The following is a 485,750-nucleotide window of genomic DNA, read 5'->3' as shown; positions in this document are numbered from 1 at the left end:
TCCTATTTTTATATGCATATAAGCATATGTAAGCATATTCATATGCTTCATTCCCATGTCTCACTCAGGGCACATCTTCCCCCACTATAGCGGTGAAAGGGTATGATACAGAGCTGCCTAATTAGCTACACCATCTGCAGCACCATTTCAGCTTGTGCTGTGACTTTAGCAGGGATCCACTGGAAATAAATTGTCTGCTTGCATTAATAATAGTCATTATTAAAGATCTGAATTAGGCAGAATTTCCAAATGTTCCTTCTACATGTTCTTTTTGCTATGTGTTACTTCTTGATTCCTTGTCTTATATCATCAGTTGCATAATGTTCAATGTGTCAGAGAATGGTTGAGTCGTTTTGGCTGGTGAAATAATTGCATATATCCAGAATATGTCCTAGTAGGTAAAGTTTCTGAAGCGCTTCAACATTCAGAAATATAGGAGCCATGTGTAAGATATGTATAAGATATTATCCTATTTTAATAACTTAATGGGAGATACGGTGATTCCGGTATAGCTTATGTGAAACACCTAATGTTATTCAGGACCAAAGCTACACAAATGAAACTTTTCTATTATATTGGAAATTTCTTTTGTGTTGTGTTTTATCTTTACGGATATTAAGACATCTAGAACTTAACCCAGATCTCGCATACAACAATACAGACCGGTGATTAATTCCTCAGTCTTAGCAATGAAATCTGGTTGGAGGAGGATTCAAGCAGAGGTCTAGTGTATCACACAGATGGATGGTAGATATCATGTGTTCCCTTCTCCTCGAGTACACTGTATCTGATTTCCTCTAGAGAAAAATTTAAAGTGAATCTAAAGCAGAATGTGTGATGGCAGGGTGTGGTGCTTACTCAGACTTGATTAAAAATAAGTTTAGGGCATCTTTCTGCTCCGCAGACTCCAGGTTTCCATGCGGTTGTGGCTGTAAAACTGCAAAGACAGGGTAATTTTCTTGTAAATGAGATGAATATAATTTAAAGTTATTCTTTTCCAGGTGCTGCAATAAGGGATGTTCTCATTGAAAACAACCACATATTTAGCATTGCTGTGTGATAAAGAAAAAAAGAAAGAGATGTAATTTAGAATTTAGATGTAAATTCTGCAGAAATGCTACTGTGTATTAAATATTGTGTGGTATGATCAGTATGTCTGTCAGAGGCTTTTACAATGTGTTATCAGTATGGCTGCACATATTCACTGGACAGATGGCACAAAAAGTACTCAGTATCCAAGCAAGGATATTGGTGCCTCAGCACCGCATGTGGCACTGCAGCCCAGTGTAGCACGAAGTTCACTGTTCTGATTTTATCCCTGAAGTTGATGTGTTTCCATTTCAGAGCTCCTGTGACAAGGATGTTTTGCTGAACATTCTCAGCGTCCTCACTGACCTGCTCTCTCTGGGTAAGGAATTGAGCTTTGGGGCAATGCCTGCAGGCTAAGGGCAGGCAGGTGTTTGAGCAGGGCAGGGAATTCAGATCTGTGTACACTCAGCCAGGTGTTTGCAGTGTGAAAAAATATGAATTGCACCTATAGCTACTCAGTCCTTACTTCCATGTCCAGAAAATTGAATTTTGCTCTAAGTTATAAAAAAAAAAAAAGGCAAAAAATCTCTATTGATTTTAGTTCAAAATAAGCCCGTGAGTTTCAAGGTTTTCATAATCCCTGGCAGTCAACCACCAGAAATATTCACCTGTACCATTGGAGGTTGGGTTGTGAAACAGAGAGAGGAACCTGACTTCCTGAATTACAGGGACTCTGATGGAGAGAGTTCATCACCTTCCCATCGGCATCTTCACTTCAGGGCTGCAGGGATGATATGTTGCTGCATGTGCCCAAGCAACGTGAAAAAAATAAGTGAATTGGCACAAGAACTGAAAGAATATTTATTTTTCCTGCTGTTCCACCTCAAAAATGTCTTTTGCTAAGCAATTTTCAATCCAACCGAGCTGCTAGGCTGCATTGGCAAGAATCGAAGCCTCCTGCATTACCCACTCCTCACAGCCCCATCACAGACAACACCAGTCCAGTTGAATCTCTCTTTTGAAGCCCTGCAGAATCATTCCTCAGTTAGATGGAAGGATTGCCTGCTTGAGGGCAGAAGGTACTATCTCCCCTCCAGGTGGTCTGAGGGCTGAACATGCAGCTTCCACCAACCACGGAGAGCTAACAAAGCTGCCAGAGATGCACACAGATCACTGCTGATGCAGTGGGGCTCACAGGATTAGTGTGTGGTTTCTTTGGAGACCTTGTTTGAAAGCTGTCTCCAAAGCTTCCCTAGGATTCCTCTTCATTTGGCAGACATCCAGAGCTTTATTCCTTTGCTAGTTTAATTTCTAATATCTAAGAAAAGATCACTGAGCCTTCTGCTCCTTTGAAATCTGCTGGTGTCTCTGCTTATTCCTCTCTGCTGCATTTCAATGCACAATGAAAAACCAGCAGGACGTAGGTTTGTAAAAGTAATGACCGCTGGAGCAAGAAGAAGCATATGCAATGGTTTCACCACACAACCATGAGCCACATCTCCAATCTGGGGGCACCCAAGAGGTCAAATCTGCAAACACCCTGGAGTTTATAACAATAAAACAACACAGGAAGGCCTTTGTATGCATTGTGCAGGTTGAAAGCTATCAATAACTGTGGCTCTGGGGCAAAGATGCTCTGATCAAAGCCTTTTACTCTTGCCCTCATTTCTCTAGGGACTGGACGGAGAATTCAGTATGTGATCAGCAAAGGGGGCAGTGAGGCCCTGCTGCAGGCCCTCATCTCTGCTGCCCGCACCGAGCCCCCCGACCACAGCATCCTCCTGCCCCTGCTTCGCCTCCTGGCCAGGGTTGGCCAACGAGGTACTACTGCATGGTGGGAATGCTTAGGTGGGTGGGGGAACCCCAAAATTCATGGACAGACTGATTGATAGAGCGCTGTGAGTTTATTTGGAGGATGTACTACTTTGGAAATCCAGGTCAGCTATGGTTTGGCCAGTTGGAAAACTTTTAACAAGACAGGGAAGGTGTATGTGCACATGCTGCTGCTTCTTGCACAGGTTTTATCCATGTTTTGCCTTGCATTGGCCTGCTAGCTGAACGTCCACCTCACCTCTCTCGCAGAAATTTATTTTTGTTTCACTTAACCTATGTGAAACCTTAAAATATGATTTCTCTTTGTATATGGTAACTGTAAGTAAATACAATATTTTCGTGTTCTCAGTGCAATCTTCAAATGACACTGATTCATTTGAATAATTTTGTTATGAGATTGCAGCTTAGGCATGGTTCAATTATGCTTAACAGCACTACTGCAGAGGCTTGGGCTTCATAATAATTTTGATTCTGCTTTGCTTTTCACAGATAGGAAGTTTGGGCTGAAAGTACAGAAGGCAGAAGCAACTGATGTAATCCTGAGTTTGACAAGACAAAATCTGGGCCACCACCTGAACCTCACCCACTGTCTCTGGGTCCTGCGCGTTTGTGCTTCCAATGGTGAGTATCTGGGTTTTCCTCCTTTCCTCATCATGGAAAGGACAATAGCTCTTTCTTCATCATTTCAGAGCAATTAAACATAATTCCCGTTTAAGGCAAGTGCCTGCATGCACTGTTAATATACAGAATTGGACTGAAAAGTCAGAACAGTCCTAGAAAGAGGTATTCCCCACAAGTTCTGTACAGTGTATTTCACTTGCAGGCTATAAAAACGTAAGTGCTATAGTGAAAAACTATTCACAATAATGATCTCCTATTCCATAATATACACAGTCAATTCCTTTGCTGAGACATAGGTACCTTAAGCCTCTATGCAGTTTCTCAGAGCAGCTCCACAAGCAAGGGAAATGCAGGTGGAGAAAGGCAGAGGGAAATCATTGACTTATTCTAGGTCCCTCAGGAAGCACATATTAGAGCTGGGAACTTAATACCTGGTCTTCTGTCTTAGTATTCCCCTCATGCACTCTTCCAGCTTTTCTTGCTTAACTATGCCCTCATATTAAACAACTCAAGTAATGAGATTTCGAGTATTCTCTCCAGGGATCATTACAAATTCATACAGGCTTTCCCTACTATAGAGCACTGAGTTTGTCAGCACAAGTTTCCCCTTGCTCACTCCAACCATTTCCTCTCCCTCCCTGCTTCCTTCACCTGCAGATAACTCTTGACATCCATCCTGCCTGCAGTCTGCATCATAAGATTTAACATTCCTGGCTCCTAGCCCTGCTGGTCCCTCCTAGCTGTACAGGAGCTAGTTTCATGCAACGGGCTTTCTCAGGCAAGCAGCCAAGCCTCAACATTCAATCCTTCTCCCTGCAACAGACAGCATTTAAAAGGCTGAGTCTGGCTGAAAGTGCAGCCAAGGCCAGAAGCTGAAATGTGCCTTTATTTGGGTTTCACAGCTGTGGTAGTGACCGTGTGCTGCCTCCCACCCAAAATGATGATCTACACCAATCGCTGCTCCCTGCTTCAGTGCACCTGCATCCATTTTAGCTGCAGATGTTGCAGAGGTTCCAGGATGTGCACTGCAGCCTGGCCTCCTTTCTGTTCATATCAAGCCCCTTACTCTACCCCAGAACCCATCCTCTGTTCCTTCACAGAGCTCTGTTGCTCTCCAGGTACCTCCACCTCACCAGCTGTGCTTCCACCTTGTCCAACCAGTTTTGACTCTGTGGTCTCTGCGGCCCAGATGGAAAGCTGAAAGGGAGGTTAGGTGAAGGTTTGTGAGGATGTGGTACCAAACTAGGAGATCACACACTCCTTACATTAAAAATTATTTTTATGGAGTGGAACTAGTGAGGATGCACAAATATATAAAACTCTGAGAGTGCTTAGGCATGAAAGCAGAAAAGATAAATCCTTGTCAAGCTTCTTTGACCTGCATTTCTCCCTTCACAGTCTCTGCCACCAGTTGTATGTGGCAGCCCACCTCCCACTCTGGGGCAGGATGAGTTCAAGAAGCCTTGTCCACTGCCCTGTCTCTAATGAATCACCAGCTACAGTGAAAGTAGTTGGCAAGCCACACAGGGCTTTCCATCACCGGACAACTTGGCGGAGGCACAGCAGGACAGCAGGAGGTGATGGGCCCTCTGGCAGCTCTCTAATGACCACCAGGAAATATTTACAAAATAGGCAAAACCTACTAGTGGGCAGACAGCCAGTTCTCCCTCTGGCTGTTTTTGATTACTGATCCCTTCACCCTGTTCACTTGCATTTAACATTTTAGAGCTTTATTTACCCCTTCTTTACACAGAGAACCTAGCTCATAGTGCTGAGGCCTGGCTAAACAGCTTATGGGAATTTTTAGAATCAATTGCAAACCTTATCTATACAAGCTCCTGGTGTGCTAGCAAGTGAAAGACTAAAGGTAGCTGAAATTAGGCTGCACTTGAAGCACCCCTTCCAAAAATATACTTCCAAACTGCTGAGTAATAGCACAGAAAGAAACCTTGACCCTCCATATCCATGTGAAATAAGCCATCTGCATGGAGCTGCCTCTGGGAAATGCAGGAAGAATTTGAGCCCTTCCATATTCCTGAACCTATTTAACTATGATTTGTTCCCTCGAGAGTACAATATCCACTGGGAAAGAGGTTTTGGGAAGCTCAGAAGAAGTGCAGAATCTGAGAACTCGTTTTGTGTCTGACCTTGTCTCAGGGTGTGTCCACAGACAGCTCTCTGTTGCACTTCTGTGCCTGTAAAATGATCTTTGCAGTCCAGTTAGAAGGCCATAGAAATCTGCACATAGCCCCAAGGGCAGCTACTCCCTTCCCTGCATCACTTCTAAACACAGTATCGAAGACCACTTGCTTCAGAGCTGACTGCTTTTCTCTTTTATTGCTTCAGTTACTGCAGGAACCACGCTTGGCATCAATGGAGCTATGGAGCTGCTTTTCAAAGTCATCACCCCCTACAGCAAGCGACACATCAGGACAGTCAGGTAGGCAGTAGCCACAAGGGAACTCATCTTTCCTGGCCAGCAAGAAATAAAATTTTGGTTCCACTTGAAAAGGCAAAGAAATCAGAAATGGATGCAGAATTTCCACTTGCTTTAAATCTGCAGAGTTTTTTAAGAGGCAGAAATAGCTCCCCGAAGGACTTGCTTGTGCTGTGATTCATCATATGATTCATGCTGGTGGCCATTTATTTGTAGTGTACCCTATATTGTGATGGCAGTTTGATTGCAAGGTATCGTCCTTCATTTTCCAGTCAGGACTGGATTTTGAGAAGCACATCCCAGCAGTAGGCAAACTGCTCCTGCCTGTCCCTTAGCAAGAACCTCCTGTCACCAGTGGCCTAGGAGCAGGTACAATGAAATTGTGGCAGTTCTTTCTTTTCCTCCTTTTGGAGAGAGTTGTGACCAGGTCATCATGATATTTTTGGAGGATGACAGTACTTGCTAGTATTAACCTGGGTCTGTTTTTAAGCCCATTCCAAATATTTCAAATAATTGTGTGTGTTTTGTTTGTTTGTTTTGCTTTGTTTTTCTTTTTTTTTTTCCTTTTTTTTTATTTTTTTTTTTCCTTTTTTGTTCTTATTTATTTATTTATTTATTTGTTTGTTTTTCTGGACAGAAGTCCATTTTGTATCTCCATCTCAATGGTGAACATTATTCCTCAGGTTCAAGATTCTGGCCACATCCCCAGATACCTTTCAAGACAAACTTTTAAATACAGAAAACAAACATCCTCAGAAGGACATAACATATTTCTGTGGCTTGCTCATCACAAACAAAAGGTAGAACTTACCACTATGACCTCTGCTCACACAATCATGTTTACTAAAGCAACACAGTACCTGCTGGTTCTCTCCTTTAGACATGCTCTGCCATGTGGAGCACATAACACTGACTGTTCATGGATGTCTGAGGAACAACATGGCAACAATCTGTCAGGTTTTCCTTTTGTATGGACTTAGGTCCAGTTCATGGCTGGTGATTACTGAGGAAGTAGCTTTAGGATGGGCATGATGTGAAGGTGAGAGGTAGGTGGACAGACATGGCACAACAGTTTGACCTTTTAATGCACAGCTGTAGCTGGGAAGTGGACCTGTCACCCTGGATGAGGAGTCTAATAAATCTTGTCCCTCCTGGCATAATTGTCAAAGATTAATACCAGTTCTCCCAACAAGGCCAGTTACACAACACACTGTAAAGGAAGGGATTCCTACTAACAACAATTTATGAACTTGCACATCAACACATGGTACTATTGTTTGCTAAATGCAGCAGTCTTCCAGTTCTCCTGCCTGTGCATCTGGGGCTATAAAAAAAAATTGAACAGTTTGCCTTGCTAAATAAGATAGTGAGTGGGCCCAGCAGATACATGACTTCCTGCAGCTGCCTTGTTAATGGAGGCCAACTCACTTTTGTCTGCAGTTTTGGCTTTCTAGTGTTGTGCTAAGTACCTGGAAATGCTTCACAGCTTCAGTTCTCTCTTAGCCAGCATACCTGTGATTCCGCTACATGGTCTCTCCAAAAGTAAGATATCAGGATGTTCCTGCACAGGAACAGTTGGGATATCACACAGCTCAAAGAATGTTATTGTTACGGTATTAGTCCTAGGATATCTGAGCACTCTCCAAGATTCCCCTCAGGCCTTGTGTTACAACTTTAATCTTTAAGACTCAGGGAGCCTGGAAATGGCAGTAGAGCCTAGGATAAGTTACTTCCAGAGTTGAACTTCGGAAGCAAGCAAAAATGACTGATGAGTCCATTAACTTAACTAAGTAAGCAAATTCCACTCAATTCCCTGGTTTTCTTGTGTTTTCCCAAAGTGTTGGCTATGATTGGACTAGAGTTAGTTCTACCTGTGTGACTGCCTCGTAAGTCAGGATGTGGGTGTAAGGGAACTTGGGTCTGTATCAGTTCTTTGTTAAGCATTGGGACTGGGTGCCTGAGAGCTCTTTAAATCAATTTGTGCAAAGTTTCTTCTTCCATTTGCATCTTCCTCTTAGGGAAGGGGACATCTTAGTATGTCATACATTTCTAGATCAGATTTTTGCTGGGATTTATTTAGAGGTACAGAATGCCAACTTGCAATATTTGGTGTTTGTTTCTTCTCATCTCATCTACAGAAATTGTTTTGAACAACTCTTAAACTATTTCTTTGAGGGGGTCTCTGGAGAGAGAAGAAGAAAATACAGTCTCAAAAATTTCCTTTATTAAAGCTTAGAAAAAAGTGATTTAGCTTCCATAAACACATGGTTTAACCTGTGACAACCATAAATCAGCTGAAGCCTGATAGCCACTCAGTTAGTTTGCCTGGAGGTCAAAGCTGGTTGTTTCATTTAATAACTAGAAGCAGCTGAGAAGATCAATGGTGCAATGGAGACAGGCTGTGTTACATCAGAAGAAGCACACTACACTGTTTTGTTTTAAAAAGCACTTGCCACCTATTTAAAGGTACTAGTTTCCTTTTGTTCACTGGGGATTGTGTTTGTTTGCAGTCTGTTTTGGGAACAGCGTGCTCACTGGGGAAAGGGGTCTTAAGCGATATTGCTGGAAAGAATGTAGGTCTTGAGACTAGAATTCCTGTCTACAGAATGGGTTCCAATCTTCTTTCTTGGTAGTTATAAATAGCTGTGTTTTGAAAATCCTGGGTATCTTTACAGCTCATCAAGAAATAGAGGTATGTGTAAAGAATGTGCTTCTACTGTTTGAGCAGCTCTAGTTTAAAACTTATAGGGTTCCTGTGGAGGGGGGTTTATGGGTGGGCTTTCTGAGATGGGGGAGAAAGTGTAAGTGGGGTGCACATGCTTTGTCTAGTTCAGTATGTCTTGCTGGTCATCTTACTTGAAGGAACTGCATAGCCTTTCCCAAAGGTCTATGAAATCTGGAGAAAACTGTTCTGGTGTAGTGAGCTGTTCAAAAAAACATATCCTTCTTTTTTGGCTTTTAGTATAGAGCTGGAAGAGAACATTAGTCTGTAACCTGCCTACAGGGGAAATCTTTTTAATGTCTTCCCTGCAAGCCTCTGATCCTCCCTTTGTATTTGTCCTTGATACCTTCTCTCCATAACTACGTGCCACCATGATTTGCCTTGCTGCTGGGAAGGAACAGCCGGCAACTGTGGGGGCTGAGATTACCCTTGTTCTTTGATCAGTTGCCAGGAATGCAGCACTGAAAACGCACCACTTCTCTGGTGGATACACCCGCATTCTCCTGTCCTAGGCAGCAGTATGACCAAGGTCACTTTAAGAATCTGCCCTGGAGAGCGCACTATCAGAGCTATTTATTTAGCCAGCTAAGATGTGGAAACTAGATACATAGTTCTATTTATTTTTCTCAGTAGTGATGCTCTGGGTTATTTAGAAATGGTCTCCTGTGCTCCAATTGACCTTCTATGGGTGCATGCCAAGTAGCTCTGATTCCCCTGAGACTGTGACTCATGGACTTTATTGGTCTTACTTAGGTATCTGAGGTCTTCAGGTTGCTGGTGCCATAACTGTGTGGTTCTCGCTATGGCTAACAATATCTGAAGCAAAAGCCGTGGGGAAAAATGTGGCACTTACTGGGGCTTAAAGAACTCCTTATTTAAGTACCATGAAATCCAAGTGAGATAGAGAGTCTATAGGTTTTCTTATATGGTGTTGTGCTGCAGTGAAAGCTTTCTGGTACATTTCTGTAAGAGCAGTTTAAAATAAAACCAGATGATGTTCCATTTCTCTCAGTTCTGTTTATGTCAATACCCTGGATATCTGATACAAATGTGTGGGTGGGATGCTCAGATCTTCACTGTCAACACCTCTGATGTAACATCCCTGATGCCCCACACAGTGCAATGACCCCTGCTCTTTTCGCCTTCCACCTTACTTATTCCCTGGATGCTCTGATCTTCTATGCTTTTTGACTTTCCAATGTTCCTTTCACCAATCTTGCTCATTTTACCAATTGACTTGTTCTGAGAGATATTTGGATGTGCTGTAGACAGATGGATGTGGGATGTGACACTGGCAGATGTGCACTCTCTGTAGCTGGATCTCTCTGCATGGGTCCACCTCCAGGTGGCCAAGCATCAGATATCCTCCCCATGCTGTTGGCATGCCAAACATAGTTTTGAGGGCTGCATGTGGTCTTTGGCTACATGTTGTACCATCTCTCCTAGGCCATCTCAAGTTGCAGATAGATTATCAAAATTAGTGAAGACAAAAATCCAGAATTTGACTCTTATATGGGGAAAATCACTTCAGAAAATCACAAGTGAATGTGAAGTGTCTTTGAGTGGTTCCCTCCACTATATTATCCTTTTCCTTTGTTCTTCAGAAGTTGGTGGGCTCTCTTGCTCCTGCAGTTTTATTAGAAGTGACTTAGAGTCTTTTGAGATGTCTTTTTCTCAAAGCTCTTGAGTACAACTATTTGCCACACTGAGAAATAAGTACTTCCATTTGCCACAAATTGTAAGAAGAATGAATGCTCATCAGAATTTTAATAAAAAAGACACAAAAAGAAGCCTTGCTTTCTGTGAATGTTCACACAGCTTGGCTTTCTGCAATGGGTTGTTCTAGTGAAGTTTGACTACTTAATTAAAAGTGGAAAGTGAATAACAACGTCTGGGAATAGTGCCAAATTAATTTGGTACAAAATGTGACATGCAGAAATTATCTGTCTTTGCTCATGTCCAGTGTCCTTACTTATGACACTCAGTCATGAATCTTCTGATGTTTGGTGTTTATTTGGATGTTCCTAGCTCCTCAAACACTTGCAGTGAATCTCAAATTCCATTAAAGGGAGGAATTTCTCTTGCATAACTTTATTCCATCTGAGGTAGCTGTATCAAGTCTTTACACATTAAAAGGAGGGGGGGGAAAAAAGAGCAAGGTTATCTTCATCTGGATCAAAGCCTCTGGAAGCTTGGGGTGAAAATATTTCTGTCCACTGACTGGAGTGTGAGTCCAGGGTGGATAACTTGGAAACAATGTGGTAAATATTTAGAGTTGGGTCAGGTGGATGGATGCTGAGAGAGATTTGGAAAATGCAATATTCTGTATCTAGTGTCAGGGCTCAAAAGCCAAGAGGAAATAAGACCACCACCCATGTATTTCTTTTGGTGATGTGTACTCAGGTATGATTTGGGATGGTGAGTGTCTCACGAATAAGAAACATGCAGGAATAAGGATGATATTGCTATAGTCAGGAAGTGACTTCTATTTTGCATACTTCTGTCACAATGTGAATTGAGAGGAAGACTTTTTTTCTGAACTGGAGTACAGAAAGCAAGCAAAGATGGAAATGTTAATGTCATTGGAGCACATCTAAACTAAAATTCCCTATTTAATCAGACACTATCAGACTGACCAAGAATACAAAGGCCATGAAAATACTGTAGATGAAAGCAGCATACATCCCATTAACTTAAAGTGTGCTCTGAAAAAAAATATATATATATATTATAAAAAAATATATATATTTTTTTCTATTCAAACTGGTTTGCATGCGACAGATTTTTCTCCTCTTAGGACTGGTGTTGAAAAGTGACAACAGTTGCTATTATCAACAAATGATTGGAAAAATGATCTTCTGTGGCCTTAACAACAGGAGAAGGAATCTGAATGACAGTTAACTATGTCTCACTTAGAAAGAGAAAATGTAGCAGAAATGACCTGAATACTAGAACTCTTTCCTCTTCTAGGAGTGATGGAGAAATACATGAAAGATGTCCTTGTGAATGCATCCCAGACTCCATGCAGGCAACTAGTTTCCTCAACCCTAATCCAGGATAATCCATTGCTGGTTGATCACCATATATGTTTACTGCAGTTCCGTTTTACGGATTGTCCTGAGGTTTCAGTTGCACTCTTCTTGATCAGAAGAACATGTTACATGACTGTTGCCAGACAATATTTTGAGAATGAGAGAAATTCAGTACACTGACATGGTGATTACTTCTGCAACCTGATACAGGAGCTGCTGTGATTGGTTCTTCTTGAGGAATCGTCCACACACAACTCTGCCTCTGTTTATTTGGCAACAGTTCCTGATAGGAGATCAAAAGCAAATCATCCTTAATTCCTCTTGTTAGTCACTGTTTTGCCATTAATCATGTAGAGTGGTTTGGATATTTAGTTGGAAAGTAACAATTCTACTGGAATGTGGTCAGAATTAATCAATGCTTAGTGCCTGCTTACTCTCAAATTGCTGTTTGGTTCATTTGATCCCTGTAGAAAATGCACAGAAGGGGATGAGATTTCTTTTGAGCTGTGTCACAACCAAATGACATTTTTCCCATCTGGGCTTGATCTACATGTAATTCCACCTAGGAATTCCTGCTAAATAAAACAAGTAAATATTATTCTGAATGAAATGATGCCAGTGACAAGGGGAAAAAGAGTTGCCTTTAAAGCTCTTGTTTACATCAAGTGGTTATTCAGCCTTATCTTAGCATGGAGCAGCGATATGTACATCAGTGATAAGTAAATAAACCTTAGTGTTTGAATTCAATGCAATGAGCCATTGTAATAGAAGAAATGAGCTCTGAGCCAAAGGTGTCCCAGTTTTATGCAGTTCATTCTGTTCTTTTTATGGTCCGTGTGATTTCTTTCCAAGAATGACCTGTTCTAATATTATTAATAAGTTATAAAATCTCATTTCAGACTGATGGTATCTCAGCGCTACTTTGCAGAGTAAATAGAGTTGCACTGCAGAATTATAACTTACTGGCATTGTACTGTTAATAGCGGCAGAAGAGAGAAATTGAAAAATTAAGAGGTAGAGGCAAGGGAGGAAAAATACTTTCATATGAGATTTGAAAATAGATGAAGACTTGATGAGGTGGAGAGAAATACCATATACCAAGGTTGTTCCAGATAGTCAAACATGTAACATGTAGAAATCCTGGTGCCATCTCTTGGTAGCCTGTAGTATGGCAAGATTAAGCACAGATAACCTATTTCTGTGGCATTAAAAGTTGGTGAATAAACACTATATAAAGGAATCCACTTCTAAGTTTAACTTAATACCTCATTGACAGGGAGGAACTGGCTTATAAATCAGTGTACTTTGTGAGAATTAATTCAAAAAATGTGATTACTTTTCTTTTAGGTCTATCTTGTTTCACTTCTATTTCAGGTAGAAGTAACAGAGTTTGAAAAGAAGCAATGTTTTCACCTAAGGGTTGTTCTTTGCTTTCCCGTTATTTTTGCCCCTCTGAGCTGGTGGATTATCTTTGGAAAGATGGTATGAGGGCATGTTGCTGTCCTCAAGTGCTTTGGGCATGTCTGCACTGGAGGACCTCTGTGCTTGTTGGGTGGGAAGGTTTCTTTGCCCTAGCTTTGATGTACTTAGTTCTGATAACTGTTCAGGTTTGCAGCAGGGTCTCAAGTGTGGGTTATCCAAGATTCTTAGGACAATCTGGGGGCATTATTCACATGGCCATATTGTCTCACTGTTGGTGTTAGATTAAAGCTAACACTTGAGTGCCTTACTGCAGTGCAGTGTCTCTTAGAAGCTCTGAGACATATCTTCCGCCTAACTGGGGAACCACTGTCAGTCCCATCGAAATGGGAGGTAGCACTTGATTTTTATTTATCAGTTGCATCCTAGAGTGCTGCCCAGATTTATGTGAATTCTTACTGTCACTAAGAATCCCTTGTGGCTGAATATGATAGTCCTATAGAGGGAAGGGTAAAGACTGGTGCGTACTAACTGTACGAGGCATTTTGTAAATGGTAAAAAAAGAAACTTTGGACTAAACCACAATAAAAATGAGAGCAGAGGCAGAAAGATTAGACATTTTGTAATAGAGGAAGAAGTGGCAGGTTTGAGATAACCTGCAGTTTCCAAAAGTCATCTGAGATGAGGAACCAGTGGTTGTAAGACTGTAAGAGAAAAGACAAAAAGTCTGGTAGAAGACAAAAGATGTCTGAAGGGCTTATTTAAGACCTGGTGTGGTGTTGTGGTCAAGTCATCTAAAGTCAGGCTTCTCATATACTTGATGCCTTAACACCAGACCGCACCTCTTAATGCCTTTCAATAAGGTCAGTTGTGTCTGGGGCATTGGGTGAGGACAGATGGAAAAGTGAGAAAAAGAGAAGCAGTAGCAAGCAAGCGAGAAGTTTTTTTCTTGGGCAGGATGGGGCTGAAGCAGACTGAGGAGCTGGCAGGGTGAGGAGAGGGCTGAACAATGTGACCTTGTAAGCATGTTTGAGATGGACGCTAAGTGCCAAAGCTTGCAGAAGGCATCAGTCAGACAGCTGTGGGATACTGGGATTGGAGGGAAGGGGATTTCTGAGCAAAGCCTGGTTGAATCTCATCACTAAAGTGATGAGCCTGTGCCTACCCTCCCTGTTTTTCAGTGTTAGTTTTCTTGTGTCCAGGAGACAAAGAGCCCCTTTTGGGAAGCACTGAGTTGAATAATGATGTGAATCTCTGATGGCAGCCAGAAAGGGAACACACAAAGCTGAGGACACTCACTCGTGTGTCAGCCCATCTGAGAGCCCAGAAATCCCCCTCCCCTTGCCTTTCACCTGATTTATTGTTCTTTTGGCGTTCTCCTCCCACCCAGAAGCCTATTACACCTATGAAAGGGAGAAAGAAGCTATAAGACCCTCCCAACAAAAACTTTATGTCCAAAGATAGACATGGGAAATACGACAAACAACAATGAAAGAAAGCATCAGTGCAGAGCTCCAGTAGCAATGATTTAGAGTGATGCTGGCCCTGAGTAGTTGCTGTCCACACAAGAAAAACAGCCCTAAGAATTTCCTGGGGCTGCTATGGCTTTTTTCCAGCTCTGCCAGTGCTGGCGGGTGAAGTGTGAGCCAGTCTCTAAAACTATCAGTGGTTTTAAAGCACCACAGTGATTAGACCTGCCCCGAGCAGAGTTAGACGGCACAGTGTCAGATCCCCTTAGCAACAGCCTTTCTACACTAGGATTCCCTATCCTGATAGCATTGTTGGAGCTGCACCAGCATTAGCAGCAGCAGCAGGGTGGCTGGCTTTAGCAATACAGGCACTACAACTGACTCATTTCCAGTGGGCAGGAGGCAGAGAGCTCCAACAGTCACTTTCAGGCTCTTTTGGATAGTTAGTACATGCTGATTGTAGGGAAAAAAATAGCCAAGAAACCTACAGTATTAACCAAGTGCAGGTGAGATGATCTTCATTAGGAAAGGAAGGCTTTTTAAATAGTGGTGCTACATATGCAGCACAGGTCTCTGGGTAGCTGACACTGTCAGGGCTCTTCTTGGTCTCTTTATCTGCAGGGTAACACTTGGAATGGCAGCAATGCCAGTAAAATCTGTAAATAAACACAGAGCTGAGCAGCTCTGGGATGTGTTCAGAGACAGGACTTGAAACATGGAGGGGAGAACCTGAAAACTTGAAGTGACTGCTGAGGAAGAACAGGGCTGCTGACTCCGCATACAGCTGCGGTGCTGGGGTTGGGAATGGAAACTCCCCCTGAAGTGTAAATCTTTTAGAGGTCATGGCTCTGAGCTTCTACTGTCAGCCTGCGGCAACACTATAGTGGAAGATAAAGAAAATCATCCAATATATTTGGGTAACTTACTCTATATTCTTTCTTCTCTAGTGTTAAATGGAGATAGTTTGATCTTTGTGTATACCATAGGATATACGTTGCAATGCCACAACAGTTCACTGTCTACTCATCTCATTTCTTTTTTGATTTTTTTTTTGTTTTAAATTGCACTTCAATATTTGTGGTTATTCCAGTTTTAACTGCCTTCCAGGTTTTTCTGTGCAAAAGAAAACACAATGGCACATGGAAAAAACATCCTGATAATGCTTCTATTATTATTATTATTTTTTTTTTACTGTGCTTTTTAATTATTTCCATCAATTCGTTCTTATATTTACAGCTGAAGTTCCACCAGCCTTGGCTTTGGTATGGTCTGTTTTCAAATCTCAGACAGTTTGGCTTGTTTATATCAGATGGAAGCTTTCCAATGAAAAGAATAAAGAAAAAATACTGACTTCAATTACCTAGGCTTCTGCAAATTACTGCTTCAAAAAGCCCCTGCAGTTATACTAGTGACATTGCTTACTTCAGATGGCCGATGTTGGGAGAATTTGACCCAGTATTTATTGTATTTTGGCTTGTTACTGATGTCTTCCCTTCTAATTGCTGTGAAGAACAGTCATCAGAACTAAGATGTGACTAATTTTCTGATTAATAAGGAGTTGCATGCATGTACCAAAAGAAATTCCATGAGCTGATGGAGAATAGTATTTCTCTGGCTGAAAGCTTCTGAACTCAATGTACTTCTCTTCCATTCTTGGAACCATTACCTATGCTGTTTCCATTTCATTCTTATATAGCTGATAGTCTTTGAAATGCTAAATATCTTGAGATACTGTGGCAGCAGAGAGTCTTATCTCTGACCTGCAGTCTGTAGGGTGCTCTTGCTGGGGTAAGAAGTCTTACTTCTGTCCTGCTTGAGCTGTGAAGTTGAGGAGAGGACAAGGACAGATTCACAGCAGTGGTGGTGTCTGCTGCTGTGTTTAAGTGTCTTGTGACACTGTCTTGGCCTGCTTGCCCAGATAGATCCTGCAGAAGATGCATCCTCATTTGCAATGGCTATCCTATTTAATTTGAAGTTGATCACATGTCCTCAGATGACTCTGCTTTTCCTGTTACAGCTTGGAGATCTTATGTCCAGAAAACTGCTGCAGGGCAGTGAAAGCTGTTCAGTTTCCATACTTTGGCTCCTGTTTCGGCAAAGATGTATCTGGGTATGCTACACAATACAGCAGCATCCACATTCTCTCTTGCCTTTCAAGCGAGACAGAAACCACAGAATGGCAGAGGGAGGCAAATAGCACAATGTTTTTTTCTGTTAAACCTTTATTGAAATTTCCAGGCCAGTTAATAAGCTTTCCTCCCTGCTCTGCAATTGCAACATCTATTTTCCCAAAGACTTCATCCTTACTTTACTTGCCTGCAGCAAAACTACTCAGTGCTGTGTGTCTCTAGCACTGTTCTACATGTGTTTTGCAGTCCTCTGTTTTCAAAACACACAGCAGGTAAAATTGATGTTTCTTTTACATATAACAGAATTGAAACATTTCTTATCAACTGGTTATTGGTCTTGAATGAAGAGACTTTGGTCAGTGAAGACTGAGTCTTCTGAATAAAGGTTCAGACTCTCAGAGATACTTGGTGGCATAAAGATGAAGCTGACAATCTGACGTTCTCATTGGAAAGTCTCTTGGCAGGCTAAAGGACTAACTCCATTGAGTTAAAAGGTAGTTCTGATCTTAATATACAAAGGGGCTTTGAAAAATCCTGCTGAGTGTTAGCTGCATGTTTACACATAGAAATGCCTTTTCAGTGGAGGTCGAGATGCCTAATGTAGCTCTGAAAGAACATTACATTGTGTTTCTCAAGCGTGTTTATGCATTGATCTCAATTTGAGATTGATTTAGTACCAATTAAGCTCAAAGTTGCATGTGCACACACACGGGGGGTTTATAAAACAGACACCTCAGTATTTCCAAGCAGCATTAGTTAAGACCCTGAAACTGAACTGCCCAATTCACAGTAAATTCAGTGCTGAAGGGGGTAAGTTTAAAAAAAAAAAAAAAAAAAAAAAAAGTTTATATATGGTGAGGGAACTTCACTGAAAGAAATGAAAAGTCAGGTAGTTGAAAAAAGGGAGAAAATTGATGACAGTTCCTCCATATCTTCCATATATTTGGTTGAAATTCTACTTGCTTGTGAGCTGTCAGGTAGCTCTAGCTCTGACCACTGTCCTTTGGGATTCAGATATGAGCAATATATAAAAACTGCTTAACTTGTGCTCATAACAGAGGAAATGATGTTTCCCTACTTGGGAAGCGTGTGGAGGTTGATAAATGGAAAGTCTTGCATTCAAGAAGATTAATTAGCATCAATATTTTTTTCAATTTGCTCCCTACTGCAAATGTGAATGTAACGCTGTGCTGTCAGTGCTGCAGCTGATGTGTAAATAGTTACTTGCACATTCAAACCGTGGACTTGTGCTATAGGTAGGCTGTATAACTGGACACTTAGGAACAGGCAGAACTGAGTAGGACTACAGGGCTATGTTATAAGACATTGCCAGTTTACAATCACCCAGTTTGCACCTTGTCATGCAGAGTAAGGAGAAATGATTCCAGCAGCTGTACTTGCATGAAAATGTTGTTTCCTCTGGCATATTCAAAGAAGCTCTGCAAACCAGCTATTTTTCCTTTGAGTGTTAAGATTTAAGTTTCCTTTGGCGGGTCTTTGTGGACATGCTTCATCTGAACAGGACCAGAGGGGAAACCTGAAGTGCCATATAAACTCATGGATTTATTTCTAGACCTTTGTAATATGGAAACAGTGTCATTAGATTAAAAAGAGCAAACACAGTTTTTCATCTTGTGTTCAATATCAGTAATTCCTTCTTTTATTTGGAGGCATCCGACTTACGCTTAAAGAAAGGGCTGCCACATAAGTAAACCTTGTTTTCTGGTGTAGAGCTTGAGGGAGATAGACCTGGAGGGGGAAAAAAAAAAAAAAAAGAAGCTGAAGGACTGAGAAAGTACTGTTATTGTATTAACTTAAGTTAGTTTTAGGCTGACTCTGGGCACAAGCAATGGCATGTTAGATACATGCCATTTACTGCCTGGACTGCTGGCACCACAAGCTGCATTTGGATAGCCTGCTGCCAGCAAATGGTTGCATACATAAAATAAAATCTTTCAGGCAGTATTGTGTGAGAGCAGGCTTGTTATTTGGCACCATGAGGCCCTGGGTATCCCCATCTTCATAGTCTCTTATAACTTGCCTTCAGAGGCTCCCCAGTGGCAAAGCACCTGCAATTCAACTACTCTTCATGATGACAGAAGATCAAGTTGCCCTACTGAGATTTGAGCCTGGGGCATCTGGGTACATCACCAAGCATTGCCCCTTGACTTCATCATGCAGCAAGTAGGGTTTCTTCGATGCGGATTGTGTCCCTCTTCCTGCCCTTGCTCTGGCTATATGTAGCATTCAGAAGAGCCTCGAGGAAGGGGGGGTAGGGAGGGTCCAGAAGAGAGCAGAAGGGGTTGGGTCTTATCCCCATATGCACCTTGCCATGCACACAAAGTACATGTCAATTATTGGGGTCTCCAGCAAGTAGACTGCCAGTCATTGTGAACTGATAGCTATTAGTTAAGTGGCAATTAAGGATTAAGCTGACAGACCACCAGGCTCTTTCTCGCTGGTGACTGAAATGAGTTGGAAGACAGTTCTCTGGGGAAACAAGGGGTTTAACCCTGCTCACTGACGTGCTTTCAGTGTGTATGAGATGTTTTGTAGGGCTGTGCTGGGTCTTGTTATCAGACGTGGCCTCTGAATATCCTCACCCCTCCCCTTCCTGAGTTAATCAGGGATAGGATCAAGCCCTTCTCTGTCCCCCTGCATGTGTCCCTTGGGTGTGAGAGCTGGGTTCTCACACTGTCAGCCTGAAACTGCCTGGGTGATTGATCTGTTAAGAAACCTGTCTGACTGATCCTTCCAGCCTCTTTATCTTGATGTGAATGACAAGCTGTCACAGCCTGTCTCAGCCATATTGGTGACATCTGACCTCAGAGAGGGAGTTGACAGGAATAGGAAATCTTCTGAGCTTTGGTTTCTGCCTTTGGAAGCAGTGCCAGCTCTGCCCATACTGTAAGAAATGCCTGGGCATTTGTTTGGCAAGGATTCAAGTTTTTTTTTTTTTTTCTTTGTACCTTGTTCTTTATTGCTACTTTTAAGTTAATTTAAGTTAGAGGTATAAAGAATAGGATGGATTTTTAGGATACAGCTGTCTCTCCTTCTGTACTCCTACACTAGAAAGAGTAGGATAGTTGTAAGGATGCCTGGAGGGTAACCCTGGAGTGACTCTTCTTCCTGGGAGGCAGAGATGAAAGAGGCTGAAATGTTATACCTTTTCACTGATGTAACCTAACAGGCTCCAGGGCAGGCAGAGGTGTTTGGAAGGTGCTTCAGTGAAGGCTTTGAGCTGAGCCTGGGAACTGAGATATGTTCATCGTATTGGCCATGAGAGCAGACAGGAGGATTTCACACTGGGGCTTCTGCATCACAACTATAACTTTTCAATAAGCACAGCATGTCATCTGGAGAACACGCTGATTTCTGCTCACCAAAGTGTAAGATAGGAGAAAATTCCATCCTGGACTTGTTTTAGGCTTAAAAAGTAGGGAACCATCACTCCCTTTGCTGTTAGTCTTTTTGCGTTGACTTTTGTACCTGTGCTCGCTCATCTTTTTTTTTTTTTTTTTTTTTAACAACCCTACTCTGACAGTTAATAGCCATAGAAATCCTTAAAGGTGGGGATGAAATACTGTTCAGTATGTGTTTAATTTCTGCACTTTTTTTTTTGGTACAGGATCCTATTCAGTAAAATGAATAACATCATAGAGAATAGGTTCTGTAGGAGATGTAGATTTTGATTAAAAGCAGCATGTGCTTTTCCAGGAGGGGGGAAAGAAGGCACTAGAACTGAAGTTCCTATTAGAAAAGGAGTGTGACTTATTCTCTTTCCTTTGGCATTATACCAAAAGCACATCTGTGAAAAACAGCTGGATCTCCAAACTCCACCTGTTGGCAATGTGTAGGACATTGCAGACTGCAAACAAGCTTTGCCTTTAGCATAAATTTTAATACCTACCTAATAAGCTGGAATTAAAGTGGGTTTGATGGGTGTTTTTTGTCAGTCCTAGACCAGCAGTGCTATGAAACTGCTAGCAGCATATGCACATTTGCCCACCTGCATTTCTAAGGCTTGTGAAACTGCTGGTTTTAAAAACTTTAAAACAAAACAAATCGCATCATCAAAGTGTTTGCATATTGAAGATCTATATTTCTGAGCCACAAGGGAAATGACTATTCAAGACATCTGTATCGGATGAGATATACCTTCTGGGAGGATTTATAAAGTACCTATTGCTGTGGTGCCTACACATTTCTAAATGTCTCTCAGTTGTCAAATGTAAAATTGTCTTTTGAGTGAGCTGCTCTGTGACTGTATTAACTCCAGTAGCTAGTAAAAGTCCCAGGAGTTGGAGGAAAAATGCAGCCAGGCAATATATACTCCTGAGTGCACTTAATTCCTTACAGAGACCGGGGCAATTGAAGCTTATAGGCCCTAAGCCTGTAAGCTGTAATACCTTGAGCCCTCAGTTGAGATTCCCGGTGATACTGTACAAGTATATAGCATGGTCCATGCCCCACGCTGTGTGAGATATAAATAAACATGACAGCAACAAGTGAGTTTACTGAGAAACTGCAGGGTGAAGAGCAAAAGGAGGCAGCATGGGCTGAGGCAATGGGGGCTGCCAGGCAGGGGCAGAATCTTTTTCTTAAGTCTCTATAAAAATAGTACTTACATCTTCATTATCCGGGTGTGATTGCCTTTAGGAATTGCAATGGGTCTGAAGAAGTACTTAATGAAGCACCAAACCATTAGCTTTCATTCAATAATTTGAAGAGGATGTTTCATGTTTAAGCATGTATAAGATAAAATCTCACAGGTGAAGGAAGATGCTGGTTAAATTACTTGGGAGCTGATTTACAGAACCCTTCTGGATCATTTCTTTGTTCGTTCTTTAATTTCTCTGCTGTTCCCTCTTCGTAATCACAAGGTAGCACTGAACAGATGGGCGCCAAACTCAATGTGCCCTGCGAGTCTTAAAATCCTTTCATATAGTCCACCAGGCATGCCTTCTGCAACAATGTTTTTCATTTTCAGGAGTCTTTCTAACATAGAGTGAAATGGAAATAAATGATCTAGTCAAAAGACAGAGAAACAGAGGCACAGAGTTGTCCATCATAATGCAGAGAGCTACAGCCTGTGAGACAAGATCAGAGCAAGGAAGAAAACTTGAGACACTGACTCCCAGTCTCCTCTGTCTGCAGTGATTTCCAGTGGACGCTGTCCCCTAGGCCAGATCTAAAGGGGTGACCTAGGCGTAAAAGACTTTGGTCTATGCTTCTGAGCAGCTCAACTTTACTGGCTAATCCAATTGTTCTTTGGCTTGGGAAGTGGATTTTTTCCTTTGTTGTTGCTCCTGGTTCCTAAGCACAGAGTCTGGAAGTTGTTTGTCTATCTGTCTAGTAGTTGTACTCCTGCCCTGATACCCAAGCTGCTGATTTGGAAACACTTCAAAAGACTTCCATGCTTCAAAGTAGCTGTCTTGACTGCTATTACAGGCAGTTTTAAATGTTTTCTGATTATGGATCAGCATTTATTATGCCTCTTAAGACAGGGGTGCTTTATTTATATATCCTTTTATTGAAATATATAAATGAGTGTTCTTTGAGATAGCTGCTTTGTCAATCCCAGTGTAAGATTTTTACTAACATATTACCACAAAGAACAGAAAATCAGAGGAAGGCATCTGGATAGGTTTGCCAGTTTTTTTTTTTTTTTTTTTTAATGAAATCTTTCCCTCCATTCCTTCTTGAGACAAATGCAGAGTTCTGCACTGGGCATGCTATCAAATTCTCCGGTCTAGCATATGGCTCATAGTCATCTTTCTTGTGCTCTTAAAATTTCCCTACTGTTCTCATCTTTTATTTTTCTCTCCTGCTATCATGTACAATTTATCTGCTTTCTCTCCATCTTCCTCTCCTAGGCTTACTCATCTCATTCTCTTTTCTGATGCCAGAAAAGATGCTGTTGGTTTACCATATGCTGTTAAGAGGTGCCGATATCACAAACACCAGTTGCCCTGGCTTGCTGTAAGCTTATTGATACATCCTGCTACTCTCGTTGAAAGTTTACTCTTCCTTCTCTTCTGTGACTTGATATGATTCCCACAGGGTATTTTGTATGCTTGATTTTTTTCAGCACCAAAGGCAGATAATATTCTGGGAATACTTGTTGACAGCTGACTTAAGGTGTAAATTACAATGATGATATAAACTCCTAGTTTAAAAAAAAAAATGTGCAAGGGGATAGTTCACAGCTATGCTGTGTGAGGCACTTCTTTCCTAGGATGTTGTGGATGACTTTGCATAGATTCAGAAATACATTGTAGGAAAACAAACTAAGCTAAAAAATTCCCATGGGCACTGGTGTTATGTTATGTTTATGACATCTCTGGACTTCAAACTGTTGAAGTATGAGTTTCTTCTGGAAGTTCCAGCATTGTGTTTTTGCTCTGGTCTTGTATTCTTTCCCTGAGCACTGTTGGACATGGGATACCAGACTATCTGGGCTTTCAGTTTAAGCTGGTGCAGTTGCTCTTTTCTGGCCTGGTTAACTGACTTTGTGTTTAGAATACCTGTTTATCATTCACTTCTATTTTATATATGATTAAAATCTAGGGGTATAGGACTGTAGTGATTTAAGGGTCAATTTTTTTCAGACCCCTTCCTCATTGGCAGCTGAGCCTCTTGATCCCATTATAAGCAATTCAGGCTCCCTTTTCAAAGTCATTACATTGTTCATCCCATTGCTGCCAAGAGGATGTTTCAGAGCTTCATTTTCCAGTGCTTAAAACCTATCTTTTAATTTCCAGTTGAAATTTATTCATGGCCATTTTATATCCATTTGTCCTCATGCCAACTTTGTTCTTTAGCTTAAGTAGCTCTCTGACTTCCTCAGTGTTTACATCCCCCTGTCCCAGTGCGTCTATGGAGAACAATCAACTCCCCTTATAACCATTATTTTGCAAAGGTGACCAAACCGTGATCTTTAAGACTCCTCATGAGACTTCTGTTTCCATATTCACTTCCTTAGCCCTTTTCTGTACCGTTCCTTTTGAGTACTGCACACAGCTGCTCAGGTGAAGTCTTGGTGAAAACATTCATGCCGTCCCTTCACCATTGGCAGTGGCTTTTCTGAACCCTGATCTGTCCTTTACGCAGTTGTATCACCCTGCTGGGTCACACTTGTCCTAATCCTCTAATAGGCTCATATATCCAGGGTGTCCTTCTACTAGTTTCCAAATTATGAGCCCCTGCTCATAACAGAAATTCTTATTTAAACCCTAAATGCATACCCTTGCACTCTGACTATTACATTTCATCCCATTTCTATTGCTTCAGAACTCAAGAACATCCTGCTATTCCTGAAAGATAATCTGAACTCCCCGCTGTTGGCAATGGCTCCAACACTTCACACTGTCAGCAGATTTTGTTAGTGTACTCTGACTTTTTGTGCCAAGGTCATTAAGGAAAGTATAAAATAAAATCAGTCTCAAAACGTATCCTTTAACTTCTACACATAACCTCCCCCCAGCCTAATAATTCCTCTTTCAGCATAACTCCTGTCACTGCGTCTTTAACCAGTTCCTTACCCACCTTGCAATTCTTGTGCTAATCCCCATCTTCATTATCTTAGCTAATAACTTCCAGTATGGTGCTTTTCTGAAGTACAGATAAATTAGACCTACTGTGTTTCTCTTGTCTAGAAAAATCAGTTATTTTATCAAAGACATCAAGTTAGCCTGGCTTGATCTGCTTCTGGTTTAAATTCATTTTATTCGTTAAACCTGTTTTATCCACTTGGCACCTTACACTCAAGTATTTAATTATTCTTTCTCTCAAAACTTGTTCTAAAGCGATGCATATCATTGAGGTTGGTCCACTGGGTCTGCACCTACTTATGAGTAATTGTAGAGTACCTGCTGTAGGACATACAGAACACTACATATCACCTATGACAAAATCTTTGTGATGAATCTCAGTTGTTAAGGGATGAAATGTACTAGTTTGTTTCCACTTTATTTTATTGTGGTAATACGTACAGGCATGGACTGAGATGGAGATGGCTCTAGGCTGTTAGTCTGGCATGTGGGAAAACCAGCCAGCTACAGTTGCAGGACTGTAATATTGCTTCAGAAGTAGATGGTGACTGAAAATTCTTAAAATAAACCAGAAGCTGCCTTAAACTCCCTAAATTTCTTCTGCTTGCATCCAGAAACACTCCGGTCCTTCTTTCACTCCTTTACTGTTCCGGTGTGATCACATCAGGCCTGCAGAGACCACTGTAAACTCAAGCAAGTAATGTTTGCTTTAACAGAGAAAACATGCTGTAAGGTGACCTCACTGAGGTGCTCTGGATGGACCTTTTAATTTGCTTAGAGATATTTACTTTGTCCCAAACATGAAGGCTTAGGGACAGAGTGAGCGATCAGTGGAGGTAGCATATCCCTGTCCTGAGCATGCAGAATGGCTGGTGGCTGACGGTATTCCTCCCACCAGCTCAGTGATTGTTGTTTAGGTGGAGTTAAAGCAATGAGAGCATGACTGTGCTTCTGCTGGTGAGATTTTTAGCTGCTGATTTCTTGTTCTGTCTGTATTGCAAGTAGTTTTTATGCTTTTTTTTTTTTTTTTTTTTTTTTTTAATACTGGTGTTGAATTCTAACAGTTTCATTACGGAAGAATGGCAGTATGCAAGGACATCAACCCAATATCAGCAAGAACCAGATCTCAAGTCTTTCTTAGTCTCAGCCACTGTCAGGACACAATGAACAGCAGCTTGATGACAAAAAATATTTCTTGCTACAGGATGATAATTGGCTCAGTATGGGGAAGTTAATGTGATTTTATTTGGGGATTGGTTTCTAAAGAGATTACATTTTAAGGAATCCATGGGTATGAAGGGTATTGTAGCTGTATTTATTCAATAAGCTGTGGGCACTTGAAATTTCACAGCAGTAAGCCAGGTTAGAACAAGGATCATCTTGTTCCAGCAGCATGACTGGAAAAGAAAATCTTGCCTGGCTGGTAGGATGGGCATATACTATGTGGGGGCGGGGAAGGACAAGGATGTCTCAGTATAGATTTTTCAAGCTGCAAATTCTGTTGGCCAGATCCCGTACAAACTGGTGCTATGCTGAGTCAGGCAGGATGAGCAACTTACCTGTGCATTGAAAATGCAGAGGGTCCACAAAAGTATCTGCATCTACTTACTATGGGGCAAGTAGCCTTGCCACACAGCTTCACCACCTTTCTTACAAGCCCTGATCTGCATGAGGACCTTGACATGCTACTGTGATGCAAAGCATTGTCATAATTAAAATAAAACTTACTTTCAGTTAAAGTTGATGGAAGGGAGGATGGGGTGGAAGCTTGTTTTGGGAAAATGGAGAATGGAGTGGAATTTGGCTGGAAATGCTGACATGGATGTCCCAGATTGATGCAGAAGTTATCATCTGCTGATGTAGATAGAAACACTGGTGTCTGGAATGGGCATGTGCTGAGTCTCTGATACAAAGAAATAGCTCTGGGGCAGCAGTTTAAGGACTTGCTTCATTACTTTGGATATGTGGGTGTTGCTTTAAATTTAATGGTCGCTACAAATCAGTGTAACATTAAAGCTAGAGGGCTAATGGTCTTTTAGAATAACTGAGTCAGCTGCAGAGACTATGTTCTCTGCTTGTGTAAAACACTGCAACTCTGAAGTCAATGATAAGCTGTCAGTATAGACCAGCTGAGAAGCCTGGCCCCAAAGACTGAAGATGAAGGTTAAAAAATTATGAAAGAAATTGACATTTCTTCATCTTTCTTCTTTCCCCAGGGCAGCCATTGAGGCTCTGGCAGCTTTGCTGAAATCAAGTAAGCTTTTCTTCATATTATGACTTTTCTGTGCTGTGCTGCTGGACAGAATGATCCTGTTGAATGTCTTTTCCCTTAGTATGTTCTTCAACCTAAATCCCAAAATGCACTGCTTAGAAAAGAAGGTTAGCTGACTGTCTTGCAGTGCTTTTCAGCACCTCACAGCTCTGTGATCGTGATGCTGTAGGTCCTAGGAAGTAAGTTGCTGAGGGAGCAAGACTAGGCAGTGTTGTCCTGGGGCTTGATGTAGTAAAAGAAACGGGGAAATGTGTCTAGCCAGCAAAAAATGCTCATTTATCTGTTCCAGCGTTATTTCAAAGTGGGGCCAGAACCTCCCTGTCCTGTGGTTCTGTTGGACTGTGCACTCACCTGGAAAACACGGTGGTGTTGGGAAACACTCAGAAAACTTCTGCAGTCCAAAAGACATGACCTAGTTTTCCCTTGCAAGCACGTGAGGTTTGATGGCACACAGATCTAAAAAAAAAAAAAAAAAACATGGCTGAGACCTATTGATTGCTGGGGTACAGCCATGCTATGGCAGGTTGTGCTTGACATTTGCACCAGCTGGCTGGGGGAGTTGGAGACCATAACATGGATTCTCAGTCACACACTGCTGGTGTGCCTGTTCCAGCAACGAGCGTGCTACCCTTTTTTGCCTTTTTTCCCCATCCAAAAACACTTAGCTTTTATTACCAGAATTTAATAAAGCTTTGATTAAGAAAGAGCACTCTACTATTGCAGACAATCTACTCTACAATAAATCACAAGGGCGTATTGTCCTTCTCTCTCTCTCTCTTCCCCCCCGCTCCTTTTCTCCCCTCCCCCTTCTCCTTTTTATAGTATTAGGAATAATGCATTTGTGAAAAATTGTAGTCCTGGAAGCAGTGCTTAAATGAGAACACTGCAATGGGATCATGTCTGAGTTGTACCAGCTCAAGTGATGAATTTTGAAATAATGCCCCAATATTAACCTTGCTGCCTATATTTAAAGGTCACGTTATTGCAACCAGGGAAGACCTTCTGTTTTGGGCACTAAATCTTAATAAGGGGGCTGTGGGGCTATGCCACAGCCACTTGCAATACGAAAGCAAAATTAGCATTTAGAATAGAAAAGAATTCACAGAGAAGCCTAGAAAAGCAGCGCGAGATCTGAAAGCTCATCAGACAGTTCGAGCTTTTCTCCATGCTCCTGGTACCTGCCATAAAACAGGAGTTCAGAAGTGAAATTCTGCTGTCCCAGGATATTTATAGAACTGGTTTTCTGTGTCAAGACTTGTTCTGGGTCTAGAGATGAGGATGGTACAGGGAAGTGGTGAACTAATCACTGAGGGAAGCTGCAAAATCTCTTGAGGAGTTCTAAACCCATGTAAAAGTCAACGCGTGTGAGGGGACCTTTAGTCACCTGAGGATTATCTAGGGAATCTGAAAAGGGTGGGATTTTGCTCCAGATTCTCCCAACAATTTTTTTTTTTTTCTGGAGTGAAGTAACTTCTAAAGCAACTTTATTCATTTGTTCTTAGAATAAATATATCTTTCTGAATGGCTCTTCCAAGCCAGTTTAGGCTGTAAAAATATCTTGGTTCTTCCTCTTACTCTTTCTGTGCTTTGGGAAGTGCATGGAACATTTCCAGTACAACATACTGTTCATCGTAGTAGTTTGTTTTGCGTGTTTTCACAGAGGGCACAAAATAAGAACTCTAATGAGAATTTGGTCTATTGAGCAAAGCCATATGTTGTCACTTTGGAGGATCACTGTGATATATACATTAGGGTTCTCATGTTCATCAATAATGCTGACCATCAAAACAAAAAAAAGGCATTGCTTGAGAGAGACTTCTTCATTTGGAAACACCCTTCCAGGTTTGGCATTGTCCTCTCTCCCTTATCATTTGCACTGAACAACACTGTTGTGGTAACCCCAGCTACTGCTTCCACTAGGAAGTGATTTCAGGAAAACACATGGCCTATTTTCAGCTGATGTTTAGTTAAAGCACTGGAACTGGGATTTGGGAAGTGGTGCCAATACCGTGTAACCAAATAGAGCACTGCAGCTCACAAACCTGCTACTTCTGGTTTCTGATGGTTTCTACAAGCTGATGATCAGTGGTTGGAATATCTTTTAGCTTTCCTTGTCCTGTAGCTCAGGACATTAGAAGCTCCAGGCTTCTGGAGGAGACTGTGCTCTGGTAGCTGCATACAAATTAGCAGGCTGTGCCTTTTGGGATGTATGGGTTAGGAGATGTGAAAAACATCTCTGGTTCTTCCAGAGATAATTTGGTTCTTTTCCTGCCATGGTGAATTTGTTTTTCACAGTTGTCTCAGGACAGCTTTGCTCGTCACAGTTAACTTACCTATGCGTATGACCTTAGTGTCTTTGAATGACATGGAGGTTCTTAGAAAGCTAAAATATTAAATATTTTGATTAAATACTGTGAACATTACAACACTTGAAAATTTCTTGCAAAAACACAGGGTAAAACTGCATGGTAAAGCATTCAGAAGGCCTTTAGCATGTTTTAGATGAGATGCAAACTGAATGGGAGGTGGGAATCCCATAATGTGCTATGGTACTGAATTACTGGACTGATTATTGTGATGTTTGTTGAAGTCTTGCAATAACCCGCTCGTTGGGAAAGGCTCTGTTTTGCTGGGGTTGAGGGCTATAAAGCAGACAGAACAAGAACATGCAGCTTCTTGAGGGTCTCCCTGCAGGGTTTTTGTATCGTTAAAAACTTCAGCTCAACATGAACACGAGGGTTATAACTATACATGGAGGGTGCTGGAGGGAAACTGTCCCTCTCACTTCTGGCAATGAGCTGTGATGGGAAAACAGTTTTAAAGGGAACAGGCAGATGGCAGTATGTCTCCCTGATGGATTCAGAAACATCCATCTTCATCTCCTCAGGCTTCTCTAAGTTCTTAGTCCACCTGCAGAGCCAAGGGCTAGATGGAAACTTTCTGGCCTCTGCCTCTTACCTAACAGAAACTGATGCAAAATGTCCACTTAACAGGTGCATATCACTGCAAAGAGTAAGATTTGCCCTGACAGCCTCACTGGAGAGGGGAGGGAGGTGGGAAAGCACTCTGCACACTCATGGTTCATCCACAACAGGGAGGAAATGCTTGCACACCCAGCACAAGAGCAGAGGGACCTTGGTTCTCCTGTTTACCTGTACCTGAGCAGAAGTTGTTGATGGCCATGGAGGTGGTGAATAATGTTTAGGCTGCTCCTAAGAAAGTGCTGTATCTTTCTATCAGTGGAAGATACAGAGAAGATGTTTCACACCTAACTATCAGCCAGTTTCTCACTCCTGACTGTCTCTTTCTACGCAATCCAGAGTCATTTCCCCATCCTTGTATGCTGCTCTCCCACTTGCATGCCATCTGTGATACAGATAGCTATAGAGCAGTTTAGGCAGGGTGAGGCACAGCATCCATCCCACCGTCTCTTCTCTGTCCCAGGGTACACCTGTTACTTTTTCTAGCCTTGTTTTTCCTACTTCTCTCTACATCAGTCTTCATATCTTGCTTCAGTTCTGTCTTAAGCTAGAAGAGACCTGAGTAGCTCTCTTTTTCCCTGTAAGAATCGTGGGTGTGGATGGGACATACCCCAGCTAGAGCCTTTTTGAGAAGGGATAGAGGGTGAGGGAGCTATTTCTTTTGGTTACATCCTCTCATCCCCATTAAAGCAGGCATACTGCATTTTTGGGGAGCTGGAAGAACACTGGGCACCTGATACAGAAGTGTGGACAAACATGTCCCAGGGCTTGCATGCTGAAGGCAGTGTGATCACCGCTCAGCACCTGAAGCCACACGGTGGCGATGTTATTATAGGGAACCCTGCTCCCACCGGTGCTTAATCCAATATTTATTTTGGGTGAGTAATTTGTTTATCAGCAGGTTATTTTAATCTAATTTTGGTTGTATTTGTTATTCCTGACTATCTGTACTTCCCAGAATTAGTGGCTTGCATGTCTTTAAGGAAATTAGCTCGAGCAGATCTCAGAGGCATTTGCTCTGCTGATATTGAAGCAAAGGGTTAGGGCGATGGGCAGGGCCCTTGTTGCAATGCTTGCCTAGTAAAAATGTAGTGAGCAATTTAATGAGACAAATTGTGGTCACCCCCGATCATGCCTCTTCTATCAAGACAATTCTGTGCGCTAACGGTAGTTATTGCTGATGGTCTTCCCCTTCTTGCTGTATATTTTCCCTTCCTCCTTTTGTCATTTTTATCTTCTCTTCCCCTTTTCCCCCGAGCCTTTCATCTCTCACTTCCTACTGTTTCCACCTCGTTCTTCTGTCAACTAACCTTTTTTAACCTTTCACTCACTTTTTTTCTTTTTAATCAAAGCATAGGGATTATGTCTTATGGCTGGCAGGATAAAATAATCAGTGTCATTTTTTTCCTTTTATGCTAGCATCAAGTAGGGGCAAGTAACTGTGAGGAACAGAAAGCAATATTCTAGCACACAAGCATATTACAGTTTCTGAAAGGCCTGTACCCTCTGTCTGAATTCATAACGCTTTTCAACAGACTGACACAGGTCTTAGATCGTGAGTCAAGGTAGCCCAATGCTTAAACCATGTCGGTTCCTGTAGCTAACAGCACCCCATCAGTGACTTGCCTAGTATTTTGCTAGGTACCAATTTCTCACAATCAGTTTAAGACTTTGTTTTCCACCTGTGGATTCAGACTCCATTAGTAGTCTGGCCCCAAACCTATTACCACAATTTGTAGGATACCATGATCAGAGTTAAATTTGCAAATAGTTCATTTCATAACTTTCTAGAACAAGTTCTGTGCCTATGTTTTCTTCCTGAATTTCAGAATGCAGATAGTCTTGATTCTGTTTTTAAGCTGCTTTGAGAAGAGCCACTTGATGGGCAAAGAGGGAAATTGAACCTCCTTTAAATTCCTTTCTTCAGGATTCGCTGCTCGTTCATAGAGATGTTCCAGGCAAAAATCTACTCAGTGCCCGAGAGAAAAAAGCTTGCTTCAGCTCCCAGGGCATGGCAACTTTCCACTGTTTTGCTCCTGAGGGTGGGTATAATGGAGGTAAATTGACAAAAGCTGAACTAGTTAGTCTCTGACATCCTTAGTAGTGATTGCTTGCTGCCTGTGTCTTGGCGTAGGCAGTGTTTGTGCCCCTAGTGAAGATCAGGCTTCAGAAAATTCAGTGGCCAAATCTGGGGAAGCTTCCCAAACTCTAGCATCCTTAACTTGAACTCTTTCAAACCACTTTGAGGAAAAATCAACCTGAAAATTTTGAGCGTTTTTTTTTTTTCTGGCTTTCTGTTGGGTTACAACTGAACTGAATGAAACTGAAAAATAAAGGAGAAAAGAATCTTTTTAAAGGTCACTTTCCTTCTGGGGTTAGTTAAAAAAAATTCAGAAAGGGCTGACTTGCTTAATTTTTATATATGAATAATGCAACAAAGGCCAATTAGAGAAGAATCATGTCATGATACAATTTGCATGATTGCTGCTAAACTGGCCAGTATCTGGAGCTAAAAAAAAATCAGAGCAGAAAGAATTGATTGTTCTACTGATACTAAGCTCATCACTGATTCCTGGTCTAGGAGCAGACACGGTATTTATACTTCTTTGCAAATCCTGCCTCTACCTTTGTGCAAGTGCAATACCTCTGTTCCAAATGCTCCAGTGCATTCCATCTCGGGATGGTTGTGAAGCTTACAGGGCATAATTAGTTCCTGGCTTCTTAAAGAACTGAACCTAATGCTAGCTTCTTGCTAGAACTGCAGGAACTGTAAAACCCACTGGGTATGGACTCATCCCACCACTTGATGGGTGACTGGGTTTCTCTGAGGACCATAAATTTGATTTTCATAGGGAACCCTAATGTTTGTCTCCAGCAAAAGTGGTCTCACAATGACAGAATAGAATAGATGTTTTCACTTAGCTGTAGGAGGTATCTTGTGTCTTTTATTCCCAAGAGACAATATGTGGAGCAGAGTAGGGGAACTGGAGATTTTCTTACTCCTTTCACTCCCTTAGGGGCCGTGGGGTTAATCTAGCAGAGCATTTTTATCTCCAAACCGTAGCAATGTATGCTCTTGGCATAATGAATCAGCTGAGTGGCATCAACAAAGAGATTTAAATAGATAGACAGAAAGATAAATATCTCTTTGTTCTGCCTGGTAAGCAGTGCATTGCTCATCATATTTCAGGATGACTGTAATTCAGTTTTGTGATTAAATATACTGCATGTTTTCCAGTGGTCCTTGTGTTCCTGGCAAACACTTCAAAGGGGGCTGGAATACAAGGAAGGGCTTCAGATTTTTTTTTTTTTTTGACAGTCATAAGACTTATCTACTAGTTCCTTTCATAATTTTCTAATACAAGTTCAAACCCTGGCTTTAGAATCTGTCCTTGACCCTCAACACAAAATTAAAGTTCTTTCAAAACTGTGGATTTCTTTGTCATACAAGCCCCTTGTTAACCTTTGTGCATCTCTTTTTGGTATGTCCACATACTGGCTGTGCATCCGTGTTACATGCTCTTAGCTAACTGAACAGACCATTCAGGCCAGCTACTCTGTCACCACAACAGAACTATTTTCAATGGTTAGCAGCGCTGCCCTGGAAGCCAAAAGGGGATGACTAATTCTAGATGTGTGAGGAAATTAAGACCACAATGAGTGTCTTCGTATTGCCTGCCCAAATCTCAGTGGGTAGAATTGAACTCCTGTAAAGAAAACAGTATGTGAGTGGTAGGGTTGGGGAAGGTGGTGAAGGGATGCCGGAAGACAGACCAACCAACCATGAATTAAACTATGAAGTATCATGCCTGGGCACTTGTGAAAGTTGCCCAGAAGAAAAACTTCCATTTTGACTGAACATACTTGCCAAGCCCAAGAAGGTAATAGATTTTAATAAATAAATAAATAAAAATGAACTAAGCAAAAAGGGTCATAGGATGCTTTACCACTTACCACATGGATCGTGCATACTCGCTCCAGGAGGGGTGAGTTCTTGCTGTCTACAAATCTGTGCAGTGCTGCTTGTACCTGTATGATTCATTTCCACCATCTGTATTTGTGCCAGTATATAGACAGATACACAAGCAGGTGCATCCATAGATGGAGGCACCAACAGACAGACAGGTGGGGAGGCCTCCTTTCTCCATTCTGCCTTCTGGAGATCTTGGCATACTTCCTCCTTCATTTATTTGCTACTTTATTGACTATACAACTGAAAAAATCTGGAAGGAAAAAAACACTGAAAACACAGGAGAGCAGAAGAGAATCAATGGAATGAGACAAAGAAACAAAATGAATGCTTTCTTGCCCTTTCAGTTAAGTAATTCTCATTGCTTCTGATCAAAGTGCTGAGGGAGCCATTGTCCTGCTTCTCCCATCTCCTTGCAGAACAGACTGCCTCAGATACACTTTTCAAAGTGACTGTTTTGTTCTTAAAAGCGGTATGGAAAAAAATAAGGGAAACAAAACTGTCTTGCTCAGCTTTCTCTGTGCTTTTCATCCAATGATGAGGCTGATAAGCAATGGGACAGTTGTTTTCTGCCCCCCACAGAGCTAGAATCCAAATGTGAAATTTTGACCTGAAACAGAGGAAAACCTCACAAACACGCTTTCTATCTACAGGATATCTACGGTATCTATCTATCCTATCTACAATAGAATTCTATTTAACTTCCCCAAGCTGCTCTACGCATGATGCTTTCCAATATTTCCCTCAGCGTATTAACATTGACACAGAAAGCTTGGACATCAAGTGGTGAATGCCAGGAGCTGTAAATCCTTAAATATAGTCTAATTTCATCTGCCTCTGAACAGTTAAGGGAGGGTCTGAGCCTGATCTCTACTGTCCCTACCTTGCACTGCCTGACTCTTCTTGTCATGTTTTATATACTTATTGACTTTTACAGAGCTCTCTGAATAATTCTTCAAGGAAGATTGACTGATTTAAGGGGCAGGTCATCCTACAGGTTAGTAAACATGACAGCTGGTTGAGGATTAACAGGAAATCATGAATAAAATCATTGGGATTGATAAGGGATTCTCAAACAATTAAAGTGTTCTAGCAGAAAGTCAAATAGAAACAAGAAAAAGAATGAAGGTCAAAGGAAAAGGATGACCTACATGCTAACCACCACTGAGCCCCAAAATACAAGCTGTACTGGTAGAGAGAGTGTGAGAAGGTTAAAAGGGGGATATAGTGCTACAGAAGGATGTGGACCACAGTGTAGGTATCTGGCATAGCTGTGCATAAAGTACAAGAAAGGAATACCTGTGGGACCTGCAGGTCAGTGCAGTGGCATATCAACAGGATGGTGTGAAGATGCAAAGCAGGATTAAAATGAATTAGCAGGCTTTTGATGGTCTGGAACACTGTTTATTTCCTGCCTTGTGATGGCAAAGGTAAAGGAAAAAATGCAGGGTGAGACCAGGTAGGCCCCCCAATACCATCTTGAGTTAAAATTTGCTGATGTACCATGGCGAGAAAATTGAGATGTCTTCACATATCTTCCTTCTCCTTCCTGTTTTCATGTATCATCGCTGGGATTGAGTTCTGCTGCCTACTAGCTGCTTTCTGGTTATTCTCTCCATGGCTTCTCTTTCTACTGATTTTCTTCATCCAGAATCTTACCCCTTTACGTTTTCTCTTTTCCTGGCCTGTAAATCCTCACTGATGACTTTAATGTTCCAGGTGTGAGAGGTTCTGGCACTCTGTTTAATGAACTGGAAATGAATTGGAGCCTACTAGCCCTGGAGAATCCATACCAAGAGCCATCTGTTGTGAGCTGCAAATGCTGATCGGTATTCAAGGAGCTGAGCTCCAGTCTCACTCACATATGCTACCTGGCCCCTTGGTTGATTAGCGAGCTTCTGACAGCTTCTAATACATGTCACAGTGAAGAGTGTCAAGACCAGTTGGGAAAGTATGTTTAGGCAGGGTTGACTCGATTGAAGTGATTCTAGAGTCTGGTATGGCTTCACGTTTGTCCCGCGAGGCAGGGCAGGGGGTACTGTGGGTGAAGGGATGTGCTTTAGAGTAGTCATATGAAAGAATTTATGTTTTATCACAAGCTTTATAATCTTCTCTGAGCCCCATATCCTGAAGCTGCATGATTAAGGGAACTTCACATCTTTTCTCTTATATTTTTATAAAACTACTTTTTTTTTTTTTTTTTTTTTTTTTTTTTTTTTTTTTTAATATTGTCTCATCTTTATGAAGTAAAACCTTTAAACTGGATCTGAGCATTACTTTAAACTTTTTCAGAACCAGAAAGAAACAGAAAAGAAGCCAAACTGCTATTGCTCATGTTGGTGTTTTGTTAACTTTTAAATGCCGTGGGTTTTATCTAGCCTTATGATTTTAGGAGAAGGGCTATGATTTTCCAGCATCAACTGACTCATGGCTTTCACTATACGTGTATGTGTGGGAATGTAGTTAGAAAGTAAATATAATTTCACTGGCTGTGACAGTACAGCTACAGGACCTCTGTATCTATTGATCTCATCAATGTTTTCTGCCAGGACTCAAATACAGCACTATATGAAGACTATATGATCTGTTGTCAACTAATCTTATTGTTTAGCTTTTTTCAGTCCTCGGGATCTTCCTTAATTTTGCAAATGCTTATGGTGTTGTGATCTGGATTAGCTTGTTTAGCACTTGGAAGGAGATAAGAGCTCTGTGCCTATGCCAGCCCTGGTTTGCTTAAAGGAAAATCTTTGTTCTTTAGGGTTCTGAGCAACTGTTTCCACCTAGAAAGGAGATATTTCTGTCTAATTCCAGGAACTTAGCTTAACAAAGTAGAGATTTAAAAATGCTGTAAAAATACTTAACAAAGAACTGGATCTTAAACTCTAATAACACAACAAAATAATTAGCTGTGTCTATTAGGCAAGAAAGAGGAGCTGTAAAAATCTGAGTTTCTAAGCACTGAATAGCCATGTGGTTCTCAAATAAAATGAGTAGTCAAGAGAGTTTCAGCCCCTTCTTTCAGCCTTTCTTCTTTGATTTCAGAATCTAACAGCCGACGGGCAGTGAACAGAGGCTACCTGGGTGGATTGCTGAGACTCTATCAAGACTGGCATCAAAATGACATCTCCAACAACTACATCTATATTCGTAGGGGTCTCCTGCTCTGCCTAAAGCACATCACCAACATCCAGCTGGGCAGGGAGACTTTCCTTGGTTCCCGAGGTATGGAGATTCTCTTCACGAGTGTGCAGGTAAATGGTGCTCCTGTGCTGAAGTGAGATGGATTGTTCAGTTAGTGCTGGGTCCTGTCTCACAGTGTAGAATTTTATTGAAAACTAGACATTTCATCCTGCAGGGAGTGCTGGTCTTATTCTGGATTTCTAGAACATATATGAAAAAAAAAATGATAATGTCTAAATAAAAAGTATTGACAATTTTCAGACAAATGCAAATGTTTCAGTTTTCAATTAATTTTAATCTCTGCTGAGCCTCACAGAAATTGTAGTTCACTCTTTAATGATTTTTTTCCTTTTCCCTTGTGGATCCTGCTGTCTGCTTGGACAGCCTCTCCTGAAGTGCAGTGCAGAGTCTCCACAGAAGAGTTTTTGAGGTGTTATGTGACATGTTTCTTTCTGCGTATTCAGATGGATAACTGCACTGTATCACTTTTTCCGTGAAGGAATGTTGATTTAGTCAGACTCTTGTTAATGATGAACATAGAATCATTTAGGTTGGAGAAGACTTCTAAGATCATTAAATTCAGCTGTTAAACTTCCAAAATGCATGAGCTGCTTTTACAGAGGCCCAATTTTAATCTTGGGAAAGACGGTGTAGGTCTGTAAAGAAAAATGACATAGTCCCAAGGATGGGATCCCAGTAAGGTATAGAAAAGGTAGATTTAGAACATTAATGGTTTCCTCACAGTCTCTTGCCAACATACTTCTTTAGCCTCCTTTGGAGAAGTCCTGCACGGAGAATCCTCTAGTTCTTGACCCATGTGATTCCACAAGGAGTGTTTTCATTGTCATTCTCAATGGCCAGTGCATTATCTCCTTTCAGAACCATCACATACAGGATGAAAAACCTGTCCCTTTCTCTAGAAAATCCATTGCCTTGATATCCTGTGTATCTGCTCTTCCACTGTTTCTATTGCTATCGAAAACTATTCTCTTGTGACAAAGATACTTCTTACCAGCAGTAGATGATAGGATGGCAGGCTTTTTTTCCCACCTTCCCTTCAGGTGACCACAGTCAGCAGAGCTTGCAGGGAGTACAGAGACTTTTTATGGAGAGTCCCTGGTCTGCAGAAACTTCAGTAGGGTGCATGGCAATGGTTGCTTGAGGGTAGATGTCAGCTTATTCCCTCTCAAGTGCTTTCTACAGCCCTTGTTCCTTTCTGAGCTAACATCTCCTGATAGCTCAGCCTAGGAGCAACACCACAAAAAGTGCAAACATGGGGTCACATTGGACGAATAACAGGAAATGACATACTAAGTATCCAGTGAACACTGAGAACACTAATCCTTCCCAAGGTTAGAAGTGGAGCGGAAATGAGAGCTTCAGGGGCCCCCAGTTACTCTTTTCTACTGTGTGCTAATAGGTTGATCTTGCAGGCGGAATTACCAAGGTTAATAGATTCAAAGCTCAACCATCCTTCCTTTCATCTTTGGCATATTGTCAGTCTTACAGTGTCTCTCCAAGATGTGAGGCATCAGGAGGAGTCTGGCAGCCATATGAGATGTCACTCATGTTCTTCTTTACTCCATACTCCCCTCTGTATTCCTGATATTATCTGTTAGAATCATTCTCTTTTGCCTTAGTGTAATATTGAAGACTTTTTTTTTTTTTTTTTTTTTTTTGCATATATCACATATATGTCATAGTATCTTGTAAGAACATTATAGCTTCAAAGGTGGAAAGATTAACTGCAGATGCTGAAAAGCAGATCCTGTGGATTTGTGGATTCAGGTTAGCTTTACATGAGGTTTCAGAGCTAAGGATTCACTATGTTTCCTCATTCACAACATTCCACTACAAAGTAAATGGGATAGTTTGCACACATACAAAGCAAACGGCTTTCTATTTCTCAGTTGTCAAAATAAAAAATGCTTTCTAATACAGTGATGCAACACTTTGCAGTCACCCGTAAACCATGTTATCTTGGAATCTCAGAGCAATTTATGATCAGTAATGAAAGCAGTCCCACAGATTCCCTGTAAGGTATCTGGAGGCTTGTTTGCATTTGTAAGTTAATTTGCTATAAAGAAAAATTACTTTCAAACAGTATTCTTGAATAACTCCACGTGTGGAAATTCATTGTCAGTATGAACGTCTTGCTCTTGACTATCTCAATTCACTTTGAAATAAGTAAAGATGGCTAGCCCAAGGCAGTCATTTACAGTCTTGTATTCTACTAAAAAACAGAACATTTTTAGTTAGTAAGATATGTCTTGTAAACTATATAGTATAGTAAACCATAGTCAAGATTTATTCTGTTTAGACAAACTTTTCTTCTCTTTCAACAATGAGCAAACTAAGGTGCCCAAGCACCATATGAAAGAGTGAATAAATTGAAGAACTGGAAGTAGAAACCATTTCCCCTTGGTCTTTCTCTTTAGCCACAGTAGGACTTTCATTGGAGATGCTTTCAAAATTGTCTATTCTCTCACCCTTGTTCATAACAGCCAGAGATCTAGAAAAATGTATTAAGATTCTTGTAGTGAGTCTTGTAAGCATGTCAGCTTTAGATGATTTTTCTAGTCTCCCTACAGGAATCCTGGTTAATCCCACTGAATCTTTTAATGCTGTTCAATCATACATGAGAAAACAGAATAAAATCCTGGAGAAAAAAAAATAAAAAATCAACACAGAAATTTTCCTGTTCTTGCTTATTAAGAAGCACTTTGTTTTTCTGGCCCATTCCTTGCTCTGCTGAGTTCTTCTTCTCTAGCCAGTGTCCTAACTATAGTCTGTGAGACAGTGGCCCAAAGTGTCTGCTCTGCCCTTTTGTCTGTTCCACTTAACTGTGCTGAAGGGAGGTGAACACTTTTAAATGATATTAGAACTTATTTTAATATTTCTTTTTTGCCTTATAGCACATTCATGCTGTTTGAATTACATTCCTGTTCTGGTGGGCTAAACTGTAGCTCCAACTTGATAAAGATATCAGCATGCTCATAACCATGGTACAAGCTGTGAATTTCAGAAAGATGCTACATAGATTCATCAATCTGATGGAAGCTGTATAGATACAATAGATACGCTATACTGGGGGGAAATATAAATGGTTTTCTGAGTAGTGCTCCTACCAGTTTTAAGCTTCCATACCCACCCCCAACCTCAAAAAAAATAATAATAATGGAAAAAAAAAAAAAAAACACACAAGAAAAAGATGAAAACATATCACTAATGCATGTTCCAATCCAAATAATGTCTCTGGGAGATCATATGCAGTAGGCAGGATGATAGTAAGAAGCAACCAGTTCTTAACATTGGTTTCCTTTGGTTCACAGGACTGTTTATCTTGCAAAAATCTGGATCCTATCGTAACCACTGTGACTCAGATTCTAAGAAAGTGCTACCCCAAGGAGCCTCTGCCTGTGGTGTCAGTAAAATGTTCCTATTCCTTCCCTCTTCCTGGGAATGTCAAGACTGAATCTCCGTGTGTGGGATTTGAAGGTAAATTGCTGAAGGGTGAGTTTGGTAGGAGGAAAAGGAGCATGACATGAGAATTAAATGTGGGATCTGGGGAAGGGATTCTTGGCAGCATAGTCCTGAGTTTTGTGATTAAAATTAGTCTGGTGGCCTACAGTGGCGCTCAGCAGGGATGAAACCAATTCCACGTCTTCTTGAGGTTTGGAGATTCTGTTAGGAGAATAAATCAGAGAAGATTAAAAGGACCAAGGGAAATAAAATAAACTATTCTATGATCCAAAATAATAACAGAACAGATAGGGTATGGCAGAGGCTGGAAATGTCATTGCTCCATAACAACAACAGAGAGGGAAGAAATGGTATCTGTGCATGACTGTGGGGATAATGCTGCCCTGCAACTATTTCAGGAAAGAATTGTGGGAAGTATGATCCTTTTTCCTTTCTAAAACACAAGCAGATAGCAGGCAAATTGCTTGGGTAAATGATATATTTCAGCACTTGATGAAAATAAGAACTTGGGCACAGGCGGGACAGCCACTCCACAGAAACAGAGACGCAAACTCCATGATACACACAAACAATTTCTCTGTTGTTTTCAGTTTCACATGGAAGATGCTCAGATACTATAATGATGATAACAGTAAAACACCCTAATCTAGATAACATGGATTAAGACCATCCTGTAATATCATTGCAGCCAAGCAGAAAATCTCTATTGCTTTCTAATATGAGTTGGATCCATATTGTGGTGATATTTGTCATGGTTTTGAAAGGCAGTACTTGATTCCAAGAGAACAGAGCTTTAAAAACAGGGAGATTTAGTGCCAAATTCATTTATACTAGATTAACAAATGGGATCTGCTTTAATCAGGGTTGTGATGGGTTATAGTTGGAAGGCATGTGAGCCACGCGTGCGAGAGACTGCTCATATTTCTCTGGAGGGCCTGAGAGGGATATTAGATTGAACCCTTTTGGCTCTACCCCTTTTGTACTTCTGCAGATGACTGTGAAAGTGATGGAGAGGAAGAGGTAGAGAAAGACCTGGATAAAGGCGACGTGGAGAGTAAGGAGGAAGTAGGTATATAAACAACAATTTCCTTTATTATCCGTATACTGCAAAATAAAATGTTTCATTGTCTATTTTGATATCCGGACAGACCATATAAGCAGAGAATGTAGATATGTACATAGTCTCATAAGTACACTATGAATAATAGAAGAAGAATACTTGAAGGAAGAGAAAGGACTGCCTTTCACTGAAGAGCCCCCAAATATTTATTGTATTAATTGCCAGGCTTGTGACTCCAGGTACAGGTTTGGTGACTTCTCTGTTCCTGAGACTGCCCAGTGACAGTTAGTATCACATGCACAGTCAGGCATAAATGAGTGATCTTTGATTTCAATAAGTGTACATCATCCTCAGCAGAGGATAAATGAATTATCACCCAGGAAAGACTAACCTTCTTTTTCTTCCCATATCAGAGCATATTTGTTGTATTCACCTATCCTAAGAAAAATGTTAAATGTTTTAAGTCACACCTGGGGCATTTGAACTTAGATTCCTTCTTTATTTGCTGCTGCACAAAAAAAAAAATAAAATAAAATGAAATACTCAATACTTACTTTGCCCTTTGCGCTCTTTGACATGGCCTAACTGGCAAAAACAACAAAAAACCACCATCAGCTGAGGATGAGCACAAAGTTTTTGTTCCGAAGATACATACAGGCTCATACACAAATGTGAATTAACGAATGCTGCTAGTAAGTCTTGTCCACAGAAAGTGTTTGGGGAAGGAAAACAAAAGAAATGAAGTTGCAAATGAAATGAAGTCTAATTAAATGTGATTGAGACTTCTGTGGAAGAGTTTTATCATTAGTTGCTCTCTTTTTCTCTTCAAGCATTAAACTGATATGTCACCCACTGAGAAAAGTAAAACAGAAACAAAATAAAACAAAGCAATACTATTACTTCACACCATAGTGTCCTAACTTTCCTCTCTGTTATTATCTATATATTAGAGGTTGTCAAGATGCTCACTAGGAATAAGGTTCATTGTGAATTTATCTCCTTCTTTAATTAGTTATTCATTCAGAAACAGAGCCTATATGCCTCTCTTCTGTTTCATTATTCACAAGGATTTACTGAGTAGAAGTGAGCAGTTTTGTTTGTTTTTGCCTAAGTTTACTCTGACTGAGTTTTAAGTACTATTTGTTGGGTGTGCTAGTCATACATCTCCCATGACAAATCTTTCTAAAGGGAAAACAAGAAGGGAATGAATAATGAACTTTCAGATCACCTTTTTGTATGAGATATAATTTGCACAGTGTTTCCTGGTACTAAGATAGCTTACAAACATGTTTGTGGCTAGCCACGCATACTGGGTAATACCAAACAAGCAAACTTGGCTCTACATTTCCAGCAGTGACTGTTCATGCAATTCTACAAAAATCAAAATTATCACCTCAAAAACAGATCTACATCAAGTTTGAAGTTTTTTTCTGTATTATGTTGTTGATGATAAATCCTTCTGAACTGACCTCAGATACTCTGACCTGAGATGCTCAGAGGCTCTCACTGCCCTTTCAACTATGCCCAAAAAACAGTTCAAACTGCTCTGAAATACAGCTGTGGCTCGGGGTTTGAAACACCGTAGATGTTTTTGCATTCAGGAAAAAAATAAAAAAAAAATGAACATGGTAACAGCTTCAGAAAACAGTTTATTTATCAGGAGTGAATAAATTCTTTGCTAGCATTTGGTGGTGCACACTTACTAATGCATGCTGAATTATTAAAATAATGTTGTATTGTAATGACCATTCGATAATGTCATGTCTCCATCCTTCATTCTTGCCTCATCTTTCCCTGGTTACTTATGCAAAAATGGAATGCTTGGCACAGCTTCTTTTTGGTTCTGGAATCTGATATGGAGGTGGTTGCACATCAATTTGATCCTCTACGGTTGCTTTTGAATGTGAAAGTTTCAGATACAATTCTTATCCGTGCTTTACTGATAACTACCTAAAAGTGTTTTTTCATATATAAAAATAAAAATTAAAAAAAAAAACAAAAAAACAAAAAACAAAACACAAACAAAACAGAGTATAGAAAATGGATTGGACAAGAATTTTAAAGATTGTTATTAATAGAATTGAGATAGGAACATAAAATATGAGTAATTGGTTCCTGCAAACTCGGTGATGCTGAGGTGGGCCCTTCTGTTTGATCAGTAGGTGCTCAGAGACACCATTTGTTTATCTAAATAAAAGGTAGAAGTATCAAGCTTTCTAATTTCACTGGTAGCCTGGGAGGCCATTTCATTCCTTTGATATATTTGGGGAATTTTCTTGGTGAATATATATATATATTTAAATTATCGTTTCTCTAAAATATTACCATTTATCTCTGGAATAATATACTTGGTTTTCACAACATAAAAAGAATGGTTGATATGCTTGAAAAGAATTAGTCAGTTGGTGTCTCTTATTTTGGAACCTCAAGCTGAGCTGCTTATAAATAGGTTCAAATTTAAGTGAGTGGGTCTTACATACTTTTTAAAAACTGTTTTTTTTTTTTTTTTTTTTTTTTTTTTTTTTTTTAACAGTACTTCTAGGTAAGTAATTGAATATTAAAACATCAAATTCCTCTTTTTCACCATCTAGCCTCTCCTCTTGTCCCACTATTTTCCATTCCATAAACTGACTTCAACAACCTTCATGAGTAGGCCGGAATGGTTGTAACACATATACCATTAGAAACAGAGAATGCAGAATAATACTTTTACAGTTGTTTTGTGGGACATGTTCAATATATGTACTTTTTAAATTCTGTGTTTATAGGATTATGACTTGGAGACAGATGTTAACAAATTGAGGTCAAGGCCAGTACTTGACCGGCCAGAGGAAGAGCTTGGACAATACGAAGCGATGTGCCTAGAACTTTTCCATAATTTTCAGGTACAATTACAACATGACTTCCTTTACTTCTGAATATTCAAGAGGTTAAGAAATACTTGAAAGGGAGTAATAACAAGAGAGAACCAGAAGACTATTGCAAAAGGAAACCTGGGTGTCTCATGGGACTGGAGAAAAAAAATAAAATAGAAAAAAATAAGACTTTTTGTTGCAGCTTATTGGCGTGAATCAAGACTGATAGAAAGGGAGTGATGTTGTTTAGTGCACATTTGGCTGGATATGGATTAACTAAGTGCTACTGAATCAATTGCCACATGAGAAATCTGTCAGATAATAATTTGTATCTTTGCTGGCAATTTCAACAGCAATATCAAGATCAGAATGAGATGTGGAAAATAAACGCTGTCAACTAGCGGTTTGAAGGAAGTGATGGAGAAGATTGCATTGCCACTGAATGAAATGCACAGTTCAAATCATTGCTCTATTGCAGTTTGGGACAAGAAATGAAGAAGGGTGTTGCACTTGTTAAAAGTCTCAGAGAATTTAGGAGAGTTCAAAGCTGGGATTCAAATATGAAGCTGGGAAGGGCCATTGTCTTAATATATCACCTGTACACATGATGCTGTCACATTTATTATGACCATAAGTAACTAAATAGGTTTAAATTATACTCTTGCGTAAAGGCAGGGGTGGAGTTTTGCATGACAGATCAACCTCCTTTAGCCTGCTGTAACAAAGGCAGCCTTTTGTGAATTATCTTCCCTAATTTGTTAGAATAATTGGTTTTGGTTGGAGATGACTCATCTAGATGACTCAGTCTGATCCTCTTTATATTCTGAGGACTACTGCTGATACAGCTTTGTGGATAGTGAAATTCTGGCAGGTGGTCCATTGGCTGAGTTTATTTTGGATGTCTTATTGGATAAGTACAGTTCTGGGAGATTTGTAAATATTTTCTTTCTTCCTTGAAGCGATTCCTCTAGAAAGAGGAACAATCTGTCTTTAGTTTCTTTTAATTTCTTCTGCTTTTTAAATTTAAAGGAGCTTCAATCAGAGTCTGAAGAAGACAAGAGCTTGGAGGACAGGACTGAGAATCTTCCCTCCACTCCTTCTCATTTCATTCCAAGTGACAATTCTGTGAAACATCCAAACTACAGATGGAGGAACCAAAGTGCCACAGAGGCAGGACCAGATCCAGGAGAGAAGAATTTCAAAGTTCCACTGCAGAGCTGGACAAACAAAGAGAAATGCAGACGGGATATGATTGATGAAGAGAGAGACATAGAAGCAATCCAAAATACAGACTCCCGTGAAGAGGAAAATCCAGCCAAGAGTCATGTGTTTACTCTCCGCCCTCTCCCAAAAGAGGCTGCTTGGTACAAAAAAACATTTAACCCTGAAAGTGAGGCTTCAACTGATTCTAGTCATGGAGAGAAGCTCGAGACCTCAGACATGGTGACAAACCTGCTGGAGGAGCACCAAGAGAACATCCCATTCCATAACCCTCACTTCTATGTAGCCAGGGCAAAATGTATCAAGTCCATACCAGCATACAAAGACTTGGCATTCCCTGATTTCTGGGGTCACCAGCCACCGCCTTGTGGCAAACCCATGTTGGAGCGACAGTATGGGGTTCAAAGGTGATTGTGCTTTAATATAATTAGGTTTTGACTGTCATATTTCTGAATTTCTTAGGAAGTTATAGAACAAATTTTGGACCATTTGCCACAAAGAGATAGGCCACAGAGCAGGATGCTTTCATTTAGATTTTATTCTTGAAGAAAGGAAATTTGTTCTCCACAAATGAGAACAAGTTTACTTTAGAAAGACAGAAGACTGTGCCCTTTCAGGATACTTTTTTTAAAAAATATATTTATTTTTTACTTTCAGTCTTCTAATCCAGCGGCTTTTAGTGCTTGCAACAAAAGGTTCCCTCTCATTCTTTGAGGAAAAATCCTTTCAGTCACCTTAAACCTGTGTGTCTATGTCAAGTTGTTCTTGGGGAGCTTCCTGTCTACCCTTTTGCTGCTGTGTCCCTCCTCGCTGAGTCTCTTGCTCTCTGCTTGCTTCATGGGGTGCTCCAGAAGCTGCTTCTCCTCTTCTTGCACATATACCTGTTTGTGGTGAGTGTGTAAGTAATGACTCTTCTGGAAAGTCCTCTGTAAGCCAGAGAGAGCAGCAGCTTGAACAAGGCAAGTAGGTTGCTTTCCTTCCCTGCTGCGCAGTATTCTAGGAAAAGACAACATATATGGCATGCAACATACAGCAAGAATGAAAACAAGACTTCACTCTGGCACATTGCTAGAGGTTTCTGTTGTTCTCATGTCATTTCAAGTTACAATGGAGGGGAAAGCCGTGTTTTGAAGCTGTGCTGAGAAAGAAAATTCTTCCTATAACAACTTTTTTTTTTTTTTTTTTTTTTTTTTTTTTTTCTGTTCCATGTGTGGTTGCATGCAATGACTTTACATTTCTTTTTAGCAGCATAGAGATTTATTACCAAACAACAGACACTGACCATACAGGGCTCTTAGCTAAACTTCAAAGTTGATCAACAGTAACCAAATGGAATTTGTGAAGACTACTAATTTCTGACCTCTAGAGAGAGAATTCTTTCTGCTGAAAATATAAAATCTAAAAGTCTTATTTAGAGGCAATTCATTCTACCATCTCCTTGCACTGTTGCTCTAAAAACTTTGTTTTTATGCTTATAATAACACGTGTAACCATACAGCTGAAATGGAAATCATCGTATCATGCTTCAGGGCATAACATGATTGCTGCAAAGGTCAGAAAGTACTTCTGGCGTTTCACGTCTAAACTTCTTTTGGAATCAGAGAACCTCAGTTTAATAAAGAGTAGAAATTAGCCTCATTTGGAGTCAAGATTCATGGTGATACAGCCTGCTAGGTCTATAGCTTACAGAAGGTATTTTCTCATGGGGCAAGGCTAGCCAGTTGGAAGATTGAGATTGACTGGGAAGAACTGGGGATAAATCAGACTTGACAGAATACTGCAGAGAATAAAAATTGTACAGAATCAGTCATTTAATCCAAAAGGAAACTTGTGATAATGGGAATGGAGTAGGAGCTTTCTCCTGGTTAAATAAATACAGATGATGTTCACCTGGAATTAGCAAATGGAAATCCTCTTTCTTACCAGTCCTTCAGAAGAATTTCCTAAGCCTCTTCATATTTCTTCTAGAAGATTACCATATACTGAGACTTCTCACTATGTCCTTATAATTCTTTTTATTTTATTTTTATTTTTTTTGTAGGGACAAAGTACTGGATGACGTTCGCCGCTTAATCCAGCCGTGTGATGTGATAGGCAGAACTGTTTATGATCTAGATGAGCCCAGGTGGGTAACATAAAAGCTCAGTACACGGTTTACTTGGTTTACCTCAGATAAAGGTATACAAGAAATGACCTAGGAGGTAAAATCCAACAGGAAATATCTACTGGAGGAGTAGGTTCCTGATACATGGTCCTGTGGAAACAATTTATTTTGGAAGGCCAGTGAATTGGTCCAAGAGAGCCTCAAAACTTTTTTGACAAACTAAGAAAATCAAAAAAACAAAGGGACTCCATGGTGCCCTTGGATATGTCTTCATTGCCTGTGCTGAGTTAGAGAAGACACACAGGTTAACGCTTGGAATTGTAGCTATGAATCCAGACAGTCTACCCCCACCCTGAAGTGACACCTAGGCTGAACTGACTTTCTGCTGAGTGCATTTGAGCATCTGTACTGCTAGTGTCACAGGCTGTAAATGTACCCTGAAAGGTGGGACACATTTAAAGGCTTCTGAAAACATACATCAGAGTTGTGTTCAACCCTGAGCAACAGAATTGTGAAGTTGTTCAAGATGATTATAAGGGTTTCTAAACTTTAGGAGAAGGAAACTGTATAGATGTGGGAAGAGTAAATGGAAAGCTTGCATAGAGCTGCCTTGTGTAATTAATGAACTAATGGGAAGCTAATGAACTAATAAGTCAGCTATGAAAGTAACTGAAATAAAGAAAGTAAATAAGAACTGGGACAAAAGTGAGCATTGGGAAAGGAAAATGATATGAGATTTAGTATTACAAAGCAAGATTAGAGGATGCTGCATTGAATGGAAAGATTATGGATTTGCTCATCTCTTGCTACTTCGAAGGGTCTTGCTTATTAACAAAAATTTACAAATTCTTGTACTAGCATACAACGGGTGCTGGTGAGGGCTTGTCTTTGAAGCAACCTGCTATAGTTATTCTTGCTTTGATTTACTGCAGTCACTCAAGCCCAGGTGCTCCAGGCTGTCTGACGTTCTTCTCCAAGTTTGAATCGGGAAACCTTCGCAAAGCCATCCAAGTGCGTGAGTAAGTACTCCTTCAGTGGCTGTGTCCCAGCCAGCCTTTGTGCTGTGTCCACAGAATGAAATGCTGTAGTTTTGCTGGGTTCTGAAAAGATCAGCTAGGGAAGTAAGTTTTATGATGCAGAGGTTATGACGCCTGCCAACACTTAGATGTTCTGAAAGAAAAAGAAGTAAGAAAGTAGAGCCCAGGAAGTTTTTGTGTGACTGAAATATGATGAATATTTCATGATGACTTTGGGTGCTGGTGGTTCGATGGAGCTCTTTGACACTTACAATTTATTAGTGAGTTTGTTTATACGGCCTGCTCTCCTTGACAGGTTCGGTGGCAGATTGGGGTGTTCATGGACACTGTTTCTTTGTCTTCCTTAACAGGTTTGAATATGACTTAATTATGAATGCAGATGTGAACAGCAACCAGCATCACCAGTGGTTCTACTTTGAAGTCCGTGACATGAAATTAGCAGTTCCCTATCGCTTCAACATTATCAACTGTGAGAAGTTCAATAGCCAGTTTAATTATGGTATGAGTCTTTGGGGAATTGGGATACTCTTCTGTTCACATTAATATCTTTTTCATGATGTAAAGGCTTCAAAATTTCCATGTCTATAAGTAAAAGGGAGACTTTAAGTTTCATTTTACTTGCCCTGAAATCCACTGAAAGAGTTATTTTACATTTGACAAAGAACATTTCTGTATCCTCAAGAGGACCGAGGAGTGAATTGAGTATTGAGAGACGATTTGTAGAAAAAATATTCATTGTTCTGTGTTTAGTGACCAGAACTGAGAAAGAATGGCACTGGCATTGGGATAGGAGAGAGAGAAGGTCTGCTGAGATTGAACGAGCAGAATAGGACTGGAGAGCTCTTTTAAGATTTAAATAAATGAGGGTAATGCTCAAATATCCATGATTACTTGGGTTTATCCAGAAAGACTTCTCTGTCTTCAAACATCATGAAACCTTTGCTGATTTAAAAAATAAATAATAAATAAAAAATAATCAATAACTAGCTGTCTTTGAGCTTCTTTCATAGTCCATAGTTAAGGAGAAAGGTTGCATTGCTTAGAAATAGGCAGGGCAAATCCCAGCTTTCAATGCCTGTTTTAGCAGAGAAATTATTTCATCTGTATGAAGATTGTGGATTGAATTCTGAGCTGGCATAGGCTGTTTTTAAAATTTGTTTCCATGGAGCTGTGTTAATTTACACCAGCTCAAGACCTGACTCAGAATGTTCAATAAGTCTTTAATATCAGACTGTGCATTCCTCTGAAGCTCTGTGGATACATCTTTCAGCATTACAAGGGGAACTCTCTCAGGATCAATGTACCTAAAACAAATAGCACTGGGAGCTGGAATGACTTGTCACTTGTATTTGTGAAACTGTCTGGATGAATGGCATAATGAATTATAAGGCATTTACTCTTTAGCCCTAAGGGCTGGAGTTCAAGTATTCACATAGATCCCAAATGAAAACAATTTTTTTGTTGTCATCTTATTCTGCTTCCCTAAATTACCACCATTAAAAGTGCCGTGTCTGGTAGCAGCCTGAATATGAAGTACTTTGGGGTCTTTCCCATTGCAAAACCCACTGCCACCTTCAATACAGCCACTGGTGGCTCCATAGCTAAAGATTCTGGCTTGTATCAGTGGAAGGTTGCTTGTTAATCTGCTATTTTGGCTGTTGTCAGCATTTATCACCTCATTTTGTATATCTGAAATTGGACATGACTTGCACATTGAAGCGTATAATGAAAAATACATATTTGGAAGAAAAATATGGAAATACCATCCAATGTAATGAAGTTACGCCTTGGCTTGGTTTTGTATAGCTTGTTAAGGCATTTCTTCTGTGGTTTGATTCTGTTGCTTTGAGAAGGTACTCAGGCTCTAGCTTATCTGGCATGGCTGAACAAGGCTTACTGCCTTATCCAGCACATGCACAATATTTACACAGACTGTGGGTACAAGATATTGCTTTACTGTTAGATTTCCTTGATGCTTGCCTGTGCTAATGCCCATACCGTAAGACTAGGAGCTTCCAGTCATGATTTTGTAATGGGTGTCAATACCTTACAGCTCCTGGTCACTAGTCTATTTTCCTCCCTTCCCTTTTGATCTCAGTTAGATGGCACTATCTGATTCTCACACCAGCAAAAAAAGGATATTTCATGAAACAGTTGTGATGATGAGCAAAGCAAGTCAGGAAATATGGCATCCAACTCCTTCCTTCCTTAATTTTCCACCAACAAATTCTACCTTGGAAATATTGATATTGTTCTCAGAAGCCTGATTTGTATTTTAAAACTGAATGTTTCCATGAAGAAAAGCTGGCTGTCTTTTTGGACTGAATTAAGATGGTAGACCACTATCAATCATTGCTCTGAGGCAGTTCAGTGTGTATGTGCCTTTGTGCTCAGAGAAGGGCAGGAGCTGGAATTTGGAATGCTTAGGGCATTGTAGATCTTGAGCCTCGTATTCCTTGTCTAACGAACTGGGCTTCTGGGCAGGTTTGTGTCTCCCACAGCTCACTGTGGCCCATGTCCTGGAACCAAATGCAGGATTGCTTATGTACGTGGCTCTGGTTCAGGAAACAGCAATTGAGAGGTTGCTCCCAGCTGTATGCTAGCTAGTGCTACCCCACAGCCAAAGGTGAGCTGGAAAGGCTTTGTTGCCAGTACACTTGCCAGCTCTTAAAGCTCTGGGGAGATTAACAGAGAAACCTAAATAAAGAAAGGAAACTAAATGGATGCTTATGGAAATACATCATCAGGATGAATGACTTTCATGTACCACCTCCTCATGGCACAAGAACACTCAAGAGAAGGGTTGTGCACCATGTTGTTGATGTGCATAAATATCTGACAGAAGTTATCTGTAAGGGTGTGTTTTGCCCTCTCTAAATTGTGTTTTCCTAGAGGAGTCATCAGTGCCACTGCTGGGTGTAGCTGTGGCTGTGGTGGGGCCTGCGGCAGAACCAAGAGGAACTGATCTGGGGCGGCCTGGTCTCTCTCGCGCTTTCCACACCTTGCTGGGGGCACCTAGTGCAGAGAGTTTCACTGGTGTACTGAACCAGTAACAGGGCAGGAAGGTGTGTGAAAGAATTTGATAGAAAAACAGCTTGCAAATGGGCTGGCATCATGGAGCTGGGAATAAATGTGTGCAAAGTTCGGACAGAGCCTCATACCCTGGGGCCCTGAAGTGGTAATGTTTTGGAGGTCAGGAAGAAGTCATCTTCCGATATAATATGGTACAAAGACAGATGCTATCATTATCAGCATTTATAACGTAACCAGTATTATTTAGGTCTAATGGAAAGTTTAAAATCATACTCTAGGACAGTTAGTTTTGCTTGCTGCTTTCTGAAGGTGTGTTACTAGGTGCACCACAGGCCTCTAATGTTGTGGCAGGCTTAAGGATTCAATAATGATGCAGCCAAGCATGAAATACTGGACTAGCCAAATCACTGATCTGTTTGATATGTTGATTCTTATTCTTTTCTTTTCTCCCTTCTTCTGTTTGCTTGTAAACAGAGCAGCTTGAAGTTCTCCTCTGCAAAGGCCAGCGGGATAATTTATTTTCTAATGAACTCCATTCAGCTCACTTCTGGCAGTGTTTTTTGTACTGACATGGCTGCATCAGAACCAAGCATGGGGTTTAGGGAAATGTATTTACTTTGCATAAGCTATTTGCAGAGAGCATAGACAAAATAATGATACTTCTTGTTTTCCCTTTTCCTCTCCATCCTTGCCTTTTCCAGCCAGGGAGGTCATGTCATTTGAAACTATCTTGTTTTATGCAGGAATGCAGCTCGTTATGTATTCGGTGAAGGAAGCTCTCCTGGGCAGGCCTCGCTGGCTTCGAGCAGGGCATGATATCAGCTACTACAAGTAAGTGCATTTTTGATGAATAATTTGTAGCTTCCCTTCTCCTCAGTTCCCCTCCTGTTAACCATATTGATATCGTTAACCTTTGACCACTAGTGCCACGTTTCAAATGTCTCTAAATTAATGTTAGTTCTATGTGTTATGTGCCTCCAACTTCAGGAAACACCTAAAAGTGAGATCTCTAAATTAGATGCCTGAAGAGAAACAAGGCACATGCAGAATTCTCTTCTCTAGAAGGAAGACACCTTTTCTTGATAGCACAAACAATAGCGATTAGCCTTACCCACTGCCATATGGGAACTTTTATCTTTGTCTCAGGGGTCAGAAAACAGGGGTGTAAAGCAGTTCTGACAAGCTTAGGGCTGATGCTTACATAAACTGCCTGAGTCTCAGGCTGTTTCTGCAATTTTCCAGAGTCTCTGAAAAATGCTAAATCAGTCTCATCTTCAACTTATATTTGACCTGGAGCTTGATTCATGTGAGATTCTCTCACCTAAGTATTTCATTTCCACATGGCAAACTGATCCCATATACATACATCCTGGTTATTACAGTCAAAGAAGAGAAGTGCAGGACTTAGTTTCAGTAGGTTGAATGAACACTTTTTATTTTTCTCAAAGCTTCTAAAATGTCATCCACAACGCTTACTAATTATTTTGCCAGTGAAGATTGAATGGGCTTTCAGGACTAGGATAAATGGTATGTTTTGTGTTAGTCTCGACAGAGTTGAAGGTTAGGGGACAAAATAGAACAAGCATGAAAATTATAGGGGTGAGTAAGGTGTTTGGTTGGGTACCTGTGTGTGTCTCGGGATGATGTAGCCTGGGGCAAGGCAAGCAGGAAGAAGAGCCCTCTGCAGGAAAGAAGTGGTCATAAATTGGGATTGAACTGGTAGAGCGTTATGGGTCAAATTCACATACCTTGTAATAAAATGCTGCAGCATTTGGGGTTAATTAACTAGTTTATCCTGGCTTTAACTATCATGATCTGAAAGCTGGGACTGAGAGTGCCTGAGTGACAAGCCTTCCTGTTTTTTTTTTTTTTTTTTTAATTCCCCTATTGTTTTTTTTTATTAGTGATGCCTGTTCACCAATTTGCATCACAAAAATGCCTCACTGTCTCAGCAGTCTGTGGGTGGTGTATTAGGCAACATATAAACAAAAGAAAAGCCTGATCCTCGCCCCAGATACCTTGTGGTTAAAATATAGGGCTTGGGCTACCAAGTAACTACAGACTGAGAAAAGCATGAAAACTGAAGGACATTAACACAATTAATAACAATAACTGTCTGTGGCAAGATAAGTAGTGCTCTTAGGACAGAACTGAATTCTTTCCATGCTGTAAACTATATGAATTTCTTCATGAGCTCATGTGATAAAGCTGATTTTAGAAACTGAAGTGAGATAATGGGCTTTCTCCTTATAAGAAGTTGTATTTTTGTTGTAGCTAAAATTTTTGCTGTAAATGTTAGAGATGGCTATGTTCACAAATGGATTTGATGAGACAATAATCCCCTACAATGACAGAGGGCTGGCTTCCAGAGGTAGCAGAGCCTCAAATTTGTGTTGCTAAAGAGGGAGGAGAGGGGGAAAAAAATCTTGGTTGTAATCTCTTTTCTTTTGAGGGACAAGATGTGTGTCTAAGGATGAGATTATCCTCTTTCAACCTGGCATGTTGTTCACAACAATGAGTTGCAATTTCATTTTATTCCAAATACTCCTTACTAACTTTATTCACCTGACCTTTTTGACCTCTGGAGGTGTTCTCTCAAGAGCTAGCGTACTGTGGTGCAGCGACTTCCCTTTGCATGCCTGTAACCTCTGACTTTGAGCATTGGCTTTTGGATGCATGACAGAATGGGCAACATCAGCAGTTGCAGGTTGGGCAAACTTTACATGCTGATTACCATAGCAATGGTTTCTCATATCATTAACAAGATGGCTATTGTGTAGTGATTAAACCAGCAGCTGACTTCCAAGATTAAGCCATGATTGTACAATTAAGCAAGTAATCAGATTCTTGTTCACAATATGAGAGAGAATGGAGTCTTATTGATTTGGTGTTTTCTAACTCTACACTGGATTATATGTCAACATGTTCATTTAGGGAAACTGCTCATTGTCCCATCTACTCTTTATTCCAGGTTTTCACATAGTCTTGTATGCACAAGCGTACATATCTGTACACATGCACTCTCACTTCTGAAATTCTAATAATTTTGTTTTAGTGATTAACAAAGAGGTTCCCACTCAAGAGAAATTGTACTATGGCAGGGAATATAAAGGAGGTATGTATATGGTTGCTCAAATTATGGTTTCCAGTTGGGATTGCTGTAGTGATACCACGCTGCTTGTGTTTTTGTGAAAGCAGCTCACTTCAGTTCTATTTACTCTAGTCACGTGTATCCTGGGGGAGAGCCTGGCAGATTTTGAAGGAACCTCATCTAATTACTTTTACCAGGGGTTATTCATGATTTTGGAATGCCCTTAACTACTTTTGCTGCACAGCTGTGATTGAGAGCAACCTCTGAGCTGAAGGACAGTGGGAGGAAAGGCACATTCTCGGGATGTCTGGGTGATGCACGTTGGCTGATCTCTTCTGGCATTCATCTTCACTGAAGATGGGATAGTTCACTCATAAAGATGAATGTTGTGGCACAGCTCTGTCACTGCGTACCTTTCTCATATGTCTCATGAGAGAGTTTTTATGTTACAGAGAATATTAGCAGTGCTCTTGTCAAAAGGAAGCTGAGTGACACTTCTGCTCTCCTTTATTGCCTCTCCATGAAGTGACAGGATACACCCATGATAAACAGAGTTGCAGTTACTATAAGATCATCTAATTCACTTGCTGTCTTGGCAGCTTTTATGCACTGAATAATATTCCTTTCCAGCAAATTATTTAAGGAACAATGGCAACATGCTGAATTGGAGACAATGTGCTTGTGCCTTTTGGTTTCATGGCTCATTCTAGGCATATTATCTAACCTCCAGCTTTTCCAGACAATAGTCAGTTCACAGATAGTAATGAGGTACATGGAGTGTTTTGTTCGCACATCACCAAAAAAAACTTTGCTATTTGGTGATCACAGTGGTGTCAGAACGAGGTCTTTTTTTTCTCTTCAGCATCTTTGTGATCACATAAGAAATCATAATTAGCAGATCACATCTCTGTTCTAATGATACCTACAAGAGTGCTGAGACACTGGTAGTGCCTGACAATCACAGTGTGAGTGTAGGCCTTAATAGCAAGATCGTTATGGGAATATTCTGCTTTGAATGGGATTCTGCCTACAATTTAGAAAATAAAGATGACTTAACATGAATTAGCCCTTGAAAGGGAAGTTGTGCTTCTCCAGTTTCCAATGTGTCAGGCCCCAGATAACAGCTGAATTTATGTATGACCCATAAATACTTAAAATACTATTATTTTATGGTGTAAACAAAGGCGTTATTGAAGCATACTGCAGGTAGCACACTTAGATGTAAGAAGATCAGGTTGTGTTGTAAAATGAGGACACCAGATTCCAGACGGTACATGGATTTTGGACAAAGGGAATGCATCAGTGGTAAAGTGATGAACAGTTATTTTCAAATTAGTCTCTTTCAGGTGGTTTGGAGATCTGGGCTATAGATATTTTCTTCTACATTGATACCATGCTGTTTTCCATCGCTTACCAGTGCTTTTTACTATTCTAAATATTGCAGATAGAAAGTAAAGGGACAAGATGAGCAAGACATGTTGTTCTTGTATCGCTTGGTGCTTTTGAATTCCCGAGTTACAATCCAGCTCCTTTACTGACCTGCCAAGTAGCTTCACCTGTATGTGTCTCAGTTTCCCCGTCTATAAAAGGTGGATAATTAGAGTCACTTATCTGCTACCCAGAGAATTGAAACAGATAAATGAGAGGCAAATTTTAATTAGATAATGCTTGCAGAGGTCTTTTAAACTCAAAAAATTACTGTATGGAGTAAATGATAAGTATTATTATTAATTAACTTTCCATCACAGCTGTATTAGAAATATACTACCTGTACATTATTTCTTAAGGAGAGCAGTAAGCAAAATGATTTAACGATTATGATGTGACTGAAAGGCACAGGAGGTACAGCTTGCATGCTGATTTAAAGAAAAAAAAAAGGGAAAAAGAAAAACTCTTTGGTTTCTTATTTCCTTTCTAATAACAAGTATATTAGCTTCTGGAAAGTGTGTGAGACTTTGGGAACATTTTTGGAAAGAGACAACAAATAAGATAGTGAGGACCTAATGTTACTATGGTCTATATTTTGTTTCCTTCTCTCAGGACCAAACAGAAGAAAAGTGAAAATACATTTACACTTTCCAGTCAGAAAATAAGATCCTGCTGAATGGTGTTTCAGTTCATTGGGAAAATTGTATCATCTGTCAGTGATGCTCAAGAGTCGTGGTCAGGATTAGGTCCTCATCCTGCAGGGTGCTCTAGAAATGCACCGGGAAAGGCAATCTCAGCTCCCCTAAAAGTAGACAAGGATAGGTCAGGACATGTTGGGTGGAGGATAGCACTGATGCTCACCTACTGAGATAAATCTCATGCCAGTGTTACAATGCTAGGTGGGCTGCAACACCAGCAAAGCCCGAAATAATAGCCTCTTCCTGGCTTGCTAATTTGTGTTTCCTGCTGCTATGGTAGTGTTGAAAAAGGGGCGTTGAAGAAAAAGTAGCGGTCTGGTGGAGTAACAAGGAGGCAATAGAGCCATCTTGGGGTGTCAGCAGTGGAAGGAGAGAGGGAGGCAAGAAATAAAAATGCTGTTTTTAAAGTTTCCTTTAAAAAGATTCAGAGCTACTGCATTTTATGATGGATTGTGAGGAGACCAGATTATATGCAGGATGAACACATGATCATTTATATTGCTTACACACAGGTATTTTTTCTTCTTAATGTATGAGTGAAGAATGCTGAAGCCTTACAAAACCACTTGTAACCTTCCTGTTACTACCAAGCAGTTTGCTGTAGATTGAAGTAGGTGTCAAGAAGTGATTAAAAAATCTAGAAATATCTGTTCTGAGTGGGTAGCTTTCTGAAACCACAGAGGTGCACAAAACAAGAATGCTAAGCATAGAGGTTTGAGAGCTACGCATCCATACACTCAGGATCATGAGATCTGAGATTTGTCAGGAGTAAGCAGCATGGACTGCCGGGTTAGTATCAAGGTCAGAGGTGTGTGGTGGTACAAAGCTTCTGGTTTAAGTGTCCATTTTATACAGGGAGAAGCCTTTACTGGACCATTAGGGACAGGCAGGAATACTTTTCCAAATGTGCATGGAAGATATGTAGGCAGTATCTTTCTGCAAAGTCCTGCTTCTCCTAACATCTCTGACTACAAATATAAATTTAGATGGAAGAACTCAGAAGATCTCAGCACTTTATGAAACTATTTCATAAGTAATGTTACCTAATTTTCCAAGTGACACTGAATATAATAGACTCCAGGGAGATGAGTCCTTTCCCATTGTACAAGAAATGGTTCTTAATTATCCTTTACTGACAAAACTAACAAGAACTAAATCAAATGGTATTGTCCTGACCTTAACAACAAACCTCCACCACCAAAAAAAACACCAAACACTTTCATATCCTGGATCCACTGAAATATAATAGCTAGGTAGATGTTTCTATATATATTGGATTCATTGCATTTTTTATCTGACTCTTTGTCCAATATTAAGGTGGTTTATTTGCAAGATAAATATTGGGGTGAAGGGTTCAAATCATGTGGGTTAGGAGGATAAAATCATAGGCTTTTCAGTTTGCCACTGTGACTCAGTGTTCCTGTACTGTCTGTCTATTGATCCACTCAATGTCATTCACCCGCACAAGTTCCTAATGTTAAATTCAGGTGAAAAAACAGCAGCATTGTATTGTGTCTTCCTTATGAAGAAGAGATGATTATTTTGGAGAATTTTACAAGAATAATTATCTTTTTCTCTCCACCCCTTTGAATGAGAATGAACAGCAGCAAAATAAACTAGTATTGTAAATTCCAGGAGCTGAAATTGCATCTTTTGGTTGCCGCCTCTATTTTGCATTTTAATGCAACGTTGATGATAACATTTGTCAAAGAAACCTCACAGTCCTTCAGAATCAGAAGGTTCCACAACCACATAATTGGTGCAATGTGGGAAAAATATTGTTTGAAATGTACTTATGGATGCAATTTGCTGTGAAGCTTCTCCCTAAAGTGCATGAATTGTCTCTTCATCTCTGCTGAAAGAAAACTTTATCAGAATAAATCTCCTGCAAGAGCAGATTGGGAACGGATTGAGAAGCTCCCTTTAAAATTTTGTAGTTTTAATGAAGGGAGTGTCAAGTGACTGAGTATAGAGATAGGTCTTGGTGGCCCTGACCAGGTGCACCTGTGGTCTCCACTGCCCAAATCCTTTGCCCATGGGCCCAGGAGCTCTATCTGAGCTCTGTGCTGGCTGTTCAGTCCCTGCCTGAGCTATGTTGTAGAAAGGCTCTAACTCAGTTGCTGCTACATCTATGCTTTGGTAAGAACCATAGTGATCTGGACCCTGACCCACAGACTGATCTTCTGCCTTGACATCAGACCTGCCTCATCACCCCAAACTCTTCTGATGATCTGGACTAGCGGCTGAACCTGTCTGCCATCTCTGGGCATATCCTGCCCAGATACCATGAGGGAACCCTGGCTCGTGATGCCCTTGCATTTCTGGCTTTGATGCAAAGCTTAGCTCACTTTCTCTTGGGGAGAAACTGGCCTTCTTGTTCCCTGACAGGGAAGGACTAAAGCATTTGAAAAGAAGAGATCCAAAAGAGGATTTTTTGTTAGTTCTTAATTTGCAAGTCTGTGTGAGCTCACTTCTCTGTGTGCAGTCTCCATACAAATCCAATCTCCTGCTCTTCCTAGTCAAGACAGAGGCTTTGATGACATTTTAAAGACTTTTATGCGTATGCTGTGTTTTTTTCCTGGCATGTCCCTTGTTGTCTTGTGGTTGAACTGAATGACTGGTTTCACATTTTATTAGGATATTTGTATTTTCTAAATCTCCAGACTTTCACAGAATATTTTCTTGTGGCATTGTTTGGGGATGTGAATAGGTACATACAGCTCAGAGCAAGATAACCTGGATGTTGAAAGCAATACAGCAATGTTAGCTGAATGCATTAATTTAAATGTCTGGACTGCACTGTATGAACTAGCATTAGTTAGCTTCTTATTTTCACCTTCACAAAATGAGACAAACTGTTAGGTTTCCATGAGAGAGCTCCCATCCAGGAGCAGCATGACTAGCTGGGGCTGGCTGTGCCAGTACTGCTACACGCTGTTTTGTCACTTATCTGCCTGCTGGCCTTTGTGGACTGAGTGAATCCCAGAAGAGCCTTGAATTTGTATTTGCACAGTGGTACTTAAAATCAGGATGCTTCTTGTATTTCTATGTCTAATAGGACCACGGTTTCTCTAGCCTTCCTCATTTTCATAGAGCCTGCTGGTGCATTGCTATGTTACAGGATGTTGTTTAGCACCGTTATATTTTGTACCTGTTCATTGCTGGCATTGGAGTTGCTGTATTTACATGTGGCCTTTCTAGACTTCATCCAATGATGGGATGAGTTTAGAGCCCATCTTCAGTATGAGGTGAAAACTCATTCAGGGTGAAGAGTTTTCTGAATACTTAGTTCTTTCACATCTACTCGAAATGTGCATCTGGGAGTGATAACTGTCCACTTTCTCCTCTTTCTCTTTCTCCAGAAACCACTACTGCTGCAGCACAGCTGCAGGAGGACGCATGAGAGGAAAATATTACTACACACTCACCTTCAGCATTAAGTTCCCTCACAAAGATGATGTCTGCTACCTGGCCTACCATTACCCCTACACCTACTCCACAATGATGGTAATGCTGATATGTCTGTCTAGATAAGCTAATAGACCTGACAGATTGGAGCTGCTTGGACATGAGAAGTCTTTGTGATAGCATAGAGGTCTGTTCTCACAAGCAGCTTTTTAACTATCATGATGCTCTCAATGCCTTACGTGCAGCTGTAGCCTCTGTCAGCTCTGGAGCCCAGAATGTTGTAGGAGAAAATAATTTTTGTATGGGATAAGTTGGAGTGCAAACATAACAGTCATAAAATGTCCTAAAATACAAGACAAAGATGTCTCTATTTGCTTGGACTTGCAGTATCCTCCTGAGAGAAGCATAGATCTATAGCTAATGGCAAGTAAGAAGTGAAGGATGCCCACTCCCGCTTCTGCCAGAAGATAGCAGCTCAGCTTTCAGAGCTACACCTGCAAGTAGAGCAATAGCACAATGCTGGGCCTTCTTCAAATATTCTTTGTCAGCTATTTCATCTGTGCCAGTTGGAGTGTCAGGAGGCATTTGTGACATCCCAAACCAGTGCTGTCAATTTGAAAACTAAAAGAATATGAATCCAAGGCATAAATTGTATTAATTAGTTTTACTGGGCTTATTTTCCGTGGAAGAATTTGTTTTCTCCAGCCTTTTCTGGCTGGGAGTGGATGGTAGAAGAATATTCTGGGAAATGCATCAAATGCATTTTCTCAGATTGATCTGGGAGAGCCCAAGGCCTAAAAGGAAGGTAGAATAAAAGAGGGGAAATGAATGGTTTTGGAGGTTGCTTTGTGACTTTCTTGCTGTTAAAGTTGAGAAAGATATTGCAGAAAATGAAGACATAAGATTCCTGGAGATCAGTTCCACCCGTGGCAAAAAATAAAAAATAAATTGTTTTTAGTTCTGGACATCTAGTGACAGTGTGGGTTGGTGAAATATGGGCTTATTCTAATTTTTACAATGATACCAGTTTGCCATTATCAGATATGAAAGCATACACAGGCTTTCAAAGGAGACTGTCCTCTCTCACTTAGTAGCCATGCAGCTTTGTATGCTGCCAGCATAGCTTGGATTAGATTAATTCCCTCTCAAAAAACAGTCTCTTGTCAACTGCTTTACATCCCATTATGGATGTTCAAAGAAACTGCTTTCAATAGCTGGGAGAAGGCCAATCAGGCCTTCACAGTCCAAGCTATGCCTGCCAGCTCACTTCTCATCAGGCTTACGGGCACCAGCTATTCCTCTGAATCAATGAGGAGGAGAACATGCCCTAGTTGTGGGTTTTGACCTATAGCCTTAAAGACACATATATACTGCAGTCTGCAGGGTTTTACAATTACAATTGTAGTACTGAAGAATTGGGTAGACTTATTCACCACCATACTTTATTATGGAGATGCAGTGCCTCATCACTATTTTACTGTTATTGATTTCTACCTTCTGCTGGCACAAAAGCAGGGGAGACTTGGAGAATTTGTATGCTCTGGGAATCCCTGAATATCTCACCTACTCTGGGATGAATTGAATAGAGATGAAAAAGATGTTATTCCTAGACTTGCAGGACCAAGTCTTGAAGTATTTCACTGCCTCTTCAAATAAAATGCTTATTGAAGTTCAAGGAAATTTTTGCCCCAGGAAAAGTTTAAATGAACTCAAGCTCAGTAAGGACCATAAAATTTTGTAAATGGGAATTATAAGTGGAAAAGATTGATAGATTGTTCTGTCCAGCTCTTTATCCAAAGCAAAATTGTTGCCTCTAATATTTCTAAATGGCTTATTTGCTTGGACTAATTTAAAATGTCTTGAGTGATGCAATTTGCACATTTCCATGTTACTTTAATTTCCACAGTGAATAAGCTAAATCAGGTTTGTGCACCAGTGGATCTTATTTTAAATCATTTGTCCACTGGTGAATATGTTGGTTTTACATATCAGTAATAAATTAAAAGTGATTAGGTACCCAAGGGCCCAATTAAATACATAATGCTTTGGGGAAGAAGATAAACTTGGATATGAAGTTAGTAATTTGGAAATGTTTTTAAATATCATATATATTTAATTGTTACAGGCATGTTTACAGGAAATACATATTGCGGAATCCTATTTGAACTGGATGCACTCTGCAGTTCATTACTTTTTGTCCATTAGTAATTATATTTATTTTATGAACTGTAATTTATCAATTTTTTCATCATAGTGTTAATTGTTTAGATATTTAGCTGAAAACTCTATGACAGCTATACCCAATTAAGTTTCACTGGGTACCAGAAGCATAAGTAAAAGATGAATATTGAGTTCTCTGTATCTATGTGAGATCTTTAAATGAGTCTAATAATTGAATTTACTTTATAGAGCAGTACGTTAATTATTTTATGACACAGATGACTCTAAATTTCAGTTCTGTGTTTTCTTTCAAAAACGCTGGGAAAAGCAGTCTGCAAGATGGTAAAGTTCAAGGTTTTGGGAATAGAAATAATTTGTTTCTTAAACATTGGCTGAAATTTACCCCTGACTTCTAAACACAAAAAATTACCAGGTAAAGGCTGTTCTGTGAACTGACGCATTTTAGTTAAGATTATTTTAGGATGAGCGTGCATACTGCAATGTACCTGTTTCTTCCAGTCTAGAGGCAACTGCTGCTCCACAACAGTTAGCGACACTGCAATGAGATTACTTACCGTATTATTGCCACTTGCAATTGCAACGTAAACAGGGAGAGAGAGCCACTGAGAACTGCACATCATCTGGTGTGTGGGTGGTGAGCGGCTATGTGTCTAATGAGGCGATTAAAACTAGTTCCAAAAAGATTTAAAAGATTTTTTTTTTTTTTTTTTTTTTTTAGGCTGCCAATTCGTTTTCTCAAATTTCTCAGGAAGGTTTTTTTTTGTAAGAATTATTTAGAAGTGACAACCATAAACTTTGGGGGGTGGGGGATGGACAACTTTTTAAGTAACTTTTTGGAAAGATGCTCTTACTCACTTTCCCCAATAGTGGCTGTACAAAACTGTTTTGATGTAAACTTTTGACTGCCTCTGGTCTGGACTTGTTCCTGAGTCTCACTGACATATGCTTGACAGCTAACCAGTCAGTTCTATAAATACTGAAAGAAAGACAATATTTCTCAAGTTACATGATCCCTAAGAAAATATAAGGAGTATGCAGTTCTTTTATGGACTTCATGCACACATAGAAACCCATTTTTGCTAATAAAGAAAAAACCTAGGAACAGTTCAGGTAAAATGATACATGAGTAATAGACCTGTGCATCTTCAGTGAACTGGGCTGTGTTCTGAATGGCTTATGCTTACTGAAGGTATGTTAAAGGAGATAGTGTTAACTGGCATAAGAGAGGAGCTGGTAAATTAGCAAGAGATGAAATTGGTACCAATAATCACATAGAGACAGTGGAATAAAATCAGTTTTTATAAACCATGAACTCATAAATCTGTTTTCTTGCTTCTTTCTTAGGCTCATCTTGACATTCTGGAACAAAATAGGAACCCCAAGAAGGTTTACTGGAGGAAGCAGACGCTCTGCCAGACGCTAGGAGGAAATCCATGCCCATTGCTCACAATCACTGCCATGCCAGAGTCTAAAAAAAGCGATGACTTGGAACAGTTCCGTAAGTAGCCAAATGAAGCATTTAAAAAGAAGCTGGTGACGTGTGGTCATGTAAGGAGTGGCAGTGACAACCTGTTTTGTGGATATGTTGATTTTCTTGCTTTTCTCATTTTGAAAAAAAAGAAATATAAATATAAAGAATAACAAATTACAACACTTCTTTTAAATGACAAATTTATATGGAGGAGGGAGAGTACCTAACATCATTCTTCACTTCAATTTTTCTTTAATAATCTGAAACAGAAAGTTCAGTATCAAATATCTCCAATGTCAAGAAACTTCTCGAGTAACCAATTCAAAAAGAAATTTGAAATTTTTTTGTTGTTGTTGTTGCCATTCCAAATTGAAAATATTTATTTATTTTAAAGTTTCAAACTTGCCAAAGAAAAAATACAAGATCATTCTTTCCCAGATGTATGTAGTAATTGAAGTGTCCTGGTCAAATTCCAGATCCTCCAACATGCCTGGTAGCTCCATCTGGACATACTATGGCTTCTTGCATTTTGTCAGTCTTAGCTGATGATGTGGTAACTATAATAGCTGTCATGTTATATCTAGAGATAGTTATTTTTTGTTGTGAAAGTCAAAGATTTAGATCTCCAGTGGCCTTGATTAACAATGTTAAGCTATATATGTTTCTGTAATCAACAGCAAGTGACAAGAAGATTCTGTTCAGCATCACATTGGATTAGCTTTGTCTTTCATGTCTAAATGTCAGACTACCTATATGTAGGTTGACATAGAAGGGAAATTTTTTCCTGAGTCTGAAGCAAGGCAAAAACATATTTTTTTTTTTCTGCTCTTCACATATCTGTAACACAGGTGGAGAACACCTAGGGAGTGTGGAAATTTAGATTGCCTTAAATCTCTTAGCTTGTTATGCAAATACATATTATCTCACGGAGATGTTAGGCTAAGTATATCCAAAGAGATTCTGTGTTATGAACAACATTTCTTATCACAGAATTCTCTTTTCAGGGATACGTGGTAAGTCAGACTCCGCACAATGTCCATTCCAAATTTATAAACTAAAAGGAAGCTCACGTAACAGAGTTTGGGGGAAGTTATTGCTGTCTTCCCTGGTTTACGTTAGAGCACAGTGACTGCAGTTATGCTGACATTACAGTATAATCATCCTGAGCTCAGACCTCTTTATAATTGTTGGTAAGTTTTCATTCAGGGAGCATTTACATTAGAATTAGCATGTTTCTGTGCATGAATATAGTTTCCTAGGTTGAAATTTTAAAGCAAAATGGCAACAAATTGCCAACTACAGCCTACATGGGAATTCATAAGATGCTTGCACATAAACGGCCTTAATGGTGGGAACTGGAGGCAGTGTCAGAGAAAATTGGATCATTGGCACTGGTATTATTAGTAGTATTTACATTACAATATCACATACAGCACTCGACTAGGGAGTTTGGCTGTGGTGGGTGCTGTCCATGCTTAACAGGAAGAGAAAATTCCTGCCCTTAAGCACTTTTGTTCCATGATAATAATGGTACAGAACAGAAAACCAGCAGGTGGGGGTTGTGGTGCTAGAGGGTGGTTATGTAAAGAAGTCTTTGGCATACTGCAGATGGTCACCTGGTTAGATGTTAGCTGTTGACAAAAATTTTCAAACCTCATGGCAGACAGCCTCAATAGGGCAACTGAACGTAAATTGGGATTAAGGGTTGGAGCCATGCAAAAGAGACATGCAGTGAACAATTTTTTTGTCCAAGTAAATATGCTTTTCCAATGAGGGTGCAAAGTAAAAGGTAATGGTTGGATTTATCAAAGCAAGGACTTGGAGTGGGTCAGTCACATGATACGTGAATGTGCTGACCACTGGATTAAGCACTGTTGGTTTTGATAGGACTGCAAATTCTTGCTTTTCTGACATAGGAAACTTAAAAAAATAATTGAAAAATAAAACAAACAAACAAAAAACTAACAAACAAAAACAAAACTTCAATTTTCCAAAACAGAAAACAATGGTTTTGCTTTCTGACCAATCCAACATTATGCCAACATCTGCAGATATGCAGACATAGTGATCAAGTTAAAAACTCCAGAACAAAATCACCAGACTGTACCAATGGAGGTAAAGCAGGAATAACTAAGGATGCTTCCACCTTTGGTGCCAGGCACCAGAGGGAACTGTAACTGCATATGGTATTACTGTACCAGACTGTATATCATCTTACAGTTCTTGCAGACCTTGATCTGAAACCTTATTGTACCAGGCATGGTACACTGGGGAGAATGATTGTCCTTTGTGTATGCAGGACTTACAGCCATGTATTTGTGACAGTTGAAAGGTACAGACATACTGAAATGAGGGTTGTGAGGAAATGACAACACCATATTGACCAGTGCAATCATACCCCCCCGAAGTTGCACTGCTTTTAGGGAGTATTATGAAATATATGTGACAGGAGGCATTACCTTTTTCTGGGGCACTCTGTCCCCTGAGAATGCATCTTTCAGTGCTGAAATAGTGTCTGGCAGGCTTTCAGAAGTCACTAACCTGTCTGGAAAGGCAAGGTTTGCACAATCCCAGTGCAGTGTAGGCTTGGATACTCATTCAGTACAGATTTACTGAAAGATTCATGAAGGATTTGTGAACATTTTGGACAGGTCTTTATTTTGAATGCCTCAGGATATTGTGATATTCACCATTTGTGTTTAAATTCTAGTTATGTGGCTCAAGTCCTTTTTATTTTTAAGAGAGAAATACCTCCTGGTTTGTGATCCTACATGAATTCAGTAGGAACTCATAGTTCTGACTGAAATTCCATGAAATTATGTGCCAGTAAACTCTTCTGCTGGAGCTTTGCAAGGAAATGAGATTGACTTCCTAAATCTCTCTATGAACCAGTTGAACTCAATCAAAGCAGAATGTGTACAAACCCAATTGCCTGAACTGAAATAGAAATTGTCTGGGGGAGAGACAGTGTCAAGGAAAGGCAACACATTTTCTCTTAAGTTTCCAAAACTATAAATGTAAACACCAATACTCTTAGGTGATGAAAATATTTGTTGTTTCATCAAGTGGAAGAACAGCAAGCGCACCATGTGTTTTATGCTGTGGGGATGCCTCCAGGCAAATGTGAATAATTATATATATACTTATTTTGTATAAGCAGCTTGGATAATTATGGCTTTGGGGGACGTATTTAGCTTAATTTGTGCTGCTTTTTGTGGCTTTGATCAACAGTTGCTTCTTAGCTTCCTCATCGTCTACGACATGGCCTTCTCTCTATGAATTGGGTTGGTTGATGGAGGGGCCTGTTTGTCAATATTTTCCAGGCTGAAAACATAACTCAAAAGCAACAACTATGAGGGAATCAAAGGATGGAGACATTCTCAGTAGTAACTCTCACTGCTTTGTACAGTGTCTATGCATATGCATTTCAGCTTGAGAAGTGATGTGTGGAGCTCCAGCACTGGGAAACTTGGCACACGGGTGATGAATAAAAATTGATAGCCCTTGTTCTTTCCTTCTGTTTCCAGAGTTCTGTACAATTCATAGTTCTCATGAGCTATAGCCGTTTTACTCTCCTATCAAATTTGTTATTTCTGCTTTGTACATTCGTTAATCTGTGCCTTGAGAGGTTCTTTTCAATAATACCAGTGGTGCAGGTAAAATACAAAGCTCTTCAGGGCTTCATAGCCATTGCTCGTGATTGTACTTTTAATACTCTAAATCCTTCTCTAGTATAGATGCATGAGGAGTGGGAAACATCACTGATGAAGAGGCATTGGGTGAGGAGTGCTGGGAGGAGACCATGATACTCCTGATAGGAGCTCGGTGAGGAGGAGTTATTGCACTACTGGAGGTGCTGATAGAGTGGGAGCGACCCAGGGATGATGAGGGCATGGCATCTTCTGTGTCAGCTGTGCTTTATTTTCCTCGCTCGACTCTTTCAGATTGGTCTTGTCAGGCTTTTGATTAATGTGGCCCTAGGATGGTTAAATTTGTCTGAGTTAAATTTATTAATGTGCACCTTGTTAATAGGAAGCACAAGCCGTGCACGCTGACAGGAGCTGCACATTCACCGCATACTAAAGGGAAGAAAAATGGGCTGCTGTTTTTCTTCATTATGCGTAGTTTATGTGAGGCTTTGATATCCACATAGGCTCCTTTCTCATTCCTCTCTATCTCCTGTTTATGTGATGGTGGTGTACTGAATTATTTTTATTAAATGATCAATTCTGAAACTGATATGAGGAGAGAAAGAAATAAGCCAGGTACTCTTTGACTCCCTTTGTTTTGTATCACTGTCATACAACATCTCAGATACAAACAGCACAACAACTTCTCTTCAAACTTAATCAGTTTGTTGTTATCTGTGTTTTCCATATTCCTCCTTCCTCCTTCTTTTTCCTTCTCACAGAGTTACACTCTGCAAATTTGGCCTTCCATATTATGTACAGAACTTTTCTTCAGAAGACTGTAGCTCTTCTCAGAATTATTTAAAACATAAAACTAAAACAGCATTCTGCAAGCTCCCGTGAGCGTGGTGAGCTAGTACACCATGCCTGCCTTGGATATTGAATCACAACTTGTAAACCTTTTGAAAATGAGAGAAGTGGAAAGAATGGCTGGGTAGGCATTTACTCTTTGGTGACTTTGCTTGTGACTGTGTCAGATCTAGCCTTAGACATTGCCTGATGAGAGGGACTTTCCAAGAAAGCAATTCTCAACATCTTTCAGGAGTGTTCGTAAATGCAGAAGCAGCAAGAATGACAAAGCTTCAAATATTGGTGCTGAGTCGCTGTTTAATGAAGTTTATTGGAGCTTGTAGAGCTCTGATTTTCTTGGGCTTACCCTACATAGTCCCATGAAGATGGTGCTAACATCATGTGTGTACTTAATAAACCCTTAATTCACAGTGTTATGTATTCCAATGTGCATTATGTGTCTGTGTTCTACCAAACCTCTCTGGCAGACAAAGTTTGCCACTGCAGTTAACCTAAGTTCAACAGAAAGATCTCTCACTCCTGAAAGACCTCTATTATTCCTGGTTCTTGACTTACATGCTCCATTTTTTAATGGATACAGACAATTGCAAATGTTCAGTTAGTGCCTAATCTTATCATGGTTTCTTATGTGTCTTGCACAGTTGCCATTTTTTTTAGCAATGAGGTATGCTTGGCCTAGCGTAAAATAAAATAGTGTGCCTGTCATAGCGAAGACTGGTTTGTGACTAGAATCTTGTACAAGAATCTGTCAGAATCCAGTTCATCTTTCACACCAAAAGCAGAGTTTACCAGCTTGGCAGGTAGAACAAATGTATAATTTCTAGGCAGATTAAATGAACTCAGTCAGTAGTCTCCAGGAGATGATGAACATGGTAATGCACATTGACTCTCTTTTAGAAAAGAACTGCGCTTTAATGAAAGATTTTCCGTAGCTGGAACAGCTATCTGTGTGCATAGCATTGTACAACTGAGGCATTAAAATGTTTAAAATATGAAGGCTTAACTTCATGCCTTCAAGATACCCATAGCGATGATGGAATGATTCTTTACCTCTTTCTATTCATTCAGTGACAAGTGATGCTTAATTATGACTGGAAGAGAACTAATAACCTGAAGTAGTCAGTATAAATATGAAGGCAAATCAGAAATAAAGTGGGTACAGTGGCATTTTCTATAATCCACAACCCTGAGCTTCTGAGCCCAATTAAACGATTAGGAAAGCAAAGCTGAAAACTGGTTCTTTTCCTGCGATAAGCAGGAGCCGATAAGACTGTGAAGGACAATGAAGGTGATCTGCAAGCTGACAAGCCCTTGCAGACCATAGGATACTATTATGAATGGCAGAGTAAATGGACAGATTGACTCTTCAAAGCGTAGGTAAAACATCTAGCTAGTCATGCGTGGGTGATGATGAAACTCTATTCTGTAAAGAAAGAGCACACCAGAACATTGTCAATGTTAAGAGTGACTGAAATGAAATCACCAAATGCAAAAGGAGTGATCGGAGAAGGCCTGTTTACACTGCACTACTGTTCTGAGCTTGCTGTGTGCATGTTTCTCAGGGGGTGTTTCCTTGGCTGTGCAGTGACATGGTGTGGCTGTGTTAGCACCCTTCTTTAGGTTGAGAAGGGGAAGGGGAAGATATAACTGAAGTGGTGTAATAGTAGCACAAACTGGAGTGGTGCCTAATACAAGGGAATAACTGAAACAGTGAAAAAGAAATTCCTTAAGGACTGAAGATTTTGGTCGTTCTGTGGTTGTACAGCAGCATGCTCCTGACTGATGACCACCATCATTACTGCATTCTCAGCTCAAAGGCATGAACATCTTATATTGCTGTGGGGGTTAATCCTGCATCCATTGAGAATATAGGGACTTTGTCACTTCTGCAGAGTGGAATGGGGCAGGCCTGGGTTATGGTATAAGGAAGTATAAAGTATAAAGGAAGTAATTGGAAAGCTCTTCATGGCTGGCTGTACTGTTGTGACTCCCATTAATAATAATGATTATGCAGTGTGTTACAAGTATTTCCCCTATGCACCTGATGAGCGTCCTTGAAGCAGTTTGTGCAGTGTTACAGAGCTGAATGTCCTAGCTAACTAGCAGCAGTGGTGAGGAAAATTAAACAAAATATGACACTAGTAAATAGATTTACATCTGTAACTGCTGTCGCTTTGAGTTGCTTTTCAGTCATCACATGTCCTCTTTATGCAAGGCTGGGGAAACCATTACGGGTATTATTATAAAGAGACAATGACACCTCCTTTACCAAAATGTAATCTTTATGAGAGTTGGGACACATTTTCTGCCTGAACATGTTTCTGAAGATGGAAAGAGTAATATTTTTGGAATAAGGAATGGAAGGATGCTTCTGCCGTTCAAATCTCCAGTTGCTCCTAGAACTAGAATGAGGGATAAAGTGAGGTTAATGAGGTGTGTTTACTTGGTCTCCTCTTAAGCATAAGGAGTCAAAAGACATGGTTGCTGGGAGAAATATTCTAACATTTCTTGGTTGGCTTGTATTAGCTAGTTACATGGTTGCTTTGCAGCTTTGATCTTTTCTCAAAAAGAAACAAACCCCTTTACCTTTAAATGTAATTTGCAGCAGAGAACAATTCCTGAACAAAGAACAGCAAAGGATGTGAATTGCAAAGGCCACTTGTGCAGGATACTGGGAAATAATGATCATGTGGAAAAAGTACACAGTTTAATTAAGCACATTGATTAAATCAATATGATTCAAATACCTTAGTGCTCCAATCAGCTTAATCTCATTAAATGTAATTCAGGCCTCGATAATTGATTAATAATGCATTATAGTTTATGAATTATTGACTTCAAGTTATAATAACTGTGCCTACTCCCTGCATGGCAGCAACCAGTGTTGCATGTTAATTATTAAAGACTCATGCTCTGTTCTCTTGAATAACTTTTTTAAAGCTGGAGATGACACATCTCCTAATGAAATGGGGATCAAATTAGATCAATGCCTTATTGGAGTTAGCCCACCCAAAAGGAAAATGCATTCTTTAAAGGAAGCTCTCATCTAACAGTGCTGAAGTAGGGAGGCAGAATGACCTGCTTTGATTAGTAATGATCTTTCGAGCAGTCAGAAGAACTGCCTGTAGCAATTCAGCTGAAGTGCTAACCTGGCATTGTGCTTGTTGGAAACAGTTCACAATGGCAAGCACATCTGTTGTTCTCTTAATGGCATTGCATTCTGTACTTTCTCCAACACACATACACACGGCATAACCAATGCTCCCGAGCCCTTAGGTCACACCTGTTTGCCAACTATTCATAGAGCAATTCAGTTTCCAATATTTCTGTCTGGATGCTCAGTGGTTTCTGTGGAAAGGATGAATATGCTTTTATAATAGTGGAATATTCCTTTAGTGGTAGTTACCCATACTCATGGCAAGGGAGTTGCAACTAGATGATCTTTAAGGTCCCTTTCAACCCAAACCAATCTATGATGATAATTGCAAGTGTCATACAACAAAAAGCACCATTGCTACTACTGATGAAAGTCTCAGGGAAGAAACCAATACTTTAAGAAAGCCTCAGCTCCTGAAGTAGAGGCCTTCTATTAAATGACATTTCCATTGAATCTGAACAGAAGATATTGTCTCAGATTGTCTTTCTGCCTACTTAGGTACTTAACGTGATCCAAATTGCAATTTTATGCAGAGAAGTCCACGAGCATTACACTTCCTTAAAGTATTCCATTTATGGAATATTTACTGCTTTTTTATTTCATCTCCTTCTTTTCTATTTCTATTCCTTACTTGTGATTATATTTAAAAATGAACAGATTTTATTGTGTATAGAAATTGAATGAGAAGATTATAGCAAACTGTGGAGGGGAAAAACAAAATATTTTTGCTTGATTCTTGTGTCTGCAATAGTGATTTTTTTTTTTTTTATCTGCATATCCCCTTGAGTTGAAGATTTATTCCTAATTTGTGGAGGTGCTGGTTTCTCTCTTGCTTTGTACCAAACACTTTGTTTTTGGTGACAAGAAGTCAGCTGTAGTGAAAACTGTGATTCTGTTTTAATGCAGTAAAGAATGGATGAATAAGGATGTCATGTATTCTGCAATGCTAAATAGTTACAGAATTGTGAATATGAACTTTTTCTGCTTGAATAGGTAGTTTGTCAGGCATCTAAAGCCAAAGTAAAGCTCTCTAAATATGTAACACCAGCAGTGTGTGCTCTAAATTTTTCAAGATTGTCTTTCAATTTGAAACATCTTTTCTTTCTTTTTTTTTTTTTTTTTTTTTTTTTCTTTTCTGATATCCCAGTCATAACAACATGGCAGCCCATTGCAATGCCCTGAATGGTGTGCTATTTACAGACAAATTTCTGCAAAATTGTGTTCCTGTTTGAATATTCAGTCTGCAACCATAAAGGTGGAAGCTGGTTGAGTGGAATATGAAATTTGTGAGATAGATTTGGGACTGTCTGCGGACTGAGGCCAGTGTTTTTCATAATGAATCACTTGTTCTTTGACCTCCAGCATTCGGTGGGACTCACTCAGCTAGCACAGCACTGATGCCACGGTCAGCCTTCTGTGAGTTTGGCAAAATACCTATTAACATATTGAATCCAATGGTCAAGACAGCAAGCAGAGCACAGAAAACACTGAATTGAAGATCATGAAAAATGTGCCTTGGAGCATAAGCAACTAGCAATGTTATTTTGCAAAAGGAGAAAGCAAATAGTGTAATCTCTTTCCTCTCCCACCCTTTGTGCATGCTAGTGGGACAACTATCTGAAGTGAGATAATTTGTGCTGCTATGGATCTTCTTCATTCATCTCTAGTTTTTCACAGTGGTGGTGTGTGTCTGTGTGTCATTTTTTTATTATTATTATTTTTAAAAAGAACCTTCATTCTGAAATTTGGAGATTTGTTCTAAGTTCCCTTCTTAGTAGATTGTGCTATGCAGTTTTCTTCCCTTTCTTTAATTTTTGTTCTATTGCCCTTCCTTTTTTTTTTTTTTTTTTTTTTTTTTTTTTTTTTTTTGAATTATTAGTCTCATCTTTGTCCTAAGAGACTTGTAACCTTTGCATATCCTTTCCAGAGAATAAATATTGTTATTAACAGCATTTTCTGGAATATGAGTTAGCAATGTCTTCTTGGTTGGTACAGACTTGGGCTAGAATATCAGTAGCTCTCAGCACTGTATATGCCCCATTCTTCCAGTGTATCAGAGCCTTTTCTGAAATGTTAATGAATTAAACATCTTGAAAATCTAAATCAGTACATAACTGTCATAATTATTTTCATTAGTGATTTGTTTTTAAATGCCTCTGAGGTGCCTTCTCGCAGGTGCATGGTACAACTTGGATTTTTGATATAAGGCATTGAAAATTCTGAATGAAACTGGAAAAGGTTTGGGGGAGTTCATGCTTATTTCTTATTGCTTCAGAAATTTATAGACAGCTGTTTGGAACACACCTGTCTTACAACACCCCTGTGTCCTAGCCTTGCTGCAGTGGAGTTACAAGATTCTATCACAGTAATAGGTTGTCCAAATTCTCACCTTCATAAAAGGGGGAAAAAATAATTCATCATCTCTCCCTTAGGGGGAAAGGCTTCAGAAAGACCTGCAGATGCTGTGCTTCCAATGGTCAATCTGTGTATCTGGTAGAGGTATTGAAATATAGCCCATCAGAGCCTCCAGACAGCTTTTACTCCCTGAAATGGTGAATGAACATTGAACGGCTACTAGGCTTCTCTTATCAACTTCAAATCACGGCATGAAGGAAAGGAAAATTAAAAAAAACAAAAACAAAACAAAACAAAAAAAAAAACACCAACAACACAACAAATGTGTTTCAGTGAGCTGCACATTTCCCCTCTCCGGCTATAAATTCCAGTCACATATGGTACTGTGGGGCATACGCTAAAAGGTCAATGTGGTACTGTATAAATTAGCCAGGGAAGCATTCAAATTGAGTTAAATTTGTTCTCAATGTGACAAAGAGAGGCTCTGTGAGGGAGGACATAATTTTAGGGTCAGATTGACTGCAGACTGAATATTGTTATAAGCAATATGCTTAGAAGGGGTGAAGAGCTAATGCTTATGCCTCAAGGTAAAGCAGAGGTCAGGAAGGGGTTTCTTCCAGCTGGTCACAATGTTGCCCAATTAGTTGTGTCTTTACTGCACAGGTTATTGTTTTTCACCACTTACAGGCTCTACAGCACCTCCTGATACAGGGTAAAGTGGGTTGGCCTGGAGGTAGTTGGGTTTGCTGCTGCACACCTGTTTCTAGCTGACAAAACAATCAGTTGATTGCAGATTTCAGCTTCCTGCTGGAGTTGTGGATGGTACGGTAGTTTGTGGAGCACTTTTTGTCCTTAAAGGCCAGTAAGAGGGACTCATGGCTGCTGAGGTGGAGACTTGCTGTAAGGTAAGAAACTGGAGTTTTGTAGTGGAGTTTTACACAAGCATTGCCTGCGTACAATGTTCTTTTCTGCCTGCTCTGTCTTGTCTGCTATCTGTAAGGCAATTAAGAAGTGCTCCTCTAAGAAAAGGAGATGAGCTGCTGAGCTGTCACAGTGACCAATTGTCCTCCTTTCTGTTTAGTTGTACCTCCTCTTTGCTAAGTATCAGGCAAGCTGTGGTCAGGGAGTGAAGGGCAGGTCAGTTGGCAGGTTGCTCTTGTGAAAAGGAGTAATCCATAGCTGGAAAGCTCACTGAGTGTAGCATATGTATGGGCTGATGTCAGGCTCAAATAAGTGCACTTGCTGTCACAGAGAACGGTGTCTGTCTCCAGTATTTTTTTCTTCGCTGGCCCAGATGCTGTGATTGCAGATTGAGCTAGATATACATTGCTTTTTGGTGCCTGATGATCTCATGGGAACAAACTATTCTTTGACCTGGACTCAGTAATGAGATTGGACAGAGCGGGCAAAGTGTGGACTCTACTACTCTCCTAATAAACTATTGCTGTTGGTTTCGGAACTCAACTTAGAGATAGGTTAGGGGAAGATGGTTAAGTCTGGCACAAACTGTGCTAAAGAATTGCTAGGTTGTGGCAGGAACAATAGCACACCCTGCTTCCAGAGAATCTGCTACTCTTAGATGTTCTCTCACTGTTCTCTCATAATCCAGTGAATCTTGCATTTTGCAGTCTCTAACCATAGGCTTCTGCCATGCAGAGGCAAACACGTCAATATACAGAGCAGGCAGACCACTGGGAAACACTGTGGGTGTCATCATAACTTTCATGTTGTTGTCATCTTTACCCTTTAAATCTTGGCTGACTGGTTTAGAGGGACTGTCTATTGCAACTTACTTTAAACAAAATAAACATTTTTTAAACTCACTTTAAAAAATACACAACTTGTTTTAAAACAAAAAAGCCCTAATACTTCAAGGCTTTGTAAACTTTCTGGATAACAGTGTTCCAATTTCTGGATTTCATGTTAGGAGCTATGTGCTTCTGTCTAATAAAGGCTGACCTAACTAGTCGTGTATTATAAATTACTGGTGTTGTTTGGGTTGTATGGAGCAGCTTTACTACTTGTTTGCCAGAGCTGCAGGCAGGTTCTTCTACTACTCTGCCCACGTTGATGCGAGCAGTTCCACAGTCATGTGAAACATAGTGGATAGTATTCCTTTGTGTTGATTCTAGTATTAATATACCAGAGAGCCTTAGTGGGTGAGGGGACACTTTTGCAATGCATGGTGTGTGCTTGGTTTTCCCTTGTTTTGGTATCTGTAATACTGAACACCTGCTATTTGTAATTTTTATGTGTAAATTGGTTTTGCTGTGAGCTTCTCTGTAGGTTTCTATTTGATCTGTTTAACTGAGTTTCATTTCTCTAATTCTAGAACAGGATCACTTCTATGTGACTGATACAGCCAATCTTATCTCAGTAAAATAAGTACAGCAGTATATTGAAACTCATAGTTTTGCAGGCGCCACTGGCTGACACTTCTTGTTGCTTGTAACTGACAGATTCTAGAAGAAATTTGCAGTTAATGGGCTGCAGTTATATATAAAATGAAATAAGACTGAAAATACACTGTAATGATTTTTAAAATACTTTTCAGTTAATGAGAGGATTTGTCCATCTCTACATCAGAGAAACTTGTTAGCTCTCTGAGCTTGACCAACTGTTTCTAATGCAGAAATAGAAATTGCCAATAAACAAGTGGAGACAGCTGCTACGTTCAGACTGTAAATGTGCTGATAAGATCAACTAGTTGACAAGTGACATGGTAGATGCTGCAAAGTGCACCAGTGTTTGTAGAGAGCTGAACTTGAAGGGTATCTTTTCAGATTTTTTTTTTTTTTTAATTATTTTTTTTTTTTTGGTGACTGATGGATATTAGTTTCTAGCTGACAAAACTAGATGCATCAGGTCTTTCACTCATTTTAGGTTGCTTTTCTTTTTCTGCAATTTCTACTGCTTCATTTTGTTACATGACTTTGCAGAATTGAGTAGCAGAAGGAAAAATACTAGTCAGTGTGTCTCCTGTTTCCCTGGTCTTCTATTCCAGAAGAGAGGAGGGGAAGGGGAAAAGAAAAAAACAACACAGGAAGCTATTGAATTTTGAAGTCACCATTTATCTGTTATATGTGTAAGCAGGCTGCCCAAATATTGACATAGGACTCTTATAGTCCTGTCAGAACAATTTTTCTTAAGGCATCCTAGAGATGTTCCGTGCCTTTTCTCTCCACTCCATCTTACCTTTACGTTAATGAAGTTTGCATAATGGAATTAGGTCCCAGAACCAACAGGACTTGTTCCAGATCTTAACTTTTTCCCAAAGAAGGCATTTTCTCAGTAACACTCAGAAAATATCTATCAAATCACCAGCGCATTTAGAATTCAATTTTCTCTCTCAATTGCAATTGTCGTACTACTTAGTTGTGGCTGGAGCAGGGGGGAGTAATTTCTCTGCCACTTGGTAATTTTTTTTACAAGCTTTTTCTCTTCTGTCTTCATTAAAGTTGTTTAACAAACTGTTTTGAAGATTTGCTTGCTTAGCCAGGTTGCTGTTTTTGTCTGAAATGGACAAGATGTTAGGTGAAATAAGCTGTATTTTGTATTAAAAATCTGGTGGGGTGAACTGGTGGGTAAGCGTGAGTGAATGAACAAGTCAGAATGGGGTTGGAGGTATATCTTGACCCACAGATAAATGAGGAGTTTTGGATGACTCGGGGAAAACATGAAAAGGCATTATGGAATTGTCTTGTGAGTCTTTGCCAAGTGTTCTAGACTTTTTTTTCTCCCTTAAGAAAAAGCAGACCTACTACAAGTTCCCATTTTCTTTCCTCATTCTTCCCTTGGTCTGAACTTACTGATTTCATACCATTTTATTTTACTTCATTTTATTTTTTTTTTTTTTACTGATCTGCAAACACCACTTTTCTCCTCAAGTCTGAAAATGAGACATAATAATGATTGATGCAGGAATATTGTAGCACTCTGCAAAGGTGTATGTATGTACTAATTTTGGGAAGCATGGGTGGGTTTCAATATGAAATTGACAGCTATGCTGTAGTATCATGATATAAGACAACATAACTGAGGAGGGACTATTCTGATAATATTTAGGTTCCAGATTCAATTAATTTTCATGACTGATGAACTAAATACCAAAGCAAAAATAGGAGGAAGTACTCTGAAGTCATGGTTCATGTGGAAATTCAATTCTCAAGTGAATGTGGATGACACAAAATACTTCATAATTGGGACTTTGGAAACTGAGCTTGAACTCAGTGACTGATATGTATGTTATCCTTTGGCAATTTGCTTGTTCTTTAAAACCCTGTGTTGTTAAACTGGAATATGCTTGAAACATGTGAAGTCTTTCAGAAGATGATGAGTGAGATTGGGATTTATTTTTGCTGGCATCAGGCTTTGACAAGTCTTCCAAAGGACCTTTAGGTACCACCATAAGCACCTACCTGAAGACTGTGACTGAAGTGAAAATGAAGAAAAAAGGTGGACAGTTGAGAGGGTAGAAAGTCCTTAAATACATCATTGGTAAAGCTGTACCTACAGGAAGAAAATGTAGGGAGGCGTTTATTGTAAAAATGAGTCAGTAGTGGATAAGTGGATAACACAGCAGAAATTATCTGTGACTTTTTTTCTTTGTGCTTGCTGTGCTGGAGTAATTTCTGAAAAACGATGTCTTAGTCTTATTTATTTTTTTTTTTTTTTATAGTGTTCCCTCCCCTGTAACGTGGTGTAAAAGGTGCAGCCAGTGCCAAGGTCATTCCTTTCCCCTTCTTGACCAGCAGGAGACAGGGTAGACTCTAACAAGATTAGTGTCTCATCTGCTTTGTCATTTCATAGCGTTGCAGGTCACCCTAATGCAGCTTGGGAATTTGTATTGTAGCAGAGTGGGAAAGTGCATTCAGTAGAGCAGGCATCGAAGGCTGTTCTTGAAACACAGTCCTGTAAATCCTGGCCCCTGGCAGCACAAGCTGTTTAGTTATGTTTTATGAATCAGGTCGTATAGTGTCTGTCACAGCTTCCAGATGCCAAACTCCTGTGACAGCTTTGTCAAGCATTTTGAAAGGGCGAAAATACAGCAAGAGGGTCACCGTGAAGCATAATCCAACACACAGGAATTGTTCTGCACAAAGAGCAACTAGCCAGAGGCAAAAGAATAAGCAAGAGACATGTGAAGGCCTCTGGAGTCTTGTTGCCCCCACTCTCTATATTCTGCCTGCGTTTAGCACTTACTAACTGTGAATGAGCAATAAATGTAGCTACATGTAGTCTCTGTGCTGACATAGGTGATGGGCCTGCGAGCTATGTGGAATGTCTGTAGATAGACTTGAAACAAAGCTCCTGCTCATCGCAGCTCAATCAACACTCAGCAAGGTGACTTGCTGCTTAATTTCTTTCACATCATACCCTTTTAATCAGAACGCTCCCAGAATCCACCTTCGAGCTTGTCAAGCTTCTTTCCCACCAGTTGGGATATCACTTGGAATGCAGATACTGCGACCTTATTTGTTAGCTTATCAAGATGTGACTTGAAATTGGGCTCAGCCCAGATAAAATAATTGCTGTTTGCACACAGGGTAATGCTGGTAAGATGCTCCCCACGAGGCCATCTGCTAACCTGCCTCAAATGTAATTTAATAGAAATCAAATAAAATAAATCAAATTAAAGCATGCATCTAATACATACAAGCTCTGAAATGAATTTGTATTACAAACAGGCAGTGAAACTGAGTGGTTGGTTTCTTCATCCATGAAGAAAGCTTGCTAACTAATATAGAAAACAAAAATAATTTAAGGAGACCTTTTGATTTTGAGGTTCATGGGGATGTTAGATGACAGGTGAAGGTTGTTATTTGTATTCTTGCAGTTAGAAAGCATTAGGTAGATTTTTTTTTTTGCAAACAATGTATTGGTGTAAGAAGCTTTGTTAGACACAGAAGGACAATGATTCATCTTTGCAATTCTTGCCATTAGCCTGTCATGACCATGATTTGCAGTGATTTTCTTTTATTTAAATAAGTGATTCTTTTAAAAGCATTCTGATAGTTTATAGAGCAGAAGATGAAATGGTAGTGAATGCTCTGAAATATAATGGTTTCAGTGTGAGTGCTTCGTGTCAAGAAAAGCAGAACTCATCCTAGGGATCCGATGGTGCTGTAAAGAATGACTGAGCAACAATGTATGGATTTGAAAGCTGGAAGAGTTCTGCTAGGGAAATGTTGAGTTGAAAATGAAGGAAGGCACCTTGACTGAAGAAACATGTTACGCACTATCAGTTTCCTGAAGCTAGTCTGTACTACGCGTCAGAAATTCAGACTGATCAGCAGCCATCACTCATACTGTTAAATTATTTGACAAAAATAACTTTATAAAGATTTTTAAAATAAATTGGATATCAATTAAACTATTAATTAAAGAACAAAAACATCTTTTGTATGAAAACTCCCACTTTTGCAGTGATACGTAATGTAATGTGAAAGGAAAAGCAACTGAATCCTGGACATTACATGTTTACTTCTCCTAGACATGTTTACTTCTATTAGTTTGCCTTCTGATACTGCCAAGGCTTTTCTGCAGACTGAGTCCTTTATTCATGAGTAGCTTTTTTTTTTTTTTTTTTTTTTTTTTTCTCTCCTCTGTGCTTTGTTGTAACTTTTGGGAGAAAGAGGAAAAAAAAAAGTTCCTTTGCCTAGCCTTTCTGCCATCTTATTCCTAAGAAGAAATATTTTTCCTCAGACTAGTAGTCTTCCTAGCTTGACATTCAGCTCCCCATCATGATTGATGCAGAAAGACATGATTCATTAGAAATCACTTCACAAGCATCTGAAGGGAAGAACTTCTTTCTGACCTTAGATTGTGACTGCTCAGTGTCTTACCATGTACTGCTCGAAACTTTCTCATGTTATCTATTTTATTGCACTGGCACATTTTGCTCTGCCCATCTTTCTGTTGAGTATTCTGAGTTTCTGATTATGCCATGGGTTCCCGTTTCTCTGGTCATCCTTAGGGTATATCAGTAGTCGAACTTGCTTGTGGTATGAATTTACTTTCTTTTCATGGCCTAAACAGCTACTGAGAGCCTGTGTTCTGATGAGGGTTTGAAAACAATCTGTTAAAATGCTAATATTTCTAGATTGCCATTTGGCAGTAGGGGAATTGGGGTTAGGACTAGCCACTAATATTAAACCAGTTACTGATATGAGTTGTCCTAAACATTTCAGGAGGGAAAAGTGATGAAGTTCCATTTATCATGTTTTAGACACAAAGTTTTAGTGCATCCCACTTAGTTCTTTATCATGATAAAATTATTTATGTAGAAGTAAGCTTCTCGTCAAGGCTGATGGATGCAGGGATCTGCACCAATCCTGGATGGACAGTAGGATGATCTGTTTAAAGATCTTATTTCCACATCACTGCGGTGCTAAACATTTCCAGTTCAGTCAAACCCTTTGTGCACGTTATATACATCACATAGTCTAGAATATGAAAAATGTTTTTGCTTATGTCATTTTGCAAGGTCATGGGGATGACACCAGTTCTGTTGTTACAATGATCTCACTGAAAAGCCTTTTATATTGTTTGTTTTCTTGCATTCTTTTGCTCAATTGTATGGGGAGTTCATCTAAGAACTTGCTATCAAGACCAGATTCATTGTTCAAAATTAGAAGACCAGTTCTGGGGGGTTTTCCTTATGTTTCTTGTATGTGGAAAGAGAGAACTCCTTTTGGGATCAGCTCTTGGCAAGACAGTTCTAGAACAGTGGTGAGGTAAGAATCGATTTACTGATATCCCAGATGAGGTGAATTGGCAAAAGGTTCATTATTAAGATGTTGACACAATTAAGTATTAGAAGGTGCATTTTGTAGACTGTTTTCTTTCCTTTTTCTCCCTTCCTATGAGTTTTTCATGTGTACCAAAGCACACAAGTTAAAACCCTCATAGCTTGCTAACTGCAGGAGAAATACATGATAATATTTTTAAGAAACATTCCCTGACAGGATATTTCTAGAGCAGTGGAGTGATAAATATCAAATCAAGTGAAGACCAAGAATTTAATTTTTCCCATCAGAGCCAATCTGCAATGCTTTTTATCTTGACAAAAATTGATATTTTATCCCTTTGATAATGGGATGCTCTGATTGCACTTCCTTTTAATATATTTTATTTCTTACAAGTCGTTCCCTGAGGAAGACCTCAAGTCAGAGACAGATTGGATCTGTACCTCTTAAAGACACAACCCTTGTTTAAGAATGAGCATTACTTTATGATGCAGGTGGCATTAGGTGGGGTTTAAATTTCTGTTCTGTACAGGCAAAAAGCTTCAATTTACTACAGAACTCATCTTTGGTAGAGCAGAATTGCTTGAAGGACTAAACAGGAAAGTAAGTTTTCTGTTGTGAAATTTGGCTGTTTTTCCCAATGGGAGAGAAATGTTGACAGGTGCTCTATTTTCCATGCCCATTTTAGGGCTAACAGACCAAGTTGTGGGTCCCAAGTTGATCTTTGCCTCCTGTGGTAACAGACTGGGCAAAACATTGAGGTCTTCACACAGTTTTTGACCATTCCTCTCCTGCCCAGATTCAGCAAGGAGCTATTCTAGAAAAGTAAGGGCTTCAGAAGTGGATCCATAGAAATAAGAAAGAAAATAAAAGCTTGTTGGGTTATCTCTGTCCCCAGATACTGCAAGATTGTTATGTACAGAATGGCTTCTAGTGCTCTGGGCAACGTATTTTTAATGTTAACTTCTACCTCTCCACAGGGGAGACTCTTCAATATAATTCACTGATATTCAACCTAAATGTTCCTCTGTGAAGTTTCATCCCATTAACCCTGGCTTCACCCTGGTTTAGTACTGTAAGCAATTCCTTTTGCTGCTGTGCCTGTTCGCAAAGTGATGGCAGTGAAGGGCATGGGGGTGTTACACTGGGGTAAAGGCTGTCTCTCATAAACAAAAAGCATAGGTTGAGGCATTGCTCAGCGTGAAAGCCATTTACTCCTGGAGTGTACTCTGGGGGCATCCCCACTGCAAGTGATTCCTGCTGCAGACTGTCCTGTCCATCTGCTACCCTTGATTTCTGCAGAGGAGCTATTAAGGATATCCACAGAGCTGGGGATGTGGCCTGAGGGCAGCTTATGGTTCAGAATTCAAAGCTCTGATGCTCTGCCCTGTAGGTGCACGGTCAACTTGATCCCTTCAGGGATCAGATACTCAGAGGTCTCTCTGGCCAGGGATGTCACCAAAAGTGCAGAATTGCTGTTGCTCTCACAATACTGAAATGTGCCCTGCAAATGAGATAGATGGGCTGTGGGTGAATAGTGGATATGTAGGATGAAATGTAAAAGTAAAGGGTGAGAATATTTGCTGTTGTGGAGCTGAAGCCTTATTAAAGTCCTGTCTGTCCTATTTGGGCAAATTCTTTCTAAAGTATCATGTGTCACCAAAATCCCATTAAACTGTCACATAAATTATCAGAGTTTCCTTTTTCCATCACTGCGGATTACCCAGGGAGATATTTCTATGACAAAGGAAGCTTTTTCAGTCTGCTCCTCCTGCCTGATTTCATTTCAGATGAAATCCTTCTCTCGGAAAACAGCCCATGGATTTCATAGCTCTATGGATTTCTGTACTCAGCCTGTGCAGCAGTTATGCTGCAGGTCTCTGCTGCACTTATGGCCTGCCCGTATCTTCTTTTAGGCATGGGAACATTTAGGGCAATAATTCCACTGCGCTGTTTATAATGAATGAGAATAGGATTGTAGCCTGTTTTGATGGATCTCTGCTCCAGTGTCTTCCAGTCTTTTGGGCAGCCACTGACTGGCTCCTCTCTCAGCCCAGTGTTGTTATCCTGATATGAAGAACCCAGAAAGTTAGAGCCACAAGCACACCTAACTTGAAAATATTTCCCTTTTCTACTTGCCATGTCTCAGGGGTGTTCCATTTCTGCAATGCAATCTGTGTTTTTCCTATGCTGGTTGAAAATCATATGGATTGATGGTCAGGACATGACAGTACAAAATACTTGAGTATCTGAAATCGCCTGCTGCCATAGAAAAAATTAAGACTAATGTGTGTGTTATGGAAGCAGGCGATGATGGAGCTTTGCCTGCTTTTGACAGAAAATCTGGAACTCCATACATCAGCTACCTAGATAATCTGTTGTGAAGATTCTTGGAGATTATTTTATTATTTATTTGGTGCTTTCAAAGGGCACACTAACACATGCACAGAAGCTTGCAACTAGTAGACTTAAGGATAATAGAGGAGCTTTGGAAGGTAATTATTAAAGAAATCCCAGTAATTATATTATTCTGTTCTTAAAAGTTCTAAGACTGTCAGTAATGGAGAGGGCAAGAGAGAATTTTCTATACCTATTTTTGATCTATTTGTGTGAAGAAGTCCTGATGATGAAAATATCACGATGAAATAAAATATTTCTGATGTCACTAATGGCTAATGTTTAACACTTTTAACTATCTGATCTTAAATAGCAAGCAGATGCCTTGCATTGCAGAGATAAAAAGAAGTGGTTGAGATGCTGTGTAGACTGGAATAGTGATTCCAGCAGCTCTCAGGACAGAAGAGTTCATTCCAGAGGACTACAGGGTTTCATGGATCAAATTTCTAAAGGGGCAACTAGGATGCCCTAGTGACGAGGATGACCTATGTAGCTATAGGCATAGTCCTGACACTATTCCAGGAAATGTAGTGGAGTGGCTTGATGCAAGACTTGTGTGAACAAGGACCTAAAGGAAGTTAGTGTAAATATGCAGGCACACCATTGAATGTGAGTAAGTCACTGCAGACTGGGACCAGCAGCAATAGGATGTCAGGCTGTACCAGGGCTGGACGCTTTATACCCACATGCATCTCCCCAATCATCTCTGATTCAAAGGTGAATGAATTCATAAAACCCATGCACAAAAGGAGGTTGCCAAGCAACTTGGATCCTGAAACACCCCCACCACGCTATGAAGGTAGAGAAAAGCTAGCCAAGGCAATTTGTAGTGTTCACTTCTTTGCCATAGGTAAGAGTAATAATGCATATAATGTAAGTGTGTTTAAGGGAGAAATAGCTCCTTGATAATTCTGGAAAACAACAGCTGGTCCTGCCAGACTCTGTGTTCTGCCTCTGTCACAAGACATGTCTGCTTCTGCAGCATTTAGCCAAAAGCAGGGTCAGCAAGGAGACAGTAACGTTGGGGTGGGGGAAGAATGGGGGAGGAAAGAATTGTATCTTAAAGTAACTGAAAGACTGACAACTAGAGGAAAAGCTTTAGGAGGAGAGCAAAGTGTCTGACACAGATTCTGCCTCAGATCAGTCTCATGTTTTCTGTGATCTCGGTATTTGAAGTAATTTTTTTTTCAAACTTTAATATATTCATTGTACATCACACCATATCCTGTCTTCTCTCTGACTTTGCGTAACTATGCAGCCTTGGGCATATCAGATGTATCCAGAGCAGGACGCAGCCGTGACATGCATGGAAGAGCTACATTTGGTGCTCCTTTTTCCCTATCATTTGACACTCAGAATAAGCTGTAGTGGTCACAGATAATTAAGTTGGGAGGGAGAGTTAGCGTTCTTGGTTTGTCTCCTCTGTCCTGGGGTAAACGTGACCCTTTGATCTGTGCAATGCTCATGATAAATTCATGCTGTATTTAGAAATAAAAGGAGGAAAAAAAAATAAACACAACGCACTGCGTTTTAGTGGCCCTGGGCTTGGGGGTAAAGGAAAGAGAGGTATGCAGAAGCACAGCCAGAAAAATTTGAGTCAAGACCTGGATCTAGGTTGAATTTCTCACATGCTGTGTATATAATTCCCTTTGACTCCTTATAAAATCCTGTGTTGTTTCAAAACCTTCTCCCTTTACAAATGGCACAGCCCAAATCTCAGCTTGATATAATTTAGAACCTTAGCCCAGGTCAGGGCATCTGGAACTGCATTTCCTTTCCTTTCTGTGCTCGTCTTGATGAGGGATGCTGCTGTGTTAATGTGGTTTTGTTCTTTTCTTTCAGGCTGCTCTTTCCCCAACTGATGCCATGATTAGTAACATCAAAGTCACCTCTTAGTGAATCTTGGTGATGGCATAATGAGAGGAGGATCCCTACAACAGACAGGAGATTAAGCAGCAAGTTAGCAGTGCTGAAAGAACAAAGCTCTTATTTTCATGCATATATCCACAGTTAAAAATGAGTGAAGAGAAGGGGAGATGGGAAGTAGGTGATACATTAGAATTATTACTCAAAGGGTTTTTGCTCAAAGTTTTGCAAGAGGCATCAGTGATGCTTTAATCTCTCATCTCTGGTTTTGTTGGTGCCACGTTAAATCCTGGCCATGTCGAAATGTAACGCAGAGTAATGAGACAAGATCTGTTGGATGAGGCTTTATGTAGCATGAAAAGGTTCCTCTGCTCTCTCTTTTTATTATTTACATTCCTGGAGAAGGTTATGTGTCATGTGGGCTTTGCAGAGATAAATGGCTAACCTGAGCTTTCTGGCAGCTTCCCCAGAACTTGGGAAGGATTCTGCCTAAGCATTGACCAGAGGATTTTGAAGACTTGAGCTCTGTTCTGGGCCCCGAGGGATGTGTTTGAGAACTTGTAGCTCAGTGTCATGAAGATAGGTGTGATGTGGCACACTAGGTAGTCACAAGAGGCTTAGGATTGAAATAGGACATAGGAAGGGTAGCTGAGCACCAGTGGAAACCAGCAGGCTATGCTGGGTAGCACTGAGCTGGCCCGATCAGGACTGCAGTAACAGGGCAGGAATGAAGTGAAGCAGCTCAGCTAAGTGCACAAATCTTGGCTGGTGCTTTCCAGCTGGTGAACTGAGCACAGCTGACCAATGCTGCTGTCTACTGTTTTCATAAGCTGCAATGTTTATCACAGTTATCACAACAATTTCAAGGCAGATAAATTACTGGATATGCTTTACAGTTATAAGATTGAGTGATTTCTGCCTGTCACAGAGTCAGGTCTGTCTTTCCCAGGTGTCTCAAGGGTAGCAAGTGTTATGGCCATAACATCAACTCTCTGCTCTATTTAGTGCTTCATTAGTCTTCACGCTGGGTGCAGTATGGGGGGAGAGCAGCACTTTGATATGGGATTTGGCTGCAATGCCTTCTGCGAAGGGAACAGGCACTTAACAAGATCTGCAGTTTGCCTACTGGTACGGACCTTTGTTATGACTCTCCTGTGGATGGGATGTCTGAGTTGCAATCGTGCTTGTCAGGAGGGGAGCTATTAAAAGAAGCTTTAACTGGAGTGGAAAGAACTCCCTGGTTGAACCCTACAGCTGTGGGCTGCCACTGTTGTCACCCAGAGGGAAACAGTGTAGATAATGTCTGCCTGCTCTCTTTACCCCAACCATTTCCTGGGTTTTAAGATAAGGAAACTCTAGAAGCTTTTCTCACATTCAAATGAGGACAGACAGGCATATCGGTCTTGAGAAGAAGAACAGAACTCAGGTCTCTGGCAGTCCCACAGTATTTGCAATTAGCAGAGATGAGAAAGTCCTTGCTTAGTTTTTTTTTTTTTTTTTTTTTTTTTTTTTTTTTTTTTCTTTTCTTACTTTGAGGGAAGAATCTCTCAATTAACATGCTGTGTGCTCTCCCAATGTACAGAAGAGACAAGAGTTGTTAAAGCTGTATTCATCAATTGCAAGAGAACATGTTTTATTTTGCTTTGTGCTATTTACAGCTGTTGTCCATTAGGAGTCCTCAAGAGCCTCATTCTCCACTACAACAGCACAGTCCCATAAGTTTAGCTCAGCAATGAGCCTGCAAAACAGCACTAAATCATGGAGATGGGAGAAAGAAAAAAATGTTTGGAAATGGCAAAATGCAGCTGATGTCTTTGTGAAAGCTAGTTTTTTGCTTGTTTCTATTAAAAAGCATTACTAAGGTAGATTGCAATGCACAGCATTTAGCTGGAGCAGAGTAGAAATTGTGTATTCTAATTTTGGGAAAAAAAAGGCAGAATGGCTGGGATGTGACTTGGGCACTTGGTATATTTTCAGTGATGTATATACGTAATTTGGGTTTATGATGTGTAAAAGTGTGGTATAAGAATAAGGTGTAAGAATGATTTAAAAAAAAAAAAATGTATGGCTATTGAGAAAAGAGTTCAGGTTGCTTTACCGGACCACAGCAAGATTGTTCTCTATGAGTTCTTTGAGCTGACAGTGCAGTATTGCCCACCAAATGCTTAAGAGGAAGGCATGGAAGTGGGGAGAGTACAAAGGGGATTATTTCTAAATCTGTATGCATCCCTGAAAGACATAATTGTATTGTATCACAATGTACAGATTGAGCAGAAGTGTACAGAATATACATTTAAGAAGAATTATTGTTTATTCTTTCTCTGGGAAATGAGAAAATTTCACTTGTGTTCTCAGCTCCAGCAGTCTTTGCTTGTTGGCGAAATCTCTAAACAGCACTTTAATAGCACTATATTTTTCAGCTAGGTGTGCTACCTCCCCGTTTCACATTAATTGATTAATGATTTGTAAAGCATTTAGAAAACTGAAGGACAGCTTTGGGAGCCAAGGGCAAAGGAGCATAACTTGCTAATTCAGCATTTGTTTACAAGGGCACTCAGATGATACATTTCGTTGTGTTTTATGTCCTTTTACCTCTCCAAAGCCTGTCAACTGAGGTCCCTTCAATTCATGCAAGTGAACAGAGCTTGAGCTCTGACATCACCTGACAGAGCTGGAAAAAACATCACGGCATCATTGTGATTCCCTGACAGATACTGGTTTCCACTAAAGCAAATCTGTCAGGTTGACTTGTGACAGCTGCGTGAGCTTGTGAACGCCTCACAAAGGGATCATTTTAAGGCACCTCATTGCTTTGTCCTTTCCTTTTTATTTTCACTGCCTGGCAGGTGTCTCCCTCTGCCTTCTCCTTTTTCCTTGGCCCATCCGTGGAGTATGCTCGACACAGATGGGATCTTCAAAGAGTCTGCTGTCAGACTTGGTCTTTTCTAAGCATATGTATACTGAGAGATTTTGGAGATTTATAACTAGGCCAAATGTGGGTGCTTTTTCACAGGAACAGCAAATAACATATCTGATAACAAGGCAACTTTCTCTGCCAAGCTGCAAGTCTACTTTGAAAGGGGGGTTCATCAGAGCTTATCAATGGACTGTTTAGTAAGATTTTGATTAAAAACAAACAAACAAACAAACAAAAAAACACAACAACAGAAACTCCTTTCTGCTATCCCAAATTCCCACAGCTTATGTCTCCTGTGCCAAATGTATTACTAGAAACAGTTGAACTGCTCTAGTTGCAACTTCTGAAAATCATTCTTGCAAATCTGAGTCTGTGTCTACATTAACTGAAAACAGCAAAAGTAGTGGACTGTCTTAGCACGTTATTTCTAACTTTTATTGGATGCTTACGAAATGATGGTTAATTTCAAAAACTCTGCCTCTGCAGCTTTGATGAGTAACATCTTCAAATCTTTTCTTGTTTTACAGACAGTCGTCCATATGTCTTTCTAATGGCCCGTGTTCACCCTGGAGAAAGCAATGCTAGCTGGGTTATGAAAGGGACCCTAGAATTCCTTGTGAGCAACGATCCCATTGCTGATCTCCTGAGGAAATGTTTCATTTTCAAGATTGTCCCCATGCTCAATCCTGATGGAGTCATCAATGGCAAGTGAGTTGTAGTGGCATGTACTTTTTGTGGGGTTTTGCTGGGTTTCCCTGCAGGCTTCTTTCCTGTACACTGAGCAGGTCTTGTCTTGCATGTTTTGGGTCAGAAGAATTCTCTTTGCCTAGAACCTTGTGTTTTATTCATTCTGTTATTAATCTTGTATGGTAAATGTAATTCTTGGATATAGCCCAGTGCGCTGTCTTGCGTGGGTCAGATGTTTGTGATTCTGTACTGTGTGTGGCCATAAGGTGTCTCATACTGCATAGAGGTACCAGACAATGTGGATCTTGATTGCTAAATGGAGATCTGTCTGTTCTGCTAAATCAGCAGGGCAAATTTCACCTGTAAGGAGATATACTTGGGAATAACTGTCTTTAATGTTTTGCATAGCCTGAGTGAGGGAAGATGAGTAAGGATCTATTAAGTCTTCAAGTTTTCATGGAAACATTTCCATATAGTGAAGCTCCCTCCTTCTCCCACCTCCTTTTCAATCTTCTCTCCCACACGTTTCCTAAGAGATACCAAGTCTTTGTGAGCTTACAAAAATGCAGATTCATTTTTGCATTCTTTATATCTGCTTTTACACCAACCCTGCCCATCCACACTAACATACCTTCCTTCTCCTTTCCCAACAGATGAAAAAGTGTAAATTTGCTTCTAATATGTTAAAGTGAAATGAAATAGATCACTTCAGAGCTAGTGAAAGAGGAATTCCCCTTGAGTGATTGACAAGTGTAGTATGATATGGTAGGTTTGCACTTGACTGTTTTTGGAGTGATGGTGAGTTGTGAACTGCTTGTAAATGGTTGTAAGTCTCTGTACTGTCTCTGATGCAGGGGCAGAAAGTTGTGACCACATCCCATCTGTAGCAGAGAAGCTGTGCATTTTGACCTGGTAATAAGGTCTTGCAGGTTTCACTAAGGACTGTGTCCTCTAGCTTGTTGGAACGGACCAATCTCAAAGCTGAAAGATGGTTTTAGACAAGCACTGTAATACATAACAAAGCATAGAGGTGCAACTTATCTTAAACTACAGTCACCCATCTGGTTTAGGTCAGGCTGTGCTGATCAGGTGTTGCAGGGGCAGAAAAAGGACCCTAAACAAGAACTTGAACTTGTTTGGCTCTAAATGAATTCATTTCAGTTGTGGGTGAGGGCTTCAGCAGAGAGCGACTTAGGTCTCTGTTCGGTCTCTGGTCTGTGACTCTGAACAGTTTTTGTGCTTCTACACTCCCCAGGACATGAGTGTGTCATGTTAGTAGTTTGGGAAGACTATTCTGAGTAGCTCAATACTGCCCCTGAGTATTTGAAGCTTCTGCTGGCACCAAATTCTTCCTTGATCCTTCCAGACAGCAGAAGCAAAAAAAAGGAAAGGTTGTGGCTTTTTTTCCCCTTTCTATTTTTCCTTTCACTGTGCTTAATTAAAGTTTCCAGCAGATGGAGGACTGGAGGGAACGTCTGACCTTTTTTTCTCCAGCTGTCAGGAGTGAGTATAGCAGAGAAGGGGCCCTCGAGAGGGAGGATGTGGCTCTCGGTGACACCTGGATGAAGTGTTCTGTCTGAGCACAAGTCATACAGGAAGGTGTTTAGCCTTCCCTCATGCAAAGGAGCTTAAACTGTAGTTAAACCTGCCGACAAGTGAAAAAGTTTGGTAAGCCTTACATGCGGAGTAGGAGCAGGGCAAAAAAGACTTGGCCATGGCTTTGTAACTGATGAGGCCTGGGGAAGGGAGAGAACCATTCTTTTATGCTCTAATTTAAATGCTTGTAGGCTTTGAAGTCTTCTGTGGCTCAGATATTCTTGTTTCTTCCCACATGCTTTTTCAGTGGACTCAGGCCCTGCTACATGAACAGAAGCATTTCTTTCTTGGGCCTTGAGGCTTACTGACAGTTTAGTGAAAATAACTGAGCACTGGAGAAAAAAAAAAAATCTTTCAGGCCCTTAATGTCTGTGTATGCGCATTCAGATTTCTTTAGCTATTAATGTTCTACCTTACCCAGGTTTAAGTGTCTTAGTAAAGCCTGTTGTCTTTCAAATCAAATCACTGCCAATGTTATGAGGGAACCTGTTTTCTGAGGAAACAGGTCTGTAGCCCATTCTCAACCATAACACTTCTAAGTAGTTACTTGCTACGTATTTTTTTACACCTCTAAAACACATTTCATGAAGCCACTTGTTTATCTTGGGATTCACAGTCCCTTTTGTGGAAGGGATTGACACACTGAATGCGTCAAACATGCTGTCGAGGCCAACAATTGTCTTGGTTCTCTGCTGGAAATACCTGCATGTGGTAACCTGCCGTTTTATTTCTTATTATGAGACAGTGATCCCTTCTGTTTTAATGCTAGGATGATGCTCAAAGTTTTCAGGTAAAGTGACCTTTTCCATAGCAAAAGCTGCTGTAGAAGCCATCCAGAACAGTCCCATTGCCCTGACCATCCTGGCTCTGGCTTTTCCAGTATGCAAGCTGATTTTTATTTATTTATTTAAACTCTATTTTTGCTTTGGATGTGCATCTTCCAGTAAATCTCTACCCTACTCTCCTTCTATCTTTTTGTCAACTGGTGTTAATCCTTCTTTAATCTTATCTCAATATCTTTATTTAAGAAAGAGTTGGACTCTTGCTGTTGGTGGTTCTTTTGAAGCTCCTCACTCTCCCTCTTCCTAACCCTTTGTGCCAGAGTGTGCTTAACGCTTCCCTGACCGTCACAGAGATGAATGTCAGTGCACCATTACAAAAGATTTCTTCCAGCAGCCCAGCTGTGCCTGTACCTCTGCTGGCTCCCTGCTGCAGGCACAGCTCAGTGGAAGAGTGCTCGTCCCAGCAGGGTATCTCGCGATTGCACTTTGGGAGCCTTGTGCAGCAACAAGACGATCATGGCCTTGGTATTTGCTTTGGTTAATGTGATCTGAAAGTTACATGCGGAGAATGTTCCTCTATCACAGATATGACTACAGTAATGCAATTATGCTCTGACTGTGCGTGGCTGAGCTGGGAAACAGCTCTCCACTCTCCCTTTCACTTCAGTTGATGAGAATCCGTTCCTGTCTGTCAGTGATGGAGAGAGTTGCAGCTAAATGAAGGTAGTGGTGATGTGTGTTTGTACAAGTGAGGTTGTCATCACATAACAGTGCAGATCACTACCAAATATTGAAGCTAATTTGAGTTTGTTCAAGCCAGAGAGAATTGATGATTGAGTTGCTGTGTATGGCTGAGTGTTTTGTTCCATCCTGAACAGCAGTCAGGTGTAGAGTTTGTTAAATAATATTCAGCTAATGTGATAACTGATATATATTTTAAGGATAATGATAGGTACTACCTTTCATAAGCTGATCTTACACTTTGTCAGACAGTGGCTTTTGACCACTGGAGGGGATGGGATGCCTCCTCCAATAGACCTGTGGTCTGACCTAATATGATTATTTGTATGCTTTATTTTTTTCTCTTCTTCTGATATAAAGTACAAGGAAAAAATAGTTTTAATCACCAGAAATGCAAGTGTAAGTCAGTCTCAAGTGACAAACACATTAAACTACTTAGGAGAAATCGTTCTTGCAGGCTGACTCTTTTGTGTAGGTTGTTCTATAAGAATCCAAGTTTTTAAGAACGTTCTTATGAATCTCTGCCTCCATACTTCTACCCCTTTTTAAAATTAAAACAGATAAATAGGAAAGCTTTAGAAGAAATTCCAGTCTATTAAGTGGTGGAGAATCCATGAAGGAGAATAGTGGTTTCATTGGGAGACTGATATAAAATGCAGTGGGTAAGCGAGAGGCTTTGTTCCTGGCTCTGCTATTGATGGACTATGCGACCTTGGTCATCTTCTCCTCCTCTTTTTGTGAGTTTTCTTCCTGGGAGAATGAGATAATGACATACAACAACCTTTGCGCAGCGTGAAGTGAAGTGAAATGTGTGTACTGGGAGCATTTACTCTTCAATCTAGATTATCTTCTGATTCGACTAGTGAAACCAGGGTCAGGCAGGGATCTTGTAAAAGCTTAATTACGGCAGCATCAAAGGAAATTTTCATAAAGAAACAGAACACTTTCGGCTGTCCGCACTGTGTCCACTTAAGTTTGTTATCACACACTTGAGCATCGAGTTGCATGTGCACTGACGCTTACCTATGCAGTCACAAGCTGCTTTGTGATGTGCTCTTGGGCTGTCTTCTCTGTGCACCTGCTGCGTACGCTCCTGTCAGTGGCTTGCACACGCAGCCATTCCTCAGCATCTGCTCCAACCTGCATACCTCCCACACACACCTGGCAGTCCCACATACGCTCACAGTTGCAACACGGTAGTCAGCATTTTGTTTTTCTTTGGCTGGACTTCTTCAGACACTGCAGTTCCATATAAATATTGCTATTTATTACCCCTAAATTTAGGGTTATTAATTATGTCAGTATAACCTAATTTATATCACCATAAACAGCAATAATAAATGCTGCCAAATGCTAACACTCAATGCTTGCCAACTGTGCCTATGTTTAATGAGTGTTTTTTTCCCCCCACTTCCCAGAAGTATTAAATTAAAAATGATTCAGCCTTGCAAGATCATTGATCAGGCAAGAGGTGGGAGCTCCTAGAGAAGTCCTTTTGTTTTAAAAAATACTTCCCATACAGACTTCCCGTGCAGTCTCTATGTATTTTGTGTATTCACAAATTCTCTCCCCCTTCACAAACCCCTAACTGCCCAGTGTCACACTTCTGAGTTTCTTGTTCCTACATTGCCAACCTCTTCCTCTTTACTCCTTTTAATGTGTCCTCTTTCTTCTCTTCTGTCTGCCCTTTTCTCGCTTTCCTTTCCCTCCTATTGAATCAAAGAAGCTTTTCAATGAAAAGAACTTGATGCTTTTTTTATAAATGAATTTGAACAAGTCAGTGGAGATTGGAGCTGGTGAGCCCCCCCCCCCCTTTTTCTTTTTTTTTTTTTGGTAAAGGAAGATGAATTTTTTGGAAGCTGCATGATTTTTTCAAAGCCATGGGGTAACCATAGTAGCAGTTAGGAAGAGGAAATCCTGATTTGCATTTTGGATTATAGCCATGGACTATTCTTTATCTGGTTTAAATACACCCTGTTCCCTCCTGCACCTGCCCTCCCACAGCACAGGCTGAGTAAGCTTTTCTGCTGCTCAAAGGTAAGGCAGGTGAGCTGTTGTTTTTGCTGTTTCTCTCTCCATTGATATTCACTCTACTTTAGTCAGACTGTTTATTCTATCCTGTTCAGCTTATCAGACTTTGTTCATTACCTCCTAGAATCTGAAAAAGCAGAGAAAAGCTTTACCTCTTTAACAATTACTGAAATGGAGAGATATAAATGTCCTCTGAAATCCCCTCCATAACGTGTTTCCTTTGTGTGCTCTCAGAAGTTACAAAGGGAAAATACCAGTGTTGCCACTTATTCTGTGGAACCCAGTTTGTTTTTTGAAGGATACTCTTAGGAGGAGGAGTAGAAGCGGGTTCATCTGTATACCAAAAAGCATTATTTGTATATATGACTCTTCTCCTTCTGCATTATTGCTTATTCCCCTCCATTGAGACATTGTGTTCTGAAGACAGTAAGAGGCAGAACTGGACAGGGACAGCAAAAAAAGCTGATGGCTAGTCTTAAGGAGTTGTTTGATGATCCGGAACTGCATCCTCAAGGATTAAACTTTGAGGTGATGTCATACGAAGCCATGTAAATGTAGACATCACTCCTTTTTTCCACCTCCTTCCCTTTATTGCTTCTCTGTGGTCAGAGGATTGAAGAGGAGTTTAATTCTCAGAAGCTAGCCTTGCATAACTAAATTGTGCCATGCTCTTTGCAAACACACTCCACAGGCTCTCTCCAGACCAAATCTATGAAATGTGTTTCTGTAAGAATTGTGCAAAGATGTGGGAAGGCTGGGAAAGGAGTGTTTCTGAACTGACGTTAATTAATGCAGGGGAAGAATTATCTCTAGGAGCGAGAAGTACTCCAGGATTAGTGTGCTGCTGTTCTTTAGCAGACAGTGTTGGACTCTGTCCCCCATGTTGTATTCTGAAGCCTTGAATCTAAATGAGCACCACTGTGCCATCAGCTAAATGCACGCAGAAGGCAAGGTATACTTAGATAAAAAAAATATTTTGGCATAAGATGCAATCCTTACTCATTCAGAATGTCTGTGCTCTGAGCTGCATGTTGTAAGGTGGCGTATTTGCATGCACTGACTCAGACCTCAGAGGGGATGAAAATGCCAGGTTGGGGAAATGTCTGTCCTGGCTTGGTATGTGGCTCTGGGAAGCGTTTATGAACTGTGGGTGAAAGTTCTGTGTACAGAGTGAATGCTTCTCAGCTAATTGCTGCTCTGTTACCTCAAGCATTGCCTCAGTTGCCCTACATTAATAAAGAGAGCAGGGATCCTGTTCCAGTGGTGGAGCAGAGCTGGTGAATGAGCACTGTGGTCTTCTCAGCAGGCCATCCTGAATATTTTTGGATGCTTGTCTGCCACCTTCATTTCTTCCAGTGAAATGGAGCTCAGAGACTACTTTCACCTCTTTAAGGCAAGCAGCCTTATGGCTTCTGACAAGCTCAGAAAGTCCCCCTTAGATGACGCCTGTGATTTGTGAGTTTAGGGTATGTGAACCTGGCTGGTATGTGAGCAACAGAAGATGAAATATGGGCTACAGTGTTCCTCTCCTCTTGTCTCAGCAAACCTTTCCTTGGTGGACTCAGAAGTGGGGTCTTGTCCTCCACCATACAGTTCCCTGAGTACATCTCTGTACTGGGAGGTGACCTATTTCAAACCAAGCTCTTTGCCCTGTGCCGTGGTGGCAGCCTATCCTTGGCTCTGCTGAGGCGCACATCCTTCAGCAGACAGATGTGCCCCAGGACTCCCTCCTGACAGCGCTTCCAGTGCAGGATTGTTTATTCCTTCCTTTATCAGCCAGAGCTGCTGGGCCCCCTGAGTTATTAGATCTATTCGCTCATTGTCAGTGTTTCCTCCTTCGTAAATATGTCCCCATACGTCTCTGCTCCTGAGGAATATGCTTTCTCTTCTATTTACTGCTTTTCCCAGGCCCCCACCTCCTCATTGCTTCCTCCACCCAGTGGCCCAATAACAACTGAGGAGATAAATAAGCTACATAACTCTTCCCAGCTATTGTTTTTGTTGTTGTTGCCCTGCATAGTAATATATATAATAACAAGGAAACAAATCTTATTACTAAAGTAATTACAATAAATAAAAAGCTGAGAAGGGAGATGAAGGAAGGGTCTGTCGGGGGAGAGATTGCAGCAGGATTTTTTAAAATTTAATTTACTCGAGATGTTCTCTGCCACTTTATTGATACCCTGCTGAGGGGGGCTGTGACTAATTAGCAGCCAGCTGTTGTTCTAACACACCCTCACCTAATTTATTGTGTGGCTGAGTCTCTAAAACAGGAACCTGTCTGCTATTGTTGTCTATGGGACTCAGCACCAGTCTCAAGTCAGTGGTTGGCATTATTGCTTGGTGCTTCTGTTTCCTGGAAGCTCACTAGCTGAAATTTTGGGTGCTTTGCAGCCATTTCTTTTATTTTCTAGCACATCCCATGTGCTTCCAGAAGTCTGGGGAGGAGAATACACTCAATCTGTTGAATATCAGCTTGTCCCAGTGTCCAGCCTAATAAAACCAACACAACTGCTTGTTTTTGATAGACTTCCCAGAGAGTTGCATCGCTGTTTGTATGCCTTGGGAGAGAACAACAACAACAACAAAGACCTGGTAATAGGTCTGGCATGGGCAGGGCATCTTACAAAGTGATGTACCATGCTTGTCAGTGCAACAGAGAAAACAGTACCATCTGTCTTCTAAATGGTCACAAAAACTAATTAGTTAATGCTTGTATTAAGGACTGGAAGGATCAAATGCATTGTCTTGTGTTTCATTAGGCCTCCAGTTGCAAAAGCATGTGTGGTGTTTGCTCTGAAACAGCAAAGGTACCTCATGAGCTGAGTACATCTCCCCTGGCTCTTTCATACACAATTTATGCTGATGATTCAAGGTCACCTGGGAATTTCACTGCAAAAATCACTTGATGTGGGCTCAGTGATATTAATGTCTTGGACTAAACAATTCAGCTTTGAGCCTTGAAAATTATTTCATTTTAGGTGGGTACTACCTTGTATTTTCAAGTTAGCATGAATATTAGATATGAACACGATGTTCCGTGGGCTCAGAAAGGAATTATTTTTGTTCTGCATTCGTGTCTATTCTCCTGACTGACAACAGGAGTTCATAATCAGATATGTGCACTCCTTTGACATTTCTAGGAGCCAGGAGACTGGTGTACAGAGCTAGCTTTTAGTATATTTAATGAGTTGATTGAATTATATTATTATTCTTATTAGTTTGATTGTGTACAAATATCTCCTTTGTTTGTTATTATGTTTATTTAAGCCCCCTTTCTGATATATTATTCCCATACAAATTGTGCCTGTGCTGGGCTCTGTGCAGACAAGCAAGGAGCAGCTGGGCCCCGGTTAGGAACTGATGCATTAGTGGCACAGTCTATAGTATTGATGAGAATGAAAAGGATTCTGGGGTGCTGGCTGATAGATCTTTTCTGGAGTCTGATCCATTTTCTCAGCTGTGGCCACTTGATGCACTCCTTCACTGTTACATCCTGGGACGGGGAAAGTATCTCACCACCACGACTTCTGCAGCCATCCAATGAAACTTTATGAGGCTCAGTGTCTTCAACGCAGGAACAGAAGAATTGTATTAAATCACAGGAGTCTCTTTACAACCTCTTGCACTTTGCAGGAGATACCTGCAAACCTCAGTGCAGCTGGCCCCGTGGTAAACAAACAGTGAAAACTCTGATGGTTACCGTTAACCTTGGATTTTGCATCTGATTCCTGGTTGTGGTAGGAATGCAGTACTGATATAAAGGTTGAATATATTGGACAGGAGCTAACATCATGAGCAGAGAGGCTGTTTTGATCACCCTTCTCCAGATCAAGTCTTCTTACCCAAGCTAATGCCTTTTGGAGGCTACAGATTCAGTGCTGGGGTTGTAATTCATGGGATGGGAAAAGTCCACAAAATGAAATTGTAAAAACTTCACTTTTATAGATGCAATGAAGAATGTCCAATACTTTACTGCAATATCCACACTACCTGGAAAGCTGAAATTGCCTGGGAATGAAGGTTATTGTCTCTTGTAATATACCTTCATATATTACACTGTGTAATAAATCGGGCAGTATTTCTTTTGCCTTGCAAACTGGACATCCCTGGAGTTCCAGGTGACATTTCAAGTTTTATATGACCATTCAGTTCCTTTTAAGTATTAGAACACTTTTGTGTGTGTGATATATGCACAGAAATTCGTTTTAAAAGCATATGAATAAAAAAACTGGAGTTCAGTTATGCAAGTGTAGAGCTGCTTTTCCATGTGTTGTTTGCCTTTAAAAACTCTGTGCTGATTTAGCTCTGTGTTTTGGCTACTATTGTTCTTTAACATCTGTATTTCTGTGTTTCTCTTCTGCTTTTCCTTGCCTTCTTTGTTTCATTTAAATAACAGATTCCAATAAAAGCTGGCAAAGTGCTACGATAGGGGAGCAGATATATAACAGCCTTGGGTTGAAGAAATGGACTGGTGATTGAAAATGGTGTTTTTAGAAATGGGACGAAGAGGCATATCAACAAAAATAAGCTTCATTTGGAAACCTGTACTTTTAAAATTGCTTGTGCAAAAATACACCTACAGAGGACCAGCTGAGGTTGAATTGTTCACCTGTGCACATGGTTCATATGATTGCGCACGCAATTGGGGTAATTACATGGGCAAATTTTGCTCCAGTAATTTGAGCAAATTGCCACCTTAATTTATAAATCCACCTGAATGTCCCAGAGAGGCAGCAGGAAAATGAAAAACAGAAAATTGAGTCAGTGCTGGAATGGCAAGGAGTGGGAAATCAAAAACTTTTCTGCAACATAAGAGACAACACTGCTGGGAGTCAGGAAAAAAAGTTGACCACACTTTTAATGATGTAAAGCAGCTCTGGGTCTTGATGGGGTAGAAAACCAAAGAGCTTTTGAAGTCATACAGCCCAGATTTGAACTGGGGGTGGGGTGGGGGAGAAGTTAGATAGGCAAGGAAGAGGGCTTCTGTAATGGTGCACCTTGAGTCTGTACTTACTGCAAAACTTTGAGGTTAGTATTTGAACAGAGCTTAGCTGAATGATATTGTAACCATGACAGGAACCCTTGGAACCCTACAATGATGTTTTGTTGCATGGGAATAGTGATTATCTATACAGTGAGATTCAGTAGAAATTATGCTCTGTTCAGAACTGTTTAGAGCTGAGCAACTTTTCCCTGACCTTTTAGAACTGGAATTTTACAAGTGGTTGAGTCTAACCATCTTATATAAGATGGTTAAATATTCTTTTACATTCTATGGGACTCTTCCATGTCCTCTGTCTGAAATAGCAGTATACAGTGAAGAAGTGGCACTGAACAACGTAGTCTAGATCTTAAACCACTTTTCGGATTGCTTTCATTTGTCTGTAACAAATGATAAGTACTTAAAGTATAATTATTATAATAGTTTGAGACCGATTATTCCACTGCATATGTATTATACACTGAAAATAGGCAAAGTGATTTATTTCTAAATATGTATGCATAACAATCCATAATCAGGTCGGTACCTTCATGCAATGCTAGTTTTGATTATTTTCTCTGCCTTTTTTTTCTTAACGTTCTCCTTCTACTCCTGTAGAGTTACTAGGCAATAACAACATTGTGAATGCAAGGATTCTTTCTATGTGAATCTATTGACATCTCTGGTAGTACATTTTTGTCCCCTATGTTCCCTCATTTTTCACCCCAACATGTTCAGCTTCAGCTTTTGATGGAGAAGGAAGTACCATCTCTCCCAGGGGACAGCTGCTCAGATTGAGCAGTGCCTAAAGCAGAAATTCAATTCCCAGTTCTAGCTCTGGTCCATGGTGTCTTTTACCAGTAGGCAACAAAGATAACACTAATGAAAACATGCTTGTTGAGGAACATTTCCCATATTCATTGTATGTTAGCTAGCAAAATATCATTAGGGGGAAAGAAAAAAAAAAAAAGACAAAGATTAGAAAAGTGGCAATTTTTCTGTCTTCTCAAAAATGGTTATGACATAAGAGGATGTAAAGTGCAGAGTAGCTGAACAATCATAAACTATTTTAATACCATTTAGAAATGATAAGAAGCAGGAAAAGAGGCTTAGGTATTAATGCAGTTTATTGAACTAATCAGTCACTTCTACAGAGCATGATCATGGTTTTAAATCCTTGCTCCAGTGACATGAAGAAATTTGGTGGTCTGTCATCCAGTTCTCTAATAGATGTTTGTCTATATCATAGAAATCTCTAGTGCCATATTTGAGCTAGCAGTGAATTCTATGCTCTGATGGATATAATGCCAGGCAAGGCAGGCCTGGATTATAAGTGTGATGGCAGAGATGTAAAGCAAGGCCTGAAATTGAAGTAGAAAGAGCTAAAGGAGATTAAGTGATGTTCTACTTGAATATTTTTAGGAATTTTTTAATAACATCTTTGGGTTTAGGCTGAGATCTCTGGGAAGTCAATATGGGAAAAGCAGGTCATACTTTGTGGGTTAAACCATTTCCATGGAGTAGCCAAACTTACTACTTGTTGATCTGTCTAGTGTTTCACTATAAACATGAATTAGGGTTGAATGTGAAAAGGCAATGGATGAATAGCTGTTTTCCCTCCTCCACAACATGCATATTACGTGAAGAAAGCTGGCTTTGGAATAGGTGTGTGGGGAACGTGCTGTGTGGTTGCGTGCACATGCTACTTTTCAAGTGGAGAAGAGCACTGAAGAGCTGAGCACTTTAGGTTGCAGTAATTTCTGTCTCTTTCCCTGACATGCAGGTGAGGGCACCCTTGAACTATGCTACTTCTCCGTCTATCTTTAGACAGATTTGAACAGTATGTAATCTCATCGAGCACACAGTCTGCTCAGAATCAGTGTCCATATCAATGGCTTTGCGCTTCCAGACTCATAATGCTAATACAGCTGGGAATGTAAAGAAAAAGGAGAATATTAAGAGAGATCCTCTGTTGCTGTAAGCTGCAGAAATAATCTGAATCAAGTATATCTTTCCATTACATGGTTTCTTACCAAAGCAAAAGCCCAGCTCACTGCTGCTCTTTGCCGGTGTTCATACTTTTCCCTTTTTTGGCTGGTATGTGTCAGTTATGGCTGTGTATGTACTGATGACGGCAATGTATTTGTTATAATTTTTTCTTGTCCTAAAGGGTCACAAAGCACCATAGCAAAGCTGTACCTACTTTAATGTGAGGCTCTGCCTAGTGTACCACCTTTGGACTGGGACAAGGCAGCTCTTTATAACCTCTGAACCTATGCTGGAGGTTGTTGGTTTAAAGCCATTGGGCAGAAGCTGCAGCAACTAGGTTTGCAGCAGATGTTGTGAACTACAGAGTGACTTGAAAATTAAATCACTTAGTTGCAATCAAACTGCTTCTGTTTTGTGTGCGTGTGTTTTTCCCCAAGCATTTTATCCATCCTTAAGAAACACACACGGCAGCTCCGAAACTATAATTTTGCTTGTACAGTCTCAAATGAAATATGTGGTCCCTAAACAACATGTATCCAGCAAGCACTAATTCTCCACAAACTAGCTTGTGGTGTACGTATGATTTTTTTCATTGCTAATTCTTGCTTTAACCTGATGTGAGCCTAAAAAAGGAGTTTGTTTTGGGGTTTGCCAAGAACAGCATTCTATGTGTGTAAGTGCATATATAGTCATGGTAATCGAGGCCATTTGATCCAGATTGTCACTATTGAAAGGATGCTGTTGTGCTTGAAAAATACATATGCGTTTGCATACACAATTACTCAAGTTGGAGCTTAGGCATTTAAACAGCCATTTGTGCTCTCATTTTTGATTATTATGCCCATCCTATGGGAATGGGTTTATGCAGATTAGGCACACAAATATGTGTGTGTTTTGAGGTGTGTGATGCTGAAAACATGTTGCTTTACTTGGACATAAACTTGGACTGATTTTTCTTTTTTTCTTGCCGTGAAATATCTGTTCTAATCTGAAGAATGTGAACTGTGGTGGCTGAACAGCAGTGCTTCAGCAGTATGTTTTCCTTTTCCAAATGGCTAACTCTTGTAATTGTTTCTGTAATGTAAGCTAATATTTCCAGCTAACAGTTATTTAGGGTGCTGTCATGACAAGTTGTAATTCAACCCTGTTGCCTAGTGGTCCAAGTAATGACCAAGGCTTGCCCCTAGCTCAATTATCATTCTTTTGTTTCTTTCCCTTCATACACACAAACAAGTCTGTCTTTATGCCAAACTCTAAAATACACAGGAAAGCAGAAGTGATATTTTTGATTCAGAACTCCATCCTAGCAGCTTCAGGGAGAGAACTGCTTATAGGGTTATGAAGGTCTTTGAAGGGCTTGTTAGTGCTCATGAGGCCCTGCTCCATCACACCTTTGATATCTCTACATGAAGCATCTACTGTGAATACGTAACATTGAGGATGAAGAGGTATGATCTGATCTGTGACTAGAAGACAATTTGGCTGGATGCTAAGTTGCTGCCCCAAAACCTTAAGTATTCTGAAATTTTGAACCTTTGAGTCACCCAACTTATGACCCAGCTTATAGAAATAACACCTGTAAATAATATAATGTTTAATGTATCTTCTGTGATTCTCCTTTAAGAAAGAGTAGGCATCAAGGAAGGAGAGTAGTTATGTGAATGTCACAAAGATATGGAGTTTTGTCAGTAAAATCTTTGCTGAGGAAGAAATTAATTTTTACTTCCCTCACATTAATAATCCTATTAAGGGTTAGCATAATAAAGTTTTATTGACTAATTTCCAAGCTGTAATTTGCCAGTGATTCTTTTGAAAATTTTTTAATGAAATGGAAATATACATAGACTGCATAACAATGACCTAATGAAGTGGCAAATCGTATTTTTAAAATCACTTGTGATCCAAAACGGCATCTTAATTCTTGGAATTTAACACCATTCACACTGAGGGAATCTGTGAATCATTCAAAGTAATATGGAACATTTTCTAATTTGGGAAATGCTAGCAAGGACAAAATTAGTCTATGAAATGGTTCGTATAAGCTTGGGGCAGCTTTGTAAACTGCTGAAGGAACATGAAACAAGATTATAACCTTGACTTTCTAAAGGGTGATTCATGGACACACAGGGTATGACAATTTGTCTGGTTAGATGTGGGATCTCTGCTCCATCTTGGGTGCTTCAAGGACTAAAAAGTTGTTTCTGGGCTCATGGAGAGTCAGAGATGCCCAGGTGGTGCTGGGGCTGCTCTGCACAGACAGCTCTGAGCAGAGCAGGATGGGGTTTGTAAGAAGCTGAGAAAAAAAGGTCTGAAAGCAAGCCCTAGTCTTGTTGAATGAATGTCTTGGAGACTAGAACTGTGGAGAGTCATGCCTTGGCTATTTCACACTGGAGGGGGAAGGTAATTTAGGGGATAATAAGCAGAGAGAGAGGTGCAAGTGCTACAGACAGCTGCTGTTTGTGCTCAGGCAGTCCAAACGATATAATCAATGAAAGTGGCCAGCACAGTCAGGCTACATTCCAAGTCTAATGGCAAAAGAGCCTGGATGGATCATGGTTTGATTATCATCCATGCTAACACTTGAGAGACAGCACAGGGACTGGTAAGTTTGTGTTAGTATAACAGAGAGGCCCAAGCAGTGGCTCCAGTCTCTAGCTTGTGTTTCCAAGTGTCACCTGGGAACTGACGTGCTGAAATTTTGCATTAAGGAGTGATTTCTGATTACTTTAGCTAGCCCATAGCAGGACCTACTGGATAATCTCAAGAGGCTTTCCTGGGAGCCTCAACTCCATTTTGTACCTTTGAAGAGGTTGAAGAGATGTTGTATACTTCCATTAAGCAGCTGAATTCAGGAGCTTATCTGCATTCCTTTAAGCTCCCTAGTTTCACATCAGCACATTAAAGAATCTTTTTCCCAGACTGGGAAGGAGAAGGGACTTTTTTAGGTCTGCCAGTAATTGTCTTATACCTAGTGCTCATAGACTGTCTTTTCTTTCTCCACTTCAAAATGTCACATTGGATTCCTGATGGAATTGGAGATTATCTTCCTCTTTTCTGCTAGACCTGACATTTTTCTGGTTTTCTTCTACACTGAAGACTTAATTTCTTACATGTGAGACAGGGTGAAAATTAAACAAACAAGCTGGCAGATAGACAGAATGGTTCTTCATGTCTGGAAAGCTGCAATGAGCTGTGACTTAAGAATTACAGTGCTTCATATTCAAACATTTCTTTTTGATGCATTGGGGTGGCATAGGAGCTGACAGTGACATATGGAGAAGGCCCTGTTAGCAGGATTGAGGCTGTTATGTGATAAATGACATGGTATGTCAAAGGACTTCTGTTATTCATCATGCTGGCTTCCTCTGAACAGAGTCTCACTCAAAAGAGAAGTAGCTACACAAACAGCTGGGGGATGCTGTAAATAGGGTCAGTGTTATGCTCTAGAGAAAATAAAGCTGGAAACTGCATGTGTGCATGAGAATTAATAACCCTGGACATTTGAGTTTAGAATTTTAAAGTTAAATTTCATTTAAATGTCTGTGGTATCTCAGTTCTACGTTTGTGTCAGGAATGTCAAGAGCACTACCTTCGAAAGAACAGTTTTCAGCATTGAATAGCTAAGCTTTCTCTAAAGAAAGGCTGTTTAGTATCAAGTTCAGGATTGATAGCATGGTTCTGACCACTAATATACACCCAGACTTTCCAACTTCCTCCTTTTCATCTCTGTTGACTACTTTGAGTCTGAAAGGTTGTGGAGTGAAACTCACGATTACACTTACCTATGGGAGAGACATAGATACTGTTGCTTTTACAAATACAGGGGATAGAAAATATTCTGAAGTGAAGGAACAGGGCTTTGACTCTCAAGACTTGATACAACAATGTCCTCTGTAAGACACTTTCTACAACTGTTGATCATTCAAGTTGAGAAGAATCAGGGCAGACTTTCACAGCTCTGTACCTTCCACTGTTGGAAAGTTTGTCAGCTTTCAATCTCAGGTTTCTTCTCTCTCGTCAACTTTAATCCAACAATACCTCCTTATTTCTTTTCATTTCAGAATGATGCATAAACCAGTGGCTGTACAAGAGGGGCAAGGGATGTGTGGCTCAGCAGAGACACGTGTCCTGTTCAGCCTCCTCTAGTTCATCTCTTTTCTGCATCAGCCATAATAGCTGTATTTTTCCCACATGATTAATGGACCCTCGATAGCTATGTAGTCTATAAACCTAGACAAGACAAGTAGTCTGTCTCTTTTGATCCCTGAACTCCTAAAAGCCTGATTCTGACTCCGCTTAAGTGGTGTTTATGTGCCCACATGCACAGTAGTAATTGGTGCAGAATATCAAATGTCACTATTTGACATTTCATTCATAACAGTAGTATTTAAAGTAAAGGCTTTAACTTGATGATTCATCAGGAGCCAGTGTCAAATCATCTGGGATGGTCCCCATTTTAAAAGTTTCAATCAACAAATGGATTACTCTAGAGATAATTTAATCAGAGGCCATCAGTGAACTGGCTTTAAAAAAAAAAATCCTTCAAGTTTATTACCACAGCCTTATTGCACATGAGACTGGAGCTTGTTAGGGAGCACAGTCTCGGTAGAAGAGTTGCTACAACTTCTGTAGCCCCTCTAACAAACCCATTTTTGGGAGGATGGAGTTGTAACTCCCTCAGATGAATCTGTCCTATAGTAAAATACAGGACTTAAGCTTCTGTGGCTGTTGAGCTGACAGCTCCTGTCCAGAACAAAATTTTCTAAACACAAACCAGCCTAAATACATAGATGACTGCCCCCTCCAATTGCTGTGCTCCACTTTATTTGACAGTACAGCTTTTCCTTCACAAACTCTTCATGTGATGAGACACTTATTTCAGCTGTTGACCCCTATCAATGACCCCTCACTGGGAGATCAGGTGTAGAGAACCAGGCTATTATCTGCCTTCCACTCACACATTTCTAATCAAAGCAGCCAATTTTGCTAACGCCTACAGCTGAAGTCACAGTGAGTGAGACCTGGCTGAGTACAGAGAAAAGAAGTGCTTGGAATGGTGGAGACAGGGGTAAGAAATCCTAAGGGTAAGGCTAAAAAAAAAAAAAAAAAAAAGTCAAGCTGGGAGAAAAGATGAACAAGCAAAGCAGGGAGAAATTTCAAATTCTAGTTTCATATTTAATGTAAGAATTCATGAAGATTAGCAGAGTGAGGTAGAGAATCTCCATACCCTCCACATACCTCTCCATGTTTTCTTACTCTGTGCAATGTTGGTAAAATATTTTGCATTATATTGTATTTTCAGCCTGTATGCTTAAGAAAAAATAGGTTAAAAAATAAATAAAATCTAAAGCTGCTCTAACAGGAAGATATCTCTTCATCTGTTATAGAGGTTGATGTTTAGTCCAGTTACATCTGTTGAGCTTTTCTGACCTAGGTTTTGAATTCTTATAAGTCTCAGAGAACACTCAAAGTTATGAGCCTCCATGCGTTCTGGGTTCCAGAAGAAAAGGTGGACAAGGTGGCACTGTCTGCTTGGTCTTTGAAAGTTATCGTCCAGGCTCTTGGCTATCCCTCTTTATGGTCATTACTGCAACCAGATAAAATCTTGTTAAAATTATCCTTGGTGATATGTCAACCGTTAATGTTTCCTGCCTTGGAGCATTAATTTCAGATGATAAGCACAGTGCTTACTTTCCAACGTGATATAGAGGTGTCATTGCTTGTCATGTTTGAATGTTTTAACTGCATTTCAATAATAGGCAAATGATACCAGTATTTTGTAAGCTGGTGGAGCAGGTTGTCAATAGTTTACAGTCACAAATGATTGATTGGCCTCTGAGGCTGGGTACTGATACGCTGCCTTTATCTGCCATGGTCTTTGATTTTCAGTTTTTTTCTGGTTTAAAGGTCCTGTAGTCTATAATTACTTTTTTGGGGCTGATAACATTGTATTGTTAGCCACAATTTGAGAACAGCTGTTGTCTTCAGTTCCTGTATGTTTCACTGTCTGGATTATAATTATAGTCCATAAATTGTGTTAGGATTCTTGGTAGCAGGAAGTAGGCTGAAAATGAGATTCTTTTCGGTATTTGTGTCGCTTTGCAGAAGACAGGGAAGGAAGAGGAATATTGTGAAAGGACAAGTGTGTGCAGTTTTTCTCATCTTTCTTGGTTTTTGATGTGAGCAAGAGTTTGTCTGGCATATTTTTTAGGATTGCAATCAGATGTTCACCTGTTGCTACTTGGATTTATAGCATGAACTTTCAGCCAGAACCACCACACTGCAACAGCTTCTTAGCAATAGGAGAGTGATATGAGCATCTTTTCCAGTGAATGACCTGATTCTTTATTTGTAACTCTGCAGTAGAGCTAATGGAAGATGCTCTAAGCAAAGTCCTGGGTCTCTGGGTATAAACAAAACAACACTTCGTCCCTGAGGACCAAGCTGTTGGTTTTTCTTATGCTTTATGCCTTTTCAGTTATGTGAATAGAAATGTAAATATTTACCTTATCTTGGATTGTTTTTCTTCACTATCCCAGCATACAGTGTGTGTGTGTATGTATATATGTGTGTGTGTGTATATATATATTTTTTTTTCTAGCTGTACCCCAGTAGGGAGTTAAATCCTAATTTCTTTTCGGTTCAGAATCTATTCTACTCTTGCACTTTATTTCTTGGAGAAAGTCTTTTCCCTCCACATGCAGTTCTACTTCTGTCTTTTGTCTGCTGCTCTCCCACTCTTTTGTTTGTTTAATTTTGTTTTGCTTTGTTAATTCATTGAGATTATATAAAATTCCTATTTAATGTGATGTGGACCAAGGAACATGGAAGCTCTGAGGTTCTGTTTTCCATTAGTGGTAGATACCATTCAGAGCTCTCTTTACTGTTGTTTCGTGTTAGTAGTAAGGCTATCTGAAGATGGTTGATTTTTGTCAGATAGGTTCGAAGAACATCATCACAAAATGTTGTAATTTAGCAGGTTAAGTTCCCACACAGCAGATAGGAAAACTTATGAGTTTGTCTAGTTGCCCTCAGATGATTACATAGATTTGCTATGCAAGATCTAGTTTTTTTTTTTTTTTTTTTTTTTTTTTTTGATGTAGTGTTTGGAAAAGATGTCCCCGTAGGGTCAGCTATGTTTAGTGCACCATCATCTGACTTGCAGCATGCCTAGTTTCTCTTTCTGGTCCTTTTCTGTGCCAATATGCCTCAATATTGACCTGTGGTCACAGTTTTGTCCCTATGGAATCAATCCACTCTGTCATCTGAGGGAGCTCTGGCCTACCCTAGTTCTCTTGCATTTGTAAAATGATTCATTTCTGCCTATTCAACACAATTGGCTATATCATGTTCCTTAAGTAGCTTTGCTCCCCACTGGCCTATTCTATTATAATATTTTCCCTATTACTTACGTAGTAATGTTTTATATTAAATAATAGAGAGTTTTAAATGGTCTCATTATTAGCATTCAGAAGTCTTTAGTGTAGCTTAAGCTCTCCTCAGACCTGGTGCAAGCTAAAATCCCATTAAAAAGATTCCTGGGTTTATATCTTCCAAACCATAACTTTCATTTCTATGGCAATTTCCCTTCATCACCAAGAAAAAAACAAGCAGTGTTTGTAGATTCTCAGGCTAATAATTCAATGATTACGATATTAATGATATGTTGTGCAAAACAGGTGGTGGTGTGGGGGGAAGATATAGAAGAGAAGAACAACTATCAATCTTGAAAATGGCAACAGATTTCTTTGTTTCTCCTCCTTGAAACTCATTTGGCTAAGTGAAGTGGGATTGGGTTTGATCGCTTGTTTTAAAAATCATGTTAGTAATAATCCATTTATCTGCGGGATATGTGGAAAGGCCTCTGAATTCCATGACTTACTGTAAACATCTCTGGGGTTTCACTCTCAGCGTCTGCAATTGATGCCACTCATCCCAAATAGGTAAAAATGTACCTCAGCAGGGTAGGAAAAGAACTTGAAGTCATTTAAAAGCCACATTGTGGTTTTTATTTAGATAAAATTAACCAGCATATGCTTTTTTTAGTTGTGCGTTATGAATAAAACATTTGTCTGTGTGGAGCTGATTGTAACATAATGTTCCTGTTGCTTCCAGTAGGGATTTGGGAAGGGATTTGCTTTTATATACTGTCATACCTGGGGGCTAAGAAGATGTATGTCCAGCCGGGAAGATAAGTTGTTCCCATATATTATTTCTGGATTTTTTGGAATATTCAGCAACAGGGTACATTTGAGAGGAAGATGATCATATTTATGTAGCATGATGTATGGCATATCTGTGGTACATCCAGTTATATGAAGGTTATTGTTGGATCAGTCCCCTAAAGATAAGGGTACTCTTTTCTTTTTTGAGCAGTTTTTTCACCAATTGTAAGCATTTCATTGCTGCAAATTTGAAGTGTACTGACAGTATTTATAGTTGATGGAAAGAAGACATCTTTTCCTTCATATCTTACAAAGTAATAGAAATCAAAAGGAAGCTGGAAAAGCACAATGTAGAGTTGACAGGTAACACGCAGAAAGCCTGCTCCAACAGGACAAAGCTTGACATTTGTCACCATCATATTCAACAGGTCACACTGAGCGACAATACTGAGCTCTGAACATGCCATTATGATGGCTATGGGTGGCAAGGAAAAGACTTTTTTGATCTGTTTGAGATTATCTTCTGTCTGGGAACAGAAGGAATAAGAAGCTTTATGACTTGGATCTAAATAATTTGTTCCTCTTACTACTACAAATTACTTCTTTTAATGTACAGCATGATGCACCAAGTGATAACGTATATTTTTGGCAGATTATGAGCCTACGAGTGTCGTGGAAGTGAATATACTGCTGGTTATTCATACAAAATAGTAAAACAATCATTTGGTGAACCTTCTTGGTTCTTCTGTTTTAGGAAATCATAAATCTAGATGGCCTTTTGCAAAGCAATGTTTGAAGCATCTCTACAGCCTTTAGCTTTGAAGGGCAAGTTAGTCAACAGAGGGACCTTGGCTTAAGGTTGGATTCTTCTTTCCTATACTCTACTATAGACTCACAATTGCTCTGCTGAAGTAAATGAAATTACTTTGCAGGCTGACTGTCTAGCTGGAAGCATAACTCACTTGTGATGTGTAAATTCTCCTGTTTTCTTTTTTTATTCCACTGTCCTAAGAAATTGTGAACTTTATCTGCCAACCAATCGGAAACTCTCAGTGAAGCATCTGGCTTAAACATCTGCTATCAGAGGAAACGATTTGCATTGCTGCTTACAAGTAGCAAACATTGTGTATGCTAGGGTTGTGATGACAAGAAAACTCCGTTTCCTTTGGGAACAGCAAAAGGAAGATATGTACTGATGTTGTCTTGCCATCACAACTTTTGCTAGGACCTGATGTGTACACACGCACACTCTACTAGAGAATTAGAGAATATATATTTATTGTGCAGGAAATCCAGATGTTTTTTATCCCCTTCTGATCACCTGACTTAGTCTAACTCCAGAAACTCCTTCTAAAATCTGCTTCATTGGTTGTTGTCTGATTTCCTTTTGACTCTTTAGGTAAATGGCAAAATAACTGACCCTTCCACTCCCATGTGACAAGTGGGAATGATTGTGGCAGAATCATCTACTGGTATTCAGCACTTGGGGGGATGAGGCCTGAATCCTTTCTTACAACATTAGTAGGTTTTTAGCCCGGGTTAAGTATTCATTAAAATGTAACCCACAATGTCATCCATAAATACAAGGCACAGCTTCTCTGAGTGTTGCATAGATGTTTTCTGTGTGGACATTCCGAGTTGAGTTTGAAACAGAGATAAGCGATCAGGTTAATGGAGCAGCAAAGGCATATTTGCAGTTGCAAGCAGAGAGCTAAATAATAATAATAAATCAATAAGTAAATAAAATTCAAGCAGCTCTCTTCTCTGAATGCCATTAAGGGATTGTGTCCATTCAATCAGTGTAGGCACTTTGCATTTGATGAAATCCTGAGTGCATGTAAATAATACTTTGAAAATACACGTAGAGTTGACTCAAATGTCCTTTTGCAATGATGGGAAACATGTTTTGGAATGAACTTCAACTCAGCTCACTGAATCGGGGTACCCAGGGAAGTGTTTCTTTCCTTTTGAGGCTCTCAAGTTACTTTTATGTATAGAAGTAAAAAAATAAAAATTAAAAAAAAAAGTCCATACATCTGTCCTAAGCTTTATTCTTGACACTTCATCTGCTTCAGGAAGATTTACTGACCTGAAAGAAGTATGATTTGACTGAATTGATTCCTATTGTTTCTTTAGCATCCCCCAAACTGGTGCTGCAGCAAAACTCCTCTTGCTTCTTGAGAGAGCTCATGTCAATGATACGCTGGGATCTTTGTTGAGCCTCTGCTGTCTTTAAAAGTTTACTGTCCTGGAGATTTCTGTGAGAAGCATGTATGATTTTTTTTTTTTTTTTTTAAAGCAGAACTTGTGATGGATGCAAACTAATTTACCTTGGAACCTGCTCCAAAGCATTGTCATCGCTTTAAATAACGTCCCTGCTGAGATGGTAGATGTGACTGGAAGTTGGCAAAGGGAAGAGCAAGAAAGAAAAGAACCCTTGAGGCACTCCAGTTAAAACAATGTTGTAGCCTGTCACTGAATTATGCGAGAAACTGTTAGGCAACCTGCTATGGACCATGACAAATTATCCCTGGAGAACCCTGCAAGATGAACACAAGTAGCTATGAAGGAATACTGTGAAAGCCCAAAGCTGTTTCCTGTCTATAAGGCTGAGTGGCGTTATGCATGTATCTTACTGACCCTGTTAGGTGAGCAACATCTAGTGATTATTTGTCCTCTGGAGTAAGGCAATACCATGACTTTTTTTATTAAACAGAGAACTTGGAATAAATGGTGACAGCAAATCAGTCATTAATTATTACTGACTCATCATGTTCTGTTTGTAGGCCAGCAGCAGAGATCTTTAAATTATGTTAATTGCTACTTGTACTCTCAGTCATGCAAAAAGAAAATTTAGACTACATCTGGTGATCACCCCAGCATGGAAAAAGTCACCCATTTCCTTCTGGTACCCATCTAGTTACTTCTTGCAATAGGCTGAAGTGCTGTTGGGGAGGAGTGGGGTTGAACTCTGATGTCTTTCATCTGCCAATTCAGGACAGTGAGCTCTACCCAAAGGGTAGTGCCAGTAGAATAAGCTAGGACAGGCCTGTGGCATCCTATTATCTTCTTGATGCCAGGCCAGACATCCACTCTGTCACTGCTGGGCCCAAGTCATCCCATTCCAGCAACTCCGTGATGTCAATGAGAAACAGACTGCTCATAACGACAGGGCTTGGCATTCTTTCTCCAACTGTTAGAGCAGTAGGCACTACTACCGTGTGTGCGCCAGTAATGTGTGACAACATTAAATCTTGTTCCAAGTGAAATTTTTCTTCAGTGTTTGACTTACAGACAGGTAATTTGACAAACCTATAAATGGCAGGAAGGGAACCTGCACCACCTCACATAGCCTTGTCTTTACCTGCAAAGGGCTTCTTGGTTTAGTAAATGTCTTTAAGTTACTTGAACAACAGCTTATTATCCGAGCAGGCTGATCTTTTAATGGAGCTTTATACTTGGAATGAGCTGAAGAAAATGAGGCATGTTTGCTGAAGATGGTAGACTTTTCTTTGATGTTGTGACAGCTTTCTACATTTCTTTAAAAGGCTTGCTTAATTCTTTGGGTGGTGGAGAAATTGTCTTTACCTAAGAATAAATGAAATCTGAAATTCCTGAGCAGCATTGAGAGCTCAAAAATAAACTCTGCAGAGGAGACGTTCTGTGGTGGTTTGCTTATCCCCATGAGATCCATTTTAAGTCCCAGTGTGTTGTTTAGAGTAGACTATTTCTATGCTGTTTAGGGTATTATTAGCTTTTTTTGTATAACCCCTGAACTTGTTGATCAAGAGTTACCTTCAGCTGATGGGAGGTAACATGACAGATAAGTTGGAGTTTAAATACTATAGATCACTTGAACTCATAATGCGAATACATCTAAACAACAAATGAACTTGACTAGAGGATCAGGTTGAAGGATGGAATATTTTGGAAAGGTTAGCCAGATGCCACACGTGGAGCAGAGCTATCAAATATATGTCAATTCAAATGTATTTTAGGTACTAAACAAGTTCTTCCACCTTTGCCAGTGTTATCTCATGGAATTAGTTTAGATTCACACTAACTGAAGGAGGCCAGTATTTATACCCTCTAGAGGGTACGATCATCATTCATTTTGTTGGGTGTAGCTATAATATTGAGGAAGATGTAAGTTTGTATTTTTGCATCCAAGCTGTCATGCTGTTAATTCATGTCTAGTATCTGTAAACCATCCAATGCAGTGTTTCTTTCAGACAGCAACCAGTACTGGATGCTACCCAAGACATGAAAATCCACCTAAAAGACAAGCATGAGAAAAAGGCATAATCCTGTTCTTTAATCATTGGAAACTGTCTCACAACTGGAATCATAAGGATTTTATATTTCCTATGAGATGCGTCTACTTTGAAATTCATCTCTCCTTTGTCTATTTGGAGATGTAATGCTTAGAAGGTCACCTAATCACCTCTTCCTCTCCAATAGTGTAAAATCATATTCTGTGATTTCTTCCAAGCAAGTCATATTCATCTGACCGAGCTGAAAAGCACTAGAATGAAATCATGCTTAGCAATCATGCTAAACCCTTTCAACACATGCACAATTTGTGTCTTACTAACATTTACGCACAGTTGCAGTTACTGCCTTTCTGCTAGGCAGCAGCTGGGGGCTGACTGCGGGCCAGCTGCAGCCTGCCACAGCCACCACTGGAGTGCCTGCATGTATAAAAATAATAAAACATCCAACCCTACAGTTATTTAATTGCAGCTGCGATTTTGCAGCTGTGGAGTCACACCATGAGAAATGTATTCAATGCTGCAATTCAGTGAGCATGCTTTTCAGGCCAACACATTTGCCTTGTGAACTGAAGAGAAATGAGCTCTATAGACCTAGTTCTTCCTCTTTCTCTTTTTCTTGTTGCTATCCCTTTTTGCTTTCTGTCACTTGTAGTTTGCTGTACTCACGAATAGAGATAAGCATCCTTCATGCCATCAACCTTTGAGGACCACTAAGTAATTGCTTCCCTGTCTGTGAGCAGCTTAAAGAAATTGTCTAAGGAAATGATTATGAATGTTTTGCTCTCTTGAATTGTCATTCTTCCCCTTCTATCAAATGTTTACTGTGTTACTTCAGAGAAGTCATTAAACTGTTTTGTAATTACTTTACTCATCTATTGCTAAAGTGATGGTAGTAATACCTTAAAGAAGCACTTTGGGCTTAATTTAATGATAATATAATTGTTTGAAACATCTAAATGTTTATTTGAAGAAAGATGGTCCTACTGAAGGAAAGAAGTCACATTAGAAGCACCTTTAGCATACTCTGAGGGAGGGTGGGGATGATCCACTTCTTAAAAAAAAAAAAAAAAATCAAAATGCAAAAAAAAAAAAGACTTTAAAAAACGAACTCACTAGAAAGTTTTGGTGATAAAACTTCACAGCTGGCCAGAAAAAAAAAAAAAAAAACACCCCCCCAAAAACAAACAAACAAACAAACAAACAAAAAAAAAAAAAACAGGACAAAAACATTATCAGCTTTCTGGAAAATGCTGTATACTTCTATCTGGTTTTGTTGATATTTTTTTCAGAGGGTGGTTGTAAGCACTGTTATACCATAACAATTAAAGCTATTTAGTATTTTGCAGCACTATATAACATCATTAATCATGTTTGTTTGTTTGTTTTTCTTTTTGAATTAAGCTGGTCAAGAAGGGTAGAAGACTGTTTGTTTGAAGTTTTACCAAGGTTATCTCCCTTAGGCAACATACAGCTTTGTTTATAAATATTCCAAAAAGATAAGCCTCAAAGCCGAGAAAGCACTAATTTACCTGAGTTACAACTGTGATAACTGAACTATTTTGCTTATATGTAGAAGGAAGAGAAGATCTTAAGGTCATTCTTATGCCACTGCTTATTCCACAGTGTTTTTACAATCTCAGCCAAAATAATTTGCAACCTTTATTCCAGTTGATCAGAGTGGCCTACTTGAATTTGCATTGATTTTTGCAGGGGATATTTCTGTGAGCTTACCTATATTGACTAAATGTTATGCAGCTGAGTCTTTAATCTCTCTTGGGTCTGAGAGTGGCAGGATAGCTCAAAGAACAAGGAGCCCTGAAGAAATTCAGAAAGGAAGAACACTGTTGGGTATCATCGGATATATTCTAGAGACTTGTTAGCCTTCCTGCCTTTTGTTATGATTGTAAGTAGTCGTCATGCTTATTTTTGTTTCAAATCCGTCTTCAGGCACAGATTTTATTCTTCTATACTTTCTTTCCGTGTTGCTCCACTGATAGAAACACTATGGAACACACCTCCACTGAGGGAAAAAAAAAAAAGTCTGGAAGTTGTATCTAGGCTTGCTGATTCTCAGCAGTGACAGAATATTGCTTTTGTTTTTTTTCAGAAAGCAGTTTAGAAAACCTCTTGGTTCAAGGTTGGAGCTTAGCATAGTTTCTCCTTAGAGGCAGATGTCATATTACCCAGTGTGTTGCACTTTGCAGTAAATCAGTGCTGTCATTCACCTGTTAGGTCTGAATGTGTATTAACTAAAACATCTTCAACTCTTTTACAGAGGTAGGCAAAGTCGTCTTTCCCCATGAGGAGCTTAAAAAGAGTTTTCTGTCTAGACAGAGAAAAACTGTAGTCCTCTGTCGATTTAAGTAAAGATAGGCAATATGGTCCTATTCTTTGGTTAGTAACTGAGCGTGCTGAGTTAGATCAGCCGCACGATATAAATTGCTTTCAGTGGCACTGCATCAGTTTTTACCCATGGGCCTTCTAAGTAGAAGAGTTATAACTGTAAATTACCTTTCCATATGGCTTACAACAAGTGATCGAGAGGTTATATTAGCACTCTCTTCTTGTCCCCTCTTCTCCACATCTAAATAAGGGATTTTGTCAGCTTGGTACTTTGTCTTCTGCCCTCCCATGGAAATATTTCAGCTTTTGATCAGGAGCTGATATTTATTTTTGACTTGCTGAAACAGGACAGTGCTTCTAATCTGAAAGATTTTAAAACACTTTGCTACTAAGATTGGATGCTGATCATTGATTTTCTTCTTGAGTGTCTTCACATCAATCGATCCCCAAATATTCCTAGTTCATTCCCCTTTAAGAGATTATTCTTCTATTACATTACATTAAAACAAGTTGGAGTGGGGTGAGAGGAAAAGCTAAGCGAAAAGCCCCAAATGTTTGGTAAGCGCTGTATTCTCCATTCTGAAATATTGCTGATACCTTCTGATGTATAAAGCTTCCTGATTCAATTCAAGAACAGCGTTAAAAAATGAATGGTAAGGACCAGTTGCCCTGATCCAATATATTTTAGGAAGCTAGTTAAGAATTTTCTGACTTTGGAAGATGCTGAGTGCTTGCAACTCTATTGAACTTCAATAAGCAGTGATGAGTAGTTCCATATTTTGAAAAATCAGGTCATTTATTTCAGTATTCAAGTAACTTCACTTTACAAATCTGTTTCAAGAGGGAGTTTTTTGATCGTACTAGCCCCCAATTAAAATTTGCCAATTGCTATGCAAAAACAGCTTAGATTTCTGCTCACACAACTGTATATGAACCACTTACGTTTGTTCCTATCTAGTGCCCTAGTTTTTCTTTGACTTTTGTTTTTTACTAGAAACTTCTAGCCAGACTGTTACCAATAATGTGGTTGGCCTGGTTTCTGTTGCAAGTCTTCTGGCTCCCCTGAGATTCTGATAGTCCCTTTTAGGAATCTTAAATTTCTCTATGCACCCTGAATTTTCAGTGCCAGCTTTACTTAGCACTTGCAAGGACTCTTTAACTTGGCCCAGTCTTGCTAGTGTGTGTGAGTTGTCCTGGAGAATTAGGTTCAATTTTTATTTTTTTCAGGTTTTACTGCCTTAAATGTGTATATTTTAACATTTTTTTCTGAATATTTTGCAGACCTCTACAAGCCAATCAGGCTTCTCTAGTGGATACTTTATTTTAATAAGTGTATATTGAATGCTTCGTTTAACTTTCCTATTGTGAAGTGCCCAGAGACACTGTGCTTGGATGAGCAGTTATATAAGTGCAATTTGTTTTAGGGTTGTTTTATTTTTTTTTGTATCAGAATTAGCATTCAGCTGAGGTTTGAAGTCTCATAGCGCATGTGCATGGGGGAAAATAAATGAATAAAAAACTGAGTGCGTCTACAGACGACCTAGACTACTTGGCATATCTGTGGCTACTTGCCCTACTCATTGACAAATCAGTCCCTCAAATGGCCTCCTAATAATTCTAGAGTGGCTGTTGCCTCATCTTTGAGGATACAGTGAAGGATTATCTTCCTGCTAGCATAGCAGAAGACATAGCATTTGCTTTACTAAGAATTTTAGAATGCCCTCTCCCTCCTTCTTTCTCCTCTATTTATCATAATTGAATAATTATTGCTTGTCATGCTCATCCTGGGGACCAGATGTTGCATTGGTAAACCTTTGTTGTCTGCAGGCTGGATGTGCTCTTATTTGTCAGGTTGCAAGCAGGGACAATTCAAATTCATCACTTGTGTGGCAGTCCTAAGACACAGAGTTTCTCTGGCCTGGACACTGAAGGAATTCAATCTTTTTTCTTCCCTTTATTGAGAGTCCTATGTAACAGGTAGAGTTGAGGAGACCATACACAAAATTGTCAGCAGAAGAAAGGTCCACAGGAGAGTGAATGATGTTTGGAATTATTTTTTTTAGGAACTGCAATGACCTTATAAAATTATTTGTTATGCATCACTTACTAGCTATTGCATGAGGCAATCTCCAGTTATTGGCAGTGATGGTATCTCTAACTCATTGCTAAAGCCTTCTGAAGCCTTAATGGTCTCCCCTGAATACACAGGGGAACCATACAATATGTTATCCAAGAGTTTGCAACACCGGAGAGAAGTATTACGTAGGGTATAACATCTATGAGGAAGATAGCATATGCTGGCAAGGAAGGAGGAAAGGAATATGTACCTAATTAAATGGAAAACACCCATTCAAAAGCAGGTGGAATGTATGACTGGAAAATAAGTCTTTTTTTTTTTTTTTTCTCCTGTTTTGACTTGGAAGCTGTGTTGCAGACAGGTCTGATCCGTAAATATTGCTCATCTGCACAGAAGGGAACGTTTATTGCAAAGAAAGCAAGCTGTTTTATTAGGAACTCCTGACTATTCAGTGGAATTCGCAGGCAGAGCTTGAAATCCTGTGTCAGAAAGGAGAAAAGCCTGGATTCATATGTATTATTGCTGAGTAACCTGTGAAGAAATGTTGATTGCAAAGAGATTACATTTGACATGCAGGTACCCTGTGAGGCTAGGAGAGGTCAAGTCCCATAACACAGTAGCCTGTTATAGTGGGAATATCCAATGAAGTTATACATATCGGTACCAATATAATCATACTGGTTTTACAACATGACTGCAAAAAGAAGGGGGTTTCTCTTTTTTCCTACCTTGTTTTCCCCCTCTAGCATGAGCAGCTAGCAGAATCTGTTGTTACTTTCTTTAACTAGCCTGTGCCTGCCTTGCAGAGGAGAGGAGTTGGCAAGCTGTGTACTTGGTTGTGTACTGTTCTGCAAGCTACCACTCAGCATATTTCCGTTAATGGTGCTTTGTCAGAACTGTAATTTACTAACCGAGGAAGTATAGCGTGTCTTCGTGTATGTCAGCCTGTGGCCAATTCCCCTGTAAATCACATCACAGTCTTGTGTACAGTGAAGTCCCTCTGCAATTTTGAGCTAGGCTGAGCAACTTAGTGACAAAATAAACCTGCCCTGTCCCAGTCTGTGTTTGGAGAAGGAAAACAGCATCTTTCTTGAGCAATGGGAATTAATATTGAAGGACGAATGTATAAGCATAGTGGGTATTACAGTGGGACAACCTTTGCCTAATCTAGAGCAGACATTTTGTTTAAAGAAGAAAATGAATTTATTATTAACCTCTCTTCTGGAAAAAAAAAAACAGAACATATTTGGCAAAACAGTCTTCCAGCCTCCTACAAGGCTTAAAAAAATGTGCTTAAAAAGTCTTATTTTGGAATTCCACAACCTTATTTGTCATGCAGGTGTGACTCGTAGAGGCTTATCCCTGCTGCTTATTTTTATTGAAAAAGACTGCTGAGGTGATGGAGAATGGGGGTGTAATGCATCTCAGCTTGGGAAGGGTGACTTCAGCCTTCTTCACCTCTGTCTCTTCCTTATTCTTGGCCTCTTCTTTTTTTTTTTTTTTTTTTTTTTTTTTTTCCCTTGTGTTCAGCGCCAGCTGGCATGTCAGTGCATTGCTTTGCTGTGAGGTATCAGTTTGCTGAAACAAGTCTGTTTCCCATACAAAGCTTTGCAGGCCCCAGACTGGAAAGGGATTCCAGGTTTCCAAGCAGAGCTGTCTTCTGGGGTAGGCTGACAATACCCTAATCAATTCCTAGTCCCTGAAAGCTGGACATTGGAATCTAGAGAAAGCCTTTTAGATGATGTTGGATATGGTTAGGCCAGGATGATCTAGTGATGGTCCAGGAAGGAAGCGTCTCTTGAAGTACGTTTCTTGTACAGCGTTCATCTCATTACTCTTTTTTTTTTTTTTTTTTTTTTTAAAAAAAAAAAAGCAAGTACAAAGGTTTTTCACCATTTACTAGCAACGATTTTGAATTAGTCCAATTATTATGTAATTTATTAGCAAAATATTTCTGATTCATAGCAACTGCTTTGAGATTTTTTCCTCCCATTTCTAGTTATCTCTTCAGTTCCACAGAAGCAGAGGAAGCTTGGAGGGAGGAGGTGTTTTTTTTTTTTTTTTTTTTTTTTTGGTTGGTTGTTGTTTTTGTTCTGTTTTGTTTTTCTGGGCCTCTAAACACTCCTCTGCTTGTGATTCTCATTGTTAATCTATGATGCCACACTTTGCCCTTCTGTGTTTTTTATTTGTGTTTGAGGTTTAGAACCATCATCTGGAAATTGCAATTCTTAGTGCTCATTTGTATGTGGAGATTGCACTGATTTAACTACCAGATTTTTAAATCAACTCAGTTAATTCAATGCAACCCATATGTGAGCAATTAGCTTAAGTCAGTTAAGAATCCTTCCTGAACTATCTGAACATACAACACATTTAAATTAAGAAAATTAGAATACAAGAACTAGAAACAGGTTAAAGGATGTTACTTAAAAAGTAAAGTTTTAGTTAATTCAGTATGCTTTCATGAAACCTCTGGTTTTACTACGGTTTTTTCACCCATTTGCTACTTTGTATGAGTATCTTCATTGTCAATATTTCTGCCTGCAAAATTAGGATTTGCTGACATAACGTGTAGGAAGATATAAGTGAGGCTGTTTGGGAAAAGGTATTTTTTGTTGGCAGTGGTGGTGTGTTCTTTTGTTTGTTTGTTTGTTTGTTTTTGTTTTCCCTCTAAGAATACTTAAGTTTTTAAAGGAATAATGGATATTCAAAACTGGAGCCAAATCTTCCCACCTAAAAGATATATTTCCATTGGGAAGTGTCACTGTTGTGCCCTTTTGGAATTGTTTCACTGCCCTGTTGTCTGAGTTCCCCCTGCCAAACTACAGCTTCCATGCTACATCATAATTCTGCATCTTACTGAACAGCTGTTGTGGAGTCTTGCTGTTGTGCTATGGGACATGTAGCCCAGCCAAAGAGACCCTATACACAAAGAAGAATGGGTACCTAAGAAACCCTCAAAGGCACTTTCTGCCATGTGCTGTAAGCACCTCTTAAACAGTTTGAAATTTTGAATAGTAAAATTTGGAGTTCTGACTGGAAAGTCGAAATTTTGAGGGGAATTGGGTATTTGCATAAGAAAAGCCAACATTTCCTGCAGAAAATAGATACTTGTTACAAGAAAATTCTTGAGCTGAAAATTAACTTTTCCAACCAAAACCAGTGCCTAATAATTCTATTTTAGGGCTGTCTCATCAGTGACAAGCAAAATATTTGATGGTCCTTAGAACAGGCTCTTGAGATGACCCCATCATATGGAAGACATTAAGAAATTGAGAACCCAGTTTTTACCTGCTCCCTGAATCTTTATTTACTCCTCCATAAAGTAGTACAAAGCATTATTACTTGCATTTTTTTTTCTTGTAAATGACAGTGCAAAGCATGACTAACTGCGGGTGAATAAGTTCTCATATTTGATAGTTACTGTTGTTACAATTAAAAGGAATAGAAATCTGATGAGCATCCATTCATGTAGAACTGGGGAAGTAGTTCAGCTGATCTGTGATAATGCTGTTTACTCACCTTTTCAATAGTTCTTGTGAACTTGTTGTCTTCTTTGATTATGACACGGATAGTATTAGTTGGGGGTGATGATAGTATTAGTTGGGGGTGATGCAGATCTCATTCTGTGTGTCTGACTGGTTTGTGACAAAATATGACAATGAAATGTGTCCACAGAGAGAAAAGGAACTCTTCTACCAGAGCTGAACAAGGATAGAGGCACAATTACATGCACCAAAAGGGAAGAACACAGACTACATAATTTATCTTGGGAAGCAAGGATTGTCCATTGTGACAAAATCAGTCAGATGTAGAAAGTGAAATAGTGAAGGTTCATTACGCTAATTAGCATCAGTGTTCTGCTGTAGGTAGGCAAGAAGAAACTGGCAGTGATGCTTTAGAATAGCATTTGCCCAAGAGGGAGCATTATGCATCGTGGATTCATTAGTCTGTGCTGAAAGGAAAAAGTCCTACAGCAGCCACAGTCCAAAGCAGGAAGGCTCCCTTCAGTGGCACCGTTAAGTTGGTTGGCAGCCCGGTAGTACAAGTGTCATCTAGGAGATGAGTTTGGCATTGTGTGCGTAAGGTGCAATAAAAAAAAAAATAATAAAAAAAAAAAAAAGGCAATAAAAATTTTCCTCTTAAAGGCCTGGAGATAAACTAGTATGACAGTAAGAGGTCACAGTGCAATTGAGAAATTGCCATCGCTTGGTATTTTATGGGACTCGCTTAGGAGAGGTTGACTTTCTGGCCTTGATTTTCATAATCTAGTACATGCCTGCCTTGGTGTGCTAATACTGACTCTGGCCTTTACTTACGATGAAAGCAGTGTGATAGGAAGATGTGGTGCAAATGAGGCTTGAGGGTTCTTGACATTTGGAGGACTGGAGCATAAATATAATTTAGGAGTGAGGTAGACACTTGAAGAAGAAAAAATGTGGAATGGGCATTGTGGATCCTGAACTCCTGGCTGTTTCAGTTCTCTTGGGAAGGCAAACCGCTCTTGGTCCTGATTCTACACAGGCATTTTAGCATTCATAGTGCTTGCAGTCAGAAGGAGAAAGCATATATGATCAGTAGTGAACTGTCAGCTGCAGTAATGTGGATGGGAAGTGTTTCATTCATCGGTGTCTCTGTATATGCCTTGCAGCTATTTACCTGTATTTCACTGTGAACAAATGAAAATACAATAACTTCAAACAGAGAGAACGTCACCTTCTTCACTTCTTGGAGTAACTGGGCAAGGGATTACTTCCCTTCAGGGAAACACTGTAGCTTTCCAAGATGTAAAAGCAAAATGTCCCAGAGGGAACTTAAAGCAGCCCACTTTAATGAAGGGAAAAAATTTTCACCGTGAAACTAATGGTGCAGTCCAGCATACAGTATGAAAAAGACCCTGCCCTCTAATCCCCCATCTTGTATTCCAGCTGTAGAGTGTGGTAGTGCAATTTTGCATACTTATCTGCTATAAAATGAAATAGTTTAAATGAAGAGCTCTACAAAGAGGCCCTCAGCAATTCAAAGTTTCTCTTATGCCATTGAGAAACATAAATTTCAGAAGATGGAAGACCAGTTAGTTGTCATACTGAAGCTTCTGAAAAATATCCAAACATTTTAAAATCCAGCTGGTTTTACATTACATAAGCTATTGTTTCATTGGGTTGCTCTCAATGTAAAGCCTCCAATATTTTCATTGCTGTGGGGACGTTTTGTTTCTAGAATGATCCCTGGCATCACAGGGCAATACTATCGTGCAATGACTGGGTAGTGTTGGATGAGCATCTCTGTGGAATGGACATATGATGAATATAGTCATTTTAGTTTTAGCACATGGACTTAAATGTAGAAAAAAATGCTGTATTTCTGACAGCTTTCTTTAAATAACGAGGGAGGGCTTTGCTGGTACTGCTGCTTCCTAACATCATCGAGTTTTGCTCTTTGAAAAGATTAAAAAAATCAAGCAAAATGCAGAATTCCACCCTCCTACCCATCCCCTGACCCCCTCAGGTTGCTCTGAGCTTTCTGAATGGCAAGACCAAAACACTTTCCTGCAAACATTCCTGCTTCCATCCTAGGCAGTAGCTATTTATAAAGTCCAGCATGCTGTGTCTGTCTGAGGCTGCCACATGCTGCTCAACAGCATCCTGATGTTTACTTGTGCCTACTTACCTTTATAGATATTCTTATCCTGTGCTAGTACTGCTGTATGCTTTTAAGATGCACAGTGAATGGTGATGTTACTCTCTACATATCAAACACAATGCATCCCTTTAGATTTCATAGTTCGCTGTGCCCCAGGTGCTGTTATTATCAGTCCTGACATCATTCATTTGATATGACGGGCCCTGTCTTTCCATTTATCTGTAATGGACAGGAGATTTTGAATCATTTTATCTTCCGAGCACAGCAGCATCTTTTCTTTAAAAAGTGACTTTCCTCTCTCTCTGTCTCCATTTCTTGCTTTCTTCCCTGCCTAATATTGTGTGCTATGTTTATCCGCCAGTCCTTTTACTCTTTATCTCCAGTTCTCTTTTGTTTTTGTGCCCACCCCAACACCCCCTTTCTCTCTCTCTCGTCTCTCTCTCCCCCCACCTCTCTTGTTTTTCTGTCTCTGCAGGGCACTGGACCAGGTTTATTGCATTCAACAAAAAGGCGCTGTTGACTTTATCAGCCTTGGTTTAGGACTACGTAGCATCTCCCCATTCAAACACATGGTTCGTGCAGAATTTAGTGCAGCTGCAAGCTGAGGTGCTCAGGATCTTCTGCTTTGCACTTAAGCCGAGCAGGCTTAAGAGTAAGACAATAAAGAAGACACATCTGTAGTAAAACTTGATGTCAGACTTTGAGGTACAAGATTAAAAGCAAGGTCTTACAAGTGCAAGCATTTAAAATACAATTCTGTTTTAAACTGAACAAGTCTGTACTTTAGCTACTTAACCTCTTTCTCATTAACTCCCCGCGAGGTGGCCCTGCCTTCAGAGCAAGAGTCTAATGCTTCTCTTAGAAGTGCAGTTACCTCCCTGTGGGTTATGAATGGGAATCACACCCTGGTCTTTTCTGATTGTGTTATATCAACTTCAGGTGTTAAGGATCTGTTTCTTGTAGACTAGTTCTAGTTGTCCCATATGCAGTTCTAGGTGACTGCCTGCATTTATACATCTTTAGAGATGAGGGTTGTATATAGAGAGGACTATTATTGATGGCATATAATGATATTTGAAACTAGCAGTCATCAACAAATTCACCTAAGGTTGAATTTGCTCTGCTCACCACCAGTCATTAGGGTTACACATGTTCCATCACGTTTCTCCAGGGACTGGCTGGCTTGAATACTTTTTCAGTTCATCTAACTGGACTCTGTGGCACTATTGCAGCACGTCTGAAAGACGGACTGCCCGAGTGTTTCTTTCCTCAGGCAAGGGTGAGCGGTGAATGCCTTGCTGTGTAGCGTTGTGGTGGCAGTGTTTTCTAACCATCTCTATTTTTAGAACAGCTTAGTAAAGCTCAGAGGATCCCTTCTTCCACCAGCTCCATGGCTTCTTCTGAGTCATTCTAGAGACACCTACAGAAATGTTACAGCCCTAGGGTCTCCTTGAAGAAGGTCAGAAGTATTTAGTTTAGCCTGGTGGGAGAGACGTGTGATATTTGCACAGGCCACCTTGTATCATGGAACTGATTCTTTCTCCACTGTCCCTCATGGATCATGTCACTGAAAGATTGTGGGTGAAATGTTTGATGGAATGACTTCAGTTGTCATGCAGAACAAAAGGGGAAGCTGTCTCATAGTTTCCTTTAGCTGTGCCCCATTTGGAGCCAAGCACTATGCCAGAGGCAGCTAACAGCTCTCCAGTAGGCTGACCCACATCAAAGAATTCCCTGGCTGTTTAAAGGTAGAAGAGGAGGCAAAGCTATAACAAAAGTACAATCTAAAGCATCAGGCTTGTGAACAAGAAAAATGTAATTTAATTGTTTCACACATATATGTGTAGCACATCTGGGCTCAAGATGCAAGATAACTAACAATTACAGGCAATCTGTATAGAGGCACAGAGGTGGGGTTTTCTTTACTTATTGGAATTCTTTGTGGCAAATGTTTTCATCATTCCTGTTGAGCTGCTAAGAGTCCCATCTAGGGTGGCAGGTAGTCTCACTAATGCTGTGAAGGAGAAAAGACACATAAAGCATTTAAAGCAAATGTAATAGCTTGGAACCATGTTGTAAGAAATGTCTTTGATTTGAGCAGTGAATTTCATTAAATCCTGCCAAACATACAAAGCCACTCTCAGCTTCCCAGCCCCTTTATTTGCTATCAGCACTTGAGATCAGCTTAATATTTTACCTTCACCCTTGGTTGCAGAGCATAACGGACAAACCCATTATCTGCGAATGTCATCGCTATTAGGAATGGGAGAGAAGAAAGAAAGGAACAAGGATACAGGGCTGGTGGGGATGTGCAAAAGTAAACAGGCTTTAACAGAATGGTCGGGGTGGGGAGTGAGATGGAAAAATCAGTCTCATAATTTAATTAAAGTTGTGCATCTCCTTAGGAGCTACGGATACAAGCTGCCAGGCAGAGTGCTAATATTTAAAGGTCATTTAAATGAGCAAAGATGTTAATCATTGAAGGGACAAAACTGAACTTTGTCTCCCAGGTCTTGCCTATGTGCTGAGATTTTACCTTCCTTCCCTGCTGTAAATAAAAGCTTTCTGATGATTGCTGTAGTGTTGGATTATGCTTACTGAACCCATCCTATGTGATCAGCAGTGTTGGTGAATGGCATGGGTGGGGGATTGGCTTGTCATAGGGTCACCTCTAAGAAAAGTCTCAATGTTTATTAGAGCAATGGAGTTGGTAAATTGCATCACAGGCAGAGTGAAGTTTGCCCGAAGACTGAGACATGTCAGCATGCTCTGTGGAAACTGTGCTCATGTACAACTAACACCTTCCAGTCCATGGGCCACAGCAGAACCAGATGCTGCAGTGGGAAACACTGGTGCCTTGTAACACCATCTACTTGGCTTTAACATACGTTAACGGAGTTTTTTAGGAGTTTTTCTTGCATCCTTTTTGAAGAGCTCTTGGGATTTCTTGTATACTCTAAAGGATTTACTTATTTATTTAATTTTAACAAAGAGGCTTTTAGTTTAGTCTACGAAACAGTGAAATAAAAATTGAGCTTGGTGTTAGCTTGACATTAATCTCTATATTACTGCATCCTTTTGGGAGTAGTTCATTTGTCATGTTCGTACTCCCCTGCATGTTTGGCTTGATACGTTGGAGTCTCCCAGCAAGTACCAAGGCATTTTAGCCAAGGGAGACATGCGGGTGGTTTGAGAAGACATAAACCAGTGTCAATTCCAACAAAAAGGCAAGGGAGAAGTTGTTTTATTTAAGCAATAATAGTGCTGAAGAATTATTTGTGCAGTTCTATAATAACAATAAGACTTTTTTTTTTAGTTGTTAAAATGAAGAGTGAGAATTAAAGTCTAGCCATCATTCAGCTATTGTTTTCAATTAGTTGTGCTCCCTGATACAACTGTTGGGCAGGCAAACATCGCATGCTTACGTCAAGGAAGTGGTTGGTGCTGGGTCTTTTTTTTCACCGGTCACCAATGAAAAGACGATTGTTTCTGAATGTAATTCAGTGATTCTTTTTGGAGTTGTATCGGCTGAAAGGAAAACATCTATGAACACAGGTTCTTGACAGAAATACAGTTGATAAGCTCATCTGAGCAGCTGTGGTCCTGAAGGTCGGGAGAGGTGAGCCTCCAGGTACCTTTGCCTGAAGGACCATTATGCAACAGAAGTGAAGTGGTTGTGTTTTCACTTCGAATTTTTGGCAGAAGCATCGTATCAGTATTCAATGACTTCCCATGTGTTAGCTTTTGCTAATGTTTTCCAAATGGCAGAGTGAGTAATGTGGGAACTATGGATTATGAAGAAAGAGGGGAAGTCAGGTAACACTGAAACTAAAGTTGGAATGGATCTTGTGATGTTGCCAGAAGCCCCAAGATGGCATCAGAGACCTTGTTTTTCTACATTAAAAACATATGAAACATTTTTAGTGACTCTTATTTTTTTCTTTGTCATGCTTTCTTATCCAGTTCTCTCTTGTTTGTACTTTTATTTATTTTTTATTTTTTATTTTTTTAATTCCTACCTTAGGACCCTTTCTCTGTAAGCATTATTTGCAAGGCATTGATAATACCAAAGCTACTACTTGCAACACACCCCAGTTGCACTTCAAGATTCTGCCTAAACACCACCAAATTGCATCCCTAGGAATACATTTGTACTTTGTTACTAGGAGGCTAGAACAGCAAAGCTGGATGCAACTGTGTAGCTAGAAATTTGCCCAATACTGAGGATAATTAGGCTCTGTACTACACACAGTCACTAATGAGGGAGATTAGACAGATTTTGCAAAATTGTACAATGATGTACTGCTCCATACAGTCAAATATCCTGCAGAATTTTCCACTGATCACTGACTCAGGAACAGAATATTTTCAAGCCAACTAAAGAAAACACTTTCTCAGTGCAAATCTAGGATCCTTATTTAGCTTTTTATTCAGCCTTTGCAGTGAATCTAGGTAATTGTTCTACATAATGATGTAGCATGCATCAAGATCTTCGTGATGTGCTTCAGATAGCTACATTTCTCGTGAGCAGAGAAGCTTAAATGAGATATCCAGCTCATCTCATTTAAGTGCATACATATTTCAGACTGGTCGAAGAGATTCAAGCACCTGTCTTCAATTAGAATGAGTAGGAGTTGGATGTACTTATTTGCTATAGAGGTTTTGAGAAGCCTTTGCTCTATGTAAGATGGCTGAATTTTGTTAGATAGCACGGAATTTAAAACATTTCCAAAGATATTTTGTTTGTAAGTAGTCTTGGTTATGTATGTACTTAGGTAAAGGAAAAACTGTGTTTATTTTCAGGACTGCAACTGTGTGAACCTTAGAAGGAAAGGAAGTGATAAAATGTGCTTACTGTAAGCACCTTTGAAAGTATGGGCTGTTGAGTCATTCCAACCCAATGTTCAAAATCTTTATATTTGTGTTTTAATTTACATTCCCTGTCCTTGTGCCATGTCTTGGCAGAACTGGAAACTCTCTGGAACCAACTGTTTTGATGGTTTATGATGTGTTGTTTTTTGATTTCAGCCATCGCTGTTCCTTGAGTGGGGATGATCTGAACAGACAGTGGTTGAAGCCCAGTTCCCAGCTTCATCCAACTATTTACCACACCAAAGGTCTTCTGTACTATCTGCGCAGCATTGGCCGGGCTCCTCTGGTGAGTATTTTCCAATGTCTTTTATAAGTTACTGTGTGTAGATTGATTATTGCAGTTGTGCGAACAGCTTTGTTTTAGAGCTAGAGAGATTTTGAAAGTATCCTGTGCTGTTATGCTTTCATCTTATAGATCTGTTTTGAATGTCTTGGATTTTCTACTGAATCTTCTAACCAACAACTCCAAATTTCAGAGCCCTTGCACACCTGTAATATGAATATGAATTCTTTAAATCTCTTTAATATCCTTAGAGTATTCCGACTGAGCTAAATATTGTTAATAGGTTATTGTTATCTTCCTGACAAGAAGACAAGAAATTCTGCAAAGACTTATTCTGAATGGATTTTGCAAAAGCCCATGCTGGAACAACCTATGCAATCCCCAAAACACGGGAAGCAGCCCTCAAAATGGCTGAACTTCCACATTGCTTTGGTGAGGAGAAGGAGATGACTGGATTTTAGACTACGAGAAATTCATGAGAGGTGATTCTAGTCTCAAAGCTGCAGCTGGGGCTGGTCTGGGATCTGTCCCATCTGCTCAGTCTTGTTGTCCAGCAGAACGAATAGTTCTGAGACCTCAGGATAAAAAGCACAGGGAAGTTCAAACGTTAATGAACAGAAATGGAGGCACAGACTAGCAGGTTGGCTGCTTATAGCTACAGTCATGCAAAAAATGTCCAAAGATACATAATTCTCTCTAGTCTTGACAAGGTGAAAATGCCTGTGAGCTTCTTTAAGTGAGTTTTTGTGGAAATGTGATTTTTATTTGTATTTTTATTTTTTGGCCAAGGCAATAGCCTGGCAGCTCAGCTCTGCACTCTAAGAAATCTCACGGAAGCACAGCTCACAGTTGTGAGCTTTTCACCAACCTTTTTCTTTGGTTTAGAGACATATATGATCAGTTCTGGTTTACTACGCTATTTTCTATTGGGTCTTTTTTAATTCGAAACCCTCACTGTCATAGCCAGATGTGTAAAGTTGAACGTGCACACAGTACAAGTTTTCATCATTGCTGAGTGAAGGGAAACTATTGATCCTATCATCTCTCTCACTCACAAGCTGCATGTCAGACTTGGTAAACTGATTTTTCTCTTCCTTTGAAGAGTACATCAGTTTTAGGCTACACATGCTCAAAAATGCATTTTCCCTGCTCCAGAAGAGAGCCGAGTTTCTTCTTCCCTGGCCCTGCTGCCAAGATCCCATGGAGCCAAGTTCCCAGATAGCCAAAAGATTTTTGTGAAGCTACTTAGTTTAATTTATCCTGGAGATGCGCAAGCAGTTTCTTCAAAGCAAAGAAAAGCTTGAAGGAGGAAAGAATTTCAAAGTTAACAGCCTTTCAAAACCCTTTTAATTGGTAAACCCTTCCATAGCAAACAGCCTGCCTCTGGAATCCCAGTAAACCAAGGGGCTGGAGGCACTGTGGCATTGCAGCTCTCCACTGCGTGGGATCTCTTTCCAACTCAGAGCAGCAAAGTGGGAGTGTTAGAGAGTTGTGTCTTGGAGCAACCAGGTCTGAGGGGGAGAGAGGTGTTGCTTTCTCCTTAAGCATTTGTGGTGAGAAAATGCTAGGGTTTACAAGTTGTGGTTGACAATGTAGCTGCAGTATGCAACAGGGAACGTGCAGCTCATACAGAGAGACCAGGATGCCCTTGGAGGGGACAGAAAGAACCTCCTAGGGACCAGGAGACACAAAGCAGAGTTTGCTGCCATTCAAAAGTATTCTGTCAAGCTTGGAAACAGATCTGCTTGTAAGGATGCTTGTAAGGATATAGTTTTTTTTGGGGGTGGGGAACAAAAAAACTAGACGTGTCTACCTCAAAACTCTGAAACTGAGTCCTCTCACAACACCACTAAGGAAAAATGGAAATTTTGCAGGAAAATCAAAGAGATTTTTAAATGATCTATTTTCCAACAGAGTTTCTTGCTTACCGTTTTCTATTTTGCTTTTCCTTTGTTTTAAAAGCTGCTTGGTTCTGTGAGTCATGAGGAGGGTTGTTTTTGAGTTTGAAAGCAGTCCTTACCTCTATGATGATCAGTGCTGGCAAATAACTTTAAATAGATAAAAATTTGCATGTGTGTCTTGAGTCATATCCCACTGAGCACAAGACTTGGAGTTTGACTGTGTGTTAGTGTCCCAGCTATGCAGAAGGACAGACTGGAGAAAAAGCAGATGGGGAGGTCCCAGGTTTGCTTAGTGTTTGCCCAGACAGGAAAATTTCTGTATTGTGTGTTGAAATTACAAAATAGAGCTTTTTCTTCACTGAATAGTGAGGCGTACACTATGCTGTGGTGTGAAAATGAAGCAGAAGAGTGTATTATAAAGAACAATTTGTTATAAACATTGAGAATAACTGCAGTATTCAGCAAAGTTAATTAAAGCGTAGGATTATAAGACTTGCAAATGGAATGAAAATATTTCCAGTAGCACTGACTTCTCTGCCATGGAATTTAGTGACAATCAGTGGAAGATCCCATGGCCTGAAACAGCAGCAGTGTTACAGAACCTGGCTTTGATAATCCTTTACTAACACAGAAGGTTCATTCCAGACCTGTCATTAAGGACTCATCGGCAGGTTTCTGGAGATGCAGAATTATAGACCTCACACTTACTAGGCAGCCCAGCTATCTGAATAGCTGATCATCCCTGTGTGGTTTCTGATAAGTAAAGTAATCTTTTAGGTAATAAAATATCTGCGTCTTTTGCGTATTAGTAATTCCGTAAATTGGCAGGTAATTGATACCCAGTTGAGCTGGGATCTCTGCCTTGAACCAGAATGAAAGCTATAAAATCTTCTTTTTGATATTCATAGGAATAAATTCTAGGTGGTACCTGTGGTTAACCTAAACTATGACTATATGTCACTGAAAGCAGAGATGGAACACTAGCTGGAAAAATGTCTGTCATTAAGAGATCCAATAAATGCAGCTGTTTGGAAGGGACCATTACAGGGTAATTCCATGTGCTTCAGCCAGCTATTTCTAGTGCATGGGTTGTATAAACCCTGTAAAATATGCACACTGCCTGACAGGGCTGAATGTCTGGGGTCTGTGCAATGTTGTCTTTTTTTTTTTTTTTTTTTCCCCTTTGGGAAGGATGCTGATTGTAGGCTTGCTCTCGTTAGCAGCTCTCAAACTGCTCTCTTTGTCCTCCCTTTTCTGCCTTTGCCAGGTGGCAAGGGTATAAGCAATGCAGGAGCACTTGTTGCTGTGAAGGTCACTGATCTCATGCTTTACATGTGGAATGCTCTGTGCTGCATGGATGGGGATGTGCAGGTCCAGAGTCCTACAAAGAGAACCAGAGCTGAGTGGTGGTGTGCGAAGGAACATTGACAAGTTGGAAAACAAAAGGAGCAGGGTATAAGCAAACAAACTGCCAGAGTGAGGTTTTTGTCAAGATAAGCTGAATTGTCCAACTAATTAGGAGCAGGGAGATGGTTCTTCATGCGTGTATGCCTTAGCATCTTCAGTTTGTCAATGTACAGTTTGTTAGAGGAGCTGAAGGAATTTAAATACTCAATTCCTAGATAATTAAACTCCATGACTGCCTTCAGCTAAACTTAGTTACTGTATAACTGGCAAATAAACGTACTAGGGTAAATCTTGCCTTAACAGTTGGTGGAAGAAGCTCAACCGCTCCATCTGTTTCTCCCCTCCTGTATACGTGTTTATGTAAGAATACATATTTTTCTCCCCCATATTTTTCCCCCATCTCCCTTTATATTTTTTCGTAATTCTTTCCTACCTTCCAACACCTGTTCCTTTGTCTATTGCATATGCCCCAGAAAACAATTTCAATGAGATCTTGAAGCTCCTTTCTAATAAGTGGTGAATATTGGTTTAAAATGAACCAATTTCTTCTCTTTAGAAATTCTTGCCTTTCATTGACAGATTTCTGAATTTTCCTGATAAAGACATGGAGAATATATGTAACAGCAGTGTGTATATTGACTTCATATCTCAGAGGGTACTGAGATTGATTACTCTTTAACACTTGGGTCAATATTTACCTCTTAGGTCATTAAATCGTGATTTTCATTTCTATAGGAGTTGATATCTGCCTATAAAGGTGATCAAAGATTCCACTAAAACTAGAAACGTGCCTTACACCTAGCTTATATGACAGCTGACATAAGAGAGATGGATTAAGTAGATATATTAGATAGTGTGGAATGAGATTATTTGCCATGAAGATAGGTCATGTTCTGTGCTTGGCTTCCAGGAATTCATGCAAAGATCTGACAGCATACTATACGTTTTCACATGAGTGTGCAATTATATTTTCCTGAAAATTAAGTAGCACTGGTTTTGAATTTAAAGAAGCTGAGGTGATGATTAATTGCTGAGGAAAGTGCAGTTTTAGAATCTCTTGAGAATAATGCTAGAGTTTAGAAGTTGAGAAGTCAAAGGAGCCTGAAAAATTGCTTTGTTGTATCCTAAGTTACCATGAACTCTTAGGTTCCTGAGTTGCCATGGATTCTTGCACAGGTGTCATGTTTATTTCTGCTGCAGATGGAAATGCACTGGTCTTGACTCTGGATTCCTAAGATCATGTCAGATCCAATAGATAAAACAAGATACAACTGACTAACAAAGTTTGACACTGATTATAGGCACGGCCCAGAGTCTGAGCTTGTCTGAAGAGACCGGGGAAAAAAAAAAAGTGTTCAAGATTTTGCCTTTTACTTCTTTAGGTATTCTGTGACTACCATGGCCACTCTCAGAAAAAGAACGTGTTTCTCTATGGTTGCAGTATCAAGGAGACCTTGTGGCAAGCAGGCTGCACGGTTGACACAGCAGTCATCACAGAAGATGTTGGCTACAGGGTAAGTCTGCTTGGTTCCTTTATGCAATTACTGACATGTACGTGCGCGTACATTGCTCTCCAAGACAAGGCCAACTCACAAAATTTGGGTGTAGGTGAGAGCTTCCCTTACTCCAGAGGAGTAGATATTCAGAAAACTTCAAATCATTCACAATGTCTCATGCACCAGGTATCAGGACAAATGTTGTCAATAGGTGGGTCCCTATTTATTTTATTTTAGTAAGATGATGTGTCTTTGGCCACAGACTGTTGAAATGCTATAGTTTTGTGTGTTCTGTGAGTTCCAAGTATATGTGTGCTTTTATCACCCCGCCATAATAAGAAAATAAAAAGGTATTCCATAATAGTTACTGACGAAATGTCACTGTGCCTTTGTCCTACTCAGTTGAGTTGCTTCCTCACAAAATGCTCCTGGTCCCAGTGAAAATGCCAGAGAATTCAATGGATGTCAAACAGATCTAACACAGTGAAATTTTCATGGCAAGTGCTGGGCATCATAAATGGGGAAAAAATTCTGGGATTTGAAAGAACGAATATTGAAATCTGTCTTGCTTCTATTTCATCAAACTCTTCTCTGGATTTTCTGCTATCTTTTTTTTTGCGTCTGTCTAGATGATATTTTCCTCTTAAATGACAAATTTCCATGAAAAAAAGATCTGATAAGCTATATTTATAGTCTTAGAAAAGGTTAATTTCGTAAAACATTAACTGTGGCCTTAAACTAATTATAGAGGTATAGCTTGTCTAACTGCAACCTGAAATAGGTTGACAAGTCTAATTATCCTTCCATAAGGTTACCACATCCTGTGTTGGTCTTAAAGCAGTGTACATACCATACGGCCACTTTCCCTGAAGAAAGTACTCCAACATTCATCATAAGGGGTCCCTGTGGCAAACACTCTGTTTCACAAAGAAAGCAGGAAGGGTGCTTACAGTCATGATATCTTTTGCTGTGTTTGAATTCAGGCAGCTTGAAAAGGCTGGGGATGGTTCACTGTTACACAAACAGAATTCAAATGCTGCTTTCAGCATCTGGAGCCTGTCTTGAATCTGCAATGAAGAAACCAGGAGCAAGCCTCCAAGGCTGTCCAAAAAAACTCTGCAGTGGCCTATATAAAGGATTCTGTGGTTAGAATTCTCTCTTTTTTTTTTTTACATGATACGGGAGGTTTCTGTCCTGCCTCCTGTAGATAACTGGGGATCGGCCTGACCTCCACAATGGATTTGCTCCTCAGGAGCAGGAACCAAATACCTCAAGAAAATGGTGATTTTGGAACAGCCTTTGCATCATAGACATAAACCATAGACTGAGCTGTAGCCCTTGGCAATTCACAGGAGTAAGAGTCTTTATTACTTTCTATTATTTTGTGCCCTTAGATGACTTGTGCAGCATTGGCATCACAAAACCCAGTTTCAGGATTTGTCCTTTTGATAGCCATTCCAGGCCCCTTTGAAAACAATTTCTGCAGGGACATCAGCAGAGAAACCTAATTCCATTCTCCTCTAAATGGGAATAGTGGTTTTTGGACATGGTCCTGCATGAGGGGAGCAGCTCTCCTCGCTGTTGTGCATGTTAAATCCAGCTGTGTGAGAGAAAGGGAACAGTCACACTGCTGCATTACTATAAAAGAATCCTTTAAAAGGGTGTGTTTTCACCCTTCCAAAAACACAATTGAAAGATAATTAATGAGAAAAATAAGTAGAGAAGAAAGAACCATTAGTGTGAAATCCCGTGAAAGCTGGTAAAATGAACAGAATATTAAATTCAGATTTGCTAATGCTCCTAAATGAGTCCTGCGTACAGAGACATTACTGTTACCTGCCAGCATTTTTATTTAATTGTATGTAAAAGATTGATTATGCATATAATTTCAATTGTTTTTAAAAGCTAAACTGGATTAAGGATCTGATTATTGTATTTCATAATATATATATTTACAAAAATCTGTGTGTTGTTTCAGATGAATACAGAATGAAAGCTATCTGTACCTTCAGACACAGTTTAACTGGATCTAATGATAGTGCTCAGGATTATAATTGTTTGGGTGATATGACTGCTGTGTTTTGTTAATTCGTGTTCAACCCAAGTCCAGGAAAACCTGGAAGCTCTGCACGAAAGCAGCAAATTATACTTTGAAGCAAATAATACTAGCAGCAAATAATACTATTTTGCAACAAATACTTTGAAGGCAATTCAGAATGCTTAGTCTAGAGCAAGCAGTGCATTTTAAAGATTCCTCTCTTCAGTATGCTCACAGAAAAGGGAGTGCTGCAGTTCTTAGTATCATGCTGGAGATCTTAATGTGAGATTTAAAGCTCATGTTGATCTCAGATTTAAAATATAATTTATTTCTCCCTTTGTTCTAGTTTTCTCCTTTTTTTTTTTTTTTTTTTTATCTAAAAAAATAAGTAGGGTCCATTGACAGCTGTAACCAGGATATACTAAAAATTGACATTTACTTTTTTGTTACAGAGATATGCATGGTTAAGCTGTTTGCAGGGGATATTGCAAAATAGTTTAGACCAAAGATTTATCATTCGTGTCAATCATGCTTTAGGAAAAGACCTGCTGTTAAACCTTACTCTTTCAATGTTGATGAAACCAAGAATTCCAGCACAGTGCTATGAAGTAAAGCTCCACAGAATGGAACTACAATTGCTCATAATCAATCAGTGAACCTGATTGTTATCGGGAAGTGAAATTAGCCGCTTGGCTTTCACCGCCCAAACTGAATGAAATTCAAGGGTAAATGCCACTAGCAATGAGCAGAAACTCCTTCTACGTGATTCCATTTGGTTCAGAAGTTTAAGAAAGCTGTCATCAAAGAAATAATGAATGTCCTCATTTTGCTTGCTGTTTTCTAGATGGACCAGATGGTCTTTTGGCATATAATCAGGGGAGTATGCAAGCACTAAAATTTACACACATGTACGTGTGTATGTAAAGGTTCAGTACCTACATAAAGCACACCTAGTGTTAACGTATCTAGTATATGTTTTTACAGGTGTCATGAATAAGTATGTGTTGCCTCCGCACTGATGGAAGGTTTTGATACTGCAGTGTGTTAGGAGTGTTTATAGACTGTTTTAGAAAATATGGTTTCTAGAGTAAGAAAATTACTCAGGGCTAAGATATAACTTTTACTGGGTTTTCATGATTACTTTTTATTGTAATTTTCTAAATGAAGTGTATAAAATACACCGTTTGGACCCAGATAAGAATATTTTGGTTTCACAGTGCAAGGTAGTTAAATGCTAAGCCCTATTTTCATGTAATTTTCTGTGACCTTCATTGGGATTACACATCCCCTTTCTCTGCTGTATGCTAGGTTCAAAAAAAACTCCTCCCATAGCTGAATCCCTTGTCAAATTGTGGATGTGTGATGGCAGGAGATACAGTGGGGCTGAAGAGGAAGGAAACATCGTGTACTGAGCTGTGACTGCAGCCCTCTGGGCAGAACAACACGAAGGTGTAGTTAATGTTGAAGCAGCTTGAATATAAAACTTCGTGACTTCAGCAGCCCATAATTAGTGGATGTGAAAAATGGTTAATTTTGAATGAGATATACCAAATGTACTGTATATTTGGCATTTTAGTCTTTGACTTGAAAGAAAAATAAAACATTAGAATATGAGGATTTCACATGGGATGAACTTAATGAATCCAGTTTGGCACTAGTTGGAGCTATCTTAGTTAACAGCTTCTACAGATAGGTCTGATGATAGACACTTCAAAAACCACAGGTCTTTCTGAAGATGTGTGAGCAATATAAACATGTGTTCATCTGTTCAGTTCATTTTCTCATTGCTGCTACTTTCTCATAGACTCTTCCTAAAATCCTGGATAAAGTGGCCCCTGCGTTTGTCATGAACAGCTGCAGCTTCCTGGTAGAGAAGTCCCGGGAGTCAACGGCGCGGGTCGTGGTGTGGCAGGAAATGGGTGTGTTGAGGAGCTACACCATGGAGAGCACGTACTGCGGCTGCAGCCACGGTCTCTACAAAGTGAGTAAATCTTCCAAAAAAAAAAAAAACCTGTGCTACCCTCCTTCGAATGTATGTCTCATGAGCTTGGAAGAGTAAAGAGATAACTATTGCCTTGCTGCTTAGTGTTGCCTGCTTTTTCCAGACCTACTACAGCATGAACGTAGCCTTAATTCTCAGTTTCTCCTTAGGGAAATCTTTCAAGGATCCCTCACTCTTTTAATCTTCCATGTCAGGAAAGTGGAGTCCTTGCTTTGAGGTTTCATTCAAGAGTGAAACGAAAAGAAACTCCAGTCTGGAGCCAAAAACATTGAGCTGAAGGCAGGAATGTTTCTGGGATCATACAGGGCACTTACTCTTCTAAGAGTATTCATGGTGTTATTAAAAAAAAAAAAAAAAAAAGTGTTGGCAGGTCATAGGGACATCTTTAAGCTAGATCTAAGGAAATTAAACACTCATAGAATGGTTTGGGTTAGAAGGGACCTTAAAATCATCTAATTCCAACCCCTGCTATGGGCAGGGACACCTTCCACTAGACCAGGTTGCTCTGGTCTATTCATTATTATACTTGTCTTCCACTAGTATTATCATCAACATGAGTACTAGTGGTTGTATGCTGTATGGTACAGGCTGGCTACCTGAGCATTCACTCAGCTAAATGTAAGAACCTGTGCTGAGAATCCTGCGTTTGGAGCTGCCTATTACTGACAGCCAAAGATAGCTTAATCTATGGCTAGTTTAACAGCTGCTCATAAGTTCAAGGCATGCCTTTAACTATGATCTAAATGGACCCAAATTCTGTATAAAATGAGGTTCTAGACTTTGTGGGAAGGACCATACTTGCACTGAATACTTCAGAGACAGAAGTCTATGAGATCTCCTGGCACTTCTTTTGTGCACGGGATGAACTCTGTTAATGCATGTAGCTGTTCATAATTTTCCATTCACTCCAGTGGTGAATTCTTTCTCTGTTCCTTTCTCTAACCTGTTGTTTTCATTGAATGGCTTCCATATTCCACCTTATTTCTCCCACTAGGGAGCAATCCTTATCTATACAGCATTAATAAGCGGTTAAGGATTCTAAAAGACCCTTAAGGAAAGAGCCATTATTACAAATAACAATTAATTAATAAGACATTCAAATGATTATCTTTGCAAGCTCTATACTAATCCTTTTATTTCTCTGTAAAGTGTAGCCAGGAAGTACTCAGCAGCTGTTTTAACAATGTTCTCCTATACACACATCAATTCCAAGACAGAAAAGGCAGAAGAAACTGCAGACAGTTTAAAGAAAGTGAATATAATTGCCTTGAGCATTACATTTAACACTCCCTACTCCTGAGAAGTTCTAATGGGTTTTTAATAGGCACCACAGGTCAAGACAGTGGTTTTGAATCTTCTTTAGACAGTGAGGAAAAATTCTACATTGACTGAAGTCAGTGGCAGAAATTCTAGAGATCTCCATGGAGGACGATTTCACTCATTTCCTAAACAGCCACAGTAACACCCAAAAGCAGTGACATATCAGGTTGTATCAATATCTAATGATTTGCTCTCTTCCTCCTTTAACATCTGTGAGGTCTTTAACCCAAATTTGCTTAAATTGTGTGATCAGGTTCTTGAAATAGTAGGAAGAGATTAAATGCCTCATTCAGAGGATGAATATAAAGTGTGCCATTTACAGGTCCCTATTATATGGTGGAGGCACCAAAAAATAAGCAGAAAGACCTGGTGAAGATGAATCTCTTTTTTTTTTCCTCTCTCTCTCTCTCTTTTTTTTTTTTTTTTTTTTTTTTTTTTTTTTAATAAATCCTCTAAAATATGTAAATGATTTTCTGCTTTATTTCTTGTTCTATTTTTCATCACTGATCAGGATCACAGACAGGCACTGAGGACATGAGCAATTTGACATGAGTGTTTGTCACTGGTGGCAGAATCCAGTATTCTGATGCTGGCCCGTAAAAGTTTTTTGAAATTTCCATTCCTAACATCCTGAAAATGACTTCTGTATGTTGAAAGGCTGAGCCCCAATATCCAACTAGTATCTATCAGGTTATTTCTCTTTCCTTTTTTTTTTTTTTTTTTCTTTGCTTAGGATTTTCATCCATCTCAAAGATGAAAGAAATGTAAATATGTAAATATATCCATGAGGGAACGTTTCTTCATTTCATCATAAGGATAATAGAACCACTTTTTGCGTTTTCTCTGATTAAGGCATTTCAAAGTATTTCCACTCATTTTTCCAAACTACTTTAATACCTGACTTGGTAGCACTGAAACAAAATATTTCTTACATTGACTTTTATGCTGGAAATGCATAAAAATGCATAAGCTATCTCTTTCAAATAATATTAATAGGCTATTTCATCTTCCTTTTAGCAGTCTTTAGCATTAGTTCTTGCTTGTTTCTTCTTACAAGTGGATTCTTTAGCGTACAGACTCGATATGCTGACCTGAAGATTTGGTTGCATAATACCATTTAATATTCAGCTTCCATCTGTCAAGCCAAAAGTAGTTCATTAGAATCTGGAACCCCTGAAATATTCTTGTAAATTGGAAGTGAATCACACAAGATTTTTTTTTTTTTTTTTTTTTTTAAGACTTCAAACTGAATACTTCACTCTTGGACCCAAGTGTTGATATGTGTGAAAACAATAGAACTGAGATTAATGCTCAGGTTGCAGATGTCAGCATCATAGATTTAGAGCTTTCTGGTACCTGGATTAGTTGATTTACTGTTTTTACTCCTTTTTTTTCTCTTTTACATTGCCCCTTGTCCTATCATTGGATGTCACCAAAAAGAGCCTGGCTTTGTCCTCCTGACACTCACATTTTACGTATTTATAAATATTAAAAAACACTCCAAGGCCTTGAAGTCTTTCTTCATTCTCCTCAGACTTTGGGATGCAGCTCCCTTCCCTTCCCTTCCCTTCCCTTCCCTTCCCTTCCCTTCCCTTCCCTTCCCTTCCCTTCCCTTCCCTTCCCTTCCCTTCCCTTCCCTTCCCTTCCCTTCCCTTCCCTTCCCTTCCCTTCCCTTCCCTTCCCTTCCCTTCCCTTCCCTTCCCTTCCCTTCCCTTCCCATCCCATCCCATCCCATCCCATCCCATTGTTATTTTTTTTTCTTTCCTTTTCTCTTTTTTTCTTTCCTTTTCTCTTTTTTTTTCTTTCCTTTTCTCTCTTTTTTTCTTTCCTTTTCTCTCTTTTTTTCTTTCCTTTTCTCTCTTTTTTTTTTCTTTCCTTTTCTCTCTTTTTTTTTTCTTTCCCTTTCTCTCTTTTTTTTCTTTCCTTTTCTCTCTTTTTTTCTTTCCTTTTCTCTCTTTTTTTCTTTCCTTTTCTCTCTTTTATTTTTCTTTCCTTTTCTCTTTTATTTTTTTTTTTTATTTTTCTTTCCTGTTCTCTTTTTTTTTTTTAAATTTTTCTTTCCTTTTCTCTTTTATCTTTTTCTTTTCCTTTCTTTCATTTCTTTCTTTCTTTTGGAGGTAGTCTTGAGTTGTGGTGTCAACTGCCTCTCCCTGCATGACCTCAAAGGCAGAGCCTTTCACCACATCTTCACCACATCTCTGCCTACTTCTCCTTCAGGGTACAGGCCCTCAGAGGCCCCACATTAGGGCACGATTAGTGCCCTATGACGGAGGGGCACAATTAGTGCCCTATGACGGAGGAGCACCTGGGGAAGCAATGTAGGTAGGGAGGGACGTCCTGTGGCACCAAACCAGGACTCGCTTCCAACCCTCCTCATCTTCTGGCTCCGACAGCCACAGGGCAGGGGCTCCACCACCCTCTGGGCGCCATCCTTTTCCCTGGCACCCCAGGGAGTTGCTCCAGGCGGCCACCTCCTGCTCACGGGCCCTGCTGCTCCTCAGCGAGCGGCCCTGCCCCGAGCCCAGGCCGTCTCCCCGCTGCCCTCCGCCGGCAGCGGCAGGCTGAGGCACTGCGGGCAGCCAGGGGGCTGAGCAGCCACGGCTCCGGGCAGCCCCTGCGCCTGGGTCGCCACGGTCTCTGCCCGGTGGACGCCATGGGCGGTGTGCTGCCTCACAGCCTGCCAAGAGCTTGTGCAGAGCCCCGCGCCCTGCCACAGCAGTGTGTTTGTGCTGTGCCAACCCCTCCCTGCTCCTGGTTGGCAGCCACATGAGGTGTCGCCGCCCTCCCGGAGGCTGTTCCTAGGCAGAGAGCCGGGCAAAGTCATGGCACTGGCTACGCCCAGCCCCTGGCAGCCTCTGAGGAGAGCTGAGGGGGGCGAGGCCCCGGCCTGTTGCTACCCCGGCCACCCCTGTGGAGGCAAGGGCGCGAATTCCCCCTCCCAACTCGTGTTGCTGGGCTGGGTCTGAGGGGAACACTGTTGCACAGAGACATCTGACAGGAATTTGCAAAGAATTTAGGAGAAACAAGAAAGCCATATAAAGGCTGCAAAGGGTTTAAATAGTAATTGCACGAGGCTAGCACAGGTGCCCTCTCTCACCACAGAGCAATGTCGGAGGGCTGAGGTAAACCAGAACCTAGGCTGTCTGGTGGAGAGTCCAGAAAAGACATTGCTAGAGTTTGTCCGAGGCACTGTGTGTGGCCTGTCTTTGACTGAAATGCGACTTTAATTTTTAAAGCAGTTCAATGCGTGAAAGATAAGACAGGAATTTATTACTAACAGTATGTAAATGAGAAACAATAGTGAACCCAGACTTGTTTAAAAGTCATTTGATTTCAGATGGGGCAGGGGGAGGCAGGAATGGAGGGCAGAAATGAGAGGTTAAAAAATAAAATTAAAAAATCTGTTGACTCTTCCTGTCTGTGATCAATGGAAATGCAATAAGCCAACTACCCTTAAGGAAGAGAAACATAAAACTAAAGAAACTATTGATCTTATCTGAGGTTTTATTCAACTTAAGGAAGAAGAAAAGAAGGGCAAAAAAAATCCAAACTCTGTTTCATTTTGTCTGGATTGTCCAATTGAGTCTTAGAGGAGCAGTGCCTCCATTTGAAAGTTGCTTAAAACAAAGCAGCCCATTTCCATGGGGATTTCTCCTTCCTGCTTCTACCAGTTTACAACCCTGCAGTTAAAACAAAACAAATCAGAAGAAGAAACTGCCTATCATTTCTCTCCCAGCGTGAAGGCAGTCTGCATTATTCCCCTGTTGGAACTGCTACCCCTCCAGCCTACCCCTCTAGATTTTTATTGCTGCCTCCCTTTTGCAGGATGTTGAGCCATCTTTTCATCTTTGGTTTGTGAAAGACCAAATGCAAGGCCGTACTGTAAGAAGTTCTACTGAATACACTCAGGACTCAACATGGGCCCAAACAAATTAAGTCTCCAGCGACACACGTTGATATTTTCCCAAGCTTCATGTGCAATTTATTTATAATCTTGCATATCACTTTTGCTATTCTTCTTGGTTTCTTGTTACCTGGCCTAATAATTAAGGCCCCTCCATAGCATGCTGCACTGTGCTGTTCAGTTCATTAACTGTATCTGTCACTCTACAAGTTAATATATATTGTGCCATGTATACAGTTGAGTTCCAAAGCATATGTCTTAATAATACAGCAAATCTCAAAAATTGAGCTACGTGCTCTCTGAGTACATGCTACATTGGAAAAATGTTTTACTTGTCATGTCGTGACTAGTGGAGGACATGAAGTACTAATGGGAATAGACTCCAGCTTCGTGCTTCAAAAGGATTATACACAACAAGGAGTAACAAATGAGTTTTAAAATTATTGCAGATATCTAGACAGTGCCCTTTGAAGGAGATTTTACTGGTGATATGGATCCCTCTTTGAAGAAAGCCTTTGGGGAGAGGTGAGAAGAAAAAAATATATCTCCAATCTAATGGTTCTCAGTTAGAGAAATTGAATACCCCCAAATTTATCACCGGACTTGATGAGAAGGAAAAGTCATCCCTTTGCGGAGATGATGGAAGTAGAGAAAGCAGCACCAAGCAGAGTGGCTGCACAGTTCAAAAGAATTTGTTGATAGTTGTTCAAAATGTCTTTATTGAAAGGAAGACTTCAGGAATTTCATGAGTGATTGTTTGCAGAACTTGTATTCACACTGGAAGAGTTTTCTCTGTTGAATCTAATCACTCAGCTCACAGATTGTGTGGCGAAGCTAACCAGGGGTGGGTAAATACTTAACAAATCTTGTGAGAGAATACTAGAATACTTTTGCTAGAATACCTAGCAAAAAGCATGGCCTGTCTAATGGGGGTGTCTATAAAACTCACCCAAAATAAATTGAGAGTAAATGTTCCTGAAGTTCCTGTATACCATCTACCAGGGAGCTAGGATGTGACATTAGGAACATAGCTTGTATTCTACAGCGTCAAAACATAAGTCTTCACTCATCCTCCTAAAGCAACAGATCTTCTTCAGAGGATGCCATCTTGCTGAAGCCTGACTTTAGTCCATCTAGTTAGGTAAATAAATTGCACATTTTTTATGCTATATGGGCATAAACTCAGAATAACCTTATTGATAGATGAGGGCCGATAGTTTATATTTTAAAGATGGAATTACTTAAACACTAAAGGATAAAAGGACTGAGCTGGTGATAAACCAGTAACAGAGCTGGATAAAAAGCCCTGCATCCCAACCTCTTGCACAGTTACTGCAGTGATGAGAGATGAGTCTAATAAATTGGAAGAGCTGACATTATCCATTCCCTGTAACCTGGCTAGCCTGGGCTGAATTATTTCAAACAAGTAATGAATCAGTGAATTACTATGAAACTGTGGCAGAACTAAAGCAATCTACCAAGATGAAAGCCTTTCCTCTTGATACTCCTTCAGAGGTGGACTGCTCTGGTTTGACCCGTTTCTGCCCAAAGTAACCAAATTGTTATTAATGCATCATTTGTCCATTGAATTACAGCACTATTTCTTTATCGTTATCTGTATGCAATGAAAGATTTTCATCTTCCTTATTATGGGAGATTACATACTAAATTTCCATGAGGAATTTTTATGTATGCTTTATTCATAAGCAGTTCATTACAGTTAATAGTGAGAAACTGGGTTTTTTTGAGGGATTTAATGGGTCGCATGACATTGCTTCTGTATACTAGCAAGATGTATATTGTTATTTTACTTATAAGTTTGTGCACCAGACTTCCAAGTAATTTAAATTTGGCCCCTTGCCAGTATCCAGGCACCAACAAAAATGTTTTCAGTGATATTCTTGCCATATAGCATATTTGGTAAGTATTTGCAGAAAGGAAATGTAAAGAAATGGGGTATATACTATGTTTTCTGGGGTACGTTTCTGGAAAATGCTTGCATCGTCTTTGAATTCTGACTGAGACTTTTCCTATTTCTGGTTTCTTTTGTCTTCAAGAACTTATACTTTTTCTAAGTATGGGTAAGACTCAGAAGCATTCAAAAGTTTCTTGCCAAAAAAAATCATCTCTAAAAAGTGTGTTTAGCTGACCCTCTGTGGTCTGGGAATCTCATTCAAAAGCAGATGCTGAGAATACAAAAGGATGATTTTCTTTTTGATAGTTTTGCTTCCAGTTCTGATCCAAAGTGACTCAAATTGGAAGCAGCTGTAATAGTGAGAAAAGTATAGAAAAAATAGTTATAGTAATTTAAGGATTGAAGGTTCAAATTAAGGTTTTTGCTTGTTCTGTTTTCTTTAGTTGTTATCTGGTGCAAAAGTTTGCATCCTGTTTGCTTTATTTTCCTGTTCCTTTTACGTTCACCAGCCTCTTTCAATAATTGATTAATGATTCAATATGCAAGATATTCTAATTGTATCTTTTAGGCATGTGGACCTCACTTACAAATATGTAGAGGTTAATGGCATTTAGGAAATGGAAAAAGTCACGTGGGGGAAGAGGAGAGAAGGAGTTTCTCAGAAAACAAACCAGGAGATAGTGGGCATCTGTCTTCCTTGAAGACTTGTAGGCTCTTATATGATCTGTTGAAGGATTTTTAATGTTTAGGTTGTGCAGTTTTTGTTTTGTTTCCCTCCCTTCCTATTCGTATGAGTTTTATTATTCAACTAGGAAGTTAAGAACTGGTTGACAGAAACCAACTATGAAATCAGGTGCTTAACTGTGCTCGGATCTGCTGGATTCATGGCATGTTAAACAACAGGAGTGTGGAGGAGTGCTGGCTTTGCCTCTTTCAGACTGTTTGGAAACGCACATTGCAAAACCGGAGTATCTTCATAGAGTTTTTTTGCCCATTTTACACCTCAAAGGAAACATGAATTTGTCTGTAGTTTGAAGTATCTGGCTGATCTCATCTTCCTTAATGAGTAATAAGAGGATTGGTTATATGATGTCAATTGTGGCCAAAGCTGCATGAAACAAATATAATCACTGTTCCCCAAAGTTTTGTGTGTTAGTAGTATTTACTGATTTTTGTTGAAGGTACTCAATATTGGAGGACCATTTATGTGTGTTTAAAAGTACAGACATTTTGGAAGAATGAAATCTGGTCATTCACATTCTGTCTTCCATTTTCTCAATCCAGTCCACAGTCAGTTTAGCTTTTCTATTTGGGGGGAGATCAGTAATTGAGTAGGATTGTTTTTCTTGTCATGATTTCTGACGTAAGATCGTTTCTTTTTATTTACTAATTTTTGAACACTAGGTAGGACAAGACCCATTTTCTGGCACTAGTATGAGTTCTCGGCTTTGTGCTGAGAACACTTAGTCTCTCTTTCTGAGTTGCCAAATGAAGCTGTTTTCTGAATGACTCTGGAAAAGTAATGGTCTCTAAATCCTATAGACTCAGTTTGCTGCTTTACAAACAACTCTGAGCGACCAAATAAGTTCTTAACTCTTTCAAGGGGTTAGCAAAGGGAGGGTTGCCTGCCAAATACTGTGCACTGGTCCATCTGTTGAGGTGTCCCATGAATGCTGCCTTGAAACAGATTTTGGAAGAAGTCCTCGCAAGCACCTGCTGCAGTGGATTTCAGCTGCCACTCAGGCCATCTGCTTTCCTGTTGCCAGGTTGAAAGTTTCAAGTTAGGGGACTGAGGGATGTTCCATTGCGTTTGAACTCACATGGTTAATGGAGATGGGAGAATGACACTTAATGGAGAAGAATGGCTCGTAGCCTTCTTTAGCTTCATGTCCCCAAAGCACTCAGGAAGCACTGAATGCTAGCACCAGAATTGTCAGGGGGTATTGGGCAGCAGTGTTTTAATTATTTTCATTTTCATATCCAAGAAACAATGTATTAGAAAATCTAGATATATAAGACCAAAAATAAAAAAGTAACTAATGCTTGTTGGATCATGTGTAAAGATATTAATTTAAGCTATTCTAATTTGATTATTTCTCCAGAGATGCTAGGTCAGTTGTATCCTGGACTTGCCAAGTTCAGTGGTGTTATGTCAAGGTAGATTTGGATACTAGGCTTTGGAGAGAAGTTCCAGAAACCCTAACAGGCTTGGAAGGAAGGAAGGATGCATCACCAGTGTGCTGGGAATAGCCTGTGAATGTGGTCTCTCCCTCTTACACCCCGTCTGGAAGGAAACAAGACTGCCTCTGACAGCTTTGTTATTGATAGCCAAACTGCTAGGAGAGGCACCAGGTTTTATTCTTAGTCATATACTAGTCAGTAAGTTATTCTAACTGTGGACATTTGGTTTAAGAAAAAAAAAAAAAAAGGAAAAGTCTGTACATAAGAGCTGTCACAGTAGTGATTGTTTAAGACAAATCAAACTGAATTTGAGGCATCTCTTGTGGGAATGAGCCACAGGAAAGGCAGATCACAGTTTACTGCCATAGTGCTAGTCTTTTGTGCTTGATATATGATCCTGTCCTGCACTTTTCCACCAAGGTTTGACAGCATAGGTTAGTACTGATCTCTGGCATTCCTAGCTATTCCAGTCCCAAACGTAGCTTTTGACACAGCTTTCTTACCTAGCTGTAATGAGTCTTTCCTGTTGGAAATAGGCAGTGCTATTCATAGTGTCAAATGTGTGGTTTATGATATTGATTGTCCTGAGCAACATAATGATTAAGTTGAAACCACTGTGTCTTGTGGCTTGCAGCCACAAAACCTGTGTTTTCTGGTCCTGTTAGGCTGTATTCAGTCAGATGAGCTAGTTTTGTACAAGAACTCTCCACAGGCTTGACAGAAAAAAAAATGTGTGCTATCTCCTTCCCCAGCATTTGCTGATAGAAACGTGTTACAAAAGGATAAATACATGATCCTGAACTACAAAGGAATGCAAAATCAGCTAGCTTCTCTACCTTTTGGAACCAATTTCAAGGCTGACACAAATGGGATCTCTACACTGTCAGCTCCCAAGTAGCCTAGTCCAATCTGGAATCCTTTGGAAGTAGTAGTATCTTAAATCAGTTCTGTCTCAGCTGTTGATGGATTATTGAGGGTTGGCCATCTGTGAAACTGGAGAATAGGTCCTGTGTCCTACTGTGATTTGTAGTTGTTGGTGGGTTTTGATTTGCTTTGGCCAAATGGATGAGATGGTAACAGATATGACCTGGCAGAGTTGGGAGGGATGTGGTTCTGGAGGGGTTCACTGGACATGGCTAGGTTCAGAATGAAAAATCAGAGCCGTTATGTGCTCCCACCTTTTTCCACTATCACATAACTGGAACAATTGTCTCAGCTCTGCTGCTTGCTTCTTCTGTTTGGGACTCAGCCTTGGAGTGCTTGTTCCAACAAATCCCTACAGTCTCCTGATTTCCTTTTACTTGCAAATGTTGATATCATTTCCTTTTTGGCACCTTGTTTATTTTTTAAACTAAGAGAGGCATCAGACTCTGTGGGGCTGAGAAGTGGAAAAGAGGTGTTACCTTGGTTGTGGCCCATCTTGAATGCTGATGTTCCTTTTTTTTTTTTTTTTTTTTTTTTTTTTATCTTCCCCTCAATGTCTTGTAAACAACTGATGTTTCTTCTTTGTTTATGGGATCTTTCTTCCTCAGCTGCTTTTGAACTTCCCTAGATGTTTGGTTGCAACCCAGTCTTATCATATTTCAAAGCTCCACTCAGGAAAAGAGGTGATGGGTACCAATTTAGAAGGGCTATCAAACTGTTTCTCTACAACAGGAATAAGGAAAAAGACTACGTGTAATCAGAAGTGCAAGTATCCTGTCCTATCCATTTTCCAGAAATTGAGAGAACAGGATTAGATGGAAGAGTCTCAGGTTTTTACACTGCAAATGGGGGCAACCTAGACGCTTCAAGCAAAAAATCCATTTGCAATTAATTGCATTTGTGGTTGCATGGAAAAGAGATTGCACTTTGTGAGGGAACAAGATACGAATCCATGGCTTATCTCTATATTTTCAGCCTGCTGATAAGATATTCTTATTGTGGCACCATCTAAAAATGAGCAGAACCAATGTACTTATGTGAAGACATCAAAAACAGCAAATGCTGTTAACTTGTGACCAAGGGAGTGGGTCCTTCCATGTGCTGTAAGGAGGAGCAGACTCTAGTAATAAAATCAGTACTCTCATACTCAGAAGTTAAACCATCTTTTGTATAGCCAGAAAGCTGAAAATGGCTAGTAAGTTGTAGCTGGACTCAATTACAAATTCTGTTTATTCAAGTTATGTGCATAGCTGAGCAGCTGGATTTCCTTCAGATGTGGATTTGTTAGAGACTTAGCGACTTTCACAGTGCAAATTATTAGAACAAACAAAAGTACAGAAGTGAAGCGAATTAGATTCTTAAAGATTATTTTTAATTTTGTAACATAAATATTAATGGTGACGTGAATCAGACAACTGCAGTCACATACACACATGATTTTTCTGGATGAAATGGTACTTTCATTTGAAGACCACTAAGAAGTTCTGAATGGCATGACCTTGAATGTCAGTGGGATTTCAGTCTGCTAAAGAAAAGAACTCTTGGGAAGGATGAAGAACAGAAAAGCAACGTTTCTAATGAAAACTAACTCCAGTATTTTGATGGTGTCCCTTTAAAAGTCTAAATATCATTGCACATCATCCTTTCAAGTTTTCTGTGGAATTACAGCAGCTAGGTTTTTGATTTCTGATGTGTCTCTTCCTTGTTGATCTGGCCCCATGTGGATTTATTGTACAAATCTATTTGGCAGCTGAAAATTGCCCTTTGATGAAGCTCATAGTCTAATCATGAACTCCTCAGGCATGGAAAATAAGAACTGGGAGGTGGCAAAAGCACGGGCTAAAGGAGCCATGTTTGTTTTTGACTCTGCATGGATTTTAGAAGCATCTAAATTTCAAAGTCTTTTACACACAGGATTTTCTGCAAAGATTGATTTAGCTTCTCTTAGGATCATAACATTTGCCATGCTGGATCAGATCATTGGTCCATATAATCAGGTATCCTGCCTCATACAGAGTTTGGTTCCTCATGGCTCAGAAGAGAACAAAACCAGGCTGTAATGCAACTGATTCAATTACACTAAGACACGGAAAAGAAGAAATAATCCTACCAGCCTGACCTGTCTCCCCTCTGTGTGTTGTAACATGGGGCCTGATTATCATTTCCACAACCTTGAAATAATGAGCGACTTTCTCTGTGAAATTATGGCACTTTTCTATCCTCTTTCATAATCCTTTCCCAGATGGGATTTCCTGCAGCAGTGAATTCCACTAGTCGATGCCTATAATATGTATATGCTATCCAATATTAAATGCAAACTATATATTGAAATCTGCTCTCCCTTCTTGCTCCATTCTGTCCCTTTGCTGGTTCCTGTATCCTTGTAAGATTCACTTCCCACAGCTGCAGTAGTTCCTAGTCTTTCATCTGTCTGCTCTGACCAAGTCTGCTGCTGTCTTCTTTCCTCTATTATCTACTCCCAGGTCCATTGGTCTTGTGAAAAAAAAAAAAAAAAAAAAAAATCAAATCAAATTAGATTCCACTTTTTTACTCCAACCTTGAAATCTGTAGGTACATTCTCCTTTTCTCCTTGTCATCCAGTTCTTGTCTCTTTGGTTGCTTTCTTTATGTTCCCAATCCAGATTTATTTTTTCATGTGTGCTAAACTCTCATACTAAAAATGTTATCTTTCCTCTCTTTTTCCTTTCTACCACAACACTTTTTTCAAATTCCTGAACATACCAAGGACCAACTGTTATTCCCCTGCATTATAAGTACTAAATTACAGCCTCACTGTTAAGAGTACTGCCATTTCTTTTTATTTAAATCACAGTATATGTGCCTTTGCCTGTCCCTCTAAACATCATAAATAATACAGGCATGTCTGCAGAGTGTGCCATCTGGCAGGTTTGTCCTTGGGTAGGATCTGGACTTCCAGCCAGTGAAGGTGAGCATTGCATGAGCCCACTCCTTGAGATTCTGCTTCCAGCACAGCTCCTTGAGCATGGTAGTAGTGTCTGTTGTGCAAAACACAGCTCCAGAGCCTCACTCCCTTTCTGAGACTTCAGACATTGGAAGGAAGTTATAGGGGATCCCAAATCAGAGGCAGAGAGGGCAGTGTGCTGCACTGCACGTGTATGAGACGCACATGGGGGCATATGAAACAGGACTCAGAATTCTGAAGTCTGGACTGAAGACATTACAAATTATTCATTGTCAAATTCAGAGCAAAGGGGGATCTCCTGCTCTTGTCTGCTATGTCTGGACTCAGCCTCACCTATAGCAGGGAAGGCTGCAGTTGTTGGGATAGGCATTAGGCACTGAAAACAGTACCTTAATAACATATTCACGGAGTTTAATGGCCAGGAGGGATCATTAGCTCTTCTGGTTTGACCTCTTAGACAGCGTAAGTCTGGCTTCACCCAGGCAGCTTTGTACAAAGCCCAGTAACTTGTGTTTGTGTAAGTAGATTTTGTGTAGAAAAAAAATCGGACTGGATTTGAGGGCATCATATGATTGGAAATCCATCTGGTCCCATGGTATTTTGTTCCAGGGTCAGTAACCATTAAATATTAGTGCCTTATTCTAATTTGAATTCATCTGTCTGCTGTTTTCAGCTTCGCTCTTGATTTTTCTCGGCTGGTTTAGAGAGATCTTTAATAACTTCCAATTTACTGTCTTAAAGATACTTATACAATACAACCAAGTCACCTTTCAATTTATTTTAATAATTAAAGCAGGCTGAATTCTATAATAGTTTGTCTGTATCAGAACATGCTGGAAAATGGCTCTGATTTAGCTAAAGGTGCAAGTGGAAAGTCCTGTGCTAAACCATATTAAGCCACATGTCAACATTCTGAAGCAGAATTAAGGTGGCCTTAATTAAATTTGGCTTAACTAATTTCCAAAGTAAATTAAGCCAAACTGAATTGCAAATACTTTAATTCTGAATAACAGAGCAGAAATACGTGCCTCTATATGCAATAAACTTGTAGAGTAAGGGTATGCTTATGCTGGATAATCTACAAGACAGAAAAGTCGATATGCCTTGCCAGGATAGTTTTAGTGAGAATTTGGAGTTTTACAGTTTGTCTTTAGGTGAGACTCACAATTGTATACTGCATATGAATGACGAAGAAAAAAAAATTGCTGTGATCTGCAAATGCTGTGATTCTAATTTTTGTCTAAGGAAGAAATTTTTGGTGCATGTGCTGCTGAGATCTACAAGTGAAGATACCTGGTCTGGAAAGAGAAACTTCAGCACACGGTACAACCCAAAAAGTTATTGGTTATTCATAGCCAAGAGAAGAAAGAGAATTTGGGAACATTCAATACTGATGTTTTGTAGTATTTTTGTTTCAGATACTCAGTAAGACAGCTTCAAGAGTATAGAGAATCATGAAGATATCCTTAATGCTTTCTGAAGTGAAAAAAGAAACCACTGATGTGTTTTCAGCCGAGTAATTATCATAAGTGAGCTCCACTTAGGAAAAGAGGACAGGGAAGTAAAGGAAAGTGCAATGGGACAGTGCATTTTCTTTTTAAAACAAAAGAGCAAGATACAAATACAAGTTTGGATATGACACATGGAGACACATTGTGGGGAAACAAGTGGAATGGTATGTCAGCATACTTCACAGTTCTTGGTGACAAGGCAAATCTTGATGATATTTATCAGAAAGCCTTTTAAAGCTGTCAGTGAGAGAAGACAGAAAAGATGGAAAGGTAATCATTGGTTGCATAAATGACATGAAGCAGAAGACAATTTTTTGGAGAAAAAAATGAGTTGCTTTCCAGTGGTCATAGGGGACCCATGAGCTTCAGGGGAAGAGAACTGATCTTCCATGAAGCAAAAAGTAAATAATACTAAAGTAGCAAAAAAGAGAGTTCAAATAGCTTGTTATAAAAAGATTGGACAAATATGAGAAAAACTGCAGAAGAAACACATTTCTCAGATGTCTGCATGCTAGTATGAGCCATCTTAGTGGCTAATGATGAGCAACATCAACCAAAAGATCTTGTTGATGAAGTTCAGTGTAATTGTTTGTGCTGAAACCTGATAGGAAAAGTACATTTTTGGAATTTGAGAATCTCTACCTATAGGTCTGTCTGGTTTGGGAGGGAGGAAAAGGATAGTGAGTATATGTGGCTTGGGTGGGGCAGAATGGCTGTCTGTTATATCTACATTTACTAATGATCCAATTCCTTACTATATATCGCAGCTATGCTGACAAATTCTAGCAAAGGAGCCTGCTTGGCCCCACTGAACACAACTATAAAATGAGGTGAATTACCTTATAAGTAGTTGTATTCATTACACAAAAAGTAAACACGGAGTTAGGGACTTCCATTTGGGTGATATATACCTGAGATTTCATGCAGGCAGCACAAATACTATCACAGATTCTAAAGACTGCAGATGATTATTTTCTAACACAAAGGATGTTGTATGCAGTGTAACTCTATTTTGGACTACATTATAATAGGAAAGGATGAATTAATCTTTGGTGTGGGAGTTTGTGGTTACCTAGACACCAGTGATCATGACCCAATTACATTTAACATGGGCAGAGGACAGCATTCCTATTAACGTGTGTTCATGTAGATTTTTTCTTTAATAAGGGCTGATTTTCCAGAGCTGAGGAAGTATTACAAATAAAATAGACTGCAAGAGAAGCAAAAAGGCAGAAGCATTATGAATAAAAATTGTGTCCTTTTAAAGGGATTTTGTTACATATTCAAAAAAGGACACAATTTTAATCAAGAATTGAGGACATTCAGTTAAAACCCATCCTGGTTTAGTAGCAAAGAGAAGGCAATCATTAGAGTATTGAGGACAATGAATCATAATGCTGATGAAAAATCTACATGATAGATTGATTATAGTGAGACAGATTTCTGTTATTTCAGTCTGATTCTTGTTTGCTAGTGCTAATTGTTTACTAGTATTTCTGAATGTAATGAGTAAGCTACAGTAGATGCTATTTACCTAAACATGGCTGACAAAAATGATCTGAGGAATAACAGCATAGATTATTTTTTTTCAAAAACAACAAAACAGGGAAAAACAGATACCAGCCACTGTAAAATCATAAATAAATATGATAAGCTCATATATATTATATCATATAATAGATATTATGATAATATCATAAGTAAACAACATGGTAGTCAAAGTTAAGGACAATAGGAAAGCATTTGATACAGTAAGTAGTGAATAAGCTATAGAGCACTGTTGTGGAAATTATTACATTTATAACATTGTTAAACAGATGCACTTAATAAAGAAGTACCTTTTCGTTGTTAGAGGTGCTTCTCCTTTCACCTATAACATTGTTGGTCTTTCCAAAGATTATGGTATGTTATAGTCTGGGGGTTCTCAATAACAATAATGCTAAAAACTGATTATCATTCCCCATATCACTTCTAACTCTGGGATTTGTTAGCTCACTGGTCCAGGTGCAGGATGAACACACTTCCTTTTCACACGCTTTATTTTCACGACCCTTTGTGTCTTCCATAGATTGGCATCTCTAAGGCATCTATTCAATTTGTTCTATCTGCTTCTCCTTAAACCAGAAAGAGGCTAATTCTATAACTTGGCAGCAAAAGTACTGGCCTAAAGTGCAACAGCCCCGTTCTAAAACACTGCTCCAACTTGTATTGAATAGTTCATAGGGAAGAGAAGAGATCAACTGGAAAGGCTATCTTGCTTGGGAGGTCTGATCAGAAACGTCACCCAAGAGCTGAGCAGCTTTTTCTGAGGAAAGTCACCTCAAACCTGCTATGTTCCAACAAGGAAGTTTTGTCTCACATAAACAAAAAAATAAATCAACAGCAACAGTTTTCCCAAAACATTCCTAACCAGATCTTTTACTGTTTCTCCCATCTCTTCTTGGCTTCGGGAATAAAGCAGAAAGTTTCCTTTGGGGGTGCTGGAAATAATGAATGAACTTCACAAGAAAATTGAATCAGAGATTCGTACAAAGCAACAATGAAAAAGATTATTTTTAATGAGTTGAGGAAGATATTGCAAATGAGTTTGAAAGAGAAATACAGCTAAGTACAATCAGGAATAAAAGTCTCTGAAACTTTGTCCATTTTGCAGTAGTTTATTCCTGCTGGCGATTACTTTTTTATTTTATAAGGTATAATTATAAATATATATTGATTTATTTTTTTTTCCACATGATCAGAACAGCAGGTTGTATTTCAGTGGAAGGTATTCTTTTTGTAGTCATTCCTGTAAAAGCTAATGGTCAGCAGATTGCAGGTGCAGAGACTTGTTCTCGTTTGGAGGGGAAGCTGGTAGTTTATAAAATGATTTTATGTTGTGAGATAATTGAAAGTTGAGTGAGGAGATTATTAGATTTGAAATGCTAACTCTACATAAAAACAATTGAGGAGGAGTCTAGCACTTCTGAAGGTGCTTCCTCTGCAACTCACTTTTTCCATTATATTCTACCTTCATTCCATTTTTTATTGCTTTTCGTGTATATATTTTTTTTCATTCCCAGGCTTGAAAAGTAATAGGATTGGATCTGGCTGTCATGTGAGCTGGGGAGAACAGGCTACAGAATGATGTTGTGATGGCCCAGAGCGTGCATGCTCCGCCAGTTGGCAGTGATGGGCAAGAAGGGAGACAGGCCTGTAATGCAGCATAAACGCGTCTGAATAACACAGCGCCTTGCTCGCAACCTTCAGCTGACCTGCACCCAGGGGAACAGGCACCTGAAGTCAGCACCATAGCCAGTGCTACTTCTTTCCACCAAAAATGAAAGCAATGACTGTGCTCTGTGACAGCTTTTATGTTCCCCACAGCCTGATGGCATGTATGGATTTTGTGGTAGGCAGCTGGACACCATTTTCATGGTGACCTTTTAAGAGCAGCCCTTTTGTCTTTTCCAGTGAGGGAGAATGAAATAAAAGGGATCTGAAAACAGCTCAGGCTGGCTCCAAAAGAGTGACAGAAAGGTCACTTTTCTGATAAAGCCGGTATGTCTGGTGATTGGAAGGGCTTCTGGGGGTCAAAGGGTTGACATTTTTTCCAAGTCAAGTGCACCTCCATCAACCTCCACGTGCACTGAAATGGCTTGAATTTCTCCTGGTTCATCAGCTCTAGATAAATGTATTGCATAGACTGGATACCTGCAGCAGGCTACCAAAACTGCTTCTCTGGTTTCGTGTATTTGGTCCTCTCTCACAGATACTCACCAAATCCTTTGATTTGTGAACCCTAAAGAATGATTTGTACGGCTAAGTGATATTAAATGTCAGCTTTGAAAATGGGCCTTGTCACGACTAATACAAAATTCACTCCTGTGGTTAATTTAACGAGATAGATCGGCAGACATCATACATTTATTAAACAACCATAATTATATTTATATTAATGCCATTTTCTGCCCAGGAGAGATTCGGGCCTAGCATAGTGAAACGTGTTCATAATGCAGAATTGAGATTTCTGAATATAGACATAGTGAGAAACTCAGGTCTGTGAGAATGAGGCCATGTCATGGGCTGAGACTGAGTAGCTTTGGGATGTTCAGACGCTAGTTGGGCAGAGGAAGCTGTGATGAAGGTACATGATAAGAGCTCATGTCAGACTTCGGGAATACCGACAACTTTTTGGTTATTCCAGATGCTGCAAAGTTGGTTGAAATTCATTGGCAGAGGTATTGACCGCTCTCAGATGTATTTCATTTGTATGCTCATATACTTTAAAAGGTCAACAGAGCAACCTGACAATTTTAAAGACAGCCTGCTGTGTCTGAAGTATATTTAGTTTCATGCTGTCTTCTCTGCAGGGTATGATATCAAGTTGTTTTGGTGTTACACCGAGCATGTTGCACATCTTTATGTGGACAAGATCATTGCTCAGACTTAGGAAACAGATAAGAATTGGATTTTTTCTGAATCTTCCTATGTACAATTATGTTGTTTCAGGGAAATGGCTCATGGTTATTGCCCTGTTTTGTTCTGCCTGGTTGCATCGATGTCCTGGGAATAAAGCGGAAAGTTTCTGGGACAGTGGCAGCTCTGCTCTTGGTTGCAGGAGGCAAGAACAGCCTCTACTGAATTCAGCAGCTTCTGTCTGCTGCTTATGCTGACACAGTGTCCACTTCTCCTCCTCTGCATACTGATGTTCCCTATCCTTAGTTTGCTTGTCTGTCACTATAAACAGGGGACAACAAAGTTGACAGTGTTGGATTGAAGGGCTGTAAGTGGTTATTGATTCCCAGGCTTCTTGCATTCGTAGGGGTGGGGGTCAGGAAGGGTGTGTGTTTGAGTCCAGGCACGAGCATGCAAGTGACTTGGTATGTTACTAACAGTGAGTAATGGGTTGTACATAATTGTGCTTTTCAAGTGGATTTATGTATGCTGTAGCTAGATGCGTGTTTGTATGCACACTGAGGATGTGTTTATATGTTCTATTTGGAAGTTGTGTGCAAGGGTGTGTGTATGTGTACATTCATCTCTTTTTATAGGCAGAACATGAAATGTGTCTAACTGCCATGAGTATTTACTGCTTCAAATATATGAGCGCATGTATTTTGTGCGCATATGTGCACATGGGGTTCCTGGTGGGTCTGTATTGGGCTACATACAGATCAAGTGATTTTGGAAAGGGCAGCATTTTGCTGTTGTGTGACATTATGTCAGAATTGCTAGTGCTGGTGGAAGGGAAAAAAGGAAGAGATGCATAATCCTCAGCTTTTTTGCTAAATCTTTATTGCATAGCGCATATGGGAATCTGGAGTACCTTGTGAAGGGGAAAGGGACCTCATTTCTAAATGAAGACTGAAAAGAAAATGTATATAGCAATGATGAAGGTCAGTTTTCTTTCAATTCTTATATCTGTGTTCACAGGAAAAAATCACACTTCCTTGGTGACCTTTTAATAAATGCAAAGCTAGGTGGGAAATCTGTCTTTCAGTTCCTTTGCATTTGTATCTAATTAGAGTGGAGGTATGGAGTGTGGTGTACAGGATTGCAATGAAGCCTGCTGAAGGACAGCACTGGCATTTGTGACTGTGTGGCTGCTCTCCTATGGGCTACCACATGCAGAGGAGATGAATGCCTTCTGGGGCCCTGTCCCATCTCTTCTAGCTGAGATGGGACCAGAACTGGAGGGCAGCCTCCTCATACTGTGCAGGTCAGTTCAGTGATACCTTCAGTGACACGAGGGGTGCTAAGATGGCAGAAAGCAAGACAAAACAGACCGTGCCTGTCAGTAGTGCTTCTTTAAGCTGCTGTTGCCTACTACATTGTAGAGCAAGGAGCAATGCCTAGTCACTTATAATATTTTCTTGTTACTGTTCATCCAGTGTTTATCAAAAGATTGAAAGGAACACAGCATGTGCTCCTTGACTTTCAACGCTTTTCTCTGGGGTCTGCTACAGCTCTTTCTCAGCGTAGGTGTTTTGGTAATTAAAACAACACAGCTGGATTTTGTGGCAGAGAAGGATAACCAAGATTTGCCACAACAGTGACTTGTTGACTGGTGTAGTATGAATGGTGTCTTCTCTGAGTTCACTGCTAGAAAAGAGGAGGAATCATAGCAATATTTCCTGTGTCTCTTTGGAATAATCTGTTGTGATGCTTTCTGGGAGAGGAAAAAAAAAAACAACAACAGATTTCTGAATCCATGTGAAAAGGTTCTTAGAAGAGGGGCAGCCCAAAGAGAGATCAATTTTATTGTGGAACTGATTTGGCTTATTATCTGCTCGCATATTCCACAAATGAGAAGCACGTGGCACTTCTAGGCTTGCTCAGAATATGTAAGTACAGTTCAGATGGCATTTCAGGTCAGGTTGGCAGTGCTCAAGATCCTGACTGGTTGGAATAAGCAAGGGTAAAATTTTGAAGAGAGATTTATTTCATGTACATTTAATAACAGATATTTCAATTCCCAAGGCACTTCATCAAGTACCCTACTCTTTTCAGTCAGTTCCACTGATTTCACTTGAGAGCATACAGCTATGATAAACTAAATTGAACATGAGATCTTGTTAAGTCCTCATCTGGAATTTAAACCTTAAAAAGCTTCCAAAAAGGCAAAATCAGTAATTGAAGACCTCTTTAAGACAGCCAGAACCCTTCCAAGGCAACCAGAAGTATTTTACACGTATTATTTCTGTGTCAGTGCTACAGAGGCTGGGCACAACTCCCAGCTACATCTCATATTTATATGTTTGACTATAAGAGGAAGAGGGATGCTGGGGGAGTGGAGAGAAACCCTTAACACCTTTCATTCCTTTGTGGCACATTGGCACTTCTGTTTGCAACAGCACAAAGTTATTTGTTATGTAGAGAGAACTCAGCCTGTAGGACTGTGTAGAATTTACATCCCATTTGGAGGGAAAACCAGCTGCAGCGTACATGGAGAGGATAATTCCACGTGCAACTTGTAACCTGCCTCTCACACTTAATATTTGCCTATGAACAAATGATTTGCCCTTGTGAAAGGATGCACCCACAGCTTTTACAGACCCACAGTTTTTACAGACCTGCTAAAAGAGCCTGTGGGGACAGAGTTAAAACTTTGTCTTTCCTGATTGTACATAATCCTTAGCAGATTTTGGATGTAAAAGAGAGACTCCAAAGTTGGACAGAACAAAATGGGAAGAGATTTCCAAACAGAGCTGGCTTTTAGTGTTTTCAGTAGTTGAATAATTGTATTTCAATTCTTTTGCTTAAGACTGACATCCAAATTAGGGACTTTGGAGTGACTTTAGGGGAAACTCACAAGTGATGGAGTTGGGCCTGCTGAGTTTGGGACCTGTTGCATTTTCCAGTTCAATACTAGACCAGTGGAGAGGCATAGGCAGAATTAGTGTCCCTGAGTCACAGAAAACACAGCTCAGGGTAATGGCTATGCATGACGATAGCGTGCATAATCTGTTGCTTGCTGACAAGAAGTGGAAAAGAACAGGGTATATTTTTCTCAAATCATTTGCCAATCATTTTTGATTTTTATTATGAGTCTCAGTAACAGTACTGCCTGGCTTGGCTCCATGTAAAAGGCTCTAATTTTTATGTTTCCATTTAGTCATTTTTATTGTGTTGTTTCCTAGCTCGTTGCTGAATAAATCCATGTTACTCAGAAGCAAATGCCTCAGAAATAGAAAAACAGTTCTGTGCTATCCCGTTGTATTTATTGTGGGTGACTGGTATTACTGGGTGTAATGAATTCACTTATAAAGGCCAAGATCGGTATTCTTCTGTTTTGCTGTTTATAAAACTAATTGCTAGAGATAATTAGCATGGTGTTAATAAACGCCTGAAGACCATGCACGCAGTTTAGAAGAGAAGCAGATATGAATCTCTGTGTGTTCCCACTTAGTTGCCTGCTTGTACTTTCTTGAATCACACATTAGGTGAATGTTCGTATTGATGGGGTTTTTGTTTTGCTTTTTAAATACCCAGTGAATATTTGTGTGCAAACTAGGAACTGTGGAAGACTATAATATAACTATGACAGAATGTGGATACGTGCATGTGGATGTGGGAGCTAGCTCGACACGTTCTCTCAGATCTTCAGGTGTGCAAACGTGTGCTAGTATGTCAGATGAACATTGCATGTTTATGGATGGATCCTGCTGTTATGGTACTACAATCTTAGAAATGTGTCCCTGTACCTCTCCAATCAGGTGTATGTGGAGATCTATGAATGTATCTTATGAGAAGTGCACATTGGGGTTCCCAAATAGGAGATAAGGTGTTGTTAAAAACTGTTCTAGAAACTCCAACACATTCATGCTTAGCAGTCATTTTGTGATTAAGAACCAGGGGATTTTCCTTGTGAAAGGAGAAGTGTATGTGAAATGAGTATATGAGGGCATCTGTGGCATTGACCATACAGCTAATTGTCAGTCTGAAACAGTGAATTTTCTATATGTGCCTTTTTCTCTCACTGACCTGCATAGATGCAACCTCTGGTAATAAAGGTTTTTTTTTTTTTTTTTTTTTTTTTTTCCCCAGAGAAATGGGCATAAGAGCTTGGCAGACACTGACGTTTCTTGAAAGTCATGTCTAACATTTTTTCCACTAGCAGCCAGTTCCTCCTGTTAGTCTCTGAACATAAGACTTGCCAATAAAAGCCCAGAAATAGCTTTTCTCACTTGAACCGATGTTTGCCAACAATAACTAAGGAAAAGGGATCTATTTTTGTAGCTGGATTCTAGTGTGAGGTAGCTCTGTTGGCTTCAGCAAAAATGAACTTGGCACCTAAAGTTAAAAGGTTTATTTGTTCTGGAAAGCTTTTTGGCCAAATTCAAACACAGTGGTCGAGAGGTGATACGTGTTAGTTATCTATGGACAGGAAGGTGTCAGTCAAGTAAGCATAAAACAGCGCAGTGAAGCTGGTCTCAATCTAGCTGGGATTTAGGATGTTGTAACCTCTATATTGAGGAGTGTTGGAGAAGGATAGTGTGTGCATTATCCCCATCAACATCTTGACCTTTCTTGTCTGAGACTTCCCCAACATCAGGACTGAATGCCAAGGGACTGTGGGGCTGAAGTGGAAGGGACAGACAGGTTCAGCTCAGCTAGTGACAGGTTGAGGGCCAGTGTTTCTTGTCCATACTATATCATCTCCACTGTTGCTCAGCTGGGGTTGAGTTGGACTATTTAGGTTGCCTCTTCTGAGACAAAGAATGAAAGTCAGTGATGGCAATGGGAGAAATGGAGATGAAGCAGATGTCTCTGCTGCCAGATAAGGCCTGCTCCCACTAGCCCCAAGATAAGCAGACCAGGCCTCTGAGGACACTGGGCTTCAACTAGGAGCCTGAGTCATTAGGCAAGACTATGGTGATAAAGCAGGTCCAAAGTCAAGGTGGGGACAAAAGTCAGTCAGGATTAGGTCCGGTGTTGTTCACCAGCGTCAGACACAGCCTGGCAGCCACTTGGCAGGTCCATGGTGGCAAGGTGAAGCTGGGAGGTCAGCCTGTGGGTCAGAGCCCAGACTGATGGGCTGTGTGGTCATGTATAAGTGTGGAGGCAACACAGTTGGAGCTGGAGGTGAGCACATTTACAACATAACCCTGAGCTGAAATGAAGCTTCTGGCTCCAAGGGCAGAGTGTGAGCGGAGGCCCCAGGAGGGCCAATTGCAGGCTGCTGGTGCACTGAGGGCCCTGAAAGCCAGATTCAGTTCACCACCAGAGAGCATCATGCCTGGTTGTCTCCATCTCTGTTCCAGATCAGAACTGTGGAACAGCTGTTTAAAATAAACCCTAGAAAATCAATTCCAGACTTTATACTAGACCCTGTCTGCGTTGGGCAAGAGATTTGGGAATTATTCATTCAAGTCTTTGCAAACCTCAGACCCAGCTGGGTGTACTCAATAAGTATGTTAGCTCTTCATCTGAGTTTTATAACTTAAGCTATAAATTCAAGGCTTCTGTTCTTTCTTAACTAGCTAAGATCCTGACAGAAAGTCTAATTCTAACAAACCACTGACAGTCTCTTCTGACTCTTGTTAAGGCCAGGCTTCATGGACAAAAATGTTTTTTCCTTTTGTTTGGGAGACAAAAACAGATTCAGGTTCTCATTTACTGTAGTAAAAGTTATTCAGATAGAAGCAGACACCTTCCAAAGTTGTTTCCATCTGTTGCCATCCTTGAGCATCACCACTTTCCTGAACTCATGTGGCTTTTTAGTCCTACTATTGTCTGAAAGACTGGTTGTATGTTGTCTTTCTGAGTCTGTCCAGATTCCACCCCGTCTGTCCCTGCTGTGGGGGCATAGCAGGAGCTCCCTGGCCACCTTGTGTTCAGCTGTCCAGCTGCAAGGTCTTTTCCAACCATGATGATTCTATGAATCTATGAATCTGTGACCTGCAGGGCTTTGTCAGAGTCAGAGTGGTGCTCAGAGGCTTCTGGTACTCAACTGAAAGTGATCCTGCTCTATGCAGACATTGAGTTAGAGACTTGAGGCTCTCTGGAGTATGGGGATGGATCTACCTGAGGGAAGGATTTTGTCTCAGGTGGAAGGGAATAAGCAGGGCATAACTGAAGATTGAACTGCTGTCCTGCTCCCTACTGCTACCTGTCAGTTTGTTTGAGTGAGTCTGATGTGGTGGTGTTGTTTATTACAGAAAACCAAACCAAAACAACAACAACTAACAGAAGTTTTTCTTAAGATAGTCTTATATTGCGCTTTTTTTTTTTTTAATTTAATCTTTAATTCTTGTTATTCTATGGTTAAAAACAAACAAACAAATAAAAAAAACAAGTGTGGCAAAATTTTGAATTAATATCTTCAAACAATTTTGTTTCTAGCAGTGAGATGTGAAGTGTGAGAGGTAAAGAGAATTGTAGGCTCCCCAGCTCTGCCCATGCCCTTCACTAGGTGCCCTTGACTTGGTCACTCCTCCTCTGATTCAGCATCCCTGATTGCAGCTTGCAGAGCTGCTCTCCTATCCCCCAGGGGGTATCCTGCGATTAATTGAGGGATGTATCTAAATCGCTTTAGCATGCAAGCCGAAAGTCACCAGGGACAAAACTGTTACTAGGGCAAGAATAAAGGTCAGACCCTTGCTGACATGGTTGTCTTGATTAATTACTACACTAATCTCTGTAACTCCTCTTCAGCAAATATAATTTGGCCTCATCCCTTGTTTTCTTCATTTTTCTCTGACTTAGTTCTGAGAGAACTAATGGAAAGACCTATATGGAAAATACGTTTCTCTCTGCATCCCCTCCTCTTGACCAGCTGTATGCCTGGTTCTGTCCTTGGGATCCTGTCCTTCACCCTTGCTGGTGGTGAAGCCCTTCAGCCCTTTCAGAAAAGTCCCCTGCCTAGTTAAATGACCCTTCATTGGATACCAAGAACAGACTTATCCCTCGATTAGTGACTTGAGGAGTGATATGTGATTACTTGAATTACCAGGGACATACTGTGTAGAATTGACTGAAGGCAAGAGTTACATTTGATACTGCTTTCCTATAGCTTTCTTTATATAGAGAGAAGTGCAAGGTCAATGCTAGAAAATATCACAAAGTCTTTGTTCTCTGGGTGAATCCTGCTGAAAGGCTGACTAGCTGACTGTGACTGAGGAAGGGAGGTGCTGGTAGTTTGGATTTGGTGACTGATATGGCCCGGGAGCTCATTGTTTTGGGACAATCACTTTTGAACACAGAGATTGTCCAGGATCTATTAGGGATCACCATCAGAGGCATCAGAGAAAGATGCAGCAGAAGGCAAAGTGAGTGAATGTGTGTGGGGAAGCGCAGTGAACCAAGCCTTCTGTGGATGAACATGAGGGAAGATTCCCTCCAGGTACCTACCCAGTGGGAAATCAAAGAAATGAAGAAAATCTCTCCTTGTCTCCTATTCAGGTCTTTGTTCTGGTGTGTTGTATTTTCCATTCCTTCGTGATTACATCCGTGTCTCAGTCAGGTATTGTTTTCTGCTTGAGTTGGGAACATTCCCTAAAGCTGTTCCGAGTGCACAATACTCTTATTCTCTTTCCCAGGCCAATTTTAGAGTGAATTTTGGCAGATTACACAATTGCAGAATGTTTACTGTCCTGTCTTACATCATCATTTTCCTATATCGTTTATTTTTCCTTTGACAGATTTTTAACACTGTCAGTTTAATATGCATCAGAGATTAAAGTGTATTACCATAATGCAGTGGAAAAAAAAAAAAAAAGGCAAAACAAAGACTTTTTTTAAAACTGTTTGTTCTTTAGATTTCAGAGCAGCTGCCAGAGGCAATGGTTTAAACCAGTTGTTTGGCATTCAGCACCATGTGTAGTGATGCTTCTCCTCACAGGACACTGCTGAAAGGATGGAGTTGTGCAGTGTACTAGGTTTTCTGTATACGTGCCTCTGATGTTTAGTTTTAAAACATTGTCTAAGGAAAAATCTGAATGAATGTTGGGGTAGCATAGGAAAGATAAGTGTTTGTTGCTAATTTTTGCAGGTCTATTGTGCAAATGTATATAGGAAACATCAGTTTTTATGAACGTGAAGAGTATCAGATGCCTCTTAGAAGTGTCAGATCTGATCATATGTAGTGCTTTTTATATATATATTTTTCTCTTCTTTTGTTCTCTGTTACCAAGGTCATTTGCTTGGAAACTGGCTGCTTTTTTTTCTTTCTGAAGTCCGTATACTTCCCCAAACTGAGACAGTAATCCTCTTTTTGGACAGAACTCTTGATTGTAGTAGAAATGATTGCAATGTCACAAACAGAGGATTATCATTTTCAGTAGGGATCATAAAAGCAAGTTGAAAAGGTCTCCTAAGAAAGAGCCAGTTTATTCTTATGCAAATTTTCCCAGGTAGTAGGGCTGCAAAATGAGAAGTCTTAAAAAAAATAAATTAATTAATTAAAAAATGTAATCTGGAGTCAGCGTCTTCTCTGCTGATGAGGTTTTGCCTCCTTTGCCTTGAATAATCAGTAGGTCCTCAAAGTCTTGGAGACATGTAGTTTACTCTTGCAAGGCCTCCACCTTTTTTTTACCCGATGCTTTAGGAAGCTGCTATGCATTTGCTTCCGTCTGGTCTCCATCTCTGAAAAAGCCAAAGTGGAAATATCCACTAGAGAACAAGAGGAAACATAAGCTGCTTTTGTGTGAGTCACATCAGTTATCCCACTTGCTAGATTCAGCTGCCTCCCCCTCACCCTAGTTCTGTCTCTCTGATCTTGTCTCCCTTTCTTCAGTCTGTTCCTTACAGCCTTCAAAGACCTGATTTATTTTTCTCTTTCTCTCCAAAAGCACAGTAAGTGGAGATGTTAAACTGAGCCTTTGCTGGTGGGATTATAAAAGAGAAAAAGCTTATAGGTGGTTTGTAGAAGTTTGTGTCTAACTGATATTCGTCCTTGGTAAAGAAATCCAAATGTCTAAGCTCATGTGCATGCTGCTGGTCAGTTCCTTGTGGGCAAACATCATGGGTTCATCTCTCCTGTGATAAAGTAGAATATGCAGTAGAGAATCTTCAGAGGAGAGCTTTGATCTCCATTTTTTTTTCCTTTTAATAATCATATTTCTAGCCAAAAAGATGGCTAAAATATTCATTATCCATCAGTGGACATGTGAGTTGGCAATAAAGTGAGCCTTTGGACTCTGCAGACCTGTGAACCCAGGTGAGCAGTTGATGGCAGCTGGTTTTTGATTTTTGATTTCTGACCGTGCAGTCCGTGTTCCCACGACTTGACACGATGTCCCTCCTAACCCAGCCTCCCAATAATATGATCAGTGTCTTACCCCTTGGGCCTTTTGGTAAAATCTTTCCTTGACATAACTTTCTCATGTATTCTTTAACTCTTTATATGGCACTACTGCATTATATGTTTGTTACATGAATCTGTATTAAATCAAAGCAGACATCAAAGAGTGTTCTGTGGTACTTCTGCCTGATTTACCCTCAGAGTTATCAGCTAGCTCTGGGTGGCTAGGAAAGAGAGAGAAAAAAAATGGTCAGATTGTCACTGTTTTTGCACATTCTTCTATTAATGTGACAAGCAGCAAGAAGGGTCCCGTGTCAGAATAATTATGCTGACACCTGTAAGAAAACAGCCAAAAAAACTCCTTGCTTGTACTCCCATCCTTTAGCTTCAAAGAGTTGCCAGGCTGGGGGAAGTCCTCTCCTACGCAGTGTCTCTTTCCTCTCTGATCTGAACTGGGCATAGATGCTTTTTATGCTTTCCCATGTGCCTTTGGCTTGGAAAATCAATGACTCTTTTGTTGTTTCAGAAGTGCTAATACAATAAATTGTAGAATCATAGTTGTTTCCCATCACTGATCCCGAGGTTGTAGGGAGTGATAGTTGGAGGCCAGCTTTGATGGTTTACTAAAGATGACCAAAGAGAATTTGTGATATTAAAAAGAAAGAAATTAGCATGGGGAGTCATTTATAATTTAGGACGAAAGTCTCAGATAGCTATTCAGTTGTATCAGCAAAAGGGGATGGGCATACAGAACACAGAAGGTTAGAGTAATTAGAGTTGAAATGGGAGAGGAAGGCACAGAGCGGTAGATGGCTCTCTGCCTTTGCCTCTTACCTCTGGATCCTTATGTGAAGAGAGGTGTTTAAAGTAAGTTTTTAAGGAGTCTGACACACACAGGGTCTCAGGCTAATCTGTGAACATGGGCACGTGATGATTGCACTGTGCAATCTGTGGCATGTGATGTTGTCCAGGCAGGGGAACAGCAACCAGGTAGAAGCTGTGCTCTGGCACCATTGGAAGAAGAACATGGAGAAAATGAGTGATTCTGGGGAGAACAGTCTTTCATCTGTCAAAAGCATGCTTAAAAATAAATAAATAAAGTATGCCTCAAAGCATAATCAAAAAAACTCTGGAAATAAATATAGGATCCTCAGCACTGGAGTAATAAGAAGTTGTGTAGGCTGAGATTTGGATGCATTGTGGAGCTATTTGTGCTGTCCTGGAGCCACAAGTACATTGACAGAGCTGGTAGGCAGCCAGGATGGGAACAGAGCAGAATGCTGTGGGACCATGCTGGCTGGTGTATACAAGAAGACAACGCTTGTATGATTTCTGTTGGTGTTACTTTATGTTCTGTCAAAGCTGTAACTCAGAATCAAGTGAAGCTCAGTAGCTCAGGTTTTATTCCTGCAAGACTTGTAAAGGATCTAAGGAACAAAGAAATTGAACTACATAAAAAGAAATAATTAAAAATGGCCAGCAGACTAGAAAGCATATATCTAAAACATGATTAGCAAGGTGCTAATTATCGTTCCTTGTGTTTAAAAAGTTATTCTAGAGGCTGAGAACCACCAATAAAAGAACCACAGGCACTGGAGTAACTCAGGGATAGGGAAATGCAATGACTGAGTTAATTGTGCCTTGATATGGTGCATTTTTTGAGGGGGATGTATAGGGGATTGGAGGATGAAGAAGAAATGGAATATAATGTTTCACATTTGCCAAGACTCATGCTTGTGCAGGTTGGATTAATGAACATCCCATATGGGTCAGAACAAACAAGAAGGGAGCTTCCTGAAAAATAAAAAATAAAATTTGGGGCTGTGAAGTGCACAAAAGGAGCATTTGTGTAGTCAAGACTTAGTTAAGAGCTGAAAAAAATAGATGTGATACCATTAGCATAATTGGGATGGAAAGAAATTGATAGTAAGTTGATTCCGGTTACCTCTCTCTGAATTGGTCTATATTTATATTTTTAATGACTGAAAGGCAAGGAGGACAGTAAAATAATATTTATTGTTTGCAACTGGTATGAATTATACAGTGGGAAAGAGGACCGAAAGATTGTAGATGGAGTGGAAGATGAAACATAGACAGTGGCAGGGTAAAGCATGTTTGAAGGAATAGTTTTAAGCATTTAGACACATGGTTGGACTCTGAATTAGCTCTAACCATTCAAGAAAACATAAGTAGCTATTACAAAGACAGCTTGATAAAGATGTCTGTGCTATGTGCAGCAGCAGCAATAAAGAAAAAAATGTGAATAAGATGCCTGCATGTGTGAAGAAAGAGGGGGGCTAGGAAGATGCTATAATATTCCTCTAGACATGAATGGTAGTACCTCCTGTGGAGTACTGTGTTTGTTATGGGTCATTTCCTTTGTAAGAGACAAAGCAGTGATGAAAGGGGAGCTAGAGAGAGCACATGAAAGTGCTTAGTGGCCTGGAAGGCAGCTTTGGTATGGGAAAGTATTAGGGATACTTGAGCTATTGAGTTAGGAAGGGACGGAATAAAACGTTACGGTGCAGAGAGCACAGCAGCGTGCAGAAGTAACACCGAGCACCACGCTGGGGAGAGGTTTTGCAGTGCTGGGGATATTTGGCAGCAGCGGGAAGCAGGCTCCCCACCCCAGCGGGTTCTCCTCCACGTAGCATTGCTGCCAAGCCAACACGCAGCTTGGCTGGTCTGCTTGCGTCTGTAATGCACTAGCACAGGAGCAGAGCACCAGAGATAATTTGGGCAGAGTTATCAGGCTAGAGAGGCTGGGGCAACGTCTGCGTCGTGCTGTGCTGGCTTCTCACGAAATGTACTTCAGTGCCTTAATCCCCACGTTGGTGCAAAAGTGGTACTATGACCCTGGGGTCTGATTTTGGATGGGGAAGAAAAAGAACACTAGCCTTGTTGTATCATTTTGGTCAATACATATTTTCATCACCCCCGAGGTGTGGAGAGTAGCATGTATTGCAGCAGGGTGAGAGGGAAAGGCTTTTAGGTTTCCTCCATTGCAATTTATAGCACAGTGAATTTTAAGATAAAAAATACTTTGGAAGTTCCCAGTATTGCTACTTTAAATCTTACTCTACTTTAAAGCCATGCAGGAAAATAAGAAGGTGTGTAATATATTAAAAGAATATGAGAGCATTGCATGTAATTAAGATGCAACAATTACTTCTTTATGTAATGCATAATTAACCTGGAGAACCCAGTAGTGGAAGGCATTATGGAGACAAATACCATAGTAAGAATTTTTTAAACAGGTTAGACAGTTTATGAATAGCATCTGCATTTACATTAGCCAGAATAAATTTATAAGGATCATAAATCCTTTTGTTCCAAGGCATGTGGTGATCACCAGCCAGGATTAGGAAGTTATTTCATGGCCAAACAGGGTAAATTCATTGCTGAAAAGAAGGCTTGGGTGGGCCTAGGATCTGGTCACTATGCTGGAATTATTTATATAGGCAGACCTCTATGTGGAAGTAGAGAGAAAGGAAAAGTGATCCAGGGGTTAGACTGCCAATTTAGGACTTGAAAAAATGTACCTTCTTGCTTTCCCAGACTGCTTTTAAAAGCTAATTCATTTGACACAGATTCTCAGACATACTTAGAGGTCTACCTCCCATTTAATCTTCAGATACCTCAGGTACCTGTCTGTGCCTTGTTCCAGAATCCACAGTGTTCACATAGCAGGAGAAGGCATGCACGTGAGAGACACTCATGGACAGACTACAGGTGAATTTCCAAGGTACCATCAGATGGGGTAACACATCATAACTTGTTGCAAATAGCAAGATTATGGTAAAGAAAGGTGCTTTCTCGAATAAAGTACTTGATTGTCGCCAGTGTATGGTAGCTCCCTTTCCTCACACTCCCCAAGAATCACTACATGACCTTGAACAGTTTCCCTGGTACTATTCCTTAAGCATCCTGAAGTTTTTGTTTTCTTTTAGGAATCATCTTTTATATATATATATATTTATATTAATAATATTTTTTATTTAAAACAAACAAACAAACATTGGCAGTGCCTATTGCTTTTGTTATCTCTACTAGCAAAAACTTACCTTCTGGACCTTCATTTCCATAGGTGCTTATCTTCCCCCTGCCTATTCTGGTTGCATTATTGTCTGGTCAGTAACGTGAGACTTGTGCAGAAACAATGTACAGGTAACCATTTAGATCAGATTGTGTGGGCAGACTTCTCCCTAGAACTGGCTGCGGTCCTTAGATCAGACCTTCAGATACGCCTGATCCAGTCACTGAGAAACAGTGCAGACTCCTCCAAACTGGCCTGCCGTGTCATTCACTCAGACTCTTTGGTTATGTTTGAAAAGACACTGTGGGAAGAGGTGAAAGATTGCTCAGCAAAAAGAGGGATGATCTGTTAATGCTGCTCCAGGTCCATCCAAAGCCTAAAAGCAGTTCCCTAGCAAGCACGTTGCATGGTAATGAATAAGACAGAAAACCACTGTACTACTCAAGTGTTTTGGAAAGCAAGAAGTTTGCAGAGAATAATGTTTTCCTATATGGTTTGTCTACATAGGGGAAAATATCCTCTTTTTTTATTTCTTTTTTTGTTAAATTTTATTCCCAATTTGTCTACCCTTCACAGTTGTGCCCCATATAAAAGCACAGTCAACCCTTGTGCTCCTCAAGAAGCCATTTGGCAAAACTGGGCCTTCTGGTCCCCTGCACTGTCTTCGGCTTCATACAGCAAAGTAGAACAGGTGTAACAGCATCCAACAGGCAAGGAAGCATTCCTTGTCCAACTAATACTGCTTTATATGTGTGCTGTCTTTTGGGGAGGGTGCTGGGAAGATGGATCCAGCCCTGTGCACGCCCTGGGTAGTTTTCCATGTTGACGTAAAAGATGAGACAGCAGCGTTGAGGGATAAAGCGGCCAAGTTAAGTGGTCATCTGGGGTTGGCAAATGCAATGCTGATATAATTTCTTTGGCTCTGACGCAGCTGACCATATGTTGAATATTGAGTCAATTATGGGAGGAGATAAAGGAAGGGAGAAGGACGCCAAGCAAAGAGCAGAAAAGGAGAATTTGGGGAGGGATGGAGGGAAGAGACAGCTGTGGTAATGCTGTGAGGGAAGGGGTGGAGATGGGAATGCATGACAAAAAGAGGTCAGCGCGGTTATAAGGAAAGAAGGGAAAAGTAACCTTCTTCTCCACAGTAAGTTCAAGTAACCTTTTTGTCCACAAAGGAGAACGCCTTATTAAAATAATTGTTTTGCTGGAGAACTTGACCAGAAGTTTTTCTGTTTACTAAATCCCCATTTCTCTCATAAGCAGGCCTGTCAGGCCTCTTTCTCCCTTCTGCTCTGCTTCACTCCATCCCTTGAGCAGTCTTGCCTGTAACATCCATATCTTTAGTCAGGGAAAGAGTCCAGGTGAATGATAAAAACTGTAGCATGTTCTTGGGTACAGAAAATAATAAAATAAAATTGCTTAGTCCCTGCTGATGCAAAACCCCAGGCAAGTTCAGCAAAAGTTTTGAGAGAGGCTTCAAGGCAAGCTAGGCCTTGTTTCCTCACCATGTAGCCCAAGTGCTGGGTATAATGAGAACAAACACTCGGAGTGAGGCACACCTCTCCAAGGGTGAGGTGGGGGTGGAGGTTTCCATTAGCTTTCCTCTTGTTACCATTCCTCTGTATCAGCATCCACTGACCTCAGCAACCCCTTCCTCTTTCTCATCCTTTTATCTCTCCCGTCCTTTTATCTTCTGTCTCTAACTCCAGCCCCTCTCATCTTTCTTTCTAGAAATTCCTGCTAGCTTATTTTTTTTTTCCTCGGATCTTCAGCCTTTTCTGCTTGCTTAATCCCCTTGAAATCATTTGGCCCAAATTCCTATCCCCTCAACTCCATCTGTTTAGCATGCCGTACCTGCTGCTTAGGGTTCTCTGGGGCATGAGAAAACCTGGCTTACTCCCTCCTGTCCTAGTTGTCGAAATAGCCAGTTCCCCAGTGTGTATCTGTGTATATTCGTTCCCAGGGGTTTAAAGGACAGTACCTTTCAGGGTTGGTCACAGAATCACAGAATTTCTAGGTTGGAAGAGACCTCAAGATCATCGAGTCCAACGCTAAAATTTAGGCTGCAGACACCAGGCACCAAATGTTTCTTTCAGCTGCCTGGTTTATCCTCTGCGGCCTCCAAATGGTTTCTATCAGTATTCTGATGAAGAGCTCGCTGATGGAATTAGTGGGAAAACAGACTGTCAATTTATTTATACCCAGCCTTAGGGCATAACCATTGTGCATGTGTAAAGCTATTAGGATGCAGAGAATACTCTGCATGTGTGTGTGTGTATATTGACTGGCAGGGAGTTTACAAGGAAAAGCCATTGCCCCAGGGATTGAACGGTGACGAAAAGTGGGAGAGGTGACCATGCCGAGTGCCAAAGATCCTCTTTCTCCGAATGCAAGGAACAACTGATGGCTCTGAAATCTTTTGTCTACTTGTGTTTATAAATATCTTTCGACTCCAGTTTTGCTGCAGCTCTAGTTACCCTTGTGGAGAGAGAAATTTCTAATTTAACTTTTGGAGTCCTTCCACCTTCTTCAACAATATCTATTGTTATGAAACTATTGCTGCCTTTGGCTGTGGGATTGTTTAAAGCATAAGAGTAATGAATAATAAAGTTTTTCCATCGCATTGTCTTTTAGCCTGTGTTTTCAGGGGAAGTTGAGAGACACTGGAAACATTGAGTTGTGGATATTTATTTGATGCAACAGCGCTGAGTATGGACTGTTTTTCCAGTATGATTTCATCAGCTTTGGGTGGGAAAATTTGTATTCTCAATATCCTGATCAAATGATAAGTGAATAAATAGCTGCCTTTTTTTTTTTTTTTTTCTCCCTCCTCCCCAGTTTCCTATTACTGTGTCAGTGTCAATTAGGAGATGCAGGTGAGCCCCCTGCTGCCCCAGCCATTACACTAAGACACTTTTAGCAGAAAAGGCAAGACATATGTTGGTTGAAGTGGACCAAGAGCTAGTAGAGTAAGTGTCCATTTCATTCGATTATCCATGTTGCTCGTCTCAGGGATCTGTTTCTTCCCATAAAACATAAATATATATGTGTGTCTATGTCCAAATCTTGGACTGTTGATATGCATCATCTCCTGCCATGCTGTCTGCTGTGGAATGAAAAAGTGAAAAAGGATTAGCAAAAACTGTTTAGCTCTATTATTCTTTATAATAGCCAGAAAACAATTAACTGGTTATCCCTTAATGTTATGCCTGCAAAAGACTGCATGAGAGGGCCCATGGGACCACTGGGCACATTTGTATTGCGCAGTGGAGCGTGCTGTACCAAGCTGATGCTGATCCAGACTGGTTCTTTCATGTAATAGGGAGCAGAAATTGTGCAGAGATATGAGCTGATCATCAAAGTAGGATGGCTTTGTTAGCGTGTCTCTGAGCCTAAACTAATTGTGACTGATGAGTTTGTCTGCAGCTTTCTGGTGCAGCATTTTCTGCTTCAGAATTTGCTTGGATTTTGCTGGCTTGGAAGACTTCGCACCGTGCTCCACGGCTCATATAGATGTGTCCAAAGGAGGACAGAGCCATAAAGCATTGTGCTAGGGAGAAGGATGGGGTCACCGAGAATACAGACTGGCAGGACACTGCAGAAGACATGCCATCAGGCACAGCAGCTTCCTCCTGTACGGCAGTGGCAAATAGATCATATCATGTGTGTAAAAAAAATGCAGCTTCACTGCCATGGAGGTGTGCTTCCTTCCAGCTTCGTAACCAAACCAAAGTGCACCACCTCTACTGTTATCTTCTTCTCTCTTAATCTCTTGTAGAATATTTTCACAACTCTGAGTCAAGAGCACAAGCTGAACAGTTTTAAAGCTCTGTGTTGCAGAGCTACAAGGGAAATGCCTGGAGACCAAGCTTCCCTTTTGAGTAATGCAAGTGGGACTGAATCCTAACCAGCACACGTGCTCCTGGCATTGCTGGCAGATGCCGTCAATAACATCGGTTTGATATGTCAGCTCTGTCAACATCTTCGATTTAATGGTAGTCAGCTATGCACCTCCAGCTCCGCCCTCTGCTGGGAGCTGAGGAGGGAGGAATTATCTAAGTTAGCTGCATTAAAAGATAAAAGTCTGCCTGTGTTGGAAGTGAATAAGGTGTGTTAACTGGTAATCTTCAAACTGAGGTCTCCAGCTGTTACTCCTGAGCTGTTTGCTATCAAAGCAATATGGATCCATCACACAGCAGCTAACTCCAGTGCATGAGCAGTTACTGTCTGAGGTTTCTCAGGTATATTATAGTTTTATTATTATTATTTCTCTGCTCATAGTTTCTTAAGGCCTCTTCATATCCTGAATAAAGCCCTAGGGAATCATAAAGCCACAGGCTGAGTTTTAGCACAGACAAAATTCGCATCACCTGAATTGATAGGTATTTAGTGTGTTGCCTTGATCTTGGAAGCAGGACCCTGAGATGCACCCCAGGGAAAGCTGCAAGATGTTCTTTGTATTTTTTGCCCCTGAGAGAATAACTCTTTTGCTGTGGAAATGACATTTTTTGCTCAGAAATGTCACCACTTCTGCCTGCCAATTGTAACTCTGTCACACTAAAATATCTTATCTTTTAAAGTAAAATAATAAAACATTTAGGAATCTATGCAGAGCTGCTAAGCACTCTCATTGTTTTGCATTAATGACACTTCCTTCCCATAAGCCTCTCTCTCTGTTTTCTTACCATTATTAATAATTGCTGTAGTTCATTGTATCTGAATCTTGCTTGGCAAAGCTTGCAGAAAAGATGATTAGGGTAAGAGAAGAAATGGTGTCAGAGATTTGCTTACTGTTATTAAAAATATTTAGGAGACTGTCCCAAGAGCAGAAGTCCGTTTGCCAGAGACCTCCAGCCCTGCCTGGCACTGAGGCAATGTTTTCCCAATTGTTTGCATGCTCTTCTAGGCAGTCTTGTGCTTATCTAGCTGTCCAACCACTCAGTGTAAGTTCAAGCTCTGCATTATTTTGTTCATGTCCATCATTATAATAACATATTCACACTTGGCTTGCAGGGTCTCAGAAAGGAAGCAGAATTTAAGCATAGTTATTATAGGAAAATGTATCTGTTATCAGATAGGGCTTCTGTCATGCTGGATATTTGCACATGCCAGACCTACCCAAGTTGTAGTGGTGGTTTTCACCCTGTCCAAGTAGTTTGTGGTCTGTAACAAAAATGTACAAAAAAGCTTACAAGAGAATTGTAGACAGTAATATGAGAAATCTCTTCTTTCTTCCATCCACCTGCAGGTTGTTGGCTCAGAAACAATCTCACAGCTCTGCAGAGCGGCTGAGATCCCAGAGAACTTGACAAAGGCAGTGATGTTACACAGCAAAAACAAACAGGAGGACAGAGCTCAGCCCTGTAATAGATTACTGGAAAATATATGGGCTCTGTTACCCATAAGATGGCCACTAACAAATATCTAGTAGAGAGTCAGGTACAGGCCATGCTGTTGTGGAGCACGCCCTGTGCCTGTGGCTAGGGCCAGGGCTGCGAGCGTGGACTTGTGACAGTTGCTAAGGAAACAATCTTGGAAATGGGATTGGAGCTCTTGTCGGAAAATGGGTGGCTGCAGAGATGGCTTGTGCTGCAAAAGCGCACGGGGCTGATAGAAGCAGCAATTGTTCAGCAATTGATTCAACCCCTGATGTGATAGCATTAAGGAGCAACATGTGATGTGGTCACTAAATGCCACAGATGAGGGATTTTGCAGTTTCTTAGTTTTTTTTTTTTTTCAGTGTATCTGTGGTTTTTTTTGGTCTCTCGCCATCTTGCTGCCTGCATGAAACTACCAGTAATTACATTGAATTACTCCTATGCAGACCTTTGATGTCTTACTTTTTTGTTTGTTTGTAATATCTGTAGTTAGTGAAAAAACACACAGAGACTTGGTAATCAGGGGTGTTCCAAGTGAGGATCCACAGCTTGGAGGAGTCCCCTTGGAAAGATGATGTTAGTAATCCAAACCCTGCTTGTGCATCTTTGTCTCAGCCTGTCTCTGATAGAGAGACATAAGCTTTTAATAGACTGAGAAATTCCTTGGAGGTGTTTGTTAGTTTGCAATTACTTTGCAATTGATTTTCTTAAAAAACAATTCATAACTTGTTAAAGATCTTCCCTCCCTCCTTCTCTCCCAGTTTCCTTTTCCATCTCTGTCACTGCCCAGTATTTACAGTCATAAAGCCTATTTGTTTCCCATTGCTTAGGGAGATGATTTTTTCTACAGAGAGAAAAAAATGAGACCTAATCATTTGTAAAACTGGATTTACAGTCGGATCCTCCTGGGGACTGAGTATAATTCTTACAATGATGACTTCTGCAAATGTAGTTTAGGTGGTTAACCTATTTGCCTCTGTTTCCCCTTTTGTAAAATAAGGTCTGTTTTAGAATAGCTCCTGTAGACCAAATGCTGTCAGTGAATTTGTGAATGGCTTAGGGGAAATATAGCAAAAGTGAATGAATGGAAGGAAGAACACTAAGAGTTGTCCTCCAAAGCAAACCTGACTGTCTCCTAACACCTGCAACTTGCACACTCAGCAATGAACCTTCCTGCTTTTTCTCCACCAGGGCCTGCAGCTGGGGACTCAGGAGTTGGAGGAGATGGGAAGCAAGTTTTGCCTTGCTCTGCTCATTCTGCATCTCAAATCCTTGCCCTGCAGCAAGAAGGTGATGGACCAGGCAGCGCTCCTGCTGGATCTGGATGAGGAGATAACAGACCGAGCACAAAGGTCAGTGATGGTATTATTCAGAGGGTTCTCCTCTGGGAGATCTTCCATGGAGACAATCTCTTACAGGGAAGACATTCTCTAAGGGCTATAGGCAGGGAACAAATATTGCAGATTAGTAATGGAATTTGATGACATGATTTAGAAATTGTAGGCCTGATTCAGCAAGGATTCTCACAGATATTCCTCTTCACACTGTACTGAGTCCTACATACATTTAGAACACAGGTTGGTGACTTCTTGATGCATGTGATGAAGTCAGTATCCTACTGATCATTGAGGAGGTGTTTTTCTAAATTGCAAAATTCATTTCTTAGCTTCCTTTAGGAATTTATGCAACTCAATTTGCCATAGTATAAATATATGGGGACTTTGGCCTGGATAAGTGTCAGAATATGGGACTCTTCAGCTTGAATTGGTGATGAAGTGGAAATGTATATACCCTTTCTAGAGCATTCTCGTTAGTGCTATGTGCAAGCACATATGCTTGTAATAATGTTTTTCCAAGACAAATGGAGAAAGAAAACTTAGTGATGTGATATGATTTGAAGCTTCCCAGTGGGTTTGTCATCAAAGAGTGCTTCAAGCTTCATCAATGAAAAGCAAGTTTTTCAGTTGCAGAAATGCCCCTATAATTTATAGCAAGCTTCCAGTCTTCTCCCTGCAGGAATACTTAACTGACATTACCACCACCTGTTCTTCATGCCGGAAACCATTCTTACAAGCTTGTTCACGGTTTTTAATGTTTATGAGGGACAATGAAGAAAGAGGCCTGAAAAATAGAGACATTCCTTTGGTATAGCTGTGCTCACTTGAACGTATGAACACATAAATGAAGCAATTAGCATGTATCCTAAACAATTTCAGGGCTGCGGACATCCATCCAACAAATCGTTGGTGTGTCAATAGAGAGAACTACTGGCCAGGTGTTTGGATTTGAGATATAAATCAAAGTCTTTTGAACTAGAGCTGGAAGAGCCTTTGCATAAAATAATGTCTCTTCTGGGAAGGAAAATATTGAACCTTGATTAGCCCTAGACAGTGATAAAAAGCCACCCAGTCACACTAGCTCAGTGAGGCCTTTCCCTGATCTGTGTAGTTTTCTGTTACTATTTGATTTGTTTGGTTTCATACTATTAGGCATTCCTTTAATTTTTTCCCAGTATCGTGTGGTAATGGACCTGTACCAAAATAGTAGTAAGAAACTCTCTAGTTACCAATACTTTTAAAATCAACAAACCTCCAAATACCTATAAAGCTCCCATAGTGTTCCAAACGTGGCCATGGTGACTGAAAGCAAAACCTTCTGTCCCTTCAACTTTCCCCAGCATAAGTGTCATCCAGGGATGTAATGCCACTGTTGAAAGGCAATGTGACAGTTACTTGTTCATTTTCACTCCCCTGGGTAAAATTGCAGATCTATGGAGTTTTGGTGGGTTAAGTGCAATTAGTTACCATTTGCAGAACAGGTAAACAGTTGCATTGTTTAATCCTATCTAGAGATATGCCATATTGCAGGAGCTTGTTGCGTGAGGCTGGGGAAAGAGAGACACAGGGACCAAGGGGCTTGCTAGCATATTCTGTTTTTTTGATAAATAATTCATTGAAAATGATTGTGTAGTCTATTGATTCTGATTCAGAAAATTAATATTTTGCCTCTGGGTTTCTATGAGACTCACCAAAAGAATTGCGTAATTTGATTTTAGAGGGAATAGGAGGCCTACTGGAACCAATGCAAGAATGCAGAATACAGAGAGCACGTTGGTATGGGCAGGAGGGCAGCTATGTCCAGGCCTCTCTCTCAACTCAGACTTTGAAATAAAATAAGACACAGACTTTTAAGTAAAAAATGATTCTCCATAAAAACATTTATCTGGAGGGAGCTGTGGGGTTCCACACAGTCTAATCTTACTCTGTAAAGACAAAGACCAATCTTGCTCTTTTAGGTAGCACAAGGAAGTCACCAGAGCCTTGCAGCTTAAGGTGGCGTATCATTACGTCAGTGGAAATTATACTCTGTTTTTTTCTAGGCTGGTGCCGTCTTTGTGGGTTTAAGGAGAATGAAGTGTCTGTAGTTTAAACCCAGCTCTGCTGTCTTCTATGGTTATCACAAAAATGCATGGCATCTTTGAATCCTTTCTATATTTTCTTCTTATGAAAGTGTGAGTAAACGTGGATAGAAATACCCAATTTATTTTGTACCTTTGCCAAAGCAGAGTTAGACCTGGGGCCTGCACATGCAACACAGGATCAATCTAGGTGGGTACCTTGTGGGATTTCTTTCTTGTGTGCTTTATATTGTGAGCAGAGGTGTTTTTTAACACCCTGAAGGTAAACCCTTTTCCAACAGTCTGTACAACCCTGATCCCAGGAAATATTATTCATAGATGTTGAAGTGGGAAGCATTAGCTCTGATTGTAGCTAATGCTTTTCTGGCAAAATAAAGTGTGTCACAAAGACTGTCCTACTAGCAGTGTCAAAAGAAAATAATTGCTATTGCTCAACCTTGATGAAAATACAATCTTTATTCATTGGTAGGGTTTTGTTTTGTGGAAATAGGATGAAATTGCACTGATCGCTACAGATGTGAGCAGTGTGATGTATTGCACAGTGCTTATGTTAAATATGTCTATCTCAATCTAATGTGTTTCCTAAATATGTATTTCTCAGTGCCCATCTCTGTAGTACTCTGGGTGACAGGTCAAGCAATGGAATGAAAAGTTAATCCAGCACTGAATAGAGCTGGCTCCCAGATGAAATGTCTCATTGCAAAGGTACATAGATCACAACCTATGGAGCCAGAGGTCCCTTCTGTTGTGAAATCCCCACAGTTCATGCCCTGCATTTGTCTCTCTTTTGCCCTGGTGTCTGGTGTGCGTGTCATTGACTTGGCATTTCAGCATCTCCTTCCAACAGCAAACATTTTCACCTGTCAAGGTTTATAACTGCATGTGTCTTTTACTTTTCCTCTTCAGGCTCTCTCTGCTCTGAGTATTTCGTAGCCTTACTCTTTCACTACTGCTGTGAAGGAGGTGAAGATGCAGGCTGGACCCTCCCTGCTTCCCTGGAATAAACTGTCCGCTGTGACCTTTATACAGTTCTTTCAGAATCAGTGGTCAATAAATCAGAGCAAGGTAATAGCTGTCAGGAAAATAACTGGTCTGAAGTGACTGGTCCTCCTGTGTGAATGGGATATTTCTCACATCAGATCTGGTCCATAGTGTTCAGACACAGTCTCCAATGAGCCAAAGAAAGGTGTACAAAACCTTTAGCAGACCTAACTAAATACAGTTTGATACATGGGCAAGAATTTCTTCCTGACCCATGCATTCTTCAGTCTAGTATGAAGAGTAAATGGAAGTCATTCACAAGTGTGAGTAGGGCAAATGGAATAAGTTCCCAGCAGAGGCAGAGCAGTAAAGTATCTGAGTCTGAGGATAAGTAGAGGGGGCTGAACTTCCATCACTGGGCCTACACCACTAGTAGAACAGTAGAGTATTTCCCCTAAGACCCAGAAATCCTTAGACATCATGAAGTTGGCCCAACAGCTATTTGTCACTGGTCTGCAGCAGTTCTATGTGGCAGCTGTCTCATAAACATGCAAAAAGTTGGAGGAAGTATAAAATACAGTACATGCATTATATAAATTACAACCGTAAGGTGTGACGGCTGCAGGAAGAGCTCCTTTCTCCCTGTGTGTCATCAAAGCTCAAGGGCTAGATACAAACTAGGCACGTTCAAGGACTATTCCAAGTTCCACCTAGTTACCAGGTGACATATATGTCCTTCTTAAGCCTGCCTTAGAGACGAACAGGTAACTCCTGAAATTATTGCCACTGGTACTGCAGTGATATAGGATTTCTGGACCACCTGGAAGTGCTCATCTGCGTCATACCTGAAGTGCTTTAACTGTGAAACCTCTGTAGTAAATTCCAGGCCTGTTATTCAGATATTATCTCTCCACAGAAAGTTCCTATGTGCTTCCTACCGAATGCTGTACCTGATTAAATCAAGGGAAAATCCAGTTAAGGGACTTCTGAATTGATCTAATGTAAATGCTATATAAATGTTGTGCTTACAGGGTCCTGGAACTAATGCTCAAAAGGTTATTGGTATCTAATATGTTGCTTCTCATCATTTATTGAATGACGACAAAACCAAGTGGCTATCTAAGTGTTTCCAAAAACATCCATATGACGTCCTGAAAACTTCAAATGAATAAATGCCCTTGGGACTGGAACAAACTTTTGATAATCCTAGCAAAATTCTGCCCCTCTAGTGGTTAAATTTTTTAAGGTATTAGCCAGCTTTTAATTAGCATCCTGTGTTCCTGGGACATTTGTTCAAGCATTATCACCCTCATGTTTCACAAAACCTTAAGAACTTAGTAGTTTGTTTATTTTATTTATTTTTGCTCTTCACAAGTGTTATATAGGAGTTTTTCTGCATCAAATAGCCCTTTTTCCACCTCCGTGCAACAGGGTCAGTCTTAAGGACCACTCTGCCAAGGTCAAAGGCCAAATGTGTGGAGAGTTTTCTGGTCTTTAACAGCCTTCTTCAGAAAATAAGGTAATGTATCAGATGCTCATACAGACATTTTATTCTGCCCTCTCCCAAAGGCACAAGCTGGCCTCACAAGCATTTGCCATGCTTCAGGAGGAACCACTAATTTTGCGTTTCCAGCCTGCCACCACGCCTTGTAGTCAATTCAGGCATTCAGAAGCTCTCTGCTGGGAAAGTGAAACGCCAGCATGTACTTCAGACATCATGTGTTTTGATAATAGGTTTCATGCCTCATTTGCTGTAAAAGCGATTAGGTTTTAAGTCAATGCTGTCCAGGTAACTTCACATTTGTCATGGCCAGAAAGAAGATGGGAAGTGACTGTTTGTTCACTTAAAACAGGTTTAAGAAAGCGAGAGCATCTTCTCATTAAAGGTGTCTTCCCCTTCTTCCTCACGTTTTGAATGGATAGTATATTCCTTCATTCTCTTCTCCTCTGCCCTCCAGGTTGTGCTTGGGAGTGTTTTGCACTGCAGCGGTTGTATCAGTTTGTTCAGGAGACACATGGTACATGTACATATTGAGACAGACCTTTCAGGAGTCATTAAGAATTTTCTGCTGACTCAGATATTATACATCTCTTGTGTTTCTTTCTCATTTCTTACATTTCTTGAGCAGAGCCAAATCCTTCTCCATCCCAGATGGCAAATATGCCTAGCTCTGATATTAATCAAAAGCAGGAAGGTTAATCACTATTCTGGCTCTTTGTCCGGATGTAATCTTTTCATCTTCCATACACTGAGAAGAGTTAGATTGCTTGGTGAGTGGATGGCAAATCCAAGAATTGACAAGAAGGATTAGCAGATCATTTGGAACTGTGCTTGTTCTTCTTCTATAGTGCATTGATGCACCATCATGATCCTGGATGGTATTGAAATGTTGGATTTCCCATCCTTGCACTCTAATTCACCCTCCCCTGATTATGGCTGTGCAAGCAAGTCCACTCATCTTTTAAGCTATGTGGCCGAAATGCCATTCAGATCAAACTAGAGTGAATTTTTGGACATGAAGCAAACAAGAAAGAGGAAAGTTCAAACAGCAAAATAATACAGATGGAACAAAGCACGTTTGCTTCATTTCAGGCATTTCTGACATCTTTGAACAGCAGAAATGCAGCATGATACTTCTGTGCAGTGATGGCAAATGGCTCCCTTGCCTGATAGAGTATGTCTTCCTCTAATTACAGGTGAATGTGGATTTAATTCCTTGTTGCATTTTGTCTGTTTTTATTAAGTAAACTGGAACAAATTTCAGCTGAAAGGTTTGAGTGCAAGACAGTGCTTCACCCAACAAAATGCCCCGTCACCTCGCAGTTAGGGTGTTCCAGCAGCCATGGCATCTGGTTCCCTGAGGCAAACTGGGCAGTTGGACTCTGAGGAGTCCTCTGACACATGCATGAAGTTGAAAGTGTTCTTTCATGAGGTTGTGAATCTAACTCCTTGGGGAATGTAACAGCAGGACTTATTTGACAGTTTTGGTTCAGACTTCCATTTGATTGAATGCTCATTTTTCTTTAAGTAAAGATTTGGGACTTTTTTTTTTTACCTTGATCATCTGTAGATGTTAAATATCTTGTGCCAGCTTTCAGGAGAGGAGGTTGCTTATTGATACTGGTTTTTTTTGTTGATGTTTTTGTTTGTTTTTTAAGCTTAGTCACAGATTTTATTGCTGGTAAAGGAATTTAAAATTTCTACTGCTTTATGAACATCTCTGGATGTGGTATTTCTATATTTGGATGCCTGAGCAAGAAGTGCCAAGGAGATGCATTTAGCTAAATAAACCAATTGTCATGTTTGCCACGCTTTGTCATATTGGTGGTGTAGAACATGGGACAAAAGGAGTTTCTAATGTATTTCTTATAACACTTTAATGGGCACATAATAACGTTTAACATCAACACAATGCATCAGCTATAAGAGTAACTGAAGCTAGGTTCTGGTGTGGTTTCATATCACCATATCACTGTAAGGAGTTTCAGTAATACTGAACTGTAGTTGTCTTCTAATACTCTACAATGATCTTTCTTACAGATGGTGCAAAAGAGTGGTGGTACCTTGCCCTCCAGGGTCTGACCTAAAACCTGGAAGTCCCTGCTATTGGAAGGAAAAAACTCAGGTTTTGGGTTTGGATGTATTACAGGCTTCAGATTTTACTGTCCCTGTATACCTTGATAATCATGTTTTCCAAGTAAGAATGTGAACTTTCTCCTATCCATCCCTTCATCCTTCTCATCCAGCCTCTTCAGCATCTTTTCTTTGTTAGTGTGAGAATCCGAGCCCAGTGAATTCTTTGGAGGTTCAGCCAAGCAATACAGCCTATAATGAATGCATTTGGTATTCAGAAGGCTTTTATGTAGCTGTGCACAGGTGAGCCACTGTAATTCAGCAACTTTTCATTAACACTTTCTAGAGCTGTCCCTGTTTTCCCTTTATTGATTTTTATTATGATTATTATGAAATACCTTGGGAGCTGCACAGCTTTTGTTGATTGTTATCAAATGCCAGCCCCAGCTATGCCAGACTGGGAATAATTATTCATGCTTATTTCAGAGGTAATTAATTTATCATTTAATAGCTAATAATAGCAATTTAAATGGCAGCAGAAAGGAATGAGAGGAAAAGAGTGAAAGGCAGAGAAAGAAATCATAGAAAGAACTTCAAATATGCACAAAAGGACTACTTGCTATCATATCTGTCTGAGGTTATTCAAATTACTATACACGTACAGATCTGACTAGAGTACAGATAATGAACTTGTATATATCCAGCAGAACAAATGGGCTCTGCATTGCCCTTTCTGTGAGGCGTATTGGTATAGTACTGTCTGGTATTAGACATTTTCATATTGATTAGGAGCATCTGTATTTCTGTGGTGCAGTCCTTTCCCTTAAAATCTAACTTGAAATATGAAAGCCATTGGGTCCCTTCACATGTTGGGATAGAATAATAAAGCTGATTGCTGAAGTGTCCCGCAAAGGAATGGATTATGAGGGACATCCACTTTCCTCTGAGGTGACCTTTATAGACCAGGATAGTGCTGACACTGGAACAGGATAGATGGTCTTTTCTGGAAGGGCACAAAGAATTGTGGGAAGATTGGTCTATTTAGACTATTGGTCATTTTGAATGCAGCTGGAGGAGGGATTTCAGACTGAATATACCATGGATCTAATGTTTAAGAGGTAGGGTTAGGAGATTCTATATAGCATTATATAGGTTATATGTATACATATAATGTATAACATATATACATATAACATATAACCTTCAGCAGTGGCTGAAGCTCCAGCTGCATTACATTTGGGTCTCTGTCATCATAGCAGAAGGAGGCAATTTAGTGCAACTGTGGTGATCTCTGTCCTTTGCTTTCAACTATAGTGTCAATCCTTGTGCCTTTGGGCCGGTGGGAAACATGGTTAAGTGATAAGGGAAGTCCAAGGCTCTTATTATCGTATTGTTTCCATGTGGTACTTTCCCAAATGATTCCCAAAAGAGCTTCTGCCTTGTGAAAAACAGAACTGGCATGCATTTCATAATGATGAACACTGTAGTAGGGCAGGTGAAGCAATGGGGTGAGTAACAAGGATGGTAGTTAGGCAAAATGCACTTCCAGCCCCTCAGATGGAAGCATGTTTTAGTGGAAGTGGTGTATTTTTCCTCTGATGAGTTGTTCTCTTTCTGGCAATTGTCACTTGAGGTGACCTTTAATTAATCCGTCCACAAGTCCCAAAAGAGTCTCTTGAGGATCACACTATGTAACGGAAAATTACACTGGTTGAAGGTGAAAATGGACTTTGCTTTCCAGTGTTCTGGAGAATTAGTAATGGGATGTAGATCACAGGAACTAAAGGCTTTATCTGGTTTATCTGGATTGAACACTTCACCATTTAGAGTCCTTACCTCTTGGACCCAAATAGTAGGGGCTCTGATATCCAAGCATCACAGAATTTAGAAGCAAACTGAAATGAATGCCAGGTATCTGTGAAACCAGGTAGAGTTTTACCCATCACTAGCATCAAAGCCTCATAGCGCTACACCGCATTGAAGGTGGCAGTGTCACGTACCTTACTATTGTTTAAAGTGAATATTTCCTGTCATGGGCAAGGTATAATAATAAAAGGTGCTGAAACCCCTGTAAAACCACCAGTGGGATCCAGTTTTTCTCCAGGTCAGAAGTTCATTACCGATTTAAGTTACTCAGGCCATAAGAGTGAAGGAGAGCCAAATGGTTCTGCTATAATGATATTCCTAGGCACATTGTGTCTCCATCTCTTCATCCTTTCTCTGCAAAGTGAATGTAAGAGATTTCTGCTTTCGAGGCAAAAGCTTGTTGCAGGTTCTTTTGGTTTGGTGCCCAGCCTGCAAATGAGAGTCTGACCAGGCCTCTTGTACTGTGGTGACAGTATGCAACTGCTATCTAGGAGCATGTCCAAAGAAAAAAAAAAAATAATTTAGCAAGACAAATGAGAAACTAAACAGTTAAAAGGGTAGAAAAGGCAGAAATTCGTAATTAAAGCTGGTGAGTTACTGTAAAAGGAGCACATAGCCTGTAAGTGAAGTGGGTGGGTGAGCAAAGTGTCACATTTGGAGGTGAAAGTCGGCACTTGAACAGCATTTTTAAAGTACTCCAAAGCCACCTCCACAGACATCTCCGCTCTATTGTATATTCTGTCAGAGGCTCTGGCTGTTCAGTGCATTGTGTCTGTGACTCACGCAGACCCTGACGCTTGCTGCCACACGAGATACTGGAGAGAGAGACGTGGCAGAGCTATCATGTGAGACATAAGATAAATGTGTGCAGGTTGTTGTTTCAAGGCCCAGAACATGCATGTACCACTGTGGATGAGCACATACACATGGAGATACAAATGCATAAGCCAGTCCCTGTTGGCTGTAACGATTCGTTATATCCTGTCAGAAACCATATGGATTTATTAGGATGTATAGGCTAAATGTAATGTTGCGGAAAAGAATTAGTGAGAATTACTGTGCCTGACCACTCCTTCTGGGTGCAGAACCTTTCCCTCACACCCAGCCTGACCCTCCCCTGTCCCAGCTCCATGGTGTCCCCTCAGGTCCTGTCATGGTCCCCAGCAAGCAGAGCTCAGCACCTGCCCCTCCGCTCCCCTCGTGAGGGAGCTGCAAGCCACCATGAGGCCTCTCCTCAGTTTCCTCCTCTCTGGGCTGAACAAACCGAGTAATCTGAGCTGCTTCTCCTATGTCTTGCCCTCTAGGCCCTTCACCATCTTTGTAGCCCTCCTTTTGGACACTCTGTCATAGATTTTTCTACTGTGGTGCCCAAAACTGCACACAGTGCTTGTGGTAAGGCCGCATCAGCTCAGATCAGAGCAGGACAATCACTTCACTCAACCAGTGGTTGGAGGGCAGAGCACTGACGGTTTCTCATCGCTGTCACGGTGCAATGTGAGAGCTACGGGACTGTTTCTGGCCTGGAAAAGCGTAGATGGACCTGTGATGTGGGGTGGTGGTAGAGGAGGGGGAAGGATTGATGCTAGGTGAGGTCAGTTAGCAGAACTCTATAGAAAGCTGTAGCTCTGAAAGAATTAGATTGGAATGCAGTGGCCAACGCAAACATAAAAAACTAGCTTGTTGTGATGTTTTCCTATCCCAAAGGCCCTATCATTTCAGTCATGGCTTCTTTCTGCTCCCATGGGTGGATGCTAAGAGCTCAGGCAGCTGCCACAAGTGCTGAGCAAAGCCAACGTGCCAGGGCATGGGCTGGGGGAGAGGCAGGCTCTGAACAGTGGAAGAGGAAAGAAGAAAAACTTTCCCTTTGCAGCTGTTAGGGCAATATTCCCTCTCTGTATTCTCCCCACGATGCAGTTGGAGTTTCCTGCTGAATGGCTCCATCTCCCATTCTGACTTCCGTTTGTTCTTGGTAAAACTTTTATTTTTCAAGTGGATGAAAAGCTAATTTCTGGACGGTTGAGTTTCATTTTCAAAGTAACAGAAACAGGCTTTACGGTTAGATTTTCACATACGTCTTTAACCATTTAGAAGTACATAATCAGCAGCTTTATCTATTGCATACTATTCACCAGTTAAACCATAATGGTTTCCTATTAAGCGTTAACAGTTAGTTACTACCTTAAATCCCTATTTCAAAAAGAGTAAGAGGATTTGGAGTTGGAAGGCAGAATAAGCAATAGAAGCAGCTGAATGCCAGAAAAAGATTCTGCTATCAGGGCAGTATCATCAGAAATGAAGAATAAGGGGAAGAATAGAAAGCATCTGTTCTCTATCTATTTCTCTGTCTAATCTGTTTGTTCTGTCTAGCCTGCCCAACAAGTTTTTACATCACACTCTGTACTTCAGAATTGTTTCTGAAGATGCCATTCTACAGCATCTTCCATAAAGCACCAGCATCTCATTAAAAGATAAAAGTCCTATGCAATTCAAATAGCAAGCAAAACCCCCATTTCAGATAGGAAAATAGTGTCTCATCTTCCGTCGACCTGCAGGGGGCAGCCAAGAATTTGGGTAAAGTATTGCTACCTGGATTTATCTTGGCAGGCTTTTGCTGGTATTAATACTTATTTTTCATTGTAGCACACAACCTGTATTTTCATCTGTGAATAAGTGAATCATAAGAAGACAGGATCCATTGTAGTACATTTGTCCAGTTAAGTGTTCTATCTGACAGTGCTCCGCATTAGAGATTTCGATGAGGGATGCAAGAAATTGCCATAGTGGGCAATTACAGACTACCCCAACCACCTAGGGGAATGCCTTTCGATCTTCAGACACTTATTTATTTATACCTGGAAACATGAGAATTTGTAGCCTTTCCAAATAATTATAATAGCAATAATCCTGTCTAATGAAATGTTCCAGGGCTCTGATTTTCTGTAGTAGTGGCTAATGCTTTTTGAATCTTATATTGCTCCTGGCTGCACGCTGCTATCTCATGAGTTTTATAGATTAGCTGTGTGTTGTGCAGAAAGAAAGAGTATTTCCTTTCATCAGCTGGTCTTTCACCTTTGCAAATGCATTTTTGTCCTCTGCTGTAAGAGAGAATAATTGGGAGTGCCCAAATTGCCAGTTATTTTGTAAACAACTATCACCTCTCTTCTTGTACATCTGGTCATGAAAGATGCTCAGTTTATTTTCAGTCTTCGTATGCCTCTAAGTACTTTTATCACCCGGTCTGGAACCCTCCTTATTTATGCACTGTCTTTAAAGTTATAGGAAGACAAGAATTCAAGATGGTTTTGCTAAAGACAGCATAGCATTTGTTAAAGTAACAGTTGTGTAATATTTTCACTTTTACTGTCTGCATGCATTGCAGTTGAGTTTTGGTATTTTCAAGAAGAGTGGTAGGTTCCTGGATTAATCAGCCTGATTTGATGAATGTATTGGAGAAACCATTTTATCTTTAAGCCGTTATTACCTTGGAAATTTACTGGCCACAAATAGGAGATGTGAAGGAAACCAGAATCTCTCAGGTGAAAGTGCATGCCCATAAGAAATCATGTCTTTTTTTTTTAAGACCATTTAACTGTATTTATCTGTCTGACTTGAAGTCAATGATTATTCTTACCGATGTCTAGAAAGGACCAAATACAAAGTAGAAAAACAAATGGATGGAGTTGTGATGCCGGCAGCTTGTGGGTAGCACAGAACAGTGAGAAGAGAGAGGGGCCCTGAAAAAGATGGGTATGGAAGGTCAAAAGCAGACCAAGAGCTAACCCCTCTCCCTGCCTTCTCCTTGCAGCTCATGGAAGTGATCCTGAAGACTGCAAACAAACTGATGCCTCACTTTCAAGAGCTCAGGATTAAAAAAAAAAAATAAAATGTTATGGGTGGAAACATAAATAATGGAATAGGCTGAAAAAATGGTTTAGGTATTTTAACAATGTCTCTGAAGCATCTTTGCCCTTTCAAAGGAAGAGCAGATTGGAGGCATAAGACTCAAGCAGGGGTTTTGTTCACTTTTCTCTCACTTCTTAAAATCATACCCGAACTCTTATTGTGCAAATGTACTGTTCAGGATCAAAGCCTCAGCTCCAAGTGGAGAAACTCCTTGGAGAGCAAGGCCTGAAGGCTAAGCCCATAATACTGCCGCTGCTGGCTGCTTGGGAAATCTAGTCATGTGTGACCCAGCACCTGGAGATACAGCAAAACTGGGAGCAGCTTACTCAGGATCACTGCATAACTTGCGATCTTTTTTTTCTTTTTTCCAGCTCAGGTCCCTCTGTTGGTCATGGTCCATCAGGAATTTAACCCCACCAGTGTCAAATGTCTGTAACAAAGCATCCACTAATTCCTTAAACTTCTCAGAAATGGAGTACTCTGGCATAGGAGCTGGAATTTATCAGAAAGGGAATAATGAATAGGCTCACTCGAGGTCTCTACTCTTTTCAGTGTATTTTCCTCATGTCTGGCATTTCCATCCACTTACAGAGTGGCTCTGAGTAACCAGCTGTTGGTGAAGGATCAGTAGGAAGATGGTTACTGAAATTTCAGAGATTATTTCCCCTGTAGGTGTGACAGGAATAGTCATGAAGACCGGATACCTGTTCGCATAGATGTCTCTCATGCCTTCTGGTACTTTCTCGCTTTTACTCCATCCCTTGTGGGGTGCTGGATCTGCGTGCAGTTAATAGAACTTAAATAAGGTGACTCTCAAACAGCAGTGTCCTTGATCCATCATTAAAAATGTCCTTGAAGCATCGTGTCATCAGATGGAAGGTTTGTGTTGCTACTCACTGGCAGTACTTGTTCTGCCGTGTATGTTACACAGCCCCAATATATTTTGTGCTGTTCAGGGGGAAGTGAGCTGCTTTGGTTTTGTTTCTTTTTACTTTTTTTTTGTTTTCTTTTGTTTTAAACATTTTTCCCTGAAGGGCACATGAGAGCTGTGGGGGTAGGAATGCGATTGCAGGAAGGTAACCTTTCCCATCCCTGAGTTTTCTCAAGAGATGCATGCAACAGCAAGATACATGTAAACCCATCAGAGCTGTTAGTGTGGCTTAATACTAACAGATGTAAACCCTTGAAGGAAATAAACAGCCTAGCTCTGAACAGGATGCAGAGGTATAAAGCTGCAGCCATGTGCTTACTCCCCATGTTATTTCAGGCAGTTATTAATTGTTTAGCTTTCCTAGGAAAATGACAGCCTTACTGCTACTTTCTTTCATGTTTGTGTACTTCTACCAATAATACAGTATATTTTTTTTTATAAATTTGAACATCAGATGGTGTTTTTTTTTGTTGTTGTTTTGTTTGCTTGTTTTTGTTTTTTAATTATGAGGACTCCATTCTAAGACTTAAACATTGAAAGAGTAACTAGAGGGGTAAACAGGCCAAATTTCCTTTCTTTCCCAAGTATTGAAGGTGGAGGGAAATGGAGAAGTCTGTCTTCTCCAAGCAAGATCTTCTCTTCCACACCAGGAAAATAGTTTTGGAAGTTGATCAGGGAGCTTCAGAACTTCAGGAGTAACAAAACCCAGATCCCTGTTGTGTCTCTCTCAACAGAATTTATCTTTGCAGGGTATGGGCTTGGCTGTTTCTCTGATCCTTTGCATCTGAGTGACATTCCCGTGCAGTGTGCAGCCTGCTGGCTTGTCCTCTCAGCTAGATCTGTGGCTGATGTAAGTGGGCAGAGTTTTCAACTCATTTACGGCAGTTACACCATCTTCCTCCATCTTCTCTTACAGTAGCGGCGCAGCATGCCTGGAGAATTTCCCTACTTACTCCCACATAGCTTTTCTAGAAATCACCTGTGCCCTGTAATGGCTCAGAAAATAAAAGCATGGAGGCATTTGCCCTTGTTTAGTCCCCTGCTGATGGGTCAGAAGTAGAGATTAATAGGATAGGAAATGTGTTTCTACTCTGCAGTCAGTAAAGGAAATTCACTGGAACTAAATTAATCATGAAACGGACACAAAGAAGAGAATAGATTAGCAGGGAATTAACTCATTAATTAGATTCATACTGAAGTTCAGAAGAACCTTTCCTTCAAGATAACAACCGAGTTCAAAGATCAGCAAGGGTAGGTCTTGGGAGGCAGGCACACCATTTTATTTCTGAACTCTGTCAGGTTTTACTTTAGCCCAACATCTGCCTAGTTATAATAGTGCATCAAAAAAGCTGCTGGAAGGAATTCAGCAGCTGGCAAAGTCTATCCACTAAGTGCCCAGCCATGGAAGCTATTATCAGCCCATTCAAATCGCTAAGCTCTGGTTCCTGGTGTTAACATAAGTGCGGGAGCCCTCTCTATTGTGCCACCTTGCTATATTTAGAGCTCGATCACAAGTCCTCATATGAATAGCAGCAGCTTGTTGGAGAGTGTTTTTATTTTTTTTTTTTTCCCTCCAGCATTAGGGTGAGCAGAAACCTCATGCAGTTTTAAGACAGGTGAAGTGCTAAAGCACTGTTCTGCATGCTGCACTTCTCAGGGCTCCCAGCTTGCCCTTTTTGTTCAAATTCCCAGTGGCAGGATGGGCTGGAGGTAAGTCGCTGCATGTTTCTCAGCAGATAGGGCTTGGCTACAGTCTAGTTGTTGTTCTAACGGGACACTTCTCTACATGATCCCATCTTAGGCTAGCCAGCAGCTCAGGCTCAGGGTTAATTTGTGATCTACACTTCAGGCCCAGGGTTAAGTTGCAATCCACACATCAGTGTTCTCATTTAAACAAGGTGTACGCTGCCTGTCTTGTTCCTTGCACTTCACCATAAGCTTGAGTGCTGTGCAAGAGAAATGTTTCCCTTCGTGTTGCCAAGTATGGACTCTGGTGGAGGGAACAGAGAAAAGTGAAGAACTTTGCAGTTACCTGGTACTCTGTGCTGCAAAAAGGCCCTGCCAGCTCCCTTCAGGCTCTGCAGAGCCCTTGGAGTGAGGTCTGCTACTGCCCAAACGCCAGAAGGCCCTGTAACCATGCCGTGTGTTGTAACAAATGCCACACCGCTGCACGATGGAGCTGGTGATATGTGTGTAGAGACTGTTTTTTTGTAACGCGTTCTTAACGAACTAACAAACCAGAGCTAAACACCAAGAGTGAATCCATGTGAGAAAGGCCCCCTGCTTTCTGACTTACGCTTTCCCTTCTTTTGCTTTTGCTATCTCTCAGCATGAATGCAATCAAACCGCACTCAGGAACATCTGAGCTGTGCATTCGCCACTTAGGACTTTCTGGGTAGTGAAGTTTCCACATTGTTTACTTAGAGCTAAGTGTTCTGCTGGGTCTCTTATCACTTTCTGTAAATAACAACTGTCCTCTAAATTCTTCAGGCTGATTACTGGGACTGACAATCTGTGTGTTTTGAGTTGCTGAGCTGTATTAATCTCTAATATACCCTGGTCTGTGGATGGAAAGGCTAATGTATTGAGGATGTCACAAGAGGTAAAAGCCAAAAGACTTACTCTTCCTGGGCACGTGAAGTGCTTTGGTTGTGACATGAATAAATCTCCCAGCAGCAAGAGTGCTATTTCTGTTGTGCATAAAGATGTAAGAGGAGTCTGTTTTTTAATCCAATTTGTTAGAGATTTTATAGCACCAGAGCTAATTCATTTCTAGAAAAGAGAAGGCATACTTTATTTTTTACCTACCTGTAGCTTGCCATGATATAGTTTATTCCACCTGCTTATTGATGGAGTTTATAGGAACTTCATCCTCAAAAGAAAAACTCTAATTATAACTAGATAGGAAAAGCATAGTTTATGGCTCTAATCTGTTCTCTTTTGTTTTTTTTTAGAGTCTAACCCTCTTCCTATCAGTGTGAAAGGTGGAAATTCATCTCCTCAAACCCTGTTGAATGACACCTACTAGTAGCCCTTGCTAAAATGCAAATGGGAAAATGAAAGGAAGCGTCACATCCATAGGCTATATAAAATACAATTCAGAGTTTATGCTGTGATAATTCAGTCCTGTATAATCCACACCAGGCTGATGAAATACCAGTTTGTACTGTGAATATGACCCAAAGCAACTGAAGACTTTATTGTGCTTTGGATGAGGACAGTTAAGAATGCAGAGTCCACATTCAGTCGGCAAAACATTTCTTCTTTGTGCTTTTAATACAGCAAAATGCTTTGCTGCTGCTTTTGTTTCTTTCCTTCAGTCACAACAAAGGAATGTTACAAGTGGCTCCAGAGAAACAAAGCCTAGAATAGAAAAGGGATTTAGAGAGAAGAGAAGAGATTAGATGAAATTGGTAAGAAAAAGAATTCCCAGTGCCATGTTCCCAGCTCAGCCTTCCGAAGGGAAGCCCTGTACTCCTGATCCATTATGATTCACTTGGCAGCTCTGCCCAGATGGCCTGTCCCTTCATCTATACTGCTATAAACTAAGACCCAGTGATAGCAGCCCTGCCAAACCTGGTTGCTGCTAGTGCATTGTACTCAGCTTTCATTAATCTATTTGTTCCTAGCAGCTCATCAGTGAAAGCTCATTCTAATTCCCTTCCTTTTGATCTTCTCTAGATTTTTCATGAAGAGGAGTGAGTTTGCAAGAAAGGAGTTGACCTGTAACACTCCCTAAATTTAGCTGTAGCATAAGCAAGTTTTATTCAAGCTTACCTTTTACACTGCACAGTTCAATTCGTGCATGTTGATATAGGCTTGTACTTTCTTGTCTTCCTGTCTTCTGACCTTACAGTGATTTGGTTTTAAATACTGCTGTGTCCAGTAGTGATTGATTTTCCAGTCTTGGGTTCTTTGTGTAACCTCAGCAGTGTATACCATTCCTGATATGCAACTATTCCTGCTAGGCTTGGTGGAAAGTGGTGGAAGTCGTCCTGCATTGCTGTAGCAGACCTGACCTCTAAATGTCCTGCTGCTCCTTTGTCTCTGTTCTGCCAGTTAGTACTGAAATTATTCCTCCTATATTCCCATGGTGGGGAATGTTAATGGCTGGCTGGGATCTCCACAGGTCATTTGTTTTCTCCAGTGAAGATCTACTTAACCTGTAACATTCCTATATGTTAGTCTAATTTTTTTCTTAAAGATCTCTAATAATGCAATTACCAGACTCTCTCCAAACAATCTATCTCAGCTCTTACTATCCTTATGTTTAGAACATGTTTTCCAGGTATCTAGTCTGAGTCTTATCTTGCTACGGGAAGTCCTTGCCCATTATTTTTTGCCTTATCCAGCCTAGCCATTGGGAGCAGATTATCTGCTTTTCAGTGATGTCTTCTGGACCCTTTTCAGTTGCACCAAGTCCCCCTTGAATTGCTTTCCTGAGACTAGAAACAGATTTTTAACGGAGAGCTTAACAGTACTGAATCAAGGCAAAACAGATTAATCTGTGTGTCTTGCTAGGGTACTCTTTTTTTTTTTTTTTTTTTTGGAATACCCACCCAGAATTGTATTTGCATTTTTGTTACAGAAAGGAGTAGCAGGCACACATTCAGCTGGTAATCTTCAATAATGCAGACTGTTTTTTTTCCAGCAGAAATGCTACCTAGTCATTGCTCGTCATTTGTGTGTTTGTACCATTGATTATTCCTGTCTAATTGTAGTAACTTGTACTTGACCCTATTGAATTGCAGCTGTTTTCTTCAGGCTGCTTTTCCAGTTTGTCAAAATGATTTTGAATTCTAATGCAATTTTTGTCTTACTTTGGTTTCATCTGCAAATCAAATTATCATACTTTCTATTTCATCTAAATCTTTAATGAAAATATTGAATTGTACCAAATCCATGACGGACTCCCGCTGAAGCTCATTTAGCACATCTATGCATTTTGGCAGTGGAACACTAAGAACTGTTTTCTGCATACAATTTTCTAAACAGTTTCTGTATTTACCCTGCTGTAGCCCATCTAGACCACGCTTCTTATTTGGTCTGAGAATTTGAGACAGTTTCAAAAACTTTACTACGGAATCTTGGCTGCTGGGTATTGCCCTGATACCTTCTCACAGAAGTAAATTATTTGGTTAATCATAATTTGTACCTGACGAAGGTGTGTTGACTGATACCCACCTCTTCTTTTCTCCTTAGGTGCTTCTAAATTGTTTCTTTGTTCTGAGGAACTAAAGTTAAGCAGACAGGTCTATTGTTTTCAGTCTCCTCCTTTTTCTATCGCCAAAAGATAGTCACTACCTCGTATCAGTTATCTAGTTCATCACCAGGCCTTCCTAAGTTCTAAAAAAATAATCGTTAACTGCTTTGCGATTGATTGAGTCAGTTCCTTAGAACTGCAGAAGGAATATAGCAGATTCAGCTCATTTGGAAAGATCTAAGCCATGTAACTTCTTTAACCTGTTCCTTTTGTATTCTAGGCCTTTTTTAACTTCTTTGTTAGTTCTTAACAACATTAATTCATCACGGTTGACCTTTTTATGAAAACTGATGCAAAATCGCTCTTCTCAGCCTTACTATCAATAGGTTTTCCTTCTCTTAGGAGCAGTAGACTAGGACTTACTTTATGCTGTCTTTTACTATAGTAAATTTGAAGAATGCTGTCCTTTTCTGTGTGATTTTTTGCCAGTCTCATCTCACTTAGTACATTCATTTTTCCAGCTTTACTCCTAGCTGTTCTTTCACTTACAGTCATTCATATTACCCAATCTATTTTTTTCAACTTTCAGTGTATTTTTGTCTCACATTTGAAGTCAACAAAGAGCTTATGATATGGCCAAGTTGGACTCTTAACACTGTTGCTACCTTTCTTTGTAGTAACATAGTTGGTTTGTTCTTATATCCTTTTTCTCAGGAACTGACTGTTCTTAAATCTCTTCTTAGAAGAAAGAAGACTCTTAAGGATCCTCATCCACCCACCCACCCACCTCCATTGAGTACTGTGGAAAATTTACATAAAGCCTTGTCCATTTGATTTATTCTCTTGCTGTTTTGGTGGAGCTCTTCCATGATAGCACTTTTTGTCAGAGGAATATGGTTCTGAAATGTGTGTCTTTCTCTTCTGACACTGTTTGCAAGGAAAATCTGAATTTGTGCTTTAATGCTTGAGAACCACATGTCTTGTGCTGGGTTGACAAGGTCTTTCAAAGTGAGACAGAAGCTGGTTGATACGGTGGCTCATTGACTTTGAAGGAAACAGAGTTCCTCTTGAGAGTCAGCTTTACCTGGAAATCATACTTGTAGTTGAGCAAAGTTACAAGACGAATAAAACCACGTTATTCTGTCAAAGCATAGCTCAAACACAAATTGCAAATCTCATCACAGTTACAATACAACAAGCAAAATCTTTGCTCATTTTATTTGAACACCTTGGCTTTATCTCTCATTCTGCAAGTTCTGTTTCCCAAAGTCTCTTCATTCTTTGAAGGTATTGACAGTAGCTTCTGATCAACTGAACGTATTAAAAGTAGATTGGAAGTAGATTCCAGTGTACTGACACTCCTTTAGTCTGGCTGATGCTCTGTAATAACCCAGAACTGGCCAGCTGAATCATCTGATTATACCAGCTGGGTGCCTGATGATTGTAAACCCATGAATACTTGTTTTCAGATCTCTTGCTGAGTAACTTTCTTTTACCTTACAGAATCTGGGGGTGATCCAATGAGTTCAAGAGCCTTGACCCTGGTCAATGTCAGCAAATAAGAAAAGTGTTGTGTTTTTGTTTTTGTTTTCCCTCTCCTTTTTTCTTTCCCTTCTCACTGAAGTGTAGGAGGTAATCCTGTATCTCATTCATTAATGGTCATTCTCTACCTCATGCTGGAGTGAGACTTGTCAGGTAGCCTGCCACACTTTTGATTATAATACCCTATTGGTTCCATGATATAAATGTTTAACATTTTTCTTATGATTTTACTGGTATTCTGTATGCTCAGAGCATAAACATGACACACTCAGATGGAAACAGCTTTATTGGCAGGCCCTCATAACTGATCCCACTGGTGATATAGGTGGGTACTGGTATTGTCAGAGCACTCATTTGCTTGCTGTCTTAATCACCATGCAAGCACTGTCAGCAAATCTGTCTCCCACTGTAATTGGTGTTTCAGAAGTGCATGAACACCTTGACATACGAGGCAGTGCCCTATCTCTTATTCCCTAGCCTGTCCATTCTGAACAAGCTGTACACCTTCATATCCATATGCTACTCATGAATTACCCCCTTGCCTGCTTCCAAAAACCTTTAGCCAATTTCTTTCCTATAAGAGGGTGTTTCTCCTCTGCAGGCTTCTTTATCCTAGGAACTGTCCATAAATATTATGCTGAAGATGTAATTACTGATGCGTCTCTATGGCTCCCTCCCCTGCTTCTGGTGAAAATGAATCTCAAGTCTAGAGCAGAGCATCGAGAGTTTCACTGCTCTCTGAGAACAGCTGTAGCAAGAAGACTGGACAACAGTGACGGAGCAGGGAGTACACCGTGTCCATAGAGCCTGTTTGCTCTCTCCATCGTATGCTTCTTAGACTGCCTGCAAGAATTCTCTGTTTTAGCTTACTCTTTACAAGCTCTTCTAATTGAAAGCTTGTAAACAATTCAATCAAGAATTTTAAACATTTGAAATTTCCTTTGCAAAAGCTATAGGTTTACCGGGATAGAGCAGACAACATTTCTGTGTGTACATATGGAGGTGGGTGTGTTTAGGTGTGGGAGTGTGCATGTTGTGAAGTGTATTATCCATTATCCCTAGTGTTTATTATCTGAACATTGAAGTCTGTAGCTGCGCGCTGTTGAGTCTTTGTCTCCTCTAATTGCAGCAGCTTCTAGCTCACGCTGATTTATAGCCTGCAGAAAACTGACTATCCCATAGGGTAGAAAGCGTGATGTACAATTTTATATGGCAGGACAGACACCAATGAAAACTAAAAAATGCTCTTATCTGGATGGGGAAAATATAGAAGAAACTAGAAGGAAGGTATGATCTTAAAAAAAAATAAATAAGCAAAAGGGAGAAATTGGAGGGAAAGGGAAATATGGCAGTATATGGTGACCATACCTGCATTCACTCTGCTTCAATGTGGTATCTGGACAAGAATTGTTCATGAAACAGCTTCAAGAACAAACTTAGTGATAAATTTCATTTGTATATAGGTCTATCTGCTACTTTCATAATACCTTAATAAGAACCCTTAAGTAAAACCTTGAGTTTAATCTTGCTGAGCTCTGAGATATTCATTGTGCTTCTGTATTTCTCAGCTCTCATCAGGATTTTGGAAGCTAAGGCACTCAGTAGCCTGGATCCTTGATGTTTCAGCAACCATACATTTGATGCTAGGTAGCAGCTGAGTGGCAGCCAGATCCTCAGAGATGTACAGCATCTTCTGAGTACCTCTAATTCTCCCAGACTGCCCACACGCAAAGTTCCTTTGATTTCACTCAAGGTGTGTACTAGAACTCAGATACATGCAGTGTTATGTACGCAGAGCTATATATATCAGGGGCTTAGTTTGGCTTACATCAGCTGACCTCTTCAGTTAGAGTAGCTGCATTTAAATCCATGCAGCTCGTTTCTGACACAAGCCCCAAACCTTTTGCCTGCTTCACTTCCATACCAAAAGAAAGACAAGCGTATTTAATTTACGCCATGTGGGGTGATGTTCATTTAGGTGGAGTTGTGTGGGCCAGGACTTGTTCTTTCCAGTTGTGCTTAGCACTAATTCAGTGGAACTGCACCTCACCTGCCTCTTTAGAAATAAAACAATAGGAGCTAATACCATGAATTAACTGTCTACCTGAAGAGATGGAAAATCTCCTGTGAATTACAGACTTAGACTGAGGTGAAGATGAAGGCAAAGAGGCAGATCCAGAGCCCGTTGAATATAAAGAGTCTTTCTATTGACTTCAGTGAGTTTTAGATCAGACCCCAAGTGCACAGTGCATGAGAGAATGTAGTCCTGAGCAAGGGAATTTAAATTATTTCGTATCTTTTTTTTTTTTTTTCATCACTTTTCTATCTAATCATGTTTTGTATCTTTTTTGGAGTGAAAAACACTGATGTTCTGCCTGCAAACTGGAGAATAATAATAATTTCTAAGATGCGCTTTTTTTTTTTTAGCTGAATGTTAAGAGGAAAAGATAATAGGAAAGACAAGTGAATTCTTGGGATCTCATTCTTTAGACTTTCAAGGAAATAGTGGCACATTTATAAGTTCATTGTTTTCAAGCAAAGAATAGTCTTGGAAAAGACAGAAATAGAAAAGAAAGAAAATGAAAATACAAAAGAAGAAAGGAAAAAGAAAAGAGCAATATTTTTCCCATGGATTTGTGCTTTCTCTACCCCATTACCCCTGTGCTCACAATAAGTTTCTTAAAGTCTGGTCACTCAGTACGGGATAAGGTTAGATATGAAGTATAATACAAATTTGGTAATACTCTTTTTATAATTTTCAAAGTACATCAGATACTGTGGGAAGAAAGTTTGTTTAATTTCATGACTGATGAATGAGATCCTCACATTGCATATCCTCCAAACTAATTTCAAGGCTGAACTTTTACATAAATGAAAGAGAGCCTCACTGGGGCCTGGAAGTGAATTCAGGGATGGGAGAGAACTGCATCTGGGAAGTGAGCCGGGACTTAAAAAAAGGAAGATAACACAGCTGAAGACTGAGTGGATTAGCAGAGTTATTTGACAGCCCTAGACTAGAATTTTACAGTATTTGCTCCAGATTCATGCTGGCATACATTTGATGCCATTATGTTTAGGCATCATCCTGTCCCTGAAAGCACAAGCAGGGACTCTGATTCATTCTGAACCCTACGCTATTGTTAGGGCTGCGTTCCTAGTGAGACAACAAAGAACAGATCCAATAGTGCTGAGAAACAAGGGCTTGATTGCTCTGTTCGATTACTGTGTATGGGAGAACCTGATTTCTTTGCCCAGCATACAGATTTTTGGAGGATCTGTACAAAGAATGTAGATAAAGTCTGAAGCAAATATTTTTGGAAAACCCTGGAGAATGCAACTTGGAAGATCCTGGATCATTGGTTTATGTTTTCTCTTGCTTTCCTTACACCATGTCAACAGCTTCCTATTTCTAATGGCTTCTTCTTTTATGGTTTTGGCCTCTTCTTTTCCCTCTGTTCCAGCCACATCATGTGAAGTCAAGGCTTTCTAATCTGTGTTTGTAATACATACCAAAGAGGAGATTAAGTTTAAAATGAGAATAGAAAATAGTACCTGGCTCACTCAGATAAGCCTGAGACAAAGCCAGAACAGAGCTGATCTCTGAGGAGTCCTGGTTATTATACTGACTTCTGCTTGCCTTTTACTTCTGCCATTAAAATACAGTTACAGCTCAGAAAAGTGGCAGTAAAGATTACCTTGTGGGGTATCATGTTCAACCTCTGTCAATGATGCCCAAATCCACTTTGCTCGCTTCAGAAATCAAAGGGTGATTATTTTTTTTTTCCCCATGTAGGTCTCTGGCACCAGGAGTATTACCTTAGATCTTTTCAGTAACACTGGCTACTTTTATACCTGCTATACTGTCATTGATAATAGAGAACATGGAAACAAAAACTTCTAAGCAGAATTTTGGGTTCCTGTGAAATAACTGTATCATGGTTGCTTTAACTAGTTCTTTCTTTCTTCTTTATAACCTGATGCAAAGAAAACAGGCTTATGCTTTTGAGCTGTTGGTGTAAAGAGCTACAACTTGAAGAACATATTTCCACAATTTTAATGTTGTTAATATCTTCATTGCTAGTATGATCTGCTCGGTGTCCAGGGCTTTGTGTCATGGCTATGAAGAGAAAAGCTATCTAAATACTATAAAAAATTTCCAACAAATACGAGCTTGAATTTTTGTGTTTGGTTGATTGCATTTGCATTCCTTCCTTCTTCCTTTCTGTCAGAATCTCAGCTGAGGGTGAGCTGGGACAGAGGCAGTTGGAAGCATGGGCCATAGAACAGTCATGGGAGGGAAATGAAGACCTGCAATTGTGTGTGTTCTTGATTTTGAAAGCCAAGCTTCTCCAGCAATGAAACAGAAACATCCTCCATGACTTGAGTGTAGATGGAAAAAAAAATGAAGAAAAATCAGTCTTACATCCAGATTTTTGCAAACAGAAGAGAGGTAAAGGTTGAAGAACAATCTGTTACTTGTAATTATTCTGAGTATAGAAAGAGTCATTTCAAAAGGAACAGTTTAAATGTGGAAAGGCGGTGGTGGGTGGCATTTGATAACAGTCTGTGTCCAAGGTCCTGAAAAGTAGTAAATTAATGCATTGTCCACATTTCGGAGGCAGAAGTGAAACTATGGCATTGTTCCTTTCCTGAGGTTTTGAGGTTTAGAAAGTGCTATTTGGTGACCTAAACAATTTGCTCCATCTTAACTGGTCGTAAAGTTTTGTTTGTCAGCTTTATGGAACTATGTCTGTGTCCTAAGTCTCATAGAAGTGTAAAAGTATGGATTATAGCTCATTTGGGGATTGTGGCACAATTCAGGTAGGACCACTGAGATTCTCAAATAACAGCGATCCAAATGAAATTAGCTGAAATTGATCTCTTTTCCGATTTAGCTAAATCATGTTGTAGTCCAATAGAATGCTTGCATATGTAATTGCACTAAAATAACATATATTAGGGAACGGATCCAGTGGTGTGTTCACAGCTGCACTCAGCATCTTTCTTGGTGACTGTCAGGAGTGATGTCCTCTCAGACTCAGATGGGCAGGGTAGAATGAAGATTAGGAAGGCTTCTAGCCTGATCTTCAAAGAAAATAAGTGCATCTGGGAAAAGACAATCAATGAGAAGGAATCCTTGCTTATGTCCATCTGCCATCACGTTTTTACATCTTGTCTTGCAGCAAAGAATTAAAAAGAGGAAGAAACATCAAGAATGTTTTTTTTTTTTTTTTTTTTCCAGGAAAGGGACTGTGTGAAGGGAAAAAAATTGTGAGAGATACTCCGAATACCTCTCTGAATACAGAGTAGCAAGCACTTGACATCTCCTCTTAGTGCCAACCATCCTAGACATCCTAGAGCTTTCTTGTTTCCACCAAATGGAACTTCCCTGAAGAATAATCAAAGTAAAGCATAAAACCTTTTCTCTCCTTACTGCCATTCTTCTCTACTCAAGAGGGAAGAAGAAGGGATTTGGCATCCTGAGACGACAAAACTATGAAAACAGAACAAAGACATAGAAACTGCCTGCCTTTATCCTGCCCAGGATTTCCCTACTCTGACAGACTGCTTCACTAGCTTTGCATTTTGCTCATAGTCTGAGCATATTGGTATTGAACTTCCCGTGAAATGAGTCTATAGCACCTTGGCTTCTAATTAGGTTACATCTTCAATATCAAACACCTTCTTTGGAGTCCTCTTAGGAGAAGCAATGGGCAAAAAGGAAAACAAGGCAGCAGTGTAGTGAAGACAGAAGTGGTGAGATGGAAAAGGATGCCTGTGAAAAAGTAGGGGTGAAGTCCTGCCCCTCCGGGTATATGCTCTGCTTCCTGAAGTGTGTCTCCAAGTCCTGATTCTACCAGGCTTCTAAGTAAGAAAGGACAACTATCAATTTTTTTAGGGACATATCAAAATTGGATGAATCCTACATTTTATCACCTTTGTGGGCAATTTTCCAATCATGCTGCTGCTATATTTACTTATGAAGGCTGAATCCAGAGAACAGAAAAATAGTGCAGTACTCATCCACAATTTGAACCACGTGCACTTCAGTGCCTAGGAACCTTATTTTATGGAGGCAGTTGAGATATATTAGTTCAGTGTCAAATGTAATGAATTAACCAAATATGTATGTGGAATATTGCCCTTTACGGAATTAGAATTTATTCCGGTTTATATTCTGCTCTGCATGGATATGTCTAAACTTCAGGACCCTGGCAATATCCCAGTTCAGTACCAGCACATCCCGTCCCCTTTTGTTTCCATTAACCCATGAGCTAGGGCTAGAAAGAAGCCATGTCCTGCATCTGAAGAGTGGTGGACTACAGGAAATACACCTGTCATCTGGTGTCACTACACCTTATGTTGTTCAGAGCTAAGGGAGAGTCTTAATAAGTTGAATTGATTTTTAGTTTTGCTTCTGGGATAGCTGCTTTATCAAGCATGGCAAAGATGTGAATGAAAATGGAAAGTCATCCTTCCAAGTGCCACAGAACTCTTTCATCATATTACCTGTAAAAACATTATTTGTCTAACAAGAATCTGATTTATATAAGATATAGGGAAAGAGAAAACTAACACTAAAAAAAAAAAAAAAAAAAAAGTAAAATTCTTTTCTACTTGAAAGTGTCATGGCTTTAAACTCTGCTTCTTTGGTCCTTCCATGACATGGAACAAAAAGAACCAGCTACAGGGCAAAGTTGAAACACTCCTTTTTTTAGTGACATAGAGCTTCTGGTTGGAGCCATGAAAGTTCTTACTGTGGTTTAACAGTACAGGTACCCCCATCCTTTTGCCCAAGAAGGACTGATGGAAAAAATCCACTTGTCAGAGAAAAGAAGTTGACACACTTGTGACTTTTATCGCAGTTGCACTGGAGTGAAAGTAGGGATGGTGGAAATAGCCTTGACAAAGAAGGAGTATCAGGCAAAGTGCAGGTGACAGTGCAATTTATCACATGGCTGTGAAATGTATTAGCTGCCTATCACCCTCAGTTATGTAAAACAAAGAGAGAGAGAATTGATTAAACTATGACCTCTTCCATCTCCCAGCTGTCATTTTAGTTGTTGTGACAGAGGCTAGTGTGTAGTCATTAAATGCACAGACTTAGTTTCAGGTTTGAGCACTAGATTAATGTAGTCCATGTAGCGTGATACCTTTTCCTTTTGCCTGGCTCGCTCTGTATGGGGGAAGCTCCCTTCTGTGTACATCACCACTCTGGAGTTAGCTGTCTATCCATCACAGAGCCATGGTGTATCCCTCTACAGTTCCTCACACATCTTTCTTTTGTCTCAAAACCTTGTACTCTTGAAGTTGGCTCAGGATTTCTATCTGCTTCCAGTAGCCTACAGGTCTGATTTCTTCTGAAGAGCTGGACATCAGATCCTATAGTGCAGAGTGACCAGTTGGTCTCATCCAAATTCCCAGTCCCGGGGGAAGTTAGGAAACTGCCTTAAAAAGTTTAGTTATGTAAAGGATGATAGTTGCTTCTATGACAAAAGAATTTGAAGTAGCAAATAATTTAGCACCACACTTAAGGGGAGTTTTTACAGGTTTCTGATACAGTCTGTTTCCATCTGGTTAGTCCAGATAAGGCTTTAAAAGAACCCTTTTTCCATAGAAGCTTGATACATCCACCCCTTATTTACCGTTTAGGGAGATGGATAGCTGTAAAGGTAAAACAAACTTTAAGAAGGTAGCTGCTAATTATGAAAATTAATTAGTGAAGTTTCACGGGCTCTTTAATCAATATAGATAGCTACCTGACCTGAGTCAGTAACTGAGCTGCAGGCAGGCTCTGTAGAATTAGCATTGCAATATTAGTATATTGCTTCAGCAGCAAGGATTTATGATAAATGCTATAAACCTTTACAGTGTAAGGGTCCACCAGACCTTTGAGAAACATTCTACTATTTCATCTGCCAGAGTGTGTTCGGGATGAATACAGAAGGGTTGCCCTTTAGGTGTCTGCATGTATCTTTATTCATCCCCATGCCAGGTTATCTGAGCATCTAATGTGGAAGAGTAAGTTATCCATGAAATATTAGTATGGATTTGTTTGGGGTTCCTGGATTGTCAGAAGGTGCTAGAATGAGTGTATGAAAGGACAGGCTCGGTCAGCAAGTCTTGTCCTTGAGGGGTTAGGAGCGTATGGAATGAATGATCAGCGGGTAGTAGAAAAATTGTTTTCCTTAGAGCTTAATCTTATGATTCTGCATTAAGCAACCTGATCTGAAAGCATCTCTCCTGAGCAGTTGCTCTTTCCCATAGAAGGCACTGGGTCAGAACAAACTTCACGTCAGAGAGAGTCGGATTACCCTAATGTTGCTGTCACTGCGTCCTACAGTTTTTCTTACATTGAAAGGAACACTTCTGTGCGAGGCACGAAATAGCTGGGAAAGGATGACTACCCACGGTCTGGCAGAAGGCCAATGTTGAATCTATGGTAATCTGATCCCACTGTATAAAACCCCAATTGCTCGGGTTTGAGAATGTTCCTACTGTTGGCCTTTCTGGAATGAGGTGTAATAAGTGGTAGAAACACAATCCTTCCCTGGGCTCTGCTCTCCTTTCCTCTCCTGAAGTATTAAGCAGGAGGAATGTGTTCATTTGCCTCTGGATGGTCTCAAAGATCAAAGCCTCTGCAGCTAGACCTGGGCTATTTGTGGTTACGTTTTGTACTGGTTTGCATTTGAGAAATGGAGTCGGTGGAAGGAGGAAGTCCAGTGAAATATAAATAAACACAACAGAGTGAAGAATGGATCCAGCAGGCCCCCAGTGCAAAGAAAAGCACTGTCAAGCTGCTCATATTTGTGTCCGCTATCAGTAGCCATGTAGGACCTTTCTGGTAGCTAAGCAACAGAGGTCATAAAGACATCCTGGCTGCACAAGCTATTTTTTTAGACTTCTTGTGTTATGGGAAAGCTGTAAGAATTGGGCAGCCAGGTACAAGAGAAACCAGCAGCGGATTTCTTCCTGAATTTCAAAGCAGCTAAAGTGGGGACTAGTATCTAGCCACGTGAATGTGAGTTAGAGAGGAACAAAAGTTCCGTGAATTCAAATGAGTCCTGGGAACCTTACAAAAGCCCAGTATACAATTTGGAAAGTTCATGGAACCTCTGTGTGCCTGGGAGTCCCCAGTCACTACCTAATAAATACAAGTCTCCTTATGTTGATTATAGACTTCTGCCTGCTTTAGTTGCCTGGGTCTATTAGTCACCAAATTAAATTTTGTATAAGTAATAGTGAAGCACTTTCAGGTAGTTTTGTTCAGCAAATAATGAAGAGCAGCCTGAAAATCAACTTACCTATCCATTTATTCTGTGGATAAATGCCGGAGAAAGTCATAATAGCAATAACTGAGATTTATTTAGCTCCTTTCATTTGAAAGAATCCCAGAGGGCTTTTCTCACAGCATACAAAGAGATTGCTCACTCCCTGCTGAAATGCAACACTTCTGGGGTGGAACACTGCAACTGCTCTACTCCAGCAAGAACTGCATCAAATTTGTTAACAGGTATATAGAGAAACAACAGTAGTATTTTATGTAGATATAATATAATCTTCTTAACTGGAATTTGGCCAGAACCTTGGATTTAAAAATTTTTATGCTTGCAGGAAAGGACAGGGTAATCAAGACCTTGATTTTCTGTCTTATCCAAAAGATAGCTGCAGGTTGGGCACTGGTTCAGTACAGACTAACAGGGAAGAGCATTCTATATTAATTACTAGTTCTTTACAACATCTGGGTTTTCCTTAGAGGCCCTTCTCTCATCCAGATTCAGACTATACTGGTTCATAAGGAAGCATGAGATCATACTCTTAATGAATTGCACATACTGGTTTACCAGTCTTAATCAAAACTGGATTTCCTTTGCCTATATTCACTTGCCAAAAACTAAACTAGGTGTGTGGTGCTCAGAAGATCGCTTTGGGAGCTTGAGAAGAGATACCATCTTTTATTATTCGACACAAACACAACGCATCTGATCACCACCCATCTGCTGCTCCATGATCACCGCAGAGTTGTGTTAGTGCAGTTGAGGTCATATGAAATAACTTGGTGTTTAGTGAAGGAGGGAGAGAGTATCTTGCATGCACTGTAAGCCAGTAAGAATGCACGCCTATGCACAACACAGGAGGATGTTTCCCAAGAGACCTTTGCTCTCATGTCAAAGTTCTCCATGTCTGCACATTATCTGCCCTAGTGGTTTTCATTGCTTTGTCAGGCTGCTGAACTCTACTGCAAAATAATAGCAAGAAAGAGCAAGAAAAATACCATTCTCTATATATGCATGCTTCTGCCTACTAATTATCAGAGTTGAGACACTGAAGTTAAAGCTATAGCTTTCTCTCTGGGTGCTGGGAGAACTCAGAGATGTATACAGCTGATGCATAGTGGAGGATGGCAGAACAAATTGCTTTCTAAGTGACCTTCCTAAATAATGAGCATTGAGGGTTACTATCACAGAATAGATAAATCAGGGTACAGTTTGAGAAAAACCAAGCAGTAACTTATGGTAGAACACAGAAACATCAATCTTTCTGCTTTGGCTTTAATTTCTTAACCTGTAGATCCAGGCTAGATAGAGACAAGAAATCCAAAGTGCCAGACCTAAAAAGAGTAAGGCCAACCCTTGGGCTGGCTGTGTGACTGTGGGTTGAAAGCTGTAAGCATGAAGTTATCCTCCTCATCTCACTGCACTCCTTGTTTCTAATGCATTCTTCTTAGGATCTTTTTCCAATGTCATATTATTACAGACATGATGTAGCTACATAAAGGTAGCAGTGGTTTCTGTATGCTTATTTAAATTACGAAAAATATTGATGAATCAACTGTTAATAGTTGATCGTATGCTGTTGAATGAAGAAGCTGAAGATACAACAAGCCACATTCATTCTATGTAGGAGAGTTAAATCAAGACAGCACCACTTTATTTGTCTTCAAATGTGATTCTTATTAACCAGCTTCAGAAGACAATTATGACTGTCATCTCCTGGCTGTTCACCTTATCTAGCCAGCAGGGCTCCTGGTGAATGTCAGCAGTACTGCAGGTCACTTTGTTTCCTTAAAAATATCTTAGTGATTATGCTGTTTGTCTTTCCCTGGTAATGTATGAATCCATTAGCCTGTTCAACCAAATGTGGAAGGAGGAGGTGTGTGTAAAAGTCCTACTAAGATTCTAAAAGTGTTTTGAAAATGGATGTTAGAAAAGAGCAGAGAGACTCAGGTCACATCCCCACTAGTGTGGGGAAGGCTGAGGTCAGTTGGTGTGTGTCCTGTATGCAGCAGCAGGTGGACTGGCCAGTTGGCATACTAGTCTTGATCAACCTACAGGTTGTTTCAGACTTGCTCTGATGCTTTGGTGTTCGTGGAAGACTTTGCTGGGGAACTGGGTCTCTTGCAGACCGGGGAAGTGGGTTAGATGAAATCTATAAGAACTCAGGCTTTGCTAGTCCTGTTTCTCGAGAAACTTATTTTTCAGTCTTATCCATTTAGAGAATGCTACTAAAACTACTCGACAACGATCATTTATGAAACTAATGGGCTGTTCTAGGCTGAGCTTTCCCCTAGATCCAATGGCTGGGAGCCAGCAACTCTTGCATTTTTCATAAAGTGCCTACAGTGCTGGCTCTTACATCTCTGTGCTTTGGTTTTGCTGCCTGTAAAAATGGGAATAATAAATCATGGCCTCCACAGTGAGGTGTTTTAAGACTGTTCTATATTCTCTCATGTATGTCAATATTTTGAACTGATGGGTATAATTTCTAATTATTTTTAGTTACCGCTAGACCAAGCTTTATGAAAGCCTGTTAACGTGAAGTGGGGAGCAGTATTTACCACGTCTGATACCTGTGGTCTAGTCCTTGCAGAGAGGTGTTTTTTTTTGTTGTTGTTTGTTTGTTTGGTGTTGTTTTTTGACAGTGAAAAATATAGCAAGCAGAGGAATGATCTCGTTAACCAGGTAGTGGAAGGAGCAGATTGTTCACAGTAAAAAGAAAGATGCTGTATTAATATTCTTCTTCCTCTTTTTATTTGACTCTGTTGTGGACTTCCTCTCCTTTGCCTACTACATCTCATCCTCCTACATCTGAGGCAGTACGGATATCAAATCTGCTTATTTGTTCAGTACATGTGAGAGCTAAACTCTAGGAAAAGTAACCCATCCAAAGCCTTACACGTGATTTGGTGCAATCTGCCCTCTCATTGAATATGCTGCCATCCAAGAGCCTCCCTTCTTCCAAAGAAGTAACAGCAGAGAGCATGCAGTTCATACTAACTGAACTCCATCCATCTGACTTTGCTCCACGTTTTCTGAGCTGATCCAGACTTTTCCAGTTGGAAAGTGATTAGGGACTGCTGCACTGAGATAAAGGAGGAGAAAGGGGAGAAAAAAGATCTGTTCCGCAGGCAACACTTACAAGAGAAATAGAAACACACGTAGTGTTTCTGCTGAAGAGCATGACTCAGCTGTCAGTGTGTCTCAAACCAGGCCAGCAGAAACCTGCTGACTACAACAAAGACCTTTAACTAATACTTGTAAGCCACATGTGAATGGAAGGGCAGCAGTCAGTGCTGAACACCGTGTTTTCTGAAACCTCCGAAAGTAATTAACATTATCATAGTGCTTCATGGCAATTGTACTCAAGGAAGAATCTATAATCTGGATGTTTTACAGACTTTTCTCTGTGTAACGCAAGAACACCTGGTGTACAGGATCTGTGAGGATGGGAAGACAACACTGTGTCTTCTGTAAGTTGGCATAGATATAAAATTTATGAAGGCAGCAGCATAATATTTCTTCTTAAACTATATAAAGGATATATGATGATCAAAATGCTTTCCAAGGACGTGTTGGAAATCTAGGCCAGGATTTACATAGAGCCTGTTGCATAGGTTTTTGATAAAATTTATATTTGTCATCTCTATCACAGGAGGTTTTCTGTTTTACAGATTAGCACTGTGGTTTTAATGATTGCTGGCAACCTGGTGCAGCACACAGGTCTGAGGAAGGTGTTTGAAATGCATCCTAAAATGATGCTAGGTGTAAGCACAAACTAGCTCCAATTTGTCATTTGTCAGCTGTCTAGGCCCTGTTGAGCTGTATCTAAAGAGTGAAGTCAAAATATTTCTCACCATAATGGAGTAGTTATAAATGATGCCATAAATATCTAAGCAAACATGGGAATCACCAGTGCTTAGCTCTAGCTTGCATATGGGGTATGACATATTGCCATTCAGGAAAACTTAATTGAAGCCATTTTCCATGGGAAAACACAGCTTTGGTAAAATGGGTCTTTTTCAGGAAATCAGAAAAGCTTCCAAGAACCCCCCTACAAAAGTATTTTATTGACACAAATCCTTTTGTAAAGTCCCTTTTATAAAGAAAACAAAAGACTTTATTTATATTATTTTTTCCCCATCTTTTTTTGTGACACTTCAGTATTAGTGATGCAGAATATGTCATCTGTTATGAAATACCTTTTTGGGGTGTGGGAGAAAGTCACAGTAGTTGTACTTACTAGTACAACAACTAGTTGTACTAGTTGTACTTTGACTATCTGTCTTAAACCTCTACCCACTTATAAATGCCAAAGTTTGTCCAGGAATTCTTCTGGTGCAAATTACCCCCTGTTATTTGGCCTGTCACTTGTAAATAACCTGAATTGTGGGCTTGTGCCGTTCTGTGTCAGAACTGTTTCACCTGTCTTGTACAGACTGTAAATACAAGAATTGCATTTTCTGGGCACGGGGATAAAAGGCACAGAAGAGAACGCAAAGCTTTTATTTATGGCATTGCCCAAAGACTGAACTGTCAACAGGGAAATAATACTTTCTTCTTTTAAACACTGTTATGCTATAAGAGAGGTCAACATGAGCTCTGCTCTTGGCCTCAGTGGGAGCAGGACTGGATCCAGGAAAGTATATCATGCATTTCTTCTTTTTACCTTTGCACACACAGCCTGTTGATATACAGCTGAGAAGGCTTTTGATTGACTCACACTAATGTATGTTATTTTCAGTGACTTAAATAGCTCCTATTATTATTATTACGATAGGGCTTGCAGACCCCCATTACGATTTTGGGACATCATAGTTTGACATTGTGTAAATATAAAAGGAAACATGGCTCTCTGAATTCACGATTCCCCAGCGCTGCATGCATACTGTGCGTGAAGCACGAGCCTTTTGTCATAGAACAGTTTAGCACTTTTTATTTCAATGCCTAATTATTAATGGAATTAGTATCTCCATGCTAAGCAGTTTCTTTGTTGCCTTCCTCTTAGAACTTTTCCATTTTCCTTCTATGCCAAGATGACCTTTTGGTCAACATAAATTTTTGAACTCTAGGGAAATCTGACTGTGCCCTTTCTGTTGTTTAAATCATTTTCTCTCCTACAGACATACACTTTCTTTTCTCTCAGATTTCATTCTGCTGCAGCATATTCTCAATGCACAAGTCAGGAAGAATGAGAGGGACAAACGCCTTTGCAATTTGAGATTTATCAAAAGCTTTTCATTCTGAAATGATGGCAGGGAAATTGCATCATCTGTATATCTGTCTGGGGAAGAGAAAGCAGACTGGGAAATATTTCTGCAGAAGAATGGACTCTGGTGTCAGAGTCTGTTCCAAGAAAAAAAAAAAAAAGAAAAACAAAAACCAAAACTGTGTGTGGAGAATTAGAATTAAAAAATAATAGATGTGGATATAGGTGACCAATTTTTGGCAGCCATAACTGAGGAGATATCTAGGCCAATATTGTTTCTTTTGTCTTTGAAAATTCAAATAGATATGTTCAATTGATCTCAAAAGGGAAATCAGAAGAAAAGTCTACCTTTCTTCTTGAATTGGTCTTCAATTACAGCTCAGTATTGATTTCACAAAATGATTAGGCCAGATTCATGTCTGGTTTAAATAGACACAGCTCTGGAGGATTTAACAGAATTCCCTGATTTCTCTCTGTTGAGGATGTGTCTCATTGGTGTGATCGCAATTTTTGTAGCCATGGCACCTAAAGTCCTGAGCAAGTTAAGTCCTTGTATAGGATGTAATGAAGATACAATAACTTTCTCTAATACGCAAAACTTTGAGAAAAGCTCTCAGTTGGCACAGTGGTCGCCACTGGGCTTCAAGTCAAACCTAAAAGAGGCTCAACCCAATCCTGAAGATTTGCTTGTATGAAAATGTTGATTTATTTTTTTATTATTATTATAAAATGCAAATGCAACAAAAATCCCACATTGATTGCTTTCAGATGATCTTATGTTTTTCATATACTACATACTCAAAAATCCATCTCCTGAAAGTGGAAGTTCCACTAAATTGGAGACCAGCTCCAGACAAAGTCAGCACAGCAGCTACTTAGGGCAGGAGATTGCTGGGAAAAGCTGGCCTAGCATCCCTACTTCTCTTTGTGTCAGCACAGGGGAAAACTAGGTTTTCTGTAGCTGAAGAAGGGTTTGAGTTGTGCCATGCCCTCACATAGCCATCAAAAGCAGCCACGTGTTCCCTCTGTTTCACAGCTCCAGTGCGAACAGCAAGCCCAGCTTTCCAGTTTGTGCTCTCACCACCTCTGCCTCCCTGTTGTCTCTCTTCTCCCTCCTTTCTATTACCCCTCCTTAGACACCATGGTGTGATTTCACGTGAGCTTTTAAGAAACCTTCCATCGTCTTTGGCCAAAAGTGCATCAAACTGGTAATGAAATATAGCACTTGAATTCAACCAACTTGACTGACGTTTATTCACCTGTGATAGCTCTACACTGACCTATGCAAGCGGCATCTTTTGCTTTGGTTCAGAAAGTGACCATCATTGCAGTCTCTCTAAATTCTTCAGATAATAAGAATAGCAAGATTTTACATACAGCTTTTATAATATATAGGAAATTTGCAGTGATTTAGCAAGGAACTTAACTTTCCAGTACAGACCAAGGCTGCCATTAATGGAATTAAAGAGAAAAAAAAAATAAAATAGCAAAGCAGATCAAATAGTCTTTTAGTAAAGGAGATGTCCTGAATTTCTTTCTCAAATCCCTAGTGCTGATTGATGTCAGAGATAAGATATGTATGGGTTTGATCTAGTATGTAATTTCCTACATTTCTGAGATAGATCGTTACTCATCCTTAGATCGTTTCCAATGTAACTGCCGCCCAGTCTTGATTGCACATCTCTGCCTCTCCTCCTTCACTGTGTCTGGCTTTTGTCTCATGCTTACAGCCTTTTTGGCACATATGGCCAGCAGAAAATCCACTCAACCAAAAGAAAGTGAAGAGTTATCTGCCAGCTGAGTGCCCTGAGTGTGCTGGTTTCACTGAGGTGGCCCCAGTCTAAGATGCGACCAATCTTTCTGCTTAAAACAGAAGATACCAAAGTGACCAACTTAGATTAAGCATCCAACTTTAAGATGCCTAATGGTTGGCAGAATAAATGCCACCTGACCAGCTGTAAGCCCATTAATAAGGTCTAGTGGGCTGCTAGTTCCTCCCAGAGGGTAGAAACCTCTGACAGCTCCTTTTGTATTGAGTCCCACTACAAAACTCTCCACCTCCAGCCTGGAATCGCTTGGAGATCACCATGGTGGTTGACTGCAGCTTTCCCCCCATACCTCACAAACTCACAGAATCACAGAATTTCTAGGTTGGAAGAGACCTCAAGATCTCATGAAATTACAGCCTCTGGTGTGCAGAGGTTCCCACGTCTGTACTCCTGCTCCTCATAGGAGCACACTGAACTGCAGCAGGGCTTGGTGCGGATACAGTGGTCTGGCTTTATGCTTCCATTTCTAGAATGGGGCCTAATTTTGAATAAGAAAAAATAAAAATAATAAAAATAAATTGGACAGATTGCCCCTATCCTCACTACTTAACTTTTCAAGAAATGTCATGGATCTTTTACGGGAAAGGACCTAGCAGCAGGCATTGCTGCATTAGGGAAAATGAGGTGTAGAGCTATTTTTAAACACACTGAAATAGCACCAGACAGATTCCATTTATAGGAACTTGTACTTGTCTTCTTCTGTGCCTTGAAAAGGATAATGATTTCTGTGAAGTAATGATCCTCTCATCATAAACAGGATCCCAAGTGCTGAACCTGGTGCCCTCCTTGATATTTCTGTTAGTTTTTTTGGACTAACTTCCCTCATTCCTTCCCCCCCAACCCAACCCTTTACGCAAAGAGAGCACAAAGATTTTTCTCCATCCCTTTTTTGTTCTTCTTCATTATAAGAAAATTAGAAGCTGGGGAAAAGCCTCTTGTGGTGCTAAATTGTTACTGGCTAATAAAACTGCAGGAGCCATACACAGTGTTTTTTTTTTCCATAAATCAGCAGTGGAGGGAATTAGGTGGCAAGAGATGGAAGGGCAATGTTTAATCAGCTCATGTAGGAAATCATTAGCTGCACACCCTCATTCCATCGCTGGCTCATTCTTCATTCCCAATGGCTGCTTTGCCACCAGACCATTAACATTTTTCAATGACTTTCTAAATGCAGTGAAAAAACACGCAAGTGGTGAAATATCAGTGGATGTTGTGGAAACAAAAGGCTGAAGGATGTGCTTGTCTTTTGATTTTTTTTTCTTTTTCTTTTTTCTTCCTTTTTCCCCCCCTTTTCCTTTCTTTATGCACTCTCTCTCTCTCTAGATTAGAAATGTACCTTGTTAAAAGACAAGTGACCTATAGCCTGGAAGGCTGTCTCTCCCATCCACCAAATAAAAAGAGACAGAAGATTTAGTAGTAACATGAACAAGAATAAGATTTTTTATTAGATTTACTGTATGTTCTCATTTATGCGTTTGTCGATTTCATGGCCTTTTGCACAATCTACCATTGCGATCCAATTTCTGCAAAACTGATCAGAGATTAAGTTTTTCATTTAAGTGGCACCAAAAAAAAAAAATTGGGTCACAATTTATTTGCTAAAAATTCAGGTCAAACCAAACTAGTGCTACTCAGCCAGTGTATCATAGCTCATAAGGGTCCCATAACTCAGCTGTGTGTCTCACTTGCAAAGGTTAAGACAAAACTTCATCTTCTACTGCCAGTTCTTTATTTGATCTGAATGAAACTAGCTCACAGACTCCAATGAGATGAAAACCCATCCCTAAGGAGTCAGCGTGACTCTTTTCAGAGACTGCGTGCAGTGGAGCTAGGCTTTCTGCTCTGGGTTGTTAATCCGCTATCTTCTACAAGCCTCCCTTTGCATTAGCAGATGCACTTAGTGTGGTAGTTTGCTAGACACTCATATGCATAGCTGTGGAGAGTCTGTATATCTGGGTGTATGGCTGTGCTATCCTTGCGATAACTTGCAGAGCTCTGTGATGAACCTCCCTGCATTTCTCACCTCATCACCTGTTCCTTGCTCACCAGTTCACTTCTCCCACGACTATTACACACTGCAGTCAAAGCCTCTGAAGATTCTTGCAGTGTCCATGGCTTGAAAAGCAAGAGAGAGCTTTAAAAATGAGCTCCAGTGCATTTTCCAGAATTGTGTTCAATATTTTTGAAATGTTTTAATTATTATCTTTCTGTAGCTTTTGAGGTAAGTGTAGAAGAATTCAAGGTTCTGTAGAGTACTTTTTTCTTTCATATTCGTGTAAGATGATCTGCTCACATGCAGATTTGCAGTTTGTAAGGGATGTTCCCATGCCAAACTCCTGTTGCTTTATAGACAACATTTGCCAGTTTCTGCATGTACAGTTAAGGATGTCTCTAACTGGTTGTCAGTATGAATGCATCTGGAATGGAATTTCCTAGTGCAACCTGTAGCAGAGGAAAAGAAGTGTCTGCAAAAGTGTGAGCCATATACTGAGCAAGTTGGAAGTGCTGGGAGTTTCTGTGAAATAATACAGCTGTAGCTGAAGAGAAATTCCTATGATCTTGGATTGTCCCAAAGATATCAGGTCCACAGTCCTGGGCCTTACTGGAAATGTCCTCAATCAGTCTGTCCCCATGTAGAAGTACCAGTTTAATTTCTGCTCTGTGCTAATGTTCAAAATTGGTGACATTATTAATTCAAACTTCTGGATAGCTGGTTCAGTCCACACTTGACAAGAAGAGCACATCCAGCTCCTTGACATGCATTCCTTTGAGTTTGCCTTGCCACTTTCCCATCCTAGTATAAAAAAACCACCAGGACAGAGTTTAAGGGCATCTTTGCATGGAGAAGGTGGGAGGCAGTCAGCTGGGTGTGAATTTGTGCTACAATGTGAAGTCTGGGAGGTCACAGACTAAGAGTCTTTCTACCTGACCTGAAGCCCACATGATGCCCATAGCAGGGTTATCTAGGGCAACACAGTTATCTAGGCAACACAGCTAAAAAGAAGTAGGCTTGTCTAATCAATGGGAAGAGAAATGGGCAGAAGGGACTTCCAGTGGGCAGCTGGAATCTTAGGTGGGATTAATTGCATTCAGAGAGGGTGTTAATATCAAGGTAATATAGGATAAACAGTTCCAGAAATAGGTGTCTAGGGTAGAGGGTGGGGATTAATTCAAGCCCTACTTAACAAATTCTATGAGGAAGAGTATTATGCTTTGCAAATGTGGAGTAACCTACCTTCCACAAGGCGCTCTATTAAGTTAAGATATGTGGAGAGTTGACTCAAAATACCAGGTGGTAGAAATTTCATTTGCTTCCCTATATGTGACCTAATGCCTGTAGAGAAAAGCTGGAGTTGCAGCCCCTTCCTCTTGTGAGGAGCACATATTGAAGATTCCTTCAAATGGATTCCAGCTGCTCCCCAGAAGGAAGTATGTCACTTTGAGGATATAGTTTGACATTTCTGTACAAGACACGTTTCTTCTTTTTCTCTATTTCATCTTCAGAATTCAGAGACTGTTTTATTCAGGCATTAGCCGGCACTCCATCATACTCTGACTCCTTAAAGTATAGTGTCTGCAAAACCCAATGTGAAACAAGAAACCGGTCTGATAAGTAGAGAATACACTTTAAGATGTAACATCTCATTTGTCACAGTGAAAGAAATATGGAATGGAATGATCAAAATGTGTCTGTGTATTAGTCCTGATGCCGTTTTGCCTTGGTGAACTGAAAAGGCTTCTTAAAGTAAGAGAAGGTAATGACAACCCACACCTGACTTTTATCAGCTATTGCAAGAAGTGTGCTTCTGTCCTCGAGAACCTCTTGCCTAATTCTCTTTATCCCGGTCCTGTGCTAGAGGCAGAAGTGTGGAACTTTGGAGTAAAAGTGGCTGTAAATCACTGTTGCGCTTTTTGGTCTTCAGCAGACACAGTGTAGTTTTAGATTTGCCTTGACTTTCTTTTTACCTCTCTTGAGCTTTGGGATGTGTAGCAGCTCTTGTGAATCACAATCTGTATGATACTCTCACTGTCATCCCTCTCTCTCAGGACTTCTTAATCAGGCATCTGAAGGCTTGTCTTATGGAGCAGGTAATGGAGACCATGCTAGGAGAAGCAAAAAACTCTTCCTGACAAGTTCAGAATTGCTGGGGACAGCTTGGGAGAAAGATCCCAGAAGCTGAAGCAAAGGCAGAAGGAACCTTGAGGAAAAATTCACGAGGCTGTGCGCTCTACAGGTGTAAGTCTGATTTGTGGTTTGCAGAGAGGATTGACAGAGATTGTATACATGCTCCATTTTAGACAGAAGAAGAAATCTTCTTAGAATCGTAGGGGTGGACAGTGGCTGTGCATTTATCAATCTATTCACACTGTAAATGGGAAGAGAAAATAGCATCGTGGCTCATTGTTTTTGGTTTAGAGCAAACTTGGATTTGTTTGACTGTCAATGAACAGCTTCCTCTCTGTGTTAATGTAGATTTACCTAGCCAGATTGTCACCTTTCCTGCTGTGACTGGCCTGTCATCATCGTGTTCACAATGAAATGTAAAGTTGTAAATCTCCTGAGCTGAGTGATGAGACTGATGCTGGAGAAGGGCTGCAGAAGCAGTTGTGCATAGACCAAGGGGGAAACCGGCCAGCAGTGGCACAGCTGATATCACTTGCTTTGTGTAAGAAATGCTCAGGGAAAAAAGGGACACACAGCCCGTGTGATCTCTCAGACAGAGGTACACAGCACGTTTTTCATCATAAAATTTTCTTACAGTTTCTCTGCTGGTAATGTGAGAGAAGCTCAGCCAGCCAGCAGAACTGGGGGCTGAGGAGGCCAGTTGGTTCGTTCTTGCTCTGACCAATGGACTCTTGCCAACCCTGTGAACAAAAGGTTCACTCATATGTTGGAGGAACAGAAGTGACATTAACTGCTAGTACAAAAGAAACGTTTTGTAGGATTTTATTTCTTTAGCTGAAACTATACCACGTTTCAACAGTCACATTCTTCAGAATATGCTGGCTGGATGGGGAACTGTGAAAAGCAGAGAAGAGCTGCTGTTTAAAACATTGAAGTAAGAGTTTAATCTGTAGAGAGATGGCAGGAGAAAGAGTCTCTGATCAGACGTTGCTTGCAGTGCTAGTCTTAGTGGAATATGGGGTCATACAGCACAATTCTTTGGTTACAATTTAGAAATCCCAAACAACAGGCAGAGAAACCTCACCCTGTAGATTTTAATTTGGGTACATTGAGCAAAAGACTAAAGAAGAAAACATTGGTGTGTCACAGATTAGAAAGCTGGTGATAACAAAGACCGCAAGAGTTCCAGTCTGTAGCACATACCTGACATGAGAAAACCACAAATGGGAGAGTGAAAAGACATTCTAAACCAAGAAAGATTTAAGTAGTTTTGTAAGGAGAAATGTCTGTGCCACTGGGGATGTGGCTGGGAGAAATGAAGATGCATCTGCAAAGATCCAAACTGAGAGCTATTAATTGGGATAGAACACTAAATCCTACAAAGTTTTGCTTAGCAACATTATTCCAGACAATCAATTTATTTAGGGAGCGAGAAGAAAGTTCAAGCAGCAATGATGTTAATAGCTGAAGACAACTAAGTGGGGTTCCATGCCCTGCAATGTAAAGCCCTGCATCCACTTGAAAGAATGAAGTTTAACTGCGGATACCAGCTCTGTGCTGCCACAGGGAGAGTCACAGCGCCGTGCTTGGGAATACGGCTGGATAAAAACAAGAGAGATTAAAACAGTTCTGAAGGCAGATTGATGCAGGAGTTTAGGCATGTGTTGCAATGATTTCCTCTTTTAGGCCATTGCTTTAAATTCAGACCCTGTCATCTGTGACGGGAATGGTAGCCTTCGGTAGCTCTTTGACCTGCCTGAGGTTAATTGGTGGTTTCAGTCCATCCCTCCTTACATGACTGTTTGTATCCAACTGCCACTATTTCTGGTTGGTCCAAGATAGTCTCTCTTTTTTTTTTTTTTTAACCTGGCTTGTTTAAGTGCCCTTATTTTACAGAGACATGAGAGTTGCCAGTGGACACCAGCCCAGTGACACATCTAGTCTAGGCTTCAGCTGATGAAGAGCAGCCAGGGTCTACTGTCATGGGAAAATGGGAAGGAAAAGGAAAAAGAAAAAAAAAAAAAAACACACATAATCCTGCAGATGAGAGATGATTCTTGTCCCTGGGTGTACTGTAAAATGAGATTTGGACAAACAAGCCAGCTACACACTGACACTCAGCTCAGATGCGAGTGAGCAGGAGCAGAAACGAGTTGTGTTTGTTGTTGCTGCTAATAGTAGTTGTATCTGCAGTGTCTTAGAGAACGAGTTGTGAGCTGAAACTCCTCTGTGTTAAGCAACGTGCAGACTTGTACCAGCAGAACTGCTTCTTCCCCAAAGAGCTCACAGATTATGGGTAAGGCAAGAGAGCACAGATGGGCGGGTCCAAAAAGAGGAGAGAGGAAATGATGTGCCAATGCTAATCAGCAGAATATTCAGAAATTATAGCCTGTCATTTCCATATTTTTGAAAACATCACAGCAATCGGGCGTGTTAATGAGGGATTTGCAGTATGTAACATTCTGGTAAATCTGAGGTGAATCGCAGAGATTCTTGCTTGGAAGTGCCACAGCTGTGTGATGGAGCTGGTGTTGTGTAGCTTTTGGAGAATATCACTGACCTCTTACCCCTAAATAAGAAGTGTCTGATAGGACAGAGGCAGGTGATAGAGTGCTCTGGGACAAATGGAAGGGACTGGAAGCCATGAAGAGATGCTGCCTTTGCCACCTAAAGCACAATTGCTTACTCTGGCAAGGATGCTGTGTCCTGCATTGTTGTCATGTGAACATACAGCACCATGCTGGGTGATGATAGTTATCGTTACTATTTCCTTTTGATTTAATGATGGATATTCTGATTTTTATTATTATTTTTTTAATTTTTCCCTTCAGTGAGAACTTGATGCAGGGCATCCCCTGGGGCATCAATATGTGGTCAAATAGTATAATCAACACTGATGCAGAGGGTATCCCTTTGCATGGTATGTTGTACCATGTGTGCTCCAGGACCCAAACTGCTTTCCTGTTAATATTCACATTTAGTTGAAAGGCTGCCTCTCAGCTGAAGTCCTAAATTGTTTGAAAAGTCTTGCTTGAGAAAAGGGAGAGGCACTCTTCTTCACTTTATTATTACAGTTCTGCTCAGTGGAGGCATTTCAGCTTCTGTGGAAAGCTTTCTTTAGGAAGGGCCCCTAGCAATGGAAGAAATTCCCAGCCCTGGTCCAGAACGGCTGGGATTGTGAATTGCAGTCAGAACACAAAGCACACGGTGCATCTGCTTGTGGGGATGGGAGGGGACTGCTCATATGATGACTTTTCTGTTTTGCTTGGGAGGACCTACACCCTTTTGGCTCTTGGGATATACTGCTGTTCTATTTTTGTTTTGATAACTGGTGTCAAGGGCAACCAGGGCTTTTTGTGTTGGAGAAATCCAAATAAAACTCAATAAATGAACACCAGCTGTGGGCTGCATTCTAGAAGGTCTAAACAAGGGGAAGAGGCCATACAGAGGATGGAGATGGTTTCTGTGAACTCCAAGCAATGCTCAGAGCTGTGGATCAGAATGCTTGAGGTTTGTACAGTTTTGAAGAAAAAAAAAAGTAAAATATAAGTTGAAAAAGAGAAGGATAAAGGGAAGATGAAACTGTTTGTTAATCCAAGTTTTGTTCTGGTGAACCAAAAGTCCTTTTTTAGCCCAGATTTTCCTAGTCTGGCTTTGTCTTGGAGAAGATCTCTGCAGCTTTTAAGAGAAGGAGAGTCCTACTGCCCTAAAAAATATATATATATAAAATAAAAATTTAGATGCACAAATCCCATTTGTTCAGGCTCATGGAGCGATGGCCGTGGAGCAGATTGTAATAAGCACTGAGATCTGTTGAAACTGTACTCAACAGCACTAAACAAAATGTTCTCCTCCCACTGGAGGTCAGCAGTGAAATGTTTTATCAGTTAAAGACAAAGGGGACATCTCTGCCGAATGTGACAAGCAGCAGGGCTTACCATTTTCCTGTCAGCTTCTGATTAAAGTGAAATTAGTTCAAACTTGCATTAACACAAGCATTGTGTCTTCCCTCTCCCTATCTCTTTTTCATTTTAAATTTTATTTTTTGTTTTATTCAAAACCACATTATATCTCTTCACTAGCATGTATAATTAATTAGAAGTCACAGAAAAACAACAGCCATTCCCAGAGGAGTTGCTGTGAAATTGCCTGGTGTTCCCTTTATGGCTCCCAGCCTTTCTGGTTGTTTTTAGAAAGATGTTCCTCTATATCAAATTATTTTCATTTTCCTTTATTTTTCCCTCCCGCCCTTCATGTAGTCTCTTTAGATGCATGTTGCACTTGGACTCAGCAGGACTCACATGATTCCAGACACAACGTATTTTTGGATTTATTTTTTTTTAATGGCACACTTAAAATACCTGCTCACTCATTTCTCTCATCACGTGAGTCAGCCTCCTCCAGCAGTCAAGAAGTATGTAGCTTAGAAAAAATAAAGGAAATCCACTGCTTTGTGGAGAAAGAGAGAGAGGAAGGAAGGATGAACAGACAAACAGACAGACCTCTAAATCTGGTAGACCTTCTTACCCCTTTTTGTAACTGCCAGAAATATCCTGCAGCTGAAAGTCAGCGAATTGCTAGGAAAGGAGACTGAAGACTGTATATTCCCAACACTGCCACTATAAGACCATTTTGAGCATGTAAAACAGCAGGGCCAGCACCTCTGTGGTGATCCAGGCTGCTGAGTGCACCTCTGAGGACCAGCTCCCACTGCAAAGTGAAATTCAAATGACCTGGCTCAGCAGCCAGGATATCACTGTCCTGACTGCAACACTGCCTTCCTTTCTGATGGGAAGGAACTGAATCTGACTTTGTGCTACACTGGTGGGGGAGAGAGCAAATGCTTCCAGATTCCTGGGCTGGATGTTGAGTCAGAGAAAGACAACATGAGCTAGGACAGGATGCTAAGAGCTTTGACAGTGTTCTGTGGATGCTCATTGCCCCAGAGTGGATGTCAAGTGCTTACAGAGTTTAAGAATAACCACAGTATTTGGGGCTTTTTCTGCTTTGCTCATGAAAACACAGGTTTTTCTCTGATAAATATATGATACTGTGTCTGCATGTGAAATACTCTGACTCATGGCAATCAGTGTGTCTTCTTAATCATCGGCTGTGGGATTCAGACTACTCCTTGTGACTGAAGACAGTTTTCTTCTATTTGGAGTTGCAATTTTCCTGGTGACCAGACAGTCTCTGGATGTGTTTTAGGGCTGAGGTCTTTTTAGGAGACCCGCAGCTTCCTGCTTGAGTTGTCTGACAGTAGAGAAAAGAGAGACTCAGGGATTAAAAAGACAAGAATATGAAGAACATGACAGAGGCTGGCAGGTAGAGCCTGGCAGGAAAAAAAAATGAAGAGATGCTGTCAAAGTGGGTGTTGTTTGGCACTTGGATGTGGAAGCTAGACAGAATAAAAATTGTCTCTCTCTTTAACAAGAGCTCCACCAGTAAAAACACAAAGCAAACACCTCAAAACCACCCCAAGCCCTCATCACAACCTGGTGAGGAATTGCATTTTCAAAGTGAAAACCAAATCTTTCTCTGCCTCCTGATGTATTGCTAAACTAAAGGGCCTGCTGGCCCACACGTGTGAAAACTCCCAAAGCCTAAATCAGCTGCTCAGCTCTCTATCTGGGTCAGAATACAGCCAGCATCCAAGTTAATAGGACAAAAATGCTCTGCCAGTCCTAGCTGCTGTGTCTGAATGAATTTGCTTCTAAGTAATGGAGCAGAGCCAGAAACAAGGGTCATTATGGAAATAAAAACTGTTTCTCTGCAGCCTCTATCTCACAGTGGCAGAAGGTGACATTTGTTTTCCTAATCCAGTTCTTGGTTTATAGAGATCCTGTATTGCATGACATGCATGTGCTAGTGGTAGCTTTTCAGGGCAGAGAGTAAATAGCATTAGGAAAGCCATAAGAAAATAGCTACTTCTCTTCAAGAAAGTGAGAGCAAAGAAATGCAGGCTTCTGACTTAAGAGGAGCTATGAAAAGCAAATCTCAGGGAACATCCCATCAATTCCAGCTCTATTTTTCCAGTTGCTGGCTGGCCACTTTAAAGCAATTCAGAATGAGCCAAGCATTTTCATTACTTGGTATTTTATGAGATTTCGTAGACTGTTCTGTGGTAGAACACAAACAGGTGATTTCAAATGGACCAGACTCCAGCAGTTTTTTACTTCTTGCACAACGCTGGGTAGGAAGCAAGCAATGAGCCTTTAAATTACACCTCTTCTGATGTGCCCTTACGCTATGCAAAACTGTAATCAGACCTGAGTCAGTCTTAATGGCTCTGGTGCCAGCGCTGGCAGTTTCCCATAATCCATCAACTCCCAGTTCCCTCTCAAAAATGTGTTTTAGGCATTCTCCAAATAATTTAACCATTTCTGCCTAAGAGAAGGAAATGGTTGTGTGACAAGATAATCGCCACTCAGCGATGATGCTAACGCACTGAATTCTTCAGTGTCTCTAGTGAGCCTGCTGCAGTTGTTAGTTACAGGCCCATGTTTCTGTACCGTTGGGAAAGTGGGTATTGAAGAAAAAAGCCATTCTCAACTCAGGGGTACTTTGTCCCTTTTAAGCAAAGGTTCTGACCAGCAAATCACAGTGCCCTTTTAGCAGAGATCATCTGCTATTCTGAGAGTAATGAAGGACTGTGACACATTTGCAGCATCTTTTGATGCTGATGTCTCAGGCATAGCATATGCTAGAGAGAGCACTCAAACCTGCATTTTGTCATTGAAAGTAATTTCAAATCTCAGTGTATACCAATACTGGATAAAGAGTTTTTATTGCTTCCAGAAGTCTGGTTGATGGTGTAATTGTGGAAAAAGCAAAGGAGATATGGTTTGTCAATACCACCGACTGTGTTGACAGAGAATGAGTGCTTTTCAGATTTATTACTGTTATTTTGAGCAGATTTCTTCTCACTTTGCATTTTTTCCCATTGCCCAGACCACCCTCATAGTGATCCCACATTCATCCTGCTCTCAGAGTCTGACTATGGGAAGATGAAAGGGGTGAGACAGTCAGTGCTTTTCCAGGGCTTGAACTATTAATTTGCCAGTCTACAAAGTGAGTTATGGGAGGTTTCATGATACGAAGCACTAGAGCTAAAACTGGGGTCCTTACACTTCAGGACAATTGTCTCAGCTGCAGTGCAGACACACATTAATGCAAAATTGTTGCTGTTGTATAGCTTTTGGGTGGGCTGTAGGACGTGATCTGTTATTTTCTGGTTGCTTCAAGCAGATCACTGTCTGCACTCACTATTAATTGACGTCTGTGGATTTAGAGAGTAGTGGGGGTGAGCTGTGTTGAGACCTAAGGCTTAATTCTCAGCTGTGCTCATCCTCTGCCTACTGGTGGTACTAGCTCCTGGGGTCTGTCCAGAGTTTCTCTCAGTCAGCTGAAGTGTACCCTGAAGAGACATTTAAGCAGGGCAGAACTGCTGAAGCACCCTCTCCCAGTCTCTGCTCTTCTTCTGTGAGCAGATCCCTACTGCAAACCTCCCTCTTGTAAAGTATCAGGTGTCCTCTTTCACTCCAGGGAGAAGCTGTTCATGTGTAGGATGGATGCTCAGAGTAGGCAAAAGTGACAACTATAAATGCCCTTCTCAAGTGTAGGAGAAATGTCATGAGCTCTTCGCAAACAAGACTGGAAAAGGAAACCACAGAATCAATGAGAAATTTCAAACATTTGGCCCCGTGGGCTTTGAAAAAGAGATGAGATCTCTGATCCTATCAGAAAACAACAACAAAAACCCCACCATCTTGTTAATTCCTTAAAGCTTTAGCTGTTTGCTGTATAAACACATGCAAGAGGGTTTCAGATTAGTGGTCCACCTGTAGTAGAAGAAGGAGGAGAAGCAGCTTCAGAAAGGTGTGGAAAATTTGGCACTCCAAAGAATTTTAATTGATTTCTACTGCTCCCTCAGGCTGAGGGTGATTCACATGAGGTCAGTGCAAGGGCACACCTATTGGCAGCTGGAACATTTGTCTTTCCTCTGATAGTACCTGAGATCCAGCCCTGTCAGTTCAGTTGATATTAGACTTGCTAGCTCTGTAGATCCATGTGTCATATCGTCAATGATCATTGACTTGCAATGTCCAGTTGTTGGATGTAAATAAGGGAGGTGAAGGTGGGGGGACTTATCAGACTCAGCTGAGATTGACTTGAAATATCCTGCTGAAATTGCCTCAAGTCAGTACACAATAGACTTTTTATTAGCTTTGGAAACAGAGCTGAATGTACCCCCAAGAGCTCAAAGGTTATGCATTTGCACTGATGATAGCATCCTAAATGATTCCCTCTGGCCTTATTATTGGGACTCAGAAGGCTTGTCCTTAGGTTCCTGAACTTGGGTTAATTCAGTCAGGGGGCAGTGAAGCCAAACTTCTCCAGCTGGGTGAAGTAGCAGGCAGAGAACTACAGCTGGGATATAGGATGTGCCTACCACTTCCCTTCACGGTTGAGCTCTTACAGCTGTACGTGAGGTGCAGACTACAAATAAACTGCCCTTCAGGGTGAGAGCTGGCTCGTATTGGCAGAACCAGCAGGGAGGTGTTCCTGTGAGAAAGAATAGTAACCACTAGTGTAAAATAATAATACTATCTGGCTCTTTTAAAATTCCTCCCGCCTTTCTCCTGTAGGATGATCCCCAAAGCCAAGCTGAACACTAATGCATTCCAAAACTGGAAGCAATCATGCCTCAAGAAACAGCTAATACCAACAGAGCAAAAACAACTGGGAGAGATCGTACAGCTAAAACCGTATTTAAAAAATTAGCACTTTGCTATAAGGTGATTTGTTTCATTATTGAAATGTTGGGTGTTTTCCTACTACCTAGGAACGTGAAGCAGAGCTGCGGTGTGACTGGCCAGAGGCCACAGCAATTTTCTACCTCACAGCCCTGAATGGCAGCTTCTGGTCCCAGGCCTCCAAAGAGCTCTGCTCTGTTCTTTTTCTCCTCAGTATGGACTTGCATATTTCCAGCCATCCTCATCATAGCTATTTCATGCAGTTCAGCTAATGCTTCCAAGTCTCTGATTTATATCCATTTTCCCCAGTTCTGCCCCTCCAGCAATTCTCAGTTCTACTAAATCCTGCCCTGTGACATTGCCAGTTCTTTCAGTCATGAAAACTCCTTTGGGTGAAGAAAGCGAACACGCAGGTCTGAGGCAAACAAAAATCCAAATGGGAATATCCTGAGATTGGCAAACTTATTCCCTCTATGACTCCAAAGGTGAAAGGGAGATGCATTAGCCTGCCGTGCCACCTGGCCTCTGCTGTGAATCAGATGGTGCTGTAATGACATGTAATATGCACGTGCCTTAGAGCTGGGAGAGCAGTGCAGGGACAAGGGGCAGTCTCCAAAAGGAACAATGCCATTCCTTTCCTCCCTTACGCCTTATGTCTTCATGTGCCAGAAGCTGCTTATCCCCCAGGCATCTTGACTTGCCTGCTTCAATAAATAAAAAATGTGCCAGGCAGTTACAACGGTGCTAATTGCTGATAGCTCTCTATTGATCCATCCATTTGGCGGCTCTGATTACAGAGTGATACTTCCATCTAATCACAGCTGTGGCAGCCAGAAAAAAAGAGCCTGGGCTCATAGCTTTGAAACGGTACGGTGTTCTCGAGCTTTCCAGCCATTCTTCTGAACGAGCGCTTTAGTGCATGAAAAGAGAATTTTCTGCTGCGTTGTCAGGTGTGGCTTCTTGGAAGGAAATGATGCTTTAGTGAAACTCTGCAGGTCTGAGCAGCATGCAGAGCAGAAACAGTGAGCTTGGAGATACGAATGGCAGTCCCATCTGGGTGAAGCCTTCCAGGAGCTGGTTGTCAGACGTGGACTAGAACTGTGGACCTTCCTGCCCTGCCATTTAGACAGTCCTCGTGCAGTGAGCTGGCTGATCAGCTAGACATCACCTGATCTTGCAAAAGACTGGGAGATCTTTGAAGGGCTCTACAGCCAGCACATTGCAGCTACTTGTAGCTGCGTAGCAGGGAAGCTCATACCTTAATGCAGCAGAAGCTGCTGTAGCAGCTGAAATGGAAGGAAACGCACTACATTATTTTGAAGGTGTCCCAATGAATTATGGATATTAAAAGCAACTCTTTGGCTCAGGTATATTTGACTGCTTGGGCACTGTCTGACATTCAAACTGTGCACAAATGTTCCCTTACTGTTCTCTTCCTGTTGCTTTTCTCCACAGCACTGATAGGTCCCTTGGTTGCTGTTGGCCTAAGGTCTGAACAAAGATGTTCTCGTTTCAAACACAGATAGATTATGTTTTGCCCCAGGGGCCTGGAATACATAACTAGAGCTGGTTGACATTAGCTGAATGGGAAAAATTGTATCAGAAAATGGCCTTTTTAGAAAATGAATGTTTTTGTTAAGCTGGAAAAGATTCTTTGCTTCCTCCTCCCCCCCCCCCCAAAAAAAAAAAAAAAAGTTATTTTTTGTTTGTTTGTTTTGCAGAGATTTTAAGCAATTCACCTCATTCATTTCTTGTCTTGTAATTTTTGGTTGTTTCTAGACGTGTCCTTGGAAATCCATCTGTCATTGGGGTTATTTTCCTTTGTCCACATGTTCTATCATTGGACACTTATTTTTTCCTCCTGCGTGTATAAGACCATGTTGCCATTGTACTTCTTTCTCTTTTGCCCTTTTTCCTGGCATGAGAGCTCTCCCTTTTTTTTTCCTTTCTGATTATTTAGCACTTCAATCCTTTCATATTGGCTTGGTAGACAGCTGCTGTATTTTTTCTTTCCGCCTTTGTGTTCAGCCATTGTATTTCACTTGGCTTTGTGTCACACCTTCAGCCATTTGCCACACCTTTGTACTTCTGCTTCTTTGAGTCGCTTTCCATTCGGAGTGTTTGATTGTGGTCAACATTCTGTTTTTCTTCGAACATTAAACTCCCTCAAGCATCAAATGTATTTTTAAATCTGTGAAGAAAAAAGCAATTAAGATCCTGTAGGAAAACAAACAAGCAACAACACAAACAGCATCAAAATGACAATTATGACAATTTACAATTACATTTTAGATACTTGTGGCTATTGACTGTAGACTGTCCTGAGAGATAAAACTTGACCGAGAAAAATAAAAGGGAAAGACTGAATGAATAGAATTGTCTAAAATCTCTGAAGAAAATTGAGATATTTTTTTTCCTCTTGATTGATAAAGGATCTTCACATGCTTAAACTGTATTTGACTTAATGAGACACATTCAGAAGTGACTCTAACTGAATTTAATGAGTTCAGGTCTGTTAATTTCTCTGGCTTTCTCAACACATTAGTGGGATGTATTTTAGAATCAGGTTCTCTCCCACTTGTTTCCCTGTCGCTCACACCTACTTACAGGTTACCATTACATTTTATCTGAGGAACAGGCTGAGTCAGTGCTGGTGGAGCAGTTCATGTGAGCTGAAAAGCAACAGGAGACAGAAACCCTTCCACTGGCACAGCTGGTTCTGGGAAGGCTTCTCTGTCTTTAGCCTTATGCTTTAGATTTGATTTCAAATTTAGTGCCACATATTTATAGGTTTAGATCTGCTACCTAAAAAACAATATACAGATGTTTTTTAGGAAGATAATCAAATTACTGGCGTTCTTAATACACAGTGGCCACAAAAAAAGAGGCAATAATGAAGGAGAGAAAGGGTAGAAAGTGCACAGTGGAGAAACAAAGTGAGAGCTATAGGAATTCCACTTCTACCATCCTGTAAATTATTCACACGTGCCAGCTGGTAATTACTTATAATGAACGTCTATAAAGCACTTTGATATGCTCAGATGAGCAATACTATAGAAAGTGTGTCCTCTGTTTAGATCTAAAGGATAAGACACTAGTAGAAAGGCAAGAACTACCCATGTAATTATCCACTTACGATATGTTGGCTCACTGGTGCTGTACCTAGCTGCGTTATTAAAGAAGTAGATTACTTTTTCAGAGTGTGAGCTTCAGAGGCAATAATCTGATCATGATTCAGGTTGAGGAGTAATGTGGAGCACTGATAATTTCTGGCAGCCTTGCTGAACATGGAATTTGAGTCTTTTTATTTCCCAAAGAGATGATGTCATCATTACCCTTGAATCCATCTGTCCAGCTGCACGACTCGGCTTTGCATCCCTTGTGTCCATCAAGCCACTGATCAGCAATATGTAACTTGCATTCATCTGTGATCTCTCTAAGAAGTGAGTTGTGGAATGCACTTAATTAGATTTTTGATCCACAGATTTGTAACAAGATCCTTTAATGAAGCAATTTTCTACTGATCTTTGTCAGTAGCATCCTGAGCTGAACCTTTGATCCTTTGATGTTTCCCTTATGTGAAGTATGTCTTGATCCCTTGTGTTACCTGGCTTTGGAATGCTGCCCCATGAAAAATTACCACACAATGTAGTTGCATCATGTTTGTGGCCATGGCATTTGTAATCCAACTGGCAGGTTTCTTGAGTTTATGGTAACATTTCAGTATAGAATTGCAGGCTACACTGGAACTGGTGACATTGAAACCACTCGTTCCCAATCCTTGGGAACACTCACTTTTCCCTTCCCATCCCATGTCTAAGGTACTCCACATTTCCAAAGAAGAATGTGTGCCGGGTACTGTTGGCATCTCTTCAGGCTACACTAGCCAGTTTAGAAAAGTTGGCCATGGCCCAATTAAGTAGAAGCACCTACTGCAAACTAAATTTGCCTACAGCCTGTTTGTGCTGTATCAGATTAAGGAAAATTTGTTAAGGGAGGTGTAGCCAAATCAAGAGTAGTCTAATTCTACATAACATATAGCCACAATTCTCGCCCTTTTTTGTACTAGAAAGTAGAAGTGCAGTGGCAGAAAAGAGGAAGAAAAGAGGGAAGGAAGAAAGAAAGAGACTTGATTAAAAAATAGCTCTTCCTTTTATAGATATGTAAGTTAGAGCTTCTCACAGCACCGGTTGAAAGCTGGTGACATTTGAGAGTTCAAGATAAGTGAAACACCAGTTGGAGATCAGTATCAAGGAACATTTTTTAAACAAGTGTTGCACAATGGGCCAAAGGTAGCAAAAAAAAAAAAAAAAAAAAGAGCCTTCCCTTCATACATGCTTATCACTAGAGAAGGAAGAAACTTTCACGGTTCATGTCTCTTTGTGTTTTATTCTCAAAATGACCTGTGTATTCATTGGATAACAGCTTCAAAGTGGACTCTTTTCTCCAGCAAAGAACATGGTGGACCTTTTAAATTTCTATCTCAAGCAAAACTCTATAAGAAAAAGTTAAAAAAAAAAAAAAAAAGAAAAAAAAGAATGAGAACATTAAAGGAGTGCTGTAGTTTTCTTATCCTCAGGGATAGATTGATAAATCCCCCTGATAGTTAAACATATAAAAAATAAATGATAAAATGATAATATAAAAAAGACATGGAAGGTATAGTATACGTAGAGCCATTTGAAAAAGGAGATGTGTGACCCATCTCCGCATGGAGGAAAGTTACAGTTTCTGTACATCTGTCATTTTAAAAGATTGCCAGATTGTGCCACTCATGGGAGTAGTTTCATTGTACTCTCTGGGACTGCTTGGGTAAATAAAACGTGCAGCAGCTGCATGGCCTGGCCCTAAGTGAGCTACATGTACTAAAAAATGTAGAGATAAGTCACAGAGGGAGGGAAGCATCACATGCTAAGAGACCTTATGCCATCCAGCACTGCCAGCTGGAATTCAGCCCAAAGGACAAACCAAGTGCTGGCCATCAACAGTGTTAGAGAGGCCTGATGGGAGGTACCACCTGGGGACTGGGTCTCTGAAATGGATCACCAGATCACCAGAAGTTGATGGGTCATGGGAATGGAGCTACCCTGTCTCCTTTCCCGGCTAGTTCTCTGAGCTGGGATGCAATAGGGTCCAGTGGTCGCGATGGATGTTCGGAACAAGTGTTCTGTGCCATACACTGCTCTGCTTCTTTCTCTTGCATGACCTCCAGCAAGTCTCTAAGTCTCTTTGTTCACAGACAGTACAATTGGGAGAAAAGCTCTTCTGTACCTTCTAAGGCTATTGTGATGATGAATATGTTACTGATTGTAATGAACTCACATACTGGAACCGTGGGAGCCATATAAGCATCAGAGATAAGTAACTAGAAGCCAATAGGAAGGGCAGTGTGCTAAGGCTTTCATTGGCAGTACTGCATCTTTCACATCCTGCTGAGTTTTACCTGCTGCTGATCACAATGAACAACTTAGGCCCTGAAGCAGGAAGATTGATATTCTTTGTATTTTATTTTTATCCAAGGCACTGGAACACAAAATGTTATCCCTCTTCTTCGTACTGTCTAACCCTTCCTGGGCTCTGTCTGAGCTCTTTATCCATGGAATACCATGTGGGAATGAGTTCCACAGGTTAATTACATGCTAAACAGTGATTCATTTTTGTCCATTTTCAATGTGTAACCCTTAATTGCAAATTGCCCTCCAGGTCTTGTGTTATGGGAAAGAGAAAAAAGAGAAAGAGCAAGTAATTACCCTTCCAGACATTATTTGCAGCCCTCTCTTATATATCCTCTCTCTCTCTTACTTTCTACCCCACATAATCCCAAAGCTTTTCATTTTCCTTCTAATGGATTACTTTCTTTCCCCTTTATAATAAAAGAAACTACTTTTATTGTCCTCCACTCTTTCACTTTCTGATTGGCCTTTTTAGTGACTAAACCTAAAGTTTAGTCATTATTCTAGTACATTATTCCAGCAGAGGATGAAACCTACATTTACACAGAAACATGCATTTACCACAGCAATGGCAGAATGCTACCTCCATTCCTGTCCAGTCTCCTTTTCATATTCTTCTATTTGGGGTTTTGTTTGTCATATTAATCCTCAGGAGCTGCTGAGAAATGGGAGTGATTTCTCAGGAAAGAAGAGAGACGTTCTGAGGTGTAGTGGCAAGGAGATGCCTGGGGTCACTAGATGCCATGGGTTTTTGAGAGACGCTTTTGGTACCTTTTCAGGTGACTACAAGGACAGTAGAGCTCATTGGAGATCCTTGTGGTAGGATGAAATGCCTGCAGAGCCCCCCAGATTTGCAAATGTTAACCTTGAGAGTCCAAATCTGTCAATTTAGGCAGGAGAAATCCAAAAATACGCCATCAGATTATGGATGTTATTGAACTTAGGAAAGAAATAGACTTTATCTTCTTTGGAGATTAGACAGCTCTCTAGCCTGTAGAAATAAATCCTGAAAACATTTCTGGTGGTAGGAGAGGATTGAAGTTTGCTTTTTCCATTTTTTGCTTTTGGTTTTTCCTTTTCTGAAGAAAAGCAAATATGTCTAAGAATGACTGCATAAGACTGTGCCAGTGGGGATTAGTGATCCATGCCAACTCCGTTCCACCTGGATGTCTGCCTGGCCGGGTCTCCTAACAGAACACAGACAGACATGGCATTTCATGGAGGGCTGCTAGCAAACTCATTGAAATAGTATTTTCCCATGGATCTGTCTTTCATTTTATCAGGTGAAAAAACACATATCTCAGTCATCATGGCCTAAGTGACTCAGCATTAGAGTTTGGTGGCTTTGCATCACTTCAGAAAGTCATGTGTTGATATAAACACTGCAATCCTATCAGGCAGTGTTATGTTATTGTATGAAAATGGAGACCCAAACACACTGCCTCCAGTATACTGGATTTTCCTGCTCTGTCTGTCTTCTCTGCCATAATTTATAAATAAAACAGTGTCATACTTCATATATTTCTCTCAATCCTTAGCAGAGTATATGCTGAAATTTTGTGAGGACATATAAAGATGTATTTATGACCAGATATCCTGCAGATATATATCAAGACAGCTTGTGTTGTGTTTGGAGAACTGTGATGTTTTATACCACCCAAATACCTCGTGTTTTGTTTTTCAGACTATCCTAAATGTTGACACTGTTAGTATTGTTAGCTACACTGCTTTGCTTTGTAGCACCTTGTAATAGCATGTGCAACGCTGACCCTCCACAGTTTCTTAGAGATATGAAAAACAAGAAAAAAAATACACATAAAGCCATGCTCTGGAGGGATTAGAGAAACAGCAGAAGGAGAGATGTGGGGAACTAAATCTAGTCTGGAAAAGAAAGAACTTGGGATATGGTCAAAATCTATAAGCAGCTTCTAGGGAATATTATGAAAAGGGAAGGGAATTATTTAGTCTCCCAGCGTAGTAGTGGAAGCAGCAATAACTTGGATGAATGAAAGGAAAATTTGAGTTAGTTTGAAAAAAGGTTTGCAGTGATGGCAATTAGGATGTTAACACGCTGAAGTAAGTGCATATGTTGTGTATTGTAACATAGTGGTTGAGGTGTGTGGTTATCTGCTGGATGGTACTGCCAGTAATCTTGGGCCCAGGTGAATAAATTTTGGTTTCTATCTCAATTTCAAAAACTAAACATGTAAGTGACATGACTCTGGTGCTTAATACATTTTAAAATTAGCATATTAATAGAAAATTCAGGTATCTGTTGCTGGGTCTACCTGTAGGAACAATTTATGTGAAAGCTTGGATCCCATGGGCTCCATCACTAGCTGGTAGACAGCTGGAGAGATGAGAAACGGTGAGATTTCCGGAGACAAAAGTTAATTTCTTCCTGTGATCTGAAAGCAGAAAGTTATGTTTCCTAATGCTAATTCTGTAGGAGATCTTTTCCCACAAACTCGTGATTTTTTCAAGGCATATTTGTTTGATTACATTGAGCAAAAGGGTTGTAATTACAGCCATAGAAAAGCCAGTTGGAGAAGCTGATGTGCTGACCTTTAAAACACAAAGAACTTTGACACAATCCCAGCTTCCCCTCATCAAGGCAGTCAGTCCGTGCTCATTTCCGAGCCACGTTTGACATGTTATGAGCAGAAGTCTTGGTCAAAACATCCATTGGGCAGTTCAGAGAGTGATGTTTTACAGGAGCCAGGCAGGCATTAGAGCGTGACCTCGAAAGAGTAACATTGCAGTCCGGGGAGACGTGGGGTCACCTTCAGCAGAAATGCAATGCTGTGAAACAAAGCATAAATCAATAAACGTGGCCAAGGTCTTGAAAACAAAAGTGAACGGCAGTGTAAACATACCCCAGTATGATCTCTGGGGGACCTGGAGGAATGCTGGAGATTTCAAAAAGACTGGTGAGGTCACCTGGAAAGCAGCAGCAGAGCGTGGAGACTCCAAAAAGAGATCTTGGTATTGGCTGTCTTCTGAGTTGTTTGGTTATCCAGGATCCTGAAATAGAGAAGGCAGGAATAGTCCAGGGAGTGTAAAAGGTCCGGGAGCCCCAGAGGTTTGTCTCAGTGCTGTAGTTTTAGTATGATGCTGGTGCCTGTCTAACCTCACACAGGTCCCTTTACTGTACCCCTTTTGGTCTGGCTACAAGAATGAGTTTCTGCCAGGTGAACAGGACAGTGGATTTTCAGCATGCAAAATGTGTCGAAGTACTGTCTGTGTGCATCCTCTTATTCTTGAGGAACATAAGGTAGCTTGTCCCCACCTACTCTTGTAAAGTCAGAAAAAAAGATAGCCTGAGATAAGCTTCTGTGCAGGAAGTGAGATCAGATGAATTTTTGGGGATTGGAGGCTGTTGGGAGTTTTCCTTTGAGAGTCCTGTTGACATTATTCAGTATAACAAGGCTAAGAATTCAGAAAGTGCCTTGAAAATATCACACCTCAGGGCAGCCTGGAGGCAGAGAGCTTTCTACTCACTAAAATGCTAGGAAGACTATTTCCAGATGGGAATGAATGAACCTTTTTTTTTTTTTTTTTTTTTTTTTTTTTTTTTTATATATATATCCCATCTGGTCTTGCAAGAAGCATTGTTGAGTCCAGAGCAATGATTGCTTAGTTCAACTCTTCATTTCCCCATGGCAAAGGAACATGTTCTCCCTGACTTCATGCTAAAAATCCCCATTCCTCTAAACTGTCCCTCAAGCTGGTATTCCACTTCTAAACTCCCACACTGCTCCAACAATTTAGAAGCTGCAGCCTTTAAATAGGGCTTTTATTTTTTTTCTTGATATAGGTGAGTTGACAGGCAAGCCTCTACCCAGATCATTAGTGGTAAAATAAAGTAATAATAAATAAATAATGGATGTATACATATTATGAGCAAGATTTGGAAGTTGAAGCTGGCTTCAAGAATTTAAAAAAAAAAAAAAAAAAAAGAAAATTGGACAGAAGAGCCAGCATATTAAAGTGTCACATTAATTCAAGGCTGTATTTATTCACTCTTAAAGTGAGGTAGCTGGCAGACTGGCTCAGTATGTCTCCAACAAGTTCAAAAGCACGTAAGTTTTGCAAAGAGCTCAGATTCTTCTTCTCTGTAATAAGCTGCATTTCTGCTTGCTGCAAGAATGTGTGAGAGACAGAAAGAATACCTGTCACCTCTCTCTGCAGCTCTCACATTGGAATTAGAGAACAGTCTTCTTATTGGAAAGTCTGTTTTGGAGGGAAGAATGAATTTGGGTAAGCCAAAGAGAAGGTGAAAATCCACTTTCTCTGTTCCTTTTTTTTTTTTTTTTTTTTTTTTTTTTCCCACCTTCTAATTTTCTTATTTCTTTTGCTTTATGCTTTAAACAAAACCCCAGTACTGGAGAAGATTCTTGCAGACCATCAGACCTGCAGTTATGCCCTTTCCATTCCAAAGTTATCAGTGCTCTTTTGCTGCTCAATGCACAACTGCTTCAGTGAATCAGTATTTCCAGAAACCTCATCACTTGAGACGCTGAACACTATCCTGGATAGTTCATTGGGAATTGGACCGCAGTCTGAAGGATGGAGCTCATGGCTTAATAGGCTTTTTCTTTGCAGAGCTTCGATGGTGCTACAATTAATTAAGCTTTTCTCCTTCAGAGCCCTCCAGGGGAAGTCTGCTAGGCTACGAGAAGCTTTCACTCACTCACCCTATTTCTTCACATTCCATCTTCCCAGCAGGACAATTTTCATGTCCCTGATTTGAACCTACCTTGTGTATAGAAGAGCCCCGTAGTGGTAAGATTGTTAATTACAACACCTGCAGCGTTCACTGGGATTTTAGATTAAATGATACCCAGCCTATAGGACAACAGTACATGCTGACAAATCAGTTCTGAAAATGAAGCAACTGCCAAATTTTTTTCCTTTTCTGCCAGCTTTCCTTCTGGTTTAGCCTAAAGGAAGCAGTGCCTTCCCGTCATGCTTTGCATTTAATTTCCTGATCACTTCTATGTGCTGTGCACACTCGAGGCAATATTGGCTTTACAGACATCTTCTCTCCCTCTCTGTCACCACCTCATTTCCCTTTGGCATCTGGCATGCTCTCGTTCCAGCCTGACCTAACACGTGTAGCAGCTTAGTGGTAGCCCCAGTCAAACTTTTCCCTTTATAAGTGTCTTTAGGGAGAGGATATGAAGGAGTCAGCCAAGGGAAAAACCTAGGCTGGCAAAAGAGAGAGTGACTGACTTTGCAGGCCTCCAGGGTTTAATCTTAAAGGGACAGCAGGATACAAAGGAGTTGGGTGAAGGTTTTGAAGGTGATGAGCTGTGGCGTGAAGATCTGTCTGAGCTGTGGAGGTATCTCCAAAAAAATAGATAAAATATTACCTTTGATTAAAATCAGTTTATATTTGAGGATCCTTTCTCTGGTTCCCCTTGCAATGCAGTGTGTGCCATGCCAGCATCTGCAGCAGCTGAGAAATCAGCAGAGGGTATAGATGCTGGTGGCATTTAAACATTTCTGGAGGAGCTGCCAGTTGGCAAAGCAGCTGCCCACCTTCTTTCGGGTACTTACTGCTTAGGGAACATCACAGGCAGTTTGTCACCATTATGAAGGTGAGACCAAAATCAGCTGTAGAGGAGGGCTGGGCAAGAGAAAAGGTAGGAGCAATAAATACCAGAAACATACGAAAAGAAAGGTGGAAGAAATGACTTTGAGTCTGGTTTGAGTAGAGTCCAAAGCATCACTGACACTCTGACTTTGAGCTTTTCTAATGCGTGCCGTTAACCTCTGAGAGATGAGGAATAAAGAACAAGAAAAAAAAAAAAAAAAGAAAAAAAAAAAAAGAAAATAAAAGATTATACCTTTGCAGCCATTCTGCCACTCTTATTGTCTAGGGAAAGTGTTTCTTTTCCTCAGATCACTCGTGGGAACACATGGCTGTCTATCCAGGATGTTTCTTTTCCATTTTCCATTAGCCCTCTATTCCTATAGTCCTTTCTGTTGGCAGTTCATCCAAGCAGAGTCTGGAAATGAGAGAACATTGCCATCTCCATGATTAATGGTTTCCTCCATTGAATTGCAATTACAGCTTTTAATCAGTTCATTATTCCACCTATTTTTTGTGTCTTGACGGTTATGCTGTGGAAACTAATTGAATTGGCTTCATCTCAAGCCTTTCCCGCAAAAAAGATCTTGTCTCACTTTTGGGGATTTGGGGGGCTAATTGGCCAGCTCAGACTTAATTTCCTCTTTTTCCAACCTGAAAAAGGGAGATATTTTTATTTCCCAGTCCTTGCCAGTCAAAGGTTCCCATTTTGTATTCCACTTCCAAATTTCTTTTCCTTTGAAGTGCAAGATGTGGGCACTGCTGTACGTTCAACTTCAGATAACAGCTGGGAACTCATCATTTTAGTCAAAACTGTTAATACTCTTTTCTCTTTCTCCGAGAGTGGTTATTCCTCAGAGACAGCAACTATTTCTTCCCTGACTACATTTTCACTTAAGCTGGTCTAGTGGATAATATTTATAAGGATAGGTCCTGTGACCAGCAGAACTGTTGTTTTCAGCTTCTGTTGTAAGTCATCCTTCAGCTTGTTTTTCTGTGTGCTGTATTACTTGAATTCAGAGATGAGCAAGCAGTAAGTTCCCCAACGAGATGTATTCTGTAAAGAATTTAAATTAGCGGATACTTAGCACACCACCTAAAAAATCTCACAATTGGACTCCATCATGCAACACAGATATGATCTAAAAGAAATTTCAGCATCAAATGGAGTCAGATTGAGTTGTAAGCAGTGAGAGATCTGTAACCAGTAGCTGCAACAGCACTCCCAGGTAGGATCAACCTGCTAAGCTTTCCGTCTCATTGAAACACTACCACTCACTTTTCTCTCCTCTTCTTTGTTTTACAGTAGATGTTTAGTTCACAAGGAACAAAAATTCAGAAATATGCTCTGAGTGTCCATTCCTTAGGCTTTATTTGCTTATTTTACTAGGATCCATCTTATTCATGTTGTTAAGCTTAATTGAGAAGGTTGGTTGATAGAACAGCTGTTGCAGAAGCCAAAGAAAGGTAAAACAAAAAAGATCAGCTCAAGGTTTATATTTATTCTGTCTGTAATGATAGCAGTTCTAGTTGATACCAGTCCCCACACATCTTAAGAACAACGTTATGACCATGCATAGCAGAACATCCCTGTAATGGTTCAAGGAGGCCTACTATGGGTATTGTCTTTGAAATTAAGCACCAAAGAGATGTTGTGAAGCTTTAGCCATTACAAATGTGAAGGGAAAAGCTCTTTACCCACCAAGACCTGGGTTTCCATATCCCATATCTCTCTTACAGCAGTCAGTATCAGTGGATGTGTCAGTAAAGACCTGAAGTTATTTGCAGGCTCACCTAGTGGTGACAGTCACACGCCACATGGGATCTTCAGAACCCTGAATTTGGGCATTTGGACTTAAATATATTTGATTTCTCACTAACCTTTCATTTTACCTGGTGTGTGTGTATTTTAAAGTTCAGTACCCAAGCTGGAAGTTGGAGACAATCCTTTCTGTTTCTGGTATGAAGCCCTGAATTCACCTCTATTAAGGTTTTCAGATTTCTTCTTTGTCCCAGGGAGAACAATGCAGTCCCTGGCTGGGATGCTTTGGAAGGGGGTAAAGGCAGATCATGGAAAGTTGAACATGTTTTCCTAGCGATTAGGAAGGGAATCTCCTAGCAATGGAGATTTTTAAAGAATCAAATTTATTGAGGAACCAAAGTCTGTTATCTTAGGGTTCTTTTTTTTTTTTTTTTTTTAAACATTTTTTCTTTAATGAATCAAAGAGTTTCTGAACCTGCCTTTTCATCTCAGTTGGAGTCACCAGCCAATATAAATATCAGAGAAGAGGGCACAGTGGCATCCTAAGTTCCATTTTCCATTGGTGCTTCGCTGTAATTAGAAGCCTTTCTGCCTTGACAGGAAAGCCATAGGCTACAAGGGCAACACAGAAATAGGGCAGAACCATGCTATTCACCTCAGATTCCGTTTCCTTTTATTAAATGATAAAACCATAAGTTTTCATTTCACAGCAAGAGTTTAAGGCTTCAGTCAGAAGTGAAAAGGTGCATCATGCTGGAAAGCTGATTAAAAATACATGCTGCACATTAACTTAGCACAAATGGAATCATTTCTTTCTTAATTCTGTCAGTTATTAAAGTATATCAAAGGTACTTGCTTTTTAAATGATGAAAGAATATTGCCTCCTTTTAGTCAAGGTGATTAGTGGTATTAGTATCAATAATATCAATTAGTATCAGATCCTTTTGGTATCGTTAACAGGGAGCAGCAGTCATCTGGCAACTCACAGCGCAGTATCCAGAAGGGAGCTTATTAAAAATCTGACTCCCCACCCTTTCCCCCACAACCCTTAGAGGGCTTAATTGCCTTATTAATAATAATGCAGGATCCAAGAAGTAACATCCTCCTGGGTGTTTCCAAGCCGGGTTGTGGAATTATGGGCACCAGCAAGACTGAGAGGTATTTACATGCTCTGACTTTACGTGGGAAGAAGGGATATAAAACTGAGGAGCCATAGGAACGCAGCAGAGTCCAGGAAGCACAGCATGGCTTGTGATTGCAACCACATTTGAGCACGCTTTGCAAGCAAAGAGAGCACTTTGTGAGCTTAAGAGAAACAAACAATAACAGTTCCTCTAATGTGCAAAAATAAAGATCTGTTGTTTAAAGAGCACACAACTGTATCTACCACCTCCTGATGCTTTTGACAGGAATCACAGAAGGAGCAGATTGGATCAGCAAAACTTCACTCAGCCCTGACAGTTTGATTGCACTGCTGTGGAGGATATGACAGATGTTGGAACAGCACGAGCAACTTAAACAAAATGCATCATGCACAAAGCTGGGGCTCAAACTTTCCTCCACTTAAAATGATTTGCAGTCTCTGAGGGGTCAAAATGTAGGGGTGTTGGGTTTACATGTAAGGGAAGGAAAGAGGGGAAAGGAAGGATTATGACAAATGGGAAGAAATTGTCTCCAAATGATGAAGCGCCCAGCAATATCAGACAAGTGTGGGGAACTGGAAACCTGCTGTTTGTCTTTCATGAAATTATTCAGAAATGAATCATAGCTAGGGCACAGGAGGCTTTGGAGACTCATTGAGCAAGCAGAGAACAGATAAACAGTCTTTACAGCATGTGCATGTGTAAAAATAAGGAGAAGCAAAATATTCAAAGGAGACGAGGGACTGATGTTTGGCAGCTCATTCCTTTCTCAGATATTTACCTACCTGTGGCATTGTTTTCAAATTTGCTGAACACTCCTTGCTCTTGCTGATTTTACCTACTGTGTTCAGCATTTCAGAGAAGTGAGACAAACAAGGAGGAAGGGAGGAATTCAAGTCACATACCAGAGGATCTGATATATACAGCAGGCATGTGCAGTGCTGATACTTGGGCAACAGCCTTTCACAACCAGTGCCTAGCATGTCACTACCAGATGATGAATTTAGCCTATATGCTCAGCGAGCTCCTGCAAGCCACATCAGACTGCTTTCCACATCATAAGTGAGATATTGATTTACCTCCTATACTTCATGGAAATCTTTTCTGCTCTCTATTGTGGGTATGTTTGTGAGGTCAGCAGTCATATTTCATGCTCACCATTTGTTGTTTATCGTTACAGCAGCGTTTATTTTAATGTGGGTAAAACATAACCAGATGCTTGCAAAGTTAAATAAGCAGTAGTATCAGATAGATGAAAAGAATATGTTCACTATGAATGTGTTAACTTCTTCCACAGCAGTATGAATGCACCACCATCCTTACCCAACACACCTCTTACTGTTCAGACTTCAAACATGAGCACAAAGTTCTGCCAGACCATGGCAATCATGCATTACAACACCTCCTACTGTCCATCACCCTTAGGCAGGGACTGACAGTTCAAAGCCAGTTTCTTGCTGGGCTTGTGATGGTGAAAACTATCTGCTAGGAACTGGTTCAGGATTACCAAAACTGCTTTCCTTTGTGATCCAACCTGAACATGCATCCCACTCTTCAAAACTGAAAGGTTGGTTTTGTTCCTGGCTCTGCTTCCTGAATAGCATCAGAGTACTACTGTTAGAGTAGTTTAGCCCAAATATCATTTCTACTCCACATCTCATTTCCAGTACATTATCTCTGTGTCTTTTTTTCATCCAATGAATGATATATTATCCTTATCTCCTTCTGATGTTCTCTTTCCAATCCCTTTTAACTCTCGATAGCATCACCAGATGTAGCTGACCACATCTAGAGCCCAGCATTTCCTCTCTATTCTGATAGATGACGCCTCCCAATGCTGTGATCACCTCTCTTCACCCTGTCTTGGTACCTTGTGCTCCTTGCTCTTAGCCAAACAGAACTTCATCTTCTGGCTTGATCTTCTCACCCCCATGGCAGACTGCAGTGTCCCTCTTTGGAATTCTCCTTGTTGGCTTCCCCTGATCTGCTGCACCTATGGTCAATGTTGAGCTCCTGCTGTTAGGGGCCTAAATTACACTTTGAGTAGATTATGTGATCAAATGCACAGCCTGTGGCCTAAAAAGCTGCAAGGTTTGTCAAAAAGCTATTTAGATGTTGAGTTCTGTTGAAAGTGCTGGGCCTCAATGCCTTCTCCATTTCACAAAACTGCATTCTTCAGCTATTGATGTAAAATTCTCTCATTACCTCAGAGACAATAACATAGCCATAATGCTTGTGTTTGGGTGTCATACATGTGCAGGTCATCGTATACATCTATGTAGAAACATATATGGAATCTGTATCTGAAAGTCACAAGATGGGAAATGATTAGTGCCTCCAGTCTCTTAAAACTGCACTATTTTTTTCTGTTCCCATTTCCTTTAACATCTTTTGCTGTCATTTGGGGAGATCTCATCTTGGCAGAGCCTGCCAAAAATTGCTACAATCTTACTTAAAAAAAGCAATGTTTTCCCAGACTTTTTACACCCCCACATTCTAATGGACTTTCTTTTCTACCAGCAGTAGCCCAGATTCCCTGCTCCACTGCTCTTTCCTTTCTCAGATCCCTCCTGTGGATGCATTTCCTGTGGGATGCCTCCAAGGTGGGAATCAAACTAAACAAGATGATACTGATAATATCATAATTCCAGCAATATTTTTCTCTTTGCTTTCAAGTGCATCCCAAGCAGGTGGCAGCTTTCTTGTTTTATTATTCACAAAACGAACTCAAAACAATAATCCAGCCCACGCCTTCCACTTAAGCTATGTTGCTCCCAGGTCTCCTCCTCAAGGACCGCTCAACCTGGACTCTGGATCCTCTCCTTATATCCAGATGGGACAACAAATATCCTGCAAGACTGAGCCAGCAAACCACACATCATGTTTCTTAGCAAGACCATCGTTTGCTAACAGGCTGAGATTTTCAGGATAACACTACACTGCCACTTAATATATTATCATACTACTTATATATTCCAGCCCACTCTCTTGCAGGCTCAGTGGGGATAGAATTGCTTTCCCTTTGCATCATGTGTAATGCAAAACACATTCATTGTCTTTGCAGAGAAAAACAAGTGAATACTTATCTTTTGCATGTTCTAGACCTTCCTTGTTTCAATGACATATAACCTAATTTCAAGAGCCAGCATATCCAGACAGCCCTGGTGCAGGATTGCTACCAGTTCTGAACTTTGCAGGAATATGTAGATTTCATCATTTAGTCCTGTCTCTTTCTGCATTGACCATTTTAATACCCTCCACCTACCTCTGCTCCAACATTTCATGGGGTGTCCCTTCTCAGCAGCGTAATGCTTTGAAAAATGTTGCCCTTAGTATATGAAGTTTGGGTTTCTAACCAGAGCTGGTTAAGAAGCCTCTTCTCTAATTAGTGAAGAGATGAAGGCAATGATAAAAGATGATTAATCTATTAACTTTTACTACACGTAGCTACAAAAGAAATAAGAGAATGTAACTCTTATCTCCCACCATTGATTTGAAGGGTAGCCACAAAATTCAGTTTAGACTAGATGCCTAACTTTGAGTGGCTAAGCTAGCTGAGACTGATCCCATTCTTTCTTACCATGGTTCAGTACTTGACTTCGTACACGTGCTGGGATGGTGAGCCATAGAAATTGGAAAACTGAAGGCCAAAAACTGGAGACAGCAATAGGGAAAAAAAAAAATCAGCTACACTTTTCATAAGCTTAATTTCTTTAGGAAGAATGTATTTTGATTGGAATCTGGACCTTACAGGAGACAGGTGGTTGGGAGTTTCTTTTCTTTGTCCTCCCAAAAGATTTTGCCTATCCCTAGAAATCTCATGTAAATTAGAAATATTGTAAGATTTCTGCTGTGGCTGCTTCCTTGGCTAGATATGACTGGAGTAACAAGCAGCATAACAAGTACATGATGACATATGGGAACAGCAGTACACAAATATAGTCAGTGCAAGATAATCCAAATCACAATCTTGGGCATTCATTGACTCAGCTAGGTTTGGCAAGCAGAATAGGGATTTATAAAAATAAGGTTGTGCCTTTCAATGCTTTTCAGCTGATTTTATGCTAAAAGAAACCTGAGGATCAGAGCAGTGAGACACGCAAAGCTAAAGTCTCTAAAATCCCTGCAGGCCTTATTATGTGTGTAAGGAGACAGACAGCACGTATTTCAGGGCTGGGGAAGCTATTGCACTTGATTTAAGGGTAATTAAAGTGTGTGAGTGACAGCAGAGATGACATGTGATGCATCAGACACCTTTTCTCCATCTTGCTTCCTGCTTGGCAAATTCATTTGCATTCTGAATGAAGGATAATGTCGCATAGCCTTCTGCCTCTACCCTCCTAGGCTTTCTGTTCTGCTCTCCACATTCCTCCTCACAGCTCTTATCTGCTCAGGGAGTTCAGAGAGAATATCTGGGGTTTACAAGTAAGTAGGTCCTTATTCCTTCCAGGGCTAAGTCAATGACAAAACGTTTATTCCTATCAGTAGTTCATGGTCATGCCTTAGAGTGTAAAAATTACCAGTCTAGTGGGCCATTGAGAAGAAAATAGCTCCTGCACTGAAACATTTTTGTTGGCCATTGTCTACTGCTCTAGTGCAAATGCATGCAGAGAAGAAGGGATGATGTGCTCATTGGTATTTTAAATCTGCCCATGGCTCATTTTGATTCCAGTAAGTCAACCAAAACCAATGTGAGAGCGAGGATGCATTGTAAATATTCAGTTTTGGAAGTGAAGCAGTCTGCAGTTGTGCACACAGCACTTGCAATGCACAGCCTGAGCCTGATGGCTGACAGATGTGTGACAAACAGGCACAGAAAATATCACGAATGGCTTCTCTTGCACTTACACCAGCAGTTCCACCCGTACATGTGCACCAGATACTGAGAGCTCAGAAGACTGTTGTCTAAGCCTTATTTCTAAAAGATCTGTAAGGGGGTTGAAGGCCAGCCATGATTGCAGATAGATGTATTTACATTAAAGCTGAAAGACAGAGAATGCACACAGAGCTGATAATTGTTCACATTATTTCATCTGCCTAATAGCAGAACAAAATTACTGGCAGACTTGAGTTCACTGCAAGTGAAAACAAAAAGCCTAAGGCACTCACAGAGCCATTAGGAGAGAAAGGAAGGCTTGGGCTTTGACCTGTGACAGTCATTTGCCTCCTTTGACTGCACCTCTAAGTTGAGCTGAAGCAAACTGAAAGTAATCATGGAGCCAAGGATACATCTCTGTGGGCAGCAGGTTGCCAAAGGGGGAGAGGGTAGCCGTTCACTTGCCATACAAAGGAGGCATTTCTTTCACTGATTCTTGATTAAAATGGTTGTGAGCCACAAAGTCATGCTGGGGAATCCAGGGGTAAAGAAAATCCTTGGGGGTTTCACCATTTGATTTAGGAAGTGAGGATTCAAGGTGCGGAAGGGATGCCATTTGGATCGGATAGTTTATGAGCAAACAGTGTTGCTGAACTAATGGATAAATAAACAGTGATTCTGGAGAAGAGTCTTCAGGGAAAGAAACGGCCAATCCTTCCTGTGATAAATGTCACTCCAGTAGTATTGCTTTTGTCTCCTATTTCTGGAAGTAGAGCTCAGGTTTGTAGGTTAAAGAAAGGTTTGGAAGGAAATTGAGAGTCACAGAGTTGGGATCTATATTCTTTGACGTGACAAATCACAGCAGATCAGGGTGAGTACTGTCACATTGCGAAATCAAGCTTAAGACGCCTGTTCTGTTCTTTCTCACTAATACCTGGCATAAAGACCTCCCTGAGACCAGCTGTTCAGGGACAAAATAGAAAATGTCTGAAGGAGGATAGAGAGGGAGGGAGGGAATACAGCAGACATGGTGAAATTGCCTGTGTCTGAATAGATTTATGTAACCACTTTAGGATAATAAGGATTTTTTAATTATTATTATATTTCATTGTACACGTATGCACTTTTGGGCACCCCACATGCATACATACGGATTTTCCCTTTTTGAAAGCAACAATCTTTTTTTTTTAATCTTTTGAAGCAACATATCTAGTATGTTGCTAGCATGTCTAATATTCACTCTGCTCCATCAGATGCCATTATCCTCCCAGCAGTGATTTCCAATGGCAAAAACTTCATGGCTCTCCTCCCTTGAGTAACAGAAATGTAGCAAGGGGCTCAGCTGAGGTATTTAGCAGAGGGCTCAATAATTCTGGTGGAAAGAGGGGTGCTCATACAAAGCTGTAATGACTAGCTGTCAGGGAGATGCATGGTGTCCTTTCAGCAACTGAACACAAACAGATGAGGGTGACGGTGGTATTTCTCCAGTCCCTAATTAGAGCTATGTGATGGCAGAGGCACAAATGGAGATGTTTTCCATCATCTCCGGTGAGGAGGAAGGTAAAGCAGAGAAGCTGGTTTGCTTTTGTTAGCCCCAGGCATCCTTTGCACTGTGATACGTGTTTACCTCCTCGTTTTTATCACTCTCCCCTTAGCTGTTTATTTCCTCTTTTGTTCTGTTCCTCCCTGTGTTCCTTCCCTTCCCTGACCACCTTCAGATTCCTAGCAGGAACCCGGTTTCTACTTTACGTACCTGGAGCCTCCAGATTTTCCAGCCTGCCCAATCCAATTGTTCTGAGCTGCAGTGAACTTTAAGGACCGCCTGTAGGGGTGGTACATACAGGTCACTCAGTGCTGCAGATAAAAGAAGCTAAGAGTTGGGGAGTAATCCTAAAAAGCTGAAACCAGGGCTCAAGAATTGTATTTCCAGCTCTGGAGTCTCACCTGGAGGTACTGTGTAGGTAGGTGAGCTCTTTAGCTCTATGCTCTCATATACAGCACTGCACAAGCACAAATGTGATGCAGTAAAGAGAGATCTGGGGCTTTAGAAAATCCACTTATACCAAAGGTGCTCTACAGGAGGCAGGGAAGGAAGGACAGCTTTATGTCTAGCTAAATGTGAAGAAATTAAAAAGGAGGGTGGGGATATGTATTTTTTCAAGGTCCTGTGAGGGGAAAAGAGACACCCACATCCCTTCATTCATATCCCTGTCCCTCACAACCTTTTCCTCAGATCTAGTTTATCACAGCATCAGCTGCATCTCCTTCCCCACATACAGTTGAAAGCAGAAGCTCATTTCAGCTGACTGCACCAAGGAAACATGGGGGGAGTCTCAGACCTTGTCCCCCACAAAGTCTCCTCTGGGAAGTCCAAGGAAATGCAGAGTCCCCTGTGCTAAATTCAGAGGTTTTGGCAGGTAGACAGCAACAACAGGAGGTGGGAACAGACAGCTGTGCAGGGGAGGAAATGGTGATATAAATACATGTTTAATTGTAGTTTAATTACAATTACTTACTAGGCAAAGTTTATTTAAATGCAGTGTAATTAGAGTGAGACCTTGATTTAATCACAGTCTTATCAGATACGGTTACTACTATTTTCCTCCGCTTCCTCCTCCTCCACCTTCTCTTACACTCCCTCTCTTGAACTTGCCTGAGGAAATTAAACGCCAAAGCTTGAAGTAAGCAGAAGGTATCCATCTTGGAAAGCTTTCAGTTTCCTGAAAATTTGATTGCCAGGTGGCTACTAGCCCAGAATTTTCTCCCTGGAAATTGTGAAACCCCCACTCTGTCCTGGCAAGCCATTATTCTTCCTTAGCAGCTAATGATAATGGATCCTCATTAGCTGGGAATGACTTATCAGGAATATAATTCATCACTGATGGCAGACCTCATAACCCATCTGCTCACAATGAGTAAATTATATAGCCCAGTCAGAAGAGATGGATTGGTCTTTCTGATCTACCTTTGGAGAGTGTCCACATCCTGTCCCAATCAGTACGTACTTTGTCTTCGCTCCATGAGTTAGGTGAACATGAGGAGAGACATTTGGGCAAAACCTCTTGAACAGCTGACCTCAGTTCTCATCATTCACCATTCTCCCTCCTCCACTGCTGCCTCTTCCTGTGCTCCTCACCTTGACATGAGTCTCAGCATGGCAGTAGTTTACTTGTTTAGGAGACGAGCACTAATGTCAAACATCTCTTACAGCCCTCTACAAGGACAGATAGGACCAATTCTGAGGAGTGCTGGGCATTGTGGTGCAGAAGAGTGATGCCCAGTGCACCATAGTGCCAGCTCCTGGCAGGTGATTCAAATTTCTGCCACGATCTCAGCTGGCAGCCACCACTGGGTCCCAAATAACGCTGTGTCCATTTAGGGATGTCCTGTCCCTCCCTTTGGACAGTTCCGGAGAAGATCTTTAGAGGTTCTTTACTCAGCAGGTAAAATCTGATTCCCCTCTGTAATAGCTCCATAAACTATTAGCAGGTTTGCTGACTAAAGTGAAAATATCATTTACTCCTTCCATATCGATACCAGTTAACTCATGTTGCCTTACTATGCATCTGTCTCAGTCTTTTTTTCCAGCATCTCTAAGCAAAGGAAAGAGTTAAATGTATCCACAAAGCAGTGGAGCTCTTCATTAATTAATGCATATTTCATTCTGCCATTGAACCATACTGGCCCTTCAAGAAGGAAAATTATGAACTGCTTGGGTCTTTGCTCAGGGAACCAAAACCAGAGATATGGAGGCTTTTCCCTTCCTCCTTTTTCTGTCATAGTTTGCTCTGCTTTCTTTCTTTTCCTTTTTTTTTTTTTCTTTTTTTTTCTGTCTTTTTTTTTTTTTTTCCAGGTGCTCTTGACATTTTAACAGACTCTCTGATCACTTCCAGGTGACCTGAGCATCTTTTGTACTATTCTTGTCACTATTCATCTGGATGAGAAAAAAGGAAGGAGAGGAAAAAAAAAAAAAAAAAAAAAGGCAAGACAAGGTTTTAGTTTTTATTGTCCTTTCTTTCCTGGCCCTCTCCATGTCATTCAGACCAGTGCCCTTGGTGGGGACGAGCTCTCTCCCCATCACAGGCTTTTTAAGAGCAGAAGGTCACTTAATCCTTCATAGACTGTGGAGTGGGTGGCTGTGAAACCTATTTAACCCCTCGCTGCAGTGTTGTGCTGGACCTTGCGTTGCAGATCACAATAAATCACACAGTGTCAAATGGATTTTTCTCCCTGCTTTAATATTTATTTGGCATTGAAATTTTAATAGGGAGGCACATTCTCTTGTCATCCTGTGAATGCCAAGTGGGTGAAAGAAGGGAAGGGACAAACACAGAAGAATGGATGCAAAGTGCTGGGGGAGGGAAGAAAGAAAAGGCGGGGAAGGAGTATAGGAAAAGGGAAAGGGGGAGGCAGCAGTCACTGCAGCATCTCTGTTTGAAGACGAGTTTCTCAGATAACAGCAGCTCAGTACAGCTCCCTGCCCTTGCAGCAAGGGGCAGCTCACACAAAGCAAGGAGGTAAACAAGCCTGGGAAGGACCCAAAGGTAGTTGCACCCTCCCAAAGTTCTTTTCTCTCATCCACCTTTACAGCAAAAGAAAATAAATACATAAATAAAATAATAATAATTAATTAATCGGTGATTTGTGGAACTGGATCTGGAAAGAAAAAAAAAAGGAGACTGTGGTTGTGGTCCAAAATGCGCGTTAGACTCCAGTGTTGTGTATTACTGCGAGAACGGGATAGAGTCACGTCGAGGAGACAGATACCACTGACTAGATAAAGAGATGGTGTGGAGAGATACAGTAAGTGCTTCAGATAGGTGACAAGTGTTAGATGGAGTGGATATATAGTTATAATTAAAGAGATGGATACTATGAGTACACATGGGAAGATGCCTCAGACAGATGCACTGTGAATAGATGTTGCAGGAAGAGGGATATTGTGAGACAGACACTGTCTGGGAAAAATGGATAAGGCAACAAATAATGCTACAGCTAGGCACATAAAGATTGATTCCGCTGATAAATAAATTCTATAAATAAATACTCCAGAAAGATATTTCAGTAGCCTGCCATCTATGAATATTTGACACACACATCTAAGAAACTGCATAGTACCTCATCCAAAATAAACCTAACCAAGTAGCTACTAGATATGTGTACGACTCATGCTGTTTAAACATTGAAGAGATGTTAGCAGTTGCAGCAAAAACAACAATTTATCACCTGATTTGAAGCTCATTTCACCCTGATTGTTTCAACATTGATGGCCTGGCAAGAACATGGCAGAAAAGGCCAGGCCAGCAGGTAGACAATTAAGTGCTGAAGAGACACTGAACAAATAAATGGGAAAATATAGTGTTTGTATTTCAGAACTGGAAACAGACCACAATCTGGGTACAAAATTCCAATTTTATATCTGGGTTTACAAACAGATGACACATTTCAAAATCATTTCCACCTCTAGGTACTGGCACAGTTCTGATCTTCTGTGCCTGTCTGCCCCACGCTGCTACTACAACCCCACAAGCTCCCATAGGGAGCTCCATTCCCAACTCTCTCCAGTTACCTTACTGACTACAGAGAGCAATTGAAACTCCCACTACTGTGTGTCCTGGCAGCACCACAGAACATCGTGTTCTCCTATAATAAGCTTTGAGCAAGAGTTCTCATCTACATGGACACCTTCTCCTGCTGAGGCTGTCAGGTTCAGTCCCACACCTGGCAGATGGTGCCCAAATTGAGAGCCTCTCCAGGGAGGCAGGTCGTGTCAAGGTCTCTCTGGCCAGCCGTTCTGAGGACTGCCTGTGTCCAGGGCGTCTGAGGAGTGAATGTACTTTTGTAACTTACATCTTTCCACCTTTGCTGTGTTTGTTCTGTCACACCCCAGGCCTCCCTTGAGCCTTATAGAGGGCCCATTTTCTTCCTGTGGTCAAGTTTTCAGTATTCCCACTGGATGGCTCTCTGTACCTGCTACTGTCCTGTTTGCCTTTGTAGCCACCACCCTATCCTGAGTTTTGGCAGGACCCACCCTTCTGTTGATTGCTCAGCCCTGTCAGGGATGCTCATTTTGGGGCTATTAGGCTTTACTTAGCATGTTTTATCATGCTGCTATCGAAGCAGACAAGTTCCTTTCAGGGCCCTGGTAGGTATCCTCCAGGCTACTGCTGTGCTGCTTGCTCAGCACTCTCAACCTGTGCTCTGAACCCTAGGAGAGTTTATGATGTACCTCAAAGTCAATCTGGCGTATGCCAGACTTGGTTTGCTCAGTTCATTTTCTCTGTGACCTCAACACCTCCAGTCTGCAGGTCCACAGAGTTGGACAGACAAGCACATTAACCTCAGCTCTCTTCCTTTGGCACCTCCTCGCCACCACAATTAGTGCTTCAAAACAGTCCTAACCATAAGCAGTTTGATTTCTTGCTATGACAGACACTGTATTAAATATATGTTTTCTAAATCATTTGATCTAATGTGTGTACTTGTAGAGCCTCACAGAAGGAACTTCACAAACTGTCTTTTAGCTTGTTATGGATGTTGCCTTCAGGGTCCAAATACTAGTTTGTGGGAAGGAGATGATATATATTTTTAATGGCTTCAAACACCAAATTAAATTTTAAATTAGCATTCAAGTCTAGCATCCATTTTCAGTGATGATGCTTAATATTATGGTGAGAGAATCAAGTGCTTTACATGGTAGGTGCCAATCGAGGCTTGTTTGGGAAGTTATCCAAGGACTCTTGGGTACCACATGCTGGGAAAGTGATTAAAACCCTGTCAGGTTAAGTGAGAAGAGTATTTTTGGTTTTCCCTTCTCCCCTTCATTTCAATCTTTTTATCAGTCAGTTTCTATCTCCAAGGATATATCTTGTAATAATAATTGCTTGTTATCAGTGGATATTTTCCAGTACAGCAAAGATATCTAAATCCAAAGTCTCCAACAGAGGAAATTGATAGGTCTGAGTTTAAGAAGCGTTAGGTTAATCCATCTCAAAGGAGACCCTTTGTAAGAAGGGAAATGTTAGGCATTTCCTGACTATGGGGAGTAGTGTGGGAGAGGGGTGTGCCAGGCTTCTGAGGGGGACAGGCCTAGAAAGCAGCAAGGGAATAGACAGCTCAGGAAATTTTCTTCTTCCTCGATTGTCTCCCCATGGACTTCCTTTGCATTGGAAATAGCTAAAACAGCATGAGAATGTGAAAGGAGGCAACGGCGTGAAGCTAGGGCTGTTCAGCGTTCAGAGCAGATGACTGGGAGCAGCAGAATTTGGTTTGTTGTACCTGGCTTTGCTCGTCTGTCATCACAGATCTTTGAATGTATAATTTAGCTTCTGCTTAATGAATTCACCCTCAGCAGCCTAGGTTAATATGACTCTAATTGTGTGAGTGTATTTAATTGCAGCCCTTGTTCTCCAAAACTTGCAGGAGACAGTTACAGTAAATACCTGCGTGTCAGAAAAACAACCAGCAGGATCTGTGCCATCTTTCTCTGCGACCTGTTGCTAGGACCACGGCTGAAAAAGGCTGCACAAGGATGCCCTGGATCAGGCCATACAACCTCTCTGACCTTGCTCTGCCACTTTCCAAGCATCGTGCTTTCCCAGAACTGCCTGGGCAGTTCCAGTCCTCCAGCAGTGCCTGCAGTTTGCACCATGCCCTGTTGTAAAGCCTGTCCTTGCAATGGGTATGTAAGGCTGATGCGAAAGTGCCATCGGCTCTCCCTGCCATTGCAATTATGACAAAATAATTGTCACTGCACAACACTCCTGTCACTAGCAAAGCAAGAAATACTCTGAGTTTTAAAAATCAGGGAGATAGGCTTTGTATCTTTGCCAAAGATGCAAGTATTTGGATATTGTATTTGTCCATGCAGGACATATTTCTTATATCTTGGATTCCTTCAAATTCTGTTCATTGAATCTGGGAGTTCTTCACTTCCTGTTCTAAAACCAACAAGATTTAAAGCACTGTTGTTCCCTGCCTCAGAAATGGCTGCAAAATTAGTGGTGAATGATGCCGTTCAGGAGCTCAGCTGCTCGGTCAGACCTGCCAGTGCAGCTCCATGCACGTTAACGGACCTTTCCCTGTGTAAATCATCAGAATGCTTCCCCTGTTGTTCAGAAAGCAACATTGGGTGTTTCAGGCTGCAAAGCCTGTATGTAAAGTAAATGCATTGTTATTTAAAAGCAATTCATATTGTTGGGAAGCCCAGGCAGGTAAGCTGATTGGTGGGTAAGCAATGGAGTGTAATAGCCCTGAGAAAACTGCTGTGTAATAACAGCTTTGATTCCTTGCAGGATAAAGCTGTATAATGTTGCCATCCTTCCTGTACCTTTCATGTGTACAGCACTTCATATACACTAAGTGTATTACTTTGTCATCTGGACTGATATCTGGTTTGATCCTCCTGGGCTTTGCTAGCCTGCTTGTGAGAAGTATGAAGTTTTCCAACAAAGTTTTAGGCTTAAGGTAACATCTAAATTATAGATTTCTGAAATCGCCTTGGCAGTGTTTCTTGATAGGCTGCTTTTTGAGCTAAGCTGATAACCCATCTTGCCACAGAGCTGCTTTTTTCTCCTTGATACTGAATTGCCTGTATCATGCACCATTAAATCTGACACACTTTATCTGCAGGTTGGCTGTGCAGAAAAGGAGAAAGTCCAGCATAAGCTTGGCAATCTCACGGTAAAGTCAGCAGCAGGCTGACTTTGCTGCACCTGCTCTACCGGCCTATTATCTCTGCCATTTGGAGAGCCTGGGTTCTTCAGCACTGTACATTTTTTTAAGGGGCTGTGAGTTACTGACACTAGAAATGTTATTGCAGAGGGTACCCACATAAAGCTGCTGGAGAAAAAAAGTTCTCTGGAGAAAATGATGTCATTGTGATTTGATAGAGAAGAGGGAAAAAGGAAAAATATTCTATGAAAGTGCACAGCAGTCAGGAACCCTGCATGCATTCAGTAATACAACCTTCCCAAAAGCACTCCCTCTGTAAAGTATGTATGTATATTCTAGCACTTGGATTTCTGCTGTTTGTACTGGAAAATATAATTTTTGTGGGCTTTTTCAGAGCCTTAGGGAACAATTCCTGAGCCAGAATAACTCACGGTCTGGTCTTTTCCTGGTGTTCCAGTTCCTGGAAGACAGAACACACCATGAGAAGAGCAGATGTCACTTTATTTTGGTGCAATAAGCAGCTTCCTGAAGCAAAGATACAAAAATTGGAGCTAGGAAAACATAAATACAAAGGCAAATGCCAGGAAATACAAGATTTCTGTACTAATGAGGTTTTCAGGTCCAACGAAAGCAGCATACACAACTCCTCAGTCTTTCTTTCCTCGAGCTGGTTGGCTGGTTTTTGTGCTAGACAGGCGAGTTGGACAGTTTAAAATCAGAGGCCAGGCTGGGTACAGAAAATCTGGCAGCTCGCAACTGTTTCTTTCTCATCTGAATAATCTCCCCTTCACTTTTATGCCTTTAGTTGTTTCCAGCACTGCAAGAATTACAACATTTCTCTTTGAAATATGACCTGGCAGCTAATTCTTGGTATTACTGAGCACCTCTCTCTCCTCCTCATGTCAGCAGGAGTCCTACATCCTCATCATTCCTCCAGCTAAACTCTACATTCCTGCCTGGCAGGATCATGAACACTCAATTCTTTCCCTAATGGATCTGGAAACTTGCTATTTTCTTTACTGAAATCTTGGTTTGCTGAGGGGAGGTTTTGGATGTGACACACCAAGGTTGTTAATCACCTATTTTCTTACTGCTTTCAAGAAGGAGACGGGCACTTACATAGAAGAGGCTATTAAATAGCTTAGACCCTCGTTCAGACTAGCCATGTGGAAGAGGGCTTTAGATACAACCTGGCTCTACCTCCATGCAATAAAATTGCTGTCCAGGTAGAACGATGGAGCCTGCTATCTCCATGTTATTAGGGAACTGGGGCAAAGACTGAAAAGCAGTTTGCCTAAAGTGACTGTGAGCCTGCCAAGTGTAGAATCTTTATCTTTCAAACACAAGTGTTTTAGCCTCATGATTCAATTTTCCCTTGATGCACAGTCTGACGCATCTTTTCAGTCACTTACTCTGCACACAAGAATTGACCTTTTATCATTTTTGGTTGTAAATCAGAGGGTGACATTAAATGCTTAGGGTGGTTCTCTATGAAGTGATTGTTTCACTGCTCTGCAAGCTGTGCTCTAATTTGCTCCATCTATCCAAATATGTGTCCCATTTTGATTAAATGAGTACTTTTGTCAGTTTATGTTGCTTCAGCTTTCACTCAGAATGTGCTTGCTTCTGTGATGTTAGCAGTCTTTTAAGAATTGTAGTGGGAATTTATATATGCATAGATAAATATACACACACGCATATTCACATACAGAAAAAGTACGAAAACGTAATTGCAACTTTCAGGTAAAACACATAGAACATTTTGGCAGGCATTTGAAAATTGATTTTTTATAAAATATTCAGGAAATACTCATGTTAACGGAGATTTTAAAATATGTTCCCTGCTGGGAATTGATAAATGTTACAAGCAACAAATGGATTCATTTGAAAACAGCATCTCAGTGTTATACAGGTGAAACATTATTAAAAAGCTGCAACAGGAACAGAGGAAAGTATTAGGAGATCTATTGTACAACAAACAGCAATGGCAACTCATATGTACTTTATTATGTTCTCTTAGCAATTTTATGCCATTTCCTTAGATCACAGCAAATGGTTGCTTTTTCCCTTTTCTCTCTGTTTACTGGGAGTTGTATGTTCCTGACTGGTTGCTCCTTCCTGCACCACGAATCCCTTTAAACCCTGTTTGAACAACGACGGTGATGTTTCATGTTTGCGTTAGCTCTCCATGCGTATTGTTTTTCTTGTGCACTAAATCACTAAAATTCTGAATTGCAATTCCTGACAGGCAAATTTTAGGAGGATAATGAAATATTTGCTATTCTTCATGAAACATCTGGCAGGGCTCTGGCAAGATCAAGGAATTAGCAAGAGTTGCCACTTACATGCTGTATCTGACATTTTTGTTATCCTTAATGGAGTCCAAAGCATATGCAAATCAACCGCATAATGAGTGAGGTTAAGCAAGGTTTTGGATCTGGTTCCATATGGTGGTAAAAACATAATTGATCAGAATGTTTTGAAATATATTGAACACGAGTGTTCAGCTTTGTTTTATCTGAATCTCATTATGTCTGAGGAAAGATTTAGGGTGAGGGCAGAGGCTGAAGTTTTAACTGGATCTATTATTGGTTATCTGTGATCACACATACTTCATCAGATGTTTCTGCCATAAGCTCCACTTCAATTTGCTTTAAAAGCAAGATAGATGTTTTTGACCTTGCCTTTTCTGCTTTTTATTATTATGGGTGTATACTCTCTCTCTCTTCCCCCCTCCCTTCTTTCTTCCCCCTCCCTTTCTCTCTTTTGTAATCATGGTATTGACTAAGCACCCTTGGTCTCCTCAGGAAGGGTTAGAGAGCAGAAGTTAGGTATCAGCCTCACAATTTTTTACACTGCAGAAATTTCTCAGATCAATTTTAATGAACATACCTAGAATGAGATGCATAACTTTTGAGGGGATTATGATTTTACAGATTTCTGTTGGATTCATTTCAAGAAACCTGGGATACAGGATCTTGTAGAGATGAACTTACTTTGAGAGGTGGCCATGCTGACAGATGTCCATCAAGCTGGAAACTCTTAGGCTTAAGCATTTTGTCATCTTGTTGGCCCTGAAATTCAGAATTTTCAGAATGCTTCAGAAACTGTTTTCTGTGAACCTGAAGCTGAGATTTGCCTTTCCTTAAAGGCAGAATCCAGTGGTCAACCAGTTATCGATCCCCTACATGATGCTGTACCCTCTCCACTCTCTGGAGACTCCAGTGCCTGAGTCATCTCATCCTTTTTTACCAGAGCTCAGTGCTTTTAGTCCTGGTCATTGTTTACCGCTTTGAAGACACATGATTATGAAAGATAAAAGAGCTATGCAGAAGGGTTTCTGGAACAGTCATTCTTTACTTTAAAAAATTCAAGAATGAGTCAGGCTCATGTGGAACAGGAATACGTATTTCCCTACAGGAAATCTGAGATCTTACCTTCACTTTTGCCACACAGTTTTGCTTTTCACTCCTAGTTTAAGTTCTCAAACAGCTGGTGATAATGCTTTCTGTTATAGGCAACCATTTCTGCCTGGCAGTTGACCTTCCCATCTTTCTCAAGTCCTACCCATCCTAAGTCTCCCTTCTGATGACCTGCTGTTTTGTCAACACTCAGCTGAAGGCTAGAGGCAAAGAAATGGTTTGCTTTGGTCAGAAGCCAGCTCTTTCTCTGTGGTTGCTTCCACTTGAATGCAATAGCATCAAGGTTCAGTGATCATCTATTGTTATCTCTCTGATACCTGTAGGAGTATCTCCTGAGACCTCCTATGGCTTGTAATGAAAACTGTGCTCTGAATACAGAGCAAGTGATGCGATTGTGTGGGTGTAGAGATGTGCTGGGGTCTGAGTGTGTATGTATATCTACATGTATGTGTGTATATTATTTATCTGTCTATCTCTTAGGAAAGATAGATAAGGGATGGTAATCTGCATATTTACTTGCACACACACACACATGCATCTACCATATATAGAGAGATTCTCTGAAGCATCAAAGTGGTTATCAGCTAAAAATAAATTTTCACAAAGAGAAAATAGTAAACATGAGGTTGTTTTCTCCTCTAAGGGGCATAATGGTGGGAATTCAGTCATTTACAGCAGTTTTTATTTCAGTCAGGTACTTAGATGTGCATCTGTTATCTGGTATGCAAGCAAATATTTGCATACATGGTTATCTGTATGAAAAAATACCATGCTCATAAAATATATATGTGGCTAAAATACAGTCTGGAAGAGTCTTGGCTATCTTAAAACATTTTGCTTTCAGAAACCCTAAATCCTTTAAGTCGCTCAGAGACAACTAAGGGATATATACATATGGAACTTGGACTTTTGAAATTAAATATATAGAGCCAATTACAAACTTGGATGAAGTCAGTGGAATGATATGAATCAGCACCAAGGGAAACAAGAACCCAGGATTACCTGCATGCCTCTACATTATTTATCCTCAGCAGTGCAAACTTCCAGCATTTAAGCCAAAATCTTTCCACATTTCTTTCCTCCTTACAGCACCAACATCTGAATTACTGGAAGCACCCAAAAGCAATTACAAGGATTCCAATAATCTTTCTGTATTACAGTGGCTGGACTGCTAAGTATCATCGATAACTTGATTATCATTTTGAAAAGAAATTGCTTGGGGTAGGGGCTCTGGGAGAAAAGCTCCCAAACACTTACAAATCATATTTTCACCAACTCTTACATTATTCAGTGTCCTAATGAGTTCCAGTAGTCCCATACAGGGCTGTTTGACTGCTCACATTTCCACAGGAAACTTAAGCTGTGCAAAGTCAAAATGTTATCAGTTTTGGAAGCATTTCTTTTGACTCTTAATCTCAGAGTGAAACCCAAGCCTCTGGCAGTGCTTCCTGGTGGATATTACCCCAACCTATTTTATGCTACCCATCTTTTATTTCCAGCATTTACCTCCCATTTTTAATGAATGTAACAAGATTGCGATGGATCGGATTTTTAATACTTTATTGCTAGTTGCTTCATTGGAGCTGGCTGTAAGTTTCTGTTCAGCATAGGAATACAAAATCTGTCCAATGGCTGCAGAACATACAGATGAGGTGTTTCACAGGTACTTGTCATCCAAGAACTTCTAATTGATTTCAACAGCAAAAGGGGTTGTGCTGCCTGCATTCTGGCCCAGAATACATGTTGTGTGACATTCTTCTCTTAAATAAACACCAAGTTTTAGTGCAATATGGATTTGAAAAGCAAGACAGCTTAACCCAGGCTCAGTCTTCCAACAGTGCCTGATTATATCCAGTGTCTTATAAAGGTCTTCAACTTGCTTAAACTTGATTTCCAGGTGTTGAGCTCTGTTTGAGAATTTGGCCCAGTGCTGTGCAGATATAGGCAGTCAGAACTCAGATTTTTTTCAAGGATGACTCATGTTGTCAGGGAATTGACGCAGAAACCAGTGCTGGATGGCATTTTTAGGTGAATGAACTGTTCCCCAGTTGTGTGGAGTGGCTGAACTTGTCACATCAGACCAAAATTTAGCAGGTTGCATGCATGAACTAGGGAAGGGAGAGAGGAAGAAAACATTTTTGGATTCTGCACCACCTGTCATAGCTCCATTTCAGGGCTGATTTGTATCTGTACAAGGCAGTTGCTTTTATTAATGCTTACAAGCCCACAGCTATAAGAATGCAAAAGATGCATTGTTAACGCTGCACTGATATATGGACTGGTTCTCCATTAAGAAGAAATTAATGATTGTTCATAGGACCAAATCCACAGCCTTTGGCTTCTCACCAGCTTTTCCATCCTGCAAATCTAAAGATCAGCTCATATGATTTTTATTGGTTAATATTAGAAGACAGCCTGGATTTGACAGAGATATCTGGAATCTAGGAAGGCCACATAACCTTCAAACAGGAGAACACCCAATTGTCTTCCACCCAAACTCATCTTTGATGGAAGAATCACAGCTGTACCAGTGACACCCTGTAATTCAATTAAATGCAATTCCTCCTATTCAGAAAAGGGTTTCAGTCTCCCAACCATGTGTAATGAGAGGTGCGTACTCAACTTTTTCACTATTATTGCAGCAGTTACCAACCACCTTCTCACCAATAAGGAGAATAGAAACAGTCATTTCTTAGAAGACTGTCAGTTTCTGATGAATACAAGTAAAATGCTGTCCAGGGCTAAATTGTTGCAAGCCTGAATGAACATTAGGGGACAGTGTTGGCCAGGAGTCAGCCTGTTTCATGCTCTTCATGTTCCTTCTATTTACAAATCGTCTTCCCCTCTCTTAAACGATAAAGCCCCACTTGCTCCTTACTTATCTAACTGGTGCACCAGACATCCATTTTTAATCTGGCCAAATCAATTATAAATATTACAGCCTGCAATTGCCCTGGGAACTCCTGAAAAACTAATTAGTACAAATCTCACCAATGAATTACACCTTTCTCTTGGCTATTTGCAGCAGGAATAAAAAGAAAGAAAGAAAAAGAAAAAACTACACTCAAAGAGACCAAACATCTCTCAGCCATAGCAAACAGAATTCAAGGCAGTGGTTAATTACGTTCATATTGTTCATGGAAGGATGGGCCATGATGGGCTGAAATCCAGGGCACCTGGCATTGCCTAGGGCTTAGCTTGCGTTTTCTTAGGAGATGTAAGATCTAAAAGTCCTTGGCAAAGAGTCTTTGCAAAAAAAGCGATCTTATGGGAGCCTACAAAGTTCATATAATTAGTGTTTACTGTGTAGCAGCAAAGGAGGCAAATGCAATAGTTCTTTAAGCTGGAGCCATCTTGCATCAGTGCATAGCTGATTCCCTCCCTTAGTGAGGTCGGGGACTAAACAGAGCTTGTCTGGCTTTTCTCAGGCAGAAAGAGAAGCCAGGCTGCTGTCTGGGGAGCTCATGAATTGCAGAGATGAAATTGGAAAGTCATAGCAAGGTGTGCACCACACCTTGTACCAAGTGAATCAAAACACAGAGGGCAGACTAAAGGCCTTCTTTGTTGGCATCTTGTTGCTGTAGTGTATTTCTTGCACCAGGTGTAATTACCTAAAAGCATCATAGTTGTTTCATTTATCTCCTAAAATTATCCTTTATGAAGCTATTAAAGGCAGAATTGTACTCTGGGCTAACTACAAATGTGGCTGCTTTAGATTCATTTTAGATTCCTTACAAGACTTCAGAAGCAGTGTTCCTGTAAAATACTTTTAATAAAACATATGAATTCCTCAAAAGCAAAACTGTACAAGATCAAACACCCTTTTAGATTTGGTGACATAGATGGAATTTTTATGTCAAAAAAAGGAAGGGCAAGACAATCCCAATCCACCCCAGAGGGCATAAGAGCTGCAGGAGATTTTACTTACCAACACGTAGGCAATGCTCCATATAATTGGTACAGTTTTGGAAAAGGAGAGATTCCCCGTCCACACAGGTGATATAACTGGCCAGGGAACTTGGTGGTGTCTCCAGTCTCTGTTTGAGTGGAGAAAAGAGCACCATTATTTCAGGTGAATGCTGTAATTGCTGAGAATGTGGCCTGTTTCTGTCAGAAAATCCTTTTTATTTTCTGTTTTCTCACAGTAAAATGTCTGGTATCTTGGACATTTTCAACTAAGCCATTTCCTGACTTATTTCTATCTATGAACTCTATTATGGACGTCCTTGGCTCCATATGCACAGCTATATCCCTGTATTGGACAACTTCCAGTGGATTGGGACATATCATGACGGAGAGAAGGTTTAGGGGAAGGAGAGAGTAGGGCTATGGACAGGGTAATTATGCAGCTACCAGGATGTTATTTTTCACTGCAGAGAGAAGATAAAGATATGTTTGTTTGTTGATACATCTTCACAGGGAGTCATCAGTATATCCATGACCAGTGGTGGTCCCCAGCCTTGGGATTTTCTTCCTTTTTGTCTGAAGCATTTAACTACTTGCTTCCTAGATTTGCTCTGGCAAAACTGTAGCAAATTTCACAAGAGTGAGCTGAGCAATATGTATTAAAAAGAAAAAAGAAAAAAATAAAAAAGAAAAAAGAAAAAAAAAAAAAAGAAGTTCAGTTTTCTTCCCTACAATACTGCAACTTCTAGGCCAGTCAAGTGAAGGTCAAGCAGCAAACCTGAACAATAGTCACAGATTCCCTAAGAGGGACAGTTGTCAGTGCCCATTCTTTCCAGAAGAAAAGATAAAACATTCTATTTTGAGCGATTTAGTAGAATATACACAGAGCAAGTGACCTGCCACACAAACAAAATCTAAGTGAAAAATTCCAAGAAATTACTTCAGAAATATCTAGTTTTTCCCAGTGCTCTGGGAGTGTATGCACGTACATCATGTCGCTATATCCTATCAGCCAGAACTATAGGCTGTGTTTTCTGATGTGCAGTTCAGCAGGACAGCTGTCTTACAAGGTTTTTGTCCAGCTGTGAGGTCGGCTGACTGAGAACGGGGGGTTTGTGCAAAACACCTGAAAGAATTGTTTCCCAGCCATACATAAAAGCTCCAGTTATATGGACATACAGAGAAGCACAGAACTTGTCCTTTTCCTCATGTTAAGTAAGAAAAAAAAAAAAAAAAAAAAAACACAAAACAAACAACAACAACAAAAAAACAGAATTATTTTACAGTGTACCAAAGCCTGCTTTCTTTCTAAACCCAAGCAAACAAACAAACACACCCACATACAAAAGCAGAACTAATTAAGATCAAGTCATATCTCAATAACTATGCAAATTAAAAATCAAAACAAAGAAATTCTATTTATCACATCATAAAGTTGCAAATTGCTGTTGTGGCTCCCATCAGCTGCAATAGATGAGGGCTATGAGGCTGTAGGTTTTGAATTAGTAGATCAACCAACACGCATACATGTTTTATTGTGATAGCTGGGGGATTGTTGGCTGTAGATATATTAACAGCTTTCACTCCCCCTCTTCTGTACTGTGTTCACGTTCAGTGGTATTCATAGACTATATTTGTCTTGGAGTTCTCTAATGTAATGCCATTGGTCTTCCTCATTGTTTACCTTCTGTAAGACAACATCATTATTCTTTGGTAAATCTGTTTCTTGTCCCTTGGGTGTTTTATTTTGTTTACTTTTTATTTCTTTTTTTGTGGGGAGAATTCTTTTGCAGCTTTTAATAATCACATTAAAACCAAACAAAAATACCAAGAACCTGCCCCTAACAATAACCTCTTTTTTTGAAATGAAAGAAAACCATGCTCTCTGCAATTGTATGCAGTTGTCTAGATGATGGCATTTCTGCTCATTACCATTTTTCACCATTTGCATTATCTCCTAGAGGAGCTGGTCTTTGCGACGTGGTGGAGCAGCATGCAATGACTTTGGCAGCTTCATTAGTGGGGCTCTGGCTCCCCAGCAATGCTGTCTGCTGCCTCCTCTCCTCTTTCACAAGCGACTCTAACCTGCTGGTTTGAAATGACCCATTTGTATTGCTTTGGTTTGTGTTTTATATCTTTCTGCTGCAGAAAGTGAATTATTGGGATGGAAAGTTCCACATGGAAGAGAAATGTAGCTGGTTTGTAGAGGTTGGTAATGTGATACAGAGCCTCTCAATTTTTAAGTCACCAGGGTGATTGCAGCCTCTCGTTGGCAGCGAGACGAAGTTGATGCCATCTATTTGCTGTTTGGTAGCTCATTATGTGATGTGTGGTGGTGGCATTGATCCAGTTAGTAGCAAGTATCAATCCAAATCGGAGAAGCCACCACTTAGGTCAGTGCTAATTGGCTTGCTCATTCACTGTCACAGCAAATAATCAAGGCACGGAGCAAACTGGGAAGAAAGGCATCTTTCTTGACCTCTAAAGATGGTCTAGGTACAGCCTTGCATGTGGTGAACCTCTCTCTGCAGTGTATACTTGCAACTGTTGAATCGTCACAGTCTTAGTGCTTTGTATATTGTATTGGTAGGCAGCATGGCAGGAACTATCTTGGAGAGTTTCTGAAGGGCATTACAAAGGTTTTATTCATAAATACTTGCTTCCTAAAAACTGTCCTGTAAGTCTTCAATGTAATGAAATGCTTGTTTGATGTGATTTTCTTTTTCATATTCTGATGGTTGACTTCCAGATTTTCCTTCCATAGTAAAGTACTTCTGTGCTAGAATTCATTTTCCTCTTTTAGTCAGAAATCCAGTCCTAAAATCATTTAAGTCATCAAACTCAGAAGGTTCTCTGTTAATGGGTTTCCTAGGTTTAAGTAATAATGGTGATTTTTTTTAACTGTTATCCTGTTAATGCAAATGTTTGACATTCAGTTCCTAGACTGCAAACTGAATTGTTCCATCTGTAAAATAACAGTGTGTTGAGTGGCAGCTATGCTCTGTCTCAATGGCATCAGCAGCTCCTCCCAAACATACAAGTGCAATGTCGAAAGTGGATACACTCAGGTCCTTTTTGATTGCAAGTCATCAAAAGCTTATAAAGGAAAAATCTGGTTCCCCTGAGTTTAAACAGCTTTGAAAATTATCGCAGGTACTTGGTATCATGGTAATTCATGCCATACTTGCATCTTCAAAAAAAGAAAAAAAGCAATCAAACCCACTGGTCAGACTCAATATACTGAGACTACTGCTTGTTGCTTTTTGTGCTGAGAGAATTGTCCTGGTTTGTTTTGTTTCATGTCACATACTCAATTTCAGTATGAGTTCTTCCTGACCTAGATTTCTGGGCAGACTGAAGTGGAGCCAGAAACTGTAAAAGTGCATAATTATTCATTTATTTATTTTTAAGCTGTACAGCTCTATTAAGCTTTCAGAGAATCCTTTATACCCTGCCTTTGAAGTAAACTAAGCCAGAGATCAACCAGCAAAGTGGGTTGAAACTGCTTGTTTCTGATTGCAGAGTAGTCTGTATACAGTTAAGATCTGGAGACTCGAAGCTAGGAAATAGTTATGCTTTTTTTTTTTTTTTTTTTGCCTTTTTTTTTTTTTTCTTGGATTGCGGAGAAGAGAGGAAAGAGATCAATACATCCAAGAGCAATACTTTACACCTTTGGTATGTTCTGAAACCTCAGATGCTGGCAGTGCTGTGAAACAGCTGAGAGCTGGAAGATTATTCCGGTTACTGACATGTAAATGAGCAGACCACACATTAAATCTGTGTATACTCCATCTGCCAAGCCATTCATTCTTCCCAACTTGGGACAAATTAGAAACTCTGGCCCAGTGGCGGAAGATTATTATTCCTTTCCCAGTCCCCCAAAGCAATACATTCTCCTGCTTTGAGTCTGATTGAAAACACTGACCTGGAGGTGAAAAACACAGTATCTGTCCCCCTGATTCATCCAGACTCTGACCTAGGCAGCCCTGAAACCACAGGCTGCTTTCTAGTCTCAAAAAATTACCCAGCTGCCCTCCCGGACTAAGGGCCAAATTGGAAGTAGACAGCTAGATAGGAGAAAGACCCTATCCCCCAGAGCCATCGGGTCTTGTGGTTACAGTTCTGTCATAAATATTGCATTAGACTAACTTAATAGAAAATGTATTGAAAGTGAACATGTAAAGAAAGCCTACAACCATTCCTGTAAGTAAATGGCAGGAGGCTAAGATGGTATAACCTACCCTTCTGAGAGACAGACAAAGGAGCTGTGGCATCTGTTCAAGAGTCTCTCTTCAGCCATTCTGACTTGCTTCTGAATTTGGCCTTTCTTCAGTAAGTCGTGCTGTCAGAGCCTTTTCATGCTCCTTCCAAAACACGAGCACTCCTGGTATTTCTGCCCACCTCGGAGTCGGTGTGCTCCAAGTCCCTAGAGCCTCTGTTTTCTGCTTGTTGCTGCCTCTTGTTAGCAGCGCTCTGAGCTTGCACAGAACAGGAGGCAAAGATGCCAAAGCACTTCAAGCACCTGGATTACTTAGATCTTACACCACATATGGAACTACAGCGAGGTGGATGATGATTAAACCAGCAACCTTGTGGAAACTGAATACCGCCTCCTCTACTGCATTTCAGCTGCTTTAACCTTGTAAGTGCCTTGAGGCAAGGATGATGCTGTCTGTGTATAAAACACTCTACATTAGCAGTAGCAGTAATAACAATAATAGTGCATTTCTCCTATGGGTTTGGTAAGTATCACTCTTCATTTTACAGCTGGTGAAACAGACACAAAGACACACAGGATCTTGCTTAGTGCCATCTTATGCTCCATTAGCAGAGCCAGGATTGAACCCAGGAAATGGATTTTCTTGTTCCTTGCTCTTACCGCTAGGTTACACACCCTCCTTTGATGACATCCAATCTCTCTTGTGATTTTTCTGCAGAAGCTGCAGCCACAGCAGCCTGGAGACTGATGATGAACCTCCTTGTGTGGAAGAAATCGATTATAATACTGACAGTTGTTCTGATGGTGAAGGGGACTTCTCGGAGCTAGACCAAGAGATCCAGGAGTGCCTCTCATGGGAGGAAGCAGAGGCAGAAGATGAAGGAGAGACCACAGGACAGACATGCAGCTCCAAGGCTCTCAGGAGGCTTTACATTTCCAGCCAGCCAGCATCCAACAGTACGGCTCTCCCTCTGCGTTCAACACCACTTGGGGTGTACAGTGGGTTTGAGGGCAGCCCTGCGTAAGCAAGGCTTTGACTTGCAGAGCAGTAAGCAAATGAGCTACTGCTTGATATCACCTGTTTGCCAGCTTCAGCACCCTTCCCAGATGTTGCTCCAGTTCTGCATGGAAAACTGACTGTGTGTTTGTGGAATTTCTATACACATATATACTAAGAACAACTTGCACTTTGTACAGAAGGCAGAGAACATCATCCTTTCCTAAACAGATTCCCCACTTCCATGGCTGCCTCTAGTATGCGGATTCATACAAGCTGACCCAAGGAATGGTATTCTGAGTGTCCAGAGAACAAGACAGTGTGTCCCTTTTCATGGTTTAGGTTCTTATTATGGGCAGCAGCCTTTGCCCACAAATCCTGGAACAGTGACAGTTTCTGAGGCCTTTGGCCAGAGCTCTCCATTACCATTTATTTCTCCAGAACTTCAGAGCATGTATCCGATCTCTGATCAGAATTTTGACTGTGTTTTCAACAGGTTGGGTCAGGCTGTGCATGCTTCTGAGTTGTTCATATCTCAACAACAGTGTGCGAAATCCAACATGGCAGAATAAGGAAAGCACCACTGACAGTACAAGGCAGGTCTCTGGAAACCTGGGCTAAATTCACTTCTTTGCTGCACTGGAATGAACTAGTCCAGCATAATCTCATTTGAGTCACTTCATGCTTGAACTGATGGGCCCAAGTGCAGAATTTTTTTCCCAGATGCAATGAAATTATACTTTCTTTGTGAGATGTCCTTCCAACAGGATGCTGTTGGGAGTGAGAGGGGTTGGAAGCATTTCAAGGAAGAAAAGATATTCTTTTGATTGAGCTGGGGTCTCACACTGTTGTGCTAATGGATTAGTGATGGTGGCAATATCTAAAGTGAATTTAGCCTGAGAAGCAGTCCAGTGACTAATTATTCTGTGTTAGTTTTATTATGATACCACTAAGGAAACCTACTTCATGGAACAGGACCTCATTGTGCCAGATACTAATGGTGGGTTATTCATAGGACAGCTTGTGCTGGTGATTCCTGTAATGAAGTCAGAACAGCTTCTCCTTTGATCCACAAATGGCAAAAAAAAAACCTCCTCAAATTGTCTGCAAAAACATCCCCTGATTCTATAAAGTGCTGTCTAAAGTGCTGTCTATGTTACAGGTAACACAGAAATGTCTTTGCAAGCCTTAATCCACCAGCATTAGAGTTCACTATGCTTTCATGCAGATGTCCAAAGCAATGGAGATGTGGCTTCTTGAACTTCAACACAGACCAAGAACCCAAACGTGTGCCTGAGGTCCCTAAAGGCTGAAGCCTGTATAACCACACCTCACTCCTCATATTGCCTGTACTTATCATGCGTCTTAGACTCTGCTGCTGCAAATGGAGAATTGCCTTGTACACAGATGGCTTGAGTGTGCTGTGCAAGAGGCTCCCAACTCTGTCACTGCGTTCTTTGTGAGGCTCAAGGAGAAGGATGAATGTATAGTGTGTTGTAGCATTACAGACTGTAAGGCCTCCACTGCTGATGATTACTGTTATTATTATTGATGTGTGATTAAAAACACTATGACATTCTCTCCTCTTTATGGTGTTTGTGGAGAGAATTACTGGAGCAGACTGATTTTTTTTTTTTTTTCTGATGCATTTGTGAACACCTTTCCCCAGACTATGTGGACATACACTTCCATCAGGAGCCTGCTCTTTGGAGAAACTGCTTCTTCCTATCCTGCTGGGGTTTCACTATCCAGGTGTTTGAAAGTCTTCACTGCCATATCACAGTTCTCTCTGTCTCTAGCTCTCTCTTTATGACACTGCTCAAAAGACAGTCAGCTTGGGTCCTCAGAAGCTGAGCTTCTTAGACTGAGCTAATTCATTAGGTATGGTGTGTGTTCTCTGTTCACACGTCATGTTCTGCTTGCTTCAGCGTGCAGCTTGTTGCACACAATACTGAATTTTCATAAAAGGATGGCTCACAGGAATGGGCATCAAACAGGTGCTCCTATTATAACAGTTCGTATAGCATTGCTTAAAAGCTTATTATTGAAAAATGCTATATGTGCAGCATAGGTGACTTCAAAATCCAAGATTCATATGCATGACAAAACACTCACACTGTGCTGGATCCAGCCTGCAGTCCATGTTGTAAGATCTCCAGCATTCAGCATTACTCTAGGACACATGGCAAAAATCTACCACTATGTCTGTAGATGTGCATGTATGCATCCAGAGCTGCTCTTCATGCTGTGATCTACATCAACAGCCTCCAGTCTTACTGGAAAAGAAAATAACTCTTCTGAAAGCAGCGTATTTCTTAATGAGGCACCAATATTTTAGCTATAAATACTACAGGCCAGCCTCAGCCTTCTAGCTGTTTCCTTCTGAATTTCTTACGCTAGGGAGAATTCTGTTCAGTGGGCATACCCTGCCATAGTTGTGATTCATTCAATCTACAGACGGTGGCAGAGTTGCCCAAATATAATAAAAGGGGAGATGTCACCTCCATGCGTGTTTGGAGCCAAATGTATAGTGCTGTTACACAGATCTATGTGCTCGGAGCTGCAGGAGGAAGAGAGATGGCAAAGGCCCTTGGTGTGCTGTCAGCATCCAGGATCTGAGTGCAGCAGGGGAGCAAATCCTGGGGAGAGCCACCACTCCTGCACAGATGCTGCTGTGAGATATAAAATACCCAGCCAAGACTTCTCCCTGACAACTTCTGTGTTTGTGCCAAACAACCTGGTGGCGATGGGCAAGTGAACCCCCCAACCCAAGGGTACCCAGCCTTCGAATGAGAAGGTGGGAGCAGAGGGAATGCAGAGGGAAGCTTGGCTGACCAACCAGTAGGGAATGGCACCTGGAAACCTCCAGAAGAAGCAGTTTTGTGGGCTGCCTCATTCTTCCAAGAGCTTCTATGGGGAGCAGATACTCTTCTTCTTTTGACAGACCTCTAGAGGTCAGGAGAGGGCCTCCACCGCACATCGCTGTCTCTCCGTTATTAAAATTCTCCCTGAGTCATGGTAATTAAGCAGAACTAGGCTCTGCACAGAGGAACGGAAGTGCATTGACTTTAATAAAACAGAGTGTAAAACAACTTCAGATTAACTCCAGCCTTGTTTATTCTTGCACACTTGTAATTCTGGTTCGGTATTTCCCCAGTGAATGGAGCCGTTGTGCCCCGCGCGGAGGCATGTCACCTCACTTCAGCCTGCTAAGTGCTGAGCAGGGAGGCCACTGCCTTTTCTTGCCATCGCAAGCTAATCCCGAAGAATTTGGAAACAGCCGATGGAGAAAGGGAGGGAGGAGAGGGACGTCTCCCTGCTCTCCACCGTTGTCATTCCTCAAGAGTCGGCAAGGCTGTCAGGTTGAGACACAAGCCAAATATTTCCACAATGGCCAGAGGAGATGGAGGCACTCGGGTAGCCCACGCCGCTAAAGCAGTTCTGGGCTCCTGCCAGACACATTAACTTTTTTTTACTGATGCCTTTCGTCTCGCTGACTCTCTTCGCGGCCGTGAATAGCTCTGCTCTCCTTCCTCCCCTCCCTGTGGTTTACATGACATGGGTAGAAGATGCGGCGCCGAGCTGCGCTCACACTGCTCCCTCTGTCTCAGCCTCTCGCTGGCTCTCAGGCCCGCCCAGCCACAAGAACCGCTTCCCATCCGAGGTGATGGCGAAGGCTGCCTGGTGAAATACACGCGTGTGTGTAAACCCCTGGGCTAAAAATAAATAATTAAACAATAAAAATAAAAAGAATCAAGTCAGCAAACTAAAGGAAGAACAAAATCTAATTAGTTTTATCTGCTGTTTGTTATGAGGCTGTCAGAGTGCTCTATCCCCCGGTTTTACAGCACTCTGGAAAATAACAGCGATAATAATAATAAACAACTGTGCACTGGGTTGTTTTTGAAGCAAGCAGGGAGCAGATTAAGGAGAGGAAAAGACAGCAGCCCCTCTCCTCATGGGTTTTCTCCTCCTGCCAAAAAGCAGAGGTGCAGGTGGTAGCGCTATCTCCTCTCTTATCTGTCCTTGGACGAGATCCACTGCCCCTGTCCATCACCAGGAGACAGAAAGCACGAGTGGGCGACTGTTTGGCAGCCAATTCAGGGCACTCAGATTGTATTTCTTGCTCTGCCACCAATCTGTGTGCTTTTGACCGAGTTATTTAGCCTTGGCTCCCATCCTCAGTTACTGATGTGAAACAGGAACAAGGCTTTGATTCCTCATAGCGAATGCAGTAAGGTGTGAGTGACAGTGGGTGTGTATTATTATTATTTTTTGGGGGGGGGGGCAAGAAATAGGGGTGTAAAACTGCCCACATGATTGTACTACAGTGATTTTTACTGTTGTCAGTGGAGAAGGTTATTCTGTGCAGGAGTGTGGTGGTAGTTGCCATCACTACTTTCCACTTTAATGATGTATGGTGATGGTTCATTAGGCTCTTCCTCTTCCAACAGTGCTGGGTAATTTTAGAAGTCCCTCCTTGCAGGTTGGTATCAGCCTGTCCTGCCCCATGCTTGGGTCCTCATGCTGTGGAAACTTACACACCTGTTTTGGGGAGAGCAGGATTTAACCCCGTATTTGTAAACTGTTTTATGGTTTTCCAGACAGAGGGCTGGCCACAAGTCTCCACCTGGAGATAACATGCCTAGAGTACTCAAAACTTGGGATGTGTACTTGCATCAGGAAAAAAAAAAAATGAGTGAGAAGGCTAAAGAAGGGAGAAGAAATAAATTGGAGGAGAGGAAGGAGAGGACTCAGTACAGAGAGAGAGATGAAGGGAACAGAGAGGAATGGGAGTAGGGGGCATTTAGGGGAGAGACAGGCAGAGAAATGGGAGAATTGTTCCTATTTGTGTATCCTCTTCCGTCCCCAGATAATGTGTCAGTATTAACAGTACCAAGAAACAACCCTCTCTACTGTAGAATAAATCTGCCACTGTATTCCCCACGCCATAAACAGCAGCCAAGTCTGTATCCTCAGCGCTGCATTGTGTGTTCTGTGCTGTATTTTGTGAGTGCTTTTCATGATGGTTAAGCCTGTATCATTTCTGGCCTTAGGTTTCCTCTCCAGGGACTCACATCCTCAGACAGATGCTGGAGGATCCATGGCATTTTATTGTCGATGCAGCACTTTGTGGCTACTTTTCTCACCTTTTCTTTATTCTGCTTCTTTCATTGCGTTTTTTAAAAAGTGGAAGGGAGGGAAATGAAGGAGATGAACAGGAGTGAGAGAGAAAAGAGAAAGCAGAAAGAAGTTCCCTGCTATCTGTCTAGCAAGGTCTCCAGCAAGATGGTGAGGCGGCTATTTTGGCATCATGATTTTAAACCTTCGATTAAGCAGCTTGTAGCTCACGCAGGGATGAGCAACAGGGAAAGGTAAATCTATCACTAAAAACAATCATCCATTGGATACCCTGGCAATAGCTCCAGGCCTGGTAAACAACCATTACCTTTGGCTAACTGAGCTCTGGGCACTGATGGCTGGCTCCTTACCAGCTGATGTAATTTCAGAGCCTCATTTCTTGCCACCCTTGCTCCAAAAAGCCTGACCAAAGGCTTTGCCTGGATGGTTTCTAGTGTATGCTAGAAATTAGGCAGTGCATGCTTTCCATGTTTCCAGTGTATGCTCATGCACAGATCTGTGCTCATGCACAGCTCTGCAAAGGTTTCCCTGTTTCACTACAACATTTTCATAAAAAGTTATTTAGCTTTTCTGTGCTTGCTCCCACATCTATAAAGGTATTGATATTTATTTGCGGGGAAAGGAGTCACAATGAGGCTTAAAGCACCAGTATTTGCAACACAATTGGAGATCCTCAAAGAAGGCAGATAGGAGAGATTAATTCCTGCTTCCATCACATATCTGCTGAAAGAGAGAAATGCTGCCTTTTGCTGTGATCAGTTCAGTTTCCTTTGGTCTCTGTGGAAGGGGACACAGGTGGACCAGGCAACTTCTCAAGGTGAAAGCATGGACTGTGGTGACAAAAAGACCTTGGATTTTTTGACAACACAGTGGTCTTCCAAGTACCAGGCAGAGTGCTAGTTAGGGAGCTCAGAAAATGGAAAATTTAACAAAGGTGAAAAAGAGAGGCCTGGGAAAATAATGGAGCACCCCGTTAACATCTGAAATGGCCCCACGTACTAGAAGTATAAGGGGCAAACAGGGAGAATGTGAAGCCTTGGTACATATACCAGGCTAAGACTTAATCAGCTTCCCATACACATGGAAAAGGGAAAGTAGGAAGAGTGGAAGAAGGATTAATTGGCTGTGAAACATCAGGGAACTGGCAGGTTGGGTCAAGGAAAGGGGAATACAGGCCAGTAAGCATTGACTTAGAGACTAGGGCAGAGGTACAATGACAATATCTCCTAAGGCAAGTAGAAGAATAGAAGAAAAGTGAAACACTAAAGGTGTGTGAGGAATTTATTAATGCCTTAAAAATGAGAAAAGGATTGTTTAAAAAGCTAAAGCAGCAACATATGACTAGAAAGCAGAACAGAATGGCACCAAAGCATGTGTAGATGAAATCAGAAAGGTCCTGGCACAGAATGTGTTAGAGGTGGTTAGGGGCATACAAGAGAAAAAAAAGAAATCCTATAAATATTCTAGAAGGAATAAAAGCATTATGTACCACAGAAGGAGAGCACATGCAGAGGGTTGGAATAGTCATTGCCTTTTTAATTCTGCTTATCACCAAAACAGTTGCGACTAGATAACATAGCAGCAGTCATACTGACACAGGCGTGAGAATAGGCTAGAACAAAGGGGTGTAAATTAAATAATCTTTACATCGAGTCAGTGAATTCAAACTGTTGGACCCAAGGGAATTCCCCTTCAGGTTGCTCAAGGAAAGCAGTCTTCGAGCAGTTAGGAATGGGTTTCAAGAGCTTCTTTTGTACTGGGAGGCTTCTGAGGACTGGAGAAGGGCAAATAGGGCATTCGTTTGTCAAGATGGGAAATGAACAAGCCAGGAAAATTTAGATCAGCCAGCTAAGCTGAGTGCCTGTGGAGAAACCTCAACAAATTATGAAACAATCAATTAATTAGCAGCTATAGGATAAGAAGGTGGCAAAAGACAATCAACATGGATTTGTCAAGCTGATCTAATTTTCTTCCTTTATTGGCTAATTGGCTTAGAGGATAAGGCAGAAGTAACATATGCCTTTGCTTCAGGAAAGCTTTCAATAAGGTCTCACATAACATTTTCATAAAGAACTAAATAAATATAATTTGTATGGAATCCGTGTAAGATAGATGCACGCTAGCTGAGAAATAGCTCATGAAGGCTGGGGTTCATCACCCCTAACTTTAGGCATCCAGAAGTTAAGAATCTAGGCCAAATTACTCTATACAGAGCGTAAATATAGAGAGCAAATGTCTACGTGCCCTGCTAAGATAATTGTCTAAGTTACATGGAAAGGATCCTTTGCTGAAATACTGTTTTCCTCATTAGCTTCTGAGTTAAAGATAAACAAACCTCTTAGACAGGACACCTAGCTCTAAGGACATATCCCACAGTAACACTCGTAGGGTGGTGTTTCGCTTAAATAACCGGGGTGGTGCTGTGGAGAATCCGTTTCTTTTCTTCAGAAAAGCCAAAAGTGTTTTGTTGAAACTCAGTTCCCTGTTCACACACCTCTATTTATGTCCACACACCTCAGCACGCACCAGCCTCAGCTCCCACCTCTCCCACATCGGGGTCTGCTCCAGAGCATCCCGATCCAGCTCTGCAACCCCATCCTCTGCTCTTCCAGTCTCACTCCTCTGGAGCCAAATACACCAAATGCTGGCGATTCGGGGGACACCACCCCAGAAGGAGCTGCGGTCAGAGCATGCACTCTTACTGACGGCTGGCTTGCAGGTAGATGCCAAGAGCCCTGGAGCAGGGAGTGCACAGTGAAGCCACTGTGCCAGATGGCCTGCCCGCTCCCGGTTGTAAGAGCTGCTTTGTACTTTTTAGCTTTACTGATGCGGAGAGAACATTTTGAACTGTCTAAGCCTTATAACCTTGTATCATTGGCACACGAACAGCAGCAGCACACTGTTGAACATAATAACAAGGGGGAAAGAGCTGTGGAATTAAATAAGAATTTAAATCTTAGGGTTCGAAGCTTGGAGAAAGAGGCTTTAGCTGTGTTATTTCCAGGAACTGGTTGAGTCATGTTTAAGAATAATGGATAAGAGTAATTATTTCGTGACTATAGCTGAATAAATTATTTGCCAATAATTTTGTCTATGATTTGACCAGTTCTAGCTGCTTTCTCTAATGTGCATATGCGGGAACGTTCGCTGTATTCTGGACGTGTGTGCTGGATGTGCAGCTCCAGTCCTTGGCATCTAGCAGTGAATTTATTCCCCAAAGACAGTTTTGAACAAGATTTACCCCAGAGCAACCGAAGGCAGGATTTGATCTGTCATATTCAGAATGATTCATTTTTCACCTCATCAAGTAGGAAGGGAGGAGAGATAAAGAGAGTGGGGAAATTATTTTGCTCTTCACAACAACCCTTGTCTTCAAAGTCGGAGCTGCCACAGCGTGGTAAGCAGTGGCCCACTGAGGGACACGACAAATGTTGCTTGGCAACTCCACACCACTGATGGGAAGCGCTCGGCAGGCTGAGCATCACAGAGGGACCGAGACGGAGAGTGAGACAGTGGCACGCCGGGACACTCGCTGCTGTCTGGCCCTGCTGGAAGTGACACCGCTCGTGCCCCAGTAATTGGCAGAGGTGCTGACCAAAAGTATTTTCTCTTGGGTGGGAGAGAAATTGCAGGGCACAAATATTGAATTGTCCCCTGCCCACTCTCCAGGAAAATAAATAAATAAATAAATAAAATAAAAGGCTTTGGATCTATCAGTAACCTGAAGGTCACTGAATTCTTCCCAATGTAGCCACCTGTGAGCAAACCTTAAATGGGTCAGAGTCACGCCTTGGTTAAATGCTTACAAGGATCCAGAAAGTGATCAGTGCCCTTTGGAGAACTGCACAGCCACCGTGGCACCTTGTCAGAAGCATCAAGCCTTGGTGTAGTGGTGTTGTAGCCCTGGTAGTCCGAGGATGCTGGAGAAGCCAAGTTTGCAACAAGAGACTGGTTGTTAAAACTAGAAAGCAGGGTTTTCAGGCACAGTATTCTTTCATCAAGTGTTGTCAGTATTGAAAGATTATGAGTTAAATGAAACAAGATTGACCTCACAGAGCAAATCCCATGCGGCTCTTCTGCCAACACATTTTGCCAAACTCCTAGATACTTTCAACAGCTCACAACTGAGAATACACTACTGTGTGTGCCTGGGCACACAAAGTACTATTAGGATTATCAAGCCCAATGCTGGCATGGATCAATGACTCTGAAGCAGTTAGCAAAAATGGGATTTGGGGATGCAAGAGAATATTCTATTGAAGCTAGAAGTTCTGCTTCCATCAGTATTAATTTGGGGGAATATGGTGTTTACTTTCCTCTGACTTCATGCAGCTTTAGACCGATCCTTTCTTCTCTTTGAGACCTAAAATTTTGGAGCAAGAAGGGATATTTCCACAGAGCTGATTTTTCCTAACTACCTACAATTGCAACGATTTAAGAGTTTTGTTTATGGAAAGTGCCCACGCTGTAGTAATGCTGCGGGTGTTATCAAAAATCACTACATGCCTCTGAAAATCCTGAACAGTCTGGGTAGACAATACATGTGAAATCTTCCCCGTTGTTCCACCTTAGGGTTTTTGAGTGGCATACTGTCTTGGATGTTTTTAAGTAAAATAGCCTAACAGTTTCTAATGTGTATTAGAAATTGGATTTCTCCTTTTGCAAGCTGTTTTCTGCATCTTACCACCCACAGGAATGTACCTTTTTTTCTTTCTTTCTTTTTTTTTTTTTTTTTTTTTTTTTTGGGAAGAGCTGCCTCAACTATTTTTTTCCTCCAGGTTATGACTCTTCCACCCAAATATGACAGCTCCTCATTGTCTTGCTCCCTAAACACAGGCCTTAATATTTTGAGAGATTGAATCCAGATGCAACTGCTTCTGGTCTTCATTTTTTGTGTGTCATTATGGAAATTTTGCAGAGTCACAAGCTATGGCTGCATGTGGCACTGCCTTGAAAAGCCCATGCAAAAATTCAGCTTCTGACTGCAACTAAACACACATACTTTTTCTTTCTTTTATGTAAATAAGTCAGCATTTCATAAATAATTCTCCTATCTTTCTCTGTTGTTTTTTATTTTAATTGAAGCTTTGCCTTTGTAAACTCTTTTCCTTTTTTCACTGTCTCTTCTCTTATACTAATTGAAACAATTACATGGCATTTCCTGGGGACAGGTTCTTCATTCTGAGGGCTCTGACACACCGAGCGCCGTTCTGATCTTCCTCACTCAGGTTTTGTGCTGCTCAAACTCTTCTCCTTTTTCCCTTTTTTCACCCCTTCCTTCACAAAGATGCCCTGGGGAACAAACAGACAAACACATATCACATATCACAGGAAAAGCCTTGCTTTGGTCTCCACGCAGTTTTCTTGTGACGACCCCTCGTTCCTTTGGCTGCAAGTGAGTATTTGTCTGGCCTCAGTGGTGGGGACAAGGATTTCTTTACCAAACAGAAGGGACAGATTACAGACAAGCATCTTCCTTAGGCTTTTGCGGAGGTCACATTTAGCCTCTCCTGCCTTGCTGTCCCACACACCTGCACATTTATATGTATATATCCGAGTCACTCTACGTACCTGCAATCTGGACTCCTCCACTTGAATCTATCCAGGTAGATGCCCCTCTAGTGTCTGCCCCAGTGCCCTGTGACTGCTTACCTGCTGCCTCCTCCCACTGATTCAGCTGGCTTTGTGTTTCTAGTTAACATCCTACATGCAGCGTTCGTACAGATACCAGCCAGAGGAAGCTGGGATTTAGATTTCAGTCATGTTTCTAATGCCTTTGGTTTCCTGTAGCTTTCAATCTTCTTCCCCAGAGGCATTTCTCCCAAAACACCCGTTCACTCATGTTTTCCTTCTGCTGCTGTTCCTGGGCAGTGCAGAAAGCAGAGGACCAAGGAAACCCCACTTCTGTCTTCCACCTGACACCTTGGTGGGTAGGGGGCTGCAGCCAGGTCTGCTTCTGCACTGCAGAGTCGTAATACCTTTTTGAAAAAATAATTGCTTTTGATTAAAATGTAAGGTTGCCGTCTTCTTTTTTGTTGTTGTCATTAATGAGGGCTGCAGGGTATGGGCCTTTGAAGTGTTTCCTTTTGGCTCTCCCTGTTCTTTCTTTTTCTTTCTCTCTCTTTTTTTTTTTTTTTTTTTTTTTTTTTTTTTAATTCTCTCAATTATATGCCCTTTCCAGCTCAGAGTGAGATTTGTTAATTTTCACATGCTTGCAAAAACCTGGCTGGCATGGTACAGCTCCCCAGCAGCCTCTGTACAGGATGCCAGTCAAGGGAGCGAGCAGACCTCCCTCATTAGCTGCTCTCACCCCCACTTGGCTGCTCCAGAGGGGAAAAGATGGGGCACAGGTACTCTCCTTTCCAGAACAGCTCATCTGCTCTGCAGAAATGCCCCTCAGCAAGGCAGGAACGAGCGCACTGCTGTGTTTAGTTCAGGCTGGCCAGAACTATTTTATTTGTCATCTCAGGCCCTTGCAGGCTAATGGACTCCTCTGCATCACTTAACGTTGAGGGTCGTGTTTTTTTTTTCTTCGTTTGTTTTCCAGCCTATTACTGGAATAACAGGACACCCAGCTGAACTCCAATGGCCCCTCAGGTGTTTCCATCTGTATGCCACAGCTGATTGCTAGCTTGGGTTAGTCCAGAAAGGAAACAGTAAACTTTGAAACTTGTTTGTCTCTCCTCTGCTCAGAGCTGTGGTGTGGGCAATGGAAACAACTGGAGTGATCATCTCTTGGGTGCAGAGGGTTTCCCAAAAGGTGAGAAAAGGTGTAAAATGGCTGAGAGACTTGAGCCAGGTGATGCTAAAAATCAGCTGGAGACTTATGAGAGAACTCATCCCCTGGATGAAAATCCAGGGCTTAGTCTGTCGGACAATATCGAGCACTTTCCTGTAGGCTGTCATGTGGAGGCCAGGAGTTTCATTACATCCCTGGAACCACCTACCTTGACCTTTGTCATCCTTAAACCCTGGTTTCTTCTTCCATAAAAGCATGTGTAAGTGCATATAAGCAGTTTCTCTTTATCTCTCTCATGAAAGACTGCCTGCATGAGATTTCTGTCCGGTCTTTAAGGAGGGAGAGATTGCTCTAGATAAGAGCAACCTCTTAGCTGAAGTGCTTGCCCCAGTTACAGGTATAAATCTGACTTGAACACTGCACTGCTGGGCCAGCTAAACTGCTCAGAGAGGGAAAACCAAATCATATCAAATAAATTTGAGAATTAAAATTGAGGATTAATAGCAACTTCACTAACATTTTGCATTTGGGAGCCCTTTACACATCTTCCACCTCCAAGTGGCTTTTTTTTTTCTGTCAATAAATACTTCTCTTTGATGGGTATTGACTTATAAGTCAACATTGTGATACCAGCTCACCTAAGTTTTGCACCATGTTGGAATCATGCTTCAGTGTGGGGATGTAGACACACTGTGATGTGCAAAAATTGCTTATCTCTGTCTTATCAAGGGACTCTCTGCATAATGCTGCCATTCCCCTCACGCTTCCCTACCCCTTTTCTTCTCAAGCACAGGCATGATCTTCCTTTCCAGAGAGATGATTTTCTCCTAAGTATCATTTTAAAAATCTCCCCTTTCTGTTTCTTAGGCTAAAAGTTCCTCTTTTATTATTATTTTTTTTTCATAGTAAAAACAACACATCAGGGGAACTGATTTTAAAGAGATTGAAATGAATCCTCCAGCCTTAGATCTTTTAATGCCTCCAGCAACAACACATCAGAGAGCTCCAAAAGTGGCCAGTGATGCATCTCCAGACTGCCTTTTGTAGCACGTTTGTCTCAGAACTGGAAGGTGAGCTTCCCTATGCACAAATCTGCATGGAAATGCTCTAATTGCTGCTGTGTCATCACAGTGGAGAAACTCACATGGATTCCTGCCAGTGGAAGTGTTGGAGCCCAGCTGGGTCTGGTTTCTGGGACACAGATGTCAGCAGAGAACAGCATGGGACAATGAGGCTGTGGCAGCTCCCTGAGTCTGGGAGGGAATTGACGCACACAAAGTTCCCTCCTGCCTCGAGCAGGGCAACTCTGAGTTCAACCATATTATTAAATTAATGTGGTTTAATAAGTCATTGTGTGCCACTGAGCAAAGCTAAGTGATAGCAACTGTTATCCCCAGGTCATGTCACATGTGAGATAGGGGAGGTGATGCTGAAACCTCTTCTGCTAACATTTAGTAACTTCTATAGCCGCGGTAATTTGATCATGTGTCGCCAGCTTCAAAGTGAGACAAAGCAGATGAGACATGAACTATATGTATCTGACTGGATGCATTTTAATCCCAGACAGCCTCCTGCTCAAACCTCTGTGCCATCGCTGAGCTGGGTGCTGCCGTCCCCAGCAGCCCCAGGCTGAACAGTGCAAGCAATGCTGTTAAAAACCTCCAGGCCCCAGCAAAGCCCATTGGTGCTCCTGGATTTCTCTTCATCGGACCTGGATCTTTTTTTGCCAGACATGAGACGATGATGAATGTGACACTTGGGTTGCCATGGGAACACAGCATGAGGTTCGTGTTAGCAGCTCTCCTTCCTGCAAACGAGCGCCACTGGCTCTAGGGATAGGGACAAGCGGCACTGCTGGCATCTGTCCAGGGCTTGCCCACATGCACTCCCAAGGTCTAGGGGTGAGCCCTGTGTATTTAACCAGAGGAAGATCTGAAGGGACAAGTCACTGCAAGGTAGGAGATGTGTCAGATGGTAGGGAGGGAAATTGCAAAGTCCTGGTTGAAACTTCTGCTGCAAAACCTTGATGAAGATCATAAGGGAGGCCCACAGGGACCTAAAGACTAAGAGTCTGCTTCCTAACCACCATGGGGAATATATAAAAGTTTTCAGCATGGGGGAAAACTGGAGCCCTGAGGTCCCCCTGGGCTGCTCCAGCATCACTGGGAGGGTGGTGAGTGTTTCTACCACAGTTTCCCCCTGCCTCCTTCCTGAAGGCTTTCATAAATCCTCCCCCCAGTCCTTTAGAAATGTTCATGTTCAGTTGGTGACATCTGTGCTGTCCACTCTGCTGTCCACCCGTAGGACTTTCCTGAGCCTTAGCTTAGGAATAATCAGGAAGCACTTTTGTGCTGTTAGAAAACCATTTGGAGCTTTCAGAAAGGCAATTTCAGAGAGACTCCTCATTGTTACTGCTATTATTTTCCTTTCACAGATCTCCCTTTAAACCCTCACCTCATATCATTTTATTAGGGGAAAAAACACTTTTCCAAAGATCTTACTGAAGATCTATTTTGTTGAAGCAAAGGGAGGGAGGTGAGGTTTCAAGCCTGTTTGGAAGACAGGTGAAAACTGTTGTCCATCTGTCTCACTAATGTGATGATTTGAATGTGTATCACATGGGTGGGAGCTCCCCAGGAAGAGATAAGGGAAACCCGGGGTTAGGAAGAGCTGAAATGCTGCTAGAAGGAAGAAAGGGGTAATGAATGCAGAGGTTATGGTGTTGGCAATACAGATACTGTTAGGGACTACAAGAAGGAGTGAGAAATACCACCCAGGGAATCTAGCCAGGTGGTTATAAAGTATGATAAAATAGGATTTAGAGGAACAGCTTGCAGCATGGTAAGTGTTAGTCTATAAGACCTGTCAGAAGTTTGGTAGAGAGTAGCAAGAACAGCAGAAATAGATTAGGAATGTGAAGCTTCTCGCAAGAAAAGAAAATTTCTTTTCTGTCTGTCATAAATCTTTCCCTCTTCACCACTTTAGCTGCTTCCTGCATTCCCTAAGCAGGCTTAGTGTTCGTACGTGGCCAGAGGGTTTCAATTTGAGCTGCAAATAATAATAATAAATTCCATAAAGTGATTCCATGTGGAGAGCAGAGATGATTGTGCCTTATGCTTACACAGTAGGGCCCACATGAGTTTGGGTCAGGCAGGCTGAGGGGTGGTTTCTCACCTGCAGCTTGTTCTGGGGTGATGCCCTGCACCTGCTCTGCAGCAATTGCACGAGGAGCGGGGCGAGGGGGAAGCTGCTCTGGCTGAGGCTGTTGAGTTAAGGCGAGGTAGAGAAAGGAAATATAGCTCTCTGTACTGGATTTTAGCCAGGATGCTGAAGTTAAACATCTGGTTAATTAATACAAAGAGCTGCAACAGCACTATGCTTGCTACAGCCATGCTGGGACACTGGAATTGTTGTTCTTTTGTGATAGTGAGCCTGGGTCTTCCATTACAATTGCACTGCCATGAGTGCCAAGACTGTGCCTGGAAAGTGGCTCAGCTGACTCTTGAACAGTAGCTGCTGCTTTTTCCTGAGGAGTTGAAAACCAGGCTGCCTCCACAGCAGGCTCACCACCGGGTCCAGGCAGTGCCGCACTCAGACCAAGGTATGTTGTTGTTTCATCCCATTAAGGAGAGCAGGAGCTGCGTAATAGCTCTGCTGAGATCCCTCATTCTTTTTGTTAGTGGGAGGATTGTGTGTTTAGGGAGAGCAGAGAGAAGAGCCTATCTGTTATCACCTCTTTCCCTGCATTTGCCTTGGGATGTCTCATGCTTGCTTCCACACATAAAGGCCATCGCAGCTGCTCTGTCCTAGGGCTGGCTCATAACCAAGGAGCTCCGAGAATTGATTCTTGCAGATGATAAGAATCTATTTGTTGGGCAGCCAACTCTGTTGTGGTGGGATGACCTTGTGATGGCTTTCCAGTGTAATTTCTGGTGGGAATTACATTAAGAGCTTCTTTTATGCAGTTGTTTTGGCTTGCTGGAAACAATGACTGGCTTTGGGTTTGGATTTCAGTTTCTGCAGTTCTGGAAAGCCTTCTCTCTGCTTCTACCACCTTCAACTTTATTTGTACTCTTCCCAGCTGTAGTGGGGATGGTCCCTGTGCTGAGGCTTTTAGTGCTGCTGTTCCAAGAGTGGAGGGCCAGGCTTCACAATGTGCTAGTTTTCCGCAGAGATGGAGGGGAGTGTCTTTTTCCTTTATGGTACTGTTGTGTGCTTGGGCTAATCCACCAGACAAGCTGCTGTGACCTCCAGCTACCCTATTTGTATCCCTAATTGAGTGGTTTGTTAGATAATAATCAACAGTATGAGATGTTGCTTTGGTCAAGTATCCTTTCTTCTTGGTTTCTCCTACAAAAGCACAGCATTAATAGAATAAGCTCTACTTGCCAAACATATGCATATCACACAATTTGCAGAGAGTTGCCTGCCAAAAGCATGGGACTTTATCATTTCAATCTTCTGTTAGGTACATGGAACACCCTAAAAGCCCAAACTGGAACTGTGGCTTCCCATCAAATTTTGAATTAAATCCAGTTTAAAGAGAAGGACTTTGGCATGTTTCCTGTATCCAGACTTGTGGGAATTCCTTTCACCTCATTCGCACAAGACTGTACAAGGGGGAGGTCTAACACTGGAGATGCATCTCTTAAGGAGGGAACCGAAGTCTTTTATTGCATTTCACATACCAGCTTCTCAAGCAAAACAGGTGACTGCTGTAGACAGGGTTTGAGGGACACAGTTATAAGACAAAAATACAAGTCTGCATCTCGTGTATTCACAAGAAGAGCTGCTGTTCATCCAAGCCTCAAAAGCAATTAAGATCCATGTCCTGGCTAGAATAAAGCTCACTTAGGTCTAGAGTATGAAATTCAATGGTATGCAGTGGGAGGTGGCCTTTGGATTGCCTCTCCTTCCCACTTGCTCGTGGATGGATGTTGTGGAGTAGGAGTGGGCTTGAAGCGCTGTACTAGGGGAATGTCTGTGCTAATGGATGGAATCCTCCATAGCTAAAAGTGGAAGTGAAGCTGTGTTTCATTTTGTTTTTTGTTTTACCTTTAATGAGGAGTAGGCTAGGTTCAGCCCATGACTTTTCAAGGTGCTCTGCATCAGAAACTAAGCCAGGGAAGAACCATGTTCTCCCCTTTATGTTTGCTTTCACCTTCTTAGTCTGATAAGGTTTTAGATGTTTCTGTGTTCTGTCTTGATCATTCAAACTTTCCACAACCATCTTTTTGAATGTTTCCCAGGCCCCAAACTTTCTGCTTCCCAGGAACCACCTGGCTGGAATATATCTGACCAGATAAAGTCCTGTAGCTCTACCGAGTTCAGGGTCATTAAATTACTCCAAACCTACCTTTCCCTTGAGATTTCAACTGGATGCAATGACTACCTTACTTCCTGTCTGAATCTCTCTAATTGGCAGTGTTTATGGGACACCTGCTCTCTGCTGAGGCTCCCATTGGTCTTCCAGTATTCAGGCTCAACTCTTTCCTTTAGTTCTGCGTGCATCAAAGCACTCAGCCCTCCCATATGTCTTATGTACTGAGTCTTCTACCTCTGAGAAAATTTCATATCCACAGCACGGGGGATGTGGATATATATAACTTTCATGGGGACGTTTGTTCATCTAGTCTTCAGTTGAATTTTTGCTTTGAGATTTTTTTTTTCCTTTTCTGATTCCATCCCTTTGCTCCTAATCCCGCCACCTGGTATGGCTCACACTGCAAAATCTCTCTGCCTCCTCAGTGTATACGCCCTTCAAATATTTGTAGACATTTATCACTTCCCCCCCTGCTTAGTCATCTCTCTGCCAAGCTAGACATATTTAGTTCTTCTAATCTTTCCTTGCGAGTGAGTCCTTCCAGCACTCATAATTCATTTCTCCTTGCTCTTCTTTGTATGCTTTCCAGTTTGTCAGCACTTAAAATATTTCTTATTTGGGGTGTTTTAATATGTGCAGGCATGAAGAAATGGAGAAGAGAAACTTCCTGAAAAGAGAGAGGTTTTTTGGCTTTAAGCCATTGGGAATGTCTTAGAGTGGGCAAACCTGAGAATTCCCATTGTGAGTTTCCAGGTGGGTCTGTAAGATGTAGAAGAGTTGTCCCTTCTCTTCTGAGTTGTTCTGTTACCCTCCCCTCAAAATCTATAACAAAAAATATCACTTAATATTTTTTCTGTTCTCCCCTCCTAACCAGAGAAACTGATCTTATCCAACTGTCACGGGCTTGGCCTCTCATTCCCTGTCTGGCTCTGTCTCCCTCTCAGGCTGAAGGCTTTGTGTGTAAGTGATGATTTTCTACTGGGCTCTTGGGTGCAAGTACTTCAGAGAGAGTGACTACATCTTATCAGTGCTGAATCTCTCTTCCCAGCTTTGTTCTTCTCAAATACTGATAGGCACAGTGCCAAAGGATCAACAGAGAGCAGCCTGCTTCTTTTTATCTCAGGAATATTTTTCCCTTCTGGCCATTTATTGTTTCTGCTGCACCCAGGCTGTGTAAAAAGGAATACAATTCAAAATAGGTTCTGTTTCTAGGATCCCAGTTGGATGTTTTTCCTTCAAATAACCAACCTGACATTCTTTAGATATTAACTTGTTAATTAAAGCTACATCCTGGAGGGATCGCGTAGAGTTGCTGTTCAGCCTCCACCTCTCATTCTGAACTCCATGGTGGATTTTGAGGCGTTCCTGGTATCTCACTGATGGTAATTTGTGCTGTCTGAGATTATGTGATGTGAGCAGAATTGAAAGGAATGTCAGGGAGCAGCAAGTGTTCCCTCACTCATTAACTGCAGCAAGGTCTGCAGCTTCACTGTCTGCATTAAGAATTTTTTAAATATTCCTCATCAGCATCTAGTGACCTGCAAGGTAGCAGCAGTTTATCTAGCTAAGCGATGCTGTCAAATTTACTAGTCTGAGATAGGTATCAGTATCAAAATGTTTCCAAAACCAAAATAAAGCCAATTGCAAACTTGCAGAGTCTGGCACACCTTTGCATAATGCAATCTATATTTCAGCTGCAAATGCCAAACTGATGCTTTTTTTTTTTTTAAAAAAAAAAAAAAAAAAAAAAGAAATGAAAAGTTTCTGCTTTGCTTCCTTTGACATCATGTTCTTTCTTCCCACCCAGGCTAGATATTTATCAAACATCTGCCTTCTGTTTTGGTTGTGCACAGAGAATATTACGAGTTTAATAAGTAAGATGTGAAACTAGCTCAGCTGACTGGGCAGGAAATGTTCCTCTGCGGCAGTATGAAGGCTACTTGGATTTGTTAAGCCAAGCTCTGGAAAGCGAAATCAGAAGCAACCAAAAGCAAGGTTGGTTGGATAGGAGAATATATATATATATATTTTTTTTTTTTTCCATTTGTGTTGGTTGGGTAGAACAATATAATTTTTTCATTTGGTCTGTGTCAGTCAGTCTGTGCCACTGGCTGCAGCTACTGTATCCTTAGAAAGTGTAGAAACAGTGAAACCAAAACTTTCTGAGTGAAGAGCAAAAGCTGCTATTGCTTTGACAGTGGATTGACTTTCCTAGCTGTCTGTTGAAGCAGCCTTGGAGAATCATGCTGAACAGTGCATTACAGATATACACACTGGATATTAAAAAAGAGAGAGAATGCATTTACTGTCACTTGCAGGTTGCCATTCACCCTTCTAGTTGTCATAGCATTCAGAAGCATTAAACAATAGGTCTTTGTCTACAGAAGGAAAAATATCTCTATCACAAGCTTAAGCAGGAGCAGCAAAATCATTCTGAAAAACAGAAAGGAAAGCGTTAGGCATTTTCACCAGCCTATTCTCAGATACTTGTTTGAGGGGCTGATTCTTGAATCAGCACCAGGGCATCTACTTTTGCACCATCAGAGTGTTTATTAGCAGCGTGAGCCCAGCAACAGGCTCAGGAAATGTCCGCTGCCTTTGATGCTGTTGCAAACAAGCTTGTGTTTCCCAGAGGAATCAGTAGTCTAGCTTGCTTTGGTTTGTTGTTTTTCTACTGTCACTCACATTCAGAAAGAGGGTGGAGTTTTTTCTGTTTGTTTTTGCTTTATGAGAACATGCAGTTGCTCAAGATCCATTTGCTTGACAAAATGTTTTACAAACAAACCATATATAGGAATCACTTTGCTGCTTAGATGCAAAACAACAAGTTTTACTGTAGAATCTCAAGAGACAGATGAGATATGGTTCAGCACAGCATGACTTTAAGTATTTGGTCAAATAGAGGTGGGATTATTACTGTATTTAAAGCAAAGCATACATTCAAATGCTTTGAACTGAGGTTTATTCTGTGCAAATATTTGACAAGTGAGCTCTCATTTAAGTACCCTTTCTAGCTATTGGCACAGGAAAATTGCTTCTAAACAAGTATCCATGAAGTTTAATGGTTATTTCTCCTTGTCATGAGTTCCCTCAATACCTCACCTGCCTCATTGACTATTGATTTTTAACAAGTCTGTGGGAATGTTATTTACCTAGCCTCAGTTTGAAAGTTCTAATCTTTAGTGATGCTTGCTTTCTATTTTTTTTTAAATAAGCTCTATATATCAGTTGAAGTTCTATGAGCCTAAATAACTAATACAAGGGCAGATCAGGTTTTCCCCACGCCTGTTCCCAAGGTGTCCCTGAGCAGAGATGTTCAACCCCTGGCCTCATTTCCATTCATTGTAATGGAGTGATAACAAAACGCATGGCCGACTTCTCTAATTAGTCTCATGCTCCTCAAGGTCTTTCGCTATTGCCTGCTGTTCTCTCGTATCGCTTAGCTTTGTGGGCTTTGTTGGTATTTCCCTAACCACCTCTAGTAGTTCTCCCCCTCTTCCAAATTATCTCTTTGGGCACAAACTGATATATGGCAAACAAAAAGCAATGAAATATTCATCATTAATTGATCATGATCTTTCCTGGTTTTGTTGTTGCTGTTGGGTTTTATTTTAATTCCCTCTCTGTTTAGAGGAAATTGTTTAATTTTATTTAATACCACAACTTTTAAATTTTTATTAAATGAAAATGCAGATGTATATTCTGCGTAGCTTCCCTGAGCTTGTTTTCTTGTGGATTGTTCATCTCACTTTAATTAAAATAGGACAAGCATAGAAAGAAAATTAGAATGAGAAAAGAAAATGAGCAGTTGGTTGTCCCACAGTTCCTAATAGCAAGATATGATAGGGGACACGGATTTCCTATTTAAATTCAATGTATCATTCGTCCTCTCTCCAATAAGCATTAATGAGAGGTGAAGAAGAAAAAGGACCCAGTATCTGTAGATGATGGAAAGCTGAAGTTCTTCTCCTCACACCATGAATCAGTCTCTTAGGAGATGCTGTCTCAGACCAGGTTTGTTCAAGGGAAGGGCTATTATGTGGAATTCTGTCAAATGGTGAGGAGTGGTAAAAGAGATAATCAGTCCTCCAGCACTAATTACCTGTTCTCTATAGAAATCCCTAGCTCCATTCAGATTCCTTTTTTAAAGGAGAATCTCAGAGGAAACAACTGAAGTCTAGTTCTGCAAGTGCCAATTGAGATGGTTGAGAACAGGAAAGCTGTGGATTAAAGCGATCAATTTTCTGAGGCCTACCATACTATCTGACTTGATTTTTCCTGCCCTCTCTTCTTTTCACATTCGTACATTGAACCATAACAAGAAATCTCTGCATTTCTCATGCCTCCTTTATTCTGAAATCTCTAGGTTCTTTGCAAACATTAACAGATAAAATTTCTCAGCTATCTATACATCTAATCTCAAAGCCTTTATGGTTTCCTTTCACAATTCAGAGGCATGTCAATTGAATGAGTGTGATATCAAAATAGGTTTTATCAAAAGGAATTCTCTACATATATTAACAAATGATCGAAGGACTCCTAATTTGCCAGGAGGAAGGGAGTCAGGACAACTGCTGTCAAAGAGTAATTGCTATTTTACCAATATATGTGCAATGTCCAGTGATAAGAATTAGGAATAAGTTTGTTAGTATCTTGCAGTCAGACATTTAGGGTTACAAACAATTAAAGACTGCGGATAAATGCATTTGTAATATGTCCTTGTGACTTTGGAGGAAGAGAGGAAAGCTTGTGGGCAAAGTAATGAGATGCTACAAGAGAATATTCTGGACCAGAGTAAATCTGAAGAACATTTTCCTACCCAGCAGGAGGGAAGAACAAAAAAACATTTGAATCAGCATTAGTTTTAATGTTAGAAATATCACTTAGTGCATGTTTGTACTTGATCCTCTATCACTGTTTCTGAATATACTATCCAGCTGTATTAGAGATACACATACAAAGTACTCAATTTAAGTGAGCACAGATAAGAAGCAGGGACTGCCACTTTGATTCATGCCAACAATAATTTCAACTGGAATACTCTGGGAATATGGTACTACTCAGTACAGGGTGGTACAGCCCATATTCTGGTATTTATGGAGGTCTTAATGTTCTGTAGAAAGTGTCTGTGATCAGGGGTGCTTGCATGGATCTGTCAGTGTTTTGCTTTTGTGTAGCAATATGGAAAGAAGCACTAGAGATTGGCAGACAGGTTTGTTGTGTACTTGATGTTTTCCATTGGTATACAGAAGGAGTCAAAGGAGTTTCCTTGTGGAAGGAACTAGGAGAACATCAGGTTGGTTTCAACCATTGACTATCTACACTTCCAATTCATGTTGCTGAGTCTTAAGTATTCTTTACCACAAAAACTGAACTAGTGTATTTTTTTGTGCTCTGTATCTTTCACGGTATTATGAACTAAGTGTCTGATCTAATCCATGTAAGTTAGCAAGTTTTTATCTCTGCCTGTGACTTTTGTCTTAAAGTTTCCAAGGCTAGTTATTAGGCAGATGAAACTCCCAAGAGGGTCTTCTAGAACAGTATTAATAGTGTAGTCAGATCCAGGTCTTTAGAAGCATGCTCACAAAGACTGATCCAATAGCACTGATTTAACACATGTTCACTGCTGAACTCTGCTTCCCTGCTCTTTGTCCTTAAATCCCCTGCAACTTGAAAGTACACTGCATTCAACAACTACCAGCCAAAATCCTCATCACCAAGGCAAATTCAAACATCTGACAAAGGTCATGAGGCAAATGAGGAATCATTCCAATAACACCAAGACAAAGCATTAAAAAGGATTGAGAGTTCATGGAGAAAATCTGCAAAGTAATTTACATTTCAAATCTCAGGCAAGCAACTGTGTAATTTCTGCCTGTAGATTCACCACTGTGATGGTCATTGTCTGATTATCAGTACCTACAGCCTTTGTAGCACTAATGCACGTTGTCTTTTTGGCTCTTGAGTTATTGAGACGTCAGGCATTGAACTTTCGAGTAATGGCTATGGCTCCCCTTGATGAAGCATCTCACAGGACATGAAAATTAAATGTTCCTTCTCAAGCCATCATTTGCTTACTTTATTCTTATCTTATTAAATAATCATAAAATAAAAACATGTAATTTGAAATATGCATGTCATGATTGGGAAATGAAAGAACTGTAGATGACAAGCTTCTTAATGGATTAATGCAATGCCAGCAAAGTGTTTCCTTTCATTCTCTCAAACGTGTCATCTACCAGGCCTAACCAGACTTGACCAACCACCATTGCATGACCCAATTCAGTGCTATTTTGAGACTTCTGTGCTCTGTTTACAGTGCTGCAAACTGTGTGGGTCACCTCTTCATTGGATGGTCATTAACTCAGCCATAACTACTTTTTCCTTCTTTCTATTCTTTATTTCTCAGTGTCAAGCCAAACACTTGGTAACATTCACTGAAAGTATACTAACACAAGGAAAACAATAGTTGTAGCCAGCTAAATTCTTGTTCTGGACTGATTTCTAGGATCATTCTTTCAGCAGAAAGAAGCTCATCATGTTCTGCCAAAGTTTTCCCTTTCCTAGCCTAAAGAATTGGCAGTTTTCCTTATGTGATAGAGTGCAACTCTTTTAAGGTGTTATTATCTCTGCTATCAAGATGATCCACTATACTTCTGTACACAAAGTAGATAATTGAAGGAGGGAAAAAAAAAAGTAAATAAATTGGGGCTCTGCTTTCCATCTTTGAGCTGTCACATTCTGAAAAAAAAATCCCTTCCATCTGCACCTTAAGGTATTTTCTACAGCCCATCAAAGAATAGAGCTTACGACAAGTTATTTTCAACTCCTGTAGGAGAAATGAGAGGCTAACTGGTCCTCTTTGAGTCTTGAGTGAACGAATTATATTTGCATTATACCTGGAAGTGCTGTTCACAGTGGTGAACTTAATCTTCATGGGTTGTTGTGTGTTTTTTAAAGTACGAAATATGCATTTCCATTATTTAAAATGTCTTGTATGCTATAAAACTTGATCCCACTACAATTCTCTATGTTTACAATGAACTGTAAATATTTATAGCAGTGTGATTACAGTAAAGTTGCATGAGATTTACACAGCCGTAAGCAAGATCATAATCTGTTCCATTGTTCCTTCAGTAAAGAATTTCATTAGGTAGGGATCAAATTTGTAGATCTGTATTCAGGGGTAACTAAAACAGACAAATAAGAAATCCTCCTACTGCAGTCAGATTTTGGTGTAAGATTCATGTGAAATATATTCATTTTCTGCTCAAATAAATGTCCTTGGTTTTTATTCACAATGAGTAGTTCGCTTTAGGTTCAGTTCCTTTCTCCTTCCTTAGAGCTCTACAGCACTTGCTCTGTTCAGCCTTTATTTCCACAGTCATAGCCTGAAGAAATTGAATATGACTAAGGAAGAAAGGAAGGCTCAGTTTCTCATGTAATCTGTGGTTGGAAGAGGCTATGGTTGATGTTAAATATGCGAATCTTAAAGTGGGCTTACATATGTGCTTTAGAGTGGGCCTTTTTGTACTCTGGCAAATCTATTCTCTTTCTTCTCTAGGAATAAGTGTTTATATTATCCAAAACAAATCCTGTGTTTCTGTATCTTATCAGCATTTGTAAATGCTGGAGAACAGATTTTCAGCTGACACTTCCATGTCTGTTTTGTTTTCTTTCTACCACAATCTCCCTTGGCTTGTTTTCTTGCTTATGGATACACTTCTTTCTAGTAAAGAGGCTTTGCTGGCTGCCTGGATTCTGAAATATCCAAAGGCTGTTCCTGTCCACAGAAGCTACTCTGAAAGGGAAACCCATTAATGTGATGGCATGAAATGTCTCCATGGGAAACAATCAGTTATATTCAATGACAGAGCATGTCTTATGTTTCAGTTCTCTTCATTGGGGATCGTGTGGAAAGTGTTAATGGGAAAACTTGATCTTTATTCCAACCAGCATTATTTCTTACAAGAACGGGAAAAAAGCTTTTTTTCCTACTTTGCTGCTGGCTGTTATTGTGGTTTGTTTGCTTTTTTTTTTTCCCCTGTTTTTCACACTTATTCCTAGTTGTTCCTCTGTGGCTGTACCATTTATGTAGCAGTCAAATAGCAGGTTTTTCCTACCTGTGGTGGTTTCAAGTGGTGTAAAAGGTTAGTAAAATGATGCCCCAACCAAAAGCCTTTGGGCATTCTGTGTCTTTATGTAGACATTCACTTCTAAAAAAAAAAAAAAAAAAAAAAAAAAAAACTAGATTTAACATCTCTCCTAGGAGTTTGTGTGTGTATGAATAAAGAAAATTTAGAAAAAAATAGATTTAACATCTCTTCTAGGAGTTTGTGTGTGTATGAATAAAGAAAATTTAGAAATCAAGCATGTAGATAATTTAGTTTCTAAATCAAACTGTCATTTCCTCCAGGAGAAAGGAAGTATATTCACTTTGTGGATTAGTTTGTTTTGAAGTACACAGTGGGGAAATCCAGTGTGGAAAATACTAATCTTCTTTTGTGTGAGGGGGAAGAAAATTTGCAGTGGAAGGTTGGAAGAAATTGGCTCAAAACTCATATGGAGCCTTAGTGACAGATGTGGGAAGGACATCAGGCATCTGATTGCTGTCCAGGTGACCTGTCCACTGCAGAACCTTATCTCTCGATGTTCTGTATTGTGGTATTAAATAAGCATTTGTCTGAGATACTAAATGATAGAGGCAAAATGTATTTGTTCTTGTATGCCACAAAGTGATCTACTGTTTGTAAGCAGATCGTAACTGAAGAGCTGTAGAACACACTTCGTAGCTTTGTGCTTCACTTAATCACGGGACAGAACAGACCCTGAGGCCCTGTGCAAATTTTAGGACCTGTGAAATCTAAACCGTAAGTGAACATAAATGAACAGGTCAGCTCAGGAAATAAAAAGACAAGCTTATTTGTTTTTTATTCTGTTAAGAGGGACAGTTTCTAGCAAGAGTAACAAAAAAAAAAAAAAAGCTCTATCTGAGGCAATTTGCTACCAGTCACAATACCTGACTGGCCCACAAATGTTAGAGCATCGTCCAGTCTGGAGCACTGTGAGCTCCGGGGATCTCACCATGAATCTATCACCCTTTGGTCTTTTACTAAGACCATTAATCCAGTTAGTATATTTCATAAAGAAGGTGGAGCATAGAAAGGGAGGGGAAGGTTTCCTATATACTTGATATACTACGCACTTCATAATATGGATTGAACATCTGTGTACAATATATGTGGCAATATAAAAACCTTCATTTTAAAATATTTCAAAACTGGCCATTTTCCATGTTGCTTTAAATATACGGTATGTACTTGTATGTTTGACACAACATTCTGAATATGTTCTTCTATATTCAAAGTATAATGAGTAAGATTCATCACAGGGAAAGCGACATTTTCCATGTTAGCAATGCTAATGAATAAAATATACGACATTCCTGCATTGCTCGCTATTATTACTTGCTTTTAGCAGTTTAACTAGCAGGCAGAATTATTTCTTACAAAATTTTTGTGTTTGCAGCTAAGGTTCCCGGGCTATCTAATAGCTGTTTGGAGACCAATCGTGGAAGAGTTAGACTATTGCTCTGGCTCACAATGGGCATGTGTCTATGCTAACAACTCTGTAAAAGTAGTGCAATCAGCCTGACTGGTTTGTGCAATATTGTTTTCACTGGAGTCAGCTGCAGTTCAAGGGTGTAAGAGAGTGAATCATTCTGCATTAGCAAACAGTGTGAACCATAGAGCAGAACAGTTGTTGCTGAGGAATCTCTGTCCATGCTGTGGACCTTTCAAGGGGTTTCACTTCGGTAGCTCCACCCTGGCCTTGCAGACTAAATGCGCATTAGTAGTCAAAGCGTTTAAGTACTTGAAGTTGTATCACCCAAAAGGAATCCAGCTAAGGTCACACAGGGAGTTAGAATAGCAATGGAACAATCTGGAGATGCTCTTCAACAGTGCAGTCCTGATACTATATAAAACATGAATGTAGGTGGATCAAATGCCAATAAGGTTATTGGTGTGAAATAATTGTTTTATTTAGCAGTATATTATTTAGCAGTTATTTAAAGAGGAAAAAAAGTTGCTATAGTCACCTGGCTTGACTGGTGGGCAGGCAAGTGGAGCATGCTAACTAATACACCTATTATTTGTTTACTAAGAGTGCTTGTTTTACTGTCTGCTAAGTATTGTTTGTCTTTTTCCTTTTTGTGTGTGTGTCAACAAGGGGATGTTCCTAAAAGCAGGGTGTTGAATTAAATGTGCCCCTGTTAAAATAAATGCAAACAGGTTCTTTTCTTAAGTATTGTCAGCTCAAAGGAAAGATTGCAAGCATTTTCTCAACTGTGTGGGAATAATAGAAGGTAGAAGTTCTTTGCAACAATTGTCCTAATGAAGGATGATGATTTTCATTCAGGGTAGTGGAATTTGGTGGGGGCATCGGCCAGTACAGGATCAGTACAGGGCTATTATAAGATCAGGACCCTCAGCAATAAATGATTCACGTTCTTGGAATTAATGTCTGTAATGGGAATAACAGAAGTGCAGATGATAATATATTACCTTGACCACAGGAATGCATTGAAGGATAATTTAATAATGGACCAAATTGATATCTGATGTAACTTAACTGATCTGACCAGCATGATTCTGCCTTCGTGTTAATAAAACACATGAAAAAATAATCTTTACAATTCTCATTTTGATATTATTAATGATTGTTTTATAAAACCAGAAAGCAATTTGGAAGTCTGGTTTGCTTCAGATAAAAGTTTGAAGTCTTAGTTGGAAGCTTCCCCAAATTTGTCTGAAATACTGATTAGCAACCTCAAGGGAATGAGCTTCCTTGTAAGATTTCAACATTGCCATTTAGTTCTGGGCAAGGCAGAAACAGTGTAAGAAAGGCATTCCTAAAGATTTTCTTTGTATCTGGTTTCAGCTAAAATGTAATACAGGAAACTGAACAAAAGTGTAGTTTATACAGCAATCATGTAAGTGTCTTCTAAGCATATACTAACATCTCCACTCTGGAGTGGTGCCTGAATCCTTAGTCTTTCATTTGTTTGATTGCCCACAGAAACATATTATTTTAAGTTTGTACCTAACACTGAAAGAAACTGGCTTTAGGAACAAGCTGGTCAAATAATGATGGATTTACCATCTCTTCAACATGTGCCAGTGCCAGGAATAGCTGGCTGACGTCTGACTTATCTCTTTCAGATGGTCAGGAGATGTAATGGTCCCTCTGAAGTTGAAACCTTAGGGATACATGGGAAAACTGGCAGATTTTGTCCTTTTGAATCCACAAAGGTATATTCTGGAGCTTGAGAACAAGAACAGTTTAAGCTTACTATTTTGTTGCTGTATTTAAGGATGCTTCACTGCTTTACCACAAATTTATGCAGTTCATTTGAGCCCCACTGATGCGTTTTAAATACATGGGCATGAGCTGTTAATGCTCTGGATTCTGTCCATTGCCAGAAAGAGGAGAATAAAAGCAGGCAGAACTTTCAGGGTACTGTTGTAGGGGATGGATGCTGACTGCTGGGGGCCACTGAAAGTTTCACTGGGAAGACTTTGCAGCATATGATGATGGGCACTATAAAAGTGAATATTGCCGGCAATTTCCTCCTATGTTTTTTTTGTAAAACATGGAAGTGATATGAAAATGATAACATTATTTGTTTTAAACATCTGAAACAAGAACAAAACCTTATTTGTTCTGGAGCTTTGCTGCCTATTACTGGTCTTTGCTTTAACAGGATAGGCAAAAGAAAGTATGGCCAGAGCTCCTTGTGTGAAGCTGGTGAATCAGAGAAGCAGCCACACTATGTGCGTCTGACAGTGAGGACAGATATACTCTGGAGGTGCCAAATTAAAGTATTTTAATCCAATTTATCCAGAAACCATCTGCTAAAACAAGGTTGGCAAGGTCACATCTGTTCATGTTGTCTCCATCTATGCCTGACCTAGAGGTGACCCTCAAGTTTACAGGGAAGCTTAGCAGAGTGTAGGAGAAGTAAATGCTGTGTGTATCCCTAGCTATGTCTAATCATTAAAGATGTGTAATAAAAACTTATCAGCTGTTGGTTGAGAACTGAGTCTTGAAGTCTCCATGGGACATTCAGGGGGAAACAAGCAAACAATAACAACCCCTGCTCTTCAAGCCTTCCCACTCACAAGGAGGAGAAGATGCAGTTAAATTCTTCCGCTCGCTTCCCAGCAAACAAGGTCACCAAAAATAGCATGAAAATGACAACTGCACACTGGAATGTTGTCTTTGAAGCAATCTCCTGCTGTGTAGACTATTCAATGCCAAATCCAGGTCTCACACAATCCCGCGCACCTTGGTAATAGCCTTGTTTCCCACCTTGTGGTTTAATAATAGGGATGTCTAAATTTGACCTTTATTAGCAAAACCTTTCTCTTCTAGGCAAACACAAAGATGGCCTGAAACTTGGCATGTAAATATCTGTGTGTTAAAGGAGTAATTTTTCTGAAATTTGATGTCTGCTGGGGATTTCCAGTGCATTTTTGTGCTCTTCCTGCTGGAAACAGTGACAGGCCCTAAACCCCACAGTGTTATGGGCTCTAGTTCTGTTATATGGGCAAGTCTTCAGCAATCAGGAAATCAGAAGGAACTGCCAGATTATTTAAGAGCTAAAGATTGCTCTGGGCTGACTACAGGAAGGGGACCTTAATATGAATAAGCTGCAAGTTGACAGGGGGCTGGGATTGCCTAAGTGTGCAAGCTTTAACTTTGAAGGCATTGTCAAAACTAGTGAATATGAGCCTTGGTTAAATTGGCTAAGTTAAAGCTATTTTCCATGAGTTCCACCCCCAGTAACAGAACTGGGATTGTTATGCGTGTAAATAGGCTGATTCCTTCACATCTTAATTGCCAAAATGAAGCCCAAGGACATGGTGGGAGCTGATATTGATTTGAGCACCTAACTAATGTAGTGGTGACCCCTGCTTGGTGTCTTGATTAGGAATGCTTGAAATGCAGGCTCAGCAAAGTAGTGTGACCAACCCTGTACCTCTGTACTTCATACTCCCACAATTCGCATGACTGAACCTTGATGAGCTCTGCCCATCTGCTAGCTCTTCAGGATGCGGAGAGCAAACTTCATGAGGGAACTCTTCCAGCACCTTGATAACCTAGGGCTGCCTGCCCATGAGAACACTTCTAATCTCTCTAAGAGATGGTGGTGGCTAGAGGAATGAGAAACATCTCAATGAGTCACATCTTTGGCTTATTAGAGCCTCAGGATGTTAAAACCAGGCCTTTGCATAGAAATACTCATACAGGTGCGAATCCAGGAGCCCCAGTATAAGTAGCATACACATTTGTTACTACACAGCATGGCAGACAGTCTTCCAAATCTAGACTCTCAATGTATTTCAACCCTATGCATACCACAGCAATTTACTGTGCCCCTTCCCATCTTCCTACCTCCCCTGGCATGAGCAGGATGGTTGTGCATGTCTTCCACATGTGAGACTGTTCTGCATAATGCTTAAATCAAATAGGAGCAAGCAGAGGTATGCACCAACACCGCATTAACAAGATTGAAGCCATTATGCATGATCCATAAGCCCCCAGGCATGTTATCCTAATTTAAAATTTCTACTTACCCATTATGAGAGCTTCTCTAGAACACAAGCTTCTTAGTTTGTGTTTTGTCAGTTTGTTCAGTGTGTGTTTACAGGAACTCCAGTTCTAAGTCTATCTAAATAATTTTCCTCGGTGCCTCCATATATGTGTATGTATTTGATAAGGTGACTCAGAAGTCCTAGCTCTTTAAAGCTCTGCAGGTCAAGAAGCTTCCCTGAAAGACCAGATTCCTTCTAGATATATATAATTTGGTTGCTGTACTTTGCTCAACAGCTGCTGCTGGTTGATTTTGCTCAAGGCTGACAGCAGGCTGAGCTGTGCAGAGTCATTGCCCTGGACAGAAATGAGGTGACGCTCAGCACCTGCTTGTTGCTGGCAGGGTTGTGATGACAGCAGGGTCTTGTGTAGTGATCATCCAGCCTCGAAGCTGGAGAAAATGGAAACTTTGGCCATGGGGGACTGTGATACTGCTCCTATGCATTGTTATAGGTTAAAGGTGAAGCTTCTGAGTTTGTTTTTTGTGGAGGTGAAGGTCTTGAAGAGGAGAGTGTACCGTCTACAAAGCACAAAGTAGCAGAAATTTTCTTGCATTATTACTTTAGGATTATAGCAGCTCCTAGTCAGAATTTTCCCATCTATAACTGAGCATTGCATTCACAACTTTCTCTCCCTTTCTGTCTTCTGCCAATATAAGCAGTGGGCAAATTATAAGTAAAACATTTAATTGCCATAAAAGGTGTGATCTTATTCTTCGTGTGCCACACACTTCCACTGTGACCTCTGTCGAATTACTGAGTTTCTCTCGTTTCTATATTTAGGTTGCTAAGTTCATTTGAGTTAGTCTGTTTAACGTGAACATGCCTAGGTCTTAAAATTATGGGGAACTCATCTCAAAGAGGGCCTTCAGGCACAACTGTTACATACATCAATAATAGATATGTATTTTTACAAGCAATCTGGCCATTAAAGGTTTATTACATGCCAACAATGTATCAATGACTATAACTAACTGTTTATAAGGCAGTGAAAAGCCCCAGGATATCTCAGATTTGGCTTTCAGCCCTAGTATGCCTTTTACCAAAAAAAAAAAAAAAAAAAAAAAGGCAGGGAAGAAAATCAGCCTGTAAATATCTTCTGAGCAGCCTAGGCAAGATGAACCAGACAATTTTGTTTTATCCACTGACTGAGCATCGGAAGATGGTGTTGCAGGAGAGCTGCTGCTACCTCTATGTTAGCAATTGTTTATGGTATATAGCGGTGTTATTAATTCATTGTTGCATTCATGAGGGTTTAACAGCACAGCAGTGCCAGTGTAGGATGCTATAAAAGATCTCCAGGGCCCTGTGAAAGAAGAGGGGTAGGCAGCAGTGTTAGTGTTGTTAGGAAGGATAAAACAATTGTTCTTCCTTGGGTATCCCAAGAGGACTCCAGCAGGGACACCGCCAGCCAGCAACAAATTTTAAAAAGGCTTCTTTAAACACTCAATATATTCATAAGTCCGCACACACTAACGCAGTTAGGAAGTCTCTTATGATCAATGCAACGCGTGTGCAGATGGTGACAGTAAATGTACAGGAGAGCTGTGGAAAAAGATGAAATGAATATTATCAATGTGATTCCAGTGGTGATAATGAGAAATGAAACAAAAATGATTACAAAGAGAGAGTGATGTGAAATCATTTGGGGAGGGGAGTGATTACAATGGAAACAGCTCTCATTTAGAGAACTAATTATCAAATAGGCTTTGCACCATCCAAAAAGCAACCTGGAAGCCATTAGCAACACACCCTGTGGTTTCCCTCACGAAGGGGGATTAATGGCACGAGCTCCAGAGAAGCAACAGCAGTAATGAATCTCCAGTCCTTTAACAGTAATGATCTCCATGACAGATATTTCAGAGTGCTACGTCATCAGCGCTCCTATGACTGTCTTTTGCTTCATTTCTAAAATTACCTTGGGGATAAGAAGAAATTGAGATCTCCTTCGCAGCACTGTATGTAGCTTTTCCCTGTCTGTGGCTGAATGAAGAAATGCTCCATGGATAGTTCTGATGGATCCAAGGCCTCTTGTCATAGGAATGAGGTAATGCTGCTTAGAAGTCATACGAGTTCTGTGTGAAACAATATTTTGGACTATACGCCAGTCATTTCCTGGCAGGGACTGGACACAAATGCCATGTCTGTTTTGCAGAATATTTCATAGATTCCAAGGTTTTTCCTTCATCTCACGCTATTGTAGAAGACTTTATAAGAACCTGGTTTTAGCTTGCCTGTGGCTTGTGGAGGAGCTGCAGGGTGAGCAGGAAGGTGTGCGGAGGAGGTTATACCTGGCCAAGGCCAGCAGCAGTGAAGAACCTCTCCAAAGGGATGAAACGAGCCCTCAGGGCTGTCAGTCTCACACTTTCACCAGAGCTAAATTCACTTGAAAGAAAACATTGCTAAATATACTGTGTGTGGGTGCCATTCACGGTAAACAGAGACTCTGATTTCATCTGCTTTGAATTACATTTGCTTATGATTACCTGAACAGACCTTGTTTATGCTGGCTTTCTCGGTCTATTATTGGCAGATGTCTCAATGTATGAGTTTCCTTTCCAGTTTAATCCATGTTTGAATTTTACAAATAAACTTTTCAGTGATCTTGTTAGTTACTGTTCTTGTTGTTCCTGAATTATGCCTCTCCTCCCCCTCCTTGGTGTCTACTTTCTCCAGGGTGAGTTTTTAAACCAACCTTTTAAACCCAAGCTGACTTGTGTGGTTGGAAACAGACCCATGGGAGCAAAACAGGGTCAGTGAACAATTTAATCCATGACGAACCCTCTTGTCACATTTTTGGGTGATTTAGAGGAGAAATGTTTTGGTTGAAAATGGCTGTGTTGTTTGCAGCTGTAATAGTCCAAGGCCCTAGATAAGACATTTATTAGACAAAGTGATACAGCTGAAGAACAGAGGCACAAGTGTCAGACTTTAGAGCTAAGTATAATTTGAGGAATCAGAGTTTTGTTAGAGATGAGTAATACCATCTCGGTGGGAAGAAGCAGTTGGCAGAGCAGAGAGTGTTAGCAGAGGAAAAGAAAGGTGAAGAGGTAATTATCTCCTTGGAGAACGGTACAGAGGCACGCTCGGCACAGGCAGGGAAGGGAGAGGAATATCATGTGCTGTAAAACCACTATGACAACCGGTATTTTGGGGTTCTGGAGGATGTAAAGAGCTGCTGTTTCTAAGGAAAATGCAACAAAAAAGAAAGCTGAAACTCATGCCAAAAAAAAAAAAAAAAAAAAAAAAAAAAAAAAAAAGGGAATCTCCTTCTAGGGAAGGAGATTGCATTTTCAAAGAGATACCAAAATGCTGTGTAAGGAATGGTTTTGACTGATGAAGATAACCTCTTGTGGATGTCATGTACTCTGTTACTCTGCAACCGGTGTGGAAATTCCGTGAGTGATTGCAAGCCATAGTGGAAAGAGATCTTGTCTTGGTTTAAAACAGTCATTCTTCTTGATCCCAAAATTAAATCAGTCAGAATAAGGACAGAAATCTATTTTGTACACCCACAGACTGTCCTCAGCTCAGCAGTACTACTTAATGACATTTTAAGCACTTCAAGCTCTATTATCCTATGTGGAAGAACAGCTCGGTGCCTCAAGTCTCAGCCTAGGACATGAGAACTGGATTTAAGTCTTTCTCTTTCCAGGCTTCCTGTCTGGCTTTCGGACGGGATTCATTCTTCTCTCATTTTAGCTGTCAGATCTAAGCTCTGAGGTGGGTGGGATGAATCTCTCTCTGGAGAGCCTGATCTCTGGCTGTTGACAACAGGAGGAGCTTCAAGAAAAAAACTCGGCCTGGATTTTGAGCTTATATTTGGCTAGATAGATGAGAGCAATCCTAGCCTTTGTCAGTTGTCTAAATTTATTTATTTTTCTTAATTCCTTTCTGTTCCTTGGAAAGGAAGTGCAACACAACTTCCTTATGGTAAAGAAATAAATGCATTGAAGTTCATAGTGTAGCAAGATGCTATCCTAAGCTGTGCACCATATGTAACTTAGGGAAGAAGGATTTTTGTTTGTGCTGTTTTGGTTTCATGATAATTTCTCTTCTCAATACTATATCTTAATTCCCTTTTGCTGCTGTTTCTGCTAGTAAGAAGCACAATCTTGCATAGAAAATGATGCAAAAATCATCCCCCTTTTTCCCCCTCTCTCTTAATTGTTATGTTCACACTTTAGATGAAGTGTCTGAGTGGAGGGTTTAATTTAGATTTAATAGGATAATTATTGCATGACAAATTAATGCCAAACAATTATTAAGTACATCTCTACTGAGGCTTTTGGAGTTCGTAATAGGATAGCTATCAGCTACCTGGTGGTTCAACTTCAAGAAGTCTGCTCCTAATAATCACAGCATTTATTTAACATACAATTTAAATACTGATTTAGATCTAGTATTGTCAGAAAATTAGTCAATTCCCCTGACACCTGAAAGCCAGCGGTGCCAGATTTTTATCTTGGACCTCTTGGGTGGCCCTAAGGGAGGGAGATACAGGTATTGCTGGTGTTATTGCTGCTGCCAGCTCTACAGCTTTGGAAACAATGATGAAAACCCCAGGCCTTCACTTGTGCATGCCAGATCATCTGCAGTCAGTGCATGCCAGATCATCTGCAGTCAACAGCATTACCTCAGGGTAAAATTGATTGCACAGACTGAGGAATCAGGTCCTGGTCTGTTAATATGGGATTCATTTGACTAGGCATGCAATTAATTTGGGGGTGATGCAAGGTATTATTATTATTTTTTTAAAGCAAAGTACTTGGAGCTGCGTGCAATTAAATTAATGCTGAGGGTCAACTTCTGTCTGTTCCTTTATTCAAACTGCTTCCTCTGAGCCTCCCAACAGAGGCAGAATTGGATGGGATGTGCTAGGAGTCCCAGTGTCCTGCTCTGGCAGGGTGTGTTGTACAATTGCTGCAGGCAAACAGTAGTAGTGTCCTCTCCCTGCTGACATACCTAATGCAGGTGGCTATAGTGGATGAAATACTGCTTACTGACAGCAACATCTGAAACCACAGCCAGAAGTGGTGGGGTTGGTGGAGACTACAGAAATGACAGATATTCTTTGCTGGTCTCAATAAAAATTAATTCCCTGCTTCATCTAAACTGTACAGTAACTTCTTGACCTTCAAAATGTACTGCAAATTCTTGGGTGTGTTTATTTGTTGCTGTTGCCTTTTTCCCAAAGGTTTGGGACAGGGATGAATGACAGGAGGATAGTTTTCTTTGCGGGTTTTATGTTAATTTTGTGGCTGGAAAGCTTAGCTGGTTATCAACAGCATGGATAGTGGAGCTGGCTGCCAGCCTGTCATTACATTTCGATTAGTGTTTTTAAAGACAGGTCCAAAAATAAAAAAAAGTGCCCAGAGCTGCTATTTATTTATTTACAATGGGCTTACATTTGTAAAGTAATAAATAGCACGCCATCCCGTGAGCCGAGAAAGGGAGCTTATTGCAAGGCATTCGGGGTGAACGAAAGTAAAAGACATTTGGACCAAAATTGCCTCTCCCCCCTACAAAGTAAAATGAATATATAGCTCTGTGTGTCTTTGTGTATGTGTGTAAGAGGGTTGCGAGGAACATAAACAAAGGGTTGCCACAAGGACTTGCCCCTTTCCCTGCCTGCTGCTGCTGGCTGTTACTACAGCTTCATTTTAAAAAGGGCAAGGCAGCATCTCCTCTCCCCATCACACAGTGTGGCTTGTCCAATCTTGGAAGGCAGCCAGCTTCTGATATGGCATAGCCACCGATCGTATATTTGGAATAAATACCCATGTAGAAGCTTGAACTCTTGCTTTTGGGGTGGGGGCAGTGTTTGCCCTCCTGAGGGCTGCTTGGAGTACCTGTAAGACTAGGTTTGAACTCGGTTCTTTGCAAATTAATCTGTCCCTATGAAGATTCTTTTCAGATCCCATTATTTATGAGAGAAGATTACTCTTCCCCTCCTCCTTCCTCCCCACCCCCTCCCAGGCTTCAAATCTCATTGCTGTGCCATCTAGTTTAATTTAACCCACAGCAATTAATGTCCTTGACTGGCAGTGTTTAAACAGCAAACAATTTCATCCTGTAAATGGTAGTTTGCTGCCTGGAATACGAACAGATCTTTAACAATTACATCAGACTATATTTCCCCATGGCCACTGTAAATAAAACACCTGCTATTTTTTGATGCTACGGGTACCAAAAGCTACCTGTGACATAAACATATTTCAGAAGGTTATTTAAGGAATGGCCAAAATTGGGTTTTCTGGTGTTCAGTGCTTGGTTTTATGTTCCTGTTCCGGTTTTTGGTTCCTCAGCAGTGTAGAGTTCGACTCCTCACCCCTCGTTGCCAAGAAGGTGAGGGTTGTGCCAAGGGAAAAATGGATCCTTGGGAGGGATGCGTATGGATCAAGTGCTGTGGTTTTTCCCTATTTCAAGCATCCCCACTAGATGGAACTTATATCAGGGCTGCTATTTTGCTTCCTGCTTTTGTCTCTTCCCTGAGAGGAGGAGGAGAAAGACCAGTGTTAACTTTCAGTCTTTGGTTTCTCAGCAGAGGTCCCCAGCCCAGGGGCTAGGAGCACTGTTGCCATTTGGGGTTTTTACCTTGGGTACCCATCTGAGACTGTGCTGGGTTGTGCTCTCTCAAATCACTTGGATCACAGCAGTAACCATCAGATATAATCAACCAGAGCCTGGCTTGAACGAGCATTTCCACTTCTCTTATTGTACCTAGGACCCAAGCCTTTTTCCTCCAGAAACTTCTGGAATGGATCTTTAAAAGCGCCCAATATCTTGTTTTCAAACACTAATCTTGCAGCTAAAGTAAAGATGGTGAAAAGGCTGACTTAGAAGAACAAAGTCCCAGCTGCTTCAGCAGGCTGAAGGGGTTAAGAAGCCCTTACAGAAGGGGCTGCTCTGGGAAAAACTGAGAGAAGAGCCAGTAGAGTTTCAAGACGTGTCTCAAAGTACAGGATCTGAGTCCTGAGATGATAAAAGTAGCTGAAGAATATCAATTATCTGTCCCAAGCACCAAGAATCTGTTTAGTATGGGGCTGTGCTTTCCTCTGAGAAAATCCCTGAGAAATGCTGGTGCCTTCAAAAACTTGATTTCAGGAAAAAAAATCAAGGCTGAAGCTATCAGAGAGAGGTTGCCTGAAGTTCATGGGTAGGGTATTATAGGACATGAAGTCTCCATTAACTAGATTAACAGTTAACATTTTCTGACATCGGATTAAAAAATATAGGGTCATTTATTATTTATTATCTTACTTGTCTGATATTTCACCTGCTGCCACATCTGATAAGCACAGTATAGACTCCCAGGAGGCTTTCATCATAGATGCAGATGATACCCATATTGCTATAGATAGATGAGAAGGTAGATTAATAACCTCTTGTAATCTGTCTTTCAGAATGGTGAAACTATGGCTGAAATCTCAGGCTGAAATTTTCTGTCCTTTGATACCATCTTTTACTACTCCTAGAAACAAAGCAGGCATAAAAGGAGAAAGATTTAGCACTCCATAAAATCTTTAGCATATTTTTGAGCTAACTAATCATCTGAAATTAGAAAGCTGAGTTACTTTTTTTTTTTTTTTTCTAGAAATGCACAGATGAAATCAGATGAAATAAAGCTCCCGTTTTGAAGTTGTACCATGTGCTTGTAGGGTGTTCAAAATACAGAGACATGCAGAGTTAAAAAAGAAAAATACCTATGTCTTATCAATAGAAAGGATGCTTTTAAAAATATTTAGGATACCCTTTCTGTGACACATATGGCCAAACATATTTTTACACTCCTTTATTCGCTCCCTGTGTATGAATGTCTTCACAGAGATCTATACTCGCCCACACATACCTATAAAAGAAAAAATGACTGGAAAGCTATTTCTCTTAGGGCACAGAATAGCCAATAAGTTACAGGGTCTTGTGTGCTGCCAGTTATTTCTTGACAAACTGTCATGTTGAGATCACTGAACTTTTTTTAGTCTATGCAGACCAAACTCATTACATTGTAGTCATAGAAATTGTTTAAAATTTGCATCTAGGCAACTGTTGGGAGGGTTACGTGGTATTTTATGAGCCTTTTAGGAATTTCTCAACGCATATGCTAGATGGGCCACTGATGGCTAATGCTTTACTTGACTGACTATGCACACAGAGGGAAGACTTGGTGGTAAAACTCGCCAACGCAAAGAGCGTTGCATGGGACTAGAGATGGGGCTTTGGCAGATGAACCTTCAGTGTTTAGCCTAATTTTTATATAGGTATAAATAATTAACACTGAAGAAAAGTGATAATGCTGCAAAAAACAGTGAATAGAATTTTCCCTTCCAAAATGCCAGGTGGATTAAAAAAATAAAAACGGAGAAAAACAGCATTAAGGCAGCAACACTGCTGGGTTCTAACAAATAGAGTGCTGAGAAAGGACCCATTTTGGCATGCTATTTCCAGCAGCTCTGCCTAAATTGAGATGCATTGTTAAATTCCTGTGAAACCAGCACAGATCTGCATGTTTCACAGTGAGGCTTCTTGCTTCAGGGTTTTGCTGAGCAGGGAGGGTTTTTGGGCCATGCATGCATCCCTGGGAAGGTCTGGTGGTGCTGAGCACCCTGGCTGTGCCCCTCAGGCTGTGCTGTAGTTCTTGCCATGCCTGTTGCTTGGCTTTTCACAGCACAGCCTGGCTCTGCTGCAATGCCCTGCACCTCCACGGCCGCGCCGCAGCGGGAAGCTGCTGTTTTGCCAGTTCTAAAAGCTGCTGAACTTTGAAACCTGGCAGCACCTATCTGGTCACGGTGCCAGAAGCTCAACAGCTTAACGCCTCTTCACATTGCTGAACACCATCATTCCTGTCCTAATTATGACCTGGTCATTGCAGAGGGGAAGAAAGCACAGTGAGAGATAGTCCAGCTGTAATCTCTTAACTGCCACTCCTACGAGCTGTCCTTGCACCGCCTAGCATTGCCAGATTACAGTAGGCAGGCAAAAACCAGGGAAAATGATCAATCTCTATGTGCCCTACAGAAAAGTACTTCGTGTTATAATTTAAATCTCCCCACAGGAGAGCTCAGCTCACTCAAAATGGATCTTACCCATCATTTTTGGAAAGGGGACAGGCCAGTCTTTTGATGTGCTTCTCTCCTGCTGTAATCCACAGGTTTATAAACAGCAGCGATGTGGATAGGGGTGGCACAGGGGATACACACAATGTTTGTGCTGCCTTGCAGTGTGCTAGCATGCAGAAAATGCAGTGTAGTACCTGAGCTTTCAGGAAAAACCTGCTGGCACATTGGCTTGCCATCACCTGAGACTTGGGTGTAATCACTAAGGGATGAGTTCAGTGGTGACCTCTATAGCAGTGCTGATGTGATGGGTTTTTACAGCCTTCTTGGAGTGAGCAGAAGTAAAGCCTTTCTAAGAAAAGCAGAGCAGGGCACAATTTTTATACACAAGAACATCACATCTTATATTTTCTTTGTGAGCATGAACATTTCTACCCTCCAGAAAGTACTTTCTCTCTCCCAAACTCCCTTAGCTCACATGATAGTTGGCAAAATCGGCTAAGGATCCTAAATTTCTCTGACAGTTAAAATACAAGACCCTGAATAATTTATGCAGCTCCACCCCAACTTAAAAAGCAAACATCAGCCAGTGAGCAGCAGCCACTGAGTTCCTTGAAATACTACCTCAGCTTTGGGTGTTAGCTTTATTTTTTTCAAGAAACTTGGGAAGAGGCATATGAGCAAGCACACCTAAAATCTCTTCTAATCGAAGGTGACATGAGCTGAAATAATCATGATTTCCAGCACCTGTGTTAGATACATTAGTCCTGGATGTGCCTAAGGTGTTGTGTACAGACACCAAACTCCTGCTAAAGCACTTCAGTTCATGCTCCTCTACCAGAAGAATCAAAATCTCCATTGTACCTTGCATATTACTCCCCAGTATGATCTTAAATATTAATCTACTTCAGGTTATTAATCATCTGGAAGGCAAGAAATCTATTTAGGCCGTGCAGTGGAAATGGGACTGTCTTTTGTTATCAGTGACAGAGGTGGGATAATGCTTCTTGAAGTGGTGGTGGTGGGCCTAAGGCTAGCATCTCACACCTTATCTCCTTTTTTTGCACCTTTCTGCCTGCAGCAAGAATCCTTCTGAGCGTGCTGTGTGTGTTGCCTGGGATGGAATAGCTAGAGACAGAAAGGGGGCCAGAGTCAGCAGGAAGGGGCATATTTCAGATTTTGCTTCTAGAGTATGGGGAAAAAAACCATCAGGCCTGCAGCAAGGTGAGTCTCAGACTTGTTCAAGTCTGCATTCTCTTCCCCACTGCTGCAGCGGTTTACAAGCCACAGTCATGTCAGACATGGGCTATACTTGCATCAGATTCTATGCGCAGCATCCCTGGATCTCTTAAAGATTAAAAATGTAGCAAACCATAAATATTTGAAATCCCCTGGAGCTGGCATATGTACTGTCTTTAAGCAGACCTTTTTGATCTGGTATCTGTGTTTTTTTTTTCTGTAACAGCAACATGCCTCTCGCAAGGTTGTTTTTTTTTTTTTTTTTCTTCCTTTTTCCTTTCCCCTTTCTGGCAGCATAAAGTTTCATGATGCTCCAGCACAGCAACAAATGGGCATTGCTAATCCCACTGCCCAGACCCACAGACGGGATGTGACTGCAGCCTGTCCTGACCCCTTCTCCACCTATTTCCCCTTTTTGTCTTGTCCAAATTTGCTCTAGCATACAGTGATCAAATAGCACAAAGGTCTGTCAAATAGTGGGGTTGCCCCCTACATCTCAATAGGAACAGGTCTAAAAGGTGGTGACCCCCATTTTGTTGAGCACTCAGGAAATGGAGGACAGCATGCATTACCTGCAGTGCCCTTAAGGACCAGATTTTGCCATGCTGATCTTCTTTGAACGAGAGGGACTGCAGGGCTGGTGGGCTAGTCTGCCTAGCCCACTTGTGGGTCCTACAGAAGTATGTGGGAATCTCTTCCCTCAAACAGCATTCAATCTGAGGGATTTTGGTGGTGTTAGTGGCTGGGACATCAATGCTTAAATTTGCCCTTCATTGGGTTATTGTAGAGATGAGTGGTACCTGTTGCAGTGTTACTCAAAGCACTGCTTGAGCTTAAGTTGCTCCTGAACAGCCTGGGAAGACTGGCAATGTTTCACTGCAGGGTGGACAGACATTTACTTGAATTTTTCCCTAACACTAGGAATGTGATCGGGCTTTCTCTTATTTTCTCCCATGCATCTGTTCTAATAAGCACTCTCTTGTCTGTCAAATAGAAGAGCCAGGAACAGCGTTGAAAGAAATTCCCACTTGCATCCAAATGAGTATTGCTTGGGGGAAGAACGAACATATTCCCTCCCTTGACTTATAACGAGAGGGAAGAAACAAATCAGAGTTTTGCAGTGAAGTCATACAATTTTTATCAGCACAAGATTCCTTCAGTCACCCTGTGTAACTACATCTGACATTACCCCAGGGCGTCCCAGCGTTGTCCTTCCGCAGTGGTTCTCCCCTGGGAACTGAACTCTGCTCGCTTCGCTCCGTGAGAGGCTGGAGATCAGCAGCTGGAGTAATCCTCGTTAGCAGACTCATTAGCCTCTGATATGGATCACCCTGTAGGGGGAGACAGTGATTCTCCCTGCTAAAACATCTTATGTGATCAAAGGCAAGGGAGGATCTCACCCTCTTTTCCTTACTGTTAAGCTGAAATGCAATTATCTCCTTCCGGAGGCCAAGAAATAGATAGATAACAGCAGGCACTGACTTTCCTCAATGAACTTCTTTTCCAAGCGGTTTTTCAGAAGGATTTCCCCACCCGCCTTAGCTTCAGTGATGCTGCAGACAGACCTCTTCAGGGCATAATTCGGGGAGTCTCATAGTTTGCCGCTTTCTCAGTCTATTCCTATTTTTAGCCTGTTTTCCCAAAAAGCTAAGAATTTGTAGTCATGGTTGCTCTCATCTTCTGTCTGTCAGTCCCTCAATATTCTTCTAGTGCTCTCTGAATTAGCTGACCAATTTCAGCCATTCTAGACAGAAGAAATGATGTTTCTTGAGAAGAATAAGTAAAGGGCAGAGGTTTACCTGTTCCTGCTAAAGGAGGGTTGTGGTGTGACCTGTCCTGTGTTGGTCCAGGTGGCTGGTCAGCACATGCACAGCACTGACACGGCAACAGCATGGGCATTTTATTGCCTTATGTAGATGATGTAGAAAAGAAATTGGGAAGGGGAAGAGGAGCACTTCAGGGCTGAGATATTGTGATGTGTGACAGGCAAGCTTGAGAGAGAACTGGGCTTCTTAAGGCCAGCAGAAATATGGGACACTCATCTACTGGAAAACAAGTTTTATTTGTTTCCGAGCTCAGCTGATGGTGGTAGAAAGGGGTCCTGATGTTAGAAGATGTCCTAAGGGCAATGCTCGGTGTCACACTGGGTACCAAAGACACCAGAGATACCCCCATTAACACTCCCTTGGAAGAACCTAGCCTGGAGAAAAACCTCCATCTTCCATCACCGGCTCAGCTCTCAGAGATCTACCCAAATAGCATCTCCAATAATCACCAAACTTTTCTCACTGATACCTGTTGAAAATACTGTCAGCTGACTCCTGTTTAGTCTTATACAGCCCTGCACTTTACTTGCATTGCAGACAGACAGCTCTCATCTGCACGTCAGCAATCATGATCCACTCACTGATGAGAAGTGAATTCCCTTTCTTCTCTCTCCTTCGAAAGTTAGGTATGTACCTTCAACTATATCCTCTGCTCAGCCTGTGCTTTTTTTTTTTTTTTTTTCTTTTAACCTTCTAATAGTTTTGTAATCAAGATCTAATTTTGGCTCAGGGCTTATTTGAAGCTGCAAACCTCTTTGAGCATGTTGTGAAGTTGTGGTACTTCAAGGGGACAAGTGTTGCTGTTTCTCTGGCCTTTTGAAGTACTGCTGATAGGAGAGCTATCTGAGTCCATCACACACAGGGAGTTAATTGAAAACCTGTCTGCCTGCTCTATGACAGGCTGAATAACGTGTCACTCAGCCAGAGCATCCTGAGCCCTCCCCCACTGCTTCTTACCCCCATCAGTTTGGATTTCCAAGATCGCAACTGGAGGGAAGACAACATTTTCATGTCTCTGGGCAACAAATACAATATTAATTTTGCATAGATTTACTGTGAGTCTGGAAAACATATCTCTCCTACGTTTGCTGTGTAACAAAGCTGGCCAGTATGTCAGTGCCTTGCTGTACTAAGCACTGGTGATAGTCACTGGGAGCAGTATTGCCAGATGCACTGGCAGAAAACCAACCGCTCTCTGAAAGAGGCCAAATGCTTGGAGTTTCACACTGCATTGCAGTGTGTTGATATTGTTGAGTAACCACAAGATGTTGTTCTGTAACGGCATAGGCAGTCGTCGTGTCCCAGGTGACCAGGAGCTGCTTAAATCAGGGCATTGAAATTCTATATTGTGGTTCATAACAATGAACTTTATTGATCTTGTCTACACCAAGGACCTGATCCGGCAAAGCATCTGAGCATGTGCATTGCTCGGAGGCACCAAGTGTGTTCTTTCTCTCTGCTTTGCTCCCATTCAAAATGAAAAGTGCATTTAGAAATCCCAGTTACTTTGTAGAATGGGAATTGCATTCCCCTCGGAGCGCTGATTGCAGCAACGTCGCGTCAGTGTGATACAACATCAGTGTATCCCATGGGAGGAGACTTAAGCTGGGCAGACTGGCTTTGCAGTTGAGCAACTGAGGAGTGCTTTCACAATCTGTTGCAATGTTTCAGTAAAAGGGAGGTGGGAGTGGGGAAGAAGCCAGTTTCCTGCTGGTGGGTGATGATATTCAGCTATGGGTGATCATTTCTGATCTGCAGGGACATGCTGATTGTGCTGGAGGCAGCTCTGTGACCGTCCTGATTCAACTACATCCTTAGTTGTACACAATAAATGTGATTTTTTTGCCAGACACAGAGAGTGATACAATTGAAGATGGGATTGGCAGTGCCCTGAACCTATTCCCCACCTCCACACACAACAGTGTGGGTCGCCAGAACCCTGCAAAAATTTATTCTCATTTACAGCCCTCTGGGGAGTAGTTGTAGATCATTTCGGAACACATGACAAGCCAGGAACCTTTCCTGCAAGTGTGAGAAAATACTCAATTTACAGCTGTGTGGGATCTTAAAAAAGCCACACGTAGCTTTTGAATGTTACTTCAGTGGACATTTTAATTAGGCTAAATCTGTCTGGTAACCTTGTGCTGAGACACTCTTGTCGCTGCAGGTTAGGGTCTCTGCCATTATCCACAGCTAGGAAAGGAAGAAATGCATGGTTAAGAAAACCTGTTCATTTTAGCAGCAGAGTATTTGACAGTACCTGAGAGGTGAGGGGGTGGGCAAAGACATCTGAACCTGCCCGCGTGTCCAGGCACTACTGGGCGAGCAGCTTTGTGCTGGCTGCAAGTAAAGCAGGGGCCGTGCTTTGCTGAACTCTCATCTGAAGTGTCGCAGGACATGGTGACATCCCTAACATCAACGTGTGCGTTTGGGTCTGCTTTTATCCTAGGCTGCATTTTGAATTGCAATTATGTTTTATGGGGATCTGTGCGTTGGGTTGCAGCCGCTCCATGTGTAGGCTTTTGAGCTCTAATCTGAAGCTGTCGCTTTCCCTGGCTCCTGTTCCCCTCGTTGTCACACCTACTTTGATGTATTAAGCCATCACTTGTTTTGTGCGTGCTTTTTAATCCTTTTAATTCCTTTGATTACTGGATGTTGAAAGACAAAAGGAATAAATAACTGGAACAAAGACAGAAACGTGTGCTTGAAGCAAGTTTTCCTCCTCCAGAATTTGAGGTTGTTTTGCTTTTACTCAGAATTATTCCAGTTTGCTTAATTGTCTCTTTTGAATGGGAAGTACATAAAAGATGGGATTGTCTTAAGTCAGGTTCAGCAACTGAAGTGTTCAGGGACCTGGCTGGACTTTTGCCTTCCTTTAAGCTTCTTAATTTACTTGGTAATTAAAAAAAAAAAATTCAAAGCAGTCCCCACAAAAAATTAAATCAGGGTTTTTGCCTTTTTATCCAGGGAAAAGCTGTTTTTCCTTTGGTGAAGGCAACCAGTCAGGGCAGCTATTGCTTTGAATGCTGACTAGAGACACTGTCTCATCCAAATGTCAGACACATTCAAGAGCCAACATTATTTTAATCAGTCACCTCTGCTTCCTCTTCCCTCTCAATCACAGCCCCAGCAGGTCCCTGTGATCCCTTGCTGCCTTACCTTCCCTGACTCCCCTCCTCTCCGCTCCTTTGCCTTCTAAATCCTTCATTGCCTGCTTCTGCAGGTCACCTCTTCAGACCCTTGCTGAAGACCTGCTCACATCATCCTGATTCTTTTTCCAGCTCAGGCATACTTGTCCCTGCGGGGCATGATCAAAGCAGAAACCGATGAGACACCTGAAACAGGACCATGAAGAGCTAGTTGGGATGTTCACGCTGAGTTCATTAGGTTCATTGTCCCCCTGCTTCTTTGAGCAAAGTTGTCACTGATTTCCCTGGTCCCTTTTTATAACTGCCCAGCAGGAAAGCAAACAGCCTCTTGTCTCCAGCAACCTGTCCCTCCCACCACCCTAGGTACCTCTCCAGACCAATGGCATCAAGTGACTCCAGCTGGGAGGTGACCGTGCTCTGCTGCCTGCACTCATAAACATTTATGGAGACCTTCTGGCTAGCCCAGGCTGGAAAAACATGGCATGATTGAAATGAATTTATGATGTGCCATACAAACTGATGGGTCTGGGACAGAAGAGGCCCAGAAATCAGAAAGAAGATGGATGAAGAATAGGTTTCTCATACCAGAGGTATAACACACTCAAGTAATAACACATTGATAATGAAGCACTCATTGCCTGTGTGTGGCTTGGGCTTGTTTTGCCCCCTCTCCTATCCGCAAAGCCCCCAGTACCCTCGTCTGGGTGATGTATACTGCTGCAGCTCCCTGCATTTGTCCTGAAAATGGAAGGGGATTATTTTTGTATGCTTTCAAATATGTGAACATTTCTAATTTTCTTGCCTGCTCCTGGGGCCTTAGCTTTGTTAACATTTTGGAAATGAAGCTGTGCCTTATGAAAAAGCTTTTTACAAAAAAACATTCAAGCAATCAGCACAGCGGCCAAAGTCCTGTAACTTCAGAGTAATGATGTTGCCTTGTTCATTTTTTCCATTTAATGACACTGCCTCCCTTGCTCACCTCACACTCTTACTTCAGTGGGAATAGTCAAGTGGGAGCTCCAAAATTCAAATTATGTTGGATATGTTCTTTTGTTCATTTTGGAGAGAGGCAAAAAGGGCCTGGGCATGGAATTTTTAGACTGCATTTTTGTCATGCCTGGGAATGTATTTGTTATGTTATGACTTAATCTCTGTTGCTTCACTTAGTACCCACCTGTAAAAAGGATCGTAGTATGTCACAGCAATAGGATAGAAGAGGGAATCTCTTCCTTCCCCAAAAAGCCAAGATTTAATCATCTTTTCCTTTGATAAAAATGCCAAGTGGATGTCAGAAGACTGTGCAGATGTGCAACAGAAAGTCCTGTCATTTTGTTTGGCCTTGGAAAGCAGCTTGTAACAAGGCACATGCTGACAGGTACAGCCTTGCTGTGCAGCAAGCTATGGTGCAGTTCTGGGAGAGAGAAAAAAAAGTCTTGTACCTGTGCTCATCAGCCTAAAGTTGTTTTGAGTCCTACCTTTTAACTGTGCTGTGCACAAATAATGGCAGTCGTGAAATATTGTAACCTGCAGACCTTTGGAGAAATAGAACATCAGATCTTTCATTAAAGAGGCATGTTGGGTCCTGCTAGGAGAAGGAAGAAATTTATCAAGCAGGGAGGACAGATGAAAAGCCTTACTGGAACATCGTATTAAGGACAGTAAATATACACACATAAAACAGAAGTTTCCTTAATAAAAGATCGTTTATTTCTCAGCAGTTGAGTTGGCAACACTAAATACCTGCTATGAGGTTAAGAGATGACCCTTTCCTTCAGAATGAGTCAGAAGGAATTTGCTTTATACTTTTGCAGGGTTGGGCCATGGAACAATAAATGACATTAAGAACGATCTTTTTCTCACTTCTCTGACAGAGTAATACTCCAGCATTTTTTTGATGTAGGAACTTCTGTAGCCTTTGGTCTAAATGCTACATGTGAAAGAAAGGACTGTATTTTGTGTGAGGCAACCTAGTGATTTCCATTTGTCACTGGAAAGGCGACAAATGCTTTTCTGAGGAGCAAAGCCTCTTCACTGGGAGGCAAAGTCATACTAGTTGGTTGTAGTTAATTAATTACCTACTAATTACCTGTAGTTAAGATAATTACCTTGTAGTATTTTAGCTCTTTTCACATGGGTATTTTTCTTCAAGCCAAAAGGTACTGACACCCTCACCCCATACAAATAATGTGAGGTATCAGCCGTAGTCCTTCACAGGAGTAAATAGCCTGGACATCAGGTACTGAGAGTCAGTCTCTGTATAGCTCTACAGGATAAATTGACTCTAGGGGTAAATATTTAATGTTTTGGTTTTGTTTAGTAATATTTTTGTAATGTTTTTTGTTTTGTTTGATAATTTAATAGGCAAATGACAACACCAGAGAAATAACAACATCTTTGATATTAGAAAGAGTTGTTGCACTCTGTTTAGTAAAGACATAAACATTTTTAATTAATAAAGTGTTCTTCAAAAATGCATTATTTACTGGATTGAATAGTAATGAGAAAACAATTTATCTCATTTAATGAACCGTTTTAAAACATTCTTGACAGAGAGGGCAACAGATTGTTCCCTTTGGCATTTTTTTCTCCTACTGTTGGTACTCAATTGCATGTAAAACTAAATACAATAGTATGATGAAATAATATAAGAATAAGGCTGTAGAGCTCTTTTTCCAGAATTTGGGCCATGAATTCAAATCTAGCTCTCCTCACTATCAACTACTGTTATGAGTTACTTTTATTTTGTATACCTGGGGAATGCATCAGTACATCCCAGACCCGGCACTATTGCAATTTATTACTGGAGAAATAAGAACAGTTGCCATTGTTAAACTGCTGCCTCTTGGTAACCTCTGTTTATTCAGGGAACAAAATGATCTCTAAGTACAAATCTGGCCTGATAGTCTCTGGAGAAATCCCTTCATAAGACTATTTAAAGGTTATCTGCAATTTGGCTGGAAAATAGAGTCAAAGCTGTTAACATGACTCTGCCATTGTACAATCCCAGAAAGTTCAATGAGTTTTTGAGCTGTCAACACAGAGATTCTGGCCTGCTTAGAGCTACACAAACACTCTCGAGGATTCCTGCCAGAATTTAGAAATGTATTGATCAGGATGCGTCAAAGGAAAAGAATAAAAACACAATATGAAGTATCCTGAAGTTGAAATGCAAAGATCAAGCACCAACATATAATCAACATTTATCAAAGACCTTTTATGACACTAAGAATATATTCATTAGTGCATGTTAATTCTTTCAAGTGTTCCATCACAGTGGGGAGGAAAAGGTTAGATTGTTGCTGAATTTGGACTCAGTATTGGATTTACATGTTTTTAACAAAGCATGTGGATGGAAAGAGGAGCAAAGCTGAGCCAATAAAATGGGGAAAACATGGCTTTTCTTGACACCTGCAGAATAGTCAGCAGCCAGCCCCTTCCATCTCAATGCTCAGGTGTGTATGGGAGATTCATAAAGACTATTTCTCTCATCTGCACACCTGTGCTGCTGTTTTCCTCAGGTCTGCCTCATCCATCTTTCCTTCTTATCTTCTGTATGGTAGGCTTGCTCAGCCTGGTCATGCTGGGATGTGTGGGAAGGGGTCATCTCAGGCAAAGAAGAAGGGAAAAACTGTGCAGAAAATGTGAACAGGATGAGGTATGTGAGGGTGGAAGGGCAGAGTCGACCCAGATGGGCGAGGCTGTGAGATTCTTGCATGTCCACAGTGACTGGCTAGTGAGTGAATGGACCTTTGTAAGAAATGTTACAGAAAAGGCAGAGCCAAACTCTTCTCAGAGGTGCACAGTAGGAGGACAAGAGGTGGTGAGTACAGCCTGTAGCAAGGGAGTTTATGACTGGATGTAAGGGGTGAAAAAAATCACTGGGAGTGTTTTTGAAGTACTGAAGCAGGGGCCCAAAGAGGTGTGGATCTCCATCCTTGCGGCTTGTGGGATTTGACTAGAAAAAGCTTTGAGCAGCCTGATCTAGCTTTGAAGTTAGCTCTGCAGGCAGTTGGACCAGGTGACCTCCAGAGGTCCCTTCCAGCCTAAATTATTCTGTAATTCTAAGAAAATGAGGCTTATGCTTTATGAAGCACTCTATGGTACAGAAAACAAATATGACAAAAGAATGTTGTTTTTTTTTTTTATTATTTTTTATTTTAATTAAGCATTTCTTCTCCCTTGCCAAGATTTGGGTAAAAGATTTCCTTAGCAACAGCAAAATGTGTTTTTTGGCAGGGAAGGGGTAGTGCAAAAGTACTGTTCCAGCACAGTGTAGGTGCTTGGACCATCAGCAGGTGCAGTGTGAAAAGACAGATCCCTGAACCCTAAGCTTGGCAGGTTTACGTTTAAAAAAAGTAAGAAGAAAAAGAAAAGAAAACCATCTGTACCTCAAGCTCTGCTGAAGCAAAATTTGGAGTCAAGCAATGAAAGGAAATTATCTTAGCCTTTGAAACAGTCACCTGAGTTTTTTCTTTTCATTTGAATGTTGCCAAGGACTAAGAATAATGTTATACCAAATGTTCTTGTGAAGATGGAGAAAATAGCTACAGTCAAGCACTGTAAAGCACCTGACCTGCATTTCAAATGCACCTTCTTCCCCTTCCTCTTCGGTCAGCAGTCTCTAGGAAATGAGAAACAATCACTTTCTTGTTGGTTTCCTCAGTGGGCAGCCTTGCCTGTAAGCAATTTGTCATTTAGTACAGTTAAATGAGAGATCATGTGTTTTGTTGTGTTTTTTGTTGTGTTTTTTTTTTTCTTCCTGTTACCCAAGCTGTGATCCCACTGCTGTTGCAGCAGTGAATGTTCTTCCCCCCCTCTCCTCCCTGTACCTGCCAAACACGCACAGAAACACTAGAACTGTCTGGCCATAAGCAGCAGTGTGCAGTCCTGCTGTGGTTTACAGCATGAAATAGCCAGGGAATAATCAAGCCCCAGGATCAGCTCCAACCTTGGCTGAGCTCAGGAAAATAATGGGATATAGGGAAAATAGCATGAAGCTAAACCCAACCTTACTGGTGTTTTGCAGTCCTATTCTGGCGATAACCTTGTGTCTTCTGAAGTAGCCCCTTTCTCTCTTTCATAGGATGGGGGTGAATCCGCCTAAATTTGTGATAGTTCCTCCAGAGATTGCTGGGACCAAGAGCCAACTGCCCAGCTCTCACTGGTGTCTTTTACATGGGGTGAGAAGAGAATCTTGCTGATTCTTATTGTCCCTTGGCTTGTGGTCCAGAAGAGGTTCTGCATGTGGGAATTACAGAGCATTCCAGAGATAGGCCCAGGTAGCACAGGGGGCTGAATTAGTCTTAGAAATATATATACAAATCACCAAATCTGTGTGGTCCTATTCTCCAGTACAAAAAGATTATTGTCACTGTGGAAGCCTACCTGCAGGCAAATACTCCAGCTCTTTACCAGCTACTTGAGACAAATCATAAGACCATTCTGTGTATTTTCTCTTTCTGTCACCCTATGCCTACAAAAGTGCAATAAATAAACAAATAATAAAAAAAGAAGAATATGGCTGTTAGTCAAAAGAAAGCATCAAGGAGGTGAGAACATCTCTCTCCAGAACGGCTAGTGCCTGCAAAATGAGCCTTGAGGGGAAAAAAATGAAGGGAAGCCATGGAAATGAACAACAGGAGAATGCTACAAAACGTTGTTGCTTCTCAGTAGAATTTTACCCATCAGCTTTGACATAAGTACCATATTCCGGCTGTAAAACATAATTAGAGCAGTGAATCAGAAAGGAGCTGTCCATCGAATAGCACAGTGTGTTCTCAGCCAAGGAGAGGGATGTGAAACTCATGCAAATAAGGCTGAGTTCCCCTGCTTCCTCCTTAGGAAACTGAGTGTGACACAATCAGCAAAAAACGTCTGCAGCGAACTGCAAATTTCACATGCTCTTTGGAGCCGGAATTCGCCTTTGAGCTCTGCATTAAGTCGAGCGAGCTGCCTCCCTCCATCAGGTCCTGTTCTCAGAGCTCCTCTCGCAAAGTGGAAGCGTTCCACCGTGCTGATCCTCAGCTCTTTTGGGGGAAATGCTGGCCAAACTCAACAGACTTGGATGTGAGCTCGAAGCCTGGCTGGTGTTCTAGGACATGGCAGAGCAGCTCTTCCAGCTCAGTGGTGTGGGTTCTTCTGATGTTAGCCAGGCTTGATTCAATAATCCATCATTTTATCAACTATGTTGTCTCTGTGCATAGAGGACTTGAAAGCTGGGTCATTTAAAGGGCCTTTTCAGAAAAAGTGGACTCTCTCCTTTTTTTGACTCATTTGTGATTTAATGTTTTATTTTTGTGGTTTTCAAAGGTACAAGTTGACCCCTGGAGTTTCAGGGTATCTGCAGCCTAGGTGCAGCACAAATTTAGCAGTTCATATATACTTTTGTCTTCTGCATCTTCCTACAGCAAGCCCTGAACAATGTCCTCAGATGAGCCTCTTGTTTTCCTGCAAGTAAAATTAAGAAAGAAGACCTATGACAAAGCAGGGCAAGAGAGACAAGTGCACCAGGAGCTGGCCAGTTGGTCACTTCCCTGAGAGATCCAAGCAGCAATTTCACCATGCTTCTGAGCCGTTATCTTCTGGGGATGATTTCTTCAGTCATAACTGGAAGGGTACCAATTTAGTGACCCACAGTGTTGTGTCCTAATTATTACCCTATTATTCTAGGACCTTGCAGACTTTATCCATACCATTATGTTATGTCTAAATTTTAGCAATATATTCCTGATCCTCAGCATTACCTATATGTTGGGTCACATTCTGCTTGTTGTCTGGATCTACCTAATTTGTTCTCTAGGCTGGGAAGTTTAGGTACTATGGGGCATACATGGCTTATGCCCGAACACTACCCCTGCAAACAGTTGGCATGCAAATGGTTCAAGTCATACTCTTCTGCAAAGCCAAACCTGCACTTGATCCTAGTTACAGGGCACAGAGCAGACTTGGCCATAAGTCCAAGTGCATTGTACATCCAACTAAAAAGGCTGAGCCTTATAATGGCTCTTGACTGCTTAATATTGTATTGATTTTGGATGTGCAGCAGCAATGCAAGCAAGTAACACAATCGGCACTGAATGGGTGGAGTTTCACTGCTTGCACATTTCCAACAACTACAACTTTCTCCTGAAGGAATTTCCTGATTCCAATAATAAATGCTTATTTTGGTTCATATTTGAACTGAAAGACACCTTCCCTGCCCCCACCTGACCCAGAATCTGTAGCAAAGAGCATCTGCCCAGTGGCCAGGCTCACAGTACTGTTTGTCCCCAAGGAATCCAATGTCCCTTTCATTTGTGCAAAGGCAAAGTAATTGTGTGCTAAATGCAAAATTCTTCTTAGAGAAGCACAGCTGGTAGCAGTGGCCTTTTCAAATGCATTCAGCTCTCCAAAGACAGATGATTCAGAGCTACACATGCTGGTTGCTATCTTGTAGTATGAGGATCTGTGCTGTCCATTTGTATTTTTTATTGGGGGGGGTGGGGAGAGAGGGCAGAGCACTTATGGAGTGTGGGCACCTCTATCAGCTTCATGTCATTTTGGCAGCCCAGAAAAGATCACTGTTTGAAGTGGCATGGCCAAGACTTTTGCTGACTGGCATTAAAGTTGCTGGGTTGGGCACTTCTGCAACCCTCTTGCAGACTTCACCTGTACAGCATCAGACCCTTTGTGACCAAGTATCTTGGCTCAGGGATTACATTTTCATCTTGAAAGTAAATGTTTCTCTTGCATAACTGATAGAAAGCCACTGACATTTTGAGACAAATTGAGGTATCTGAACATAGGTGTGACATTTTAGGTGCCCAGGGGCAGCAGAGAGTGGCAAATATATTGAGGACCCAGTGGAGATTTTTGACCTTCTGAAAACATTAGCTGAAGGCCACAGAGCACACCCTTCAGGTGTCTAAAAGCAATTTGGACATGAGTTTTTGAAGTTAGATTTCTCCCTTCTAACCTCATGAGCCTTCCCAGAAGTAAACATCAGAGGAAAGTATTGGGTTCCCTCTGAAGTGGTTTCTTGAATTCATCTACAGGAACTTCATCAAGAAGAAGCAACAACAAAGGCAAAATGGCATTACAGGTAATAATTAACATCAGCTTTTTGTGAAGGACTCAAATCTTTGAAGATCTTTAGTTGCTGTTAACATCAATGTCAATAGAGGGAGGTCAGCACCAGAGAGAGGTAAAAAGCACTCTGTCAGACCAAACGTGTCTTTTTAGAGAGATACCAGTAAAACTAATAGGAATTACTGTTGTGCTCCCTGGACTCAAAAACACCTCCCACAGCCTCTGTCTTTACCCTGAACTGAGTTCATCACCAAGAACACATTTCAACAAGGAAGCTTTCCTGTGCTTTGACCAGGCAGCTATCTTCTGTGCTCCTGGAGTTAGAGATCCCACATTACCCTGACTTTCTCATGTGAGCTGTACTCTCTGCTCCCCCTCCGTAAGACAGTTTGGCCAGTAATGATGCTGGACAGCTGCTGTGTTCCCTGTCCAGGTCAATTCCATCACATCAGACCCTTTCATTCCCAATGCAATGACAAGTTTCTCCTGCTGCCTTTCTCTTTCCATCTGACGAAGGAAGGAAGATTGTCCCAGCCAAGCAGAACACGACTGAGCCTCACTGGGTGAATGAACTGAACAAATGAACACATTTCTAGGTTTTAGCATCAAATGTATCATTTGCAGTGTAATGGCATCCCTGCTATTAACTTAGCAAGAGAAGAGGGACCTGCTGGGAATCATTTTTCCATTTTCATTTTAATCAAGAAATCAGTAAATTAATATTAGATCTATGAAAGCAGCACTGCCTTTTTGTTTTCCCCGGTGAATATTTATTCAAGTTTTAAACAAATTCTCATCATTCACTCATGTTTTCCATGAATTTTGAGTCTTACTGCCAGCTCAGTTCAATGAGAGCTTATAGTAGTGTATCTTGAATGCCAGCTCAAGGAAACCTGGTGCAGCAGTCCAAAATGTGTTGATCCAATTTATGGAACCAGCTGGGAAGTAAAGAAACCTCAACTGTCTGATCAGACCAGACAAAATTGAAATAAAGAGTTGTAATAAAGCAAAATCCAGCCAAAAAGAAAGGTGGAATTCATTCTTTGATTTGTTTCTCAAAAACAAAGCAAAACAAAACAAAACCTTCAATCAATAGAGAGATAGGGAGATGTCAGGCACTTTCAAAGAATTCATTCTTCTTCTTTTTTTTTTTTTTTCCCTGCCACAATAATTGCAGAAAATCCCTCTCATGTATGCAACTGTGTGGGGCAGGATTTTTTTCTATCCTACAGCAAAGGAGAGACAGTAATCAGGTACACCAAGGCTTTCTATAGGCATATATGCAGAAGCTAGAAAAGAGCAAGAAAGTGAGGCAACTTTTCCAAGGCTGTGTAGTAAAGCTGACAACAATATGTGGATCTTCTGAATAATGGTGGAAAGCATCAGTCAGTGGACAAGTGACTGTCTTTCATTGCAAACACAGCTCTGATTTATAATATTGTTTTGTTTGCAGAGCCAAAGACTGTCTTTTCTACTGCCTACTTTGACTTCTGTAGCTCAGCAGCACTGTTGTGCCCAGATACCACATGGCTTTCTAAGAACAGGGCTGACTTGGAGAAAAACGTCTGCTGAGAGACCTTCCCCAGAAAAGCCCACCTTCCCCATGCAGTCCAGCTGCATTTTGTCTCCTCTGTTTGTGTCCTTTACTGACTGTCTTCACATCTGAAATGCTCTTGCTGAGCAGCAATGCCCATGCTGCTCACTACCCAGAGCCTCGGTCAGCATGTGTTCTGGCTACTTCTGCTCCACCTGACACCTGCCTCTATCCCAGTTTCTGGGATTATTTTTTCTTTCTCAGTGAGATTTAAACAATAAAAACAAATAACTCCCTGGAAAATAAACACTCTGGCTGAAACCTGGGTCGTGCATCTTCTCTGCTCGTCTGCAGAGAGGAAAAACAGAGGAGGCAAAGGGAGGAAAGAGTGCTTAATGCTGGTGGGTGTATTAATCACTATATATAGGGTTTTCACAGCAATAGGGCCCATCACCACTGCCTAATACACTTTCCACCTCCAGCCAGAAGTGCTAAGCTCTTGGCTTCGATGTGGCACTTTGTGTAGCAAAGCAGCAGCTGCAGTCTGCTCTCCAGCAAGGCAGTGAGGATTCAGTGCCATGTGACTGCTTCTTTATTTTCCTCTTTAATTATGGCAGTAGAAATTGACTACCACGATTGAGCTGAAGGACAGATCCTCCCATCCCTGTGCCCTCCTCCCACTCCCTGGCTGCCTGGCCTCTCCATTCCAAGATACATAACTGATAGGCACTGACAGTTCCTAGGAGGCCTGCTATAAAGCCGAGTCCTTGCCACTGCCTTTGACACAATCTTCACAGGTGGCTGGTGTCAGCCAACGAGGAGATCATGCATGCAAACAAGGAAGCTCTGATCCAACTCCTTTGTCAAGATCGTGCAGACCACATGCTTGAAGACACACGGAGCACAATGCAAGCAGAGAAACACTTTCTGGAACTGAGGACAGAAAGACATTATATTTGGTTAGCTCACTGCAGTCATAAATTTAACCTATCTGCCCTGCTTTTTTTCCATCTTGGTGATGAAAATGCACTATGTTGAGATCTGCCAAACCCTGCTAGTGCATCATGTCTGCATCATAATTTCTACTTCCAGCACTGGAAGCATCTCCACTTGCAGTACTTTCACAAACTTTGGGAACATGTCTGGGTAGTTTTCTAATCACAGTCCTTTTGCTTGTTATTCATAATTATAAATACTGACTCTAATGATCAAACCAAAGGTTGCTAGTCAAGCTCCACCATGCTGAAGGGAGAGGAATAAAGGGCACCTGAGTGTGCAGGCAGGCCATGCAGAGTCCTGCTGGAGACAGGCTCTCATTGCCTGAGAGACAAGCAGAGCTTTGAATGAGCAAGAGGAAGATGGTTAAGCTCTTTTGATTTCAGAATTAAAATTGGGACCAAGGGAATTGAACAGGGCTCTGAGCATGCGCTTCACAGTTTGCCGGCAATCTCTGGCTTTGCCTGTTACATGAAAATATGGATAGTGAGTGAAGCTTGATAATTCCCAACTCATTTAATCAGATTATTTCATCACCTGAATGAAAAGTGACAAGTGGAAGGCAGAACAGGAACCAACGCATGTTCAACAGTCCTGAGCTCTCTTTGTCACGGCTCATTTACTTTTTTCCAGAGCTGTGGAAATGGTGATGGGGATATCTTGGGTTAGCAGAGTTTGCAGTGTGCTCCAACAGGCAGGGAGTTCACCTAGGAGAGTGGAAACATTTTTTTATTATTTTTTTTTTCCCTAGATTTTCTTTCTTTGCTTGGGGAATTCTCATGAGGAGAGATTAGGCTGCCATTCACCTCCATCCCTGAAGGTCTTTGGTATGATGTTAGAAGAAAAGAGGAGAATAGAGGATACAGGCTTTACCACTGCAGATGCTGGGCCACAGGATCTTCTGGGCACTGTGATGACTCAGGTCTTTGCCACCTTGCTCTGGGAGAACAAATTTACCTCAATGAGCTCTAGAGAAAGCTTAGAGAAAGTAACAATGCTTTATTCACTGGCTTGGCCAAACTGCTGGCAACCCTGACATTGTTCAGCTGTGTTTGCTCCTTTCTCTTCTCTTTCTCTCACTATATTCTCCCATCTTTTTTTTTTTTTTTAAAAAAAAAAAAAAACAAGACTGCATCTGTGCAATAACACCATGAAATGACAATAACAAAAAGGCAGGTAAAAGCAGTATCTTAACCAGCCCAGCAGGGATATGATTTTACCCATTTTCTGAGAGGTTAAGGTGACCAAGAACTCACCTGCCCTTTTCCAGCACTGATGTCTCATTATTTGCTGTCTTTCTTGCTCTTTTCTCTGTACTCATGTTTCCTCATGTGGTTGATTTTGTTTTGTTTTTAAGGAAAAATCCTTGGCTTGGAAAACAAGGGCAAGAACACAAGTCTCTGCCTATCACAGCACTTTTTTCCTTTCCCCATAAAAAACAGCTAATGCCTTCCTTAATTCTATCTAAAAGACTGTCTGGAGGGGTCATCTTGTGCCACTGAAGCTGTTGCTAAAGAAAAGAGGGAGTGAGAGAAGTTGTAAAATGAAAGCTTTACATAATTTAAAACACTGCAAAGACTTTTAGCTGAGATTGCTTCCTTTTTTTCATACTTAATAAAATAATTAAATTATTTTTATTGCACTTGCTTCCCACTGTAGCTTGTAATTGTTTACTAAAATCTTTGTAACAAAACATAAAAACAAAAACCTCTAAACTTCATTTAAGAAGGCTTAGTGCTTTGTTTGATTCAGGCGTGATATTGTATTTGATCCTTTGTGCCCATTTTTCCCAACAAAATTAGCATAAAAATTTCTTATGAATAAAATAAAATAATAGTTGCCCCGTTCTAGTATTTTTGCCACTGTAGAGGTGAAATACAGAGCTGTACTTTTATCTTTGGGGGGGAGGGGGGGGGGAGGTTGTAGTGCAAATAGAAAATTAAGTTTTTGTCTCATGACCTAAATCTTTCAAAAATATTTCTGTCCCACATTTTTGGAGGAAAAATCATGTCTCAATATGTTGGAGGTTTTTTGAGCCAAAATCTCAAGGAAATCTTTTGTTTAGGTACTTTGAAAATTTTGTTTAAATAATCAAAGATATCTTTTTTTGTCCACCTTTATTAAGTCACTGGCTAATCAAGGAAAATCAGGGCTTTCCATCAAAAAAAATGAAACTTGTGCAAAAGATCTTCCAAAATCTTTTGAACCAAGAAATTCATCAAAAAGAATCATTTTCATAAGATTTCTTTTTCTTAGACACCTCATTTTTTAAAAAGGGAAGATAGCAAATGTTATTTTAAAAAGTTATTTACCAGATCTAGAGCTAACTGATGAGCATACAGAAACTGGGAAGAAGGATGGAGCTTTCAGTCTGCTGCCTTCTACAAGAGACTAATTTAAAAATAAAAAATAGAAAGAGATGCAAAGATAGGCCTGATACCTGACCTAAATTCTTTGCCTGGCAGGAAGATAAACCAGGAAGCTTAATCGGTCTTTTCCATTTTGACTGCGTTTTGTAGCACTCCCTTTGAATTGACAGGTTGTGGCAGGTGTTTTGTACTCATCTGGGGTGAGAAGTTGCAAGAATTTAATACACCATATGACTACAGCCCGCAGCGCTCAGAGGTGTACCTTCGCTATGGCAACTGAAGTAGCAAATTTGCAATGAAGCATGTTGTGCCAGTTGTGTGATACCGATGCTACATTCGTGTATCACGGCAACTTGCCAAGTGTGGCGAGGGATGCCCGATGTGTGCTGGGAGGCAGGATGGACATCTACCTGCAGAAACCAGAGCTCCTCAGTCTGGCTTAGGAGCCTTATCTGGCTGAGGAGCTGAGGAAGTGTCCTGCTTTTAGCTCTTGAGCAGCTCCTGGATGTATAATTCTGCTCTTAAGAAGCTCGGGTACCTTCTCCAATTTCAGAGAGGAGCCTGGGGGCCACCCGCTGATGTTCATGTGCCTGCTGTGCACATGCATGACTTGTTTTACTTGCATGGGGCAAATGGCTGCAAAATCCAATACACTGGGCAGAGTGTGCACGAGCAGTGACCCCTTTCGACATCTGTGCAGTGAGCCCAAATTCTTTACATTTGCACTCCAGAGTTTCCTAGCAGAGGTTGGTCCCTGCTGTAGCAAGCTTCAGCAGCACGTAGCAGACTTTCAATCTCAGACTCTCAGAAACAGACCCATCTTCAAAATCTATAATGCAATTCACAGAGTCAATTTTTCATCTAGTGTTCTGTGTCTGGGGTGAGCCAAGTTTTTAAGAGTTGTAGTCTGCTTTTTCTTTTTCTTTCTTTTTTTTTTTTTTTTTTTTTTTTTTTGGCCTTTCTGTTTTGTTTGGTTTTGTGTCTTTTTTTTTTTTTTTTTTTCCTTTGCTCTCTCAGACGATTAACGGGAGTCATTGACCGGCTTTGTTGCTTCTCTGCTGATTTGATTGGCTTTGTAAGGCCAAAATGAAGCCAGTCCCTTGTCGAAGCATTTGAAGGCCTTTACTAATTCAATTAACTTTAAACTAAATTCTTTGTGGGAGGAAGTTACTGAAAATTGGCTTGCGGGGAAGGAATTTCGCTAGCTTAAGCTTTGTTTTGCAGTGCCACTGCACTGACCCATTTCACACACTTCCCTGAGAGTCTGAGAAGGGCGATTTGTGCATGAGACTGGTAAAGGGCTACTCAGCTGTTTGAGATACAGGACTAGAAGGGACCCATTCTGAGTAATTGAGTCTGAGAAATTTTTTCAGAACTGCTACTCTATGTACCATCAGAGAGCATGTCCTACTGCCCTCCATCCCAAATCAGTTGACCTGGAGAAAAGTTCAAAAACTACAAATGATCTTCCTAAAGGAAGACATTAGGATAGGCTGAGGATGTCTCCCATGTCCTAATTTTCCAGTAGTACCAATGGTTGGGTATGTTATTCAATTCAGCAGTGGATGAAGTACCTGAATAGAAAAATCTGAGTGTCACCGCTTGATTTCCAGATTGAAAACCTTCAGTTGGTTGGGCTAGATGATCTTAGAGGTCCTTCCCAACATGAATAATTCTATGATTTCAAACTTTCACTCTTTCTCTGGATGAGGGGGGATGAGGGTCTCTGCAGCAGCCCCGGCCCAGGTCTGGGACACAGCCTGTCATTTTCATGCTGTTTGCTGAGCCAAGAAAATGGGCAGAACAGGGAAATGTGCCCAGATCAGATGACCTATTTTGCTTGTGTTGAATTGAATCGAAGCAATTTGCATTTCATTTTTAACTTTGGTTTAACCTTTAAAAGAAAAATCTGTCAGCTTCCAAAATAGGACCTCGAAAGGTTTTGTTTAAAAGGAAAGCAGAAATGGAGCATTGAGAATCTCCCAGATTTCTTCATCCCACCTCTCCAAAAAAAGCTGTTTGCCCATTCCCCGTGGATTCACAAAGAGTACAGGTGATGACACACAGCTCACAGAATCCTTTCTTGCCCACACTTGAGCAATATTGTGACGAGCTGACGAATCACTGCCTGGCAATGCAGTGTACTCTTGTCCCTCCTCTCCAGCTGAACCTGTCACATCTACCAATGCAGAGAATTCAAAGAAATGTCTCTTTGGCTTAAATCACTCCCTTCAAACTGATGTATCCTCTCCTGATCACTGGGAAGCTTTTGATACTGAAGTTCATTGTCTGTTTACTTCCCACGTGGTTCTGCCATCGGTCATCCCAGAGTTTCAACCTAAATCATTCATGATGGGACAGTAAAAGTGCTAGTAGATTAAAGGATGCTGCCCTGTTGTTAGTTTAAATCTGATTTAAGGAAAAATGTTTCCAGGGATGGGTTTGTAGCATTAATGATGATCTGATACAAGGGAACAGAAGAAGGAAGGTGGGAGGAAGGTTTTGAAAATATCTGGGGGGCTGACAGAGAACCCAGCACCAAATGAAAGTTAAAATGAGAGCACAGTGATTTGAGAAAAGACGCTCAGCTGCTTTCCTCTCCCCTTGCTCTGCCTTTCTTCTCTGATAAACATGCGGATGGTAGAGTTGAAACAGATTTAGAGTAGAAATGCAAATGAGGTTTACATGAGGCAGCATCTTGTCCGTTGTTGCTGGAGGAACCTGGATCTCTCCCAAGTTCCCAGGCAGCGGTTTGCTAAGGTACAAGAGGAGCGGCAGGTGCCTCCAGGCTCCGCACGTATGGACCATCCGCTCACGCAGCGAGGGTTTTGCAGTGCCAGGTGGAGCAGATTAGGAAGTGGAAAAATGGGCCTGATCCAAACCTGTGCTCGATGTGCTTTCAGTTTTGAATGATTTAGTGGCCCCGGAGGGTATCTGGCTGCCCACACGTTGTGCTCAGCATCTCATAGAAAAAGGCTAAGGTTGGCTAAAGCTTTGACATTGCTCTATTAGCCTGCACCTTGCTTTTAGTTGGGCAGACTGCAACACAAGCCAGACATTCAAGAAATTTGTCAGAGAGACTTCTTGCTGCTGTGGTACTCCACACCTAAGGACTTCTGTATAAATTTCAACAGAAAAATTGTAGTGTTTGAGGATTTTTAATGCACCTTCCTCGAATCTGTGTGCAAGCTCAGATTGCCCTCACCTGATGTTAAATGTCTAACTGGGGCAGACAGTCCCAGACACACGAAAGAGGGCAGCAGACACTGTCCTGGTTACTCTGTACTGTGGGATATGGGAGCAGGAACTGTACTGATGCGCAGCAATAGGTGACCAAATATTCCCCATCCCCAGCTCTTGTAAGTCATTCCAGTGTCCTTCAAAATATCCAATTGAGGAGCCTAAACCCTGGACTAAGTTACTGGGAGAAACCAGCACCTCCAGAAGGTAGCAAAATAAATTGCTCCATGGAGGTCTTTGCTTGTGTAGGAGGTTATCGTTTTAGGCTAGATTGACTTGGATAAAGGTGGGCTCATGTTCACTCACAACATGCTCCTGGTAACATTTCTTCCCTCCCAAGATGCCACATATCCCTCTCAATGGTCCCACATCTATGTTCTCTAATGAAGGAGAGACAAAAAGTGGCTAGGGAAGAAAAGAGACTGGACGATTACAAGGTTTTATTTTAAGGGCTTGAAAGTGGTCATATAAGCCAGGCTTCGTTCCTCCAGGTTGGAAATATTGTGAGCTGGCGTTAGGCACAGTGCTCTCTTTTCAGTGACTAACTATCTCATTAGTTTGGGATGTGGGATGTGAGGGGGATGGCTGTTGTCAAAATGAAACATTATGAAGCAGGTAGATCTCAGGATGAGCGCTTAAAACTTGTAACTTGTAACTTCTTGGCATTTCTGTTTAATTCTCAGAAGGACTAGATTTAATGATACACTTATCCACTGTGTGCTTGACCTCATGTCTGGTCTCTCCAGGATGGCCCAAAAAATCAATGGCAAGGTTTTAATCAGCTCTAATAAGTTCATGGAAGAGAATCATTTACTGAGGCCCCCTCTGCTGTATACATTTGCACCGTGGTTCCAATTGATTATTTGTGCCAATTATAAACTAAGGATCAGGATTGGAGGGAAAATAATCTGTGTTTGGTCAACGCCGTTTTTTCTGAGATTTTCCAATGATAACATCGTCAGCTCCCTCTGCCCCTTATCCTTCCATTGCACCACATAATTGCAATGTTTCCCTCCTAAATTATCTGTGGTTATTTTTTCCCCCTTTTCCTAAAGTAAAACAAAAACATACAGTGGCTGGAGGAAACAGAAAGCCCCTTATTAATTGTGACTCCAAGCAGCTTTAACACAGATTGGGGGCTTGAAAGCACCTAGGATGATTTGTGCATAGATTACAAGCAGCTTTCATACACAACCATGCACTTCTGAAGTAGACAATTTAAAAACAAAACCTTAAAAAAAAAAAAAAAAAAAAAAAAAAAAAAAAAAAACAGTGTTATACAACTCTGGGAATTATTATTTTTAAGTAAAAAAAAGCCCATCTGGGCTCTGCTGAAAGCTAGCAATTAACTTGCACTGCAAGAAGAAGAAGGCAGACAACTAGTACCACCTCGGTGGTCGTCTTTGCTGTTTCCCTGCTACTGGGTCCATCAGAAAGATGTCATCTTCATGACAGTTACAAAAAAAAAAAAAAAATTTAAAAAAAAAAATCAAACCCTTTCTGAGAAATACTGTGCTTAGCTCTTCAGCTGTGTGCTTAGCAAAGAGCAAGCTTGGTAGAAGTGCCTGGTTAATTACATCTTACTTTCTCCCTTTTATACGGTAATTACACCAATTATAAGTCAGATCCTAATGTTTTTCAAGGGGGTGTTTCTTAGAGCTCAACTCCTTGAGAGTGACTTTATGAGAAAGAGGAATGAGGTGGAAGTGTTGCAAAGAAACCTTGTCTAGTGGGTTTCCAGCATACAGTGGATGCACATCAAAGCAGGATGGGAAATCACAGACCATGTCTGTTAACGGCCTTGCATCTCCAAGGTGTGGAAAACAAACCTAGAATTGGCTCCTGCAAATCTTTTGCATATAAGAACATCTGGGACCTCATGGCAGATTCTCTCCTAAAAAGCCATAGCTTTTTATTATCTCCTCCATAAGGAGAAGATAACAAATGATGCTAATCATAACCCTTAGCTCTGCTGCTCCTGGGTGTGTCTGGGAGGAAGCAAAGCATGTCCAGCCCATGGAAGAATTACTGAGACTATGTTAGATAAAAGTCATAGAGAAATCTCAAAAAGGGGCTTGTGTATGTTCTGACCCTACACAAGGAACTCCATCTTTTGCTGAAAAAAAAAAAAAAAAAAAAAAAGTAATGCTCAAGCAAGGGGTTAACCCACTTCCCATTTTCCTAAGCAGACAGCACTGCTGAAACAGAGAGAAAAAAAATAAAAAGTTTCTCTAGCAGTCCCACCACAGGCAAGGTTTCTCCTTCCCCAGCACTGCACTGGTCACTTAGCTAAGCACACTTCACCAAACGATGGGCACATTGTGAGCAAAGCAGAGGGGATGTTGCGTTTTTTCAGTAAGCTGAGTGTTTCCAGCTAGCTCGAAAATAGGAGATACCATGCCAGACTCCAGACCCTGATGATGCCTAGAAACACAGGTTGTAATTCTGAGAGCTTCCAGGTACCAGCGGTGTCGTGACCGCCTGGAGCCATGAGGGATGGTTATTCCAGACCAGCAGAGAGAGCTCTTGGTATGCACTCAGGGCTGAGGACACCGTGAAAGCACATTACAACCATTTCCATGGCAACTGGCTTTGATGGACTTCAGGGCAGTAGGAAACCAAAGGATAAGTTGACTTAGGGCAGGGGAAGAAAAACTGTGGTTATAAATATTGTGTAAGTGCACGTGGACCGTTTATCTGTGGTGGGTGCGTGTGGGGAGGTATTCACACATGTGAGGGCAATAAGGTGGAACCTGACCTAAGCTGCTGCCTGGGATATTTGTCTCAGAACCCAGCCTTCACCTGCTGCCAAACCTGTGAGGTTTTATTTTCATTGCTGGCCGCTGCTTCACCGCTTCGATCACTTTAGGGAAATAAACAACCGAGCCCCACAAAAATGACTGTGTGCCAGGGGTTTCCCACCTTTTCACAGCTTTTCTGTGAGTGTTTGCCCTTGGGAGATCAACAGGATGATGCTGCATGGTGATGAGCTTTGGAGGGTCTAGATCAGGGAAGCACCATCAATGGGCGTACATAAAAAAACAAAAAGCCCCAAATATAAAGCTTTTGTGAATGCGCAGCACATCATGTGTAGCAGCAGTGCTTGTCTATGCAAAGGGAGTGGGTGAGGTGCGGGGCGAGGATTGTATTAATTTATTTTCCTATGAACATCACATTCAAGAGGGAGAAGCAGTGCCACATGGCAAACAAGCATGGATTAAGCACAGCCCTCAGAAAAGCTTCTATCCGGTTCCTGAAAACAGCTCTGGGTGCGTTGGTGGCTTAACACTAATTGGAGAGGGCTTGCGGTGGTCCCACCAGAGGCAGAGGGATGATTCAGTGAGTCCTGCTGACTGGAGCTGAATGCTCCAGGCTTTTGTATTGTGCTCCAAGAGGCAGGATGCTCGGCCAGGATTAGCAGAGCAAAGACAAACACAGAACCTCGTTCGTCAAAGAAAATGAGTTCCTCACACGCAGCTTTTGAAACAACAGCTGTGCAGGACAGAGCAGAGTCTAGAAGAGCTTTGTTCTCACCTTGTATCCTCTGCTGAGATTAGCCTAAATCCCAAAGCCTCATCATGAGCACGCTGAGCCCTGCACCACAGTGAGCTGGGTCTGGATGGGCATGCTGGCTTGGAGCTATCCTCCAGTGCAAAAGAAGAGATGTTTTTCTAACTAATCATCCAAAAATGAAAAAGTGGGCCATAGACATGGAGTCTGTGAACCCTCACATCCCCTTGAACACCTGTTTCTCATCAGACAGGACCCACTCTACCGACACGGGCTTCTTGGAGGTTCTTTCTGCCGGGGCTCGTTAGCACCACTAAATCACAGCCACAGCCCTGCCGCTCTCAAGCGGTCGTCTCTGACTCAGGATTTATCATTCCCATCCCCACCCCTTTCTGTTTGGCATTCTGGAGTTATTTATTTATATCAGGAGAGACAATTGCAGTGTTTCATGGGTGGGCGCAGCAGAATGCTAAGCAGGCAGGAGCGGGTCCCGCAGGTACCGCAGGATGAGGAGTTGATTTGGCCGCTTCTACGTGACTGATATTAAATATCACCATATGGAACTGAAGTCTTCCCCAGGAGTTTATCACTAATTCATCTAAGGGTGACTTTTGTTGTCAGTGTTAAAGTAACACTGGACTTTTCTTCCACTTTTCTTTCTTTTTTTTTTTTTTTTGTCTGTGTTGCTACACTGTCTTCTATATCTTTTCTTTTCTTTTTGAAATGTCTATGAACTACTCAAGGCAAACAGAAATATTAATTAACCTGTTTAAAAATAACGTCTGCAGAAAGGATGCTCTTGCACCTGGATGTGTGAATGGAAAAAGTGTAATTTGGTCACAGGGGGAAAAATAGCGCTTCCTACCCTTCTCCTGTGAAATCGGTTGCTTAGCTATGAACCCTTATTCTTAGCAGAGATGGAGAATTTATTCCATGTAAACAGAATCATCTATCAACTGTTTTTTTTTTTTCCCTGTTTGTAAAAGTATTTCTTCATTTCATATCTGCCAGCTGGACTATTTAACTGGCAGCTTTATAGGAATCAATTCAAGCCTTTAACACATAGTGAAAGTTCTTCACCTTGACCCTTCACTTCTTACAGCAATTACTGGATTCCCAGACTGGTGTACACATGCTTATGATCCTGATGGAATGATGAGCATGCCTGACCAGGTATAATTAGCCAAACCTCCTGCTCAGGTCAGGATCCCATGGCATACATGGAAATGAAGGCTATTCCCTGTCACTCATGGCAATGACAGTCTCTCCCAATGTGGTCCCTCTCTTGCTCCCTCCCCAAACCCACCACCTTCAGAGTTATTTATTTCCAGAATCCCATTGTGCTGGGTACTGAGAAAACACAGAAGCAGAACTGATCTCTGAATGCTCACAGCCTAAATGTGTCCGTGATGCATCTGATTAGCCTTTAAAATCAAGAGCTGCCTCCTGCTTCAAAACTTGTAGATCTACCTCCTTCCTCTCTTGCCCTCCCAGCAATATTTTTATTTCTGATGCCCAACCCAGCACATCTTCTTCTCTCTGTCACAGGTTTTTCTCTTCTGTGGGAGATACTCTTGCCACTGCTCCCTCCCTTTCTGAGGAAATCTCCCCAGGCATTGGAGCAGCAGCCTAGGGTTGGGAACTACAGCCAGGGTGAGCAGCTCCACTTGATGCTCATTCCTCTCGATTGCTGCGTGGCGTGAGAGTGATGAGGGAAAGATTGATGTAGTGGCGAGCACAGTTCAGGTTGCATGCCGCTTGCTCCCTGAGAGCCCATTAAAGGGAAGATTTAGATGCAGCGGTGGTTGTTGGGATGACTGGAGAGTTAATTCCACGTGGAGGACAATTAACAGCTCCCAGTGAAGCAGAACTGGCTGTGCAGTGAACGCTGTCATGCACAGGTTTTCTTTCCCTGCCCTTCGCAGCCTTTTACTTCACCCGAGCCACCTTGTCTCTCGCTGCCTTCTGCAAAACAAGGAGGTAGATGTCAGGCAGGAAAAATGCCTGATGCTGTGCAGCACATCAGAGCCGAGCATCTGCTCCAGTTCTCTTTGCAAGACTGCTGATGCCTTGCCCCAAATACAGGCACGTTGGTTTAGGTGGGCTCCACTTGTCCACCATCTAACTGTGTGCAGAGAAGCAAGTCAAAAAATATAATAATAATAAAAAAAAAAAATGAAAATGGGAAATACAGCAGCCTGACCCACAACTTCCTTTAGCTATGTTCTTCCTCACCATCATGGACAAAGCTCTTTTGCTCCAGTGCTCAGATGGCACATAAAGAAATGTTGAGCCACCCAAGCCTGGCCATTGGCATGCCATGAAATAAGAAGATGGTTACACTTAGGGGTATTCAGTATCATCAGCTTCTAAGTGACAGTCTTGAAAGACTCATTCAGTTATGTTTCACACATTTGCACCATAGTATCAGCAATGCAGGCAGAGCTGAGATCACTTATATCACATTTACTTTTCCTACCTGAATGTAAAATGACTTTTTTTTTAACCCCCAGTAGAATAACTGAACCACCAGGGTTTGCAAGATTTGCTTTGGGGGTTCATTGCAGTCTCTTTCAAAAAGTTTTTGCCTTTATGTTACACATTCATGATGTAATTTAAGCTCCACTTCAACTTAGTTTTTGTCTAGGAACGTTTTTCAATTTCATTTCTGTTTTTCCTTAACTGTCAGAAATTTGATACGAGACTGATAAAAACACCCAATGAGACTGTTATTAGAGAATTTTGCTACAGATTAGCAGTCATATGGAATCTGCTTTAAATTGTATTTTTTAATTAAATTTAAAGGGCAGATTTTTATATTGAATTTCAGTCACTGTAAGTCTACAAATTTACAACTAAAATTAAGGACATCTTTTTACACATTTTATTGTAAGAACTTGCATTATTTGGTCATCTTTCATGGTCATAGCTAATCCAAAGAGTTTGCAGGTTGTGAACCACTGCTCTAAAATACCAGCTGGAAAACACCAAAAACTGGGACTTTCTACCTGATTTGCCTTGGCTGAGCTGCTGAAGCATACTAGTCTGCCTGTCCCAGCACTCACAGTATCTCTGTTTTCTTGACACTGTATTTTCCCTCAATGGTGTACTAGAGGAAAGTTGGTAACCCCAGGACAATTACACAGACTTGGATACAACCATCAGCCTAATTTATTTAAATATAACCACACTGCAAGTTCTCAATTTACATGAATGCATATTTGCAGTCCTTTCAAACCATTTGGGACAAAGAATAATTTGCCTCAGATGCTACTTTTCTTTGAAGGGACTGAGTTGGTGATTAAGTTTTCTTCATAAACAAAGTAATTGATTTACTCGTACATCTTCAAAAACTTCATTACATACTCAAAGAGTAAGAGTAATAGTTTTAGGGATGAAAAGCTGTGTCCTTCGTATGCCTTTAACAGACTAAACCCTGATTAGGCACAGAAGAGAAGAGGTGGACTTGTGATTTTTTTGTCTAAGAATGTGGTAATATAATTGAAAATGAAATTTCCATGGTTTAATGAATTTCTTCCTCTCGGTCAGTTTCTCGATTACTCAGTTGTCAGTTATGATAACCCATTTTCAGTTATGTGATCTCACTTTTTGTATTGAGCAATATTTTGGACCCGTCAAACTACCACTAGCTAGCCAAGTAGCTACGTAATCCTTATCTATTTACTCTAATCTCTTAAAATCTCCAACTCTTCAACATTCATCTTTCCTACCTGAAGACACACTGTGGCTAATCTATACTCAGAGATGGAAATACCTGAGAGTATATTTTTATAAAATTTAATGTTACGGGATTTATGTCTTTCTATGACAATTTACCTCATTTATAAGATGCTGTGTTACAAACAAACATGATTAATACTAAACCAGATAGTTAGTTCAAAAAAAGCCTGGAAATTAAGCTGTCAGCCACCAGTTTGTTCAACCATTACCCAAACCATGCTTGCCTTAACATGTCCAATAGCAATTTACACAGAACAGACACTGTCTTAATTCACTGACATTTAGGTTATTCTTGAGACCATTTTTTCTCTCCTTGTGACTAGGGTTAATATTCAGCTGAAATGTTCTGTTGCTTAGAAACCATCTTGTAATGCTGAATTCGTTAATGCTTTTTCCAGTTTGCTCCCAGGAACCTTGTTAGATAGTGTTTCCCACTTTTATCCTAATTAACAGGTACCAAGTGAAAAAAAAAAAAAAAAAAAAAAAGGAAAGAAAAAAAAAAATAAAAGAAAATGTATTTGAGTAGAGACCATTTCTGCTTATCCTTTGCCAGTCTCTTTCCCTCAGTCTCTGAGGAAACTACGGGATCTCTGACCTCAAGCTCCTAATTCTTTTTCAATAAATTACAATATCCTTTGAGCAAAGCAAATGTAATTCTCAGAGTGGTCCTGACACTGCTGACAGTCAAGACAACTCTTTCCATGTACTGGGTGACTGGATTGTAAAGCGAACGGGTCTGCTCTTTCCCCAGAAGCAGGCTGAGTTCAGCAGATGATTTCAACCCCAGCTAGCTCTTCACCACATCTTGACGTTGTTTTTTGTTTTTGTTTTTGTTTTTTCTTTGCCAGTACTTCACAAGGTAAAGGTGATGGTGATGTGATGTGCTGGAAAGGCAGGGCAACATGCACAGGGCTAGCAGGCTGTAGAAGCCCAGCAGCTCTCAAATGGAGCCCCAGGGCAGAAGGGGCTTGCCTGAAAGGTGGGCAAATGGTGCTGTCCTCTTCTCTGCTTGGCAGAGCTCCTCCTGATCAGCTCTGAAATTATCCATAAGCATCTCATCTCCTGCCGTATAGACATGCTTTACGTGCCTCATGCTGCAGGGTGCTTGTTCCAGTTTTCTTCTGCTGATGGGTGCCCTGGAAGCTAAAGGAGAGCACGACCAAGTGTATGTGCTGAGATTTGGGGTATTTTTGGACCAAGCTGCAATCTCGGTTGCATCAATAGGCAAGGCATTGATGTCATTAAACTGGCAGTGTCCTTAAACTACCTGCGTATTGTGATCGAAGACTGAGAACACTGAGGTTTTTGTAATGTTGACAAGTTTCTGCTTTCAGTTGGGCTTATTTCTTTAAGTTTTGCTGATCAAGAGTTTGTTGTTGTTACTGTTATTGTTTTCCCTTTTTTCTGTCCTTTCTCCTTTTTAATTTTTTAATTAATTTATTTATTTATTGCCTGTGCTGATCCTACAGCAGTATTTGCCCCAGATGTATTCCAAAATGCACTGGCTAGAAAAGGTTATGATATCCTCCCTGATTTTTTTTTTCTTTGACCCCTACAATTTAACAGAATTTCAGAAGCAAGATTATTTTCCGATTGAAAAACAGGGGATAGAGGGGGGTTTGGTTAATCTAAAATACAAGTGTTGATTACTGCTGCTCCTCCCATACCCCTTCTGCATGCAGAGTGCAGAAATGCCAAGGCAAAGGTGTTTCCATGGTGTTTTCCGCTTAGACCTATACAGTCGATATCCTGCCCTGATAATAGCACAGAGCATGTCAGCGTGTGATTTTCAATGCAGATCTGCAAACTCAAAAGTGTTGAGAATATTAGCCACAGACCTGAATAAAGCACTTACCTTATGGAGGCTTGTGCAAGCTTCTCATGCCCCCAAGATACCAATGACTCCACGCTGATGATAAAGAGCCTTGCTTTTTCCATGTTGAGTGTTCAGGCAGAACTGTTGATGTCACAGACATTTTATTTACTGCCAGCCCTGATTAGATCTACCAATACAATATTTAGCAGGCAGACACAGTATTAAGAGATCTTAAGTGGTCAGGTCCTATTAACAATTTGTCTTTGAAGTCGCCCTGTTAATTGCTTTGTTCTGCTTTAAGGGGCTGTTTCAAATTCTTTTAAAATTCTTTTAAATAGGAAAGACAATATGCTCTCCACTTTGTAAAAGCTAACAGCAGCATTCAGGTGAAATAAAGACAAATTCAAGGAAGTTATTTATGTGCCAAACTAAACTAGAGCCAGTTTTGGCAAATCATTCAACTTAGTTATTTTAATGGCAATCCGACTAAAATGGTAAAGCTGAAAAGGCATCGAACTTTTTTTATTCTTTTCTGATTGGGTTGAATTTCTTGTAGGAAAGTGGTTTTGGTTTGTTTCTTGAATAGTAAATACAGTTTGGTCAATTTAGTTCAGATGTTTCATGAATGTAGGTCAATTCATTCCATTATTTTAGCTTAAGAAAATGAAAATTTTGAGATAAAAGTAAGTATTTGGGGATATATACAGTTATACTGAAAAAAAAAAAAAAAAAAAAAAAAAAAGTTGAAAGAAACTTCCTTTTTAGTTCACTGAAAATCCTTCATTTGAAGCATGGCAATTTACAAGTTTACCTTTTGTTTATTGAAAATGTTTTTAAAATATATACTTTGGATTAGCCTGTTCTAAATCTCTTTTCCGATCTTGCAGAACTGCAAGCAAAGCAAAAAATCACTTATTCATGCATCTCTTCTCATGAGGGAGTCTATCTCTGAAAGCTTTCCAGCATATTTTCATAGGTGCTAGAACTTCAGATTCAGATAGGATTCGGAGTGATGTCCAGCCAGCTAGATCTTTATCCGTACTTTCTCAGGTTCACTATCAGTGACATTTCTCACTTTCTTTCCTGTGCACTGCATTAGCATGCTCAAAGTGATCAGCAATCACAAGAAAAAGTGTACAGATGACAGATGTCTAATATATTGCTTCACGCCTCTTTCCACAGCCTCAAAACACGGTTTGCAAATGAGAGAGACAGGAAAAACAGAAGCCAGTAGCAGCTGTACGAATTTGAATCCGCCCCAAAGACCACTTAGATCTCCGGTTTCAGAGAATGGTGAGCAGGTAAGATGATGGGTGACCCTGTTCTAAATTCACTTGGGCCATGGGAAAGAGCTCAGATTTAAGACAACCGCTGTCTCACTTGAACTAGAAGGTAAAGCATGCCCTGTCCCTGCACTGCTTTTCTCATCTAAGGGAAATGCAAAGGTGGAAAAGTGTGGCAGGAGAGATGGGCAGAACGGATGAGAACAAATCTGCTCCTTGGCATGGAGGGAGGAGATATGAGCCATCTGACTAAGCTGCTGGATGGAGGCTAGGAAACACTGGCATGGAGGTGCTGCCCTGTGTGACTGATATTAGAAGTCATGGTTAAATGAAGTGTGGCTGACTTGTGCGGTTTATGTGGAAAGTTTCTGCTTAGGTGAAACAGAAGATGAAACATGAGTGATTAAATGCCAGGTTTTTTCAAGAGCTCCCCCTGACTTTCCAGCCTGGTGAGGACATTTCCAAGTGAGCAGCACTGAGAGTCTCATGAGAAAAGCTGGTCCTGTGAGGTGGCTGGGTCCCTTTTGCAGAACAACTAAGCACTGGTTGAGCATTTATAAAGGGAAAAAAAAAAAAAAAAAAAAAAGCCAGTCCATAGGGAAAGAAGCTGATTTTGCGGCCTAAATGTTGCACTAGTCCCCAGGAGATGCAGATTTAAGGCCAATTTCTATTGCAGGCTCTCTGAAGAGGTATGAGCTAGTTGTTTGCCTAAGCTGCCTGTGTGTAACACTGGAAGAATAATACTTCCTATTACTCCTTTCCTGTCTTACTGAGATCATATTCCCTTCTGAGAAGGAAACATATATCAGTTGGTAGTGACATAAAGCTGAAACCAAGGAGCCTCAGTTGCAATCGATGCCTCTACGCATTCATGTTATTGCATTCCTCTATGTCATTCTTTATTTCTTTTACATCACCCTTGCCACCATGGGGGGCCATAGTTCTTGGGATTGAGCTAGCAAGGTCAGGAAAAAAACAGTCTGGATCCCATCTCTCCTTTGTCCTTCTAAGTTTGCCATGTGATTTTCAAAGTTTCTGCTTACCTCTGAATCCTGATGGCAGCCTGTCCCTGGGACATTCTGCCTTCCCGATGAAGGATGTGAAAAACAGTTGTTATCATGTGTCTACCTCTGACATTCTGTTCCTTTTCCTGAGGTTGTAATAAACAAGTCTGAATTATTTGCCATACATTAAGCTTTTTTTTTTTCTGCCTTTTTTTTTTTTTTTTTTTTAAGAGAATATGCCAAAAGAAGGAAAGTGAGAGGTATCTTTTGTAGAACTTTGATAAGACCTGTGTGCCATGACTCAGGTGATTACCTAGGATCATTCATGATTATTCCTGGTACAAAACTTCATGCAGCCTTAATGATATGCCGAGACAATGAGCACAACCCTAAAAGGCCCCTTTCTCTGCCCAGACAACAAACAGGTTATTCCTGACACTTATTTCAGAAATAAAAACACAAGCCCATTTAAAGTCTCCTTGAAAAAGTGAGCAGTGCCTTGTTTGACATCGCCGGTGGGTATTTGGATTGCTGCGACAGCACTGCTCCAACAGAGACTATTGAGTGATTCGTGCCTGTCCCTCTGCTTTATGTCACGGGGAGATTCACTGACCCAACTGCCCATTGTGGGAAAGAGCAAAAGGACAGTGCAGGAGATAGGAGGAACCCCAGAAGATGCGTTGTATTTGGGTGGACACCTCTTCATCATTCAGCTTTCCCCCTGTACAATCCTCGAGCATTCACTGTGCTTAAAAACTGCACATAGGAGAAAGAAGCAGGTTTTACGTGGCTACTGAGCCAGAATTGCATTCAAGGGGTGGAAGAAAGCCACCTTCCTGCAGTGCAAATGCTTGGTTCTTGATGACATTGCACAGGGCACAGAGTTTATGGCCTCCCTAATCCAAGTCCTTCTGTGAATTCCCCATCCCAGGCTCCTTCCCAATCCTGCTGCTCGCTCACCCTCTCCCTCCCCAGCCTAGGCTGGCCAGAGGGATGGTTCCTCCAAAGGCACAGATATAGCCAAGCAGATGCGTAGCCGATCACAGACAAATAAAAGGTGACTGGCAGCCTACTCCCTGCACAACAAATTAGAGGAACACAATCAGCGAGGGTTTGCTGGAACTGCTATGTAATGAAGAGACTGAATGCATGCAGCATGAGCAATACTTGTCAGCAAGCTGCTGCACAAACCTAGCCAGCCATCTGCAGATGTGATAACCACCAGATGAAAAGCAAAGTAGCTTGCAGTGGTTTCAGTACCCAGATACTTGAGCCCTGTGCTAAACCCAGCACTTGTTGCATTTTACGTATTTTGAAGGCTAGCAGCAGAATTGGCCAGAAACCTGGTTTTCCCATTTAAAGCAGGCACAGTTCACTACTGTGACAGAAGAGAGATGTGTATTTTCTGTTCCTGGTGTATCCTCTTACTCTGCCATCGACTCTGTTTGTTACCAGTACAATTAAGCGAGGTGTTGTGGCTGTGCTGCTCAGGGTTGGGGAGCTAAGCAGAATGACCTCAGGGAAATGGCTCTTTTTCTTTTAAGTCCTGACTGTGGGTTTTGGAGCTGTTTGCACGTGAGCTGTGGCACAGTGTTTGCTGAGCCAGGCCATGTGAATTGTCCCATGTGGAGCTCCACCTCCGAATGCTCTTGTTCTGGTTCGTTTCTAATGATAATTGCTGTTGTATGTCTCGTGTTTGTGTCCCCGCAGAGACAGGTGAAATAAGACCAAGACTTAGTATGCACACCGTGCCTTACGTACGCGAGTGATTAATTTGGCCATCCACAACAGAGAACAATAATCCTGTCCCAAACAAAGCAATCAAAAATTGGTTTAGGCTACAGAAATTGCACTGTGGTAGCAAATCCATCAATAAAGGCAGCATTTGGACTTGGGGCTTTAACTGGCCCGGTGCCATCACATGAACAGCCATGGAAAGAACCCTGTGTATAAATTGGGTGAGGAATTTTTAATTACTGGAAGCTTCATTTTTGTTCTTCCATCAGAGGGAACTGAAAAGCCCATCCAGGCATGTACATGCAGATCCCCACATGGGGTCAGGCACACGCACTGCCTGCATTTCCCCTAGCATTTTCCAGCCAGTCCTCTTCTCAGCATTGCCACTTGCACAGCACATCGCCTCCCCCAGACATACACGATAAGTCCTTGTGATTAAATATTCCCCAGGCTTTCCATTTATACCTCGTGCTATAGATCTGCTGGACATTAGTGTGTGTATACATAGACATATATATTCGATTTATGGAAACTATAATAACCTTCAACGAGATAATCTCACCTGTCCCCAGAGTGTTAATCTTCATTTCCCACAGCCACTTTCTCTTAAATCTAACTAAAGGCTATTGGGGCTGGCAGGAGAACAATAGTGGCCTTCTCCTGCTCGGAGATAACAAGAGTGGAGCCCAGAAAGCGAGAACGATGCCGCCAAGCCAAAGAATCCTGTATAAATTACACAGCCATCGTCAAGATTTCATGGAAGCTAATCCTATTTGTGTTTTGCTCTGTGTCTCTCGGTAGCCAGGCTCCTGCAGTAATTACACCTGGAACTTTTTCTTTCGTAAGCTGCTTTTTAAGAGTTCAGGGCCAAGGTCATGCTGCAGAGCTTCAGGTTAACCAAGCAGTGGCTTGAGATTCTGAGTGCAAAAGGTCTCATGTTTTGCTGTACACGAGTGCATTGGAATTATTATTTGAATGGATTTGCAAGCAGTACAATATCATGGCTGAGTGTTCTGATAAGACTGAAAAGACACACTCAGAATATTTCATTTTAGGAAACTAAAATTTGAATGTTTTAACTTGTTATCACGGTTCTTGTTTAAACCAGAGAAACTTGTCCAGCCCCACAAGATGGAAATTCCATTTCCTAATGAGCCCAGGGGATGATTTCCCTTCCCCAGGATTCTGGGTGGACAAGAGGAGCATTCTTAGAGCACAAGTCAGGGCACCCGCTCCCAGATGTGCTCGTGATATTAAATCCGCTCTGCACTGTCATGACACCAGACAGACAGAGCCTTAGTGAAGCTGGTCTTAGGGTAATAACTGTCTTGACATATTTATGGAGTAACGTATGAAACGTTTTTAATTCCTGGCTGGAAAGGTGCTATTTAAGCACTGTAATGTATGCTTGGTTTATATATGTTAAATAGGAGTCCAGTAAAAAGGAATCTCATTGATCCCACAAATAATTTATCATCAGGAATTAGAGAATCTGGGAGTTTCTCACTTCAGAACTGTTGATTATAAAATAAACAGCAATTTTTATTGAGTAGCCATGGCTGTTCCCCTGTGCCTGAAGATACATTACTGACTACTGACTCTGCTCCAATCTCACCGTGAAGCCAGTCAGTCAGCAGCATAAATCTTTCTTCTCCTCAGGTCACAGAACACTTCAGCTGCTTTTTTGTTTTGTTTTGTTTTGTTTTGTTCCTTTTTCTTTTGCATTGTTTATAAACCTGCCAACATCTGAAGAAGGGACTTGTGTTTGTCCCAGAGGTCACGTATTGTACAACTCATTTACTGGTTCGGTAACAGACACTACAAGCTGTCTCGCCTTCAGTTTGCACACTGGAACCACTTTCCTTTTGTAATTGAACCAGGCTCGTCCCCACGTGCATGGTGAGACTTGTTAGGCACTGTGTCTTTGTCTGATCATGCTCTGGCAGTGCTGAAACAAATCAAGATATCTGGAAAAGCGGTTTGGGTCATATGGAACTGAGCACATCCCAGGAGATCGTTTTGCTCTGGAATTTCCACACCCAGCAAGCATGCCAGAGGTGATATTCAGTAGGAAAAGAGAGAAGAAAAAAAAAAAAAAAAAAAGAGCTGTGCCACAATTTCTTTGTTTTTCAAAAAATTAGTATGGACAAAATGAGATAATGGGCCATACTGAGTTTCCTAAAGAGCTGATTTTACAAAATAAAATAAAGTAAGATAAAATTAAAAACAATAAACAAACAAACAAACAAAAACATAAACAACAAAAAAAATAAAACAAAATAAAATAAAACAAAATAAAATAAAAATATAAAAATTGCCCCGTAAATCACAGCAGGGCACACAGCAATTGAAGCATTTAGTCCTGGTTAGTCCCTTCAGCCCAGTGTAAAGCAATGCACATGGGGGTGGTTGTCATGAAACACCAGAATGACTTGCTGATGGATACAGGATGAAAGACCTGGAGTGGATAAGGAGCTTAACACAAGCCTGGGAAGGGTTTCTGGCCTTTATGCTACCTCAGGGAAAAGTACTAAACCTAAAGAGGACTGAGAAAAGAAGAGAGGAAGGAGGGAAGGTGTTGTACAATGGCTTCAAAGTGCAAGAAAAGATGAGACTGGCCCTTTCTCAAGAGCTTAGAAGCAAAATTGGCTTCCTGGAGAGAGAACATAAGAAATCTGGCAACCTAAATGTATTTAAAGGGCTTACAGCTCTCCAGGGAAAATTTTGAGGCTATTGAAGTGAAAAAAAAAAAATACAACATTTGCTAAGATTAAACAGGCTTTATTTATTTTATTTTTTTTCCGAAGGAAAAAAAAAATTGACAAAGCAGACAAATGTTTGGCAGGAGACCCAGAGAGGAAAAAAAAACCCTGGCAGTAACAACAACAACATGATGTGGGAAATCTGGGTAGGGGAGAGGTCCAGGCTGCTTCCCCTTTGTCTTCCACAAAGGCTGTGAGAGGAAAGAGATATTAGTCCATGAAGAGTTTCCTAAAGAGCCAATGCTGGAAAAAAAAAAAAAAAAAAAAAAAAAAAAAAGTTCTTGAAAAGCCAGAAGAGAGACTTTCAAAGTAAAAGATTGAGAATTTAAGGCCAATGAGAACCCCTGGAGATTTAATGTTGACCTGGTGCACGGCAGTGAATGACCACTGCTGCCTCACCTCAGGCTGGGGCTCGCTACTGGCAACAGGCATGGTCACCATGAGTGGCTCATGTGAGGAAATAGCAGGTGCTGAATGGTTTTGACTTCTTTGATCCCTCATTTTGAAGCAATAGGCCGTGGAAATATTAGGCTGTGAAATGGTTCCTGCACAGGGCCTCCATCCCTCTGTCCCTGCAGCAAGGCGCGTGCTGTTGAGATGAATCCATTTGTCTTGGTTCTCAGCATCTCCGCTCTTGCAGCCCACTGGCACAAGCTGGATGGCACAATTAGTGACATCCCAGCTGTTAATGTGGCAGCAGGTCGTTAGAACCAGGGCTTGGGCTTTGCCCCAGGGACAAGCAAAAGTAAGGAGGAAGCAAAGTTGGTATTGAAACTGTCTGTAAAGCCTGGTGATATTTGTGAAGCAAATGGCAGGTCGCAGAGAGCTTCTATGTACTTAGATTGAGGTAAAGGTGAAAACCCTCCGTTCGTGTCAGTGCAATTATACCACTGGGTGAAAAGGAATATGCAGGCTTATGGGAGAAATGTCCTTGCATTTCCCTTGCTGGCTTGGTGTGAAGGGCCCTAACAGAAGGTCAATATTAACTTGCCTTGTGAATACTGTGAGCAGGGATGTCAAGCTTATCAGCATTTCCCTCCAACAAGTATGCAAGATGGATGTAGGTTCTCGGAGAGTATATTCCCCTAAGATCAATGACCTGGTTAAGGCTAATTACCACACACTCTTGCTCTAAATTAAAAAGGACCTTAGTAACTGAAAGCCCTGTATGATTAAGTGGCTCCAAAGATTAACTGTGATAAGAGTGGTACGGTGCTTCCAGGTTTCCTCTGTGCTACGTATTTGTCATTCTTTGGACCCACCACATGGACCTTGGAGCTCTGTTTCAAAAGGTCTTCAAAGAGAATTAGCAATCATTTTTCAGTTGGGAGTGGACAGAACAAAGAATGCTTTTGAACACCAGCTTTGTCCAAGCAGCAATATGAGTTGCTCTGACAGAATTTGGTCCCTTGGGGTGCTGGCAGGGCTAGTAAACATGGTGCTGTCCTGCCAGCATCTGCCTTGAACTCATGTGCTGATCCCAGAGTAACCTTTAGAAGATTTTTCTCCAGCTCCTGACTTTGTGTGAATGCTGAAGGCACCAATGGCTTCTGTTTTATCCGCTGAGTAGGTACAGAATATAGCACCAAAGGGACACCCTGCTGCCTACCTTCGTGCTTTGGTCCTGCCTTAGAGGGGAGGTTTGCTGTACAGGCAGTGGGTTTCCTCCCCTACTGCTCATCCTGTGCAAGGGGAAGAAAGAAATGACTACAGAGAAGCAAGGCTGGCAGCTCTTGGATGTGGTTCTGTATAATCCCTACAGTGGAGAAGATCACAGATTACAAACTGTCTAGTTTCAGAGCACAGACCAATCTAGATCAGGATATTCTCTCTGTCCATGGCTAGTAGTGGGTGCTTACAAATGAGTATAAGAAAGAGGAAAAGCAGAGAAAGAAAATTCCCTGCCAGCAGCCCTCCCCATTTTTCAGTAATCTGCAGTTTAAAGAGTCCCAGATTGGAGCTTGGATCCACTTCACTGTGTTTAATAAGCCCTTGATGTACTTTTCTTCCATGAATTTGTCTAATTGCTTTTTGAACCCATTTAGACTTTGGGCAATGAGCGCTACAGTTTGATTATGCTTTGTGTATGGAAAAGGACTTCCTTTTGTTTGCTTAAGTCTATGGCCTGATCAGTGTATTCGGTGCCTCTTATTTCTGCCTTATGAGAAACAGGGAATAATTGCTTGCAGTCACTTCCTCTGTACTATTTATGATTTTATATAACTATACGTACACCCCTTACTCATTTGTTTTCTAAGTTGATGGGCTTTTGATTTCTCTGTGTACAGAGCCTGCTCCACGCCTGTTTGCTCGTGCTCGCCAGCCCTCTCTGTTCCCCTTGTATTTCTACAGATTATTTTTTTTTTCTAGAAAGCACAACCAGAGCAGTAGGGATGTAGGGCATTTATGTAGTGTTATAATGATGGCTTTTCGTTTGTTCTCTATTTCTTTCCTGATTATTACTTACATGCTCTGTATGCCTTTGACCTCTGCTGAGCATTGAACTGTCCGTTTTCAGAGAAATCTGTAGTGATTCCAAAATCTCTTTCCTAAGGGACGCCATGTAATTTGGAACCTGTTGCTGCGTATTTACCATTAAAATTATTTCCCTCGTGTACCTCACTTTACAGTTATCAACATTGAATATTCCTTCATCTGGAACTTAACCACCCACCTTGTAAAAAATTATCCTCAAAGTTGCTTGACACACATTCTAAGTTGAGAGTGCTTCAGATCTGTTCCTCCTAAACTTCTGACCTCCTCCCTGGTGAACTCTGCTAGAGGAGTTTATCCAGGTTTTGTGCTATAGCCTTTTCTTTCTTGAGCACCCATTGCATCCTGATCAGGAACTGCCAGTGTGAAATATCTGATGAGTTTCTTGTTTCTGATGTGGTTGAATTGTTACTTCAATTGCCTTTTGGGAGTTTTTTCTGAAAGTCTTTTTTTGCCCTACCATGTGATAAAATTTATGTTGGAATTGGCCAAGTCTGTTCTCCTCTGTTTTCTTCTTTTTGGCCCAAGTATTGCTTTTCAGTGAGTGTCTTCTTCTTTAAGTATCTGCTGTTATCTTTTTTTAAAAAATAAAAAATAAAAAATCTGCAGCTGAACCGAAGACAGCTCTTTTGCCTGTGTTTTTTCCTTTTACTATTATGATACTATAAATTTTAGCGAGTATCTAATATGATCTTTTCAATAATTTTCATACCACGGGAAAATTTTTTACCCTCTTAGCTGTTGATTCTCTGCCTCATATTTTATGAAGTTTGCTTTCCTCAAGGTAAATGCTAATACTACTGTAGTGAAGAAGTTGTTTATTTGTTTCTCAGCCCTGCAAGACTGCTGGATTGATTTAAATTGTGTTCGCTGTTCACTATTACAGACTGATTCTTAAATATCTGTGTCTTAAATCCAGTATTGTGTGCTGGTAACAACTGGATCAGGGGTTGTTTTTCTTCTTGAAAGATCTCAGAACTGTTTATTCAGCATTTCTATATTTATCAGGGTCAATATATAGACATGTATTAATGGAGATTGCAGAACTATTCCTGCCTGGAACATGATTTCTTCTCAGGATAAAACAGCCAGCTCAGGATAAATAACCAGCTTAGAATACAATCAGCATGAGATCTCCTCTGGGGCATTTTGAGGTGTATTTTGGTTTGGTTTGGTTCGTTTTGTTTGTGTTTGTTTGTGGTTTTGTTGTTTTTTCACTTGTTTATTTTCATTCACAAGGCTGAGTTTCCAGAAGTAGATATGCATATTGCATATCTCCATGCTGTGTACCTACCACAGTTCACATGCAGGAGGCCAGATTTTCACATTGCTAATGTCCAGCTTTTTCAAAAAATAGAAGTGGTAGCATTTTTTAAGACACTCAGAAAATCACTGGCCACTTCTGAGCATGTGTGGTTACATTGTCCATGTTTTTCTTTTCTGCCTTCCTCGAGAATTTCTCACAGTTCTCCAACTCTATAAATGGTATTTAAAAAATCCCTAAATACACCCGCCTTGTGTCAACTATACCAGCTCTTTCTAATAGTTGGCGCTACTATTTGTAGCAATAAATAACGCTTGGAACATCGAAGACAATAAATCATTATGAGAATAGCCTGAACCCAGTAGCAAATTATCACAGGCAAACTTAGAAATCTGTAGAGACTTACACATTTTACTTGAGCTCAAACTCAAATGTTTAATACGTGGACCCTCTGCATGGGATCAGCTGGAAAGCAGAAGCTTTCTCTGTAACCCTTTCATAAATCCATTCCTTTATTTTTAGTAGCAGCTTGAACTGCCAACAGTTATCTGTCATGTCTGGCCTGTCTGGTCTTCTTCATTGTCATATCAAAGCACTCAAATTAAATAATATACTGGCATCATGTTTTTGCAAGAGGATTTTGATAAGCACTAAAGGGAAAGTCTGATAGCTCTGCTATCCTGGAAGGAGAGATGAAGATGCCCTTTATGTACTGGAATTAGCTCTGCCAGCATGTTTCCAAGAACAGCTGCTCTTGATGGCTGTCCTATCCCTAAATTTCTGTAGCATTCAGTGAAAGCCTCTTCCTTCTACACTGGAGTGCTACCAACTATTAGGTGATGAGTCCTCATGCAGACACCCTGCAGCACTGTCCGCTCTTGTATTCCTGCTATCTCCTTCCGTGCAGGGAGCCAAGCAAAAAAAACAGTGAGATATTTCATGCTATTGACAAATGGGGATGAGATTCAGGTGGCTGAGCTTCTTTTCATTTGCCTTGAGGAGGTTTGATCCTTCATTTCTAGTGCTGAGAGTTTTAGCATATCATCTGCTACCTTTTGCTCCCTGCTCCAAGGTCAGACCCCCTAAAGAAAGGATTTCTGTTAATTGTCATAGAAAAGAAGAGACTTGAAGGCAACTGTCAAGAAATTAAAAGGCTGGAAATACAGAGCAAATACAGAGTTCCCAGACTGTGCTTTACCTGTTCCTGGACTCTGAAAGGGTAGGGGAAGTGGTGTATAGAACCGCACAAAACGTAATTGTTTTCATTTTTTTCTTTTCAAGTGAAATGTTATGATCAGGGTGCAGGGTGATCTGCAAGACAAGTTGGCAGAGGATTTGGGCCAAAGATAATTTGGGCTTGCTGCCACAGAAATACTGGAACCAGATAGACAGAGACATAAAAATGCTCTGCATGCAGGTTGAAAACTAAGTACAATGTTTTTATTCTGTCTGCCTTAGCCTGGCAAGATGCTGGGATAATAAGAGGTGGGTAAGCATTGTTTCTGCTATTGATACAGCATGATTACTTTTTCTAAGAATGTGTCTCCTTGGAGAAGATGTATAAAATTGACAAAGGCAATCTAACCATTCCCAGCAAAGGGCTGCAAAATTATGGGCTGCAATCGAAAAGGTGACGTAGCAGGAATGCAGTGAGATCAGCTCTGGCAGAGACTTATGATTTCCCACCAGCTGAATTCTCACAGTGGTAAGTGAGCAGGACAGGAGGAGTGTAGAGATGCCTAGGAAGATAGAGCAGCTATTTATGGAAGATAGAGCAGCTATTTATGCACTAATACATTAATAATCAACAATGATGCGAAATGAAATGGAAAGCTCACATGACAGTTTAATAGGATTTTGGTAACATCTGACACACTTATGAAGTTTTGCATGAATCTGAGAAGGACTCCAACAAATTCCTTTTCCAATTTTAATGGAAGTTAAACAGATTTGCTTAAATCTTAGGGCAGATTTATTAAATATTATGTAGATTTTTACAAACCCACTGGAGATTCAATAACAGTTATTTTTGAGTTAGCAAATCTTTCCTTGTGCTTGTTAGAGATCTTGGTAGATTAAATAAGGAGCCAGGTCTAGCAAATGTTGAAATCTAATATTTAGAGTCAGACTGAATAAACCATGGGCGTATTTTGCAATGACGTGTTCAAGATTTAACAAATATTGTCTCGTCTCAAGAAAATAAATGTTAAATAAGGATGAAGATAATAAGGTTCAGCAAGACGAGCTCCATTTACAAATCTTTTATGTATTTAATAAATACATTTATTAAATGATGTGCAGTGCTCATTGGAGATTGTATCAATGTAAGAAATTCATCTCTGCTACAACAGAGTCAGACTAGTTCCAAATTTATTAAATGTTCTTGAAATTTAAAGAGTCTACATCAAGCTTCGTGTGTATCTGGAAAGTTCTGTAAAGCGTTCATAAGAAATGGCAGGCAGCGGCAGCCTTGGGGTTAAGATGTCTCTTCATCTTCCTTGATTATGCTTCACCCTGGGAAAGTAACATATGAAGGAAGGAAGAGAAAGTCAATTTGAGATGAAAATATGTCTAATACTAAAGCTGTGTGGGAGAGAAACTTCTGGAGATAGTTGTGGAGGATAGAGAAGCTCATATCCAGAAGTAGGAGGGAAGATGAAGTTGATATATGTTATGGTAGCTGTAAGTTTGTACAGATCTAGCACACTGGAACAGAGACCAGCAAGTTACAGGGTACTGAATATTTAATATCCCTTTTTAGTACCAGGGAAAAGCTATACCCTGCAGATTGCAGTGGGCCGACCCCTTAGCTGCGGTGCAGGTGGAGTATCAGGACAAATGTATGCTTGTCATTTGTCTTCTGCTCTTTACCTATGATTCCTGGCCAGCTCATCTTTTGGCTTCCTTGCTGAGACTAACAGAGAGGTGATGAGTTGTTCTGGTTGTTTTATAGTGCAGATTTCTGCGTCCTGGGAGCTGGATCGGGGCTGTTTGGCAGACAGCACTGCAGAGTAAAAATTTTAGTGATGTTTTTTTCTAGGGAAATGTCTTGAGTTCCACTTCACAGAGGTAGCTTAAGAAGAGTGTAAATTAAATGTGTAAGGGCACCAAAAATACAAACTACATCATTTGCAATGAGCTCCCTGCACTGACATTCAGGCTTTCTTGGAGACTGGAAGGGATTACCTCGTAGCTTGACAGTGGCAACACCCATTTCACAAGTGACTCAAGTGGTGCAGTGTTGGGAGTCTGTTTCAGCTGCTCCTTACCTGTCCCCACACCCTGCATCAGGATGTATAGTGTGCCCACAGCAAGGCTCAGCACTTCCCAGTCCTGCTCAGTGTCTGTCTCGCAGCACAGGTGCTGTTCCTGAGTATTGCACAAGAGGGGGTTTCTGGCAGAGCACATCTAATCCTTGGTGCCTGCAGCCCATCTTGAGAGTCCCTGACCATCTCTCAGAGGGGGTGACAAAACAAGGGGACCTCAGCAGGGAAGGGAGAGTCCACCCGTAATGCAAACTTAATACAAGAGGGCATATTTACCTCTGTCTGCTGCTGTTTCAGAGCAGATCAGCTAAAGAGATTTCCCAACAGCAGAAAAAGCATCTCTCAGAGGAGATAATAATCTTAATTGAAATCAGAAAACCTTCAAGTATCTTTGTGCGTACAGTAATAGCACGACATTTAGAATCACAGCGGGATTAATAATGGTGAGCATTGTTCTGCTCCTTGTGGTCGGTTGTGTTTGGGGCGGGGGGGATGAGTTGTGCTGCTGTTGTGCTGCTCCCCTGGGGGAGCTTCTGCCAGGCTCCCTCCTCCCAGACCCTCGCTGCAGGAGAAGGTGGTGCGGCATCTGCTTTGCCGTTCAGTGGAGGAATGAGTAGAGATCACGCTGTAACCCCTGGCATGATGGAAATGAAGCTATTTAGCATTCTGCCATGCCACACAGGAAGAAAAGTAAAAGCGCAAGAAAGCTAAGCAGAGATTCAGCTCACACTAACCTTTGCAGGAACAATTATAAAATGCAAATACTATGGACATTTCCTTAACAAAGCAAATCTATCCATTATCTGCCTCTGTTTTTTTATCAAGCATCTGTTTAAAGAGAAAATTCTTCTCTATTTCTTTTTTTTTTTTTTTTTCCTCCCACGCTCTGTGATGTTAATACAAGTTGTCCATCAGATTCCTCACTGTGCCACCATGCCAAAGTAAGCGGACTCCCAAATGCTTATTGTGTCACATCAGATAACTATGATAGCACTGCTGGGCATCTTCTCGCATTGAGCAGCCTTTTACAGCATGAAGGTTTATGGCAGGTGAGAACTCTACATTTTACAGAGGGAACAGAGAGAAAAACCACACTTTTTGCCAGAGCTACTCCCACGTATTGGCAGGGAGCCACCAACCAGATTAACCCATACCCACTCAAAGACCGAGACGTGCTAAAGAAATGATCATTGCTTGAGACAACTGCTTTTATTTTTTAACTAAAATTCCCTTGGACCTCTATCAGCTCTGGCTACAGCATCACCTGTCTGTGATCACTTCTCCCTTGGCCAGGGTCCAAGGGCAGCTCAGTCCCATCCAGTTCAGAGCTTGAGAAAGTAAAAAAAACACTAGGTTACCAAGAAAGCCAAGAAAACACACACACAAAAAAGGCAAAAGCCTTGAAAAAAATAAATAAAAAATAAATAAATAAAAGCAGCATACAGCTGGAAAAAGCCTCCCCAATCCAGACAGCTGTTTTTCTTCTCGCGGTTAAACCTGCTTCATTCGTCACGGTGTGGACAATCTTGACACCGTGCCCCTCCTGCTATAAAAACCAGGACTCCCTTGACCAAGCCAGAGGAGCCGGTTCTCTCTCTGTTTTCAGGGATGTGACTCTGCCAGGCGGTTACGCAGCAGGTGTCAGCAGTGACGCGTAAAAGCAGACAAGAGTGTCTCAGTACTCCCTGCCTGCTGGCCCTTCTCTTTCTTTGTCATTTACATGATGTGCAAATTACCAGAGTATTTTGCTGCTTTCAACAGGATTTTGAAAATAGATCATCCAAAATTAAGGGCGCTTTTTTCCCCTTCTGATTGACATTGAGCTGCTTCCATATCTCAGGGGTGGGAAATAAAATTTAAATGAGGCTCAACGTTTATTAGGAAATTTTCTTTAAAATGCTGCAACATTCTTGCTTCTAAGATCTATTTCCTTGCAGCAATCAGTTTTAAGAGTCTCTATTTAATTCAGGTGACGGGTCCAGTGGAGTGAGACATGGGTAAATCTAAGACTTAAAGTTAGAATAAAAGAGAAATTGAATGGAATTGGGTTTTACACTCTGCTTTTCACACTGGGCGCATTGTTATTCACATTTATCACCATCTATAAAAGATGCAAGAGGAAGAGGAAAAAAGCAGGAAATGAAATGCCAAAAAAATAACTGTCTTTATATGATGAGCAGCTGAAGAAAGCCAGAGAATTCAGACTTAAAAGGGCACCCTGAGATAAGGCCCTGAGTGTTGGATTTGTTAAAAGGAGAGAGGAGCTGGAAGACATGAAGTGAGATGTGGAAATTTACAAAACTGTAAGCAGTGAGAACTCAGCTATTCCTAACTCACTTAATCTGCAGACCCAATTATCTTTCCCCCATCAAAAAGTCCTCCCCAACAAGTAAAAAGCCCAGAAAACAGCCCACCGTGACAGTCCCTGCACATTTTTCTGCTAGTGTTTAATAGCCAAGAGCTCTGCTGAGATTTCCCAGCACTAAGAATCCATTACTTTTAACTCAATATGCCACAGTACTTTTATGAGTATGCTAACTAGCACTGTAAATAATTGAAAATAAGTGATACTTGTTAAAATAAATGAACAAAGTGTATTTTGTAATGCAGTATCTTTGATTTTTTTATTGTGTTTGATTGCTAATTTGTAGAATTCTGCACTTCCGAATACATCTCTTAGTCATTAGTGGAACTTGTTCTGATCTGCTTCATGAATAGAAATAACTGCACGGTTTGGATATCAATAAAGTAAGGGAATGCATGCCTATGGGGTATGTCATTTAAAGAACAGGAAGGCACAGGAGTTGCTGTAGTTTTGTAGTTCAGGAATTTAACTTGCTTGCTTCTCATCCTCCTAAAACTGGATGGCTTTACAGGTGGGAGCAAGAGGAGAAAGAGAGGTTGGGAAACCTTCAAGAAATCTGAGATATTTCTTCTACATAGGATAACAATTTGTTTTAGACTCAGATCTTTGTGGTTTTATTTTTGGTGGTGGGATTAAAATGGAAGAGCCATGCTATGAGCGCATTCTTTTGAAGGAAGCTGCAGACTGAGTTGTTCCTTCCCTGTGTTGGTGAACACCAACAGCACTCCCACATCTCAGGAGACACCATGGTGAATGAGACCAGGTTGGTCTTATGACCCATGTTAGTTGAAAGATAGCAAACAATATCAACTCAGTCAAATATATTATACCAGGAACCAATTTTCGGCTGCACCAGCAACCACCCTGGAGGCTGAGAAACCACTCAGCACCCTCATCCAGCAAGCACCATACTACGATAAGCAGCTCCTAGCCAGGGTAAAGGATCTGTATATATGGACTCAGTGACCTAGGGTGCTTTATTCTGCCTCCACTTTTATTCAGTGTCCATTGCTGCTCACTTTGAATGTGCTCATGCCTTCCTTCTGTTTTAAAAGCTGCTTGTTATATTAGTACCTTATCCAGTACTGCTGGTATCAAACAGAGATGTTTCCTCTCCTATATAAATACGGACATCACATTCAGAGCAGACCTCAGCAGAGCATCATATCCATTTTCCTGCCCCAGGGCAGGACAAACTGTCCTCATGTCATCCCTGGCAGATGTTTGTCCCATTTAAATACTACCAGAGATGGGGATTTCAACTGTATCCCTGGTGCTTTGTTCTCTTCTTCACTTGAAAGCTTCTCCTGATATCTATTCTGAGTCTTTCCTGCTGCAATTTATTCCTATTTCTACTTATCCTACTACCTCTGAAAGCAGAGGACAGATTATAGCTTTTCTAAGTGCCTTTTTTATGTTATTCAAAACTTAAGTTCCCCACTGAATTTTCTCTTCTCTCAACTGAACAATCCCAGGCTGTTCAGTCTTTGCTTGCAGGTCATGTTTCAGAGACATTTGATTTTCCTGCTTTCCTTTGGTCTCTCTCCAATCTCTCTGCCTGTCCCTTGAAGTGTGCATTAAAACCTTATGCTGATTGCCTAGGAAAGCCTCCAATGCACCAGGTTTTGTTGCTGCTTAAAAGAGAGCGAAGTCATATCTCACGGCCTAAGAGTTCTATTACAGGCTCCCACATCTCACGCAAGCAGGCATAATGAAACCGTCTCAGCAGAAGTTGGTCTGGCCACCTTCAGCTGCTCACTGTTTGGACAGAATAAGAGTTGGCTGCACTCAGCCAAGCCAAATTCCTAACTAGTTTGAGCAAAAAAAATGCTATTAAGGACTCCAGGATTTGACCCTGAATCCTAAATCACAAAAGTGACCTCAAGGTGTACCAGAAAACAGTCTATTACCTAAACTGTCTCCTCTGCATTTTTTTAATACAGGAACCTTTCAAAGTGAAAGAAGTCTAGCAGCGTGTCAAATATTTTTCACTATGTATGAATTTCTATGAGCCATATGGAAAGGAAGGGGGGTGGGGCACCACATTTCCATACAAAACCTCTTCCCCATGATAATAAGGATTCAAAATTCCATTTGCAGGCAGGATCTAAAAGGTTAAACGTGCTGGCGGAGCTGCCAGTGTCACCCCCCAGCTTCTCCCCAAAACAGCTCATTTTTTCAACAAAGCCAATTATCTGAAAATGACAGGAAATGATTAGTCATGTTAATTAAAAATAATTTTCTTTCCCACTCCTAAAAAGGTCAGATCGTCAGCTGTATGGAAAATTGAGCCTTCATGCACTTTCATTTGATTTCCCATTCAAAGTCTAATTAGTTACAATTTGTTGTTAAAAGAGATCTTTTTTTTTTTGATAAAGCTCACATTTTTTATCCTCTCCCTCATCATTATCGGGTTGATATTATTATTTTGCTATACGTGTATATGTTCTCATCTTGGCTAGTCCAGAAAATACAGAACAAAAGCTCACCCAGACAGGTGCATTTTGAGGCTTTTGTGTGCACAATGCCTTGCACACGGGCAGAAGCCTCTGTGATGTCCTTCAGCCTGGGATTTCTGCAGCTTGAGCTGCACCAAAGAAGCTTTTTGTGGTTCAGAGGCTGGTAGAAATCGGGGCCTGTCAGACATTCAGCATCGCTCTCCTTGTGAACTTCTGGAGAGGTTAGAAGATGATACTAGAAAGCAGAGCTCTTCCCCAGCCTTTTGGGGAAAATACAAATGTTGTCCTAGTCCTTGCTTGGTTTCCCATTTTTCACCATTGAGGAACAACATTAAGCAGAGCTGGTAGAGCTGAGGCACTCTTTGAGGTTACTGCCGGGTGTCTGCCTGCTGCCGTGACACAGCACTTCCAGCCTCCTGTTAATTGTCAGCATCTTCCAGCCTCCTGTTAATTGTCATCAGCTTGTCTCAGTGATGGGAGCCACGTGGTTCCATCCAACAGGCTTTCGCTGGCACATTTGCTCAGTCAGCAGGGGTCTAAGTGCATCATCCGCAGGCGGCTTCCCCGTCGTTACATTCCCTTATCCCTCCGGCACTAACACTCTTACTGGCCAGTGCCAGGGCTGGTTTAACCAAAGCAGCGTCAGCCTTCCTTTAGGCAATAAAAATAGGGTGGTCCTGTCCCTGACCCTACTGGGACATCGTCACTAGTGGTTGTCACTGTTCCTGAAGATACCAGACCAGGACCCCCATGTCTACATGCGTGGAAAAAGTTCATTGACATGGGTAGGGAATTTCCTAGGCTGCTTGACTGGCTCTGCCATTTGCTTATTCAGTCTATAAACTTACTCATCCTGCACTCAATAAGCTTTGGCATCTGCATTCAAGACACGGGACCCGGCCTTTCCCATGGTTTCTGTGATAGAGACAGGGAATGGGTCCAGTGGAAAACACGTGTTCTTCTTTCTTCCATGGAGGATTTTCCTGAGTTCTCTCTCACATTTTTTTCCCCATCCTCTTCAAGGCAAATAAGTCACACAACTGGCAACTCATACATGGAAAGTAGCACGCTGAAAAATGAGCACTCACAATTTGTTTATGTACAAACTCTACACAAGAGAGGCAATGCTGATAGGATTGAACAGCTACAACATTCAGCTGTAAAACACTGAGACACCCTCTATGCATAGCATAGAGACTACCCAACAGGCTGTGATAGTGATAAATACCATCTCAGGAAGCTCCTGGATGGGAGAATTGATTAATGTAATGATTTCCAGTCTGGTCCTGGCTTATACTGGAATCAGCGCTCTGTCCCTCTCCAGTTGCCTTGAGGCAACTCGCTCCTAAAGAAAATTGCTTTTTCTTTTAATGAGAATTTGTGCTTCCACATCTCCTCCCACCTCCTGTGGGTGCGGCAAACCTGGGGAACAAATAGGAGTGTTATTACCGAAAATAACAGCTTGGAAGGGCTTCAGACTAACTCCCAGTGTCTTAATAGAGCCCGTCAACATGGAAAGACCATTGAGTAGCACCAGTCAAATGAGAAACCACTTAGCAGCGCAGCAGTGTGGGAGATTAAAATGCCTCTTTGCAGAATATAAAGGTCAGTGAGGCAGCAAACTCCTTAAAGGGGAAGACAATACATTTCACGCACGAAGGACCCAGCCTGGAAAGATGTGTGTCAGCCATGTGAGTCAATAATCCCTTCTGAAGGAAGATGCATTTATAGACACCATTTGGGGACTTAACAGCATGTGAAGGCAGCCCTGTGGCTGGTCACAGATTCCCCAGCTGGGACGAAAATCCTCAGAGACAGGGAGCTGTGCCCATTTTTCTGCTAACTGCTACAACACCTGCTCTCCAGGTGTGAGAGAGCAGCTCATGCCATAAAGCACCAACACACCCTGCTCTGCTCTCATTTCCACAGCCAGACTTAGCCACCTCATGAAATCACACAACTGAGCCTGTGTGCTGACGTCCATACTGACAGATTTTAAATCCCACTTGTCATCCAGCTGTTTGAGTGAGTCTCTGCAGCAATGGCCTCATCGTGCTCCACGAGTCTACCTTGCTCAGCTAATTGGAGTGCTGTCGAGCTCACCTCAGTCCAAACACATCCCTCTCCTGCCTATTGAGGCTTCCTTTCTATTCTACCCAATTGGCAAAAAAATAATGGCAAAAACCATAAAAGGAGCATTAGGGAGACAGGAGTTTTGAAGTTGTGCCAGGCAGCGGTAGCGTGTGTACGGAAGAATGAGCTGAGTACACTTGATGTACCCACAAATAAACACACAGAAGCAAAGAGAGGTTGAGAGTGTCTGAAGAGGTGAATTCTCCTCTCCTTAGTGACCCTGTGAATCCAAACCAATACTGCTAGTGATTGTAGTAAGTCAGAGCAGGATCTAGCCTCCTGCCTCCGTTTTCCAGTTCCATTTGCTATGCATATTATTGATGGTGATGATGGTAATGATGATGATAGTGATGATGATGATGATGATGATGATGATGATGATGATGATGATGATGATGATGATGATAATAATAATAATAAATATCCAGCTTTTAAAGCTTTTCCAGAAAAAGCTGATGTCTCTCAGACTGCTGCCAGCAGGAGATGTGGAACAGCTTGCTGTGAGAAAATGCTGATTCTGAAAAGTCTGAGTGTTTCAAGGGACAGTATCAATTTCATCTGACTTTTATTTAACATTCTGCTTGGGTAAGGTTGAAGCACTTCATTTCAGCATCATCACATTGACTTTCAAATGAATTATATTTTACAACAACAAATGTTGCAATGAGGAAATTTGTAAAAGCCCCAATTTCATTACATGAGAAATTTTGAAATGCTAGGGTCCTTTTTCAGAAATTGTTCAGCCTTTTCTGAAATTTCTCTGCAGCAGAAAGAGTAGAAATTGCAGTGTTCAGGGAGCTCTAGCTGAAAGCCACTGGCTGAAAAGAGACAGTGACATTGAGAGTGAGCTTGCCTATTCATGGGAAAATAAAAAAATAAATAAAATAAATAAATAAAAGAGAAGTCTGAAGCTCCTGTGGGATGCAGGCTTCAGCTGTCCTGAGGACAGCTACATCTATGACCATGTTGTTCATCAGCCTTTTCAAGAGCCCACCAACCTTCTAGAGCTGGACGAAGGTTTCTCAGCAAACCCAGTTGTACAAAGTGCCCAGAGCTCTGCTGTTGGGAAAGCAAATCACAGACTCTTTGCTGCCCCCAAAACACTGTGCCAAAACCCAGCACCACTCTTAAAGCTACTGCCAGGATACAACTTCTAACTTGGTGCATGCTGGCTTGCTGCTGTACCACTGACCTGCTCTGCATTCTCTAATGAATTACTCCATCTCTGCCTTCTACCCACCTTCCTCTGCTTATGTTCAATTTAGCTCTTCCTGAGGGCAAGAACTCCAGGTGGCTCTTTAGTGTCTAACACAACCTTGGTTAGCTCTTCTAGGCAGAAATGTGTTACAGATAATAAACTTCAGTGCTTGGATGATGAAAATAGCCTGCAGTCTTCATTTGACATTGTGCTCAACATGAGCATATATGAGATCAGATCTTGCATTATCTTGATCATTGCAATGGGTTTTGTTGCACTAGGAACTCAGTGAAAACCATAAAGCTAAGACATGAAATGCTGCTGCCTGCCTCTATCAAATCTTTGATTTGGATGTTAAACCATGTGGAGACTGCACACTCATTGTAAATACATTAGGGAGACAAAACAAAAACATCTCGAGAAAATGGTAAATGGGTAAAAGGCTTCTGAAATTTTTAATAACGCATGCTCTGTTTGAAGGGTTTGCTGAGGATTTTGTTTATAATCCCGCTGCAAATAAAGTACTCTGAAATAAAAGCTGTTTGGTCCTTTCAAGCTAACAGCCCTTTGTTTGCAGCACATTAATGGAACAATTTTTAAATAATGACTTACTTTTTATTTCTCTTGAAAGATGCTTTTTTGCAGTCAGAAGCTGGTTCTTTTTTCCCAATCTGCACTCTGATTCATTAGTACTAGTTGCATACAACTTGTAGAGGTTTATTTGTTCAGCTAGAAATGGGACATTAACATTTTAAGAGAATGATGCATAGCTTTTAGAGATAATATTCTCTCTGCCCTATTCTGCTGATGCTCTCTTAGAAAGTGCAGAATGCCACAATATCTCCTTCAAAAACGATTAGTTTATTATAAACAGTTTATCACTTGGGCCATGATTTTCTCTCTCTCTCTCCCTTTTTTCTAATAAACACACTTAAAATTTTGTGCATGCATTTGCTATGCAGAAAAATTGGAGGCTGTCAGTATTATGCAGAGTCAAGAAAAAATCAGGCAGGTCATGAGCCTTATCTGTCCCACCCCCAGAACCTTTTCAGAGCTTTTATGAAGGCAAGCCTTTAGAGTCCTTTCACCCTGTGCATCTCAGTCATGACCTGGAGCAATCACTTATAGCCAGGTCTGATATCCTATATCTGAGTGCCAGCAGCTCCTGTAGCTCTTGTTCCTGAGCACAGATGATATGCCAGGGACGTGTATAAATATTTATATATCCTGTTGCTCTGTGCACAGTTCAAAGTGCAAACCATCCCTTATTTTCCTATTCACTTTCCAAGCATTTTGGACACTCGAGTAGGAGATGAGCATCTAAATCACTAAAATACTACCCCACTGAGGCAAGAATGAAGTTCTTCATTACGTGCAAAATATTGCACTGAACGGGTGTTAAGGCTGTAAAATCAAGTGTTTGTAAATTAAGCCATGCCACAATTACAATTTCCCACTCAATCTGAAGGTAGTCCACTGGAAATATAAACACTGTGACACGCCATGTACTTTGTACTGTCTTCTGCTGCTCTTAACTTGGCTAAATATGGGTAGGTGAGATTTAGGGAGAAACCTTATGTTTCAGATACAGGATGATTTCTCACCCAATGATTACATTCCTGTCTCTGCTGCAGAGTATATGGGCTATAGAATTTTTCCATGAAATTACCGCTACAATTTCTTAACATCTGTAAAGCAAAGAATTTCTACCACATCAGATACTTATAAATGACTGAATTATCTGGAAAATAGCAGTAAAACAAACAAAAAGAAAACAAAAAAAAAAAAAAAAAAAAAAAAAAGGCAAACTCATCTAGCAATACATCAGGCACCTAAATGCTTTGCATTAAGCCATGCCATTTGCAAGTACTGCCCTACCTACCTGTGCCTTTTTGGCCCAAATATTTACCAGAGTATAAGTATTTCTAGCTCCTCTAGTCCTCTTTTAGTAATACTTTTTTTTCATTTTGTCTCCAGCTGTGGCCCGTACAATGCTCAATCACTGGAAATCTGCTGGCAGTGGTTAAGGCACATCTCCTTCCCTCTCTGTGCTGCTGTCTTGATAACCAGATTTCCCTCTGCCATCTTCCCAATCTCAAATACCCGGTTATATCTGTCAGGGTTATTTTTTTCAGCCCCTTGGGGCATCTGACACCAGGCAAGAGGGGGGAAGAACTGGTAAAACATGGGGCAGTTTGAGTCCGAGAGCTGAGCCTGTGATTGCGGTTGTGAGATGTCAACGCCAATCCCAGATCTGCCAGCATAAGCTTGCACCTTCCTGGGCAAAGCACATGTTTTTCTGTGACATCTTTCCCTTAGCACTTAGGTCATGGGCTAGCATCCACCTGGCTTTGTAATCCACTTGAAAAAATGTTGCTGGATTTGCTAAAATGATGACCACAGACACATATTTGCTATTATGTGCCTGCATTTTATGTCCAGAAGTCACAGCTGACAGTGTTTTAAAATAAAAGGATATGAGTGTTGTACTCCAGGTTTGAGAATGATCTGGAGTAGTAGGAGGAGGAGCATGGCATCGTTTATGTGAGTAAATGTAGTATTCAAATGCATGTTTATTCAGAATGCTTCAACAGTAAACTAAATTGAATGCACCAGCTACCTGGCAACAAAGGGACATTGAAGGTACAGAGAGACCAGATTTATCAGGCTGGACAGATTCAGGCAGAGTAAAGAGAATGAAAATGAGGTTCCCATGAATTTCCTGGCTTTTATCAGTTTGTGTCATGCATAGTCCTAGTATTAACTGAATCTACGTTTGTATCTGTTATCATCTATTTGGGTGACCGAGACTAGTAATTAATAATAATAGCAACAGGAATAATGCTGCTTTCAGAGCTGAAAAATATCTGACACTGATTAAACTGCAAATCTAAATAATTGATATTAATTACATGAAGTTTTCAGCAATAATCTGCACAAAAGAACTCTGAAATTAGAGGATTAGAAACCAGAGATAATACTCAGCAGCTGGTCCAAAGGCATAATGCAGGCGTGTAGGTGACGTGATACTAAGGGCTATGATTCATAGAGCTCTTCATCTTCCTTAACCCATGTTAAACTGGCATTTGCTGAAGTAAGATGTCCAGGCTGGCAAAAAATAGATTACTTGTTCCATGGCATGCTGGAAATAAAATCCTCTCAATTTTCTGTCTTTGAACAAGGAAATGATCCTGGAAGACTTGCAGTTTTATGATTTTGGGCCCTCATTTCCACTCCCAATTTGCAATCTCAGGACAGTGTATACGCCATCAAATACCACCCCAATGAGATGCAACCCGACAATTAATCCAAATATCATGGATATGGATTGGACCTCAAAACCACCACCACAAACAAAATTTTAATGTTTATCTTCCCTGGAAAGACACTGGCTTGTGCTAAATCTGCAGCAGTGGCAACCTAGTGGATAGATGTCAGACACCAGCTGAGCATCTGGCCCCTTATTGTATTTTAAATGATACACATTTATAACTGTAAAGCAGACCGACAGGCGATACTGTCTAACATCACCATCACTAATAGCTCTAATAGCTATTAGAGTAACAAAGTACATGTATCCACAGCCTGCTCCAACCTGTCCCATCTCAAAGCAATTTTGAGACAATGGGCTCATCTTTTCTTAGATAGATATAAATGAGATAGATAGAAGAGGCACAATTCCCTCCAGCACAATTAAATGACACTGCTCCCCCTTCCAACTTGAACCGCCACATTGCAACTACTTGTACTATTATTATTATTATTATTATTATTATTATTATTATTATTATTATTATTATTATTGCTGTTAGTATTGTTATCATTATTATTATTATATTTACTTAAAGTGAGGCAGTCTTTTTAAGGAAAAGAACTGCTGAAATGTGCAAATGTGCAGGTATGGGGTGATGCAAATCCATCCTCTGCTAAGCTGTCCTGGTGAAAGCGCAGTTCCCCTCGAGGCCAGCATGAAGAACTGCCTTTTTTGTGGGGAAAGTCCCAGGGCGAAGGCAGTATTAGCACATCTTTACCATCTTTACCATCATACTAAGGCTGCCTTAGCCTCGACAGTTTTGAAAGCTTGATAGGGTAAATCTGCCAGTATCCAGCCCAGTACCTGCAGGTGCTCCGGAAAGGGGTGTACCAAGGCTTCCAGCTACTTTTCTCCTTGGGCTGTGAGTGATGGGACGCTGGAATTGGCCTCCTCCCAGCAAAGCAGAGGCCTAGAAATGCTGCTCTCCAAGCGAGAAGGAGGAAAGAGAAATGGGGCTGAAGTAATAAGCACTGGGAAACCCATGGTATGACATGGTTTGGCTCTTTCCAAACTTAATGCAGTTTTTATATGTTGACATAAAAGAGCACATTTTCTGACTCCCCTCGGATAATTACCTGATAAACCCCCACTTTTGGAGTTGGTCCGAGCCATCCATTATACCACTGCCATGAACTTTATTTCATACCACACCAGGGAGGAGACGGAACAGTTGGAGTGCTCAGACATTACATGTAATAACTGGTCATAAAAATCAATGTAAAATTTAATGCAAAAGGTCTGTGGGCACCCAACCATTGGAATCCAGTGATAAGGCAGATGGAGAGCAGCACTATACTTTCCAGCAAGTAGTATATTTTCTTTAATGTCCCTACATTATATGTAATGCTGTTGCTGTTTTGTCCATCTACATAGTAGTTAAATGTGCTGCAGCCATGATATTTATGTCTCTGGGTGGTTTTTGGTTGCAGTTTCCTCTTGGACACGGGGAGTGTTATGAATTCTGGACAGATCACATCTCAGGACCTGGGAGAGAGAGAAGAAATGTCTTTTTGCCATTTCCTCTGGTGCTCCCTGATTGATATGCAGCTTGTAGTCCTGCTGTGCCCTACTCTTTGTGAAGGGATTGGGAACAAAGTCGTTGTGAGCCATGGGTGCCTGACCCAGACAGTCCCAAAGAGCAAAGGTTGCATTTACATGCAATGTGGGTGTTGTGCGTATTGCCCAGACGGTCCCCAAAGAAGTTTGGTCACATGAATAATTTTGTAAATTTAAATAACGGTGCTTGTCATCCAGAGGGTCCTTCCCAATTCACTAGCTGCTTCACAGCATGCAGTGGAGAGGAGATGGAAATGGATCCTTGGATCCACCTGAAATATGGAAATAAATTAGAAAAGACTAGGGGGTCACTGACCTTTGCTTCCAGCTCCACGTGAGAAGGCAATGGGATGCTAAATTCCCAGCAAAGGGATATGTCTCTTCAGTTTCTATCTGTCCTTCTTACTCAGCATGCCATTTTTTCACATGCATTCCCACAGGAGTGAGAGAAGAAGAAGATTGTTTGTTTATATCTTTTTTGACATGCACAGGTGTTCAGATTTGAGGAACTGAGAGTAGGGAGAGAGTTAATGCTCTGATGTGTCTCTAAAGGCAAAGAAGCGGGAGTCCTGCTTTGGTTGTAATGTTCAGAATTACATTGTTCCTAACCATTTTAGCTACAGGTTTATTTCAAACATTGGTAACTCATAGAATGAGTCACTCTATTAGCTTTCTTTTAGACATACAGCTGCGGTGGCTGTACATGAAGTGTATTAAGTCTGGGGCATTTTCTTTTAGTTCTGGGAGCTGCTATTGATTTTACCCTGATAGATACTTGGCTCCAACACACGATGAAAAATCATTTAAAAGAGAAAGAGAATTCTTAATTCCTCACATCTGTGGTTCAAAACGTCCGCATTTGGATGTCACAGCAAAATTCCAAGAAAAAAAGATTGTCCAGAAGAATGGGGGTCATTGCAAAGAGACTGGAAGATGAAGGAACAGAAACAGGATTTTGTGAAGCCATTTTACAGTGAAGCTAAAGTACTTCGGAGTATTTATTAAAGCAAACAATTATGCCATTCTGTACTGTTTAAGGTTATTATAGAACTTCTATTAGAAGAGTAATTGCCTCTGGATGAGCATATGGCTTCGTCTGCTGGTAAAAAAGAGACCATTTCCATAGGCTAATGGTTTCTGTATAAGAACTGGACTGCAGTGATTCAGAGAATGCAATAGATGAGTTTTCAGGCATAATCAGAAAGTGATTAAGTAAAAGTCTGCCTCGTATGGAAATATGAGCGTGAGACACAACAGCATTTGCTCCTGGATATGATATATCAGGGTGTGTTACATGTATTAATGGAGATGAATATTTACCAATACATATATGTATCAATGTCACCTGCGCACACCTTTCCTGCAGGTGCAAATGACTATCAGGCTTTGCCCACAATGCCAAAGCAAAATGATAAATTCTGCACCTTGAAAAATGCACCTACCTGCCCACCTCAGCACATCCTTCTGCTGCTGGCCAGAAGGAAGAAAAAAAAAAAAAATGAAGTTGAGTTGAAGCCCCTTTGAAGATACTCCTGAAATCATAAGATCAATTCAGGCCACCTTATCTGGAGTGCATAAAGGCAAGCATCTGCTGCAAGTGGTACTGAAACTCCCTTCCAAGGTGTGATTTAAAAACTTCAGACAACCTGCCTGGAGTTATACCAGAATTAGCAAATAACATCCCCATTTCACAGAAGGGTAAACTGGCTGACAGAGAAGCTGGCTGGATTGCTGGTTATTACACAGCGAGTTAGGAGCAGAGTTAGAGAAGTGAGCGGAGAGCAGCCTAGAGCTTCATCCCAAGCTTCTGTGGATGGAACAGCAGAGGGAGGAAGAGAACAGGAGGAAGAGGAAGCAGAGGGGTGGCAAAAAAATCAAGGTACTGTCTTCAACTTCCTAACTTGTGCTCGGCACTCAAGCACATTGCTGAGGGTCATGGCTATGTTGAGAACACCACGTGATAAGTACATAGGGGCACTGCCTCGGAAGAGGCTGAAGTGATGAAAACTCCCTGGAGGACTGCAGATAGAGGGGAGCTCTGGGAAGGAAGCCAGCACCTCAGGCACTGGAAAGCCGAGGCTGTCCAAGTGACGTGCACGGTGAGAGCCAGCGGGTGTCCTGTTCATGGGGCTATTTGTCACGCTAAACTAGATTATCAGGAAATAGAAGTCCAGCCTGTATGTTCATAAATCCTTCCACATCCCTGCTCCAGGGCTGAGGATGTGATGTGCAGGCATTTGGCAAGGAGGTTACTGAGTCATGAAAAGCAGGGCTCCAACCATTCCCTGTCCAGGGGAGGCTTTGGGGCTGAACTCTCCTTTTGGTTCTTTTGGTTGAGTTCTACCTTAGTTATCTGTTCCCCGCTGTTCTCAGCCACACAGAGTTCATCTGGTCGGCTTCAGCATTTCACGTAAGTGAACTGGGAGCCTGCAGAAGTCCAGGTTGTTCATGGCTGCCATTGAGCCCTCCTCCCACTGCAGGCACTGCCACCAACACAAGCAAATGACTGTCTCTTATTATGAGCTACTGTTGTTAGAATTGAGAACAGTTAAACAGAATTCAGGGAATATAATCATCTCAATTGATGCTGGATTTGAAGATTCCAATGTTAAATGAGCATAAAAACATGCAGTTCAGATTTAGATTCTGTTTTGTTGCACAGTTTATCTGAAGTTGGTGTGGAGAGAGCCTGTTAATTCTGGTGGTCTCATGCTCTGGAGTTTCCTCTGTCAGACAGAGAACCTCTAACTGGAGATGTTCTTCTGTGAGATATCTCTGATCAGCACCGCAAGGATGTAATGTATAGACAACCCTGCAAGGCCAAGCCATCTTCGTGGTTGTGGTTCTGCTTCCCAGATAACCAGGCTCCAGGATGGGAAGTAATAGTAGAAAAAAGTACAGGCAAGGCCAGGAGACAGCAGAAAAATTGCCATAAGTCAGGGCAAAACACTGGTTGCTGCTGGGTTGTGGGGCTTTTGCACTCGTGTCCCACCAAGCTCTTTCCACACCTGCTGCAGTCTAACCAAAACTGTTAAATTTTGTGTAACATCCCACTTAGTTCTGCCAGACCTCTGCGAACAGGAAAGGACAGGCTGGGTGTGAGCAGAGGGACCTCGTGTCTTGAGCAATAACCTTGATTCATTACTCCGCAACACAGCCACCGGTGTCACACGGGGATAGGAAGCAGGGTGATGAATCAGGCCCAGTGCTTGCTGCAAGTTCAGAACGCTGTCTGGTTGGCAAATAGCTCTGAAACCAGTCCCAGTGCTGCGTGAGTAGCTTCATTACTCTTAAGTGCTATATTTACTGAATAATTTGGACCGATCATTTTCAGGTTCGTTAGTCCCAATTGTTCACTTTTTAGATTGTTTGATATGTTTCTCAAGCCACGTGGTTTTGTTTTTTTCTCCAAAAATGATAGCAATGGGTAGAAAAGTGCTAATAACAAAAAATGCACCTGCTGGAAAGTTGTTTGTTTGTTCTTTTTTTAACAGAATAATGACCCAAACAAAAGCTCATTAAGCTCTAGGGGTTTGGGCATGTTGTTTGGATGCACTGGAGATCTCTGAGCATTAGGGGAAAGCAAAACTAGAAACCTGAGTTAAGCTGACAAGAATTCATTCTCTCAGCTCCACTTCAAGTTACATTCAGCAGTCTTGAGCCACATCCCCAAGCTACACATCAGACAAACACGGGTGCAAATGCCTCTTGTGATCTTGCCATACAGGCTAGTGGATGTCTTCTGCAGCTAGCCAGATACAGGGAAGCAGCCTGGCTTGTTGCAACCCAAGTCTCCTAGCTCATCTACCTGCTACACCAACCTCCATTCTCACCCACTATTTCTCCACTTAGCTCCTTGGAGGATCAGTCACCCAACCTGATTCTTCATTTACTCCTCTTTCCTTTCTGCTCTTCACCTCTCTCATTTGCTTCTCTCCACTGGGACTGTTATTCCGTTCTATTTTGGTTTGAGGTCCAACACCTAAACAATAAAAAATGACATGCAGCGAACAAGTGCTTTACCCAGAGCCTAGAGGATGGTTAAAATCTAAATGAAAACAATTTATAATAAAAACTCCAAATCTACTGCCGTTTAGCAAAACAGTTGAAACAAATGATCCCTATAAATCAAGCTAAGATTTGTTAAGGATTTTCAAGCCACATGTATTGCTTAATTACGGAAAAATAATATGCAAGGAAAATGCTGATGATCGCTTTTCAAAATACAGTCTTGAATGTCGCATCAGGCTTCTTGGCGGTAGTTTCATTCACCTGTATAGTACTGTACCATGAAAAGGAGATAAAAATCAGCCATGTGGTTAAGGGAAATCATTCTCAGTATAAACTGAAAATTAATATAATATATAGAACCAATAACACAATATCATGAGCATACCAGTATCAGAACCATTAGCTACACAGGGTAAGCATTGGAAAGTCAGAGATTTTAAGGCCATGAGAGGGTCTATAGCTCTGATTGTCCATGTAACTCTGGCCAGAGAAATCACCTCATACTCCTGTGTGTAAGGCCCACCTTATTCACACCCTGCAGGAGAAGAGAGCTGAGGAGGGTGAGTAGATCAGAGCAGGGGAAGTAGGAGCAGGGCACAAAGTGGGATCCCAATGAAGGCACCAAATGTCTGTGTTTGTACAGAACCCCGTAGAGATGAGTTAAGCAGGCTGCTCTCTCAAGACAGTGCTATACGTATGTCCCCAGTGCAAGTGGAGCTGGTTGGGAAGTTTCAAAGGTTTGATTGCAGATGTCTTTCTTGATTTAGGTTCATTTCATGTGCTTTTCCTTAAGTTGTTTTTCTAAATGCTACATCTGGTTTTGGAGCTTGTGAAAAGCTCATAGTAAAACCAAATTTATATTTCTTTATGGCATAACCATGAATAACCAGTGTTAGGATGGGTCCTGTGCTGGGCACAGAATTGAAAACTTAAATTGTGAAGGTCTATGGCTTAAGCCAGCAAGAGGATATCCATTTTTGGAAACGTTAGGCTACACTGAACTTCTCCCAACCCCAAGTCCTCCTGAAATGAGGAAAGAAATAAAGAAATTAGCTAATGCCATGATTTATCGTGTAGCATTTGGAATCTGCCCCCTTGAGCAATCAAATCCATCAGCCAAGTCTCTGTGGTGAATACTAAGGCTTAAGGGTTGCTACAAATCCTGTGCTTCAGCACATGCAGAATGAACCTTCAGGCTTCCAACCCTCAATGAATAATCCCAGAAAAGCCAGCTGACCTGCCAGGCCGTGCAGATAATGCTAAAATATATGATGTTAATGAAGTAGCAGATCTACCACAAATAGCAGGGATCATAAAAATAGAGTGAAAAACTGATTGCACTACAGTTGTGAAAGTGGTTGGTTCTCACTCCTACCCTTTAATTTTTTTCATTTTCAACAGAGTCTACCTCGGCTTCCATCATGAATATTAAGCAAATGAAGTCTGGAAATCTACCTCCACTACCTGACATAACAGTGTAACACAGCCTTGAAGTGGCAGCTGTGAAAAGAGAAAACCAGGACGGCCAGACAAACCTGGGAACAAGTTCGTACAGACTGGAGTGTCTGGAGGAATCGGCTCTGCAGACCAGACAAGGAGGCAAGTAAGTGAAGTTTTAGGTTCTCTCTTTGGTTTGCTACACTGCACCACAAACTGCCTGCAAGTCCTCTGGGAAGATTTTCTGTGCTACAATTATCCATCTCTTCATGGCTGAAACAGGATTACTGCCTGTGAACTTGGCAAGGTTTTGAGAAACATTGAAAGGTTCTTTCAGTCAGGACTTCAAAGTATGACCTTGCAATTGCCAGCTAGCACCTTCTTTCGTAAGCAGGGCAAGCTAACCTCCATGTCCTTCTTGCAAGTTGGGTGAATTTGCTCTGTCCAGCCATCCCCTCCTCATTCCCTTTCCAGATGCAGAAAACACACTTCATATCCCACACCAGTCCTAGGCACCTGGAATTGCATTGCACTGAGTTTCATCTCAGAAACCTTAATTCAACCCTAATTCAGGTTTATTTCATTGTCACAGAGATATGCCAAGGCACTTAATCTCAGTTAGTCCTTAGCACAAACAAGTTTTCATGGAAAATGTTGGCTGGTGGTGCCTGCTCTGCTTGAGGCTGCTGCCCTGAAGATGACCTCTCTCTTATACACCCCTCTTATTTAAAAATGGCACCTAGCTGCTAGAAAAACACTTTTTTTCCTTCCACTCCCAGAGCACCATGAGTGCCTGTACTGGGTCTGGCTGGAATGTTAACTTTCCCGGCAGCAGCCCATTCAGTGCCGTACTCTGTACTTGTAGCTGGAACAGCAGTGTTATCACACCAGTGTTGTGTCTACTGCTGAGCAGCAGTGGCACAGCATTGGGCCTTTCTCTAACCCTCCTAGGGGGTGGGCAAAAAGTGAGGAGAGAAACATCACTAGGGCAGCTGACCTAAACCAATCAAAGGGATATTCCATACCATGTGGTGTCACACTCAGCAATAAAAGGTGGAAACAGGAAGAAGAGGGGAGGGGTGGGATCTCGTTGAGAAGACGTCGGTCCTCCTCTCGAACACCGGCTGCGTGCGTTGAGGCCTTGCTTCAAGGACGTGGTCAATCATCGCTCATTTGTGGGAAGTAGAGAGTAATTTCTTTCCTCTGCACTTCCATATAGCTTTCATTTATTTTGTTTGTTTGTTTTCCTCCCTTTTTCCCCTTTTCCCTTTTACTTCCCCTTAGTTAAATTGTTTAGTTCATGGTAGTCTTTATTTAATTATTATAATTATTTCCCTTTAATTAAATTATCTTTATCTCAACCCGTGAGTTGTTCTTTGCTTTACTTCTCCCCCTCCTCATCTAAAGGAGGGGAAGTGAGAGAGCGGTTGTGGGGTTTAGCTGCCCAGCACGGTAAAACCACCACAGTGCCAGGGCAAAGGGCACTGATCTCCCACAGGGACCCATCTGCAGTGGTACCCAGCACCACAGGAGCAATGCACTCACAGCAGGGGCTGACACAGCTTTTGCCACTGCTAGGCCAGAAGGAGTCTGTCCTTCCCACACCTTGAGGTCTTCTGCTTTGTCTCTGAGCCAAAGGTGAAGTCAGCTCCTCTCATGACCCCCACAAAACATTGCAACCCCAGCACTACTTTCCCAAATTTTGTCCCACTAGGTCTGCTTCCTGCTTCCTGGCTTGCAGCATCACTGGTAGTTTGATGCAGGCACAGGTGGACCATGATGGAATGGTACAAGTCCAGAGTGGTAAAATGGGTAGAAAATTATCAGAAAGAAGAAAAGATTGAAATGAAGCTTCCAATGATGCAGTTTCCATGACAACTACCCTTCTACACACAGTTTTAATCCACTTTTTCAGGCAGCCATTCCAGGATGTGCAGGGAACCACACAACAGCTGCACATATCCTATTTCTAACACATCTCCTGATTAAAATAATTATTCCATATAGAGAGATTGTCCTGAATGGCAGTGGCTGAAGTTTTGGGTAGCCGTGGGGGAGGAGTATTCTCACAGTGCTAGATGCTTCCTGAAATAACGTATGTGGATGCAAATCCTAGCATTCACTGGAGGTGAAATGAAGGACACACATCCCAAAGTGATTGCAATGGGACATGTCTCATTGTCCCTATGGAACAAATGCCACTGAGTTGTGTGTATGGCACTCTGTCATGGATGAAATCAAACCTGGTCTTGTTAATGAGCTGCAGGTTGCTGAGGCCTTACTTTACTCAAAGTAGCAGGGCCAAGAGTTAGAGCCAGAACACATGCTTTGCTGTCACACTCCATGCTCATCCCTCACAAAGATCTAGGACAGCCCCAAAGCTACCCCTTTACTTTCAAATTGTCATCTTAGAAATGGAAATCGGGGAAGTATTTTGCAGGTGAATCATTTCTCTGTAATCCTAGTGGGACCGTGTGATGATTACAACACTTTGATTCTCTGTGGGGATTATGTGGACTGAAATCAGAACACAGGGAATCACCTTTGTAGTCCTGAGGATGTTATTTCTCACTGTCGTTGTTGCTATTGTTATCTCTACTCTGGCTTCTAAAGGCCCCTGCAAAGACTGGTGTTCCCTTCTGCTAAATAACATGACAGGATGAGACAGAGACTATACCTAAGAGCTTGTAACGTATACCAACGTGGTAGAAAAAGAGTAGAAGGAAAGTCAGATTCTTGACAGGTACAGAACTAAAGAACGGGTGAATTAAATGGTTTCCTTAAGGTCGCATACCGAGTTTATGGCCAGAACTGAGTGCAGATCCCTTGAGTCCCAGTCAGGCCTTTTATCACTGGCATGGCTCTTCCTTTGCTGCTCTCCCAGGCTGTCAGTCTCATTTGTCCTATAGAAATATTGAGATAGCTCTGGCAGATGCATTACCTAAAGAGGAAAATGTCTGAAATTATCTTTTCTTCACTCCAAGGAGTGCCAGGGGAAATCTACATTTCTACACAGTAACTATGTTAACCACTTAATTCCAAAGGAAGCAGATAGCAGGAAGATATTAGTGTGGGAATGAGCAAGTAAATAAAAGGATATTTCTCCCCAATAAACCTCAATTCTCTGGGAATTATTTTAGAAGTCTACAAAGTTAAATTACAAAGAAGTCTGCCAGAACAGGTAATGACTATACTTCAGGGAGAGGCAATTGTCCTAGAAAATTTTATGTGCTATGGTTACGGTGCTGGAAGCAAGAATGTAACCAATATGAGGGATCTCTGGGTTACAGCACCTCCACCAGGGACTTTGGGAGGAATTCTCGTACTACTTAGCACTTGATGTCTAAACAGTTTATGAGCTCTTGACTTTTTTGGCTTGTTACCTACTCACTCATACAGGTCATTTCAGTGTCTTTAAGATGAATTGAGTGACCACTGGACAGGAAGGGCTGAAAAATCTGACTTTAAAAACCAGTTGTATTATGTTGAAATTTAATGTTGATAGAGATGAAACACCTCCCTTCCTCCAACATCACTCAGGCTGACACCCAGTGTTTAGTGACAGTGGAAGCCACAACAACTGCATGTTTTCAGCAGAGTTGTTCCATGTTCATGGGGTTTCATGGGGATTGGCAGAGCTGTGTGGGGGGTGTCATGTTTGCATTAAATGAGCAATGAGCAACTGGGCTTGTAGGTAGGGAATGCCAGAGATAGGGTGGTGGCTACTATAGGACCATGGATTCAGGAATTGGTGGGTACATTTTTATTTAGCAGCAGTTCGGTTGTCTCTGTCAGACAGGTGTGCAGGATGGCGTGACTCTGAGAAGTGTTATTTGCCAAGTAAAAGGCACAGAGAAGGAAATCTTATCTTGCACTTTCCAGTGTCCCCATTTCATAAATATGATACATTAATATTCATTATACCACGTGCATTATCATTTTGGAAGGAGATTACTGGGGATTCACTATTTTCTCTCCATCATATTTTCCAATTAGGATCCTCTCTTTTGCAAATAATAAGCTTTTTTGTTGCCAGAGGCTTTGCAGCAAAGTTCCAGTCAGGGCTTTGGAGCTCTGCTCAACCTCCATTTCAAAAAGAAGTGCAAATTGAAGAACAATTATATTTTTAATAACAGGTTAATCTTGCGGCACTAAATATGATTAGAGAATAGCCTGGCTAGCGTGGAAGAATACAACAGATTTTAGAAGTTGTTCCCAAAAACTGCTGGGGGATGGGAAAGGGTGAATCTGTACAAATACACCACTGAGTTTACAGGGGTGGCTGGGGCAAAGGTTTCAGGGTTCTTAGGGTATGGACAAGAGGATAAGAGAAGAGTGGAGGAGCAACTAAAAAGGAATAGCTTGAGTCCTTGTTCCTAGCCCATGAATAAGTCTTTTGGCTCTGTTGTCCTCTCAAATGGGCAAAAGCATTCGGGCCTGTTCTCACTTGGCTCCGGCAAGGCAGGTGGCAGGGCTGACCTGCACAGGGCAGGGGATGAGCAGACCTTCAGTTTCTGGGAGCTGTCTCAGGTTTTTCTGTATCTCAAGTACTTCCTTTAGGCTCCTTTGTGCAGAGACAGAGGACCAAAACACGGCTCTTCTTCAAAGAGGGAAGAAATGGGGAATAGGTATGCAGTAGAGACACTTAGATGATTAAATGCTTGAAACCCAGACACCAGATAATGCTTGGGATAAACACTGGGATCCCACCAAAAGCCACTGTGTGGCTGTGTGTGCAGCCAGTGGTCCATCAGACTTCTGGAGAGTGAATTACAAGCAAAGAGAAAGAGGAAAGAAGGGAAATGTTATTGAAAATGCATAGGAAACCCTTCCTCTTCCTATTTCCCCACTGCCTCTCCTCTGTCTGTCTTTTCCGTGCTAGATTCCTTGCCTTTGTCAGCTGTGGTAGAAAGATATGTCTCCAGGTGAGCCTGCCCTATTACTCTGGACACAATTAGACTGGACAAGGCATCTACAAAGAGAAAAGATGTCCAGGAAAAGGAAAAATCACCCCTCCACACTGCTCCTTCCTCACCTCTTCACACTGCTCTGAAGCAAGTACTCGGTGCCTACAGCCCTTCATGCCCACGCAGACCTTTAACAAAGCGAGCCATCCTCACTAACACTAATTAGTTAGGCTCTAGATTTCTCCTTCAATTACCACAAAGTTGTAAAGGGGAAAAAAATGGAAAAAAAAGAAAAAAAAAAAGCTAAATTTACAGTCAACCCTTTGAGAGGCTAACTATTCCCCACACACCCATACACATGCTAGTAAAACAGCCCTTTAAAGTTGTTGGTGTTGTCAGTTACAAGAGCAGCATTTAACATTTAATGGTTGTTTTTGGTCAGAGCTGTTACTTTTCATTGTTTGCTAGATTTGTTCCTTAAATTTGCTTGGCTCTGTGCCACGCAGTTCTTCTAGATTTGCTTTATATTGTGCTTGGGGTTGCAAGATCTTTTTTTCTATGATTTTTTTTTTTTTTTTTTTTGCTTTGAAGACATTTTATGAAATGATTTTCATTTTTCTTGCCCAGTCCATTGTCTTGTCGTGTCTGATATTTATCTGGAGAGCCCAGGTGTCCCCTTACAAGCCCTTTAAAAGTGCCAACGTCCTCACATTCTCCTTGCAGTGCAAAGTCACCAATTGTCACAGTTGTGAGGATGCCTGAGAATGTTGTTGAGTTAATTGGACTGGACAAAAGACTTTGGAAAAAATAGTACCTTGTCTGCCAATGCTGCCTGGTAGCTCTTACAGAGGTCTATGGGAAAAGCAGAGTAGAGATACTAAGAAGACAAAAAAAATAAAGTGCCTTTACTTATTGTCCATAATAATGGAGAGGCTGGATTAGCTGTTCAATTCAAACAAATGCAAAACAAGAAAATCTTGCTGTGCATCTTGACCTTTTTTTTTATAAACAGACACTAACCCATTATTTGTCAGGTCTGTTTTAACCAAAATTTCAGGCAGTGAGAGGTTTTCACAGACATCTGCCACAGACCCTCTTTGAGCAGTCATCAAATCTGCATGGTCCTGGTGTCCCAGTGGTCCTTACTCCTGGCGCACGTGATTGAAATGTGGCAAGGTTTAAAAAATAGGACAGGCTCATCTTGTTGTTTGGGTTTACCTCCAGCTGCAAACAAGCACAAGACGCTTCCACAAAGTGTCTTTGCAGACTACAGAGGGCACCCAAAGAGCTGACCCAGACAAACAACAAGGGCACAAACTTCATCTTCTCATATATTCAACATTTTCCTTCCACCTAGACAGATCTTTCCTCAGCCAAACAATATTGACCTGTAGGTTTTTGAGTTCAATTTCTGCTCCTCTTACATCTTTACTGGCATGTTTACTGTGCTCTTAATTAATTATTTGTAATTGCTTGTGTTTTTTCCCTTCTTTTTGTGCCTTTGTTTCTTGTTTCTCTCCCAGCCTTGGTAACAAGATGTTGCATCTCTTGAGGCTGGCGGGGTAAAAGCCTATTAATAAATAATTAAGTTCTGAGGCTCCAGCAGCGTGGAGTCACGTCTTGCCATCACATGGCTGGAGTCTCCATGGCGACTCACCGGTGTGAACTGAAATGATCTCTTTGGGAGGAGGCGAGAGGAGGTTATACAGGGCAAAAATGTGTGAAGTTAAATTATACTTTAAAAAATTAAAGGCACCGTTATGCCAGCTAGTTCTCTAAATGATCTAGAAAGATGGAAACCTCCTATTAGCCCCGCTCCACCAGCATCCCTCGCTTCTGGCTGCCACTGCCCCGTGTTTATGTTCTGCTCCAGAGCCTCCAGCACTGAGGCTTTTCCACCCTGTAGATGCCAAGCAACATTTTCCCATTACGCAGTCCCCTCAGACCTTCCCAATCTGCAGCAATCCTGCCACCAAACTGTGCAGCCTCAGTCCCCATGATGAGAGTGACTGATTGCTAAAGAAAAGCAAGCATGAAATAATTTGTCATGTGTCACCAAATTAAGTCTTGAGGCCTGGAGTCCAGAGGCTCCTGCTTCTCTGCTCCTCTGTGTTCTTGTTTCCTACTACATTAACATGTCGCCTTTTCCCTAGAGTCATCCTGCAACCTACATTTGTGCAAAATTCACACCTGCTCCTCATTAGAGCCAGATTTTGAGCAGTCTTTGCTGCGCATTTCTCCTTTTCTGGCATTACTCAGAGGCAGCTTCATGTGCTGGCACACGAAGTAGCCCTTCTATTTTTCCCATCTCATAATCCACCTCTAAGTATAGCAAAGACATTTCTTGTCCATTCAAAGCTGTAGTTTTCAAATGAAAAGCAGTTAGCTCAGCAGTTCTAGCATCTGTAAAAGTATGTCCTTGTGCGGCAGCGTGATCTGAAACTCCCTTAGCCTGTTATCAGCTTTCCATCTGTGTTAGCAGCTACGTTATTCACAAGCATCCTGATTGATGTATTTCAGCCAATATAACTTTCCCAAACCCCACTTCTCCAATAATGTTTCATGGGAACACGAGAAATTTCTAGCTCCTTGTAATGCCAAGGATGTAAATCACACTAATTGTCTCCCAGATTTCAGAAACATCCTGGGCTTTCATTTCCTCTGCAAACTTCTGGAGCATTTACATTAACTTTTGGCAGGTAAATGGTAGGGGGCCCAAACCATCCGTCAAGTAAAACTGCATTGAAAACACATCAAGTTAGGAGCTGTGGCAGGTAGGTAGGTCTCTGCTCCAAGAGAATGAAGGTTTTGATATCCCAGTTCCCTTCTCCTCACAGGAGGACACAATGTGCAGCCCAGGAACCTCGCTCTTTCCACCCAGGGACATTTGCTGGCTGCTCAGTGTTCACAGCCTTACTGGGAAGCAAAGTCCAGCGGCAAGACATCCTCTCTGTGTTGCACTCAGTTTTTCTTTAACCTTGTGGGATGGGATTGGGGCAAAGGTCTGCATGGTAAAGGGTGGCTCTGGTGTTGCAGAGCTGAAATTTGTGGCAAACAAATCTCCACAGTGTGTACAACCTTATGTTCAGCCAGGGAATGGGTCAGTTCCTCTTTCTTATTACCAAATTTCTGGGAAAGTGTGTGAAATAGAAAGGTCTCTCTCAGCTCTTTTTATTGGCCTATTTCCCCCCTTTTCTTTTTTAGTGGAATATAAAGAGGAGATGAAAGATGGTTTGAGTGAGGTTATCACAGGGATAAAATAATACTTCAAGGTGTTTCAGACCTGTTTTCATGGTATTCTCTTGTAGCCACTGCAGAGGTTTTCAGAAATTGTTTCCCAGCCTTTTTCACCTCTACACTCCTCTCCTCCCAACAGACTAAGGCCAGAACAGAAGAGGAAAATGGATTAATATTTTTTTTCTTCAGCTATCTGGCATCCTGTCTTTGCTTCCACACTTTTGATATTCACCAGCCCCAGCAGAAAACAAACAAGCAATCTGAAATTCAAGGCTTGTTAGGTAAAACAAAGAATAACTATAACAATTATTTTGATTCTGAGGAGAAATGTTTGCCTTTTTTTTTTTTTTTTTCCTAAGACTGCCTATGGTTTCTAACACTGAGTTGGGATTTAAAATAATTCATCTATTTTTAAGTGATGTTGGCAACCTAATTTTGACTCAATAGTTCCATGACGCTGAAGGAAAAGGAGAAAAAAAAAATAATTGCAAAACACAAAATAAGCAGAAATGGTTTCAGTGAGGTGTTTTGATCATCCCCATGAGCTGTTTTCTTGCTGTGTTGTGCGTGACTGAAAATCAGAAAGTGAATCTGCCTATTAACAAATGGGAAGCTGACCAAACCAGTTTCATCAGACTGCAGTAAAAAAAAAAAAAAAAAACAGAACAAGGGAAAAATAAATTTAGGAAAGTAGGTGATTAGAATTATTTCCATTCTGTCAAAGAGAATGCATGAATGATACAGGAAAGACTTCCTTATGAAGATTAAGGAAAAAAAAATAAAAAAGCATAATTTAATTTCTTTAGATGGAGAAAAGGCTGAACAGATTCCCATGGGTATGACTGAAACATGGTGTCATGAACTGGCAGTGAATGGATGGTTTGGGGCAACCCCTGAGAAAGGACTCCACCTCATCCCCTAACCATAATCTGGTTTCTCTATATGCTGCTGCTCACTTTTGGAGTAAACTGCAAACCTGCACAAAGAGTTGAATAAACAAAGTACTGCCTGCGCATGTGTGTTCATTAGGAAAAAAAAAAAAAAAATCACAACATGCTGATTACTTGGCAGCCTGGCATTTCATAATATCACAAAGGGTATTGAGAGATGAACAGCTACTGCAAGCCTGCCGTGGAAACCAATATCTTCACCTGTGGGAAATGCAAAGATAACAGGCAATTGTGACTAAAAATGCAATTACTACAAGAGAAAAAGATTCACTTTCCTCCATGTGCATAGAAATCATGAAAAGATATTTTCATCCTAGGCCAACAAGGCCTGAAGCTGGGTTTTATTCTGCACTTAGAACCAGTAATAATTTTTCACCTATTATGCATCTCTCAGACAAAAATATATTCTTCTCCATCTCACCTAGAAGGATCTCTACTTCTACGCAATTATTTTATCAGATGCAGGGAAGCAGGATAGAGAAAGCAAATATTTGCCTTTGATCATTTAAAATTCCTATTCTCTGTCTCTCTTTTATCCTGTCTTTCAAGATCAGATTTCTATTGCAACATGAGCATGGACAAGACAGAGCTTTTAAAACAAAACATCCTAATTTTTAACCACAAGCAAAACATAAGAGAAGCACGAGACCACTCAGTGCAGAAGATGAGGAAGGCACATCCTGCACACTGTGGGATGGATGGAACTGGTAAAACCCTTTATAAACCTCAGCAAAATGCCTTGTCTGTCACACTCCATTTGCTGTTGCATCCCTTCAGGCAGCTGACCTGTCAGCTGATTGCTTTACTTCAGGTAGAGATGTTCAACCTCCTGTAACAGGACAAGTTTTCTGAGCTTCCCAACCAGAGACCAAAATATTCACACACAGGACCCACATACCTGGGGTATGCTTGAAGGAGGGGGATATGCAGTGACTGCTGCTCTGCTGGGCTCCTCCGCCACAGGATTATGAACTGCCTCTCACAAAGAGGCTGTGAAATTTAGATCTGCTCATGATCCACTTGACTGAAGAGCCACAGTGTGACTGGTGCCACTTTACCCGGCCAGTTCCCACAGTGTATGACCCACTTAACTCCCAACTCACAGACTCTATTTAAACTCATTTGCAGCAAACCCAAATTAATTTATGCTTCACCCAGCTTCTGTCTCCATTTGGAGTTTGGAATTGCAAAGGTATCCTTCAAAAACAAGATCAGACTACATAGACAATTTGAAGAAACACGGTGAAGGGAGAGTAAATCTCATGATTATTTACTCATTTTGGTTTTGTGACCACCCAAAGCATGAACATAAAGCCCAAAGTTTTGCAGAACCCTGTAGATAGATGCTCTGCACCATACAGGTTTGCAGTGTGTTATAGGGAAATCACCCATGAACAAGGAGACATCTTCACGGCCATAGGTCTAGCATGGAAGCTTGAGGGCTCTCTTGCATTATCTTTTTGCTGCAGTTCCTCTGAATTCAATATGCTGACCTCCAAATACAATATATTGGTCTTCTGTCTCCAAGTCAGTGCACTGTGTTGGCCTCTTGTGACAGTTCTGTGAGTGGGGTTAGCTAAGGGACACCTCCTTAAAGTTAAGTGGATAGAGCCTGTGATTTGGCAGAAGGAACCAGGACTTAGTCCAGCACATGCATTCTCGTCACACTGTGCATTGCTCCTACACAAGGAGAGAGAGAGTGCTTTATTGTTCCTGAAAAGTCTTTTTGTTAAAAAGGAGAATGGTTAAGAATCAGAATTACTGTCTCAGTCTGTCACTGACTCAAATACAGAGAATGAGACTAATGAAAAATTAGTTATTTCTTTCACCTGAGTCTTTCTGGACGTGGCAGAGTTCCTCCAGAGGTGAGGAGCATCACCAACGTGTAAGCTCAGCAAAGCTCCATGACCACACCTTTGTGAATAACAGATTACCATCATTTTACAACAGCTACAAATCTTGGCCATGCCATTGCTTCTAGTAGGAAAACAAATCTACTTTCTTAGCAAATATGGTACATTGATAGGCAGCTTTCTGACTTAGGAGAGGCTTGACAGTGTACAAAGCCTTTCAGCAAAGATACTGCAGTAAATCTTGCCCAGGCTGAAGTATCTGAGAAGTGCTTATACCTCACTGATCACTCAGCCTTAGATTTGTGATAAGACAGAAATCATTGCCATCTGATACCTCTCTGTTAGCCTGTAAGATATGAATCAGAGAAGTCTGTGCTCTGTCCGGAGTTGACAAAATGCATCAACACAACAGAAAACATCATTGGTCTGACACCTCTGCTGGCAGCCTCAGAAGGAAAGGGAAAGGGGAACATAGTCCATGCTGCCCACTGGTTCCTCCAGGGTAAAGCTGAACTTTGCTGGTAAGGAGAGGAAATCCCTACTAGTGACACCCAACTGAATAAAATACCTTCCTACCTGATTATAGAAGCATCGCCCCCTTCATCAGATAAATACTTTGTAGAAAATCAGGCACACTGATTCTGTCTCTGGTACCATCAACCCCAGTTGGTGAGGTTATAAAGTCTCAGTGAAGAAACCCTCAATTTCACAATCTCAATAAAAACAACAGAACATCCTTCCCGGGGTAAGATACTTACGCGTATAATAACTTTTCGTCTCACCTTTCGCACCTGAAACAGCACATACAAGTGCACAAAGCAAACAGAGCCCTTTCTGGTGTGTTTTGGAATAAGCTGACATCCACACTTAAACATATTGCGCCGTACTACATTTCCTGGGGCCCCCTGATGTTGTTACTATCCTGACAGACACAGCCGCCTCCCAAATTACACTTATTCTGACCTTATACACACTGACACAGAAATGCCTCGAAGACAATGTTGTCTCTCAGAGGCGCTGCGCATTCACACATGCACATGCACACATACACACAAAATTATGTCAGCCATTTAAGTAATCCTTGCTTGGCTGTTCTTTTAAAATGCATCTTTCGTCTTTCTGTAACCAAGGGCTTTAATATTCAAATGTTCATGAGCACCAGCTTTATTAAAATTAGGGCTTGGGGAAATGTCTTCGAAAAGGAGAAACGAATATTACCCAACCATTTAAAAGATGCTAATTAATGGAGTTCTAAAGCCCAAAGAGGCCATTTGACGGAGCAGAGATTCCTCTACCAGACAGATTTGTAACTTATCGGTTCGAGTGGCAGAGGCGGAAACAAGAGACTAGCAAAATAAAATGCAAGTAGGTTAAGAGGAACAATCCTCCAGGTGTTCTGAGGGCTCCAGAGTTTAGTTCTGTGGCAGCAGTTTGAGTTTTCTGCCTACGAGCTCTGCGTGTGAAGATTTTTCTTTCCCTGACACAAAGCAGAGTTTGTGTCTCTTCCCTGCTGGAACTGCCCTGTGGTAGGAAGAAGAAGCCATAGCCCACACGCTGCTCAGCCGTGGTCTATTGAGAGTTGTGGCTGCCAGCTGGTGTGGTCACAGGGGGATTTATTCTGAGATAAATCTAATCTCAAGGGTACATGGGTATATCCATATGTATACATGTGCACAAGGAAAGAGCTTTGCGCTGAGAATAGCAAAGATACACTGGAATGGTCAGAGCTCTCCAAACAGACTTTTTTATGATTATTTCATCTGAATGTATAAAATCAGGGGAACCTCAGCAGCCACCCACTGTCACACTTCCCTAGATCCTGCCTATCTCTTCTACTCTCAGCAGAGTGACTGAGTTCAGTTCTGTATCACTGAACATGGTTACTAGCATCCTAAATTTTCTGTCTCCTCTCCTCGCCTGTTCTTCTCTTTGTGCACAGATATAACTCTGGGTCAAAACCCCAAAATATTCCTCACACTAGAGAAATAGATTCTTTTGGTGCCTATGAGTGTACATACCAACTCCAGCTCTGTAGTAGAAACAACATCTCTGAAGTCTATCAGTGATTCATTGCCACAATTTCCATCAACTACTGATGTAGTTCTTGCCAGGTCAGCTGTTTTCAGAAAGTCAGGGTAGGCTGGTGATTTGAACCCCATCATCTTCCCTTTGCCAGGTGGCAGTTTAAGTGGTCTTCTGTATTTACCCCATCACACCTATTTCCAGACTTTGGGCTGAAGCTAGACAACTTCCCCCCTTCCTAGCACCAGATCCCAGCAGAGACAGGGAAGGGAAGGGAAGCTTTGAAAGGGGCCTGGAAAGCAGTATCCTGGTTACAGCTTCCAGAAGGCAGAGAGTTGGTTGGGATGTACCTCTTGGAAACATTCCCATCATTAATTGCTTTCCTGGCATCAGCTGGGTGCTGCTGGAGTCATGATAAAAGCAGAAAGAGAAGAAGGTAACCCTAAGGATGGACAGAGAGATGGGCAGCTTTCTGGTTATATCAATAAATAAAACTTTCCTTGCTGCATCTACCCCTCAGACAATGCTCTCCTCCCCACATAACCTAACCCTCCTCAGGGAGCTCTGATCCTACCATCCTGCCTGTCTACAGTACCAACACAAAGACTACAGCCTCTGTGATTCAACTGGGCTTTCTGGGGAAAATTAGAGCAACAACCACCAGAACAGAGCAATCGACAAATAGAGCTCAGAGGGGCTCAGCTGAGACTGTTGCTGACCTAATGAACTCATTTATGATTCATCTTATGTTTTCATGCTCTCATTTTCTCTCTTTTTCTTTTTAACTCCCAGACCAAAAGCTTCTGATTCAAAGTGAGTTCCCTACATTTTCCCAGTTGGCCTTTGAAAGCATCCTGAATGCCATTTGCTGGACAGGGAACCCCAAACAAGTAAGGGGAGTGGGCCATTTACGTCTGTAAAAATTCCTTAGTGTTTATGAGGAGGTTAAAACCTAGGCATTCAAATTTTTCAGCTGAGAATTCCCTCTGTAATGGACCCGTGTTTCAGCTGACCTCAGTCTGAGTGGAGGTTCAGCCATTTGACTTCAGCTTGGAGGTTTGAGCCTGTCCTTACAGCGTGTTGTCTCCTTATGTCAGTAGTATTGAGATTGCAGACCTGACAATAGCTCAGTGCAAGCTGTTAGTATTGCATTAATCCACCTTGGGGGTGGTGTGCCTCTGCTGTCTTTCGCTGATCAGCCTTGGTTATAAAACCCCTTTGGCTGATGTGGTAAAAGCTTGAGACTGTTCAAGCAGGAGGATCGGGGTGTTTGGATAAAACATTGGGTCACAGAGGCTTAATATGTTATTGCACATCAGCTGGGCGAACTTACCTGTTCATACATGTGCTCTTTGCCTGGAGCTAATGCAAAATAATATGATGTAGCTTCACTTTGTTTCACTGTCAGCTAAGTTAAATTGCATTATTATGTCTTTGTCACAAGCCAGGAACGTGCGCCCAGACTGCTACCTCAGCTCTTCTGACATTTGGTAACTTGTTAAGCTGCTCTCGCTTGATCTTGTGTCAGAGCCTGGAGTCCTTCACAGCTGTCAGGAAGTCCTTGGGAGACCTGTTTTTGTCACCTTGGGTTGTATTCATATTTACAAGGACTTGTGGCTGCATATAGCATGGACCCACAAGGGATGTGACAGATTGAATGCTTTTTATTGATCAGGAAAACCAGTGTACACGTCCCAAGAGACCAGCACTTTCGATTCACACCCTTCCAAGTTCTTTTACAATACTAATTGCCATCATTAATTATTATTAATAATAGTAGTAGTAATAATTAATATTAATAATAATAATCTGGAAAGGGATTTTAAAGAAGAAAATGGTTCTGCCAAATCTCTGATATCTGCAAAGCTATAAATAGGGAGATACTTTTTTCAGTTCATAGAACTTCATTGTCTTCGGAGAGCTATTGGGACGAACAGCATGAAAAAAATGATGTTTGTTTCTCTTGTAAAATATAGATTGACCCTCCTAAATGAAGACAGTTGGCAGGAAAGATATGATCTGAGACAGAAAAACAACAAAAAAAAACAGAGTTAATGTAAATTTGTGTTTTTAACATATGTCTTGACTTCAGCAGCCTGCCATAAAGAAAATGAAATGCAAGCTGGAAACACAGGCTTGTTCTGATAAATGCAGGGGGAAGAATAAAACTAACAAATATATTTGTTTCCCTACTAATCCCTCTTCATTATAGGACATAGCTGTTTTGCCTAATGGTCACAAATGAATCCAATATGAACTCAAACAAGGGGAGGTTTCTTTTCTGTTTGTAGATTAAATCATTTGTAAAAATATTTCAAGTGCAGTCAGCGTCAACAAAGTCAAATAAAACCTCTGTCTCACAACAGCAAAAATTTACCATAGTGAATATCTTTCTATGACAACTGGTAAGAGGTAATTTTTCCCTGGAGCCAACTTCCATTGGATCAGTGATGCACCAGTCTATAGCAGAGAGAGTTTGCATTAGGATCTGTGTACCAGTACGCATAATGAATCACACCCTACATTGATTTAGTAAACCAATAGGTTTTATTAACTCAACAATGAGATTAAAATGGATTAAAACAGGAGAGGGGCTCTATCATTGTACTAGTAATTTACCCTTGATTCTACAGCAAGTGCAATTCACTTTGTTTTTAATACCTGATTAGAGTCTCTCTTAGTATTGCTGTAATGTTTTCTCGGGAGGGGGGGGAGCGTACTGGATGCAGGCAAATCCTATACCAACATGTAACTACAGAGAAAGCAAGTTAAAAATAAATAAATAAATACAACTTTAATCAGAACTGGGACTTTACACTGTTATCCCAGACAAAGAAGTCAATAATTTTTCATGGCAGGGACTTCTGAAGCTTCCTGTGCTAAAACACGTAGAAAAGGCCCCCAGGACTACAAGAAAAACATCAGCAGGGTATGTCTACGCCACCCTGCTCGCTCTGATAGCCAGCACCTGCAGCGCTGCGTGGGAAGCTCCAGCAGAGCCACAGCACTGAGCAGCAGCACTGAGCCCAGCACAGGCAGCAAGATCTGCCTGAGAATAAAGTAAATTAGGTCATGCCAAGCTGCACTGCTACCGGGACCTATGCTGGCAATTGTAAAACTGTGGCTACTTCACTGTGTTATGTCTAGCTGAGATTTGTGCCCGTCCCAGTAGTTCCAGCACATTCAGAATGCTACGCTGCCCTTCCTGCAGGACTTCTCTGGGAGTCTGTCAGGACAAACCAGTGGTTTTCAGCCCAGTGACCCAAAGATGCTTGGGGATCTGTGGATTATTCTGAAAGGATTTGCAGTCGGCAGCTATACAATTTGCAAAACGAAAAGCTATTGGAAATAGGCTTAGAATTGTTGGAGGGGGCTTATGCTTGAAAATCAAATAGGTTTTAAGGGCCAGAAAATTGAAAAAGCTTAAAAACACTTGCATACAACCTGCCCTAGAGTCTAGAGAGAGACTTGGAGATCCTTCTACTTTGCCTGGCTGAACAACCTACCCAAATACCCCATGGACTCAAAATGGACCTTCACAGAAATTCCTGTTACTGCCCAGTTGGGCCTGAGCCCTGTCCAGTGAAGGCCAGTTTTGTAGGGGCTGGGCTATGGCATATAGAAGCAGAGAAAATGGGGCTGTAGGAGACAATACAAAAGAATCTGCTCTTCCTCCTGAGCCAGGAAAATTAACATAATAAGCATTTTATTGCTTTAGTGTGTTTTTGTATAAATTGTGTGCAATTGAGTTATGCCACACATATGCAATAAAATTAAGCAAATATTCAATGTCTCTTCACAGATAGAGCTAAAAGAAATCTAAGTCTCCCTTCCTGAGTTAATCCACCATGAACAACTCGATCAATAACCATCCTTCTAAGCCAACATCCACCCACCTCACTCCTTCCCACCTCCTCCTGTTTTCTGGGAGAAGTTTGATTTAAATTGCCAATAACCACACTCATGAACACTGTAATTATGACAATCATTATTATTGCTATTTGTTATTAGATCAGTGAAGGAAATGTTTTTTCTGTCTATAGGAATTTATATGATTTTGAAATGTTTATACCCATTGTGTATTCATCAGTGTTTGTGAACCAATAATCTGAAAAAAAGTACAGATCAGATCAATGCACAATTCATATAGATACCTTCAAAATATTTCATTTAGATGGTGGTGAGCTTTCTGAAATAAAAACATAATTAACTTAGTTATTGAAAATGAGGAAACAGGATGTTTTGGCCATTTAAAAAAATGTTTCTTCAAAAAGGGGAAATTCGTTTAAACTGAGCTCCTCTATAAACAGTTTGTATTGTCCTACTGACATTCAACAACAGGAGAACTTTTAATCCAAATATTGTCAGCTTGCCATTTACAATTAAAAGTTTATATATCACACATGGAGCTGCATAAAAAGTTATTGCTTGCATTCTCAAAAGAAAAAGAATAGACCTAAAGGAGCTAGGCACAATCAAGAATACAGAGTCCTAAATTTCTTAGGTATTTCTGATACCATCTCAGCCTTCAGGTCACACAGAAATGACTTCTAATTCTGCAGCCCTAAGAGAACATTCCATAGCTCTCAGACTTATTCCAGGATATAAACACATTTTTATATAATTACCAAATCATCACCAAACCATTATCCATCCTTTTAACATTTGAAATAGTCTCTGAAGGTGTTTGTTTGGGATGAATCTGATCTTATTACCTTTAACCCAGTTTTCTGAATTTTAGCCAAATGTTGTTAATCACAGATATTTAAAATCCAACCTCTGAAGCATGGGCAGCTGATACAGACTTGACTTGTCACGGAGTTCAGTCTGTGAACTTGGCAATTGCATGAGCAAGTGACTCATGCCCCAGTTCGTGTTTGTCTCTTAGCTCAGACACATTCATCTTGAGCAGAGCTGTGAAAATAATTGTTTTTTGGGGGTTGGTGACGATTCTGATTGTATAAGAATACTATAAATCACATTCAAAATGTGATGCCAGCTACCTTTACTATCCTACTTTTAAAAGGTTGCATCTAAAGAGGTTTTCTGCTCATTTCTGGCATCTTGAACTTCTCTGACCCTTTGTCTTTGCCTCTTCACCCTAAAACCTTGGGGCATGTAAGGCCTTTACGCCATTAGCTGTCATTCCTCCGTGAATGCCCTGGCTGTGTTACCTTTGCTTGGTCTAGCTCCAGATGGATGCTTTTGTCTGTGTAAAGCAGTGATGCTGAGGCTCAGCAGGTCAGTGCTGTGAGCCTCAGCAACATGGGAGGAGAGCTGAAGGAGTGCCTGCACTTCCTTAACCAACCACAGAGGTCTTTCCTGATATCTGCACCAACAGCTCCAAAACTGGCAGCAAAAAGTCCATTGTCTTCAAAGAGAATGGATGAGCCCTGGAGATTTAAGGATGCTTCAGGCAAATTGTGTAAGTTCCTGCCTTTGTAAAAAGGGGGTCAGCCACTGAAGCCCACCAGGGAAAAACGGTAGCAATCAGCTAATACATTCTGCTGGAGGCACTGCATTCAGTCCCTGTGACGCTGCTGGTGCATAGCAGAGCAGGACTGGGTGCAGCAAGCTCCTTGTGATTGTGTTAGAAATGAAGTAGCGCATGGGACACCCTCTTGCCTGACAAAAAATAAAAGGAATTGGGCTGAAAATAGCATAATCCAAGGGAAAGCTATGCAACTTAGAGGAAGATAAAAAGAAGCTCATAAAATGTGTTTCCCAAGGAAATGATGTAAGCTGAGAAAATAAATATGATGGGAAAATCCAGCCTGACCATTTGCTTAACCCAGTAGCCTGCTTCCATGTTAACATGGGTGTTTGACACAGCACTCTGTGGGAACATCCGCCTCAGGTGAAGAACTGCAATTAGAGTATTTCCAATGTACCATCTATTTCTCCTTAAGCTATCTGAATTGTCCTCTGTTGAATAAAAAATGATAATCATATGAAAAGGTCTTTAACCCTGCTGCAAGCAGTAGAAGAAAACAGGAATATTCTGAACATACCCACAAAGTTTGTTGGAACAGCCTGGGGAAAATCGGTCCAATAAATGTCTGGTTCAGAGCTAGGTGCTCCAGATGGCATCAATATATCATAAAGTGTCAAAGAGAGCCTTTCTGAATGCAAATTACTATTCACATTTTACCTAATTTATGCAAATTAGCTCATTCAGTCTTCCACCTAATCCTCTCTGGAGTTACTCCAAGGTTTGAAATGAAAGATATTCTTCTTGCAAAATATATATAATCCATATTAATTGCTTCTGATGGAGATGAGTGGGATGGACAGCTATTTCTGCAGTTAATACTTTAATCACTTCACCTCAGCAGCAGCCCTGCTTCAGGTGAGCAGACTTTGGCTGTCTGTCCCCATTGCTAAAGCAAACCACAAACGACTGTGTGCCGGGATGCTCCTGGTGATGAGGGCTGTCAGGCAGGCAGATTTCAGGAAGGAACCGATAGGCATTGAGCAGAGTTGAGGAGAGAGCTGGCATGTGGGCAGATCCGATAGGCAGCAGCTCAAACCGTCTTGGATATCCAAACTGGGAAGAGGGCTAAAGGAGAAGGATGAGGTACAGGGAGGGAGCGGCTTGGAACTGGTGTGCACCAACACCTTCTCCCCACTCCATCCTGTACCAGGAGAACAGATTTTGTAGAAGAATGAATTGAAAAAGCAGAAGATGATGGAGCTAGGAATTCTCTCAGAATTATCCATTTACAAAGAAGCAATTAAAATATGCTTGGTCGTATTGACTTCAGCCTGTCCTTGGTTTGATGTTTGTGTGTAATCTTGCATAGCTACTCTTTAGCCACACAGTGGTACTTATGGATTTCTTATCCCTATTCTTTGTGTCTGGGTGGCTGTGATCAGATTCAGTTTTAAAATGCAAACGCTTTAATTTTGAAATCAATGAATTAGAGATTTAATGTATTGATATTTCATAGCATATCTCTGTGGAGAGAAGAGATTAATCTGCAAGCAGTAAAATGTAGTATGCCACTTTGTTGTACCTGACAGCCCTCAGAATAGCTCGCTCACAGATTGGGTATTGTCAGTCTGTTGAAGACCCCTAAATTTCAAGTGGGTGTTACTTGGGCAGCAGAGAGAGAAGAGAAGAGGGGATCCAGATGCAAATGACTTATAGACTGCTCTGCAAGTTCTCGATCAATTGAGTGCACATGGCAACCCATTGCACCTGTACCAAAAAACAACAAAATCTGTGAAGCTGGAGCATGTCTTAGGTGCAACAGATATGAACTGGGGCTGGTTTAGCACTTCACTGATATCACCCAAGCCTGTAATATGCTTGGCCCAGCAATGGCCCAGCAATGGCCCAGCAATGGCCCAGCAAAAAATTATACAAACCCATTGTGCTATCTGTTTCCCAGGTCAGAGGAAGGGCATTGGCTGGTGCTTTTGCTTTTCAGCAGATATTTTTTTTTGCTATAGTTCTGTCAGTGGTGGGTCTTCTTTTCCCGGTCTGGAAAATTTGTCTCTGAAACATTTTGACTTGATATTTCAAACAACTCTTTTTTTTTTTTTTTTTTTTTTTTTTTTGATATAAGTATGTCTGCAGGGAAACTTTGATACAATTGAATTGATTAGTGAATTTCAATATACTTTTTTTTTTTCTTCTCTGTAGGGAAGACTATTATTATTATTATTATCATAATTATCATAATTATTATCATCATTATTATTTGACAACCTCTAGGGACAGGTATATCACTGCATCCTGTATAGCCATATTTACATAACTTGACTGATATCACCTGCTACTTTTTAGAGGGATCCATAAGGTTATAGAGTGCAAGAAGGTGAGAAGAACATTCTTTGCCCTCCAACTACACATAATGCTTTTTTTTTTTTTTAAGTGCTACTAGAGCAGAGTAAGTTACAGTAATTTCCAGTTTATATCACCTGAAATGGAGCTTTGATCAAAACAGGTTGATCACTTTGGTGTAAAATAGCTATAAATTCTAAATTGTGCACAAAACCTCAGAAAGTCAACTTTGTTTATTCAGACCTCCTCTTCTGCAAGGTGTTTATATGCAGGTGCCCAGGGACAAACCTCACACTTTTCAGCACAAGCTGTCACTCTGTTGTCTCCACACAGTCCCCACACTTAACTACTTGGAGGGCACCTCTCACTGAATTAGCTTTAAGCCCAGAAAGGAAGATGCTCAAGTGGATCTTCATCAATTTTTTAACTGATTTACTTGAATCAACTCAAATTCTGCCCACCACCAGCCCACACTTCCTTAAAGGCTGTGGACGCTTGCACAAAACAGATCCTAGTGCCTCCCATTTCCAGGGTTTATGAGTCCATCCAACAAAACACATATGTTTGGGCTTAATTTTAAGTTAGTGAATACCTCATTAACATCAGGGAGACTATGTTAAGTAAAGAATATGTTTAAAGTGCTCTTGGATTGGGGCTGCAGCTACTATAGTCATTGTTGCTAGGTAAAAATATAAGGCAGGCAAAGTGTTTCAGTAAGAGGATAGTACAATCTTGAGAATTACTCAACAACAGCAAACTGTGAGAGCTGGAAAATGATTGACTGATTATTTTTCCAATTCATGGGAACCCATGGGAGCATCTAAATCAACTTCTACTGAATGCTGCAGGGTGACTTCAGACCAGTGATTAGAGCTGAGTGAAATGTTTTGATTCTGAATAAATTAATTCAAAAATACTGTTGTGGCTAAATGGAAATCTTTTCCTGACCTATTTTGATTTCCTCTAACTTTTTTTATTTCCTAAGAAAAATCCCAAATGAAATATCTTAAGCTTTCTGGATGTTTTCAGGGTAATGTGTATTTCCTTTTTTTTTTTTTTTTTTTTTTTTATGTGTGTGTGAAAAAGTCCTATTTAACTGAAAACAAAAAATATCCAAACAGAAGAACAGGTGTTTTCATTTTTAGCAATATCCCACCAGGAAAAAAAGATCATATTTTTTGTGTTTTTTAATTGAAATATTTGTGTATTTTTTTTCTCTGGGGAAAAAACAATGTCTCTTTATTTTTTAAATTATACATTTTTTGTTAAAATGTGGCAAGTTTTCATCATGATAAAAGAAACTGAGTTAAGTGAAGGACAAACTCCCTCTGTTCTACTTCTACATGAAATGACTTTTTTATTCCCAGCAAGCTCTGACAGTTATGTAAAGCTATTGAACTGGGAACTCTCACCTTCAAAGAGCTGCAAGGAGACAACAATTTGCAAATGAAGGGTTTGTTCCTGTCCCAGATTGAATAGTAGTTTTTTCATTGATTCAAATAGTTTTAAGATCAAATATTCTTTTCTCAAAATCACAGGATATCCAATTCCTGTTATCAGGGCATGATTATGCTTTATGGTACAAAGAAATAGCAAAGTAACTTATCTGCTGTCATCACTGCATGCGTGTCTTAGGAAGTTCTTGCAGTTCCAGCACTATCTATTTCCCTACAAAGTCAATGAAGCAAATAATGGCCTGATCACATGTTTTAAGATGGACTGTAGGAATATTCCCCACATAGGCATTGTCCTCAGATTCAGGTAAGAAGTTGCTGCTCATGGTGGAGAACTTATTTTCTGCAAACAGGGCTGATCCTCACCCATGGTGGCCTCTGCTTAACTCCAAACATCCCAGCACTATTCAGTCAACCAGATTTGTATCTTGTTGCCTGTAATTGGATCATATTGATTTTTAATGAGATTAATTGGTTATGATTGTCTTGAGGGCTGCACTGACATCTCTTTGTCAGAGGCATGATTGTGTTGTAGAGTCTGAGGGCGCATAAGGGGTTAATGAAAAGCTATGCAAGTTAATGGGGAACTGGAAAAAAAAAAATAATAATAATAACAAAAAAAAAAAAAAAAAAAAAAAAAAAAAAAAGGAAGACCCAAAATGAACACCTATAGAAGAAGCTAATGATGAATAAAGGCAAACAATTTATCTGACTTGAAACAGTTATAAATGACAACAATTGTTTTAAATAGAAATCTGTTGAATTATAATTGGAAGTAATTGAAACTCACCAAAATATTGAATAAAACATTAGATATTTTAGATGGTGTTATCTTCACAATTATCTTTGGAAATAATTACGGTGAGGCCCATGAACTGTTGTGAGAGGAAGAGAGTCACCCAGGGCCCATTGTCTTCAGGAATCACTACATAAAGTGTTTAATGGGGAGGCATTTATAAATAAGTGGCAGCAGTTGTTTCGGATCTGGCATTTCATGAGTGAATGCCCATCCTACTAAGGGTAAGAAGAGAGGTAAGCAAGGAGCTAGAATGAAGCATTTGTTATTTTCAGAGCCATTGCCTTAGAAATTAGTCTTGAAGATGCACCTCCCTAGAAGTCTTCCCACTTTGTTTATTCGATTTAGGGGTTTAAAGACACATTTTTATGGCTGTGTATTGTCATTGTGAAATGTTTTTCTCAGTGTTTTCAGGGCAGCATGTACACATTGTCCTTTTTCAATTAGTGGTGCTGCTTGAAAACAAGAAACTCTTTTCAGCAAAAAAATGATGTTCATTCGTCAGTGCTCAAAGGTTGTCACGTTAACATATGTATTTATTTTTGGTTCAGTGTCAAAAGTTGTAACTGCTATAACTTACTAGCTTCAAACACAGCCTTTTCATAGCAGAATTCATAGATGTGTTACACAACTTCTCAGCTCTGACCTAAATGTGTTCCCAGGTGTGCTTATGTACAGTCCTCTCTGGAGAGGTACGGTGTCAACAATCATTTTGGAGCAGGCTATGGCTTCATGAGATGTGGCATCCTACCAGAGCTTCAGGGTGATTAATATAACTATTACAATGTGCTGGATGAATTTTGAGATAGTTTCTATGATAGGAGCAAAGCAATATCTCTTTTACAGAAATGTTTCCTTAGATTCTAATCAGCTCTTACCTAAAAGTTTGTCACATTCTCTTCCTAATTGTCATGGGCCAAATTTCCCCAGGCAGACACAAAACAGGTAAATAATTGAATTGCAATGATTCCAGGTTATTTTTAGTCCCATGGAAATAAACCACCTTCCTTCCCCCACATGTAGAACTGGTGTTAGATGTTAGTTTATCAACGCTATCTTTCTTATGGCCTAAACTGAGGAAAGAGGAGTGTCATTGAAACATTAATTGGGAATCTGCTGAAATGGAGTGGCAGATGAAGAGGATCTGAAAAAGAGCTTTATTTATAAGGAGAGAAAGTAAAGGGTGAATATGGCAAATGTACAGAGGACAAAACAGCCATTGTAGTCTTCTAATATTCCTGAAGGATCTGTTAACAATGGGATGACTTCTTCCCAGATGATTGTCTGTTCTAGGCTAGACTAATATCTAACAAAGTCATATGCTAGGCATCTGGCTTTTTTGTGCTTCTTCTCTTGAAGGACAAATTAGAAAGGGGATCTTGCTTTGTAATAACACTTAGGAAACCTTTCATGCTCTAGAAGAGCAGTGGGAGAAGATAAGCGTCAGCTGAAGGGGAAAGGACTGATCCTGCACCACCCTAAGCCAGGCTTGGGCTGTAGTGTGTAGTGCAAGAGGAGCTAAGTGGCTGCCTGGAAAGGTATGGGGAGGGCTGGACATAGCTGGACAACCCCAGGTGATCTTTTAGGATGCAGTGACTTGTCAAGGAGAGTTACTGATTGTGTGCCTGAACTCTGTGCTCCATGTAAAACCTCAGCATTATACCTCCTAGGGAGATCAAATGCTGAGGCGAGAGACAGCAGAATTCCTTCTGCCACAATCTCTACCACTGGTATGTCCATGAAATTTTCACAGCTGTGTGTCTACTGGTGTCTCTCTTTGTACAATACCACCTTGTATATTTAGTCTAGGTCATCTGGCCTTCTCCTTGTTAGGAAAAAAAAAATCTAAATTCCCATGATGTGGTGGCTTCTCCATAAGTATCCCTTCCTCATCATTGGAGCTCTTCTGGTGTGACAGAAGAATAACACCAAGCAGAGAATGAGGTGATACTATTTATTTGGGTTTGCAATGATTCTGTAGTGAAAGGTTTGTGATTTATCTTCCTTGGGAGACCGGAGGCAAAGATCAGAATCTGATGCAAGGAGCCCTTGCTGACACAAGTGATGTAAACTGGTGCAAGCATAACTCAGCAACTGGAGAAGCCAGAACAATGTGTCTGATCATCATGGTGCAATTTCCAAACTCCTCCAAGCTTGTCTTCATTCTTTTTTTTTTTTTTTTTGAATGTGAAGTACTGTGTGATGTATCTATTTCTGGAAATTGTGCAGGGTGAATGGGGTGGAACATGCAAATGTAAATATTAAGCACTAGTGGGAAAGGAAAGAAGCACTTGCTAAAGATGTCTAGACACCACAAAGAGCAATTAGCCAGGTTTAAAATTCTGCCAGCAAGTATACACGGCAGGAAATGCAAACATAAGGAGAGCAGAGCCACCAGGCTTCACTTGGCTCCTGCCACTTCATCAGGGCTAATTAAAGTGTTCTTCCCTGAGTCCTTAAAGAGATCGACTATGACAGCAAACAACTTCAAGTGAGACACACTAGTCTACAGTGAGGGGGGAAAAGAACAACAGGGAGGCAGCAATCTGCATTGTTAAATCCCATCCTGTTATGCTCAGTGGAGAGTAGTCAGAGCTGGATGAAGGAAGGCCAAAGACAAGGCAAATGGATGCTCTTAGGTAATTTGTGTCACCATCCTGCTTATCACACCAGAGGTGGAAAGAATTTTCTCAGCCATCTGCAAGGTCCCAGCCGTGTTCCCGGTGTGTGTGTCACTGCTCACACACTGGGGTTTTACAGCAGCGTGACTCAATCATGAGTTGCATTTGCCACATATTCCTCAGTGAGTCTGGATTTTAAAAGCTGGATGTATGCGTGCACTGTGGCCAGGCAAGTGAAGTGGTAGCAATGCTCGTAAGTAACGTGCAGATCTGTGGAGGCGCTGAAGGTGGAAGCTTCTTCTACAGTCACTTTTATTGCCCTGTCAATTTTTCTATCATTTCTACAGTGAAGTGTCCCTGCCTCCCAGCGCTATGGGAGAAGGATCACAGGACATTAATGATTTGGCAGTTACAGTTGTGATCACACCATGAATATGATGCACAGCTGCAGGTGCATAAAGGAGGCGAATGAAGTTTGCAAAGACAATCATACGCTTTCTGAAGTTTCAATTTTGCAGCCAAAAAAAAACAAAAAGTGCATTTGTATAATATACATACATCAATACTAAAGTAACAATTTGGGCCAAAAACAGGTTGGCAGCTTCCCTTCAAACAGTTATATGCATCATTAGGTACCCCACAGGAGGCTGACTACACCAGCTACATTTTTATTGATAGTCCAGAGTTTCTAGCCTGAAACAAAAAAAATATTCACATTAACCAGAGGCTGCAGTGAAGTGTCCCAGACCTGTGTCCCCTCAGAGCACAAGCAGAATCAAAATCTGGTCTCAGATTTATATCCTGATGTATTTTGCTCTTTACCCAGGATTATAATATTCTTATGGATGCTTTCTCTAAACAGGTTAGCACAACTGTTTTCCTGGGAAGATCTTTGGCAAGCAAACAGGATTTTTGACATGTGCTCCAACAAAATGTCAGCATATTCATATAAGTAATACATATTCCTCTAACAAAGTCACCAAAAATGAGCTTATCTTATCAGCAGAGTCAGCCTTCACAGTCCCTTGTATCACACTCTCACATGAAATTGTACACTTAGGAGCAAGGTGAATGGTGCCTGGTATTTCTATTTACTGCCTTCTACCTCAGATAACTAATACGCCAGGAGACTTTGGAGGTTCAATGGTACAAATTCCCTAGAAGGCCTTGAAATGTCTCAAATGCTTTCAAGGAAAACTAGTGTGATCTAGTGTACATAGAACTGTTAGTTCACTCAGTACTTAGCTCATACCTGAACGCTACACTATCTCCCACAAGACCCACCTCCCTTAGGCTGCAGGGCAATGCTATTTATCCCTATTTCATAGCTGAGGTACAATGTGATGAAGGGACAAAGATTTTCCCAAGAGCTCAATGTCCTCAGCCAGTCCTAGCTTCTTAGAGAATTCTAGACTTTTAGATACTGAACGAAGCTTGAAACTTTGCCTTTTTGTGCTGTAGTTGGAGCTCTTCTAGTGTGGTTCTCGTCTGCAGTACCTCTCGCGGTCCTGTGAGACTTGACCAGGAATAAAGAGAAAAGGGAGGAAATTGAACCTGGGTTTGCCAAAATCATGACCTGATCACAAGACCAGCAGATGACCAAGTCATATTATGACTCACTGCAGCAACACATTTATTTTAATATTTTTTTTTTTTCAAAATCTGATCTGGCCATTTGTTCAGAGCTAATATACTGCCACCAAAATGAAAATACTCATCCAGCCCTAAAAGCTCACTTATTACATGCAATTTGTTGTTCCAATGAAATGTATGTGGGATTTATTGCATCTCTAACAAACCCTGGGCAAAATCAAAAACACTCCTGGACAAGTAAGTTACATGCACACATAGCTCCCATCATTTCAGCCCTATCTTAGTATTTTTCTCTTGATACAGAAGTCTTCATGTTAAGATGCTAAATCTAGGAAGCTTCTGAAATGATAAATCAATTATGAAATGGGAACTTCCATTACTGTCTGTCTACTTAATTATTTGACAAGTTAATTAATCTCCTAAGTAACTGTAGAACTGCTGTTTCTTTGGTAAATGATGGAAACAAACTTTGGCAGATCCCATAGGTCTTGGCACTACAGTATCAATGAGACTTTAGAAAGTTATAGATAATAAACACTAAGTGAGGTCAAGCTGCCTCCATAGGAGTAACTGGAATTGCTTATTGCCTGAGGATGTTTATGTTGCTAATTATTTTGCTGCAGCTAATTATGGTTTGCCTGTTTAGTTGTTGCTAAGTTTTCAAGAGATTCCTTTATTCCCTTCAGAAAGATATCAGATCATGATAGGGAGGGACAGAGCCTCCTGCCTTGTTAGAACAATGGCATTGTCTGCCTCTCCTCAACAGACAACACAATTACAGCTGACACAATAATTGATGCTGAAGTTTTCCAGTGAGAAAGATGGACACACATTATTACCCCATCAATCTTGTTCCACATGGTGTCTTGTATCCCTGTTTTTTCCTACTGTGGCGGCAAATTGACTGAAGCACTCCTAGCAGTGTGTTTGTGCTCCCGAGGGTACACTGTGATGGGCAGAGGGCATCTTACAGGGCACAAGGAAAAAGGTGAGTCCAGTGGAAAGATCAGCCAGTGGGAATTGAAGCTGAACTTCCTTCCAATGCCTTCTTCGCATGCTTATGTCTTCATTATGTAGTATTCATATTTCAAAGGAAACATGAGAATGTCCAACATCTACTTATTACACATGCACTGAGCACATTACTCCATTGCACCGAGGAACCATCTGACTATTAACAGCAACTGTCCATGATTCATATCCAATTCTATCGGAGTCTAAACACAGACTCCTATGAGATTTCTGCCAGGTCTGTAAGTATGTGGAAACCCCAATGTGAATGAGATATGTATCTATTTGACAACACTCCAGTCATCTAATCTAAACTTCAGTTTTGCCCAATTTAAAATAACATTTGGCATCTAGTTTATGTCTATTTACTGCATTTCATGTGCATCATAATCTATACATCAAATTCATGAAGCAGAGCTTAGTCCAAACCCTACATCTCCTTTTTATTATCTCTTCTTAAAAACAATTTCTGTTTATGTCTGAAAGATGCCTGATTTCTACCTGCCCACTGCTTTTCCCAATAGCTGAGTAGAAAGTTATTTTCTTTGGTTAATGACAATAATACAATTAGTTTACAAATATAATCACTTTAAAAAAAAAAAAAAAAAAAAAAAAAAAAAGAAAGAAAGAAAGAAACACAACATAAAGCCACTTAAAATACAGTGTCTGGCACAGCTGTATTATTCCTGTAATGAATAATCACTAAAGATATTATTGTGGAAGCAGTTACCATGCAGCAATGTGAATAAAATGCTTTAGATGGAAAATTGTACTTCAAGAAAATGTATGCAATAGTACAAATGTATTACTGCCCATTAATATGTATTAATTCAATGGAAAATGCCTGACTGAGCTGGTTTACATAGATTAGGCTGGCAGGCAGTGAAAGGAAGCACTTGGACTTGGTTAAATGGGCTGTGAAGATAGGAGAAACTCTAATCCAAAGTATAGAAGCAAACCACCAAGATAAGCTGTCCAGTTATGCTGGTATGGTTTGTTCCTTCTCTCATTCATATCGGTGTTTTATTATGGTCAGGACTCAGCATTCAGTTCTCCTAATGCATCTGCTCTACTCAGTCCTCTTGAATCTGTATTTTAAAACTTTCTATTTAAAAATAAGAATAATAAGACAATTCTCCCCAAGGTAGCTACTTAGTAAGAATCATCTCATTTGTTTTAGTGTCTCCAGGATGCAGAATCTGAGCTCCTGTCATTCTTGTCGTTGTCAAGACAAGCTTATCCGTGTCTAAAACACTCAAGTAATTCACTCATTGCTCTAACTTCTGCGCACGACATGCAGAGGGTTGTTCCAGTTTTCCAAACTGCACAGATGAAGTGAGGTATTCCCACAGCCTTGGGGGGGAGCTTTCTCTGAAACACATCAGTGTTTTGAATGATGCCAAATGCACCCTTCTGCCCAGACACAGTTAGTTACACATACAAAAAATAGTGATTTCACTTTCCCTTCTGGCTAGAAATCTTGTTATGAGACAGACTATTATGGCAGTCATATGCTCAACATAAGATACAGTTTTCAATGTGTACATTTAAAACCACACAGCACAATTCATAAAATAATACTTCAGCTTGGTGGCTCTGTCAGCCACATGTCCTACACAAAGTCCCACTTTTGGTATGGGGATAGTTGACAGCTTCACTCTCTTCTGCCTGCACAAGAGACATGAAGGTGATAATTATATGTGTCCCAAGAGATTTTGTTTTTTTTCATGATATGAATAAAGGTTTAGGACAAGAGATATATTGGTGACCTGCAATTTTGGGGCTGAGCACACTGAAGCTAGCCTGCTTTCCTAATTTAATACCTCACGTGTCTCCAGAAACTTTGGTCTTCTTCCTCCAAAAGACAAGTATTCGTACAAGTTTGAGGTCTTGGTGACAGCAGTCAAAACAGGCCAGTCTTTTACATTTACAATAGCATTAGCTGCATTGGCAAGACTGCTAAAGTAAAAAAAATATATATATAAATGAAACAGCTTTGTCTTGGAACAGCTCTATAGGTAATCTTCATTTTACCCTTTCTGTATGTATTCTCTTCCAGTTATGACTGGGAAAAGATGTGGTATTTCAGCAACCTCTATTTGCATGAACCAACTTAATCTGAATACTCAGAACTTGATCTATAGCTCTTTCATACTGGGGCACCAGGATATAAGCATGCCTGAAAGGATAAAAAGACAAAAAGGACAGCCTTGTGTTTAGAAAAATATCTTTACATATGACCTTGGTAGGACACAAAGGTTATCCAAACCAGTGAAAAATGATATCATAAATGACTAAAAAAGATTTACTATCTTCTTTGCACAAGCAGCCTCATAAATTGTATGCGTAATCCCCAGTCTAGCCCACATCCTCATCCAAATTCATCTGCCTTGCATAAAACTTAGTAACCTCTCAGCAAACACAACTGACCAACAGGAGAGCAAAGAATGGAGTTCCTCTAGTATGCTAAATCCCTTCCCTCCAATAAAATCCCATGGGATCTTTAATGGCCATTTTTATCTAGGAATTTTTGAAAAGATGGAGCTTGCATCGTTCTTTCTCCTTAAGTTTATATGCACATGGTTCCCAGGGCTCTAGTGACATTCTAATAAGTGCATTGAATTTTGAGCTGTTCAAGGGCTGTTGTATATTATTTATGAGAATGGATTGATTTCTCTCTCATGTGAAGAAATACATGTAAAATTGAGTTTTGTTGTGGTTGTTTCTTTGCTCGATGTCTCTGATATGATCATGGCTTCATAACAATTTCAATGTATTATTGCCAGAGGTATTATAAAATAGGGAAACATTATCCTTCATGTCATAATTCTTTCTGTGCTGAATAGACTCATAGGCTCAATAGCTTTTTTTGTTTGTTAGTTTGTTTATTGATCCTTATTTTGGAAAATAGTAAATTAAGTGAATGCTGTTAAACAAGAGGCCAAATTCCCCTGTAGTTTCAGCAAGATGGACTTCAATTAGCTATGCTTCCATGACTATGCTACGATGCTACTCATAGGGAATTTATGACATTGTCAACAAATCTGTGAAAGTTAAGCTCCTGTTATTATCATCTTGAGCTCGAAAATATAGATTTCTTATAGGGGAAAAAAGCAGAAAATACAGGTGGGTGAGATGCTCTAATTTCTGCCACACAATCATTTCAGCTGTGCGGCAAAGGGATATTTGTAACCCACATTCTGGTATGGCCTCAAAGGTCTGTGGTGGCCAAAACTAAATAACTATTGGACACGCAGAGTTTGTCTCCTTCCTGAGTTATTAAAGACATTGTGGGTACTGAATCTTTATATGGGTTCAAAAAGTAGGCTGGATAAATAAGGAGAGAAACTTCTGTAAGGGATTAATAATATAAGGGTATCACCGCTAGTTCAAGAAGTTCCTCACCTACAAATTGTCTTTCAGAATGAAATTTTCTCCCAACACTATTCACAACCAATTTGCTGCTAATGTAAGAAGTACATTAGAGTACTAACGTAGAGAATTTTAAGCCTTCCCTGAAGAAAGGCTGATGTTGTTCCAAAATGCAGCTGTGTTGGCATTACTGTGGTGTCTTGATCTGTTGATGTATCTAGCAGTCTAGCAGGAACACAGCCCTGTGGTGCTGCTCAAGGTGTGATCACTGTCACAGTCATGCTGCTTTGTAAACTCATAACAGACCCTCCTGATTTAACTTTTTTTTTTTTTTTTTTTTTTTTTTTGGTGGTTGTTTTGGTAGTGTGTTTTGTTTGTTTGTTTGTTTCATTTTGTTTTGTTTTCCATTTCCATTGCTCTCTCTGCTTTATCCTCATGTCTTCTATTTAGATTCCCAGTCCAGGGTGTTGAACTGGCATTTTATGGATCAGTGTAGAGGGTGACTTCTCTGAACCCACCCTGAACAGTCATCCCTATTTATCTTGCTGATGCAAATCTCATCTCCTGTTCCCTATTACTCAAAAATATGCTCTTTAGATTTTTTTATTTTATTTTGAATTTTGTAACTATTCAAAGACTATTACTTTGCCTTTTTTTTTTTCCCTTCAGCTAATGGCTAAGCAGCTGCAGCTTGTAACTTCAAAGCACCCTGATGCTGTTCTCAAAAATGAAACAATCTGTACTTAAACCAATTTGTGAACTCCAGTTTCCCTGCCTCTAGTCTGCTAAAGTGTTCATGCCCATCATGTCAATCTGTTTTTCCAAAGCAAAGAATGCTCTATAAGTGCTAAATAACCTACCACAAACTAAGGCTGTAGGCTTTGCCTAGAAAAATCTTACCACATGTAACTACATTTTTGGGGGGCAACATAATTTAGATTGACCACTGAGGTCTGGATGAAGGGCAAGTTCATTTTAAAAGGTGAATAACATATCTCTGTCATCAGGGTGTAGGATTTACCTCTGGAATCCATATTAAAGGGAATCTCACAGCTATCAGGGAGTTGTGAATATTGTATTTCAGTCTGAGCAAAATGTACCTAACTGCAATGCAAAAATATATGCTAGAAATCGACTTGAACTGGTAAGATATAGGACACTGAGAATGAACACAAATAATTCTAAACCAAGGTACCAGCAGGGGACTGATAGAACGTATAACCAGGAGATTGGCTGTTTGTTTCCTTATTCATACTGTTTTATGATTTCATTTCTGTGTGCTGATTAAAAAGGGACTAAAAAACAGTTCTGGAGATGGAATATTTTGGGAATGTGCTATACAAGTTTCCTCAAAACGGCTCTGATACAGCCAAGTCCTTTCCATCTTTAACTTAGCAGTCTTTTTTAAAAAAACATTTATCCTAATTGATGTTCACTATTCTGGTGGAATGAGATCATTCTCTGAAATCTGATCTGAATATATCTTTTATATATTTTATCAACGGGTACTTTTTTATTTTTATTTTTAACTAACTTTGCCCTTTAGGTCAAAGAGTTTTTGTCCTCTACTGGTGTTTACAGCAGTGATATATTCATGAATTGCAAACATGCTATCTCAGTTTTCAACTTTTTAGGCTATGCAAGACAGGTCTTCCTAATTTGCCTAGTAGGGCCAGGTTTCCATTCCCACAATCACATGGCTTGCTTGGTACCACGGCTGCTCCATTTTTTAATCTACCCCTCTTGATCATCAGTCACTTGGATCAGGACATTTGGCCTTGAACAATAGCATCAGTACTTCTCTGTTTCTAGCAGAAATAGACTAGCTGCTATACTTAAAACCCACATTGACTTTTTTAATTGTGACATCACATTGGTGGGTCACAGCTACCTATCATGCCATCAGTTGCAACACCTACATTCCTCTCCTTTTGTGTCATTTCCAAGTGACAGATTCATGAATCTTAGTCAAAAATATCATTACTGCTACTTAAATTCATGACATTGCAGTCTATACTAATAGATTCCATCCTGTTTCTGTTATTCCAACTGTCAAAATCACCGAGCTCTTCTTGTATGACAGCCCAGTCCTTCTTCTCATTTGTGATGTTTTCCAGGTTTGTACCTACAGAAAAATAGCTATACTTTTTGTACACAGAGCATTCATGAAAGTTTAAGCCAGATTAGCCTCCAGGAAACCTTTCCCATTATTATCCTTCTTCCCACCTGACATTTTGCCCTTTAAACAAACCTATTTTTGTTTCCTCTTCAGCTGTTTCCTTGTTAGCCTTAAAATTCCTGTGCTAAAAGCCATATTCCCCAACAAAACTAATAATATCTCATGCAACACCATATCAAATGCTTTACTGAAATCTAGATCGATCAGATCTACTGCATTTCCTTGGTCTAGAAAATCAATTATCTTATCAAAGAAAAAAAAAATTGGGTTACTCTGGCACTCTCTGTGTCTCTCTATTTAACTTTTACATATACTTCAATGTCTCTAATTATTCTCTCTTTAAGAATTTACTTTAACTCTTTTGTGTAGTCCTCTCAATTTGTGATCTCAGTGGTTCTGACTTTGGTTTGCAGGGACCCTATACAATGTGGTTCATAGTCAGATCCAAGATTTAGATGCAAATGTCAGTACAGTATTGTGATATGCAGTCAGAAGAATCTGTGCAATGGGGAGTGCAACAGGTGAACAATGAAGGACTAAAACCATCATGCACTTGGGAAGCATTAAAGAGAGCATAAATCTTTGCCTTATTCTTATACTCTTTTATTAGACCCGTACCACAGGTAAGATACTGGCTTGAAGGACCTTTAGTCCATCCCTGTACAGCTGTTTCAATGGTTTTCTAATGAGGATGTTCTGAGCTTACCCTGCCGCCACCAAAGTATCCATTGCACTACAGGAAAGTGTCTTAGAGAGTGGAGGTTCTTACGCAAAGTATTTTCTGCAGATCTACGGACTGAATTATGTCCTTTAATGTGTTCTGTCTTTGGTGTTCTAGCCACCATTTCCCAGAGGGAAATTCAGGTATGACAAAAGCATCTTCTGCACCATTGCTTGATATTTTGCTAACCAATTCACATCCTTCAGAAGAACAGGACCGGTAATTGGTTTTGCAGGGGGAACACCTTGGAGAGAAATGCTGCTCTTCTCTTTTTCTCTTCTTTTTTTTTCTTGTCATTCTTTCCTGACCCATGAAATATACTATCCTCATCATGCTGAAGCTGCCATAAATGAAAGTCTGTCAATGTTACCATTATAAGCCCTATTTTTAAAACAGTTTATCATTCAAGGGCAAAGTTGCTTTTTCTCTCCTCACCATGCTGGGTCAAAAAAGGTCAGGTACAGGCTACTGTCTAAAATACATTTCCTTCGAATTTTTAAACATTAAAATAAGCACTGTTGAACAAAGATGGGCCAACAAGCCTCCAATATAAAGACACACTGCCATTTCACCCTATGAAGTCAGGCACAATGCTGAGGTGGAAACCTGAATATAAAATAATTAAGTTATAATATTAATGTCCTTTATCCTGCAAACAGTCTTAACTGGATTCCCACAGCCAGGCTTCTTCAGACTTTGGGAGGTACATGAACCAGATCTGTTTTTCTAATCTGTGCTCATAGAAAAAGAAATTATCTCAGCTCTTTTTAAAGCAGGCAGAAATAGCAGAATTTCCAGGAACCTCAGGGAGACAAAGAGCAGAACACAGTGTCAATAACTCTACATAAATTTAAACCTCTGTGTAAGCTTTTGGATTCTACTGGGATGAACAGGGAAGTAATACTGAAGGGAGAGAGATCCAGGAATGAAAGAGAGAAATTTGACCTGCATCATAGACAGATGATCTGTTGGTAGAAGAGTAAATGTAGGGTAGTACAAAGGCAGTTAACCTCCCTGTGTCCAGATTTCTCATCCATAAAAGGATAATAATGATACTTGCCTTTGTGAAGCACTTTGAGATCTGTGGTGGAAAAGTGATGTATAGAGACAGACATTGTTATTTCAAAGAGATAGAGAATAGCAGGTGTCATAGATCCAGAATTACACAATAGACAAATATTGTGGGGAAAACTGTGGGAGTCAGCTGTACCCTACATTTTGTTGTAGCTTTAATAATGTTGGCAGCTTTGCTATTCAAGTGCAATATTGCAGGTAATCACTCCATTGCTCCATAGCTATCAGGGTAGGGATGAGAAACAGTTTATTTTGCTGGAAGAACATAATTGGAGCCAAACAAAATAATCTGGTATGGAACAATTAGCAAATTCATTACTTCTCTGCAGATTTCCTACAGAAATTCCCACACGCTCTTATTCATTTTTAGTGAGTATTCACCAATTTTCTTAGCCATCAGTGACACTGTGAAAACCACTCTACCTTCTCAGAAATATCTGCATATTTCTCTGTTGTGGATGGCAAAATTTCATGCAATTCCTCATCCGGATGGGCATCTGTACCCACATCTACCTCTCACACATCACTCCCAGCCTGGCTCAAGGTACAGTTCTGGTAGCCACAGACCCATCCTTGCTGAACCCCTGTTGCTTTCAGGGGTCATGCCTGACTTTGCATTGTGCCTCCTTTCATCTTCCTATGCACTCCATCCTGGTGTTTACTGAGGGAAATCAGAGTGAAATACAGCAGAGCAGATTAATATCCATCGTGAAGGGATGTGGGGAATACGCAATCACACAGCCTGGATGCTTGGCAGCTCTGCATGCGACAGGAGAGGAGAATCAAAGGGAAAAGTTCATGCATCAGAGGGACAGCAGCCGGGCCTTCTGATTAGTCTATACAGAGTGTGCCTGGAAAAAATCGGAGGGGATTCACATCTAAACGGTGGCACTAAGGTCAGGCCACAGCTCACACCACTATCACCCCGAGCAGGGCACACATACCAGGAGACTAAAACTCCTGAAAGCTGCCAGGCTTGTGGTCCCTTGGCCATATTGCTGACCACATGGCCCAGAAAACATTGCAGATGTTTGGTCATCTGTAACCATGCAAGGCTAAAGCTCTTGGGTTCATCCACAAAGAGGTAAATTACCTCCTCTATCACTTATATCTATCACTTGTTACCTCTATCAGTTGTTACTTCCTCTATCACTTGTTATATCAATTTCAAGGGTTGGGGGAAAAGAGTTTAAAGACTTGGTGTTGCCACAGGCTGATCTCCCGTGCAGAAGGGACAAAGCTGGGGGTGGCGGTGAGAAGGGGATGGGGAGCACACACAGCTTCACACCCATTGCCTGCCCAAGGAGAGCTGCCACCTCCGCCGATCACCCGCTGTCCTGCCGACTGCAACACAGGGCCCCAGCTGGCAAATTGCCACCTAGCGCCTGCACAATCACAGGCATTTCAGGTAGTTTCGAAAATCCCCGTCTGGATAAAAATGGAGCAGGAGCATCAGGCCAGGCTGTCCAGCTGAGCTAAGTACCCGTCTGGGAGCTGCGTTGAGAGCCGCTGAGCAGAATGGAGCTGCCGGCGGTGCTCAGCCGCCTGCGAATCAGCCAGCTCGGCTCGGGCAGCAGCTCCTTCACTCTGTGCCCTCTCAAATCCCACCCCAGGCAATGCAACGGAAGGTTTACATGACCGTGCTTGAGTCAGAAGATACAGACAGACTGGCTTTTTGCTGTGTGTGCCTGTTGGCTGGTTGAAGTCTCCCTCCCTGGGCTTTTCTCACCCTGCCCATGAATGTGTTACACAGCCAGAGTGGGGCTTGCTGCTATTTCGTCCCCTGGCTGATGGCTGGTGGTGCTCCCATCACCCTCTGACCTGCAAAAACACATTTGGCTCCTTCATTGCGCAGTCACAGAAACCAGTTTTTCCCCCACATCCTTCTTTCACTCATATTTTGCGTAAGAAGGAAAAAAAAAAAAAAAAAAAAAAAAAAACAACCCTTGGTATGAAATACAAAACATTCCCATAAAATTTGTATCATTCTCCTCAGGGCCTGCTCCTCACATTGGAAAGGAACATAGCAAAAGCCAGTCTGCTGGTTGTAACACAAATAACTTTAAGAGAGGTATGATAAATCAAGCGCACATTGCTGTCATATTGTGGTCTGGATGAGGTGAACTATCTTCCGTCCTTGATGGCACTAGCAGGATGTTTTTCTATACCAAATTACAAGAGGTTCATGATCACTGAGCAGAGACATTAAAATAAAGCTGAGGGGTGACTTGCTGAAACCGTGGCCAAAACAGCTCCACACTCTGTCCAAGAAACAGCTGCCTGATCTCTTGCATTTGTGGAATCATTTTTTAGATCAGAAAGACATTTTGGGATTATTCTCTTTCAGTGGGTAATGCAGTTTTGGTAACACAGCAACTTTTTGCAAATTTATGTTTGCTTCATTGAATCCTTCTCACAGGCTGGAGGGGGAATTTAGAAACTTCATTTTGACATTGAATTTGTTACTTGAATCTAAATGTTTCATTTTGCGATTTTCAAACTAAATATTTTGATCTTTCCATTGCAAATTTAGTTTGGTTCAAAATTACCTTCCCTTTCATTTTGAAAGGTGTGCTCAAAGCCCAGCTATCACCCTTACAAAAGGACTAAAAAAATGTTTTGATTAAACTAAGATTTTTTTTCCTTTTACTTTCGGCTTTAAAATAACCGTCAAAAACAACAGAGAAAAGAGGTGTTACTGCTAGTGAACCAAAAATTCAATTACCTGAAAGGCTGTTATTCTCATTTCAGTATAAGGTCTTGGCCACAGAGGGAGGCTAGTGTGCAGCACACTGCAGTGCACACAACGCACCCTGTTGCATAATAACTCCCCCGATGCATGCCCTCCATTGAGGACAACATAAGTTAGACCATTAGAAGATAACCTGTCCCAGCCAAAGGCAGAATGAGGCTAGGATTCAACCCACTTGAATGTCCCACCAGGGTTGGGTGACTACATGACTACATTTTGCCCCAGCTGCAAAAAAAAAAAAATATATATATATATATATATATATATATATATATATATATATATATATATATAAAATCTGATTTTTGCTCAACACCCATCCCTGGCTGACTCAGGAAGGTTGTGGGAATTTAAGGTATGGTTTCACATGAGCCTTGGCCACCTCTACCAAACCTTGACAGATACAGAATGTGGAGAAGGTTCAAACAAATACCCACATGCCAGGGCCATGATCTGAGTTGGGCATGTTGCTCTGTTGCAGCAGGCCGAGAATAACCTCATGGGAAGATGTCCCTGACTCAAAGGTTGTCGTCTTTGCCAGGGTAATTCTGTGCCAAAAGAACAATCCTAGACTTGCTGCTGGGGTCTGAGTAGCATCTTCTGCAACAGGAAAAATGTAATACTGTGCTGAGAAAATGTGGCTTTATAAATTTCTTAATCCATTTTATTGGCCAAACCATTTCTGCTTGTGCCTGAAACCTTCCTGCCTCTGACTCATCTCGCGTTGTGCTCCACCTTGTCCATGGGATGAAACCTTACACCCGTCAGCTCCTGTCATCCAGAATGAAGTCTGACAGTGACTGTAAAACCTCCCTGGGGAAACTGAGTGCAAGCAGCTGCTGAAGCCAAAAAAAAAAATAAAAAATAAAAAAAAATGCAGTGTATGGCAATCCATAGATCTGGCCTGCTTCTTGGGGGAATGCAGGGAGGCAGTTGCAGAGCTCCCTGTGCAATGTCCTATCCAGATCTTGTTTTCTCAACAACAGCAGAATCCGCAGGACACCAGAGTAGAGGCTCTTTTCTGTGGCTGTTACATGGCTACATCGTCCCCATCTGGCTCAGATGTCAGCCAGCCACAAGGGATCAGCCCTCTTGCTACTGTGATAGAAGTGTGATCTTCTGTTTTCTTTTTTTTTCCAGTAGCTTGATCTGCCTTATCCAGGGAAATCATTGCAAGTGCACTGTGCCAAGTCCTGATCCCACTGAAGTCAGTGACACTGCTCCAGTTGACCTCAGCGGGACCAGGACTTAAGTAGCACCATGTAATTTCTATAGGCTTCTTGCACAGTTTATGTAGCATATGTGCTCTCTCTCTCTGCACGCTTATTTGACTTTCACACTCTTGATGGAAATGTGTCTTTATAAATTTACAAATAGCGCAGCAGCTGTGTGTTTATATAACCTCATTTGAGGGCCACATGTATTCTCACCCTTGTGCTATTAATATTTATACTGTCACAATCACATACACACAAATACCTCACACAAATACACATGCATGCTGTGGAACAATAAGGAAAATAGATTAAAAACACTTCTGAGTCAGTCATGCCTTAAAAATAAATAAATTAAACTGAAAGGCACATCTAGTCTCTTGAAAGACATTATGAAGGAACTTTTCTCTAGATTTTGGTGACTTTGTGCAAACTGCTGTGCCTTTTGCACCCTTAGCTTCTACACAGCAACACCTCTCCCTGATTTAAAGTGACCAGATTGCAAAAACTTTTGCAAAGCAAAACAGATACTCCAGCCAGTCAGGAGATGGGCAATTTATAGGGCATCCAGGACTCCAGGCACTACAGGCTGTTGAGGCCAGGGCAAGTGACTCCCCCACCATTATAAGGCACATTGTTCAGAAGGCCACAATGAAGCTGGTTAACAGCTCTTGGCAGAGATTATTTTTTTTCTGTAAAAATGCAGAATTAAGCAGATTTAGTCAATCTGCAAATTACTCCTTGTTTCAAATGCAAACAGAAAAAACCTGCCAAACATACAGCCTGGATGTTTTATTTTGACAATTTCAGATGAAACATTTTGATTTTCTTATGTGAAAAAAAAAAAATAGCATTCTTGATTTTGCTTCCAATTAATTCTCTCTATTCCAAGAAACCAAAACTATTTGTCCCATCCTAAGTATTGATTACTTCTTTAACTTCCTGCCTTGGTAGAGAAAAAGGTTTAAATGATCATTTATGGGTGGCCAAGTGGAATTTCTTTTCTTCCCCACCCTCCACACAGATTTTCCAGTTCAGTCAAAGAACCAGCTCTCTGTAGGAAGCCTAGTCCAGATTTTATTTTTAAGGTCCTAGGACCAAAGAGCAAAAACATGAAGGTGTAAGTAGGATGGGCTTTGTTCACTTATTTGCACAATGTGCACATGAGACAGAGAGCAAGCAGCCTTGCTGTCTCCTCCTTCCCTTTTACAAGGAAACTTCACTGGGAGACCACATGGCCGTTCTGATGCCAGCAAGTTCCCTGCAGATGGAGAGAGCAAATAAAAATGTGCATATTTACATTATACATGCAGATTAGATAGTGTGCATTCCTCACAGCTTGTCCCTGAAACACCCTCCAAAAGGAGCGTGGGGGAGAATGCAAAGAAGTTGCGTCCAACTCTGTTCTCTCATTGTCTCCCTCCCACACTCTTGCTCTCAAACATGTACCCCTGGACAATTAACCCTTTACAATTCCCTGCATCACAGACAGAACTGCCAATGCCTGGCAACCTCTATGTTAGAGCAAAAGTGGAAATAGTTTCTCATAAAGGATTGTTAAATTCAGCCAGCAGAAATATCTGCGAGAGGGCAGTGCTAATGATGAGGGAATTAATTATTGCATTACCTAAACTTTGCATTATCTGGCAAAAGAAAAGAGTGGGTGTGTGGGTGCATGTAAAGGGTTACCCTGGAACAGAGACAGAGCATTGAATTGGGGAGCTGAAACACTTTTGTATTTACCCTCCTGAGCGCCAATGGTTGCTCATGTCCCTTCCCATGGAAGTCCTGCTGTGAGCTTGGTGGGTTACTAGGGGGAGCAAGGAGCTGGCCAGCAATGGGACACCCAATGTCTGCTCCTGAGGAAGGTCAGATGGAGCTTCTTTAAAAGCAGGAGTGTAGGAAAAAGAGCAGTATCACCACACCTCTTCCCATACTGTACTGGATGACTTTTAGACCCCAAAGCTCCTGTCTCCTGCTGGGCCAGGTCCTGGATACCTGCCCATGGACGGGGCTCCTCAACCCCATTTGCAGTGGAATTGCCAAGTGAAACCATCAACTTGCTCCATGTCACCCTTTCTTAAAAGACCTGGAGTTTGGCCTTCTCCATAGCTAGGCCCCTGCACCTGCTGCAAAAATCTGCAAGGAAGAGGGTTGGGATTATCCTTCACTGCCAGACGCAGGGCAGCAAGGGCCTCTGGGCAATCAGAGTTCATCACTTGGGCTACGAGGAATCACTCTGTTAGGCATACATGCTCCTGCATTCATCTGTATCTCCTCTCTCATGCTGTAGCACTCATGTTTGCCCTTCCAAATGAGGTTCCTCAGGGCATTTACTCTTCAGCGAGTAACACGCTCACTCACACATGCTCCCTTCACCCTCCCACGCAGCTCAGCATTGCGGCTCTCTCCTGGTAAGTTATGCCCCATTTCTCTCCAGGAAATCCTTGCCCGGCTCTGCCAGCTGCCACCTCGCTGACAGATGTTCTGCTCAGGCACACTCTATCATTTTTACATAGTGGCAGCCTGGTTAAATATTTCACAGCTCACCCCGAACTTTTAGTGCTCCTGGTCAGGGGGAACAGTGCAGCCAGGTCCAGCAGGGGTCACACATGACTTAGGGGCACTGAGCTCTGATCTCCTCCTGGTCTTCCTTGCAGGTTGGTCACAACACCGTGCTTGGAAAGAAGGTTTCCTTTGAAATAAGGTCAACTCCAGCCTTTTGAGGTACAAGGAAAACTTGCCTGCACGGTACCAGCTGCAGTAAAAAGCTTGGCTGAATATAAGACATGGAGGAATGAGAGATTCATGGCATCTTCTAGGCAGAAGAATAAATTAGACTTTTTGATATATTTTTAAGGATGCAGTTTGGCAATTTATATCCATGAAATGTAAACGCCTCTGACTTTTGCCATATAGAAAAAATCAACAAGAAAGCATGCAGTTATTAAGTACTGAAGGGTGGGATAGGTGAGGTGCATGGCAAAAAAAATGACTGCTTGATTCTGGCTGGAGGACAAAGGGTTGGGAGATTTCTTGGGATACTGCAGGTTTTAGGGATTATGAAAAGGGACTCTTCAGGTGCTGTGGTGTAAGCAGCCATCTCAGCTCCTTCTTACAGGTTTTATAATGTTCATATTGCTGTGATAGCAATGGTATCAGAGTAAATGAAATATGACTTAAAATCATAATGTAACTAAAACAATTTCCTTGTTTCATGTTGCACATTTACAGTCTCCTCTTCAAAGGTCTTGCACATAACTATTTTATTTTGTTCTAAATTGGCTCTCACACTACTTTCTCCAGCATTATAGCTGGGTGCTTCCAGTATTACACCGAGGAACATGACTAACATCTCTTACAGGTTGTTTGTGACAGTCCTTTTTCAGGAAAGATATTATGGACTGGACCAGGGTAGCTGCTTCTGACACTGATTAGCTCATGTGGCTGTGTGTGATTTAACCATAGTTAAAGAAAAAAAAAAAAAAAAAAAAGCAGCCTGTTTAAGGTCCCAAATCAATCCCTAAACATATGTGCAAACTTAAAATTAGAAAATTGCTTTTGCATTTTTAAAGAACATCCAGCCCTCATTCACTTCGCATGCATAATATTGCCCATTCAGGGCCTTGGAGCCCTGTTTACATTAGTGTTTCATCAAATTTATTTTCAAGCATCATAATTCTTTGGTAGGTCAATCTCAACCCTGTTGTGCTCTTTTAAGATGTGGTGGACCAATTCCCAGAATGGCAAGTACAGAGTAAAACAATCAATCAGGCCATTGCTGTCCTGGAACATATGAAAATGTAATGATGACCCCAGATTTTACTGCAGAGAGGGAACACCCGATGCACTGCATGAATGAGATTGACAGATCACCACATTTATAGCATCTTCAATGCAGATCTGGAGTAATTTTGTTTAAAATTGGAAGAAAATAGTAAAGTCAATGTGCCACAAAGTAGCACGCAAGTGTTGTGAATAAAAGCTTCAAAGGGTACTAAAGTGCCATTGATTACCTTTGAGAGGATCTTTAACATCTCAAGTCCAAGATAAAGAATTTACACATACACTGTAATGTTAAACCATCATCTCTATATTTCCAGTAATCACTTCTGCAGTAGATGAATCCAGGCATTAGTATCCTGTCAGGATTTTCTAACTAAAGGTACACAAGGAAATCACAAAAATTTAGATTCCAGTTAAGTTCAACAGTATTATGCCCTTAAAAAAGCCTCCAGAGGTCGATTCTGCTCTGTCAGCTAGGATATTAAGAGAGATTAGTATGCCTGTTCTTAATGATGGCTTAATATCTTGCATATCTGGAAAACCAAGCACAATTCAAAGGTGGCAATAAGATGCCTCATCACCTTTCTCTATATTTTTATCGTGCCTCATACCATTGCTTGTTTTATAGAAACAGAATCTAATAAACTAAGATCATATACTTTTGGGGAGAGGAGAGGAGGAGAAAATTACACGTTTGGTTGATAATGATAACAAGATTGCCATATGAAGCATTTGAATAGATACTGACTGTCATTTTGAGGAGGAATTTAGAACAAAGCAGGATAAGCGTGGCATAGGTGAAGTGGATTTAAAGCTGACGGAGTGCAAAACAGAGAAGGGGAATGAAAAGGGAAATCATTCGGAGTGTTTCCTTGTGCTTTCCAGAAAAGCAGTGACCTCTAGAAATACACGTCCATGGGTGATTTCAGTGTGGAGATGCATTTGCTTTCCTCTAAGGCAATGTGTCAAAGACAAGGAGAAGGAAGAGGAGGAAGAAAGAGCATATTTATATGGGCAGGTACCCATGGCAGAACACTGCTGGTCTTCACAGTTCAAGAAAGCTGTCAGGAAATCAAAGGTGCTTCAGAAAAAAAAAAAAGCCACATTAATTGCACCTAAGATAGGAAATACCACCTTTGACTCTGAGACCTCCTCCCAGGTATCTTACCAAGGATAAGCTGGTGGGCTGACTTGGTCATGGTTTGGAAATTCTTATTTGGGGAATACATACATGGCAATAAGCTTCTCAGCCTGTCAGACAAATGCAGCGAATTACAGTGCAAATTACAAATTAAGAGCGGGACTAATTTGTTTTAGGATGTGCACAAATTTTCAAGTGAGAGTGATTAAGTCCTGGAGCCATTTTGTAAAGACTGTAGTGGATTCACAGTCATTTGTGGTTATTACATCAAGATCTGATGAACTTTTACAATATTTTTTTTATTTTGGAATAATTGATTCATGGTAATTTGTGTAATGCGGAAACCAAACTGAATGGTCACACTGATATCTTCTGGCTTTGTGGCCTGCGAACTTGAGGAGAGGAATTTTTGTGATCCACTCTTCCAAGGAGAGAATGATATTCATTTTACAGGAGAAGATGGAGACCCTGAAAGATTGAATGCTTTGCCCAGTGGAGTCCATCACTGCTTCTCTCACCCTTCTTCATTACTACCTTTTTCATTGTTTTGACCCTTGAGTAATTTTTCTCATTTATTTTTTTTTATATTTTGGGCTTGTTTTAAGCTTCTGAGTGATGATGTTCCCTGCTTTGCTTTTCAGGGAGGTGGATTACGAGGAAATGACAGCAAGGCATGTTCTGGGAGCACAGCCTTCTGCATACAAGACACCTGTGAGCATGCATAGGAGCAGACCACCTTCTGAAAATGAAGCCAGGGAGCAGACTGTGTTTGCAGAGACCTCCCAACAGGACAGCCTGGAAATGTCAGAGCTCCTTTCCCTTGCAGACTGTTCTTGGGGAGCACAGGAAGAATCTCCGCCAGGCCCCAGGCTGCTGTAAGGAGGGTGCTGTCATGCGGGAAATCTTGGCAGAAGCCTTCCTTCACTGAACCCTCTCCCAGCACCACACAACCGGCCCAGCCAAGTGAGTGACAGCCACTAACAGGCCATCTCCAGCCTGGCCCAGGTCCGACTCGCTGCGTGAGCCAATGCTCGCTGTCACTGTGCTGCATTACCTAGGCAGAGCCAGACAGGTGGCATTGGCAAGAAACCAAGGAAGAAAAACACTTCATTCCCGGGGAGAGATCTTCCATCTGAGATGACACGTGATGCAAGGTGCAGCATGTGTTGGCCGTGAGATGAGATGTGCCTTATAACAGTTTCCAAAGTTCTGGAACTAGCTCAGACTTGAAATACAGAGAAATTTGGTTAATTTTTTCTGTTTTGTCTGAGTAGCAATATTTTTTTTTTCTCTGTGTGTCTTTTGGCTTCATCTCCTGTTGGGAGTGCTGAAATTCCGTCACAAAAGCTGCATCATCACTTGGCTTTTTATTATAGTTTTTCAGCACTACATGACTGCTAGTGCATCTCCAGCCATGCTGGAAATGGGAAGAAACAACCAACAGCTCTTTAGATAATGCAAAAAGACCATGCCTTCCTGCTAACAGCCAGCTGTGCCTGCATTTCCCCTCTCCTCCAGCAAGATACTGATGCTGCTGCAAGACTAGAGATTAACTGGAGGTCCCCTTTAACTTCGGGAAGACTATTTGCAATGAGAGATATTTTTCAGAGTGAGCAAATGACAGGACTGTGATGGGAGGGAGAGAGTTCCCTTGAGGGGTCCCTAATACCCCTCCGTGCATTTACCAGTCCTCAGTAATCTCTCCTCTGCAGGCCTGTCCTACCCAACCCTGCTTAGCTGGTAATTGCTGAAGGAATCAAAACACAAGGTATGGCAGCTGCAGGCATCCAGTGGAAAAAAAAAAAAAAATCCCCACATGCACATGCACAAGTGTAAAAGAGAGACAGAAGGAGAGAAAGCACATTAAAGGAAAGACAACATTTGCAGCAGGCTGGTGTGTCCTTGACCGAAGGAGACATCAAAGACAGCTTCAGTGATTTACTCTTTGACAGGCTGGCATCTCTGTGATTCACGGAGCTAATCAATTAGGTGATACATTCCCCCTCCCCACCGCCCCTTTATTTTTAACAGCTTCTTGCCAAGAGTAGAAATGCTCCAGAACTGAACGGGGACCAGCGTCCTGACCGTGCTGCAGGAGCTGACAGGCACCAGCCCAGTGGGTCTAAAAGGGGATCGGGACACTGCCAAAGGGGATTTTCCATGGGGGGCAGGGGCAGTTTAGCCCCCTTTGGAAGTGGATGCCACATTTTCCTGGGTCATATGACACAGATGATGTTGCAGAGTTTCACAGCCCCTCCATTTATTTGGATATATGTCTGCCATCCCTGCTTCCCCAGTTCTGTGCCACATGAAGGCTTTAAAAGCCTTCCAGCACTTGAGTCCTTCAGCCATACATAAACAGAGTCTTGCCCTTCAGATTTCTCAGACTGTTGGCTGTCCTATTGCAAAATGAGAGACACAGTCACAGCCAAGCTCTTCTTAGTGAGGAGAAAGTCCTGGGAGGCACAGAGGCTGGGAAATGCACCACAACAGGCTTGTGGCACTGAGCACTGCAGCTGGCCAGGTAGTGCAGAAAGCAGCCTGCATTTAACGCTTGTGTTTCCTCTCCTAATGAGAAGCTGCAGAAATCTGGCCACAATATGGTACAGTCAGGGGGATGGGAGAAGTTGTTGGGGTTCAAGGAATAAGCCCCCCCAGTTGGGATGCTCTGAAGCCCATGGTCATCTCAAAATGGAAACCTTTTCAGGGACACACATGGGGACAAAACCAGCCAGGGTGTGAACGAACAAGTGAGTGGTGGGATGCTGAGCCAGCCATATCAGCACTTGCAGTGTTTAAAATTTCATTGAAGATAATATCAGAAATCTCTATCCTTTGTGCTTGCAAGCCTTCTCTTCTGAACATGGCCACTGTAGTGCTTCCCACATGAATATGCAGCAGGAATGAGTCTGAGCAGGCACAAATCACAAGGAGAAAGCAATAGCACTGCTTTGATGTAAATCCAGATTCAGGAACAAGGCCCAGTTGCCCTTGAAAGAATGGGGATTTTTCCCAACTTGTCTCAAGAGCTGTCCAGGTGCTTGATGAAAATTATTTCAGGGTAAGTCTTGGTGAATTTTTCACTACTGATCATTCTAGAAGTAGCAGGATGTTAACAAGGAAGAGAGGACAGTATTGTGCACTGGAGAGCAACATCTGGTGGAGATTTGTTGGAGAATTTGGGAATTCACACAGGTGTTAGTCCTGCTTCTTAACATCACAAGACATAACAGTTGCATGGCAATGAAAGCCTCTCCTCTGGGTTCAGACTGAAGATTCTTCTTATGTCTCACTTTGTCACATTGGGAACAGAGGATGCAGGCAAAAACCTGACAGTCTTACCCCATGCTCCCCCTCATCGCACAGACTGCCCCAAGGAGGTTGGGGCACACCAGCTGAGCCCTTGCTCCTGCCTCCCTAGAAGAGTCCCCTGTGCAAACAGAGACATTGTTGAATATTCTCTGATTTGCTCTGGATGAAATCTCTCATCAGATCCCGCTGCTCTTCATGGCAAAATACCCGCAGGCAACAGAGTCCAATTTTTACCCGTTCAGCTTCAGGCATAAATTTGCTGTTTTCAAAGTGGAAACAGGATCAGATGGCAGAGAGAAGGGGAGAAAAAAAAAAAAAGTCCTTCACCAGCTGTGAAAACTGCCCTTTTAATTTTCATGAAAAGATAGAAAGAAATGTTCTGCTGGTTGTTTCATCCCTCATTGGTATAATCGACAGAGAGCATTTCCTCTCACCCATCAACTATAAGGTGTCATTAGCTGCTGGATCCATTTTTGGCTTCCCTCCTTTTCCCTCGGTGAATTACCTCCTTCGAGATATCACCTCTTAAATTCACGTTCAATTTTGGGGGGCAGGTTTTATCTGTTCTGCCTGTGAGAGGAAAACGGTTTGTTCCTCTTGTCCTACCCAGCTTTCTCTGTTGTGGTAAATCCTCTACCTGTTCCTGTTACTCCACTTTGAGGTCTCCCTTCAGATGTTAGTCATTCTGTTTTACATCTAAACCATACCTCATTAAAACTGTGCATCAGTCCAGATTCCTGCTCATTACAACAGGCAGAAAGCTCAGCTTATGGGAATGCAGCTATAATGAGGGCAAAGAGTATGGCTCAAAAACAACTTCTAATAGCTCATTAGCAAAAAAAAAAGACTAGTCAGACACCGCTGTAGTTTCCTCGTTCCTTCTAAAGATCTGAGAGCCATCCCCTTCCCAGCCCATGGAGGTTAGCAACATTTAGTCTTCAAAATCAAGGCGAAGCTGTCTTCTGTGCTGAGGACTATCTCACAGCCTTAGAACTGTCCTGGACTCCCATGTCCTGTGATAATATCTGCAGATTTCCTGAGTCACTTAACGTGGTTGCTCGGTGCTCATTTGTCACCTCCTCTACACCTGCTACATCTGGGAAGCCAGCACTGCACACTGGCAGCCCAGCTGCTGATGCTCCCTGCTCCCCTAGCTTGGTGTGGATCCCATCCTGCCTGATGCTGTCTCCCTGATATCCTGCTTCTTCTCACTCGTGGTTGTTGGTTTGGGATATCAGCCTGACCCAGATTCAGAGAACAGGTAAAATTCCAAATATTTGCCTGAGTCCTGGCAGTGGGATTCTAGTCCAGGCTGGTGATGTATGGCACACAGAGAGTTTTGCTTTCTGTGTGTGTGAAAAGAGAGAAATAGAAAGAAGCCACCAGGCTGGCAAATAAGTTTTAAGAGTCCACATTGACTCTGGTTTTCTTCCCCATCTAGGTAACATGCAGCAAGAGCAGCTGTATACCTAGAAATATTATCAAGAGCTGCTCGTTCTCTGATCCATAGAGGAGTTAATGTCATTACCTAGGCTTTATTCTGCTCTTGCTCAAGCAAGGAGAGTAAACACTGTGTAAAAACTGTAAAAACTGAGCAGAGACCTTAGGATTTATGCACTCATTACCTTGCAGGACCATCTCTCAGGATGAAGCAATTTACACAGTGAAATATCAGTGCACTAAAAAGCTTAGGAGGAGCTTCGACGAACTGGCAGCCCTGTTCATGTGTTCCGATTAGCTACTCACAGCACCTATCAGAGAAAAAGACTTCATCAGCGGTGGTATTTAATGCTCATCTTTTGTCTTCATTCAGTGCAGGCTGAAAATGTAATATTTTGACAGTCTCATGAGATGCTGTCTCCTCTTAAGGAAGAGCTGACACAGAGGAGGCCTCTTCTGAATGGGCGATGTCTGGCATTCAAAGGACTGAAGAGTGATTATGCCACAACTAGGCAGTGCCCCAGCCTTGGGGACAGTGTGGCTGTCTTCATCTAGCAGGCTTGAATCCCATGCTGCAGCTGCAGGGCCATGAGGGAGCTGCTTGCTTCGGCACCCTTCTCGTGGCTGAACGTGCTGCCCAGCTTGAGATAAGCAGGTATCAGCACCCCTGGAGGAATATGCTCCTCAGTCAGAAGGAGGAACACAACTATATTTGAAAGCGGTTTATTTTTAGCTCATCATTCATAATTTTGCTTGTGTACGTCACGGTGACTCACACTTTGTTCCTCCTTACTCGACCGTGTGCCTGCAGAGACAACAACATGTTTGCTTGTTTAATGCACGGTCTCTCTGTTTGAGGGCTTGTTGTTTCAGCGAGGTCTGGGAGCAGCAAGGGCTTCTTCTCAGACAAACACTTTCATGCTGTGAGAGTTTGTAGAAGTGTCTTTCTTTTTTTTTTTTTTTTTTCTTTCCTGTAAGAAATGTGGTTTTAGTAAAATGCAGATGTGTTAAATGCATATGCACCGGTCACATCTGCCTGAAAAAGAAAAGGCCTCCAAACAGAAATGGAGCTCTTAACACAGTGCAGAAGAGACCATCCTGTGCACCAAATCCTGTTCATCACATCACTGCCAACCCCCTAGCAGATGTTCAGTCCAGACGATTCCCCAGAACATCTGTGCCATATCCTCTACCTGCTGCAAACCACAAAACACCTCCCTGCAAGACCTCCTAAGAAACTGCAGACCCTGCAAAGAAAACACAAAACCTTCACAATGATAGTGTATTGCAGAGAGAAATGGCAGAGATCAAAGGCAAAGAAAGGAGCATAGAGTTCCTAATGGTTGCCTCGTGCTTTCTCTATGCACTGGTCCTGACTTTTCCTCATGTAAAGCCGTGGCACTGGGCTAAAAACAACCCCCTTTTGTTACCCAGGAGCTCACGGCTCACCTAAGCCTTCTCCGATCCCTCCAGTGAGCCATTAGAGCACCAACTGTTGTGAGGTTGTTTTAGCAACAGTTTGAAAAGTGATTTTTTATGAGCTGTTTATTACCTTCTCAGATTTATTATGTTCCATTCAGACCGATTATGTGAAATAATAAAAAAAAAAAAAAACTCTAACAAAACATGACCTAAAAAAAAAAAATGTTTCTAAAGAAAATATGGACCAGGGTTATTTTTCCTTTCTTCCTTCCCCTCCTCCCCCCAAACTTTTGGAATAAATGTCAGAATTAATTTAAGTCAACATTGCCAGAAGCAATCATTCGTCTTGAATATTTCAAACTTGGAGTAACTAAATGAAGGTTCCTGAGAATGAATGTAGTTGAAGGAGGAGATTTGTGAACCCATTTGTGAATGTAAGCTGATTTTCTGCTTCTTCCTATCTCAGAAACCTGTGTGTCTCTGGTTGGACATGTAAAAGAGGACATACCTTGTGGAGAAAGACATTTTCAAACTTTTAAATATTTTCAGGGAGTGATGGTGCTGATGGGGACTTCTTCACTGTCCAAACCCACATCACTGCCAGGGATTGCACCAAGCAGAGCCCATGGGCAGGATTTCCTCTCCAAGGATACAGGGCTGTGCAAATTAATGTTACACCAGGCTGGTCAGAAGCATCACAGCTAGATGGGAAACGGGAGTTCTTCTTCTGCCAACAGTACTAATCTCTGTGCTTGCACTTTGGATAAAAGATGGCCTGTTGACAAATTATTTTTTTTTTTTCCTATTTACCCTGTATTTTCCTTTAATGGTCCCAGCTGGAGATCAAAGTCACAAATTTTCAGCCGACTTCCAATTTGTGCTGTGCTTTGGAAGTCATTTTTCGGGGAAGTACATGTGCAAAGCAGGTAGCTGACCAGCCAGTCCCTAACACGGCTGCACCAGCCCTGCACATCTCCATCCATCCTCAGCAACAAGGGAGGCATCCCCTCCACTCAGTGCCAGGGGGAGCCCTGCTGCTGCCTGCAAGAAAGGCTCTGGGAATTGCAAGACCAGGCCCTGGGAAATCCAGTGAGACTGAAAGCTGGCCACCTGGCTGAATGTTTTAGCTTTCCCCTGACAGTTAATGAGATTAAAACCCAGGAGGATTCCCTGGCAATTACAGCGGATGATGGGAATTTGGCTCCCACACAGCGATGAACAGGGCTCACACGAGAGGCATCCTGCAGGGAGGGGGTGGCGAGTCTTCATGGGAGAAAATGTGTGCCCTGGCTGTGCGAGGCACCAACGTGTCCCTGGCACATCACTGCTGGTTGCTTTTTACGCTTCTTTTCTGGGCTGTCTGTTGACTGAAAAGGCTGCAGAGAACAAGCTCTCCTTCAGCCCTTAAAAATGGTTTCTCTCGGGTTGAGCTGTGGCACCAGGATAGAAATAAAGATCTCCAGTCTCCACAGTAATTAATACCCATCCATCAGCTTTAAGAATCACCTGTGTATAATAAATGCAAGAAGTTAAACATCTTGCTGCTGAGCCTCCGCTAGTTGTCATCTAGGCAAGACAATTTATGGCACCTTTCCCGAGCATCCTGTCAAGGGCTCATTCGTGTAGTTCCTCCAAAGGCCATACGCAGCCTTGAGAATGTAAGAATTCAGAGATTTGCCCTGCTGCCTCGTTACCCTGCGTGATCATTTCTGATAAGTGTTCTTGTTTAATCATTTCCCTGAGTAGAGCCCAGGGTTCTCTTGTGTTTGTCTGTGTCATATTAATAAAGGTCCATTTGGGAGGATGCTGGGGGTGGAAATGATTTGACCGAGGTTAAGTAACAATTGTACAAAATTGTTTTGACATTATGTTAATGTCTGCTTGTGTATTATCCCCAATTTAAAGTTAATCACCAAAATTACCGTTGCAGTTCCCAAAATCTAATGAAATAAGATTTGTTGAGGTGTGAATAATACAGAAATTGAGAAGCACGCAGTCACTATAAAAAAAAAAAAAAAAGGAAAAAAAAAAACGAAATTAACTGCTAGCTTTAACTCTCTGAGTGCTCATATAAACTGAGGTGTGTTCACAAATTAAATCAGACCTTTACCACTTGAAATTGCGCTGGTGACAGAGCAGGGTCTGAGCAAAGTGTCCTGCTCACGTGCCTGAGTGTGTGCACAGAGCCTGGCACAGCAGGGTCCCACCCCGTGTCTCAGCTCAGGGGCATGGCCAGACGTTTCATGTTAAGAAATACGAATTGGTGCTTTAACGGTCAATGGGTTCAATCATGGCTTGGCTGTGCTAGGATGAACATAGCTGATCTGGGCAGATAAAGACAGACCACTGCTATCATGAAAAAGCATTAAAAAAAAAAAAAAAAAGTCATTATCATAAATTCAAATAAAAATGTTATAGGTAAATGGTAGCAACAGGAACTGAAAAAGATGGAGGAGTCTGTTTGCATCTTCTGTTACATCTGAACGAGTATGAGCAAAAGAAGGAGGAAGAAAGAGGAAGCATCAGTGCTGCATTGACACAAGAGCATGGTCCACAGCCCACTCTTAGATGAATTTCAAAAATTAGCTAACTCCTTTCCTACACAGAAGCTTGATGCAGGAATAATTTAAAGCAAAGGATGTCACAGTATATGAAATTGCAAAGAGGATTTTAATATATGTCTCTGTAGAAACTGGAAAATGAAAAATAACTCTGCTTTTGAACCAGTGATTTAACCACAGGAAGAAAAAATACAGTAATTAGGTTTGGGGAAGGGTGTCCAAGCAGCACACCTACAGGCTGCCTGCTCTTAGATATTTGAGTAGGGTATAATGGGAAGGGTGGGAGAACAGCTAGGCTGTGGGCTCAGCTGAGGGGGAATGAAGCTGGAGATGGAGCTGCCATCAAGGCTCTCCCTGCTCTCTACTTCATCTGTACCATTTTGGGCCCTGTAAGCATGTGCAGAAGGAAAGAAGCAAGCAATGTGTGGCTGTGGCAATGGAGCACAAAGCAAAACACGTGGATCCAGCTGCACAAAGAGAAGAGAAAGAAATGTGAAAAGAGCCCAAGAAAGGATGGAGGAGAAATCAAGCTCAGACAATTGCAGCAGCTTCCCTTCAGAGTTGCCACAGGCATAACTAAAAGTTGCAATGAATTACTGAGCTAGTAATATATTCTTATGTCCAGAATGGAGTAGAAGAAAGACAAAAATGATGCAAGGTGCTTGTAGAATACATTCTAAAAGCAGGTGTATATCACTTCACAATCCAAAGTGGCTAACTTACTGGGTGAGGCAGCAAGAATCACAGTTTTGATAGAAAATTCCAATTTTCACATGCAAAAGAAAACAGTCTGCATTTTTGTCTAGTTTTCCTGAGGCTGTGTGTACAAAGATATAGTCAGTGACAACCTGACCTGTCCCAGCACAGTAATTGCAGCCAGTTTTGTGGATAACAAGTACAATTTCAAGTGCAGAAACAAGCTTGAGAAAGGCTGAAAAACTGATCCTCCGTATGCCTTAAAGAGCTACAGAATAGCTGTATTGTTGGCTTTAATAAATTCCCCATGGATATTTCAGATCCTCTGTAAAGTGTTTCCACAAAATCCTGTCTCCAACTTCTTCACCTACCAATCTCTCTGAAATGACCCTTGTCCTTCCAGCCACTTTGGTGTTGGGACTTTTTCCGTGACACCCAAATGGAGACATTTTGATCCACAGAGGTGAAAATTAAAGATGCTTTTCTCTTTAATTTTTTACTGATTTTGTATGGCACAATGGAGCCAAATATCTATCAGGACAAAATCGATAGCAAAAAATATGAGAAAACGCCCCAGGCAGAGTGTACTTCACGTGTGGCCTCTGTATGTGTATTTCAGAAGGAAAAATAATATACTGAATTATTCCATGAGTTAATGGAGTTCAGAATATGCCCATTGCTCCAATAGTTCAAAAGGAGGTAAATTTTAGAAATGTTGGCAAAACCAGGATCATTCCACCCTGAATTTTCAAGTTCAGGTTCAAAAATCTGTGGGCTTCTGAGACTTTGTGTAAAGCCTCTTGCCTCAGTAGTACCACAAGGAAATTGATAGAGAATGCGTCCTCTTCTGGCTATAATGGCATTAATGCCGAGCTGTGTGTGACAATGTCACCCTCTTGTAGACAGGAGAATAAGTATAAGCCCTTGCAGTAGGACAACCACCTATGGTCACATCAACCTGTCTGCAGCCAGCCTGGATCATGGAAGCCAAATAGGCCCAGACTGGGTTAATACTGGGCCGGGAGTCCAAGAAGCAATTGCAGGTTCTGAAGGCAGAAGATGGGAAGTTGTGGCCACAAACGCAAAGCAAATATTAAACCACAGAACAACAAAATAATCGGAAAACAATAACAAAACAAAACAAAACAAAAAAATCAGTTTTAGATCCCATTGGTGCTACCAATCTAGTAGTAGGCAAGGCTGAAAAGGAAAGAACCCCACAGTGATTAGTAGAGATTGTGTGTTAGCTAAGGGTCTGGGTGCAGCTCCATCAAAATAAAACCCAGAACTTTTTAGGAGACCTTCATCCAAACTTGGGCCACAAGTAGGCAGCAGGTATAATCTAGTACATTTTTATTTACACTCGCCTCATTTTCAGTGTCACACAAAAACTATCCCAGGACAACCAAGTGCATTCCATGAGCTGACAGTTATCTCCACTGGGCAGAGGTCTTCCAAACAAAATTGCTAGTCTACTTAAGTCTATCTATTGTACAATAGCTCAGAGCAACTTCATTTTCTAATATGGTTTTGTTAACAGAGAGTTTTCCACGCTCATCCAAATCAAACTGCTCACTGGTTCTTAGCAATTGCTAATTAGACATGATTTAATACCTTGGGAACCCTTTGCCTTATCTCTGACATGACCATTTTGCTTTTAATTGGAGAAGGCTTTGTGGACGGACTGCTGCCAGCTCAGCCATAATATTTTGTCCTCTGATTACCAGCCTCAGCACAACCCCCTTTAACAAGCGCTCAAAGTTCAGTGGTACTTTTGTTTTCTTGCAGAAGCTTCTGGGAGGTTACTAATAAACTTAGCATGTATGTATGGCTATATTATGATAGTATCTAACACACAAGGTTATTCAATTTGTTTAATTTATTTAACGTGCTTACAAGTAAAGTCACAAGCTCCACCTTCTACCTACAGCTGATTGCCTGGAATGGCTGTCAACAGCCAGGTAGAGCATCTGTCTGCATGGTCCCAAACTTGCCATGGCTTCAGACACAGACAGCCTGCTTCAGCTTTAGCTTTGCTCTGGCTGAGCAACCAGCCTTGAGGTTGTGTGGGTGAGTTTGGCTAGCCTCTTCCCACAGAAAACAAATCATCTGCAAACTGGAACTCAGGCCAGCCTTGCTGAATGGTTAGCAAAATGTTCACTTAGCCCGAAGCTGGGATTTGTGTTGTCTGAGCCAACTTTCAAGAGAGGCAGCAACAGTTCTTAGTGTTGGGTGGATGCCAGGCAGGTTATGGAAGTTATGAGCAAGTGTTGAGGCCTGTTTCAGACCCAGATTTCAGGGACGCAGACTTAGCAAAGCAAAGCAGGGGAACTTTCTCATGTAGACCCCTGAGAATTGAAACTGCAGTTTTCAATGCTTTTTCCTCCCTTGGGATCTGGCTGTCAGATGGGGCCCATTTGCACATCACCCCAGGTTTGCAGATACATCCTAGACTTCTGAGACAGAAGTCATTTCATTTTAGTTCTTAATGGTGGTGCTTTAGAAACCACAAAGTTGCCTGAGAAACTCGTGCTCAAAGGTCTCCTTAGCTGTCTCTCCAAGTTTCCTTCCAAGCTTTATGGCTTCTCCAGACACACTGGGCTGCTTTACAAATGGTTTCCATCAGCAGCCAGCCTAAAAGCTGCCCGAACCACTGTCCAGTCCTCTGCTCAGAAGGATTAAATGGTGCATGAAAGCTCTGGCCTCTGGTGCATTTGCTCTGCAATGCCCTCTTGGGCTCTGTCCTGTCTTCTGCACCCTGTCCTGGGGCATCCTTGAAGTTGATAATTTTCTGCCTGCAGCACAAGGGTCCTTCTGAGCCTGGAATAATAAGGCATTGAGAACTTTAAGACTATGGAAACACATGGGCTGAGGGAATTTACAGGTTCAGGCCATGCACAGTGAGCCAGAGACTTTATGGCTGAGACTGGCAAGTTGGATGGGAGAAGGGAGTCTTACGGTAAGTCCTTTGTCACTGGCCTGGTCCTCTGCTCAGGGGAAAAAAAAAAAAAACAGATTATTTCCGATATAAAAATAAGATCAACAGTAGAAACTCTTCATGTTGGTTTAATTGTCCGTTTTCCCTTGGTCCTCCTTTTGCAGACTTTGTAAACCAAAGAACTGTGTTGCTTGGCTGGCTGTGAGGGAAAGAGGTTAATACTGAAGACTACACAAGGTTCTGCAATTAGACAATTTCTTTGTAGCATAACGTAGGCGCCAAGATGACCTCAGAGGCCTTTTTTTGCTGTTGCAGAAACATATTGGACAGGTTTTCTCAGCAGCTGTGCATTAGCGTTCCGTATTTAATGGGCTGATTATAAATTACAACAGCTACCCTAAGATCTTCCCATCACCCTGGATTTCTTCACAGCAACTTTCTTTCTTTCCTTCTTTTCCCTTGCCTCCAAGGACTGCTTTGCAAATATGTGCCATTTGGTGGGAAAGCAGATGGGGGGATAATAAAAGTTATGTTTTATGGATTCATGTGAAGATTGCTCTGTACTTTTTCTCAAAAAAAAAAAAGAAGCTAAAAAATAATAATAAAAATAACCCTCCTCATATTTCTTTTCAGGAAAAGAAGTTTCAGGATAACAGTGCAAGACTGATAGCCATGGGAAAGATGGAGGTGGGCATACACCACAGGATCTGAAGATAGAGATATTATTTTTTTAGAGCTCCTTATACAGATGGATTTTTATTATTATGTTTTGCTGCACCTTGGGCTTTTGTTTATATTCTGTTTAATTCATCCCACTTGTACTATCTCCCTCCACATGACAAGCTCAATAAGTGGTGTATTTCTGCTTGCTGGACTGCAAGCTCGTGGAATAAAATTGGGGAGGAGGAAATTTGGGAGAATCGCAATACTCTCACCCACCTGGGAGAGGCACGCACCTGCTTGGCAGAGTGCAGGGACCTCCAGATTAACAAAGGTGCCCAGGTGCTGGGCATCAGTCAATCACTTGCCTTCATTTCCTCAACACGCTGAAAAGACCTGTGAAGGAGGTGCTAAATTTTAGATTTCCTTGAGGCAGGAGAAGGGCTTTTCTCTTGACCTCTAAACGATACATAGCTTTAGTTGCAAGATGTGTTGTTGATTTTGATTTTACTTTAAACAGTTTCTTATTTGTAGTTTGCGATTATTATTATTTTTTCCTTTCTTTCTTCTCTTTCATGTCATTTCCAGAGGAAGCCCTGGATGAGGGTTGTTGGTCTGGTGTGAGTAACTAACAAAAGCTATCAGATGTATTTTCTAGTCATTTCCTGGGGGTAGCTGGAATCCTCCATACTTTCTTAATAGGCATGTAATTTTTCTCTGAGAAATGGATTATCTTTGTGATAGAGGAAAAGGGGTACAAACACCTTCCCAGCTTTGTTGTTGTACCCAGGTCCTATGATCAATGGGCCTTAGCCTTACTTTCAATAGGGGCCCTCCAAATTTTTGTGTAGTGTGATGAATCCTCTTGTAAGAGTTCATGTCTCTGTTTGGTCTCTTAACTACCTGTTATGAACTCTTAGAAGAGATCTGTGGATCCCAGGAGTCATTAAGCAGCAGATTGGAAACACCATTTGTAATTGTTTGTGAGCTAAGCCCAGAGCCTAAATATTTTTGGCTGACTTCTGAGCTTTGGCTCTTTCTCTTTTCTTCCTCTTTCCCCAGTGCATGCCTCCATCTCAAGGGATCTGGAGATTCCCAGCCCAATTTTAGGCAGCTAAAACAAACTTTTTTTTTTTTTTCAATTACGTTTCAGGCTTTTTGGAGCCTGAAACACAGCAGGAGAGCCAGACTAACGCAAACCAAAAGCACATTTGCTAACCTGGCCTTTATCCTTAATGTGAGTAAAAGAGCTGTTAGGATGAGGTCAGTGGCACACAGCACCTCCGAGTTGGCTGAGATGTGGTGGTGTGACAGCAGCCACCTGACCATAGGGACAGGCATGAGAGTGGGATTTTCCAAGCAGAAAACCACTGAAAAGCTAAACTGCCCAGGTTGAGATTGATGATGAACTTGTGTCTTTTAGAACTGCTATCTATCTGTTGTGTGTATCTTGCCCTAAAACTGGCACACTCCATAGGTGGTAGGAGAAGCTTGCTCTCGGTTCAGAAGGAAATACACAGTGCTTAATGTTAGGGAGGATCTTTAGACCAGTGGAGAAATGGTTGTATAAAGATCCAATGCCTGTGTTTGTCTAACATTGATTTCCAATTGGGAAATGAGGTGGATGTTTTTAACAATAGGATGATGAACCCCTGGAGCAGTTGCCTAAGGGATGTGGTAGGCTCTCTTTTACTAAAATCCAATATATCAAGTTCAGATCGCTTTTTTGAAAGAGGTGTTTGAGCTCAACAAGAAGTTCCTGGGCTCAGTAAAAGACCTCTGGGTGAATTTTATATCTACAAGTAAGTAGGAGGTCAGATTAGGTGATCATAATAGTCTTTTTTTTTTTTTTTTTTTAACCTTCCGAGTTGAAGTCCTTGAGCATGTACTTTGTAAAAGTCAAATCAAAAGGATGAGAGAGGTCTTAAAGCCAAATATTGCCTGCCAAACCCAATTATCAGGACTGCGGTTCAAAGTGGTTCATGGCCTTGCTGGGCCAGAAGCATTTGACCACTGATTATAGCAAAGGATGTAAGTGCTAGGAGAAATGAGAGGGCTGCGGGAAAAGGGCTTCCAAGTGTAGGAAATGTGTACTTTCTCCATGTAGAGACAAGACAGGAGAGAAAAGTGAATTGCCTCAGGCTAGGAAGTGTCTACTTTTCAAAGAGGATCTCCCAGAAGGGTGCAGGATCCAGTGTGTTCACGCTATTGTAGGCAAAACATTGGTGGCAAGGAGCAGAGCTGGGAGCTGCAAGAAAGCCACAAGGATGGCTCTCAGCATGCATGGAAATGAAATGGAAGATGGGCAGCTGATGACAAAATTATAATGTGCATCAAAGCTCCTGCTTCATCTTCTACTGCAGCAACAGCAGCGCAGGTGGACACGAGGCAAGTTATCTCACACCTCCAGGGTTTCCCTGCAATCCCTTATAAGACTGCGAGAGGAGATTTTGCTTCCCAGTGTAGCAAGGAGAGAGCTGGCAGCTCCATTAATGAGCATTTGCAGCCAAGCCTGTCTTGTATCCGATGCACTGCATGCATACAGGTTATGAATAATTTCTTCCCTAAGAAATGAGCCCAGGTTAAAAATAGCCCCTGCATTTAGCTGCTTGCTGCCTCCTTCCTGCTTGCTGAGGCCAGAGAAGTGCTGGCAGTCATTTTCAATGTGGAAATGTTTAGAAGCTGAAACTCTCTGGTGTCTCTCCCCGGTGTGGGGAGCTCTGGGGACAGCTGTGGGGCAGGCAGTGGGAGTCTGTTTTTCTTCTTACCCTGGCCTGGAAGGGGACCTGTCTCCAGAGTGAACTGGAGACAACTTCTCCATTACACATTCCAGTTCCAGCCTTGACTCTCTGCTGAGGCGGTTAACAAAGGGCCAATTAACATTAGGCAGTTTTGTGATGAGCCTTTCCAGCTGGGGCTGTGGCAGAGCTTGCTGTACATGGGAAGGTGCCCTGCACGTGACACTATCTCCCTGTTACTGTCCGTGGTGAACTCATAAAACGGGACGTGTTTAAAGGGTACATGGGGACATTTCCACTTGTATGTCCCTGCTTCTCTTCGGTGGGATTAAATCTGCTATGGGCATATAAAATTGGAGGAGCTGCAAGGTTAGGGCCTTTCCTTCTCCACCTAAAAAATGCTGATGCTTTCTCATTAATTCTCAGCTCAGGGCTTGCAGAAGGAGTTTGTCATCATATGAGAAGCAGGGGCACAGAGAGCTGGTAACAAACAAGGGCTCCCTCATCACCTGCTGACCTGAAGGACTAAGTAATAGCTTATAACAGCACTGTAAGTAATGATATATCCTGCAGTTGGCAACAAAATAATCAGGATTAAGCCCAAAGGCATGGTTAAAGCCATGCAGCTCACACTGTGGTGAAGGGAATGAAAACAACCAAGTATTTACTTACAGGACTGTTAATGAAGTGGTTTTTACTCGACTAATCAAAGCTCTTTCGAGGTGTGTGGTGTTTGGTAGATCTTGCCTGAAGAAGTGAAGGTTTCTGGTCTCTGCTTGGAAGGAGAGAAGGATGGGAAATTCAGGAAGAAAAAATAAAAATAGCACTTGAAATATCAAAAACTCTGTGAGGGATGGCTTGTTTTTGAGTTTCTGGCATACAGATCTCCACACAGAAATCAATCATTGATGAACAGTGCTAGGAGTGTGAGCGGGTTGATTTTTATGCTTGTTCAAGAAGGCTCTGAGCCAAGTACCAGGTTCTGAGACAGCTCATTTGGAGCCTGAAGGGAACTGAGGAGCTGTGGACCTCCATCCATATTATCAAGGCCATGGCTACACGACAAGATTAGTGTCAACAAGAGAACTTCTTCCTCTTTCTCCAGTGCTCTGAAAAGATGCCATGTGATTGTCTTGTTGTGTTTTTATTTTTTATTATTTTTTTTTTTTTTAAAGTATTTGAGCCTGAAGCTTGGTCCCCTCTCTCCCCAGTGAAAACCTGAGTGGCTCCTTGCTCATCAAATGCACGTATGCCTTTTCTGTAGTATCCTTCCTGTAGAATTCTTCATGTGAGTACTCTCAAGTCCTGCCACTTTCTCTCTTCCTCAGCCACCACAGCAATACGTGCTTAAGGTTTCACTCAGTCTCTCTCCCTTGCCTTGTGGCTATGCCTTGTCTGTTTTCAGCCTCAGGGATTCATTGTAAAAAATGATCCAGTTTTCAGAAATCACAAGGTTCTGTGTCCTCCACTTAATTATTGTTTTATTTTAATAAGCAATTATGTTTTGAAGGCACCTCAGGGCTCCAGGCGTTAACCACTTATCACCTGCTGAGTGATTTAGAACTAGTGAAGCACATCCCATTTGCAGGTTGGAATAAGGCCTGAATCCTATCAGCAGACAAATGAGTTCAGAAATACTCAATGTTTGTAGCTCATTGCTTAAGGATTCAACCCCTGGCCTTCAGAGAGGGTCTGATTGTGTGTTGGAGGGGTTGTAAGGATGTCTGTTCCCTTGTTGTTCTGATAAGAAGTAAAGGGCTCCTTAGAGGGTGTGAAAGGGAGAAGGCTATCTGTTGGCTATTCTGCACTATTTGCTTTGCCAAGTATAAGTATCTTCCACAAGTCTCTCTCAGCTACAGACCACAAAACCCTAGCTGCTAAATCAACCCACAGCTTGGGCTTCCCATGTGTGAGAGATTTAAATCACCTCAAAGGTGAGACCTTTGTGGGGGCAATAGGGCAGTGAGTCTCAGTTCCAGAACGGATGTGGAAAATGTGTGCAGTCTCCCAGGGCTGAGACATTGGGCACAATTATTGGTTTGTCTTCAGGACTCATTTTCCACCAAGAGGCAATTTGTTGAGCGCACTCTAAGAGCCTGAAACTTGCTGGCTGTAGCAATTTTTAGGAATAAACCACGAGCATTTCCATAGTTTTCAGGGTGCAGTGCTCTGAGCACTAGTACCTTGAAGAGTGGAGACCTGGGTTATCAAATGCTGGCTGGCTTTTTCCTGCAGCTTTTATGACCTAATGCTTTCTTTATTGTCCTCCTGCATCTCCTTGACTTCCAGGTGGCACAGTTGGAAACCCGTTTGAAAGCATAATCCCATTACATCTTCTCTATTTTTATGTCACACAGTAAAAACACAACACAGCAGCTAGGCCTGCATTTAACTCCTCGGTTGGAAGGCTCAGCAGCCCAGCCTGTGCGTGCTATAGAGCATTATTATTGACACTATCTACAGTGTTAGTCAGCACATGTGCCATATGCTCCAAGGTCTATGTCCTCCATGTATTGACTGACTAGTTTTATATTTTCCATATGGGGTCTGTTCTCAAGGTTCCACACAGACTCTGAGGTATTGGGATAATAATGAGAAGGATAATAAATGTAATAAGGGGAACAAGAGGGTTGAACCTTTCAGGGAGACCCTGAGCAGCTGGAGTAGGAGGCTTAATGTATTTCCCCCTGTTGGGTTTGGAGATATGAAGCAAAGGAGGGGTGGAAAGGAGGTAAAGTAGAAAGGGGGGATGACAGAAAAGGATCCCATGCCCTTGTTGTGGAGAACTGTTTCCTCCCACTTGCTGCACAATGTGTCCTCTGGGTGTAGTAAACTTTAAAGAGTCCTTTCCATGTTGAAGATGCTTCTTTAAAACCATAGGTGCTCTGAATTAAATACAAGGTAGAAGTTCCTGCTGAAGAGTATGATTGCTACTAGTTGTGTTCCCCAAAGTAACAAGCTGTTCTGCTGCTGTTCCACGGCCCCAGGCTCTTTGCCCATGTGGGTAGTGCCTCCAGCCCATTTTCTTCTCCATACTTCCCCTTTTTCCAGCCAGAAAGAAATGAGGATGGGGACTTTCTTTTTGGAGAAACACAGCCATTTCTAAGCAACAGCCGGCATGAATTACATTTCAGAGCATCCCTTATTGTGTTCTCACCTGTGCATCATCAGAATGGGCCCAATAAAAAGCCTCATTTCTCTTTATTTCATTGTGAGCGTTACCTCCCTTGTCCATTTGACCTTCTATCATCAACCTTTATTTCCTTCTGGCCCTATGTCTGCTCTGATTTAGAGACTGATGGTTCCAGAATATCTCTTGACAGAGAGAGAAGGATTCCCAGAAGACTCTTAGAGCTCAGAAACATGGACTTTGCAGGGGCTGGTCCAGCAAGGTCTGGGTAGTACTTGGTTGATGCCTGACTCATCCCCATCCAGCCTCAGGCTGCCTGGAGCCAGCTGGGCTAGGATGTTTCAGATCTTTTCTGCAGCCCACTTGGTGTTCTCAGCTTGGATTTGAGGCACAGCTCAGCAATGTTTACCTGTCACATCTGTACCAGGCTGGGGATAGAGATGCTAATATTGCAACACCTTTAGCAGAGCTCAGTGATAGGATTTGACCCAAATTGCAGAGGGAAGAGAAGCAGCTCTATAAAAACTGAAATTCGTCTAGGTGACAGGTTCTATTGAAAGCAAATAAATAAAGTCAGGTATGAAAGGGGCACATTCTGATTTTTCTCTTCTCTTAGTGTGATTTGAATGTGATTTTATGGGGCTCAACTAAGCAAGCACTGCAGGGACCCTGAGGAACTAGGCTGTGTTTGCTGAGAAGGCAACGTCATGCTTCCACAGCACTAGAAGGAAGAGCGGTGTGAATGAGATTGCATTGAATCAGCCCCCTTTCTCCCTGTTGGAAGCTTACAGAGTATGGAAATGCACTTGAAATCAAATAGACATATCTGGACTTGCAGGTTGTGTGGGCATTTTCATTTTCTTGCCCTTCCCCAGGGCAGAGCTCAATGAAGAGAGCAACAAAATGTACTGGCTTTATGTAGCATGGCTTTTTTTTTTTTTTTTTTTTTTTTGATGGGGGGAGGAAGGGAGGGCTGCAGGGGTGGTCTGTGTGAGCTGCCCCATATCAGATCAGAGCTAGCTCCACACAACTCCAGAAGGGACCCACTGGTGGCCAGAGCTGAGTCAGTGAATGATGTCAGTTGCCTTTGCAACTGAAGATTTAAGAGGGGGAAAAAAAAAAGAAAAAAAAAAAAAAAAAAAAAAAAGGAGAAACAGCTATGCAACAGCAGCTGGTAGAGAGTATGAAAATGTAAGAGAAGCAGCCCTGCAACCCCCCAGGTCAGTGCGGCAGGAGGGCAATTGTTGCTCCAGGCATGGAGCAGAAGTCCCACTGTGTCCTGTGGAGATGCTCTTGGTGGTGCAAGCTGTCTCTCTGCAGCCTGTGGAGAGGCCCCTGGTGGAGCAGTCTGTCCCCCTGCAGCCCATGGTTCCCATGGAGCAGATCTCCACACTGCAGCCCGTGGAGGAGCCCCCGGTGGAGCAGGTGGATGTGGCCTGGAGGAGGCTGCGGCCCATGGAGAGCCCCCGCAGGAGCAGGCCCCGAGCCTGAGCTGCAGCCCGTGGAGAGGAGCCCACGCAGGAGCAGGGGGTCTGGGGGGAGCTGCCACCCACCCATGGGGGACCCATGGATCAGTTTGGGAAAGATAGCATCCTGTGGGAGGCACCCCATGTGGAGCAGGGGCAGAGAGGGACTGTGGAGACAAAGCGTCAGGGACTGACCACAGCCCCCATTCCCCTGCACTGCTAGGTGAGGAGGTAGAATAGGGTGGCTGGGAGAGAAGAAGTTTTCAGTTTGCTTTTAGTTTCTCACTAGTCTAGTCTGTTAGTAATAGGCAATAAATCATATTAATATCCCTACATTGAGTCTGTTTTGCCCTGACAATAATTGGTGACCAATCTCCCTGTCATTATCTCTACCCTTCAGTCCTTTTTTAATGCATTTTCTTTCTTTCTTCCTTCAAGGAGGGAGAGTGAGAGAGTGGTTGTGGTGGAGTTCAGCTGCACAGCAAGGTGAAACCACCACACAAAAGTGCCCTGGGTCTGAGTTGTTAAAATGGGACTAAGCTCTAAACCACTGTGCAGACCTGTCAGGGGTGATGAACAGGGGTAAAATTAAGTAAGAAAATAGTGGACAGACTTAGCTAAAGTAGAAAAGTACACGGAATTCCTTGGGTGAAGATATCTACCTGCTCATTATCAATACTTAGCATATGATTTATCAATACTTATAGACACATCCCTGCTTGAAACAGACTTACAATCAAGTTATTATGTTTTCCTGCAACTAGGAAGCATGGTTTATTTGAAATAAGATATAACCTTCAGACAGCTGAAGGGACTCGCTTGCTGCCCAGCACCCAGGGTGATAGTGAAATGTTTGCAGTTCAGTGGGAGATGCTTTTAGGGCTGCATGAAGGAGCAGAAACTGCTATGTGTGGAGCAATTATACAGACATCAGATTATGCTTGAAGATCTTGAACTTGCATATATAAGCTAGACAGAGATACAAGGTTTGTCCTGATTAGTGATGACAAAAGATGCATGTCTGGGTTGCATCAGAACATAATCCAAAGGATTCTGAATGATGTGACCCTTTAGAGAGAATTGTGAAATGCAGATATTAGAACTGGAAGTGAATCTTCATGAGGTTTTATGATCAACCTTGTACTTGTCTTATGGATGCAATATAAACATTTCCTTCATGTGCTTTTTGTGTTTGTTTCGTTATTGTTGAAATGGGGTGATGTTTTCCGTACTCAGTCTTGGTGGATATGCCTGGGACAGTGATGAAACACAAGCTGTCTAGCTCAACTTTTCTGTCCTCATCATCTCTGTACAAGGCTTGTGTTGGAGGATGAGTGACTACTCAATATTTTATCCAAGCCACAGGGGAATGGCTGGTGAAACAGGAGGGACACCTTGATAGAAAAGCCATTTGAAGGAATATTAATTAGCAGGCAGCCAGTTCTGGACAATTGAATCTCAACTCCAGATGTTCCCATTCTGACTAAGTGCTTTAGCAAAATGCTTAATTGATTACAATCTTGTGAGCTCTGTGTGTGTGTGATAAAAACCGAGACTGCTGAGCTAGAGGGATTGTCTGTTGATAGCAACACAATGCAGTGAGTATTTCCTCACCTTTTAAAACTCATTCTTTTTTATCATAGGGAAACCAGACTAGGCTACAAAAATGTTCTTTAATTTATTATCTTTATTGTAGTCACAGTGCTAGTTAAAGTCACTGAAAGCTCAAGTATACATGGATGAAATGAAATAGACACATCTGTGTTTGGCCTGAAAGGCCTTTGAGCCTTGTTTAATGAGGGCCTGCAAATTTAAAGCCTTGATTTCTGTACATCTATATAACAGGTACAAGGACAGGGGGGTAAATTAAAGAAGAAATAGGCTGTTGGGACGAAATGAAATCAACCTGAGCTTTTGCCCCAGGCTGTAATTGAACTAGAGCTGAAGTTCAAATAAGAAATACCTTTTTTTTTTTAACCTGGCCTTTGAGTTCCAACCAAGCTCAGAAATATCAAACAAGTATAAAGGGCTGTTATAGCTGACATCTTGGATGTGGAGGGGTAGGAAGGGAAGCTGCAAGGTAAGGGAAGCGGTATAACAGGTGAAGTGATATTTTGCAATGGGATGATATGGTGCCAGATATTTGACTTGAATTCTTGCAATTGGGTGGGAAGAGGTTTTTGTTTGGTTGGTTTTCTTGGTAGATCAGATCCGGCTTCTGGTGAAATCACAGAGATCTCTTCATTTAAGTCCAGTGGAAGATGGCATGACCCTAAGAGGCACAATGCTCACAAAAAGATTCTTTTCATGGTGACTGGTAGGCTTGTTATTAGCAAATCTATTGTGGTTTCTCACCGGAAAAATGCACTGATTTCAGTGGAAATCTCTCTGACTTCTTTGTCTTATTTCTTTTGCATATCATAAAAGCTAAACTGAGAGTAGTAGAGGGATGAAACTGTTGAATGCTTTTTCTAAAACTATGGAATGTACTTAATGGACAAGACTGCACAAAACAGGCATATTGGTAGGTAATATTAGTGCTTTGTGCTGAGAGAGCAATTCTATATTTTATTTTGCCTTTTCTCTCAAGATTTCCAGGGCATGAATTTCTGCAGCATTAAAAGCTGCTATGAAGACCTCAGTGCTGCCTATGACCTTTGGAAAATACGGAATTTAATAAGAGAAGGGGATCTGAATCTGATTTGCTGAAATACCCAACTACTTATTCCTTATCATTTGGTTTTGCTGAATGCATTTAGTCCAGGTGGGGTTGTTCATCTGTGAGCAACAAACTAACAGCTTAAATCTCTGCACCTGACCTTCATGCTTCTCTGTGGCTTAAGAAGGTTTACACCCCACTTAATTTGCAGACACCGTCTGGATATTTCAGTCCGATATCTCAATATGTGTGGCAACAGGTAAATGAAAATGAAAAGCCAATTTTAGGGTAGCTGCAAAGCAGAGACTTAATAGCTCTGATATGAGAAATTTAGGAGTAATGAATTTGTTCTTTTGAAAATAGCATCTATTTTTAGTTCTCAAAGAGGGTTGTTTTCTAGGGATCAGTGACAGGCTGTGCTGCCAAGGTGTGTAGGTTGATTTTGGAGAAGCATCCAGCCAGCTTGCATGGGGGTTGATGTCTTGCAAACTCCCGAGAGCACACTGGCACACGAGACTTCCTATTAGACTTGTGCTATAAAAGCTGTAGCTGAACTGTTCCTTTTAACAGATAGTACTAATCCAGCCAGCTAGAAGGGAGTGACAACTCTGGAGGAATCCAAGATGCCTTGGCTTCCCTTCTCAGAGGCAAACAGTGTGCTTCCCTCCTAGAGCACTGCTGCAAGCTATGCAGGGCATCTTAACAGCAGCACTGATGGGCTATTTATGTGCAAAACAAAAGAAAAGGAGGTGGGATTTTTTTTTTATCTCCATTTCAAGTTCCATTGATCGTCAGCAGAATCTGTAACCTTTTAGGCCATGAACTGACTGGCAAGAGCCACAATCTCTTGTGGCTCACATGGGACTGAGATTCAAACACCCAGAATGTCACAGAATCAGATTTGGGCATCAAATCTGAGCCTCTGGCAGGGAGATGTCAAATTCTGGGCTGAGCCTCTTCTTGTTTGTTAGTTCCTGAGCTCAAAATGACAGACTGCTCCTACAGCAAACAAACTGCTGCTTCAAGAGAAGAGATCAGTGGGAGCAGTAGAGTATTGATGAGCAAAGGCTGGGAGCCTGCTCCACGATGTTTAGGTCTTTGTGATAATAATTAGATCTTAAAATGTGTCAGTTCTGCATGAGGCAAATCATCAGCGTAGGCCAGGAGCATGTTTCCATGGGAGTGTGTCTGTGTCTGTGTGATTTGCGTAAGAGCTGTCTAATACAGCTGTGACCCTGCATAGCTGTATCTCAGCTTGAAGGCTAAGGGAATGGAACAGAAATGACTGGAAAAGGAAGAACTCTTGCTACCTCATAATTTCCACTGTCTTCACCACTTTTGACTTTCATAAAACCTTCCCCCATGGAGCTGCAACCAGTGTTGCTGCTGTAAAGGCAGTAAGGAATACAGCCAGGGTCCAAGGGTATTCAGATAACAGCTTTCTTTTCCAGTCAGAAAAGCTGTTGCCTATAAATTACCATTTGAATGTTTTGAGAGAACATCTCTGCTTCTGTTTCTGCCACTTCTCCTTCAGTCTCAAAGGTTTTCATGTTCTGAGGAAGGCTGAAGCTGTTCTTTTTGGGGAAGAGGAGTCGTTGAGGTGACCAGGGATAACTGCAGAAGCAAGGCAAGGAGGGACGGTCATGTGAAGTGTAAACCCTGAACTGATGCAGCATACTGGTCATGCTTTCTGTGTGAATTCATGCATTCAAGTTATCCAAGGGCACCATGGCAAGCAGCCTCAGCATGTCACATCTGCCTTCTGCAGACCAACAATGCAGGGGAAATTTCTCCTTCCCATGATCTCCACCTTCTCAGGACTGTTTCAATCTGTGTTCAAGAGGCTGAAGAGGAGAATTTGCTGACACGTTTGGTTTTCTTCTGGATCTATGGCATGAAATTGCAACTTGTATTCAAGACCACTACCATTTTACGTTTTATACTCCTCTCTTCCATTCCAGCCTTCTCACTATTGCCTACATGGAGTATATATAACCCTTTCAGCTTTTTCCCCTTTTGTTATTTCCCCATGCTTGATAGAAGTTGACTTGGAATATGTTTCTTGTCCGTTTAGAGCCTGGATGGGAGTTTGTGGAAGGACTCACATCCTGTTTTATTAGGAAATACATGTAGGTAGGAGCTTGTTGAAGACCTGGACATGGGTTCTGCATTCTGCTCCTCTGAACAGGATGATTGCTACTGCCTGAAAAATGGGGAGGATCATGCAGGGTCTGTTGCTGCTGGCTGTGAGCCCAACATTGCCAGTACTCAGGCCTGTCTCTCTTGAAGGAATCGACATTACTACCAGTCTTTATCCCCCTTTTCAAAGCCTGTAGTTTCAGACTAACCTTTCAAAGGAAAGAGCAGTGCAGTTGCTCTTGCACAGCCCCTGATCCACCAGCATGACCTCATTGAGAATTAGGTCAAAGCTAATGCAAAATAGGTGAAGCCTTGCAGAGCAGAGAATACCCAGGGGGACTCCAGACTCAGAGAGCAAACTGCTTTGTCACCATATTAAATCAAATCCACAACACAGCTAGTTTCTGCTAACATGTAGTCTGCAGAGGCTCTGGAGGATGGGGGAGTGAGGTGAGAAGGGATCTGAGGAGCTATTCATTTTATTTGTGTGCAGTAAGTCTTTTTTTCCTACCCCTGTAGGGAAAGATAAATGCATGCAGCTTCTGGAGCCTGAGGTTGCTGAATTCCACATGGATTTGAATGGTTGCATCATAATTGTGTCTTGGGAGCTCATCAGGCCTCACAACAGAAACAAACCTGATGATATGCAGTGCTGGAGAAGTCAACAGAGAAAACAAGCATCCCACAGAAACAATGGCTGTAACTTACCTGGCCACTGCCACAGCAGTGCCAGGATTACTACTTCCACGTGGAAGCTGAGTCCAATATGTGTGGAGGGAACCCAGTAAGCCAGTGAGGGAAGTCCTGGAAGTCCTTTCAGCATCAGGGCTGGATGCAAAGCAGATAATCTTGTTCTGTCATTCAGAATGCCTGCTTTGTTGCTTTTATTTATGAGGGCTACTGTTTTCTCCTGGCACCCAAACTGCTTTGGAGGTTTTGCTGGACTCCACTGACCACCAATTTCCAATACTGGAGGTAGGTGAATTTCAAAGATGAAAGGAATTACTTCGTGAGCTTATTGTGAGATGTCTCTGGCTAAAAGCCTGGAAAACAATTTTCTTATGATACTAGTATTCAGTGACAGTGGACTGTTTTATGCTGCCACAGCTTCCTCCACATGCTTGTCTTTAAATGACACAGTGACACAGCTCAGCTGATTGGGAGGGGGAGAGAATACAAAACAAACAAACACAAAAACACTACTGATCTACATTGCTGCTGCTGGCAAAGGCTGGTGCCCTGCATGGGGCCCCCCAAGAGGGTCAAGAATCTATCTTGAGGTTGAGCCTGATTTAATTCTTCTTACAAAGCATTCTGGCAGCTCTCTACAACTGACAGATTGTTAATAAGACTTTCCCTCAATGCAAAAGGGAAAGTAATTTACATTGGCTTCACACCTCTGGCAAGCAGAAAAGATCCTGCCCCACCTTAGCATGAATGGGGAGCAGGCAGAAGAACAAGAGCAGGCAGCACAGGGGGAATGGAGGAGGGCTTGCTCCGTGCTCAAGCAAGCACAAAGAAAATGCCATTTGGAAAATTCCGATGGGTGAAAGAGCTGGGCAGAGAACCAGCGTGCTGTCCATGGCAGTGCTTCGGAGCAGCTTTCCAGCCACATCCTGAAGGATCACTCTTGCAAGGAGCAGCAGCGCTGCCTGATTTTGTTTTGCTCCATTTAGCCCAATGCTTCTGCTGACACACTGCTCACTTTGCCTTGCTACCAGCACCAAGCTGCCCTATGATTTTTTTTTTATTTTTTTTTTTTTTATCATTTGGTTCATAATAAGCTGTTAGTCACTACAGAAGGACTGTGACACTTATTGCATGGTCAAGGCCTCTCCAAGAGGTGCAAGAATGCAATTACCCAGCCTACAACTGTCCTGCTACCTGAGCAGGCACAGCCATCCCTGAGAGGTCTGGCAAGCCAAGACTTCATCTGCATTATATTCCACCTTAAACCTGCTGTCACACTCATTCTGACTTTAGCTGAGTGCTCAGCAGCTCTCTGCTGGTGTCCTGGCCTCCAAGAGGAATCGTGGAGAGGCACTTGGCCACTTCTCCATGCTTCATGCACTGGTCCTGCTGCTCCTTAATGCACTGCCAAGGGTGGTAACAGCCCCGGGGCGTGTACTGGAATCCTCAGGTGAAGGCTTGCTAACATGGTGCCATGGCCTCCAGGGAAATGAGAAGTGGCAGGATCTGTTCTTCAAAGCCCGCTAGTCCCTGCCCTTTCTGTCACAACTGAGTTGAAGAATGGTGGGGAGGGGAGAATTGGAATTATGTCAAAACAAAGCGGGTGGTGAAAGCATCTTGTTTGCTTGTTCCCTGACCACTGGGATCATACAGAGGATTTGTTTTGCTAGTATTCTAGTGTTCTGCTCTTTCTCCTGGAGTGCTTTCTATTTCAGAAAGGATTTTAGAGTAACTGGAGAGGAAGGACACCTGGTTGCTGAGTGTTCTCAGCTGGGGCAGTGCAGGCTGGGAGACACCTGAGAGCCTTTCAGTGCCCTGGCCAACATCTGTAGAAGAAGAAAGAGGATTTTTGTACTTTGTGTCTCTTTTTGTTTGTTTGTTTGTTTGTTTTTGTAATCCATATTGATGCTGAAAGATGCTGGACATCAGAACAGAAGAGGACCTTGTGCTGCAAGGACACCATGACCACAAGGTAGTTTTGTTTTTTGACTCCTTATTTAATCTGTCTTTAAAAGAAATCCACGTCAGAGATTGTGTTAGTGTATGAGAGCTTCAGATAATATCATGCAGTGGTTTGGCAGAAATTGGAGGTCCTACCTGAAAGCTGTGGCTGATTTGGATGTTGGTAGGGGTGAGGAACCTGCCACGGCATAGGGAAAGAAGTGTTGTGCGGTAGATGGGAAGGGTTTTGCTCCTGCAGATAATGTTTGAAGGGCACATCTTGTGGTAGGTTGTTAGACGATGCCATTGTAGAAGATTGCTCAGGAGGAAGGTACATGAGTTCTTCTAGGAAAAGTTGTTTCTAATAATCAGGACTATGAGAACTTAACCCAAATGTTAATTAGAAGAGTCACTTATTTTGATGTGAAATTGCATCCACGTCCTAGTTGAGCTGTGCTGAAGAGCAGTGTGCTTCTTCAATGGGTGCATTCTACCCCTGTTCTCTGGAGGTCTTAAACACTACCTGTCATTGTGGCAGGTAAATATGGGACCTTGCTAAAAAGGCTGAGCATTTACAACAGCCTTTACAAATGAAGGATCTTGCCTGAATGCAAGAGAGATGAAATTAAGACAAGTGCAAAGCGCTCCTTTTAGATAGGCAAAACACAATGCAAAATGGGGAATATGTGATGAGGCAGCAGTATGGCAGGAGAGGACCTCAGGGTTGCACTGGTTCACAAGTAGAATACGAATCAACCCCGCGATACTGCTGCAAAACAACTCTTTGTATCCAACACTGTATTAACAAGAGTGCTCTTTGCCAGATATGAGAGGCAATTATTACAATCTGCTCAGGGATGGCAGAGCTTCAGCCAAGTGTGGGTGTCTGGAACTGATGTGAAACTTTGTCTACACCCATTAAAAATTTTTGGAGGGATAGTCCAGCAGGGGGAGAGAAAAAAAAAGTGAATGATAAGAGGTTGGGCAAACAAGTCTTATAAACAATGATTAAAGACATGGCATTTGTTTATTTTAGGAGAGAAGAGATGGAAATGGGATGCAGAAAGTTGTCTTACACATAAATAGTGCTTATAAAAAGGCTGTTGATGAGGTGTTTTCCGTAGTCACTGGCGTACAAAAAAGAAATTGCTTGATTTTATAGTGAGGATGATTTAAGATGTTTAGGAAAGCCCTTCTAATTCCTGGAGGAGTAAAAGCACTAAAGCAGGCTGCATAGGGAAGCCGTAGCAATCTCTTTCTCAGTGGAGTTTAGGAGTGGGTTAGACAAACAACTATTAGGACAAATACTTTTTTAAGTATACTCGATCCTGCCTCTGATGATCCCATGAAATGCCTTTCTGCCATACATTTCTATAATTAAGCACAATATAAAAACACAGCCTCTTCCTTGAGGAGTTAAAAATCCATCTATAATTAGATAAAGTCTTTGTCTTTTAATGATAAAACTAGGTTAAACGTGCCTTATGTGACAGTTCAGGTAATGTATCATTGTGGAACAAACATCAGGAGGGAAGGAAACTCTTTAAACTAAAGAATGGCACTGGTGTAACAACATGAGTATAAAACTGGCCAGGCATAAATTAGGCAGAAAATTGAAAGAAAGTTTCAGACTGTCAGAACAACGATGTTCTAAAAAAGCCTTTCATAACGGGAATGCTGGGGGCAAAAATCAGAACGTGTTTTTTAAAATAGAGCTTGCTAAATTAATTCTGGGGATTATACAGAGCTACTGCCTGTCATAGTGGAGCCCGGGACTAGGAGATCCCTTTTGTTGCTGCATTTTGGGAGCTGAGGGGAACAGAAGTATTTTTATGCCTGTGGGGCTGGTTTTTTTTTTTTTGCTGTGTATTGACACAATTGTACCTCTTTCATCCCTGTGCTTTTTTCATGTGCAAGGCAGTTAATGATATTCCTTTTAAGAGATGAAGGTCACAGCTCAGTTTAAAATTGCATAATTGCGCTGCCATGAAGGAGGGAATTCCAACTTCTCCATCCTTCTTGAAGTGAGCTGCAAATCCTCAGGTGCTGCAAATCTTCCTGACTTTTCCAAGGCTGCAAACACTTCCTGCAGATTGCGGAGAGTGTCATTTGGGGTTAATACAAGCAGCTGGGAGAACTGCCTCAGGGAAGAGCTGAGCCACTGTAGTGTGCTAAGCTGGAGCTGGATGCTCATGTCCCAGGTGGTCACTGCTTGGCAGCTGTGGGGGGGACAAGGTGAGGTGTCAGAGTGGGGCAGGAAACTGCTGCAATGCAATGCTGTGTGCCAAATATAGCTAATAGGACAGCGCGGGCTCAGTGCCAGGAGAGGAACTGAACTTCTTTGCTGACAAATGAAACAAAGATGTGATTGGAAGTGCCATGCTTTGGAGGCATGAGCAATTTCCCTATAATCAATCATCCAAACCAAATTGTTTTCATTTTGTTGCATTATTTAGCAGCCTTTTGATGGCAGGCAATATGAGCTGGATTTTGATTTTCACCTGTTCCTTATGTTCATGTGATTTGTAGGCTTTGGCAGTGGGATGCTGGGGTGAAGGAAAGCTGAACTGGATTTCTATGTTTAAAAAAAAAAAAAAAAAAAAAAAACTTGGCAAAGATTATGTCTATGGTTATCAGCTAATCATTCAGACATAGACATTGTTTGTCTGCTCTCATTAGGTTTGTACAGTATCTGGCTATGCAAAGCTGACAGCGAAGCACCTACAGAAGAGGATGTCAGGAGCAAGAGGGAGGGAATGAGGAGGTGATAAGGTAGAGCTGAGTTTGATAAGAGCCTCTGGCTCCTCCAGTAATAGCAAGGAAGGTGAGACATATTAAACCTCTCAGCTCTCCTGGGTGTCGCTAGTTACATGAAGCTACTGACATGGCTAGAGACCATGCAGAAATGGATAAACAGGGCAGGAGGGCTGGTTCCTATATCCTGGGCTGACCCATGTTGAACAATTCCTATTCTTCTCCTAGGGGTAATTGCACCTCTCAGATCTCAAGGGGTTCATTTCACTTTGCCTTGGGCAATGTGTGTGAGAAGGAAGAGGAAGGGGAAGTTCGGGAAGCATGTGCTAAGGTAATTCCAGTGACTAGTTTGTTTCCTAACATGGATTCCATAGCTCAGACATTTTCCAGCATTTCGTGGTACTGGGTCAGGCTGAGAGAGCTGCTTGATGCAAATCTAATAGAGGAGAAAATTGTGGGGAGATATAGCAAGAATAATGCCTACTCTGGAGCACGTGCTTTTCATCCCTCTTGAGTCTGATGACTTCGGCCACATTTCAAGTCGCGACCTGTTTGCACCATGCTATAAGTCAGCTAGAGCCTGGTTTATAGAGGGGCACCCTGCACATGCTGAATAACACCCTGTGTCCCTAGCTGAGACAAGAAAGTCTTTTTCCTCAGGCAGGTGATTCGCTGAGCAGGACAATCTGGTGCAGTAAATTCAAAGCTGCCCTTAAGCTGTTCTGTATGCCTCAGCAGGCTGCATCCCACTTTGTAGCCAAGATGCAAATATCACTGCATGCATATCAGGCCAGGTGTGCATGACCTGTGCTGCAGCAAATGGCCTGAGACATCTGCCTAAAGATCCTGTCCAGCTGTGCAATGCTCCCCAGGGGACTCTTGGATTGGGACCTCCTGGTCCCGCAGCAGGGAGCTGGGAGGTGGCACTGCTGGAAAATCTCCACTCAGCATGTCCTAGGACTCTGGTTTTGTTGCCCATCAGGGCAGGATGCAAGACTTCTCTTCTAAAGAGAGCTTTAGGACAGACAGAATTGGAGATCAGCTTAAGGATCCATTTAGCTTTGGCTCAATAGCTTGAATATTTGTTTAAATATCACTGGTGTGTTTTGTTTTTCATTTAGCTGGCTTTCCAACACTTCCCAGCGGTGTGGCATGTGTGGGAGAGGTGATGGTGGGGTTCTTCTCGCTGTCAAATCTGAACAACGACCAGGCTGGGAGCCTGTGCAGTTAACACTGGGAATCACAAAGGCATCAGGACCTCCTAGCACGTATCTGTAAACAAGAAGGGCATGTTGACTGCATCACTGGCACAGCAGATTAGCTCTAAGTACACGCTTACCTCTCTGTGGTTTAGCCTCTTGTAAAAAAAAAAAGTGGGGATAATGCTACTTTTCCTCCTGCCTTTGTCCATGCTGCCTGTTTGGCTGGTTGCTCACGAAACGAGGAGTATTTCTTATTTAGGATTTCTATGGTTCTTTGTACAACGCACCCCTGATCACAGCAGGGAGCTTTCAAGTGCTGCTGTGTTAGTGAGCACAGAAATGTCTGAACCTGGTGGATGCAGCAGCCTGCGTAGCACTAACGAAGGTTATAGATGAGGCATGTGCTTGTCAGGCTGTAACAGCTGAAATTCACTGTAGGAAATTCTGCTTGTAACAAAGCTCCGTTTACAGACATCCCAACAGTAAGAACCATTATTTTTCCATTGCTAATTGGTTCTCCTTGATGGAACAAATGCTTACAGGAGGTTGAATGGATGCAATGATCTTTGTCTTCTTGCTTTCCCCAAGGTGTGCTGTACTTAGCCCGCATGGGTATATCTTCCCTTCTTCTTCATGTCTTTATTTTCCTTTTAAAGTGCCATTTAAATGTTGAGCAGCACACAGCATCAAAGCGCTGCATATTTATGGACAATTCAAATGGAGTGTTTTTCTTCATTATTCAGAGGTGGTGAATTGCCCTCTCCTTTTATAGGGACTATCGAGATATAATGAAAATTTAGTCAGGGCTCTTGATGGCCACTTTGTGCAATACCAAAGGCCTTTATCTTTTCTTTCACTTCCTTCATCCTCTTTCTCCTGATCTTTAGAAAATAATAAAGCCACCTCTTGATCGTGGTGGTTGATGTTTCGAAGTTCTTTTAATTAAGCATGTTTTCCCTTCATTCCTCTCAACCCCATCTTATCAGTCCTCTCTGAGGTCAGAATTGATGGAAGCAGAAACTGCTTCAGACTTCAGGATTTATTCAGGTGAGACCAGCAGAAGCTACTGGCTCTTCAGAAAACTGCTTGTTTGCTTGGTGAGGAGTTAGAGGGCAGGAGAAAGAGCAAAAGCCCTCTAATTCATCTAAGTAGAATAAAAGTCAGTCTTCCACAGGCAAGCAAGGGATGAAGCTAGCTTAAACACTTAAATAACATTTGGAATAATGTTTGTCCGCCATTTGAAACTCTGAGCCTAGCTCTATTTTAAAAGTGCACTAAATATTTCCCTTGAGCACCATCCTTTTCCCTGAACTGTCCTCAGTGTGTCACTGCTTAATGATTCCAGCCCAGAATCTGTCTCCCTTCCTGCCCTCAAAGCCTGCCCCAGTGGTGAGGGGCGGTTTGGGGAAACACTGTAGTAATCATGAAAGGGACTTTTCATTTGTCTCTGAGCTATTGGTGAAGGCTGTTTTTTGGGTGGAGGTAACAAACAAATAGCTCTTTTTGCTTGGCTGGGCTGGTGAAAGAAGCCATGCTGTTGGTGCTTTTACTATCAAACTGTGTAAAATTATGCAGTCAATAGGTTTTTAGTGTCTCTGGGATGTGGAGAGGTTTAACCTTTTGTTTGGCTCCAATTTCACTGCTGTCCTGTTGCCTTCCTTGGTTCACAGTTTACTTTCCCTTACTTTCTTCCTGCTGGAGAGACCTGGGAAGTACCTGCTGGGGGGAGGAATGTTGTTGTTTGCTTTTGTTTTGCTTTTTTTTTTGCTTTTTTTTTTTTTTTTTGCTGTGCCTTGTTAGCACCAGTAGCGTGTACCAGCTGCTTCATGAGGGTCATTAATCTCTAGAACAAAACCTTCCATGCCACAGCAACTGTTGAACCTGAAGAGGAAAAGTGGTAGCAAAATACTCCGTACTGTCTTTCTGCTGTCATATTATCCTGTGTTTGATGGCTCTTTGCTCGCAGAAGTAGAGCAGTACTTAAACACTGAGCTCAAGTCAACCTAATGGCCTCAACCTTCACTTGAATAGGAGGGACAGAAAGCTAAGAAGTGACTCAGCATGTGCTGTACACTTATTTGTGTGTTTGCATGTGCTCAGGGAGGCTTGTTGGGTATGCAGGCAAACTAAAATTACCAGCTTTGCTCGTTCCCATTTCTTCTCCTTTTCCAGTGACCGACCCTTAGTAACCACCAGAGCCAACACGCAGGTATAGGTCCTTGAGATTCATTTCCCTTAGATGAAGGGGCAAAAAATTCCACCTGCTATGGGTGGTAGCTGTTAAAACCTGGCCACCACAATCTGAGCACCTTTGCCCCCGATGTCAGCCCGTGAATACATGGCAGTGATGGAAGGTTTAGTCATAGCAGCAGGTCTCCAAGAAACCTCATGTGGGAGAACGTTGCCTTGAGGCAGCAGACAGCATTATCAAAAGGGACGTATGCAAAAAATGGGAGTTTAATTGCAGTATTTCCCCTTTATCTTGGTGTAATTAACAAGCTGGTGTCTCTGCAGCTTTAGTTGAAGGGAACCCTTAGAAGTATGTTGTGGATGTGTTAAGGAACAGGGGAGCTGTGTTACTGGGTTAGTGTTTATGAAGTCCTAGTGGCTCCTTGCACAAAATCAGCAGACATTTCAAACTCTTGAAGAAGGATCCTTTTTTATAAAACATGACAGTGAAATCCAAGTCCTTGACACGCAGCACGGCTTAGCTGAGCATCCACTTGCAGGGAGAAATAGGCACTAACACTTCAGATGAGAGATGGACCGATATTCTCTGCATGGTTGAGGCCAGTAACTATCTGTGAACAGTGACTCACGATCCGGTCAGACGCACATCCACACAAGTGATGCCAGCAGCCTGGTCCCAGCGGGATGTACACCGAGTGGGATGAGTCAACCCTGCCGTCTGCAGTGCTGCATTCAGACTGCCCAGGAGGAGACACCTGCCGGTACCAAAAGGTGAGGGCTTGAGCTAAAATTTCCATTATGATTCAACTTAGTGTCATGTAAAAGCCTACCGGCTCTGACAACTTGTCTTGCATCTGGTGATCACAGAAGTCTGCTTGGTTTGCGCCTAGTGGCATTTTACTGAAAGACTGGGTTCTACCTCTTCCCTGTTTGTACATCCTCGCTTTGCAGGCACGATGATGTGTAGTCACAGCAATGAGAAGAGAGCTCTGGAGTGTGAAAGCAAGCTTGGCTGAGCTTGGGTGCGAGTCGAGTTTGAGTGGGACTTATCTAAGGAGAAGGGACTGGCAATGGTTTTGAAGGCAATACACTCCAGGCCTTTTACATTTCCAGGCCTTATCGGGGATCTGGCTGTTTTATCTATAATGGCTTTTCATAAGGGATGCAGAAAGCTCCAGTATGTTACTCGTGCATCGAGTATGCAGAAATCATCCTGGTTTGTAGAATGATAGGTGGAATTGCAAAACTGAACTTAATGACTGAGTGACAGTCATCTCCACTACGTGCTCTCAATATGATATTATGAAGGATCATTTTTCTCCTGCCTGCGAGGCTGAAAGAAACCCAGGGGAGAGGATCTCTTGGGTTTATTTGCTTTGTTTTTAATTGATTTTCGAGATTAAAGCCTGAGTGAAAGTATCAGCTTGAAAGCCATGGATACAGAGAGCTGCTGTTTTTGTCAGAGGATGTGCAGAGCAAGCATATTGTCAGCCCTTCTGGGTCCTGACCTGATGCTGCTGGGACGGTGTTGGTTCATCCAAGTGATGTTGTTCTGGGTGCTGTGACACTTTTACAAGCCCAACAGGCTACAGAAGCTAAGTGCTTTAGCTAAAAAGCACTGTAAACCAGGAAAGCTCTGGTATGGGGGAGAGAGGGGGATCTGTATTTATGGCCTGATGATCTGTTCCAGGGTGTGTGACAACTTTCTCCAGGTCTGAGAGAAGCCAAAGCTTGCTTCATTCAGGTCTATGCTTTTTGTCCGAAGAAGGTGAGGGCACAGTTGCAGATTGTGCTCTGTAAATGGCCATCAGAAATTCTTCACCTGTAGGAATGGGTAGTTTCTTGTGAGGACAGTGATTCGTGTTCTCTGGTCTTGCTGGGCTCAGTACAAGGTCTCATTCAGCATCCCCGGTGTGGCGGCACAAGGCATTAAAACCACAGAAGTCCCTTCACTGAGCTGCTGACAGGTCAAGCATTCAGTCCGATGGTTGTGCTGTTAATCTGAGATGGCAGGGGGCATACAGGCACAATTCTTTCTTTTGCATGACAGTTCCAGCCTGGGTAGCTGTCAGGGATTTTGATTAGGCTAAAGGGTGTGTGTGTGATGCTCTACGTAATTTCTTTTGGAATCTGGAAAGAAACTCTGGGTTCTCCTGTATTTTTCTGAAGGCCCTCTGCACTTTCATAATTAGAAAAGGTGCATGTGTGGATACAAATGGAAATCTTGTGCTTACAGAGCCACTGATTGCACGCTTGTAAGCATACATGCTCACCAATGCCCTAAATGCAGCCTTGCGAAATGTGGCCCTTGCCGTACTGAATTCATTCTCAACTTCTCTCATGTATCGCATTTCTCTCCTCTGCATATCTCCCAGCTGTGACACTGCTGCTGTTTTGGTGGATTGCTTCTTGTAATCTTTCTTTTTTCGAATGGTAAACTTGTTCCCAATGTAATTACTGTGATAAAGCTCTGTGGCATGACGGATCATCCTTAACAGCACTGTTGCTGTTGACTTCAGACAAGAGGATATTTTATTTCAATCCTTTCCTTTGTGGAAAATGTGGTAAACAGTAAACAAGTTTGTTTTCCCCGGCACCATCTTCCTCTGCATTAAGTCTGTCTGGCAGAGAAGATGGTCCCCAGGTCCATCTCCCACAGCCCTGAGGTTCCTGTGGGACTTCTGTGCAGCCTGGAATAATGCTGATATAATACTGCAAGGTGGGCAGCATCTTCTGCAGGAGGTGAATTTGGTCACCAGGACACATGGCCACCGTGCTGATGGCAGCCACTGATTGTCCCTCCCGTCAGTGCTCCCACTGAGGGTCAGTGCAAGCATGCTGGGCTCTGCAGTGAAACCTCCACCCAGCCCTGAAAAACAGGGCAAAAGAGGTAATATTGATTTTTTTTTCTTTTCCTCTTATAAACAGAGGAAAACAAATTTTAATCAAAACACACTTGCTGATCAGAATGCAGAAGAAGAGCCTTATATGTACTCATTGCCTGAATCCTGTTTGTCAAACTGTATGATCCAATGAATTTCTGAGTAAGGGGGAAAAATGATTTGGGGGCTAGTCTGGCAGCTCTTCTCTTCTTACAATACTCAGTGACCTATCTTGTCTTTTGCTATTAAAAAAAAAAATAAATGAAATCTACTCACTCTGAAACTCATTTTTACTATTTGCTTTCACAGTCTCAGTTGACAACTAAAAGATGTAGCAATTGCAGCTTTCCAGGTTCCGTTGTACCGCATGCTGTATGCCATGGTGCCTCAGAACAATTTACAATAAATACAGGGATCCATGGGAAAGGGGGATAAAAACAGATGAGTTGTCAGCATGATATAGGAGCGGGGAATTTGCAGGGTTTCTGGAGGAACCTCACTGCAATGTATTGCTGGAACAAAGGGAGAAGATGGGATAAGAAAACAGCAGAGAGTGACAACTCCGTGGTGTGTAAAAGATTTACCTGCTTGGAGGAAGCGTTTGAAGGACACTAGGCTGTTAGAAGGACAATGGGGGAATGAGTGAGGCCAGCAGGGGTTATGCTGCTTTGCATCTGTACAGTGTGGTGTGAGATGTTCGGGTGTATACGTACAAGTCGTACGACTGCAGGTCATTTGGGGAGGCAGAATGGATGAGCTGGAGTCAGCATTGTCACCAGTTTTGAGTGTGGTGATATGAACCATGTCTGGGAACAGAAGCCGTGTTGTTTAAAGAGAAGTCAGCTCCAGAGAGTGAAGTTTCCCCAGAGCCAAAGAGAAGCCAGGAGAAGGGTTTGTTGGTGCCTTTCCCTGTGACTGCTGTGGATGTTTTAGAGCTGGGGTTAGGAGCCTGAGCTGCTGTGAAGCCCAGGGAGCCTCTGGAGGCCAATTTCCATCACCTTGGTCCTTTGTGAGCCTGAGGGCTGACCTTGAGAGTTGCTATGAATCCAGATGGAGTAAGGAGAGCTGGAGTCAGGGGAGCCCTCTGGTTGTATTTCTCTGGTGACACGGCTCTTCAGGCTCAAGGACAGTAGCTGAACATAATGTCCAAAGCCCAAACCAGTCTACAAATCCCAGTGCTGCGAACGGAGAACTTCAGAAGGGCTGCTTCCCTCATCTTATCTCTCACAGACAGTTACTGTGTTCTTGATGTAATTATAGTGATAAAACAATGTGACATAACTGCTGGCTTCTATCATGGTATCACTGCTGTTGACTTAAACGACAGGGTAATAATTTTATAAGAGACCTTTTATTTTTCTTTCCCTGGCAGCCACTAAGCATAGGAGCCGATATCTCCGATAAAGCACATTATGCACATTCCATGAGTCCTAAAACTTTTTATCGGTTTTATTTATGCGCTTCTCATCCAGGTGAAATTCTCATTTGTTCCTACAATATCTAGGCAGTGGCTCTCCCCAGCTAGCATGGGGACTGGTGTTTGCACAGCGGGACTGGAGCCGCAGCAGCAGCCAGCAGCCAGTCACGCTTGATGCTCAGAGAGGAGAGAGAAAAATACCCGTTTCTGCACAATTCCCTCACTTTTCAGATGTTGGTGCATTGCAGACATGCTGTTCCCCCCCACTCAGCTGGAGGAGATGTCCTTGTGATGGATCCTGTGAGAAAGCCTGGCTAAAAATGAGCCACATGAAGAGGATTAGAGAGTGGACTCGGGCACCTCCCTTTTTAATATATGAAAGCCCTGGCAGCATCAATCTGTTGCTTTAAATTAGCTGGAAAGCTGCAGCCTAGAGGCAGACTGTGCGAGGAAACTTTCAAGCCAATGGGAATCTAATCATATATATTTACGTCCCCACACTCCCTTGTCTCAGCTGTACGTGTATTGATGTAGCTTTCACGGGCGCACGGAGCCTTGCTGATCTATGCTGCTGTCTGACGCTGTCAGCCAAGCCTTGCTGTGCAGCACAGGCCACTGGGTAGGGAGGGACACGTGGTGCTTCTAGTCCATCTTAAAGCCCTCCAAAGCAACTACAGATACTTAGCAGTGCAATGCACAGATCTTCACAATGCCTCACAGATCCTGGAGAAGGGGCTGTTCTCCATAAACATTTCCAGGTGACATAAAGGGGCTGGATGCCTGGGGTCAGAATATCTGGTAGGACTGCTGGTGTGGCTGATATTTCCTTAACCAGCCAGTCTGGGTCTGAAAAACCCCCACAGGGCATCCCTGGGACTGGGCTGCACGGGTGGTATTTCCCTGCCCATTTTTCCTGGTTGCACTAGCCTAGGTGTATAATGCAGCAAGCAGGTGTGGCTGCTGAGAGCTGGAGCTGGGGACAGCCTTCAGAAGCTGTGCTTCACTGTGTGCAAAATCGGTTGTGCAAAACAGTAAAAATACATTTTATTTACCTGTATGGAGTTGTCAGGGAGGGTGATGAACTCAGACAATCTAGTTAGAGGTAGGCTTAGTGCTCGTTTGCAAGATTTTGGATATTCAGTTTTTTACTCTGACTTCCTTACTTTTTTTGTTCATTACTAGACTCGAGAATATCTGGAAGAACTGATGTTTGCATTTGGTGGCAATCAAATAGAGGAAGGAATCACCCGAGAATATTAATGGGCAGCGAACCTTACAGGGTTTATAGTTTGAGCTTGTCAAAATGGCTCTGTGAGGAGTTCTGACAGTCTGCAGTTTTTGAACGTGAAGAATTTTTCATTGCTTTAAACCAACCCCGAGTCTTCCATGTGAGAAACATGGGTTTTATTTTGAAGGTTCAGAATTTTCTAGGGTTTGCCTCTCCACCCAAGAAGTAAAAGAGGAGGGAAAAACCTCAAACTTGCATAGTGTAAAATCATTTTTCTGTCTTTGGTTTCTCTTGGAAAACAATACCAACAAGTTTCTGGGGGGTTAGACAGCTCTCTGGAGAGGCAAAATAGGATTTGAAAAATTTCTACCAGCTTTAATAGTTGTGGTTGGAAGGAAGCCCATGGAAGGTGAGGCCGTCATAATGTCTTTCCCATCACACAGAAGCGTACAAAAATGCCAAAGCAAACTTCCAGCGATTTCATTCCTTTTGCACTGGGAAAACATCCTTCCCCATGTTTTATCATCACCCTTAGGGGGAAAAAAAGGAGGACTCTGCCCGATGTAGGGGTGCTGGTAGCTGTGCCCTGCTCTGCACTGGGGGATTTCCTCACCAGCAGCATGTGGGGGGACCTGCACTGCTCTCTGCCTGTTCGTGCTGCTCTTCCCTGATGCTGTCTCCTGGGGCCGTCCCTAATGACAGCCTGAGAAGTTGAAACAGGCACCAGAGGTAGGAGAAGGATGTAACTGCTGTTTTAATGCCTCTTTTGTAGTCTTTTCCATCTGCATTGAAGGTGTCTGTTTAATACCAAGCGATGACTGCCCTGACTGTCACTCTCCGGGAGATGCTGTGTTTAGGTGCCCTCCTGGGCTTTTCAGACGATCAAGCAGTGGCATATGGCTGCGATAAACAAATGCCTCTAAAAATTCTCCACGTTGCTATTGAAGCACTGGTCCTGCTGGACGTGCGACCCGTCACACCGCAGAGCAGGGAGAGCTTTTCGCCCAGCGCTGTCACTCTCCCAGCCGGCAGCTTTTGTGTGGCTCAGAGCTGTGGTAGAGCCCCAGACAAAGGAGAAAAGGATGTTTTAATAATAACCCTTTCTGCTGCTGATGGGAGCTGCCAGAAATCACCCTGGGGCTCCAGGCTGGAAGGGGACTAGGTTTGCCCTGGCTCTTAGATTCACAGCAAGTGCTGCTCGTTGGAAGTGATGCTTGTCTGGGGATGGAAGAAGGTGGACATTGAAGAAGAGGGACAGGCCTGGGTTTGGGATTAATTAATATTGATCATAGAGGTGAGAGGGTACTGAACTTCTTTACCAGTTATCCAAATGGGCCATGATCCCCACATGGGAATGCCTGGCTGGTTGGACAGAGGGTAGATGGACAGAGACTTCTTGTCTGGGGACTTGTCTGTTGTGCAAAGGAAACACATGAGGTGGGATCCAGCTGGGGAAAATGTGGGTTTAGATGCTGGGCCATAACAAGAGCACATGGGAAGGCTTTTGTTTCTGCCTGGTTTTCTTCATTCAACATCTCACCTGTTTTCTTCTCTCTTCTCTACTGTCTCCTGGTTTCCTGTTTCTCACGTTAGTTAGCACTGCAGTTCTGAAGCCTCTCCCTCCTCTCCCCTCCCACCACCAGGGCTTGTCCAAGAAAGGCCTGGAGCTCTGCATGGATTTTTGTGCTCTTCTCATCTTTGCTAGAGCCCCGGCTTGCCCGGGAGGTGGGCTGTGAAAGGACAGAACTCAGCAGTGCTTTCTTGTCCTGCCAGCGATGAATTTCCTTGTGCTTGATTTCCTCATTCTAAGGCACACATCAGCCTCAGGGCCAAGCTTTCCACTGGTGTGCATGTGATAATTTTTGGAGTAAGCATTGACCATATGAGAGTGTTTAATGGCTTGTTGCAGTACTGGAAAGGGATCCCGTTCCTTCTAGTCTTCCCCTTCAAAAGTCAATCTGGTCACATAGTCCTGCAGCTGAGGGGTTTGCGTGGCTCTAGGGGGGAGTGAAGGGGTCCTAGCCTGTGTATTTGTTGCATTATTTATTGCAGGCACACCTATGGGGCCATGCAGCCTCTCTACCTCTAGGTCAGGGCAATGATGTCCCAGGAAAACCACTGCGTGGAGGTCACTGAGGTACTTAGCGCTTAGGTTCTGCTCTCTTATTTATTTTCCAGATGAGTTGGTTCTGTAGCATGAGAATAAAAATATTAAAAGTGTTGAGGCACAGTGTATAGGTCGTGTTTTTACAGAAAGATCAGGTTTTGCCTTATTTGAATTCTTATTTTATTTTTAATAAAAATGAAATTCCAAATGACTTTACTTTCAAAGTGAATGTTTATTTCTTAACACTTATTTGGGGACGGTGGGTGAACGTTTTGACTTTTGGAGCTTATGTGCCTTTTGATTTTTTTCCCCAACTTCCTTCTTGGGCACTGTGTTCTTTGAAGAAAATCTCAGATTTTTCAGTGCCATCATTTTTCTGTAGATTCCATTATTATTTTTTTCATTTTTTTTCTCTTCATGGTGCCAAGGGAGAAAGAGAAGGGATTGCCTGTTTTAAAGTAAAATTAGTTCTGATTTCAGAATAACATTTTGTCAGTGTGGAAATGAAAAAGAAAATTTGCTTCCTTCTTTTGAGGTAGCTTTAATATTCTTTGGACAAGGGAGGAGGGAGAAGGGAGCGATGGAGTCAATCCCCTGTTTCAGCTAGTCCAAAGTAATCTCTCATTCTTATAAATATTTCAGCAGTTTTCAGTCACTCTTAAAGCATTATGTTTTGGCCAGGTAGTTCAGATTTATAAGGGATGTAACATAAATTAATTTGCAACCACAGTCATCTATATTATGTCACCTACTCAATCATAGGCACAGGAGAGATACTGACCCAGGGCTCCAGCAACTTCTTTCCAGGGCAAGTAACAAAGTCATCTCTAAATCTTTCAAACTCCTTTCCTTTTCCTGTTGGTTGGGAGAATAACCTCATCTATGCTGTGAGATCTCATTACGCTTCCAGGTAAGTGAAGTCTATGAAGCCAAGAGAGATGCAGTGCTTGGTCTGGTGCTTTATATCAATTCATTTTTTATTTTTTATTTTTTTAAATAAATAAATGAAATCAACCTCTGTGTAGAACAAGGTGTAGATAGGTAGGTAGCTGGTGGAGGAGCTCAGCCCCTCGTCCTTGGCTGAGGTGGTGTTGTCTGGGAGCTGGGCAGAGGGTCCCTGGGAGATGATACGACTGATGAGTACGTGTTCTTGGAAGACTGGCATGTGTCCTGCCTGCAAACACAAAGCAAGGAGCAGTACTGTGATCCGACCCAGCTCACAATACTTGCTGCAGACATAATGCTTGATTTACCATTTAGGTTTGTCTAGTTTTATCTTCTAGTTGCTGCTGGTTCTCGCTGTTCCTTCCTGTGTAAGCAGAAACCTGTCTAATGTTTGAGATCTTTGCTACTGGAAGTCGTTAAATTGCCGTCCCCCACGACTCACTTTTTTTGATAAAGTGACTTGTACTCCTCTTGGTCCCTCACAGCAAGGCATTTTCTCTGCTTCCTATGGTGGTTTTTGTAATTCTCTCCAGCATTATCTCCGAGTACTACTTAGGATCCTTTGAAAAATATATTTGTGAAAGCTGTTATCAGCATACTAGCATCGGTCTCACTAGTGCAGTCTGAAGTTGCAAGACAACTTCTCCATCCCTTTGCCTTTGACTAAAGACTGACTGCCTATATGATAGACACCACTGACTGTACCCTTCTCTGGGAGATCAGTTACTTCTTTATCAGAAAATAACTCTTTTTGGAGTGCTTTGCTTTCTTTGTTCTTTCTCATTGCAGAGACTCCCTCTCGCTTTTCCCTGCAGCCGTCCTCCCACAGCTGGTAGGTAGATCTGTCCTGATTTGTTTGTTCTTTGGTGCATACCTTTGTGTGTGCCTCTGTTAAAGTGTTTGGTTTGCACAGGCCCAGAGTACCAGGAGGTCTGCAAAGCTCTGTGGGACCTCCTGCTGAATTGCTGTCTGCTGCTCCGTCAGCCTTTGTGTTGCTTAGTCGCAGGAATTTTATTCTGCCTTCCTGAGCAGCACTGGAAACACTGACTGGTATCAGGTAATACCTGTCCCCCTGGAGCCCTACAACAAACAGCCTTTTTGGATGCTAATTCCCCATGCTTCCATCTGTCTAGTTCTGATTTCAGCTCTTTGACTTCTTCCCTCTTTTCTCAGTCTCAGATTGATGACTGCTTTCCAGCAGTTGTGGAAGAAGCAGGAGATGGTGTGAGAAGGTCTGGGGAATGAAAGGGGTGAATGGGAAAAATGTTGATTTTGCAGGTAGTAGGCATAGTATCTGTGTGTACACATATACATATTACAATGCGGAGCATAAAAGCATAAAGTCTCCTTTAGCACAGCCCATAATCCTATTAGAAGGATTACTCTGTTGTCCTAGGCTATCTGATCGTGGTAAGAACTCATTTAGGTCAGCTGTTTAGGAAATATACACACAAGAAAAAAAAAAATTAAATAAGCCTCTTGCTGTATTTCAGAGGGATCGACGAGCTCCTTTCAGACATTCTCTGTGCTACTGATTACATCCTTGCTCTTGTAGTTTCTCTGCATCCCTCTTAAGCCCTTATGTAAATGACTTGCTTTCAGCTTTTTACTTCTGATGGCAGATGTTGGATAGACGGTGTGGTAGCTAGACCCCAGGTATTTCCAGACCTTGAAAGGATTAGAGTTTTAAATACTAAAGTACTTTGGTTTTTGCTCTCCCTCTGTGTGCTTGTGCACATTATAACTTTGAGAGTAAGGGTATGGGCAGGCCTGATTTGTGGGCAGAACTTAATGAAAGCTAAATCTGGTCTGGCAGGGCCCCAATCAGTTTAATCCCTGGTCTGCTGATTATCAGCAACGTTATAATTTAATTTGAAGCCTCTGTATTTCGAAGGTCAGTGAAGCACTCCCATGCTCTCATTTGTGGAGCACGGTGGCAGTTGGTTCAAGTGCCTGCCTTCCTCGGCACTCCAGCAGAGCCAGGTATTAAACAGAGGAATACTTAAAGCAGTTGACCAAACAAAGCAGCTGGACACAGAAACGTAATTACACAGCCAGGTAGGAAGCCCTTCACGTTAGGAAAAGCATGGTGGGAACCTTCACCTCCCAGTCTGGAATAAAGCCACATCTGTCCCAGGCTTCACATTGTATTTCACTGCCCCTATCCAAATCTTTACTGCAGAGCAGGGAGGGAGATGTGTATAAAAAAAATCTCACCTTTTGCTGCCAAAACACGGTCCAGTCACAAGGGACTCCATTCTGGTTGTTGGCTGAGTCTGCGTTGAGCAGTTGAGCTCTTTCTTTCCATCACACTGAGCTCTTTCTTTTCATCCAGAGGGACATGCTGTCAGTGCACACATACAGGTGTGAATCCCTGCATGTAAGGGATGTAGGACGTGAAGTTCTCCAGCAATTGGAGGGTTCTGCCTGCAGCCCAGCAGGGCTTTGAGGAGATCCACACTGCTGTGTCTGTGCAGGAGCTCCAGATGTCTGGCAGGCCAATGTGGATTGTGTCTATCCAAGCTGCTGCACATACTGTAATCCTAATGTTTCTGCAGGAAGCAGCTAGATCAACTGTGCAACATGTGTCTGTGAGGTTGGGCCCTTCCAGAAAGCACCAGACATGGTGTGAATGTGCTACTGTGGATCAAACAGATGCTCTGCAGCAGCTCCGCTCCTCCACAGGCACTTTGCCTTTCTGAAAGTGAGCCTTGGCTTTGCCCAAAGTCTTCTCTTCTCCTGTGCTGGGATCTGAGCAACAAGATCTGAGATCTTGTTCTCTCATACTGGCCTGGGATGTTGAGATAGAAGAGTGTTTGGTGAGGTTATGGGAAGTGAAAGGCTTCCATGACCACAGAAATTAAAGTGTAGCAGTAGACTTTCTTCATTGGGAGATGTCAGATTATAGTGGCAGGTATTTCTCATTTGTATTGATAAGCAGGGCCCTTCCAGAAAGCCCTCAGGACATGTTGATACATTGGATGTGAAGGGGAAGGAGTGGGCTCCTACAAGCCACCATCAATTTTCTTTGACAGTTGTTAAGGCTCATGGATTCTTGGATATCTGGGAAATTCTTACACCATCCTTGGTCTTGCTTTGTCGTCCAAGACAGGACAGCAATTTTTTCACCCTTTCCTTCACCTCTTCACTAAGGTCTCCTTTGCTGGATTCTGGCTCAATGATCCTTGTTAATTCATGCTCTGCCAACACTTCTTTTAGCTAACTGTGCTTTAAGAGAGGATGTTTTTACTGCCAGATACCTGCTCCCTCCTCTGCATTTCCAGTGGAGTGCTGGTGACATCCAGTGTCTAGTTTGGCTTATCACTGGCATGCGAGTGTGTCCTATGCTCATATCCCCAGGGGATGATATAGATCTAAAGACTTGTTTTCCCCCTCAGCTAGTCTGTCTTTGAATGAGGAATCATGCACCATGTTGGAGGTGTTTGTGACATCTGTAATTCCACAAGAAGAAAAAGGAACCTCTGGGGCCAGAACTCCTAGGAAAAGCTGTCTTTAAAAGGAGAGGCAACTGTGTGCGAAGAGAAATGAGAACTGAGAAGCAAATCACAGCTTCCATTGGAGATAATGAGAATCTCAGATAGTAACACATGTAACTTACTGAGGCCAGAGCGGTCCCGTCTCTCCGTTCCCCAGAGGGAGGCTTAGTGCTTTGTAATACTCGCAGGGTCACCGCTTTCTTCCCCTTTCTGAAAGCAGCACTGGCCCTGCAGGAAGGGGGCTGGAAAAAGGTGCACAAGAAATGCCAAGGGCCAGCAGCCAAGGCGGCTCTCCACTTGCTGCTCTGTGGCTGCCTGGGGCTCACACGGAGGGACTCTATTTTCACAGCCTGACAGGGAATGAGGACTGTCCCAAAAGCCCAGATACTGAGCTCTCAGTTGGGATTTGTGCTGGTGAGAAGGACTTTGCTGAAGCACTGCTGGTGGGAGGTCTGGTACAAGCCTGCCCCAAGTACTCCAGAGGGGTAGAGCAAGCTAAAGCCAATATTTATCCTCATCCCCACTTTCCACCCCATTTAGCTAACTGGGACAAACACAAGATTTCCTCCCATGGAGTTTCCTGAAGCTGTAGAGTCATTCCCTGAGAGAGTAAACAGAAGCCCTGGCTGCTTGGGTCATTAAACACAGGACAAAGCACAGGGGAGCGATCTGTCACTGGTGGGCTAGGAGAGAGAGCAAATGGACCTTTCCATCCCTAACTGCTGTGATTTTCTTCACTCCTCATTTCCTTTATGACATCCAGCCCTGAGTGTAGTTGCTGTTCCTGCAGCTGTGTGCCCAACCTCGGGGGCAGAACATGCTGCTGCTTTTGTTCCCAGCATCCTCACTCCCATTTCACACATCTTAGGAGAAAATAGCCTTTTCTCAGCAGGGCTCGAGAGTCCTGGCATGGTGTTGGGTGCAAGAGAAGCTTCTGAAATTCAGCTTTAGACTTCAGCAATTTACAGATACCTGAACTGTAAATGGCAGGCCTGGATGTAAAGAAATGGAAGTCTGCTGTACATTGACTAACTTCGGATGGGCTGTGCCTCTCCTTGCTTTGAAGAAAACTTGAGATGAAGGCAAGTGATTTCACCCCCAAGAGTGAAGGGGCCCTGGACTGTGCTGCTAAAACCTGTTGCAGCGGGACCTATTCTGTAGCTCCACATCCCAGGTCTCCAGGATCCCTGCTGCTGCCAGAAGAGCAGAGGACGAATGCGTTAGCCTGCTCAAGACCAGAGCCAGCTGACTCCCAGCAGGATGGTTTCCCCATCTTTTAGCTCTGATGATCTTAGTTTATGCTGTTTGTTTTCCTTAATTGAATATTTTATAAATTAACATGATCTCTGCATAGTGTTTATCTTTCTCTCTGTGAGCCTTTATGGCCAAGATAGCCTGGAGTAGACTAATTAAAACACTGAACCATGACTGTACCCCCAGCCAAAGAGCAAGAAGACCATATAATGTATGTGGTGCTGATACAGATCTGGGAGCTGGCGAAGCAGAGCACCAGAAGATCTGTCTGCCCATCAGTCTTACTTAAGAAGCCTTTTCTATTCATTGCTGTGGAGGCCTGTCTCTTCTCCGCCTTAAGTGGATGCTAAGATTAGGAGCCTCTGGGTGAACATCATCCTCCCAGATACCGGTGCTGCCAACAATGCAGTCAGGTACTTCTGCAGATGTTAGTGGAAAGCGTGAGCAAAACTGCACACCGTTACTGCCTGGAAGGACTCTTTTTCTCTGCACTTTATTGGTGAGCACTGCCTTGAGAAGCAGATCAGGTTGTCTTCATTGCCCCATAAACGACATGTTCATGCTTATCTCACTAGCCAGAGACAAGCCTGAACTGCAGCTTTCCCAACCCTAGGTGCCTTGAGAGCTGCCACTGCGGGGCTGGAGGCGTAGGAGTTAAGTCTCCTACATTCAGCTCGGAGGCAGTCTTAAAGGGACTTTTCAGAAGGCTGCCTCCTTCCTTTACAGGCCTTTTTTTCACTATTGTTCTCTCAAGATAAAGAACTTGGCTTGGTAACGGAGTAAGCCAAGCACTGTTTTATTGCTACCAGCTGAATAGTAAAAAGCCAAGCATAACCTGTTTGCTATTGTGCAGTGGTTAAAATCCAGCTCCGTACTTTGCATTCCAAGACATTCTGCCTCATCCTTTTTCATAGATTCCCTTGCAAGCAGTAAAAATATCTTGCAAACGACTTACGCCCAGCCACAGAAGCCCCCAATATGCTGGTGCTCAATTACAGAGAGGAAGTGACTGCACAGCAGCAGCTATAGGAATCTTTGTTTAATTTAAATGAAGCAATCTCTTTCCACATCCGTAAAGGCACTCTAAAGTTAACCTCAGACTGCAGGCTGGTTACCTGCACAAATGGAATCAGATCATAGCCATGTTGGTGTTAATGCCTTCGGTCTTAGCTGAACAAAAGCTTCCTCTGGGCATGGTCTTTTAAAATGTTTGTGGTTGCTGTCTGCACTCATATACATCTACAAGCATCTGGCCCCTTAGCTGTGTAACCAGAGGTAGGTTCCTGACTTGCTGGGTAGCAAAGCTCACTGGGGGGATTAGTTCTTTCCCATCTGTGGTCATTACACCATGTTACTGTGCTGAACCTTGTTGTTTTGGCAGCAAGTGCCTTCCTTTGTGGGATGGCAAAGTGTGTTCTGGAATTAAACTTGCACTGAGAACCTGCACAAACGAGACCTGGAGGAGGCTGGAAGTAGAAGCTCTGCAGGGAAACAAGGACACAGTCCTGGGCCAGCTGCCTTGAGCCTTGTTCCTGTAAGGCTGAAGTCTCATTACAGGAGGAACAGACCAAAGTTGTGATGGATGAAAGGCACCCAGTGAATTAGGGTGGTGAGAGCTGTGGTGCTTAAATTCATTCTTTGCCCTCCCCAATGTGCTTATAGTCTCTTCTGAAGACCCTCAACATAAATTGATGGGTACAAATCCTCTGCCCTGCATTATCCTCTTCTCCTTTGGCTTGATTTCCAGTACAAATGTGGCTTCTGACTCTCTTTTCCATTTACCAGGATTGACTATAAGTGAATCTTCTTGTAAGATCAGCTCCAGTCCACTTTCCTGCTTGTCCTTTCCCTCAACCATATTGCTGTTTGAGCTGAGCTTTTATTACTTCTGACAGCCAGGGTTGTAGTCCCTGCAGAATGGCTTCTCTAACACTTGCAAACTCTCTGCCAAAATTAGCTATTCACAGATTTAACCTCCAGTTCCAGACACAGATTTTCAGTATCCTTGGCCAATGCTCTTGTTCCTGCCATAGCTCACCTCATCAGCACCAGAAGCAGCCCAACTGGTCTTATTGCTTCAATCTGACCCCACTCCCTGCCTTTAAAACACAACAAACCAGAAACCTCCCCAGACGCCACCAGTGCTGCCACTGATGAGTGAAGCTACTGGTAAGGATTTTTATTTTTTTTTTCCTAGTAGGAGGAACTCATTGCATTTGTAGTTTTATAATTCACATAAAACAAAGTGGAAGAGCTGGAAGTATGGCTCCAAGCAGGGATTGAGCAGTTTGGCTTCTCATGGTCTGATCCCAGCAAGATGCATTTCTGACTGTCATTTTTTCTTCCAGAGACTCTGGAAACCATTGGAAAACGGTTTGTAGGGCTGGATGCCTCCTGTGCTTGGAGGAGCACAGGAGAGGCGTTCAGGATGTCTCCATAAGATGTATGGAGGTGACAACAGATGAAGCTTTCAGAGCTTATTCCACCCCAAGGTTTGGGCTGTGAGGGCTAAAGATGATGGTAAGATCCCAGGCTTTTTGGTGCTCACCAGTTCCTTATGTACATAGGGAAAGTTTGGGCAATCTTGCTGTGGCGCTGTCATTAGCACACTTTTGTTTCAAATTAATTAAAAGCAAAGATGAGATTCCCAAACTCATTTATCTTCTTAATCCTTGTTCTCCAGGGAATGACAGTGGGGAAAAAAAAAAAAAAAAAAAAAAAAAAAAAAAAAAAAAACAGCTGAGGACCCAATGTGTCCTTTAGAAAGGGATGAAACGCAGTTAATCCTGGTTATATCAAAGGAAAAGTAAATTCCCATTTGAAAAAAAAAACTTTCCTTTTTTCCCCTGTGCATTTTCTCCTCTCTCTTTTTGCATACAAGAACTTTCTTGTCCAGGCAGGTTGAGAGATATTTGTAGTCCTGATTGTTTAAATATTAATCTGTACTTTAAGATTTGTTTGTATGTGTGAAAGAGAGAGGCAAGTGCGGTGGAATCTTACAAATGTGCTTTCTACCCACTGGATAGAGCTGCTGCAGAGTGTGCAGTGATGTTAGGCAAAGCCAGGGATGTGATATGCTTTGACAGGACCAGTCTATTATGGGTTTCAGAAGTACTAACCTGCAGCAGGCCCATGTTATTAGTTGGATGCATGGGGCCTGAGTTTACCTAAAATACATTCATTACTGTTCCTAACCTGGAAAAAAAAATATATAATTCTTTTTTGAGCTGAAAGCCTTTGCAGAAGTGGTATCTGTGCTGCGTAAGGGAGGGTGCTTCGTCTGTAAAGGCAGAAAGCAGAGGGCAGGCTGAGAGGGTGGGCTTCCAGGGTGCTGGCTCTGAAGAGGCGTAGGCACATTTTATTCTGCAAGAGAAATGTGTGAGTTGAGCGGTATGTAAATCTAGATTAAAACTCTGCTTTTTCCCCCTCTCCAAATAGCCTTCCACGTAGCTGGTTATTATTTTGAAGCAATTTTGCTCTCTGATGATTCAGTGAGGGAAGCTGCTGAAACAAAACAGAAGTGAATTGCAGAATAGTTAATATTGCAGAACGGTATAGGAGGCACACATCATCTCTGGTTTTTGGGTCTCAATCCTCGCTCAAGGCAGTTAACCCTCATCCAGCCAGGGAAAAGACTTGCAGCATCTGTGAACTAGCTGTTCACTCATGCTCGAGCACTGAATATGGAGGACATGTTACAAAATATTTGCAAACAAGCTCTAAGAAGTAAAAATTCATAAATGGTCTGGTGAAAACATTTGAATAATGTATAAATAAGATAGAGTGAGGACAATTTATGTAGAGGAAAAAGAGGCGCAATTTTTCACTGCGCATTTATTTATCTTCCCTTAATTGGCGTTTTCCACTAAGGCAGAATATCAGGCTGGAAAAGAAAAAAAAAAAAAGAAAAAAAAAAAAAAAAAAAAAGAGCCCCAAGACCTGAGATTTTTGATGCCATGGTAGCAGTGCTTTTGGGGACAGGGAGCTGACCAAGCCTAGTAGCACAGAGCATGCTGCTCTGGTAACATTGGGCTGGTGCTGTGGGGTGTGCTGGAACTGCACTGGAGGATGTTTTCATAGCACCTGCCCACGGTCTGCTCAGCTACGTCCCACAGAAATCTTGCACTTTCACACACGGTTTTTGCGGGTATGCAGTTCTTCTAAGTAGACGTGAATGATGGAGGGAAGGAGCATTTTCTTGGAGAGCAGCAAGTTAATTAATGGCTCCAAAGGACGTTACTATAGCAAGGAGTTGATGCATTAGAAGTTGCTTCCAACCACTGACTGAAGGTTATATCAGTGTGCCGTGGACCTTGCATATATGCCCATGGTTTTCTTCATCTTTGGTGAACGTCTCAAGCTGAAATTGGAAGTCAGACCTTTAAAACAAGTGAGCACAGAAACCGCGCTCCTGGAGCATTTGAAAGAAAACCTGCAGTTACTGCATCTGATCTGTACATCTAAATGGATTCTGGCGAAGCCGTTAGAGCTCTGGAGAAGCCTTTCCAAATGGATATGAGTCATATACCACTTAATCATTTAGATACTAATGAAGATTGTTTGTTTGTGAGATCTTCTCCTTTTCTGTAAATTAAGTTGGCTTTTTTGGGAAAGGCAAGTGTTGGCTTTGCTGTGATATGTAGCTGGTCTGCAGCTGCTTGTTAAAACCAAGCTGTTCTTCTTTGTGTCTGTATCATTGAGAATCACCATCAGGCTTCCTGTGATGGAAGTGCCTTCCATTTAAGATGAGAAGTCATGAGGTGGAGGGGAGACTTCAAGGGGAGAGGAAAGGGAAAAGTAGAAAGGAAACATGTCCTAATTTTGGCTGGGAGATGGGCTTATGCATCTGTTTGAATGAGAGCACAAATTTGCTGATCAGACTCACTGCACTAATTTAACTGCACCATTCTCCTGCTCAGCTATTGCATACTGCTGAGGGAGATGGGGAGGTGTACGGGCATTGAGGAGGTGTACATCTCCTTTGCAGTGTTTGTGTTTCATTCTGCCTCATTTATGATATTTTCCTTGGAAATAAAGTTATTTCCACTGTGTAGGCTTTTGCTTTTGCTTTCTCTGTTTAACAAACATTAATTTTATACTCTGAATCCTGTGGAGAATCACAGTCCACCTGAAATCAGAGATGACTTGAAAATTGTATTAATGAAGGCAATTGCCTTCCTTTTAGCTATGCAGCTAGAAATTCCAGGCAATTTCTTGATACCTGAACAAATCATGGTGCCTCATTCTACTTTATTCAAATAAAAATCAACTCCTTTTGCAATACTAAAGAAGGTTTGGTTTACTCCCAAAAATAAGAAGGAATAAATCTAACTAATACATAGGCTTCTGGATGGAGTAAGCTGAACTGGAAACATGCAGGAGAAGGGGAGGGCAAAGATGTGTTTAAGGCAGTGAGGTCAGCACAAAAATTGGCTGGTTGCCTCCTCCCAGAGGCTTCCCCAGAAGGCAGGTCTCCAGGAGAATCAGGCATACAGTAGCCACACTGCAATTAGAGGGAATCCTGTGCACCTGCTTGAGGCTCTAATGGGTGGATGACTTGTATCATGTGTCTTGGTTTTCATTTCTTGTGAGTAACGTTTGCCATACGAAGGTTTTCATATCTTGGGATGAAGGCACCTGCAGTTTTAGACCTTCAGGACCTTCTGTACCTTTTATCTTCGATTTGATTTCATCTCATCTTTCTAGTAGCCTTTGATTTCCCAAGTGAATTAAAGTTCCAAATGTCATATTTCTGAGGATTGGCATAAAAGGGGTTTTAAAAGGGCTTATTCTGGAGCACTACGAACCACACGCATCCAGCATTGAACAGCTCCCAGATGTGGCAGCTTCATTTAATTGCTGAAATCAGAGATGTTGGGAATGGATTTCATCTGAAAGTCTGATCTCCTAAAGTAAAAGGCATAGGACAACATTTGCTCATCCCCTGGAGATGCTGCCAGAAGTCTGTCTCTGATTAGCAATGTTAATGGAGTATTAACATAAGCCATGCCAGGAAGGGAAACTGTAGAACACATTATCATCAGGAGAGCCAGCTGTGTATAGGCATGTAAAGATGATGATGAATGTAGTTTGTGGCTTGGGAAGCCGGCTGCTGAACTGCTCCATCCCCTAATCCAGAAGAAACAAAGTGGGGTTGGACAGGCCAGCTTGCTCTTCTCCATGCCACTGCACTAAAGAGGGATGGAACAGGGAAAGAGTAGAACAGATGTTGTCTTCATAGGAACAGGGAGATGAAGGGGACTTCCCAGTTGAGTCAAGACTTCTGCTGTCACAAGTTGAATATTTTTTGGCCTAGCTCCAACTTTCAGCTGTTCAAGATCTTGCCTTTTGTTGCCTCTGTGGAAGGATGATCCAGGGTCTAAATATTTTGATGGCTCTAAACATCTCCAGAAGTACTTTGTACTATTTATTCTAATTTTGTACGTTCCTTTCCCCTCACCCCCCACCACCCCCTTGGCTCAGAGCCTGTGAATGGTCTGAGAGCGAGGCTCAGAGGTATTGTAAAGATACTCATTTCCTTTATTCTTCGTAGGCAAATGTGGGTCATACAAATCCTCACAGGCTTGCTCCACCACATCACAGAATCACAGAATGGTTTGGGTTGGAAGAGACCTTAAAACCCATCCAGTTTCAACCCCCTGCCATGGGCAGGGACAGCTCCCACTAGATCAGGTTGCCCAAAGCCCCATCCAGCCTGGCTTTGAACACCTTCAGAGATGGGGCATCCACAGCTTCCCTGGACAGCCTGTGCCTCACCACCCTCATAACAAAAATTTTTTCTTCCTTATATCTAATCTAAATTTATTCTTTTATTTTAAAGCCATTACCTCTTGTCCTATCACTACACTCTATTTCCTGCTTTCCTGTGGGTCTCCTCTAGGTACTGGAAGGCTGCTACAAGGTCTCCCCAGAGCCTTCTCTTCTCCAGGTTGAACACCCCCAATTACCTCAACCTCTCTTCACAGGAGAGGTTCCTCAGTCTTCTGATCATCCTCGTACATCTACATCCCTAACAGTCTCCGTATTGCCAGATGACACCATTTGTTTCTCTGGACTAGTGCTTGAAATCTGGAGCCTTCAAGCTGTTAAACTCAGTACATCAGCTCCATTGTTTATAAATTGTGTTTCTACTTCGCCATGTGAAGAGAGCAGCGAGCTCTAGATCAGCAATACATAGAGCTCTGAAGCAAAGTACTTATGCTTTAATGTGGCAGGGCCAACAGGCACTTTGCAAGTGAGCAAGATAGTGCTAAACCCTACTGACACAAGCTTGTTTTCATGGCTTCCTGATGGAGCTACACATTTCACCCATTGACCTTTTTGACATTTTCCTGGTTTCCCTCCTGCAGGAGTACTTCAGCAGTAAAGTGCCATACTCTGCTGAACAAACTTGGCATCTCGTCAAGCTGACTTATTTGGTATGTATTTACACTTGTAGACTTTAGTACTCTCCTGGCAATTGAGCTTCCTTCCTGCCTACATAAATATGATTTCATTATTAGCTTTGTTTAGCTTTGTTTAGTTGTTGTTCTGCATCTGCGTGCTTTCCTTTTCAAAGCTGCCGAAGAGTTGCAGGTGTTGATCTTGATTTGTGCCCAAAGAATCCTGAACTCCATACCCCACCTGCTAGCTCTGATAATAAGCAGCACTCTTGACCTCTTACCTAAAACAAATCATAAAACCTCACCCTATTTTCTTTTCCTTTGAGGAGCCCATAGCTTCTGTTAGAACTACAGCCTATGGTTTTGTTTCTTCTCAGAAAAAATGTATTCAGTGTCTCTCAAAGCTAATTTTCTGCCTTTTCTGTTTCCTATGTTCAGACCTGTATTTACAGAAGACAACCCAAGACAGGGAGGTTGACTTTGCACAAATGGTCCCAGAATACTTAGAATTCATCTTTTTTAAATTCTCATGAAGTGCAGGGAGAGATGTTATAAGCATAATCTGGAAAGAGATCAAAATCAAAGATGAAAACCTTATTTCCACTAGAAATGCTGTCTATTTGAGCAGGTTAGATGAAAGACGCAGGAATGTTCTCGCATGATTTGCTCATAACATTGTGCTGGCCCTCCAAAGGGCTGAGCAATCTCTGCTCCCATTGAAAGTAACATGTGTCTATGTTCATCAGGCTTTGTTGGGTACAGGCAATGGCATCCTAAATGTCTCCTAGAAGATGAGGTAACTTTGAGGAAAATTTTCCTGCATATTTCTTGGAACTAATTTCTACTTCAAATCCTAGAACTGTGTTTGAACTAAAGCATTTCTGCTAGGGGAGAAGAAAACAAAACAAAACAACAAGAACAAACAAACAAAAAAAAGGCAACAGCGACACAACAACAACAAAAATTAAAAAATAAAACACCATAAATCTCACTTCACCAGGCTGGGACCTGGGTCTATAGCAGATGGAGCAGCTGCTGGAATAAGGGTAGATTTGTTTTTTTCTCCTGGGTGGGGGCTGACAGGAGAGGTTTCATGAGATGGAAGAGAGTCAAAGAAAGAAAGTGAAACCAAGCAGTCAATTTGCTAGCTGCAATCTTTGATCTGTGGCTGTCTGCAAACAGAATTGGAGCTCTGTGATTAGATGTACATGCTCATTATATGTTGTACTCTCCAAGCAGGCATTGTACATACAGCACAATGTATTCTGCTTCCTTCTGCCCAAATATCTTTTTTCATCTATATTGCATTAAGACCTTGAGGCCTATCATCGGGGAAAGAAAAAATACAATTTTCTTATTGTACAATGCATTTCATTCCCAGCTGCTGTATTAAATTTATTCTTATTTGAAGTGGTGTCTGTGAGTATAAATCATTTAAGTTTATATGTTTTTGTTGCTGCGGCAACAGTTTGACTAATTGAATTCCAAAGTGTCTCTCTCTATTTCAAAGCTATGATAAAGGGCACACACATTCTTAGCAGCAGAAGCCTGAAGCGAGAGGCAGGGGACAGACAGCCCTGACAAAATGACATGTTCTCCATCTCCCCTGCACGGGCTTACTGGTGCCACCCTTGGCAATCAGTGGGGAGGAGGGCGAGGGCTGCAGAGGATTCACTGCTACCTGGAAGCTCCCACTGAATGCAATGCTCAGAAATGCAGTCAGTGTCCTTAGCAGGATGGAGGAGGCATGGAAAAGAAGTGACTGAGGCTTTGGGAAGGTCACGATTTCTCTCTCTGTCTCACTGTTCCCTATCATTTATCAGTTCCCAATAGACCTGAAGTACTGGAGTACTTCGTGGTTTTAGACATGCCCATGTTATGTTAAGCCCATCTTCTTTCCATAGGGACATTGTTTGAGCTCCTGGGGCTTGTCTGCTAGCTGGGATCACACATGTTCCCATGGTATTTCTTGCCCCGTCAGTTTTTAGTAGGAAAATGCTCCTCATAGCTATGGCAGAGGGATAGGGAATATCCTGGGCAGCTCCAAATTTCCCCTGTGGGACTTGCAGGACAAATTCTACCCTGCTGTATGAATTTTTTCCAATTGTAAACTAGAGGTATGTGTTCCCCTAGACTGAGCCAGGAAGAGTGGAACACTAAAGATTGGCTCTTTGGAAGGGAATTTGTCCTGAGAGGATGGAAGAAAATTCCTTTCCAGGCAGAAATTTCCAGACATGAACCAGCCCCTCTGTGCTATTCCCAGCTTGTTCTGGCCACTTCTCGTAGCCTAGAGAGAGCTCGTTTTTTTGTGTTAATTATGTAGGTGTTTATTACGGCCACAAAATGTTAATAGACAGCCTAATGGAAATCATGCTGGCTAATGAGGAGCTCCTGAATACCTGCTGCTTTTCTCTGGGAATAACGGCAGCCACAATTTAACAGGAAATAGCTCCCCCCACTCCTGCCCTGTGCTTTTACCTTCTGATTACATCGTGCTGTTAATTTTGTCTGGAGCTCTGCGACCTGGGGGAAGGCCAGGACCTCTCTCTTCCATCTGCCCAGAGGGGACGGAGGGGTCTGCTTCCCTCTCTGGCTTTCTAAAGGGTAATCTGTGAAAGGTTTTACAGAGCTTGAAAAGGTTACTGCGTGTGCCTGAGCTGAGGGTGGCAGGAATGAAGTACAGGGAGCCCTGATGGACTCGCTCCTTCCTTTGCCTGCCTGCCCCCAGGGGATGCTGTCAGATGCGGGGCATATGCTGCAGACTGACAGCACTGTTGTAGGCAGCCTCAGCTGTTGTTTATTTTGGTGTGGTTTTATTCGCAGCCCCGTTAGATGCTCCACCAGCCACTGCATGCTCCTGTAATCACCTCGGATAGACAAATAGCAGGAACCTGCAACAGGCACTGGAAGGGGGCAGAATGGGGTGATTCCTAGGTAGTTTGTTCAGATGGTAAGGGTTTTTTGTTTTCTTCTTTATTTGCTTTTTAATGAATTTCCAAAGATTTCTATTACATAAGTGCTTTAAATCAATAATAAAAGGAAACTTTGTCCATCAGGCTGGCTAGCCACAGCTAACGAGGTTAAAATGCAAACTGTCAGCCTCTGGTTTGTTTTGCTGATGTAGAGAAGGGAAAGGGAGCTGTCTGAGGAGGGGTGAGGCTGCAGCCTAAATGTGGGGCTCAGAAAGGAGCAGAAACAAATAACTAGTGTGGCATTTATAGAGAAAAGAGCAGGCTAAATCTGGGCTCTTGTTGAACAAGAACAGGAGCAGGCAGAAGAGTGGTGGGTGGGAGTATCAGGGTGTACGTGTACGTGCTGGGTTGGGAGGAGTGTTGCACTGGGAGGATGCTGGTGGGAAGATGCCTGTGTGGTGGGTTGGCATAGGATGTGTATTCTCATGGGGAAAAGGAGGCTTCATCCATTGGAGATACTGAAAAGCTGTATAGCTGAAGCTGTATATAAAAAAAAAATAATAAAAAAAAAAAAGTAAAAAATAAGACTGTTCACCAGGCAATATAGGAACTCCCAACTGGGACAAAGTTTCACAGTTTTTCCCTTGTGGGCAGAAATTTTCTGCTTCTGTCTCTGCATGCCAAAAATAAAATATATAAAAAAATGCAGTCTCACTGCTGCTGAAAGAGCCGAACAGTTCTCTTGCAGGCCATGTTAGTGAACAGTTGTGAAAACATCACGTTTCCTTGTGAAGGTGGGATTTCTCAGTAGTGAAGAGCTGCAAATGAGGCAACTTGCAGGGGTCCATATGGAGTTGTTGATAGGAAACCACCACCAGGCTCTTGGAAGTGTTTCAGAAGGGGGCTTTCAGGAAACAGCAGAAAAGTAGTTCAAAAGGTTGGTTCTTGGTAATACATAATGCCATAAAAATTGCATGCGAACATCTTCTGTTACCTGGACACTGGTACCCGGATCCTGTCAAGTGATTTCTCCGGCATCCATTGTGCCTGCTTTGAGTATAACAGGTTGTGCAGATTATTTTATGATCAATAAATATCCAGGCAGACACTGTGAAATTCCAATCAGAAAAATTTACAGCATTAAGGCAGATATTGTATAGCAGGATATAAATAAATAGAAATTGTCAGTCAAATTCCTGGCAGCTAGAGTGTGGTGTCAGTTGCAGTAAATTAAGCGTTACTTCACAAATCACTGTTATGGTTTTGCCCAGTAAGTGTATCTGTGAAAAAGCTTTTTTTTTTCAACTTGCAGTGGTAAAAAATCCTTTGCTCCTGGTTATTTCTGCATGAAACCAGTGTCAAGTCAAGGTGACAGTGGTGAATTGTGCCTTATTCCTCAATCTTGATTCCAGTCCCAAGATGTCCTCAGGGGCGTTGAGTTTAGGTGCTGAGCTCTCCAAGCAACAAAAACCAACAACACAAGGAAGTTACTGAATCCTTTTTAGGTTAAGGAGGGTGTTCTGCACTGTTGAGGGGGTTGCTTGATGTGGTGGTGTGGAGACCCACTGACAGAGGGGAGGAGCAGCGTGGACTCTGTCTTCTCTACCAGGATGAAGTGAGCTGTGAAGGCTGTACCTGGGGGCAGGTGCGAAGAATAAATCAGATCAATAGTCAGACCTTCAGTTGCTGCACTTTGGACAATATTTCACCTATGGATTATTGCATTTTGTTCTAAGTATTATACTCGTTGGCCTGACACAAGCTCTAAAGCATCATCTGGAGGTTCCTGTGCTGTCGGGATGGCTGGAAAATGTGTTAATTTTCAGCATAGACTTTTGTGAATTAAAGCCGAATGTTCAGCATGGAACAGAAAGGAGAGGAGGACCAGCTAGTGGTAGTTTTGTACTTTATTTGAGAAGAGAGAGCTACATAAACTATGTCAGGAGGGTACAGGTCTACACACAGTTTTATCAATCAATAAATGGAGTTGTTAACGTAACACTGAGGATATGATACTTTGAAGAAGACATAGACACATGACCAAGGAATATTTACAGCTCTAACATACAATATATTTATATTTGAGAGAGAGATTCGTGTGCATCTGTGCGCACAGATACCCCTGTGTACACGTGGTGCACGCACGCGCACACGTAAATAGGTATAAAAGGCTTTAAAAAAAAAACTTACGTAATTCAAGAAATGAGTCTGCCTTTCATTTGCAGCAACTGACTATTTTTCAAGGTGGAAATGGTTCCAGTTTGTGGTGGTCTGGAGCGGAGGTTTCGCTTTGAAATCTCGGTTCTCCAGCGGTCGTTGGCTGAACCTGGAGCACGTCTTTGTGGTGTGGTGGTGGCAGGGGATGCGTGAGGTGCATGGAGGGGAGGGCAGCAGACATATGGGGAGGAGGGGGCGCACGGCCTCAGGGCTGGGGCAGTAAGGTGAAGATGAAAAAAATGACCTTTGGTGATGCCATTAAATCATCCTTTATACTAAACATAAATTATCGACACAGTTTTAAAAAAATAATTTTCTGTTTCATTTCAAGGCTGGGGGGAGAGGAAGGGACAATGCAGGACAGAAGGGAAGGGAAGGTCTGGGGAGGGGAAATACCTCAGCACTTTAATAAAAGGTCCCTTGACCTCACTGCAAATCCTTAATTTTAAAAGTGTTCTTGTAAGTCTGACTAACACTGTATCAGTCGTCCCCTTCCATGGTGGCAGTGTACTCGATGCACGTGGCGTGGCAGGTAGAGGATGCCTCTTCCTCTGAACTGGGGCCAGTGGAGGTGGGCTGGGCAGGCAGAGGTTGTGACCACCTTGCTCTTGCCAGGTTCTCCCTTGAGGGGTAACCTGGGTTGTTCCCAGAAGGGGAGAAGGGTGAGTTGTGATTTGGAGAAGGGGAGACTGCAGGATGGAAAAGGTTGAGAACCAGCAATTCAGTTGGCAAATAGGATACAAAGGATGCCAAAAAAAAAGCCCCAAACTAAGAAAACACATGGATTGGTACATGGGATAAAAATAACTAAATTAAAAAATAAATAGATAAAAAAAATAGACCGTCAAAAAATCAATTCAGCAAGCATCACCAGAGGATTTGTTTTCTGCTCATGCAGACTTTCAGTGACATTAACAGAGATTAAAATAAGCTGGTTTAAATAATAGTAACAACAAAATATCTACCAATATATCTTTCCTCTGGGATCTAGCCCCATCCCCCTCTTGTTGCCAGCTCTCCTGCCAGAGTGAGCTGTGGATCAGCACCTTCTGGGGCCAAGCCTGACTGTGTGTCCGAAGGGCAGGTCAGCTAGGTGTAGGAGCAGTTTCCTGCATGTTAAATATACCCATGGCATTTTTTAGAGAGTGGTGTTTCTCCTAGTGACAAGAGTGCCAGCATGGGAAATGCCTGAGGGTGTGTACCCTCGATTTTACCTGGGGAAACCTTGCCTCCTTACCCGACACACAAGAGGCAGAGGGAGCTGCAGCACTTGCTGAAAGCTAAATCAATGTCAGTTGTTTGCCTGCACAAAAATCCTTCATTTCTATTGAAATAACATATGTAAAGTAGCACTTTGTTAAGACAAGGTAGGGGAGAGGAAGGTTATTTAGAGTATTTATTTATTTATTTTTGTTCTGCTTTAAGCCTATCTATACGAAGCTCTCATGCAAGAAATTGCCTCCCAGTTTAGCTGAAAATTTAAAGGACACTTCTGGGAAAAAAAGAAAAAGGCAATTCTCTTTCACACAGGGAATTGGCTGGGTGTGGGGGCTGAGCAGGGCAAGTGAGGGATCTAAAACAAGACAGCCTGTTCATACTGAAACCAGAGCAATCCAAGAGCAGAATAAACCCAGTGGAAATCATAGTATTTTTAAGGGTTTGTAGCAGAAAAGGTGGGCCTTTGTTTCTCCAAACCTTCAGCACTCATTCAGATGAGTACATCATTTTGTAGTGACTGCTTCCTCACATCCATAGCACTCTCCTGGTCAGAACTCTCTACTGCCTTACCACAGTGCATATATGACTTTTACTACTCTCACTATGGCTGATCCCTTACTGAGATTTGAGTCCTTGCCTATTTGCTTCCTCTCCCAATGTCCCAGCAGGCTTCCTTTCTTCAGCACCATTTGCTCTCTGAGCCCCTTATTAAATCATCTTTGCAGTCCCCTGCAAGTTCTTCCTTCCTAGATGTCCCTAAGCATCAGAAAACTGGCCACAATTCCTTGCTTTCAGTATTGTTACTCACAAGTTTTGAGGTTCTGTGTCTCAGGCACCTCCCAGTCCTCACTTTCTCTGAGTGTCAGTCCAGATGTCCCATACTCATGACTGCAAATCACTGCTGGAGTATGTAGGGGAAAGGATATGGAGGAAGCTGTTTGTAGGAGAATATATGTGCTGGGGAGGGAGGAAGAGCCCATCTTTCTGGCTTACCTTTCTATCCTTTCTTCCTCACCTTATGTTTTTCAGGGATGGAATTGGACCTTCATGTCCCTGTGCAAAGCTTTTCTTAGTGAAATCCCAAGAATGCAGGCTGACCAAGGTGGATGCTGAAGAACCTGCCTTCTCCTATACGTGAGGCATAACTTATTTTCCATTCAGAGCCATGTCTGTTGATGCTTGCTCTTTCCTGCATAGCTTTTCATCTTTGGCTGACTCTTTTCTGACAGGTCTCCATTACACAGTAATGTGACTTTTTTATGGATTGATGTTGAAATGATTTTTAGGGGCTACAGTGTCATTTTTATGCCCCTTACTTTGAATTTTCCAGGAGATCTGTCTGCTGATTCGTTACAAACAGTAAATTTAGCTGATGGTCAAAGCTGAATCACATGAAATAAATACTCAGTTTCTAAACTGCTAACGGTATAGTCTTTCTCTATATGTCAGGCTGTCCCAGTAGACTGGAAGATAAGAAAGTTTCACAGTCCAACTAAGAGACCGAATGTTCTCAGGTGGAACACAAGTGTGGGAAAAAAGCCAGGCAGAAGGTTTAATTCTAGCAGAAGAATTGTTCTTTTGTATCGGATTGATTGATTAGTGTTTTAACCCATCCTCCATCAATTGAAAACAGATACCAGTTGCCCATTTTGTGTAGGAGGAAGGATGGGAGGGGAGAGGGATGGGGTGAGGCTGGCGGCCGCTGTCCCTGGTGCTGATCCCAGTCAGTGGGTCCATGGAAATTCTCGTCCAGGCAGCTGGTTTTCTTGTTCTTGAGTATTGAACCAGTTTGTCCTCACTGGGAATAGTATGTGCATCGAAGAAAGAGGGGCGTTTTTTTGTTTGTTTGTTTGTTTGTTTTGTTTGTTTGTTTGTTTGTTTGTTTGTTTAAAAAAAAAAAAAAGACACCATCCAGCAGGATCTGGTCTCTCTCTTCTCTTCCTCTCCCAAATCTGCCTTTTACCTTAATTTCAGATTTCAAGGAGGCCATAAGGCAGGATTTGTCTTGTATTAGCAGAAGGAGACAAAGGAAATTAAAAGTGAGGGGAGTTTTGTAGGACAGAGATCTGCTCTTGTCTTGATGGCCAATGTTCTTTGTTGCCAGGGTGAATATTCTGATTCTTTTCTCACGTACAGCGGTGGATTTTCTTGTACTATAAACCAACCAATCTCTTTTCATATGTTGTGAGTTTTGTTTTGTTTTGTTTTGTTTTTTGTTTTTCTTGTAGAATTTCTCTTCTTCTCTCCTGACATCCTGTTCCTAACATTACAGCGATCATCAGTATCCATGGCCTTCACTGACTTCAGACACAGTTGTGGGTGTTCAACCCCTTCAAGGTTTAGCCGGCTGTTGCACAGGAAGGTTTAGTTACACAGCAACAACAAATCACTCCTTTTCTGATCATTTCTATTGTTTCAGTCTAGCTACATGAGAAGAAGTCTGGACTCGAACAGATCCCAGCCGGAATCAATCCCAACCATCTCTCCAGCAATCAGAACAACCTGCTGGGGGCTGAGTAACAGCTGAATTCTTGGTGAGAGAAATTACAGGCATAAAAACAAAATCAAATAGACTCCTTGTGCTCATTCAACATTTCAAGGCATATTTATAGGTACTGCTGCATGGCATCTTAAATATCTCAGTTTAAAAAGAAACTGCATTACTCCTGTTGGGGAAAATAATTTTTCTGTTCTGTCACTTTCACTGTCTTTGCCCCGATGAAAAAAAAAAAAAAAGAGTAGAAATGCACTGAATTAAATACCCATTCAGACCTTGCCGTCTCCTCTTTGAACTGTCTGGATACCCCAGAGATAGATCTGTGAAGATGAGAAGATCTGAAGGTCATCCGAAGGCCATCAAAACTGGTGTAGGAACATGAGAGCTGAACAATAAGCTGCTAATTAAAAGCTGGGGTTTTCTTGCTCTATGAAGGTAGGAAGGGCTTGGTATAGGCAAAGAGGTGACCTTGCAGTCCAGCTCCTAGTTGGGTCACTTCCTTAGACTCCTGCATTGCATCCCTCTCTACCTGTTCCCAAGTCTCACTGTCAGTGGAAAGAAAAGCCCAAGAGAAATTTTACCACTGATGAAGATCCCTGCATAAGGGAGAGAAATCCACCCTATTCCACTTTTACTTTCAAGACAGAGAGACCCTAATTCTCATACTAGGTAAGCAGGAGGGAAAACCACACAAGCCACAGCTTTGAGCTCCCTGCTGAGTGCATCAAAGTAGAAACAAGTTAACAGGACAGACTGATAGACAGCTTTTCCCTCTAGCCCATCGAAATTCTTTGAAAAGGTATGAACAAAAAAATAGTGTAAAAATTGGGGAGGGTGCTTTTTTACACTTTAAGAGGGAGAATATTCTTCCAAAATGTTCACAGGACTATTGAACAATGGATCAGCTTTCGTTATAGACATCTGAGGCAGAAGGTAGATGGCTGACAAAGTTTGTGCTCTGTAATGGTCTGGGAGAAAAAAAACATTTAGCAGATAATAGTATTTGCCTTGGGAACAGGAGTCAGGGAGCCTCAAGTGGGGAGGACTTTAGATACCGAACTAAAGCAGCAAACTTGCCATTGGTCAAGGACTTGAGGGAGCTAAACACCTCTATCACATGCCTGAGACTCAAGTGCTCTGTAATCTCTGTGGCATAGACATCTAGGCACCATTGTGGACAGCACATGGCTGCTGAATGGTGAAAGCAGATGACTGGGCAGAGCAAAACCAGAAGGCCTCAAATCACAATCACAAAAGTCAGCTCTTGAGATTAAATTGAGATTAAATCAACCCAGCCACCAGAAGGGTGTCACACAGCATTGCAGAAACACAACTTACTACCAGACACAGGAGGGCTCTTGTAAAAAACTCCATGCTCCCACTTCCCCCATGCCCCTTCCCACCTCCGCACACACATACACACTCTTCCATATATAGCAAAAAATATCAAGGTTATGTGTTTCCTGAAATAAGGTTGACTGAATAGATACACTTACAGAGAATTCTTTGTAAAGTTATAGCAAAATGAGTAAGAGTGCATCACTACCATGGGAAATAAAAAGAAAAGTAACCCAACTGCAATTCAGCCAGAATCATTCCAAACCCCAAAGGTTGGCCTCTTTTTTTTTTTTTTTCTTTAATGTGTCTGACATTTTATGGCATCAATAATGCAAACAAAGAGGAAATCATATTTGCAGAACACTAATGCACGGATGTCTAAAGCGAAATACAATACTGATTACTTTTTAAATGAAGCCACCAGGTTTTGATGTGCTGTGGCGGTTAAATTGGTCCATCAAATTCCTTCCCCAGTCCAAAGCAACAGCTTGACCTTCTCTATAACCTTGGATAGCCTTCTCAGCTGCATTCTGATTGGGAATGGTAAATGTTAGTTTGAAGTGATCTTCCTTATGGTCCTGATTTCAGAAGTACCAGGAGCACACATCTGAAGCTGAGGGGAACGTCAGGCATGTCACCACTTCATAGTCTATTCAATGACTTTGACAAACATAACAATAAACCTACTACTAAGACCTGCTGGTGAAAGGATGGATAGGCTCTGAAAGAGATTTCCAGACGTACTAGTGAGATTTTGCCCTTATGGTTAGTGACTAATCTATTCTGCACCTGATAGCTGGTCTCTTGCTTAGACCTTTCTGCAGATGATTGCAGAGGAATGCCTGAGTTTGAAAATAAGTGTATGAATAAGAAGGTGTGGCAAAAACAAATACTTTCCTTTCCTCTTCCAGTTTTTTTAGATGTTAGTGGTTTGATTTTTTTCATGAAAAAGTGGATTTCAGAGATACATCTTGAATACCACAGGCAAGATTTTCTCTACACATAAGAGAGTGAAGAAGCTGTTGGGCTCCTGCCTCTTGCTGCTCATCCCACTCTTCCAGCAAAAGACAAAAGGGCTTGGTTCTGGCCTCCGCTTCCAACCTAACAGTGGGAGCACTGAGTTCAGGAGTCAGGAGATTTATTTTGTAATGTCCTCTGACTTGCACTGAGTGAGCAGTGTGAACTTCTTTAATTTATGCAGTTCTGGTTTGGTAGACAGAGTTAATAGTGTGCCTGTGGGCTAGTGGGTAGGGTTGGATGCCATCGACTCTCATCAGCTGGGAGTTTGTCTGCCATTCAGTCCTGGATGAGGTCTGATCAGTGCACTGTGGGGATTGCATGCTTTGGAGTTAATCAGTGCAAGCAGCTAATTGCCACTGGTTAACTAGTGCCATTTAATTAGGTCTGGGTTGTTGGATGGATTTGTGAAGGGAGCTGTTTATCACTAGCAAAAAAAGTCAGCCTTGTGATGCAAACCTCTTTAGGGAATTAAAAAAAAAGAAAAAAAAAAAAAAAAAAGCCAAGCTGGAACTACTGTCACTATGGCAGGGTAGAAAATCAAAATCAGTTTCAGCAGAACTGGCCTGGATGAGGTTAGAGTCACGCTCTGCTGGGGTCAAAAATGATAGCAGCTGCTCCCCGACCCTTTCTCCTGTGCAGAAGGGTGGGACACCATGGGTTTCAGCTGGGATTTACAGGAGATACCCCACATGCATTACAATGAGCTTTGCTGTAAAATTCACTGCACAGAGGTTAATCTAGATGTCAACATTGCCTGACAGCAGTGAAATTACTCCGGGGCAGTGCTCCTTCTGAAGTCTTAATATAACAGTCAATTCCATCCTGCCTGCAGGAAATGAAAGTTTTCTGCTTTGTGTGCGGAATCATTCGGCGCCAATTTTCTCACTGTTTGAAGTCCAAACTGTTTGTGGTCTCGGGATTCACCTCACATTAAGACTTTCGCTTCATTTAAAAACTCTGCTAGTCAAGTCCTGAGAACTGCAAGGGCAGGAGCTGCATAGGGAGAAAAAGAAGAGGGCAGGGGGAGAAATCTTATCTCTCCTACCACATCCAAATCAAACAGCTTCACCAGCCCTCTGTGCTCTGAACGCAGTGAATGCAGCAACTCAGCTATCTAAATATCAAGCAACAAAGATTGGGGAGGTTGGAAACCAGCAGAGAGAGAGAGAAAGCATGCGAGAAAATATCCGGACCTCCCAGAGCTATGATTTTCTTTAGAGGTATTTCAGTCCTTCCCTGCTGGGACCTTGTCCTAAGAAGCCAGTAGTTCAGCAGTTAAACACCCCGACAGAACAACTGCTCAAGTTTTTAGCTGTAGGATCAGTCACTTGTGCCGGGCAGGAGATCAGTTCCCACAGAGGATTCCTGATGGTGTGGGGAAGTGATGGTTAGATTTGTTGTGCCTCTTTTCTCCTTGGAGAGATGCTACTATTGCAGGGTTAGCAGGAAAGAGGAGAAATGTTGGTCACTCCTCCAGTCTAAAAAGACTGGTCAGATTGGGTTTGTGAGAAGTAAAGACATTGAGATGAAAACAACCTATCAGCTCACTTAGTTCAGCCCCAGAAAAAAAAGAAAAAAAAAAAAAAAAAAAAAGCAGTAAGATTGTTTTCTTCTTTGGTCTCTTTGGTCTCTTATCTCTTTCCTTGGTTCAGTTTGTCATAGTTGCAGGCAATGGGCCTCCTATCACTTCTCTGAGGGAGCTGTTTCATTGCTCAGTAGTGTACTGGGAGGGAATAAGAGACATGGGAGAGCCCAAATGCTCCGGTTTTCATATTTGAGCAATGACTGACAGCTCTGTTTGTGTCATATATGACACAGCCATCCAGAATGAATGTTTGAAAAAACCTATTTTCTCCAGGCTTGAAATTCAATATCTCACTTGCAAAGGAGACACTCATTTTGGGGGACTTAACAGCTTAACAGCTACTTGAAGAAACCTTAAATGTGTACTGATGCAAGAGCCTGATGGGGAGCACCTTAGTGTTGAGCAAGTTTAGCCACTCCTGGAAAACACTGCTGAGAGGGGAAATTTCTCTTTTTATATTCTTAATACTCATTTGGAGCCTAGCTCCACTCCTATTCCTTGCCAGAAAATCAGGAAACAAGGACAGAGACGATGCACCACAAATTCAGCTACTTGCTTTGCCATTTCATTAACCACTGGGATTCAGTGGGGCAAAGGATGTGGGCACTCCCTGGAGAGGAAAATTGAGCAAGATTTAATGCAACTTTTGAAGATCACATTGCCAAATGGAACATGGTCTCCACCCAGAAATGTACATGAATGACTGATGATCAAGTGTCCAGAACTACTTACGGTTTTGTGGGCTTGCAGTGACCCAGGTCTGCATTCTTTGATCCATAGCCTGAATTCAGGGAAACTCATGCACTTGATTTTGGGGAAGTAAGAGCCCTTCATGTGGAAGGAACCAGCTCATGTAATCCTATTATAATCCTGTCTGTGGCCCAGAAAAACTTAACTTTGTCATTCCTTGTAACAGTTGTATTTTCTTATAGGGAAAAAAAAAAAAAAAAAACACTAATGAACTGCCTGGATAAATGGTCCCTTGCTTTTATTGATATATGTCTCCTTTTTAAACCAGTATTTTTCCAGTATAACGTCTTGAATTTCCTAGTGTCCTAGTATGTTTCTATTTTCCTTTTTTTTTTTTTTTTATTTGCTTGTATACACTGTGGTACTTAAAATTCTATGCCACACTCCCGAAACCAGTCTCAGTTTCCCAACCCAAGATCCTCACTTGCCTTCTACAACCAGCCCTTCCTTTTCCTTGGCTTTTTTATTTCCCCACATATTTTACCACCTTGTTCCGCCCACTCCTGGGGACAAGCAGACGGCTCAAAGCTAATCATGTCTCTCAACCAAGCAGCCTCTCCAAAGGCATTCCAGACTTTTCACATTTGTCTGTGCAGCACGTGCTCCCAGAGCCACCTGTCTGCAATTCAACACCCCATGGGCAGAGACACAGGCCTGAAATGAGGCAGCCCAGGCTCTTTTTCACCCCTAAAATACATGCCTCAAGGGATATTTAGATCAATATGCAATTTTTTGTGGGAGACAGGGTGGGCTTCCAATCTGTCAGATCGTTGCAAGTCTTCCCTTTTAGCCACATTTCAGCTTTCAACTTGGAAGCTGCCAGACCATGATGGAAGGAAAAATAATGGCTGGGAAAGACAAGACAGGCCACAGATGAGCCCGTAAGGCTAGAGCCAAATTTACTGCCCACACTTTGCAGCCCTGGCATCAAATTGCCATCTGTATCATGCACTAAATAGTGCCTTCCCCACCGGGACAGCATCACGTCAGTGACACCCTTAAGGGACTGAGTTGGTGCTCACATTTGCAGTGCTCAGGAGCAGAATGCTGCTCGGATGGGCACCATGGCCTCTTGTCAGCAGTGCCCAGAGCAGCATTCCTCCCAGCTCCCTTTCAGGAAGCCCCTTCAGAAAACTGCTGATAGTGGAGGTCAGGTGCTGGGAACAAGGTCTGGCCTGCCCTGGACCTGGATGAGACCTGTTGGTGCTCCCATGCCACAGGGATTGCTCTCCTCTCTTAGCAGAGGCTGGGGCAATGGGATGTCACTATCTTGGAAATGGAGGAGCACAAACTCATTTCTCTTTGCCTCCAAATGTTGCCCACACTGAGACTTATGGCACTCCGTGAGGGTTTCCCCCAAATCTGCTCTTCCTCCTCCCTTCACATGCAGTGGGGCAGTGGCAGGATCCCCTCAAGAGCCCCTCATCCCACAGGGAAGGCGCCACCATCCATGCTGATGGGCTGCTCCTCTTCTGGCCCAGGGAAGGTTCTTCTGGAAATGAGGTCTCAGGGTGTTCACCAGGAACTCGGCACAGAAGCTTTCTCTCTTCCTCTCCAAAACCAGGCCTCTCTTCCCCTCCTGACCAGGCCTGTCATACCGAAAAGGGATGCAGCAGTTTCAATCACGTCTCCAAAATACAACACAGCCCCTTCTTCCCCGCCAACAAACCTCCATCCAGCACCACCAGGCCAAGGGGCACAGGGAAGCAGCAGCAGACAGGGAGATGTCACTACAGCTTGTCCTGTTCTTCTGAGCAATTGCTCACAACTGGCTTTGACAAAAGGGCCTTTTTCTGAGGCAGTCACTGCACTCGGTGGGGCTAACAGCAAAGTAGACAGCCTGAACCTTGGTCTGAGCCAGTTCACATCTTCTGGGGGCCCATCCCCTTGCCTCTTACAGGCTTATTTCTCACCACGTGGCCCCGAAGCCTGGTGAGATGCTCAGCTCCTGTGCTTGCCTCACTGTCGTGACCATACAAATAGCTGGCACAAGGGACAGGGCGGTGGTGGTGGGGAGGAGAGGAAGGAGGAAAGAAGGAAGAAAGGAAGATATAGCTATTATGCATAATGGTTCTAGGGGAGTAACGGCTATGGGAACACAGTGTCTTTAGGTAATTTGTTGTGTGAAGGCCCATGAAAGTGGTAAAAAGAGAAATTGAGAGCCAGAGAGGAGGGTGGACAAAATGGTGGCCTGGCACAGGCCAGCACCGTGCCTGGGAGCCATGAGAGCAGGAGGCCTTTTGGGGCATGGGGCAGGCAGCCCCAGAGAAGGGATTCCTTTTGGAGGCACTGGGCTATGAGCAGCCACCACTTCTTCTCCCTGCGTACACTCTCCAGTCCTGTCAGCCAAGCAGCCTGCATACAAAGAGAGCCATGCCAGGGCTAGCAACCCTTCAACCAGTTTTTTTCACTTCCAAAGATGAACCTTAGCTGGTGGGTGAGGAAAAAGGCTGTGTCCTTATTCCCATATGGTTACTGCCACCCATCCCCTCACCCAAGCACAAACTGAACCCATGGACACTGCTGCCACCACAAACTTCCTTGGAGAATTGTCTCCTGCCTCATTTGAAACCATAAGGTCAGAGCCATGAATGGGAGGTAGAGAAGGGCAAGAGACGAGGAGGATGAGGAGAGGATGCAAAGCCTTCCCTTTCAGTAGCTGGCCATAACCAGGTCTCAGCCAGTCTCACCCATCTCCTCTTGCATCCTGGCCCTGAACACCACTCTGGCTTTGGGAAGGAGTCAAAATCACTTCTCCGTCTCCTCTTCCCCTATCTGCATTCCCTTCCAGACAAGCACCACATCCGAGCAGGCTATTTTTGTGCTGGCGATTGTCGCCTTCTCAAAATTGCCTTGACAATGCCTGTGGCGTCCGCTCCCTGCCTCCTGAGAGCGGCTGCCAAGCTGAGGTTCCCCCTCATCCTCCAGTACTGGAGGAAAAATAAAAAAGCAACCCAGGAAGGTTTTGTTTTCTC

At 41.5% G+C, this 485,750-nt stretch overlaps 1 protein-coding gene across 1 annotated transcript; it reads left to right on the top strand.

Moving 5' to 3' along the window:
• The first annotated feature begins 485 nt into the window (after positions 1 to 485).
• AGBL1 (ATP/GTP binding protein like 1) lies at positions 486 to 266,439 on the top strand. Its single transcript, XM_032195002.1, has 23 exons — positions 486 to 506; positions 1,345 to 1,408; positions 2,704 to 2,850; positions 3,352 to 3,483; positions 5,830 to 5,923; positions 26,461 to 26,498; positions 36,510 to 36,718; positions 39,980 to 40,145; positions 41,122 to 41,195; positions 43,959 to 44,075; positions 45,075 to 45,673; positions 47,308 to 47,391; positions 48,303 to 48,389; positions 48,758 to 48,906; positions 52,184 to 52,271; positions 60,020 to 60,164; positions 63,591 to 63,744; positions 89,184 to 89,364; positions 128,997 to 129,126; positions 133,814 to 133,945; positions 137,770 to 137,946; positions 177,001 to 177,161; positions 266,133 to 266,439. Exons 1-23 carry the CDS (start codon positions 486 to 488, stop codon positions 266,437 to 266,439), a joined length of 3,456 nt encoding a protein of 1,151 aa, XP_032050893.1.
• The last annotated feature ends 219,311 nt before the right edge of the window (positions 266,440 to 485,750 follow it).

This window comes from Aythya fuligula, chromosome 11 (genome assembly GCF_009819795.1).
Source record: "Aythya fuligula isolate bAytFul2 chromosome 11, bAytFul2.pri, whole genome shotgun sequence".
NCBI classification, from domain to species: domain Eukaryota; kingdom Metazoa; phylum Chordata; class Aves; order Anseriformes; family Anatidae; genus Aythya; species Aythya fuligula.
Note: the sequence above shows the minus strand (reverse complement) of the source record. Positions and strands in the feature narration are given on the sequence as shown.

Coding starts and splice junctions, on each gene's coding strand:
- AGBL1 (XM_032195002.1), top strand. CDS start 486: ATGGGAGATACGGTGATTCCG. Junction 133,946..137,769: donor CAGAAGATGTTGGCTACAGG/GTAAGTCTGCTT, acceptor ACTTTCTCATAG/ACTCTTCCTAAAATCCTGGA. Junction 137,947..177,000: donor GCAGCCACGGTCTCTACAAA/GTGAGTAAATCT, acceptor TTTCTCCACCAG/GGCCTGCAGCTGGGGACTCA.